Source organism: Halichoeres trimaculatus, unplaced genomic scaffold (assembly GCF_033239565.1).
Source record: "Halichoeres trimaculatus isolate MK-OKI-2021-1 unplaced genomic scaffold, fHalTri1.1 fHalTri1_scaffold_16, whole genome shotgun sequence".
Classification (NCBI taxonomy): Eukaryota; Metazoa; Chordata; class Actinopteri; order Labriformes; family Labridae; genus Halichoeres; species Halichoeres trimaculatus.
This window is the reverse complement of record NW_027437194.1, coordinates 11,753,568-12,227,678: the sequence shown is the minus strand read 5'-3', so window position 1 is coordinate 12,227,678 and position 474,111 is coordinate 11,753,568. Positions and strand designations below refer to the sequence as shown.

General features: G+C 39.1%; 10 protein-coding genes and 1 long non-coding RNA gene across 19 annotated transcripts; 7 read left to right on the top strand and 4 right to left on the bottom strand.

Annotated features, from left to right (window-relative positions):
• The first annotated feature begins 5,119 nt into the window (after positions 1-5,119).
• spag8 (sperm associated antigen 8) lies at positions 5,120-10,281 on the top strand. Its single transcript, XM_074690810.1, has 6 exons — positions 5,120-5,336; positions 5,724-5,877; positions 6,094-6,139; positions 7,864-7,978; positions 9,520-9,582; positions 10,104-10,281. Exons 1-6 carry the CDS (start codon positions 5,268-5,270, stop codon positions 10,209-10,211), a joined length of 555 nt encoding a protein of 184 aa, XP_074546911.1. The 5' UTR covers positions 5,120-5,267; the 3' UTR covers positions 10,212-10,281.
• Positions 10,282-15,214: 4,933 nt separating this feature from the next.
• npr2 (natriuretic peptide receptor 2) lies at positions 15,215-97,445 on the bottom strand. The gene is made up of 22 exons (XM_074690014.1): positions 96,435-97,445; positions 83,558-83,739; positions 77,549-77,662; positions 77,027-77,162; positions 74,683-74,777; positions 70,414-70,549; positions 67,484-67,568; positions 60,072-60,192; positions 57,586-57,660; positions 56,569-56,646; positions 51,568-51,672; positions 48,260-48,331; positions 47,305-47,464; positions 47,061-47,216; positions 40,484-40,652; positions 28,964-29,110; positions 27,012-27,135; positions 22,626-22,694; positions 22,317-22,491; positions 21,168-21,266; positions 17,993-18,084; positions 15,215-16,687 (listed from the first exon to the last, which is right to left on the bottom strand). Exons 1-22 carry the CDS (start codon positions 97,129-97,131, stop codon positions 16,625-16,627), a joined length of 3,150 nt encoding a protein of 1,049 aa, XP_074546115.1. The 5' UTR covers positions 97,132-97,445; the 3' UTR covers positions 15,215-16,624.
• On the bottom strand, positions 63,910-64,896 carry LOC141805189 (uncharacterized). The gene is made up of 3 exons (XR_012599697.1): positions 64,827-64,896; positions 64,667-64,732; positions 63,910-64,334 (listed from the first exon to the last, which is right to left on the bottom strand). It is a non-coding gene; the product is annotated as an uncharacterized LOC141805189 (long non-coding RNA).
• Positions 97,446-98,887: 1,442 nt separating the features above from the next.
• alad (aminolevulinate dehydratase) lies at positions 98,888-105,353 on the bottom strand. Of its 2 annotated transcripts, XM_074690017.1 has the most exons (13): positions 105,262-105,353; positions 104,144-104,269; positions 103,992-104,042; positions 103,338-103,434; positions 102,965-103,100; positions 102,774-102,857; positions 102,089-102,177; positions 101,579-101,634; positions 101,407-101,494; positions 101,234-101,320; positions 100,928-101,057; positions 99,347-99,444; positions 98,888-99,207 (listed from the first exon to the last, which is right to left on the bottom strand). In XM_074690017.1, the coding sequence occupies exons 2-12, from the start codon at positions 104,260-104,262 to the stop codon at positions 99,386-99,388; spliced, it is 996 nt and encodes a 331-aa protein (XP_074546118.1). In that variant the 5' UTR covers positions 104,263-104,269; positions 105,262-105,353; the 3' UTR covers positions 98,888-99,207; positions 99,347-99,385. The 2 variants fall into 2 exon arrangements, with proteins under 2 accessions (XP_074546118.1, XP_074546117.1); XM_074690016.1 differs by having other exon boundaries at positions 98,888-99,444.
• A 282-nt stretch (positions 105,354-105,635) lies between these two features.
• On the top strand, positions 105,636-108,434 carry tmem203 (transmembrane protein 203). The gene is made up of 2 exons (XM_074689730.1): positions 105,636-105,741; positions 106,193-108,434. Exon 2 carries the CDS (start codon positions 106,425-106,427, stop codon positions 106,839-106,841), a length of 417 nt encoding a protein of 138 aa, XP_074545831.1. The 5' UTR covers positions 105,636-105,741; positions 106,193-106,424; the 3' UTR covers positions 106,842-108,434.
• Positions 108,435-109,566: 1,132 nt separating this feature from the next.
• On the top strand, positions 109,567-145,883 carry tprn (taperin). The gene is made up of 4 exons (XM_074690073.1): positions 109,567-111,931; positions 139,028-139,226; positions 140,063-140,187; positions 141,124-145,883. The coding sequence occupies exons 1-4, from the start codon at positions 109,772-109,774 to the stop codon at positions 141,184-141,186; spliced, it is 2,547 nt and encodes an 848-aa protein (XP_074546174.1). The 5' UTR covers positions 109,567-109,771; the 3' UTR covers positions 141,187-145,883.
• A 14-nt stretch (positions 145,884-145,897) lies between these two features.
• On the bottom strand, positions 145,898-149,290 carry ssna1 (Sjogren syndrome nuclear autoantigen 1). The gene is made up of 3 exons (XM_074690074.1): positions 148,982-149,290; positions 148,065-148,264; positions 145,898-146,245 (listed from the first exon to the last, which is right to left on the bottom strand). The coding sequence occupies exons 1-3, from the start codon at positions 149,031-149,033 to the stop codon at positions 146,153-146,155; spliced, it is 345 nt and encodes a 114-aa protein (XP_074546175.1). The 5' UTR covers positions 149,034-149,290; the 3' UTR covers positions 145,898-146,152.
• A 2,394-nt stretch (positions 149,291-151,684) lies between these two features.
• On the top strand, positions 151,685-181,204 carry ehmt1b (euchromatic histone-lysine N-methyltransferase 1b). 3 transcript variants are annotated; one of them, XM_074690196.1, is made up of 26 exons: positions 151,685-151,731; positions 163,292-163,382; positions 163,464-163,945; positions 165,448-165,739; positions 165,858-166,006; positions 166,150-166,305; positions 166,419-166,490; positions 166,580-166,682; positions 167,035-167,178; positions 169,300-169,568; positions 169,817-170,049; positions 170,887-171,102; positions 171,197-171,279; positions 171,382-171,488; positions 171,597-171,719; positions 171,841-171,942; positions 173,812-173,916; positions 174,020-174,174; positions 174,311-174,478; positions 174,689-174,833; positions 174,930-175,007; positions 175,715-175,830; positions 176,118-176,204; positions 177,016-177,094; positions 177,261-177,436; positions 179,814-181,204. In XM_074690196.1, the coding sequence occupies exons 1-26, from the start codon at positions 151,711-151,713 to the stop codon at positions 180,001-180,003; spliced, it is 3,942 nt and encodes a 1,313-aa protein (XP_074546297.1). In that variant the 5' UTR covers positions 151,685-151,710; the 3' UTR covers positions 180,004-181,204. The 3 variants fall into 3 exon arrangements, with proteins under 3 accessions (XP_074546297.1, XP_074546298.1, XP_074546296.1); XM_074690197.1 differs by lacking the exon at positions 151,685-151,731 and adding an exon at positions 151,744-151,852; XM_074690195.1 differs by lacking the exon at positions 151,685-151,731 and adding an exon at positions 158,665-158,833.
• A 3,156-nt stretch (positions 181,205-184,360) lies between these two features.
• Positions 184,361-349,759, top strand: cacna1bb (calcium channel, voltage-dependent, N type, alpha 1B subunit, b). Of its 6 annotated transcripts, none has more exons than XM_074690293.1 (49): positions 184,361-184,509; positions 187,554-187,835; positions 189,851-189,956; positions 193,949-194,088; positions 248,768-248,859; positions 249,714-249,866; positions 254,468-254,655; positions 272,717-272,820; positions 275,218-275,333; positions 275,450-275,539; positions 277,754-277,843; positions 280,946-281,167; positions 281,289-281,401; positions 281,530-281,642; positions 281,767-281,898; positions 288,426-288,498; positions 288,800-288,917; positions 289,523-289,590; positions 289,752-289,858; positions 291,640-291,702; positions 297,674-298,378; positions 298,595-298,797; positions 299,481-299,610; positions 300,041-300,170; positions 300,887-300,946; positions 301,257-301,363; positions 309,455-309,551; positions 311,304-311,464; positions 311,624-311,761; positions 318,413-318,614; positions 319,085-319,249; positions 321,128-321,238; positions 322,939-323,022; positions 324,028-324,144; positions 324,765-324,830; positions 326,921-327,012; positions 327,160-327,310; positions 327,421-327,548; positions 331,179-331,275; positions 336,268-336,373; positions 336,503-336,610; positions 337,455-337,564; positions 338,185-338,366; positions 338,792-338,921; positions 339,029-339,139; positions 341,086-341,124; positions 343,196-343,451; positions 346,100-346,302; positions 346,627-349,759. In XM_074690293.1, the coding sequence occupies exons 2-49, from the start codon at positions 187,555-187,557 to the stop codon at positions 347,194-347,196; spliced, it is 7,128 nt and encodes a 2,375-aa protein (XP_074546394.1). In that variant the 5' UTR covers positions 184,361-184,509; position 187,554; the 3' UTR covers positions 347,197-349,759. The 6 variants fall into 6 exon arrangements, with proteins under 6 accessions (XP_074546394.1, XP_074546395.1, XP_074546389.1 ...); XM_074690294.1 differs by lacking the exon at positions 331,179-331,275 and adding an exon at positions 328,935-329,031; XM_074690288.1 differs by lacking the exon at positions 184,361-184,509 and having other exon boundaries at positions 187,035-187,835; positions 275,450-275,506.
• Positions 349,760-350,824: 1,065 nt separating this feature from the next.
• Positions 350,825-436,755, top strand: LOC141805772 (uncharacterized). The gene is made up of 67 exons (XM_074690961.1): positions 350,825-351,476; positions 377,410-377,557; positions 377,701-377,859; positions 379,362-379,554; positions 383,449-383,583; positions 383,965-384,039; positions 396,760-397,434; positions 399,189-399,233; positions 399,515-399,634; positions 400,631-400,669; positions 400,767-400,820; positions 401,625-401,678; positions 403,782-403,889; positions 403,989-404,042; positions 404,388-404,441; positions 404,611-404,655; positions 404,980-405,033; positions 405,583-405,627; positions 405,711-405,764; positions 406,060-406,104; positions 406,201-406,254; positions 406,362-406,406; positions 407,538-407,591; positions 408,393-408,437; positions 408,534-408,587; positions 408,796-408,903; positions 409,011-409,064; positions 409,803-409,856; positions 410,038-410,082; positions 410,352-410,405; positions 411,781-411,825; positions 413,610-413,663; positions 414,148-414,201; positions 414,327-414,380; positions 414,831-414,884; positions 415,070-415,123; positions 417,814-417,858; positions 418,253-418,297; positions 418,842-418,957; positions 419,127-419,180; positions 419,643-419,696; positions 419,902-420,009; positions 420,833-420,886; positions 421,411-421,537; positions 422,516-422,569; positions 422,784-422,837; positions 423,533-423,586; positions 423,686-423,739; positions 424,364-424,471; positions 424,587-424,640; positions 424,765-424,818; positions 424,937-424,990; positions 425,335-425,388; positions 425,656-425,709; positions 425,805-425,858; positions 426,002-426,055; positions 426,396-426,449; positions 427,294-427,347; positions 427,471-427,524; positions 428,134-428,151; positions 428,461-428,514; positions 428,897-428,959; positions 429,122-429,287; positions 431,515-431,624; positions 432,627-432,707; positions 433,630-433,812; positions 434,894-436,755. Exons 1-67 carry the CDS (start codon positions 351,353-351,355, stop codon positions 435,041-435,043), a joined length of 5,454 nt encoding a protein of 1,817 aa, XP_074547062.1. The 5' UTR covers positions 350,825-351,352; the 3' UTR covers positions 435,044-436,755.
• An 864-nt stretch (positions 436,756-437,619) lies between these two features.
• On the top strand, positions 437,620-459,902 carry man1b1a (mannosidase, alpha, class 1B, member 1a). The gene is made up of 14 exons (XM_074690466.1): positions 437,620-437,888; positions 439,209-439,346; positions 447,126-447,234; positions 447,914-448,131; positions 449,047-449,189; positions 449,370-449,488; positions 449,993-450,184; positions 450,339-450,487; positions 450,750-450,938; positions 451,247-451,437; positions 451,787-451,907; positions 452,273-452,467; positions 453,593-453,724; positions 455,640-459,902. The coding sequence occupies exons 2-14, from the start codon at positions 439,245-439,247 to the stop codon at positions 455,847-455,849; spliced, it is 2,070 nt and encodes a 689-aa protein (XP_074546567.1). The 5' UTR covers positions 437,620-437,888; positions 439,209-439,244; the 3' UTR covers positions 455,850-459,902.
• Positions 459,903-474,111: the final 14,209 nt, after the last annotated feature.

The following is a 474,111-nucleotide window of genomic DNA, read 5'->3' as shown; positions in this document are numbered from 1 at the left end:
CGATACTGATACGATACCTGGGCTTTAGGTATTGACCAATACCGATACCGATCCCATATACCAATATTTGATAATAACCTGTATTCTCTACTGTGGGATAAGACCCGTAATGTTTTAGGTTAAAGGCAATAATGAGAATATGGAGTCACTGAAGTTAATATTTATTTAAACTCTAAAATATTTCAACTCAATTGTAATATTTTTTACCATGTAGACTGGTAATTCTGCAAAAAAAAAAAATGAAAGTGCATCAGAGGTAACATTACAAATCAAGTATCCAAGGGCGCTGGTAAAAAAGAAAAGGGAGAAAACTGGTTGCCTAGATCAGCACTATGGATCGGCCCCTTACCACCGTTACCGGTCCGGCTTTGAGGGGCACCGATCCACCAATACCCAATGCCTGGATGAATGATGGATCGGTGAATCCTTGGCCTAAAAATACACTTTGCCTATGTTGGCAGTGGGATTAGGCATTGAACTCCTGACCTTCTGCTTAGTAGACAACACAATGAGCCAGAGTTACCCCTTTGCAGAAAGTCAGGGGAAGAAAAGACACCTGAGTCTGGTAAAAAAAAAAAAAAAAAAGAGGAAAAAATAGCATCTCAGACCACTTATCTGAAGATTCAGAAGAACAGTTTGTTCTTTCAAATGGCATACCAACAGAAAACAACCCCCAAATTTTCTAAGGTTCCTGTAAAACAGAAGGAGTAGGAGCGGGAAACATTTCCCATGTTTGTTCTTGTAAAGGCTCTTATGAGCACAGACGGTGTTACACTGTTAAAAGGAAGAAGAAAAGGATTTAACGTCAAGATGTGCCGACCAGCTGACTACATTTATGAGAGCCAACTAAAACACAAGGTCTTGCTCGTCTGCTGAGAGACGACAAACATAACACCAGCACCCTCGGCGTAGCAGCGCTTCTTTTTACACAACACTGAGCAGTGAGCCACATGGCAGGAGCTGAAGTGTTATTCCAGCTAGGTAAATACAAGGCAGCTCTGACAGCAGTGAATACATTAACAGCCACAAATTGAATTACGTTGTTGAATTTTCAACACGGCTCATTTTGCCAACCCATTCTGAGGTCTTAGCTTTTGAAATCTCACTTTTCCCACTGACAGGTTTAAGATTTCTGGCCCACAAAGGATTTTGTCCATACAGCCCTGATAAGCAGTTTTGGTTGGTGCATTTTATTCGCTAACAGCCGCTTATTTGCACATAGCACAGAGAACAAGCAACTGTTTGATAAATGTGAAGTAATTTTTCGCCGCCTGATGAACATAAGTGAAACATTTAAGCCTCTTTTTCTTATTCTTTTTGGCTATGTCCTTAAATCAGTATCTGACTGCCAAAGCTTTTTCACCTGCAGCTGGCTAACTTTGTCTATCTTCTGTTTGTCTTTCAACAGGTGCCTTTGGCTGCAGTGACTCATTTGAAACTTATGTGCAAATAACAGCCTTGGTTGATAACAGCTTTGGTTGGTAACAAGATTGAGAAGCGCAGTGAGACACCTGACTGCATTTGAAAAGCAGATGCATCATCTGAGCATGGAAATAAGAATGGAAACATTCTAATGGAATGGAAACAAATCTTAATGGAATGGAGGAACATTATACAACCATGCTACAGGCCCTTTTAAACATTGTCCTTGCTCATTTAGTTGAAGGGCATCATTGCGCTTAATGTGGAATACACAGAATTTAATTCAGGCCTGCAAAATGTACACGTCCTGTTTTATAAAGCCTATGGTCATTCTATATCATAAGGGCGATAATGATGGCACACCATGAAGACAAATCTTGAGGAGCCAGAAGATGAAAGTCAAAGCCTGCTTTTAGCTTTTCCAAGCTTCCACCCGTAATGACAGAGGGTGTCTGAGTCAGCGTGAAGGTCAAGATGTAACAGGACGTTATTTGAGGGGAAAGATGAAAGTGATGAGATAAAAGCTGACTTCGGGTCTGGTATCAGATCTCAGGGTGATAAAATGTGTCCAAAGTCTGTGTGAGCTATAGGAGAAAAACCGTCATGGTTTCTATTTGGGGAGAAACAGGGAAACGCAGTGAGACACATTATGCAGAGATGGTTTTTATTCATGGAAAAGGTACAGCACACATGGAATGAGAAAGAGAGAATTTCCCATGAAATACTTCCTAAAGAATGATGCTTTTCAGTGGAAGGCTGTAATGATGAACTGTACAAAAAGGATTAGAAGAATCTGCACCACATGTACCCACTCCAGTGACCATGCATAAACCTCAGTGTTAATACAGTGTGAGGGAATGTGACAGCAAGTTTCAAGGGATAAAAATTCACTCAAAATCTGTTTCTGTATTTCTGTAAGGGAAAAAAATACTTTGAAGTTTTTTGGTTTGTTTATAAATAAATTTTATTCCTCATATCTGCTACGATTTACTTTCAGCATCATCTTACCTCAAATAAGCAAGGAATATACCCATTTTATTTATGGATATTATACATAGTTTCGTCCATGTTTCCATGCTCTAGCTGTGTGGATCTTTTACCCTCTCTCTTAATTCACTAATGCTTTCATCTTTCTATCCTTTCTTTTTGTCATGGTCATTAAAGGAAAATTAGCTGTGCCAGAGTTAAGGTATTTTTAACTCTAATGTTTATGTACCTGGTTATGGTTCATGTAAGCCTGTTATGCTGCAGTAAGCAGATCCTTTAAGCTTTGTGAAACTGCTAGAATAGCTGTTGACTCTTAAACAGACACAAAGCCTATTTCTCAATTTTCCTCTTTCTACTTTTAGAGGATGATAAAATCCTTAATTTTATACCTTGCTGTTTTGCCTTTCTCTTGTATTGCCACTTTGAAGAAATTTGAAGTTCTTCTGTTTTAAGGTTCAGTTACAGAGAAATATGTTTAGATATGTAATATTTATCACAACAACAAAAAAAGCTTAATGCTAAAAAATATTCTCTTGATGAATACCTCCCTGCTCTATTGAGTGAGGAAATAGTGTCTCATTGTAATGTCTTGTAGCCCATAGAGTGCACGTGGTATTTACCGCCAACATAATAAAAAGGAGGAATAAAATATTGGGTGGACACCTATTAGTGAGCGTGGCATGACAAGGCACAGTTTGACAGTTGAGCATCCATAAAACATTAATTAGATGTCTGACTGAGCCTCATGCTGAGCTTCCACTGATCCAGACACATTGGCTGCCTGACAGCGAAAACTCCTTGGCTGTTTCTCAGCAACAGACCCAGTGGTTTGAGCTGTGTCTCATATCCACGGTAACAAGCAAGTGTTAAATATAGCCAGGCTTTCTTCGATAAGAATAAATGTGATGTGGCTCTCAATGAACGAGTGATTTACAATGGTTACTGGGTAAATAAATACTCTCTTAAATTGAGCTTTTCACTGAAATGATGATGCTGTCTCTGTGATTTGGCAGCAAGTAATTTTTACTTTCAGGATATCAACCAGAGTGCATTAAATGAGAATATAGACGTGCAAAAGTTGACATATGGGGTGAGGTTGCTTTACACAGACAGAGCAGGTTGCAGATAAAGAGAAAACACAGACAAAATAAATCAATTGAGCTTGATGTACTCAGTTAATTTTTTCTTTCTTTTTTTTTTTTTTTTTTTTTTTTAGAAATTTTGATACAATTGACCTTTACCTAGCATTACACAGCATTCTGGGACAGCATCCAACTCATTTTTATCCACCGATTTGGGCAAAGTGCACCTAAATGAATAAATGTCTTGTTAACTTTAAAAGCAAATTATTTGTTGATGTTAATATTCAATCACACATTATGGTTTCAGGAGTGTGGCAATTGGTTATAGATCCTCAAGAGTGTATATGTGTCAAAAAAAAGTTATCAAGGTCCTCTCACAAGCTCTGTTTGGGCTTACTGTCTTCGGCTAAAATGTATATATATATATATATATATATATATATATATATATATATATATATATATATATATATATATATATATATATATATATATATATATATATATATATATATATATATATATATATATATATATATATATATATATTTAGGGGGGAAATATGCTTCCAACTTGAAATGCTACCTGGAAACCAACTGAATTGTGTCACCTGAAGAAATGTATGCTGGACTATTGAACCTTACATCCTCCCACAGAGAGTGGGAGGATGTTCACTCATTTGTAGCTGTTTCTGCCATGAGATGTGTTTTAGAGACTCCATCAACACTAGATATGAATCTGTTATTGGACAGTTTTTTTTTTTTTTTTTTTTTTTTCTATATAGGCTAATGGGTTTTTTTTTATCTGGTCTCCATTTCGAACATTTAGGAACAAAACAGATTTTTTAATTCTGATTTAAACATCAGTAATACTTGTTCCCTTGTTACACAGGTTATACTTTCTTTCAGAAGAAGAGAAAAATCGAATTTATAACACATATCTCATAGCCCACAGGTAAAATCTATATCAAGTTAATTTTCATGGCAGTACAACACAATGCAGCAGAAACAAATTATACAAGGGAAATACTGATAAGACAGGATTGAGATAAACAGTGCCACCCTTAGTACTCATATAGAGAAATATTAGAGCAAAGACTTTGTGAGTCATTGTGTTTTTTCTGAAGCAGGAAGTACAAAACCTTGAGTGACGTTAAAACCCAATCAAAGCTCAGAGAAGAGGGGAGACGAAACAGATGAGTTGAATAACTGATTTGAAAAGGGAGATTGAAACCCTTGCTTGGATACATAATGAAATACCCAAAGAAGCATGGTCAAATATTGCAGTTTTGTCTTTTTCAAGGATTGTGTATGGTTTACCTTTTGTCCTTGAAGTAATCCTAAACAAAAACACGAAATAAAATGAAGTAGAGGATTGCTTTTCAGGTAAGGGTTTTCAATATATATATATATATATATATATATATATATATATATATATATATATATATATATATATATATATATATATATATATGTGTGTGTGTGTGTGTGTGTGTGTGTGTGTGTGTGTGTGTGTGTGTGTGTGTGTGTGTGTGTTAAAAAATAAAAAAAAATAAAAAAAAAACACTTTTCTTCCCTTTCTCCTCGTTCCTCGTTCCTCCTTTCCTCCTTTGTCCGGGGAACAGAGGGGGGTCGTTGTCATGGCGACACTTCCGTCAACAGAATCCCGTTGCCAGGTTCGTTGCCGTGTCCCATACTGAGATGATTTCGTTCACGTCTTGAACAGACGATTTGAATAATTTGAGTCATCTTTAGTACTTTTAGTCGCACTAAAATGAATGAACAGTCTACCACCGTGGAAAAAAAATTGGGGAGGTGCATGTTGCATAACTGGGCAGAAGAGGTGAGTGAAGTTAGCTTTGTGCTCATGCTAACGCTATCAAGCAGGGCAATGCCACTCCAGGCAACTTGTCTAACTTATACAGCGTAAAACTTCCTGAAACAATCCGTGTGGAATAGTTAAGACACACACAGATCAGAGATAGAGCTAATTCTTATCATTTCGAATGACAGGCACAATTACGTTTTTCTAACTGAGACAGCAAAGACAAAAACAGGGGAGGCTACAGTCAAAGTAGCATGGAACAAAAAAGAATTTCAGCAAAATAAAAGTAAGACTCACTGCTAATATCATCAAACTGAAGGCTTCGCATCAGAACTATTTGCCAAATTGCTTTGAAAGCATTTGCATTTCCCTATACATGTCAACCCTGTGTGTCCCTGTGCCTAGAGGGCTGTTGCTGCTCTTGACACAGAAGAGAAGAGGATCCAGAGACATGGACACAGAGGGATCCTCACGCTGAACCAGGACACTACAATGGAGACTATGACCACACACAAAGTTGCCTTTGCCCCTCCAAAGAGTCCAGGAGTGAGGAAGAGGGGTATGTTTATTTGGCTTTCACTTTCAACAATCAGAATCTTTTGCTCTCAGACTTTTATTAACTATGAATGCATCAACTGGATTGAATATAAGAAGAGCTGAAAACATTTCACTGTGAGTGTCTCGATGTTATGGACACCTTGACCTTCTAAATCCTTTTCAGGCGGTTTCTTTGTAAGGTCACTTCACTCATTTTGATTGTTTCTCTATGGTTCAGGTATCAGAAGTGAACTTTTGGAAAAACACATCGCTCTGATGATAAGGTAAATCAGCTTTAAAACTTTTTTTTTTCCTTCACTGACGCTGGATAAATCATTGCTGGAAGCGGTTTGTTTATGGAAACAGAAAACACTGTCTGACTGTGCAGAAAGGGGAAACGTGTTGGAGGAAAGTGATGTAATATTTAACTGTCTAGGTTTGTTTTACAATTTCAGTCACAGCTGTAATACCTTTTAAAACAGATTTTATGATGTTATTTAACAGAAAGCCCAGTCATCTTTAATAGAGTTAATGGAGTCTATTTCTACACATGTGGTTATTAACGTTGCACGAGTTAACTGCTCATAAAAAATACAACGTACCATGTCTTCGATGATGACAGCTTGAGCAGCAGACGCTCTCATAACTCAATTGAGAGCCATACACTGAATTTCCTTAACTTTAAAGGCATGCTTCTGATTCTTGCCATATCCAACTTGAGTTAAAACCTTTTTTGACAGTTTGAGATCAGAAAAGCCAGTCGCGGAAAAAAGCGTTAATATCAAATCACATCACTCTAAAGCTCTAGGATTGTGCATATCTTACATCATCAGGTCCTACATATCATTGTCTCACCCACACAGTTGTTTGCACTGATTAGACCCTCATCTCAGAAATGTGTGGGCATGAACAGACTGTGCTCGACTGGAATCTATCTCCTAGAAGTGTACTTATACCTGTTAAGGCTGTTAAGGCACCTTTTTGCACAAGAACTGTAAATATTTATATACAGCCTCTGTGTACACTTTCTTCACTGTTGTGTTTTTGACTGCATCCTGCAGGGTTTTGCCACAAACAGACATAAAGGGAAGCTGATTCGATAGTTTGTCTATATTTAGGTATCAAATTGAAAACGTTGTCACTGAACTTGATTTTTAATACTCATGTATATCATGTAGGATAGGTGTAGCTGAAGGAGTCTTTCTGCCGTTCCACATTATCGTGTTCCTTTTCATATTTATCATATGTGCTTAACTGGACTGTAAAATTCTCAGGGTTTGCTACTTACTAGTAACCGTGTAAAGCCTTAGACCTGGTTTGTTTATTCTGAATTTGGAACTTAATCTTCAACTCCTGTGTATCAAATATTTGGGATCACTGACATTCTCGAGATCAACACTCTCTAGACAACTCAAGATGATGAATGTAAACTACTTTGCCTCAGCTGTGCAATTCTCTCTCTTTCGATTTGCTTTGATGCATTTCTCAGTATGAAACTCTCATTGCACATGAAGGAAAACCTGTAGCTCAAATAATAATGTTTTAATGAATCAATCACCACAATAAATTCTGGTTTTCTGAAAGTGTATAATTCAAACATTATGACAATATGCATCATTTACGCTCAGCTGTAACAGCAGATTGTATAAATAGCTGAATGAGACACCACCAAGCACCATGTGGTCTCATTTACCTTACTGAACTAATTTAGGTTGATAATGGATCATCAAATCAGCTCATTGAACCAGATGATGAGTGTGTGTCTCTCACCAACAGTTTTCTAATACAAAAAATAGATATCTTCTATAAAGACTTTCCTTTGGATATTTTTGTGCATCTTTAGGAAACACCAATCTCCCTTTTTCATCACTCTTCAAAGCAGTTAGCTTAGTTTGCTTTCAGAACAGAAAATAAGACCAGTAAATAATGTGTGAAACTGAAATAAAATGGTATAAGATACAGCTTTTGCTTTAACTTTGTTTAAAAATATATTTTTTTGTTTCAACAGTGAGCAGTTTCATGCTGAAAAAATCCCACCCAAATCCAAAACCGATTTCTGTACCACCACTCAGACAGACTTCTGTGCTGAGGGGTTTGTGCCTCTTACACCTGAGCCAACACCAGTAAGTTTCATTTTTTTAGCTAATGAGCAGTGTTGTGATCAAAGGAGAAACATCACCTTGCTCAAGGTCCAGGATCTTGTCTCCCAAAAGTGGGGATGGTTGCCTTTCACATTTGAAATGATACGGTACCTATACCCAGTACCTGGCAATCGGTACCGGTACTCAACTGTATCAATTCCCGGTACTTTTCTGTGTTTGTGGGGTGAAAAATATCAATTTGTTTAAGATTTTTTATTTTTTCAATTTAACATATTTAGTCTTCAAAATATAACCTTGCAATGCTGTGTTCATGTCCGGCATGGAAAATCACCTACTCTTCCACTCCCTTACAGTCACAAGGATGCATTCAGGTACCTAAACATGGTACCTTTTGATGTTACATGAGTTGGTACCCGGTACTCTTGACAGAATTCAGTTGGTACCTATAAAAGTACCTAACTCGGTACCCATCTATACCCAAAAGTCATGATTGGCCAACAACGTTAAGAAGAGGGAAGGAAAAATGGATGTCAGAGTAGAAGAAAGCCAAACAGGAAAGTGATGGAGCACGAGCTGATGGCTAAAATATGGGCTAAGCTGTTTGTGAAAAAGTCCATTCCGACCCTTCTTCTTTTAGGATTATGATCTCCCACTCTAGTGTTAAAAATGCTGTGGAAAAGAGCTGGGAGTGTGATTATTTAAGAAAGGTAGAAGTCTTAATTACAACCCTTTGAAAGACCATAACATCTCACCATAGATTGCTCCTCTTCACATGACATAATATGGTGTTCCTAATGATTTTCTGAGCTGAGCTGATGGACAGTAAAAGCTTTCTACTCTTGTAGAGCTGTCATCATTAGTAAGCTGTGAGTTTCATGAACTGTAATTACCAGTATCAGTATTTTTTCAGTTGAAACTGGAACAAGATTGGTCATTAAAAACCTGTTTTGTTCCCCACAATAGAGTGGGTGCTGCAGATTGTTATCATGGTGTTTTAGTGAGACAACTTAGTGTTGCCATGAAACTCAGTTTCAATCTCTAGATCACTTTGTGGAAACTTGACCAGGTAAAAACTAAAAAAAACCAAAAAACTTTCGGTATACATTTTGACAATTTATGTTTCTATGCTCCTATTTTACATAGAAGAATTAATGAATTTTTAGAATTAAACTGACCGTACAGAGAAAGCTGTGTTCTGTACAGATGTAGCTGTAGCCGCTTCTTTGTGGCTCTCTAAGTGATCAGATCACTCAGTTTTTTTTCTCTACAGCTACAGATTTATGTGCTTTTGTCATTGTAAAAAAAAGTAGGAACAAACAAATGGCTAAAGATAATATAAACAGACATAAAGAAGCTCCTAAAAGATGTCAACAGTGATCTGGAGCTTAAGTATTATTTGCTTGACACCTTTTAGGACATAAATTGTAGAAAACAAATCATTTCAAAGCCTGATAATCTTTTAATTGTTAAAAGTCATAAAAGTGAAAATGAGACTGCTTCATCATATGGAGTTCATTGTGCCGCCCATCTAACAATACGTTGTTATCTTCCTTTTCTTTAAGGGTCATGATTATATAAGTGAAGAGGCTGTCACATTTTGGAGTGAAAATCGACAGAGGATACAGGTCAGTCACACTTCCCTCACACAGTGTCACATTGGGAGCGTTTCATCATATTTCTTAAGGCAGATGCTACAAGCAATGAAAAAAAATCTGTATTTAAATTAAATGTTAATTAATAGCATTATTGGCATGACAAAATGTACTATTTATTTGTACAGTACATTCCATCCCTATGCTGAATATGCTGGTCTGTATTTAGTGTGAAGTATCATCTTTAAGCTGCTGTCACAACAACACTTTATAATGTCAGAGGCGAATACAGCAACAACATCTCGGAAAAATAATGCAGCACACACAGTTTGTACTGTGGTCAAGATGATTATAGAGTCAGCAGGTGCTCTTTCCCCAAGAATCCCCTCTACTTTGTGCAATGTGTTCTTTGCTATTTTCTGCCTGGGCTCATTATGTGTTGAGCTCATACATCACATGTAGCGAAGCATGATATGAGAAAAAAGTGATTCGATTTAATCAGACTTTACAAAACCCTTTATGTTGTTTTATGCGTCACTTTTTTCATATCACAGGGTGTAACGGCAGTACAGACCTCTGAAGCCCCTTTCAGGAAATCAGCCAAGTTCAGCACACCCATCAGTGAGCGTCTGGATGAAATCGAGCTCCTACCTGATGGCTGAGACAGTATGATGCATGATTTTATCACATCACTACTTTTTGATGTAAAGTTAGAGAGCTATTAAAGATTATCACCACAATTTCAGCTTCTTCTTTTTTGTACGATTAACACTTTGAAAATTACATTGTGTACTGTTCTACGACCATTTATGTAAATGAAAGAAAAGTAGCAGGAGTACTACTGTGAAGTGAACAATGATTAAAAAAATTAAAAGAAATACAAACAGAATTTTTAAAAAAAGAAAAAAAAATTGTCAGACTAAAAAAATAGATATCCCCAATTGGACATTTGGGCTTCAAATGAATAAAGTTTCACTGCCTTAAAAATTTCCCACTAGGACAGACTGACAGCATCTTAACCTATTAAAGCACATTAACAGGTTTCGATGTTAAGTTTAGAAACATTTCACCTTGTGTTTGCTTTCCTAAATGTTATTATTTACTGCATTTGTCAGCACTCGAGGATGGCTCTGGTCAGAGCTAGAGCATTAATGGTGATACACACAGTTGGATCAGCAGCCAGTAAACAACCTCCAAAGGAATGTGCTGTTCTCTCTGCCCATCTCCCTTCATGCTGTGCAGCGAGCTGAGAATCCTGAATAAGCCGCCAAAATGATGTCAAACTTTCTTTTATGATTTCCACCACAGTCTCTGTAGCTATCGTCCAGGAAAGAAGCAGAAGAATGTTCAATAGTGCCAAGATCGAAAAGTGACTGATGACATGCCACGCCATATGCCAGTAGGTCACAGGCCAGGCCCCTTAGAAGTGTGCTACCAGTGCTACACACAGATCTGAAAGTTTGACCTTTTTTGTCTCCAAATCATGATCATAAAACATGCAGATGGTCGCTCTGAGAACAACAAATATCAGATGAAGTGAGTCCTTCTGTTTTTTTCTACTTTGAACTTTGATGTTTGGTTCATCCACCTTCTGCAGCAGTTACAGCAGCATGTCACTGGCACAGAGACACATATATTTCCTGAGCACTCCAACTCTAATGTTATCCCATGCCTTTGAAAGGACAATAGATCTGTCTACTTCATTTAACAAGTTTTCCAAATTCGCAGGATAGTGTTGAAGTCAAGTGGCAACCTTCAGTCAAAAAGTATGAGACAATGCAAAGTACTAAATCTGCTGTTTCTTGAGTGTTTGCTTTAGGCTGGCTCTGGAAGTACCGGAACTCATGCACACACAAAGCCAAAAAAAGCCATTTCCAAAACAGGAAAAAAACTATTTAAAGCCTAGTACAAAAAATATCTTGGGTCCGAATCTCTAATTTCAATCTTGGCACACTATGTATGGGTGGTGAATTTTTTTTTCTAACTCAGCGTTTTAGAAGATATTGAGATCACAAGTTCACCCAATCAGTGGCACAGCTCAGCTCACAGTTATTACATGATGTGGCATTACAGGCCCTCTAGCTGTTATTATGGAGATTTAAAGCCTGTGTCACTTCCAATATGGCCGTACCAGTTAATTTGCTTCAAAAACCTGTTTCAGACGGGTCACACCGCAGAGACTATGTCCATTAATTATACAGCCTATGGTTGAAGTTTGGACATGAGGGAGCCAGGCCATCACTTTCAATGTTTCTTTATATAAGGAAATGAGCAAAATCTCCGTATGATGGCTCCATTCTATGGTTTAAAGAGCGTTATGACATAAACATTACTGTTAATGTTTCATTTTCAACGGCCAATTCAACAAAAACAACTAAAACCTGTTAAATATGCCAAGTGTTCAAATGATTTTTGCCACCACTATTCAGTTATGTTCTTTAGCTTGAAATAGATTTAAATGTAGCCTGATTTAAAGAAACTCAGGTTTGAATCAAGCAAGTGTTAACTAAAATTTCTACTTTGGACATAACAAACAAACTTTGAATGACAGGGAAGGGATCCGTGGCAAACATTACTTTGTCCACCTTAGTCCTGGGCATAATCTCTATTTTTTTTTTTTAAGCTTTTGGCAAGTTCAATATTTTCTGTTGTGTGACTTATTTATGATATTGCTTTATGCACTCTCCATCTGACCAGGGAGTTTTGTTTGTGTGCTGTCTCTATTATTAGTCTTTCATATCCTGTAATTATTGTAAAAGTAACAAAGAGCTGCACGATCCTCCTACATCAGGTTACTATCTCACCATTGTGCTTGAAGAAAATAACTCCAGAACCTGTCAGTACTCTTCTCTATCATTACTGAGGCACACACCAGCTTGATGTCAATCACAGCCCATTGATTGCAAGCGCATAAGATACACATTTCTTTGCCAATCAGATGACAATGTCAGGGTTAGCTGAATCTTGTGTTCAGTCAGAATAAGTAGGTTGTAGCTATGGCAACAAGTGATTTAAGCTTTTGTTATGCAGTTTTCTTTCCAAACATGTCATTATTTTCACGAGATGTTTCTAGAAAATAAATACTGCCACTGAAACATCAGGCCTGGAAGAAAATTGTGAGCCTAACTTTTCAAATGAAGTTCTCAATGCAGTTTTAACTTATCTGCCTCTCTTCTCACCACATTACATTTCTGCATAAAGCTGTGAGACTGTACATGTCTATAACAACTATCGACATGCTGGTCACAGAGCCAAATATGGATATATTTCGGTGGTAATTGTGAAGTTTTACTTTGCAAACATCTGCTCCTAATAACTTCTTCTGTGAATGGAGAAATTTTTGGAACTGACGAAAAATCATGGCCAATTTAGCGTCAAACTTTTACGCAGGTCTGTTTTATTTTGTAGCTATGTCATTGCTGAGTATCTTTTTTTGTTTGTTTACCTTTGTTTCCTTTACCTTTTTTCAACTAATGAACAGGTATGAGTTTGTTGAGTCTGCATTTTCAATGTGAACACTGCCATATTTCAGAACTTCAGAAGTGAATGTTTTAGACAGTCTTTTGTGTTTTTGTTAAATAAAAAGTATCAAATAAACAATCAATTTACATGTAGAAATACATTTGTGGGCCTGCCACCAGGTAGCTGGGATGTTACTCAAATAGATAACATGGTCTCCAAGTATGTGTTAGCTGGGGTGGATTCATGGTGTAAGGGTTGGATGTCTGTTCTTCTCAACTTCAAACTAGTATTTCTTTGTGTTGACTAGTACATTACACCAGCGTGCAGGTTAATTACATTTAAAGGGTTGAAATCACCAAACATTGTTCTGTATTTTATTCAATAGGTATCTTTTTTTTTTATTAACACACTTACTGCTTAATGCTCTGGATCCGTATGTTCTGTAAGGTCTGGATTGCATGAAAAAGCAAGAAACAACACAGGACAGGGTGACTGACAGCCTGGTTGACGGTGAGGAGTTTACAGGTCAGCTCCGGGTTCAGCAGAGATCTTCTCTCTGCTTGCTGTGCTGCTAACAGGCACCGACTTTGTGTGTTGCTGTGAAAAAAAGTGGGCGGTAATTACAGCCATGCAGGAGGAGAAGATGTTCTTCTGCAGAGATGAAAAAAACACAAACACACACCAACACATGGCCACACACAGCGTCTGTACCCCCGTTCCACAACTGATAATGAGCATCTAATGAGAAATGATGTCATTACAGCAAACACACAGCTGCCTGCTGCCAACACTTTTTTGCACTTCTGTTCCTTATCTGTCCACCACTGCCTGCAGTTAATAAGGCTTCTCTACGGAGCACATGGTATCTGATACATGCATACATTGCATTGTGGAATTTTAAACCACAGAGCAAATATATGTCAGAGAAATCTGAATTAATTGTCAAGACTTACAAGGCTGATTTTTAACAGAAGAGGGAAATAGAAAATAAACTCTTAAAGGTGGCGTAGTTGATCCTCAAAGGTTACCTTAGGTATCCTGCCCCTCAGCTGAACTGGCTGATACATCTGTGAGCACTCCCCGACTTTTAAATGGGTAATTCTTTTAGGTCATCCAATATTCGGGTTGGACATTTATAAATTCTTTCTGGGTTAAACTGTTATAAAAACATTTAAGTGTCTGGAGAATTTGGCCCAGATATTCTCTGAGTTCACATAAGTTTTTGAGAAGCACAGCACATGGCTTATGCAATCCTGTTTTATCAGCTTGTACAATCTATATAAACTTTTAAGGACTGGAGACCATTTTGCATGCTTATCAAGCCACAGCCTGATAAAGAAATGTCCATTAATCAAGTACAGACTGTTCAGATATCAGAAGTCAGGCTTTTAATCAGAACCCTAAAATCCCCTCAGTTTTAGCCTCCTGGCTCCCAGTTTATCATAGATATGGGTTTTAGATTTCACTGGTTAAATTACTGGTTCTCTACGGCCTTTCCCTCCAATTTCACTGAGCTGTATGAACTGGATGTCTTTCAATAGTATTATTATTATATCCACTGATGTGCAATACCCTGTCGGTGAAAACTTTTCCCTCCAATAAGTGCAATACTCTTTATATCCTCTTTCTACTCTGTTTACATTGTTCTTTTGGTACTCTAGTATTTTTTTATTTAAACTGTTTCACATTCTATATTTAAAGTGTTTATGTTCTCTATTTTTAAACTTTTTATATTCCCTATTTAAATCTTTTGTACGTATCCTTTCTTTAGAGAAAAAAATGCAATGAACAATTTTATCTAATATCCATTCATCTATCATGATTTAATTTTGCAAAACCAGTTGTCATACAGTCAGTCTGACAGCTGGGTAATACTTAGTTTGATTGGTGCAATGGATGAGGCTCATTTTACAAGATACCAGCTACTCTCCCACAAACATCACAACCAAGTCAAAAATCATCATACATATATGAGCCCTTTTCTTTATTATGTCTGTATACAAATGATTATAAAGTGAGGATCATTGTTTGAGAGCTGGTTCATTGCAGAAATAAACCAAGACAGAGTGATTAAGGAGTCATCATCACCTCAATCCAAAGGTTTAGGGTTTGCAGTCACATACCAAAGTGTCCTTGGGCAAGACATGGAACCCCAAATTCCTCCCACTGTTGGTGTGTGGATGAGTATGGATAGAAGCCTCTGCCATCAGTGTTTGAATGTGGTATAAATGGGTGAAAAAGACTAGGAGTCTGAAAGCACTTTGAGTGGTCAGAAAGGCTAGAAAAGGGCTTTATAAGCACTGGTTCATTTACCATAAAAACATTCATTTCTGTCTCGGGCTGGTCTTGGGAGTTGCAAAATATGTGAACAGATGCGAGAGAGTGGCTTGAAAAGCTACAGAGCCCAAACCATTTCTGATAGAGAAAAGTGGAGTATCGTACTGTCCTGCAATCCAGGCAACAGCAGTAGAGCTCATGGGTACATCTCAAAGATGCTGATCACTGCAAAGTCCCTTAAACCACAAGTGGTTGTGGTCATCACTAAAAGTCAAATGATGTGTTGACTGCACAGCTCCATGAAGAGCTGAACGAGGACAGAATTTCAACATAAATACTCCTTTAGAAATTCTTGTATAAGGTTACATTTGGTGGAAATTTTCAGTTTCAGTTAATGTTACTTGTAAGCAGTTTTGGGTTTTGATGTGACAGTAAATTCAAGGAGGCTTACAAAAATTGTGTCAGGGCACTGCTCACCCTGACAATACTCTAATTCACACAGCCACATGTTCACCATTCTAATCTTTTATAACACATTATTATAAGCCCCTTAAAGATGTTGCTTCTTTCAGATTAAATAAACATAACAAGCTCCAACTTTTCAGTTGAAGTGAGAGTTCACTGTTGGTTGTTGGAGCAATCATAATATTAGCATATAAACATTTCATTTTCATTTTAAATCCCTCTTTAAGAGACCTCTGTATTCACTCCTGATCAGCTAAGGCCCAATGTTCCTCTTTCCTGCTGGTCTCATGTTACACACTCAGAGTATCCAGTTATCAATAATTAACCACAGCCCGAAAAGCAGAAGCATACAAATATAGAGTGATCTATAAATGGAAAAAGAGTTTTTTACTCAGTTTATTGAACAAAATATCTTACATTATCTTGGATATACATATATACAAATTAGCTTGTACTGTTTAACACGGTTCATGAACCCCTGCAGTGACATCATAGTAATCCTGTGCCTCCAAACTTCAATGGATGAAATATTAATACATCATTGACTTCCAAACACATTATACAAATCTTAATATAGAAAGCACAAAAAATAAGAATTTATCAGTGAAAATTACTCACTCTCAGGACAGAAAGGTTCTTCATACAAAAACAACTTTTACAACATCTTTTTTTTTTCTTTTTTTCAGTTACAGTATGCAGGTAGTAAAAATACCTGGAATTCCCTCTGTTTTTGTCACATGGTGTCGTTTGCCTTTCCTCTGCACGGAAATCACCAATAAGGACTTATTCTAGAACAAATAAAGAAGTGGCTCGGCCACTGGAGCTCCTGCTGTTCGTCTCCTCTGCTGCTGTCGTGTTGTCAGCAGACCTCTCAGATAACATACACATCAGTCTTCTCCCCGAGAAGCCAGTACGTTCTCATTTTGCCTTTGCCCTGAAATACACAGAAATCAATAAGTTCATCAATCGAGATGGAGATGGGGGGGGGCTGATGACCTCTGTTTAAGGGCTACTCTAATGGCTGCTGCAACTCTGCTTGCACTTCCAGCTTTTAACTTGAATTAAGCCATCATTAACCAAAGGCTTATCGTACTTGTCATGCAAAAACACACCATGTTACTAATAACATTGCTTTTTAGGATTTACTTATTTAATTCAACATGAAATATTTACTCAGTTTCACTGGTTATTGTGTCTTGTGTGATGAGGAGAAAGAGTGAGATGATATCAATGAGCCATGGGCCAGATTGGACCCTGGCTGCTCTCATTAACAAACGCAACCTCTGTACTTTGGGTTTGCAGTCTAACCACTAAGCTATAGTAGGACCACATGATTCTTAAATGAATATTTAATATAAATGAATGTGATGAAATTAAGTAACTAGTATTTCAAAAAATCTTAAAAACAACAATGGACGTAACCTCTTGCTCTCAAGAGTGAAGCCAACAACAAGTCCACATAACATTAAATCTGTCATTAAATGATCACCCTCGTACACAAGCCTTTATTTCCACAGCCAACTGTGCCCTACTTGGTAGCCGGAGTGTAATTCGAAAAGAAAAGTGCGACACAGTAAACAAAGATTGCCATGATTGTGGGGCTCTTTGTAACAAAACGCAAACAAGCTTTGTTTCAGAGAAGGCTGTGTGCCACCAGGAGAAGAACAGCAGCTGATGTCACTGAGGAGGGGACAATTCAACCAATCAAATGACTGCAGTGTTTCTAGCTCCACCTTCCAGGAAGGTGGAGCTAAGGATACCAAAAAGTGGTTTGGTAATATGGGGATCCGCTGTAGTCAAAGAAACTGTGGACTGTGCGCCAGGATCTGAACAGATGCTAGTGACCTGGTTTTCACTTGCTCCACTCATGACTGATTAGATGGTGATTTTACATTATGTTCATGCTATGCTTTTAACTAAAGTTGAACAACAGCAAGCAGCTGCCACTGTGAAGAAGTCTGCTGTGTGGCTCCTTTAAATGACAAGTGCGATTTTACTTTGACATCAGTCACGTGACAAAAGTTCACTGCTGTCATTAGTAATGTCACTCATAACTCAAATGCAAGAATCTCCTCTTTTCCAGCCTGAACTCAAACCAGGCCTGAGTCTGATCCTTTTTACTGGCAAGCAGAATGCAGAGAGGACAGCACTTAAGAGGGTTTTTTGTGTTTGTTTGTTTTTGTTTTGTTAACCAGTCACCTAAAAGTTGACACCCAAAAGTTCGAAACAGAAACCATACCTTCATTTCTACATCCCCTCGTAACTGGAGATCAAAGTAGCCAAACTCATCCAGCACTTCTTTGGTAGCAGAGGATACATGGATCTTTAAGGCTGCAAAACACAAAGAGGAAAAAGAGATGACACATCATAACTCAACCAATCCTTGAGTTACCACCACTCTGCTATTATCTGGGGTTTTAAGATCACAAACACAAGGAATTTGATGGTGCCTGTAGGGCGCCAGCAGCTGAAATGCTAACAGTGATGAAAATCTGTATTGTTTGGCCCAATTAATGCACACAGTGCAGAGATGTGAGACATGAGTCCTGCCTGTGAAGCTTCAGGCAGCACAGTTTATCGCTGGCTAAGGGCCCTTTGCTGTAAGTGCAATCAATTATTTACCAGAGGAGGCAAAATACAGGAAGCAGCCCAGTAGTTAATCAATACATCTGATGATTTGCTCGCAAGAGATTCAACCACAGTTTTATAACACTGGTTCCTGTCACAGCCTGTTAAGAGCAGAAATGTCAGGTAAAAACTGTTCTACTCAGCAGGTCCATCAGTCTTGAATTCAGCTTTCTAAACATTTTTGTACAGAAAAATGTGACCAGTTACATCAGCAGATACTACTTCAGACACTTGTTAGCATGAGAAGAAATTAAAAATATTAATCAGATCACGCACTGACTTCATAAACTGTAAAAAAAAAAGCTCATACTTTTATTATCTGTAAATTTTCCTACGATCTACCGTTAAGAAAATAATCATTATAATTAAATAATTAATAAAAGGCATTTAGGGTGCACAGTTGATCAATTTATCCCTTTTTTCCTCACACACAGAGCAGCACCAAAAATAAATCCATCAACAAATCTCCTGAAAGCTTACAACAGAACCAAAGAAATGTTGGTACGTACATAAGGAGCTTTGTTTTAATCCAAAACCTGGATTATTTAAGAATACATTAATAGCCCAAACTCCTGCGCTGGTTGCAGAATGATGGTTTATTACACATACTGTTGAATCACACTGCTGATCACAGTCAATCAATGCCAAAAGGCTAATCTGAAGCTGAACATACTAGCACTTCCTACCTCTCTTAAAAGTATCTTTTGAATCTACAACGCCTGGGGGATAAATGCAGCTAAAATCAGAGAAAAGATGATTAAAGCAGAAAGATGCAGAGCCTGGGATGCTTCAGATGTTTTCATAAACCTTTCACATATTTTTTTTCTCTATATTGATTTGTGTTTGTCTTGTTTCTTTATTCTTAACCAGACTCTAGGTGGCAGGGTCAGTCAGGAGCAGATTGAGGTAAGTGTCCTGCAGTGGGTGAGCACTAGCATCACATTTACACCAGGACAACCCCTCCTCACTCAGACTCAGAGGCAGAACATCCTGTAACATGGCTGCATTTCTGGAGGGGAAACGATAAAAACTCCTCATTTGTGAAAGAACATTACTTTATAGCCAACTCAGAGACACTGAAAACTCAGAACATTACCCTGTCTTCTCAGGACAAAGTTAGCGGTGATCAAGCCAGGTTAAAGTACAGCCAGCTCAGAGACACTGGAAACTCACACTAAAGAATCATCAAACCTGGTTTTTCCTTTCGATCTCACATTGCAGTAGATTTTGTTTTGTTTTTGCAGCGTTCTGACACTCAAGTGGATGTCCCCTCAGTGATCCTTCCTACCTACACCACAATAATGCCCTTTAAACCTTTGTTGTCAAAAGGAGCTAAAAGAAAAACAAGTTTTGGAGAGGAAAGCTTTTAGGAAAATGTGGATTTTTGGTAGGAAGGGCTTAGCGGAGTGATCTAAGGTAGCAGATGGAAGAGGATGAACTACTTCAAATGTATAAAATACTGCAGAGTTAACCCTTTAAACCCTAAGGCTCCCCATTTTGGGGACTTTGAGGTTTCTCTGCAACACAAGGCATAAAACAAGCACTTATTACATATAAAAACAGTCATATTGCACATCAGAGTAAACAGGAGAAACTCAGCTACAAATGTCGTCAAGTTATACTTCAACAAAACTCTCCATTTGTTTGGTAATACTCGAGTTATATATTATTATTTACAGCCTGGTCCAAAACAACATCTCCTGTCTGAATTGTTGATTTCACCATCTGCACACACTGTACAGGGTTGATTTTTTCCCCCTCATTGGTAGTTTAGGAGATATTAAGATTGCGAGTTTGCCCAATCACAGACACAGCTCAGCTCATGTGGCTGACAGGCGCCCAGTAGCGGTTAGTGTGGAGACTCAAAGCCCGCCCCACATCTAATTAGGGATGCACCGATACCAATCCTGGTGTCGGGTATCGGTGCCCCTCAAAGCTGGAACGGTATCAGTGGGAAAAGGGCAGATCCATCGTGCCGATCCAGGCAAACAGCTCCATGCCTTTTATCACTGGCGCTCTTGGCTACTTGATTTAAAATGTTACCTTTGATGCACTTTTTTTGCTGCATTACCAGTCTACAGGGTATAAAAGTTTACATTTGAAAAGAATTTCTGTACATTCTGAAGCTTTGATTTTACCAAAATAGTGCTAAACATTTGAATATTCTATAGTTTAAAACAATATTTACTTCAGTTTTTCCATCTACTCATTTTTTGCTTTTTACCCAAAACATTACCAGTCTTATCCCACAGTGGATCATGCAGGTTATTATTTTACTCTGGTATCGGCTCAGTATCGGTATAGACTGATACCCAAAGCCCAGGCATCAGTATCGGTATCGGAACCAGAAAAGTTGGATCGGTGCATCCCTACATACCATGCCATTACATATTGCACTTAGGTTGTTGCAACGCTATTTAATAAATGGCTGGAAATTGAGAATGTTTTGTTTGTTTTAAGTTTTACTTTGTTTGCCTACTGTATTGGTATGGCTCGGGTATCAGCACAATCAAATTTTAATAGATCAGATCGGATTGGAATGTAAAAAAGTGTATCAGCCCATCTCTACTTCTAATATGGTCGCACTGGTCAATTTGCTTGAAAAATCTGTTACAGAAACAGACATCAGGGGTGACTACATCCATTTATTATACAGTGTATGATTGTGACACCAGAATGTTTCAAATAGACCTTGTGGATGCAGAGAAACAATCTTTTCAATTTGGGTTTCTTACGCTTTAGATTTTTCCTGTGTGATACCAGACATAGAACCAAACAAGACTCACCCTCTCCGTTTGACTCCATTCGAGATGCTGTGTTGACTGTATCTCCAAACAAACAGTATCTGGGCATTTTTAGACCCACCACTCCAGCACAGACTGGACCTGTGAAACATATGCATATGTAATGTCACACCCCACAGTGGAAAACAACTATAACATGGGGCACACTAGAGGTGAAGTCATTAACACTTTGTGATGGTGGTGAGAATGTTTTTTAATAAGACGACAGAGGTGTGAGTGGATTGAAATTACTCAGAACGCTTTAAATTACTCTGACATTGCTAAGCACCAGCCTACGCATGCTGGTCTGTTTTTGCTGCATGTCAAGTGTCTGGAGAAGAATATAAACACGCTGCTGTGAGCTGGTACAGTCTAAATACTGCGTCAGGAGCTGTTGTAAATTACATCTGACTAAATGCTGCAGATGGATGGAGATAAACCAGCCCGGCTTATTTCCCGTCAGTATGTTTGGATTCAGAGGTGGAAGTTACATGTCACAGCTGCCTGAAAGTTAATTCATCCATGCAGTGTCAGTTTTTAGTCTGATAAACCCTGTTAAAACTAAAAAGAAACTACAACTGTCCTGAAACAGAATCTGTTTTTTTTTTAAATGAATGTAAAAGCTTCAACAAGCTGCCAAAACATACATATTTCAGTGAAAACTCAGACTTTTGTGTTGCAGCTAGTAATGGATTAGATCAGAAGCCTTTTGGAGGGGGAAATACATTTGGATCTGGTTGTCCACAAATTACATTTCTTGAGAGCTCAGTTGGATTCCTGTAAAAATGGAAAAAGTTCTCTTACTGAAATATCAAAGTTTGGACCTCTTTAATTCCTTTCTGCATTGCTGGTTTGTCAAATTAAAAAGTCTGATTTGTGCTCAGTCCCGCTGGAAGGCAATCGGTTGTTAGACGGCAGAATTAAGAATGGGTCAGAGCATGCCAGGGAGAGAAAAGAAGAGAAGCTCTATCAACAAAAAATAGCAACAGAAAAACATCCTCCAAAACACGATCAGGCTACCAGGGAAACACAGAGAGGAAAATATCCTGCATCTAAAAGTTAGTCAGCGATGAAACAGGCTCATTTGCCCTTCAGTTATTTTACAGTCACCATGATGATCACGATATCATGATAATACTGAGATACACTCACCTGTGTGAATACCTATCCTGAGTCTCAGCTGGTCGTTGGGTCTGTGTCGGATCTTAAAGGTTTTAACCTGTTCTAACAATGCCAGCGACATCCCAGCAATCTCTCTGGCGTGCAGCTTCCCATTCCTCACAGGTAAGCCTGACACCACCATGTAGGCGTCGCCAATGGTCTCCACCTAAAAGAAATTAAAAAAAGGATTTTATGTTATTTATCGCTAAGGAAATAAAACACATATACTTAAACTGTATGACTTTTATCTAACTTATTAAAATCTATCATTGCGATTATTTTTTCATTTTCCAAACTTACTTTGTATACATCAAAGTTATCGATGATGGCATCAAAGCAGGTGTACAGATCATTGAGCAATGTAACCACCTGTAGAGAGAGAAAGAAGAGTTTTCATTTTATAACTTTAAAGGAACAAGACAGGTGTTTGAAATCTTGGTTTGCCCTATGCTATGACTGAAAAATTAAAAAACAGCACATGTGGTTTTCTGAATTCTCAAAAAGCTGCAGTGTCCATCAAGAGAGGTTCAAACCATTCTCATCTCTCCTTAAAGTTTAGCATGTGAAATAAATCTGAGAGGGGTGATGACGTCTGAGACTGCACCCCAAATTTAGGCAGTAAATCACTGCTGTAATTAAGAGTTCAAACTGGGTCATCTAACTGAACCTAAAGCCATGAAAGGAAAAAAAATCAGCTTATCATTCACACACATTCACTCACACACACACACACACACACACACACACACACACACACACACACACACACACACACACACACACACACACACACACACACACACACAGGCTCCTCCATCATGAGTGATTTGGGGTTCAGAATCCAGGGCAAAGATGCAGCATGTAGAGCGGAGAACCTCAGCTGAACCACCAACTTCCTGATTGATGGGCCTATCTCCGAGGCACAGCCACACAACTCAAAAAACACTTTTAATGGTTCGAATAGAGACAAGGATTTTTTGTTTGTATTTTAGTGGTGCCCTTATACACAGAGGCAGGCAGGAGCAACACCATGTCAAGTCTCCGAATGATACAAGCAGAAAAAAAACAAATGTCAGGCACAAAAAGCGGATAGAACGAAAGGGCAACTTAACACAGAGGGAGTGAGGCAGCACATCAACACTCTCTGCTCCACTGATGATGCTCAGTTCACTTAGCTAAACCCATTTAGGACCAGACAGTGGTTCAAGTTGCTCTGCTGCCTTCCAAAATGAGGAAGTTTTCAGGCGTGCCAGTAATTTTTCAGTCTACTAAATACTTCTTAATTTATTTTTCTGTGTTAATCCCTGTGTTTTATTGTACTTCACACACACAAGCTGCTTACAACAATTTCCCTTTGAGTGACTGAGAAATTTGAATTGAACAATACAAAAAGGTACTGTGTTTGGAGCAAGCAGCAAAATCTGATGAAAACTGAAGAAAATGCGGAAGTGTTACAAAAAACTCCAGTTCTCAAGTTTCAAATACTTGTGTCTATATCCTGGTTTGAAACATGGTTTTAGTCCCTATAGCTCAGTGTCGCAGGGTGAATCATCTTCAGGTAATCCTCCCTTTTATGTTTCAAGGCTATATGAAGCTCTTGCTGTACTTTTACTTCTTGCTTCTGCAACACCAAAACAAACAGTGAAATGACACCAGGACATCAGGGCTGCCTAATGTACTGAGACATCGAATAACCAAGATCTTGATTCCAGTGTTTACAGACTGTAAATATCAGAGTCTGCAGCAAAATCTCTTTAAGATACTCAGATATCTGGGAAACCTGTTTTTCTTTTTGAAGCCCACACTGTATCTCTCTGAGAATTGTCAGCTGTTGGATTGTTGATGTCATATTATATGCATTTGTGGAACATTGGCCTGGCCTAACTTGGAAGACAGATTTTTTATTTCACTGGGACTTCTAAGTTCAATAAAGATTAAATGAGAAAAAGGTAACATCACAATGGAAAGCGCCATGATTTTCTTGTCTGTGGTAAAAATAAAATGCTGACAAGTCGGGAGGCCTGTTTCTGCAGAACCTCATCGCTTCCACCTTAATCCCCGTCTGTCTACAACTCCCTGCTGAATTTTTCTGACAGACACATTTACAGCATCATTAATCAAAGCAGCAGATGGAATGTTTTAAAAACAGTCTGGATGAGATTTAACAGATTGCAGGGCTGTAATGTAGCATTGATGTCAGATGTTGGATGTTTATTCAAAGACCAATTTGTTGTTAACTTGTCTTCTTTGATATCAATTTTTTAAACTGTCTCTCAGCTTCGAACAAAAGCCAGCTGGATTTTCTTTGTCTTGTTAGGACGTTACAGTAAACTGATGAAATTTACAAATATAAGCAAACATAAAACACTGGACTTGCCTCGCTCAGATTACTTGCTTACGAATTCTTTGATAAATGTTGACACTAACATCAAATCAAAGATTTTTTTAATATGTATCATAATCTATATGGTAATAAATAAATGTAATTTGTTAATAAGTTTTAAAAAAATCTTTAACTTTTTGGAAACATTCCATTTTGCCTGCTGTCTCTTTAAGCCCCTCCCCTTCTTTCTGATTGGCCAGCTCTCTGGCAGCCTATCAAGAGCAGAGCTATGCGCAGACCCTGGTATTTGAGGCTTGTCCTTCCAGCTTGATGTGGTGACCTTGTCATATTAGCAATTATTGTGAAGATCCTCTAATACCATTCAGCGTACTGATACTCTATATCTACATTTGAAATATGGGAAAACGGAATATTCCATTGTTAAAGATACACTCCACACTTGTTGGTACAGCTTTAGCTGCAGCTTGTCATCACAGCTTATTTTAATAAAAGTCTTTCCTGGGCCAAACATGCATCTTGCACCTGCATTATACTAATACACCAAATGGCTCTGGGTATCTTCCATATATTCACAAACACATAAGAATATTTTCAAAATGGCTCTCGTGTACAAGAAGAACCACCACAGTTACTGTTGAGCATGTGGTTTGGGATGTGATTGACAGACTGACAGCAGGGCTGAGGGTGTAAATTTCCACTGGAGGGGCAGGGCAGGGGGGTTGGGAGGGTTGGAGACATTTGGGTCTGTATAAGCTGCCTTACAGGAACAGCTGCAAACACTGAAAGACTCCTTCTCCCTCTGTATTTTCTTTAGTTTTAAAAAGGGACATTTTCAGCTTTGTCTTGAGTTTGTTTTCCCAAAAAGATCCTGAAGATCAGGACAACAAACACTGTAAAGGAAAGAGATAATGTGGCCATCAGGCGACAAACTATGATGGAAAACTACTTTTTTTAATTAACTAGATGCTACATCAGGTTTTTGTCTTTTCAGTATTTTGGGCCATTTTTGTATTCTCTTTAATCATTTAACCTGATGAGGAGTTTTTGTGAGGTAATGAACATAAAGCAGTGGCAGCTCAGTCATTGAAGCCCAACAGGGAAGCATTACAGCAGAATTGATTTAAATATTAAGCTGTTTTATTCAGGGTTTTTAGTTAAATTTGTAAAAAAAAAGGTGCAAATGTTCAATTTGGCTTCTAGTAAGACTAACCTGGGAACATGAATACCAGAAAAATCAAAACATAAAACAAGCTCAGGATGAGGCACTTTCTAAAGAACTGTGTCCACCAATCAGAGGATAAACTCAGATTTCTGGTTAATATAACCAAGTTTCTATACATTTTACTTTAAATCAAATTTAATTTTAGTCTTAACTTGAAAAAAGGCAACTGCAGTTCTCAATGAAATCAAACTCAGAGTGACTAGTTGTTTGACTTTTGACTTTTCTTCAGGTCTGGTCATTAAAAAGGAATCACAACACATACTGGGTCACCAGTGAAATATCAACAGCTCCTGGGAACATGCTGTGTCTGGTTGTGGTTGTTAACCTTTAACTTTGTGGACTTTTTTTTTTTTTCTTTTCTTTTTTTGTGGTTTCAGCACAAAGTTTATTTATTTTGTAAAAAAGGGGGAAGCCTTGGGGAAAAAAAAGTCTGGCTTCCTGTAAATGCCCAATGACACCCTGTGAATGTGTGTCATCTAAAGACTCATTACCATCTTACACAACCTGTTAGACCTCCTTTACTACCTGTGATGGTGAATTGGCAGTTAACTGACTTTAACCCGCCATTCAATCTCAGTGCATCACACATCACAGAAGAGGCATAACGTGGGCATACATGTACAGTATAGACCGCCTTGAACTGACAAAGGGGGGCGATTCCACTCCATCTAAAGGCTTCAGGTTATCATCAGACCTGAACACCTTTTGCAGAGATGTGATATCAATCTGATGTATCTGGCTGAGAACCTCCTTTTGGTATTTCTGTGAGAGGGAGATATGTGGTGGCACACTGTGACTCAACTCTGCGTCAACACACTCTCCCATCCAACAAATGGACTATTTTGAGTAGCAGCCCGTGTGTGGGAACACACAACTGTGGGAACTATGAGACACACTGTAGGTAGAGACCTGAAAGTGGAGAGCACTTTTTTTTCTTCATGAATACAGAAACAGAATCTGTTGCAGCTCACTGTAATCACGAGCTGTGAATTTTAAAAGCTTGGCTGGTGAGAAAAGCTTGTTACTACTAATCCAAACAACAGAGAGCTACAGAGAAGGAGAAAGATAGAGTGGTTTTTGAAAGCAGGAATAATTCAACAGAGAAGTGATCACTGTGTACCTGAAGAGGTGTACTTTCTGCAGACATTGATGTGAAGCCCACAATGTCGCTGAAGTAAATCGTGACGCTGTCAAAAGCTTCTGCCTGCACCGTCTCCCCTCGTTTCAGCTGCTCTGCAACTGAACTGGGAGGAGAGAGAAAGAGACACATGCAGTAGGGTCAGGTTTTTATTTTAAGCTATAGAAATGAAGTCAGACAAATGTGAACCAGGTTGTTAAGAAGAAGTCTGCACAGGTTTCAGGTATCAGACTGTATCAGACTTTAGAATTGAAAAGAAAGTAAAGGGACTTTTATTGTGTCATGATGTGATCTAAATAAAACCATTAGCATGTATAATATTCAATATGATATTATTGTTCCAGGGTTTGTTCCTATGACTTTGTTTGGGGTTTGGAACTTATTTAAGTATGCTAGTCCCTTATAACAATTTATCAATGATCTTTTAATCTGATATGAATCATCCCGACCACTGAGGCCATCTGGATCAGGTCTGCTTTAAGTCTAAAGATTCAGAACCAAACATGGAGAGGCAGCATTCAGCTTCTCTGCTCCAAATATCTGGAACAAACTGCCAGAAAATATCAGGTTTGCTAAAACGCTCTGCTCCTTTAAAGCCAGGTTAAAAACTCACCTTTTTACAGCTGCCTTTTATCAGAGCATTTTTAACAAATCATTTTAATAGCTTTTTTAACTGCATAACTCTGCAACTCTGCACCGTGACTTTTCTGCTTAAATTTTATTTTGTTTTATTGTGTCTTATTATTTTTAATATGCTTTTAAATTGAATTTTAATTGTTTTCTTTTAATTTGTCTCCTCTGTAAAGCCCTTTGAATTGCCTTGCTGATATATGCTATATAAATAAAATTGCCTTGCATTATCTACTAATCGTATCTTCAGATACACATGTTGTCAGATTGCTCTTTATATTGTTTTGTTGTGCTGTTTTTCTCCCTTTGAAATAAAGCTTGACAGAAGCAAGCTGCATCAGCTGATCATGGATAAGAAAAAAGTGGTACTACCAAATCTGGAAGCAGACTGCACTACAATAAAAAATAGATAAAAATATCTAGTGTTATTTGAATCAGACGGAAAATAATCAAAGAAAGTGCAAATGACGAAATAATTTTGCTCTGTTTTCTGAATTAAAGGAACACTGGGGCATCAAAATCCAGATGGATACTCTCATCTAGGTCACTTTAGGAACTAAACATGCCCCAACTGTGTAGTTAGGTTCAATTTTATTTTGATTTGATTACTTTAAACCAGATTTCACTTTTTCTGTGGCCCGCAAAAGAAAAAAAATCAAGGTAGGATAAGCAAAATGCAAGCTGTGTGAGGACAAAAAAATGAAAATGTGTGTTTTCCTCACAGCCAATTAAACACTTTGCCTTTTTTTTAGACACAGCTACAGAATCCCTGGTGGGTTCAAATCCATCTGAACCCTGTTTTTTTCTTCTCAAATTCTGCTCATTTTAACTTCCTCTAAATAAAATTATACTTAAAGCTGCAGAGCCAGAAGTTATTAGTTCAATTTTACCAGCCGTGAGAAATAATGAGAGTCCTTTCTCTCAGGCTCAGGCTCGTAAGCAAGAGAGATTTTTTCAGCTGACAAGCGCATAGATGAGTGTGAAAGATGGGATTTGCGGTTGTGGCGTTATCCAAACGCTCAAACTCTCCATCAAATCTGCTCCTCAGTCTCAACTTAATGAGAGCTCTGCCTGTCAATGCTCTGTTCCCTTTCATCTACAGTGAGTTTGCACCCAGGGAAATGTGTATCTGGTTCTGAGATGAGGTGTTTGCAGGGATTGGAGGCTTTTTAATTAATACAGGGATTTATCACAATTGACGAAGTGTCATTGAGGCCCACTCAGCCTACAGTTTTGCTGGGTTCAAGTTAATTGGAGTTTTAAGCTTCTCTGAAGGAGGTAATGTGAATGGTTATTTTTCTCACTGTGGTAAAATTTGATAGAGGAGGTTTTCAGCTTTCCTCTTCTCCTCCAGGTATGCTTGCGTTCGCTCCTCCACCAGGTTTTCCAGGTTGTTGGCATACTGCTCCATCCTGGAGAGCAGGTTGTTGAGGATACTGGTGCTGCCTTCCCTACAGAAAAACACAAACATACACAAAACCAGTTTAACTAAACAGACTTTTAAATTATAATGCTCAGTATTAGGTAGAGTCTGCAGAATTTTCCTAAAAAGATAAAATGTTGACATTTACAGGAATTATCCTGCTCAATCGTCACTTCTCTATATGTGTGTCTGTGTCTGCCTCAACCCCCTTCCTCAGCCTGTATGATGATGTTTTGGTTGTATTGGGATGTTTCTAGCTGAAGAGTAAGTGTGGTTACATCAGCCAATCACAGCGTGGCTGGTGCACAAGTGACTCTGCGTGTTGATTAGCGAGTGAAAGAAGCCATCACGAGCAGGTACGATAGTAGATGTAGCACGGGGAAAGAACACAACCAAAGTAAAAGTTTTTTTAATGAGGGTGAAGTTTGGCTCGACTTTCACCCACTTTCGGACACTTGGGGGGCAACACAGGACAAAGAGCAGCGCAACTTGGCTTTCTGCTGACCAGGTATGTGTCAAATACCTGGGATTAGCTTGTGCTAACATGCTAAGTTAGGTGCACTGCTCTCGAGTCTCTCCCACATAGAAACATGATGTTACAGGTGGTTGCTGGGCTAGTAAGAAGGTTCACATAGCGGCTGTCAGAGGCAGTGGGTGTGTGCTGCCGCTGGCACTGATCCAAGGAGGAGGAGCCCAGTTTGAATGCTGTGCTTACCAACAAGTAGCGAAAATTTCTGCAGACCCTACCTTTCAAAAGAATAAATATGAAACTTGACTTAAAAACCAAAGATGGTTATATGACTGAATGTGTGAATGATCCTCTGACAGATGCATGCAGATGACAAACAAAATCGTTTGAAATTTTGTCTTAAACAACCAGTGTTAACAAAAGACTTTCACTTTGAAATAGTTTTGGCTGTCTATGGTTGTTCATTTTTTCAAGCATATTCAAGAAGTTATAAACTGGTTATTAAACAGGTCATAATTAAAAAATAGAACAACTTTTTGAGTTACAGAAGCAGACTAGATCATACACAGCAAGACTGTTGAGTTCTACTTTGCAATTTTCAATGCCTGGATTCCCTGACACTAAGGTGCAGGTGTCAGTCTAAGTAATCTCCACTGACAGGCTGCGTCACAAAATTGACCTGAAGAAGGGAAATTTATGATTTTCCTTGCCTGAGGGATATTTATGCCTGGCATTGCCAGAGTGAGATTCAGACAATCATTAAGGATCCCAACCAGCCAGGGAATGACTTCCCTCCCTGCAGTGGCCAGAAAGAAGCAAGCCCTGGGAGCGAGGCTGTATCAGGTACAGGAAAGGAAAGCATCTGCCCCTGGGCTGCCTGGAAATGAGATCCCTATCCAAGACAGCAACACAAACCCTAAAGATATATTTTCCAATTTCTTTTTATTTAAAAAGCTTTATTTGTTTTAAAAAGTGCAGTCAGAGCTTATACGTACAACATGTTAGTTTGCATGATCAATTAAAAGCAATACCCCAGTACTCCTCATAACCTATTTATGGTTTTTATAATTTGTCTATTAGCCTTTAATGCATTTACCGAATGGACTGGATTGGTCAAATATCAGTGTGCTAATTGTGACAGCAATGCAGTTGCTATATTGCTGATTGCTGGTATTAGACGATCACTTGTTAACAGTACTGTGCTTGAGTGTTCAAGCTCAAACTTTAAGTTTTAGTCTATTTTAGTTTAATTTGGTTTAGAAGACGTCAATAAATAACTACTTAGATTGTATATTATCACATCTGAGACCCGTTATCTGCTCTTAAACGTGTCCTTCATCAACAACTGTCTCCAATATTATCTGACAGACAAGAAAAGTTGTGAATGTAAAAAAAAAAAAAAAGGACAAAAAAAATTCAGAGTCCAAGGATTGATCCCTGTGGAACCTCACATTTCAGCTTATTTCTCTAGATAATTACTCTGACTGAAGAGGTCTTACTGCAGCTAACACGAGGTAAAAACCTGATCATTCAAAGCTCGTCCATAGTCTTGATTTGCTGCTTCTCCTATAACACAAGCACCTGGGATCAATAGCAACCACATACAAGAAAGCAGAGCTATTACAGGAATAGACGTGCTGATTATTACTGTTCCACTTATCCAGGAATGAGATATTATGGCTACTCTTGTTTTTGCATGCGTACAGAATCATTCGTATAAACACTCAGCAGCTGTGAGCGTCTAACATGAAGGAAAAACAGACGCTCCAAACATCCTCCAAAAGGTCTGTACTTATGTCTCATCTGCTGTAATCCTCGCATTTCATTTATATTCTTGAATTATATAACACATGTATTGCATAATGTGTGTGTGTGCGTCTCAGGAGTTCTCCACTTCCACACACACACACACACACACACACACACACACACACACACACACACACACACACACACACACACACACACACACACACACACACACACAAATCTACACGCATTTACTCCGACGGAGAAAGAGGGTGAGTCATGCACACCACTGTGACGGCTCAGAGCATCAATGCTTGGCTTCCTTCCATGTTTCTTGTGGGTCACAGATCCTACACACGCCCACACGTTGTTTAAGTTAAAAGAGCTAAACATCAGAAGAAGACATGAAAGACGCTGATGAGTGTTAGCACACAGAAGGCAATCATACAAGCCATGCACTGTTTACCCCACCACACATCCCAGACAGAGCAATATTTTCAAACCATTCATGTCAACTGATGGTCTGTATGATGAATGTGATGGTAATCAGGCTTTATTTATAAACCACCTCTAAAAACAAGAGTTTACAAAGTACTTTGACAAATGAGGGAATCAAATTTAATAGGCAGTAAACAAACAAACAAACCAACAGAAAACAAGGCCAGACACCAAGAAAGTAAATTGGTGCAATCAATATAAGGTCAAACAAAGAGATTTTTTCTCTCAAAAAATGTAAAGAAAAAGGGGAATAGCAAAAAATTGAAAGCAATGATAAAGATATCAAAGCTACAAAAATTATGGAAATAAATTAGAGATTGACCGATATGGATTCTTCCAGGCCAATACCGATACAGATTATTTGTAGTCAAGGAGGCCGATAACCAATATTTGGAGCCGATATTAATTTGCAGCCAAAGTGCAAATACTGGTGTCAAAATTTTGAACAATACAAACTCCAACACTTAACTTCATTGAAATACCTTTAACATAAGTTTATAAAAACAGCTCCCAGGCTTAGCAGCATGTTTCATAAAGTTAAATGAAAACTTAAAAAAACAAATAGCTAAAGTTTTCTACAGTAAATAAAGCTTTCCAAACTTTCAATGAAACTGCAATAACTTTAATAACTGCACTGCTGATTGGCTGTTACCCAAGCCATGGCTCTGCTTGTAACCAATCAGATGGTGCTGTGGGATAATCGGCCCTGCTGATAATCAATCTATCCCTAAAATGAATATTCAAAGAAATCAAAATATCAAGGAAATAGAAATAGTACAGACAAAAAAATAAATAAATAAATAAATAAATAAAAAGTTAAAAAAAAAAAGGAGTAGAAGAGCTGAAAATAAAAATTTTTCAAACTGAAAAAAATAGTTAAGTAATAAAAAATGAAAGCAATTTATAAAATAAATTGTTATTAAACTGCTATAAAAAGCAAAAAGGCAAATTTATAGAAAATAATTGCTATGAAAAAAAAAAAATCTAAGGGAAATACAGGAGAAAAAAAAAACTCAAAACCCAAATAATTATGGAAAAAAGCAACGGGAAGGGTTCGAGGACAACATACAAGTATGTAATGCCCCTGACAGTGTAGGCTGCTAAGATGTAGCTTTTCTAAGTAACTTGACAAAATAACTCAATTTGGACTAACTAGAATTTCCTTAAAGCCTTGAACACAGTAGGTAACAGCAAGTTGATGTAGATGGCGCATGGTTCAGAAAAGTGAGTGATTTTACAGACTTTGATGGGATTTTGCCTGAGAAGAAGGTGCAGAGCTGCGTTTAAAATTCCCAAACTCATGGGTCTGAATCAGTGGAAAAAGCCTGACAGGACAGTTCAAGGACACATGGCTGTCATTAGGAGGATCATTGATCACTGTGTGTTTGGATATTGGATCCAGACGCTGATTAAAAATTAAAAACATTCTCTACCATTTAAAAAACAAATGCAGAGAGTGCAGTCTTGCATTTTTGTCCACAAAACAGCTGAGCTTACAGCCACAAAGCAAGTGTTAGCCCTGTTTTAAACTGACTCGTTTACAGCACAACATCCCTTCTGTCAGCACGTCCTTCAGGCTTAAGCTCTCTCTCACTCACACACACCAAAATAACAGACCATCAATCACATCATGTCAACAACATACATTTACTTAATGAAAATAACCAGCAAACAGTACATTAACATGCAGGCCTCTTTGGTGGAGGGCTCCAGAAACATGAGAAGGGGTTTTGCATGTGGATGTCAAGAGCATCCTTGAGTGCTACTAAGGATGTCAATCATGTAGAGCTCTCTGGTCCTAGCTTCTGCAAATGGAAAGTCATACATCACAGGACTCATCCTGGCTTAAAGGGCGAACAGACAAGAGGCAGAGAGGAGAAAAACACCAAGCACATAGATCTGGTTATAGAGTCCTAAAACCACTCATTTTGATCTCTGTTTTCAAATCAATTGCAAAATTTGAGGCTTTGTGGAAATGATCTGCTGATTCAGTGCCAGAGGGATAATGGTTTGTAGAAATGAGGACTTGACATTTCTGTAAAAAAACTCATTAAAAAGAAAGCATTCACAGATTTTCAAAGATATCCATTGATTTAGGTTTTTTTTTTTAAAGTTCCACATCTCAGCAGTTACCTTAGCACAAAGGAAAGCAGTTGCAGTCTTGTGGATCTGGTTTCATAACAGTGCAGCTCATGAATGAAAGGATGTGTGACATCAGACAGGCCTTGAACCCACTGACAAGGACGTTTCATGCTCACACAGAAAAAAAAAACAGAAAGGTGATAAAATCTGCCGAGGGATGGGTTCTTTTTTCACACAATCTAGAGCTAACCTCTGTTAAAAAAGGTGTTTCTATTGTTTGGAAAAAATCTAGCCTTGATGAGGATGTTTGTCATGTGGAAAGTGGTATTTGGTTATTTGGGGATAAAAATCATTCTTTGATATATCTTTTGCCAAGTGGTTTAAAAAAAACTTCCTGATTTAACCTTTACATTCCAAACAGATTATTAAGTGGTCAATAAGCACATTATTGTAAGTTATTGTTATATGTAAATAACACTACTCCTATTCCTGGATAGCAACCAGTTCCTTTATGCAAGCCTTACAGCACGCAGCTCATCCCTGTGAGATGCTGGTTTCAGACATCTTTCACTTCCCAGTCTTCATGAAATGTACTGTCACACTCAAATGTCTCACTGGACCACTGAGTATCTGTGGTCATATTGCACTATGTGGCACTGTTAATCAATGTACTGTATGCAATAAAACCTGGGACTTCAACTAACATGAAGATCAGTGTTAACTATGATGAAAGTGTTCACAAAGCTACTTCAGTTCCAGCTGTTTCTTTACACCTGTGTTAAAAATGACTTTTTAAATCAGTAGTTTAGAACAGAGAGAAAGAACAGAGATGAATTAATTTTTAGATTTACACCTTGCTGCCAGCTGTTTCCACTGACTGCACCTCTCGTTCTGATTCCACTGTTTTGATTATTCTCCACATGACTGTTGCAGCATCACTCACACCTGAAAGTTGGTTTTATAAAAGAAAATCCAATTATTCAAAACTTGCTAAGATTTAAATTCTTATGTTTAGACATGCTAGACATGTATCTTTGTTTTGAATGTTGTTTACATGTTTTAAATCTTTCGATTTATGATACAATCTTAAATTGAGCATTTATTTTTGTTAAAATTATTCAGGTATTTAAAATTCAGCAAAAACAGTTGAAACAGGCACAACTGGTTCTTTCGTCAAAAAGTCTGATCAACACCCTCACATTGTTTCATTTATGACTAACCCATAAAACATTGTTTTAAAACAGATTTCAACAAAATGAATGTCTCAACTTCTGGAAACAATGTAGAAAAGACCATGCAAACAAACCACAACTCCTGTTACAGTTACACATTCTAAGGTCACATTTTATGAGCTTTAATATGAAAAAAACTGTTTAAACTTGTCACAAAAACACTTAATTTGAAATAGAACATCTCAATCATGATTTTAACTAACTTTGGGAACTTTTTTTTAAGCATTTTACTTAAAATGAGCATTTTCTTCATGTTTTAACACGTGGGAATACTTTCTCAGACCCACCTTTTCATAGAAATTTAAACTTCTTAAAACAGATAAAATTCTTTTTTCAAGATTTTTTGTGATGCAAAATTAACTTACAGCATGGATGGATAATTTGACAAGTTTTAAGACAAATTCAGTGTTGGTATCTTGTATTCAGGCTTCTTTTATTTGCATGGTGTTGAATAGGGCAGTTGTGCCACCACAGGTTTTTGATCTACTGTTTTGAATTCCTTTTTACATAATGACCTGATTGTTATTTCTTTGGCCTGACCCCATCAGTTAGAAAAGCAGGAACAATTTTTTTTTTTTGACAGTATCAGCTGGAAATGTAGTCAACATTAACAGCCTGAGACGAAATCTTGTGGAGAACACTCAACTTGTGTTTCCTCTGAGACTCTTTGATTCCCAGAGAAAATTGTTGATGGTGAAGACGACATCATGCAGGGTGAAGGAGATGTCACTGATTATGTCCTTTTCGATAACTCACACCCAGCAGAGTTGTGTTTCCTGCATACATCCTGCTCACAGTGATTGCCTCCCTCTATTACAGTGACTGAACAAACATCGACGTGATTACTTTGTCTTGGTTACATGAATGCCCCAGCCAGCAAAGAGACTACATAAACCTCCTTCTATCGCTCAGTATCACAAAGTGAATGTTAAAATGTATGCAAAACAAACCATTGCCTGATTGAGCGTGACACATCTGTCCAGATTAAAATCAGCACTGGGAATCGGTTATTTCGTCTAAAGATAAGCCAGATACCACAAAACACAACCATACTATAAGCAGAAAGCTCCAAGTTGCCATTCAGTGAAATGAACCGTGACCTGTGTTTTGATCTGCTTGTCAAAACTCACGGGACAGGCTGACTGCACCTGGCAGGCAAAACACAACACTGGCTGCAAGAAGCAGAGTTCACTCATGCACTCAGCTTCAAAATTTGAACCTCAATGTGGTGAGATATATCGTCAACATGTTAGAGTAACGTTCAGATGTTAAAGTAGCACACAAAGAAATCCAAGTTAATCCTTTTTGAGCAGAATTAACTGCAATCATGGGACTGAAAATTAATCTTTTGGAAATGAGTCCTCACTGAATGTTTGATATGCTGCTCATCAAACTGAAGTCTGGTTTGTTTCCCTTTCTTTGCATTTTCACCCATTCTTCTTGTTTCAGCTTGTTCATATATAAATATATATATATATATATATATATATATATATATATATATATATATATATATATATATATATATACATATATATATTTATTTATTTATTTATTTTGTTTGTTTGTTTGTTTGTTTTTTGTTTTTTTGTTTTTTGTTTCGTTTAGTTTAGTTTTTTCTTGTATTCTGGCAAAGACTGGAAACATTACCATGTCTCTTACATCTTCTCTTGGTCAGTTTCAGCCTTTTGTACGGTGGCCAGTAGGTGTCAGACAATCTGCAAAAGCCAAAATGCAAATGCAAATGCCACAATGCAACAAAAGTACAGCCACAACGGAAGTAAAAAGAGGTCGGGGCACACATGGCCCATCGGTCTAGGTCGTGGCCCATGAGGTTCACCCTTGAGCCGGTGGCCTCAGCCTGTGGCCTGTTTTCCACATGTTATTCCCCGCTCTCACCCTGTTTCCTTCTCTATCCACTCTCCTACCCAATCCAGTTAAAGGCATAGCCCCCCAAAAAGAGGTCACTTGGTTTTAAAACGATTGATTATTTCAGTGGACACAGAAGAGTGGACAAATAAGTAAAACTTTTTCGTTTTCAACTCCGAGGTTTCTGCCCGTTAAAGGAAAGTTTTCCCTTGCCATTGTAACTTGCTAAATGCTGCTAAGTCCTGTACTCATGGTGGGTTAAGATGAGATAAGACTCCTTATATTGTCTTGATGTTGGGTTTCTGCTAATAAAACTTTATAAACATTTAGAACGTCTAGACCTGTTAATGTTTTTGTAAAGTGTCTTGAGATACGTTTGTTATGATTTGGCAGTATACGAATAAAGACTGATTGACTGACTCCAGCTACCATTAATATAGCTATAATGCCAACACTATGGTATGACTAATTCTTAAAGCTTAGTATAAGCTTTACAGATAAAAATTAAAGCAATATGAGTACCACTGAGAATATCACCAGGTGAGACCCCCATGAAGCTTCATTTATCATAGCTCAAGTAAAAAAAACAAGCAATATTTTACTTCCGTTCATAACTTTTCTGTGTCCGTTGGGATAGAAAACCTCTAAGGTCGACCTCTTTTACCTTACATTGCGTTGTGCCATTTGCATTTTTGTTGTTGCTTTTGCAAATTGTCAGACACCTACTGGCCACTGTATTTTTGCCAGGTGGGGAGCTAATAGCCCCGTTTCCACCAAGCAGTCCGGTTTACATCAGTACAGTTTGGTACGGGTTGGCTCAGTTAAGACTGATCCTGTTTGCATTTCCACAGCCAGCGTGTAAGCCAGGTGTTGATAGCCACATCAGTTACACAATAGCGTGACGCCATAGCAGCATGATAATGTACTTTGCTTATAAATCCAACAAAGAAGAAAAAACGGGACACGATAAACAAAAAGCAATGATGGACATCCAGCACTTGGCTTTCTTTGTGATTGGCATGTGGCTCTTTGTTACAAAGCACAATGAACTTCCGTTCCAGAGAACACTGTGTGCTGTAAGGAGCAACAGCTGCCATGGCACGGTAAGTGGTGATTCTTTTGACTAATCACCAGTCTGCAGTGTTGTAGCTTCACCCTCTGGGATTGGGTTGGTTTAGTTTGGCACCCCTACGGAAGGTTCCTAAAAAGTGGGATGGTTTGTCTCGGTTATTTAGGGATCTGTCCCGGGATTAGTCAGTGGAAACGCCACGAAATGCATGTGAGGCGAACTGAACTGGACTGCTTGGTGGAAGCGGGGTTCATGATGCATGGAGGAGATTTACCTTAGCGCCTCAGGTCTGTCTTTTATGCTTTTTACTCCACCCAACCCTACATTCCCAGCAATGATCAGTGCATGGCTGTTTAGAGGGGTATCAATAGTGTAGAAAAATAGAATACAATCAATAAAATCAGCTATCTCCAGAATCATTATCCCCAAAAATACATGTGAGCTCAAAATAGGAAGTTAGTGCTGCCACCTATATTTTTGAGATGCAAGGAACTTTCCAGAGATAGTCCATGCAGCCCTGCTGAACAATTAAACGGCAAATGACAGTATTCAGAGTTCATTTGTACCATGGCAAAGAGGATTGTAGTCTAGAAACATCAGGCTTTTCTAACTTAGTTAAGAAAATGATTTAAATAAACTTGCTGTGTAGTTATTCATTGATAAAAAAAATAATAATAAATGAAACTGGAAACAGGAATTTTACTTCAACAGTCCATTTCTAAATGTTTTAGTCAGTATACAGTCAAGATCATAACCTTTAAATGAATTGTTCAAGCCATGAAGACCAGGCAGTCAACAAGATGATTTCTCTTTTCCTGATCTGTGAAAACAGTGGCAAAGAAGTAGGTATCATCCAAGCAGCTAAAGAAAAAAAACCCTTCTTTCTACAGTTTCCACATTAAATAGTCACACTGAAAAAAAAACTGACGGTCAAGAGTCAGCAGAATGACATTTTTTTGGCAGAAGACATTATTTCAGCATGCCAAGGACAAGATAAGCAAAGACTGTGCATCCTCCAGGGGCAACAAAACTCACACTGCCATAAATACCTTGTCTTTTCAGATAAACCATCTCAGGCCAGTACTGATTTTATTTTTTTCCAGTAACATTCATGATTCTTAGAAAATTAATGATGTGATATTTGATACTGATGAGCACATTGGCAACACAGCCAAGGAAGATTTCTGAGGAAGATGACGTTATTTCTTGAAAGTTTCCCAGAATTTTACTTGTTTCTAAACCATTTTTATGAAGACTGTTTTATCTTTGTAGATTGTTTCAATAGAGTGAATAACAACTCAATAGATAGTTTAGACAAATATTATAGTTTTCCCAAACAGCCATAAATTTTGAATTCATGCATGTGTGTGTGCCTGTGTGTGTGTCACACTGAATCAGCAGGGATGCTTTTACAGTAACTTTTCATGACATAGGCTGCTATACTCAGGGGGAAACTTACAAGACTCCCTTCCTACTTTGGCATAAAAACTCAGAGTTGAAATATGCTCATGAATGATTTATGGGATCATTGAAAATAATACTAGAGACATGAACTCACACACACGCTCCCGCTTCTTACACAAATACACAAACACACGCTTATGGGTTGGACAGGCAGCAAAGAGCACTTCCTGTCCTGTCATGAATTACAAACAGTGTTTAACGGAAATTGTCCTCTGATATTCCAAAACATGATTCCTTTGGCTGTTTGCCTTTTCGAATATTTTTAACAAATCAAGATGTAGATAGTGTCAGGTTCTTAACATGATGTTTACATCTCAAGCTTAGGGGGCCAACACTCAAAGTCTGGGAAGGAAAATACATCTGCTTTCTTTTATAACTAAGCAAAACAGTGCCTTTGCAAAACAGAGAAATACTATTTGCTGACTACTTATAAAACTAACTAAGGTTAAAACTGTAAATGCTTAACAAGATTCAAATGAATAATTGACTGTCAGATTTGACAGTGGGGCTGTTTTATCTATTAAAAACAAATGGTTCAAGTCGCTTTCTTTTACTTTCAACAAACCGACACAATTTGAAAGTTGGTAGCCGTAAAGGATCCGCCACCAAACACAGAAAAAGAAGCATGTCAGCAACAAGCTATGCTAGCTGCAGCTAGCATAAGTACCAAAAATAGAACAGAATAGACAAGAATAGAATGTACTTTTTTAAACCCAAAGGAAAATTCAGGAAAAAAAAATGGCAAAGAAGTGCTGGTTTTAAAATTCAATAGATTCCAGAAGTTAATGGTGAATGTGAAACAGAACCCCAAGTTCCCATTTAGCCTTAAACGCTTCTGTTTCATCCATCCGTGCAGATAGCATTTGTTTCATGCATCAAACATGCCGTTTACATGTCCTACGTGTTTTGGAAAGACAACGTCAACAGAATGTATGTGCAGAGATAAAAATAGGGAAACTTGGGACTCACTTGTTGAGTTTGGCCATGTAGATCTTGATGTGGCCAAAGTCAGGCCTCTCTGCGGGGTCCTCGGCCCAGCAGCCTTCCATCAGGATGGTCAGCTCTTCTGAGTGACATTTGTTGTCTGTGGTTGGCCGAAAGTAGGGCTTCTGACCATTCCTCACCTTCTGGACAATTTCTGCAGCAGGGAGGACAGAGAGGGGATTGAGTTTCTGCAGCATCCTCTGACCTATTTCACTTAATTGCAGTTTGATTTGAGGCGTTGAGCTTCTGTGGCCCATACAATGCACAAAGAAGCTAGTAGTAAGGGTGAAGCATGTTCCCTAAAAAGAACCCTGCTTAAGTTTCTGCACAGGTCTGACAAGAACATAAGACCTGAGACCTAGCCCTAGGTCTCAGGTCATGTAGTTATTTTTTGTTTGGTCACGTCCTGTCTATCACTCAGGGTCAAGGAAATTTTAATCAAAATGTGTACTGCCAAAGAAAGCTTCAGGTGATATGCACTGACAACAAGACGTGTGCAGAAATGCTGAGGGTCAGATGTCAGTGGTGAAGAAGCTTAGGATCAGAAGTCAGCAGTTGAGTGCTCTAAGTGTGATGAACTCCAACATTGACTCTTCATTACAGAAGACACAAATATCAGTCATTTAAATAACCATAACCGTGTCTGCTTCAGTCAGGCACAGAAATATTCTATGCTGCAGTGAAGACCTCAGGGACCAAAGCTTGATGAGTTTTATTGTGTAGTTTAGTTAGCAGATAAGGGTGTATCATTAGTCCCACCAGCTCTAATGGCCAGGCCACTTTTGAACGCTTTCCCAGTGCAATATTTCAGCACCTGTTAGGCCTTTAAGCTTCTCATTTCATAGTGGGAGGAAAAGAGTCCTGTTGTCCATTTTTTCATAGTGAAGCAACAAACTGATTTGGCACTGTCTTTTGTTTCTGATGACATGAAATGCATCTGACAAATGTTTTTTTCTGTCCAAGGACTCTAACACGCACTCACACATGCAGCCTGGACATTACTTACTTTTCAAAAATTTTCTCCTCCGACACCATAAGTGGTATCGGCTTGAAATTTGCTCTGATGACAGCCTGGCCCCTGTTTTACAAAAGTTGTTCAGGATTTTGTTCTGCAGAAACAGTTTTTCGAATGACAAGCCCTCAAAGTTGGTGAAACCCTTTAGAAGCCCTCTCAGCTCCCCCATTAAGAATGAGTGGGAGCAGATGATCCAGCTCCACACAAGCCGTGGCATTTTGGCTTCTACGCAAAAAAAGTACAAGTTGTATAGCTTTAAAAATGACATGGATGGATTCCTGACACAATTTCCTACAAAAATGTCACATTTGGTGAAAATTCTGGCATCTATGAGCAGTTGTTTCTAAAACATCAGTGAATGTCACGCATGAGCAGGTAGCAGTTGGTGGTGATGTCACACACTGATTAGGAGTTCAGTGCAGCTGGTCATGTGACTCACTGAAAGCAGGAAAATAATATGTTCTTCACACACACACACACACACACACACACACACACACACACACACACACACACACACACACACACACACACACACACACACATAAAGGGATGAAACCCTCACAGTGGGCTTGAAATGGGCATGAAGGACCAACATGAAGGGACCGGCGACAGTGCGAGGACCCCCCAATTGCTGGTTGCAACTATATTTTTAGTTGCTGTCACTTTAAGGCGCCCCACTCTACAAACCCTCTTCCCTCTGATTGGCCAGCCCTCTGGAGGTTTGCCTCGGACAGGGCTATGGGCAGACTTTTGCGCCTGAGTCCCTCTCCTTCAATGTGTGATGACTTTGATGAGTTTACAGACAGTTTCTGGGACACAAAGTATGAATATGTGAAAGCAGAATACCCCCTCTTTAAGTTTGTGTCTGTTTCCTTTTTTTGCCTCAACCTATAAGCCTGTCTTAGCCTGCACTTTCACTTTCCACTCATTTGTATAATAATGTCATTATTTCAAAACAAAACTCCCTTAAATTCAAAGTAAATCATAATAAAACTGTTTTTTATTTGAGGCTTATACGACCGAGAGCTGGAGTATCTTATTATCCACCGTTCAGCTTGGACCTGTGATTCCTGGATCCTCATCTTTCTATTCCTGATAGCACAGCTCCTCTTGACTGACTCTTTGCTCAGTATGAAGGATCAACTCTTCCCGTTATTGGTCTATTAATCACCTAACTTTGTCAGATTTGAAAGGAAACACTCTTTCCAGCTGATTCCTCCACATGCTGTCAGTTATTATGTTCATCAGTAAAAACCAATCAAAGTAATTAACTATTTGGCTGTGAAACACCGATTAAGCTCTATATTTAACCCGGTCAGACTCTGGGGGGCAAGTAGCAGCTGTCGCAGCTCTCTGCTTGTTAATTGATAAGTATCAGGCACTTGTACAATCAGCACAGAGCGTGACAGTGAATAAATGGCTAATATGAGTAATCACGCAGAGGAGGCTCTCATTTGGTTCGACAGAATCACTTTGTGTCTTGTAGTTTAACGTTTGGGTCTTGAAATTGCTTTAGAAGTGCAAGTTTATTTCCTGTCACTAAGCAGTAGCAGCAGTGGGGCTAAACGTCAACGCCAGAGAAGAAACTGCTCAGGAGGCCGAAGAGCCAAAGTGTCATCTGTGATTAGACTCAGAGAAGTGTCAGTTAACTGAAGAAGCTGGCAACAGTGTTTTTTTTAAGTTCTCCAGTCAGAGAAAAAGTAATGACACTAAAAACTAGTAGTTTTGACGGCTAATCCTCATTTACTTACCAAACACTGTTACATATCCACAGGGGCTGATTTCTCTTTGCATGTTATGATATGACACAGATACTGTCATGGTTGGAAGTACTTTATTAGTGGCCTCTCTAGGAACACTGAAAAGCTGGATGTTGTTTTAGAGGCATACCGAAGTCAGATGATGGCTGGAGGGTTCCTTGATTGCTTAAATAAATTCCTTCCCAAGTGAATCATGTGTCAGAATAAAATCACAGCTCTACATGAAAAAAAGAAAATATTCCAGTGTTCTTGCTTGAGTCCCGTGAAGCTGTAAGGGTCTGAATCACACCAAATCAAGTGGATATCTCTCAAGGTTACCCTCTCTTCAGCACCAAATATCTTTGTGTAACCTATGACTGTTTTCAGTCCTGAGCTGCAGAGGAGGGATCCTGAAAAAATAAGTACAAATCTTATCAAACAATGTGTAACTGTGGAAGGCACTCATTCAAATTGTCTGACTCAGACTTCTCAGGCTTTGTTTGACCTTTGGAATTAACCAAAAATAATCCACAGAAGTTTAATCTTGGACGTCATTCTCTGTCACTTACAGTGGGGAAAAAAGAGCTTGGCTGCGGCAGCTGGAACAATTAAAGAGACCGATTTGCATAAGGTCATGTCATTATTTTACATTTGAACAAAAAAAAAATCATCCTTTCAGGGACTGGGCAGAAAAGCTTTTTTTAAATCCCAATCATCACAGATTGGTAGCTCATGATGTATGTGTGTGTCAGCACAGGAAATAGTGTTTTCTTTAACTCTCTGATGCATAAAATATAATGAAATACAGTATGCCAAGATTTTTCTCTTCCGTGTTTTTACTCTTTTTATTGCATGCATTATTATCAGTTATGAGTTTGATTTTTTTCAGAAAGTACAGACATGTCCACTTCAGTGGACTGCTTGCGCTTGACCATTTAACATAAAATGGCATTAAATTATTCTAAGAGTGAATTAAATTGTGGTTTTGGCACCTCAACAATATTTTTTGTATGTCATGCAAATTTTTTAAAAATATTTCCCCAAATTTGAAGAGTATGTGTTTCATAATTGTAAGCTTCTAAACCCTCTGATGTGTGTCTATATCGTTATAAAAATATCAATATTTAAATTATAAAAATAAAAAAAACACACTTAAAAACATTTTTTAATGCCATAAGAAGAAAAAAAATCTAGACACAGATATGCAGTTCCACCACAGAAACCATTGCCTATAGGGGAAAAACATGACCTTTAAATAGCTGTTGACAGCAGTCACAACTATGCACCAGAGGGTTAAATATGAGCTTGGTCCTCTTTTGAGACTATGTGATGTCATTTTTAAGCTTTAACAAAGTTTTCAACCTAATTGGGTTTTCTTTTAAACTGCAAATCACTGTATGCTCTTTCTGAGATAATACTTTAGGCCAGAGTTGATTTTTCATTTGCGAGCCTCAGTTAAATTCTTGTCAAAACTGTCTGAAAACTTTCAAAAAACGTTCCCAAAAGTGTTACAAAGATGTATTTTTTTGTGACACCAGAGACAGTCCTTACATTTATCTTCAAGGCCACAAGACTCCTCTGACAAAAACAGTAATTATACTTTGCAGAGCAAAGGGGGTTGATGGCCGCTGACTGCCTTTGGATTTCATATATTTAAAATGATTTGTCTGATCAAACCTCACCATTAAAACACCAAGTCACAAAAACAGAAACCAGCAAAGTGATGGAGGCAGCAGTAGAAGAGAAATAATCTTTGCTCAGCTCCAACTTCTGCAGAGTGAAATCACTCTTTTAGTAAATTGAGTCTCACAGCTTTGAAAAATATGTACCGGATGTTTCTGGTTAAACAAAAGGGACGGACTGTTTCAGTAATGTTGTCAATCACTTACAGTCCCATGTGGCAAAAAAGGCACTCTGAGAGGTCAGACAGATGGTGATTTGATCCCAAGCATCGAGTTGAAGCCTCAAGTGATGTATGAGTTGTGTTGTAATCTCTTTCTACAGATCCTACATGAAAAATGAAGAACCTCTGGGCACAGGGTTAGTTTTGGTTTGTGAGGTGTTTGGGAATCTGTTTCTGGTCTGTTAGAGCTTCAGGAAGGTTTTAACTGTGTGTAGGAAAACAAATCAGAGAGCAAAAAAGCCGAATACAACCCATCCTCCTGCAAACAGGGAAACCTTTAGGGTCATTCAAGCCCTCTTTCCACCAAGCAATCCATTTTAGATCAGGATGGTTTGGTACAGGTTGGATCGGTTGAGCCTGGTCCTGTAACAGCCAACCGTGCCTTCTCATGGTAGGGGGTGTGTAAGCCAGATGCCGACAGCCACACCAGTTACGTAATGCAACAATGGAAGACATCCGGCAATTCGTCTTCTTTGTGGTGGGATCTGATCAATTTAGTCTGGCAACCCAATGGAGGGGTACCAAACAGTGGGATGGTTCGTCTCGTTTATTTGGGGATCCGTCCCGGGATTAGTCAGTGGAAACGCAATGAAATGTGTGCTGAACTGAACCACTTGGTAGGAAGGGGGCTTTAGTGACTATTCAACTTTGCTTATTATTCCTTTACATATTAGGAAACCGCATCAGCACCACAATAGCTCCGTTATGACCATCGTTGTCAATTATACTAGCTATTCTAAAAGCACAGGTTGGCACACTAGATAGGAAGCTTTGATCTCAACAGCTAACTGCTAGTCCTAAAGAAAGTCCTAAAAAGTGTCACGATGCTTCCACAGAGCCAGGATTGGTAAACCCCCACAAAGCCCCGCTTTCCCATCAGTCATTAAGACCCTGATTAAAATGAAATTTGAATAAAGAAGTATCCCAGGATTTAAGGACTGTACAACTCCTCACTCTGAGTGTCTTTAGGTTTACTTTGGACTCATTGGACTTACTGGTTATACTTATATTCATACTTTCTTATATGTTATTTTTCTTAATTTTAGACTTTGTTATGTCTTATTTTATATTTTGTACATTTTGTTTTTACATTTTTGTTTCTTTTTAAAGGTGGTAAATGTAACTAAAAATCAATTTCCCCTCTGGGATTAATCAAGTATTTCTGATTTTTTGATACTCCCAAAACTGGCTTGTAAGGAAAACTTTTTGTTGCAGCAAAATTAGTTTTGTTGTTGTAAATCAGTATTTCTTGTTGTAAACTTGTGTGTCTTTGTAAAGAGTTTAAATAAAATGCTGAAAATACATGCAGTGTTTTCAAAAATAGCCCTGCACAAATGTTCCAGCTTCCTCCAGAAAATCAACATGACATATTGAATAACATATCGACTGTAAGATGATTTTCACCCTTATTTTCACCCCAAGTCTCTCTTTTTATTTTTTCTAATCTGCTGAGTTGTTTTTAGAAGCAGCCCTGTTATCTTGTCCCAGTTATGAGATGTGTTGCTTCTGTCTCCACCTGCGTCTGACATCTGGACAACATGTGTTCTCTGTTTGTGTTCAAAGCCATAGGGACACACAAGGAAAAGGTCAGGGCTATCTGACCTTAGAAAAGTTCCACTTTTAAATGCAGTGAAAGAGCCTCTGAATGAAGTTTATATTATATGTACTTCCATTTTTCCTGAGTGGGCCTTGAGGAAGCCTTAGTTTGTGCCTCGGAGTAGAGAAGTAAAGAAGCTTGATAATGTCTCAGAGATGTGGGTTCGTCTGTGAGTTTCAGACAATTCTTATTGAGTTATCTACTACATTCACTCTCTTACAACATTTCGTTGCATGCTTGCTGAGTTAAAGGAATGCAGTGGTCAGCTGACCTTCTCAAGGCCTATAAAAGACAGATGTGTTTACCTTTGGGGCTGAGATCCATGCCCTCCACATAGAAAGGTCCATTCCTCAGGGCTATTTCCTGCAGGATGATGCCAAAACTGTACACATCACCCTTTGGAGTCCCTTGAGGAGGATGTCGGTCATATATGAGCAGCTCAGGAGCCGTCCACAGCTTCTCTGAAAAGCCAAACAGTCAGACACTGGGAGACACAACAGGAGCTGATGTTTTTTTCTTCTGTGTGTGAATGAAAAGAATCAGACTTACTTGCATAGAGTGCGTGTGAGTCGTCATTTTCGCAGGACGTGCGGAAGCTGGCCAAACCATAATCCGTGATTTTTAAAACAAATCGGCTGTCCACCACGCAATTAGATGACTTCAGATTTCCATGGCAGCCGATGTAGCTGTTGTGGAGATAGTTCATTCCCTGGTGGAGAGGAGCGTTAAATCAAGTATTAAGGGCTGTTTTTTTTTTCTAAAGAGGTAATCATACATGAAAACGCAGAATTCCAGACATATGGAAGTAATCCGCTTTGACAAGTTGATGTATGCTGAAGGTTTTAAAAGACGCTGTGTTTCAAGGACGGCACAGTCATGCTGGATGTCTGGGAAATTACTGTTAAATCCTTTTGGTGAACTGAATGTACTTATGTTCAATATTTGGTGGAAATGGTGAGTCAAACATCCCTCAAAGCTTCATCAGCGCCTCTTCTCTGCAGAGCGCTACTATCTGTGTGGAGAGATTTTTGCCAGAGCGTTTCAACATGCATGTAGCTTGACATCCTATCCATCCTAGAGGCCACTCTCTTCACAAAAAGCCTCTTTGTGGAGAAAGATTTAAAATAATCTTCTGCTCAGAGTCCATGATTAGTTTTGATTAAGCTGGAAGGAAATTTCAGCAAAGTTTATGATTATCTGTCCTAGTTAAGATGATATTACAGCAATATTTACTGAAGTTTCATCCACTGCACTGAGCCAAAAATACATTTTTGTGCTGGCTACACTCTTACTCTCCTTCTCTGCCTCACTCACTCTTTTGCAAACTCTTCACGAAACCATGGCAACCCAGATTTTTTTCTGTGCAGCTGTAAGGCACCAATACAATAAATTTAACTCTAAAAGTGAAATGTTCTGACAGCATTTGTCTGAACAGATCGCACAAGTCAATACTTTTGTGCTGCTTTTCACGTCTGTTTTTGTTTACTGTCTGACCTCCACCTACCTTCACTATGTCATTGATCAGTGAGTAGCGAAACATCCAGTCCAGATTGATGCTCTCATTCTCCAAAATATCCTGTGAAAACAAAACAGATCAAAAGTGGAACAGGGATCTTTTACAGACAAGAAAGAGTCTACTTCTGAGTTTTGGTCTATCTTTAACAATCCCAAGAGACAATGTGGGCCAAGAGTTTAATGTAGGAGTAAAACAGCCAACATCTGTCCAGATACATTTCAGTCACTTTTCAACCCTAATTTTAGCCAGGGTTTTTTTCCCCCACATAATAAACAACAAGAGGGCTGTCTCAGCCTAATTTGATCACCAGGCACCAATTTGGTAAATTTCTTATCTAATTGCACTTACACCCACAGGGGAGATGACACTGTTCTTAATCACTCCAGTCATTCACTTGGAAAAAAAAAACAACACTGGCAAATCTGCCTCTAATGAAAAAAAAGTGAAAGCTTTCAACAAAATAGTTTCCGATACAAAAAAGTGAACACCTAATTATGTCAAAATGTGATGACTCATGATTCTAAAAGGTGAGAGTACAGCTAAATAGAAGAAGTAGACTCCTCTTAGTCTTTCATTGGCAACATAAACCACTATGTGATTAATTTCTCTTTAAAAACATGAAATTTGGAATTAGCCCAAATACCAGACAAACAATGAAAAAAATATTATTAACTTGAATGAGTTTCCCTTTAAAGGTAGAGTCTGCAGGATTTAAAAAAAATATATAATATGTCAACTTTTACAGGAGTAATCCTGCTTAATCGTCTCATACAGGCCTCTACACATAAGTCAGTGTCTGTGGCAGCCTCGACCCCCTCCGTAGCCTGTGTGTTCAACAAACAGGCTGCGGAGTATATAAACATACTAAGTTAATGTTTTGTTTGTATCAAGGTGTTTCCGGGTGAAGAGTAGATGTGGTCACATCAGCCAATCACAGTGCACCCAGCGTGCACGTGACTTTGCATGTTAATAATCATGTAAGAAGCTATCTATAGCAGCCAGGGTAGCGGACTTAGCGCAGAAGGAGACAAACACAACCAAAGTGAAATTAAATGAACACTAAACAGATGAAGCTTTTTACTAAATGAGGGTGAAGCTTGGCTTGTCCTTTACTCGCTTTCGGGCAGTTGGAGAGCAGTACGGGACAAAGAGTGACATGAGCTGGCTTTCTGCTAACCAGGTATGTGTCAGATTAGCTTTTGCTAACATGCTAACAGCACAGCTCTCGAGATTCTCCCACGTAGAAACACGATGCTACAAGTGGTTCCTGAGCTAGTGGGTGTGATTACGCAGCTTCTGGCTGCTGGCACTGGGCCATGAGGAGGAGCCTGGTATGAATCTTGTATCTACTAACAGGTAAAAAAAATCCTGCAGGCCCTGCCTTTAAGTACATAAAAACAAGTTTATGATGTATTGGTGGAAAAAAAAATATTTAAATAAAATAAAACCTTAGTGCTCAAAATTTCCTCAGTGAAGACCCCAATGCATTTCTTTAATATGATTTTTGGTTGAACCACAGTCCTGTTAGCTCTGTGGGATTTTGATACAGCCTGCCAGGAAGGAGAGTCTTCTTTGACATCCAGCCACATCAAATCAGCTGCACTTTTCTGGGTTCAACACAGAAGTCTCCACTCTATAAGTGTGACTGATGAAGGCCAAAGCTTAGTTTTCCTTCTCGGTGTTTAAAGAAGCTGCTGGTGCAGGCCGAGATTAAGTTCTCTTTAAAACACTACAAGTGTCTTATTCAAACATTAGATATAACAAAGATTAAGTTTCAGACAAAGACAAAAACATGTTCAGAGAACTGGCTGTGTCATTTCAGCCCTCTGGAGACTAAATAAGGAGATATTGTCTTGTAGAGCTCAGCAGGGATCAGTTCAAACGGCCAGATATCCCAGTGTGATGATGCTGTCCATGCTAACACTGTTTACTCTCATCGTATCACTGCAAAAATCAGAACGTCCAAACCTTTATGAGGTGATTTATTAGGCTGTGCCTCCAGAGTTACATGCATTAACATATTAGTAATACTTCAGCTTCTTATTTTTTCTGGTTTGCTTTATCACATGATCCAAACCTTTTAAACTCTTGATAAGGTCATGTCCTTTTGGGCCATGATTGCCAGCTCAGAGGAAATAGTCAGTACAGAGATATAAGATTCTCAGTTATGATAGCTACAAGCCTTGAAGCACTGGGGACCCTGTGACCCCTGCGGATGGTTATAAGTACAGGCTCCTGTGGAAAAAGATGCATCTCTGTCTGCAGTAAAATTTGTTGGTGACATAATGAAAAAAATGTTTTACAAACTCTAATCTATTATTATTTGTTAGCTTGCTAGCTGGATCATCCATTGGATCATGATGGACAATCCAGTGTCCCAATAAATGCATGAATAAATTTATAATCCAACTGTTGAACTCTTCAAATCCTCAAAGAACTGTGAATCCTTATATTAGCATAAACATTAAAACTTGTTACTAGCCATTCAGCTGTTAGCCCTGGGCTATATGTCAGTCTAGCCATTAACAATGAAAACGGACTGCTTGTAATGATGTTGAATTTAAAAAATGATCCCACAATTCCAGACGCTAACAGCAGAAACACCACACGCATCAACCCTGTTCAAGACATTTTGCCTTTTAACTGGACATGCATATGGATCCTGGTTTTGGAGTTTCTAACACAAAACTTTAACTCAAAAACAACAATCTTTTTGCAAACCTTGTGCCAGAATTAGCTGTTGTTAGAAAATAACCCCCTCTCCCTGCTTGCTCATTTACTTTTCACTGCCAAACTTTACCAACTGACTTCTAAACATCCCCACAATCAGGTGTGTGCTTAATATTAGTTTCAGACTTTCTTGTTGTTGGTATCATTTGTTGTGTTTTCAAACTTTGCCAGCAATGATGGTGTTCAGTTTGATAGACAGGTGACTCATCATGAAGAAAATCACCTTTAAAGACCTTCTAGAAAATATTCCTGATCTGCAAGGGTCACCTGACCCTCCGTCAGCCATCTTGATTTCTTGATAAATTTATGGTACACTTCAAAAAGGTGACCAGTGGGTGGCGGTGTTTGGGGTGATTAACTAAGAAGGGGAATTAATTCATCAAAAACCCAAACATGTGGTATGAAACAGCGTTAGCGCAGTTGTCTACAGACTTGTTTTGAAGCCCTTAACTTCTACAAAACAAAAAAATATTTGAAGGAGGACAAAAAGTCACGAAATAAAACAGCTATAGAGTTATTTTCCAAAACTTTTTTTCTGTAAGGTATTCAAGTAAAAGAGATGTTACCTGCAGGCTGCCTCTGGGACAGTACTCTGTTACGATGCAGATGTTTGGGGGGTCAATGCAGGCCCCGATGAACCTGGTCAGATGGTTGAACTGAACGTCCCTCATCTGAAAATAACCACACAAACACACAGCAACTGAGTGCAACACTTTCCAAACATCACACTCCCAAAGCCATGGAAACAGAGGACGGGGAGGGGAACTGACGATTCATTTATACACATCAGGTTTTTCAGAATAACGCTCCCAGTAGTTCATCAAAATAGTCTATTTGCAGTCTGCTAGTTGGCACTGGTGTCTTTTTCTACGTGTTGAGACGCATTCCTGCTCAGGGCACCCAGTTGAAACATGTGCGTGTGCATAAATTGCCCTTGGAGGTTATGAATGAGCCAGTGTGCTGAGGATGAGGGAAAATAAGGTTGAGGTGTTGAGAGGATGTAGGAGCAGGAGTATTAGAGCGGAGCGAGCAGGACGTGTAAAACTGCTCTACATGGAAAATAAGCACACGTTGATTTTACGAAACAGCACGTCTTCCAAAACATGAATCACTTTGAATAGTAGAAGTATGGAAACAGAGATGTTTAAAGTTTGCTGATTTAGAGGAAACTTGGACATCAACATTTTCTGGCCTTTTTATGAGTGAGTGTGAAAAAGCCAGTGTTGTTTTCTTTTACAGGAACAAGCTCCGTAGACATCCTACTTCTGCCTTTATTTCAGCTCTGGTGCTGACAGCGGATAACGTAGGGGAAAAGGGGGAAAACTTCCTTTAGCCAGAAAGATTTAAATAAGGTGTTCGTAATTTCAACAGTGTACTTTTCTTCTTTGAGCTCAGTGAGTGACAGCCGCTCTCGCACCAAAGCACAGGGAGTAGGTCGCTCCTGTTTCACGGCTGCAGAGATGTTAGCATACCCTTTGGCCTATATAATTTCCCCTGCTGCACTCTGGGATGTGTTGGAGCAGAGATGTGTGTGTGTGTTTGTGTATGAGTGTGGGGGGGTTGCTGGAAGACAAGTGGTTAAGTTTCCACTGGCAGACCCAGTCTCTTCCCCCCATCTGGTTGCCTTTTTCATGAGCTGAGGTTTGACAGCCGATCAAGCCCCCGTGGCATCCAAGAAGCTGCCAGCTCAGACAGCAGCCCCTCTCCCTAGTGTGTGCCTGCCGACTGACCCAGAGGCCACAGAGGCATCCAAGAACTGCCCTCTTCCAACAGGAAAAAAAAAAAGCGGACTGACCTTCAGAGCTAGAACAGAAAGAATTTCAGCAAAGAGAGTTGAAGGAGCAAAGAAACGGCCAAAAGTCTTCCCCCACCAGCATCCATCTTGCTCATGAGCACCCATGTAATTTCTGAGTTAAGGGTTTTCCGGTGCCACACTGTGTTTCCATCACCAAACCACATAAATTAAGTGGATTTTTATTCTCCTCCGGCTTACTGATCGCTTGCTTGTAAACATTTCCCAGTTAAAAGGACCTTTTCATCAACAGCTGCTGTCAGCGATGTTGAAGAGACAGACTAAGCTGTTAACAAACTGCAGTGGCACTGGTTGTGCAAACTCACAGGCAGCCAGGTGCCACTACCAGCAAACACAATAAGTCTTCAATAAAAGAGAAACTGATTAATGTCCTACAGAGTAAATAAACCTGTGTGTTTTCTACAGCAGGTAAAATGATTGAACCTTGCACAAAGCACACTTCCCTGCAGAGTTTAGAAATAAAAGAGTATAAATTCATGGCTGTTTCACCAGATTACTGAACGATGAATCAGATGAGACTTGATGAGACAGCATGGTCTCCAAACATGCCTCTTTTTTTGTCATCAGGGCAACTGATAAAAAAACAACTAAAAAGCAGCACAAGCACATAAGTGTAGTGCTTAGTAGTGCTTGTGAATGTAAAATCCTGAACTAAAACGAGCTGTTTGGATTTTGGGGATTTGCCGACGTCAGCGATTCCCTTTCTTGACCAATCAGGAGCAAGTCTGACCTGACTGGTCCACCGGAGCAGATACCCCCGAACCCCCTCCCCGCTGCTGAAGAGAAATCTCTCCAGCAGCGGGGAGGAGAATGCCAAAGTTGAAGAGCCATCACTGCTTTGTTTTTGGCTGTAAACAGCCTCATGGTTCCATGCACAAGCTTCCCATCTCAGAAGAAGACTGGACTAAGTGGCTAGAGTTCATTTATCAAGGAAATGTGCCAGCTACACTCAGTAAAACTGTGCATGCGTGTGCTAGTCACTTCACGGCCGGCTGCTTTTCCACCTTTGGACAGTACAACAGAGGGCCAGCGAATAGACTGGTCCTGAATCCAGGCGCATTACCAACCGTCTACCAACAAACCTCGAACCCTGAAAATGTGAGTATTTTAAATGCCGTGTGCTGTGGAGCAGATGTAGGAGCTTTTCCTCAGTGTCCCCCCTGTCTCTGTGTTAGCCTCAGGATGCTAACTTTAGCAGTGGTTAGCCTGTTGTTTTAGCCTGTAATGTTACAGTAAACGAGCTTCGCTGTTTTCTAAACATTGTGCACTCTGAGCTCATGGCGCCACTCTCAGTGACGCGGAAGAGCGGGGCGGTATCAGCGGTGGCTTATTTACATATGAAGGTCACACCCACTAAATCATAGCGTTCTGAACAGAGGGGCTATGAGAGCCTGGCAACAATGCTGCTGTGCTTGATTTATTGGCTTTTTGGACCAAAACATGTTACTACCATTTCATGAAGACATCAACCATCTACATTAAACTGCAGAAAAGGAGCAGAATATGAGACCTTTAACTTTTTAAAATAAAGTATCAGAAACAGAGCTGAAAATATAAGCCATGTCCATAGGGGACAATAGAGGAGAGATTATTAAAATGACCTTTAGAAGCAAAAAGTGTTCATGCTCAGTGTCATATAAATGACCTTATCCAACCAGCCTCCAGCTATTTACACGTGACTATCTTCTGCTCATCCAATTGAGACACTGAAGTGACTGATTTCCTACTGGACGCAAGTAAAACATCAGAAAAGAGTGGAGCATGGATGATTTGACTCAACTAAAAACCAGATCACAAAGTTTTCAGGTAAATTGTGTCAAATTAGCTTGAGCTAAGGGCTCTCCTGCAGGTAAACACCCCTGTGCTCATCTTCAAACGCAGCCTACACGTAACTTTTTGACATGTTATTTATCCTGATTTAGCCAAATTGTGTCCCACTGTGAGATGTCATCTGCAATCTGTGCTTGCTAACAAGTATCCTAAGCTACAGCTTTGGCTAATGGCTGTGCCATAGTAGAGACACAATGTACGATTGACATTTGTTGCCTGTTAATAAACTGTATCTTGTTTACAAATCCAGCAAACACAGAACAACAATATAAAAAAAAGAGTTGTATTTGTGTCTTTCTGACGAATTCAGTACAGTTTGAGCTTTCTTCTTTTTTGAGTTTTTGGTCTCCACCACCTTCTTCGAGAACAATCTGCCAAATGCTTTCCTCTAGTAGCCAGTCTCCCTGTCTGTTTGGCTTTCATTTCCAGGCTCAGGGTTGTGGGCTGAGGGTTTTTAAGAGATATCACTGAGAACAAACTTATGTTACGACAAGAAACGTTAATAACAGTCATCAGATAGCGCTGGAAGATGATAAAATGCTTCGTAGATGCAATCTGGGCTACCCCTTTGTCTTGATAACCATCAGCAACTCTTTTCACATACATATAACAGAATCAAAATCACTGATTATAGCAGCATTAATATTAATTAAAATGAGTAATAAAAGACAGGTTGTGTAGAGCAGCTTCCTCAACTCCCTTACAGAGCAGCCAGATAAACTCAAGGGAGGGAAAATTAGTCTACACTGTGAATTAGGAGCTAGAACAAACAGTGAAAAACAGAAGCAGTGCTGATGTGACCTAGTTTTTTTGCAGCAAGGACAGGAAATGTAAACCAAAGAACATTCTCATTCATTATAACCTGGCTGAGTGAAATGCTTGATCCTGATTGGTCGAAACCCCAAAACAACAGTGACTGACTCAAGCAACAACAGGGACAACCAATTTATACATCATATAAAAATAATCTGCAGGAGGAAGACTGATACATTTCACTTCTGCCTGTTGACACTGTGACAAAAACATTAGAGTCTGTCTCTACGTACTAAGCCGGAAACACAAACTTGATGGGTGGTAATGCTAAATGGAATCCTGACAAGGTGAGTGGGACCCTGACACAAAGCATTATCCTTTCCATAAGAAATGTTAGGGTCAGAAATGTAGCTTGAAGCCGTCAGTAAATACATTTAAATTAAATACATTTAAATTGTCTTTTTCAAGTACTGCATACTGAATGGAGGAAAACTCAAAGAGAGATGATAAACACCAGACGTGTATTTTTCGCGCAAATATTTTACACGTTATTTGTTTTTTTGTTTTTTTTCAAATTTACTGTTTTTCAATGCAAACTTTCACACCAGCAACATTCTTTTTCTAAGCGAAACTGCGGCTTTTATTTTTTTGAGGTTGATTTTTCCTAAGTTTTGCTTGCGACAAGTACACATCTGACCAATCAAAACACTCATTGTTGACAAGTCATACACCGAAACATTTAAAATTAACTGTGTTTGTGTCCCAGCACACAGTTCTTTGCGACAAAAGACATAAAAACTACAAAGACAACGATTACAAACACATCATTTGGAGAAGCAGGCTGTTGAGGCTGAATGTTACGCCTCCAAATTTTTGCACTTTCATGCCATTAATTCCTGTCCCTGTTGGTGTAGGCCTTAAAGCTGCTCTTTGGGTTTAAATATTTGTATCCAATATCTTTATATCCTATAAAATAGAATTATAATATTACCCTCAAATACATGAGGTTTCTCATTTTTCCTATTTAAAAATATGAAGATCATTCCTAAAGGAGAAATCTGGTATATTTCACAGGTTACAGTGATATATTTAGGGATTTACTGAGCTGGCTCAATCATCACAAAATCTTCATCTCAGCCTTCAGAGGGGTTGACATTTATTGAACACTTACATGTTTCAGTTCCAGTAAAACTTGTCTGGTCAGCTCGATCCTCTTCTTGTTGACATGCTTGATGGCCACCAGGTTCCCCTGTGTGCAGCAGGAAAGAAGAAAGCAGAGCGATAAATGAAGTTCAATGGAGAGAACAGCTGATACAAAGCTCCACAGCGCTTTATGTAGAGACTATCAAGAGGATGCACGCTGGCCTAAATGTAAAAATCGCATAAAATGGTCTAGTTATATCAAAAACACATGAGATGGGAGAAGGAAATCCAGCAGCATTTAGAAGACAGAATTTCTTATATCATCGTCTGGTGGTGCATTTAGAGTTTATTTCAGTTTGCTGCCTGAGAAAATGTTCTTTTCTGAATATACCCAAACTGAAAACAATGTAACAAGCCAGAGAAAAACACCTCATGATTTCTTGGTGCAGGCAGAAGCTTAAGCTTTTACCCAAAAACAAATGTACAGTGAATTTACATTGATTCCTGACTTCCTTTCAGAGGTTATATTTCAGTATTTCTGTTTTTTTAATGGCTTTTGAAGTCTCCTCTCTTTAAACTGAGGTGTCAGATTCAATCATCTCTTGCCTGTGCTGAATTTGAGAGGTGTATTAATACCTTCAATGAACTATGAGACGCTCAGAGTGTATCCTGACATCAGCATTTATATAAAACCTGCATCACGCAGCTTAAAACAAAGACATCTATCTCATCATTCGGCAGGCTCTCTTTGTGTCACATTTCCTCTCTCCTCCTCCATCTTAAACGGTTAAATTAACCGCAGCAACAAGTTGATGGCCATGTCCAGACTGCGAGGCGGGAGTGTAGAAACAAAGAGAAGGAGGGGGGAAAAAAAATAGAAAAAGAAAATTGACGCATTCTGCAGCTCACATTAAAACCAACTACCTAAATTCGCCCACACTCTCTTTCTCTCTCCAGCTCTCCAGCTTTCTCTGCGAGTGTGCACATGTGTGGGTGGGAAAGGAGTGCGCAGGAGTTGAAAATGTCAGAACTCACTAAGCCTTACCTTAAAATAGCCCGTTTTTGCAAATAGCTGATATTTTCCATGGGCAGTTATCAGGGAGCCATAGCTGGAGCCTCTCTGGAAGGAGGAAGGATATGAAAAAGAGCAGTTAGCAGTGTGTAGATTAGAGCAAAGAGGATTAAATGTGGTCATATTAAACTGTGTGGCTACCCCATAGCTTCTTAAGAAGAGTTCATTCACTGAACTCCTTTTCCAAAATACCTTCTCAATGCAACATGAAATTGCCTTCTCTTCTATTAAAGAGTGTTTTCAGTTTTCTAACACCAGCTCCAGTCTTTGTGCAAATGCCTGCAGTGCATATACAGTGAATAAAAATCAAGTGGGCGCACTGCACAGAGACAGCCAGCACAGTCAACTACACACTTGTATAGAATGCAAATACTGGAAGCACATGGCACACTGGAAAATACATCGGTCTGGAAAATTACTGTGTTTTCCACACACACACATTATCCCAGGAATTGGACCGGCAAGCAGTAATGAAAAAGGTGTGTGCATGTGCTCCTCGTGAACGCTCACACGTGTGGAATGAAACAGAGCCCATGAGGAGATGCATTAGATATGAGACAACAGAACCTGATACTTAAAGAACTTGATGAGGTATTATAGATGGAGGGAGCTGGGCCAGACAAGAGCTTATTTTAACAATCATTTAATATGTGTCTGCCACCGCAAAGACCCAGCCACCTTCAATAAACCATCGGGAAAGCTTTCAGGAATGTGTAAACTAACAAAGGGGTCTCTACTCTCTCAGGGCTGGAGCTTCAGTCTTTTCTTCGAAGCTATATTTTAATACAAAGAACACAGTGTTTAAATGTGAAGGTCTAAACATTTCAAATCAACATTTTCCCTCCTGGCAGGTTCAGCTTTGAAAGAAGTGACATCTTGTACTGATAATTAGTCATGTATGGAATGGAAGCTGTGAAGCCAGTGTTGAGTCTTCCCCGTTGGCAGACATAACAACGTAACATGCCAAAAGAACAACAACTTGTTAATCACACAGTGCAGGCTGGGTGAGCAGCTCTAAAGATAGGAAATGCAGATTGAAAAAGTGAATTAAGAAGACGTTTTAAGTGGTGCCAACATGACATTTTTTTTCCTTTCTTAATTTTTCTTAACTAAGCCGAGCAAAACTGTCCCAGTGCATACATGAGTGTTATCCAAACAGCAGTTTCATTAAATTATCATTTAGCATCCATCAGAATGTCTGTGGTTAAATTTCAGGACCAGTTTGACTTCATAGCTAGTCAAATCATGTACAGAGAGAAATATGAATAACCAAAAAATTTTCATGGAATTAACAACAGAAGAAAGTGAACAAATCCTCAGAAAACAACATAAAACTTTTTTTTATTATTCGTACCATTGTTGTTGTTGCAGATTTGATTTCACAAACAACATTTACGGCTACGTTCACACTGCAGGTTTAATGTTCAAATCCAGTTTTTTATTTGGCTGTTTACATGCAAAAGCTACAATAGCTTTGTAATTAAACTTTGAATCCAGAATGACGTAATAGTTGCTCTAAGGTCCCATTTTCACAACAATGTTTCTTCCTAAAATGCCAAAAATGCAGTTAGAAAAATCTGCGTTTACACAGATCAGTTATCAGTTTTTAATCAACTCCCATGTCCATGATAAAGTCTCCGCAGAGAACATTCAGAGGACGCTGGATCAAACTTTTAGCACAGATTTTTTTCAAGGTCTACTTTTCCAGCTGCCAAACAACACAGCGTAATTTCCTCTCTACCTCTGTTGCTATGGCGTTGTCGATTACCAGCATGGAGAATTTCCCTTTTGCCCGTAATGTGTCCCTCCATGTTGTAAATTCCCTGGGTTTGGCCAGCTGAATTTTGAATATTTAAGGGCACGTAATGTAAATTATGATAGTTTTCAGCCGCCACATTTATCAACAGCTGATCAGGCATATGCCGTGATTGGCCCTGGTACGAACGTTTCCCAAATCACACGTGAACGTTTCCATAGGATCGTTTTTACACCCAGATCTGCGCCAATTCCCACGCAAATTTGATAAATGATGGTCATTGTGACTGGTGCTGTTCACACTGTCAGGAACAAATCAGATATGGGTCACTTTTAAGCAAAAAGTGCAGAAGCTGCTGCTGTATATGCTAAGGTTTTAACCATGTGGCTTTATGTCTGCTACACCGTGAAAAGAATGTTAATGAGATTATTAATGGATAAGAAGGTGCGTTAAAGTCACTAATCAATGTCCTGAGAAAAAAAAGCCATAAACTGTTAGAGGTACATGTCCACAATAAGTGCTTGAGGTGCTTTTTGTGTTTAAAGCAAAAATATTAAAAAGAGAAAGATTTTCAAAAACTGTAAAATGAGATTGTAGAGTTGTCACACAAGTCTTTGGGCTCTTTTTGTCATCTAACCTTCACATTTTTTTATCATTTTTGTCTGACAGTAAAAATAAACACTTCATCAAAGAGATTCTGTACCTGTGAGAGCGTGAGCCGGCTGCCGGCTCGTTTGTGGTATTTATTGGGGCTCTCGAACTGAAGGTCCTCCCACCGAATCCTCCAAAGCATTCCAGCCAACTCCTTCTCCAGCTTCAGTTTCCTGGAACAGAAAAACCAGGTGCGGACATCAACAAAGACAGAAGCACAAAAAACAGAAGAAGAATCCATCTGGATGTTTTTCCCACAACTTACAGATGCACTCTACAGGATGGTTAAAATAAGAAACTTTATTTTATTTCATGAGAAGAGGAAAGTTCTCCTGATTGGTGGTATCATTTTAGAGACTAAGTGAGAGAATAAGACATTTTAAACACCATGGCAAGTCAGATTATTAATTTTCGGGGAGGTGGTTTTGCATCTGTTTGCTCACCTCTATTATTTACATGGACTCTGAGCTTATGTTGGTGTATGCAGGTTTGTGTCTCTATATTTTTATTACATCTTTAACTCTCTGGTCCATATGCTTTACCTATTGAACTCTGATGAAGTGGAAAAGTACTTTGTAGGTGATTTTTTTTACAGTCCTGGACAGAAGGCTCTTTATTTCAAACACATGTTCTTATAGGAAGCTCTGTTAAACAGTAAAGGGCTGTTTTTCCATTGGTTTTACATAAGTTAAACAGATTGAAATTCTAGGCAACAGGAAACAACAGTTAATCATTGATCACTGTCAGGTTGTTTAAATGTTTGTTTAATACTCCCTCACCAAATTTAGGTTCACTTATTTACCCCATCTATGTTTTTTCAACTTGGATAAAGCTGCATGATTTTGTCGTATTCAGATGAATCATAGGTGAGTGACTCAACCTTTCTTTTAACCCAGCCGTTCTCTATTTGAAAAAAATCTAACTAAGAGAAAACCTGGATGATCTTGTTTATACAAATACTCACACTGAACACATCGTGACAGTCTGGTAAATCCAGAAATGTTGATATTTTTTGTTCAACCATGTTGTGTTTTTGCAGTAAACCCATCACAGAACTCTAAACTTATCTCAGCAAATTAGGAATTTGTTTAACACACATGCAATGTTTTCTCACTCAGCTAGTACATTTTAACTGGCATATTAACTGGTAATAGATTAGTGGTGATAAAATGCTTTTTGAATGCATCTTGGATTTTGAAGATTCAGAAAAGGCTGATCGATATCACACACATGAACAAAGTGAAAGAGGCAAGTCAGAAACGTTTGAGCAAAATAGACTTAAAGAGAGAGCAGTAGGCGTTTTTAGGGTTTATACTTTCTCCTTTGTACCTCATAATAGCTTTACATAAATTAAAGCTGAAAAAAAACACTGTTTTTCTCACACTGGTGTTTTACAAAAACCTTTGTTACAGGAGCTGTCTCTTTAAGGGTCCCTGCTCCACGAAACCCCTTCCCTCTGATTGGCCAGCCCTCTAGAGGCCTGTATTTAGATTGTGCGCTATTTTGCAATGGACCATTCCGAACAGTTAACAGACAGATCTGGGAATCTTTACAACATATGAATGTGTAGAGGTTTGAAAATCAGAACACGTTTAGTATGAACATCCAGCATTATTACTTTATACTGATGTTTAAATAAAGGAAAGCAAAATACCATTATTTTAAGGTTACAAATTATGGAAGAGATCATTTGAAGTTTTGATTATTTAGACGAACACGACGCGTTTATCGTAAAATTTCCTGTACTTTTCATATAGCAATAATAATCATATAATTTTAGATGTGGTTAAGTTTTGTGATACAGGTCACGTTAAACTGCATTGTGTAAATGGATGTCCATATAAACATAAACCTATGTATTTATGTATTTATTCAGGGGGTAACTATATTATTGAAGAGGAAAGAAAACTGAATTCTGGTTGGCTTTTTTTGAACTGTTGTTTCTACATCTACAAGAAGGCTCATTCACGCTTAAATAAGTGGCCAAAAAAAAAAGTTAGACTGTAAGTTTGTGTCAGTCATTCACTGGTATCAAAAGTGATGTTGATTTTATATCATGAGTAAGTCATGGTGCAATTTGTTACCCCACCATTAGGGTTTGATTATACAGAGTGGTTAACATATACAAACAGTGGTGTCTGATAATTCTTATGCACTATGCCCCAGACAGTGTGACTTTTCAAATAAATATAAAGGAGATCAACCATGCATGCCGCCTGTCATTGATCACCTTTGTCCCCTCTCAGTGGGTGAGCTGGGTGAGAAGAAATGGATCCAACCTGCTCCACAAAGAATTCAAACATTCTCCAGATTCCTGCCCATCCTTAGCAGTGATTAATCGAGTAATTTACGTGTCAGTCATATTTCTGACATGTGTTGAATGTTATTTCAGAGTTTCAGAAAGACGGACGATCTTAAAGCTGCATAGACTCAAAGGAGGAATTCAGGCAAATCAACACATCTGGGAAAAATCTCAGAGGCACTACAGGTTTTTTGTTCTTTTTTTTGACACTTAATGATTTAAAGTATAGACACTTTCAAAATAAAACTATTAGCCTTGAGTTATGAAAACCGGAGAGGAAATTCATTTTCAGCTTGAAACACATGAAAAATGAGAGGAGGCCACACATTCCAGCCCAATCTAAAAGGTGTAAAACACTTCCAGATGGCTTCAGGAAATTATTGCAGCGTTTGCAGATCACCGTGTTTTAACCATTCCAGCTGGCCCCAAAAGTGGCCCTTTATTTTTTTTTAACCTTTTTTCCACCAGGATAAACTTTGTAATTAAACTTTCCAGAAATTTTGAGGAACTTTGATGCTTTTTGTGTCTACAAATGCTCTTCTGGGTTGTGCTTGAGGGCAGGAAACACCATTAAACCTCTAATGCCCGCCAGCACCAGAAAAAAAAAAGGTATTTTTCTATTTAAGGAGCCTCATTTAGAGACCTCTGGCAGCCAGAGGGGCAAAGTGTGGGGCTCCACACTGGGCCTATTGTTTCATAAGTCCCATATGTGAATACCTCTGCTGGACCAACCCCTCCATTAAAACAACAGAGTCTCTGCTGCTCTGCTCAACATCTCCTCACACGGCTGCTGCACACCAGACTCCAAGATCAACTGAGAGCTGCTCACCACCTGGATAAAGCTGCTAGAAGATGTTTAACAGTCGCTCCATGAAATGAGAAGTCACTGAAAATTATTCTGTTTTATAAACACAGAGTATTAACGCAGCTTTCTACAGTGGAATAATGGTTGGACGAGACTGCAACATGAAACTACAGCAAAGTAACAAACAATGGAAAAATGGGCTATTTTTAATTCCTGACTTTCATTCTTTCATTATCTTTTTTTTTTACTTTTCAACTGCGGTGAATGTTTTTATTATTGTTTTACCTTGTTATTAATATTTGGAGGAATTTAGTTGTCAAGAAGTAATCCATATATTTTGATAAGCATTGAACTCAGTGAAACAAAGAGTATAAGCAATGTAAGATCATTTTTGCCCCCGTTTAGTCTGTCTGAGTCCTAACCTAACCCTAACCCTGTTATTTTTCTTTCACTATCGTGATGAGAGCTGTCATCTTCTTCCAGCAACACCTCAGCCATGCAGAAACTTCTGGAATGGGATTGATTTCAGGGAATCTTTCTCTTGTTTCAAAGAGGAGGAAAAAAGACTAAATATGTGATTAAGAACTTTCAAATGATGTAAAGCAGTGTAGATTCTGTCACAAAAACTATCAGAAAACAAACCATTTAACTCACATTATTTTTATTTAACCAAAAAGTCATTTTCCAACATTTCCATTTTACAAAAGGAACAGTTGCAAAATGTAACATTCCAGAGAAAGAACCATCTTCCCAACAACCCAAACAATCCTAGAAAATAATACACCAATAATTTCCCACAATTATACTTTCAATTTCTACATTCCCATTACCTCTGCAGTTAGAAATTGAATATTTTTGTGTATAAAAACTTTTTACCATTGTTTTAAAAATACACATATAAGCAGCAGCACACACATAGGAAATCAACTGTCATATATTTAGTTAAAATCTGTACTACCTCTTCTTAAAAATATATATAATAAATACAAAAATATCAGTCTTACAAATTGCACCCCCCTTAATGCAGTTCAAGCGACCCCATTGTAAAGACAAATTACCATAAACAGTGACAGAACTCATGTTAGAAACATTTAGTGGTGTTTTGAAGGGACCTATCTTGGAGGCCTCTCAGCAAACAGAAACCTTAAAGGCAGCTGTGTGTGTGTGTGTGTGCCTCTCTCTGTCCATCAGTATAGCTCCACTGGTGTCTGCGAAAAGAGGAAGGGACTTGTTAGCCAGTGTTGCTGTCTTAAAGAAAGAGGTTTACATTTATAGTTTTATGGTTTTTAAGAAGAATAAAATCAACTTAAAATCCAATAATAATAATAAAAAAAACAACAACCCTGATCTCTGTGAAAAATAAACTCCACTCATGAATCTGTCACCTATGTAAATGATGGATCTAAGTATATCTTGTTTACAACAGAGGTTGGTCAGGACCAAAGTGTTTAACAGTTTCCCTGTCCCCTGGGCCCACAAAAGAAATATCTCAGTTTAAAAACAGGTACAACAAATAAAAAATACGTATCCCAAAACTTACTGGCAAAGAGTCCTTTAAAACTAGCTAGCTAGTCAGAAAACCATGCTGTGCCTGATGAACTGTGAGCTGAAAGAAACAGAAAACAAAACTTAAACATCTTCAGAATAAATATTATCTGATAGTTTAATGATAGTCTCAGATTCAGGATCAGTAGATTTACCTCAAGTGGAAAGCTGCTCCTCCGTCTGTCCTCCATCATTCTTCTGATCAAAATCCATTGTGAATGGCTGGTGATTAACACTTGTTTGTGTTAATAATCAGTATTAGTGTGTGATCAGACTGTTTGTTTAAGCTGACACATAAATGATTTTTTCCTTATGTAAGACTCATCATCATCTAGCTAAACTTTGTATTTATGATAAAGACATTTTGGGAAAAGGGATAGATAATGGGAAATCAAAACTTTGTTTCCTAAAATTGAAGTTTTTTACTCTGGCACTAAGAAAATATAATTTTTCCTCAAGAAGCTTAAATGCTTCAGGCACACATGATTAACTTATTGTGCAATTAAATGGGGCTCATTCCAGCACTCCATAAACATGCAGACTGAGCCACATGGGACACTGTAACAATCCCCTTAAGTTGTTTATACAGCCAATTGCAGAGCACACAGTTACAACCATAAAATGTGGCAGGTAATCATTTTATCTAAATGGTACATAATTGCACAGGGGCTATCATTAAACCAAACACTAGTTTCACGATAAAAATCACTCAGTTCCCATTACTGTTAACTAAACCATCCACATCACATTTACAGTACTTAATATTTCTGTTTAAGTCTCTGATGTTCAATGTCTAGTCACCTCATGCTGTTCATGTTTCTTAAATGTTGTTTTGTTTCTTAGTTCCTTGAATTTCCGAAGGGTTAAAAAGAGCTCTCAGTGAAAGGGTGTAAAGTAAAAAACATCTGACAACACCGCTGCAATTTTCAGTGACACATTTCCCGTTCAAAAACTCTGTGACAGCTCAGTTGACGAGTCCGTGCACTTTGTATCACAAAGACTTGAAATATCATTGAAGTAGTTAAAGCTAGCACCAATGAGCTAAGCATACAGGTGCAGCTAAACACACTGATATCGGAGGGCAACTGCATCACAAAACCAGCAGGGCACTACTTCGGCCAATCGTCCTACAGCTAAGTCCCGCCCTAAAACGCAATGAGCAAATCACAGTGTATAGCCATTCCAATACACAAGGGCATTCTCTGCCCAGACGCACATTGAAATACATTGCAGAAAGTCAGGTTTTGTTCACTTTTATACAGTATTTCAGAGATTTTGAGTTTAAAAATGGTCAAACGGTGCACATAGTATCTTGAGAGGCTGGGCAACCAAGTGTATTTTCACCTTTTCCCAGGCCACATCTCAACCGAGAAACGTGTCTTCTTTGGATTAAGTTGTGCTGGAGTCCACAACATCAATTTAGCGTAAATATAAAGTGAATAAGGATGTCTCTGTCTGTTCTAAGGTAAGCTCACATCATATTTAAGGCAGCATATTGTCACTTTGCTGGAAAGAAACATCAAGTTATCTTAACATCTCTAACATTAGCTTATCTTAGCCTACCGTTAGCTCCTATGTCACTTTGTTTGTTGGAGTTCATTGGCCTATTATGTTAAACAACAATAAAATAATTCATATGTCTCTCAAATGAATAGTTTGGACCATTTGGGTGACTTCTAGATGATATGTGATCTCTTGGTCTCCAGAAATCATCAATGGCCACCAGCGAAAAGTGACTTGCTGTGACACCTTGCCTGAAAAAGTGGAGGGGGGCATGATTTGGACCTGTGACCTCTTATCTTGGTTTCAACATGGAATTTACAAAATGTCATATTGCCATATTTTTATATTTTCCAAGGCTGAAAATACTTTTTCAAAATCTTTGAACAATTTTTTTTAAACTTTAGTCCACTGGAGTAATACATAATTTATTCAGCACAAAACATATTAATTTATTTTGGTGTTTAAACCTAACCAAAGTGTGACAGCTATTTCAGATTAACACAGTGTTCATTATTCCAGCTAACCTTATACTCATGAAATTTGTTTCTGTACAAGCTGAGATTTTCAAGTCTCCATGGAGATCACTTGTTTAATAACTTTGACCACATAACAATAAGTCTTACTGGTAGCGTGTTTGTTAGTGTTTGACCCTGGAGCCAAAATGTGCACAAATCTGATGCAACATGGAGCTTCTTGAACTCCATAATATGAAGCGTAGAGCAAACAACACGGCTGCTGCGTTTAACAAGTTTGGAGGCGGAACTTGTTTGGCAGAGCTGACTCACTTCAAATTTACTGTCACAATTTTACATTGTATAGACAGCCTCTTCGTAAGAAGTGGGAAAATATATTTTTCTGATGAGATTTTAAAACATTATATTCCAAAAAACATTGAACATCTTAAGAAAAGCACCAAAAAAACAAACATTTGACTGATATCCTTAGTGACGTCAGTGTTGTGTGAATTAAGTAATCGGTTGGCAATTAGCTGAAATAGAGTGCAAAGAAAACAACATTTATGACCCCACTAATGATCATTAGGTGAGAAAATGGCATATGAGCTCACTTGGCAGCTTAAGAGCACTTTACCACTTCTTTAACACTGTCACCTGCTGAGCTGTTGCCATGGAAACAATCCTGTAAATACCACTCTGGCACCTATAGCAGCACAACCCATAAATCCAGACTCAAACATCTCTTTCTCTCCATCTCTCCATCAGTGGAAGGAGAAATCTGTACCTGCAATTTAACAGCTTGAGCTATAAGCAGCACAGACAGGAGGCATCACCTCTCTTTCAGTCAAACTCACCTGTAAATGAGAAAACTGGAGATCCCAAAAATGATGAGCGCTAATCCGGATCCCACAGCAACAATACCCAGAACTGGCAGATGACCTGGAAACAGAGGAAGGATTTAACAGTCTGTTGTTGTCATACGTTTAACAGATGTCCACATGCATATCTCTGAGAAGCAGAAAAAAAGGCTCTCTGCTGTGAAAAGTGCAGCTGTGACTTCCTGGCGTACAGCTGCACTGCTCTTGCAGTCTGTTAGCCACAAATACCGGCAACAATTTAGCACAATTACACAGCTCTGACATTCCTGGTATATAATTAAAACCCTAATTGAGACTAATTACACATCCTGCTGTAAATCAGAGGATGAGCTGATTCTCATCATTGAGGATACATCATTTCCAACAACACCAGGAATCAACTTCTGCTTGATTGCATCATAGTCTCACTCTAAGCCTCTTTTTTAGCATTTAGTGCAGATGTTCAGTTTTCATATTCTGATGAATAAAACATAAAAAAAAAAATTAAATTGTTCTATCTTTTGGTTGTGTCGTCACAGTTAAAAAAGATCTAAATTAGCAACACCAATGGTACAGTTAGATAACACATCCTTTAGGTTTTGTTGCTTTTTGACACCAAACCACATGCTGTTGAAAATGTAAAATGTATGTTGGCTGAATATCTGACTACAGATACAAAATACTCAGACTTGGAGTTTGTATAAAATAGATTCAAAAAGCACACTAAGATGACTGTCACACCAGTGAGGCTCTGTACTGGTTCTGGTTCCTGAAGCCTTATTTTGAGCAGCTGGCATGTTCAGACTGGGGAAAGAAATTGGTTCAGAAAAGTAAGTTCACAGCTGGAACTTTTGAGTGTTCCTTTATTTTCAGAGATTTTTTTTTTATTTACAGTTATGTTGGTTTTACTGATGTCTGTTTACTTTTGTTCACGTTTGTCTGTTCATTCATTCAGTTCAGGGCCACGGGTGGCTGGAGCCAATCCGAGCTGTCATTGGGCGAGAGGCGGGGTACACCCTGGACTGGTCCCCAGTCAGTCACAGGGCTGACACAGACAGACAACAATTCACGCACACACTCACACCAATGGGCAATTTAGAGTGATCAATTAACCTGATGAGCATGTTTTTGCACTTTTGGAGGAAGCAGTACCCAGAACCCACACACACACAGGGAGAACATGCAAACTCCACACAGAAAGGCCCACCGGCCAAGCTGGGAATCAAATCGGTGACCTCCTTTTTGTGAGGCTGCAGCGCTAACCGTTGCGCCACCACGCAGCCCTGTTTGTTTGTTTGTTTTGACCTTTCAATTCTGCTGAAAAAAGGCATTGAAAAAGCAAATGCACATGCTGTTGTGCTGTTTCCACCTGAGTGACACAGAAAGATGCCCTCACATTTTGGTTCCACTTAAACAGGTATGAACACAGGCTGATTCAATGGAAAGCACCAAGGTTCAAGAATCCAGAACAGAACCGGTTCCAGGACCAGAAGCATGCCATTATGAAAGCCTTTGTAAAGAATGTGGGTTGTACAGTGGTTTATGATGTATTTTTAAGCTCTCATTTGTGTTTTATGTTTCATATCAAATCATATGACATTGTGGCGTACCATGTCATTTTATAACTTTCTATATTATATCATGTCATATACTGGCATAATTTAATATATCATTTATTGACGTGTACAGTATCACACTTTGTATATCATATTGTATTGTGTCATATTATATCTGCACATATATTGTAGTGTTTCATATTGTATCATACCATTTTGTTTTGGTATAATAAACACTTACAGTGGATACGTTCAATTGACTTTACTTGAATCGAAAATGAATTACGAAAAAACATTTTCAGTCTAAGAAAGATAGGTATGATTTCTTCGGTCATCTCTTCCTGGATGCTCTGTGGGTTTTTAAATTTTCAAATACAAGCTTTGGGTGCCAAACTTGTGAGCCTTACAGTCAGAGTCTTAAAGTACATGAATAGGGTTATGAAAAACAGTGTTTTTGTTGTAGGTTACTCTGGAAAAAAAACATGAATTTAAAGAAAAGATCAGCAAGAAAAGGAATGATCTTGCTTGGATTCATTTAGATCCACTTTCCAAGTTGATAGATTGAGGGCACATCACATCTTCTGCAGCAAAGCAAAACACAGGAAGAAGAACAGACGGCCATTATTGCTCATCTTCAGATACTCAATTCATTCACTGCTGCAAGCTCCTGATTCTCTGAATGTAGTGGAACAGCTCACATTGTACTGACCTTGTCCGTTTCTCTCCTGATTAAAAGCTGTCGTCACCATTCTTTGTGTCTGTGCATGTTGCTTAACTGTAATCATCCCAATCTTTTTGCAGATAGCTTCAAATTTACTGAGTCTCCCACAATTATCCCTCCTTCACTGCAGAAAACATTTATGTCTGCTGTGGTTTCTTCCTCAGTTAATCATCTGTAGCAGTTCTCCTGGGAAAAATGTCACTTTGTAGACACAACTTCTACTGTCTCTGCACTTAGTGTCTTTTAAACTGCTGTCTACCAAAGAAAAGCAAAGAGGGATATGTTTACTTCATTCAGAGACTGGATAAAACTGATGGAAAACAACACATTGATCAACACAACATCAGTGAAAGTATCTCAGGGTCCATACAGATGAAGAGATAATATATTATTAGTGGACTGTAATAACGACCTAATGAGAGGTTTAATCTTACTCTATGTCAGGAGGAGAAAAATCTTGACTAAGTGTTGGATCACTTCTCTTGTCATCAGTTCTGTGCATGAACTTCATTGTCCTAAGTCAGTGTCAGCTCCAGTCAATCTGTTCTGTTCTGGAGATACTTAACACAAGAAAGTCTCTAGAAAGAGGGTTTAAAACTAACTTTTGAGAAGGGTGCATTGCAATTATAGATTATTGAATGGTTGATTACCATCATTGCAGGAAGGATCATCTGTGGAAAACACACAGGGTGGGTTATCCAATGGTGGACCCCCATTGGGCCAGTGGATCCTCTCTGTCTGGGACCAGATTATGTCTTTGGTGGTTCCATTGTAGTAAGCAACAAGCTGCAAACACAGAGGAAAACACTGATTAAAAATATTTGACATATTTGGATCAGTGAATCTCCCTCCTTAATCTAATTTGACACACACTCACACAGAATGCACCGTAGACAGAGGAAAAATGAAAATAAACTTGCATAGCTTGACATGATGTTATTGTAGTGGAACTTTGTAACTGTCTAATTTAAACTAAGTTTATTTTTCCCGAGAGTGTTCACCCTCCTCCTGAAATTACTGTGCTGTCCTGCCATTAACAAGATATTAAATAAACCAAACTCTTTAATCAATATTTTTGTGCACTTTTATGGTAGATACAGACTGATGTGTTTTTTTAGTAGTCAAAGAAGCCGGTAACAGATACTTAGAGCTGATATTCATTTGCAGTATGGAAAATAAAGTGAAAACGTTGGCATCAAAATTTGAAATAATACAAACTCCAACATTAACTTTGCTTAAGTGCCTTTGAACAGCTTCCTGGCTAAGCAGATGTCTTATAAAGTTAAATGAGAACTTAAAAAAATAGCTCCCCAAAATTTTATATAGTAAGTCAAGTTTTCCTAAAAATGGCTCTGTGTGTCACTAACCAGATTATACTGTGGGTGGGACAATGCTACTGGCAAATTTAATTTCTTATCAGCCACCAGATTGAAAATAGCCCGATGCTGATACGCTTCAAAATGCCAAATATCGGCCAATAATCGGTCTATCCCTACTTTACAGCTACCTTTGGGTTGGCAAGGTAAAAAAAAATCACTCTTTCATCAGAGGAAAATGAGACAACAACACAGGTGGCAAACATTCTGAGCAGCTTGTTTGTCTGTGAGTTTTATTTAGATGGTATAGCCTCATGGAGAGCATGTGCTGTCCCGCTGTGAAACTCGATTCCTGTGTTTCTAACTGGACAGAGAAGTTTTTATGTGTCCAACCCATGCTCCCAGCATGTTGTGTCCTCCCCCTGCATAAACCTTAAGGGCCACCGACCCCCAACGGGAGGTCGACAAAACAATGCAGGCTGGGATGGGTGAAGGGGAAGGGTGGTGCAACGTCAGAAATAGACACAGGTTTTTTTTCAGTCTGGGGGCTTCCAAGTAATGTCCTCCAACAATTCACATCATCATGTCTTCAGTCTTTTTGCCTATTTTTAGGTTGGCTGACAAAATGAGAACATCCAAGTAAAGATAATGCCCACACACAAATAAAGAATAGGTGCTTTTTAATACACAAATCATGGAAGTGGACTCTGTTTATATCATTATTTTGTGAAAGGCTAGGAGAGACCCAAACATGGTGAAAAACTGTTGGTTTTAGGTTAAAAAAAAAAATTAAACAAAGTTCAGAGGAAGCTACAAAAATTAAATTGAATTATGTCTCTCTTATTACAAGTCTGAAAATAGTCTTTAAAGGATCGTCCTGACAGAGGCTCAGTCCCACATGAATGAACTATGGGTCATATATAGACTCCAGACTGTCATTAGAAAAAATCCTGTCCTTTTTCATCACAATTTTTTTTATTTTATTATAAAATGAAGTCTGTGAACAAAGTTTTTCTGCACTTTGATCAAAAGGGGTATCTTCCTACTCTTGCATGAAGAAAATTAACTCACTGAGCAGGTCTAAAGTATGTTTCAAATTACAGTTTGTTGACAGGCCACTAAAAATGTTTTTAAAAACTCTACAGTTGAAGAACAACCGCAACTTTGTCCAAAAAGAAAAATAAAACATTAGTAAGAATCTAAATCACTATGGGAAACATCTCGAAGGCTTTTGTTTTGACTGAATGGTCATGTAAAATCAAAGGTGCAGTGTTGCATGATCAGGAATAATAATCAGAGCTGACTTGTCAGAAACTAAATATATTATTCATACAATAAATTTAAAAAGTGTGTCTGAGTCTTTTTGATGTGTACCTGATTTTAACTCAAAGTTATTAACCATTTTAAGCTGTCTGAGATTCTCAGAGTTGAAGCCACCAGGCAGCTGGTTTCTGAGGTCAACCAGCCATTTGAACCAACTAAAACAAGGGATAAATGAGACCAGGAAGTCACTCTGATGGCGTGAGGGGGACCGCTGTGAAAATCTAACTGATCTTACGTCCAGTTAACCCACTTTTGCTACCCTCAGAGAGAAAGAAAGAGGGGAAACGTGCTGGAGCAGTCCATGGTTGAGTTTACCGAGCACAACATACACAAATATTTTCTCCAGACTGGGAGGGAAGTTTGAGGTTTTATGCATCTCATCATTAGTGAAATCTTAGCAAACCAAAAGTATGTCCAGATAGTAACGTTTCTTCTGCTGTCCTAGCATCAACAACCAAACACAAACCAAGGCTGTGGTTTCAGAATACACACATTCTGCCAAAGCATTAGGGGAATTAGAAAAACATGAAGTGAGTCAGACTTACAATCTATCTGTCACTTTCTTGTCTGGGCATCTTTACATATGAACTGAAGGACGCTTTAAGTTTGTGTCCAAAAAGTAATCTGTCAGGTATTTAGACTTTTTGGAGACAAGGTGACTTGCAGGGTTTCTATTGCCTGGTGATGAGATTTTAGCAAAGGAGAATCCAACGATAGCATTACATTAATGAGGACAGAGTGCGCATTTGTGTGCAGTGACATCCAACTCCCTGTAGCCCCCTTAGTGTTTTTTTCCATGTGGTTTTCTGCCTCTTGTTTAGTAAGAAAGACACCTACTGGTAGTAGACAAGATTCCTGGTTTAATTTCAGTTTTTGTGAGCCAAGACTGAAACTTAAGATAAAAACAAACAGCAATACAGATCTAATTTCACTGATCTGTCATGAGGCTAAAAAGATTTGAACAGATTGGTTTTAAAAAAACCTAACACTGAACAACCAAGACAAAAATAGGAAGGTTGATCACAGGGATTGTATGTGAATTTATTTCAGCATTGGAAAATTAGCATTAGTTTAATTGCTGCTAAGCCTGTCAGCTTGTATTTGTGATCATAGTGATAGGGCACAAGCTAAAGGCTAACACAGGGGCCAAGCTGTTTGTGATAAGAGGAGTGAGGTTACATTAGCGCTGCTTGGTAGATGACTGGCAGGACATAACCTGGATTCACCAACATTACACATTACGGACATGTCTCAGAGCGCTAGGTTGCTTGTAGCGCTAAATATAAACGGCTACTAAACTACAAACAAACTGACAAAGTGGATACGTCAGAGGACCAGGATGCTAGTAGCACTACATATAGCAAGCTACTAAACTACAAACAAACTTACAACATTTTCTTGATGTCACGTTTCAAACAACAGCGCTAGATAAATGTTGATAAACACCTCACGATGCATTGTATCTGGTAAGAAGTTGTCTTGAACAAAGAAAATTTGTTTCAATTCCAAAAGAAACACATTCCTTGTTAAAAATCACGACAGTGTGCCTGAGACCAAAGGGTGGTAATGCAGTCCAATTAAAACAGCATCTTAAATGATAGGGGCTTTCATATTTTGATCCTTAAGGGTCCCCAAAGAATAGTTTTGTAGGAATTATTTTCAAATTTAAACAGAAAAGTATTATCCCCCACTCTTAAAAAAACCCCCAAAGAATAAAATGTACATGGTCATAGCTCTGTGGCAAAAACAAAAAAGGGTTGTTTCTCATTTGCTTATCAGTCCAGTCCATGCCCAACACCCACAAAAAAAAAACAACCTTAGTGCCAAATCAGCTTACAAAAAGCTGCAGCACACAACCCATTTGTCCCTGCATGCATTGTTTCAACATCTATCTTTGCACCTGAGGGTATTTAGTAAAATCCAATCTAATTAAGTGTTATCACATGGTTTGGTCCATTCAGCCAATCTATCTTTTCTAAATCTCACAACTAAGTCAACGTAATCTCCTCTGACAAACAAAACTAGGACTATGTCTCTTTATTGTGCCTCTACCCATTTTTCAAAGCCCCCAACTTTTTTCATATCTTCTGCTTCTGTAAAATAAAAAGTTAACATTTTGGTTCACCCAAAGAAGAACAAAAAGTGTAGCCAGTGCATTTATCGACTATGATGAAAGAAGAGACAACACCAAAATGTAGTTTATGTTTACTTACCCTCCTATAATATCCTGTGTGAGATGACAAAGAGATCAAAAACCGAAGATAGCAAAACATGACGTACCCCATACTCTCCTGTCTCCTGGTCCGTCATGGCCCACAGGTTCAAGTCTATATCTCTGGCATTTTTGTGGTCTGTCGTAACAAGTCCTGTCACCCCTGTAAAACACAAACAATGTTCACAGTAAGGGTCTGATTCAGGCTGGGTAACATCATATATGGTACTACCACAAACTTTCAAGCACCCATTTCATTTTTCCCCTTTCAGATTCAGATGAGTCATCGTATGAGCCACAGAATTTTTCTGGTATTTTTGAGCGCTTGAATCAAAAGCACAAGTCCTTGTCCCTCTTAATCATTACTGTCTCTCTGAAATGATGTACCGCATTTGTGTACTAGTTTGGTTTAAAGTGACTGAAACAAATTTCTTTTTTTTTTCTCCTTCTTTTTTGAAGCTTTGGTTTTCAAACGAATGAATGTAAGTGCTGAAAACTGTTTTGAGTGAGTAACGGGGATTCAGAGAGCATCAACAAGGCTCCCTGAATTTTTTTCTTTATATTACAGTTTCTGCTGAATCTTTTCAAACATATCATGGTGAAAACTAGGACAGCTTTATCACTTTAAAGTTTGTTTTCTTCTCATTTCACACCACTGACCTTTGTGGGAATACAAAGAAAAGAAACCAGAATTCGACGTCTGAAAAAAAAAGCTTTTGACTGCAAAACCAGTCAGCGTTAAACACTATCTTTGGAAAAATGTCATAAATATCCCAAACTAAGAATGATAGTCTTTATCTGGTAATTCTAAGCAAGACAACTCTTTCAAACTGAACCAAAAACTTATCATTCTGCTTCTTTCCTCCAGAAAGATGTGAGAGCAAATGTGACAGCCAGAAAAGTAAACAAGGAAGTGTGTGAGCGTGCACGTCAAGCATCAAATGACCTGTTAACTGTAGTGTTGTGTGATAACTGTTCAGTGATGCTATAATTACTGTGTTGAAAGGGTGTATTTTAATCTCATTTTCAAAGAGTCAATAGTGCTTTCCAACAAAGCCAGTCAGGTCAGTAAACACATGTTTACAGTCAAACACGTGAGAGGCAGTCATAGCTCTTAGCTAAATGTCTGACAACATTTTCTGAGGTGGAGACAGTTCTATAATTATTAGCATCATTAATCTGTCACTGAAATCTTTTTGAAATTGATGGGTTCATTGTATTTAAGCCTTTATCTCCGGATGTGTCGGCACCGATACATTTGCACAAGTGCATTTTGAATGTCTATTGTTCCTACGCAGTTTGCATCATAAGAAAAATTCTGACGGACTCTGAAAGCTCAGATGTTGCTCTTTCAACCAATTTGTGGTTGTTACAGTAATTTCACTCAGGCATTTAATGAGTTTGTCCAAAAATGCAAAAAAGATCCTCCTGGATTAGAAAACCTCCAATGATTCTGAGAACAAAGAAGCATCTGTAGGGGCAACTTCCATGCGGATGCTAGGTGTTCTGGTGATGATGTAAGAGTCCTTTTTTTGTACAAAATAAGAGCCAAAGACTCACAAGTAAGTATGTTTTACAAATTTCAAAAATCCAAGTTTATCCAGTAAGATTTGTTAAAATCCAATTGCATTTTTTTACTTTTTTATTTTTCATTTAAAAATGTTTTACTCTCGTATAATGTGCAGAAATTTGGAAATAACCCCCAGATATTTAATGTAGTTTCCCAGAAAAATAGGCCAAAGCATTACCCAAAGGACATTTTCGTACCTTTTCATTGTCATAATAAGCAAAAGAAAAAAGTTGAAGCAGACATTCTGAGGCTCATGTCTTAAAGGGTTAAACATGTCCATCAAGCGTTTCCACCTTGTTTTCTTTGAACAGGATCAGAATACAATCCGATCATTTGTATCAGATTTTGGTGTTTATCAATCTTACATTAAGTCTTAGCCTGTCCTGAGTTTGCTACCCGAAAGAGTCTTTTACGTAGCTATGTCTAGGAATGTCCTTTACCATCACCGCTCCAGCAGTTTGGCCAAGTTTCCCTCCTCTTAATAGTTCAGCTGACTCTTCTCCTTAGTAACTTGGATTAAATTTTACTGAAATTACTGTTTGGTGTAGTGTATTCTGGATAAGTGAAGTCTGTAATTTGCTCAGATTTTCTGACGTTTGACGGAAAAACGAGGCACTTCAAGCATCTTTCTTCACCTGTGAAGGCAGCACCAGATTCTCAAGTGTGAAGCCTGCCAGGCCTTCATAAAATAAGGAAGACACATGCAACTGGTAAACTTCCTCATGTAATGTGCTTTAAAAACTAGAATACTCCTTATCAAGTTAATAGCTCAATGTTACATAATCTTTCTGGGCTAAGTAGTTTGTTTTAGTTCACTCTTTAACTTAACAACATCAGCTCACCCCAAAATCTGCGGTTCTGCGTCCTCATTGTGATGTTGATGCCGTCATTCTGAGCTCCACCTTCTGCCAGCGTCTCCTCTAAGGCTTTGGCGTACAGCACAAAACCATCGTAGAAGCTGCCAGCAATGTAGTCCATCTGCAGGAGGAAGGTTTGTTTGTTTGAATTATTAACAACATGCTAGATTGTGCAACACACACGGAAATGATTAAGAAGCTTAATCATGGAACAATAAAAAACACTTAGCTTATAAATAAAGGAAACTCCTATTCTAGAGCCAGCATGACAACAGAAGTGTGCTGACGAAATGATATGAATATGGTCAATTAAAGTACCAAGCGAGTTAAAGGCAGTAATAAAAGAAAAACTATTAATTGCTTACATCATTATCAACATCATTCATCATTAACAGCTGACATTTACACAGCACTGTGGGTGTTTTTCTCTGTGTAATATCTAATAAAAGATTAAAGAGGCTGTGATGCTGCTGAGAACACATGACGTTTTTACAGGCTGTAACTCACCAGCGATGGCTCCAACTGCACACCGAAATCCTTCAGAGCTTTGGCATGAAGCCTCTTCTGGAATTCTATGTACTCTGGATTATCAGGGGGCCGGTAGGTTATGACGAAAACCGACTAAAGGAGACAAAGAGAGAGGAAACCAGTCAAGAAAAGAACTAAAGCACACGTTACATGAACTTAAGATTGACCAGTCAGCCTTTCACTGAGTTTAACTTTTTCAAACAGAACAGAAAGATGAAGTCCAGATTTCCTGCTGGAAATCTTCAGCAAATTTCCAATTTCTTACTTAGAAATTAAACTGACACTGCAACTTATGTAGCGCAGTTTTTGTGGACAGACTTGCAGGGCTAATAAATCATGCTCTAAGGAAATCCATAGCTTGTCTCTTTATTTTCATTAAAGCTAAGAACAAAAGTTCTCACTTTCAACACATCTGTAAAGTCTTGCACTCACATGTTGAAGGCAATGACTCTAGTAGCTTTGTAGGAAATCATCAAGAGAAGGCACATTGGAAATGGGGCGGGCTCTGAGTCACCACGCTATAGCTACAGGGTGCCCGCCTGTCAATCAGCTGAGCTGGGCCTTTAATTGGGTGTATTTGTGCTCTTAATATCTCCTAAATTGCTGTGTTAAAAAAAAAAAAATTCAGCCCCTGCACAGTGTGTAGTTATTTAGGTAGGGGACGTTTTTTTGTACCAGGCTGTAAACATGTTTATTTCTGCTGTGAAAATGGCTTTTTTGGCTTGGTGTGTATGTGGTTTCTGGTACTTCTGGAGCCAGCCTCAAGCTAACACTTGGAAAAAGCACAGATTTTAGCACTTCAGCATTGGGCTGTCAAAATAATAAAATGCCCTTAATGTGCAGTGCAAAAATATACTAAATGTAACATTTTTTAAGTCACTGAATGTAAATTATAGCAAAACACTTGCAAACTTGCAGCTCTGCTTAGCAGCTACACTATAAGTTGTACTCTTGTTTCTAGAAATTCTGTTGGTTAAGTTTGCTGTTTTCTGATATTCGAAACAAAAGGCAAAAAAGCAGGACAGAAAAAAAAGATTTTGCAGTAAGAACTAACAGACTGCAAGCTGCCATGAAACGGTTTAATTCACCCACAGACATTGATCTTATTGCTTGCTAATAGAAAACCAATGCTAACAATAGCTACCGGTCCTCAACAAAAAGTTTGTGGGCTGCAGAAATAACCGTGATGTTATCTTGTGAATGTGGAACATAGCTTATTTCATGAAAGTAAGCAGAAAGATTATGAACCCACCTTATTTCATTTTTTTCAGCAGGATACTAGCAGTGTCACCATGCTAACTGTCAAACTGGGCTGTGAGAAATTTTGTTTTGTTCCTGTTCCTGTTTTGTCCCTTTGAACAGGGGGTTGAACTGTTTATCAAAGTGGTGATAAGATGAAAAGAGATGAAGCACAAGTCTACCTGAAAAACCAACCAGAAAACATCTTTCTTCCTTTTAAAACTTAAACAAGTAATCATAGTGGTCTTTTAGCATTTGCTTTTATTAGATAAAAGGTGATGATCAAAAAACCTCTACAAAGAAACTTTTTTCAAGTCCTGCTTCTTTATTTTCAAATCAGCTTTTAGAATTCCTGGTTATGATTACTATTCAAAACTTTATTCATGGTCATAATGGAAATAGTATCATTTATGTATTTTTCATTTGAATGTTAAAGAAGAGAATAATGTTTTTCAAAGTATTTGTGACTGAGTTAAGAAAAACTGTAAAGCTGAAGCACTTTTTATTCCCCTTCCATTTTATTCTGAAGGCCTCTTAATGAAATTTAATGATTCAATTTCAGTTTTTAAAAACAAAGATTAGGACAAAATGATGAGTTGTTTCAATCAAAGCCTCATTATGTGATTATATAACATGTTCTAAGAGGAGATAAAAAGCCTTTTAGTCCATAAACACAGAAGGTGGCAGGGAAGCAGTGTTAACATTTCTTTTATGGTGTTTAGAAAATGTTAGTTAAAGACAGCTGTAACACCACATACACTGTAATAAATTCATTTTATATCTGATGGAGTGTTTGAATAAGGTTTGAATAAATAAGAAAATATTCAGTCAGAGATTCTCAGTCAGAATATGACCTTTGATTTGATGTGCTAACAGAAAAACAAGTTTTATCCATTTCTTTGAAGCAGCTTTGCTCTTAACAAACAGAGAAATGGATTTTTCTTCACATAACAATGTTGGAGCCCAACTACAAACATCCACAAGCAATTACAGCTCTTAAAGAAGCTCATTGAAATAACGAGCTCTCTTATCGCTTGCAGACAAATTAACGCCTTGCAAGATCAGCAAAATAAAAGCCAAAGTTTTTGCACCTCAGCCAAGGTTAGGAGCAGTTCACAACTTCACACAAATAGATGTGAAGTCTGATTCTGATGCTGAAACAGTTTATTATTCATGCATCATTTCAGCTCTACAAAATCTCTTTCATGAGTCAGAAATCCTGTTTCAAAATGAAAAATGACTTTATTTCCTGCACGAGTTAAACCCCTGTGAACTCGTAGAAATACTGTTATATGTAACCTTAACTTGAGTGTGTGCAAGCTTTCAGCTAGTGTAGATACTTTGGTAGTATCAACCTGTTGCTGAACAGATTTGCAGGGGGTAACTATACAGAGGGTTTATAAGGACACTCCAGTGTCTCAGTCAAAGAGATCTGAAAGTTTTGACCTTATTTTGCCTCCAAAGCATCATCATAAAACAAGCAAATGGCTGCTCTGAAAATGGCAAATGTCAGATGAAGAGAGTCCTTCTGTTTTTATCTACTCTTGGTTTTGTCCAGCTTTTACTGCAGTTACAGCAACACGTCTCTGGAATAGTGTCAATATATTTTTCCCGAGAGCTTTAACACTGATATTATCCCATGCCTTCTGCAGCTCAAGCCAAAGGGGTCCCTGGTTTGTTTACTTTATCCAACTACTTGACCAAATTTGATGGATGAGGTTGAGGTCTAAAATTAAGGTGACCAGTCCATCATTTTCAGTGCTCCTTTTTTTAAAAAGGGAAAATTGTTTAAATCTAGTCTCTAGTCTAGTGCATCATAACATAATGATGACTTTGTTCATATCTTGTTTCAGCATCATTTTTGCCATTACAGTGCGATTTTTTATGACACAGCATCAAATTAAATTTCTTGCTTCAGTTGAAAAATTCAGATTTTTTTCAGTTCACTGGTTGCCATTGGTGTCCATAGACATCAATTTGGTTGGGAGATAGGCAGGGTCTGGCGGAGCTTGTCTATAAATATAAGCTTGTAAATTACTGTAGCTGATAGCAGTGCTCTCTGTGGGTAAAACATCATGATCAGCATAGATATTTGCAGAAGATCTGAGACGACAGACATGGTAAGATGTTGCAAACTGGAAAAGTTCAGGCAGCTCAAACTAAAACATAGAATATGTTGTGGTTGTTCAGAGAGAAAGAGTGTGGCGATCATGAGAAAAGACGGCAGAGATCATGGTGAGGATCAAAGGACGGAGTTTCCGAGAGAGTGCTATATAAAAAGGTATGTTTTCCCTGTTTTTTTTTAAATCAAAAACATGAAGAGGGGTATGAAAGGCAATTTCAGTGTTCAAATAGTCATTTAACACAATATTCTGTGGGTCTTGAAATATTCAGAATGCCCTGAAAATGGCTGGCAGCCAATGAGTTAAAAGTAACATTTCAATTTGGGTATCAAACAGATCACAACATTAACAGTTACCTCAAAGTTCAAAAATAGAGTTGTATTTTACATCTGTTTTCCATTTTCAAGCACTGGAGTGAACATATGTTAGTCCATTATTGGAGACCTTGCCATAATTAATTTAACATTACACTTGATTTATATTCAGATAGATGCTCTCCTTCAAAACTTTGTGAATGCTGAATTAGAGATAATTACAAAAAGCTGGTTTGGCATTTAGGAGGATCAATTAGCCTAAGAACGACACAGCCTGTGCCCACTCTGATGTCTCAGAACACTAATTTGTTTGGTTAAATGGCTTCCTGTGGAAACATTTTTTTTTTAATGTCATGCAAGAATTTCACTCCTCGAAGCGGTCAAAGGCTGGAGGGGATCTTTACCTCTGAGACTCAGTTTGCAAGCAAAGGTGATTTATCCTTCAAAGATCGATGGTAAGAGCACCCAAACGCTGCTCATATCCTTAAACATTAAAGCTTCATCTGACATGAGCGTGTTTTAAGAAACTGCTAAACCAGGGATAATTACAAACACACCACTAATCCTCCAAGTTTCTGAATTAAATGTCACTTTCTGCAGGATTTGAAGACTGTGCTCTGTCAGATTTAATAAGCGCAGTCTGATAATGATAATAGGATTTGGAGAGAAAATGAATAAAGATGACAAATTAAATATCAGTTGTCAGGAACATCTATTCCTCATTTCCAAGTGGTGGTTTTGGTCTAGTATAATTTCCAGTCTGTAATTACAACGTGGGTGAAACGGTGACAGTCTACATTTTATAAATCTACATCTGAAAGAGTTTATCAAAAGTAGTGATGGCTTCTCCTACACACTGTGTGCTCATATGTGCATATATATGTTCACACGCAGGCTGCAGCACTCAGCCCTGTCACAGCTAGAAGGTTCTTGGTATGAATCCCTATACGGAAAAAATTAGATGGGGCATGTGTTTGATTAGTTAAAGATAGATTCTGCAAGATTTTACAAAAAAAATATATAATTTCCACTTTTAAAGGAATAATCCTGCTATCTTCTCCTATGGGCCTCTATACATGTGTGTCAGTGTCTGTGTCTGCCTCAACCCCTTCCTAGTGAACATAGCATGGAGGAAAAAACACAACCAAAGGCAGAACACCAAACAGATGAAGCTTTTTCCTAAACAACAGTGAATCTTGGCTCAACTTTCACTCACTTTCGGAAACTCAAAGAGCAGCATGGGACAAAAAGGGACATGAGTTGGATTTCTTCTAACCAGGTAAGTGTCAAACACCTGTGACTGTGCTAACATGCCAAGTCAGGTGCACGGCTCTCGAGTCTCTCCCGTAATGAAACCTTGATGCTACAGGTGGTTGCTGGGCCAGTGAGAGTGTTCCCGTAGCTAGAGTGGAGCTGTAGGTGTGCGCTGCTGCTGGCACTGAGCCAAGGAGGAGGAGCCTGGTTTGAATGTTGTGTTCACTAACAAGTGACCAAAATTCCTGCAGACCCTACCTTTAAGTAATAAAGTGTGGGATAATGAGATTTATTTGTGTTGTTTGGATGATTCATTTGCATTCATATAGTTTTGAGAAGAATTAGCTTTATTAAAGCAATAAACTCTAATGTTAGCAACTTAGCCTCCATATCCTTGACTGGATGTTGATGAGACAGATGAGAGAATTCTGGGAAATATTTTCAATGAAGACTTTTTGTTTTTGTTTCTCTTTGAAAGCTAAATCAAAAAAATAAATTGTAATCCTCTTGGTCTTTTGCTATGTTTGCTTTAACCATCCATCAAATAAGTGTGGTTGTGGTTTTGGCTGTTGGTTTACATTCTTGTGTGATATGAAGAGAAAAAAGTAAAGCGCATGAAATGATTCAAAGTGAGATAAAGCTGAGCGGAGCAGGGATCTGGACATCTCTGGGTAAAATTAATTTGTTTCTCAGCACAACGGTTACTGGTTTTATTCAGGAGTCCTTCTCTGTCGAGTTTGCATGTTCAGCCTGAGCATGTGTGGTTTCTCTTTGGGAGATCCAGCTCCCTCCCACCATTTAGTATCTGTCTCTAAATTGCCCGTAGATGTGTGTGGTGATTTGTCTCAGATGTACCCCATCTTGTGCCAAATGTAAACTGGGATGGACTCCAGTCCCATGTGACCCAGAAAGGTTGTTTGTTGCTATATGTTAATCCTGTTTGTCTCATGACTCACTTGCAAGGTTCCCCCTGTCTCTCCTCTATAAGCACCCTGAATTTGAATAGGATAAGCAGAAAATGTACCGATGGGTGTGTATGTGCAACATATTTTTCATACCTTAAAGACGTTAATGGGATCGGCCCAGTCAGTGTCAGTGTTCTGCCACGGTTTACGATCCGTCAGACTCTCAGCGAACACATCCAGGTAGAAGATGGCGTAGTTTTCTGGATCAGGAATCTCACTTTGGAACAGTTTCATGATGTTCAGGAAGGTGTCCAGAGGGCCACAGATGTATACAACTGTAGACAGAAGAAAGATGTTGGTCTTAATAACTCACACTTCTTCAGAACAACTTAAACATCAGTTTCCTTGAACGTCTCTTCCTTTCTTTAAGAGATTAAAATGAGCTGGTTTGCATCAGAAACAGGCTCAAATAATCAGTTTCTTGGGTTTTTCCCTTATTTTAAAGGAACAAGAAGGAAAGGTCTCAGTAATTCATACAGTGGGACTTGACACACTGTTCTGATTTAATGTCTGCATCTGAAGAATTTTAGTCTGTAACCTCAGCAGTGATCCACAAATGATTATTTAAACATTAAACAAGGGGTATGTAAACACAAATAAATGCCAGATGTTATGGAGAGCATGTATACGGAAACAGGCTGACTTCTGCAGCAGCCATAAACCACGCACACATCATTTTTGCAGCTTTAGAGCAAGAGGTCAACTGGAAACTCACTGGAGAGTCGAGGAAAAGCAAAGAGAGAGTTCGCTACAAGTGGACGGGGTTAAATTCGCCGCTCTGCAAAAACATGAACTCTTTGATTTTGTTGCAGCTCCTCCAAATCCCAAAATTTCTTTCAGCCAGCTCTGTGTTGACATTTTTAAACCTCAGATATGTTGAGTTCAAGAAAATCAGGAGCGGGTTGTGAGGAAATTTGGGAGGGAAATAATACCATGAATTATATTTCCCTAACTTTTATCTTAATTTTACCATGGTTGATGGAGCAAGACTTACAGATCATCACATTTACTTTACTGTGGCTGCACAAACCTTTCAGGGCCCCAGTATAAAAATTGTAGGTAGCTGCTTTGTGTCATTGTTACAGAAAAATCATTTCTGTTCTGTGGACTATATATCATCATTTTTTCATTTTCTAATTCATATTTTTAAGAACACATAACAAGAGGTTAGTGGAACTCAGTCTGAAATGCCCAGTGATTTTTAGTGTTAATTTTCTGAAGGATACACACACAGCAAAGATGTAAAACTAGCAGCAAAGATCTTTGAAGTTAGAGGGTAATATTGATTTAAACAAACACCAGAAGTCACAATACCTCAAGGAACATGATTCATTCCTTCAATTAAACGATCAACTTTGTCTTTCTAAGGAGCTTGTTGATTTAGACAGAGTCTTTGTGAACATATCCATTCACATGCGTAGTCTTTTGAAGGTTAGGGGTTGTATTTGTTATGTGAAAGGGGCTTTGATTTCAGTAAACAGTCTGAGCAAAACCTTTTAGCAACCAGTGCATGAAAATATAGATAATTGATTGTACCTAAATATCTGCAGATAGGCGAGTTCTTCTTCTTCTTCTTTTTTTATTTTTATTTTTATTATTTTACTAGCTATAAGAGGCTCAAGTGTTTAGCTCTAGCTGTTGTAAGACAATTATTAAGTTCAATTCAAATGAAGCTTTGAGTTGTAGCTGAAAGTTTTTGGTGCTATCAAACAAGTTGTGGCACAAAGCCAAAAAAAATGGTCTCCAAAACCTTTTCTTCTCAAATAGCTGGAAGCTTCCAAGAACTGCCTAAATCTGTTAAGATTTCTCAAAAACAAAACAACAACAACAACATCATTAACAACAAAAACAATCACCTTAGTGTACTTTTGGAATTTAAAATATCAACAAGTATTTTTTATTTGTCCCTTTCTTGTACCAATTAAGTCTTACAAACATATCTTATCGTTGAAGTGACATAGAAAATAAACCACACATTGATGATGGATGGATGAGTGCTCAAGGAGGTTTTTTTTCTTTGATGGTGCTGCAGTCTGCCATGTTTCAAGATAATCAAGTCTTAACCAATGAGAAGACAGATAATGAGATAATACATCAATTTATGTCATCTCACAAGAAAACACTCAAGAGAGATGAATCTACATCTACCAGAAGAGATAACATGCCAGACTTGTTCTTTTAACATATCACCTAGACTCCTTCATTTGAGAACAATATTTATAGTACTTGACTTTTTTTAGTCCTCACTGTGTAGTTTTTTCACCCTTATTTGGCAGGAAAACTAAGGAGACAGACAGGACATATGGGGAGAAGAGAGATGAGGGTGGCATGCTGCAAAATGTCTTGGTCAGAAGGAAAACCAGCAACTCTTGCAACAAGTACTCCAGACTTAGTTTATCGGGCACTTGCTTTAACTGTTGAGCTAAAACGACCCTTCAGTTTTGGGGGATTTGATATCAGTGCCACATTTTGGCTTGTTCCAATAGAAGGTGGTTTAGTGACTTTTTAGAGGGAGGAAATATCTTCATTTCGAAATGTTGATTTTCGTAGTGAGGGTTCAGAAAGCGGAAGTGCCCCCATGTGCTGTGTCTACTCTCACTGCACTCAGGATCAATAAGCAGTCCTGACAGTATTTGGTGCATGTCATCCCTCATTCTCTTGCAATCTTAAGCTGTACTATGAAACAAAGGCTAAAAATAAAATAAATCATAATCCTGAAAAACAAAAAGAGACATTTTCTGTGGTAACCAGGAGTCAAACCTGAAACCTTTGTCTGGAAAAAAAAACAATGTCTCTCTTCCCACAACTTTCCCTCTGCCGCCCACACCCTCTTGCCTGCACCGTGAATAAAAAAAAAAAAAAAACATAGCATAATTTCCATTGCAGTGTATGTCAGAGGGCTCCTGCCAGCCGCATGCAGTCCTCCCAGTTAGCAGACATTTCCTCATGTGTTGGGCCAAAGTCTGCCGCTGCTGCTGCTGCTTTAGACCCTGACTCTCATCTGTTCCAACACGGTTCACCACGCCAAGTAGTCCTACAGTCTCCTGGACCCTTCCCAAGATAAATGTGCTCCACAGCCGGGGGAAAATGTCCTCTTGTTTTCTAACAGTCATACAGTACACCGACCTGCTGAGGCTTTAATTTACTCAAAAACACATTAAATTGTTTGGTACAGGCTGTTCCACTTCACAGACTCCATGGTAATCAGCCATGCTGCTGCACTGACACCTCCTCTTTCTGGTGTAATAAATCTCTCTTATTAAGTCTCAGATGTATGATTTAACAGGTTAAATCTATTGATAAATCACAAATAATCAAGCTTTGCTTCCACTAAAGAGTTGGTGTCTTCATTATCAGTCGTTTAGGTCTAAATTTGCGAGATACAGTTATACAACTTGTTGACAAAATTAAATTTGCTTCTCAGGAGTTTGATTAACTATTATCCAAAGAGATTTCTCAACACTGAAAAAAAAAAAAATCCGTACTTTTGGACTTTCAAATACCAAGATAAACTTTTTATTTGTCCCTTTCTTGTGCCAATTAGGTCTCAAACACATCACTTGTCATTAAAGGGAAACATAGACAATAAACAACACATTGATGATGGATGGATGAGCGCTCGGGGAGTTTTTTTTTTTCTTTGATGGTGCTGCAGTCTGCCATGTTTCAAGATAATAGCTCTCAAGTCTTAACCAATGAGAAGATAGATAGTGAGATAACACATCAATTTATGTCATCTCACAAGAAAACACTCAAGAGAGATGAATAAGAGACTGTACATCTACCAAAAGAGATTTTCCTTAATAAATGTAACAGCATATTTGGATGTATTAACCCTTTAATCTTTTTGCTTTTATAATTTTATGATTATTACTTCCAATTTTTTAAATCATATTTCTAAAATCTCTGACACTCATTTTCTTAAAGGCAAAGAAATGAACAATCCCCATGCAGGATTTAGATTATGTGGTTTTAGTACAAGAGATAGAGACACAGTGAGGTGTCATCATCTCAATAAACATCAGCCTCTTTTTATTCCTATCTGAACAGGTAACATTTTCTGCTAACATAAGCCAAGCACTTACTGTTGTTGCTTTTTCATTAAATCCAATGAATTTACCAAAACATAAGGTGGCTCTCATTGTGAAGCACTCACAGAAAATGTAATGTATTTGTCGCCAAGGTTAATGATTACTGCCAAATCCCAGACAGCATTTAAATCAGAAGTTTGCCTTTCTTTGCTCAAAGATTGGAAGGGATGCATTATAGAAAAGCGGGGCTGTGTTTCCTGATTAAATTACAAAAAAGCACCCGAGACAGTGAATCTAAAACGTCTAGGTACACTAAAAGCATAAACACCAGCTGTTTTTTTCTCTGTCATATTTTGCAGGATATGGTCTGAAAACAAAAGGCTAAAGCAGCACAATAAACCATGATTTCAATAGTATGTATGGCATCATGGGTATATATTAACCTTTACAGATTTTTAAGTATAGTTATAATTTTAGTCTCAAAAGATGGCAGTGTGCTTTTTAATGTCAGTGTGGCCCTCCAGACTCATCACATCTCAACCACCACTCCTTTTCCAGGACAAACTTCACGCTATAAGATAATGTGAAAAAGCAAGCAAATTTGGAAAATTTCAGCAGCAAAGCTGTAAATTTCCACAATATTACAAAAAATGTTCAGGAGTTCATGGATGAGATGGGGTGCAGAAACTGAGATGAAGCTAATCTGCAGCTCCAGTTTTACTTTGTAGGACTAGGGTTTGTGTCAGTACCACAATAATGCACAATGTAATCTAACGTTGCATTTTTTTATTTTTTTTATTTAATAAATGATACAGAATTTGGAAAATTTTATCGATAAAATTCTCTAAACTTAGAAACCTCACAATGCAGTGCAATAACTTCCTTGCAGGCCTTCACATATTTGTCAACCCTCATGGAAGCTGGCATTGACCAGTCTGTACAAACACCTCTCAGTCTGATGACTCAATCCCAACCTGCTTACTCCAAAGTCCTTCAAAGTTGGTTGAGATTACCAAATTCAACATGTCTCTAGGCAGTTTCATTAAAATTGGTCCATTATTTTCCTGTTTTAGGGCACATTAAAGGGAGTTAGGGCTCATTTTTGTTTACAGTGAAAATTGAAGAAATAAATCAGTGAGTGTGAGGATGAGACAAAAAAGATGAAGAAAGTTGTTTTTAGCTGTTTGTTTCACATTAGGGATAGACCAATTAACGACCAGGCCGATTATCAGGACTGATATTTGGCATTTTGGGGCATAAAGGCATCAGCCAGTTTAAAACTGTGTTGTTTCGGCTTTGATGCAGCTGCGCCGCTGTCTGCAGTCACTTCTCAGCCCCCAGCATTGTCCCACCCACAGTACCATCTGTTTGGTTACTTGCAGAGCCATGGCTCAGGTAACAGCAAATCAGCAGCGAGAGCTGTGCGCATGCAGCGCTTTCTGTCTCACACACACACACAACAGAGATTTTTAAAAAAGGTTTTGCCAAGAGGATAAACTCTGTATAGCAGAAGTGTGTTTTGAAGGTAAGTTAAGGCAGCAGACTCTCCCGAAATTGTCCTCTGTAACTCACAAGTAACGTCACTGTAAACTCAATAATGATAAGTAAACATAAGCAACAGCTCTGCTCACTGACAGTTTCTCCAGACATTAAAGGCATTTGAATGCAGAGTTTGTGTTGTTCAAAATTTTTACGCTAATATTTTCACTTTGACTGCAAATTAATATCGGCTTCAAATATCAGTTATCGGCCTCCCTGCCTTCTAATAATCAGTATCGGCCCCCAAAAAAATCAGTCTATCTCTATTTCACATGTTTTGAAAATATAAGACATGAAAACAGCTGGTTAAGGGTTTGTCTGCACCTTTGCAGCATTTTTAAAAGCTGAATGAAATTGTTCGTTACACGTCTTGACTGCAAACTAGGACATTAAACTGTGCTGCTTCCATAAACTTTCACATGCATGTGTAAAAACACAAAACAAGCTCATCATCGCATAAAAGCTGTTTTGTTGCTTTCTTGATTGTATTTTCTGATGTCAACCTGTGCCATGTTTTTCCTCGCTGCCTTTTGTTTCACAGACTGATGATTTACTGGTGATTTACAGCTTTTCCTCTGCAGCATTTCTTCTGATTTTGAAAATGTGGCAGAAAATGAATCCTAGAAAGCAGCATCTAACCCTCTGCTGTTGTTACACACAGGGCGGTCCTTCTTCTCACTGAAAAGAGAATTTCTGTAATTATGGGGAGTTAACACCTGAGATGCATTGTGAAGAGATGCTGTCACTCATTGCCACTTCAAGCCACTCATGCTCAGAAGCCAGATCTTGTCATGCACTTACACAAATGCATCTTCCTTTTTTTGTGTGATATTGCCGGACTGAAAGCATCACGGGGAAAGCAACACTAAGCAAAGTAATGGGGGGATGGAACACATTAACAACGCTTTGAAAGCTACTTTTGGCTCACAGTGACAAAGAGCTCAAAGATGACACATAATGAAGGGGTAAGAAATCCACATACTTTATATCTATATGTCCAGGTTTAGAGATCAGTCTCTGAAAATCTTATTACTGTCCTTATTGTGGTGATTTTTAGCTAAAGGTTGTTTAATAAGAATATGTGATGTAAAAATCTGCTTTTAAGTTTTGAAAAAAGCCATATTTACCATGTACCACTGCCATGATTAGAAAAATAAAGTGTGAGCTGCCTTACAAAACAAGGGATGATGTACTTTAGTATATGTCCCATAAATTACCAATACTCAGTCTTTTAGCACATCAGCACCACATTCTTGCAGAATCAGTATTCTGAATATGATTATCCAAGATGCTGAGCCTATTCTGCAGAAATACAGACACCTGGCAGTCTCTGCATACTACTGCAACTCCAGTTTATCCTCAGCTGCTGGGTATAACCTCAGAGGATGGTCCAGCAAAGATCTGGCTGGTTGTTCTATAAATTTTTCCTCATCATTTCAACTTCATGCATTCAAAGCACACTGTGGTGTAACATTTAAGTAGATAAACCTCATAGGGTGTGGGTTTTTTAATGAATATGCTCCTGGATTCAAGACAACAAGTGAAACAGCCGAAGTGGGTGATGTGCCTGTAGGCGATTTGGCGGCGTGCAGAGGGTCAGTGCTTCAAACCAGTGCTGTGACTTTACACCAGCCAAGAAAGGACAAACTAATCGTGGGCTGTACAGAGTGGTGGGGGAGGCTAACAGTGGGTGGCAACCTGCAATTTGTGACTATACGCTGCTGACTAACGCCTTGTTTCTACCAATGAATGTGTGCAGAGGCAAGTCAAATGCAAGTCCACTTAAATGGGGATCTCCATGAAATCTGATGTACCCACTAATTCAAAGAAATGCAAAGTCAAACTATCTTTTGATTCATCAACACACAAGCAAAGAAGCGGAGCCTCAAGCCTCCTAGCAAGCAACTGCAGATATGAAATATGAAAATAAATGTACAGCTCTCAGGCTCAATATCAACCAAATTGATGCATCAGAAAGGGTGACCCAAAAAATTCAGGATGAAACGTTTCGGGATTTATTACATTTTAAATTTAGATGGAATTTTTTTCACTCAGGTATGAATTTGACGTGTGTACATATCATGTGGGTACATTTCACACCACATATAAGTGTTTGTTTTTTGACAACAGTGCTTCCTTTGCTAACCAGAAGGAATTCTGATTAGGGATGGGTATCTTTCATATTCGAAACGATACGGTACTGATGCCCGGTACTTTTGTGTGTGTTAATGTGGTTATGAATATAAATTTGTTTAATATTAAAATTACAAATTTTTCAATGTAACATTTATTTTGCAACAGAAATTACCAGCCACTCTCTCACAGTCAGAAGGATGCATTTAGGTATCGGAACATGGTACCATTTGGTTTTATGTGAATTGGTTCTTGGTACTACAGACTGGTCGGTCCCTACGAAAGTACCTAATTTTAATTGTAAGAAATATCACCTTCTATACCGCTTGTCCTGTTCAGGGTTGTGGGTTGCTGGAACCTATCCCAGCTGTCTAGGGCGAAAGGCAGGGTACACCAAGGATCACAGGGCTTGTAAGAAATATTTGAAACGTCACGCACAATCTAAACATAAAAGGAGCTGCACATTTCAACTGGCAATCTCTGCAAGTTTCTTCTGGATGACAGACAGTAGTATGACTTCACGCAAATCAATGACAAGACTCTGTGGAACTTAACTGACTTCAACAGAAAAAAAAAATTGTTAACACCAGGGGTTTGGATCACAAGAAGGGCCCAGGAGGGAAAAACAAAATCTCAGGACTGAAAACTGTGAAGAACAAGTGACTGATTTTTGTAATCAATCAATGTCTAGTGTATTCTCAATGAATCTTGTTGTTTAATGTAAATCTATTATGCAATAAACCCTAAAATATTTCAACCTGAATTTTGCTGGGCCACCCTTAAGAAAAAAACTTGTAATATCATGAATAGGGAATGATCATCTGAGACCAAAACCATGCTTTGTACCAAAAAGTCACATTTGATTCTGCATAATGAAACTGGCATTTCAAAACTTTTTTTTGGCTTCCCATGACCACTTAATGTACTGCAGGTTTTGGACTTCCTTATCAGCTTTATTTACTGATACTGCAAGTTACTGCTTGATACACCACTATGAAAATGTGTTCACTGGAGTATGAACCTTACTAAGGAGATTTTCATTCAGCCTCTGGGGGTCTGTGGGTAGAGAGCTTATTAAAAGTCAAATCAGAATCTATTGCAGTATCTATGTTAAATAGAGTAACATATTTCACTTTAGGACCACTAAGAGTCTGAAATAATGGAAAATAACAAGTATCAGTTCCTGAAAACTTGTTAAAGTGTCCTTGGTTGCATCTGCGTTTTCCAGGTATTAAAACCAGGAATTTGGAAAATTTGAGGTGGCGGTGGGAGGGGTGATTCACTCAACAAAAAGACGCAATTACTCGGTCAGCTGTCAGCACTCTGAATGATCTGTGGCTTCTCAATAAAAGCCCTCCTTTTCCTTTCACACCTCAATCAGCCTCTCGAGGTTTGAACCCAGCAGTGGGGTGACGCGACAGAGCCGGAGGTTATCTTCTGGGATGAAAGTATGCCGAGCTGGGACAAGCCCTGACAAAACCATTAGCTCCCCTGACCTCAGCCCACTGCCGCAGCTCCATAATTCACCTGGGAAGAAGAGAATGTTGGCATCGTGCACCCCTCCCCTCTTTCCATTGTTGCTGCACAGCTCCTTAATTACCTGCACTCGGTTTTTACTGCATTGTTTGTTGATGCTGTTACTGTAACAACAGATTAGGATGTTTAAAACTCTATTTATTTCACACTGCCAGAAACCATCATATTCCAACATTTACTGGTCGGAAACTTGCTCAGAGATGTTGAACTGGTTTCAACATTTATTCTTTCCAAATGTTCCCAGGAGTAAAGGAAGACATTTTGCAACACATCAGTACACAACTGAAAATCACAAGATCTGGTACGTAAATAGCTGAATATTTGATTCAAGAAGACAAGCATTCAGATTTCAGCAGGTCAGACTAATGTAATTGTATGAAGAAAAAGACATAAAGATGGAAAACATATTCACCTTCCATTTAATGGGTATGAAAGTTGCATTTCCCTATGGTTTATTTTAAAGTATTATTTAGCCGATTTAGCTAATCTTACATTCAACATTTGATAAATCTGAATGTTCATATATTTAGGAGGGAAATACAGCAAGGTCAGTATAAAGATGCTTCATAAAAGAACTGACAAGAAATATTTTTATAAGTGTTTCACTGGAAATATCTGAACCTAAAGAGGACCTGACATCAAAACAAGACAGTAATTATCGTCTTCAAATGTTTTCTCAGCTGAAACCTCCATTTGTCTCTCAGTCATATCTAAAAATATGAAAAAGTTTCCATTCCATTGTAAAACGTTTGTATTAATTTTGCGTTCAACCAATGAGGTTAGCATTTACTGTGGCTCTGGTGTTATTTTATTTTATTTTATTTTATTTTATTTTATTTTGGCATTGCAGGTTTTCTCTAATTTATCCACTGACTGCCTTCTCCTGAGTACAAGCGTTTAATTTGTTTAAATAATAAAAGGTACCACACAAGTGGATAATTTTCAATTTGTTCTGTTTCATTTACCAAAGTTTAACATTTATTACTGCTAATTCAAAGTATTTGAAAATACAAATACAAATCTTAAGCCCTTCATAGATTCTCCTACCACCTTTACAGCAGAATTTAAGTTACAACGATGATTTAGACAAAGGATTACCACACTTAACTAAACTAAAACATGGGACATGGTTGTTTCAATCTCCTGTGAAGAATTGTCACAGGTAAACAGAATGTGATTAATTCTGCAATACACTTCACAACCTGGAAAAAAAGTCTAGCAATATCTTCTAGCGATATCTACCTCAGGCTATCTGCATTTGCTAATCTTTACCTCTTTACTTTACCTCATGCCAATTTGCACATATCACACTGATTCCCAATACTCATGATCCTCAGTATCCAGAATTTTAGTATAAATGTATTTCAGGTCCTTTTTCAGTATTTTCATTGTATATTATTTATATTCCTGTATACAGCTTTTTAGCTTAAAATTTGTGAATGACTGAAAGTTGTGCTGATTGTTTTCTCATTTTTTGTCAACAGTTAAAGTGTCTACATTGTTTTCTTGCTGTTCTGTGCACCTTAAAATTGCCCCTTTGGGATGAATAAAGGTTTGTTTTTTGTTTTTTTGATTTGAATCTTCTAGCCATATTTATCGATAGGTTGAAACACTGCCTCCACATGGTGGCCTTCAACAACAAGAAGCTGCTGTGAATCATGCTCAGTGCATTCACTTGTCACTGACACATAAACCTGACTATCATGTGGACACTTCCTGAATACAAAAATGGATGTTACAAGTTTGTCTGTTCTATTCCACTGTAGAAACATGGTGGCCTCTGTGGAAGGCTACCAACCCTTTTGATGATATGAAACTGCAGTCCTCAGTAACAAAACAAAAACATCTTATGGCTATGTTCCATTTCTACTAAGTTGATTCTGAAAAATGGTTGGAAATACAACTTTACACCTATACAGAGACAACAAACAATCGATGTAATCTTTTCTACTCTTCTTTGAAATTGATTGCAATGTTTTTTTCTTCTGTTCTTAAATCAGAGCTTGTTTTGACCCAGCCTTCAGCATTGTTCTAGGCTAACAACCTCAAGGATGCAGCTCCTCAAGGCTAAAGTCTTACGTCAATCTTGTAGTCTCATCCAGATCAATCAGTTGGTTGGATTCTTTCTGCCCTCAGCTTTTCCAACAGAAAGCAGCTACTGTTATGTTCACTTCAGGACGAGCCTTTGCAAATGTATTTTCCTTGTGGCCTTTAGAGTGTGATTCTGTTTTACCTGCTTGTAAAACTAACCACTAGTCTAAATCATTACTTTATATCCTCTTAAGACTGACTATTAAATGTCTGATATATTTGTTTTTCCTAACAGCCTTAATCCTTTATTTCATATTCAGGTTTTTATCTTCTATCCTTTTTTTAACAGTATTTAGCATTTTTAAAATCCTTAATGCTGTTTTATTGTTTCAGCTTACTGTCTGATGTTAATTACTATTGATATATTTAGTCTATAAGCTACATATATTTTATCTTTGTATGAAATGTTGAGATTTCATCTGGAAAAATTTTGGTTTCACAGCATCATTCTTAAACAAAGAGTGAAACATTTCACTTTGCTTCTGCATGGATGATGCACTGACTTTGAACATCTGTCTCCTCTCCTCCCTCACAGAATCACATGTGCAGCTGTGCATGTGCAGTCGGAGGCAGACAATTAACTTTTCACAACAGCAGTAATGATAACGCCAGCCTCACAATGTTTCCAGTTAATTTAACATAAAGAGACATCGTTGACGAGTGATTTAACAGCCAGTTTACTGTGTGATTTATGTTTCAACAGAAAACAGATGTTATTTAGTTAGTCAGAAAGCAAAATAATACCAAAATCTTTTTCATGCCTTGTTTTTTCTTATTCAATCTTTTAAAAGAGCTTTTGGAGTTGGGATTCTACCCCAAACCAACTGACAGGATCATATTTATCACTTTGCTTCATTTTACATATGGAATTTTCTCAAAATAAGCATTTACATCCATGTTCTGTCTAGTACAAGATAAAGAAATGGCTCATCATTACGCTCCTTAATTTTGTTTTCATGTTACCAAAAAGAAAAGCACCGTGTATTTAGTCACTTTTAGGAAAACCCGAGTTTAGAAAGTCAGCTTGTGTCAGTTTCAGACAAGTTTGCTTTCACCTGCAGGGCATGTTTGGCACCCATTTGATCTCACCCTGCCCCCTTCTCTCTTAAAAAGCGCAGGTGGTGGTCTTCCTTGGGTAGTAAAGCAGCAACACTAGCAAACTGCCCACAGCCTAAACATTCCTGCGTAACAACCCCGGAATAAACAGGCTTGCCTCTGCACCTTTTCCAGTCCACCTCTGTTTGTATCTGCAGGGGGAAAACTTTACTGTGACCTCATTGTTTGGTGGGCTCTATCATCTCATGATTTAATTAAAAATAATCCCTCCGAATTAAATGTTGTTTAGTGTTCTCTGGTCTTGTCAAGGAATTTAAAAGTTTCTCTAAAGTTAAGATAATAATCCAATTTAGATCTTTTTTTAAGGCAAGATTGATTCCCGTCAACATCCATTGACAGTATCTTTACAGAAACCAGATGCTGATCTGTTTTTTTCCTGCGATACTGTCACAAACTTTTTTTTTAGGGGGTGGGGGGGTTATGTTATGCCCATGTCCATAACAGCCAATGTTTGGAGTCTATACCTGAGATGTAAAACATCACATTGCACTTAAAACCACACTTTCCACCCAGCAAGCACTTACTTCTTCCTCGCTCCTTCATGAACGTTATAAGATCCTTGTAGTGCTTGAAGTCATCCTCATACGGCTGGGCCTCCACCGTGACGTTCATCTCCTCCTTCAGGTTCAGGTAGATCCCCTCGGACAGAAAGTAGTGCGGCCGGTCGTCCTGCCGCAGGTCGTGGAAGATCACCACAGCGCGGGACGTCCAGTTGAAGTGCGTGTGCAGCACGTTGACAAAGTCCCCAAGCTTGGTGGTGGACGGCCCGCTGCGCACGATGGTCCGGTACTCCTCGCGCTTGTCGAAGCCGTACGCGGGTCCACCGGCGGTAATTAACGGGAGTTTCCAGTGGGATGCGAAACGTCCCACGGAGGCGAGTGGGTACACGCACCCGGGTCCAAAGAACGCGTCCGGGCGGATGTAGAGCTTTGCATCCACTGCAACAACTTGTGCCCGACTCTCTGCGCACGAGCCCGCGGCTGGGTCCTCCGTGCTGTAGTTTAAAATGTTGATGGAGCGGCCGAGCAGCAGCCCATGTTTACCGTGCAGGTCCTCGTGAGCCATGAGGATGGCCGGGAAGACGCGCGGAAGAGCCCAAGGGTACTTGAGGTGGTTGTCCGGGAGCATCACCGCCACGGTGATGTTACCTGAGCAGCCGGGCAGCAAGCAGCAGGACAACGCCGCGAGCAGGCAGCATCCCAGCGCGCTTCTGCATCCCATGTCGCCTCTCAGAGAAGTCCAAGAGAGAAGGTACGGGCACGGGGGGCGCACCGCTTGGACAGAAGACACGGCTGGCTGTGGCAGACTCACACCAACACATAAGTAACCGTCTTCCTCGCTCTCTGTCTTCTTCCCTCTTTACTAAAATCCAAGAAGAGTGGCTAAAGACATCACCCGGTCGCGCCAGCCCGGCTGTGCCATGCGTATCTGGTGCGTAAAACCACCTAATATAAAGTTCCGGTGCTTTCCAAGTGCTCCTCCCTCACGCAGCGGGTCCGCTTATTGACGGTCTCTCTGAGAGTGATAATGTTCAACCAGAGACTGCAACTTAAATCAGAGCAGCCCTTTGCTCGCCCCCCGCACGTCACACACTGTAAGAAATGTCCTACTGGCCACAGAGATTGAGGAAACCGTGCTTTCTGATAATAAATCCGATTTTGGGGAAAAAATCGAGACGATTTCGGGTTGGCTTACAACCTTACTTATCTTTCTGTTCACTGCATCTCTTTTTAAAGAATTAAAAAACAACTCAAGGCTGATTTTTTTTCTCCCCTTGAAACAAATTCACGAATGGATCTCCGTCTACAATGTGGAGCCAGATGTGTAAACGGAGCTTAATGATCAAACTTAACTAAAGTCTAAGTGAAATGTGACAATTAAATGTTAGAAATTTGTAAGGCGTATTTTTTGCAGTGTTTAAATGCACACCAAATAAACGGACGTGAGTCGCCTCCTAGCGGTCACTTTTCAGTGCAGGGTAAAACATCAGCTTTCTGCAGTCTGATGATTATTTACTGCAGAGCATTTATACTGTAAGATGAGTCTTGAGTCTACTAAAGATGTGTTAAAAAATCTGGGATAATTCAGTTGGTATTGAAGTTTTTTCTCCTTTTTTGCATATTCCACTTGTTGCAATAGGATTAAACAGCAAGAGTTTATGATAGGATCTTACAAGTCAGATGCTTTTGCAGCAAAGCTATAAGAAATCAAACAGCTCCACCTGATGGATTTTGCTGGGAACATCAGCCAAAGGGACACTAGTACCACAAAAGGATGTTCAACAGGAACCTCACACACATATGACTGGAAATGTAGTCAGTCATTCTCTTCATGCTGATACTGTTGTTGGAAAATTTACATTTGGGGTGTCTATATGAGAAACAGACATTTCTGTGGTGTTTCAGAGATAAAAAGGGGTATTTCAAACATATTAAAGTGTATTGTCTAGATCTGCACTTCATTTATAACTCATGGCTTTGTAGTGGATATTGTAGATAATTGAAACGATTTAATCCAGAGCCAAAGCATCAAAGCAGCACATCTCAAAATCAATATTCACACTGAAATTATGGTATAAATAAAAATAATAATAATCTTCAGCTCATCCCCACCTCTGCTCCAAAGACAACAAAATGTGGTATTTCAGCAGCTATGTGCAACCAGAAAACTTCTGTAATCAAAAATATTTTGATGCGTCTTTTTCTACGATCCTTAATAAACAGAACTTTGTTTCAGCAATCATACATGAGTACATTTTTGAGACGTATAGTTTCAAGTACATCTTTATCGAGAGTAAAAAGTAAATTTTAAGAGCAAGACACTCACAAATGGAGTCTGAATGACACTATGTGCATATTTTAACTGACTAATTTGACATATATAAGTTTGTCTTTCACGGCAGATTTTAAATCCACGTTTGTTAGAGAGAAAATCTGGTTAGTAGGTGTGCATCAGCATTCAACAGTACAAACTCCTGTGGATATGATGAAGTGTTTTATTCCCTCTTGTCAACAGGACAGTGCTAAAGCTTTCAGCTAATACAGCAGCAATATGTCTATAAGCTATTCGTATGGCTGTCACAAATATGAACGTATAATACAGAATCAGAATAGCTTAAGGGGATGCCTGACTTTATTTAACGCTGCTTTGACACCCTGGAGGCACCTTCTAGAAAACACCAAGACGATTGTCAATATGTACATTCTCACTTTTCAGCACCCCGTTAGCCCTTTAAAAGTTTTTCTCTGAATATCACTCAGATACATGACTCTGTTTAAACAGATAAGCATTGGTGTCCTGCTATGTAGTCTTTACTCTTAGAGTTGAACTAATTAAGTTCAATGAAGGCCTATTCTTCTTTTCATACCTTTTTTTCCCTTAGAGCTGTTTGTTTGTTAGCATGACTGTGACAAAGCAGGTTTGTACTTTAAAAGTCTGCCTGTTGGTCCATCCATCCTTTGGCCTCAGATGTATTTCACTCCTTCATCCAGTTGAGCAGCTGAGGGGTGTAATAGGTGATGATGATGTCGGCACCTGCAACACAGATGAAAATAATTGAAGTGTTAAGTCAGAGTTTGTTGACTCCTCTTTGTAAATCAACTGTCAGATGCAGATATCTGTAGAGATTACATCTAATCAGTAATGACACGTGCTTGTCTGGCTGATCACCACCCTGACGTGTGACCTTTTACTGGGAAAAACATGCTATCACGATCCACTTTAATTGGCCTACTCAACATGAATGACTAATGACAGGCCCCTGCTGACCTTTTCATCTTTGCCAGTTTTACATGCACTGCATTCACCACAGGCAGATTATTATCCAGGGGATTCCAACATTCAGTGGTGTTTTATTAGGATTTGTACCTGGAGCACTGGTGTTTTACACGTGGCCTTGTACACACATAGCCAGGTATTTTCAAAAAAGAATAACCCCCCTCGCTTTTTTAAAAAAAATTCTGCACTAGGCAAGTCTGCCGATAAGTGTGACCTGAAGCATGCCAAACCCATATTTGGAGGTGTTTTTCAGAGGTAAAACCCATGACACCTAATTAGAATGAACCCTTGTCATCAGCTGTGACATCTCAGAACCAAAAACTGTTTCCAGGTGTATACTCAAAACCATGAAACAAAAATTTTCCAAAATCTTAACTTTGGCCAAAGTTTTTAGAAAACATCATTTTTAATGACGTAAAACTGCGGTTTGGTGTGGAAACAGGTTTAAATGTATAAAAATATATGCAGTTTCCCAAATACCCGGCGTTGTATTGCCATGGCTTGAGAATGCTGGTTTTGTGATCTTTCAAAACAAGCATGTCCACACAAAACGTATTTAAATATTTGTTTACTGACAGCATGAATGGAAATAAATTCTCTGTTTTATGGATAGAAGTGTGTAAAATTTATACTTCACTTCCCCTCCATTCCTCATGTTTTGTTTCTACTCTTGACTAATCTACTCTGGAAACATCAAGGCTCAGCTAGCAAAAAGGCTTTGCTGTGAGGTGTTTTGAAAGGTTCTTATACCCTTAATTCAGACTTTTTAAACACCTGAAACCTGTGCTTTAACCACCATTTCGCTACTCTTTACTCTCTTTGGTTTTTGGGCAGAAAAGACAGCAAAGAAAAGTACAAGAGGCCGTTTCCACAAGCTATCTCTGGGCAGTCCTTCAAACACATACCACACAGAAAGAGATCATTGTAGTTAAGAGTTTTCATTGAATAGGTAGAAAATAGTCAGCTGTGAAAGGTGAAGGAAGGCACCCTGTCAGAGTGCTGGAGGTGTAGGACATAGTTTTAGAAGTACTCATGATTGCATTTATTCCATTTTAAATACAGACATTTACCTGGCACAGGCACAACAAGGACATTTATAGTCTCGTATAGTCACAGCCAAGAGTTAACGTCTGAAATTTGTGTGTGGAATCAAACATGTGCAAAGGAGGTTCACTTAAATTTTTTATTTGTTTGTGTGTTAGGAGCAATAACTCCTTTCTTTCCTTTACTCTCTCCTTACCTGCCCTCCGGAAAGCAGTCATGGCCTCCATCACGGCAGCTCGCAGGTCGAATGCTCCAGCCTGTGCTCCATGCCACATCATGGCAAACTCACCTGACACATTATACACTGCCAGTGGGTGAGTGGGGAACTAAATAGAGGGACATAAAGAGATAAGGTTGTTTAAAGTCTGCACTTCCTTTGAAAGGCCAAATGATATATTAAAATAATGTATTTTGAAAAAAATAAACAAAAATCAAAAAACCCTGAAAATAAGCATGGCCCCAAACTTGTTGTCTTTAAATCTTAACTGAATCTGTTACAAACCTTGTCTTTGACTTCTCTCACAATGTCCAGATATGGCAGGCCTGGTTTCACCATCAGCATGTCAGCTCCCTCTCTCACATCTCGTTCCTATACCACAGAAAAATGGTAACACCTCCGAAAACTGGCCCCAGAATAAAACTGAAATCCAAATGCTCACACACTGAACAACTCACAACAGCACGAATGGCGAGTCCCCTGGCTCCAGGAGGCAGCTGATAGCAGCGTCTGTCCCCAAATGCAGGTTTGGACTGTGCAGCGTCTCTATAGAGAAAACCAACAGAGAGCCACCATCAAATCTGAGTTCTGAAAGAGCAGTGGAAATCTGACCCTGCAGCGTTTACTCACCTGAAAGGCCCATAATAACAGGATGCAAACTTTGCACTGTAGCTCAACACTGAAGCCTGGAAAAGGTGGGAGGATAATACAAAGAATCCATTTTTTAAAACAAAATAATAGCATCTACTCTTTTTACAAAAATCCTGATATATATCATTTTTTCTGTCATGGTCTACACAAGCCCCAAAAGATTTAGTCCTGCTGAAGACATTAGACATTCAAAAACCTGCTAACAGAAATGCCCATAAGTAGCTCAAATATGCACAACTTGGATGTTTTGTTTATAACATTTCCAAGCAAATTCATGGCGACTTATCCTTTTTCATAGCTTTACTAAACCATGAGCCTGGAGCTAAGAGCCACAAAAACCATTTTGAAAAAACAACAGTGGTTTTGGTCTTTTGAGAAGATTTGTTGCATGTACGATGATAAATAATCAGTAAAACATGATACAACTCTGTAGTTTTCTTGTCTACAAATGTGTGACTCTCAAAAGAGCAGGGATGTTTAGTCTTTTACCTTGTTTCCAAAACCATTGGATATCAGGGCTTGTTTTATGGCTCTGACTCTTCCATCCATCATATCAGAGGGAGCGATGATGTGACAGCCTGCAGAACAACATGTGATCGTGACAACATGAGTACAGATGCAAAGACACATTGTGAGTCACATCCTATCACATCACATCGGTTAGAAAGTTTGTATCAGTTAGGTGCGAGCCTGACGTTTACTGAATGAAGTATCTGAAGCAAGTTGTGCTCTCTGAATGTGGTGCATGGACATGCACATTAAGCTGATGGCTGTACTTGAATCAACTGTTGTACAAAAGCTGCCATTCAACCTTTGTTCTGTAGTTTGCAGTCAATTGGCTGGTTGACAACTTTGTGTTAAATGTTTGTTGGTCATTTTTTCTGCCTTGGTAACAACTTTTAAAGCAACACCTGGTAGGATCCTTGCTGAAAAGAGAAACCTGGTAGAATGAAGTCTCAATGAGGAATGGTTTCTGTTTATGTGACCATTTACAGAAATCATCAGACATATTTTATGTCCAAGTGTCAACACATTCCACATATCACAAAATACTTTTCATGAAAGTTGTTTTACATTCCCATGTCCACCAAAGAAAATCAAATTAATGCTCATTGCTAAACAACAATGGGATCAAATAAAAAAGAACCTTTAAACAGAAAAGAACAAGACTTACCAGCTCTGGCATAGGCGACTGCAACTTCTGCCAGGCGCAGGCAGCTGGCATCATTGTTCAGGGTGCCGTCATCGTTCAGGATACCTGCAGGAAAAAATGAATAGACAATTCAAATGCGTGCCGCGCATTAAAAATTGTTGTTATATCTTCTCTCTTTAAGCAGAAGGCAAATGAGCCAAGGAGACACTCACCACAGTGTCCATGAGCTGTGTAGGGACATAAGCAGACATCACATGCTACCAACAACTCAGGGAACAAAGACCGGATTTTCTTTACTGCCAGGACAGCTGGTGTGTCATCTGTGTCAGCACCTGAACCTCTTTCATCCTACCAGGAAGAGATGACAGGTTCCAGTGTGTAAAGAAACAGGTTTGTCAACTCTAAGAATAATGTTTTTAAAACATTAGAGTAAAAGAAAACTTACTACTAATGGTCATAAAGGTTAGTCTCATGCTGTTATTGAGGCATACGCGGGACTGCTAGCTCAAAGTTGTGTTACAGTTTCATCCTCAGTACAGATTCAGGACAAAAGAATGCAAGAAAGGCAAAAACATAGAACAATACCTTTGCGATTTTGGCAGGCACGCCAAAAATCAACACACACTTCAGTCCATTCTCCACAAGTGGCCTCAACATGCCCTCTAGTTTGTTAACTCCATACCTATTGATGGAAATGCAAAGAATAAAAACATATTGTCAGCAGGGCCGTCGAGACAAATGTATAGCTTGGCAGAATAAATAACCTTAAGTATCACATTTTAACTATGAAAAAAGTAGCTTTGAACTACAATAACAGTTCACTTTTTCACTTTCTTATAAAGTAAGTGACAACAAAACGTTCTTTTACGCAGCCTTAAGTAGTTGACACTTTAACGGGGAATATAATTGTATAAACTTGAGTGTTTAGGAGGTTGTAGGAATCAAAAATATAAAAATAATTTGAAGAATGATCAAGGCTTTGTTTTTCGAGGAATAAAGGTCTAACGGATTCTCTTCTTATCTTCGACCAGGTCCAGAGTTTGGATCTGGGTCCACCCTGCTTTACTGTCCTTATCAGAAGACAACACCCTCATTGAGATCAGTTGTGGTGTGGCACTGTGTGTGTATGAGTCATGTAATTTTGGTTAAATACATATAAAATGTATAAGAATATATTTTTTGACATCTGAAAGCTTGTCATTCTCAGATGTCTAAGACAGAACGTGATGTGACCTTTACCTTGCCTGTCCAGGCAGGCTGCCGATGGGCTCCACTGCATCTTCACTGTCTCTGAAGCAGGAAGTGACAAAGAAAAAACAGGTTATTATGGAAAAACCGATACTCAATCACTCTTCATTTAACTAAAGTAGAAACAAAAGTATTTAACTTACGTGATGAAAATTGGGTAGATAAGATTGTCAGGTCTTAAGTCTGCAGCACAGGTCTGCCAGTATCGGAGTGTTGGGTGGAAATAACCACTGTGTAGAATCGACTCAGCTGGTGTCTGCATCTTTCCCCTGAGACAGAGAGAGACAATGACTGAGAAAACATAAAATCACTGAGAGAGAAGGGTTCTGTTTTGAGACGACATTGCCTTTACCTCAGTTCACTCACCATTAAAACTGACCAAGCATGCGTGATGCTGCTTCTCTAAACAGCAGCTCGGCTCTGTCTCAGTGCTGAATAAGCATGCAGCTTTCAGGCACCATTTTCCCTCCTTGTACGTAGGTTTTCAGAGCAACCATGCAATCTTTTCTGCTCTATTCTTGTAACAGAATAATGATAAACTAATTTTCATAAATTATTTACAGTGTCCAGTAAGGCTAAAATGCTTTACACTGTGAATGAAGATGACTAATTCTGTTTTGATCTTAATCTTTTTTGATAAACAGTTATCAGTTCTGTTGATGTAAGTGAATTCTTGGTAAAATGATTGATATAAACTGTAACAATACAAAACTCCACATGGTTATACTCTTACAGAAATAGGAGAGACCTGGTTTCATAACACTTGTCTTTGAGAGACAATTCAAAGACCAAGATGAAATAACAAAAGAAAGTTCCTGCATTGCATTGCACCTTTCCCTTTATCATTTTCATCGTGTTTTTGAAGCAATAAATAAAAGCCAAAGAGCAACTCTGAAACGATAAATCATTTCTGCTACCTGGCCATGACATTCAGCTCAACACAGCTGAACACCCACTTTAAATGTCAGCTGAAATTGCATGTCACCATGCATTTGTATGTTTTATATTTTTCAGATTCATTTTGGTTATTAAAAAGACGGTAGTGTTACTTCCACTGACTGTACTGTTCTAACTTAAAGTAGTCTGCGAAAGGACATTTTGACACCTTGCCTGTAAAAAGTACATTCGTGATGACTATGTACAGAGTGTACAGTTAAAACCCCGGTCTGAAATTAACAGCTAGCGTCATACTGTGAGATTTTTACCCAAGTACGGTAATTAAATATTCACAACATAAACACTTTACACAAAATGAGCTTACTGTGGGTGGTAGGCGCTCGACTTGTCCTCACGTTGGGTCCTCCAGTCAATGGTATGAGAGTGGCTTCTTCTTTAGTTATTACCGACTGTTCATGGGCAACATAGGGTGCACTACCGCCACCTACTGACTTGATGATCTTTAACTAAAAATATACAACGCCCTTCCTTGAAGAAGATGAAATATACTAATTTTCACCACATCTTTATATATATGAAAAAAGTTAAGTTGCCGATCGTTGTTATAAAAAAAAAAAAGGGGGGGGGGGGGGGGGGGGGGGGGGGGGGGGGGGGGGGAAGAAAGAAACAAGCTGATAACCTTAAATTGCAAGTTAACGAAGCTACGGACTTTTCGGCCACCGTACAATCACAGATTCTCGCGACATTTCCCAGAAAGCGAAATGAAAATCGAAGCTAGGACGCTAACGCCTTTCCAGTTTCTCTGATATATACATTGACGGTGAAATGCCAGGGAATCGATAAGGTACAGTAATGTGTGATGATTCTAAAATTCAGTTTTATTCAATTAAGCTCGCACTAAAGTTTGTTAAAAGACTTGTTCCATCATCTCTTGCTGTCTGTTGTTAGCTCACAATGCTAGCCCAGGGCACAGCTAGGTTGTTGTATTTGTTCGGCTTGCTCAAAACACCAGTATTACACTTGTCTGATTTCCTCCTATATCATTTCATATTTTACGACAGCATATCGGGGTAGATTTTGAACTATCAGTTGATATAACCTTTAGAAAGAGGTCGTTTGGATCACTGCATTCAATGACTTCTTGTTAAAAAATGTATATGTAACATCTGGGCCCAGTCTACTTCCAGTTACAGGTAGTATGAGGGTAAATTTCTAGCCGTTTCTACGTTTGCTTTGACGTGTAGATTACTGTTAACACTTTTCTTTGACGTAATGTGTTTTTCTGCATCCTACAGGGTGTTTCATACGAAGAGGATTTCCAGAGAAACTGGGACTGGATGGACTTAATTGATTCTTCAAATTATCTATCTTGTTGGATTTGAAAATGTAGCAAAGAGTGAAGTACATCATATCTGCTGTACCTCAACATTTTCATCTGGACATAACTGGAGAATCTTCACGCTTATCCTGTCTCTGGAGTCTGTCTTCAGTGGGTCCATCCTTGGTTGACGACTGTCCTACTCAGCCATGCTGTTCTCTCTGAGGGAACTGGTCCAGTGGCTTGGCTTTGCCACCTTTGAACTCTTCTTGCACCTGTTAGCTTTGCTAGTTTTCAGTATGCTGGTTGCTCTTAGAGCTGACATGTTAACCCCTTCACTGAGCTGGTGGCTGGTGTTCGTCCCACTGTTTGCTGCCGATGGCCTCAGCACCTACTTCACAGCCATTGTGTCTATTCGACTTTACCAGGAGAACGAGAAGCGTCTTGCTGTGCTGCGGCTCCTCTGGGTGCTGACAGTGCTCAGCTTAAAGCTGGTGTGTGAGGTTCTGCTGTGCCAGAAACTAGCTGAGCAGGAGCAAGCCAGAGACCTGTGGTTTGGCCTCATCGTTTCCCCGCTATTCATCCTGCTGCAGTTGCTGATGATAAGAGCATGCCGTGTCAACTGAGGAGAAGCAGTTACTAGTTGTACCTTCACTTCACTTTCAACACAGGAGAAGAGAGCTTCATCAGCCATTAGAGATTTGAAACATAAAACCATATTTTTTTCTTTCAGCTCATTGCTAACTTTTTCAGAAAATAAAAAACTTTTGAGAACTTGAAATTATTTAACCACTGTTTGATGTATTACTAGATTACAGGTTTTTGTTTCTATTTCAAGGGGTTTTAGTGTGTAGAGAATCTTCACTGCTCACAGTTATGATGCAGTATATCCAAAAGCAGCAGACAATCCCCTTTATGTGTTGCTAAATTCTTAAATACCCAGTTTCAAGAGAAGTAGAGTTTTCTTCAATAGATTTGACCACACAGGTAGAATTTTGAACCATGTATGCTTCCAGCACTATTGCAGCAGTTAGGATAATTTCCTTCTTGGAGGGGAACTTAGGTAACTTGACCCAACGTCAGTGTTACATCTCTTAAAACAGAAATAGGAGCAATTTCCAATTTTAATACTAGAAAAGCAGAAGCTTTTCTAGTATTAAGTCTGTGACTGTTGTTCAAAAAGAGACGTGCATTGACCACAGTGTAAATGTACTGCTTGCACCTACTGCTACAGTGCACCTTTAGCTGATCCTGAAGACACGATTTATAACCATACATTGACCTTAATAACTTCACATTTGTTCCAATGTTTCACTTTCATCAGAATGGGTTATGGCTTTACATTTTTTGATGCTTTTAGAAATGAAAGAAAGGAATGTGGAAAAGGATGCTGAAATCTCTGAATGGTGCAATCTATAAAAGCCATTGAGCTGTAAGAAAAAAAGTTTGCCATGGTTCAATGCAAATGTTCATAAAAACCAATGGAAAGTTAAAGTAAAAAAAGCAAGGAAAACTTAAAGGCTGAACTGCATGGTGCACCTTTTTGGGATCTGTCATTGTTAGGAGAGCTAATGAAGTTTCTGCATTGTTCATAGAGCAAGACACTACTTGTTGCCTGGTTCTGGAAGTGTTGCTCATGTAGTTTTTCCTCTCTGTTGCCAGGTCTGTCAATTTTACCAGTGAAAACCACCTAAACAATAACTACTTCTGAACCTTACTGTCAGTTTTAAGTCTCATCCCAGTGTTGAGAGACCGAATGTGATGTAAACAAGCAGTCAGTTTTGTGCACATGTACTCATTCAACATTGCTGTTTATATGTAACATATGTAATGTATCTGGCCTGTGTTCAGTACCACCATGTAAATGTGTTGCATGTGTTTAAGGCCTCACTGTAAGATAATTCTACATGTGTAATATGTATATGTATAATTATTATTTTGTAAGGTTATCAAATCTTATTTATGTGCATTTTTTTGATTTCGTTATTTCCAAGTCAATTGCATTCAGATGTGTAAATAAACCATCATCATTTTATTAGTATTGTGTGTGAAGTATGTGTCTAGGGTTCTGACTTCTTTAGCCACAGGGAGGCGGTATTGCCCTTATGTATGGGCGTGGCATACAAAAGCAAAGGACCTTATGTTCAGGCCTCTATTTCATTTACTGATCTAAATGTCTAATAAGTGTAAAATCCCCAACAATAAACCCTGCTTAAATGTCACAATATGTTGATAAAGTGGTACATTTCAGGCCACAGACTTCAGTGAAATGCATTCAGCTTATTTGGTTAGACTAATATGTTATTGGACTGAGATAGTCAGTCATATCCTCGAATCAGAAGGATTCAACATTCTCTCCATCACTACTGAACAATTCTAAACAACAGAATAAAAACGATAGTCTTGTCTAAATCCTTTGAAATTATTTTTGGCGTGGAAAGGAATCCTCTTTTTAGGTAGTACTCACATGAACAGTTTTCACCTTTTGAACAATGACACAGTCCGATGGTGTTACACCGATCGAGCTCCTTTGTATCAAAGACAAACTTGATGAGCAGGAAAAGTCTGGCTCAACTTCAACGATGCTTGTATTATTTCTCATTATAAGTGCCCTTCCACATTATTGTTCTTATTGACGGGTTGATTATAAATATTTGATGAGGTATGGTAATCTGTTGTAGTACTAAAGAATAGCCCTCTTAGTGCTGATTCATGTGCAGCAGGGTACTTCTCAGCTCATGTGTTTACCGCAGCCGGATTATCGACAGGTGGCATCATCGCCAAATGCTGAATAAACAGCCGTCAGCCCTCCTCTTGTACTGAGCTATTTATCACACCTGACATAAAAACAAAAGGCACAGGGCTATAGGACTGCTGCACAGCAGAGATTCAGTGATAATTTAAAGGAAAGCTATCACAAAAAGTTTGGAAACAATTATGGATTTGACTAATATCATAATAGTCATGCTGACATTTTTTACAAAATTAATTCAAAAGCAAGTTTATTCTTTAAAAAAGCTGAAATGTGTTCAAGATTGTTAAAATTGTTTCTATTCTTACATATTTTTATCCAACAGTGCTTGTGAGTATACAATTAAAAGTCGCAAAGGTTTTTAAAGCCGGACAGGGTTTTGACAGCGAACGACGCGATATGAGCCTGAACGCAACACTTTTGACTGACAGGTCTTCCTTACCGAGTCAACAATAGAAGTGGGAGTGGCTTGCTTCAGCGAGCGGGGTCTACAGAGAAAAATGGGGCGTGTTTATAAGCGATAACGACCAATCAGGTAGAGGCATACACTCCCAAACGGGCTCGTGCCGCTGCGGAGGGCGGGGCCGCGTTCAGGGTCTGTCTGTGTTGGGAGAAAGAGCCAGACAGTGAGACAGCAGAGAGAGAGGAGAGAAAAAAGAGGCTGAGGGGATGTTGTAAGCGTGCGGTAACCGTTGCTGCAGGTAGTCAGATCCGGATACAGGTTTTATAGCCGCACCAGTCCCCGGCAACACCGCCCAAGGGCCTGCCTCACCTCTCTTCTTCCTTTCTGAACTACCCTCTGCAATGTCTGGCGGAGGAGATGTTCGCGTCCTTCGCCAAGATTCCGGGCAAGAGAGCCCGAGGATGCCGGCCTGGAAGCGAGAGATTCTGGAGAGGAGGAAAGCGAAGGGCGGGGGGTCAGGTGGAGCCGGTTCCTTTGAGGCAAGCCCCGGTGGTTCGGGCCCGCAGCGGGTTAATGGCGAGGTAACGGGAAATGTGAACGGGAGCAGCAGCAGCGGCGTTCACAAGAATGACAGCGGGCAGAGCGGCGGGTCCGGGCGGAACTACACCATCACCACAGCCAACCAACATTTCTCCAACAACAAAGAGCCTCGTCCGGCGGCCCCGGAGAGGTCGTTTTCGAGGGAGGATGAGGGACAAGAGAGTCTTGTGCTACAAGAAAGCTTGGGCCCGCTGGAGGAGAATCCATTCATCAAGCTTGAAAAGGAGCGGAGGAGGCGTCAGGACCGAGAAAACGCCGCTCGTCCGGTGCAACACATCCTGGAGCTGTACGGCAGCGTACCCGGCATACGGACTATCCGCGCAGAGAACATTATCATTATTGAATCAGACCCGGACTATTTCCCGGAAGCTGGAGGGTTAAAAAGCGGGTCTCAATGGCAGCAAAACGGTGTCAGTGGTTACAGCTCGTTGAACGATCTCCTGGACCGGAGAGGGAGTGCTGTCACAGAGATAAGAGCCAAGGAAGTAGTCATTTATGACACCACGTTAAGCAAGAGTGAGGAGAACTTGAGCACCCTGGGCCGCCCTGATCATGAGGTCTCATCATATGAGACAGGTCAGGGCCAAGGCAGGGTTAGCAGGATGCTGCAGAAGTTTGACAGCAACTACGGGAAGCTGCAGAAGAAATCCCACAGCACAGAGAACCTGCTGGACCTGGATTGCAGTGCCAGCAGGCCAAGACTCTGGTCTAAGCAACAGCCAGATCTGGTGCCAAAGCCCAGGCAGGGCCCATCGGTCAGCAGCCCAGGCAGCAGCCAACCGTCATCACCTGTCTTCCAGGGTTTCTGGTCTTCCAAACCGAAGTCATCCACATCTGACCCGAGCAGCCCTAAGCGCTCTGCTGCACAGCCTCAGTTTGTGTCTTCATTCAGACAGCGGTTTGAGGAGAGTGGAGGCCGTGGAACAGCTGTGCCCTCAAGAGATGAACCAGACAGGGGGCAAACAAAGCCCACCAGAGAGAGGGACTGGGAGGGCGCTGAGGTGCCACCCAAACCTAAGGTGCCATGCTCTCCGGAGACCCTTCTTGCCCGTGCCGTGTCCCCCTCAAGCCCCATCTCAAAGGTGTCGCACTCTTCAACTGACTATGAGATCCGTCCCTCCCCAAAACCAGATCTTTCCAGGATTCCTGATGGTGATGTGCAGGCACGGGCTCTTGCAAACCTGCGCCTGCAATCCAAAAACTCCTTCCAAGTGATCCCTAAGCGACGTCCCAGCCCAACACCTTTAAGTCCCATCAGGTCTTCCCCCTCCCACAGAGCGGCAGGGGTGACCTCACCAGGAGTGCCAAACTCCCCACACACACCCACGCCCAGTTCGATGCCCTCAAAGAGGAATGAGGAGAAAGTGAAGGAGGAGAAGGATGTGGAGAGGCCAGGGAGGCCATCTAAGGCAGAATCTTCTCCTTCTGTTGCCACAAGCCCTGTGCCTCCACCTGTTTCAGAACCTTTGTCACCACCTCCTGCTCTTACCTCAGTTCCCTCCTCTCCACCTGCCCCATCATCCCCTCCATCTTCACCTGCCTTCTCTCCTGTTCCCTGTGACTCTCCTGCCCCATCTCCTGTTCCTTCTTCCCCCTCTCTTCTAGCTCCAGAGCAGCCTACCATAGATCAGCTTCCAGTAACAAACATAGATGATATTGAGGTGGAGCTCCCACAGCGAATCCCGGTCCCCAGCCCCATGGTGCACAGGAAAAAGGGCAACACTTTCACTGTGATACCAAAACGCAGGCCAGAGTCAGAGGCTCAGCCTAGCTCACCTGAGCCTCAACAGGAGGCCTCAAGTGAGGGTGCACCAGGGTCTACACCCCCACAGGCCCCTTACTCTCAACTGGGCACTTTGCTGAAGAAACGCTACCCTGCTGTGGAGGAGATCGAGGTGATCGGTGGGTACCTGTCCCTGGAGAAGTCTTGCCTTGTGAAGACGGGCTCTACTGGCAAAAAGGTGAGGACAACTAACCTGCATGTTTTGTTGACAGGTTACATGAATCTGCTGACAGAAAGAAACCAGGATGAGTAGAAGAAAAACGTTAATTTTAATCCAATAATTTAGATCAGGGATGTCAAACTCGTGCCATGGAGGGCCAAGAGGCTACAGGTTTTCCTTCCAACCAAACACTACACCAGCTGATTCCACTGATTACCTCACCTTCAAGCAGAGAGCAGGGACTAATCAGTGAAACCAGCTGGTGAAGTTCTTGGTTGGATAGAAAACCTGCAGCCTCTTGGCCCTCCATGGCACGAGTTTGACACCTGTGATTTAGATGATTAATCAAGAAAAATGCCTGACAGCTGGTTGTGGATCATCAAATGTGTAACTTTCATGAGTCTTCGACTGAGTTTTTCTACTATTTTAAAGAGATTTAGGGATTAAACATAATTTCTGGGATTTCTAGATAGAACCTTTTAAATTTAGTTGATAATTTGAAGACCAAACTGGGATCACATGCATAATAATAATAATCCCATGTGCCAGTTTTGTGGCCCTGAATGGTAATAATCATGTCGACTCGGGAGAACGCACTAGGTATGGAAATTATTTTGCTCTTAATATCTTATGCACAACATGTGCCAAATCTTCCCAAGGGGATCATTAAAGTTTCCTCTGATCTAAATTTAGTAATCAGGCGTCACACAGGAAAGGCTCTGTTTCTGTTTTCTGTTTTACCTCTGTGCATTCTCTTTTTCTTGTTCTTTATCCAAACCGGTGCACTCCAGTCACCTGAGCTTTTCAGGTATTCAGGCTAGCATTTCCACTGGCAGCTAATCCCCACAGTTATTTTCCTGATCTGTGTTGTGAGCGAATGTGTCTGCTGCTCTAAACATCCCATCACTTGACCCCCCTCTCAGACCCGAAGGATGGATTAAAAGCATGTGTTTACTCAGCCACTTGGACCAACATGTGGGGCGTTTGCCTGTGTATTGCTGTCGCACAAAAGCATGTTATTTGTCGCAGAGCGCATTACTGGGTTAGGTGGCCCTTCAAGCCTATTGACTGAACAATCTCATCAAGGCTGTATTCAGTACTCAGGATTTGGCTGGAGGATTCAGGGCCAGCTCTGACCCGTTCTGTACTCTCAGGAACATTCCTCCACATCTATCCCTTCTTACACCAGTTCCTGCATCATGAGTAAATGATAGAAAAAATTGTTTCCAGGGCATCATAGTAATCTTACTTTAATAATCTGCTATCTCTTGCTTATTGGCCGAGGTCTTGCTGCAAAGTGTTTCTGTTTGATCGGCACAGGGGATTAATTTAATATCAAAAATGTTTCTAATTAATTTGCTACTAGCTGCAGGCTGCTTTCAGATTCTGCTCCACAGTGTCACACACTATTTTCAGCGTGGTGGTGTTTACGTTTCTCCTGACAGCAGAGGATTGCCTGTGGCTTGGATTCTTGCTTTAAAGCTCCTAATAGAGTTTTTAGCTGGTTAGGAAACAGACTTTAATTAATGATGATGCCTCTATGTGACCTACAAAAGCAAACCACAATCAAGCAGGCCTTCTAAATATTTCTACAAGGTAGTTTTAATGCCTCTGCCACTTTTTCAGTATCTGGCAAAGCACAGTAACTTCTTGAGACAGAAGAGATTCACTGTGGTTGTGGCAAAATGACAGCTGGAGGATTTCTTTGTACAGAGTGTTACTTATACATGAGCAGCACTAAATCAGCGAAAAGACAGGATTTATTGCTTTTTCCTCAGAGGTGGTCAAGATCCACACAAAATGAACAATCCTGCACTGGAGCTTTAAGTAGAAGACTACATCTGTTGCTGCAGCTGCTCAGTGTACTTGACATGCAACCCACCAGCAGAGCGTGTAACCTCTGGTCTTAGCTCTTACCACACTCTTCATTTTGTTAGGTTGCATTAAATTAATTCACACTTCCCTCCATGATCTACAAAACATCACATCATCCCTAATGATGAGTGTTTTGGCAGCTCTTCAATGTAGGCTGTTGCTCAGTCTCTCAGACTTTGGCATGCAATCCCCTCTTCCTCGACCTGGTCTGCTGTAATCTTCTGCTCTCCAAATAAATCCACTAGCCTTTTTGCAATCAGGCCAAGAAATTCGAGCAAGTTCTAAATTTGTCAAGTAGAAACGGTGACCTAGTGATCTCGAGACTGCAGTCAAGGAATTGCAAGAAGACAAATTGCTTTTTGCAGGGCTGGGTATTAAACTTCAGTTCTTCTTGAGAGGTTTGTCTTTTATTCCCTGTTTGAGACAATTTCAGACGATAAGACCTGACTCTCTTGCTCTTCTGTCCATAGACAAAACACGTTGGTGACGTTAAGGGCTGCAGCTATGGAATATTTTAGTATTCGAGTATTCTATTGAAAATCCCATCGATTAATCGAGTAATTGGATAAAATACATTTTTGTTTAGTTAAAGAGCAGTTATTTTTCAAATGAAAGTTTTTCTCTTTAAGAAATAGGATTTTCTGATACAGCATGTCAATAAGAGCACTTGCTTTGGTGGCTCCAAAATTTGTAAACACACTTTGACACATTTTTCGTGCCTTGTACATCTCATCAAATGTTGCGGACTCAAATGGCACCCGTTTCGTAGAATGACCCATTAGTCTCCAAACTCCAGAAAAGAAGCTAAATTTGTTGCTAGTTGCTATTTTGTATAAGATGTAGCTTGAGGGGTCTGAAAACTCTCTTAATATGGTCTCAGCTCTATTTGAAATACCACTCTTTGAGTGGTTTTTTAAAATTGAACGATTCCTCGAGGCGGAGAAAATTACTCGAGTATTTTTTGTAATCGAGTACCTTGAATCATTCGAGGAATCATTTCAGCTCTAGTGACGTTACCCGTTTGCATGATATTACAGCATTGCACAAATTGCACTTTGTTGCATTTTGGTAAAATGAGGCCAAGCTTTTGAAGGCTTCAGTCTCTTTCACCATTGTCTTGGAAATTCTGCTTTTGACTGATGAGTGCGTTTAAACATGTGGCATGTCACGACATGTGGACGGAAGGTCCAGCCACTCCGGCGAAACCAACATAATAATACTGTATAATAATGTACTATTTATTAAAAAATAAGGCCGCATTTATACTTTTCAAGTAAATCATTTTGTAAACTTTGAGAAAATGTTGGCTCTTGGGTGTTCCACCGACCCCCCAAGCTTTGGTTTGTGGACTCCTGGAGGTCCTAGGACCCCACTTTGACAATCATTGATGTAAAGAATCAACAGGGGAATCATTAAGCATAAGGGCTATAGATGTCAATGGATGAAACTATTTCTTATTGTTTCTTGACAGGAACTGGTTACCCATGCCCATCCCGAGTCTTGGTTTGATATGGCTCAATAAGGGAACCAAAATTGTATACATTGAAAAATTAATGATTAAGACTTTGTAACAGGGCTAATACCTCAAGACTACAGTTCTACAGTTTTTATTTTAATTTTTTTTTATTTAACCAGATGAATCCCATTGAGATCAGGATCTCATTTACAAGGGCAACCTGGCCAAGAGGTCAGCAGCACACGCCAGATAACAATAAAAAATGAAAAATAAAGTAAAATACATTCAGGCATAAATTACATCCAGAAACAACTACTTGGTAATGGGTGAGCAGTAATTTTTTCAGGACAGCTACAATTAGTTAATAAGTTAATTGGCTGCAGGTGCTGCCATTAAGTGCAGGATTTTTTTTTTTTAATAATACAGAATAATCTAGCCGACAAATTAGAATTAATTGCTGCAACAATATACTTCAGCCTTCAACAGCATTCAGTAATTAGTGCTGAAAAATCAATAAGAGCTGGTTCTTAGATCTTCTGACTCATTCTACTCCTGAGGACAAAGAGGAGAAGGGTCAGCTTAAGTGCTTTAGTGTTCCCTGAAGAGATAAGTCTTCAGACATCTCTTAAAAGTAGAAAGGAACTCTGAGGTTTGGTAATTCATTCCACCATTTGGGTACATCAGAGGAAAAGAGTCTGGCTAGTGATTCAGAGCCGCACTGGACTCGGAGCACCAGGCGTCTTTCACAAGCAGAGCGTAGTGGGCAAGAAGGGGTGTAGACCTGGGTTAGGGACCCCAGGTAGGCAGGAGCCATTCTTGTCAATGTTTTGTAAGCAATTACAGAACAGACTAATTCTAGTTTTGTTTTGTGTAGACTGGTTTAAAACGTGGTAAGTCTTTTTTGATGCAATTTGAATTTATCTTCTATCAATGAGTGTCTTGCCCCTGCCATTCATCATGTACACTGATCAAAGGTAACTAGTTTCTAAGAGGTCAGCATGTTTTTAGGGGATTTGATAAGAGCGTCACTGAAACTAGTATTTCAGTACCGACAAGATGGGATAAACATGCTGTGTGTGTTGTTAGCTCTCCTTTTCCAGTCTGTGTCATGGATTTGAATTATCTTTGGTTTTGTATCAAATTGTTTCATTTTCATTTCAGTCATGTTAGAAAGACATCAACCTCGACCAGTGTCTTTAAAGTGATCAGTTTCTGGTTTTCCATTAGTAATATAAATCTACAAGAAATGTCTGTGGTGTTACTAAAACATGTATGCAGCGTTGCAACAGTACCCAGAAAGACAGTGTTATACTCTGCTTCTGTTTCTCCACATTTTCTTGTTCTTCACTGACATATTTTTGTTTTTTGGAGAGACTCTAGGAAATTTACTAGAATTTAAAACCAAGTTCAGCAGGTTAGTGTGATGCTCGGCTGCTGTACATGACATAATGCCTGATATTTAGACTGCTGGCTTTTTAGAGTAGGCCAGAGCAATGAAAGCCTGTTGTGGTGGAAACCCTCTTATTGTGTGCACATGTGCATGTAGACTGCCAGTGACTGTGGCCATGAGACATGAACACATCCTGCCTTTTGTCCTCGTGGACCAGACACTTTCTCCTTTTGTTGTTCATCTGCTCTTCTTGGTCATAGTCAAGGCCTAGATTTTTTTTCCTCTTTTATTTTCTGGGCAGGGCTGTGTAGGCAATTACAAAAGCATCGAGGCTTGGCCTGGCCTGTGTAATTTGTGTGGAATTTTTTGTTCAGTGCCGCTTCTGTGAGAGAGCAGCCTCTCAGAATGGCCTCGACCCAGCATTCTGGTCTGGAATCCGGTTTTTAGGAGCCCTTTTTCCAACAAACCCAAACCTTTTTTATGAGGAAGTTGGCTGGGAAAGAATGTTCCATATGTACGTCAGGACTCGAGAACTTGACGGAAACAGATCATCGCTTCTCACTTTAGATTTTGAACAACCAAGTCGCTCTTTCTACACTTTCTTGCTGCATGTTGTGGTTTTAAATGCTCCTGAGAGCTGCGAGTTGGATCACATCCAGCACGATCTCCTGTACCCTTATCGCTCCACAAGCACCACTCTGCTTTGTGTTTTTCCTCCTCTACCCACACTGCACTGCTTTATTCTTGTGCGGTGATAGTTAATAAGGCCTGTCCCCTTGCTTCCTCCTTCTTGTGATCTCCTCCTCTCTATTGGGGAAGGAATTGTGGAAGAGCTATGTAGGTCAAGTGCAGCTTCTTGTACCGCATCACTCTTTCATTTGCATAAAATCGACTTGGGCTTCCTAGTGAAACACACAGGCCAGGATTGACACAGTTTTCACTTGCAGTTTGATTGGACAGGGCTGTCTTAACTTAACCCAGGCAGAAGTGATGGACGTACTCGTTTCCTCGTGGACAACACCACTCTTTGTGGAGGAGAGCCACAGCTGGCAGCCTGACAGGGAGGAGAGGAGGCGGAGTGGTTTGTTTTTGAGGTCTCTGCTCTCTGTGACCAGTTATTACTGGGAACGGGAAACAGATCTGTGTGTTTGTCAGCAAAAATTTCAAAGAGGGACGGAGGTGGAGATTTTCTGCGCTATTTTCTGTGCATTTACTACTTTAACTTCTATGTGGTCACACTGAGGAGTCACTCAAATGTGAATTCTTTAAACCAAAGCCTCAACAGGATGGTTACTCCACCGTTCTGTCGAGCTGAAATTTAGGGATGCACCATGGTAGATTCTTGCTATTATCAGATATATTTTAACATTTGTTTTGATGCCAATATGATTATACTTTTACCAGAATTAATTTTATCACATCAGATTTTGTCTTCCACCACCCCTGGTAGGGTTAGTGGTGTTGTTTTGCTCCTCTTCCCATCACCAATGCACTACAAGCTCGTAGCATAGCTCTTTTGTTGTCTGTTTACAACATATGGAATACTTCAGAATTATTAAAGCTTTTTTATTAGCATTCTTAAGCTTTAATTACACTCACATTATTCTTGTGTTACATTTTCTGCAGAAGCTCACATATCTACCAGCACTGTTAATTAACTTTTTAAAGCTTTCAGCTGAATTCTATATAAAGCTGACGATATTGAGTGGACATACTGATTTTGGAGCCAGTATTCTATCAATCTATTGTATTTATATTAAGCTAGATGAAGCATGTTTGAGCTCATTGATTTGTCTCTACAAAAAGCTTTGACACAGAAGCATTGAGCAGAGCTTTGACAACGCCATGTTTGAGCTTTTATTTTCCTAAAATTCAAAGGAGAAATTTTGATCAGAAGCAGTGTTTTGAAGATTTGATGTTTTACCATTGACATGTGTCTTCTAAGTAGATGCTGCCAGTTTTGTGTGATGTAAGATCTCCATGCAGTTGGAGAAGATTTTTTCACAGCTGTTACCTGAGCCGTGGTTCTTCTGCGTGTAACAAATCAGATGGACCGAAATGAACTGGAGACAGAGTAGACAGAAAGGCGCTGCTGCATCAGAGCCAAAATAACCCAGTTTTAAATTGAAATTTTATCGGTCTTTGAATTACAAAAAAAGGGTGATGCTAGTATGCCTTAAAATGCCGGATATCAGTGCAGATAACCAGCCTGGCCGATTATCCATCTATCTCTAATCCTCAGAGCTCAAATTAGCTAGCACACCGTATTTGCCAGCTATTAATTCATAATTAGAATATCAATTTAACCTGAAGTGTGGGGTCAATCATGTTTTCCCATGTGTTTTCATCTTAGTTTGTCAATATTATCTAAATAATAGTCCTATTGTGATGGTTTTAATCTTGTATGGTTCATATGTTTAGGATTGGGAGGATGCTTGTTTCTTCTGCCCATAATGCAGCACCACTTAAAAAAACAGATAAGGTATTGAACTTTATATGGCCTAGAACTGTATTTGGACTAGGGATGTCCCGATATTACATTTTCACTTCGGATATGATACCGATACTGCAGCATTGAGTATTGGCTGACACCGATATTAATCCGACACGATATCAGCATTAAACATGCATACTTTTATTACTTATTTTGTAGTATGTCTGTCATGTTAGAAAAGGCTTGATTAAATGATATTATTCAAACAAAGAACAGTAGTCAGCCACATTAGGTATGAGGAAAAACTGACCCATTTATTATTAACCAATGGATAACAGAAACTGCTTATATCGGAGATTTTAGATGCGTTCTGATACGATACCGATACTTGTTTTTTTGCTGATATCAGACCGATATCAGATATCAATATCGGATATGGGACACCTCTAATTTGGACCAGGATAGCTAAAACAAAGTTGGTCATGCAAAATCCAGTGGGTCAAATACTTTCATGAAATCCATGCCATCAATGATATGAAACAAGCTCAAAGGGCTGTGGGACAAAGTCACACCAGAAACAGTTCTGCACCACTGTCTGGAATAGTCATTTGAAGCATTGTTGCAAGATCATTTTGCAATCCTGGAAACAGTGTCTGCATTTGCATCAGACTGTTGACACTTTCCCAGCTAAATGAGACAGAGTCTAGTTTCAGTCTGGACTGATAATGTGCATAAAGGCTCATTAGTTTCAGAGCTCTGTCTGATACCAGAGAAGATAAAAACACAAGCAACCCGTGAGAGGGATACTAAAATGAGTGGTCTGTCATGTGTACTGTAGATTTATGTGGTTCTTGCAGCCGTTAACAGATCACTGTTTCACCATTTTTAACACTTGTATTTTAGAACAATAAAAGTCAGTGGTGAGAAGGGTTTACTGGTATTTTACATAATTTTGGACAATGGACTCCTCCATATCCATTTTTCCTGCAATACCCTTTGTGCACTGTAATTTGTGAGATCATCCACATCTATGTATTTTCACCTTGTGGTCAAATGTTATGCATACAACACAGAGCAGGTTAAAAATAGTCAAACCTAAACGGTGAAAAGCCTTCTGAAACTCAGGAAGGCCACTGAAAGGGCACACTCCTACATTTACATTGTGAGCCTGGGCTACAGGTGTGAAAGTCCATTGTGTTTAATTATTTACCACCCAGCAGACATTCCCCATCTCTCCTCCCTTACACTTCCTGAACACCCAGCACCCCTCCCCCTGACTTTTTTTCTTTTTTTTAAGTTATTTCTTTTGAGATAACAGTCAGGAGCCAGCTACTCTGAGTGCTTTTCTTCTGTTTTGGACAAATGTTTCAGAAAAGACTGTTTAAGTTGAGTGTTGACTGGCTGCAGTGTATTTTTAACTATAAACTTGTTGCAAAATTGTTATCTTTTGGAAGAAAAAATGAAATGATACAACCTTGCATGAGAATCCAGTTGACAATCTGTAGTGTTGGCTTGATCCAGGACTTACTCTCAGATAAAAACATCCATCAACATAAGAACACAAAACATGAGAAGATGTGGGAAGTTTGGAGTTAAAGACAGTCTTTATGATTCTGGGTTTGGAATCATTGTTCCATCAGTGAAGAGGCCGTTTTCTAAATTCCCACACTATGAGTCCTGATGATGGCCATCTCCATATTACAAACGCTGACACCAACAAACTTCTGACTGATACAGAAATTGGCAAAGAGGTGGAGTAGAGATCAAAGTCTATCTACCTGTCAGTTCAATCTGCCACATTATGTTTTACTTTCAGTATTCAGACAATCAAGATTAAAAGGAAATTCCCCCAAATGGAAATTACTGTATTGACCCACTTATGTAGAGTGTGTTTATTCCCTCGTTAAATCAGCAGTGTTATCTTCTTTTAATCAGGGTGTAGCACTAAAATATTAGTTATTTCTATTAACAGTATAAAGCTCTGCTTTCTGTGGAGAACAACAGCCTTAATCTCACTCACAGTAACAACTACAAGGGATGAAAGATGGAGAGACACGGTGATAGTACACAGAACAAAGTGGCTCAGAAGTGGGTCAAGTTATCAAATAACAGAGGCAGAGTTGTGATAATGAATTGTAGATAATGCTTATCATTGCAGCAGAAGCATTAACTAACCATTAAGCAGTCAGGAAATGAGGTGTTAAAGAGCGTAATGTTTGAAAATAATGAACAGAAAACAAACACAAAGGTATGCTCTTTACAAAACCTGTCATCTAATCAGTAGCCAGCAGGTTATTTTAATCTCCATGATATTAAATTCTTGTCCTTATATTTTATATCCTAATAATCTTTATCATAAGCTGATAAGATATACATGTGATTACATTTTATTTCATTTATATGACAGTCCTTTTAAAATATGGTTTTAATTTTCATTATTTGTTCTTTTTCTAAATGCTCTAAAGATTGAGTCAGATTGTATCAAAATCAATATTGGAGGTTACAAACAAAAGCTGTATTTTTTACCAGGCTGTAATCGTGTTTATTTCTGCTGTAAAAAAAAAAAAAAGGCATTTTTATATAGGCTACATTAGGTTTCTATTGCTTTTTGGACCAGCCACAAGTGGACACTCAAGGAACTGCAGCTTTTGCACTGAGGCATTGACATCTTTTTTTAATACAGGTGGTTGCATGCATACCGAGTTGTATCTTTGTTGTTGAGCATCCCTGTCTGAACCCAACTTTCTGAACATCTTTCTCTTGTCCTGTGAGGATTTTCTGAATAATTCAATGCTCTCTTCCTGCTGCTGAAATGTCTTATCATGGTGTCAAAACTTTGTTGTCTTGCTTTGTCCTGTGAAGTTCTGAAAAGAAACTCTGAAAGATAGAAGATGAAGGTGTCCTTGAGTTGAAATCCACCTTGACACTTCAGAACCATCAAAAACTTTTTCTCTGGCAGTTGTCACCTAAGAATCACTAAGGTGCTAGTTTTACTTTTATTATCGATATCACTTTAGGTGCCAATACGGTTTCCTCTAAACAAGCTTGTCACTCCTTTGAGGGCCCTGCAGCGGCTGCAGGATGTGAAGAAACATGCACTCCCTCACGTACACACACACACACACACACACACACACACACACGTTTTATTTCTAAATCAACACCAACATAAAACACACGGTCAAACGTTTCCCACACAGGCAGCCCTCAGGCTCGTGTGCAACCCTGCAAAGTCAGTGTAATTAGAATTCAGCCAGCAAAGCCCCACTATCATCGTCATGTTTAATTCAGCGCTAGTGTGTGTGAACGTGCGTGTGTGTATGTGTGAGTGAGTAAGGAGATGAAGGGACTAAAAGCAGAGGACGTTAGCAGACGGGTTTTTTGAAAGTTTATAAAAAGAAACAGAGTGGGCGAGTGCAGAAAGCAGTTAGAGGCCTCTGTTTCAGTAGTGCAATGTTTTTCCACCACTGTCATCTTTCCAGGATCTTGTTAGTGCCACCGAATTTACATTTAAAATCTGTTGTAATGAAACAAAATACCACCTTTGGCTGAGTTTCTTCTGTCCTAAAATGCAAAACAAAGTGACAACTCAGGTGCTGTATAAGATGCTTGTTGTGCACAATGTAAATTTCATTCAAATCCTCTGTTTGGAGTCAGCGTACACCTGAAGGCCCCCTCCTGTTTGTCTGAATCATTCACAGTCAGCGTCATTTGTCTTCCTGCTGGCATGATCAGAAGCTGTCTATCTTTACTGCTATGTTTGTCTGTCTCTGACTCCCCGTCTCCACCTCCACTCTCCACTCTCCCGTTTCCCTCTGTCACATATCCATGGCGCCTGTCGCTAAGGCAACACAAGCCACGGCCATTCTATCCTGTCATTAGGATTCCAGGATAAGGACGCACGCTGTCTCTCTGTCTCACACACATTGTTATATCAGTGTTGGCTGTTACAGATTTTGTAATTGGTGCGCGTAGTTGTGATGGGAAGCACTTTGAACCACATAAATCACAAACCCTGTCTAATAAAGCTCTTTGAATGGGTACCCATACGAGCCGATCTGTAATCAGCTCGGCTAAATCAGTGTTCCTGTGGGTGGAGACCCACACAGCACAGTGCTCTGATGTTGAAGGGAGGACTGGTATGTTTTCATGAGGCACGGTGCAAACTTGGGTCAGTTATTCCTCCATAATGTATACTGTTAATGTTCTCCTCGTGATGCTTTGGGTTAACAGTTTTCAAAGTGAAGTAATGAAAAATAAGCTCAGTTCCAAGAAAAGCGGTCCAGGTTGGAATCCCCTGCTGGTGTTTTTTGTGTGGAGTTTTTACTTCTTCCATGTGTGATTTCTCACCAGGTGCTCCAGCTTTTATGTCAAATCTCAAACATGCCATTCATGTTGATTGGTGACTCTAAATTTCACATATTGAGTGAATTGTTATTTTTCTTCTCATGTTAGCCCTGTGCTGATCTGTCTAGAGTTAATCTTGCCTAGGCCTGTCAAGATTACAAATTTTGCGAGACTATATTTTCCAAAATATTATTGCTGATAAACGATATTATTGTCAATATTATTTTGATTTTTTTTTCCATTTTTTCATTGATGTAATTATGATAAATGGGATAATAAAGTGAGTACACCATATCAAAAGCACGAAACTTTAATTTCTTAAGAGTATTTAACTGTAATTAAAAGGATCAGGATCTTTTTAATAAATAAATTAAACAAAAAATATAATAAATTTAACAAACAAGAAAAAAAAAATACAATGAAAATGAAATGGACTCTCTTTTAGAAAAAAATACATGTCAATGAAAATAATTAATACTAATCAAAAACAATAAAACATAGACCCTGTCTCTAAAGAAAAAACGAAACTCCGAAAAAAAAACAAAAAAAAAAAAAATAGAAACTATAGCCTAAATAAAAGGGAGTTTATACAGTTCCTGAATTGTTTGTAACATGTACTTTTTCCCAGTCAATCCGTACTGTCTGTCAAACATTTTTAACATTTCTGGCTTTCAACTATATTGAAGGGCTGCATTTCTTTGGCAATGTAGCTGTCTTTGAGCGCCCACCATTTAGCACTTTTATTTCTATTTACTTTGGAGACCAAAAGCCTCAATAAGAGCGAATTGTCAAAGAACAAGGCTCCGCTGCACCTCCCCTTCTTCTTCTTCGTCGCCACTATTTTCAAACAAATGCGACATATCAGCTTGTCGGTGTTCATGGGCTCACACTTTGTTCATTCTGATAAAAAAAAAAAAAAATATTCCCACACTGGGACTGTGGCAGGCGGCTTAAGAACCGTATCTTTCGTGCCATCACTCATATTAGCGTCTGTTTCCTCCTTACCCCTCAGGACGCTCGCTTCAGCTCTCTCCGTATGTACGTGCGAGTAGCCCAGTCTTCACCCCAAAGATCGCATTTTTGACAGATGCTCACTCCGCTATAAATCTGCTAAATCCCCTATAGGACCTATGCACCCCGATGTTAGGAAAGATAGACGTAGTGAGCCATCTTCTCATTCAGCCTCTTTGGTCGAAAGAGAGGAGGAAAACAAACATGCATGCACGTGTCAGTTTATCAAGGCTGGCAAACTTACCGAGGACATTTTTATTTATCGTTCGGTAAATTGATTGATTAGGCTTAATCTTGCCTCATGTGGGTAAAATACACCTGATGTGTCTGCAGTGCGTCCCCGTTCCGTTACAGCAAATCAAGCAAATAGGTTTCATTCAAATTATTGTGTCAGCTTACACAGGATCCGTTCTGTTGCAGTACGTCTGCATGGCCGCTCAGTCGTGTTGCAGGTAGTGCACTGCCACCCTATTTTTGACCGATGCGGAGCTGTGATGCATAAATTCAGCGTAGGGAAGATCAAGTGTGACAGGGAGTCATGACCTGAAACTACCTAAGAACACCCAGTGACTTTCAAAATAAAACAAAACTTGTCAAAACCAGTTTGTATTTGGCGCGACTACGATGATTAACAAACATAACGAGTGGAGACAAAACAGGAGTCTACAGGTTTAAGGTTTTACAGCCCAACATGAATGAAGAGAGATTTATCAATGGAGTGGGAAGCGCGGGAACTCCTCGGTCTCGTGACTCCAGCTTTCTGTCAGTCATGCTGCTTGTTGGATTGAACGTGAAGCCAGTAAGTTGACAAACACAGTCAAGACAGCGCAACGGAGTCGCACTGCAGACGTATCCAGTGTATATCAGGCGCCACCCAAAGACAGCTGGGATAGCTGCCAGCCACCTCCTGATCACAACTAGGTTGAGCTGTACAGTTAAAAAATAGATGGATGGATGGTACTGGAAACTAGGGATGGGTACCGAATTAGGTACTTTTATAGGTACCGACTGAAGTCTGTCAAAAGTACAGAGTATCGATTCATGTAAAACCAAAAGGTACCATGTTAAATGCATCCTTGTGACTGTGAGGAAGTGGAAGAGTAGGTGATTTTCCATGCTGGACATGAACACAGCATTGCAAGGTTATATACTGAAGAATAAATTTGTTAAATTGATTTTTTTTTATATTTCATTATTAAACAAATTGATATTTTTTACCACAGAAACACAAAAAGTACTGAAACTTGGTACAGTTGAGTACCAGTACAGATTGCCAGGTACCGGGCATCGGTACCGTATTGTTTCATATGTGAAAGGTACCCTTCCCTACTGAAAACAGTATTTATACTGTTATCAGTATCAAGGGTTGATAATACACTTATAATATTGTGATGCACGTCAAATCCACGGGTCCACGCTGTGCTGACAGTTTATGTGACATTATTCTAAAAGAGAAATGGTGTGCTCACTTTATTATGCAGGCACTTTCAAAGCTCATCAGCCTTCATCCTGCTTTCTTTTTGGATGATAGTTACTTAATATGGGATATATTTTTCCTAAGCTGCCTTGAAAATGTGTCTCAGAGTTCATTGAAACAATAGCCTATCAAATGTGCTTCTGACTCTTTAGCATTTCACTGCCAGTTAAAGAAAGGATCACTCTATGTTGTACCCTTTGGCTCTTAAAAACTGCACAATCTGCCCTTGCTGATCCATCATGAGTACAATGAAGAATCCTATGTTTCCTGAATCTAAGAGGCGTCCTGTGTGACTCTTAAAGTGACAGTGAGAAGCATTAAAGCCCTTGAAAAATGCTAAACTCACAAATAGTTTATGTCCAAAAGCATTTGTCCCCATTGGATTCTCTTTATTCCTTTCAGGTTAAGTGCATTCTTTTGTCCTGATTGTGACACACCCCATCGTCTACCCTTGGATGCCCTAAAAGCTCCAACAATGACAGTGTGTGGATTGCTGATAGGTTTCGATCTCCACCCTGCTGGTATCACCTGTCATATACAAAGTCTGCAGTGTGTGCACTACACTGATATCCATTTGAGACAGCTCTTTCCCATCAGGCCGGACGAGACAGATTATATTTAAAAACAGCTCAGCTGGTCTGATGAAGGTCTGTTTCACAGCTTGTGGAAATGTGTCTCTCCACCATCTATTCCTTATCTGTCCAATAACCCAACCTGATAGCACAGGGAGACTTAAACAAATACAGTCACTCACACAGAGCTGCAAAGGGCGAACTTTTATAGCTGTGACTCACACACTCTGGAGACGTCAGTATAAACACAGATTTTCATGTTTGGCACTGTTTTCCACAACCTTCTACTTGTGTGAACATCAACAGCTGTATTATTGTTGAGATACTTGAATATTCATGGATGTTGAGACAACATTTAGATGTGAAGTCTGATTTTAGCTCACATACCAGTAGATATCTTTTAAAACTTAATTAAAAGGATGGTTGAAAAGTCATTTAACAGATAATAATGCTGCAGTGCTCTGTAACCACTAGACTCCTTTTCCTTCTGAGTGTCCCTTTTGTTGCAGTCTGCGTCTAATTTGAGGCTTCTTAACTCAGTGCATCAATGTATGACAGCTGTGTAGAAACGATAATGTAAATTAGGTCTTATATACACGCACACACTCATAGAAAGCAGTCTGGAGATGTAGATATCATTTCCTAATGCAGCAAAGCTGTTAGTGAAATCATAAATAGACAAAAAGAAACAGAAACAGGTGTCAATTTTTGGTCCTTTTCTCCAGAGATGTCAGTACACCAGAGAAGTAATCATAGGTTGTGAGCATTTCTATAACACCTACACAAGAAAATGTATATTTTTGACCTGATTCTACTGCGTGGATTTCAGCTAGAGGAGTTTTCAGTAGGTGTAACTATGACTGTACCTCCCACTCTGCACTGACCTTTAGATTCTGGGTCGCTGGTAGCCTAAAGCTGTGATATTTATGTTTGAGCTGGAATCCCTGCAACCAACAAGTTATTTACTTGTAAGCTCACTGAAAGAAATTTGCTGCCAAGGTGTGTGTGTCTCCTTGGCAGCTTGGTGCTGTTGGCACTCCGTAGATTACTCATAATGACTGTGAATGTGCTAACAGGAATGTTTGTTATGCAGCAACAGTAGCTAATGGTTTTTAGCTTTCATCAGGGCTGAATCGTTGAAAATCTGAACTTTCTTTTCTTTAACTGGAAGGGAGAGTTATTTGTTGCTAAGTATGTTCAAGGTGTGAATAATTGTGCAAATGTGCAAGAAAGAAAAGTTATCAGGAATAATAAAAATGCACATTTTATAGTGACACATTTAGTGATTTCTTTTTGTCTTCTTGAAGTTAACAGCACTACAGATGGTTCATCATTTTCTTATCTAGGCTTTCTCTTCCCATGGTACACATTGAAAGGGTGTTAAAAAAATGACAGTAACATCAAAATGCAAAATTCTCATGATCGGATGAAGTCACAAAACCTACGGTTTGATTTAACACTGTGAAAGAGCTCAGGGCACAGGACCACAGGTGGAGCACTTGGTTTCTGTATTTCTGCTTGTAATCATTTTTTTCAGATAAGATAAGACTCAGTTTATTACTCGCGAAGGAAATTGTGTTGCCGTAGCACACAATAAAAAGTGCAAAGTGTGTGACTGTAAGAAACAAAACAGAGAATACCAACTGTTAATTGGAAAATGACAACCAAATAGGGACGCACCAATTTGAAAATTTTGGCTGATACAGATATCTGATATTAATATTGTTGTTGTTTTATTAATATAGTGGTAAAAGAAAAATACAAAAACAATCTGAGATTTTATGTCGAGGTAGTTGAGACAGAAAGAGTAGCAAGATCTTGAGAAAAGATGACCATGGAGAGGATCAAAAGGGTGAAGCGCCCCCAAGATGAACAAGATCAAAAAAGTATGTTTTGTCCGTTTTTGGATCAAAAACAGGAAGAGAGACATAAAAGATGAACGTCCACTCTTCTTAGGTATTTTTTGTGTTTACATAGTCATAGAAACAATATTACTTGGGTCTTGTAAGATCATTCAAGTAGCTCTAAAAATGGCCAGCAGCTAATCAGTAAATATCGACACACTTTTACACATCGGCTGTTACTGATATATCACACATCCCTATAAATAACTAATAAAAATACAAGTGTGGGAGTTAGAGTGTGTTGGGGTGAGATGCAAAAAAAAATAGTGTCTGAGATACCAAGATAAATAAGTGAGAGTGAACAGATAAGTGGAAAAGCCGAATGATTAAGTTACACAAGAACAATTTAAATTATTACATTAAATTTTTGCGCGAGTGAAACTATTGCACATATTTAAACCAATAAATAAACTATTGCACATGAGCGCAAATAAAACAAAAACTATGAGTTTAGATTTTGCTAAAACATGTTATCTAATTCTTTAATTATTAAATGTTCTGCCTCTACAACAGAAAGTGAACTAATATTGATCTATCATCCCTGATGGCTTGTTATTGTTTCAGGTATGTGTGCCTGATCATAGGTGTACAGAGAAAGTGTTTGATCATTCCTCTCAAAGGTTTTGATTCTTCTGAAAAACATCCAGCTGCAGACTGACATGATCTACTGGGGAAAATCCAAAATGTTTTTGTACCCATTAATCATTTATAAATCTCAATACTTGAAAATAGCATCTCTGTTAAAGCTTACCGAAAGTTGCTTCAGAACCTATTTTCCTGTCCAAGCTGTTGAAGTAGTTTCAGACAGTTTTATGTTATCTTAGATGTAAGTGTCATTAAAAATGGATAAAACAAAGAACAACCATTAGAAATGTCACAATGACATGTCCTCTATCACTATCATCAGTGATGAACCCACCACTCTGTCCCTGTCAGTGAGGTCCTCTGCAGTTCACAGCAGTAATCCAGTAATTTAGCAGCACATTGGTGAGGTGCACAGCATGTTCTGTTTGAGTACATGCAGGCTTTATTATCCCTCTCAACAGGAGCTAATGCAGCTGCAGCTAAACTCCTCAGTCGCTCCATTGTGGTGCTGTGCTAATATTATCTGGCCGGCTGGAGATTAGCTCTAATCAGGCACCTGCTCATCTCCTCCAAGCAGGTACACACACTTAGTCCTGTAAGAAGACTTTGACAGGCCATATGAGGCTGAGAGTCGGCATATATTGCATTTCCAACAGAGTCATCAGGTGCTACACTCGTGAGCAGGTGCACACCCAATGACTCGATAATCTGGTCCCAATGAGATAAATGTGGAAACACTTTTAGAAGAGACACAGACACGATCAGTTGCACAACAGGCTCTCCTGCTTCTGCTGCGTGCTACTGAGCCCTAGCTTCACTGTCACTCTGCAGCTTTGGAGTTTAACATGATCACTTCTGGCACTGGCAGGGAAGACACCCTTTTTATGTGATTGTGTGTGATTGTGTGTCCATTCAGTAGGAACCAATTTCCTCCAAACGAGGACACGCTATGCTGGGTGGCCTGGAAAAATTCCTGGCAAAGCTCCCAACTCGCACCATTGGCCGAGGCACAATCATGGAGACATAATCTAATCTGCTGACTCTCCTTTTCCTCTCTTCTACCTCGCTTCTTCTTTTGTCTGGTTTTCTTATGTGCTGTCATGCCTCATAAAATAACACACTAACAAAAAAAAATATTGAGCTGATGAAACTTGACTGAAAAAAATGTTATCTTCTGAGCTGGGTCTCTGCCCCCTCTGATGTTTCAAGTTTTGAATGGGTTGAAGCTGCTGCAGATCGAATTCTTTCTCAACAAGTTGTTTCATTTTGTTTCAAAACCACTTTGTATTTAGAGCAACCAAAAGATCCACCACATCCTGAAATGACTCTGACAACTTCCCCTAGTCCTTACCGTCTCTCTTACATGTATTAATGGTAACGAAACATTTGAAGAAAGGGACTTAATAAAGCTCCGTAGCTCATTATTCTGTGAAACACAACATTATTAGAGTAGAATAAATCATACAGGCTACGAATGACGTTATTCAGTCAAACATAATAAACAGACCAGGCAAATAAGAGCATGAAGAGTTTAATTCAAATAATTGAAAACAAATATCTAAAAGATGTTACCACAAAAAATATATAACTGCATTAAAATAAATAAATAAATAAATAAATGAGAAGAAAGAGTGAAGTGAAGTGACAGAGGATGTGCGACACGACTTGGTTTCACTTGTGGTTTGAGCTGTGGTTTTCTGAATTTGGATCATAGCTCTGATAGTTAAAAAAAGTATGAAGAGGATCTAAGAGGCCTCAAAAGATACTATACATGTATCAGTGAAGGCCAGTCCCATACTTTTAAGAGGTTTTCAAACAAAAATGAACTTTAAAGTAACTTAATTAAACAGTAAGCAGGTAGGCTAAATCAAACTTTGTGTTCAGTTAAAATCCTGGTAGCAGACTTTAGGATTTTGTGCAATTAGATCTGCAAGAATATCTTATTTTTTTTATCCCTAAAATTGTTCATGAAAATGAATTCCAAGGTAATTCTAGTTGTTTATTGCTTTGTTTGTTTGTTTTTTAGCTTTTTTAAGGACATTTTTTCTTTTACTGAAAGAAAATGTGGAGGGGTAAAGAGATTGAAGAAGGGAATGAAGCACTTAAATTGGGTAATATAGAAAGAAATAGGGGAAAGAAAGAAGAAAAATGATAATGGTTTTGTATTTTAGGATTGCTAATCAGCATTGTAGAAAAACTGATAATACACCGTAGCTTTACTTTTAAGATGAAGTATATCTACCCTTCAAGGGGCTCCTTCTTCAGGCTAATGAGTAACTGGTTTTAAACACGTCAATAAACGTTTTTTACTCCTGACTCACCAGAGGCTGTAAGTCAGAGAAAAGTTTCATAGGTTTGGGAAGTTGTTTTAAAGAACCTCTGGTTTCTTTGAATTGGTTTAAAGTCCTTCTTGAAGCTTATCTCAGGGACAGAATACCCTTTACCCTCTTTCTACCAAATTTTACTTCCTTGAACTTGCAGAGCTCTAAGTGTCTGGAGAGGTTTACAGAGCTACAGGGCAACTGACCTCTTCTCAAGTGTAGAAATATTAAAAGTAATCTAATGATAATGAAAAAAAAAAAACGTGTTTGAAAGCTAAGCAACATTCTATGTGCAGTTGTTAGATTTGGACTTTCAACATGGTGAAAATTGCTTTGGCAGCTAAAAAACAGAAATATTATTGGCAAAATTTTAAATGAGGAAGTTAATGTTTGCTCATTCAGCAGAATTTTTCTCTTTCTTTTGTGTGTGTGTGTGTCTTGTGACAAAAAAATACAATCAGTTCACCAAAGGTAATCAGACAGTATCCAGCTTCCATAAATATATTCACACACATACTGTGACCCAGTCTCTCTTTAACTAATAGAAACAAAACCAGTATAATAAATCACTTTTTGGGGGCCTGTCAAAGCCGCAGCTTCCTGCCTGAGTACCCCGTGGTTAATGAGAAGGACAGCAGGGCTGAGTCTGGCCTCTGTTGGCCCGGCCCACAGCCTGAGGAGGGAAGACAGATCACTTCTGTCTCTGTGATGCAGGCTTTTATCAGGGAGATGAAAAAGAGCCACAACAGAAGCTCAGAGATGAGCAGCAGTGGGCTGGGAAACATCCGTCTGTGTGACTTTATTGCTGCAGACTGAGAGCTAAAACCTAAAGTTAGGGAGACTTTTAAAGTCAGAGCCATCTCAGTAGGGTCTCGTGAGAGAAGTGTGCTGTTAGACCACACTAAAAGAAGAGCGGGGACTGTGAAAGAGGAAACGGGCCCAGCAGCTAGCCTGATTTATTGATAGACTTGCTTTTTGGCATCCAGTGACTTCCTCTAAGACAGGATGCCACTGAACCAGGAAACACTTTGTGTGGTGTAAGACCTTACACAGGAACTAAATAAGGAGGTTGTGGGGCTAAAAATAGGTGATGGCTGGGTCAGAGGCTTTTTGGAGATGGTAACACAAAGTCAGAGCCTGTATACATGTACAGGCTAGTGTTTACTTTGTTTATTGCAGTGATACTTTGGCTGATTGAGAAGTACACTGTTTTTGTTGAAAACCCAGTGACTGAAAAGCACAATGTCAGGGTTGTCAAGAGGCAAGTTTGTTTATACAGCATATTTGGGCAGCAAGGCAATTTAAAGTGATTTAGAAATGAAATAAAAAATGTTTTTGAAGTTTTATTTTACAAGGACACACAATGCTGATAAAAAATAAGTATATCTATATATATCTATATCTATATCTATATCTATCTATATATTTATTTATATATATATATATATATATATATATATATATATATATATATATATATATATATATATATATATATATATATATATATATATATATATATATATATATATATATATACATACATATATATATATACATATATATATACATCTATAGATAGATAGATAGATATACATATATATATACATATATAGATATATATATATATATAGATAGATAGATAGATAGATAGATAGATAGATAGATAGATAGATAGATAGATAGATATTATTTCTAATTTACAGTATGAAGGAAACAAGAAAACAACTGATATAACAGTGCAAATAATTCAACTTAAAGGATAGAAGCCCAACACTGTAGAGCAAAGGATTTATTCAACATTTGATAACACTGAACAGAAACAGAAACAGAATTCCTATATTTTACTGATGAGAGCCGCTATTTTGGAAAAGGGCCAAAATACAACTTCACCTACCTGTAGTGGTATGGTAACCCTCAAGGGGGTAGAAATAATATTTTTAACAGGTTTTTAAGAAACCTATCCAACTTTATCATGCTGGTGAGATAGAGGTCTTTGAAAATTATGTCTCAATTATGATACCTTTGGCAATAAAGAGTTAGTGAAAGAAAGTTTGAGAAATGCTAAAGTTGTATGCCTCAACTGGCTGCTGAAAAAAACAGAGTACAGTGTAATCCTAAGGTGCAAACAGGCCAGATTTAACTTAGTGCCCTAAAATTTCTTATTTTCTTGCGAGGGGTTGAACTTGTTTTAAAGCTTTCAAGGATTTGTTGCTTTTATAATAGAAAAAAGTTTTATGACTGCAAGATATCATGGGACTGCTTTTCTACAGTACCATTGGCTGTTGCTGTAAATGGCAAGTAAGGCTTGAACATGGTTTTGTACTTTGTAAAATACATTTAAAAAGATCATGGCTCCAACTCAGGATTACTGAGTCACAATGTAAAATGGGTTTACTGGTGTGGCTAAACCCATTAGCTAACACAAGCTAACACCATCAGCCTTGCAGGTTAGCATCCAAATGTCAAAAGACACAGCCTACATTCAGCTTCATCTCCATTTCTGAAAAAGCTGTTTACTTTCATGTAGCAGCATAGTGGCAACTCTAAACTAAAGACAAACATTTTGAATTTATTAACCTTTGTTTTATTCCATAAAATAATCCTGCATTTTGTTTCATACACTAGAAGAGTGACAAATTTTGTTGGCTATCCAAAGATGAAACAATAAAGTGAAGTACCATCTTTTAAGATTTACAGAAGTTATAGAAACACCTGCTCTTACAAAAAAAAGGAGACTGCCCTGAAAAGACATAACAGTGCATGTTAAAGTGTTAAAGTTAGACATAACCTTGGGGTGAAAACCATCTCTTCTCCACCCCAGACTGGACAATAAAAGTATAAAACAGAAAATATGACAGCTAAAATCATTCAAACATCACGTTCAGTGTGAACCCTGACTGGTGTTGCTGCTGGCTTGTGGCCTTGTGATGGAGATTACTGCAGATTTAGATCACAGTCTGCTGTGGATGGAGCAAGGTACAGTACGTAAAGAGCAGTCAGCTGACGGACAAGCCTGCTGTTATGTGTTTGTGTGTGTTTATAGCCTGCTTTTTCCATGGCAACACTGGAGAAGATAACAGAACCATTTAAGAAGAAATGTGGTCAGGTCACATGGATAGAGACTTTATGGAGTGATGGATATTCCGGTTGTTCAATACTTTCATGTCATGAGGCCCAACCCTCATGGTACAGCTGCAGTGATCAAACATTTTATTACTGACATTTTAATTGAAAACTCTGTCACAAAGGAAATGTCTACATGTTCCGTCAAGCTTTGAATTCAATGGTTGCCCTCACTGCAGCACAAATCAAGCTTTCATTTATTTGAATAAATCAGCATAAATACATAAATTTTAATTTACTACATCTGGCTGCACAACTTAAACTTCTGTTTGTGCTTTAAAGCTACGGGTAATGCTTATGAAACATTTATAGATCAGAGATATCTTTGTGCTTCATTCTAATGATACTGTACATCATTTTTTTTATTTCCTACAAGTTAATAGGTTTGTAATTTTACAGCAATAGATAATACTTCTTCACTGAGAAATGTCTTTCATCTAAACCTCTGAACAGCGTAGATCAGCCCCTGCAGGTAGACCTTTTTAGTGGTGTGTTATTGTTGAACTATAAACATGAAGTTTGACAGGTTCAAACATAAGTAGAGAACATAATATCTTTTCAAAGGTTACCTGACAAATGTTGACATCTATTTTTGTCAAATTTGTTATTTTTGGTACCTCGTCCTCAAATGAGCGGACTGGGTTCACTTCCAGCCAGCAGCCTCTTCCCTGCATGCCACTCCTCGTTGCCTCTCCAGTTTACCTGCACTATTAACTGCCCTATCCTCCCAAAAGACACCGAAACCCCTGAAATATGACTTAAAATAGGAATCTGTTGCAGCGTATTGTAACCATTGCTGAATCAAAAATGAGATAAACCTACATTATTACAACATGTTAACTTCAGCCAGTGGTTTCTAGAGAAGGGTTTCGATGCCCTAAATTGTGGGCGTGGTGTTGACAACAGACTCAACATAGCTTACAGTTATCATAGTCATAGGTGAAGAGGTGGAGCGGAGGCAGGCTTTGAGCCCCCTGGCAAACTGCTACCTTTAAGTCAAATAATATGAAAATGTTTGTGCAAATCATTTCATTATATCAGTTTTATGGAGGTGCTGTAAAAAAATACACACGAACAATGTGGACGATTGAAAACTGACATCTGAACCAGGCTGTGAATATGTTTGACATGAGACCAAACCAGGTTTTTTTTAATTATCATTATTTATTCATTTATTTTCATTAATTGTACTTTTATTGTTTTTGCTTGATAAAAATATATATCCTGTTTAGCCCAGATACCCAGCTAAGAGTGGACATAGCCTTAAATCTTAAAGGATCTTATTTATCCAGGAATTTTCACGGTTGGAAGAAAGTTTGTTGTTTTCCACAATGACATGTATGAAGAAAAAAATGTAAAAAGCTAATTATAAATGAATATTAGGGCTGTGACTTTAACGCGTTAATTAGATTAATTAATTTCACCGCACATTAACGCGTTATAAAAATCAACGCAAGATTAACCCATTGGCTGCCAGACATTTTCAGAGCATCTTGAATGATCTTTTAAGACCCAAATAATCTTGTTTTCTCTGACCATGTAAAAACCAAAGTTACTTAAGAAGAGTGGACTCTCTTCTTCTATGTCTCTCTTCCTGTTTTTGGTCCAAAAAATAGAAATATCAAACTTTTTTGATCGTGTTCATCTCGGGCGCTCCATCATTATCCTCTCGATGATCTCCGTCGTCTTTTCTCACGATGGCACCGCTCTTTCTCTCTGAACTACCGTGACACATCTTCGTGTCAGCGTGAGCTGCCTGAACTTTCCTGACTTGCAGCGTCTCTCTGTGTCTCTGTCATCTCACATTTCTCCTAATATCCATGCTGAGCTCTCATCCAAAGAGCGCACCACCCACAGTAGTTTACGAGCAGGATTTTGATTGACAAGCTCCACCAGACCCCGCCTCCCTCCACTGAAAAATATGATTAACTTTTATAGACGCAGTAAACAGTAATCCAATGTCAATGGCAGGGAACACAGACATTTTAATTAATATTGACCAGTTGAAAAAAAAAAAAAGATTTACAAATATTCTCTTTTTCGTGAATTCATTTGATTAGTCATGCACTATAATTTTGTAATGCCCTACAGTTCAAATTCTTTATGTGGGGACCTTAAGTAGATATAAGATTAAAATGTGATTAATTAGATCAATTAATAACAAATCCTGTAAATAATTTGATTGTTTTTTAATCTCCTGACAGCACTATTTACCACATAATGGCTGATGAATGTACTTGAAAGTAGTGTCCACAAAAAAAAATCTTATTACCAAAATAAACAGGATTTTGCGGTTTAAACTTGTGTATGAGAATATTCAATGATTTAGTCTTCTACCAAAATCTGTTTAGCTTAAAAAGTGTTGCTTCTGATGTTGAGTATTGATGTGATTAATTACGATTAATTAATTACAAATGGCATGATTAATTCAACTATTTTTTTTAATCAAGTCCCACCACTAATAAATATCTGTCCTGATTTTAAGCCCAGCTGGTACATTACCCGGGTATAAACACAAAAGTTAAAGAGAAGCTCTGAGCCTATTATTGATCTAATTGTTGTCATTACATCCAGCAAAAAAGCAGCAATTTTGGACATTCCCGAAATATGTAAAAATGAACAGCTGATACATGGCCACACATCCTCCAGCACTGAGCACTGAGCTTGCTCAGGGTTGTTACACTTTGACTCTTAAATCCTAGGAGTTATTAAAAAAACTCAGGATTTTCTTACAGATGAATTCTCTCCAAAGATTTGAGCTGGAGGTGGTGGACTGTCTTCCATATGTTTAACTAGTCCTCTGTTAACTTTATGAGACCTAACCAGTTTATTGGCTTTGCAGCCTCATTAGGATCTACAGACACAGGCCATGTGAAGTAAACTACAAACTTGCAAGTGCCAAGAGTCCAACTCATCAAAAAAAAAAAAATCTTTTTTCATGAAAACTTTGTTACTGCAGTGAAGTTTTTGCATCACAAGATGCTGTTGTTGTCTTCTGTTTGTTTTCAGGGAGTAGCTAAAGTGAACTTCCAGAGAGCTTACCTTGAATGTTAAGTCAGTCTGTTTAATGCGGCAGTTAACTTCTCTGGGAACGTGCCATCTTTATTCTCAAAGATGTCTCCTGTGAGAATAAATGTCAGTCACTGACAGACAGAACCTCTTAAATCTCTGACGGCACAGTTCCCATTCATGTTGGATTACATGGTGCAACAAAGTGTAAGAGCCCGTCTCAGCTGGTGGCTCTATGTTTGCAGATCACTGAAGCGTTTCCAAACAGACACGTCTTACAGCGGACACTCTGAGACGATCAATCACAGGCCCTCAGCTCCTGTAAGTCTGCCACCTGGCCCACTCAGAGGACACACAAAGTACAGTACATGACGCCGCACACAGACCTCAACAAACTGCAGCTGGCTTTCCAAGAATCCCAATTAGGAGCTGTGTTGAATAAGTTATGAGGTGGTTGGTTGGTTAAACTGTCGTTACTGCAGAGTTAGCAAAGAGTAGGGACGAGTGATCAGAAGGGGTGGTTTAAAAAAATGGAGCAATAAGGAAGTTGAACTGCAGACATCTTTAAGTAGAGCAACGTCAGCTGGGCTTTAGACTCTGGAGCTTAGAAACAATATGATGTCAGATGCTTTAAAATTTGATGCATGAAGAGCTTGGCGTCTCCCTGAGACAAACCAGGGAGTAACCAGTCAGAGGCAGAGGTTTGTTTTCTTACTAAATATACCCAGGAGGTTATAATTTGCTCTGCTGTTACATTTGTTTCAACATCCCCAAATAACAAATAAAGTAAAAAGGCTTGTGAGTGAGTTTTAATCCACTGTTTTTTTAATAGAATAAAACATCAAAAACCATTATGGAATTGATCTTGCTGAATTACACTAAATCATTGTCGCTTTTATTGTCTCATTTGGATTATTTTACTTCAAACTGGTCTTCACCAAAAATACCAGCACAGAACTCCTGTCATTACCAATTTATCTGCCTGTTTTTTTATTGTATGGTTTTAAAGGTTATGAAGAATAATTTTAAAGTTTTAAACGACTTTCCTTTGAAATGTAAGGAAAGCCTTTTGACCCCTCTGTGTCTGGGCTTTCTCTAAGCTCTGATGGTGTTCCAACATCCTGGCTTAAAACCAAGGGTGACCAACGTTTACAGTTAAAGCTCCAAGACCGACGAGCTTCTGCCAATAACAATAAGACCGACTACACCTTTATCATTTATTCCTGTAAATCTTCTAACACAGTGGGCTTTCTCGTTTCTGTTATTATTTCTATTTACCTTTTAATTTATTATTCTTATTCTTATTAATATTATAAGTAGTTGTTTATAGTCATCATACCTTACCATAGTTAGTATATATTGTTGCATATTTGTTAGTATTTTGATCTCAGCTGCACAAAACTTTTCTGAGAACAGAGAGTGTCCCTCAAGCTTTTCTTCTTTTCCTTGACATCCAAACAGATGTTTAATTAAACTGTTTGTACCTGTCAAAATCATTTTCCAGGTCAGCAAAAAGAGAGCATTACTACCCAATGAACAATTCAAACAATGTTTTGGAAATCATAGACAGTGGTTTATGCTGATTTCTCTGCGTCTGTCTTCTGCAGCTAAAGATCTCCTTCAACGAGTCAAGCCTGAGGAGTACGTACGAGTATCCATCAGAAAACAGCTGGGACAGCGGGGAAGAGGACGAGGGGGAGAAACAAGACGGCAAAGTGGCAGACGAACAGCCAAGCATGGTCGGACGTATCCACATCCCTCGACCCAGTTTCGCAAACTCTCCAACACACCTGAATAACAGCAACGGTGAGACCAAATGACATGAGACTGTTAGAAGAAAAAGGCTTTTTGTAGATTTTGTTGTAATCATACCACTCAGGTATCCACTTTGAACTGATGTAAAAGCTTAAACATATTTCTTTGTAAACTTTGGTTCAGATGTTTTGTATCGTGCAGATATTTAGTCGGTACATGATGATCCTAATAGTTTTTAGAATTGGTTTTGATATAAAAAGGTCAGTCTGCTGGTTTTACAATTTACACTAATACTTGTGTCTTTTAATCACAGGAGAAATACTTTTTTTAGATTTTAAAAAAGCATCTTAGTCTCTTTAATGTCAGAGTTGCATTTGGCATTCCCTGGTGTCCACCAAAGCTTTTTACCCGGCTCAGTACCAAAAATTTTAACCTTCATGTCAGAGGTTGCTTTAGATTTTTAGTTGAATAAATTGAAAATTGCACTTTCTTGATGTGTAGTATTCCACTTCTAAGCATGTTTTCAGGCTACATAATATCGTTGGTAAGTCTAAAGTAGATGCCATGCTATAAATTAAGGCTGTATATTTCTTCCAGAGCTACAAACTGTATGACTAGAGAGACCCCTACTGGACAAAAAAGGAACTGATCAGAACATCTTGGCTCTGGAAGAATATTTGTACCATGAATAACATAAAACATTTCTAATTTATTAATCATGAGGGTAAAATGATCAAATTATTTAATTTTCTGATTGGAACTGTTTCTTTTGTTGCAATGAGGCTGAGGTTCTCGCTAAAGAACAGGATATAAAAATCGAATTTGCTTTTGTTTGGGATCTAAAGGAAAAATGTTATTGAAGCCTGCTGTCTTTTTATTGTCTCCAGATCTTGCCAGTTATGTTCCCAAACACTCGGTGGACTACAACACCTGGCAGGAGCAGAAACATGAAGAAAATGTTTACCAAGGAGAAACTGCCCCTCAACAGACGGAGATTACAGAGGAGGTTATGGTGAGAGAAAACGCCTTCATTCATTTCTATGAAATCATTGTACCTCATAATATGTGAAAATGGTTTAAAACAGAGGAAGAGACAAGATTTTGAACAGGGAGGCGGGAAAGAGAGGTCAAGTTTGTTTCAGGCATTGGCCATCAATTACATTGACTGATTTCTGAGTGAGCTGTTTCCCCAGGAGCCTCCAAAAAAGTTTACTGATTACAAAAGAAGAAATGGCTGTTGATGAATGGAAACGTATTTTTCTCTCTGAGTTACACTGAAACAGCAAAACCTTTCATTGTATAAAATAAACCTATTTTAATGTCTCTTAACAATGATGACCAAACAGAGGAGACAACAATGTTAGTTGAATCATACTGGTCTGGTAAAAACATAAAAAAAAAGAAATTAAAAAATTAACAAAAATAAAGTATCTAACAACTAGGGCTGGGACTGGTTCTTTGATATTTACGACTTTTGCAATTTTTAGTTTGCTTTTTTAACAGCAGACCATGTGAAAAAGTTAAATGATGATGATAATGTCTACAGGCTATATCAGGAAAAAGTGGTACTTTTTTCCAATCCAGTTTATAGACAAAGACTAAATTGAAGAATTTGATTTTTTTTTTTTTTTTTGACAAAGAATCCTGTTTTTGATATTGTCAAACAAAAAATCCTGGTAAATCGATTTTCATTTTTTTCTCCCACCCCTACTACCTACAGGAGTAATATCTAATAATCTGTAAGCTAATTGCAGAGGTGATAATTGATGTTAAAAAAAAGTTTTTAAGAAATTCAAATTCATCTTACATTTTTTCAAAGATCTTAACATTAAACCTCACTGTCTCTGTAGACAGTACAACAAAGCAGTGGTGACATTAACAGGAAAAGCTGTTAAGCTTCTGCTGTACTGATCACATTACTTCAACATTTAAACTCTCCTCCTCTCAGCTCACACCAGCAGACAGCGCCTCCCTGTCTGACTACAGCAGCGAGCCAGCGCTTTACTTCTGATCAGTCGGACCAATCAGCTGTACAGTAGCATCTCACCTGTGGGACCAGACTGCAGCCAGAGCCCTGTGAGGTCTGCGACACCTGGGCCTGAACTGCCTCCAGCTCTACACTCCAGCCGTCTTTAAGCACATCAGCCTGATCAGACAGGAAGTATAGTATGGGTTTTTTTGTTTGTTTGTTGGTTAATTTTTGGCTGATTACCTGCCACGGTACCACTGCACGCCACATTATCAACTGCATATCAGAGCAGAACAGCTTTTTTGTCAAGTGGCCTGTGTTCAAATCCCACTTTATACCTGATCCGACCCAAAAGCAGCTGGACTGTCTTTGCCCTCCAAGTCCTGGACAGTTGATCTGTCAGCCACTTTCCCTCCTCCTCATCCTCATGAACATGATATCTGACAGAAAATTAATGAGATTTTCAGGATCCGTGGGAGACGTTATGTTTTCTTTTCCTCACTCTGGAAGAAAGAAGTGGAGACACATCTCCAAAATCTGCATCAGTGTTTGTTGGATGCGTACAAGCAGCGGAGCTGATACACAGGAAAGCCACCAGTGCCCATGTATACATAATGCCACGATGACGGAGATCAGTGTTATCATGGAAAAATCTCCAAATATCAAGGATGTGGAGGAGATATCCGCCTGTGTAGATCGCTGGCAGACTCAAACACACAGAAACAAAAAATGGTTAAAGGGTGCCACAATTGTAGTTTTGTTTTTTGTTGTTTTTGTATCTGCATGTTTGTTTCTCTTCAACTGTAAAGCTTCAGTATGCCTTTTAGTTTTTGTACGTTGTTCCGGCAAACTATGCTGTATCAAAGCTGCTGGATGTTTAGTCGGAGAGTCTCGATGGTAAACAAACTTCAGCCCAGCTCTCATATCTGTGTGTGGGGGGGTATGCACCCCAGGGAAGATTTCCTGTCAATCAAACAGCAGCTCTGAGTTTTTGATTGAAAAGCTTGAAAAAAGTGACCTTGGCCAACAATGTCTGTATGTCCATATTGCTGTTGAAAACAAAAACATCATACTGTAGAATGTTTCTGTATACTCTCTATTATGATATCTGTGTCGCGTCACATTTATTAAATCAGCTGTATGTAAGAAGTGGACAAAATAAGCATGATGTCATCCATTGGTCTGTAACCTACAATAATGACAGCTTAGCTTTGGCATTTTGGCTGTCGCTATAGTCTGTTTTTTGTTTGTATTTTGCTTTTTACATGGTAGCGACCACAATTTGTGAATAGACTGGAGCTAAGCTAACACAGCTGCACAGTTATCCGCTTCTCCAAAAGGCGAAGTCATTTAAGCCCCTTTCAGGAGTTTTGCTGATTATGAACCATCCTGCTGAAAAAGCAAATAAGACAGTCAGTGCAGAGACTGATTATTTCTCTGTGGCTGTCTGTGATGCTAGAAACCACTGCTGCAGGGATGGCGTCAGTTTCATCAGCAGCTCACTCAGTCTTTTTACACATGAAAGAGGTGCTGCTTTGTCCACAGGAAGCTATGTGTTACCCAGACCCTGAGATTCTTTTTGTTGCAATAGCTGACAATCTAAATTAACTCTAACCTAACCCTAACCCTGGCTTTTCAGTCTAATTGATTCTTAAGAAATTCTGGGGGACTGGATTAGCGGGAGAGATGAGGGTATACAGCTAGAAACAACCAGCTATCACTTCCTGTGGATGCTCTCCTACCAGAGTTTAAAGGGGAAATGGTCTCAAAGTGATCGTGGATGGAGAAACAAACTTTTTTTGCTGAGCAGTCCTTGTTTTGTTGATGTGTTGATGCACAAGTGGCCACTTAAGGAACTGCAGTTTTTTTTATTTATTTGGCTTTTCATCCCCATAATTCGCCTCTTGATTGCTGTTTCTCCTCCTTGCTGCCAGGTTGGCAAAAGTAACTTGTTAATCCCCTGTAGCTCCATTGTTTTGTTGCCCATTTATTGTCTGATCTTCTTATTGGTTTTGCTGTAAATCACTCCACAAGTTACAGATTGATCATCATGCAGTGTTGAGTAAGACTTGAAACTTGCGATTCAGACAATTTACTCATTTGGAAAATGTTTACTGTGGTAGTTAATCATGAAATCAAACCCTAAAACTGTCACCCCCTGATTGACATCAGAAAAAATGCAAGTCTGGTCACTCTACCTTTGCCTCTACTTGCTTTGAACCCAAGAGGCTCCATCCACTTCTTATATACCGCATTTGAATTTATCAAAAGCTGTTAAACCTTTATTTCTTGCTTTTCGTGTATTTATTCCTGCTGACAGTTAAAGTTTGCATGTCTAAGACCTGCTCCTGTACATAAGACATTTTTGTATAAACAGATTTGCTGGTGTTGGAGGAACCAGGCTTGTGTAAACAGCCTTGATGGTGGTTTTAGTCGTTTCTTTTCCAGTCAGACCTCATGCACTCTCACATTCCACAAAGAAAACAGAAGGACCGGTGAAGTATGACGGCAACAAGAAGCGTGATCACTTTTGATTTAGCATGTTTGTCAGAGTGAAAGCAGATCTGTGTGTGTGTGAAAGGATGTGTAATTTTTTTTATTATTCAGATTGTTTTATATACAAGAATGCATCGAGTTTTGAGATGATTTTTTAAACTCATTATGCCAACGGAAAAAAGTGTTGCTGTAATGGCCACACATTCAGTCTGTACATGCCCCACATTAAACCCTTTTGGCCAGTATTGTTGTACAGTTTCCACCATGTTTCATGATGTATTTCTTACTCCTGCTGTTGTTTTGTTCATCTCTCAAATCAAAAATGTTTTGCTCTGTTGCTGTTAAGACTGTTTGTCTTTGTCTGATGAATTTAGGATTTATCTGTTTCATCTGGAGTCTTCTTGGATGTTTAACGTGTTTGCACTGTCATGCTTTTATCTTTGTTTTGCACCTCATGACAGAGAACAGAGAAGGCGACTGAGGAAACATGCACCTAAAAGAACAAGTCCAAACAGTTTTTTTTTTTATAAATACAACCACTGATTGTACGTCAGATTCAGAGGGTGAGAATTTGGAGACTTTGGTTGCCAGAAAATATTTTTTTAAATGAAAATTGATTGATTCCTGTTCTTGAGAAGAGCTCCTCAAACAAACGTGATGATGAATGCACTGCCGATAAATGCCATGTCCAGTTTTTTTACTCTGTTTGCCACAGCCTTGCATCAGAAGTCTTAAATTTGTTGGCCTTTTCGCTGTGACCACTAACTGTAGCCTAAATGCTGTTCTCCACACAGGTCCAGTAATTCATCTTTGTCCTAAAGTAACTTTAAAAAAAATCTGTTGCTGTTATATAGCTGTTGCTGTAATTATAAACAAGTTGACTCGGTAGGAAAAATTATTTAAAGGACCGTACCAGTGAGTTTGCTGATAGCATGTCTTTCCAATCATTCTGCAAACCGTAATACTGTGGTTTACAAGTTTGAATGTACTTTTCCAACAGTTTCAGTTCTCCATTCATTTACATTTGATTCAGAATGATTTGAAAACTAAGTAGAAGACTTTCAATCAAACATCCTACACTGCAAAAAACTGAAATTTTACCAAGTGTTTTTGTCGCATTTCAGTGAAAAATGTCTTTTTAGACTCATTATGAGCCACATTCACTTGACCAGTTCAGAAAAGTGCCTTATTTTAAGCTATTTTAAGACAAAATGAGGTCTGAATTACTTGTCACAAGTGAAAAAATCTGCCAGTGCTGTAAGAGAAATGTGCTCGTTAAGACTAGAATAATGTCTTAATACAAGTACTTTTTTTTCACCCCACTGGCAATTCAGACCTCATTTTTGGCTTTAAATATCTTGAAATAAGATATTTTTCTAGACTGGTCAAGTGAATGTGGCTCATATTTAGTCTAAAAAGACATTTTTTACTGAAAAAAAAGTCAGAAACACTCAGGGTTTTTTTTGTTTTTTTTCAGTGTAGGACCATAAGGAGCCATTAAAACGCAACTTGGTTTGGTGTTAGCAGAAATAACTGTCAAAGTGAATTTCTTTTTTGATGACTTTAATTAAAAAAAAAAGTTTTAAAACAATTTGACACTTTCAAACAGGCAAAATAAAATCCCCATTTCAACTGGAATTGGTCAAATTACAAAAAGGATTGGTTCTCTTTTAGGTTAACTTTATAAATCACTAACATATCTACCAAATCGCTGTGTCCACCTATGACTAAGGCTTAAACACACTGGTACAGTTCTTTATAGTCCAAACTGGACCTGCTGTGGAGCTGTGGCTAACAGTCACATGACCTGCCTGTGGATCCATCTGTGAAAGCTGATGCCTTTAGTGACCCAAACACCAAAGAGGTCTTCTCTGAGTGGGAATGTGTAACCCTCCATCTCTCTGTAAACTGAATGACTCCACAGATTACTTCTCTGATGGCCGTTTCCAGGAAATAGAATCACATCACTTCACTTCTTGAGTGTACATGTGGCCTCTTAATGCAGTGTTTCTCCATATGTTGACTCCTGTTGCAAAGTGAACAGTTTGTAATGGTCACACTGTAGCAACTCTGTGGTAAAAGCTCCATTCTGTTCCCTCATTACTTTCCCTCCGTCTGTACATTTATACATCTCAGCAGATGAGCTTACTGTAAAGTTATCGTCAAAGATTTGGGCAAAAAAAGATACAAAAAAGTGATGTCATACTTGTAAAAATGAAAGCTCAATAAATAGAAGACTTGAACAACTGTTTATTCTGTTCATGTGTCATTTACTTCCTTAGAAACACTGGTTTGGATATCTTTTGTGATGTGACCTTAAGTAGGCGAAATAAGAATTAAAATCATGAGATAAACCTTTATCTGAATGTGACTAAAACAGTCATGGGTGTTGTAAGAAACACTTTTATTTGAATAAATCAGTTACACATAAATAACAAATAGTCCAGTAAGAGGCGAAAGCTTTGTTAATGGTAGAGTCAGTGGTTGTGGTCAAAATGAGAGTTCAGAGCCATTATTGCTCTTTCCTCCGGGGCTCTGTGGCTTTGCTGAGGTTTCCTGCCTCTCGCTTCAGGACGCTCAGAAGAGACTGAGAACTCTCCAGGATCTGTTGGTCAAAAAACAACACACACAACGCACACATCACATTAAAATATATATTAAAAAACTGGGGCAGTTAAAGACCTGAATTAAAAAAACACTGTGTGATACGTACTAAAAAATATCGTCATCTAAAGGGGCCCAGGCACTGCTGAGGGTCTTGTTGTTTTTTAATAAGGGCCGCTCTGGAGAGTTTGTTTGCAGTGATTAGTGTGAGGGCGCCGGGAGTTCAGCACCAGTGAGGAGGGTACAGCTATATGAGATGAAACTACTGCACAAGGATAACATGATGGTGCCTCCCTAACTCAAACTGATAAGAAAGTAACAGAGCACCACAAGGCTGAAGAGTCAGTTCTTTGACAGGTTAAACAAATACACTAAAAGTTTGGTCAGTATTAGTCAAGTTAGATTTCATGCTATGATTTGAATCATCAGTAAAGTGGGCTGGAGTAACCAGGCTCTGTTGTCACATAATACTGTTAGTACAGTGTAATCTGAGTGCCATGGCCCACTCACTGCTCCACGCACAATCACTGTACAACTAGTTCCACTGCTTACCAATGACCACATGCTGGCTTCTGCTTGTATGACAAATCTTTTCATAACACAAAAACCAGGCCCACCTGTCCACCTACACACATCAACTCTCAGTCAGCACAGATGTAAAATCTGACTGATGTAACAAGGCTGAACAGCTTCAAAAACTAAAACAGCAGGGATGACTAATGTGATGGAAAAATAGCTTTTTTGTTGTTGTTGTTGCGTTTTATCTGCTGACTGTATTCTGACAGGAACATGCTGTTTACAGTTTTACTGTTTTCAGCTTGTTCAATGTAAGACGGTTTTACTCCACTTTTAATCTTTAACTGTTAAAAAAAATGAAGAAACTATACTAAATAAAATCACCACTAGTATCAGTTTGCCCTTGCAGCAGCTAAAATTCATTCTTCCAATTAATGTGCCAGTAATATTCCTCATAGTGTTGTAACTGTGCTTTCAAATCCCTGTTTAACCCAAGGTCCAGATTTGAAATATGTTTGATTGAAACACTATGAAAAATGATTGTATGAATTTATGGAACCCTAGACTTTTGTGATTAAGCAGCAATATGGAGGGCCTGTTTTTGCTCAACATCCCTTTCAACTCATGACAGGAGTACACAAAAAGTCCCACATGATGAGAAACCAGTGGACAACTTTACTCAAGTTTGTTTTAAAGAGCTTCTCTTCATCATAACTATTATATTAATATGACTGACAAAAACTAGATATAACCAGATTTTCTTAAATTCTTAACACAAAAGCTTTCAAAAGTAAGATTCATCAGTAACCTTTTTACTTGGATAAATCTACAAGTATTTTTGAGAAAAAAAATCTAAATCCCCTCCTTCTTGAAAGAAAAGGTTTTCTGGTGTTTCTTCTCTTTTTTTCTGACAGAAACAGAATAAATTGTGGATGTGCATTAAAATTAATGATGAAAAAAAAAAACAATAAAAATACTTGGGGCAGCGTCCCGCCTTTGAGAAACTTTGACACATTTTCATCCTAACATTTGACTTGCCAAAAAAGTAATCATTAGGTTACCAATGGAATAATACCCAAGACTTCTAAAACCGCCATCTTGATTTTCTGGGAATAAACTATTTGCACCAAAATGTCTGAGGGGCTCTTTTGCCTTTCACATTTTCAAAACCGTAGGAATAGATATGAACGTCTCTGTAAATAATATTATTTTCATTACACATTAAGTGGACAAAGAGTACATTAACAGTCCTGTTATTTACACATTTACGCTTAAAAAAATATCAATAAGAACAGGTCACCCACTTTTGTGTATGCAGCCTCAGTTTCTGCGATGGTGCGATCAAAAGTTGCACGAGCAGCAAGTCTTTGCGCCAGGCTCTCCTCCACCCTGCTCAGCTTCTCTGAGAGGATACGGATGTCGTGCCGCAGCCTCTCTTTCTCCTCTTCCTCCTGCTTGATTTGACGGTTCAACTCTTCCCTCTTAGAGGACAAGTCTTCAATACCTGCGGAACACAGAAGCACCAGAGACTATTTCAGATTAGGCTGGCTTCAGATGATCCTGAAGCTGTCAGCACTAGATGTGACTTGCATTGCACTGGTGATAAATTAGTTAAAAGAGTTGGTCTGTTAAAGAAAGTTAACCATGACTCAAATAAAAATAACAGTCTCTGAACCCACGTGTTAATGATGATCTTGCATGTTGTTGAGATTTGTCCATGAAAAATATATTTAAAGACAATGATAGTCTAAGACATTATGATGTCTGGGGTTGATAATCTATTATAAAACAGCTGCCAGATTACCTTACAGAGAATAACAACTATTTAAACCTTAAACAAGTTATTAGATAACAAAGAAAGTCTGTAAGATCCACATAAATATAAAATCCATGTAAAAAAAATTGATTGAAAAAATAGCACCTGTTGCTTTGTACTGTTCTCCACTAGCATAAAAATGTCTGCCATACACCTGCGTTTTATCAATGAGGTCAGCAGAGGGTTATGGCCGATTCTTAGGTGATAGAGACAGCATAATCTGTGCAGGTTAATCAGATTGAGCTGTAACATCCCATAGTAGCTGGTACAGGACGGATAACAGGGGCATTTCAAACAGAGGAGAATCTGTCTCTCTTCACCTGTCAAACCATAATACACGCAGTCTACATGCAATCAACGTCAATGACTGAAACTTTCGAGTAGGAATAAAAATATGAAACTTACACTTAACAAGTTCATTGTTGTAGGTCTGCAGAGCTGCAGCTTGTTGGGTCATTTTAGCTAACGCCACAGTTCACTTTACTTAAGGCTTGATGTCGATTCAACTTCACTAAAAATAATATACTTCCCGCGACTTCTCCTCTCAGTCCACTGGCGTCTTGTCTGACTCGAAAAGCTTCACGGACCCGTGGTCAGGCAAGTAACGAAACGCCATGAAAAAGTGTTTAAATTGGAGATTCATACATGATGGCGGGTTTCCCTAACAACTGAGCCGGAGGGACTAACGTTTCCTGACTGGGCTGCTTCACTTCTTCGTCTGTTTAATTTAGGTCCTTCAGTTAGAACTTGAAGCAATTCCTCCCCCTTGTGGACATATCTGGAATAACAGGGGTCTAACATTTGAATGTACTGTGCAGGCACTGAACAATAAAATACCTGCACAGAAGTCTTAATCAAAAGCTTCTAAAACTACCCATAACCCCCAGAATAAAAGAAATGTATTTCAAGGGGTTTGAATTCAGATTATCCTACAGGTGATTTGCTCCAAATGCAATTTAGATTTGAAACCAATTATGTTGTTTATTAGATCTTGTTTTGTTATATTTCCCTTCACTTTAAGCTCCCCCATGTTAGTGTTTTTGTTTTCTGTGAAGGACTGGACAAAGGAGAACACCTTCTGGTTCAGAACACAACACCAGACCATACCAAGTCAAAGGTATGGGGGGCTTTGGGAAGGAAGATTACCAATTAAATTAGGTTTATCCAAGAAGGTAAGGCCTTTTTTTCTTTCAAGCTATAGACTAGAATCCCAGAAAACTGATTTAGATTAGCTCTTCAGTTGCATATTTTTTCATGGTTTAACTGAAGTTGACCATTTTCCCTTTTCCCCCCAAAGCTACAGATCTCGTGGGGTTCCAAAAAAGCACTGTTACATTTTTTTGTGCAGAAAATATGATAATCTTCTAGATTACTATATTTTGTTGTCCCTTTAATTGATCTGACAACTGAATGAAGACTGAAAGTTGTGTCTGTATAAGCTGACAGTATGTCTGATAGTATCACTGTGTTTAAATTTGCATAATGAGGAGATTGTGACACCAAGGGCACTCTTGTCGAAGGTGTCTGTTGCTTAGTTTGCTGCTTTGCATTATCGTGTACTAGTGCACTGTTACTGATGCATGCCCCTTTTCTCACCAAACATGAAGTCGATTTCAACCATCCCCAAATATGTTACAGAGAGGATAAACTCTTCTGATTGCACACAAGGACAGACATTACACCTGAGTTGAACTAATGGGGCCTGTAGAGAGTTGAAGGCTGCTTCATAGCCTATAGGGACAGCACTATTTGTGCAGGTCAATCAGATTGAACTTATCACTTATTACTAATGAGACCTATTACCAGAGCAATTCAAGCAGAAAAGAGATGTCTGACAGTGTTACCTATCTAGACCTAAAGTGCAAAAAGTATTTAGCCAGTTATCTCTTTTTGGTGCTGCCCCTGTTAAAGCCTGACAGGTAAGCAACCAAAACTGTCTTGGGAGATAGTTCAGATGGTAATAAACTCACCAAGGAAATACTGAGGCTCCATTAAGGGACCAGCTATTGCACACAAGTTTATGCAACACTCATTAAAAAAAAGTGGAAGAAAACAATTTTATATATTTGTGAGTTCGTGCGATTTTTTTAAGGATGCATACATGTCTGAATGATTTATAAAAGTATGTACGCTGGTATATGTTCTGTTTTTGTGGTATGTTCTGTGGTATGAAGGGTATGAAGTCTGCAAATACTTTGCTGGTTTCTTTGTATTTTGTGGTTGACAGTATTTTGTATATAAATTGGTGACAGCAACCTTGTTTCAATTGGCGATGTTACATTGGTTTCATTTTGTGGTATTCACTACCTGTTCAGAGAAGTTGAGCTTGTTGTTTTACAAGTTATCAAGTGAATGAAGTCATGCCCAATGATATTTTTCCTAAAGTAATAGGTATTTTGTTTTTAATCAAGTTTGAACAAAGTTGTTTGAACTTTTATTTCTCTTTTTTGTTTTCTTTTCATTTTTCGTTTTGTTGATTCATTTAACGTTATCTCAACGAAAATCACAGCATCCAAGACTCCATTTGATTTGGAACAACAGCAAGACAATTTTTCTGTTGTGAATACACTTAATTATTCACTGAGGCATGCTGATGGCAATGGTTTTATTAAGCAGTTTAGAAAACTATGGCTCAAAGTTCAGTCAGCTATATAGAAATTGTAAAATGGAATTCACGCCTAAATGACATTTAACAATAAAGTAGTCAGTACTGTTTTAAAAAATCATTACAGTTCTTTGTGGGATTACAGGTCAATGTCTTTCTGTGCCAACATGAATTGTGTGTTAAAGATTTAGTGTGAGTCTTTGCAGTAGCTGTTTTCCTTAAATTTGTGTTAGTTATTTTGTAAAAATTGAGAATTTTCCCTAACTTCAAATGGAACAATTACTCTGAGAAACTCAGATTGCTGATGTTAATTCGTAGTTTGTATTCCTCACAATGTAAACTACATACATCAAGGCAAAGAAATGAAAACATAAACAAATATATCCCTCTCACGGTAAGATTTCTATTGAAGTTAATTTCAAGACTGAAAATGTTACTGACAGTAACGCTCCCAGGTGTGGTATATCTACTTCTGCAAATCAATAAATGTGACGTAATCGCGAGTGGGCGGGGTTTACGTCCAGGCACCATGGCTTCGGTAGGACCCGAGGTGAGTGTGTGTGAGCCTTGTCTTTACGGAGCTTGTGTTACTTTCCACCCTGTTTCCCAGGCTTGGGGACTACGTTTCTGCTTGAAAGGCAAAAAAACGTTAGGGGACAGGCGAACTGTCGGTAAGAAAGAGCAGTGTTGTCGTAAATTTCCCGCTGCCAACCTGGAGTCTCTAGCTTTTGTGCTGGACCGGAGGGCAATTGAATGTGCAGGAAGATGCTGCGCCCCGGAACCTGAATGAGTCGTGCTGGCGCGCTGTTGGCTTCACTCCGTAACAGTGTCATTCATGTTCCAGGCTCACGTCACTGTCCTGCTTCTGTCCAGCGTTAGCGCTCCAAAATAAACTGATTACAGATATGCACCAGGTTTTCGAGATAGAAATGATGATTTTATACTGTATTGTTCGTCACCGGCGTACTGGATGATAATTTGGGCACTGTTTCTGCCTGGCTAGCTGCTAGCTTCCGCGCTAGTTAGCAGGCTGTGCACACTTTGTCAAATTCCCACAAAAAACACCTTTTTTTGGATGACCATGTCCTTAAATACCAGAGACACACCTCTGTCTTATTTCAAAGAGCATGGCTAATTGCCCGATGGATTATGTTTTGTTATCATATGCTGTGAAGTCGGTTAGCGACATGATAATTGATGCAGTCAAATGAAGGCAACATTGGCAGACCTTCTTTGAACCTCCCACTGTAAACATATGGCGCCAGCTCTGCTTTGATTAATATTTGCATCACTGTGTCTTAACATGCAACTATTTTTTAGGAATATTCCCTGAACTGCAGGTTCGTCTTTGTTTGCTATTTGCATTTATTGGCACCTCTTTTGGTCGGTTAGAGTCAGTCCATTGCATGTAGTAACAAGTTCTAGTGTTGGCTTATGTTGTATTTTCATGGACCGGTTACGTTGATGAATCAATCGCATTCGTGTTAGTACATAAGTAGGAAAATAGAGCAGACATGAAGTCTTTGTGTCATTTTTCCATTTTCTTTGAGGGATTGAATGCAGAGGTTTTCGGCAGAGGTCGCTCGTGCAGCGTGGAGATGATTTCTGCTCAGCGGCGCAGACACTCTTGAATACAGGCTGATAAAGGTGTTGAGCACTGAGTTATGCAGCCACTTCACTTCGCACTTATAGCCTTGTTTTGATTATATTGATGCATTCAAACATAAATGAGTGGCTTTCAGAGATCATTTTAACTAATTGATAGAAGACATCTGTGCTTTAAATGGTCTGAATCGACCAATTGTTTGGGTTTGATAGTCGAAATTATACTAATTTGGGATTTTTTTTGGTGTGTATGGATCATTATGTCGCACAAACCCTTCCATACATAATTTTAGAGGCGTTATTTCTCCAAACCTGTGCATAAAATCCACAGAAACCAGTGAACTGAATGAGTAATGTTAGCAATAATGGGTGAAATAATATACTTTCTTGAATACGATTGGGCAGGATAAAACTGAACAAAGAAAATGCAACAACAAACTGCTGATGTTCGACTCATAGACTGTATTATAAATGAAGATAGTCTCTGTGACATCACCTGTCTGTTTCTGAAGTGAAGTTCTGAAGCAGAACATTGGTGGTAGCCACATTGAAAAATTGGACGGGCTTTGAGTCTCCTCACTGATAGTTATAGGGCGCCTGCCTGTCAACAAGCTGAGCTGTGTTTCTGAACGTTTTTATTTCTGCAGTGAAAATGGATTTTTTTTCTTTTTGTTTGATTTGCATGTGGTTTCCAGTACTACCGGAGACAGCCTCAAGCTAACACCCGACAAACTTAAGATTGTGGCACGTCCACATTGCCCCATAATTTTACACTGGAGGTTGCTACTTAGTTTGAAACATGACTTGAAGTTGTAGTTTTAGAGCAAACTAATCTTCCTGGGATATCAGATATTTGAACAGAACAACAAAAAAAAGTTAAAATAGAAAAAAGAAGCATTACAATTTTTTAAGTACCCAATAACTACCCTTGAAGTCCATTCAAGAATTTATGAAGCAACTGATTTCTTGGATGTTTAAATGAAAATTTATTCAGGGACTAGCCAGCAAGTAAAGAGGCAAGAAAAAACTCTTCAAGCCATCACTGTTGAGCACAGCTTTGGTTAACATGTCTGAACACTGGAGCACAGAATCAGCAGGTCTTTTATCAGATTGCTTTGCTGAATTTGGCAAATATAAAAATGGTGTTTGGGTCTCCACCACCTCCTGCAGTATCCTTCCTGTTATCAACATCTCAGGCTAATGTAGTGGCTGTAAAACGGCTGGGCTAAAACGTAACTTCCTCTTCATTCTGGGGCATGTAACTGTCTGTATGATGTTCTGTGGCAACCCATTCAAAAGTTGTTGGGAGACTCAACTCAAGACCTGTTTTGTTTATCTCATGATGGTGATGAATGGGGATTAGGGGATCACCAGTATCTGTGAGCATCATACTCCAGGACCCTGAATGCGTTTGTAGAATATCTCTGTTAGCTCTTCGGTAGTGGTTAAATATTTCAATCAGGATGGTTGATGCTTGGCCCAAAAAAAAAAAAAAAAAAAAGAGTTAGACATCTCATTCGTCTCTTCATTTGTTCATATGTAAAGTAAGCATGAACAACAAAGTTAGGCTCAGATGAAGTTTCAAAGTGGCAGAAATATTTATAATGCTGTAGAAGAAATGAGTCAAGCATTACCATGTCTGGTGTAGATGTTGAGTCTTTGCCAGTCTCCTACAAGCTCCTTAGACTGCTAATGGATAGCCTGTTCTGTTTTGTCTGAGCATTGTTTGTTCTGTACTGTGCTCTAAGTGCATCACTTAACCAGTGTGTTTTTTTTTACTGTCTAGAAACTCTGCCCTGGTTGGAAATTTAAAAAGTATATATTTTTCTTCTATCTCTTGAAGCCTGATAGTTGATAGACCCGAGTCTTTTCCAGGACAAGATTTGGTCGCAAAACAGACAGGAGAGGCCATCTTTGTTTCTATTGTTGCGTTCCTGAGTTTCCAAGTTAAGGAGAGAACAAATCCCATTCTCTTGCAGAACCACTGGGTTTTGGGCTTGTACACAGACAAAATAATTTGGGGGGTTTTGGTGGTTGGACATGCAGGTGTTAAAGCCACAGAGAAGTATTTGAAACATGAAGGCAGTTGAAGCTTCAGAGACCTACGCTTTGATGACAGTTTTTCATCATGACAATTCTAAATGTCAGTGAAAAGGTGTTAGGACATCTTAACGGTTCTTATATATGCATGCATATTGTCCCTTTTCAACCAGAGGTGTTTTCTTGCCCTCTTCATGTGCCCCTATTTGAACCAATTGCATGATACAGCTAATGCAAGAAATAGACAAAGTCTTTCTGTTTCAGTGTGACAGCAAACTTACATTTTGACTTATATCCAGTTGTGGCTGACACTATTGATTTCAAAACAAGGTCTGTCTTATTATTATTATTATTGTCTTATTTGAACTTTTTTGGGGAAGTACCAAGGTTACTGATTTCTAAATTGTTAAATCCTGAATTTACATTACTTCTTACTGACTTTAACAAAAGTTTTATATATTCTACATAGCCAAACACAAGATCCCAAAGTCTGCAGGTAAATAATGTGTAATAATAATATTATAATAAAAAATAATAATAATAATAATAATAAAGCAGATTTATATAACCCTTAAAACGCACTCAAAGATACTTTTCAAAAACAGGGCTCTAATGGTTTGTTAAGCATCACTAAGGTAGTCTTTACAGCAGAGCTATAATTGGAGTTGTGTAAAAGCTCATTCAAACTCTTGGGCAGACCAAACTTAAAAACTACAGTCATTTTGAAAAGCAAGGTCACAGTTCGCTTCCAAGTGAACCTTTGGGGCACTTCTACTTCACTGTGTTTTTTGGTACTTCCGGTCCAAAGAACCACATGTGATGTGTACCAAGTGCAGCGCGAAAGCAAACTACCAAACCACGTAACAGTGCAATGAAGGTACACATCAACCCCCCAGTGGAGCTGACCCCTTCAGCCTTTGGCCACCAAAATTTTGTAGTATTAACAAATACATGAAAGACTTACATTTGCCACCCTTGCATGATGGTACAGTGTTGCACAAGTTGAACTTTGCATTGTTAGTGTCCTTTTTGGTAAAGTGAAGCCAAGCTTTCAATTGCTTCGTTGTCTCCACTATTGTCTTGGTAACTCTGATGCTGGCTGGTGAGCATGATTGATGTGTGACACGTCATGTGACATCCACTTAGTGATGTCGATAGATCAAACCATTTCTAATCAATTCTTAACAGGAACTGGTTACCAATACCCATGTCTAGTACACACAACTTTTTCTACATATTCTAGAAAAAGTCACTACCAAAAAAACCTGTCCTACAGCCATCTATCATCTGTTTGTCAGAGCATTAAAGCATTATGGCTATGGCTGTAGCTAGTGGTAGGTTGCTGCACTACAGCTAAGATACAACAGTATTTTGGGCCAACAGACTAGCAGTTTTGTTGACTAAAAGCAAACATCCCCAACCCTTCCTGTTGTGAAATTGGCTGAAGATAGATGGACATAGGTTCTGTCACTCATCTACTTTTATATTAAGTTGTGAGCTTATCATTGGCAGATCCCAATAGGGATGGATTCCAAATTAGGTACTTTTATAGGTACTGACCAAATTCTATCAGAAGTACTGGGTACCAAATTTTGTAAAATCTGAAGGTACCATGTTTAGGTACCTGAACACATCCTTGTGACTGTGAGGGAGTGGAAGAGTTGGTAAATTTCTGTGCTGGACATGAACACAGAATTACAACGTTATTTATTGAAGAATATTATATTATATTAAAATTAACAATTTGATATTATTTACCACATAAACACACTAAAGTACCTAAAATTGGTACTGTTGAGTACTGGTACTGATTGCCAGGTACCGGGCATCGGTACCGTATTTTTTCAAATGTTAAAGGTACCCATCCCTAGAGCCCATATTGGAAATGCTTAACTCAAGCTAGCTTTAGTTCACTTGTAATTGGCAAAGGTCGGCCTTTTCACTGACAGCTATGGGGTACCGGCCCATCAGTCAATTCAGCCATTCACTTTGCATGGGCACAACTCTTAAATTTAATAAGCCTAAAAATAACATGCAACAACTCCCTTTTTCTGGCCCAAGTGTTTGTTTTTTCAAGCTATTTATTAATGCTGTGAAAATCTGCGTTTGATGGCTTGGTGTGTAAGTGCTTTCTAGTGTTTCTATGGCCAGTCTTAAGCAGAATCTCAAAGAACTGCAGTTTCTGGCACTTCCACTTTGCTCTCAGGTTACTGCTTGGTTCTGAACAAACCTTGCTTTAGAGCTTTTTGGATTCATTTGTGATATTTTATTTTCCTCACTTTAGAATCCAAGGAGCACACTCTCACAGGCCTCGTTATGTATCATCAACCTGTAATATAATTTCTGTGAACTTTATCAGTTACATCTCGTCCAAGGCTCTGAGGAGACAAAAGGCTCTCCTGTTGGGGGGGTTCGGATTTGGCCTGGTTACTTTGATTTACTAAGTTTCACCTCCCAAGCACCTCACTTTCATTCAGTATGCTACCACAGCTTCTACTCCTCATCTCTAATACATTTTCGTAATCCTTACCTTTTTAGTAGGGCTGCAGCTATCGAATATTTTAGTATTCAAGTATTCTACTGAAAATCCCATCGATTAATCGAGTAATCGGATAAAATACATTTTTGTTTAGTTAAAGAGCAGTTATTTTTCAAATGAAATTTTTTTCTCTTTAAGAAATAGAATTTTTTGATACAGCATGTCAGTAAGAGCGCTTGCTTTGGTAGCTCCAAAATTTTTAAACACACTTTGACACATTTTTTGTGCCTTATACATCTCATCAAATGTTGCGGCCCCAAATGGCACCCGTTTCGTAGAATGACCCATTAGTCTCCAAACTCCAGAAAAGAAGCTAGATTTGTTGCTAGTTGCTATGTTGTATAAGAGGTAGCTTGAGGGGTCTGAAAACTCTCTTAATATGGCCTCAGCTCTATTTGAAATACCACTCTTTGATCTTTATAAAAATTAAATGATTCCTTGAGGCGGCAAAAATTACTCGAGTATTTTTTGTGATCGAGTACTCCGAATCATTCGAGGAATCGTTTAAGCTCTACTTTTTATAGATCCTTAAGTAGCTTTGCCTGCTCCCTGACCATTAAAACCCTTCATCCTCAAACTAAATAATTATAGAAAGTAGGGTTGACTTGTAACTTGTACTCGTTCCTCCTTAAAACTAGGGATGCACTGATCCGATCCTGGTATTGGGTATCGGCCCCGATACAGCCCCTTGAAGCTGGATCAGGTCTCGGTGGGAAAGGATCCAAACTTGACTCTAATGCTTAACTATGATTTAGTCTACAGGGTATAAAATTTACAATTGAATTTTCATTTCTGTAAGTTCTAAAGCATTGTTTTAACCAAACTGCTGTTGCAATATTGGTCCAAAAAAATCACAATTAGATTTTATTACAAAATTGTTCAGCCCTAATGGAAAGATTTCAGTTTTTGACATAAGAAGAGGCTGAAAACCAGGACACAGCAGTTGTAGTACAGGAGATAGAAGTAGCAGAGTTAAAAGTAGCTGAACAGAACTACCACATGGGAGACATGTTGAGCAGTTCTCTGAAACCAGAGTGAAGACCTGAGTTAAAACAGTGCCATGTGTTTGAACTTTTTCTCCAGTCTTATTGGGTTAAGATGGTCTGCTCAGTATGTCTGCCTCAACGGATATCTTCACTGGCATTGAGGTCTTCCAGTTTCTGAAATGGAGTGCAGTTACAGATGGAACACAGACTGAGCATGCTCCGAGGAGACCCTCTGAAGAGGAGAACCAGCAGAGGGAGCCACCAGGTCACATGACCGGTGAGGTGAATGTGCATGCGGGAAAGAAAAGGAGAAAGAGAACAATCTGTTCGACACGTTCTCGCGCTCTCTCTTTCCTCCCCCTTCCCTCTCTCCTTCTTCCTGTCTCTCTCTCTCTCTCCCGCACACACACCCACACACACTCACTCATGCAGCCTCTGATGCCTTCTTCCTCTCCTCAATGGAGGCCATGAGAAGAAAGCAGGTATGATGCTTCCTGAGGGGACACAAGGGAAAAGAGGTGGTAGCTTTGTGCTCCTCACAGTGGCTTGGCTCTGAGCGGTCTGAGGAGATGCACACAGTGCAGGAAGTTTCAGTCAGTTACTTTGATCTCTTCATGTCTTCTCATTGAGATGGTTTCGCTTCTCATGACAGTTGCTAATGTTTGACCATCAGGTGATTGCTCTTCATTGTTGAACCGTGGACTTCACTTCCAGGAGCAATGCTGTGTTTTCTCTGTGGCAGTGTTGCTGTGTCAAAGTCAGATCTGAGTGTGTTGTGTTGGATTTTGATATTTGAGTGAGCTCCTTGTGGATTAGCACAACAGCTGTACCTAGAACAATGTCAGAATGGGAAATATATCACACACGGTACAAAGGTCTGACCTCCTGGAAACAAGGAAAGATCACACCATCATTTTACATCTTTGAACGAAGCTATTTTTTGTTGTATCTTTTCTTTGATCTCTTGTTGTCTCCTTTATGTATATTGTATAAGAAGATCTCTAGAGACAGGATATATGTGTGTCTAGGTGAGATTATCTGGCAAATCTGGAATATACCAAACTAACAACCAGAAGGATGCTGCAGGGAAACTTTGCTAGCTTAAAAGTGTCAAGGTAGAATGTTTCACTATGTCAAACTATTTGGATGAACCATGGGAGATTTACATTCTCTGCATTTTTGTGAAGGTCGAAGTGGATTTTTGCATTCATGCCGGTTTGATTTGTAGATAGGGCTGGGTACCTTTCACATTTGAAATGATACAGTACCAGTGCTCAGTACCTGGTAATCGGTATCGGTATTTAACGGTACCAATTTTCAGTACTGTTTTGTGTTTATGTGGTAAAAAATATGAATTTGTTCAATTAAAAAAAAAATTAAAAAATTAAATTTGGCATATTTATTCTTCAATATATAAACTTGTAATGCTGTTTTCAGGTCCAGCATGGAAAATTGCCTACTCTTCCCCCCTCTCACAGTCACAAGGATGCATTTAGGTACCTAAACATGGTACCTTTTGATTTTAGGCGAATCGGTCTGAATTGAGTCAGTACCTATGAAAGTACCTAATTCGGTACCCATCCCTATTTTTAGAAGACTCCTAGAGGTTTCTGTCTTACATGGACATGCATGGGGTCATTGCTGGCCTACCTGCTTATGAGAAAGAAAATTTGCATTGCTTACCCATCAGGAGTCTATGCCCGTGAGAGACATTCTGGATCTGAAATGTTCCAGTCTGTGAAAACAGATGCAACAGTTTTCTGTAAGCCTTAGAAAAAAAAATGAAAACCCCTAAAAACACTTCTGCGGCACAAAATCCAACAGACAAGGGCTCACAAATTGATCCCCCTCCAAATGAAGTGGCTCATTGAGCTCTGAAGTGTGACAGAATGTGATATTTAAAAAGAAATCAAACACAAGCTGAATCTGGAGTAAGGAAGGTAATGTTATGATAAACATCATGAGAATATAAAAGGATTGGAAAGACTGTTAGCATATTGAGAAACAGAGAAACGTGTTGTTGAGTTAGTCTGCTGGTTCACAGTGTGTTTATTTGTCATGAGCTTCTCTCTGTATGAACATTGCGTCCCTTTTTGTTGACTGTCCATCAGTTTTGTGTGTTTGAAGGTTTTCTGGGTGATTACTATCTAGAATAGATTAAATCAAAGCAAAATGTGAGAATTATTGCCTCAGAGGACCTTATTAACAGCTGATTTAATTGACTGTGTTCTGTACTTAAAGATTTTGTCTCATTTCAGTGTCTGCACCTTGTGGCTGTGATTGGCAGTATGACAGATGATGGTGTAATGTGCTTGCGCCTTTCATCAGCTCTGACTTGTTTTTCAGGTCTCTGATAGTGTTCTCCTTTTTCACCCCGAACTCCCAGTCCAAACACAAAAATGATTGATGCTTCAGAAAATTGGAAAAACGAAATGTTAGGTAAATAAAATGGTGTGGAGAATTTTGCAGATCCAAAGTGGATTGTGAGATCTCAGCCATTCAAGTCCAAGTTCTGCAGCCAGGTCCAGAGTCATTGGTCCGATCTAACATCTCTCCATTTTTAATCTGCTAATTAAGATTCTTGATGAACACATGGCACATTAGATTCTCATTTGGGGCTTCTTTCTGCAGCCTCCATATCCCTCCACCACCAGCACTCAGACCCGTACTTCCTCCATCTAGTGGAAAAGCAGTGTAATGGCCATGATCTGTCAGTAAACAATCCGGTTGCGAAATGGCGGAGATCTGCAGACGGCCTTCTCTGCTCCCTTCCCCCTCCTCTTCTTTCTGTCTCCCGTGTGTATGTTCCGCTTTCCACCACTAGGGGGAGGGAAAAGGCTGGTGTTTCTTTTTTGTTACTGGGTTTTCCTCAATCCATGGAAAAAGGAACTGAAGGATTCTTCTCATGTCACCCTCACATGTACTCGCCAGACTCCTTGGGATCAGACACTAGAGAGGATTGTCCAAGACTTGATGTTCTCTGGGAGAGGAGTCTTCTGCTCGGCCCTTGGTCTGACCTCATTGCTGTTTGACAAGGTGCTTGGATCAGGGACTCAGGAGCACACACTAGGTGACTAAAGTGTGTCTCCGTGGCTTATTCAGTTGGTGTATGTGGAAGTCACTCCACATGCTGTCCATCAAATGAGAGAATTGTGCTACCAGCATCGGCTCTGTTGCCTCTGCCTCCTGTGGGTCTTGTGATTGGCCTCCTCTGTCTTTGGACAATCACATTGTGCTAATGCTTTTTACTGATCACTAGGCCCCTGGTCCCAATCAGCTGAATGTGTGCCTGTATGGTATAAATGTCATAGACCAAAGAGAGTGTAAACCTTCCTGATTTGCTGCTAGGCAAGGCCTAACTGACCCAAGACTGTGCTGCTTTGACATCTGATCTCCATCGCTGACTCGGATTGAGGAGTACATCTTTGTTGTTTTCCTCTTGCACCTCTTCTGTCGCCTCTGGGCCTGTTTCCCGAAGTTGATCCTCCGTTCTGGAGGAAGAGACAGTTTTACAATTCCTGGTGTTGCCTCTGCGAATGCTTCCTCCTGTGAGATGTAAAGACAGTCTGTGGGTGGTTGAGATTTCTTTTGAAGCTCCAGCAGGGCATGCTGCTCCGCTGGTTGGCTGAAAGAAAGAGGAGATAGACAATGAGCGTGCACGGGGTCGCCCTCATTCTCTTGGCTTGCTCTTTAGATTTTGACTCTGACTGAGACGTATCTCTGAAAGGCACAAAGAGGGAGGCTTCCTGTGAGCAGCTGATGCATTGATGGAATATTTGGCTGTTACAGACACTCCGGCTTAGACCTGGGAGACACTTGATCTGGTGTGCTCTGGTGAAGCCACCAGACTCTGCTATCGGTCCTCAGACTGCAGCTGGTATTTCCCCCAAGGCCACATCACAGAAAAAGGTGTGCTGTAGGTGTAACACTGAATAAAAATCTACTCTTTCAGTAAATGTAATCTGATTAAAAAAGGAGAGGGGAGATGTTTTTAGTGACTGGGCTGTCAAGGTGTCTCTACAGTGCCTTCTTATGGTAACCTGATGGTAATGAATGGGGACATTGTTTCCCACTGAACAGGATATGCAGGCCTGTTGTTATTTTGGAGCTTATGTCAGCTAAATGTATCAGTCAATCCATTTTTATTTGCAGTTAAATCATTTTATTGTGCAGTAAAACTAATTTGATCTCTGTAGCATTGTTTTTTCTGATTTTGTTTTGCCTTACAGGGCTATGATAAGGTCTTAGAGTTGCCAATGTTTTGCTATAGATATAAATTTTCCTTGAGCAATGTTCAGTAGTGAGGAAATCGACTGAAATTCTTGCAATCAAGTAAAAAAGGCCAATAATTTGCTGTTTTTTTCTCAGTTTTCATTTACGATCTGTTTATCTTTTAACTGCTTTTCCACTTTGTCAGTTAGTCCATACCTTTTATTGTTCACTCTTTGCTTATCAGCAGTTAAAAACCAACAGTTTCCATTTAAATGATCTAAAGCAGTGACTCTTCATGGAAAGTATTTTTCTTACTTTGTTTCTTGAATTTTCTCATCAACAAATGTGCAAAAACAATTAACAGAAATTATGGCAATGACATTTTGGTTGACTGTCTTATAATTAAATGACTTTATTTAAAAAGCTTTTGAAAGAAAACTGTAATTATTGTTTCATTATGAAGAAGGCTGTCTGAACCACTGTGCATCAATAGCTTGTCTGTTTTTGTTTCACTTGCATTGTTCAGGCTTTTTACTTTTGAATAACAGCTTTTTGTTTTTCTTTGTCAGAAGAGTTGTGTTTTTCTAGTTTTTTTTAGACTGGTGTTAAGAAATGAAAAATGTTGAGGCTTTGTACTGTTGCCAGGCAGGTTTTTGACTGTATGTTCATTCTATAGGTTTGAGCTCTGAAATCCTTTCACACTAATTTGTATATTCTTTCCATATCAGCCTGCTGGTCTATCCAAGAGCAATTTGGATAAAGGTGCCTCAGCCAAGAAGGAGGATCTAAGTTCAGCAAGAAACGGAGAGAAAAAGCCAGGTATCTGCTGAGTTAAACTTGAAATTTAAGGTTATTACCTTAGAACTCATTGTCTTAATTTTCTGTTTGTTTTTGTTATAGATGGAGACAAAGAGGTAGCAGCCAGGCTGGCCTCCTCCACCACCACAGAGGCAATGCTGAACGGCACCGAACACGACCACACAAGGCACAAGAGCCCAACTCACGGCTCCACGACAGGCAACAAGACTTTACTGCTGGAAAATGGCATGTTGGACTCGGAGCCTCCACACGCTTCTGTTACTGGAAGCAATGGGTTAATTCTTACCAAGCAGCAGCAGGAAAGCGGCTCCTCCCCTCGCAGGACTAACTGGTCGCCTTCGGGCTCAGTCACAGGGGGGAACATGGCCAAACCTTCAGCGTCTGGGTGTGCCCAGAGTTCAGGTGCACTAAGGACTGATCCCAGTGCAGGAGCTACGTCGGGACAAGGAACATCAGACACTAAAAACGGCCCTTCCTTGTCACCTGTACCTGCTCCAGCACCGGTAACGATACACCGAGCACGCAAGACCATGTCCAGACCTGCTGTCAGCCCGGCACAAAAGGTAAACCCCCAGAATCTGGTGCATCATCAGCTCCTCATTATTTACTGTGAGGTTCATTTAACTGAAGTCATCCCCACACTTTATTAGAGATTAATTAGAAAATCCCTGAGTGTGACTTTTCACTGTTGTATCATGCCACACAGAAACTATGGACATTAAGGTGCTAAAATAAGAGCCTTCACTCTACATGAACATCACTAAGACTCAGTCCCATCTTGAGGGATGTCCTCTCATTTTAAAGGGCAAATCCGTTTTTTTGACACCTGGACCTTATTTATAGGTGTGTGCATGCTCATATACTCACTCAGACAAACATCGTGTAGCTCGGAGTCCTTCTGAAGTTATTTAGATCCAACCGATTTTAGCTGCACTTAGCGGGGGCCACGGCAAGGGAGCTTCAGCGCTGGACATAATCTCTGCAAAATCGCTCATTTCGGCTATATTTTTTCATCCATTGCCAGTGTTATCATAAAGTCAGCTCGTCTACCATCTTCAGGTGGGTCAGCTGACCCAGAGCTGACCTGGTAAACAAACGTTTAATGGTTGTCCTCACCGGTTTGAGCCTGAGTACACGGACGAGGAGCTCCATGAAAGAAGGATGCAGAGGGAGAGAGACGAAGAGCTGGCTCGAGAACAACAAACAGGAGCACGTCCACAACTCAATGTGAACTGGTGGTGCGCTTGTGGACAGTGTTCGCCTATGGCAACATAAGAGGGGTGTGCTTGTGATAACGATGGATAGCGATGGATGAAAAAATATAGCCGAAATAAGCGGTTTTGCAGAGATCATGTCCCGCGCTGAAGCTCCCTTGCCGCGGCCCCTGCTAAGTGCGGCTAAAATCGGTTGGATCTAAATAACTTCTGAAGGACTCTGAGCTGCACGATGTTTGTCTGAGTGAGTATATGAGCATGCACACACCTATAAATAAGGTCCAGGTGTCAAAAAACCGGAGTTGCCCTCTAAGTTGGGCTGACATCAGGACTGTGTTTGCCAGTTGAGTTGTTCCAAATGAAATACAGAAAAATCAAAGTGACACAAAATGCTCCGAGAGGTCCTTGAAAAGCAGATTCTGGTTCAAAATTTTTAATTACCATGACCTGTATGACTGAAAACATTGATTGTCAAACCTTTATCTATCTAAAGATAGTTTGGACAAGGAGAAAAGGTGCAAATTGAGACAACAAAAAGCTTACTTTGCTTGCTTTTGCTTGTATAGGTGTTCCCAATTTTCCATTCACTGCGGGCACAAATCCGCATGAAGAGAGAGTAGAGTGGACACCTATGATGAGGGAAAAAGTTGGGATGGATTTTACAAGTTTGAGACTAGAATAGAGGAATGTAGCAATAAAATTATTATCTTTCCTATATAATCAGACCAAACAATTGTAGTGAAAATTAAATGTTACTTTCTCCAAACATTGGGTAGAAAAGATTTGAAGTGGAAACTAAAAGGACATCTTGTCTAACTCAGTCATCATCGATGGTTTTCCTTCGGTTTCAGCTTCTGAACAAGGAATTACGAGAAGCAAGGAATGCCAAATTGAAGAAAATGGACACTCATGTCGCCCCTGATGCTCAGAAATCCTCACAGCAATCCTCCACTCAGAACCATCTACCTCAGAGTACACCGGAAACGCCAGCTTCAGCACAAACAGCTCCATCAGCCGCACCAGCACCCTCTGCAACTCCAGCACCTCCACCTGCTCCAGCACCTCCCGCCGAGACAGCTTCACCTGCCCCGACACCTCTCGCAGCTCCTTTGACTCCTGCAGCTCCTGCCAAGCTTCATCTATGTAAGACAGAAATATCTCCTGCAGAAATACTGACTGTATTCTGGAGTTTTAGCCAAAGTGATCAATAGTTTCATTGTTTTTTGCAGTTTAGCTGTGAATTTGTTCCCTCCTGCTATAGGCTCTGTCTCAGGAGGTTTGTCGTCTCGAAAGAAGAAGAGGAGGATGGGGACATACAGTCTGGTTCCCAAGAAGAAAACCAAAGTGCTTAAGCAGAGATCTGTGCTGGAAATGTTTAAGGTGCTCCAACAGACTGCCAAGAGCCCACAGGTCTGTACTCCTCACTTTTCAATCACCAAAGCAAACACAAACAAAGTGATCCTTGCTTTGGTATCATCTGTTTCTGGAACAGACATAGAAAGGACAGAAATTAAAAATCACATATTTTGCAATAAATCTTTTCCTTTTTTCAGACTAAAGAGGTAGCAAACATTAATGGGGCGAAGGTTGAAAATGCGTCTGAGGAGGAAGAGTCTGAGGAGATGGAGTCTGAGGAAGAGGAGCGACAGCATGCAGCTAAAAATCCTGTCCCTGCTGTTAAGGCACAAATATCTGAACCCATCGAACAGGTACAAAGCAGAAACTAGAGAAAAAACAACAAACTGATCATCAGAGGCTCAAAGGCGAAGCATCAACAACATGATAAAATAACTATTGATCTTCATTTTCTGTTCTTGTGGAGATGGAAGAAGAGCAGGAGTCTGAAGAGTCTGGAGAAGAGGAAGGAGAGGAGGAAGGCACAGAGTCTGATTTTGTAAGAGCCACTTTAACCTCTTTATGCAATCTAATTTATTATCTGCTGTTGTCATATAATGCTCCTTCCACATTTTAAAATCTTTCCAGAGCACTGAGTCCGGTTTGAAGAAGAAGCTGAAGAAGAAAACAAAAGCAGACAGCGCATGGCTGCGGCCGTCTAGGAAACGAAAGGGCAGGATGAAGGGCAGAGGTGACCTTTTATTTTATGCTTTTATTACATGAACTCCAATCACAAACCTTCGAATATCCAAAAAGATTTAAAAGCACAAGTGCATAATCCACATGAAGAAAGTCTAATTCATTTTAGCTTCAAATTCAGTCAGTTAACACACACACTTTTGGGATGTGGGATGTGGGATTTGCAGTAAAAATGTTGATCTTCTGATAATGACAAATGCCCCAGCACTTACTCCCTCCATTTAAAAATCAGGCTTAAGATGAAATCACACAACCAAACATTTGTTAAAACCCTCTGACTGACTTAAGATTTTATTAGCTGTTTTCATCTTTTTTTTCTGAATCATTTTTCTTGTTGTTCTCAGGAGCAGAAGGATTAGAGCAGCCACAGGGATCAGCTGGCGCCCAGGTGGGAGACAAGAAGGAGTTCACCCGGATTTCCCCATCTGAGTCTCAACAAACCAACCTCAATGTTCCCTCAACACCTGCTGCTCTCCCACAGAACAAAGGTGAGAAAATGCAGGAATTGTTTTCTGGTCACTTACAATGCCTCCCTGTTGCTACACCCTGACCTCTCCACTGAATGTGTCTATATTTATGTAATACAGGGTGTCGGCGGGGTCTTAAAAAGTATTGAAAGTTGATAAATCAGTTGTGGGGAAATAAAGGCCTTTAAAAAGTATTAAAAAGTCTTAATCGAAGTGTTATGAGGTATTAAATTTTATTGGTATTCAAGCTTTGACTCCAAACATATCCATGAATATTTATTTCCTGCCTTGCGACTGTTACAAACTAACCTGGCAGGCCAGACAGACAGCTCCATATATCCACCACAGAAATAGTCCATCTGGTTTGGAAAATGTTTTCAGGGTCTGAACCTTCAAAAATAACCACACCTGGTGGTTGGACTATCTTTCTGCTCGCCACACTCATCACAGACCAGCATGAGGATCTAGGAAAAGCTTTAGCATCTCAAAATATTTCACTCAAGATCACAAGAGTTTCTCAAGCCTCCTGAGAAAATTTCTCTGATTTTAGATGACCTGGGATCTTGGATTCTTACGATTTAGATAAAGCTTCCCCTGATCTCAGTTGTTTTGGAACAAATTTTCTATGTTCATATCACCTTTTTACTGGATACAACGCGATGAGATGAGGTATTTATCAATACAGTTACATAGTGCTGTTGTTTGAGACGTGACAACAAGCAAAGTTGTAATTTTATATGTAGCGCTAGCAGCCCAACATATCTGTGGGCTAATGTGACAGCAAACTCAGTTTGTAGAGTAGTTTAGTAGCTGTCCATATGTAACGCTGATAGAAAGCAAATGACACAATCTCAAGCACATGTCCCACAGTTTGACAATGATAAAATGAAATTCTTGGTTTTTTTGTTTGCAACTTGGCCTTGAATAACTGCTGTTACTTGTTGTGGTAATGGGAATCTAAGTTTAATTTATTCTTTCAAGCTTACCTAATTTCTGTTAAAATGCAAATTACAACTGTCAAAGATTGGTTGCTAACAACAGCTTAAAGTCGCGACAAGGTCTTAAGACCTTTTGAAAGGTTTTCTTAAAAAGTCTTATAAAGGTATTGGATTTAACCTCAGGATTTCAGCATAAACCCTGTAGTAAATGATTTCTTAATCTTTTAAAAAGATATTCACCTGTGGTCTAACAATCAAATTTTTCACTCTTTGAGAATATTTGCCAAAGCAAATGTAAAAATAGACTTTTAATGCAGCATTCAATTCATTAACTGTATGAAATCTAGCCAGCGATTTGAGGCTTTTTGCTGAAGGTCACACTTGTTAGTGTCTAAATACTTAAAACTGCCTTACATCCATAACAGATGACAGAGTTTGTAATATCAATAAGAGACCAGAAAAAAGTCAAACAACATTAATACATGTTAGAGTGCATTAAAACTACAGCAGGATCACTTTTGATGGCTAAAGATGAAACAAACAAAAAAAAATGTGATGAACTAAAATATTTTTACATAGAGTATTTTTATTGGGATCAGGTTATAGTTGTGTTTTTATGTTTGTAAGTGATCCATGTAAATGTAGCAAACGAGTGATATAGTGGTTGTGACTGAAGGCAGAGCATAGACCCACACAGCAAGTAGCATGTCAGTCAACTGCTGCAGCTGCTCCCTTCTTTTTGGTTTATGTTGGCAGCTTTTTTTTTTTGTTATTCTCATGCATTTTAGGTCACATAACACGGCTGAAAGTAAAAATAATGAAGATAGTATCATTTTCAAGCACATCATCAAAACTTTTGTCAACTCCAAAACTTGTGAAAGTGTCAGAGAGTTGAAGATCCTAGTTAGTTTACTTTTTCCTTTAAAGCAGTTCCCAGTAAGAGCAGCTGGTTATTCATTTATTAATTTAGACAGCAGAAACTGAACTTTGATACTTGCTTAATATACCTTATAATGTGCTTAAATGAAAGGTCTCACCAGATTTTTCATCCTGCTGTGTAGTTATGTTTTTCATCTGGACTAAAAGAAAGTTTTGTAAATTATGACTCTTCTTTTTGGCTGTGGTTGCATTTGTGTATCAAACCAAAGAATTTTCTATCATTGAAACAAATTTTACTGATAATTTATCTTTTCTGTGACTTCAGGGTCAGTGATTGAGGAGGCTCAGGAGCTGCCGCTCTGCAGTTGTCGCATGGAGATGCCAAAGAGTAGGGAGATTCTCACACTTGCAGACAGGAAGTGCATGGCCACAGAGAGTGTGGACGGACAGCTCACTCGCTGCCAGGGTGCCATATTGAAACATGAAATGATGCGCCCGTCAAACTCTGTTCAGCTGCTGGTTCTCTGTGAGGACCACCGTAACGGCATGGTGAAGCATCAGTGCTGCCCCACCTGTGGCTTCTTCTGCAGGGCGGTGAGTCACAACAGTAACCAGCTGCTGAGTAAAGGATCTCTGAAATTTAGTACATTTTTCTAAGTATTGGTACTTCGGCTTTGAATCAAACATCAAAAGGAAAAGAACAAAAAAAACAAACTGCTTTTCAATGTTTTGTTTTTGATTCATAGTTGAATCTCAATTGAACGAATGATACTCTAATTGACAAGAAAGCCATTACTTCATTTTGTCATTTGCTCATTCATCCTTCTTGGTCCATTGTGCAGGGAACCTTCATGGAGTGCCAACCGGATGTCAGCATCTCTCATCGTTTCCATCGAGCTTGTGCCTCAGTGCTAAAAGGTCAAAGCTTCTGCCCTCACTGCGGAGAGGAGGCCAGCAAGGCTAAAGAGGTCACTATTGCAAAGGCTGACACCACCTCTACTGTGCCCTCTACACCCACATTGGGTCCTACAACACAGGCGGTCTCTGAGGGCCGAGCAGACACCACCACTGGCAGGTAACTAAACACTCACAATGTTTACATGGTGTTAGAATAATGTATTTATCAGGTTGCTGAGCTGTCACAATATGAACGCCAGAGTCCGTACATGTTGCGTAGGATGCATGTGAGAAGGAAAGGGACAATGTGACGTCTTTCCGTTGCACTTTTGTGATAAACTTCAATTCTAAAACTTCTAAAAAAAAACAAAAAACACCTCATGAGGGCGTAAAACCTTTTTTCAAAATTTAAGAGGTTGTTCAAAATTTTGGTGTGTCCATTAGCATTTTTTATTGTGATATTTAGGTTTTGTGCAATTCTGGGTGTAATGGAAACGCAGCTACTAATACAGAATAAGAAAAAGAGGCTGGCCCGGGCATAAAACACCACCAATGGACTTCTGAAGAGCAGAGGATGGTGCTATGGACTAATGAATCAAACTTTAAATGTTTGGTTTATTATACAGGAGTTTTGTACATAATTGAGTATTCAAAATGATTATTCCTCAAGTGTGACACCAAATGTAAACATGGAGGACAACTTATGGTGGTCTGGGACTGTTTTGCTTGATCCAGAGTTTGTGACTTGTTCAAAGTGAGAGGCACCCTGAACCTGAACCACAACAGCTGCCACTGTATTCTCCAGCACCTCCTCAAATGAGCTAAGTTGGTCAGGGGTTCATCCTACAGGGACATCATGAGCTAAAACATAACCCCAAGCTCTGTCAGAACTATTTTAAAAAGAAGATGGTGATCTTGAAACCATGGAGTGGTCAGCAAAGTCTCCTGGCTATGAGCTTTAACCACACATCCTTGGTTCTCTGCTAAGTAAAACTCTTCTCCTGTCTTTTTGTAGCTACTCTCGTCCAGCTGCAGGGATAGATATTAGAGGCCGTGCTGACAGCTCACTGCCTCACCGTTCTTCACATGGATTCGACACGTCAGCTGTACCTGGATCATCGAGAACAGCAACCCTGCAGGTCGGGGCTGGAACCACAGCATCACCCACAGTCCACCAAGGACCTCCCAGAGAGACCCTAGAAAGTCTTCTAGTAGCTCTAGACACAGAGAAGTAAGGTCCACCAGGAGACTCACCTTACCTTTATTATTTGAGTAATAATCCCAAACCCTCTTTCTAATGTCTGTTTGTTCATGTTTCTGCTCAGGCCCAAGAAGCTGCGTTTCCACCCCAAACAACTTTACCACTCAGCCAAACAGGGAGAACTCAAAAGGGTCGTGCTCATGCTGGGTATGCTGGTCCCACCTGTGCTCTTCATTAAATCCTCAGTCGTCCTAATCTTTATACCAACACCCGTTTAATTAAACTGTGTACTGTCTTGTTATCTTCTAGTGGATGGTATTGATCCAAACTTCAAGATGGAATCTCAGAATAAACGCACCCCACTCCACGCCGCAGCTGAGGGAGGGTACAAAGAAATCTGTCACATGCTCGTACAAGTAAGACGTTCCCTCTAACGGTGTTCAAATCCTACCCTCAGTGAAATTTCAGGACTTAGCAAAGTCTCTCAGAATCTGATCTATTCTGTCTCATGTGCCCTTCTGAAGGCTGGTGCAAACTTAGATATATGTGACGATGACCAGCGGACGCCTTTGATGGAGGCCTGTGAGAACAACCACATGGAGACTGTCTCGTACCTGCTGAGAGCTGGAGCCAGCGCCACACACAAGGTAAGCATGTGTCCAGTTTTTGACATGAGTGGAATTTTATCACATGCTTGTGGTCAAGTTATTATCGTTTTCATGTTAATCTTGTAAAAAGTGGTGAAATGACAATCTGTGTTTCTCTCAGGACGTTGAAGGGTTTACCTGTCTCCACCTAGCGGCAAAGTCTGGTCATTACCACATTGTCGAGCACCTTCTGTCCACAGGACTGATCAACATCAACTGTCAGGTCTGTACAATTTGACGTTTTACTTTCAGCATTTTTTTACCACAGGGCTTTTAAATTGATGTTTTTGTGTTTGTGTGTATTTATAATTTTAACTATAAGTTTGTGAAAGGATGCCATGAGTCATCAGTATCATCAAGTAGAATATAGCTGTGTTTCCACCAAGCAGACCGGTTCGGTTCGTCTCGGTATGGCATGCTTTTTGCGGCGTTTCCACTGACTCATCCCGGGACAGATCCCTAAAAACGAGCCGTCCCACTTTTTTGGGACCCTTTCATATGGGTGCCAGACTGAACCGATCCGCTCTCGGAAGGTGGAGCAACAGCACTTCAGACCGCTGATTGGTCAAAAGAATCATCACTTACCCCGACAGCGGCTGCATCCGACTTACATGCTGCCTACCACGAGAGGGCACAGTTTGCTGTGGAAACGCAAACGGGGTCACGCTTAACTGTACCAAACTGTCCCAAACCGTACTGAACCGACCCGGACTGCTTGGTGGAAATGCAGCTTATGATGCTACTGTTTAATCACCCTCTCCTTAAGCTCTTATCATGGCTGTCTTACCACAAATATGTGCTTCTGTCTGAGTCTCTTAAAACATTCAGCTCAGTGCTACTAATTTCTGGGATGTCAGAAAATAAATTTTGACATTTTTCTATCTGGCTTGTTAAAAAACAGCTGATTGAGTTAAAAGGAGTATACATGTGGGGTACCCCTGTAGGAGCACAATATTCAGAAAACTGGTTCACCATCTTGCCGTCTCTTTCTAAACCAACTACAAGCAGTTATTCATCTTGAGTCCAAGACTTGGATTTGAGTTTGTGAAAATTGCTTTCTACATATACGAAAGGTCTAGCACAGTCAGTGTAGACTTGAGACTCCACTCAGACTCAAGGTTTGGGGTCTTAACTACAACACTGACTGCAAGTGTTGTTACAAATTCTTACAAATCTTTGGAAATAATGCCCATGTGTTTAAAAAAAAACTGTACCAAGAGGGTAATTTTCCATTTTGGGTTGTATCATTACATTTTTTGGTGTTAATGTTTTTAAATATTAACTCAGCTTGGAAGGGGGAATAAGTTCACTGTCCATCATCAATATTACTCCAAATCTTTTTTTAGTGTTGTAACACGTTTAAAGCACAGAAAAGAAAGACAACTGCATTTGAGTTGATAAACTCTTCCAAGTTTTGGTCTCACAAAAAGAAAATTCAACTTTTGTGCAGCACAAGATTGAAAAAATTTAAGAAGCAAAATCAACCAGAGAGCAAGCAATGAGATGTGAGAAAATAATTAAAAAAAATCTTGTCATATTACACTCATTTACACTATTATTTCACCATGTAAGTAGGAGATTTTTTTTTGATTGAAAGCTTCCAGAGAGATTTGTCTTTTTTAAGTCATCATTTACCATGTCTAGGAATGAGCTCAAACTCGAATGAACAGCCAAACTGGAGCCAATATTCAATTCAAATAAAAAAAAACTTTATTTATCCTCAAAGGACAATACATATAGCAGTAAACAACGCCAACAACTGTGGACAAAGATGAGAAAAAGCACAGCTCAGAGTTCAGTATTGTATATCAATATAACTGAAGAAAAGCTTAGTCTGTTAAGCAGTCTTTTGATGTACTGATGTTTATCAGACTAGAACCATTTGTTGAACATGTGTAAAGACTGCACTGTCCGATGGATGTGTTTTTTGCGTGTTTGACCTTGGTGCCGGTAGGTGAGCTATTACAGACTCTCTGCAGATAAAACGAGTTGGTATTACATTTGATTTTAGGAAATCTTTATTTTAAGAGTTCCAATTTAGCTCAGTCACTGGTTTGTTGTGAGAATGTGTTTGCTTTGTGTTTATTTTCAGGATGATGGAGGCTGGACTGCAATGATCTGGGCAACAGAGTACAAACATGCTGACCAAGTTAAGCTGCTTTTGTCCAAAGGGGCTGACATCAGCGTCAGGGACAAGGTATGCTAAAGATGTTTCCTGCTCGGTTTGATGCATTTTACTCAGACAAGAACATTTAAAATGTTAATGTATGTCTATTGATTTCTGTTATTTTGTCCTCTAGGAGGAGAACATTTGCCTCCACTGGGCGGCTTTTTCTGGCAGCGTGGACATCGCTGAACTGCTCCTGAACGCACACTGTGATCTTCAGGCTGTGAACATCCACGGAGACTCTCCACTGCACATCGCTGCCCGGGAAAACCGTCTGGAGTGTGTCACGTGAGTCACTGCTTCAAGGAATTCTTTTAGCACATTGGACTTTTTATTTGAGCTGGAGTTAAGAATGAGAGAAATAAAGTTCAGTAACACAGGATTTTTTTCAGAAGCAGCCTACTGATGATCAGTATTCCCTCAGGCTTTTCCTGAACCGGGGAGCAGATGTGTTTTTGAAGAACCGTGAGGGAGAAACTCCTCCAGACTGCTGCAGCCACAACTCAAAGGCTTGGGCAGCTCTGCAGGCCAACAGGAGGGAGCGCGACAAGAACAGCAGGCTGGCTCGAGCTGAGGAAAAAAATCTTCACAGGTACAAAACATCCTGTTCTCTAGGTCTCACTTACCGGAATAAGTCTGGAAAGCAAGGTTTAATGAAGTGTGGCTTACACTGGTTTCAGCATGTAACAGTGGAGTCATGTGGAGGAATAAATCTTTGATCCTGGCATTTTTTGTATCAGCAACCTTGCATCAGATTTACAGAATGTGTCAGCCCCAAAACTGACATCTCCTCGTTTCACAGTGACATAGCTCTTGGGCAGGAAAGAGTTCCCATTCCCTGCGTCAACTCTGTTGACAGTGAACCTTATCCAGACAGCTACAAATACATCCCTGAAAACTGTGTCACCTCCCCAATGAACATCGACAGGAACATCACACACTTGCAGGTGACTCAGAAGCAATTTCATCAGGTTTTCTAAAGAAACTGGATTGTTTTTTGGCAGTGTGAGTGACTTTACGTCGTTTTTTTTACTGTCCAACAGTACTGTGTCTGTAAAGAAGACTGCTCAACAAGTATCTGCATGTGTGGACAACTCAGTTTACGCTGCTGGTACGACAAGGTAAAGAACACATCCTACATTGTTAAAGCAGACAGTCCTCTGTTTATGAGACATCCTAGAGTATACAAACACCTGATAAAGTTGGACATCACTGGAAATACCAATCTCACATCAAAGCACCAGTGACAGAAGCAGGGGAACTTTAATGTGTTAACGCCAAGCTGCACTAAAACACAGATCAAAGACTTTACCTGAATTACAGACCGAGAAGAGCAAAATAACTTAAAGTTGGTTCTCCAGCTTTAAATGGCAAACACAAAGGACTTTAAACTTCCAGTTTCACACGCTTTCTCTTTTCTCTACCATTCAGATAGTTTAGTTTATTGTCGTGAAGAATGGTTCAGGTAAAATATCAAAATTGGCACTGGGGTTGTCATTTCGCTTCTCTCATCTCAAGTTGTTGAAACACCAAAGAGAGGGAGATTTCTGTCACAAACACAACGAACTGCACACTGGCTCATAGTGTGGGACACTCTGCAAAATGAAAAGCCTGGATCCTCCACGACATGTTTATATTGTTTGAATTTGGACTTTCAGCCTGATTCGCCTTGTCATTAGAGACCTTGCCGAAAATGGCACCTTCACAAAATCTAAGTACTAGGTGTTATACCATGTGGTGAGATTAATGGAAGATAAAAGTAGACTTTTAAACAGCAAAAGTGTGTGTTTTGTGTGCTTAAATGCATATATATTCTTTGGTCTTGTAGGGCGGCCGTCTCTTACCTGAATTCTGCCACGAGGAACCTCCTCTCATCTTTGAGTGTAACCATGCATGCTCCTGCTGGAGGACCTGTAAGAACAGAGTAGTACAGAACGGACTCAGGTACTCAAAGTTCATCTCTGTGTGTGTGCTTATGCAAACATCATATCCAAATATTACTAGAAAACTGCTGGAAAAAATCATCATTTTTTATATGATAAGAATTATTTTCACACTGATAAAGATTTTATTTTTACATCTGTCAGACATCACACAGCCTTAACACTGTTTTAAGAGGCAGCTTCTGAACTCATCTGACGCTGAATTTGTTGCAATATCTAGATATTTATACAGGACATAGTCTGCCTCATTAAGAAATAATTCAATTGCATCTGTTTTGGACCATGTAGGACCAGGCTTCAGCTCTTCAGGACCAGTAAGAAGGGCTGGGGTGTCCGTGCACTACAAGACATACCACAAGGGACCTTTGTTTGCGAGTAAGTCTGATCAACATACAACACACTGTTCACTTTGAAGTTCACTCAAGGAAATTCAACTTTATCTTCTTTATAGTTGGAAGGTTTGGGCAACAACCATATTTTGTGTCACTAATTTTTGGTGGCCACAAATAAATTCTGTGACATGTATTTATTTTGCACTGATGACCAGATAATAATTGTAGCTTTGTTGACATTTACCAGTTAATCCTAAAACCAAAAGTGCGTCACCTTACCTTTGTCACTTCTTGCCAAATAGAAGGACTGTCTGGGGCAGTCAGATTTTCCAGCCTCAGCTGTCACATTTCATTTTGGGGTTCATAAGATATCTGAAATTCAAGCAAAGCTGTTTCACTAATTTCAACCTTAAATTATAATGACAGTCAGACACCTATAGAGGAGCTTTGCAGCTCAAAGGATTCATCATACCATACAGGCATCTTTGAAAACACACATTTTATCACATCACATTTTCTGTTGTCTTGACTCTTTTGGTTTGTTTGGTTGCGTATCTAGTGTGTGCCGATGTGTTGCTGGGCAGAAATGCAAAAAATCGTTCCTATTTCCGCTGTTTCTGACTGAAAAAGATCTACTGATGAATATACTTCAAACATAAATGAATTAAAAAGAATGTTTTGGGTAAAATATTTTTCAATTTTGGAAATCATCAAAAGAATATTACATTTTCATGCTGACTATATCAGAGCTGGTGCCCACTCAAATGTAACCTCATAATTCCAGCATCATGAAATCCTGAAGGACAGTTTCATTGAAGTCTGCAGCTGCTGACGAGTTTTGTGCTTCTAAACAGGTATGTTGGTGAGATCATCTCTGAAGCAGAGGCAGAGATGAGGCAGAATGACGCTTACCTTTTCAGCCTGGATGATAAGGTACCATACAGAATTATGTTCTGGTTTGGTCATGAAAAAGGAAGCCCACACTGGCATACTTTTGTACTGACACCTTAAACTGCTTGTTTTGATTTCTTTCTGTACTAAAGTCCCCTCTGAGCTGTGCTCTTGCTGCGTTGACTCTTTCATTTATCTGGTCTTCCAGCCACAAGATCAATACTGCATAGATGCTCGTTTCTATGGAAACATCAGCCGCTTCCTCAATCACATGTGTGAGCCCAACTTGTTCGCCTGTCGAGTGTTCACGACTCACCAGGACCTTCGTTTCCCACACATTGCCTTCTTTGCCAGTGAAAACATCATGGCTGGAGAGGAGCTTGGGTAAGACAATTTTTACACCAGCTAAGACATTCTGTTTTTTTCCTAGGTTTGTCACAACAGATGCTGGAAATTTGACTCTTGTGATAACATTTTATCAGCTGACACATACCCAAATGTAAAATGTGTTCCAACTTAAATCATTTTTGCTGGTACAAAAATCACATCAAGCACCAGCATCATACAATTAAACAAAAACTAAAAAGAAAACTAAAAGACAAAACTTTTTCATCGATTACAATATTCAGATTTTTACCTTTTGTTGTTGTTACGGATGCCGTGACCAGCATTATTTGTCCTGATCCACTTTTTTAGGATTTAATATCTACAGGTACAGAGTCCCAATCTGATACTGATGCAAGAAAGTAATGCTGCACACTTTGTGTTTCAACAATAATGAGTAGTAAAAATTAATAGCTATAATATATCTTGAGCTTATTGATAACGTTTAACTGAGTCCAGCCAGTTTTAGTATTAAATGATCTGATCTATCTGACATAATTTCCTGTGTGCATGCAATACAGCCAAGTGGAAACTTCTGGTCTAAAAATATGAGGCAATGTGTAAGTGCTGAAATCTGCAGTTTGTCGAGTGCCCACTTGAGGCTGGCTCCAGAAGTAGCGGAAAACCAAAGACACACCAGCTGTGCTGCACAGCTCCAGTGAGACAGGTCGTCAGAAGTAGGGACTGAATGAGATGATGGAGATGGTATAAACCTGCGTCCTCTTTCTTCTTAGCTTTTTAGATGCAGTCCCTCTATCTGTAGATATTTATTCCTTCTTATAAAGCCCAGAAACAGCAGAGCAGCCTGTACTACATGTGACTGTTGGGCTGTTTTCACGTTCTAGTTTAATGTATTTTCACACTGCTGACATTTAGCCACTTTAGGATGCTAAGGCTAGGAAGCAAACTATCCCCCATTTGTTTGTTTTTGCCTTTTTAAACCATATGTCCCTGGAGAGTTACGGTAAAGCAGATGTTGCTGTAGCTGATTGTGCACACGTTGCTGCTGTTCCACATCAATGTACTTTACCTTATTTTAGTATATTACCGAACTATAAATGTATTATAACTTAGCTCCCAGACTGAGCAGTCTGTGTGCTCTTTTTAGTTTGAGAGGGTCTCTGGTTTGTTGACACAAGTTCATGTTTTTATATTTTACAGTCTGGTAAAAGTCCATGGATAATGCAGTTATAAGCATCAAGTTACTTGTGTGTTAAAACTCTTCTCTGAGGTACACGCTGCATTTCTCCACTAAAAACATCCGTCCAATGAACGTCTGTAGGGCTGCAGCTATCGAATATTTTAGTATTAGAGTATTCTACTGAAAATCCCATCGATTAATCGAGTAATCGGATAAAATAAATTTTTGTTTAGTTAAAGAGCAGTTATTTTTCAAATGAAATTTTTTCTCTTTAAGAAATAGAATTTTCTGATACAGCATGTCAATAAGAGCACTTGCTTTGGTTGCTCCAAAATTTGTAAACACACTTTGACACATTTTTTGTGCCTTGTACATCTCATCAAATGTTGCAGACCCAAATGGCACCCGTTTCGTAGAATGACCCGTTAGTCTCCAAACTCCAGAAAAGAAGCTAGATTTGTTGCTAGTTGCTATTTTGTATAAGAGGTAGCTTGAGGGGTCTGAAAACTCTCTTAATATGTCCTCAGCTCTATTTGAAATACCACTCTTTGATCTTTTTTCAAAATTAAACGATTCCTTGAGGCGGAAAAAATTACTCGAATATTTTTTGTAATCCAGTACCTTGAATCATTCAAGGAATCGTTTCAGCTCTAAACGTCTGTCCACTTGTTGATGTTTTCCATCTACTCACTGATTTCTCACACACCCATGAGTCATTATCTGTCCGTCAAATTTGTCTTATTTAGGTAAAAATGGGATTTTTGGTGGTTAACACCCTCACATTGGTTGACAATACTCTTAAGCTCTTCTGTTGCCAAGATGTGCACGCAGACATACCGGTAACTGTTTACAAACTGTCATTTGGTCTATAGTATAGGTTTAATTTTATTCCTCCTTAAAAAATTCCCAGTATCAGCCACTTTAATTGAAGTTGGATTGTCATCTCAAAGGGAAGTCAAACCTGGGAGGACAACCCAAACAAAGTCTTGGTTTGTTTCAGTCAAGAAAGGATCAACATGTCTTGTTTGGGACTATAATCTAAGATAATGCATTTGTCGAAACCTCTAAAGTTAAGAGTGACATGAAAGAGCTATGCAACTTGGTGTGAGTCTCATGCAATTTAAATGTGATAAAGAGCTTTCCACCTGGCTGGAAAATAAAATAATAGCAGCTTGAGATAAGATCAAACAGTTCTGTCTATAATCACCCAGCCCCTCTGTTCTTCTCCCCCTTCAGGTTTAACTATGGTGATCACTTCTGGGAAGTCAAAAGCAAGCTGTTCAGCTGTGAATGCGGCTCTTCAAAGTGCAAGTACTCATCAGCAGCCATGGCGTCTCTGCAGGCTGACAGCACACCAGAGAACCAGCAGCAGCCCAGTGCATCACCTGACACCAGCTCTTCCAACAGCCCATCGAGTCCTTCATAAACACTTCCACACACTAAACGTTGCTGCATGAACACAAGACTGGCGGACACACACAGGAGCGACTCTCTCCACACTCCTTCGACTTTTATCAGAGAACTTGTACGGTATCTCCACTTCTGATAAAACAGCGGACCACAGACCTTCGAGAAAACCTGAAAAAAACGCTGCCTCTCAGAACCTGATGCACAATCAAACCCTGAAGAAAAAACTGCTCCTTGATTCCACCTGGTGTGAATGAACAGCAGGGGGCAGCATTATCACACACACACACACACACACACACACACAACGCGTGTCAGTGACAGTCGGATCCAGTCTTTACATTTCATACATAACTTTACAAAGGGGAGGAGAACAGGGCGTTTTGTCGTATTTTACTTTTTACCTGGATGACGTGTGTAACGGCTTATCCTACTGAGCCATGGTTAAGGTGTTTTATGATTGGGGATGAACGTACTGTTGTCTTTTGCAAAGACAACCTCAGCCCTCTGCAGGGTTTAATTTGTTTGACCTTTTTGGTCATTTATCATGAACCATTCCAACAAAATTCGATGATAAATATTGAATTATGTTGCCACTTTGTTGCGTAAAACTATTTTTGCTGCTGAGTTTGAATAGATCTGTCCAAACTTTGCCACCTTAGTTTTAGTATAAATCAAAGGATGAAGGATTGTGTGAGTACAAATAAATGGACTCTTTATCTTTAACTCAAGCAAGTATAGATTACCTTATAGACAGATGCTCAAACATAAGGTGATCCTAGTCCGAATAATTGGCTGACACTTTTATTTCGCATGTCCAAGGGGATTTTAACGTGTCCAATTATTTTGCCACACTTGTTTAGAATTGATTAAAGTAAAATGGCGTTACAAAAATCCCATGAAAATGGTGCTGAAAAGGGTTTTTACTTTTGTTTTCATTTTTATTACAGACGTGAACATAGTTTGTAAAATAAAAAACATTTTGAGTTTTTTATTTTTAATTTTAACTCGTTTTCTAATTGTAGTTACTGTAATTAGGCTGTTTTTAATTTTGTTTCAATGATTTTGCCGTCAGAAGCCAACTTGTCTTTTTAAATGTTGTAAGTAAAGCAGTAACTGTTGTGCAAAGTCTTGAAAGATATAATTGAAAAAAAAGGTTAAAAATGCACTTCCATAACTTTCTGTTACATATTTCTGGACTGTGATCCATCCATCTAATTGGTTGTATCTTTTTCAATAAATTTACTACTAATGCATTTTTCCTGACACGCTTCGGTTGCTCCAGTTTCTCTTTGAAGGTCCATTTTTCCAGACATAGTATGGCAGTCACTTTAGTCCTACTTTAATGTAATACTCCGTTTCATCAGACTGTCTGCTACAGTTTGATGTTAGTTGCAGGTTTGTATGATAATTCGTAACCTGACAGTGTTGAAAATTATGATGACCCAGTACATATTTCATATTCCAGATCTTAGTATCCACAATATTGCCAGGATCTGAATCGTAATTTTACATCTGTCAGAAATTATGGTGACCTTGTCTTGTATTCTTTTGCAAAGCAATCTGACCATTTAACGTAGAGTTTTATACACATATGGTGAAAACTGACCTATCTCACAATGATAAAGAATCCTTTAAAAAAGTCCTGGATCCAGATGGTGACCCGGATCACCTCCAAAATTTAATCAGTTATTCTTCTTTATCTCATTTTGAACATTTCCTGAAAATTTCATCAGGATCTGTCCGTCAGTTTTCAAGTTATGTTGATCACAGACAAACTCTCCCAAAAACATAACCTCTTTGGCAGAGGTAATAATCAGGCAAACATTTTACACAGTTTAAGGAACACATACAACTGAGATACACTTTATTGACAAAAGTATCAGTGTATTTGGATTTTCACACACTGAACTTTAAGGATATCCCATTCTTAATCTGTAGGGTTGAACATGGAGTTGGCCCACCCTTTTTTGCTAGGACAGCTTCACTGCATCCTGGAAGACTTTCCACAAAGTTCAGGCATGTGTTTGTTGGCATTTTTGACTCTTCTTCCAGAAGCGCATTTGAGAGGTCAGGCGCTGATGTAGGACGAGACCTGGCTCACAGTCTCCATTCTAGTTCATCCCAAAGGTCTGTCAGGTTGAGGTCAGGACTCTGGTTAGACCAGTCAAGATCCTCCATACCAAACTCACTCATCCATGTCCTTATAGACCTTGCTTTGTGTACTGGTGCACTTTTATGTTGTGCTATAGCATTAATAAGCATGTTTCTTTCACTGGAACTAAGGGCGCCAAGCCCAATCCCTGAAAAACAACCCGTGACCATCATCCCTCCTCCACCAAACCATACACTCAGCACAGTATGGTCAGGCAAGTAACATTCTCTTAGCAATCATCAAACCCAGACTGATCTTTTGTTTTCCCCAATCAAATTAGTGTGACTTTTTCAAACCAAAGGTTCCCTCTGTTCCAGAGTCCAGTGGCGGCTGCTTCACACCACTGCAGCTCATGCTTTGCATTGCACATGGTGATGTAAGACTTGGGTGCATCTGCTCAGCCATGGAAACCCAATCCATGAAGCTCCTTGTGCACTGGTCTTGAGCTAATTTGAAGGTCACAGAATGTTTGGACGTCTGTAGGAGGTCTCTGACCCTGCTCTGTAAATCTACCTGGTCTGCTGCTTTGGGGCTGAGTTGCTGTTTTTACCAAGCACTTCCACTTTGTTATAAAAACCACTGGTGGCTGACTGTGGAACAGTAAGTAGCAAGGAAATTTCACATATAAACTTACTGCACAGGTGGCAACCTATCATGGCAGAGGTATCATGGAACACCTGAATTCAATGATTTGGCAAGGTGTCCTGATATATAAAGTGTATAAAAACCAAGTAGAGTAACTGCAAAAACTTATTCTGCTGTTGCATTAAAAAACACCTGTGGATTTGGCCTCTGAATTTCCACTGTAATACCAATGTGCAAAAGGAGGAAGGGAGCAAGTGCATGTGTGTATATGCAGACCTTTTGGGCCTGGCCTCAGAATCTGGATGATGATTGCTCCCTTCCTGGCGACCAGGGTGGACAGCAACAATCCAGTCACTAATCAAATCAGAGAAAATTCACTGAAGACAGTTGGTCTGATAACAGGGCTCTTAACTGGCTGGACAGGAAGCAGCCTTTCCGCATTCCAAGGAGAGGAAAAGGTTTTTTTTGTGGGGTCTTTGGTGCCCCTGCCCTGGTGACTTTACAGAAGAGCCTCCTTCATGCAGACTGACATCAACTACGAGGGCAGGAACAGTTTATCACTGTTCTGTACAGCTGGTTATTTACCTGTAACCCTGAAGAGCAGTTATGAAGAGAAATGTACATCCGTACTCAAGATGGGCCGAGAGACGATCCACTGTGGTTTATGGTATGTACATCCATAGTTTCACCACTTTATAACTTTCTAATTTTTTTTAACTTAGACGTATCATGAGGTTAGCAAGTGCTGAGAAAAGTTTCCTTAAGCTCAGGCCTCTCCATCAAGGGGTTGGTTCAAAGTGATAATGAAGGGATGAATAGAGCAAAACAAATAGATTATAGTTTATTTTATGAAATACTGTGTTATATTACTGTTTCTGTGTGGTTGTTAGTGCTCATAAGGACTATTCCTCTAAAGGGCCAAGCTCCAAAAACAATGGCAACTGGGTGATGTATGAGATAAGTTATTATGTCAAGTAAAAAGTCAAATACTTATGTGAGTATAATCTGAAAGTCTGAAAATAAATGAACAAACTTGAAACAACAGCAAATGACGAAGCTATACAATTCCCCTCTGATATCTGTCAGGCCTTTACCACGACCTTTTTTTTTTTTTAAAAAAAAAACAATATTTCAGCTTTTTTTGTATTCCAATTTAAAAATAATTGTATCAATATAATAATAATAATAATAATAATAATAATAATAATAATAATAATAATTATTATTATTATTATTATTATTATTATTATTGTTATTATTATTATTATTATTATTATTATTAATTACAATAATTATTATAATTGATAATAATAATAATAATAATAATAATAATAATAATAATAATAATAATAATAATAATAATAATAATAATTGGGCCAATGTGAAAAATTGTTGTCTGTAACACTGACGGTAACTCGGGTCAAATGAAATGTTGACATGGCAAGATGTCCTCTACGTGTTTCATTCACCAGCGTTACGCTCAGCCACTCTGGGCTCCTGGAGGATGCTCACCCTGGGGGCAGAGTACGAGGACACCTGGGCACCGTCATCAGACAGGTGTCGCAGTCCCGGTGGGCACGCAGAGGGGGAGCCACCGGGGCCTCAGGAGACGGATGCCGACACTGGAGAACCGGAGAAGTCACAATGGAGTACCGACGATGGCAGTGTGCAGAAGTATGACGCAGTTTTCCACCTGGATGGACTGAGCAGAGCCGGAAGAAGGGACGGCGTACGTCAGGTTGTCAGAAGACACGAGACCCTGAATAGTTCGCCATGGCCGCGTGGGTGAGACACTATTTAACTTTCACTTTGTCTTACAAGAAGATTATTTCATCTTCAGGGGTTTAAGTCACATGACAGCACATAAAAACACAACTTGTAGCCTACCAACAGGCAGTAGGCCTAAAATAAAAGGATGGGTTCATCCACGCGAGGGCTTGAGAACTTTGCCTTTGTCCTTTTTACGACTTGTTAACAAGAGGCTAGTCAACACGATACATAAAGAGCTATGGAGGGTGTTACATTTGATTAATTAGTAAATGTGCAGCATCTTAAATATGTGGCATCTACTGCTTACTTCCCAAACCTCCACTATCCTTTGCCACAAGAGTGTCCGACACATGTAATCATAGAGTTTGAAGGCCTCTTACTTACTAGGCCTCAGTTTACCGTGGACTGCCATATCACCGTGTGCAATTATGTGGAGTTTGTATTTCATAGTAGACTTCATTATTTCCACAATGCCTCCCAGATCGATATGGGAGACTTTGGATAAATACTGTAGTGACTCGTGTCTTCTTGTGCAGGGCACAAGCCGAACCACTAGATGGCTTCAGAGCTATAGCTAAAACATTGGCTTTTTATGATTTGAGAGTCTGATTTTTTCATTGCAGAACAGACCTGAAATAAATAATTAAATACAAAACCATTTACCTGATTTACCCAAGATGTACATATCTTGGTTAAAAATAGATCAGTTATAGCTGAAATGTGAAAAAAAATGGATTGTGCTGCAGGTTTGTGCAATAGCCTTGTTGACTTTGATGGCTCATTATAGAAAGGAGGAAGTGTTTGATTTGATTCCTAAATGAGACAGAATAAATCAGAAAAGGCAGCCTCTGACAGAATTGAATCAGAGTTTACACTAATTGCCTAAGTGTGCAAATACTCACTTACCTTTTGTTACTTTTTGGCTAAATTACAAATAAGTAGATAAATAGGACTATCCCTAAATAGTCACAGCTTTAAAAAAAAAATAACTACAGCAATGAAGACCCAAACATGTTACCCAACCAATGCAAGAACTGACTTCAGACCAAATATTTACATAGAACACAACTCCTATTGTTTAAAGCACATAAGTAATCAAAAAACATCAAGTGGAAAATAAATTCCCGCTCAAAGTTGCCTGTGAGGTGTAAGAGAGAACTGACGATGGGACTCCATACCGAGAGAGGATTCAACAACAGCAGCAGATTAACTGAGAGAGAAATCTCATTTGGTAATAAAAGGAATGCATCAAAGTCAACATTGCCCTCTTAAACAAAGAAACTGAACTAAAAGAACCTATTTTGAATTGCTCCTGGTGAACTTTTTGCATAACATAAGTGTACTTTTTCAGGATGAGGACTACATTTCCCATGAGCACCATGACATGAATGAAAGAATACAAATTGTCATGCATCACTACAATATAATGCTTTTTTTCACGACAGTATTCAGAGCAATGGGGTAAAGTGATTTGAAGCTAAAACTAGTAAGTGTAACAGAACAGTGGAGAAACTTTGCACACTCATTTATTGTTGAATAAATATGCACATGATTTAACTGTTTAGCCTTGAGGCTTACATGTCGAAATCCTGGTGGTGTGGTTGCAACAAGCAGGGTTATTGAGCTAGATGATGTGTCAAATGCTAAGCCCCAACTTTTCTGAACATTTTTAGGCAAAAAACATCAATTGGTGATTTAAGTAAATACAGATGCTCTTACTTTTTTATTTTATCAGATTATTCTACCTATGTTAAGAAGAGAATATGAGTCCTTACAGTGTGTTTGAGACATGCACAGATTTTGCACATGGATGTTACAATTCCACCTCTTTAAAATTTCAGATTTAATTTGAGCTATGAGATTTCTATGGCTTGAGATGAGCTGTCTTCAAGAAGTTTGTCAGACATTTTGAAAACCTTTCACAAACAAAAGATTTCACACTCTTCATTTTGGGATTTGGAAAGGATTTTGCATGTGTACTTAATGGAAAATGCTTTTTGAGATCTGAACATCTAATGAGGATTGTCTTTCAACATAATATGTGGTTCATCATGAAAGTTTGATAACTGTAATATGATGGTTGAAATCACTTAATGTCTTTTGCAGGAAGCACACCTGAGATATGTTAAGCTTTGCTACACTTCCTGTTTCAGAAAGCAGTGTGAGATTTTTTCATACAAGGTAGATCTGGGATTTTTTAAGACTTCACTTTGAAGCTGAAATTCTTTTGGCATTGATTGAGAGAAACCAGTTCTTCTTTGCCTTATAAACATTTATTTGCAGTGCTCAAGTTGGACGCACTGTGTTTTATAAGGTGTAATCTTCTGCACAGACAACCTGATGCTAAAAAGAAGATTGATTAACGCTCACGTTCAAACCCTCGGGGCTTTTTTCAGAACTTCATTAGTTTTACAGTCTCCTGTAAGCAACCAACAGACGGTGAGCGCGTCTGCACGCTCCATCCACCGATAGGCTAATGTTGGGCACATGCGCTCTTCCTTATTCCTCTGAGGACCTGTTTTATAGCCCTCAGCCCCCACACAGAGAGCGATCAAACAGAAACACAGGACTACCGCTTGTGTTCCACTGGCTTCTCATATCTTTGTTGTGGCAGGGAGAAGAAAAACGAGGGATTTCTAGGTTTTTTCCACACTTCCTGTTGTGACACCCTGAACGTTTCAACTGGTGTTTGGATGCTGGCACGATGCTGCCAGGGTTTTGGACAGAGACAGGGCGGTGTGGTTTCACCACAGCGTGATTTTTCTTTCTCCCACTCGAAGGATGCAACAGCCTCAGCGAAGTGAATAATTCCACAGTTGAAGTGTTTTATCGCTTTAAACTTTTTTCTTTGACATTGCTCTAAAATGAGTGAATGGAAAGGATCCAGAGAACATGGTTTTCAATGATGCCACCTTATTTTCCCTTTTTCCAAACGCAGCGCTTCACTCTCTAAAGCCAAAGCTGTGGGTTTGGATGAAGTGTGTTCGTTGTGATGCGTCTATCCCCCATTTCCACTGACACCACTTTGGATTTTTCCTTTTGGATCTGTGCGTTCCCAGAATGGCTCGTTTCGCAGAAGATCTACCCACCCGCTATGGAGGAAGCGCAGGCAGCGGAGGCAGAGGAGGTCCACCGGGCGCCGGGAGAGGGGGAGCCCGGGGTGGGGGCGCTCCGGGTGGCCAGAGGGTATACAAGCAGTCGATGGCCCAGAGAGCCCGGACCATGGCCATTTACAACCCCAACCCCGTCAAACAAAACTGCTTCACTGTCAACCGCTCCCTCTTCATCTTCCGGGAGGACAATCTCATCAGGAAGTATGCCAAGCGAATAACAGAGTGGCCATATCCTTTCTGACGCACAGAGCAGATGCATCTGTAGCCAAGCACAACACAGCAGGGAAAAATCAGTACAAAATGTGTAACCAGGTTTTGTGTTCTTTTAGTTTATGTTGTTACATTCCTCCCTAGTCTGTTATTTCCCCCACGGAGCAGCCAGTGTCAGTCTTTGTCTCTCCGCGCAGCGCTGCCTGCACCTGTCGCGCTGCTTCTTATCTCTGTTTAACACGTCAAAAGATCTTTTCTCAATAGGTGTGGACAGTGAATAGACTTTACATCCGCCGTCTGTGCTGCCTTTTCTATCCCCAGTCCAACATAAACCCCCGAGGCGTCTACATCGACTGATAAGTTCTTTTGTCAAATTGTCAGTAGTAAACTGTTAGGCGGGCGCGGACAGCACAACCAACGTCAGTCAATGGCGATCAAACTAAAACAGTACAGAGAAGTCACTGGAAAGCTGCGTGCGTAAAAGTGCGTTTCATGGCTGCTTGCGCTGATGCAGCTTCACCTCGCGCTGCCTTCAGGAAGGTAATTCTTAAGATAAATGGCGTTTTATTTTGATAGATGGAGAAAGCTGGCGCTTCACCGCCTCGTTGTCTTAGTTAGGAGCTCTCTCTCCATGGTGCTGAACTCGCCCACGCTCTCACTGCTCCGCGCCACTCGCTGCAGAAACATGCCCACTCTGATGAGTCGAGTCACGGTCTCTCTCCTAATCTTCATGAATTCTTCTTTAAATTGAAATGATAGCTTCCACTCATGGGGTATTATTGGAAACAACATGTGTTAGTTTAGATAAAAAGTGTCAAAGTTTAAACTCAAAGAAGTGTAATTCAGCTATTCAGGGTTTTAACATCATAAAAGTCCTTCAACTTATACTTCTTCTCAAAGAAAGCCTTCAATATCCGTATTAAGCATTCTTGCATTTGCGAAAACAGTTTCTTGGCACATTTTTTTCTGCTTAAAACACCGAAGGACAAATTATCTTAAAAAGCAAACTCAGTTGAGATGTTTTTAAAGGAAATCTCAAAACTATAGTTATATACACACAGAGAAGTAGAAGTGAAGAGTGAAAAATTGAAAACATTTTCTCACAATAGACATAAAGGAACTGTTATAATGAACTTTTTTGCAGTAAAATGAATAAGGCTTGTTAGAAGAGGCTTTTTACACTCATCTGCTTTGAAGTTGACAGTGAGGACATCAGCTATTGTCAATTATAACAGACTTCCTCTTCCACGAAATGAGGAAACCCACAGAAATTACACCCACAAGAGAGTGATGCGGAGTAAACTGTGAATGTTTTCATGAGTGCGTTTCTTATGGGGAAACATTCTGTATCTTTGCCTTAATGGTCATGAGCTGCGTATTCCCTGGCGATTCATAGGCCCTCAATAGGCCCTGACCCGCAGGCAATGACCCAGTGAAAATGGATTGCAGAACGAGCCAACCATTGAAAATGGTTTGAAATGGTCAACCATCTGGAAGGATCATGGGCACATATATAGGATGCTTTCTTTCTAGAAAGCCTTCAACAAGAGCATGATGGGAGGTTTATGCTTTAGTGGACAAAATGTGTGCAACCTCAAGCATAATAGCATTTTTTATGCAGATGCATGCTGGATCATTTTCTTTAGTGTGCAGTTTTAAGAAGTTCACCTTAAGTAGGCATCTTTTATCCTGTGTTGATATTCAAACATAAACTACCCCTTCAGAGTTAGACTGAACAACCAGTGTGAGCTAGTTTTTCCTGACTGAAAAGCAGGCATTATAAAATCTGTAGGACATTTAATCTGTTCAGACTGTAAAGGCCAACATGCCTGTTTCCACCTATGTTAAGTCTTCTGTAGCTGCATTCACTTCCATTAAGCTGAAGTCAGGAGGCCAGGCTGTCCATCTTTGTGCATTTGAAATCTTCTGGTTGAATTGTTTCAGTATGTATGCAGGTTACTTTGGATTCTGACTCTCCCTTGTGACATGAAACACATTCATCCTCTCTTCGAACTTCTTCTTAACCTTCACACTCCATTTGAATACATGATCCTTGCTACGATTATTGCCAACTGCATCGTCTTGGCCCTGGAGCAGCATCTACCTGCCAGTGACAAGACCCCCATGTCGGAGCGCCTGGTGAGTATTACATCATTGGTGTCCTTTAGGCCAGCTCTTTAAGTCAAGTGAAGTGCAAATGACAGATGTGGTGTGAAGGAACCACAGTAGAAGTCCTGAGCCCTGGTGTTGTGAGGCAGTGACCTGCAGCAGTAATGTTTGAATATAGCATTGTTCACTCATTGGCTATGAGACACCCTGTGTGTTTGTCTTTGATTTTCTTTAAGTTCATTTTTTGTGCTTTGAGTGTCTTTGTTCAGAGGACAAGGCAGCAGAGGGAGCAGGAGGTGACATGCAGCAAAGGTGCTGCAGGTCGGTACTTAACTTGAGCAACCCACCTCTAGGCCCCTAATCTCTGAACAAGGGGCACAGTGCTCAACAGATAAACTAAACCAGCACCCCATCCCCACCTCTTTAATCCTGGTAGCCCAACTTCTCAGTGTCTTGGCTTTGATTCCTGCCGTCACTGCTCACAACCTCTCACACAACTCAGTTTAAAGGGGCTGTGAGGAATTCCTAAGTGATCTTGAAAAAGTTTCCCTTCTAGATATATGCCTGATTATAATCCACACTTGAAAATGAGATTATCAGCCCCAATAAAGGTTATTTCAAAATGCTACTTCCTAGCTTCCCAATCTGGTCAAGCAGAACTGTATTGATTAAAGTCACGTCAGAGTCTCTATGACAACACTTTGCCAGCTGACAAAGTTTAGATGTGAGGAGAGAGTTCTGTGTTTTTCTCTTTCTGTGATTAATTTTGTAGTGGTGGTGGACACAGGAGCCTGTCAGACAGGAAAAGGACAGAAGAGCAGAAAAAAGCTAAACATGAGAGTGGTGCAGCATAGGTTAAAGGCTAAAACACGGCTTAACTGTTTGTGATTCCAACCCGCATGGTTAATCTGCAGTGGTCTGTTCAAACTTGAGAGTCTATCAATAAAATAAAGAGTAAGATTATGTAATGTTTTATGGTTTGCTTGATTTTATACTGTAATTCCTGACACTGTTGTAAAGCACTTTGGGTACCTTTTTGTGTATTGTAAAAGGCTATAGAGATAAATATTGATTGACTGATTGACAAGAAAGCATGTGGCTTCATGGCTCAACACCTTTTCTGTTTGCATTCTGTGGGGTGCCACTGCTCAGGGGAGATAATCTTAAAATAGAAACTTAAACAAAGAGCAACAGTTTGGTGTGAAAATGTCAATGAATCCCTCTGCGATTAAGCCACCTGCTCCTATATCAAACAGTCGCAGTGCCTGCGATGCAATTTAAACTGTGAAATTATGACACAGAGGGAAAATTACAGTTGTTACTCAAAGGAGAAAACAGCATCCAACTGCTTCCCCCTACACCTTGAGGATGTAATACAACAAGAAGCCATTAATTAGTCGAGAGGATCAGTTATTATTTATGAAGCTCCGTCGACATAGTAGGAAGTTTGCGGTAAGATGATGATAGAAGCTTTATAAGAAGTGTTTCAGATTCATTGACGGTCTTAAGCACTTGCTGTTGCTTGGGGATTTTCCCAGCTGTCTTCTGGGAGTGATGTATAATTGAAGAGTGTTTTAGATGTATGTATAATAGATGTGAACACACTACCAGCACGGACGATTAAGTGGCAGCCGTTGGGACCTGTCGTTATATAAGACATCATATTGTTTTGTCTATGAATGTCTTTTTAGACCATGCCTGAGTAAATATTCTGAAGTCACTTTGACAGCATTTATTTTTCACTGCCTCTAACATCCCTTACTGTCTCGGAGCAGCAACAACAGTTTCCTTTACGAGCAGAGCTTTGATACACTAAGTCTAGTTCAACATATCCATTAACACTGATGTTTGCTGGCGCCAGCCTGTGCGATAGAAAAGGTCACTTTTCTTTCCGTGTCCTGCCTTGTCACACTGCTTTACATGATTATTTATGTTGGAGGCTGGCTGACGCTGGGGGTTGGGGACTCTGGCTGTCAGGTTGTAGATGCTGGGAGCAAAAGAGAAAAATGGAGAAGAAGAGAGGTTAGTGTAGGTGCGAGATTTCCCCTGCTCATGCTGCGCACATTGGCCTCGGGCACTTGCAGATATTGATGGAGGCTGAGGAAAAGGTGTCATGTCTTAGAGCCTGATCCAGCTGGCTTAGCCAAAGCAGAGCCGCGAGTGTACAAAGTGCAGATTATCACACAGTGACCTTTGAGACACAGATGTTTTTTTAGGGAATAATGCAGTGACCAATCAATAATGTCCAGTGATGTGTGTTGTTGTACATTTCCTCTGAGTGCCAGAGTGCCCTGTTATTGGAATAATGTTGCCCTTTTGATTTGTCAAACTGCAGTCTGTGAGCTGATAGGTTTCAGTGTGTGTATTATTTTATTTAGTGCCAGAAATCTGGAGCCCTTAGCAGCAGATATGCGGAAATTCTACTTTTGCACAATGCTGGGACAAAACAGGAAGTTGGACACTGAAACACTATCTTAACATCTGGTTTACTGAATGAAACAGTGCGTACGCCATGTTGTATTTCACCCTACTACATCAACAAACCAACACGATGAGTGTAGCCTAGCTTTATCCTGGACGTGGTAATTCACCACATGGGAAATACTTGGTCTTGTGTTGCACTCATGAAGCGCAGCGTGTTTGTGATGGTGGGAAAGGGAGCACAGAGCCAAACTGTAGAAATAAACTGGACACGGCTGTGGTAAAAGTCTAGTGTTAACCCATTGAAACTTAGCATAGCACCAGCGCTAGGATTCGCACATTTGTTTTTGATTGGGGATAGTCTTGAAACCAGATAAGATTAATCATTCTTTTTGCAGCCCAAATTTTAAGGAGTTTCACAACATTTGGTCTCAGAGCACAATGAAGCTCACATAACAAAAACCTTTATAAACAAGATCACGGGTATTTGCAGCACTTTTTCCACTGAAACAAACGCCATCATCATGTAGTGAGAATTGAAGTCATTTGTGTTCCTCTAGTTGGCAGTTTTAACTTTGTAAAAACAATATTAGTATCAGGCACACTTAGAATTTTGTTTGCACTAGTGTAAATTTGTTGTTTTGGTGATAACATTGTCCCTTATCAAATTCCACAATGTAATCATTTTTATCTGGATTTCAATAACAAATATTATTAAAACTTGGGATTTTAGAGTCAGTTTCATGTGAAGCAAATAAGAATTCTCCAAAAATGGCACAACAGTATGTAAAAATGTAAGATATATCCTGGTCGACTTGCACATTGATACGTCCAAAATCCAACATAGGAGAGTCGGATTATTTACAAAATCAGCTTTTAGTCAGCCTCAACCTACGTCCATTTAATTTATATATAATTATGTCTTACAAGGAGATATTTAAGTTCCTTTGTGGTTGCCTCACTGGTCAGTGAAGGGCATCCGAGTTTAGTGTTAAATGCTTCTCTTTAAATCCTGAGCACTTCTCTGCAGGTCCCTTCATGCTCTCTATTTGACTTGGTTGCTCCAGTCAGAGTCCCTCTGCTCCATTGCTCCAGTAGAGAGTCCCTTTGCACAGCTTCCATCCTTCTTAAATCAACCTCTCTGTTGTTACAGTGGTCCAAAACTGAAGCTGAATGCCCAGCCAGGATACATGCCCATTAGAGATGTCTCTTTTTTTCTTTCTGGCCTTTTTCACTTCACAGTGTTTGCTCACAACTAATCAAAAACAGAGTTGAATCATGCTGACATTACACAGTATTTAAGTTTGTAATCCTCATCTGATTGTTTGCTTGTTAGTTTAATAGTTTGCATGCATCAAATGAAGATGCCTGAGGCTCCATTGATTTACTGTAACCCTTATGATGTGTGTGTTTATTTACTCTTTTAGTCCTCCACTTCTTCCACTTCTGCCAGTGTAAAAATCAAAAGGAGCCATCTTTATTTCTGTCTTACGGTCTTCTCTCTTTCACTTAGCGCTTCATTTACCACCCTCCTACTTCTAACAAAAAGATCGTCCTCTGCCACTCTCATCCTCTCCCTGATCCTCTCTGTCTTTCTTTAGGACGACACAGAGCCCTACTTTATTGGAATATTCTGTTTCGAGGCAGCCATTAAGATCATCGCCCTGGGCTTTGCGTTTCACAAAGGTTCCTACCTCCGCAACGGCTGGAATGTAATGGACTTCGTTGTCGTCCTCACAGGGTAAGTCTGTCATATCAGCAAGGGATGAAAGTCATAAGAGATATGAGAGAGTCGTTTCTTTTGTGTGGATCTGAGAGAGAGTGTGTGGTGGCATCACCTTCTTCTGGGATCAACATCCACTTACAAGCACCCAAATGATATTCAACAAGTGGCAGAAGCCAGGAAATGATGTGAAAAGAGACTCGCATTTGTTGCTTTGGCCTTTCCCTTTTTTTCTTTGATTTTATCAGAATCTTTGGACTGCACTGGCTTTATGAACTACTCTGGACACCCTTTGTGGCCTCTGACTTTGTGATTACAGATTGTAGAAGGCCTGTTCTTTGAAGGCAGCACACTATGATGGATTAAAAGAGGAATGAATTATGTGCCCAGGTTATGAAATAACATGGGAAAGAAAAAAGGGAAATTAAAAATGTTTATAAAGGCATATACCTCTAGGGGCTAGTTTAGGTCAGTGGTTACTGTGCATGCCCCATTTACTGAGGCTTTGGCACTCATTGCAGCAGTTATTGGTATGACTTCCGGCCTCTATATCTTTTGCTACATGTCATCCCACTCTCCCCACATTTTCTGCCCCTCCAGCTGTTCTGTCAAATGAAGGCAAACAACCCCAAACTGTGGAGTGTCTTTGTGGAAAACATATTTAGGTTACCTCTGAAGTGCTCTGTGAATTTTTTTCTCTCCTTATAATGAATAGACTCCAAAATAGCATTGGTAAAGCTATAAAGAGACTAATTTGTCATTGTTGGGCTTTAAACAACCAGTGCAAGACATAGAGCATATAACACCAGTTTCACACCAGTGGGCTTGGTAAGTCCACTAACTTCAAATTTGAGTTATGTTGGTGTCTTTGTATTTTTTGTTGTTGTTTTTTTAATCAAGATTTTTATTACAGCAGTGGGAGGAAACAATCCAAAAAAAAAAAAAAAGATCCAATGAAAACAAAATAGACGAACAGGCTTCGACACTGCTAAGGAACAGCATTCACGTGTCAGTGTTGGTAAAGATGGCAAGTGCAGTGTCCGTGAATGGTTTTGAGGGCAGGAAAAGAGTAGTGATCACCGACAGAGACTAATAGAGGCTGTAGGTGAAGGCAAAAGAGCCAAAATACTGTATGCATGATTTAGAAGCAAGCGGCAACCTCCAGTCTGAGAATATGAGTGTGTTCGCTTGAGGCTGGCTCAGGAAGTACCAGAAGTCACATACACACCAAGCCAAAAAAGCCATTGTCAAAGCAGAAATTAACCTATTTACAGCCTGGTTTAAAAAACGTCTCCTGTCTGAGTCGCTAATTTTACTACCAGCACCCACTGTACGGGGGGTGAATTTTTTTTTTTAACTCTGCCGTTAAGAGGATATTAAGATAGCGAGCTCCCCCAATAAGAGGTACAGCTGAGGGTCACATGACCAACAGGCGCCCTATGGCTGTAGACGAAGCCCTTGCCACTACCAATGTGGCCACTATAGCCGATGTGCTTCATTTTCCGTTTTTAAGAAACAGACGGGTGATGTCAGCTAGACTACGTCCATGTTTTATATAGTCTATGTTTAGAACACATGTTCAACAAATCAAAAACTACAGTACATTCAGAAAATACCACCTTTTGTCACATTTGGAAACACGGAGTAGTGTCCTCATGCTTTTACAGTTCATGGTAACATCCACACTTTGTCTTTATTTAAAAACATCCAACTTGGTCATTTCACTATCACATGACTTACATCCTGAAAATAACAGACATCAGATTTGGCTTTCAGCTGTTGGTAAGACCCTGGTTAAATTTAGCGTTTTGTAATGCTGTTAGCGCCAAAATGAGCTGCAGGCGAGTGTCAGGCTGTGTGGATGGCTCTGAATCAGACAGCGTTGTTTTGGTCAACAGAGCCATTGCCTGTATCTTAAAGTGCAGGTTTATTTGAGTGCTTGTGTATAATGTGGCTTGATGCATGTTTTTATGGTCATCATCTGTTCGCACATGCTGCTAAAAGGCTCATTTGGACCGAGAACCAACTGCTGTACAGAGACGGTAATGAAAAGTGTGGTATGGACGTGCACTAATGGAGCCTTTGAAAACAAGGGAATCAAGTACAAAAGTTAGTGTTGTATTTTATAAATGTATAAAAGAAAGAACTCCATGGACTGCATGTTGTTAGCTAAGTGGACCACAGAGCTCTTTGACAGACGCGTCTATGGAAGAAAGTGGCGTTTTCTTTTAGCCGCTCATAGTGGGCTCGAATGAGAGTGGCTGCCTGGTTGGAAAGCTGTCAGACTCCTGGTCTTTTGGGACGAGTAATGGCCGATGTTTCTTATGATCCAAAAGGAGTCATGACAGAGTAGTGGTCAGGTTAGATGTTCTGAACTGTACTGCTGGGAACTCAACTTAGCCTGCACTGATGTTTCATCTGAGAGGTTGTATGGTGCTTTTTGTCCGTACAAACCATTAATGGAAGTCAAAATGTGGTCAGTGGGGATAAAGTTTGAGTTGGTTTTGGATGCAGGTTGATATTTCGCAGACTTCTTATGCCGGGGATTGAAGCTAACATCTTTTAGCATCAACCAAACAATCTTGTTGCGCATGTAGTCAATAGTCAAGGCGTTATTTGCCTCTGTTCACTCATGCTGCTGAAAGGCTCTGCCAAGATTGAGATTGTGTTTGTAAGTCAAATCAATGAAAACAAACCAAAAGACAGAAACTAAATAAGAACCAGAGCAACAATTTCAGAAAAGCTCTGTTTGAAGTGATGAGCACAAATGTTTGAGGTGATGATAAAACAGAGAGAAGACAGGAATCCTTTTGTAAGAAGCTCATCAGACTCTGACTTAAAAAAGCATTTTCTCCTTTCACTTTCTCTTTTCATCGCATTATTTGCAAGGTTTTGTTTGGCTCTGTGATGGATTTAAAGCTCTCATGCAATACCTACACGGTTGATCATTTCCTGTGAGTTGGAGGATCAAAGAAGGCGTTTGGTAAATGTACGAATGAGATCACACAGAGGCAGATTGCTTAGAGCAAAACTCTTTACTAACTCCACTTTCTACTTGTAGAAGGACAGCAGCTTCAAAAAGCAGCAAAGCAGGATGGGCCTGACAGTTCGCTCCTATTAGTTGAAATTTGGGGTGTCAAAACCGTTATGTCACGCAAGCCCTCAGTTGTAAACAATGGCTTGTGTGTATTTTAAGGTTTGTGGCGAAGTCCCTTCAGCCATTAATAACTCGCCAATAAAACTTACAGATCTGTATTTGTGGATCCAGTATTCTGCGACTTAGTGAAAGAGTGGGTCATCTCTTGACCTTAAGTTTCCTTTTTAGTGGGTACTACTTTTCTTCCATCTCTGATGTTCCTTATGTAACATTCTAATTATTTAGAAAATTGATTTCAAAGACGCTTTCAAAATTTTGTCTTGTTTGGAAAAAGGCTCATCAAAAATCATTATTTCAGACAGACTTCTTTTCTTCAATGATCAAATCTTAAAAGAACGCCCCCTCAGTTTTGGCGTCCCATTGCTGACACAGCTGGATACAAACGAACCATTATGTTGTGTATGTGTTAGCCTGTGTTGCGTTGCCAAGCAACCACTGTAGATAATCTGCCTCAGCGTGGTTGGGGGTTTGGTGAGTCTGTTTGTTTTGTGCTCTACATGCTCCTGCGGGATCAGGGGGGGTTGGTTTGGACATCAATTTAAAATCAATCAGATCACCTCTCTGTGTGGCTTGGCTCAGTGGATCACAGCTGAATCTGATCCTTGGAGAACTCATCCTAATGATGAAGATAAAACACAAGAGGAGAGATTGAACTATGTTCTGGGATGGTCATGCTCTCTAAGTGAGGTTAAGCGGATTAATCAGACACCTGGGTTTTTAAAATCTAGTCCGCTGTGTTGTCCACGGAGAGGGCAGCAGAATTAGTGGTTGTACAGTCAGGTTTGTCACAAATGATGTAAAACAACACACAAAGATCAAATCAGATGATATCATTTATAGCACAAATAATTTAAAACAAATCATTTTCAAAGTTATCAATCACTAGTTATATGTAAGAACTTAGACAGCAGAGGTAGAAAGCAGAAAATTCTACTCAAAGGAAAATGTAGTCTGTGTAATGTAATATTAATTCAGTTAAACCGCTGGTCGGTCAATTTTCTCAAGTAAAAATCAAAGCTTTTCATTAAAAATTTTCTCAAAGTAATGAGGTAAAGCCAGATCCATCAATCAGCACATCATTATTTTGCAGGCAAACGATCAAAGTCTTTAACTTAGAAATGGGGATAGTTCTGTTACATGAAGAAACAGGATTGCTGCATTAGGATGGTAGATAGGGCTGTTGAATCCACTATTTTTTTCTATCTAAACAAATTAAATGATGTAATTTTGTTAAAACAAAAACAAACTGTAGTCCTGGTTGGACTGCTTCTGACAGAACACCCATAATAACTAATGAGAGCAGCAGATGTTACAGCTCACAAGCATGGCAAACAGAAATGTTCCCAGAGCAAAATGGAGTATTGAAAAAGAAAACCAGCTTGTAGCTTTATGTTCTTATATTCCTCTCCTCATTTTGTTTATCTCCTGAACTCATGTTGTATCATAAAAACTCTCGTGAGATCTCATGTTGGTACAAATGTTGCCCTAAACGTTACGTGTGTGGTGAAGTGGTCTTATCAAACCCTAAAGTGTGTGTGATCCAAGAGATGTCACGCTATTCTTTTGGAAAAAAAAAAAAAACACACTGTAAGAAAATGAAATCTTGCTGAGTGTTTGCTTCCAACTTTGAGTCAAATATCTCACACAGACTTAAAATAAGCCACATTTAGCTTACAGGTACAGATAACCTCCTCATTCAAGATATTACAAGCAAAAACACAATGAAAGAAATCAACCTGATTAAAATTTTATTTGTTACATGAGTCGATAATTTCCCTTCTTTTCAATTTCTTAAGATCTCTTATATTATTAATATTAGTCCCCGCCTTTTGTACAAATCCACAGACCAGTCCTTAGGATAATTATATCGATACAGCCATCAGCGCCTAATGAAAGGATCTAACTGATAGCGTAGCCAGAGGCCGTGGCAGACCTTTAATCTAGCCTGATAAGACATTAGGAGCCTCTAATAAGAGAATGAATCTGGCCTGGTTGCCAGAGGCCTAATCAATAGAACACTGAGCAAGCCAGCTGAGGAACACCCTGATGAGTAGCCAGACGCAGCCATTCACAGGCTGAACACGACACAATCCATGACTGGCAAAGAGAGTGGGAGAAGCCTGCCTTACTTAGAAAACCATTTTCTTCCTGGAAGCAATTTACAACATTTGCCAGTATGAAGCATCGTTCTCCCAGGAGCTGGAGAATCATGACTCAGCTGTGGCAAATACAAGATTTAAATAAATAATTACAGAAAGGATTAAATGACACTCACTATTATGGTTCTAATTTCAGAGGCTAAACTCGAGTCCATTTGTAACCGCACATGTTTTTTTTTCCTCCTCTTCTTTGAGGATCAGTTGAGGTAACATCACTTTTAAAGCCACAGAGAGTTGAAAAGAGGTTCTTTACATTTTGAAGCCATTGTGGTTTTAATACCATTTGCTGTCTGTGGCTCTTCACAAGCTTTGTGAAGTCTAAGGAGGAAAATAAATAGAAACAGCTTGGAGACGACAAGGACAGAGGGTTGGAGTCTGAGAGTGTGGCGTTGGAATAATGGGGGTTTAAATGAAGAGGCAGGAGGTGGTGTCAGCCTGCTTCTACTCTCAGTTTGAAAAATGTTAAAGTAGAAGTCTAACACTGTCATTTCACAGTTTTTTAATCAAAGCTTGAACCTGCCTGATAAGGTCCTTAGGAGTGAGACACCATGATTAAATTGCCCGTGAGTTATGGACAGCATTTGGAATTTGTTTTTTTTTTTTTAAAGTGGGGACCTTTCAGTCTCACATTTCTGTCTTTCAAGATTCTTTTACATATTTCATTACACTCCTCACAAATTTCAGCTTTATCAAGATGGCTTGAGAATGTAAGCGGTCAAATTGTTCATCCAGACTTTGCTCAGTTTTAATTCAATCAGCCCCTTGGTAAAATATCTGTAAGGAGCTGAGGTGAGTGGATGTGTGAGCTCTGCAGTTTGAAGTCGGGAGGATTCAATGCAAGCAAGGATGGGTCAATCAGGTTCAGAACAGATTCATGCCATAAAATGCTTGCCTCAGTTTGTCAGTATGTCATTTGTTGTGCAGAAATACAGGATGCAGATAAAGAAGTAGTCCATGCTTTAAGTGCAAGAGATGATTAGCTGACCAAAAGTTTGTCTGTTGACTGAAAGCTTCCTTCGGTAATTGTTTAGTTATAACTTTAACAGGAATACTGTCTCTTACAGGCCACTGGGTCAGTGTTTGCGTCTGCCTCAACCCCTCCCTGCCAGTGTGTTGATCTTTTGGGATGTTTCGGGGTGGAGAGTAAGCGTGGTTACATCAGCCAATCACAGCGCACCCTGTCTGCAAGTGACTCTGTGTGTTGATGATTGAGTGGATGCTAATCAGAGCAGCTATGATAGTGGACATAGCACGTAGGAGGATAGACACAACCAAAGTGAAACAAAACATCAAACAGATAAAGCTTTTTTTTAAAGCTTGGCTCAACTTTCACTCGAGAACTTGGAGAACAGCAGGGGGCGAAGAGCAATGCAAGTTGGTCTGTGTCAAATACCTATGATTAGCTTCTGCTAACAAAGTCTGGTGCATGGCGCTTGAGTCTCTCCCATGAGAAAACGTAGTGCTACAGGTGGTTGCTGGGCTAGTGACTGCGTTCACATAGTTACAGTCAGAGGATGTGGGTGTGCGCCGCTGCTGTCAGTGAGCCAAAGAGGAGGAGTCCACTCTGAATGTTGTGTTTACTAACACGTGATGAAAACTCCCGCAGACCCTACCTTTAAGGCCTGGAAATCAATTCAACATAGAAAGTGCTCTGATACTTGAAGGAAATGAAGAGGAGCAGGAAAACTAAAGAAAAGACCTAATAAGCTCATTGCAATGTTGTTATTTTTCCATTAAATGTAATTATTTGACATGATAATGTGCTGACGATATGATTATGTTTTTGTTGTGAGGACTGTTAAATGGCTGAAAGATTCATGGCTCTCCATTTAGCCCCCCCAGCCTCTTGGCCTTTGATAGCCAGTCTATTATTGACCAAATCCTCAAATGGCCTTTTACTGCCTGTGGAAACGTTACGGAAACCACAATCTAAAGCTCTGGGTCAAGTCACTGAGAACAATATTTCCTCTGTGGACCTCAAGGGAACAAAAGTGGGGGCATTTGTTTTGATTTATTTACCAGTATGTTTGATTTACCTGCCTCATCAGTAAGTGGACAGGGCCAGGGTCTGTGCTCGCTTGGACTTCAAAGTTCTGGTATCCTTTCATGTGCCTCTCAGGTAACCCAGCGAGCACAATTGGAGGCTTCAAAGTGTGGTTGCAGAGACAGAGGTCGGGTCACTTTAGCTTATGCTCGCACCCAGCGGCATGAATAAATGCTGCTTTGAACGTCTGCCAAAATGCTGCTGTCTGATCATAGGACTGGCTGTCTGGCCTTTACAGCTGTGTCTGCTCTGGGTTTGTGTCGATGTGAATGTGTGCATACAGGTCAGAGCCAGGGTTAAATAGCATTTTATCATACTTAAACCTTTGGTGGAAGTATTTTTGCAGCCATATACAGTATCTGGATTTCATGGAGGTTTTTGCCTCACAACATTTGGTGGATGGGAAATGATTCAGCAGTCAGATTGATTTTGAAAAACCCAAAGCAGATATAAGGCAGATGGTAAAAACACCAGTTTGCTATTGATCAGGGCTGTCATTGATTTCACCTTTACTTGGCACATTAGATTCTGACCTTTTCTGTGCATCCTCATTTTGACCTGTCCAGCTGGGGTCAGAGTTGAAGAGGGCTTATCTTTGTTGTTACTCGTATGTATCCAAGGAGTTTGTAGTAAAGAATGACAGAAGGTGCTTATTATCTGAAACAACCGGCTTGTGTTGATGATTTCTTAAGTGCTCCTAGACCCTCTTGGTGAGATGTTGACTGATTTCCACACATGATACCTCCTTAGCTTGCTTCTTGGTTTCTTTGACGGCTCTTTGATTATGAAAGCATGCTCTGTCAAATGTGTTTCAGGTTGCTCATGTAGCGGCCCTTTCTGTAATATTATTGATCTTTTCCTCATTACCTGATGTACTGACAGATGTGGTCACTGACCTGACAGCTGAGAAGTGTTGTTGCTTTCTGCATGAGTGTGTGGTTATTGTGTTCTTGGTACAGGTTGATCTGCTAAATGTCTCTCAGCCAGTAAGTGATGCCTTTCATTAACAATGTGCGCTCTGTGAGGCTGGCTGAGTGCTGCTGATGCTGAGGCTGTGTTGTCCACATCAAGGCAGACTGAGGCATGCTCCGCTCCGTCTGTCTGCCACAGGAGCTCTGAGCGGCGTCTGGGAACTCTGTCAGCTTGTTTTCTTCCCGCTCACGCTCACACAGGGATGCAGCCAGGAATACAAAACGAAATTGCAGAGATTCAACTAGCAATTTTCTACCTTATTGGCTCTTCTCCTCTGATTATCCCATTCATAACCATATTATAGAAGTAGGGAATCAGAGACGTTCATCTGTTGTCGAGGTCAGGGTTACTTCCTTTGGGGTTGCTAGTTCTATTCAAACCTTTGACCTCATAAAAAACACACAATGTCTAGAGTCCTTATGGCACCTTTGTTTTAAAATCTAGCTTGTTAAATGCATATGTGTGTACTTTTATTTTTGTAAAGCCTGGAAGAGATGTAAATAATGACTGCACATCACTGAATTAGTCAGATGAAATGAAAACAGTACAAGACAGGCAATTTCAGCAGAATAACACTTCTCTTCTCTGTGATTTGAAAAACAAGACTACAGAGGGGGGATACGGGGTTGTGGTGGCCACAGAGTCATTTTTTTGTGGCCTCAGTCAAACCCAAACACCCAGCCATTTTAATCCATAAGCCCACAATTAAAAAAACCTTTTCAAAGGTCAATCCCTTCTTGCACTTTAAAAAGTCAGAGAAGCACAAACTGCTAATTCCAATAATCTCTTTACCACAAACAAACACAGCCTTTGGTCTCCTGTTAATCTGAGGACATCTTTTTATGTAACTCACCTTTCTTTGAAAACAAACAAAATATGAACAACACTTATACCCCAAGCCCGCTTTCAGCCACTTTACTCCAGCACTGCCTTTCTCACGTCTCCTGGGAGATTTGATCAGTGCTGTTCCCTACACTTATGCTGCCCTGGGTCCCCTTGACACTGTGCTTTTCTGGTCTTGCTAAGAAAACACTCTTAGATCTGAACAAGTGAGCATTCGTCAGGGGAATAAAATCAAGACAGCTCTGTGAAGTTCTTGTTGATTTAGTTGCCATCTTTAACAATCCGTAACAATTTACAATCAGCTGCTATTCCTCTGATATACCCGACAGAAAGCTCTTCGTATCCACTGACAACAGGTTTCAACCTATGCTACATTGACTTGTGGAACTCCTCAAGGATCAATTTTGGGCCCACTGCACATTTATCTTTTTGCTCCAAGATGGCCAATTTTCCTTTATTACATTTTAACATGAAATTGTTTAAAACAAATGCTGCCTCAGTTTTCGTCTTTTGCTCAGTTGTACCAAAAGAATGACTTCGGTAAAAAAAGAAAAACTCCAGTCATACAGTATTTTTCTACTGTAACTGTCACGAGTTGAAGAAAGAGAATATCATCAACTCTTACATACTGTTACCCAGCACAGTTTCCTGCGAGGCCCCCTTTGAACTCTATTTTTTATGAAACAGTGGTTACAAACATGGCCTGTACAGTTTCAAGACACCCAAAAACAACCATTTTCCTTGACCCACGCTGGTAGATCTAAAACCCATTTTTGGATACCAGGTCACCTTTTACCTGAAAAGTATGTAGGGTTAATGAAAACATGGTGAAACAGTAAAAAAAGATCATTTCAGACTTTGAGAAGAACCTGCTGGGAGAGGGTGAATCTCATGTGCTGCTGCACTTTGTCCATCTACTGTGTGTCTCTGCTCTGCTCTCTGTCACAGCTTAGTTGGAAAATACACATTTTGTTAAGTGCGCGTTGCTGGGGCACAGATGGCCTAGCGGTCTAGGTTCCATGAGGTTCGCCCTCAAGCGGGTGGCCCTGGTTGGAATCCAGTCTGTAGCTTGTTTCCCTAATGTCACTCCCCACTCTCACTTAGTTTCCTACTCTATCCATTGTCCTATTCTTTCTAATTCTAGGCATAAAAAGTCTAACTCTACATTTGAAAAAAAAAACAGACACAGAAGCAGCTGGTTTCCTGTGTGCTTTCTTCTGACTTGCTGACTTCAAACAGGGAGTTTAAGACAAGCGTCCAATGACTGACACCTATTAAGTGTCCAAATAATCCCAGCATGCTTTTCACCACTGTTGGTGGGGAGTCAAATGTTGGCATGTGTTCAGTGACTCACAAACGTTTTCGGTGCCCAGCGTTACTTCTATTATCCTGTGGTATTAAAACAACATTTGAAAGTTTAGTGTTGAAATTTGAAATGTGGAATCGTGACAAACCCTGCTGTGTTCCCCTCAAGGCATGTGATCAGTCAGTTTGGTTGCATTTTTTTTTATCATTGCTGTTTTAATTTAAAAAGGAAAACTGGCATAACCTTTCATTTAAGTCCTGCCACTTAAACATAACACATCAACAAAAGTCTTGATAAATGATGATTCCTTGCTTACATCAGATGCAGACCTTGAGATAGTAGCTCAGTGCTTCAAGTTTCTCAAAAAATAGCACAAAAACACATCAACTGTTATGTTTCCACAAGTTGAAAGGGTGGTTTGTGCTTTGTGTCATGCTGCTGCGATGCTCTTCAACTCCGCTTTTGAAAAAATGCTGTTAACCCTGTTCCCGCAGTCTGCTGCAGAAGTACTCACAGCGACCTCATATCCCTCTTTCACAAGCTTCCATTTAAATTTTGGATCCAAATAAATCATCCTCACGACTGTATGCCTAATCTCTCTGCAAGGCTTGGTCTGTTTGTCCAACCTCATTTGTGCGTTTATTTTCCTGGGTCTCCGTCTGTGGCGCTGTCCCCTGTGCGTCAGGTTTTATGTCACAGACAATGCCCTCTTGTGCTAAGTGTTTTGGTGCTTGAATCATACTGTGTCACTGTGATGCTTTTTATGTTTTTTTTTGTTTGTTTTTGTAATATTATGTTTTCTTTTTAGAAAGGACTGAGTAAATTAAAACACATACGCTTGCTTATTACAAACTCTGAACTACAATGTGATGTAAATTTGACACTTGTCACATTATAATTAGCATTAGCATGTTTGGACTCGACAGCTGACTTGACAAACTGGCTAATCACAGCTCATGCCAACCAGCAGGCAAGCCCCAGTTCATGAATATTTATGAGAATAGAAATACAGTGAGCCAAGGTGACTCAGTCTAACACTGTGGATGTAACAAATCCAGCTCACATCTCTCTCACTCCTATCACGCCTATTAATGCCTACTGACTGAAATGGCTGCTTGCTGGAGGGCTTTAGTGGCTCAACCAATAATCATAATGACATATATTTGGCAGGTTCTTGGCAAGACTGTCACATTTTGCATCATCTGTTCTACTTATATAAGATGGCCCCTGGTGGGAGGGCACGGCTCATAATATAGAAGCTGAAAGGGAAGTTGGCAAGCACACAAATATACTACAGCAACGTACATGTGCCAGACACATTCACTGTATGCATAAACACATGATGTTCAGCAAAACAACACAATAAAACACATGAAACTTTGAGGAAGCAGCACTCTTTTTTTCACACACTAGAGTTCACTCACAAATATACAAATTTGTTTCTGCTGCCAAAGATCCAGTTAATCATGAGTGAAAACGGTGTTTGTCATTTCCTGTAGGCAGAGGAAGTGGACCACGCTACAGCTGATGTGGCAGACTGGCAGGTTTTCCCCTTAACACATGATTCAGTGCAGGGATAATTACAAATAACGTGTTGTTTTCTGGCAAAAATCCGTGTCTTTGCAGATTCTCCCACTGCATTCAGGAGGAGGAGAGATAAGAGAGTGACATCAATTACTGTCATTTTATCCTACAGTAACACAACAGGAAAACACAGGAGACATACTGTAGCTAAGGCAGAGCTATTTATGGTTGACACAAGGTTTGTATTTGTTGTCATATTCATTTCTAGTCAAGTCATCAGAAAGTAACCAAATTAGTCCAGACTACATGGGTGCCCAGGTCTGATTATATCTCAGGGTACAAAGTAGCCAGGTCCAAAGAGGGTGTAGAACAGACTAGGCTCATCACTATGAATGCAAACAGTACATAAAATATACAAATCTGAGTTAACCAAGTATATCTGACTGCTCGGATCTGAAAAATACTCAAACTTATTGCACAAAACCGATGAAGAGTGACTACTTTAATATTTAAAAATAATCTTTAAATTTTAGTTTTTCCTTGATTTCAACAAAATCAAGTGCAATTAGGACTTGCCTTTGAATTTCTTTTTTTCCTGAAGAATAAACGTTTTTGTAAATGAAAAAATGCTCTATATGCAACTGACTTCTACTTTATTTGACCCCTTTTTGGTTTGAACCCTTACTTTAAGCTAAGCAGCTTACAGTGATTACTTAACCAACAGCAGTTTACTTTTAGTATCAAGAATATCTTGTTAAAATACAAACTAACAGTTTATTTTGGATAAAAAAAAAATATTGCATATGTGCAACAACTACGATATAAATGCTGCATTGAAAATCTTTATAACGAACTCATTTTATGTTGACTCATTGAAGACCAACTGTATCACCTGCTCAAGGCGCAATTTAACAAAAAAAACTTTGTTTTGTATTATTTGAGTACATAATTTGCTTAAGTACAAAGAGAAATACATTTTGTAAGGTTTTGGAAACATAGTGGAGTATTTACTGGTTTATTTCCTGCTTTCAAAATCTGTTTGTTGTTGCCCTTTGCTCCTTAGCGGCCCCTGTAGTCGTGTGACTAAGACTCAGGAAGTGAAGAATATTGAACTGAAGTTTGCTTCTGTTGGTCTTAATAAATAAGTGCTGCAGAGCATCAAGGTTTTACCATGTGCATGTATAAAACAAAGCCATCGTAACGTCTAAAAAATGTCGTCACTCAAGTGGTTGAAAATGAGTACATTTAGAAACGCAACATCTTGGAAAGAAGACGTTACAAGTCACTACACCAGCTTTTGATGATGTTCCTTGCCACAGAGCCTGATCATTTCAGTGCTGTGACCAGAGTTTAATTTTGTCATTGTTGGATTTTTAAGTTTGTACATTTTTTATGTTCTGTACTAATGTTGAAAAATATTCCTTCTGAACTTTGCTCACTACTACCAAGGTAATGGGGGGTAAACAGTAACAGACAGTGTGGTTGATGGATGGATGGATAGATTGATGGATCCTTACATCCTACATCCTTGTTGTCTTGGATATGCTCAAGACATGGTCCAAAAGACAGGTCTGTCAGTCAGTATTGAAAGATAGGAAGGGTGTGGGAAAGTATGAGGTGAATTTAAAGTAGCACAATTTGTGAGGAGCTGTTTGTGAGGCTGTAAGATGTGTGTAGGACACTGCAATGAGAAGTTCTACTCTAATACAGGTTCCCAGGAATGACATGATTAAAGGTTGTGTAAGGAACCTTTGGTTTGTGTTGTGTTAGGCTCTGACAATCACACAGTGAGAAATTAACATTTACACATTTACAAATTTTCAAAAGAGGCTGTTTACATAATGCTGTCAATCTCCTTAGACATTCACTCCATATCAGCAGTCTCAGGTATTAAAAATAATCTTTCCACAATGATGAGTCTGATGGCTTTACTTTTGTAGATCGTAAAGAAACATCGGCAGTGATTTTGGTCTCTTTCATAACCAGTTAAAACCTCTTCACAGGACCTGGAAAGGGTTAAAGTATGTGTGTGTGCCCTGCCATGCCAAGCTTTAAAGGTCTCTATCTAGCATACACTGGGTCCGCAAGGCTTATGGTAGATAATAAATGAGACCTTTGAATCCTCAAGCTTTAAGACAGCAGCGCAGAGGAGAAGCTCAGCATTTATCCTGTTGAACATGCTGGTTCTCACAGAAGTGAGGACGACATGTCAGCCTGCAGGATGTTTATGTGACAATAACCTGGGACACTAGCCCACACACAACTTACCCTTGAAACTTCAGTACTCCTGAAGTGTCACATTCGTCAGTGGAGAAGCTGACCTCAGGTTCAGGACGATGAGCCATCAAATGAAAACACACTTTTTGTTTACAGGAAAACAAATTATGACTGTGAATTAAAGCTGTAAGCAGCAATGAGCGAGGGTTGGAGTGACACAGTTATGTTTCTTGATCTTTATACTGAAACAATAATTATACCCAGAAACTTCAAATGCTCTACAGTATTTGTAACCTCTACTGTAACAATCATGCCAGAATGCATTATTTTTTGTGATTGATAAGTAAATTCCCAAAGTTCAGCTCACATTAAATGTTAAAGGATAAATCAGATTGGTTTATACAAGTTGTCCAACACTGCAGAGAGTTTGAAAGCTCAGTGATTACATTTCATTATAAAGACAGGGTCACAGTCCAAAACCTCTTAAGCCCTGGAGCTTTTAAACTGGCTTAAGACTTTGAAGAAGACTCCAACACCTCAGAAGTATTAAAACAAGGAGATTATGTCTTCAGTTATTTAGCCAAAATTGTGTGCTGGATTTTGGACTGAATCTATGCTAGTTGTATCAAATTGAAAACATTTGTTGTTCGTTTTGAGTTGAAATTCCCTGGTCCTCTTAGGGGCTGATACATGCCAACAGTTATAGGATGAAGTGTTGTATGTCAGCCTCTGGTTTACACTGAAAACTTTTGAAAAAAGTCTCCAGAGTTGATTTTTTCTGAAACACTGCAGCCACCATTCCCATGTAAACAGCAAGCTGGAGTTTCAGTCGTAACGCTGACGTCAGCGCTCTGCATTCATTTGCATATAACAGTACAACAGTACTTTTTTTTTATGATTGTCTTGGACTACCGTGTTGTGCTTGTGTTGCTCAATCTGATAAATCTGAAGACTAACTTTCAATAAAATGTGAATCTGTTGCACCACTACTGCAATTAACATTTACCAATAAGCCAGATGATTGGCACAACTCAACTTCGGTGGAGATCTTTCAAAAGCCGAATTTGGACAAGACAGTTGTAGCGCCAACTACAGTCCTGGCATGTACGCTTCAGATTTTTTTTTCACTGGGTTTCTTGCATTGTGGGGTGAAACTTTGCAGTGTAAACAGGGTCAAAGTCTAATCCATGGTTTCCTTTGTGGTTATGGTTTCTAAGCTTCATGCATTTCAAGGAAGCATTTTGCTGCTACCTACCTTGATCTATTCAACCTGTCATTACTGTGAAGTCATTTCATCATTTGGAACATTAGTCTCAAAAATGTTGGCTTGGTGGCACTGCTTATTTTAAGGGTCCCATATTATGCAAAAATCACGTTATTAAGTATTTTAGTGACATTTGTGGGTCTTTGGCTTTCCTCCCAGTACACAAAATGAGATATTTAGTGACAAAACCTGCACTTAGTAGTGCTTGTGAATGTAAAATCCTGACCTAAAACAAGCTGTTTGGAATTTCTGGGAATTGCAGATGTCAGCGATTCCCTTTTTTGAACAATCAGGAGCAAGTCTGACCTGCTTGGTCCACTTGGAGCTCGTGGCGCCGCTCTCAGTGACACGGAAGAGCAGGGCGGTATCAGCGGTGGCTCATTTACATATGAAGGCCACGCCCATTAAATCAGAGCATTCTGAACAGGCTATGAGAGCCTGGAAACAATGCTGCTGTGCTTGATTTATTGGCTTTTTGGACCAAAACATGTTACTACCATTTCATGAAGACATCAGTGATCCATATTACACTGCAGAAAATGAGCAGAATATGGGACCTTTAAAATAGGCTTGTATATCTCAATGTGTCTTTTATGTCTTCACTGCCAGCACAAGATAAATTCATACCACCTTGCCATAGACACTTAAGCCTTTCTCTTGAGGATGACAGAAGGAACTTACATAACCAAAGAGAAGCTGTGTCCTGAAGCACTAAAAGAGCTGTTCTGGGAACAGACAGCTGAGTAGAATCCAACCAACAACAGCTGATTAAACAATAGATCAGTCATTATTGATTTTGCTTCAAAAGATTGTGTCTCTTCTGGCACTCACTAGCAAGGACCTCACCCATAACAGGATTTGACTATTAAGGATTTTTTTGTTGTTGTTGTTGTACTAAAACGTTTTGCTGCCATTGATTTGGTCGAATTCAGTACAGGAGCCTCAAAACTGATTCCCAAATTCCCAAAAACCTGTATTCCTTGACAATCAAAACAGGAGTTCATATGAGTTCTTTTCCTTTAATGTTTCTTATTCAAACAACGTCATCTGAAAATGTAATAAACTGTGTCCAGTCCGCCTGTTGGTGTTCTCCTCATGTCTCTCCACCTGTAAGTGCACCAGCTGCACCACAAAATGAGTCCCAATTGGACATATTCCTGGTGTAATGGATGAATTGGCTCCTGTTGTTTTCTTCTGAGTCGTATCGCGACCCTTAAAGGACTGAAAAGTGCCTTTTTGTGGTTTGCCCTCCTGTTTCTGAACATCTTCTTGAACATCTGCATAATGGAGTGAATATTGGCACAGAGAACATCTCCTCCTTATTGCCTGCTGTCTCTCGCTGAGTGGAGGGGGTGGGGGGGCTCTGTTTGCACTCTGGGTTAAGAGAAGCAGCATTCCTCTTTCAGTTCTGTTCCTCTCCGTCTTATTAGATCTAAGAGGATGCTGCCTAGCTGCTGCTGCTGCTGCTGGAGCACTCATCCTCCTCCCCTCCTCCGTCCCCTCATTCTCTTCCCTCCACTTTGTCTTTTCTTCGTCTCGCCTCAGTGGAGAGGTACTCAGTTTGTTTGTCCTCTCTGGTCCCCTTGTAAGCTTTCTCAGTTTGGAATAACTGACGGGGTGTCACAGAGAGAGGAGCAGGGCACATCAGAGACGAGGAAAATTGAGGAGGATAAGAGGCTGGGATCAGAGGGCTGGAGATTTAGTCCCATAATAAACTGTCTGAATAACCTAACGCACATTATTCCCTGCTGGAAAAAAGAGCATTTAGAAAGTGAGTGTCTTCGCTACATTTTTTTTTTTTTTTTTTTACAGTTTTTACATCTTTGTTTTATCATCTCTTTGTTAAATAGATTTAAGCGAGTCATGGTGTACATTTGGCTATACTGTGTTCTACAATGGCCCCCGGTGTATGTCCATTAACAGTTTGTACCAGTCATTCTCACTGCTACACGTGGTAAAGTTAATTTGATCCATAATGGGTTTTTTTTTAATATAAATTATTCTTTTATTTACATATTTTTGGAAGATGATTGCCCCATTTCAAAATTGTAATCTCACATACTGTTAACTAGGACAGCCAGTTCTACAGAAGTACAGTAAAGCCACGACAGGTGGTGGGCAGAGTCAGTTTTTTCTTCTGTGGCTGATGCCACGCCGATCATGAGCTCGATCATATCCTTGGCTATTTCCAAAGGAGTAGTGCTACTTTTATTACTACCAGAGTATAGACATGAAATGAAGCACAGGTGTGAACAAGCATGGTTAACATATGGCTCCTTTTAAAGGTTGTACAACCACATGTTTATAGGTGATTCGTCAATTAAGGGAGTTTTTCTATCCCCAAGGTAGATTTCCAAGAAGAAAGTGTTTTTTTAACAAAAAACAAATAATAATAATAATAAAAAATGCAAGGGTTATGTTGAAGAAGTTATGGAAAAAAGTAACTGTGTCTTAATGATGATATTTTAATACTTTTTCTGTGAGTTGAAAATTCAAATGTGCGAGAGTTTCACTGTTTGGGGCTTGTCCCCTGTATGATGGTGTTGACGTGTGACAGTAATGACAAATTTCACTTTTTGCATAAAATGTTAGTTAATTTTTTAGCCTTGCTAAGCTAACAGGTTAGCTGGCATACAATGTACACAAAATCTATGTAAATAAAGTGAAATTTCCTACCAGTTAGTTAAAATATTCAATTCGCAGCTTGTTTGGTAATGACGCCTTATAAACATACTCTCACATCAGGGTGTATAAAAGATCAAATTACTGCCTCATTTTTGGATGTTCTTCTGGAGCATCTACTTAACATGCAACAATGTCAGTATCTTTTTTGTAAAAACTTTATTAGTCTGTAAAATATTGAGTGTGATGGTATTGACGGAAGTATAAGGGACAGAAATATTTAACGGTATATTAATTGCAAATTGAACAAGTTGAACAATTATAAACTTTATGAATTTGAAAAATGTTTTAAGTTATTATGAGGAAAAGTAAAGTGAAGATTTAAATGTATTAAGCACTTTTATTGCTTTATTATAGAGGGGATGTTAATACCTGGATTTGGGACAAGCCCAAAATAGTGAAATTCTTGTACATTTGAATTTTTCACACGCAGGAAAAGTATTAAAATATCATCATTGAGACAGTTATTTTTTCGTAGCTTCTTCAACCTAGTTCTTACAAATACAATAATTGTTTTTGCTAAAACCATTTCTTTTCTTGGAAATCCACACTGGGGACAGAAAAAAACTCCTTTAATTGAAGATTCACCCTTATATAGTATTAGTCATCTAATACTATATCATGATCAAATGCTTCATGAATAATTTAATCAGGTTGCGCTTCTCAGCATGATGATCTGATGTCAGGAATAAGAAAGTATAATCAGTGATTGTGCGTGTGGATTAGTCTTGTCTGCACTGCACATGGATTTTACGACAAGCACTCGCAGGCTACATTCAGGGATAATTTTGAGGTGATGTGTACGTGGAGACAGCGAGGCAGCCTGCTTTGTCCAAGTCTAATGTTAGCATGTCTTGAAACACACAAAAAAGTGCAAAACCTCAATAAATTTCAACCAGTTTATGCAAACTGTAGATAATCTCTTTCTTCCCTCTGAGAAAAATTCTGAAGGTGCTTTACACCTGTGGCTTTTTCCCTGAATTATTCATGGGACCAGTCTAATTATCAAACTGGCCACTTTACAGCCTGTTCATTCTTTTTATATTGTTGGTGATTCCTGCAGAACAGAGGATGCTACATTATGATCATATTGTGTTACTGATACCTTTACCTCTAGCTTCAAAGGAAGAGTGCAAAACATTGTTTTGTTCTGCACATTTTCTAGGAGTGAGGTTTGTCGTCTGTTGTTTGTTGGTGCCAAGCCTGCCATAACTACGAAGTAGGCCTTACAAAAGGCCATGGAGGTGGTTCACCTGTACAGTAAAGAGCTGAGTTTGTAAAGAGTCCTTAGCACTACATCTACAGCTCTGACCTGTCCTCCTTCTGCCTGCAGGTGCTTGTTAGGCTCTTGAACCATTGATCCTGGTACTGGAGTTAATTGATAGGATAACCAGCGTGTGTTTCCTCTGAAGAATCGTTGTTATTATGCTTCAGGCATCAGATCACTGGCTTGGGACCCTTCCTGTGTTTGTGTGCGTGTTTAAATATTTAGATTCCTGTTGCTTCTTTGGTTGTTTGACAGCTATAACAATGAACAATACCCAGAATAAGACATGACTGTTTTCAAACATTGGAATTGTCTCAGTTTTTTAGTGTAGTTTTATTCATTTATTTTCAGTTTTGTCTTTTTTACTTTTTCTTAAATAATTAAAAATGACTCTGAACTAGTGTCTCCATGAATAAGTAAGAATGTCGCTTGAAGTTTTACGAGTGTGAATTAGCTCCTCGAGTTTGTTGCTCTGACACTCATTAATTCAGTGGGTGTTTGTAGCATTGCACTGTACACACATTATTACTGCCTGAGCGCCAGTGTTTCCCTACTGCTAATTTAACGTTCTTTAACACTATAATTATCACATCTCTTACCCATGCAAATTGAGCAAGAAAGGAGAGATTGTTTGCTCTAAGGAAAACACAGCCTCATGGTCCTGCAGCTGAGCCCCATAATGACCAAAGTGGTGGTTGTGTGAAGACTGATCAGTGTTACAGTCAGCTGATATCAAGTGGAATGGATTGAGACATTCGGTTAAAGCAGTTGGCCTGGTGGTGCCTCCGGAGCAGCCCTCTTCTGGCTCAGTGTCTTCTGTATGTTTTTGGTTGATATGATCATGCAGCCTTTAGGCCGAATGTCAACTCAGCAGGCATTTTGAACAAGCCTATTAACGTCCTGAAAACAACAATGCTGAGGATCGATTGTGTCCTGGATGACCATTTGTCCTTCACAGCTCAAGGACTCAAAGTGCTAGACCACTGAATTGCTGTGCGGTTCCCAAACAACAGCTGTATTGATAACGTGCTGAACATTTAATTCTGTCTGTATCTCTGTATTCTCAAGCAGTAGTGAGAAATAGCTTATGTTTAGAGGTGTTAAATCAAGAAAAATGTTCTGTGTTTTTTGAGGCTAAGGTGTTAACCCTTGAAATTATGTATACAGAGTAAAAACTTGTTAGAGAGTTTAATTCATCCTGAAATTCAACCCATCTAGCGTCATCTGTTTTTGCATGAAGTTACTCCTTCAGATGCCAGTCTCAAAATCATAAGGAAACCTCAGTGGTGGTTTTATAACCCAGGAGGATTTTCTTCTTGGCATGTTTGGACAAACTGGACTCTATTTTTTCTGTGCTTTTCTGTTATCCATCTGCTGCACTCAGTGTGTATTAGCAGGTTTCCTTAAATGTCTGAGGGAAATAACCACATGTTGGCTGAAAGAGCAACATCTCAGCTTTCACAAACCATTTAGGGATAACGGTCATTCAAAGTGTGCTTGTGCAAATGTGTCAGTGCTGACACATCCAGGAATAAAGAGTGAAAGACATGGTCATTAATGGTTTCTTTATGGCCTGATCGGGTTTCAAAAGGAAAGCTTTTGGTGGAAAGCTTTCAGCTGACGTGCAAAAAAAGGATTATAACATAAAATACTGCCCCTTCCAGGTGCAGTTCTTTTTTTGTTATTTAAGTGAATTGTAAGGATGGCATGTGTACTTGTATTGTATCCCAAAGCAAAAAACCCTCACAATTATCATTAGCTGAACCACCGATAACATACTGCTAATCATGGCACTCAGTAAATGTCATGAAAGCAAAAAATTAAAACAAAATTTGCAATTACATAGGATCTGATCTATGCTCTGTGTGTGTGGGCAGCTTGCAAACTGAGACACAGTAACAATTTGGACCAAAGTTGGCTTACTTTGGAGAGCTAATTCATAAAGTATAGTATTTTTTTTCTTAAAACTGGAGAACTTTGGTGTAGTTGTTGGGATGACTTACCTCAGCATACAAGCTCATGGGAAGTCATGTTACTCAAAGGAATGGGATGTGCACATTTCTGAGGATGAATACAATGATAAAGTTTAACAAAACGAGACCTTTCACCCATAAAACTATGATGACTGAGAAGTAAAGAATATATCACTAGTTGGTTTTCATGGCACATGTCGAGCATTAAAAGAACATTTTGTTCTGTTTGGAACCAAAGACAAATTTTTCAGCATGAGGACGAGAGCGACTTTGACAAAGAGTCAAGCTCTGATGGTTTGATGGCTGGGTTGGACCATCTCCAGAACTACATCTCTTGTGGGGCACAGAGTCCTGTAATGAGCTGAACAGAGCTGACATGCCTCCTCCTGTCCTTCATGGAGTTAATTAGCAAATAATCTCTTACCACTGGCATTAGTTTCAATTTATTCAAGATCCAAATGGACACAGACAGAAAGGGGGCCAGAATGCGTAACAGATGAGGCTAATCTTTCATTATACATTATGGTCACCTCAATTAGCTAAGTTATTTGCGACACTCTTTATACCTTCTCTCTTAACTTTCCCCAGTGCTTTACTTCTCTAAGACTTTCCTCTTGACATTTCAAAACCAATGAGAACAACTCTTGATAACCCGTGAGTGAATATCTGTAATTAAAACCCAGTGTAGTGTAAAAAAAAACTGATTTGGCATGGAAAGAGTTTGAAAGGACACTCCCAGAACAAGTTTCTTTTCAGTCTTCATAAACCAAAATGAAAGATAAGGTTTTTCCAAAAGATAAAAGAAAGAAAAAGATCAGCTGCGAAAACTAAGACTTTTTTTTTTTTTTTTTTACAAAATCTTCTGAAATAAAAAGAATTGAGAGAGAATATGTCTTTAGCTTATAGTTCAATCATTACGTTTTATTCTGTTAAAGCTTTTATTGAATAATACATCTACAGCTGGGTTTTCACCAGTCAGTGTTCATTATTTTACATTTCCATTGTCAAAGTTTGGAAAGGTACCAAAATAACTGATCCATATCATCCTACTTTTTAACACCCTTCTGTTTGGGATACAAGTGTTGCTATTTGACCCTCAACAGGCCACTAAAAACAATGCAGGCCGTTGATTAAGAGAGAGGGAGGAGAGATTTGAGCCTACGGGATTGGATCTCTCCTAACCTGATGTTATTTAATCAGTTAAATTATGTAATTTAGTGAATTATGACTCAGCTCTCTGTACATTTTTATTTAATTCAGTGAATGCTTTTGAGTGTTAAACTGAAATTGAGATTGGATTGCCTTGAGCAGGGGGATTAACATTGTACGCAACTAAATATTTACTGTAAATAAATGTTTTTCAATGACAAACACACATATCCTTTTGAATAAGAAAAAATGTAAATAAAGTAATCAAAAATGTTGCTTAAACAGAGGCACTGTTCATGGTTGCCTGTCCCATGCAGAAGGCCTAATGCGGGCTGCCAGGGTTGGATTTCAACGTAAAGCCAAAACCAAGAACAAAAAGTCAAAATAAAATAAAACTGCTGATCATTTCGATTTTTCTTAAGTAATCAAGATTATTATCAGTCGAAAAATTGATGATCAAAAAAAAGAGGCAAATTTTACACTAGTTGATGTTTCAGTTGTTACACCGTATCATTTCCATTTCAACGCCTTTCTATACCAATCCCCACCATCCCTGACCTGTGCTGCCTCTGTACCAAAAATAGACATTGTGTAAAAGGAGAAAGCTAACTCCAAGTCTTTGCTATTTTGAAGTGAGACTGCAGGTCAACACAGAAGCAAGTGAGCGGTGCGCTGTGTGATTCCCAGTTCATCTCTGGAGAGCTCTGGTAATACTGGGGTGTAAATGGAAATGGGAGTGGCCCACCCTCCCCAAAGTGTAGAAGCTGAATACTTGTCCTTCAATAATCACAGCAAAGGTTAAGGCTCATTTGAATATTATCAGGGTTCAGATTACTGTTTTAATTACCCATTTTTGAATTATGTGGATTGTTTGGAGAATAGCCGCATAATCAGTTTTTAAATATTGAAAAATTGGTCACTTCACTTTTTTAGTTCAAGGATGCTTAAAACCAAAGCTGTGCTGTAGGTCTTTGTAGCATAAAATATCATCCAACCAATCCAAAGGAATTTACAGAGAACATTTAAAAACAAAAAAGTTGATCTTTACATTACAGTTTACATAAAATAATAAAAACAAACTCTTATAGAACCTAGGAAAGCCAGTGCATACAGGTGAGTTTTTAGACAAGATTTAGACACAGTTGGCTGGTTCCAGAGATATGGGGCTACAACAGTCTCCCCTGTCCTTTATCCTAGCATTGGGTGCAACCCAGAAGTGACTGATGTGCAGACTTCAGTGGGTCAGGGAGGTAGGATGGAGCCAGCCCATTCAATGCTTTGTTAACAAACAATACAATCTTAAAATTAATCCTAGAATTGGCAGAAAGCCAATGAAGGGAGGCCAGGACAGGAGTGATGTGATCTCACTTACGTGTTCCTGTTAGGAGGGCGGAGCAGCATTTTGGACCAGCTGCAGACAAGATAAAGGAGACTAGGCTCACAGTGGTGATAAAAACATGTAAAAACATCTCACAGCCATTAAAAGAAAGTTGCTTCAGCTGGAAGAAGCTTGATTTTACTACACAGTTTATCTGTTTATCCATTTTAAAACCAGCGTCCATTGTCACATCATGATTTTATCTCCATCATGGACAAAAAGGAGTCATAGAGGCTAACTCCTGATTACCTCATCTCTCCTTTCTCAGTCACTATTATTGCACAGGTCAGGATTGGAAACAGCTAGATTGTCCACAAAAAGGATAGAATGACTTGCCACTAATTTATTTATTGTTGATGAAGATGAAACTTTCATGCTGAGTAATATGACATTATTTTGAAGAGCTGATGTCTAGAGGGGTGAGCCATCTTCCACCCTGGTATCTTTGCTGGGAGTTGCACATGCAAAACAGATGTGTCAAAGAAAAATGCTGCTTGTGAAACTGTATCATGTATCTTGTGTGTCCCTTCCCCTTGTCAGTCCCTAACTCTAAACTTTTGTCCACTATAACACTCATGTTGTATCGTATTTTCTCCCCTTTCTCATTTCTTTTTTTCCCCTCTGCTTCCAATACTAAACTGAAATCTATTTCTTCGTTACCGAAAAAGTAGTAATCGCACTCCACATAGGAGCAAAATAACCAGTCTGGAGTTAATTTGAATGCTAAAACAAAACATGACCTGAATTAAGATTTTTAAGCCAATGGTTAATGAGAGACATTAAATGATTCCGCAAGCCATCATCTGATTAGTGGATTTATTCTTTTATAAAGTGGATGACCAGTCAATTACTGAGGTGGTTGTTAGTTTTAGCCCTGCACTGTTAGGGACACATTGTTATTGATTATTTCCTGAAATACAAGACAATTAAGTCACACAGAACGAAACAAAGCTCTGAAACAAAGAGCCTCACACAGCTCAAAATGACCTTGTGTATGTGAGAATACTTAAGTGTTAACAGGAACAACAGGGGATGCAGTGTGCAGAGGGGTTTGACAGCCAATGCACCTTATAAAGATGGATAAGGAGTAACAGGGAAGGCAGTTTTATCCAGCCTAGGAGCTAACTAGTGATGTTGCAGGAGGCTGACTGAGCAGGTCTTGATTTTCTTCAGCTCAGCAGCTTGGAGGTGCTACACCTGCCGCTACCTGCATCTCGATACTGCTAGCTGAATGCAACACAAGGAGACAAACAGTGACTTCAGGCGTGTGATTATTGAGATGCATTTACCTCATCTCCATGCCAACAGGTCTGTGTCTTTTTTAACCTCCTGCACAATTTGTATTCTCTTGAAAGAAGCCTTCCTTGAAAACAAAAGATAGCTCAGCTACTGACCACACTGTGTTCCTTTTAATCAATATCTTTCTCTTCTGCCTCCCATTTGTTCAAGCTTCCCACTCATAACAATTTCTGCCTCCTGTATTTTTTTTTTTAGGGAAATCATTAGAGATAGTGGAGAAGCCTTTCACTCAACTTGACTGATTTACTGCTGTGCAACCATGCTACATAAGAAAAGGCTGTAAAGAGACAGATGGGAGAGGGGGAGGGCAGTACTGAAGGAGAAAAGGATGAGCTTAGACATGAATCAAATCGAGCCCTGAATCATTTTCACTTACTGCAGAGATGAGCAGCAGAACGAGGCGAAGAACGGCCTCTAATGATCTCCAGATTAGGCTGCAAAATGTAACGCAGGAGGGGATGGGAAACATTTGTCGATGTAAGGTGTCTCACTAATTGCTTTTGCATGGATCAGCCAAAACATTAGGACCACTGACAGGAGAAGAGAATAACGCTGATTGTCTCAACACACCTTCCCCTGCCAGTGGGTTGGATATGTGAAGCAGCATGACCACTAATTGTTGTCTACATTTGCTTGTGGGAGGCAGCTTTTCTGGTCCTCATCTGATGAAAAGTGGACGTACATAATTTTAGGATGGTGGTCGTAAAATAAATGCTGATTGATGTTTGCCAACAAATGATTTTCCAGTCATAATACTGAAATTTGAGAGCAGCTCCAGCACCTTGCAGGACCACCAGACAGCTGAAGTCATGGGAACAATGAGTTCCCATGCTTCCCAATCCATTAATGAGCCTCTCCTCACACATGTTGGGCTGTAAAACCTCCAACCTGTGGACTCCTGGCCCTGCTCCAGTCATTGTGTCAGTTTGTTGTTGAGAATCAGAATCAGACATACTTTATAGACCCCTGAGGGGGAAACTACATTTTTGTTACAGCTACTCCTGTTTAAAAAGTGTTGACAATAGAAAGCCCAACATATGAAAATATAAGATGTTTAAAGGATCATTTAATTGCCAAAATTTACTAAAATAATTTCTAAATTACTAAAATTAGTTATGTGTATATTTTGGGGGATTTATTTATTTATTTATTTATTTATTTATTTATTCTGTTTTCATTTATGGTCACTTTTTCTCTGGAGTCATTGACAATACGATCTTTCACAGAACTTTTAACTTCTTTCTTAATTGTGGTGGTATGTGTTTTGTTATTAGTTTGTCTCATTAGTAACTTGTTTTTGTTAGATTGCTTTTTCTTTTTCTCCTTGTCTTGCATGTTTTATGTGCATATGGTATTGTGTAAATTTGATATAACTTAGGTGGAGGCTTCAAATGAGCCCTTTGGACTTTTCGCCTCTTCCTGCGGCTCATATAATTGTTATCTTTGACTTTTGTGTATTTAATAATTTTACAAAATAAATAAAGTAATACAAAATGTAAGTCCAAGTGTAAGGAGAATTGAATATAAGTACGTCATGGAGTGGGTGGGTTTTTTTTTAAACAGCGTCCTTCTCTCTGACACCTCTGTCAGAGAGCCGAGCTTCACTCCAACATCAAAACATCTTGAGCTTTGTCCTAAAGATGTGGAAAGACCCCAGCTGCCTCAGAAAAGGGGCGGCTCTGGCACTTCCTGTAGAGGGCGGTTTGTTGTTGCAGTCAAGATAAATATGACGTTTCTGGTCATGGTGGCCAGGTTGGGCTCATTCGGGCTCTCTCCTCTCTCTTTGCTTCCAACATTCAATGTAAGCTGAATTTAAACCACAAGCTTTGCAAAACAAGAAGACTGAACTGGATAATTTTATTGAAAATGAAAGTATTTCTCATTTGACTAATCTCCAAAAGTGAAGTATCTCATTTTCAATCTGGCACAGAGATCTATTTCTGGGTGTTAGTTTTTTTTCCAATTTCTACAAGAAACCAGCCATTCTGAATTAAGCCGTTTAATCCCTCTATGTCCATTTATAGAAAATAGAATGAAAATCTTTCATTGCGTATATAAAGTATATTTCCTCATTGGGCCCAAGGCGTTTTTTTTTTTTCTGCAGCTATGCTTTTGGCATTCAGGAATAAGGGTGGATTATATTTCTCTTTGTCATTGACATCATAGAAGAATGATGGATACATTTAGCCGACAAATGGAATAATTCATGATTGAATTTGTCTCCATATAACTATTGTCCCTCATTCAGTTATTTTCTTCAATCAGCATCTGAGCAGTGTCTGCCTGTCTGTAAACATCCTCTTTTACATCATGAATTCAGTGTGTCTCATCTTGTAGCCGTTAGAAGAATCCATATGTCAGAGCATCATGGCCGAGTGAATTAACAAAACAAACAGAAATAAGTGATTCATTGCTCCACCTCCTCCCTCCTCCTCTCTCCCTCCCTCCCTCCCACATCCCTTTCTGACTCCAGCTCTCGTACTCACTCCCTACTGCTGCTGTGTTTCCCCCACAAGCCCGATAGAGCCATCCCTGCCATGTCGCCTTCCTGTTTCTATGGTGACGAGGGGGATGTGTCGCCAGCGAGTCTCTCACTTTGGCGGTCCTTGCTTGCCCCAGTGACTTTCAACCATGTCCACTTTCTTGTACATGACAGGCAGATCCAGCAGGCCCATGTGCTCCTCCCACACAAAACCCACTCTTAAAAATTCCAGTCAAATACATGATGCTTATTATTCTTATTGTTATACACACAGTTATGCCCTGTGGCTCTGGTGCTGCCAGAATGGAAGATGTTGGAAGGTAAAGGAAAACTGAAAAGGTCAACAAAAGTACTTGGAATCAGTAAGATCATTCACTCCCCGAGGTTTTGAACACAAACACAGAAACAGTAAAATTTATTGACATAAAGTTGTTTGATCTCATGGATACTTTGAACCAAAGATGGGGAGGAACAAAGTAAAGAAAACGGTCTGATTTTAAAGAAGTTATGCTGCTGGCTATTTCACACATTTTGACATTTTTAACATTAGTTGTAATTTAGTTTGCTTCTTCGTTTTCTTTTTCCATCTCTTTTAGCTTTTCTTCTGTTGGAACTTCTAATACAGTCTGTTTTCTCTGGGTTTCCAGCTTGGTTTTCTACTATCAGTCTGAATTGAAGTGACAGCAAGATTGAAAAGTGTTGGATGGTATGCCACAACATGTGCCACTGTGTCTGCCTGTAGTCTAGCAGCATGTGCTGTGGCTGTTATGCTACTAGGGTGCTACCAGGATGTGCTGATCTTGCACTGGTGAGCCAGCGTGCCACCTGAAAGCTGCTCTTCAGTGCATTGTAAATGCATGTTTCTTTTAACTTGGTGTTTTTTGGAACCCACATGATAATACTTATCTCAGTTAACTTGGCTATTGTTGACTCAGCCTCTCACTTAAGAACATGTCTAACTATCGGCACATACTGCAAGTATTTGGTTGTTTTAGTCAAGCTTAATATGATCAGGTTTTGACAAAATTTATTTCATTTTGAAATTCACTCAGTGTTTTTAGGCAGTTTCTGTGCACAACTTCCTGTCCTATGCTGAATTCACATGACACAGCTCCAGCATCTGGCAAAAATATACATTTTTTGTGCTGTGACCTGCAGGAGCAATGATGCAGCCAGACCTAAATGGAGAAGATAGAATAGAGTTGAATATAACTTTATTGTCATTCTAACAAGTTCAATGAAATTGAAGTCACAGCAGCAATAAAGAAAACAAAAGTAAGAAAGTGCAAAAAGGTCCATAAGAAAATAGATGATGACAGCTTGTCCATCATTGTCCAATCAGCCAGCCTCCACCTCCACAGGGTCCAGGACTGAGCTTCTTCAGTCATGCTCCATCTCTGTCTCCTAGATCCTGTCTGATCACAGCAGGTGAAGCTCTTCCAATGTGGCGTTGGTGTCTGATGTTAGCTCCGTTAGCCATGTCTGTGAATAACATGCTGCTACTCTGCCCTCTGGTATCCCCTCTGTTGCTGGGTTAGCACAGCTAGCTCGTCCATTTTATTGGAGATAGATCTTACGTTCCCAATAACGATGGATGGACGGACAGGTCCATGTCGTCACTTCTTAGCTCACCTTCTTCTCCTCACCTTGTGGGAAGACATCGGGCCTTACACCAGTTAGCATTGACATGCTACAGGCTGCTAACAGCTGAGTTCACATGTAAACAATGCAGCCATGGTTACATGAAGGATCTCCAGACAAACACAGGAGCAAAAATAGTAAAAATATCAGTGAAGCCCCAAAAAGTTTGGTGTCCATGACCAACAAATGAGCCTTACAGAGTAATGATCCGCTCCAAATACAAAGATTATGAAAAAGAGATGAAAAAATTACAAGAAAAAAATAAAAAAAATAGAGAGAGCTGCTGCAAAAGGCAGCCATAGCCAACAGGGCGGGCCTTGCAACTCAAGATCCAGTGTGAGTTGACACATTGACTTGAATGGAAACCTATGTGATCTGGTGCCATGATGGAACTAAGCCCGACCAGAGACGCATCTGGTTTTGTTTTAGCATTCATGCTCTGGCTTATTATCAACCAGTTTTCAATACAGGCACTGTTGCTGAAGAGCGGTTGAGAACAAAGAAAGAAAAACATGACTTTGGCATTAAGGGGATATAGATTTCCTGACTATTTAACTCAGTTGCATTAGTAATAACGTGACGTTAAATGCCAAATAAGTCACAGAATAAATTTTTCCCCGTACATGAAACAACAGATGTCTTGTAGGTGAAAAACACTGTACCAGAGGGACACTTGTGTGATGGTATAGCATATAATCCACAAAGAGAAAAAGACGATACAGTATTCCTTTATAGGACTAAATTAATAACAATACCCACACAAATCAAACCATGGCAATAGAGAGTAAATGCAATAAACCTGGAGACCTAGAGGGGTAAATATGAGGGTTATAGACTCATTTATCAAACAACTGTATTGACATCAAAAGCTCATCAACAGCACATTAGGACTAGATATAAATCAGGATACACATCAGGATAAGATATAAAAACCCTGTATGCTTCTCATTTGCTTTAACAGGCAATGTTTTAAGTGTTTACTTTCAGCATTAGGACTTAACTAGTTAAGTGTATTACTATTGGAAGAGACAGTAAAACAAACACGTTTAAATTGTTATGTACAGGTTGGCATCCACTTAAAAGAGTTTAGTGCTGATTAATATTTTAAACTCCATCACAGGATTTATTATTACTGAGATAAACAGAATATGATATAAAAACAGCAGACAGCAGTTTGTAACAGCCTTTTAACGCCTTAATTTAATTTGATGTTTAATGACTTGCATGCATTTATTTTAGCATCTCCTGATGATTCATCTGCACAGTACCAAAGTAAATTCTGCACTTTTCCTGTTCTATGTTTTCAACTACATTAAAAAAACACTTTTTTTTAAAATCTGTGATATCCTCTACCAGACTCTTTGTCCATCCAACCTCTGATGTGTCTTGGAGTTGCCTGATCTTTCCTGCTCACCTATCAGATTAGATAGTTTCCTTTATTGGTAGCTTGTACTGGTTTCCATTTGCTCTGTTGCTTTCCTGCTTTGTGTTTTGCCTGCAAACTTCTTCACCTCAGCCCAGATCTGCCTACCTACCAGCCTCTCACCAGTCTCTGTTCGGGCTGCCTGCCAACCTGCCTGTTACCTTCTTTTGCACAATAAATCACTGAATAAAAAAGATAAATATAAGTGTATGGCAATATGTGCTCTCAGATAGCTTTATGGTGTTTTACATTGAAGAATTGCTGGATTCAACTCCTAGTCGAATTGAAATTCTTCAGATGTTTCCAGTTGTTGATGATTTGGGATTCTGTGATCCTCTCTCTGGCTCTCTCTGCCCATTACAAAGATGTCATCCTCTGCAGAATCTAATGACCAAACTGTCTTCTCTTTAGCTGGAGGTAGGAGCCAGCCACACACCTGCTCTCCCTGCTAGACAGGAAGCTGTGAAATGACTTTGGAGCATGTTAAGCTGTCACTAGTCCAGCTGGTACTGAACCCCAGGCAGCTGTGAGCGAGCATGATTGGCAGCAGGACGTGTGTACATGTTAACATACCACTGTGAAAGCCCACGAAGACACACATGCACAAAGCCTCCAACTGAGCTCCAGGAAGCAACACACCATGATAAATTGCAGAGGCTTACACATGCTCACACAGACACAGTGAGTACACAGATCCACCTCCCACTCCCAGTATCTTCTGAGGAACAGATGTGTTTGCAGATGAGATATAAATGTTAGATATTAGATCTGTGAAGGCACCAGACGGTGTACAAACCACAAAGTGCAAAACATTCAAATGCTTTGAAGTTTTATCTGCAAAGGGGAAGTAAAAATACCTTACATATTTTGACATCAAACCTTCATTGTGTTTGTTTGTGTGTTTGAAATTTATTCGATTCATGCAAATATTTGTTCATTTGAAGCTGGGGTTTGGAAGTTTGGAGAATTTTTAAGTAAGACAACCAAATAGAGTGAAGTGATGGTCCTTCACCGCAAAAAAGCTGAAAGCTTATCAAGTGTTTTCGTCTTATTTTAAGTAAAAAATGTCTTTTTAATATGAGCCAAATTCACCTGACCAGTCCAGAAAAATTGTCTTGTTTCAAGTTGACAAAAATTAGGTCTGGATTGCTTGTAACAAGTAAAAGAATCTGCAGACGGAACAAGGTTTGCTCAAAAATTTGCTTGAAACAAGAGTAATGTCTAAATATGTGTAACTTTTCTCTTGTTCCAATGGCAGATTTTTTACTTGTTACTAGCAATTCAGACCTCATTTGTGTCTTTAAATAACTTGAAACAAGACATTTTTCGGGGTGGAGGCGGGGGTGAGGGGGTTGCGTAGCGTGTGCATTTAGCGTAAGAAAGCAGTGCGGTACCAACAATGGCTGAAAACAGCCCAAAAGATAAAGGAAAGAAGAGCATAAAATGAAAAAGGTCTATGACTATAATAGAGGGAAGACCCAAGTCAACATTGGTGTGGCTTTCCGACAGTGGAGGGAACTCTGGGATTTAACAGTGCTGAAAACAGACGTGGATGTTGCCATCTTTCTGCTTGACAAGTAAGCAAGCTTAGCTTTGTGGTGCTTCACATAACAGTAACAGCCGCTGGGCATTCATCTTATTGTCTAATCTGCCAAAATATACTGTTGTTGTGATGTGATCAATTATGGCAGTCGAGCTGTGGCTACTGCTGTCTGACGAGTCAGGGTTATCAAAGAACCACGAAACCCAAACAATAGTAGTGAGCTAAAGATAGAAATACCTTTAAAACACTCCTGAGGACAGCGTCCTCCCAATCTGTCGTACATCTGCGGGTCAAGTCTCTTTTAAAGGCAAGCTCAACAACCTGGGCCTTTCTATTGTGGGGCATTGCACGTCTTTGATCAGAAAATATATGTATATCTAAATATGATAATATCTTTTGCTACAATACTACTAAAACTCGTCACACTACTACTACTTTAAAGCAATAAATATGGCTTCACGTATTTATTGCTTTAAACGTCTGGCCTCCACCATGTCGGTCAGCTACACAATTTCTATGGTCGTTTCCATGACGATGCACGTCTATCATCTATCGGGCGTGGAGCCAGGGGTGGGGTATGAAGGGAGAGGAGGGTCTAAATTTGTTTATCAGCAACCTCTCCACTTGTTTTCTCCCAGACCGCTGACTACACCTTTAAGTCAAAAAAAGACATTTTCTACTGAAAATAAGAAAAAAAACACTTGATAAGGTTTCAGTTTTTGCAGTGTGTGACTCCTGGCTCTGCTCTCTGTTAGTGTACATGCACAGGAAGTGGATCTTGTTTATTGGAGGGTGGTGGTCTTTTTTTAAACTGATCTCTCCTTCCTGTAACAATTGTGATTCATTTAGAAGAAGACACTTAATCTGATTTATTACAGCGAGCTGTAAGTCACAACACACAGTGACCATGAATTCTTTAAGTGCCTTTCCCACAAAAAACATTTTTGATGCCACACTCGCAAATTCCTGATTGGTCCACAGCTTCACAGAAACACAAGACATTAAACAGGATCACATAGAAATAGGAATACAAAGAAAAGTGGTAGGTGAACAAAAACAAAGGTGAACTGACCATGTGCTGCATCAACACAGCAAATACTGAGAACTCCCTGTAAGTAACTTAATGAAGTTCATTATCCCAAATCAGTGTTCTTGGTTTATTTTAAAAGGTCAGATTTGTAAGAGTGTCGGCTGACAAAGTTATGTCTGTGTTTCATTTTGCTACAAAGGTCTTCCACATATTTCATATTTACAGTGCCATCTGGTAAACTGGTCCAAGTGATGTTGTCAAGTCCGTCTCTGAACTCTGTCACACCTCTGCTTCTTTCTTGGTCTAACTGCTGAAATATACCAGATGCGATCCCAGACCATCTCTGATCCGTCAAGCGACAAGATCAGATAGGTTCCCCTTCAAGTCAATCTGTCAACTTACTCAGCTCTGTGTCAGTATTGTTTCTCCCTCCCATTCTTGCTGATGTTATCCCCAACCGTGTGCTCAGTGTGTTACTGTAGCTGCTCTGCATTAGCAGCTCTGTGTCAAGGCTTCTCACTTTCTCTTCAGCTCCAGTTCACCAACATAATAGCCAGACATCAAGAGTGTAAGAGGGATGGAGTGAGGGGAGGGGGGACAAGTTAAAGGATGCTGTCGTTTACAAGTTGTTTTGTGCATGTGTAGATAACGTTCTTATGGGCTTGTGTATGCATGTTGCCTTGTGCGACGCCTCCCTCTCTGTTTTTATGACACAAAGTGCTCGCAGCTATCAGAAGATGGATGATTTATTGCTTCAGTACTGCTACTGGGCTGTAAATAATAGAGGAGTATTGCACATAATTAATCATGAAGGGACTCGAGTCAGATTGTACAGCAAACATTATGGCATGGAGCAGTTACGGTATGTGTGTGTGTGTGTGAGCACTTGTGCGCGGCTCCTAACTGTCCCCTGGTTTTGTACCACCTGTCTGGACCTGTAGGTTGATCGGTGGGGGTATATAGGTGCATATTTCCAAGATGATCCAAAAGAGAATTTGCACATTTTCCACCTCATTTACCAAAGCCTCAATCCAGACCTCTATAAATCCAGCGCGTCCTACTTTTCTCTCTGAAACCAAAAATTTGAACATGTTTCATTCCATGATTATTATTATGGTTCTTTGGACAGTTATTTGGTGTTTGCTGATTTCAAAAAGTCTAGCATCAACTGAATCTGGCTCTGATTTGAGTCAGCAGCCTTGCCTTGTTATACAGGGCTTCAGTGAGACTCCTCCATTACACTCTGCTGTCCTTGGCAGCTTTTTCCCAAGCTCTGGCTCCGTCAGGCTCAGGAGAGGGTTGGTTATGCTTATCTTTGTTAAGACTTGACTTTTTCTATGGACATGATTAGATTTATTTTTTTTCAACAAACAGGTTGATTGTTGCAACCCTCAAGCTTTCACACTAATCTTTTAACAGAGTGATAAATCCAACCCGGTTCAAATCCCTGCAGATTAATTGGTGCAAAATTAGTAGTGAAAAGATGTGTTTGTCAGGGTGGTTTATCATTTAGGAATGACATGTTGCCAACTCAGATATTGTGCAATACATAGAGAAAATCAGATAAACCTAGAAACTGTGAATTTTAGCAAATATGCTTCTTTTTTTATCCAAAGCAGAGACAAAAACAAGCAACATGCATAAAAACTGATTCAAAATAAATGGAGGCTGGTATAAAGTGAGTATTTCTGTCTTTGCTGGAAATATTCCTCGGCCAAGATAGCTCTCGCAGCTTTTAGACCATTTACCTGCTACAGTAGACTTCTTTTTCTCAGCTGGCATTGACATGGTTTTTGTTTCAGCTGACGGATTACACTCTTCAACACTCTTTCAGGAAACTTAAATCGTTTTCTCACTCTAGCTTTTAGGAGTAGGTTCAAAAAAAGAACAAAATACCTGCTCATGTTTTACGACTATGTTTGAGATGCCTGTCCAAACATAGTTTAATTTCCACTCCTAAAAGGCTGTCACTATTATTCGTAGCATTAATTCATAACAGAGGTGTTGAGAGTCATTTTTAGCTCTGTTACTCCCTCCGCTGCCTCCTTCACTGACCCAAGTTTTTGTGATGAGAGCTTCATTATGTAACAGCCAGCGAGTTGATTTATCATCTAGCTGCTAATGAGTTGAAGGCTGATTACTGTGTGGTTAATAGCTCTCAGTAATGGCCTTGGATAGACAAGGTGATTTATGGGTAATGGTGTTTAGAATACAACTGGCTACCCAGGTTCATTTCAGCATTGATTAGCAATCGCCTGCATCCATAACTTTATTCTTTCTTCCTCCCTCGCTGTTTGTGTAACAAGATGGGAAGGGTGCCACATTAATACCAATGTAGCCACAGCAGAAAAAAAAGAGGGAAAATCATAGATAATTATGTTCCTGCTGTTTGCATCATTCTCTTCTACCAAAAATATCTTTTCATGCATTTATGCAATCTTTTTGGGTTTATTTTGAGGTCATTCAAACAGTAAATACATTTGGTTTTCAGCAGGATATGAAATGGACAAAGAGGAAGTAGGGTTGGCAGAAGGTATTGCATTGGCAAATTTGCAAAATAGATAATTTCCAACTGAGTCTTGATCATGTTAACAGTGTACAACCTTTTTTGTGCTCTAGATAACATTTATTTTTCAAGTCAACACCCAATGTTGGTTGGATAAAAAATCAATAGTCCACTTCAGTCAGATTAGACATGGTGAGCGCAGGGACAGTTTGTGTCACACTGCTTTAAAACTGTTTATATGTGCTTCAAATTCTTGGAAACATCCTAAAAGCTGATTTTTTTCACCCATCATTAAGTTGGGTATTGGAAAGGTTTTTGGTTTTTTTTAGAAAGAAACTTTGCTTGATTTTGTTTGAACAGATGATGTGTCGACTGATGACGAGTCAAAATGCCTGCTGTGAGAAACTGATTTCTAAACAAGGTTTAACAGATTAAAATTTGAGGAGCTCTGTTTATCCAGCAGACATTTGTTGTTCATGAGTCACTGAATTATTTGCAGTTTTCTATTCTTACACAGAATTCAAAGTTGATTATCTTGCAGACACTTAATCTGATGTGATTTATCATGATGACCAACACTGTTTGAACTGTATTTGGCAACAAGAAGAATAAACTCTGGTTTTAGTAGACAGATCATACCATAATTAACCCCATGATCTATAGGTATTATATGCACTAATAATAAACCAGTATTGAATAAATGCAAAGTATTACTTAAGCCATTTTTTAACTGATGAAGGTCAGAGTACTAATGCCACAAAAAGTAATTGTTCTCTTCATCTCCTGCATTCATAATCAAGGGCCTTGAGCAAATAACCTTTAGGAATGTTCAGGAGGTTTTAAACCATGTGAAACACAGTTTAGTGTAATTCTATGTCTGAAATTGCTCATACTTTGAGACAGCTATTATGTCTGTTTCTAAACAGTACTAATTTTGACAGCAAATTTTGATATAGTCTCAGTCTTCATCTTTTGAATAACACCATTTACTTGTGGTTGTATTTTAGTAATCTGAAACCTTTTAGTCTTAGACTAGTTTTAGTCGAATAAATAACGTAAGAGTTTTTGTCTTTTTCTAGTCTGAACTCTTTTATTCTTACTCTAGTTTTAGTTGACCAAATATTAGAAGATTTTAGTCAAACATAATGGAAACAAGCTAACTGTCCTGAAAACTGTGTGAGGTTCTGCAAACTCGTCTTAGTTCTCACCTGTTGTAACTGCTGCTGAGGGGCTGTAGACAAAGACTTTTACCTGTTAAATTATATGGCTGCTGTTTGAATAATTTAGCGTTGTGTCATAACAATACGCAATTCATAAACTTGGACAGGGGTTTGCAGGCAACAATATATTTATTTTACATTTTGCCTTGCCTGTTTCCTCCTCTCCATCTGGAGTTTCTTTCTCATGTCACAGCTCGTCTTTACGAAAAAATTCACTAAGTTTGTCGTATGTGATGGCGTCAGACTTTAATGTTTCTCTTTTATTTATTTTTGAGCCACTTGTACTCATTCCCATGATCCTCTGACACGCACTGCTACATGTGCATGCACAGATGTGTTGTTGAGGTAACAGCCAGCCTTGTATTAGAAAAAAAAAAAGAGCCGCCGGTGCAGGCAGCCCAGGGACAGCATTATTAGCTTGCATGATATATTTGAACCCAGTGCCACTCCAGACCTGCGTACCTCCCCAACATTTTCCACTTGTCTTTATTTGTTTACTAAAATGTCATTTATATTTTGTCACAGTCTTCGTCATCATGTCTGACTTTTTATTTAGTTTTTGTCTGTGAAAAAGGTTTATTGATGAATATTTTCCATCAACGAAAATAATACTCTTTCTAAATTGAACTTTGCCAGCTGTATGACTGATGATCCAAAATATTCAAACTGGATTCAGATCTTTTTTGGAGTAATCTCATTTTCTCAAAGCCTTCCTGTATCTCATTTTTTACTCTTTTGTTAAATGTAATTCAAGTGGAGGTTCTGAGAATCTGGTTCTGACAGTCTGAAAGTGATTCCAAATTCAGCAAGTAGTGGCAGCACACTCGGGGGCTTTTCTTCCAAGACAGACAGATCTCCCAGCTGATTAGATTTCTGTGAACGACAGCCAGCCTGGCTAGTTGCATGTCAGCAAAGAGTCTTTTTGTTTTGTACGTCCACTAACATTATAAAAGTCTGAAAAAGACTGTCACGGGGGCTGGAGCCTGTCTCGGCTGTCTTTGGGCGAGATGTGAGGCACACCCTGGACAGGTCACCAGTGGATCACAGGCCTGACATGACGCGACAAACACCCATTCACACACAGAGAATCAGACCAGTCATCTATTTGCTGTGAGGTAACAGTGCTAACAGCTTCACCACTATGAATTCAAACATTTATGAGAAACAACTTCACATTTTATATTTCCTCATTGGTATCCAAATTCAAGCAATTATGTTTTTAATTACATATCCAGAATGCCATCATTTTGTTTTTAAACAATGTTTGAGTTTATATTAACAACAGAAAGCAGTTCTTACCAGTGAAGACAATTTTGATAAGATTAACTCACTGATGGTCAAAGTTTGCCTCTCAGTGTCTCAGCATTTACTCTTTCCACTAGTCCCACCTCAGACAGGTGGTCTGTTAAAATCAGGTTCTGTATGCAGAAACTGTGACACAGCAAAAAAAAAAAAAAAAGGGGGCTCTAAATATTGTACTAAAACACTAATTTGATGAGAAAATACAAGTAATCCAAAGTATTAGAAAAAAACAAATGCTCATATATAAATTGAAACACTTGACAAAACTTCCTGAAGCCAATAATAAGGGAAATATACATATTATAAGCTTGTCTCCTAATTTCCCTTTTATCTGTCATTTGAATTTTAGCCCATGAAAGTTGAGGGACAATAAAAATAATTTCTAAAAAAAAAAGAAAAAAAGAAAAAGAGAATTGTTGAGAATTATTGTTTGTGTATGTTTGTGCCAAAGATAAATAGTTTTTGTTATATTATTGCTAATAAAAATGGATCTTAGGATGTGTAACTGTATCAGGAGTTGTGGTTTGGCTTGTGTAGTGTCTCCTTATTGTTTTTAACAGATACAGTGTGTATGTCAACATTTTTAATTCATTTACTTATTATTTTAACTGAATGTTAAGATCCTTAATTGAAACATAAATGAAAAATCCAGGCCCAATTTCAGATCATGCTGTAAGCTAAAAGGAAAAAATAACTTAAAAACAAGGTTTTATAATTAACACCTCTAAATATCAGAATTTAAATCTTGGTAAGTGCTGAATAAATGCAGTGCTTTCCCTGTAATAATCATTAGACTTTGCTCTTCACAATATGCCTGGCTGAGAATGTTCCATAATCCCAGATCTTCCAGGTTGTTAACTGGTCTGCTGTTAGTTGCCACACTTTAAACAAGTAAACATATGTCTGGGTTCCATGTAGCTTTTAATTAGTTGTAAATTTTTGCTTGGTAGAGTTTTTGTATCACTATCAGAAGTTTGCTCAGGTTATACAGTTTTGTAACACTCGTGCTGCACTTACAGTCAGTCAGGTATGGCATAAGGGATCTGTGCTCCTTGATGATAAATGCTGAATCACTGTCTGAAATATGGTTTAATACTCTAAATACAAGACAGGTTTAATTAACCTCTAAAACCCAGCTGACCCACTACTTTAAATTCTTGTAACTTGCATACTTTAATTTAAGCCCAGGAGAACTCAAAGTTTCTCAAGTTAGAAGATATGTCAAACTCAAATAGATTGAGAAAGTTAACCCTAAAGGTGTGGATGTTAGCCACATGAAAATAGTTTGTTTATGCCAAGATCAATGCGAGTTTGGTCTTTTCAAAGCTTCAGCTGAAGAAATATGGAGATGTTTGTTGATCCAGAGTTAAATTTCATCATCTATAGTCCCTCCTATAGGTGTGATAAACAAGTCCTGTAACATATTTCAGGTAATATCTTCGCTGTCTGGGTTTATATTAATCTTACTTTTTATGAGCATCTATGTCTGTGTGTATGTCCATGTTTGTGTGTTTGTGTGTATGTGTGTTTGTATCAGCAGTTATCCTCTCTGTTGTTCTTTATTGGCTTTGCTGGTAAGCACCTTGCTTCAAAAAACACAATAAAGATCAAACTTGTCTCTGTTTGAAATACAGTCTGCTTATAAACTATACAGACAGAGGTGACTCATACAGGAGGCCTTGTTTTATATGATTCATCCTGCCCCTGTGCCTTAATCCTGGTGACTTTACTTATGATATGGCAGCCTGCCCGTGTGTGACGATGTCCGGCCCATGCTGCCTTGCATGCGTTTACCTGATGGGGACTGGGATTGATGGCATTCTCACACGTAATCACAGCACATCCTATCAGGCAGTCTCCTTGGAGAGGAGTGTCCTCTAACGCTAAGCTCATATTGAGACCATATGGTTTCTATGTGAATCAATAGCTGCATTACTGCGCGTGAAAGGAGTACACCTGCTCCAAAGTACATTATCATTATAATATTTCAGCCCTAATTTATGTTCTGAAATATATATACACCCTATCACACACGAGCAGGCTCAGCAGAACTTGATACGCAGTGTTTATCCTACACAATAACAACAAATCAATCATCTCTGTGGTGGCTGAATGCCAAATTCAAATAAAAGAAATCTTCCTGGGTGTCTGTTTCTGACAGACCCTCTAGCTTCCTGCTGCCTTTGTTTGGATCCATGTGGGATGATGGTTCATCTGATGTGTGCGGCTGTTAGTGGAACACCTGGACTGTGTTTGGTTTCAGTGATCTTTAAAAACAAGCTGAACTCTGCAGGACTCTGAATCAGAGCAGAGCTAACTGTTTCTCATTTCCACTCTGCATACTGATGAGACATACAATGTGCTTCATTTAAATACTTATTGTGTTTTCTTTTCTCTGGAGTGTACAAAAATCAATAATGTGTGCTTAATGCATAATGATATTGACACAAACTGATCCATGACAAAACAGTATGATTGGATATTGAAGTGTATCTGAAAACAAAAAAAACAAACAAGAAGCTCTTCTACCAACCAAAATGTAATCTTCCTGTTTTTTACCCACACTGAAACCTTGGAGTATAGGTAAAATGAAAACTGTCAATATTTCCATGATGACACTGGAAAAATGCTTGGGTAAAAAGGGCCTTACTAAACACATTAAACTACATGCTCAGCAGAACAGTGAATGGTAAAGCTGTGGCTCAGCACAGTTGAGCATTTATCAGATAAAGAGACGGTTATTTCCCTTAGGGAAGAGACTAAAAACAGAGCTACAGAGGACCAGTATTGGATCAATATTGGAAAGAACCTGGCTGCTACAAATGGATTTCAAGGATAAATGACAGGCTTATGCAAACAATGCAGTATATGCAATGAAATATGAATATTCAACTGCATATTCACATGGAATTTGCTATATGAATTTCCTGGAGCAGACACCTTAAGTTATCCGGTAGGTACCAGCTCACCATCAGTGCTGGGCAGTAACTAGTAATGAGTAATGGGAGTGTAACGATTACTCCTGGAATTCCAGTAATGATATGAAAGTCACTCACACAAAAAATAACCGATTACTCCTTTACTGTTGTTATTAACCCATAACAGCAACAAATTAATTTCATGGTTGCCAGGTTTGGGATTTTCCTGCAGAATTGGGCTTCTTTTTAGGTGCTACCGTGGTGTATTTTTAGACAATGTGCTTTTTTTGAGTTGTCTTCATACATACCTGGAAACCTGGGCTACCTTGAAAAATGGAGCTGTAGAAGTTTACGTTCAGTGTATCACTTTGGTTTTGTCAAGAGGAAAGATGACAGCAACATCTGTGTCAGATGTAAACTGTTTCCCTGGTAGTAGGACTCTTTCAAATTAGATTAACTTAGACTGGACTACAGTAAATGTGTCTTTTATCCTCAGTTGAAGCAGATTTGTATTTCATATAGCCTGTGACTTTGATAAGCTCACAGGTTGCAGAAAAAAAACAAACAACATAGCACACACCTACTGGTAATTTCACTAAAGACATTCACACACAGTCCATGTGTCAGCTCAGAATCACAAGGAGAAAGGACACATTTGCTAATTTTTAGGGCTGTAAAGAAAAGTCATTTTACTAGTTGTGTGATATTTCACTGTTTGGCAGGGAGTAATATGTAAATTAATAATATGACTTTTAGAAAGAGTAATGAGTAACTAGTAATGCAACTTTTTCTTCTTCAATAGCGAGCCCATCACTGCTCACAACATGTTTTGATAATCTACAGATTTCTAATTGAAATCATTGTTTAAACAGAAACTAGATGGATTCTGTTGTGTTATCCTCCTCTGACTAAGTGATACATTTCCTCACTGCTGCTGAATTTAACTCTCTTGTCTGTTTGTTGCAGCTGTGCTCCTTGTTCTTCTTTTCTGTATGACACTGTGTGGATCATATACCACTGTGTCGAACGATGGTTACTGTTACTGTTAAAGACTGTCTTTACTGGATAAGATAGAATTGTGTAAAACGTCACTGAATATTATTCATGATAGGCAAGTAACTCATCAGGCTGGTGTAAATAGTGAATCCCAGATGTCCAAAACATCACATTTAAAAGTTGATTATATATTTATGTTTTTTTCTTGACTTGCCTCCAGTGAGCCAGCCCAAAATGACCAAGATATCTCAGTTAATCAGGCTGAGCATCCCTTGAAAAGTTAACATCCAAAACATCCGTGAAACTTAATCTACAGATCTGGGAACATATTTTATTTGATCACTTCCGAATAGCATGAAGCTCTCACACATATCCTATCCATTAATTTACATAACAGCAGATTAATCAATCACAAACATCATGAGGATTTCATGTCCACTTGCCTCCTGTCAACAATAAAGCAGGATTTGTTGTCATTGATTGAGAACACCAGACTCAATCTAAACCCTGCTCACTGACACCTGAAGACCAAGAAAAACAGCCAGCAAAACCACCGACAGGCAGCATTTGGATCATTCTGATCAGACCAGTATGAAAGTTTATTTTATAAACAACCAGAGAGGGAGGAAGAGGATGCAGAAAAAGGTTGTAAACATTGGTTAGGTAAAACACTGACAAGTATCGCTGCTCTTCATGCCTCAGCTGCTCATCACTCAGTGGAGCATGACGCTGCTGCTTGTGACTGACTCCGTCTCTATTTGAGTCTGTTTGCACACAACACAGTCAGATCAGGAATAATCATCCTTGGCTTTGTTTAGACTGATTCTGGCAAACCCTGGTACCCCTTCTTAGGCTGAGTCACCTTTTCTTACGCTCTCTAATGATTCTGTGTAATCCATTTCTGACTCCAACTTCTGGTCATATTGCTGTTTGTTTTGTATTGTTGTTGGTCTTTTAATTACTGTGGCAAGTGAAACGTGTGAAATGGGTATGTAAAAATACTAGAGCTGATGTTTTGGATGCAGAAGGATTTAAATCATAAAACGATGTGTTTGCTTTGATCATGAGTTACTCAGGCTAGCAAGTGGCTTTGACTGATTTAAAGAATCAAACTCTAAATTGAGACAAAAGACCCCTCTTCTCCTCCATTTTGCACCACTGGACAGCCATCTCTCACACTATTTTCAAGACAAGAATGTGTGAAAACAAGTTCTGACCAGGCTCCGTTATGATTTCACCTCACCTTCAGCTAATCTTTCTTTGGCACCTAAGACCAACCTGTGAGTGTGATTTTTCACGATTTGCACGTTTTAGAGTTAATTACTAGAAGATGTAAGAGGAGAGAAGGGAAAGTATGACCCAGTACACTTCATATGTCTCTAAAAAAAAGTATGTGTAATGAAATCTGACAATGACATTATCTTTTAAAAAGGTGTTAAATGCAAACAGAACAACCTCACCCCTCTTTAAAAGACGGAATAAAGGTAACAGTATGTGTCTGTTAGTGTGCTTAAGCCTTTCACTTACAAAAAGTCAACTGCTCACAACAGCAGAGAAGTGATTTTCAAAGACGAAAGCCAAAGGCTATTCTTCTAAACTTTATTTGACTCAGAAATGTAAATACACTTGACAGTTGTTGCCACCTTTCAATTTATTTATTTATTTTTGTTTAAGTTTGTAAAGTCTAACTTTAAGCCTTTTTTTGTTGTCATCCTCTGTATTTTTCCCTATTCTGTTGTAGTTTTTTACAATAACTTGGTCAGTCATTTTCTTTTTTTTCACATTAAAAGGATTGGTCACAATGGCCATTCGAACTGTGCCGTGCTCAAGAATGATTGCCCCACCGCCGGAGAGTACGGCCAGTGGTCCCACTACTCCATCTGAACCGGACTTAAGGCACACACACGGCCCACCTGCATCATCACGAATTGTCTGTTTACACAAAGCACGATCTCATCAGAGTCAGAGCAATGAGACAGAGAACACTGCCACAACTTTAAAGACATTTTGGCTGATGTTATGCCATTTTGGTCTGTCACAGCCCTCTAACATCCCTGTTATCGTTTGAAAGGTTGTTGAAAGGATCATACCTCATGCCTGCGTGCTTGTGCTCGTGCATGAGTTGTATCACGCTGAAACACTCCTCTCTGAAGTTTGCCAAAGCAGAGAAGTGAATCGTGCCTGAAGCACAGCATGCTTGTGGTCACTCTGGTCAAACAAACTGGCCTTTAGGGTTGAAGCGTGCTTAAGCATGGTACGGTTTGCCAGTGTGACCACGCCCTTTATGACCAACAATTGGTCTTTGTCTTTCCTATGCCATGCAGCTGAGCATCAAACAACATTAACAGGTGTGTCAATATAAGTGGTTCTTACATTATGAGGTAGCTGGCTAATTTTTTTTAAGCCCTTGCGTTATTCCCTGATGAATCATATTTTAAACAATTGTCAATAGAGTGTTTTGCTGAGGATCAGTGGGTTTGAAAATATGAGACAATGGGTATACACTATATATCTGCTTTTGTTGTTGCAGTTTTCAGTTGTGTTAAGTTAGATTCCACCCACTTTCTTCACAACAGTTGACCAAAACAAAACCTTGTTCTTGTTTTAAGTTCACTTGGGTGTAAATAAAACAGGAAGGTGTTCGCACTGAGGTGATACCAACCATTGTTTTTATTTTGTTTGTTGGAGTACCTCTTTAAATTTGTTTTTGAGTATATTGTGAAGATCTGTGTGTGTGTGTGTGTGTGTGTGTGTGTGTGTGTGTGTGTGTGTGTGTGTGTGTGTGTGTGTGTGTGTGTGTGTGTGTGTGTGTGTGTACATTCATTAAAGTGCTAATTTTGAACCACAGTACTACAGCAGCAGCCCGTTTGACGTCAAGTGGCTCTGACAGCCACGATGAGTCCATGAGTACCCCCTTCTGTTCTCATGTGCATTGTGGGAAATGTTTGCTCTTCTGACTCTGTCACAGCTGTCTTCTGACATCCTGTAACATCATAGCGATACGCATCAGCATCATTCAGACGTGTCTACGCACACATGTGCTTTCCTTTGAACAGAAACAGGATGTGGCGTACTGGGCTCTGTTAATGATGGTTGGTACGTTTCCTGTTTGATCGAATTGTAGAAATTAGGTTTAATTGGTCAGAAATGGTCTGTGTGAGTGACTTGGTGTATTTTCTGGAGTGAGCACTGCATTGTGAAGGTTTTTCTGGCTGCAAATCTGTCCTCTGTTTAGACTCAGACAAAATAGAATGTTCAGAGATCATTTAATTTCATTTGGAGAATGCCATTTTAGTCAGCCAGAACTGACAAAAATACACAAACAGCACTAGCAAAAAGTGAAAAAAAACAAAAACAAATAAATTACAAACACTGACCAGATTCTTAGTTTGTGATACAAAAATCACAGTATTTTTTTAAATTAAGTTATGTCAACTATATCCATCACCCCTGTCTCTTACAATTCCTACAATAAATAGTTCTTTTGAGACTCTCATTAATTCCAAACAGCCTCAACTTGGTTAGTTTAGATTATGTTTAGGAGTTTCTGCATTTTGTAACTGCTGCTTGTTTAGTCTTTGAGCTGATGGCCTCCATAGTGCTGATATGCCAGAACCATAGATTGTATGAAACATGGACATAGTCTCCGTGATGTCACTTGTCTGTTCCTGAAGCCAATCCGTGAACGCAGCCACATATGATATGACGCAAAAACGATCCTAATAACTTCTCAACCGCCAAGCTAAAAAAAAAAAATTACTTACCTTAAAGTGTGTTTCATTAGTGAAATCAGCGTTTTAGACCCGAGTCGTTTTTGAACCAGGCCGTAAAAATTCTTTGTAATGCCGTAAAAGTTTGTTTTTATGGATAGGTGTGATTGTGACTTCTGGTCTTTCTGAACCCAGCCTCAACGTATTCTTGATGAACAGCGACTTGTAGCACTTCTATCTAGGCTTCATTTTTACTAACCGCATGTTACCCATGACCAGATCCCATAATGTGTGTGTGTGTGTGTGTGTCTACACTCGATGTATACAAGGAAAGATGACGGATGATATCTTGTAGTTTTATGGTATTGTGATCTAGAGAATGGATATAAGTTGTAGGCTTGTCTGCTTAAACTGGTTTTAAACCACTTGACTAGACCGTGATTTACAATAATAAATTAGTTGTGTTTGTTTTCTGACTGTTTTCTAACCTTTAGACTGGTTGGTTTGTCAGAATTTAAATTTCTGTTTGATGACCAAGAGATTGACCATTTCAACAAACCAAGTCAGAGATGACTTTTGCATACTTGTTGCTGTCGGAGAGCACCAATGTTTTCCCGACTTAACTCAGCTAGCCATGTGTTTCTGCATCTGTAGTCATAAGAAGACAGAGGATTGAGTTGTCCCAAAAGAAAGTAGGAAAGCTTCAAAATAAATCAGCAGAGACAACCTAAAGGGTAATAATTTGATAGTAGCACTGAGCTGGTGTGATGGACAGGACGACATAAGTCATGTAACAGCACTAGCTGAAACAAACAAGCTTGTTGACTTCTAGCGATCACAAGCTGGTTCAAAATGTGGGGCGGATAGGCCTGCAGAGAGACAGTCACTAGACAGACAGACAGACAGGCAGACAGACAGGCAGACGATAGAGACCATCTAGGGAGCTTTCAGACACACAGGCAACCAGTTATTCAGTCAGGTTTTCAGCACCATGTTCTTTGGCCCGTCCTCTGAGAGCCTCTGTCTCGTCTTACTGGAATGTGTGAAATACTCAATCTCAGCCTCTGGCCCCCAGCTGTGTGGGGTCTCAGTAATTAAACTACATCACTCAGCCTCACGAGATGTGGTGTTTCTCTTTCCCTCTCTTTTCCTCCGCTACACTTCTACCTCTATGTTTACTTTTTTTAAAAACTCCTTTGCACCGACTTCTGCTTTCTTGAAGAAGTTCCACATTTTCAGTTTTGATTTTTCACTCTCTAAATCTCCCAAATCCACACTGTGTTATTCAACTCTGTTTTTTTGTGAATAAACACTGAAGAAACAATGTGTTAATTGGTGAGCTTTAGAGATGGCTTTCTTTGTCAAGAACAGGCATTGGGTAGCAACTCGGCCCTGTTCCCAGCCTTTCGATGCCAAGTGAAATGGTTGCTGGCTGCAGCTTTACATTACCGACACCAAAGGGGTATCCAGCCTCCCATTTAACTTTCCACAAGCCATTTATTCACACAATGTGGAAGTACACTTTCCAAAGGAAATTCATCATCCTGTAAAGCAAGCTGCCAAACAAACACCCCTCATGAGCTTTCAAACGTTATGACTAACTCCCTCAGGGCTAAGGACACCCACTAAAAGTGCTTGCTTTTATGGATGATAGGCACTCAGATTGTTATTTAAAGTTTTCAACAGCATTACAAAAAGGATTGTAACAGATATAGATTATATAGTCCTGGTAAAACCCTTTTTTTATACACAAACACAGCTACTCGGCTTGGTTTAAAGCCACCAAACTAATTTCACCTTTCAAAGCACAGCAGAGGATGTTGATCTGGCACTGCCAAGATTTGACTCAGGTGTTGATTCATGCAACATTTGAATTAGATAAAATATACACACATGCAGGCAACAAGCAATCATTTGGGGATACTGTGCCTCACCCAAGATGACAACCAGCCTGAACTATTTCTGCCCTGATCTGATGAAACATGAGGGCAGAGTGATAAGCTGTGTAACAACATGTGGTCCAATAAGGCATTTCAACCTTTAGAAAAGGGTTTATAACTTTTTTTATATAAAGCTGCTACTGAAACAACATTACAGGTAATTTTTCTTCCTTTTTGGTGCTTTGAAATGGGCAGTCAATAAAAGGAAGAATGACCAAGAATAGATAAAGTAGCAAATATCTAAATATTCTATCTGACCAATTCAAACTAAGAACACTGCTGTCTTCACTTTATGATTTACATCAGTTTATGCTCATCCAGCCAGTTTGCTGTCAAACTTCTATATTTCAAAGACTAATGTCAAAAGTCCATCTCTGTGGTGAATCACTGGTAGTTGAGAATCATAAATAAGGGTAGAGAAAACATCAAGCAGAGCAGGTCAGACTAGTTTAAATACTATGTTTGCTGGTGAATGCTCTGAAAAATACTTATAGATAAAATTTCTGTAAGTACGGTGATTAATTAATTTATTGTTGGTCTAACTTTCTGTTTTTCTGATTAACTTTCTGCATTTTTTTGAATTAGTATCATTAGCTTTTATGTTGGTGCTCATGTAGGGATGGGTACCCAATTTGATACTTTCATAGGTACTAACCAAATTCTGTCAAAGTACCAGGTACCGATTCACGTAAAATCAAAATATTGAGATAACGAAACACATCCCTGTGACTGTGAGGGAGTGGAAAAGTGGGTGATTTCTATTACACTGAAGAATTAATATGTTAAATTGAAAAAATTATAATTTTAAAACATTGAACAAATTGATATTTTCAACACACATGCACACAAAAGTACAGAAAATGGTACCACTAAGTACCGATACCGATTGCCAGGTACCAGGCATCGGTGCCATATCATCTCAAAAGTTAAAGGTACCCAATCCTATTCTAATTTAGCTGCAGTTAAATCAGTATTTCTCAACATATCTTTGTTGCAATGACTTCTCAGGTGACTTGAAGAGTTCATTAGAAAACTTCAGGACATTTTTTTACTCCTTTGTTGTTGTTGTTTTTTTCAAAGATGCAATGTTCTCCTTTGTAACAGCAAAAAGCATTCATGTTGGACTCTGTTTTTATTCCTATCAGCTCATTACGGCTGTGCTTGTTCGCTTGTTCTTTGCAAGTGATGAGAGATTGTGGATTGCTATCTTTATTATTGTATTGTGTAGGCTTAAGATAAATGAATTGAATGTTTTGTTTTTTATCTGATAAATGATGCTCAGATCAATTCACAACAAATAGTTCCAGATTATCTACTGATAAACTATTGTACCAGTGCATACACTAGATCCCTAATAACTGGTATTGCTGGACTCAAACGTCTCCCTTTGTGAGCAGGTCACCCATTGTGTTACCTCAATGGCTGCTCTTCATTTCCATTCATATGTAAGAGAGCTCATCCAGTGAGGAGGCATGGACAAAGACTGATTCATGTTAAAAGCGTGTCCACTTATCAGGGAATGAGAATCATTCGTATGGTCATCTTTATTTTCTTTTTTTGTGTATGGAAGTTGCATTTATAACTTCTGTGTAGTGACAAGTGTTTTCCCTCCTACCGATTGTGATGGGCAGCATGAGTCACTCTTATATATCTGTCCTCTTCTGCCATTGTTGCTTCAAGGTTGAGTCTGTCTCGGTTCTATTTATGCTCCTGCATTGGAAAGATGAAGCAAAGAAACCAGATATGTGTCTGATTAACCACTCAGAAAGTTAGTACTGCAGTTAATGCATCAATATGTAGATTTCCAAGGAAATCAAGTGCAGACTTTGGTTTTTGTAACACTATATCTGCCACAACCTGCTGAATCCATTGTATGTGACCAAACAGAGGAAAACGGCATGTTTTTCTGGGTGTGTAAGCGAGTGATAGACGAGAAAATCTGCCCCATATTTCCTGTCCCAGAGTCTGGCGCCCACATAGATATATTGTGGTGATGATAAAGGGATATTAAAAGTCAAAGCTTCTCCTCAGCCTGCTCCCTGCCCGACTGTCTGTCTACTCAGCCATCAGATCGTCCCCTCACAGTCAGACGTGCACACACACACAGACACACATGTGCACACTTTTCAGAACAAAGTGAGTTATTGATTGTGGAGGACATCAAAACAGCACAGAGGGATGATTCATGTTTTTATATCCTCCTCATTCTTTTCCCACAGGTCACTGTGGCTTTACTGTGAATAGGCTGTTCCTATTTTTTCATTGACATCATGCCCATTTTCCCAGTGTTTTCAACCACTGCTCTGACTCTTTCTTGGTCATACATTAGGCATTTTTTTTCTATCACCAGTGCAACAGGATTATACTTAAATGTATTTCAAATGTAGGGAAATGAACAAAGACAAGGAGAGATTGTTTACAATGATGATCATACAGAATAAATTGAGGTGCAGCGGGGATTTTTGGTAAAGCATTTCTTTGCAGTTACTAGATTCTCAGACTACTTGGCAGAATGATGCATTCAAATAGCCGGGAATAAGCAGAGACAGAATTTTTGATGTAGGTTGTTGGGGCTTTGTAAATAACTGCAAGGTGGCCCACAGGCTGTGTGGTTTATGGCGATACCATATGGAAGAAAAAATCCATAAAAGTGAAGTGAATTATTTATACACTTATGTACAATTAAAAATCATCATTTTTTATATCAGTTTGGAAAAAACATAAATTGAATGTACCAAATGATCTTTTTTATTTTAGCAGAAAATCAGAAGGGGGAAATCAAGTCTCCACTGTTTCAAGAAAAATTGAACATGCATGCACAACCTTGACTCTACTGTCATGTGCTACTGGGTAGTGAAGGGGCCTCTCATGGAGGAGCACCCTGGGCAGTTGGGGGTTTGTTACATTGCTCAAGCCACAGATTTCCTGACTGGGTGCATGATGGACTTTAACAGGCTACCTTCAAGCTCCTAAGCAAAGTCCCCACAGATTGCAAGGCTGCTGCCCTCTGCTTGAAGCTTGGTTGCATCTAAAACTTCAATCAAATCACAAACTATGAGAAGGCAACGTTTATAAAACACTGCTCTGCCATGTGCTGCAAGTGGAGCTACCAAAAGTTATTATTTGCAGCACATTTGCTTTAATATATAAACATGCATGTGACCAACACTGCTAAACACCAGTGTGTCACCAGGAAGCTGAGAAAGAGCATTTAGAAATATCCTACTTTAGCACTGATAATCCCATTTTAAGTTGTGGATTACAGTTAGGCATACATAAAGAAGTGGGACTTTTTCAAGATCACTTAGAAACTCCTCATTTGGACTTAAACAAGTGTCAGACAGAGTGTCACTTATAAGAAAAGCAAATTACCCCATGTAAAGGTGGATGTCAAGTGGTGTAACCAATGTTTCAATTTTAAAAATCTGATATTGCGCAAAAACAGTATGGATATGATTTTAGCAATCTGCTGCACTGTAAAAAAATGAAATTTTAAAATAACTTCAAACCAATTGACCATAAAATAAAGAGAAAACAGTGATATCAATGACATGCTGACTTGCTCAGTACAAGAAAAACCGATATAATGAAGTTTAGAAATGAAATAATTCAATATATGTTCGGATGATGAGTCATCACAAATAAATTATGTCGTCAGTACACTTCCAAAATTTCTAGGAAGATGAATTATATCATACTTTTCATGCTTTTGTGGTCATACCAGGTGACAATTTAATCCAACTGCTTCTTTTACTGGTTAAAAACATTTTGTTTTCATAAGTTTTGAGCAAATTTTTGATACCAACCCTTATTTGTTGCTGTCCCAGGTAAACCTGCCTCCATTGCTCTATTGCTTAGCTGATACTTTCTGTGATGCAGCTGCCGCAAATGCACAGTCACAGTGAGGTGACGCAGGCTTTGTAAGCACATAAATATATATATGTGAAATTTAATAAAGCCCTTTTCATCCCAGTAGACTGATTTCACCTATAATGATAACTTTCATTAAGCACAGATGTTACCATGCCAACTGGCTTCGGGAGCATTAAGTGAGCTCTCTTGTTTTGTACTTCTTTTTCTTCGTGTGTGTGTGTGCATACGCATGCTGGAATTCCTCCAGTCAAGCATTACTGACAAGTGCGCGCTCCCTTCTACATAAAAGCTATTGTACCCTCGAGGATTTTCTGCCTGCTTTGGGGCTCTGGATGGTATTCTGTTGAGAGATTTAAATTAAAAAAACATTTGGGATGTTATAAATAATATCTCTTCTTCTCAGGTTAAATAAAAAAAAACATTGTGAACACAGTTTCCATGAAGGTGTAGAGTAGGGACAGATGGGTGGTGTGAAATAAACTGTTCAAGTGAATCAGGTTATTGTTGGTAAACCTTTGTAAGTAATGATCATCTGCTCAGTGTGAACTTCTCCATGGGATATTGAGAATATTGTTCTGCAATAATTAAAGGTGTGAAAATATAATTTAGTTTGTAACATCAAAAGGAAGATACACGGGGAGTCACATCAGATGGTTCAGATTAATATATGAATGAATCACTGAATAATTATTGTGTCATTGGTTTGATTGTTCCCAGTAGATAGGCCCATGAAATGTACAGTCAGGCTTTGATCTAATAGTCTGGGCTTATAAAATTCACTCTCTAAACTCAGTCTGCCTACAGGACAGAAGTCCATACGAGACACAGCTTATACTATTCTAATATCCTGCTCAGCAAAGAGAAAAAAAAAAACATAAAATCACAGATTTCATAAACTTAAATTCCGATTCCCAAAGCCTGCACACGCAAAACTATCAGAGTAAGGAATGAAGAATATTATGCCCTATTTGGGGCCCTGAGTCCAACATGGAGGACTCAAATTGCATTCTAAAACTTTTTACATCCCTCCACTCAGTCATCAGTCTTATTGCTTTTCAAAGCTCCTTGTTGAGTGTTGATCTAGATAAACTACAACTATGATCTGTCATATTTTACCGCACCATGATAACAGGGGTCTCCTATTTATACTGACTTCATGGTAAAAAGAAAATTAAAAATTTTACATCACACCTGTACCTTGCTGTAAGGGCAACTCAGTCTTTCATTGTGATGTTGAAGATAGAGCTTGTTAGCTCCAGCGCCATTCTCTGTCTGTCTATCTGCTGTTGTCCTTTATGCTCTATATGACTCCCTGGTTTGAAACATGGCTCTTCTTAATCCATTAAGATCCTAAAAGCAGTTAAATGAATAGCTCTGATTAATTGATGGGTGGCTGATAGCTAGTCTGAGCTTCATCTGACCACATCTAGATGCTTTGAAAGCATGGCCATAATATCCAGTCTTCTGTCTAATGGCTAAAACGTACACACGCAGATATAGGAAGCATTGCTTGTTTACATGAAAAACTTTTGATTTGTTAATACACATTACAGTTCGCTGTGGGATCTGTGCTGCTCGTGGGCTAAAAAACAAATGAGTCCCCCTAGCCTACTGCTCTTTTGATCTTTACCTTCTTCTGATGCTGCATACTGTAATGTTTATGACATTAAAAAGTAAAAAATTTAAAAATTGAAATTCTTCATCGACTCTGTTGATGTATCAATGCTAAAAGGGTTAGCTACTTGGCATGTGACTGAAGTAAAATAAATAGTATACTATATATAAGGATTTCTGGATTGGCAATATCAAAATTGGGATTCTTTGACAAGAAAATGCTTTTTATTTTTTTCAAATTTATATTTTTAATTTCAGTCTTTGTTCGTAAACTGGATTAGCTAAAAGTTACTACATTCCTCCAGCAGATGGTGAAAATTTTCTCTCTGACTCACGTGATGTTCCTTTATGGGAAAATATGACTCCTGGTATAGTCTGTAGACATAATCATCATCATTTAACTTTTTCACACGGTCTGGTGTTAAAAAAACAACCTAAAATTGCAAATATTGAAAAAACTCAATATAAGTTGAATCGGCACCCCCAAAAATCCTAATAGAATAGAGTTGAATTGCAAGAATAGCAGATCTTCCCAGCCCTAATTTCTACATTTATCTACTCTTTCATAGTCAAGTCATGTAGGAACATTTTAATTAACGATTCCAGGTTAATTTCATTCTTGATAAACACATTTTATATTTCTCTTCCTCACTTCCTTGTTGACTCCTCTCTCTGTCTCTCTTCTCTTTCTCTCTTCCTCTCTACTTTGCCTGGAGCATGTTTTTTTTTTCTTACTCTGTGTTTCAGTGGAGCACTTAAGTCTCCCCCTCTGCGTACAGCATGTAATGAGGGCTGCCAGCTGTGGCTCAGTGGTCAAAGCAGGAGGGCAACACACACAAACACACACACACACACACACACACACACACACACACACACACACACACACACACATAAATCATTGCCACTATGTCACTCCTCTTCTTGCACATAACAACTTGTGAGTCGATCAGTCATGTGTGATTCATGTATTTGACAGTTGTGTGTTTGTGCGTTAAAATTTAATTTGAGATGATGCGAGAATTCGTTTTAGAAAAGGATCATCAGTGAGTTTTGTTCTGATTTTTCTGTCTTTTTCAGTTTTGCCACCTTTTTCACAAGAAGATAATTGACCAATTTACAATGTAGTGATGATGACTGTAGTAGTAAAACTCAAATCATCTCTCATTTTTAAGTCATTACCAAAACCAGCACTAAAATACTTCTGGAAATTATTTTCATAAAAAATGTTGTTTAAACATTTTGTTGTCTCTGTGTGTTTTCAGGATCCTGGCCACGGTGGGCTCTGACTTTGACCTGCGAACACTCCGAGCTGTCAGAGTGCTGAGGCCCCTGAAACTCGTGTCAGGAATCCCCAGTAAGATTATTTTCTTACCTTACTTAAATCATAAGATTGACCAATTTTTTTTTTCTCACCCATAATCTGAGCTGAAGATCAGATGTCTGGTTTTTTTGTACACCTTGCGCTTCTTCCTCTATTTTAGCTCATCCTTAACTCTTACACAACATTTCACTTTCTTACTGTTATTCTCCAGACTGTTTTAGAGGAACAACATACTGAAACATGTGGAAGCATTAGAGATATATGGGATATAACTGTAAGAGTAAACGGCCCGCCCTTGTTGTGGCCTTGAGAAGCGAATGTGAAAAGAAAAATAAAAAAAATCTGACAGTCAGTTAAAGTTGATCTGTGCTTTTTTTTATTATTATTATTATATTTGTGACTTCTGAACAGGTTAGAAAGGTTTGCTAGCAGAAATGCTCTGATATTAATGGGTTTTCTTTTTCTGGGACAGATGAAGTCTGAAAATTTTACTTCACTTCCTTTTCGAATGTAATCTTTGCACAGATGGAGAATGGTGACTGAAGATAATGATTCAACAAAACCTTTTTTCTATCTGGCAAAACTTCTTATTTCTCACCTGTTTCACAAAAAATATGACACTTAAAAGTTTGTGACAGAATTACTTTTCTTTTTCCTCCACCTGTTCTTCCATCTCAAACAAAAAAGACTTAATTTCTTACAGCTATAACTGGAATTGGTAGGAGTCTGTGAACAAAAAGATGATCAATCACCTCATCAAACAGAAATGATATCTAAATCAATCAAATGAAGATCCAGGTTGTAGTCAAGTTTTAAATCTTTCTGGGAACAAAAGGACAGATCAGGGCTAACACTTCCTCCCCTCCCTTTCTTTTCCCGTCTCTCAGGTCTCCAGGTGGTGTTAAAGTCTATAATGAAAGCCATGGTTCCCCTGCTTCAGATTGGCCTGCTGCTCTTCTTTGCCATAGTCATGTTTGCCATCATCGGGGTGGAGTTTTACATGGGAAAATTCCACACCAGCTGCTTCAGGATAGAAACAGGTGAGAGCAACAGCTTGGCTGTGGTGTTTGTATGTCAATACTGACTATCAGCTGGGCTCACGCCAGAAAAAAAATCATTTCTCTCAGCTGTTTTCAAAGTTGGTTATAGATTCGAACATGTATTGCATTGCATATTCATGCACTTGTGCGTGAATAATTCAAAAGGCTGTAAATGCTGTGGCTGTGAACTCATATTACTCTGGAGGAGCCAGCTGTAGGTTCACAGTGCTGGCTGGCTGTGTGTCAGTATTACCCTGGCAAAGTGATGCACAGCAAATCTTTGACAGCTATTTTTCACATCTTGATTTTGATAAATGGTATTTCACTTTGTTCAGGTTTGATTGATAGCATCTGCTGAAACTCAGATTATTATGTGCTCAGACTCCTGATATTGAATTCCACCTGAGACGATGCTAATGAGGTGGTGGTTTTCTTCCTCCGTCTTTTTTTGAAGTTGAGCTAGGAGCGATGTTTGAGCAGTGGCTGTGTTAAACAAAGGTTGAGAAGCTTCTCCATATTGATACTCTTTCAAGGGGCTGAGTAGAGTTTCCAAATGATCTTAAAAAGTCTCCCTTCTAAATTTATACCTGACCATTATCCACAACTTAGAGTGAGATGATCAGCATCAGTATAGGTTATTCCTAAATGCTACTTCATAGCTCCTGATTGGGTCGAGCAGGACTAGATTGATTTACGGCACGTCAAAGTCTCTGACTAACACCACGCTGGCTGATGAAGTGTAGTAGTGAGAGCTCTGTGATCTGCTCTTTGCTGAAAACAATTTCTGCGATTAAATTTGTAGAGATGGTGGACACTGGAGCCTAACTGTCAGACAGAGAGCACGGGCTAAAGGTTAAAACACGGGCTAAACTGTTTTCAGTGGTCTGTTCAAAGTTAAAAGTCTATCAATAAAATGAAGAGTGAGGTCACGTTAGCTCTGACTGGCAGGACATAACCAGGATTCAGTAACATTACACATCAGGGACACGTCTTAGAGCACTAGCTGGCTACTAAACTACGGTACAAACTTATAACGTTTGCGTTTTGTCACGTTTCAAGCAACAGCACTAGTTAACTGTTGATAAATGCCTTATCTCGTTGTGTTGTATGTGGTAAAAAGTTGTCTTAAAAATAGAAAAAACGAGATCTGATCTCCGTTCATTTCCAAAACAAAGACACCTTGTTAAAAGTCACATCTTCACTACAGTGTGTGTGAGACTCTGGACCAAAAGGTGTCGCTGCAGTCTGATTAAAACAGATCCTCCTCACAGCATCTTTAAGATCATGTATCTCTTATGATTTACAATAAAATGTGCACTTTACTTGTCTGGTTACTATTTTAAACTTAGTCAGGAAACATTGAGACTTTTGAGGCTTTTTCTGATTATTTTATGAAAAAAAACTCATTCTTAGAACTTCCCCATCAACCTTCTAACATACAATTTAAAATAAATGATGCATGAATGCAATGAATAATAATTGGATGATTTTTTTTTATTCAAACCTTATTACCTGGTTGCAAAAATACAGGAAAACTTTGTTTAATGAGCTGTGAATTTGTTTAATCATTTTACCTGAAAGTTTCCTTAACAGGCTGAAGTAATTGGGTAATAATCACCGGGGAAATTAGTAAGATAATCATGTGCAGCGCTTTTCCTAAAAATCCAATTAAGCTTTAGCTGAAGCTTCTGTGTCCACAGGTGCTTTAGTCAGCTCTACTTCAGGTCAAGTGAACAGGTGTAGAATTTAAAGAAAGGTGTACAATAGAACTATCATGGCGAGAAGTTATGCCAGCTCATGAATTATGATTCACTTTAATCTAAACATACGTTTCCCTCGCCTTTTTTAAAGGTATATTCATTTGTGTTATGAAACCTCAAACACTATCTTTCCAATTTTTCCTGACTATATTAAACCACAGAGTCCTCTTCAAATGCAGGCACATCTACAGTAGGTCTCGTGACACTCATAACAGTGTATATAGCAGTGTTAACCTACTTAAAATGCTGCTGTGTGATAATGAATAATTTATAAAAGATAAATTAGAGAAACAAAGTGTTTCCTCACATTAAAATTGAAAGTCATGAAAGGGATATTTTATGAAGTGGAGCCGTATGAGGATCTTGGCCGTGAAAAGTGCATTACTTACAGTGGATCTTTATCAATGTACAGTCAACCTCTCCTGACAGGGTCGACCAAGTAATTCAGATCATCTTACCTTCATCACAAACACTGATGTTGGTGTAAGTGTCAGTTCTCTTTAAAGATTTTTCTTTTTTTTTGCACACTGTGGATGTGATGCATTCAGGGACATCTTTATTGCTCATAGTTAACAAAGGAAAAGCAAGACACAGCAGTCTGAAAAAAAAAGAAAGAGGAGGGAAGAAAGACCTGAACTTTCTGAAAAACAGAAAGAGCCAAAGCTATGTCACAGGTTGCTGCTGTCATTGGATTGGACTTCGATACAGTAGCTGAAAGAACAAACAGCCTTACACTGTATGCTGAATGATATGAAGGACATTCTGTTTCATATTTTGTCAAACTGAGATGCAACGAGGGAAACAGAGACACATTTCATATCAATCCCAGACAGGGTACTCTGACAGTGTTATTATTACACGACAGCATTACAGTAATTAGAGACAACATTGATACTGCCCAGCTGAAGATTCCCCCATGTGTAAGGCCGTGATAAAAATGATGAGAAAGCTTTATTCCCCACGGCTGCTGTCAGACAAAGTGTGAAGGCGTGGCATCAGCTGGGCCAGCTGTAAATGTGTGCATCCAGCTATCATTCACTGTGTGAGAGTGTATGTGCATATGTGCATGTGTGCATGCACAAACACTCGCTCGGTCAGGGTGCTGGTTGTGGTGTGAGCAGATGTGACAGCCTGTTAATGTACAGTACATGTGTTATTGAGTTATTTTAGTCTCAGACACAGCAGAATTTGATCACTAGTGACGACTTTCTTCACGAAAACTGCAGCTGTGTTTTTTTTTTCCTTTGTGTGTGCTTTTTATTGTTAACTCATTTATGCCCAGATTTTTTTCAGAGTATTGAGGTATATATTTTAATCAGTTGAGTCCCTCTGAATCATGTTCTGTATTTATTTTTTCTTTCTATTTTATACTTTGTTTTGAGGAAAATAGGATTTTTTATAACTGGCAACAACTGTTGCTGCCCATCACACAGCTTGTCACTAGGCCACCTAATAATTATATAGGAATAACAATAACTGTTACACTGATAAAGTTATGTAATAACAAAAAATAGTCAATTTACACTTTTAAAAAAGGTGGCGTGTGTGTAGGGGTGGGGTTGAGGAGTGTTTGACCACTGAGCCACAGCTGGCAGCCCTCATTACTTGTGTGTCAAGAAAATTGCACCTAATAAGTACATTTTGAGCAATCCTGCAGGCAGTTTTCCTTTAGCTTTGAACTAGCTATATTCCAGCAACTTTAGTTGCCACCCACAGAAATAAGCCCATGAACAAACAATATATATTAATTCCAGTTACAATTTTTTGGTGCAAGGCTACTCTAGAGACTTGAATGATTAAATAATTAAAAATATGTTTGGGGGCATCATACAGAATTTATGAAAACTGGCTCTTTCCAGGACAATTTGCATCCATCATGTCTTCCACTGGAAGAAGCAGGAAGCAGATGATGTCATGTGACAGAAACCACTTGGAAACTATTTTTTTATAAACCAGAATCTTTGTTAAAGTTGTTAACTAGCATATAAGTAGAAAAAGTTGCATTAGTAACGCTGTGACAGTGATATACTGCGGCATCAATTGTTGGTGGGGCAAAACAGGTTAAAACAATGGATGCAAATATATATTTCTGTATAGCCTCAATGTAAATATGCCAGAGCCAGCCAGGTCATAGCAGAGAAAATGGTTTTAGAGTTTTTACAATGGCAAGATGACAGCTAATAAAAGGTCAGTTGCACAGTTGCAAGACAGTTAATGGGGTTAATGGAGTTTCACTACAAAGAATCCAGAATTAATAAATCTTATCTAAAGCTGCAGGAGCCACGTTTTTCATGTTTGGCAATGCAACTGTTGAGAAAAGGGGCAGTTATCAGATGTTGAGTAGAAGATGGCTGTGATATCTGCTGCCGGCTGTGTGCTCCACTTAAGAAAGCAGTGATTCTCTGTCAGAGCATTCCTCCCAAATGTTCAGCCAAGCTTGATAGCAAAGCTCAATTTACCAGCCAGTCTTTGTACCAGCCTTCACCTGTGGCTTGCAGCTTTACGTAATGACTGACAGAATGAGGTTACAGCTTCACTGTGCATTTAAAGGTGAGTAGGTCAATGGTCCTCACTGAAATGAACCAGTTCAGGTGGAGAGGGAACCTGGAACAAAATGTTAGCGTTATGACTGATGACTAATTGTCATGAGTTGAGAGCAGTGTGAGGCAGCTTATTGTCTGCTCTGCTGTCCTTACAGCACTGACCCAGATAAAACCTGTTGGTAATTTAGATCATTCTGTTACTGAAGAAGAGATCTACATTTAAAAGCTCCACTTGGCGTTGACATGAGTTTATATAAAAACTCATTCATGCTGTTTTTCTTATTTCTCCTGTCTTTAGGTGAGAGAGCTGTAGATTGGCCTTGTGGCATGGAGCCCCCAGCCAGGACATGTCCAAACGGGACCATATGCAGAGAGTACTGGACTGGACCAAACTTTGGTATCACCAACTTTGACAACATCCTGTTCGCGGTGCTGACTGTGTTCCAGTGCATTACCATGGAGGGCTGGGTGGACATCCTCTACAGCGTGAGTCTACTTGCACCAAAGATTTACCTCATGGTCTACCTATTCAGTTTGTTGCTGTCTATCTGATCTCAATTCCTTGTTTCATACTGGGGTCTTTTAACTTTGTGGTGATAGTGTTGAAGAATTTCTTGTTTGTTGTTTGACTCGTCTTTGAAGACTTATAGAAGAGAGAGTTTCCTGTCAGGTTGGTATGATTGTATCCATCTGAATACAACCCTTAATGGAAATGGGAACCTCTTGAAAAGGTTTTCTTGGGCCACCAACAGGTCAAAGTATTTTTCATTTGATCAACAGTGTGGTGTATCACAGAGTCTCTTAAAACATTTTCTGGGTTTCCATTGAATTGCATTTTTGGAAACTCCTATACTTTGAAATTCTCCCAAGTCATACAACACAAATATACATCCTTCACTATTAAAATCAGATTAGTTATCTACATTTCAGCCTGTAGGAATAATTAGAGGTGTTAGAGCTTGTGACTAGCAGCAAAAATCAAGGAATTTCAATTAACTGCCATGTTTAAATTCTCATTTTACAGCCGCACATGGGAGTGACTTTGTTACTCATCTGTTTGAAGTTATTAAAACGAAGATGTATTCATAGATTTGTATAATTAGGGGCATACCTGAGTTGGCTGGCTGGTAAGCACGATGTAACTCATACTCCCACATGGACATTTTTTATTAACCACCCCCCCAAAAAAAAATCATTTTATTAATTAATCAATTAATTAATTTATTAATTTTGTTTGTTTGTTTGTTATCAGTGTTATTATTAATCCTCCCTTTGCTATAATCGCCCTCCCTTCCTTTTTTAGCTACTTTATCTCTGACACTATTTAAACAAAAGACTAATTTTTCAAAGATGCTCTTGAACAAAACATTGTTTAACAGCTTGGAGCTGGACACAGATCAGATGGATCTGGGTCACCAGGACACTTGCCCCCACCCCATGTTCTACACACTTGTCTTTATTGCAAACCCAAACAGCTTTTTATCTAAATGCCAGCACCTCTCTGTTTGTAAGGATAGGAAAAAAAACATCATAGCGCCTTTTAAAAACACACATTCTTGGAGCACAAAGAGAGAGACAGGACTCCCTGAAGGACGAGGGATGTCCAGCCAAGCAGAACTAAAAATGTCTGGGATGGTCCCACAATGGCTGTCTGACTCAGAGCTTCCCTTCTCACATTCTTTATTATATTTTATTTTTATCAACAAATGATGTAATGCAATATCTAAGAAAGCACCACATGCTGGTGTGACTGGCAGGATGTGCAAAATGATGATAAACAACTCTGGTATGAAGAAAGGGGGAAATGTCCAGTTTTAGATTTCGTACACAATAACGTATGAGTTGCTCTAAAATAATTAAAGAAAAAATCTGGTTATATTTCACTTTGTGATACTCGGATACTCATAAAGTATCGGCAGTTGGTATATATGGTTTCCTGCTGGGAAGCTATTTGCATTAAAAACAGAACAGTGTCTGATTTCTAAGATTAGGTTTAAGACTGATGTATTAAAACACTACAAAAAAAACTTGTTTTTCAGACACACCGCATTGAGTGGTCTGCTGAACAAAACACAGTGTAGTATCAATGTAAACAGCAACATCTTCAAAGGCAAGTTTTAGTGTTAGTAATTTTAAAACCACACAGCTATTTAGGGCTGTTTTTACTAAAATTTGCTTTGTTAATTTCCTTATCTGGTTGAATAATTATGGGAAACTTAAGTTAGAGTCTGATATCTCACAGTCTATGGGTGGAAACTTTATTAGCAGCAGATGTCCTCATCAACTCTCCCTAAATCTATTATTTTACATTAAATATACTGCCTAACTGGAGAGAGAGGTTTATGAAGCCCTTGTGAGAGTGATGCAAGACAGATGTGAAATGTTTATGTCATCAATCACTAGCATCATATTGCCTCCCAGGTTTATGTGAGTTGATTAAAAATTTTTCCTCATCCAAATTTTCAGAAATAAGTGATGATCAAATATTCTTGATCCTTATTTTTGCAGATGATTGTCTTACAGTGTTAAAAAGACTAGCCACTTTTATCCATCTTCAACTCCTCTTTCTCAACCTTTCTCCTCCTTTTGCCCCATAAATACCTCTACTTTTCTTTTTTCCTGCCTTTGTTCCTTTCCCACTATTTCATCTTCTCCTTAAGCAGGAGAAAGCGTTTATCTGACAATACACTGTGAGCCACTCACAGTGCCATTTCTCCGGCATCTCCTTCTTTCCCTTCCTCCAAACATCTCCCGTAGCTTTTTCCGGCTAATTATCCTAAGCACCGCAGACTCACACTGCTCTGAACTGAGAGTGCCTTTTCTCCCACTTGGCAGTTTTTCTTTGTATTTTCTGCCTTTTTCTTTTGCTTCTGCTCAAAATTATTTCTTTTGAACCATCAGTTATTTTTACTCCAGTGTTTCTTCTGTGGGTTTTCTTAACATATTTCTACTTCCTCCCCACCTTTTTAACAGGACTTCTCTCGCAGTGATTCTGATTTTCACCAGTATTCCTTCATCTTCCCTTTGTATAGGAAGCAGAGATTCAGTTTGAGGTTTCTTTCATCTTCCCACCCAAAAGACCATGTTGGTTCTTTTTGTTTCTACCATTTTACATGACCTAACACAACATTTTCTATCAATGGCAGGCGATATGTGGTTCTCATACCCACACACAGCCGTCCAGCAACAAATGAAACTAGAATTGCAATTTCTGAAGAAATTGCGCTGTGAATGCAGAAGGCTGATGCAGCTTACACTGAACTGCTAATGCAGAATACTGAAGATGAATAAATAAATGTCTGAAAATGCTGTTTGATCTGAACCAAATAGCAAACTCCATTCTGGGATTGGGTTCAAACAGAACGTCTGATTTAGGTAGGGATTTGGTTTGGATCAGATTCGGATTAGGTTTCGGAATGGGTCCGGACTGGATGTACCAATTAGGTTTCCAATTCTGTTTTGACCAGATTTCTTACCGTGCAGCTGCCAGATACATTAACACAAATTTAACTAGAGTGCAAACATCTGTTGTGGTCAGATGAGAGTAGAGAGCAGTTGGGTATAGGTCTCAAATTGGCTTTAGATGTGATTTTGTTTCATTTTGAAGCAAAACAGCTCTTTGTGTGGGGTCAAGTTTAGTCCGTCTTCATTTTAGTGTAACATTACTGATTTTAATCAAACTGATTTCATTTTTTCCAATCAAAACAAGCTGAAAATCAAGTGGATGAAGTTTGATTTCAGAAACAAAATGTTAGAAACCAATGTCTTGATTAAGTTTGGATTGTGTTAGGACTGAATGACCATTTTGATGCCTCATTTGAGTCTGAGAAGTGATATATGTGGCTGTATCGGCAGTATTTCCAGCGAGTGTCCAGGTATTTCTCCCACTCTTCCCACTCTGAAGTTTAAGTGCCTCACTGTGAGCTTAGTCATTCTGTCCAACACACCAATGCAAGTGGCTTGAGGAACTAAAAAAACTTCATGAACTTTGAAGGGTCACTGTGAAGAAACTATGAATGCTGTGAAGAAATTGAAACCCACCAATGTAAGCCAGAAGATGACTGAATGCTTTTAAGGTTGAATTAAGTTTCTGGGTGAAGGTACAGCTGAAAAAGAGGGGTTTGAATGAGGCTAAAAATGTCCTGAAGGGTGAACATTCTGAAATATCCTCATTCATTTTAATGGGACCTAAATGGTAAAAAAAAGTGAAATATCTTTGAACGTTTTTGTAAAACTGAAATGAAAAGTCAGAGCACACCTGCCCTAAATGAGCTGAACATTTAGAAAATTAAATATTTTGAATTGGTTGAAATTTGTTGTAGAAGAAGTGAAGTGCTGAATCAGCATTTCAACATTACTATGACTGTCATCACGCACCCCTGGCATCCCTTGTTGACAGCTTTGCATTGAATTATTGCGTGGCCAAAATTCAATATTTAAAGACCATAGAAGACACATCAATTTCTTTAATGTGACTGATAAGTGGGCTGTCAAAGACATCAGTTATTAACATTACTTTTATATCACGGATTATGTAGAGTATGCCTATTAAGGGGTTTTGATTGTTGATTGATTTTCAAAAACTCAGTTCTAGACGAGACAGTGAGTGAAAAGATAAGTAGACATGCCAATATGCATAGAGATGGGGGAGAAAAACAAAATAGTTGCAATGGACATGCGTCGAAACACCTGTTAGTACTCAGTTTACTAGAGAACTTTGAGAACTGCATTAAAGATTGGCATCTTTTTTAAGATTGATGTTGTCTCTCTAATATTGTTACATAATCTTCATTTTTTTTTAAAAGTGATTTTAAAGCAGCTTATGCAACAATGGAGATGATTCATAATAACTGTTTTGAGAAAAAGTCACAATTTTCTTTCTTTCTTTCCTTTTTTTGTTTTCAATTTTTACCAAATGTCAGTTCTGCTTTTGACTCAGATTGGATGAAGGTTTAATTTACTATCTGCAGAGATGATGCATTTCTGTTTATTGTCTTCACGTCCTGAAAGCACCTGTAATCCTCTGTCTGAGCAGGGCCAAAATGTTCCACAAAGTTTTCCACACAGAACACAGTGATAAAAGCAAACTATGAGGCAGATTGTCGGCATTGTGTGGTAGAAAAGAGCCACAAGAGTATTTGTGTAAGTGCAGCAGAGCATGCATACATGTAATGTTCACATTGATATGTACAATAAATTATGTTTTGCATTTCAACGTAGCTAAGGGGGAGGGGTAAAATCTATAAAATCATGAAACCAGAATAGCATCCAGGCAGGGACTCTGTTCTCTGGATTATATACCATCCTGTAACCCAGCATTAACCCTACAGACTGATGATAGCCCCGGGGGAGATCACTCTCACTGTCTTCTCTAATGGCACAAAAGAAAATGCAGAGTACGCCTCCCTGTCCCATCCATCATTGCTATCCTGCTTCTCTTCTCTCCTTCTCCTTTTCCCTTTACAGTCCATCCCTCCCCTTCCTCATATCCCACCTCCCCAGGGAAGGCCATGTCCTGGGATCCTTTGGTCCCCTATCAGCAGATAGAGTAGAACATGGCACTGCAGTCTGCTATTATAATCCTCAATTGCAGAGAGCGGTGACAAAGTGGGCATGTTAAGATGCACAGTAAGGCTTCAATGTCTCGAGTGAGTTGTTACAGGTGCCAGCGAGAGGAAGAATTATAAACCATGAGGACCAGTTTAAATCGTTTAAGAAAGGAAGACGCTTAAATATTTAATGAATTCAAGTTAAATATTTGAAAAACCTGCTCTGAGTTTAAACTTTGTTTTTATGGGTATGATGCAAACTTGGTGTAAAGCAAAGGAAGAGTGTTCACATTGAGAACATCAAGTCACTGAAACCATTGCAAAACCACAGAGGGCTCCAAAATGAGGGTCTCTGACAAAAAAGTGCTGCAATATAATGCAACATCATAGGGCAACAGCCGGCTCTGGCAAATTGAATCAATGCAAAATAGATTAGTAGTGATAGTTTCTTTAGTTACACACTCCTGGTCTGTCTGGTTGTATTAACCTCTTCATTTCATAAATGATCACATAAAAGTGCTGTTTCTGTTTGATCTCTGTAATGTAGACCAAGCATGGCTGACACTTCTTTGTGATATGTTTGGCATACACAGATGTTATCAGACTGACTGTTACTATGAATGTGTGAGGTGTTCTGCTGAGAGTGGCGTTACTCCGGGAAATATTTTTCTTCCGGTCAGCTCTCTTTAGTGGAAGCTTCAGTGTATGTACACCTCAAGTGAAGATGTGTTTTATAGTGATTAATGAAGTCATCTTGTTTGTAAGAACTCTAGCCATATCTCTTTAAAAGCAGGTACTTCTTAACCAGTGGGTAGTCCAGCTGCCAACGCAAACTGTTATTAAAAGAAATATCAGAAAATGCAAATACCATCATACACAGCGAAGCACACTTCAGGCATACATTAACACCTTAATGTTATTCAATTATGAAGGATGATATTTGATTTGGACAAAATGCCAACCCAAGCCCTCCTACATGATAAAATCCAAGTCTTTTAAACACACCGAGAACGCCAGGGAAGGAGAGGATGTCACCAAACTGAGCTGACACTGCCTCTTGATGTTTTAATCATGAACAGAGCACAGGAAGAAAGAAGGCAGCACAGTGAAAAGAGATTTCAGCTTATGCTAATGATCCCAACATTGCCAGCTGCTTCAGAGCTGTGCATATGACTCGAGCGGAGTATTTTCCCCATCAGTGTCGCCTTTAGCAGCTAAACCAGAAAGCGGATGGACGGACTATGGTTCAGCTTGCATCCATAAGTTTTCTCCATACTCCTTCCCTGTTACTTGGTTCTTCTTCAGAAGGATCTAAATGTCTTTCTCATGCACAACACATTGTTCACCTTCATTTTAACCTCCAGATTTAATTTTAGATGTTGCTTTGTTATCACCATCCAGCAGTAAGTAGGTGGAATGCACCTTTTTAATTTGGAAATCATTCTCCCTCTGCATTCTTTCCATTCCATCTCAGATAACTATGTGGAAAATGTAGATGTTTATAAAAAGAACTACTGTGCAGAAGTTGGGACAAGGTCATGTGAAAAATAAACAGCGCTCCCCTTTGATAAAATTGCACTACTTTAGCTTTTACTTTTAAAATGTTAAATGTCCTTTACAGTAAACAAAGGACTCTGACAAACTCAGGAAAAATCTCTGTATGAAGAGGAAATGTAAATTTTACCCCTATGAGTTTCTTATAAATGTCAATCTTTTACTTAACTAGTATTTTTGATGTTTGAAATTTAACCTTCACAGCAAACTTTTGATAACACAAAATAAAAAATCAAAGAAAAATCATAACAAGAAAAAACAAGCATTTTCTTCTGTATTTATTCTTACTTACTTGAACTAGGGGCGTGGTTTTGGCTTCACAGTCGAAGCTTCAGCAGCTAGATTGACTTCCAGCCTCGAACCTTTTGCTGCATGTCATCCACTTGACCAGCTGGCGTCTCATATAAAAGCAAAAACACGGGAAACATAACTTAAAGAACGCTAAGAAAAACAAGCATTCATACAAATGTGAAGTATCATTACGCCATGATCCTGTGGTGCACATCCTACTCCACTTTTTTAGCAATGACACGGATCTACAAAAGACAGCACAGGCTTGCATTGATTCACACTGTAAATGCAGCTTTTTGCTCTGAGCCAGTCAGCGTGGAATGATACTGTTGTAGCAGCAGGATGTGTTGGTGGTTTCTCAGCATCGATAATGTGGCAATCTTCGTTTTATGCCCCGTGATTTTATTACATTTCCTCTGTCTCTCCCAGCAACCCAAAGGTTGCCTTGAATTAGAGGCAGGCAGCCCTAATTATCCCCGCTGTGTCATGTTCAGGCTGAGCAAATCGAAAAGAAATACTGTAAATGCTTCTTTTTGTATGTTTTATTTAAGACCAGAGTTTGAAAGCCTTAAAAAAAAATTCTCCGTTTTTTTTTTTTTCAGATGAGTGAGCATGAGTGAGCAGTTCATATCAGTAACTAGATCTTTGTGGAGTGGTTGTCTGGCAGTGCCTCATGCTCATTGCACATGATAAGGTCATGCCAGTGCTTGGAAATCATACTTAAATAATATCAAGACCTGCTTTGATTCACTGCCCCCAGACTCTGTTAAATTTGTTACTCAGCCATATAAATTTATTTGTTTTGGTCACAATAATTAAAATCCCCAACAACTGGAATATACTCTCAACCACCGAAACAACACTAGGGACAGCCTGGTAACATGTCATATTAAATCGATCAATAGAAAAGAGTCTGGGAGAGTCCAGAGCAACACCCCGTCCTGGATGCATAGATGAGGTGTTCTGAGACTCACTTTGTTTTAAATTTACATTAAACTTCATTCTTCAAACTTTGATTTGTTGGTGCCTGTAATACAGATCAGTGCAGTGCTCAGGCATCTTGGAGTTACTCACAAATACAGCACTCTGGCTTACCACTAATTCTCCTCGTACTTTGAGAGTCACTTTCGGACGTCTTTTTCTGAATGAATTTGAATTTTGGTTATGTTTTCCTCATATTCAAGAAATCAACACAGGACTTTCTTATAAGTGTGCATCAGCCAGTCTTCTGAACTTTGTATAATAATTTTAGCCTCGAAATAAGAGACAGTGATCCTTTATGGCTCTACAACAGCTACATTTTTATTGTTTTTATGGTTCAGGCAATAACAGTTTAAAAATGGTAAACATGCTCCAATTCTTATTGTATCACTTGATTGATTGCTTGAATTTTCAATGGAAAATTTTGTAAAATAATTTTTACTGAAATAATCAGTTACTGCAGCTCTGAAGCCAAATTTAGCATCCCAATAGATTTCCCGATGACTGTGAATTAGGGCTAAACTATTTTTGAAAATAATCTAATTGCGATTTTTTGAGACCAATATTGCGATTTAGCATACAATTCCTTTTTTGGGGGGGGATGTTTATCTTCTGCATTGTTCACTTAACACAAGTTTTAAGTTATTTTATAGTATGACTACCCAACAAAAGGTACTGATAGCATTTAAACAAAAGTTTTTGTGCATTTCTTAATTGAAAAAGAAAAAAGGAACACTGTGAAATTTTACTAACCTCCAGTTGTCAGTGAGAGTAACAAACCATACAGAAAAAAGGAACAAGGGGTATGGCTCTACGATCTACTGGATGGATCTTTGTAGCCCACAGAGTTTTTTTTGCCAGAAAAATACAGCATTTTGACTTTTGCTAGTTTTAAGGGAGAACAAGAATAAGTTACTAGATCTCCTCCAGGTCTGTGTACACGAAACATTTTTTTTTTTCTAATTGCAGCCTTTGCGATTTGAAAATTACATTCTATTACATTGCGATGTCGGTTTTAAATAGATTAATTGTTCAGCCCTACTGTGAATTAAGAGTGCTCTCTGCCCATATCCTAACCTAATCCTGCTAATCCCTAATATATCCCTCTGCTTTACCTTGTTGTTCAAATACATCGACTTCTGACTAACAAAAAAGACTTTAAAAGCTGGGTACAAAACTTCCACAGAATAAAACAGAACAATCTTAATTTTGGTGGAGAGCTGTCTACCTCTGTGTCTTACACTGTGCATATTTATCTCAATGGTCCTCTTTGTAAGTCATGTCAGTTTAAGATGAGATAGTCTCTTCAGGTTGTCTCTTATATGTCTGACTGTCATACTGAACAATATGCATTTCCTTACTCAGTTCATAAACTGGATCATTCACTTCAATTTTTTTCAGTGCATTAACCTTTCCATACATGCTAAAGCTAAAGGTCACAGACTGGACTTTGTGTGCTACTCTTTCCAACTTATATGATACTATTTAAGAAGATCTCAATATCCTTATGTTTAAGAATCCCTGTCTCTCTTTACATTAAATTAAATGATGTATATAAACTGAACATGTTGGGTACAGGACTCATTTTTTTGCTTGATGACGCGTTCTTATCTGATAAATCTCATGAGGATATCTGGCTTGATGTCACATTCAGTCTTTATTTGAACTTTAGAGAAACAGCAAACATAAAAATGAGAACAGAGTTTATAATACACTTCTCATAAAATAGCTGGCCTTGGGGCTCTTTTTCTGAGAGTCAACAAACTCCTTTAGAGGGTGAAACATTTTCCTCAGGCTAACTCTGCTAAACTGTGTTGAGGATTTATATTCACTTATATAATTTTAGACAAATAATTTTCCCCAGAAGCCACATCATGAGTCCACTCAACTTAGTGTTATGGTCTCCACCACCTCCTTCCTTCCTCTTTATTTTCAGTCAAGACTACATTTACCCAATGTGAATCATTTTACGCAGTTTGCTACAATATTAGCTCTATAGTCGGTCTACTCCTCAATTCAACCATAATTGACCATGATGCATGTTTTTACTGGTAAAAGAAATTTCTGTTGTTTCAAGTAACACTGTATCTCTGTCTCACATTTCTTTATCCCAGTCTGTGGGTGAATGTTTCCATGTTTTTTTCTAGGAGATGATTGAGATCACTAGCACCTTTTCCTTTATTAGAGCAGCATGAGCCACAGGAACAGGTGCACCCTGACCTCATCAGTTTGATGTCTTGTGCTGTCTGGGCTGTCAAGGTGCTTGTCAAATCACTGTCAAAAGAAAGAAGCACTGACAGACGCAAAGTCATGGCTTTGTTTAAATCCTTCAGCGGTACTGTCACTAACTGGATATTTGATATCACAGACAGAACATGGTAGTTGTCAGGTCAGTGTGCACATCCATGTGTATACCTCTATATATCTGAACAGACAGCCTGTAGAGATTTAGCTACATATTGACAGGAAAGCATCACACAGCTGCCACAGATTTGTGAGCTGAACATGCATGATGAGAATCTCCCGTTCTGAAGACCTTGGCTGTGTAACTGTTGTTTTTTCTATCATCTCCAACCAGTCTGTCCAGTCTCCTCTGACCTCTGGCAACAACTAGGAATTTTCTTCCAGAGAACTGTTACTCACTGGATGTTTTCTCTTTTTCGGGACCATTCTTCAAAAACTCTAGAGAAAATCCCTGTAGATCAGCAGTTTGTGAAATACTCAGACCAACAACCCTGTCATGCCATTGGCTGAAGAGATATTATCGGTCACAAGCAGTTAAACAGATGTACTCAAGAATAGAAGAAGAATAGAATAGAACTTTATTGTCATTGTAACAAGTACAACAAAATTGAAGTCACAGCAGCAATCAAGAAAACAAAAGTAAGAAAGTGCAAAAAGTCCATATGAAAATAGATGATAATAGCTTGTCCATTATTGTCCAGTCAGCCAGCCTCCACCTCCACAGGGTCCAGGACTGAGTTTCTTCAGTCATGCTCCATCTCTGTCTCCTGTATCCTGTCTGCTCACAGCAGGTGAAGCTCTTCCAACAGGGCGTTGGTGTCTGATGTTAGCTCCGTTAGCCATGTCTGTGAATAGCATGATGCTACTCTGCCCTCTGGTATTCCCTCTGTTGCTGGGTTAGCATAGCTAGCTCGTCCATCTTATTGGAGAAAGATCTTGCGTTCCCAATAACAATGGATGGAAGGGCAGGTCGATGTCGTCACTTCTTAGCTCACACCTGAGAACCAGCACGTCGTCCTCACCTCCTTCTCCTCATCTTGTGGGAAGACATCAGGCCCTACACCAGTTAGCATTGACATGCTACAGGCTGCTAACAGCTGATTTCACATGTGGCCATGGTTACATGTAGGATCTCCAGACAAAAAAAGGAGCAAAAATAGTAAAAATATCACTGAGGCCACAAAGTGTTTGGTGTCCATGACCAACAAATGAGCCATGTAATGATCCACTCCAAATACAAAGATTACAAAAAAAGAGACGAAAAAAATTACAAGAAATGGACAAAAAAGAGAGAGCTGCTGCAGAAGGCAGCCATAGCCAACAGGGCGGCGCATAGCAACCTACAAAAAAAGTGATCAGTTAGTTTACGTATATTATAGATTTTTAAAGGAATGATAAGATAAATATTTAAGTTTAATAAGCTGTCTTAATATGTAGTTTTCACTCTCTCTGGAAATAAAAGAAAGATTTTTTTCTTCCCCATTACTGTGATCATGCTGCTTAAGAGTCCAAGTTGTTATTAATGAGGTAGGAGACCTTAAGATGTAGGTATATGGGTAGCAGACTTCAGGCTGTGAGACACATAAGGTACTAAAGTGTTATAGGAACATTTTCCTCATTAAGTGCTCTGACTTCTGAAGTCAAACTGCCTGATTGAATGTTTCTAAAATTAGCCTGTAGAAAATGATTTCACTGTCCAAAAAGAGTAAAGAATAAAGGTCTTTGAGTCAGTTTAGCAAGAAAATTGTAATGATCTTATTGTTCTTCTTTGAGCAGCTCTGTGAAGACCTTTTGCTTTCTGTGCCATCAGATCTGTTGAACTCAGTCACTGCATCTTGTTGTGAAGGTTTCAGGACTGTGAGGAGATGTAGAGTTGATTCAGAGTGGCTGTCTTCATCTCGGCAGGCTTCCTCATCAGACAAAACTCTGTGTGAGCGTGTGTGTGTGTGGCAGCACTGTAAGCTTAGAGTGGGAGTATACTGTCATAGCACAACTGTATGATGCATGACTGCAAGTTATGTGCATCTCTTGCTTTTCGCATTTTCCTCACTGATCATTCAAAGCAGTCAGCCAGCGATGAGTCATGGAAACAACAGAGGTGGAATAACAGAATCAAGTGAACTCATATGAAAACAGACTCAGAGGATATAAGTCATTACCTAAAGTTTGTTTTCAAATATCAACAAAATGTGGGAAGAAACTTTTGGTGTGCCATAATTCAGCTACAGCATATAGATTCTTGGCTCTTTTTTATTTTACACAGGCTGAGACTGTGTTTCCAAAGAATATGTCTTGACATGTTGCTCGATGACTAATGATCAATTGAAGCAATACTGTCATCTAAAATAAACTCCCAGAAGCAATAATCTTTCAGAGATCCATGGCTCTAATGGACTTCAGTGCAGTTTAACAACATAATACACTAATATACTGATATCACAGTTGGTGAGCCATTTCAATGTGTCTGATTAAAAGAACATTTGGCCTATCAACCCATTCCTACATTTTAACTGTGTCTTTGTTTTCTTCAGTTATCACATTTTCCTTCTCAAACATATGGGGTCATTAAAAGGACCTTGCTTATGGCAGCATCAGCAGTTTTTTAATGAACTAACTTATTATAGCCAGTAGCATTGATTGCCATATGCTCTGTATTTTCTCTCATACTGAGCATGCAGCACAAATTAATCTGATTGCGTAGCTCCATATGCAGCGCTCTTCAAGATGGGGTGAACCAATCAGCCAATGCATTTAAATTACACTTATACACTGTTGCCATATGCTCTTATACTGAGAAATGGGCACGGTTTAAAAATGATTTAGGGCTGTAGCGATAGTTGCTTGGAATATTCAGAGATTTGTGCCCAAAAATTCACAAGGAAAAGATAGGTGATTTTTCCATTATTAAATATGCTGTAGCATTCAAAAAACGTGGGGCCTAAATTTTTCAGCATATACGGATACGGATCATACGGAAGATAATTGTGAGATTAGGTCAAATATGTCCAAGGATTTGTCACGATTAAAAACATATTTACATTTTTAAATTGTTAATTTAATTTTGTAATGTAACTAAAATACACATGGAAACATGCATGTGTTTGTCTAATGATGTCAAAGGCTTGGTGTAATACGCTTGATACCACACTGTATCTTGACAGGATGGATGATAAACTGAATTAAAAGATGTCCTTCTATTTAGCCCCAAGGCCAGAAAACACATCAGTGCTTCTCCTCTTTTTTCTTCTTTTCTTTCTACTCTAGCGTCCAAGTGTAAAGGGGATTGTTATAGATTAGTTTATCAGAGATGTTCAAGATCAGGTATCATCACAGCACTTGTCCGCGAGTGCAGCTAGACAGCTAGCTAAATAGCTAGCTAAACAAGGATCCAAAGTCTTCAAAAAGAAACAGGGCTTGCTTTTCCTGCACTTTACTTGAGGTCCAACCAATCACAGTAAAACTGAAATGTTACTGGAAAAAAAAACAGTACACCGCTCCATGTGAAAGTAAACATTTCTGATAACAAGGGACCTGGACCCTCTTTTACCTTATTTTAAACCCACAGTTCTAAATGTTGGTGTAAAGGTTGACAGTGATTTAAAAATGGATCAACAAATAAATTCTGTTGTTAAAACCAGTTTTTATCACCTCAGCCTTTTATCCAAGATTAAATTGGTTTTATCTTTTAACAACTTTGAGTGGGTAATTCATGCTTTTATTTCTATATGACTAGACTACTGTAATGCTCTCTATGTTGCTGTTAATCAGGCTGCCCTCGCGCACTTACAGTAAGTCCAAAATGCAGCTGCTCATCTTTTAACAGAAGCACAAAAGCATGAACACATCACCCCAATCCTGGAGTCCCTCCATTGGCTTCCCGTTCATTTTAGGATTCATTGGAAAATTTTATTGTTTGTTTTTAAATCTTTTTAAGGATCAGCACCTCAGTACATTTCTGACCTTTTAAACATTTACACTCCCTTGTGGTCCCTGAGGTCTGCTGATCACTTTCACCTCGTGGTCCCAAAAACCCGTTTAAGGACCCAAGGTGATCGAGCCTTTTCGGTGGTGGCTCCCAAATTGTGGAGTGATCTGCCAACCAAAATAAAAACATTCCCCACCCTAACGACTTTTAAATCACGTCTTAAAACTCATTTTTATTCTTTGGCTTTTAATTCAGCATGAGAGTTGCGTGATCCATGTCCTTATGTCTTTTATGGTCTTAACCCCTTTGTTTTTTTTATGACTCTTATTTGTTTTTATGTTTTATTTAAATTGATTCTATTTCTTTTATTGATGTTATTATATGTTATTTTAACTGTGCAGCACTTTGGTAAACTTTTTTTTCTTAAATGTACTATATAAATAAAGTGGATTGGATTGGATTGGAATAAACTTCTGTTTATATGTGCATTTACTCTTGACCAAAGTTAACACAAGACAAGCTAGCAGATGCGGCAAAGATAGTCTCTTGTAAAGAGAGCATTATTCTCATTTGGTTTCAGTAAGTAATGAAGTAATTCATCTTTTATTATGTTACTATTGTACAGTTGTTCCAGTAAGCATGATATGGACGTATTTGCTTCATTTTCAGAAGAACAAGGCATTATCAAAAGACAGTCAAAAGAAATCAAAAGAGGAGAAGACTGTGGAGAAAATGACAATAAAAGGCAGTGGGCACGCAGTCTTAATGCTGCAGTTTCATGTTGTAGCTTAAAAACATTGGACTAAAATGTTATGTCAGTCTATTGATTGCCACAATAGTATTCACAACAAGCAAGTTGTATCAAATCATACTGTTGTGTGTTTGGGCATGCAGAGCTGTTAAGCCTCCTAAACCAAGGGAAAACCAGCAGTGACTGGCAGCAGCCTCCACCATAAAGACCTTTCTGTGTTACAGAATGTGGGAAAAAAACATTTGCATAAGCTTAACTTAACTCTGCCTGAGCAGCCAGCTGAAGAGTTAAGGCCGTGTCAACAGGAGAGTAAAGTCTTCCCTGCTCACTCGCTGACTGGGAGACTGAGAGCTGATGAAACAGAGTGCATTTCCACTTCATCTCCCTCTCTGCAACAGACACCCAGGGTTCCCCAGAGAGTGAAGTGGGATTTATTTTGTTCAACAAAGACAAAACAGAAATGAGTGTTACCTAATTCTAGGCCGAGACACAAAACTATCTAATAATTTATTTATACACAGCTCATTAGACAGTGTGTTGAATTGCTGTCTACCTTGTTAGAGTTTACAAAATAGTGTTGCTGGAGTACACAAGTGTGCAATGGCTTCATAGTGTTCATCATACATCATGTCACATCAGTTTATGTCATTTCATGTCATTTTTTCAATCATATATCAAATTTTATTGATCATTTTCAATCGTAATGTTTCATACTGTACTGTATTATGTCACATTAAATTATGCAGGCTCATATTGTATTTTACCTTTGGAATAGTGCATAGTATAGTGTATCATGGTATGGTGCAGTATGGTGTATAGGGATGGGCACCGACCGAATTCCTTCAGTGATACCGAGTATCGATTCATGTAAAATCAAACGGTACTTTGTTTCGTTACCTAGATGCATCCTTGTGACTGCGAGGGAGTGGAAGAGTAGACAATTTTCCATACTAGACATGAACACAGCTTTGCAAGCTTATATAGTGAGAAGTGAATATGTTGAACTAAAAAAAACTTTGAGATGTTATTATGAAACAAATTAATACTTATTAAATTAAAATTGGTTCCACTGAGTAGCAATTGCCAGGTATCGGTACAAAATTGTTTCAAACGTGAAAGTTACCTATCCCTAATGTTGTGGTATGGTCACATGAAGTGTCCTTGGGTTAGACAGTGGACCCCACATTGCTCCTACTGAAAATGTGTGAATGTGTATAAATACAGTTTGTTAATACCAATGGTCCTTTACAGAAACCATAGGTGTGAATGTGGTGTAAATGGGTGAATGTAACTAGCACTTGGAGTGGACAGAAAGACTACAAAAACCACCATATGAGTACAAGTCCATTTACAAGACTTCTTCTGTGGTACTCAGGCTTTCACAAGGGCAATACAGTGTACTGTAGATGCAGATGTGATTTATGAGGACTTATTTCCTGTTTGTTTTCTTGTTCTTAACTGCTCTGTTCTACCATAACAAATCCAAAACCAATCAAATCTGATTTGTATGATTGTAGTACATTGTGTTGTAGAGTACCGTTTTTTTTAATCCATTTTATTTATCATCTGCTATGTACACAATATTATGCTTATCCAATTGCATTACACGGTTTCAAATTACACAAACAAGTACAAATGTGATACCAAAACCTGACTGAACTTGCGTTATGTGAAATACTTTTGGCGTTTGGTTGAGGTTAGCATTGTACATTTTTAATACCAGACAATATGCTAAGCCTACAACAACAACAACAACATGCAACGTCCTGGCTTCAGTTATTATATAGACTTTAGATTGACACAGTTTTTATCAAATAGATGTGCACATTTGAACATTTGTTTACTTTATACTTTATTAAAGGGAGAATGGAGAAGAAAGGAATCAAATGTAAAAATAGATTAATTTAATCTTCAATGGAAGCGATACAAACTGAATATGGAAGAAAAGGGCGAGATCAGCTTGAGGGTTGAGTGATGAGATGATGAAACAATAATGAGGTTTTAGACATGTTAAAAAAAGAAGTGATGCAGAGCGGCACACTGAAGCTTCTGCCTGCCATTTATTGCAGTGTGTGGGCCAATGTTCCCCTGACAGCTGAGACAGAGGATGTGCTTCTGTATATGTGTGTGTGTGTGTTCATCTTACATTCTTGGATGCATAATACAGATTTCCAGCCTGCTGAATCAGCTGCCGTGAACCTCCCATCACAATTACAGCCAGCATGTGGCAGGGCTTCGACACTGGCGTCTGCAAAATGTCACTGTGCTTCACACACCCCATCAGTCGGCAGGTCTGGCCCCCGCTAACAGGCCTCTGTGTGGGAGCGCTCGCAGACATGGCGGATGCTGACTCTCTGAACCTCCCAGTGGGAGCCGGCAGGAGCATTAAGTCCTGATGCAGTCTAAATTAGATAATCAGTTTGGGATACATAGATTTCATAAAGTGTTGAACCATTACAGTTTTCTTTCAGATGAGAAAATGTGATTCTTTTTGAGGGAGTTTTTCCAGGTAAAAGGCTAAACTGTCTGAGATTTTATTCCATTTTCACTCCGTCTCATTCTTCTCAAGGACCCTAAGAGAATCCTGACTACTAAAGCCAATGACTTTTTCTGACAATTCTTGCTATTTAGGTTTTGCATGATCTCAGAGTCCATCAGCAATCATCGATTGGTGACGGTGCTGATAAATGTGTCTGGTAACAGATGTCAGCTTTTCAGTAACCGTGGTGTAGCCAGTAGTAGGGGTTATTGAGCAGTGTGCTGTTGCTTGCAGTAGTGGTAATAAGCCAGCAAGAAGGAGCAGCAGTTAATTATCTACACATGTGTGTGTGTTTCTGTGTGTCTATGTAAATCAACAAGCTGTGTTTCATTTACTGTGGAAGTGGAGGTCATTTAACTACACTGGATTGTACAACCTTTTATCCTGTGGATGATTTGTTTGAGGAGGATTTATCTGAGAAGTTTACAGTGAAAGCAAATGTTTTTGTTATTGTGACATTTGTTGGCAAGGTTGCTGTGGTAGAGACCTTTTGAATGCTTTTTCAATAGAAAAGATGCCAGAACTTTTGTTTCTAAGCAAGAAAGGTTTGACTTTCAAAAGGATAATTTCATTAAAAAATAAGATTTTTGGTTTCTTTTTTCATGGTGACATAACAAAGAATCCACCCAAGACACGTTTTCACATTCATCTGCTGGTTGTAGAGGGAAAACGTTCCTCTAACTTACACTTTGTGGTATTTTTTGTGTCTCCAGACCAATGATGTTGCAGGAAACGCCTGGAACTGGCTCTACTTCATCCCCCTCATCATCATCGGCTCCTTCTTCATGCTCAACCTGGTGCTTGGTGTTCTCTCAGGGTAAGTCACCTCATGATGGCTGCACACATTTTCAGATTTGTTGATGCTTTGGTCAGGTTATATGCTGTAACCTCAAATTTTGAAAAGCAAATCTTGAACATTGCTTTTATATCAGCAATGTGTTGCAAGCTGAGTGACAAAATCAAGGTACAAATTTACAAGCCCTACTTCCAGTCCTTCAAGCGTGTCACACAAATTTGTATTTTGTATTTCTCAGATGGTTTTTAGACTGCAGTCTCTTTTCATTCCGCCTCCAGTTTTCTTTTTTCCTTTTCTTTGTTTCCTGGAAGAATGTTGTGTTGTTGCAAGACAATCTCTTGCTGTGAAACACTGGTAAACAGAACACAATTTTGGTTAGCAGGTTCATAGAAAAATAATGTTTTTCCTCCTCTGGAGATTCTGCAGAAATAAAGGGAATTCTCAAGAGAAATTTTGAGGACATTGAATTTTGCCTTTCTTTTCTTCCACTTTGATTTCACCTCCTGTCATCATTTACACTTTACTTAAAGAAATAATCTGCTCTTATCACATGTCACATCTTTCAGTCTCCTACCTCTGTGTGACTCATAAGGAGGACTGAAGACAAAAAAGACAAAATACTGAGTAAAATTCAACCAATCATTTAGCTCTCTCCCTCTGCTCCCAGCGCTGCCTTCCTCTGATCATGTGTCCCTGTTATCCTCCTCTTTAAGGCTTTATCTTTAATCATCCTGGTCCTCACTGCTTCTCATTGTATCTGTGGTCACAGAGAGACTCCTCTCACCTGCTGTGACTCACAGCTCATTGTTTCACTGAAATCTGGATGAAAGCAAAGATTGGTGTGATCATTAAAAAACTCTGCTGGAGGGCCTTCACTCTCTTGTTATGCTCTATGTTTAAACTGTAACCCATGATAAAGACTTTATTTTTTTTCTTCACATATGTGCTCTTTTTCTTTTTGGTCAAATTTCTTTTTAAAGTCAGTGTGAGGTGAGGCTAACGAGGAGATGTTTACACGAAAATGTGGTTGACACTGGTTCTCTGGTGCTTTAAAAAAAGTTTTAACAATTCCAGCTCATCCCTTGTGTTACAGCTATGAGGCATGTCATCTGATGAACTGATGAACTGATGAACTGATGAACTGATGATTGAAACATATCACAAAATCAAACAGGCCCATATCCTTCAGTTGTACATCATAAGAACTCACAGTTACAGGAAGAGGCTCAAGTTCTGTTCACAACACCCACAAAGTTGTACTATGTAATGTGAAATAATATAACTTTACTTGTCAAGTTAATATCGTATAAAGAGTAAATGAGACATTTCTATTTATCTGGTATAGAAGAGATGACCGTTACTTTTCTTGTACCTGCACTGCAAGAACTGAAATCTTATCAAGTGTTTTTGTCTTATTTTCTGGTAAAAATTGTATCATTATACTTGGTGTGAGCCACACTTAACTGAGTCCAAAAACATGTCTTATATCAATATATTAAAAGTCAAAAACAAGATCTGAAATGCTTGGAAAGAAATAAATGAAATCTGCCAGTGGGGTTAGAAAATTTGCCCGTCATGTTTCTTAAAAATATTTCTTTTTTACCCGTTACAAGCAACTCAGACCCTATTTTTGCCTCTGAATAAACTGAAATAAGATATTTTTCTGGACTGGTCTGGTGAATGTGGCTCGTTTTAAGTCTAAAAAGACATTTTCTTCTGGGAAAAAGGCAAATACTTCATAAGATTTCCATTTTTGCAGTGTGTATGTTTAAAATGAAGCTAGAATACGGAGTTTTAGCGACACCTAGCATGAAGACTGAAACATCTGGTTTGGCTGTTATAGAAAGCATAAACTTATCTGCTTTTTCCTTTTTTTAACCCTCTTTTTAAGGGTCATCACTGTTATCAGTTGTGAGCCAAGTAAGGGGACTTTTAGAGGTCACTTCCCCCAATTATAAACTCATAGAAGTATACACAGATTGTTTGATAACAATAACAATAACTATGCTTAGAAATAAAAAAAACAAGTAACTGACTTATAGTTACCGCTCAGCCTTGCTTAGCACAGAGAAACAAAGCAGCATGTCTGCTGACTTTAGTTTCCAGTCAGTTTAGATTGTGATCTCCAAACCTGATCGGTTTTTTATTCTGCATCAGCACATTCTGAAATATCTGCACACACAGCTCCAGCTTTGCCAAAAGTCTATTCCCTTTATTATTGCCTTCAGTAGCTGCTGACTGTAATCTGAACTCTACTGTTGGTAAACATTGAAATGAACACTTGAATTCTCTTTGTGTACACGTTTCCTCATGACCTGTGCAGTTGCAGAGGAATGACAAAAATTGAAACTCAGATCCAGCATTTCAGACATGATAAAACGTTACATCTGTTGGTTTTTCGTTATTTTGTTTTCACAGAGAATTTGCCAAAGAGAGGGAACGTGTGGAAAAGAGGCGGGAGTTCCTGAAGCTTCGAAGGCAGCAGCAGATCGAGAGAGAACTCACAGGATACTTGGAGTGGATCTGCAAAGCAGGTCAGACTCATCTCTGAAACAGCATGAGAGCTGGCATGTATGTGTTTGTTGTGTTAGAAAAACATGAGAAATTGATAGAAAGTCCCTGTGTCCTCTCTCTCCCTCTTCGGCTGCAGAGGAGGTGTTGCTGGAGGAAGAAGATGAGATTGCTGAGGAGAAGTCCCCGCTGGACGGTGCGTGGTACAAGAGGAAACAAAACCTGCCAGGTGAAAACAGGGCTGAGTTTCTGTTGCCTGCTTTACCATGGTCCTTCACTGTGGGGGGTCGATGGTAAACCAGGCACAGAGAGGTACAGATCATCATTATCCAGCATTCGACCTCATGAAGTTGACACCATGCAACTTTTTTTTAAATATTATCATTCATTTTTGTAGAAACACACAACCAAGCTTTTATCTATTTATTTATGTCATTGTATGCCTTAGTTTATTATTTAGCATGATAGTGTGGAGTGGCATGCAGCGGACATGAATCTCGAGGGCTAACCTCACAAAGAACGCAACCTATCCAATCATACCATTCAGCCAGACTTTCTATCAGGGTTTCTATCATTTCCAGCACTTATACACTCATATATTGAGATTGTATCATAACCAGATGTTACACAGTGGGTTTGAGTGACGTTTGTTTCACAAGGGACACTTTTATGTGGTTTCTTTTTCCTCACTTTCTCTCAATCCCAGTCTGTTAGGTCAAGTGTGAAGGTAACAGCAGTTAATTATTGGGAGTTTAAGCTTGGGTTAAATTGCATTTGTTCAAATAAAATAGCTTTGTCACACACACATGTGTGCGCGCACACACACACACACACAGAAACACATTTCCCAGTAAGTAGTCATAAACTGGAAACACATCCAGGCTGATGATTCCAGGAAAGTGACAGCTGCCAGCGGCCTGTTTTTCTCAATTAGTTCCATATCAGGGATTAGAAATTCAGAAACTACAGCCATAGAAAATCCACTCTGATGTTGTTGGAGCAGAAAATATGGAGTTGGCAACTGTCATGTGAATGACAGGTATGAGTAGTGGAGAAAAGAGCCAGTCATCGCTGACTGAGTCAGTAGAGGAACGCTCTTTGTTTCAGTACAGTTTAATAGCACGTCATTGGAATATACATCCTTTGGGCCAGATATTTTTTATCTTGAGGAAAAAGATAACAGTGGTAGACAGTGGGTGTTGTTTCAAGAAACTTTCACTAATTAATTAAAAAAAAAAAAAAAAAAAACGAAGAATACATGATCACATGATTACATGAACAATTTTTCTTACTTTATTCCTCTGGCCTCCGTGCGTATTTGTTCTTTTTGATGTTTAAAAGAACGTGTAAGGGAAGACTGATAAGAATAATTAAATGGGATTTTTTGATACTTTGTGTTCTGAAAAGCTAATAGTTGTAAAAAAAAGAAGGTTGAAACTGGTGTAATTATATTTTTAATTTTGTCTGATTAAAGTTTGTCCACTGAAAGTATTTGCCATCTTCATTCAAAGGCTATTCAGAGCGGGCAGACTTTAAGACAAAACAAAATCAATAATTTTTCCACAAAGAAAATATAAGAATAGCTTGTCAGTCATTAAAGCAATTTCTTGAGCATTATTAGTGGATTCTGGTGATGTAATAGCTGTTTTTGGTTAATGGCACAAAGAAGCTTGATGGGATGTGAACCCATGATAAAATGAAGAATGAATGTGGATGAGTGGAGCGGCTTGTTGGGAATGCCACTGTCTGGAATCTAAAACATTGTGCATCAACAGGGGGGACATTGGTTTTGTGGTGCAGATACCTTTTATTATAACAGTCTTGGCTGTCAGAGACAAAAAAAAGCAATTTCCAAGTATTTGTACCTGTTAGTATTTCAAGCCTTAGATTTGTGAATCAGGGCTCAGGTTGGGACATACTTGAATTATTTAAATCTGAGCCAGTGATAAGATTTTTTTGAATTCATTCAAAGATGCACATCCTCAAATTTGTACATTTTAAACAAGTTGGCACCTGTTGGACCAAGTGTTTCCTCATCAGTATCTTCCTTTGGTTCCTGCCCTTTTGAGCTGAGCTGGGTTGTAGGTCTTGCGTGTGAGACCTCCAACGACAGGGTGGTCATGTGACAATCACATTCATATTTTGTTGACAGTTTTTCATTGCTAGGCTGGCTTCAAGCAGGAAGGCAGAACATTTCCAAATGAAAAACAAGATGCCTGCGACTCATAGTCCCTTCCTCTGCCATGGATTTGCCTGGGAACAAGCACACTTGTACTTTCTTTAGTACTTTTTTCATGATTGAAGTATGCAGGGTTTTAATTTTGCACGATATAAAATCTTTCAAGAGCAGTTCCATTCCTGTAACGTTATTTTACATCTAGACTCATATATATGACTCATATATATTCATTTTACTTTTCACAATGTGTCGTTTTCTTTACAGTCCTGAAACGAAGCAAAGCCAAGAAAGGAAAAAATGATCTGATTGGTGCTGAAGAGGGGGAGGATCCTTTCGCCGACATCTCATCTGTCGGTAAGCCTTAGATCTTTTGAATCCTTGACCCCCTGCAGATCACCTCTGGCCCTCACATGTAGTCTGCTCACAGAGTTGACCTTTACCATGAAAGTCTCTTTATGAACATACCTGTGTCCCTGACACTCTGGTCTCCATTTATCACGATGCCATAGCATATCAGCACTATAACAAGATTCAAAATTAACACTTTGCACTTCAGTAGCAGATTCAGCACCATCTGGATCAGGAAACCTGCACCTCCTTTTTCTCCTGCCTGTAAAAGCATATCAGCTCCAGGGAGAAGATGTATAATTAACTTTTCTAATTATTCTGTTAAATTAAAATAGAAAGGGAATCACCTGCAGCACATTAGAATGAGACTTTTAATATTCATTGACTTCATGGTGACACACAAAGACAACATCTAATTGCTTTTCTGTGGGATGGAAATGAGCATAAGCAGGGTAATTGAAACCAATTTGATCACTTCACTACTTTTATTTCACTCAAAATAAATATGCGCCTGCCTCCATAAAGTGATATGCAAGAGGAGCATTACAGCCTTGTTTCACATGATGTCTGTAGGTTAGCAAATGTATTTGCTGTGTGTTTTTAATGAGCGGGACATTCAGTATTCAGGTTACTGTATACCTTCCTGTTAGTCGCTTGGGGGGATACTGTGACTTTTCTCAGTTGGAGTCTTTGCCACCAACACTTTCTGATGCCTGTTTGGGATGATGATGAAAGGATCCTCGCTAAAGCATGCTGTTATGATTCTGCCATAAAAACCTCAAGATCTGACTTCCTGTAACTTGGTAGTGGCACAATTGTAGTGCAAACTTTTCTCTCTCCTCTCACCTCATACACTTGTGTGTAGGTGTCAAACAAATTTAGCAGTTTTGTGCTTTCTGGGGACTGAAAGCGATCCTGCCAAACACTGGCTAAACCTAGCAGAAGAACAAAGAAAGGATACCTCATTAGGACAAAAAACAGTGTGATGGGTCAGGAAAGGGCTGGAAGCTGCTCATTTTAGTGACAAAATGTTGTTTTAAGTCAGAATATGTATGATGTGATGCATTCAAGCAGCTATGGGTGGCATTACTGTGGTGTTATTTTGAGAAACAGGCTGAAACTTTGAATTTGGATCTGTTTCCAAAATGCTTATTTCTGCATATGCAGCAGCAACCTCTGACACTACAACGTGAATAATAGAAATTTCCTCAATATGCTTACACTGTCAGTAAAAAATTAAACAATAGAAAGAAAAGAAAGTGATTCACTTAATATTAACTTCAATTACTGTTAAATCAGAATGCTTACAATGTTGATTGATATGAATAAAAACAAAACATGCTCAGACAATTTAAAAAACCTGCCTGATTACTTCATAACGTTTCATTACTTTTCTTTTTTTTAAAGATTAAACATTTTATTTATTGAGATATTTCAGCAGCATTTTATCTCACCATCCACAGGAGTAATAGCATTACTTCATTAACTAAGTTGCACCTTTACTTTAACAAAACTTGTGCATTGGTGAAAGTTGTGCAAGTGATAGATGCTGATTTGTGGAACCAACGTTTCTTGTAAAAAAATCTGATGTTATGTAAAAAAGTTACTGAATATGATTTTTTTAGTTTCTTCACTATAAAAATAAAGAAATTTAAAATGATTTTAAACCAACTGACCTATAGATAGAGAGGAAACATTGATGTCTACGGCAAACTGACTTGCTCAGTACAACAAAACCAATATTACCACATTTAGAATTGTGGGGGGTCAACGTGAAGTATTTGAAATGCTTTAAGATGATGTTTCATAACAAATAACTTCAATGTTCTTCAGTACACTTGCATATCTTCTAAGAGGGTGATTTATTTAATACTTTTCATGCTTTTGTGGTTGCACCAGTTGACAGTTTAATGGGACTGGTTCCTTTATTGGTTAAAATGGTAGGAATGCCATATAAAATACTTTGACTCCAACAGAAATGCAAACTACACATTTAAACGAACAGCTCACGTTCTGTTTTTAACAAGTTCTAGGTAGACATGCACCAATCGATCGGTGCCAATTTCCTTAATTTTGGGGGGAACGGTGATCGGTGATCAGGGATCGGTGATAAGTGATCTGACAGCCAGGCATTGTTGCTTTTTGCTCTTAGACCTAAAACTCAGGACACTTTATTGGTTGTTTAAGTTAGAATAAAGATTTTATTGTTTCACAGGTATTGTTTGATTATTTTCAATAAAACAAGATTGGAACATTGAAGGTATTTGCTGTGAGTCATAAAAAAAATAAGACATAAAAATCGGTATCAGGCCAAATCAGGCTTTTTAAAGATCAGTGATCGGTGTTCGGCCAGAAAATTGTGATCGGTGCACCCCTAGTTTTAAGCATATCTTTGATACCAAACCTTATTGTTGCCATCCTGTGTACAGACTTTGAAAACTGTTCCTCATGAGCTCTTAAGACAAACAACTTCTTTTCGTTTTCAGGTTATCATCAGTTTCTGGCATTAACGTGACTAATAATGTTTTTATGTCAACTAGATCTGAAAATTTCAACAGTTGTGACCTGATTAGCAGGTTTATAAAATGCTTCCCAGAGTTCAAACAATTGGACAGTTAAAGAAGTCAATAAAAGATTATGTCATCTATACTAAATGTTATTATTGCTGACAACAGTGCGACTTGGGGATATTATAAATGTAACTAACTAGTCTGATGGATGTCTCTCAACAACTAACTCTTATTGATGTAATCTTGCCAAGGAAATGCAGATAAGGGCTAAAAGGGACCCTACATTGTGATCTTCTTTAACAAAACCTAGACTGGATCTCCCAGCTCATGTCAGCTGGCTTGTATCCAGAATATATCTAAACCAAGGAGACATAGAAGTACACAAAGGAAAGGTTTCTTTATTATTTCTATGAAGCTGTCCCTGACTAAACTTATTTGAAAGTGATCTGATGAGTGGGGCGATATTGGAGATTCTGCTGATCACAGTAACAGGAAGAAGACAAGGAAATCACGCACGGTGATTCACTGTGAAAACTGACAAATTTCTGACTGCTGCACACTCACATTTTCTCCCTCCCTTCTGCGTCACCGCTCTCAGCTCCTTCGGGCTCTCCTTTTGGTCGCTCCAGTGTGAAAAGCAGCGGAAAGCTGGACAGTTCCACTTACTTCCGGCGTAAAGAGAAGAGGACCCGGTTCTTCATCCGCCGCATGGTGAAGGCTCAGAGCTTTTACTGGATCGTTCTGTGTCTGGTGGGCCTCAACACTCTGTGTGTGGCCATTGTACATTATGACCAGCCTGAGTGGCTGACGAGGGCCCTCTGTAAGTCTCTTATACAAAACACATGCACACTCCAAAACACTTGATTTCTGCAGTATTTAAAGTTGATGTGATACCTAATGTGTTTTTAATGTTTTTTTTTATCCCGTCAATCTTGAAACAGACACAGCAGAGTTTGTGTTCTTGGGTTTGTTTCTGACCGAGATGAGCCTGAAGATGTACGGCCTTGGAGCAAGGAATTATTTCCACTCGTCTTTTAACTGCTTTGATTTTGGGGTGAGTCTCTGATAATGCTGAAAGTCTCCCATCAGTGCTGCTTCTACTGGTTGTGGATTATGACATTGGTCCTGTTTGATGTAAAGAAACAGAACGTTATGCACTTCACCTCTGTGCTCTCCTCTTAGGTGATTGTTGGAAGTATTTTTGAGGTGATCTGGGACATGATTAAACCAGGGGCATCATTTGGGATCAGTGTGCTGAGAGCCCTGCGATTGCTAAGGATATTTAAAGTCACCAAGTAAGTCCAAATTCAGCCTGTGTGTCCTCAGCCCTCACTGTTGCCTGTGTTTGTCTTTAAACCATTATTTACCTGCTGTGTTTCATGGATAAAAAGCCGGCCTGTCTTTGCTGCTTCCCTTCAGGTATTGGAACTCTTTGAGAAACCTTGTGGTTTCCCTCCTCAATTCCATGAAGTCCATCATAAGCTTGCTCTTCCTCCTCTTCCTCTTCATCGTGGTGTTTGCTCTGCTTGGCATGCAGCTCTTTGGAGGACAGTAAGTTATCTTTGTAACATATCCTGCTGCGCTATGACTGCTCTTCCCTTGTCTTCCCTTTTCATTACAGACACACACACATATGGAGGGGAGTCAGGTGGAGTGATAAGACAGAGGAGTAAACAAGTGTTCCCTGTTTGTGTGTGTGTATATGTGTGTTTGTGTGGTGATCTGTGTGTCGGCTCGGTGGTGGTGGCGACAGACATGTTGACACAGCAGGTAGCTGGCAGAACAGCAGCCCAGACTAAGGCCCTTTGATATCACTCTCAGCAGGAGCTCCATGTTGTCTAATGACAGGAACACCTCCTGATTCTTGGCTGACTGCAGTTTATCAAAGGCCAGTTATCCAGTCCTGTCTGACTCAACCTGTTTCACTTTTTCTTCCTCTCACATGTTGGCACCTCACATGGACACAGACCAAGCAATGGTCAGTCAGGTCCACTATGATTTTTTCCCCCAACGTTCTACATTTTATTTACTGCTTTCATGGGCTAAAGTTGTAACTGGGGTTGCAAAGGAGCAGAAAATTTCAAGGAAAGTTTCCTGAAAATTTCAATGTGAAATTGGGGATTTTTTTTTCTTTTTTATCAACTTGAACAAGGTTTTCAAAACTGTTCTTGGATTAAACAGCATAATTGAATAAGAATTCAGCTGTGTACCATGAATCACATTTACAAACAATTCCAAGTGCATTTGATTTTCATCAATCGCTACTTCACTAGCCTACAGCATTTCTATTGGGACAACATTTCTGGATTTGGAGTCTAGAAGTCCTGTCAAGGTCAGTTTTGATGATAGTACTGAAGTTAATACATTGGATGGTACAGTTTAACTTTAAGTAATGGCCAAATTTAAGTTTAACTAATGAATACTCATCAAAATGTGTATAGTTTTAGAGGCCAACAAATTTTCATTCCATTCCCAAAAACAATTTTCATCCACCAATTTTCATTCAATCCCCCGAAATTACCTGAAAATTCATTTAAAACACATTTGAAAAAAAGATGCATTAGACATGTTTGCATGCATCTCTGCTTATTATATTAAAAATTCCAAGAATTTTGCAACCCTAGGTTTACCCCATTCATGTGAAGACTGAAACTACGTTCACTTATTCATTTGGGAGATAAATTCTTAATTTTTATACCTTGAAGCCTCCAGAGAATATTTAGGGTTTGTTACAATCTGTAGCCAATTGCATGTCCTTTGTTGATGATTTAGGCCTCTGCAAGTGAAGAGGAAAATTTGGGGTCTATAGTTTAGCAAGATGCCACAGATGACATCTTTTTTTTATTGCGATTGATCAACCCTGGAATCCATTGGCTAGTGTTTGACAATAATGTATCTTCTTGGTATTAGTGGTTAGCAAGGGATTAGAAGTTGACAACTTTGGGCAAAACTAAATCATCTGTAGCCCTCTTGGTCACAGTCCAACTTGAAAAAAGACACAACTCCACATCAGTTTCTTGTTTCATTAAAAACCATGTGGAGGCGCCTATCCATCTGTTTATGGTGAATCTCAGATCCACTGTAAAAAGAAAGTCACACTTATGCTCACAGTGGCTTTCAAGTAATACTCAAAAGGATAAAAACCCACTTTTCTTGTGATTCACTTGCAGATCCAAGCTTTGTCAGGTCTGCCCCCAAGAGTTGGGGAGAGGAGTTGATTGATGCTTTTTTAAAATTCTGCTGTGATCCTAAAAATCACTGAAATCTACTTGACTTTTTGGTTGAGATCAGACTGTAAGCTGAACTTGCATAACTTTATCAATATCCAGATTGAATGATTCCTCCTGATGCTACCTGGAGCTGAGATGTCAAAATAGAGAGCTGGTTTTTGCTCTCAATGCAAGTTGTTTTTCCTGCATGCTCCAGAAACTGCTAATGTTTGCTTGATTATAACTACTTGGAGTACAAACATACGAAAAAAAGAAACCAGAACAACTATCACACTCTTTTACCTTTGAGCTTCAAATGCCGAATCATCATTTTTAAGTGCATTTAGAACCAGTAAATAGAGCCTGATGAGTTTGATGCACTTGAATAACTTTAGCTTAGCACACAGGAGAATACTTTCTCTATAATGCTTCAGTTTCTGCACCAATGAGTCACTTGCAGTTAAAAATACCTTTACAGAAAGCATTGACCTCTGATGGTATTCATGTGATGTCAACAGTGAGTTATTTTTTGGTTGTCACCACCCAGTCGGGCAGTGTTCAGCTCCAGATAAACTGCTACTTTCACATGAAGTCATGTCTCCTCTGACTGACGGCCTTCACAAACACCACGCGGTTACTGGATGTCTTTGAAGCAGCAGGCTGTTGCCATGGCAACCAACATTATAACAGTCTGTGCCATCATTAGCATCACAATACTTGGTGTTGATGGACAAGTGTGAGATGAGTCTGACATCCACATGGTGCCTCCAGCCAGCCCAACACATCAGGCCTCTGAAAATATTGTCTCTGCTAATATTTTTGCTTTTTTTACTGCCCCCGTTTACCCCCAGTGACTTAAAATTAAAGGAGAGTGTGAAAGTATTTTTAATTCTCTGATGTTCCTACCTGAGGCATGTCAAGAATTTACACTTTTCAACTATCAAATATTGATAATAGGTGCAATATTTTGAAGAGTACCCATATTTAAATGTTTAAGTCTCAGCTATTTGACATATGCCAGTCACAAGCCTGTGACTCTGAGAAATGCACGCACTGAGCCTCCTTCTCTGTCTAGTAAAAGCCAGCTTTATTTCCCGTAAGACTGCAGGATGCCTTGAGTGTCCTGAATCACGTCACAGTCCCCATTCTCTGAAGCCGTTGTTTTCTAATATCTCTCAGCCTATATCTCCAGTTCACTTGTGTGCTCCCAGAGTGTGTGCTGCATTCACCCACACTGTTTAAACCTGCTTCTGTTATCTGACGGACTGAAATGAGGGGTGGGGGTGGGGTGGGGGGTCTAGGCACTGGGTTTAGCATCATGTGATTCTTGTTTCCAGAATTGATTTAATGAAGTCCCTGTGGATGTTGCTCGGAAGCTGAACAGCGCACTCCCAATCCCTATTATCAAAGTAAACAGAGGTTGGTGTGCGCAGGCACAGTGGCAAAACACCATCACTGCTCCCTGCTATGGGCCTGATAATCCTCCAGGAGGGAAAAGTGGAAGGAGGGAGAGGCTGTAGGAGAGGGGCGGGAGGGAAGAAAAGGAATGAAAGAGAGGGTTATGAAAGTGAAAGCAGATCAGAGATTCATTTATGAACATGAAGGGGACAAAGGTGGAGGGAGGGAAGCTTCTCGAGAGAGAGTATGATGACATACCAAAGGAGGAAAGACTTATTCAATTAGCTTCCCTCTTTTCTCCCTTTTCCCCCTCACTCTATCCCAACTCCATTATGCATCTACAGCCACACCAGGATGATGTGGCTGTGGATTAACTTTTAGCTCTACCAAACATCAGTTTCAACGTTTGATCAGCATTTCTTGTTTGTTACCTCCACCAAGAAGGTTATGTTTTTGGGAGAGTTTGTCTGTCTGTCCATCTGTGAACAACATAACTCAAAAACTAATGAACAGATCTTGATGAAATTTTCAGGAAATGTTCAAAACGAGATAAGGAAGAAGTCATTACATTTGGAGGTGACCTGGACCATCGTCTGGATCCAGGATTGTTTTAAAGGATTCTTTATCATTGTGAGATAGGGCCGTTTTCAACATATGTGTATATAACTCCATTGTAAATGGTCGGAGTGCTTTGCAAAATAACACAAGACAAGATCACCATAATTTCTGACAAATGTAAAAGTACGATCCAGATCCTGGCAATATTCTGGATACTAAGATCCGGGATATGAAATATGTACTGGGTCATAATAATGACATGTGCCACAACATTTAAACAGAACAGCAGTCTTACAGACATGTAACATGCATAGAAATATGAATACATCACATAATCATCAAAGATGGAGGTGTATTGTCTACTTAGCATCATAGTTCCAATTGTTTTTACACTACGACAAAGTTGTGGATCATGGTCTGCAGCCAGCATTGCCAACTCCTCAGAAAGAAAAGATGCAAGAAGTCAATAGTCGCTTAACGACATCATCGTTTAATTTGCATGCCAAGTCATTTGCATGCAATTGTCACAGAAGCTGTAGGAGAGAGGAATAACTTAACCCTTATTCTTTTTTTCGGGCTTAATGTATCTGAAAATATTTGGGACATGAATTTGCCCAATCAGAGGCACAGCTTAGCTCATGTGACTGATGGGCACCTTATAGCCGTTAATGTGGAGACTCAAATCTTGCGTCACTTTCATTGTGGCTGTGACAGCCGATATGCTTCAAAATCCATTTTAGAAACAGGTGGGTGATGTTACGGAGACTACATCCATTAATTATACAGTCTATGGTCACATCAGAGTCTCCAAACTCCAGAAAAGTCACCAGATTTGTCGCTAGTCACTTTTTTGACAAATATGAATTGATTAGTAAGTTGTTAAAAAGACACCACGGGGATCGGACAAGTTGCTAAGTAGGTGGAGGGAACGAGTTGTACTTGTATTGCAAATGTATGTCAAGACAGAGCATGCCCAGACAGAACCCAGCCTGACAACTTTCTATTTCATCGTTTACATGACAGAACTTCACTTTTGATCGGTTTGGGTAAAGGAATATTCCTCTATGCAACTGAATGAAACTCAATTTGTTTTCAGCCTGTATATTCTGATTGAGGTGTTTGTGTGGAGCATTTTTATTTGTTTTTTTATTAGGCTAAATCCAGGTACTTATTGACCTTGTGTAAACATAATTTATAACCACCAATGTAGAGATCTTCTCGGGTATACAACAAAATGTAGGCTGAAAGAACTGTGGAATCAGAGAGACCATGTGAAAAATTAAACATGCTTTCCGTGCAGAGGGTCATTGCAGTCAAATGTCCCTCTTAATTTTCCTTTGTGTGTCTGTTTGTGTGCGTATAAACAGGATTTGTTTATTTAATTGTAAAACACATTTTATTCATTCCACTAAGCAGAAATAATGATGAACTTGAATACCAAGAGATATGAAGGCTTTTTATGTGTTAATATTATATATTAAAACATGTTGTCAGCACAGTCACGCTATTAAAGCTGTATGATGTATTATAGGGAGCTTTTTACCCAAAGTGTTTCATATTTCTTCATAACTTTCACAGCAGTTTGAAAGAATGATCAGATTAGGGGCCTCTAAGCCAATCACTTCAGTCATGTGTCTATTTTGCGGCATTTTTGGCAGTTGTTGGAGTGCTGATGTGTTAAACACAAAACATATGAGCGCTCTATATAAGTCATATAAAAGTGCTTTACTCTTCTCTGCTGCTGTTTGACGTACTGGACTGCTGACATTTCAGAAGAGATGTTTGTTTTTCAGACTTACCTGCTCGTCTCCCTGCTACATCCAGACTACCTTTATTTTCCTTTCCTGACAGCTGACAGCAGGTTCTTCTTCCATGGTTTTCAGGCTGTCACAACAGAGAAAGTGGGACGCAAACACATCAAATCCTGCTGTACACAATCGAAGTAATGTGCAGATATTTGCCAAGAAGTAGTATTCCTGGTAGAAAAAAGTGGGAGGTTACATCTAAAGAGAAACCTCCTGAACTCAGGCTTCACCCCAGATTTACAGATTTCCTTTTGCTGAATGTTAAAGGGTTGATATTCTCTGTGGATTTGTTGAGGTATCATACATCAGTTCTGACTTTTGTCTTCGTGTGACGTGATGCAGCAACAGTAGGTTTTGGTTTTGAAAGTGGTCATCTTAGAGTTCCTCTCGCTCTTAGTCTGTTTAAGAGTTAATAATACCAGAAACCTTTTTTTAATTAACAAAAACACTGTCATCTGCGAAGGAGGCTTAGAAATTTACTCCATACACTTAATGAGTAAAATATATTTTGACATCAACTGGAAGTGTACTGTGGAAATGCCATGCTCAGCTCGAAGGGCCATGATAAATACAGAGGCTTAAAAACAGTGGAATAAAGATATTCATCAATAAAAACAGTGCACAAAAGAAGAAATGTGAACATGAGATGACTCAGTAGAGGTAGTGATGTCAAGGTGTTGATGGAAAACATCAAACAAAGCCCATAAAGAGAGATCTCTTGAAAGCATCTGGATGGCAGCTGTAATAATGACTTGAACACTGGGCCCAGGTGCTCTCAGTCAGGTCAATTGAACAGCTTTGCTCAAAGGTTGCATGTACTGCAATGCATATTTTCACCTGTTTTGTGTCAAATTTCAACATTGAAATCTAAATTGGTTTCCTTGGACTTGACTTGGAGCAAATAACTCCAACGGGATGTTTTTAGGAAATAAAACTTGTAGATTCACAGGCATTGACTCTCATGTGTGTGTCTGCCTTGACTCGGGGTGTGGATGTGATGCTGGATGCTTACAGAAAATAATGTCTAAATTAGCTTAATCCTTTAACTAGCATATTGTTTCAGTTTTACTTTACTTTACTTCAAATAATTATGGTCTAATTGTTTTAGGTTCAACTTTGAAGATGAGACACCAACAACAAACTTTGACACCTTCCCAGCAGCCATCCTCACTGTTTTCCAGGTAAGGTCTGCCTGCTAATGCTAACACTCAATAGCACACCCCTCAATACTCACTTTGACTCAAGCAAAGTGCACTTAATGAATGAGGTAATACTGATTTGGGCCAGAAAGAGAAAGATCTATCAATCATTTTAATTAGGAGGAATGACTGTGCGTTCCTTTTGCGCCCTAATGAGCTCAAAGATAATCCTCCAGTTAGTCTGTGCTCACAGCCCTTCACCCTGTGATGTAAATTAAATCTACACTCTTTCAGATTAGAATGAACAGTATGAGATGTTTGTGGCTTTTTTTGTCTCTCTCAGATTCTGACTGGCGAGGACTGGAATGCTGTTATGTACCACGGGATCGAGTCCCAAGGAGGTGTTCGCCGGGGCATGTTCTCCTCTGTCTACTTCATCGTCCTCACACTCTTTGGAAACTGTATCCTCTATGTGTGACATCCGTTTATTGATGCTGTAGTGTGTCTAAAAAGAGCAAAGTAAAAATCGAAAGACTGATTCCCATTTGATTATTTTCATCAAGGAAACAGCTCAACCATGACATGGATTTTTTGTACATATTGCATGGACTGGAGTATTAAAATACTGAAGGTCAGAACTCATCAAACCTCTACAATTTTATATGATGTAGAAATGCCTGAATCTGTAAACTGATCAAAATTCTGCAATTTAAAAATAGTACAAGATCCTCGTGAGACTTGTTAAAATGATGAGGTCATCACATAAAGATCTTGTAACTGGTTTATGACACATTTGAGGGATGGACCTCAAACACAAAGGTCTGCCCAAAGCTCCGCCCCAACAGGCCTCCAGAGGGGTGGCCAATCCGAAGAAGGGGGGTTTGTGGAGTGGGGAGCCTTAAAGAGACAGCAGCTCAAAAAATTGCTACTGGAGGTACCATTTCTCGTGTTGACAGCAGAAGTGGAAGGACATCACTCTGTGGAGGTCATGACTGGGATAAATTAAGATAAAGTCAATATGAACAACTGACACATCTTTAATTTTCCTGAGTCTTTTGTTAATCAGACACTCTCCTGAACGTCTTCTTGGCCATTGCTGTTGATAACCTTGCAAATGCACAGGAGCTGACCAAGGTAGGCTGGGACAGAATGCAGCATATTTAGTCTGTTGTGAAAATGCTTTTGTTTTAAGTTACATCTTTCAAGTAAGCCTCATTCACATGCACAGGATGTCAATATATCACCAGAAGTTTGTGATCTGCATTATTTTGAATGTTCATATTGCCCTGCTTTAGGATGAAGAGGAGCAGGAGGAAGCAGCCAATAAGAAACTTGCCCTGCAGAAGGCTTTGGAGGTTAAGGAAGTCAGCCCAATGTCAGCGGCCAACATTTCAATCGCTGCGTAAGTTAACCCCTGACAGCAGCTCTGTTTATCCACAGATTTATCTCTGTTGCAGTTTTATATCTCTTAAGCTTCTTTTTGTTTTGTTTAATATGCTAAGCCCAGTGTTTCTCCCACACGCACCCACTTTGATTACACAGGTTCTGTATTACTTCCAATGGACACTTTTATCAGCACAACAAAGTCAGCATTAATCCAAAATTTTTCATGTTTGTGGATTTCATTGTGACCAGCTAATTGACCACATAAATCTGTAATCTAAGTCTTAAGGCAGTTTCCCACTTTGTGTTCTGGCAAAATCAGCAAACAGAGACATGACTTTGTGCACAGAAGGCGCCCAAATCAACCCAAACAGAAAGTTACTAAGAGGAGCTTTAAAATATCTCTCTAATTGATAAATTATAACAAAGATTGAGGAGTCTTGAAAAGTTTTTTTGATATGACATGCAATGAAAGTTTATTGAGGATCTTGTACCTAAAAATGGATTTACAGGTTTATCCCAAAGACTGCACAGAAGTCACTCGAGTTTGTGTTCAAGAAAAAAACGCCACTCACCTTTCTATCACAATCCTTATCACTATTATTAATAAAATGTGTCAGGGCAGATTTGTTTCACCATCACATGCACTTATTTTAAAGGAGTAGATCAGTGAAAGAACATAGGGATGTACATTGAATCAGGAAAGGCAACTTAAGTTCACTGAATAAGACAAAAGACAACTTCAATCTCAGCTGTCAGAAGTTCTCATTATCTAACGCCTGATACCGGCTGAGGTCTTCATGCACCCTAATAGCTCCTTTCAACCTAGTACTTTTAACCCACCCCCTCTCCACCATCAGCCTGTGATTGACAGGTCAGGGGTTTGGAGTTATAGTGGTTATTAATTTCTCCTCTAAATTCAATCTATTTTTAGATCTCGCCTTGCAATGAAATTATGAGTCTGTCAAGAGAAGGCTGGTGTGTAAATCTGGAGCGTTTTCACCTCTCTCAGTGATTCAGAGCTGCAAAATGTAATCCTGGAGGTTCATTTAATTCTCATCTGCTCTGTCAGTGTGGGAGAAAGAATAATGCACACTGCAAAGGTTTCATTGTTAGTTTGATATTAACTTGAAAAGCTTGTGTAAGAATCAGTTATCAGTTTGAGGAAGTGATCATCTTCAGACACGCTCAGTTGTTGACGTTCTAACTAAGAAATGATCAGCTCCACAAATCAATGGCACCAATATTCTAATCGTTCTCTTTTACTGTCATTACTGTTATTATGCATTTAATTATGACTGCCCTATTTTTTTAGAATGATTTAAATTGTAAATGACCAGATGGCAAATATCTATACCAGGCTGCTTTTATTTTAATAATGACTGTTTTCTGTGTATTATCTGTGCAGTTTCAGAGAAACAGGGTTTCATTACAAAATGAATAAATTGTTTTAAGACAAACCGTGACAAAAACATCTCTATGATTAATTACTGTTTGACAATGAATAAATTCCAAACATACGTTCTGGATTGTAACAGATTACAGTAAAAGAAACTTATGGCTTTCTTGTTTTGGAATGAAACTCCTGAACTTTTTCAGTTTCAGTTTTCTGTCTTTATGAAAATGTCTGAGCACTCTTTGGTTTCTGTTGTGTTATTGAAGTAGTTGCACTGGTTAGTTTTTTGCTGTTCTGAGGAGGGGACAGGTGGACATACCTGTGCAGACAGACAGACACACAGTCCACCTGTCCCTTCTGATTTGTGTCTCATTTTTTCTTTTGTTTTTGTTCTGCATGTACAGTTTTGTAAAGCAAAATCGAGATGCAATCTCTCGCAGGTCGTCCATCAACAGCATTCAGTCACCGTGAGTTCACTCTCTGTTACAATATTCTCCTCCTTGTCTCCTTTCCTCTCCTTCCTTGACTCCTCTTCTCTCCTATAGTCTCTGCTCTTTGTGCCCTCTTCATACCATTTACTGCATCCTTTACTTCTCTCCTCATCTGCTCCTTTACTGTTCTTCCTGGTTGTCGCCTCCCTTTGTTGATTTTTTTTCCCTCTTTACTTGTGGATATTTTTTTGTTCCTCTTTATCTTTTATTTTGTACCATTATCTTCTCTCCTTGATTCCCATTCTTTCATTTTCTGTACTGATCCTTCAACAGTTTTCTTCTTTCTTCTTCTTTCTTCTTTTCTCTTTGTCTCCTCTCCTCTATTTATTCCTCTTCTCCAAGCCTTCGTAAAAACAACATTATAGTAAAACTTGTCCCCTTGGTCAAATGCCGTTTGCTGATGCTTCTTATTCTTGTTCTGCATTCAATGTTAGTCTTGTTTATCTTTTCTTCCCTTTTCTTGAGGTAAAATTAGGCTTTTCATTGAGTTTTGTCTATATGTGTTTCAAAAAGGGGAGAATCACTGATCACATGCAGTGTATGAGAAAAAAAGACTTCTTCTTTTTAAAAAAAAAAAAAAATCAGCAAAAGATCATGTTTTTATTCAACAACAATCCTTTCTTATGGCCAGCAGGGGGTGACTCCATTGGTTTGGAATCAGGCCTTCTGTGAGTGTAACTATTTGTTTGGTGATAGGTTTATGGTCAGGTTACATATTGGTACAGAGGTTTGCTCTAATGCCTTTTTCTATTAGTTAGGTATTTAAAGACATGCTAAGTGAGTTACAGCATTTGTTGACTATAAATTGTCTGTAGCTTTAAGCGTCTCTGGTTTTATGTCTATATGCTAGTTCTGTGATAGACTGGTAACCTGTCTTGGGTGTAAACCATAGACTGTATAATAAATGGACATAGTCCCCATGACATCACTCATCTGTTCCTGAGCGGAGTAATGAAGCCAATCGTTGTCAGGGGCCATATTGGAAGCGCTGACCCAGGAGGCGGGCTTTGAGCCTCCCTATTAAGAGCTATAGCTTGCCTGAACTGTTAGTCACGTGAGCTGCGGTTCTGATTCGACAAGCTAGAAATGATAGATTTTAAGATTTAGTGGTTTTTGTTGTCAATTTAGTGCAGGTAGTGCAGAGTGTTGTGACAGACCAGGTATAAAGATGTCTATTGGCAGTAGTGCATGTAATTTGTAAGGTGCAAACAGATGGTAGATAGTATATTTGTGTAAAAACAGTAGAAGTAGTATACTGATGGAGAAATGAGTGACTCGGACCCAAGCTGTTTTATGAACCAGGCTTACTTATGTTTTTTTAATGCTGTAAAAGGTTGGTGTTTTTTTTGGCTTGGTGTGTATGTGGTTTCCTGTCTTCCTGCAGCCAACTCCAAGTGGGCCGGTAACAAACTGCAACTTTAAGCTTTATTTTTTTAAACTTCATGTTGCCCCTTGTTGTTAACCCTGCCCCTTGCTCAATGGCAGCTTTCGCATACACTATGACAAGCTAAGTGGTGTAGAAAATGGAGGAAAAGTTTATGATTTCAGTCATATACAAAGTCTTCTCAAGAGTTTGATAGTACTGTACAGAGTAGTTTGGTCATTACCAGCTGAAGTGATCAGCTGGTATTAACCACATAAACTGGGCTTCCTTTCCAATTTATGTTCAAACTAAAATTTTTATTCACAGAGCTGAATGGCAAAGCTACATCCCCGCCAGGTGAAAGCAGATTGGCCCCTGGGTTGCATTTCATTGGATTTGTTCTGCAGTTGTGCTCTTTAAGAACAGTTTTTCTGTGGCTGACTGTCACTACAAGGGTTCTCTGGAGACCAAGATAAACATATTTTTTCTTCTTGTCCAATTAAAAGATAGTTCCTTTAGGCCAGATGCGATGGCAGCAGCTAAAATGCCAGACTTCAGCTAGCATGCCAAGAGTTTTTGCATAGCTGTCCAAAGTGATGACCACTGAGGGTAAAAGGTTAAAGTACGAAAGTACAAAGTAATTACATGTTAATGGCACAAACATATTTTTGTCTATGAGGCCATTAAGAGTGTAAAATGTGAATTCTTACACATAAATATTCCGCCTTCTGGTCTTCACTAACCATTATGTGCTTTGTTGAAGGCTGCAGCTCTATGCCTACAGTAATTCATGTTACGCTTTGTGCTCTCTGATGTGAATAATTTGTGTATAAATGTTTAATTTCGCTCAGTGTTGACTTCACTGCAGGCGGTTTAGCATTCACTTGTTTTTGTAAACCCCCAAGACAGCACTTAAACAGACAATATGAGCCGTGGCCAAAATTAAACAGCCAGCTGTAAGTTTGCTCCCCTGCTCTCTGCTGTCTCTGTTGATTAAAGCCAAATGAAGGCCAAGCGACGCCTATTTAACATCTCACCTCCAACTTATTTATGAGAACAGAGACTAATTTCTTTGACTTTACTATTCTGGTGTTTCTCAGTCTGTGTGTGCATGCTGAAAATCTTTCCCACGATAAAACCCTCCAGATGTCACCTTATGCTTTAAAAACATTTTCTGTGTATGTGAAGCTCACCTGTCTGTGGGTTCTTGTCCTGTGTCTCCTCTGTTTTTTATCTGTCTGTTTTCTGTCTGTCTTTCCTTCAGGGTATATTCTGTCTACTCCACCCCAACCAGACGAATCATGAGGTACAGGTGGCCAGATGGGACAAACTTAACTAACCCACAAAGCCCCATGTAAATAAATCATGGTGTTCAGAAACAGATACAGTATAAAGTGTGGACCCATTAGAGGACAATTTTTATTGTCGCTTTGTTATTCTTCTCTCATTAGCAGAGAAGCTCCTTTTTCATAAAATCTCATTTCACTCCTTAGCATCGTCTCTAATACTCCTCTCAATGCAGGAAGCAGATTGTTGTCTTCCTCGGGATATATGTTGAGAATTGCCATTACTCACAGCTCTACCTGCCTGCCTGCCCCATCTGCACATGATCAAAACATAATTTGACCATAAAAAATGTTTCAGTTTTTCTGCATGACAGACCTGTAAAGTTTGATACATCACACACCTGATAACTCCAAGTTTTCACTGCTGACTCCAGAAGATAAAGGTCATAGACATTACATACTGAATTTAATTTTGTTCTTTGAGAGGATGTTGAACACTAGCTTCATGTGTACTTGATAAAAAAAAAAACCTTGTACTTAAAGAGGCTGTGAAGAGTTTTAAATGATCTTAAAAATGTCTCCCTTCTACATATGCCTGATTGTAATCCACACCTTAAAATGAGGTCATCAGCACCAATATGGATTATTTTGAAATGCTACTTCTTAGCTTCCGGATCAGGTTGAGTAGGATCAGACTGATTTACGGCATGTCTAAGTCTCCATGACAACACCACCAGTTGATAAAGTTAAGTAGTAAGAAGATAGAACTGTGTTTTTCTCTGCTGAAAACAATTTCTGTGATTAATTTTGTAGTGGTGGTGGACACAGGAGCCTAACTGTCTGGCAGAAAAAGGACAGAAGAGCAGAAGAAAGCTAAATGGGAGAGTGATAGTGCAAGAGCCAAAGGCTAAAACATGGGCTAACCTTTTTCTGATAAGATTTATTCCAACCCACATGCAGCAGTTATTCTGCAGTGGTCTGTTCAAACTTGAGAGTTTATCAATAAAATGAAGATTGAGGTTATGTTAGCTCTGCTGGACATTACCAGGATTCACTAACGTTACACGTTACAAACATGTCTCAGTCAACTAGGCTGCCAGGAGCGCTAAACAAAGCTAGCTACTGAATTGGGTTACAACATTTGCTTGTTATCACAAATAACTGTTGATTAACACTTTACCTAGATACGTTGTATCCAGTAAAAAGTTTCTTTAAAAAACTTTTTTTTTTTTTCCGAAACAAACGCATATAGGGCTGCACGGTGGTGCAACGGTTAGCGCTGCAGCCTCACAGCAAGAAGGTCACCGGTTCAAATCCCCACCTCGGCCGGTGGGTCTTTCTGTGTGGAGTTTGCATGTTCTCCCCGTGCATGCGTGGGTTCTCTCCGGGTACTCCGGCTTCCTCCCACAGTCCAAAAACATGCTTACCAGGTTAATTGGTCACACCAAATTGTCCCTAGGTGTGAGTGTGTGCGTGCATGGTTGTCTGTCTATGTGTCAGCCCTGCGATTGACTGGCGACCAGTCCAGGGTGTACCCTGCCTCTCGCCCAATGATTGCTGGGATAGGCTCCAGCCACCCGCGACCCTAAACAGGATAAGCGGTATAGAAAATGGATGGATGGATGGACAAACGCATATCTTGTTAAAAGTGACATCTTCACAACAGTGTGCGTCAGACTCCAGACCAGTAGGTGGTGCTGTAGTCCTGTTAAAAAAGATCCTCCTCCCAGCATCTTTAAAGGTTATTATGTATTCAGAAAAAATCAGAGTTGAGCCCAGCATGTTATTATATTTGGGTTTCAATACATATATTTTTATCACATAGTTTTAATTGCATTTCATGCTTTAGCGCTTTTGTAATATTATAGATTAGTTTTTATATTTTGGCTCAAACAAGCCCAATTTAAAAAAAATATGAAGTTACTCTGGATGCGTGAAACAGGCATATTGCAGGTGTGCTCACCAACAGCAGCTCTTTCCAGTTTTCTCCAGTTAACATCTCATTGTGAATGAAATGAGTTGTAGTAATCTCCATTGTTGTGCTTTCATCTCTACTGTGTTCAATACTGTCCTTCTAAACTTGGGTTTGAATGGAGAGAGAGATTTTTTATTGTGGAGCTAATTCTGAAAAGAAATTGTCACAATTTTTTTCAGTTAATGTTTAGCTTACTCCCTTTAGGAAGCTAGCAAGTAGTCATTGCTTGGGGGTAAAAAAAAAAGAGGACACTGTCATGCATGATGGCAGCTTGTACGTGCTTTGGTTGATCCTCAGACGTCTCATGTTCATAACAAATATCCTGGAAATTTAACCGACTTTATGTATTGATATTTTATTTTCTAGACTTCATTTTTGTCTTCATTACTAAAAAGTTAAACAATGCTTATATTTATTCTAGTGGAGTGGCCATCTACTCTTAGCAGACAGCAAACATTTTTTCTCTCACTACGCATTGCTGTTGGCGCCATTTCTTTAAAAATTAGGTGTTGCTCACAATAAGGCTCATTTGCATAGATTTCAGCCCAATTTAATGTATGTGGTTCATTTAAATGTATGCGCATAAGAGGAATGTGAAATGATGCTTTTTGCCTTGCAGTGCAGTTTGTGATGGCCCTGATTTAGGAATTAGGCAAAGCTTTATTTTTTTGTTTATTTCCCGGTGCAATAAAAAAAAAAACAGACCTACTGCGAATCAGGCTTCAAATCCTTTAAATCAAACTTTGGCTTTTTTCAGATTTATGCTACATCTGGTAGTTGGAACCGGCTTGATCAGTTTAAAAAAGGCTTTACAATGACTTTACCTTGAGAAAATATTTCTTTACTGACAGATTTCAATCCATATTCACTGGTGATTTTTTTCTTGACATTTATCTGATTCAGTTTTTATCAACAGAATTCACTGAAGTTTAGTTTATGAAAACCCATAGGGTTAGCTAATCTTTCCATCTTAGGTGCTGGAAATGATATCATATGAGGTCATATTTTGCAGTGGAAATTTGAACTCTACCTCTTTTAACATGCAGGCATGGTAAGTGGAGGCCTTACCATGGTAAACATTTGTACTGATGCATCCATAGACCACCGTTTGTCTGCTTCTTTCTTACATTCTGTCTTTATTGCGGATGTGATGCTTTAAATTAAATTAATGAAACAGTTGAGTATCAGCAGGTGGTGTGCCTATGGATGAAACTGTGGATGGTGGATGTTCAACTAAACCCTCTATCAATGTTATTGACAGAATCAGGTTTACAAAATGTTTGATTGCTTCTCATGTTCCTGTTTATGGATTTCTGTGTGCAGCAAGGAGCAGCAGCGATCAGCAAAGGCCATGTCTGTGTGGGAGCAGAGAACCAACCAGCTCAGAAGGCACAACATGAGGGCGAGCAGCGAGGCCTTATTCAACGAGCTCGACCCTGAAGAACGCCTCCGTATGTCCACTGCTCTTCACCTGCATCCTGACATGAAGACTCACCTGGACCGGCCTCTGGTGGTGGAAGCAAGAGATGGTGAGAAACCTGGCAAACCACCTGATGGAGGAAGGGAGGAGGCAGGTGGAGGAGTTGAAGACAACTACCACATGCACTCCAGGAAGCATCACCGACACCGCAACAAGAATGGAGAGTGCAGGGATGGAGGTGACGGCCAGGGAGGGAGGCACCACATTCATCACAGCAGGAGCAGAGATCCAAATGGAAACGGCACCTATCTGAAAAAGGACCGAGATGGAGGGCAGGGCCACAGGCACCATCACCAAGCTGGTTCGCCTGAGGAGGAGGCCAATGGCATGAGAGAAGAAAAAAGCCACCACCACCATCACTCTCACCTTCCATCCAAAGAGGGAAATGGGATTATAGCGAATGGGGCACAAGGAGAGCGCAGGATGAAGGGTGGAGGGGGAGGGGACAGTAACGGGGAGAGGAAGGCACGCATGCGAATGGTTAGAGCCCAGTCTACTCTGGATGGAGACGACTCTAAGAGAAACAAGAATGGGATCAAAGGCCACTGGTAAGACGACAGATACTCAGCTCGACTAATTAAGAAGATTTTAGGTGTTGATCAAGTATCGTCCTTCACCTGATTAAACAAAGATATTGTGTTATTTTCAAAGAGCCTAGGTAGGGAACTTGGGGTGTGTGTCTTAAATTTGATAGAAAAAGCTTAAAGCACCCTGTTAGCTGAGTAAGGTGATTCCTCTCACGAGATGCACGTCTCCTTCTCCAGGGAGAGGCATCCAGATGCTGAAGAGGACGGCCTTGCCTCTAGTCCTCTGCAGCCAATGCGGAGCACCCTGAGTCTTGGAGAAAAACAAGAGGATGCTGACAACCAGAAGAACTCTTCCAGGGCCAGTCAGGCCCTCAACAGCAACGCCATCCACATCCCTGTTACCATCACTGCGCCGCCTGGAGAAACCACTATCATACCCAGTGAGTAGAGTGTGTTGGTGTCACATTTAGTCTGGAATCATTTCGATGGTGAAAAGCTGACAATATTTAGCTCTTATTTGGGAAACATTACAGAATTTCCACTAACCATTACATCAGCAGAAACACTGAACATAGAAAGGTTTATTGGGATTGTCAATGCAACTCTGGAGCTCATTGTGAAATAAGTGCGATACCAAAACAGCATCACCCCTAATTATTTTTTTTTATTTTGGGGGGGTTGCATTTATTTATTAACAGTCTCCAAATTTTGTAATGATTTGGATTTATTGTTTTGCATGATTCAAAATATAGAGAAGAAATAACAAGAGGGATAAGTAATATACAGTGCAGGAGAGGCAAAAGTCCAAAGGGTTAATTTGAAGCCTCCACCCAAAGAACTTTCCATTTTAAAGACAGTACTAACTCAAAATACAAGAAGAACACAAAAAATAATACTGATGCCAAACTTATTATAAAAGGTATGTTTGATTCGAACAATAACAACAATAAGAAAGAATATGATATTGTTTGTGTGTATGTGAGTGGCATTAACCTCTAAGCTCACCATGATGAAAGTTGATAAGGTTTTCCCATCTACCAAATTCAATTCACTTTCACAAAGAAGTTATTTGTAAGTTATGTGAGTAATTGAGAATGATTATATTGTTATTTCTCTCCAATAGTGAACAATATTGACTGCGACAATTTCCAGCTCAATGAGGAGAAGAAAGATCTAGAAGAGGAGGAGGCAGCCAACGGGCCTCGGCAGATGCTTCCCTACAGCTCCATGTTCATCTTCGGAACAACAAACCCGTAAGTCAGACCTGGGAGATAAATGAGAGGAGAGATGTGACGTACCATCAGTAGATATATATGTGTAAGGGACTATGGAGAGTGGACAGTGGTTATACGGGTTAGAGTCCCCACAGGAGGAGCAGGATCCTGAAGGGAGTGTGCTGGACTCACTTCTGCAGGCTGATTTTGTTGTTCAGGATTAACCTCCATTACTATATAGACCAACCAATCATAATCAAGAGTATAGCACATCTGGGTGATAAATATGGAGAAAACACTATATTCTGCTATTGTTAAGTAATCTTTATTACATAGACGCTGAAGGTGAATAAACCCAGGTGAACCCGTGTCACATGGTTCCCTGTGTCCACTTCTCTGCTTTGCAACATCACCTGAACGGCCGAGTGGGTTGTCAAAACTTTGTACCTCTTACATTTGTGTGTTGTAGGGTGCGACGGCTGTGTCACTACGTGGTCAACCTACGCTACTTTGAGATGTGCATCCTGATGGTCATTACAATGAGCAGCATTGCTCTTGCAGCAGAGGACCCTGTGCAAGCCAACGCGCCACGCAACAACGTGAGTCAGCTGACATGTAGACTTCATCAAAGAACATCTGGACATATATGAACACACATGCTGTCAAAGTTGTACACTGACCAGTATTAGCATGGGTGAGTACGCACACAAGAGGATGAGGATCATCATTTAGGATGACAGGTGGAGTGTTCCTGACACATTTAGAAACATTTATCTCAAAAGTTTTTGAAAAGTGGTATAAAATAGAAGTCTTGGATAAATTTTGGTCTGTTACTCTCTCTGTCTGAAGAATCTGCTGGACAAAAATTTAAAAAGTAGTATATATGCTTTTTTAACAAAATACCGCTCTTTATTTCCTGGACAACACAGAAGTCTACATCAGACAGAAAGGAAGTAAAAAAAAAAGAACTCAGATATGACTTTAGTTTTGATTTTGTGGCAGACGAGCACAACTAATTCATACCCGAGTCACTGGCACAGAGGGAATCTGAGGTGATGTTGTGCCTGTGTGTGGTTGTTTATCCTCAGTGGTTGAGCGGCTTGCGTGGGTGAATCGGAAATGTGTGTGAGTGCAGGAGAGTGCAAAGCTGACAGAGCCAGGGAACTCTGAGAAGGCTGAGGAGCACGTGCCTATCAGATCAACTCACGCAGACACACACACTCACACACATGCACACCGTATCTTAAACTGAAAACATCTGCCATGCATCTCAGGATGTGTCATCTCACAGAATGTTTTCTAACTCTGCTCTCAGGTTCTCAAGTATCTGGATTACGTCTTCACTGGAGTCTTCACTTTTGAGATGGTGATTAAGGTATGGAAACTGTCAAGATAAAGGGTACGCTTTGATTTAATCCCAAAAAAGCAAGCTAAGAAAACTCTGGTAAACATCTAAGATCCTAAATAGGGCAAAAGAGAGTTGAAAACTTCAAACTTTTCAATTTTTATTGGTTCAATATAAACAGAGCATTGATTTAAAACACATCCAGGGCTACAAAGGCCTAACTAAGCTGGACCTGTTGGGATCAAATTATTATATTCACTAGAAACATATAAACAAAGAATGTGCCGATGTATCTTTTGTAATGTCTCACATTATTCTGTTTTTTTTTTCTATACTCAAGATGATTGATTTGGGACTGCTCCTACATCCCGGCTCTTATTTCCGTGACCTGTGGAACATTCTGGACTTCATTGTGGTCAGCGGAGCCCTGGTGGCCTTTGCCTGCTCGTAAGTCAACTCCTCTTTTATACTTCCATTGTTGATGAATACTTTTTGTTCATATGGAGCATTACAAATAAACAGTCTTCACAATCGTACTGCAAGAGGTTGAAACAGCAGTTGATGATAATGACAGTTGAGCATGGGTACTGCAGCAGGATGATTTTGTGTACAGCTACTCCAGTGCATGTGCTCTGTTGAACAATTACGGTTCATTTGTTTAATTATACATTGTTTATTGTTAATTTGTACATTTTTTAGCCAGTCTGGGGGTTTTGGAAAAGGAAAAAGAGGAAATTAAGTAGAGTAGCCTTTATATGCCATTGCTTCTGTAAGTCCTTGAAAAAACAGTAAAAAAATGGAATATGGAGAAATAGAAACAAGGGTTTACACCATGAAGGCTTTAGTTTGAAACACTGCAATTAAATACACTGAGGCAAAGTTAGACAGTGCTGACATAAGGATGTCAGGCTTGACCTTCAGCGTTATATCATGACTCTACAGTCTGATGGTCGACCCTGTGCTCAGTGAAACCATTAAAAGGTTCAGGAGGGAACAGAAGAAGCAGAATAAGAGGTTTATTGGTGCAGCTCAAAACTTTGTTGACATGATTCAGTGTAACTGTAATGAAATGGCACAATGACAAACCACGATCAATCCATAGAACAGAAGATTTCAATATCATTGTCTGTTTGAATTAAAGATGCTATGAGGAGGATCTGTTTTTATTGGACTGCCTTGCCATCTTCTGGCCTGGAGTCTTCCACACACTGTCGTGAAGACGTGACTTTTAATATCAGGTGTGTTTGTTTTGAAATGAAATGGAGATCAGATCAAAACAAATTTTCCTTGTTTAAGAAAACTTTTTTACGAGATACAACGTGCCAAAGCAAGGTAATTACCAGTACAGTTACATAGTTTTACTATTTGAAACGTGACAAGGAAACGTAAGTTTGCATCGTAGTTCAGTGGCTGGCTATATGTATGTAGCACTACAAACAGCCCAGTGCAGTGAGACATGTACATAATGTGTAATATTAGTAAATCCTGGTTATATACTGCCATTAATTTACCAAGCAGAGCTAACGTAATTTCACTCTTCATTTTACTGATAGACTCTCAAATTTGAACAGACCACTGCAGAATAACTGCTGCATGTGGGTTGGAATGAGCTTAGTTCATGTTTTAGCCTTTAGCCTGTGTTTTAGCCTTTGGCTCGTGCTCTATCACTCTCCCATTTAGCTTTCTTCTGCTCTTCTGTTCTTTTTCTTTCAGACAGTTGGGCTCCAGTGTCCACCATCACTATAGAATTAATCCCAGAAATATTTTAGCAGAGAAAAACACAGATTACTTAAATGTGCCGTAAATCAATCTGGTCTTGCTCAACCTGATTGGGAAGCTAAGAAGTAGCATTTCAAATTAACCTACACTGGCGCGGATAATCTTGTTTTAAAGTGTAGATTACGATCAGGCATGTATCTAAAAGTGAGACTTTTTCAAGATTTCACTTAGAAACTCCTCATAGCCCCTTTAAAACAACGGGGCAAGGTGTGTGATTTGTCTTTAGTAAGTTTTCTGTTTTGCATATTAGATCACTTTCATGCTCCTTATCATGCACACATGAAGCCCACTTAACTCATTGAAAGAGAAGAGCTCTCACATCTTTTGTGTGTGGCGGATTAATGCCAACTATTTGATTGGAAGTAGTTTGGCATATTTGTCCTGAAAAACAGAATAGTTATATCAAGAGCTCACAGATTCATTGAAAATGTTGGGACAACGTAATCTGTAAAAAAGACCCAGTTCAGGCATTGAGAAGGTTAATTTTTTATCAGTGAGTGTAAATTGGTAAAAAGGGGAAGTGGTGTCAATGGTTTTGTTGCTCAGTCAAGAGACAAAGCTGACCACAGCTGTCTTTGAATTGTCTTGTCAATTTGTTAACAGACACCTTCCAGCAAATTTAAAATGTTATCCACAGCCACAGTATAAAGACAGTTAATGAGCCCCTGAATCTCCAGACTTGTATCCTGGTTCCCTGGAGAAAGAAGGGTGATTACATATTCTGTTTCAACAGCACTGTCAGTTATTTTGTGTCCACTGCTGTTTTATACAGACCCTGTCTTCAAAGTCCACTGTTTTTCTTGGTGTATTTTTCCCTGTACTCTTTTCTGTCGCTCTGATTTCTTCTCTTTGGCCAGCTGACATTTATCTGTTATATATCTGTTGCTGACACTGTCTCTGTCCTCTCTCTTTTGCGCTTTTCTTTTTCTTCCTGCTTTGTTTGCTTGCTTGGATTGCTTTCAGGAGCCTCATGGGGTAATGCCTCCTCCCTCCCTTTCTCTCATTTTTCTCTCTTCCTCTCTCTGTCTTTGCCTGTGTATCTGTCCAAGTCCTCATCTTTGTTTGTATGTTTGTTTGTATCTCCTGCTTTCCTTTTCCGTCCATCTCAGCCAGTGTCATTTTCAGAGTTTGGAGACGTGTCGGCAGCAGCCTTCCCCTCTCTCAGCTAAATGTTTGAACAAATGTCACATTTTGTCATTTGCTATTCTTATCATCTCCACCAGTCACGATAAAAGATACTGGCATTTTCTCCGTTTGTGTTGCGTAACTGTGTTTGTGTTTCATCTGTGTTTGGGCTTGCATAAGTGCAATTACCTGTTCTCTATTTATCTGATATACTTAATGTGTATTAGAAGGAAAAAGATACATAATGCACATTATAATGCATAGACAGAGACAACAGTTTTGAGCTTTAAGGTTCAAGGTTCAAGCTTTTATAAGACAGAAAGGTTTTTCATGCAGTAATGAAAACAAAAGATGTAAGTGCTGCTGTCTGTGGTAAGCTCACAATTAAAAAGTTGGAAATGCAGAGTTAATATAAGGCATTTCTCTCATTTCAGACATAAAGACTAAAAGAACAATACAACTCTAGACTGTAATGTAGCTTTCAGCATTTTGCCAGTATCTTTCAAAGCACTAATGCAGGGCTCATTTATAAACACAAGTCATCAACCTTGAGGCTGTAATGTCTTCTTTGGGTTAAGCACAGTCTGGGAACGTGCTGTCCCCTGCACTGTTCTAGTCAGAGAGGGTTCAGCCTCTTCACCCTCATCCCCGTCTCTCATGTACACCTTCTGTCTGTTAATCCATGCTACATTCACACTGCAGGACCAATCGATGAGTCTGTCACTTCATCACTACCAAAATTATCTTTGTGATGTCAATAAAAGTTGGGAGAAGAGTGTATGTTTTAACTCTGACCTGTTCTTGCCAAAAATTATATATATATATGTATATGTAGATAGATAGATAGATAGATAGATAGATAGATAGATAGATAGATAGATAGATAGATAGATAGATAGATAGATAGATAGATAGATAGATAGATAGATAGATGTATCATTTGAGACACACAATTATAAATAAATCAATTCTAAGGACAGATAAATGTAAATGTAAAAAGTACTTTAAAATGTTATTATTTAATTTATTCATTTATTAAATAATCCTGTATTAACAATAGCAATTAAAAAATCAAATAAAAAAAGTTGCTGCATTATTACTGTCTGTATTAAAGAAAAATAACCAAAGGGAGTATATATTGTCATAGATGATTTGTTAGTCACAAATATTTTGTCAGAAAACAGTTTCTGCCATGACATGCCAGACAAGTCTTTATGTTGAAGGAAATTAACAAATAGGCCCCAAATATTTGCAAATAATTCTTGTTTGTCTTAGAGTGTATGTTTTACTTTTTCCAGAGCCAACCGAGAGACATTTGATTAAACCACCCTGTACTCAGCCTGCCACTGCTTTTCCAGGTTCATGCTATTGTATTTGACTCTAATAATTTCAATGTTTGTCACATGTTGGCTTACAAAGGGTCTGAAAATTTCCAGAAAGCTTACTTAACCTATCTATATATAAGTTCCTTCCATTTCCAATTCAAATTTATTCCCATAAACTCCTGTGGAAAGTTTCTGTCTTTGAAAATTCCCAGAATATTGTTACCCTAGTAACATGACATTACCTGCATGCACAATTCAAAGTTCTGTGAGTGTCAGGTCAGAGTCAAAGCAGTCTCTTTACTTTGAGACTTTAGCCTCTATACACTGAATACTCTGTTTGACTAGTAGGTAAACTAGTGCCCCCAAACTTGACTATTGAAATCCTTCAAGGAGCTTTTTTCTAGCACGAGTATGACTGACTAGTCAAAACGCACAGTGCGCTACAGTTTGTATCCTGTTATATTGTTATTCCAGACTTCATACAGTTTAAAATGCTGTGCAGAGAATTAATCACAAATTCAGTTAGAGAGTCCAGATCTGGTCAAAAAATCCACCTGGTTTGCTGCAGAGTGAATGTACTCAAACATGTCATTCTCATTATGAGTCTCCTCTTGTCTGAGTCCCTCGTTGTCTGTACTGTCAAGTTCAATGTCTTGCTATAAAAGTGATTTATTTACATGTTCTGTGCTCATAATCACTAATGTTTTATCAGACTTGCCTCAGGCTTTGCTCTTTCACAGGTTAATAAGATGAAGTGCTGTTATTTGTCTTGGTTTAAAACGTGGATTTTGTCCTGCTGTCCTTTCTTTTCTAGATTTGCTTGCTCTATTTCTGTGGGTTTGATTTGTGTGTATTGTTAGTGTTTGTATGCTTATCATTGCTTTTTTTCATCAGATCGCAACAAAGCGTGGCCAGGTGGGAACTATCCCTATCTACTCCTTTTTTTGTTTTTTTTTTGATCCCCCAATTCTTTTTTTTTTGCACCACATGTGAACACACAGAACCCCTTCCTGTCAACTCTTCAAGACAAACTTAACCCCCCTCCATCCTAAGGTTCTTAACACCATGATCTCCCTCCCTCCTGCCTCTTCTCTCACTTTTAGAAGAGTTTACCCTTGTCCCAATATTGGGATATCCAGATAAAAAGACAATATTGGGAACTCTCCTCATAGCTTTCAGATCCACACACACAACTACATACACATAAATTTGTTTTGAATTCCTCTCCACATAAAGTATATCAAAGAAAAAAGTTCTTATTGATCGTTTCACCTTCATGTTAATCTCCCGTAATCTCAGCTAAAGTGTTTTTAATTGGTTGAATCACTGAGGAATTATAGCCTGCAGTTTAATCAGCTCTCTGCCCTTCACCTACACTTTTCCTTCTTTATGCACTGAACTTAAAAGGAAATCAATAAAGGATTACAGCTTTCACCTGAAGTCACCTTGAGAGATTATTTCACCTTCTAGAAGGCATCTCTGAAGGCTGCAGTTAGTTTGTAAAATGAAAACTTGATCCTCACAAATATCAAAATCCACAAATACATTATGGGACAACAGAGTCTGCAGGTGCACAAAGTCAAATTGGTTTTCTGAGTGTTGCTAATGTTAGCACAACTAGCACCACCAGCTGTAAGTATTCCCTCACAGGTCTACATTCCTGTGCTAGTTACACAGTACGCTGGTTTGGTGGCAAAACAACAGTTAAACCAAACACAGTCCCCATACTATTACAGTTAGCCTCCATTTTCTTACTTGAAGATACCATGATATTATCGACATGTTTCACAGACCACTTGTGGTGCAAACTCGTGAGGATGATGATGTTTAATCGATTAATAAGCTGGCACATCCCTGCCACATATACTGTTCAAAGTGGTATAAGAAGATTGAAACGTTGACTAAACTGGAAATCATTGTACTATCAAAGACGCCTTGTGCATCCTGTTCAGATGTGGTGATAAAATGTGTCTGATTGGATGTCATCTCTTGCATCCTTAAACAGGAAATGCTTCTAACCCTGCTGGGAAATCCCACATGATGTACTATTAAGCTGATCTTTATGCCTGTCAGCTGAGCAGTCAGTACTGATCTGAAGTATCATGTGATTATCACACGACCTCGAACCCAGGCACGCACACACACACACAAACTACATGTGTCCCACCCATGGTGCTTCTGAAAGCTATTGGGAGTCTGTTCGTGCCGGCTCCATGTGTTGAGGTCCTTGAGTACAAGGGCTGACAATGACTATTCAGATTGCATGCTGGGTAACTGAGCCATCCGAGCATGACAGCTGCATGCCTTGTTGGTATAGATCAAGAGTGTCTTTATGGCGATAGCAAAAGGCAGAGGAGCCTTAATCACATGGAACCATGCGTCGCTTCTTTCCTCTCCCTGTTTTACACCACATGAGGAAGACAGTTTATCTTTCCAATATTTTTATTTTTTTACCAGGTGTTCCACTTGCAGTTCATTTTTTGCAAGGCCCAATGAGTCTTCATTCCCTCCAGTGACGAGCAAGGGTTTATTTAGATTAGTTTTTGCAGCTCTGACACAGTGATTTAGTGAAAATGTGCCTCTCTCTGTGTTTGGGGACATTTTAATCAAAAAATTGCAGAGCAAGGAACAGATTGGAGCAGCTGTTTGTTTTTTCACATAGGTCTTCTTGTTTTCACATCTCATCCTGGAATAGAGGTGATATGAGCTTGGTTTTCCTGGAAAGGACACTCTAATTTGGTGCCAATCAAGGAGAAAAGGACAATATGTTCACCTATGCAAAAACTGGCAAATGACAATTTGTGGTTCATTGTAAAAAAGCACATCTGGGTTTCTGTAAACAGTTTTATTTTAGAGGGAATTGAATTGCCATTTATAGTTGTCAACTCACTTTCCCTTTTTTCCACCTGGACAACAGTATGAATTACTACTTTCTAGTGGTCAGCTGAAATAAAAAATGTCTGTAAAAATTACTTTCTAAGCCATCAGATCAGCCTTCTGAGGATGAAGGCTATGATCCTGGTTCAGCAGTGTTTGGGTGCTTTTTGTCTTTTACAAATGTTAGCTTGAGCGAGTAGCATCCTTTTCACAGTAGGACTTGTTCCCTGGGGATGAAAACACTGGCTGGTTTGTAATCTACTTCATGCTGGTGCAAGAAGCAGCAGGGACTCCAGGGAACACTAACAGGGCTTTTAGACTCGCTTTTCCTCTTATCGTGCTCGGGTCCTTCTCCTCTTCCTTCACACACGATATTACAGCTATTCTCACATGGAAATATACACACACACTTTCTACCTCTCTTTTTTTTGTGAAGAAAATACAAATGAGAAACATTTTTTCATGGACAGTGACAGCCACATTGTGCATATGTGTGTCTGATTAATTAAAAATCCCTCCCCCGCTGCCCTTGTCCAATGTCGGTCCTGAGTGAATGATGGCTCAGCTGTATGTTATTAACATAACAGCGAGTTTCAAACCCCCACATCCACTCCCACTCTGTGCTCAGTTAACAAAACCTGTAGCATCTGTAATGACTGACAGCTCCTGGTTCCTACAAAGAAGCTGCTTCTCTAAACAGGGGCTGATTCTTTGGGCATTTACTCTGAGCAAGATCAAATGCTTTTATGTTATTCTGCAAAAACAGGCAATACCTGTATGTGACTTCTTTTTGAGATAACTTATTGTCATTACAGGAAAATTTTAAAAATGTAGAGGGAAAAGAAGGAAGGAAAGAAAAGCACAAAAAAACAATGAAGAAATTAGGATTGAGGAAGGACAGTAGAATCGAATAGGGGAAAGTAAAGAGATAAGGGGCAAAAGTGGGAGAACAGTAAAAGATCTGGAAAAAGAAGAAGAAAGAGAGAAAAAAGAGGAGGTTTGTAGTCACAGACAAAGACAAACTTAGAGTACAGAAAGAGGAGGGAAAGAAAAAACTTGGAAGAAAAACTCAACAGAGAAAAGAGGAATTTGACTTCTTTTGGATTTTAGGTTTTAGTTTTGCTTTTGCAGTTTTTGTTCTTCCAATTGTTAATTTGAACATTGTGGATAAGAAGTAAAACATCCCAAGAACTAAAAAATTATAGCAGCAACAATTGAAATGTGTAGTTTAGATTATTAAAGATGTGGTGACACATGAAACCTGGTCCTTGTTTCATGTTTTTGTGGAATAACATAATGACTTCAGATGCATGTTCCCCTTTAACTTGATTAACAGATATTTCCATGTGTACGTGATTTATCTGGAATCAGCTCTGGTAACCAGACAGTTTCAAGACATCACCCAGACTGACTGTCCTCTCATTCTGCACAGAGGGACGAAAGGCAAAGACATCAACACTATCAAGTCCCTGAGGGTCCTCCGAGTTCTGCGGCCCCTTAAGACCATCAAACGGCTGCCCAAGCTGAAGGTACAGTACCCAGTGCCAGGTAACTCTCCACTTATTTGACATCTGGGTCTTTTGTTGAGTGGAGAAGTTTAAGTCCCACAGTTTGGAAGTAGGTGACAAAAATTGCTTCCTTGACTGAAGTAATCCTGTGAAAAGAGGCACTGCGAGGTGCAGAGCAAACACTTTGCATGAGACCAACACACAGAAACTAGGACGAAATCTCTGAGACTTCGTCATATTTTATGGAATCATATTTTGGACATAATTTTAATAAAAATGCGAACGTGAAAATGGAAATGCAATTAAGGAAATACATTTTTATTTTAGGAATGAAGGCACATTATTTGAATCATAATGAATATTAAATGTCCAATATCCAATTATCATTTTCATTTTAATTTTCAAGACTGCATATTTAGTGACATTATTCAAATTAAAAGGCAGACATGAAAAGTTGTGACTCAAATTATGTACCTTTATTCTTAAAATGAAAATGTGTTTTCTTTATTGGCATTTTATTTTTATTTTTGCATTTTCCTTTGAATTATGTCCTTAATGTGCTTCTGTGGTTTTACAGTTTTAAAAAAAATTTTTTTTTTAGACCATCTTAACCCAGTATTTTTGATTGTGACAGTATTGGGAAACTCCATCTCTGACAGATGTTTGAATTTTTTTTGTTCTTTAAAAAATTAAAATGAGCTCATTCTGTGTCCCTATCACATAATGGAAAAAACCTTGCACAAAACAACTTCTCAATGTTAAGACACCAGCTGCTACACAAGCAGAGTAGCGGAACTGAGTTTCTCACTGCTTTTGTCTTTTCTTTGAAATATTTTCAAAAGTGCTGAGCTTTTGACTGCACATCAGATTTTGTCTATCAGTGGTGAGTATAGGTCTGAAACAGTCTGGTATTGAACCATGGCTGTTAGTGTAGAGGGTCATGGTATTAGACTTTGGATTTCTACATGCTGGCTCTGTGCTGATGGGCCATACTATGTAAAGAGTGTCAAGTGAAGAATCAGCATAAATTGATCCTGACATTCATAAAGTAAAGACCCCTAATAGTTTCCTCTCATTCAGCTCCCTCTGATGTGTGAAGGCAGCTGATCATCCAGAAGTAATAGAACTGACAAAAAGTGATGGGAACAATAAAAGTGATGATTGAGACAGATCAGAGCTGGCAGACAGACAGACGCTTGGACAGAGCAGTTTGACAGACAGGCTGGTAGAAGAGGAGGAAGATTTGCTCCGTCCTTACTGTGCAGACAAAAAGCCTCGGTGGAGATCAGTCATGCGGTAGAATATTCATTGGATGGATTACAAACATGTCAGGGTAGATAGACAAGGCACTTCATCTCTGAGAGAAAACAGCACAGGCTGACAGAGGAAACAGCTGGTGGAAGAGTGAAAGGCAGAGACTCGCTCTGACAGAGGTTATACAAAGGTGTGTTGATGCACTCAGTGAGCATTGATTTAGTGGTTTGCAGTTCATGATATGTCTTCCTCTGAAACTAGAGAATACATTACAGAAGTTTGAAAATGGGATTGTAAATAAATCTTCTGTTTTTTATAAGTGATGCACAGTTCCTGTCATTTATTTCTACCTCTGCTTTTGGCTGCCACAGACCGGCTGCATGGTCTCTAACCGTCATTATTTAGTATTATTTTGTTTCAACCCACAACTTTATTTCGACAAAAAAAACTCTGTCTTAGTTTTTGGAGTTTAATCGAATATAAACTGAATTTATTTCTTTATGTGGTGTTATTTTCCAGGCGGTGTTCGACTGTGTTGTAAACTCCCTAAAGAACGTACTCAACATCCTCATCGTCTACATCCTCTTCATGTTCATCTTCGCTGTGATTGCTGTGCAGCTCTTTAAGGGCAAATTCTTCTACTGCACTGATGAGTCAAAGGGTTTGGAAAAAGACTGCAGGTACATCATCCAGAAATATCCTTTTTTAGCTGGAGTGTCTTTTTAAAGAAGCTGCATCTCTAATGCCTTAAAATACATATAAGTTAACACTTTATTGAGACAGGAAGTCTTACATCTCTTTCTACCCAAACCTGTCCCTTCCCCCCATGTCTCTTTCAGAGGTCAGTTTCTGGACTACGATAAGGACAATGTGGAAGCTCAGCCCAGAGTGTGGAAGAAGTACGAGTTTCACTACGACAATGTTCTCTGGGCTTTCCTGACACTCTTCACTGTTTCCACTGGAGAGGGCTGGCCGATGTAAGTCAGAACGATCCATCTCTTTATCTGTGCGGTACTTCTCACGTGCTCACACTAACACTTTAAAAGGGGGTGCTCTAGATGTTGTTGTCTAAAGTAGTCATTGCAGATGTGCTCTGCAGCCTTGTTTTATACTGACACTCCTCAGAAACAGTATGAAGCAGCTTGATGTAGCACTTAGCTGTGTTTTATTTAGGATCGCAAGTATCCTTGACAGATGGTGGTCTCAAAGGACAATGTGTTACTCTGAGCTGGGAGTCTGAGAGTTCCCTTGTAAAGCCACAAGCCACAATGGTACACTCACATCAAAAATGGCATCCTGGAGTATTTTGTTGCAGAATTTTTTTAGTTGGCTCTAGATCCTTTATTGCTTTTTACTACCTATGCTACCTTTAATGACACTGAAAAAGGGACATTTCACAGATTTTTCAGCATTGTGTATTACTAAGAAAGTCAGACATGTACAGTGTTGGGCAAACTTCGAGTTACTCCCTCACAAATGTAACTAATTACCAGGGAAAGTATTTATTTTGTTGTTTGTTTTTGTTTTGTTTTGTTGTAAAAGAACTAGAGGTCGACCGATATGGGTTTTTTGGGGGCCGATGCCGATGCCGAGGCTTTCCAAATTTGGGCAGCCGATGCCGATATGCATAGCCGATTTTTCCAATTTGATATTCAGGCTGATTGTTAAATAAATATATATTTATCACATTTTTGTGAAACGCAGCAATTTCTGAGCAACTAAAAGAAATCTATTACAACAAGTCGTGTCCAGTCCTCTGAACATTTATTCAGCTTTCAAAACAATGACATATTTTGTCTGAGTAAACACACAATGTAACAAGCAGTAGTAAACATTCACACCCTTCTTAAAATGTCAAAAAAGGAAATTTAAACTTATTAATATAATTTGAACAAAAATATGTAATGTATCCAAGTGGTTCTACAAGTTTGAGGTGCTCATCTTTTTTGTGCCTGATCAAAAATTGCATCATTTTATACAATGGATCAAAAATCGTCTTTTTAAAAGAAAATACGGCCGATGGCCGGCCGATATATCGGTCTACCTCTAAAAAGAACTCATATTTTTGCTGTTGAAAGATTTTTTTTTATCAGATTAGAGTAACTCAGAACGGATGCAAACACTTTGCTCTTGGACATAATTTAACTTCACATGTATGTCCTTCCCTTTCACATCATTGACACTAAAGTAGTGCATGTACCTCCACCCTGAACATACCATTTTTGAGTGGACACACTGCTCTAGACTCGCCATTGTTGCATCTAGTTTCTCTTGTGTGGCTGTTTGTGGCATCCTGAGGTTTGTAACAACACCCACCTACCTGAAGCTCCCATGCTTGGCTGAGCAAGACAGGATAGATAACAGCTGTCAGATATCAGTGCATAATAATGCATCATATTTCACTGTCAGTAACAGTTGCATTGTAACGTTTGTAAGAGTAATTAATTATATTACCTGTTACTTGAAGACAACAATGGCATTAATAAAGCTGTTGTTTGTTACGCCGTTATTCCCAACGCTAGATATATGATTATAGAAAAAAAAAATAACAGTTGCAAGTGCTCTGCGGTGTTTTGTTTTTTAACACCCAGGCCCCTTCAGATGACTTGAAGCAGCTCAGAAATGTGTTGTCCAATTGGTAATCAACACCATTTGATATAGTCTGGTGCTTTATAGGACTACATCTTATTTTTGTATTCAAATATATGAAGGTGCAGGATGTTACAAACTATGATACAGGTTTTACCTGTTGAAATATCGTGGTGTGTTAAATTGAGCTGAAGGTGAAAGCTGACACTGAACCTGGTGGCATGCAATGGATTCTGTATGAAGAGCTATTGGATCAGTTAAAGTTCTTGGTATTTGTGAAGCAGCTAGGTAAAAGCAGATTCTTCTGCTGCACTGACAGGTCAGGGGCTCTGGAAAAATGGCTGCAGATGCATCATCCAATTTACCATATTTTTAGCCTCAGTGCCTTTTAAAGAAGCCACAGCATATTTTCATGATAATTATATGATCAGGTGAATGTAGCAGAGACTGGAGCTGAGGCTTAATCTGCTGGTTTGCAACGAATCCCAGAAGTTTTAGTTTCTTATATTCAACTCCATTTAGATGAGCAGGATATTATTTACTACTTTTAACATTTTACTTTCTGTTACATCAACATCTACATGTCTAAGAAAAAACATATGCAGATAGTTAATGTGGAATTATACTGAGCTGTTGCATTCAGGTTGTAGTACATTGTACAAGTTGTGTTGTGTGCCACAATATTGACATGTTAAATTATAGACCCAGTGATTATTACCCCTGAGATGCACTCAGGCCACCAAGTGGCTGATCGTATCTTATTTCTCTCAGGCTTAATTACACCCCATTCTCTGAAGATACAATCAAGACTCATTGTACAAACTGCTTCAGTCTGCTCCACATCATCATCATCATCATCATCATCATCATCAGGTCCTTCAGGGACTTTTGATGGCTGTTGGCTTATTTAATTCCTCGTTCTTACCTGAGGATGACCGTGAACTATTCAATTTACTAAGCTTGTCATGCTTATCTAAAATCACAAACACCTAAACAAATAGTGACAGCACAATTACACCAAAAGAGGACACGCTTATAAATGTTAACTTCAATAATAGTTTTAGATAAGAAATGTCAAGGTAACTTTGCTCTCCTTTTTACCTGCCCCGTGAGACAAAAATCCTTTCTCTAATTTAAAAATAAAGCCCTCAAGTTAGTGAGGCATGTAAATTAATGAACCAACAAAAACCCAATCCAACTAAAAGAAACATGACTTGATTGGGAATGACTGATATTTGCTTCTTAAAGACCCTGTAGGAATGTAGATTATGGATTCTTCTCAGTAGAACTCTGGTTCCAAGTGTGCCTCTGGCATTCAGCACATTGAGGCCCAGGTCCAGTGATGGATGGAGATAGTATTTTCATTTTTATGTCTGGCAGGCAATTCCACCCTCCTATTAGGCAACTCAGCATGGCCATGTGAATACAAAGTTGGTCACATGAGCTTTACTATATCATATAAATATAATAAAATTATGATAATTCCATGCATAGGAGATAGAATACATTATCTGTGAAGCGTACATATTCTCTGCCTAGGATGACAAAATTTCGGCAAACATGGTGCACCCAATTTTCCTTGTTTTTGAGGTGACTTTGAACTAACCAAGGGGTGAAATCCAGTTTAAAAAAATGATGCCTATGCTGAAGTGCGAAAAGTTCCTGTTCATTGAGAACCAGCATGAGGCTGGCAAACTTTTAAGTCATTGAAAAGCCTATTTACAGCCTGGTTCAAAAGATGGCTTGGGTCTGAAATGATAATTTTGCTATCCATGCAGACTGTATGGGGGAGAAATTTTTTCTAACCCTGCTATTTAGATGATGTTAAGATTGCCTGTTTGTCCACACCTCAGTTTACATGACTGACAGGCGCCCTATAGCTATTAAAAAGGAAGCTCAAAGTCTGCGTCATATCCAATGCGGCTTCATTTCACAGTTTTAAGAACAGATTGATGACGTTGTGGAGACTATGCATATATCTTATACAGTCTATGCAACTAATTCACCAGTACAAAGTCTGTTCACTGCTTTTCTGAGTAATTGTGTTTTATAAAGTTGTATAAAGCCTTTTGTGTCGCCTGACTGAGCTGTGAGGTGCCTGATTGAAAAATAGCCTTACACAACAGAGGAGTTCATTTAATCTTCCCTTAAAATTTTGACACATAAATTTCCTAAATCTGAACTTGATTGCGACAGTACAACATAGCACTTATTACCTCTGCCAAGGAGATAATATTTTTTGGAGAGTTTGTCTGTCTGTCTTTTTGTCTGTGAACAACTCAAAAAGTAACTAACAGATCTTGATGAAATTTTCAGGAAACGTTCAAAATGGGATAAAGTCGGATTGGTCGGATTGCTTTGCAAAACAATACAAGACAAGGTCACGATAATTTCTGTCAGATGTAAAAGTACCATCCAGATCCTGGCAATATTCTGGATACTAAGATCTGGAATATAAATTATGTACTTGGTCATTGTAATTTTCAACACTGTCAGGTAACAAATTGTCATATAAACCTGCAACTAACACCAAATTTGTAGCAGACAGTCTGCTGTTAGGGAGTATAACATTAAAGTAGGACTAAAGTGTTGCGTGAAAATCACACTATGCTTGGCTGAGGTCTCTGAGTTTTTTCTAGTTCATCATATATCAGCAGTAAAACTGTAGGAGCAGAAGGAGAAGGACTACACCACACCACATCTTGGCTGCTATATGGAATAATTTGAAAATGTTTTATCTGTCTCTATAAGCCAAAATGTCTTTGTACACACAACTGAAACAATAGATCCAACCCTCATTCAACAAAAATAATTTTAAAAGCTGTGTTCCTCTATTGAGGAAAGAGTTCTGAACAATTTTTAATATTGCATTTCTCTAAACACACAAACACCAGATGATTCCAGGACTACCACACCACACACACTTTGATTGACGTTGTCAGCTGGCTGTTCTGGCATGTGATCAATTTTGCAGCAAACAACAAAAAATTAGATAAAGAATATGAGTGATGTGTGGGCTCAGGGCACAGTTGTGCTTTTGATTGCTACCATGTTTGTTGCTGGCCATTTTTCCCAAAGGCAATCAGACTGTCAGCATAAGATGAGAGCCAGTGTGTTCTGAGATTGCGTCACTGGTGATATTGTTGCATCTATTGGGAATCCAATTTTACCATAGAGAATAACATATCGCATGGCAAGTCTCATTAAAATGAAAGTAAAGGTCATGACATGCAATATGTATCTGCCTTTCACTTGCTCTCAGTTTTAACACATGAAGTGAAAACACTGTCTGTCACTTCTTTTCCAGAAAAAGACAAAAGACCAGGGTTGTTTTCTCTGAAAAGAGCTTCTAATTCATCACAATTATCATCATTTGTAGAGCACTTTAAAAACCACAAAGTGCTAAGCGCATGTCCTCATTATAACCAAACTTGCACCGCACTGTTGGTTGTGAATTTAGAGTTAATTTCACAGCAGGAGACTCGTGAGCTGTCTTTTACTCTCAAGAACACCTGTAGTGATCTGTACGTCCACAGGATAAATATTGCTATCAAGTTCATGGTCATATCTCTTGATTAGAGGCACAGGGACTCTGTGACTCATCCATTTATTTATAGATGTCTTCTGTGTAAAATGAAAGAAACCTCTTTTAGTAGGATGGAAGGATATTTTTGAACAGTCTTCCCTGCTATTTTAAGCTTTAATGATGTGACTATTATATGGAGCTTATTTGATTCCACCTACAGGATATGTTCGTGTGCTTTAGGGTGGCCTAGTATGAAGGTAGAAGTCATCTCAGGAAAATGGAAACTTTTAAAGGTGGCCAAAAGTTTTCAAAAATAAATTTGCTAGTGTTGTATTATATTGAGAAACTACATGGAGAATTTGAACTCTAGCTAGGCTCCAGTTCTCTCTGCAGATGGTGCCAAGTCTAAAATGTAATTTAGCTAAATTGTAATTAGTTGTTAGTCATCGACTTAGTTCCTGTAAAAACTTGGAGTGATATCATTTCTAGTGTAAGTGTGAGCTTACCTGCTTGGATGGAGAATTCAGAACAGCATTATATCGATGCGATAGCTATATACCACCCAGGTGCACCATACAGAAAATCATTCCTGCCTGTGGCCATCAGATTGTGTAACTCCTCACTCTTAGTTTCACTCTGGAAGCACTGTTTCTAAGCAATCGGTGCAATAACTACCTGCTGTGCAATTTCCACATTTAGGTATATGTGCAATAATTATAACTTATGCTCCTTTTTTAGTATCATATTCTCAGCAAATGATTTTACTTAGTTTCCATAGTTATGTTCCATTTCAAGTGCATTTAAGCTTCTTTTTTTTCCACTTCTTACAATTGTAATTTCATTCATCTTTAATTTTATAACTTCTTATATTTGTATATTTTGTAATTTCTCAAATTTTGTAATTCCTTTTTTTGTACTTTCTATTTCCAACTTTTTGAAGGCGTAACAGCAACAAAAAGAGCAATTTCTTCTCAGGGATTGATAGAGTACTTCTGATTCTGATTCTGATAACTAGGTGAAAGTGAAGTTTGTACATGTTAATAAATGAACCATGTAGACCTCCACCAAAGAACCAGGCTGATTCTCTTGTCATTTTTGTGGTAAATGTACACATTTTAACTCATGACCCATGGTTCTTTTTTTTTTTTTAAATTAGCCTCAAGCGGGCTTTTGATGAATTGTAAATGTCTGCAATAGTACTGGTTCACTTTCCTGCGATTTTTAGGTGCTACCATTGTGTCATGATGCTGTAATCAGAATTTTTCCTAAAGGATAAACAAATAATCAAATGGGAGAGAAATACAGATACTAATCATAGCTTAAAGCTTTAAATATTAAAGGTGTATTTTTAAGATCTTAGTGGATAGGAATAAAAACTGAATGGCTGCATTCAAGAGAAAATGTTAATATTTTTGAAATGGTCGAATGAAACCAGAAGAAAGGTCTAAATATTTTACAAAGCAATACAGTTTCTTTCTCTAAAGTCGGATCTTCCATCATTTCTGTCCCTCAGGGTCCTGAAGCACTCTGTTGATGCAACTTATGAGGACCAGGGTCCCAACCCAGGCTTCCGCATGGAGACGTCCATCTTCTATGTGGTCTACTTTGTGGTTTTTCCCTTCTTCTTTGTCAACATCTTTGTGGCTCTGATCATCATCACTTTCCAGGAGCAGGGAGACAAGGCCATGTCGGAGTGCAGTCTGGAGAAAAATGAGGTATGAGAGTGGGGAAAGTGCACATGTTTTTTTCTCTCAGGAAACCAAGAACTCTTCTGATTACGCTACAAGAACACACACTGATTATTTCTGCAGGGACACCATTCTCTGAACATGTTTGTCTCTTTCATTGCAAATATTTTATTCATTAGGAAGCATCGCACAAAGTTCTGAAAATGAAAGCAGGGGTGTTATCCTCTGCTCTTTTCATCTCCACATCTTACAGACTTTGTTAGAATCAAGCAGTTTTTCTCTTGTAAAGTATTGGCTAGATATCAGAGAGCTCCAATTTGTAGTCTCATGTTTTAATATTAAGAAAGGCTCAGAAAATCCTCTTGTGGCGAGCCAGCTGTCTTTCTTTTTTTTTTTTTCAGATGAGTTATTCCAGCACTTTCTTCCCTGTGATAAAGGGTGTAAAGTTCGTGTTACAGAGAGGATTCATGCTCTTGTTTTGTCTTTTCATCTCACAGAGGGCTTGTATTGACTTTGCCATCAATGCTAAGCCACTGACGAGATACATGCCAGAGAACAAGCAGTCCTTCCAGTACAAGATGTGGAAATTTGTGGTGTCGCCTCCGTTCGAGTACGCCATTATGACTCTAATTGCTCTCAACACAGTCGTGCTGATGATGAAGGTCAGTGATTCCTCCTGCTAATGATGCAAAGTGCCATTTCCTCTCATAGACCTTTCAACCAGAAAAAAAGCTGTGTTTTGGCTCAGTGCAGCTTTCCCTGAGATACTGCTGAAAGATTAAAGAGCAGTTTGGAAGCTGCTCTCCTAAATCTGTACCATTAAATAATTTACTTCTTAAAGCAGAGATACAATTACAGAGGCAGCTCTGGTCCAGCCTTGAGACATGATCAACAATTAATACTGAATCACCACCACTAGCACACTCCTGTGACACTAAACAGCACTTTGCTGCTTATCAGAGAGGGCTGCTCGAGCTGCTTTATTCATCAGCGCCAAGGAGAAAATTACTGAGGAATTAAACTGACTGTTTGTGTAATAATGCAGGCTGGTGCCAGAGAGGAGCTCACTCGGTCTGTTCGGTGTGGTTTCAATTACATAATTGAATATTTAAAAATACTTTTAAACCTTTTGGTAGCTTGTAAACACGCCAGATGAAAAACATTTTAAGGGACAAAACTAAAGGTCTGTTTGTGACCTGTTGGTTCAGGATCTTGGTTTGTAGTTCAAACTGAATCTGTTCTATTGGTGTATTCCTGAGGATGTCCTGATCAGCATTTTTTTGCCTCCGACACAAATCTGATTTTTCAATATTAGTGGAAGTGGAGCTGCAACCTTTTTAACCAGTTTCTTGTGGCAGCTTGTTTGTACAGGCAAGAATCAGGATTTTATAAAGGTAGATGTCCTCATTATAAATAAAGTCAGTCGTGATCATGCCCACTATCCGGAGGTCTCTGGGGATCTTGTATCTCGTATTTTGTATATTCCAAAGACTGAATAACACTATCCCAGAATGTCTGCAGTGTTTGCGGAAAATATGTGATTGATTGACTTCATCTTCCCACACTCTCCAACATTGCTGCTGAGTACCTAGTTGCTCATTTTTAAGACTTTAAGAGCCAACACTTGTTTTATTTTATTTCTTCACTTGATTTTATTTGCTTCAGTTTAACAGTTTTTGTTTTTACAAGTTTGTATGCGCTCAGATTTTATTACCTGGCTGCTTTTAGAGTTTGCTTTCACTTTGATCTGTTTTTATTGTCCATTGTGAAGCAATTTGTTACCTGTAATGTTAAGTGCTAAATTTAAAAAATATAACAACAGAAATAGCAGTAGCAGGGTTGGGGTTGGTTTTTGGTTGGCTTCAATATTATACCAGACTTTATATTTGATGTTTGTTGAGGAATTTGTTTTTTAATGTTGGTCTTTTGTTATTATTTTTGACCTTTTCCTTTTTTTTCACACTTTGACCCTCACTTATGTTTGAGTATCATAAATGGGTGCATAATTTTGGTACCTTAAAAAATAGGAAAACAACTAGAAAGCATTTATATACTTGATCTGAAACTGGAGTTGGTAGAATATGATATAATATAGAAGATGTTTGACGTGATCCATGAGAAAAACAAACAAAAAATTACGACCGCAAAAAAACATAAACTGATCAGACTGACATGGTTAGTTTCCAACCAAAACAATTCAAACCTTTTGAAAACAAAGATTGTTATTTTCTTTCCCACTGAAGTAGTAATCTGTCAGTAAGGCCACTGATTCCTCACGTGACCTTCAACTATCACAACATTTAACTACAAAAGCAAATCTGTGTGTCAGTCATTTGACTTTTTGTATCATAGATTTTTTTTAACAAAGCAGATTTTATGGAGTAATCATGTATTTTGAACACACATAGTTTTCAATACATTACATTTATCAAATGAACCCTGGATTAAAGAAGGTACATGTGCAGTGATTGAAGCCAGGGACACAGAATTTAGATCTTCACCCTTATTCATTTATCTTCTGTCCTGTTTTCTACCTTCAGTTCTACGGAGCTCCAGACCTGTACGAGTCCATGCTGAAATACTTGAACATCCTCTTCACAGCCCTCTTCACGCTGGAGTGCATCCTCAAGATTATTGCCTTTGGTCCACTGGTGAGCTGTGATGACCACACGCTTCTTTCTGCTCTGTCAACAATACACAATTATCCACTGCTGTTTTCTTCTGTTTTCACAAACAAGGGGAAATCTGTCTATTGATATGCAAACGTGGCAGAAAAATCAAGCTGACAGTGGCTTTGTCATCAAACTGCTGTCAGTGTGCTTGTAGTGCTCAGTTGGTTACATAATTCCCTGATTAATAGGATATATCTACCAAAGAAGCTCACACATAGAGTCAGACTCCGAGAAGTGCAGAAGCATGCGCAGAGAGGTAGAGAGGAGGTTTCTTCACACAGCAGTTAAGAAAAAAGGGTTTCAAGTCTTAAAATTGAAGCTCTGGGATAGGGAGTGAGTAACAAAAAGAAAGGAAGAATGGTAGAGTGCTCAGGAAGAATAAATCTCCCCCAACATGGTGCCGTCTGGCCTGCAGCGAGGCATTTCATCTCTGGCTTCGTTCCATTTACCAGGCCCATTTATTAAATGGCTTTTCTCACACACCACTTGCCTCCACCTGTTTAGCTGTTAAGCCCAGACGGATAGGCTCGCATCTGCTGGTATAAACACTCTGCTGCTGCATCTCTTTGGTCTGCAGCTGCAGGGCCTCAGGATCAGGATGATTGACCATTCTAAGGAGAGATCCAGACTGTAGCAGCACTGACAGCAGCTCAGCTTTTAGTTTATGCAGGACAGTGTATAGCATTTGTGCTAGTGAATATGCACATAGGGATGCATGTGCCCATGGGTGTGATCCCCTGTTTTTCTGCCATTTTTTGAGAAATATTAATACAAAATAAGTAAACTTTTTGAGTTTCTTTCATTTTTTGGTAACTTGGCATGAACATATCTATTATCACAAAAAATTATTGGACTTGACAAATTTTTAATTTTATATTCATTTTATTGTGGTTAGCATTGCATTTTTATGTGGTAGACACTCAAAGGCTATGCACCAGACTTGACATGTTAGCACAAGCTAATCAAAAGTATTGGACACATACCTGCTCAGCAGAAAGCCAACTCTCACTCTTCGTCTCAAGCTGCTCTCCAAGGGCTGGAGTGAAATTTGTTTCCCTTTGGTTGTGTTTTCTTCTACTTCCATGCTATATCCACTAATGTAGCTGCTCGGGATAGCTACTTCCACTCTCTAATCAACATGCAAAATTGGTTGCGTGCTAGGTATGCTGTGATTGACTGAGGTAGCCACACTCACTCTCTGCCCAGAAACATCCCAATACAACCAAAACATAGACATACAGGCAGAGGAGGGAGTTCGAGTCAGACACGGACACAGACATGTGTACAGAGGCACAGAAGTGATGATTGAGCAGAGTTATTCCCGTCAAAGTTGACATTTAATTTTTTAAGAAAATCCTCCAGACTCTGCCTTAAAATAACTAAAAAAAGGTTATGGAAAAAGCTCTTGAATTTTCTCTTGAAAGCCTTGGTGAGAAAGGACTAAAAAAGTGTACACATTACATTGCTGCTGCAACGTGTCATTTTACTGTTGAAAAGTTGCTTATTTAGTTTTGGATTTTTTTGGCAAAACGTTTTGATTTTTGTAAAAATAATTTGACAATCTTTTGACCTGATATTAAATACCAAAAAATAAATACATTTATTTTAATTAATAGATTAACTAATTAAGTTAGTAAATAATGGGAACATTTTAAAGCTGAGCTGTCTTTGTCTTACAGAACTACCTGAAAGCAGCCTGGAATGTGTTCGACTTTGTGACTGTGCTTGGAAGTATCACAGACATCTTGGTCACAGAGATTAAGGTAAGAGCAGCTCAGCATCACAGCAGTTTCTGATGGGTCACGTCTTACATGTAGGACGTGACCCATCACTGACCCCTGATGCAACACCAGTAATCAATCAGTGCATGGTCACAGCCCCTGTAACAGTCGTGCTTCAGTAACTTTGCATGCTGGGATTGTAGGTTTACAGAAGTCCTCTAAAAGCACCTGTGGCAGAGGAACAAAGGAGTTTAGATTTACTCATTGCATGTTGATGAGGCATGGATTGAGCATGGATGGAATGGAAGAATGTATTTATCTTTTCGTTAAATCTATTTTTGTCTATTGATGAAATGTTTTGATTATTCTATGGTAGAAAATGCATGTTGCAAGTTTTCAGAGCTCAGGGAAAAGTTTCAATTCCAGATATTGTTAAGAACTGATCAAAATGGCACACTGCTGCACTTTGAAATGCTGAAAAGTAGAAAAAAGGTATGTGATTGTGGATGTGGTTAAGTCTCATCACTGTTGCTTTCTGTATGTGCCAGAGTTGGGTCGCTCTCTTTGTGAGTTTTGTACATTAGCTTTCTTTATTGCCTCTTCTCTCTTTTGCTTTCCCTCCCTGTCTGTTTTTTTTTCCTTCCTCTTTTGCTTTTTCCGTCTTCTGCTGTGTCTGCTGGCGCCTGTGCCCTCGATCTGCCCCTTATGTCACATGTGACACCTCTAGACGGTAAGTGGCTTTTCTTGTCTGCTGCTGAGTTGTCAATACCCCCTGTCAGTGTGTGTGTTTTCTGTCCCACAGTCTACTTACTGAATCCAAAGGGATACGTGACATAGTACTAATCAAACTGTAAAATGCACAAATTGTCAATATCTTTCCTAGTTCCGTCATTTGTACAGGCATGAGTAAACAAATAAGACAAAATAAATCACTGCTATCTTTTGTTAGCACCAAATCTAATGAAGTCTGAAAAACATGATTGTTGCACAGCATGTATTTCAGTCCCTTTATGTCTCTTTTGTGAAGTATCCTGTTTTCTCTCTCAGGACAAGATGATCAACCTAAGTTTTCTGAGGTTGTTCAGAGCTGCTCGGCTCATCAAGCTGCTGCGACAAGGCTACACCATCCGCATCCTGCTCTGGACTTTTGTTCAGTCCTTTAAGGTGAGTTTAGACTCACAGTGACCCATTTTATGCAAAAATTATTCTACGAAGTCACAGATTAATGTAGATTGATGTGCAGTCAAATAAAAGGATAACACAGAGAAGCTAAACCATGGAATAATAGGCCTCAAAGGAAGCAGAGGCCCACTACAGGCTTCTTCTGCAAAAATCGAACATAGCCGCTCTCAGCAGACAGCGGTTCAGATTTTCACACAGTGCTGCTTTGCTCTCTAAATCCCCCAGGACAAGCTAAGTTAAATGCAGAGAGCCGCGCTGCATCCGAGGGAATTTATAGCTGGTTTAATGTCAGTGGTGAGAGCTTTTAAGTCCAATGAAAATGGACAGTATCTGCAGAGTGTAAAAGGTAGCTATTTAATTACAACAAATGTTCGCCGCCTCCTTGCAGTGATATAAATAGCTTGTGAAAAAAATACACCCTGCTGGTCCGGTTGGCTTTTGTAGTTCTTAAGTGAGGCTGCAAAATCTCACACAGGAACTGATCCTCTGTGGAGAATCAGGTCTGATAGTGAATATGAGTGTTTGTGTGCCATAGAATGGAGCATATGTGATGAGATCTGATGTGAATTGATTTGTCTGTGTCTCTGTTTATTTGTTTTCAGGCTCTGCCATATGTCTGCCTGCTCATTGCCATGCTGTTCTTCATCTATGCCATCATTGGAATGCAGGTGAGTTGTCACATGACCAGGTGGACTACAGAAGGTGTGCTGGTACACTTCTAAGACAGATGTCCTCAAATGTGAATTTGTCATCCAGAGAATCCAGAGATTCAGTCATTTCAAACATAAAGCAACATCAGCCTAAAAAATACAGAATAACTTTGATGTTTGGCGTACACTTAAGTTGCATCATCCATAAACAACAACAAAATCATAAAATACAACTTTGAAATGTGGTGATCTGGGGTCAAACTGTGACGCTAGGCTCAGCACTGATTCATCTTTGGTGATGGATTAGTTTGCGAAAATCATTTCAGGTGTTAAGTAGAAGACTAGCATGCCAAAAAGACCACGAAGGATGCATATCTCTGTAAAAATAATAATCTTAATCTTCTTAATAACCTTAACAATCTCTCTGAACTTCAGTGAGTGCATAGATTTGATTCAGTGGTATACAGCAAGCTCTCCTCAGATAGTTAAAAATCTCTGCCTACCTCACCCTCTAACGCTTTTATAAATAACTCATAATATCTTATTTATTCCAGCAGTTATGAAACTGAAGTATAGAAATCAGTGTTTGTGCTCACCTCCTGGACTCTCTTCATCAACCTGTGGTTGCTATGCAACCAAAGCTTTAGAGATGCTTCTGTGTGATTTTTTTTTTTCTCCATGCCTTTGGAGTGAGTCCAAAGCTAACTCATTAACATACTTTCACCATTTACAGTCAGATTTGTCAGCTGTGTTCTGGCACAAACTTGAGCTCCTCTCGTGCCTGCATTTAAGATGTAATATCAAGACCTTAAAGATGATGTCCATAATCAGAAAATATTCATTACAGTATTCAGGCAGCAAGTGAAAATGAGAGGCTCAAATATTAGCAGTGGCACACAAGCTGGGTCTCTTTCTTTTGAGTGACAATTCTATAGACCGTATCAAGATATCAATTTAATAAAACATTTCTTGAATTTTTAATCTCTGCGGTTTTGCTTTCGGTGTCAGAAGTAGGAGACTTTTAAAGTAATATCTCAAGATGCAGGAAGGGACCAAAAAGAAATGCAGAATCCAATATATATAAACACTCATCTTATTATCCCACGAACAGTCTAAATGTATTTTTTTTAACATTATTAAAGCCAAGCATGTGTTCTTTGACTGTTTTCTTCTATTAAAATGTAACTCCCACAGAAATCATTTCACAGTGCATGTGAAGGAAGAGTCAGCTGCTGTTATAGTTGAGGGTTAAAGGGATATACTACATATTTGACTACTCTCAAAGGTCTCCTGGGCCCAGCAATGGTCTTTATGGGCCACGGGCTGGATGAGCTGCAGAGCAGATAAATATTTCAGAGGAGGCCTCTGGGTTTTTTTTCAGTGCGCTCTCAGTTCACTCTCATTATGTCTTTCACTTAAAATGAAACAAGATGAATCTGAGTTAAAACATGCTGACTAATCACAGGTGTAAACTTAGATGAATGCAAAGATGAATATCAGAAGTGTGTTCGCTTCAGTTTATCACAGTTTATAATATTTACAAAGAACAAAAAGATTGAATAAAAACAGAAAACATGTCCCAATCAGATTGTGTGGATACGGGTTTGTCAGATTTACAGGAATGTAACTTAAAGCTTATATCAGATTCGGACAGTTGCAAAAAACTTGTACAGGAGTAAGATGTGATGTTCTTTCTACTTCAAACCAGTGAGATGAGCACAGAGGCGGACTCATATGCTTGTTTTCCAGTTTCTTATGAAACCACATATGTTTCTCATGACACAGATGAGGGATGATTTCACATTCTGTCTCATTTCACCCTGTAACACTTTTTATTCTGAGAGAAAGTGTAAAGGTGTAATGAGCACATATGTTTGATACAGTATTGCAAACCTCTGTTGCATTCAAACATACTCTGCATCGTATTAGCTCCATAGAAAAACACTTATAAGTCTCATAAAAGGTGATGAGTAAATGTGTCTTGGTTTTTTTCAGGTACATCTCTGTGGTTGTATCTGTGCCATGTGAATTCTTTGTAGCAGTAGAGTCAGGCTTTGGATTTGGGGTTTTGCATCTTATAAACACCAGCTGTTTATCTGCTGCCTCAGGTGTTTGGAAACATCGAGCTGAATGAGGACACAGCAATAAATCACCACAACAACTTCCAGACCTTTCTTCAGGCCCTGACCCTTCTCTTCAGGTAAACCTTTACAAACCCACAATGTTGTATTACCACAGTTAATCTGATATCTAATCATTTAAGTCTTCCTTCCTTATTTACTGGTGATCAAAGGTTAAAGCTACTTTCTTACGAACGTAGACCATCACTGAGATTTGTGTGTTTCAGGAGTGCGACTGGCGAGGCATGGCAGGAGATCATGTTGGCGTGTCTCAGTAACCGGCAGTGTGATCCTCTCTCAGGAACTGAGGGCAAGGAGTGTGGGAGTGACTTTGCCTACTTTTATTTTGTCTCCTTCATCTTCCTCTGCTCTTTCCTGGTCAGTATGATGGGCAGTATGATGGTCTGTCAGTGTTAAAATGGTGCAAAGTGGCTAAACTTCTCACATTTGAACTTGTTATCTCAAACACCTCCGGTTTTACTCCCCAGATGTTGAACCTTTTTGTTGCTGTCATCATGGACAACTTTGAATACCTGACCAGGGATGCCTCCATCCTTGGGCCTCATCACCTCGATGAATTCATTCGCGTGTGGGCAGAGTATGACCCTGCTGCCTGGTGAGTGTTCCTGATGGTTTTTGATGTCTGCTGCAATTAGGAATGGGTACCTTTCACATTTGAAATGACACGGTACCGATGCTTGGTACCTGGCAATCAATTTCTCAATATATAAACTTGCAATGCTGTGTTTATGTCCAGTGGGAAAATCGCCTACTCTTCCACTTCCTTAAAGTCACAAGGTTGTGTTGTGTGTAGGTACCCAAACATGTTACTGTTTTATTTTGCGTGAATTGGTACTTGGTATTACAGACAGAATTTTGGTAGGTACCTGTAAAAGTACCTAATTCAGTACCCATCCCTAGCTGCAGAGCTGCAACCTGAATGTTAACTAGTTTAGGTGTTAAAGAGGAGGGAGTTGGTGTTTCAGAAGAGGAGAGGGATAGAAATCATGCAAAATCTAAGGATGGTCCTGAGTTCTAGCTGATTGATTCTGTGGCAGGAAATCCCTTCTTACCAGTGAATTCTGGTGAATGACATTAAACCTGAACCCACAGCTGACTTATGCCGTTGTTAAGCCCCCAGTGGGCCGGGTGTTCCACTTGGTGTCAATTCAGCCTCCTTTTCCTCTAAGCTGGTGGGCTCCAAATCTCCTGAATCTGTGAAGAGAAACCAGTTCTCTCTGTCAAAGGGAAGATACCGATTATATATCTGCTGCTCTGCCCCTTACATGACACTGTTCCACTTAACTAAGGTACAATAGAAACTGTAAGAGAACCAGAGTGAGGTGTAATCTGTCTCAGATTATGCAAGCCTCATTAAGTTTTACAGAAGGATTCACAGGAGTCTTGTCAGTGAGTCAGAACTCTGGGAGAGGTGTGCGATGTGGAATCTTAAATTTCCAGCTCTTGACAGACATTACAGGAGTGGTATTATTTATTTATTCCCATGCATATGAATCAGCCACTCTCAGGAAAGTGCCTACTGAAATAGTTTGCATATTTCAATTGCTTTAACTCTTTTTCATTTCAAGCTTGAGGAAGGATATGTTTATAGTGTATCGTTATCTCTCTTCAGACTAAACAGTAACACCTGGTGGATTCTTGTCACTGTTTTATTTTTTAAGAATTTGGTTACCAGAGGAAAAATACTCAGTGAAAACACTAAATTTGCTCATGTAAGTTGTTTACTACTGTAACTCTGGCATTTTTAGACATTTAACTCTGTCAACTAGGCTCCTGTGAGGACCTGAGGTTTGTTTCTGAATTTGGGCAAAATGACACCTGTGATCTCTTATCCAGTACATGTGCAGGTTAAAGTCTCTGGCAACTAAAGAAATCAAATTATGTGGCCACCTAAATAATAATGTTATCCCTTGTATACATTTTTCTAAATTTAAGGTATTAAAGAAACCTATGACCTAACCTGTTGTCTTATCTTTTTCAGCGGAAGGATATGCTATCAAGATATGTACAAATTGTTGCGTTGTATCTCGCCCCCCCTGGGCCTGGGGAAGAAGTGCCCAAACAGGGTGGCTTATAAGGTTTGCACTCCCACACAGTCCTTTTGTTTTGCTTTAAAGGGACTGTGATGGTTTCAGACTGTAGATGTCTGTTGTCATTCCCTGCGGTGGCAGAGAATGATCCGACCACACATGCATACAAACACACATGACTCCCCCACTAACCAGCTGGCAGGTAACCATAGTGAATGCAGGAAACAATGCTGCAGATGAGGCTCAGACAAAAAAACAAAACAAAACACAGTTTCCTTGCTCGGCAGTAAGGAGAGCATTGTGAGCATTGTTTCCTCTTTGGTTACTGCCAATGTCTCTTAGCATGCAGAAACAGAGGGCATCTTAAAGGAATACTCAGCTGCAAATCTACCTTAAGGTGACTCTGACAAGTTTGTAGCAGCAAAAAGCAAATTTAGAAACTCTAAATCATGATCCAAAAAAACAAACAGTCACTATTAAGTTACAGAAAGACACAACTGAATGACTACGATAGTACTTGGCAAGATTTGTATAGTTTTGCATTTTTCGTTAATTTTTTTTTGTTTTATTTTGACTTTTTGTTTTAAGCTTCAGTTTAGTTTTAATTAATTTTAAAGGATGTGTTCTAATTTAGTTTAGTTTCTTTTATTGGCATGCCTAGCTTTTGTTTAGATTTTAATGGTTTGAGTCTTAGAACTTTAATTTGGACTTTGAGATTATTTGGGCTTTTGCCCTTGAGAAATATACTTCACCTTTCACTGCGAAGTGCTTGCTCCTATGCCGCTTTCTACTAAAATTCACTGACTTTAACCTTCCACTAGCAGACTGGGTGGACTGTGCTTGCTTGTGCGCCAACGGTTGTGAAACATACAACACTTCACATCCACCTGAAACAGTGAGTTTATTTAGTGACTACTTGACAAAGATCGACACCATAGAATCAGAATCCCCTTTTTAATTTTATTTATTTTAGTTGCTTTTTTTAACTAACTGTACAGTTTTAATTAGTTTTTATTATTTTTTGTAAAGCCTAGTTTTTTCACCTCTCATTTATGTCATTTTATTACATTTCGTTGCCTATTAATAACCTTGGTTCTTAGTTCTTTATGTAAGTGTCAAAAAGGACTTCCAGTGGATGCATGCTTCCAAGTGTGTTGAAAACGATGATTGAAAAGGCACATGGGATGAAAGACTAAAAGAAAATGTGAAAAGCCTTCATTGATCATTAAAGGGCTGCCTCAGCATGTTCAGAGTTTTAATTAGACTCATTTATCTGAGCATGATGTGGTGTAATAAAGTAAACTGTAAACTGTGATGTAGGGCTGCTCACAACACATAATACATAAAAATTATATTTCCACAGAAGTGAGCTTTATGGGCCAAAACCTATAAAACTAAACCTTAATGAGGGATATTTCTTCTCTTTATGACATGGGGTTGACCCAGCTTGGCTCTTGTATTGAGAAAATTCAGGGACTGAATGCTCAGCTAGCAACTGCTTAGCCATGTACATTAGATACCTTGAACAAACTCCGACCCAAATATGGATGTGAGCGTTTGCCTCCTAGATCTTTTTCTGCACTTTTCTGTCAGAAAGCCACTTTGTCGTAGCCCTTTTTAGAGGAGCAACACATTCTTCCACCTGCAGTGTGCCGATCAACTATTCCATAAAATGAAAGAATTAGCAGCTTATAGAATATTTTAGAAATCAATGAAGAAAGACAAGTACTGAAGCGTAGGCATTGGTTGGTCATTTCTGTCGCAGAGTCACTATCTAAACAATTCAGAGCATCTTTCCTAAAACTGATGAATTTCCGATTCTCAAAAGACAGATTTGCAACTGAGTAAGACTTTAACATAAAATGCCCTCTCATTTCCAAACTCGTACCATATACCAGGATCCATCCTTTGTACAGGAAATCCTCTGAAGAAGCCTCCTACCTTCCTTCCTCCTCAGGGATCCATTCCTGGACCTTTAACCCAGCTGGAATGGCATTCCAGATCATGATATCCTGGAAATCTTATTAACAAGGATTTCTGTGTTTCCCTCTTCTACCCCCTCCCATTCTCTCGTTTGTGTTTTGCTGCCGTCTGTTATGCTGAAACTTCTCCCATACCCTTTTACTACCAAAACCTCCTCATCTGGGAATCTTCATTCCTCCTTCATGGCCTCCTATCATCCTTCCCCTGGGAAGCGGCCGCATGAGTTACCGTGACATGTACGAGATGCTTCGTGACATGTCCCCTCCACTTGGTTTGGGGAAGAAATGTCCTCCCCGAGTCGCCTATAAGGTAGACTTACCCCTTCCTCCTTTGTTCCTCTCTCTGCTGGTTCCCTGCTTCCACCTGTCAAAAATCTTCTGGTTTATGTCAGTGTGTCACAGCCAGTATCATCTGTCCTGATGTTGTGCTCTTTGGTCTTGTGGTGCTCTGTAAAGGTTTTCCGTATTGAAATCTAACAGGGACCCCATGTTAAACTGATGTATGAACAGATTAAAGAGCCAAATACAAAAGTATGTGAGACATTTCCACAACTTATCTAAATGGAAAAAAAAAAAACACCTTACATATATTTTATCATAAAATGACAGTAGTCATCTCTGGGAATAGATTCTCCCTATCTGTTAAAAAACTGAACAGCTCTGGCATTATTGCCTCGTAACAGGCAAAACCCGAGGGATGATCTTGGATAAATGCCATACGATTTTGTACAGGCACTCATGTCCCAAAGGACAAATGCTGCAGACTTTGGTGCGATTTCATCTGACATCATCTTCAGGTTGACATATTTGGTTTAGAGTGAGAAGTCATTTGTCACTTGGAAGCATATGGTGACGTAAAAGATTAGAGATTGAACTTTTGAGCCAGGAAAAGGAGTTAAACTTGACACAAGGATGAAGTTGCAACTGTTAAAGTGGGTTTCTGAAGCTAAAACACTCACTAGCTGATCTGTCCTTTGCTTCATACAGGCCTAAACACACAAAACCAATTAGAGCCCAACCAATATGGGATTTTTGGGGCCGATACCAATAACGATACTGGGGCAAAAAGCAGGCGATATCCGATATATCTGCCAATATCCAATATGTCGGCTGATATATACAATGAATTCATTGATATACACAGGATAAATATTGTTTATGAACGCAAATTATTACTTGCTACTGAAAAGTTCCATCTCCCATTTAATGCATGGGACTAAACTAGATTTTAAGTAACAATGTAGCTGCTTTCAAAACATGCAATAAATACAATAATAACAAAATAAATTGAAACATTTCCAAAAATTATTTCAACTAAGACAATAACATGTAAATTTATAAGCCCAGGTTAATCCTGCATGGCATAATGAAGTGAGACGCTGTGTAGTAGCCTTATATTAATTAACGCATGAGTGACAGAATGTCCGCGGAGCAAAAAATTTTTATACAATTGGCTACATTTTGGCCTATGTTGATTAATCAATGACAGGCTATAATCGGCCCGATTAATCGGCCCGCCTGATTAATTGGTGAGGCTCCAAAACCAATCATACTTATTCATCTAAAAACCTGTTGAGTGGATCTCAGTGAAATTAGACACTAGTTTTGGCACAAGAACAAGAGATTTAGTGTAGTATCTTTGGATTTGGATACTCATCACAATTCTCTGAGAGACGACACTTTCAGAAAAAGGCTCTCACCATTTTTTCATCAGCACCTGGCAGGAGTACCTGGCACATTTATCCCACAATCGCGATCATATGTACAGCTCAATTTCTTGAGAAGAGGGAGGCGAGAACGTAGCCCAGCAGCTCTCAGGTAGTGACTGTGCCAGCTGCTTACCTTTTAGCATGCAGACTTGATGGGAGCAGTTCCAGCACAAGCACAGCTGTCCAAATGAATCACATTTAAAGCAGCCCTGCCCCAGTTGTAAATGTCTGGGTCTGACGCGGTCACATCTCCAAATATAACTCTTGCTCTTGTGAATCGACAAACGAAGATATAAACCAAAGACGTATAAAGAGCTGGAGAGCACTTAAGGGCAAAGAGATATGTTTTTCCACATCTCTATTTTCTGTTACTCCTCATCCCATGTCATTACAGTTGATTACACTCCTTGTTAACCTTCCTTTCTGATGAACTTATTTACCCCTGATATTCACAACTGTCCCTGTTACACTCTCATTTCCATTTTTATGTTCTGTCTTCAGGCTAAGCAGTACTCTTGCTTTTGAGTGATCTTTCCTTCACCCTCTCTGGAGACTTGTGTTTCCTTCTCCTCTAACATCACCCTGCGTGTCTGCTCATATGAGTGTGCATGTGTGTTTTCTCTTTGTCTGCAAGCATGTGTCTTTTGCATTTGTGCTTTTGATGATGTGTTTTTTTTTCTGCCTCATGCTCATGTCTGCAGCCTCTGTTCCTCTACTCTCAGTTTTCTTAGAAAAAGATGCAAGACTTGGCACGCCTAGATGCTTTCCAGTTGAGGCACTTACTCCTCCTCCTCCTCCTCCTGCTCCTGTTCACTGCCTCTCATCTTTTCATCTCACTCTGTATTGTTATGCTCCCACAGTGGATATAATTTCTCTTTGTCCTGCTTTGAAGAAAATGGGAACCATCACGTACTTTTTTTTTCCTTTTCCAACAAATGTTACTGTGACTTGATGCTCCAGCCTTTCACTTCTCTTTTTATTTTCTACCACTCCTTCATTTTTTATTGGAAATCTTATACTAACTTAGTCATGCATGTGTTTACAAGTTATTAAAATGCAGCACTGACCCAGACTCCCTGTTTGGTGTGGATTTTGCTGATGACTCCTAGCTTTTTGAAGCCTATGCTACCATGCTTGATGAATATTAAGTCTTGGGCAACTTTATGGGAAAAAGTTATTTTTTGCTGCCTGAAAGCTATAAAAAAAGACTTGCTTCGACTTCTTAAAGTACATTACTTTCTTAAAGGGGCGGTGAAGAGTTTGAAAGTGCTTTTGCAAAAGTATACCTTCTAGATAAGTGTCTGATGGTAATACACACTTTAAAATGAGATTATCAGCGACAATATTGCTGGTTACAGGTTGTTTTAAATTGCTTCTTCTTAGCTTCCAGTTTGGGTCGACCAGGACTGGATTGATTTACGGAACATCTAGTGCTCTATGACAACACCACGCTGGCTGACAAAGTTTAGTAGTGAGAAGAGATAAAAAAAAACAGAGATCCGTTTTTTTGTTGCAAAAAACAATTTCTATGATTAATTTTGTAGTGATGGTGGACTCAGGAGCCTAACTGTCATACAGGAAAAGGATAAAAGAGTAGAAGAAAGCTAAATGGAAGGGTGACAGCCTGAGCTAAAGGCAAATTAGCCTTTAGCTCAGGCTGTAATCGTCCAGGAATTACTAACGTTACCCATTACGGTCATGTCTTATAGCACTAAGCTGCCAGCTGCACTCAATATAAACGGCTACTAAACTACTTACAGACAGACAGTGTTTACTTGTTGTCATGTTAGCTTACCGATATGTCGGAGCACCGGGTGCGGATGTTGCTAACATGTAGCCTGCTGCTACAACTTCTGCTACATGTCACGTTTCACATTAGCGCTATGTGACTGTACTGATAAATACCTTACCTCTGCACATTGTATCCAGTAGAAAGTTGTTTTAAATAAAGAAAATTTGTTTCAATCAGATCTCCATTGAATTCTGAAACAAACACACGCCTCGCTAAAAGTGATCTACGAAAGTGTGCGGAGACTCTGGGCCACAAGGTGGCGAGGGACTGAGGTCAAAACAGATCCTCCTCATAGCATCTTTAAGTACCAAAGTGTAATCTGTCATTTCGGACAGCCAGCAACATTTAGATATTTTTTAATGATAAAAATAAACCATAAAGTGAATAATAAGATATTAAAAAAGAGCTCAAGCTAACATAACTGTCCAAAACTCAAAAAAACGTTTTTTCTTGTCTTACGTCTAATGTTCTGCCTTTTTTCCCCTAATGTTTTTTTTTTTTGTTTAACTAGGAGTGTATTGTTTTAATAACTTAATGAGAGAAAGTAGGCATTACCAATTTAGGTTTCAACTCGTTACACTGCCATCGCATTCCACTATGCTAAAGGGGCTGTGAAGACCATTTCAAAAAGTTAGTGTTTTTTTCCTGGATGAAGACTTGGTTCCCCATAAGCACTTGCCTACTGTCCTTCTAGTGCTCATCTACCAACTCCAACCTCATCAGGCAGACCAAACGTAACCTCGCTCTTTATTTTATTGATGGACTCCCAAGTTTGAACAGACCACTACAGTATATCTGCTGCATGTGGGTTGCAGTAAGCAATATCACAAACAGTTCAGCCTGTGTTTTACCCTTTAGCCTGAGCTCTATCTTACATTTAACTGTCTTCTGTCCTTTTTCTTTTTGCCAGTTCAGCTCCAGTGTCCACCATTACAAATTAATCCAAGTATTCATTTTCAGCAAGAAAAACACAGATGTGCCTTCACTACTAAATTTCATCAGCCCATGTGGTGTTTCATAGTGACTTTGACATGCTGTAAATTAATCTTGTCCTGTCCGACCCAAGACGGAAGCTGAGAAACAGCATTTAGAAATAACCTACTTTGGTATGCCTGATCTTATTTTAAGTTGTGGCTTGCGATCAGGCATATACATCTTGACTATTTAAAGGTCTCTTAAAAAGTCTTAACAGTCCCTATAAAAGAAAAACTCATTAATCAATAGTTTTCTGCTAGAGTCTCATGTCCAAAAGAAAACTTTTTGTTTTAACCTCTTTTGTCTTACTCTATGAAGACAGGCTTCCACATGTGAGAGATAAATATTTTTTTTTCAAAGTTTAATAATGCTCTGAGCATCAGACGTTAGTCATATTTGAGCTTATAGCAGATGTGTGCTCTGCTTGTGCGGGTTTTGCAGTCTCGTAGCAACAACAGAGGCCATAAACAGCACAGTGCTCCCAGCATTCCCAGCAGTGTTAGCTTAAAAAAAGCTGTGTATGGTGGGCACTCAGACTTTGCACAGATGACTCTGCATCAAAATGAGTAAAGCTTTGAAAAAAAAATTGGAAACTACATTCCTGACCAGCTATTATTTTAAATCGACGTTTCTCGGCTTCTGCTTTTTAAATGTGAGGACTTTGTGTTTTTAGCCATAGATTTTTTTATTGCAGATTAAATATCTTTGGGCTGAGGGAAACTCTTACTTTTTATTCTTGACCTGATATATCAAAACATGACTTTTGCTGAGCTTTGATTGATTGTCTTCGGTTCATGGCACATTCTCTTTGATTCTTTCCTCTCAGCGATTGGTGAGAATGAACATGCCCATTGCTGAAGACAACACGGTGCATTTCACCTCCACCCTGATGGCTCTGATCCGCACAGCCCTGGAGATCAAACTGGCATCCGGTGAGAGACTAAAACTACAAAATCCCAAATCCCTTGCGGCTGGACTGACAGCTCATGTGTAAATGTGACTGGCAGTGATCAGCATGGTGCAGATTTGATGTGACAGATTTTTTGTGGGCGTGTCCCCAGGGGTCCTGGCACAGCATTTGTGCGATGCTGACCTGAAGAGGGAGATAAACCGAGTGTGGCCAAGTCTGCCACAGAAGACTGTTGACCTGCTGGTGACACCACCCAAATGTGAGCCACGCTTTTTAAATGAACTCCACAGACACCGAGCAGTTTGCTTAGCATGTGACTTCCTCTTGCATCTTTCAGAAAATACGCCTTTTATCCTGCTTAGTATTCCCTATTCTTTTTCTGCCACATCTACTTAGTTAAGAAAACAAGTCTATTGATTTAAGTTATTATTCCTAGTTTGGCAACAGCCTTAATTATTGCTTTATGATGAATGTCAATGAGTGATTGATCTAAATTTAATAAGATCTAAGGAAACAATTTTCACCAAGAAAACTTGTAGTTAAATTCCTAGCAGAGGAACTCTTATAGAAAAGAAATACACTTGGCACTTATAACTAAAAGAAACTAACATGGTACAAATATTAATGCTAATCAATAACTTCTGGAAATGGTGAGTTTTTGTAACATAAATTGTGTGAAAAATAATCCTCAATTAAATGTCCAAAACTGAGCGTAAAATATGCTGAGATCGTTACAAATACAACTTCTATTACCATTTGAAACAGCCGACTTGTTTTTTCTTTATTCTAAGGAAGATTCCTAAAAGGAGTTTGAACTTCTTTGAGGATTTTATGCATGCATCGTTGTGTGTATACCCATATTTAAAACAACTAATCTTAGTTAAATAATAATAATAATAATAATAATAATAATAATAATAATAATAATAATAATAATAATAATAATAAAGTCTTTAAAAAACTGATTATCTTTTCTTTTTTATGTGACACTTGCAAACCTTCTAGTAACTGAAAGAAAACAAGCTCTTGAGTTGTACATTGTTCATCTGGCTCCATCTACTGCCCACATGAAGAACTCATTCCTCATCTTCCGTTTCCTCCAGACAACGAGCTGACTGTGGGGAAAGTCTACGCTGCTCTGATGATCTTTGACTACTACAAGCAGAACCGTGCCAAGAGACTTCAGCAGCAGAATACTCCAGGAGGAACTCAGGTACAGCCAGCTGGAGCCTAGTTTCTAAAAGTAAACCATACCACAGTTTTTAAATACAGGTGGGATTATTTAGTTTGTCACAGTTTGAATTTATTTTGACTTAAGTAACATAAACCCATAATACCTGTGTGGTAAAAATACATGTTGGATTCCTACTATAAAAGTTCAGCTTATTGATATAGTCTTGTCTCAAGAAGACCTTGTTGCAGCATCTTTGACTTAGTTGTTTCATGATATCCAGAATAAGCTTGGTGGGTGACAGGTTATCATCGTTAATGGTTTTTAATAGCCCCTATTAATTGAAATTTTTTTGACATCAGCTAACATAGATTAATATTCTCATTGCTCTCTGGGTGGAATTTTGTAGTGATATTAAAATTAGTTAAAATTAAGAATTAGACCGTTAATGTTTTACTGATGCTTGTCTTGCTTATGTCCCTAAGGAGCATTAGTAAATATAACATATCCTTATGAGACCAAATGAAACAAGAGACTCTAAAACATGTTTGTATTTTTATCCAACAAAGCACAGCGCATTGGATGTTTTTCCCTTAAATTCATTGATTTTGTGGTCATGGATTCTTACTGCTATCATGACTATTTTCATTCTTTTCCTGCAGAGTAAGCTGGGGGCGTTGTTCCGTCCTATGCTGCCCCTTACTCACATACTGGAAGTAGAACCTCCATTCCCCAGCTGCAAAGAGTCCCTCTCACCTCAGCCACAGACAGCGCTCAAGCCAGAGGCTCTGCCCATTATGACCACTGCTATCACTGCCACCACTTCAACTACAAGAGACACTTTGTGAGTGGTGTTGATCTCTGTTTTTAAATAATGCTGTCACAATACTTTGCATGCTTGAGAAACAAAAGCAACATGGCATCTCTTCTGAACAAACAACGTGGGTTTACTTGCACAGCTATGGCACCAACAGAGTGTTTTTTATGCTTTTTAAGAATCCAAGGCAGTAGTATGCAGTTGACATTTGGGTTAGTGATGTTTGAAAATGTGTGTCAGCCTGTAGTGAAAGTGTTCAGCCTGAACTGCTGCAGGGTTCTCAGAGTGACAGCAGGGAGTCTGTGTAGTGAACAGAGAGGAGGACTGGTGTGGAAAGCCAGTTATGCTAACACACAATCCTTGGCTATGACGAATAAAAACTCACTTTCTATTTTATCTTGCTCACTGGGCTGCTAGTACTACATTCAGAGCCTTTGTGTGTTTTTATTCAGACTGAACCAGAGGAGTGGAATTAAACATTCCCAGTCTGGAGATGTTTCTCAGGCAACACAGAGGCCCAAAGGCCGAAGGAAACTACAGAGAGGCCAGTCAGAAGATGTGCCATACTCAACCAGACCTCAGGTACACCAACACACCACAACAACTTCTAAACACTGTCTGTGGTTTGTTAAGATCACTCCATCTGTCTTCCTCCACACAAATAACTACTTCTCTTCTCTTTCGTTCAGGAACAGGTTGAACTGAAGCAGGTAGAGAACATTTCAGACGCCGAAGGATATCCAACCCTGGAAGGCCACTGCAGAGCAACCTCTCTGCCCCGACTCAATGCTGAGTACTATGTAAGCTCTGCTGGGCTCCTTATCTCATTATTTACACTGGTTCATTCACAGTCTTTAGCTTTATTCTTGTGACTATACCAAATTTTAAAATCACAGACACTGTGGAATCCTTTAGGTTGATCTTGATGCAATTACAAACAGTAGCTTCTGTAGTGTAAATAGAACCGTACGATAATAAGGTGGCTTATTTTGGCAGTGAACAGGTGGCCCAGGGGCTAAAGGAGGGAAAGAGCTGAGAAAGTCTGATGCAATGACATGTTAAAGGGGGTCATTTAAAGCACCCGACAGCTACATGAGGCAAAGTCACTCTCTGTGTGTCCATATGAGTTCATTGATTGTAAGCCTCAGCAGCCTGACAACTTCACATGTTTGACAGTTGAGACAATTCAGGACAGATGAACTCGAAAGATGTTCAATACAAATCTACACATCAGCAGAGTCTCTGATCAACAGTTATATTTGACTATTTTTGATCTTGTAGTTGATTTCTGACTTTAGTATTAGAAACACTCCCAGTGCAAAAACGTTTGGCATGGGGCTTACTTTACAGAGCCAAACTGAAAGTGTAAAAACGTTTCCATGTTTGCTTCAAAGCTTCAGCGACAGCCATGTAGCATTAAGTGCGAGTAATTTTTTTAAAATAGAAATTGTCAAAGGATTTTACTGTGGATTTGAAATATATGTATTTTTGGGAATTAAAGAAATTGGTTTCATAAAAGATGCTAAACGGTTGGCTTGAGCTAGCTGCTTCGCCATGCCTAAAGTGTTAACATCAACATAGTTAGCCATCTTCCAATTGTAGCTCCACATGAAATTCGAAGAAATAAAATAAGAACATACAGCGTTGAAAAATGAAGCAAAGGGTGGGGGGGTATGAAAACTGCAGTTCCAAAAGTGTCCACTCAAGGCTGTCTGCAATAACCAAGAAATTCTCACTGACATCCAAATGCAGAAGCGATAGCTTACTGTCAGCAGTTGCATCTAGAGTGATACCATCTAGAGTGATATATAGAGCTAGCATTGTGTCAAAATGGGAGGATTCAAAACACATGAAGTCATTTTTGATATCTTATATAATACACAGACTTACCCTCTACAGGCTCTAAACAGCTGCTCAGTTACGTGACTGCTACAGTCCTTTTGCTGCTATAAATATGAACTGTCATTCATGTTGATTGTGTTTCTGTCACTTGTGAGTAAGAGTAGCTGCTCTTGTCAGCAGCATATGGACAAACAATATTTTTCTGTCCTTCATTTTTTCCCGTTCCTGGATTTTTCTGCTTGTCTGATCATGTCAGCGTTGAGCTGCACCGTTTGCCTGTCTCTGTTTTTATGTCTGTGTGTCTCTCTGCCATTCTGCTCTCTTCCACAACACTTAACATGTGCTTTCCTGATGTTTATGTTGCGTTTTGATCTCTTGCTCTCTCTTCCTCTCTGAAGGGATAAGGCTGGTGTTATTCTGTATTTTTTGTTAGTGTCAGTAAAACCCCAGAAGACCAAATCCAACAAAGCACTGGTCTGTCTTTTAGTACTGCACAACTGAGGATAAGAGGGTTATAGAACATAAAAATACATGCTCATATAAGAGATTTAGATTAAAAAAAGTATTTAATTGATAATTCTACCGGCAATATTGTTTAAGTTGAGGGGAGATGGTGGTCTGTTTATGTTCTTGTTCATAACCTTATCATTCAACAGATGTCTACAACTACAAACTGACTACAGAAGCAAAAAAAATATACTTGGCTCTTGATTCAATTACAGCTCTTAAAGTAGAATGAAAACATTGTTGATTTTGGGTCTTAAGTATTATTGATAGACAAGAATTAATGTACAGAATTTCCTCAGCTTTGTCCTCACTCCCTCTACTGTTTTCCCTCTCTCCTTTTTTGATACCCACTGCTAATGTTTTGCCCACCTCCCCTCTTGTGTGTGCTGTCTGATAGCGGAGCCACCCACGCCACGCCCCTGGGACCCACCTGGCAGTATGTACCACCTGTTGTGCCACCTCTTTCAACCTCTTCTTCCTCTTTTCCCTCCTCTTGTCCTGTCCATCCATTCTTCCTTTTCTTCTTTTGTATCTGTGTTTGGGATCACATACTCTTCTCATCCTGATGCAGAGTTAACACACCATCCCACCATCATGGACACAGTGACACCTCTACAGTACTCACTCATTTCATGACATTACTGATGAGAACATTGCATACGACTAAAAAATTAACATAGATGACACCCTGAAAAGCGATATTTGTTTGTGTCTCTGGGGTAAGTCCAACACTCTGCCCTGCTTTTCATCCTTTACAGCAGTCCAGTTTTACTCTTGGTGAAATGTGACTGTGTGTATCTGAGTGTTGTTATGTAGTATCATAGTGTCGTAGTTCAGTAACGTGTAGTTCTTTTTAGTTCTGTGTGTGAGTGCGAAACAAGGCAGGGACCGTACTGCTGCTTTTGTGCTTTTTGAATTAACAATTTTCTTTCACCACAAAATCTGTCCCGCCTTGAATGTCATGTGATCTTTTATTCAGTCTTAAAAACCTAATGAATCAGTTACTACCTTTTTAAATCTCTCACTGACAGTGAAAGATTTAATCAGTGGTGTTGGAGAAATGGGTGATTCTTGTAATTTTTTATCAAAGGTTAAGAAGTAAGATTTTAAGACTGCATATTAGACAAAATATGATATAACACATATTAATATTTTCTGCTGTGTTGTGATATTGTAGTGTGTGACTGCAGCTACAGGCTAAACTGTGTGATAGTGACAAGAAGAACAGCACCGTCACCTTGCACTGTATGGGATGGGAAATGATATTATCAAGGTTTAAGGTCTGAGGTCTGTGGGTTTTTGTTTGAATGGTTTTTAAGACTTAAATCAAGGATCAGTCATGTACCTGGGAAGTAACCAGCAGGGGGTGTGCTAACTTAGCTGCTGTTCTAGTTCCTATCACATGAGTTTGTCACCTGATAGCTGCACTGTCAGGAAGATAAGAACAAGGTGGGGTAAGTGTCCTCTAAGCGTTTGATGAAATAGCCCCTAAAGGGAAATCAGAAAATGTAATAACTCAGCTATTTTTAAAGAGCCTCCCAAGATTAAAGTGGGATTATTATCCTTTCTCAAACCACCTCAGACACCCTTATCCTATACACTTCTTGTCCTTGGACACTTAAGAGTCAGCCACAGTGACTGCAGTCCTAACCTTTGGGTTAATAGTGTGATTGGCTATAAGAGCCTTTAACAGCAAGTGTGCACTGACCTATAAAGTAAATAATACTGTAAAGTGAATGCGTAGAATAGGCATTTGTGCAAATTTGATTCCCTGCAAGGTGAGCAGGTCCACAATGCAATCAGTTCTCTGATTTTTACCTGAATAACAACTAAAAAAATATGTAATCCCTCAGAATTTACAAGAACTGCTCAGCCCATCGGCCTCCTTTCAATACAAACCAAATTTAAACTAAATGCTGCGGGGATTGTCTCTTGCTCAGAAGGTTCAGTCCCAGGTCTGGGTGTCCAGCAGACCTCCAGCAAGACACTTAAACCAGAACCGCCTGGTGTGTGGATAGGATTATTTAATATGGCTCCTTATTTAGAGGCCCTTACCATCAGTGATGAAAAGGGGAATGTAACTGGAAATATTAAACATATTCAGTTGTGTTATGTGCAGTAGGTCTGCACTGTCAGCAGGGAGGTTAAAGTTTGAGAAAGGTCTGTTGATAAAAACAAAAAAAAGACCATAAAGGACACTTTGCTAGGCCCCACCTCTTCTTTGTTTACTAGATTAGATAAATATGTAAATTTTGTGATTGTAATTATTCAAGTAATGTCTGAATTTTATGTTCATTCTCAAACTTTTCTGACATATGTGTTGAAGATGAACAGGTAGAAGGTTGGTTTTAAAACAAAATGTCACTCTCTACCGGTTGTTGAATTTGTGTGTCATGAGTATTTTTGTGATCCAGTGAAAGTGGTTTTGAGTGAAACCACCAGAGTCATCCTGTTTCCTCTCTCCTGAATACTAATACATCTCACTTTTGGTTTTTGTTCTCTCTCAGCCTATTGTTGACCTCAGTCCCATAAGACGCTCAGCATCCTCACTGACACAGCAGCACTATCAGGAGGGCGGGCTGAGGGGGTATAACCTGGACCGGGCTGGCCAGTCAGCAACAGGACCAGGACAAATCCAGGGCCAGGACAAAGCTCATCACCATCATCACCATCACCGCTGTCACCGACGCAGGGACAAGGACAAAGACAAGAAACAGAAGTCTCTGGATAGAGCAGGTTCAGTGCAGCCTTCCAGCACTGTTGGTAAGAAAAATGAGTCTCAGGAGGGTTGATGGGTAAATGTTCCATTTTGCTCATCACACTGTACATATTACAACATAAAAATGAACTTTCAAACAAACAAAAAAAAATTCTACTCAATTGATTGAAAAGGCCCCAAAAGTTACTAAGATCATCAGCAACAGTTGTTATTTTTTTGGCTGCAGTGGGATTTAAGGAATTAATTACTGGTGAACTGCTTAAATAGCCATTTTTTTTACATTTTCCATGGCAAAATTCTTGATGATGACACATTTGTCTTATAGTCAAACAAATTTGTTGTTTAATCTATATTTTTTTGCTAATTGTTTATGTTAAAAGTTGCTTTGGACAAAAGCGTCTGCTTAAAAAAAATAAAAATCCTGCACTTAATAGCAGCACCTGTAGCTGAATAATTTGTTACACTGTTGCCGCACTAACTAGGTTTTCCTTCTGTCTTATTTCTTGCTTGTGCTGTGCATAATGCATGTTACACGACTCATGTCCAAATTTCATCTTTAATCCCTGACATTGACTCCAGAAATAGGGCTCATTGTAGGTTCTCGGGGGACTGATTTCTTTCACACTGCAGAATTACTTTCTAAATGATGCACTGAAGCTACCAACAAAAAAAACCCTTGTCATTCCCTTCTTGGAGAGACGGACAGGATAACCCCAGACTAAGCTTCCATGTAGGATCACTCAAATGTCTTCATCAAGCTGCAGAAATTCTTTGGAGGATTAAAGTTTCATGATCGGGTTATGAAGGTGAAGGGGTTTCTGTTGAGCTTCAACCACAGATTGTACATGTCAGGCTTTCCATCTGATTAGAGGGGGTTACCAGCTCTCCAAGGAAAATCTGCTTTGCAGGGGGATTTAATTCTTGCTAATTTCTGCCATTTGCTCCCTTTGTTTCCTCTGACCTTTACAGTTACAGTACATTACAGTCTATGACTTGATTACATGTCAGTGTGTCATCTCACCTGACTTCAGGGGCCACTTCCTCCTTTGGGCCCCTGGGCCGCATATGCCACAAAAAAGGGACATCCAAAGTCTGGAGGAGGATATATTTAATGCACTTTAAAGAGCTATAATGAAAAATCAGAGATTTAAGAGACACCTAAGCAGTGACAGTAGCACTTTAACCTTAAACAAAAGTTACAAAGTGATATCATCTTTTATTGTTGCACTTATGGCTTACTATTCATTCTACTGGTGACTTTTATAACGTCTATCCTTTGCTATCTGTGAAATTTAACATTGTTTTAGTGTACGTTCATGCATAAGAAATAATGACACCCTTCGGGGGAGGGAAGTGCTGATTCACCCCTGTAAGGTCACTTTGAACTTCCTCCTGGCAGATATTTTTAATGCAAGTGGAAAACTTTTGGACTCAGATTTTTCGCAGCATATCCAGTCATGGTTGCAGTCTTTGTTTGCCGTCAGGGAGCCGTCTGTTAGAGCGATTAAAGTCTGGGCTTTGGTGGCTGGGTGGACTTTGTGTTGACACTGGAGGGCAGCAGCTGGGCTTTATTGCTGGTATAAAAGGTGCAGTGGACAGACCAAGCACAGGGATTTATAGACCCTGCATGATGAGATAGCAGAACATCCAGTAGACCTTTCTTTATCTTTTTAACTGACCAACTGTGGGAGTATGGTAGATTTTCACTCTCTGAAGCTTGGCAGATCAGATACTGCAGATAGCTAAAAAAGCCTCTGTGTTACTGTCATTGTGGTTTAATTTGAGTTCTGTCATTTTTCAGAGCAGACCTCAGAGCTGTGCGATTCTTTTTAAGCACAAAGTCTAGAAAGAAACACATGTATGACTTATTGTATAATTCTGTGCATTTGACAGCAATGAAAAACATCAGAGTTGTTTTAACTATAAGATAATGAGCCACCTGCATATTAGCTTCACTTGTTTCCTGAAAAGTGGTTTTTGTTGTGTTTTTGTGTTTGGTAGATTATTTCTCCATTCTTTTTTTTATTATTTTTTTTATTTTATTTAACCTTTATTTAACAAGATAAAAGACCCAATGAGATCAAGATCTCTTTTACAAGGGCGACCTGGCGAAGAGGTCAGCAACACACACTTCTTGGCAATAAATTGGATGCTATTAGAAAGACTGTTTGTTAACGTTCTTGATGGTGCCACCTTTTCCTAGAATGCCATGCCTCTGAGTTAATCTGCAGCTGATTTATTTATTTATTTATATTTGGGTGTATAAGCCTTTTAACAATAAAAAAAACCCTCAAACTTGTATTTTAGGAATATGTCCAATTACAATGTGTCCAAAAAGGCATTTTGTTAGTGTTTGTGTCTTTGGCGCATGCAGTTGATTAATCTAAAGATTTGGGGTTAATGATGCTGTAAGGCAGTTATTTTGCAAAGTCACAACCATGCATCTACACACACACACACACACTCATAGATGGTTTGTGATGCTATCTTTGCTGCCAAGATCTCTATTTTTGTCAGAGAACAACAGTTGTGCTAGTTGCTAATGAAGCAACATACTGGGAAAACACCAGGTTAAAACTTTTCTCTATTTTCTGTACAGTGAAGAATTTAACTCAGGCTGATCATAAAGAATGAAAATTAATTTACTTTTAAAAGAAAATCAAACCAAAAAGGAAAATTTAATCTTTTCCAGATTCCTTCACTGACCCTTCAGCAGAAGGTTTGTCCAGAGAGCGAGCACGGGAACGTGACCGAGGCCGGCCTCATGAGAGACGGCACCACTCATCAGCAGGAGAGAAGCAGCGCTACTATTCCTGTGAGAGATACGGCAGCAGAGAGCAGAGTCACGCCAGGTCAGCCGGTCCAAGTCGTTCAACATCACCTGGAGAGGGACAGGTGAGTAACCAGTCATTTTAAGCTTTTTTAATTAAGACGCAACTGTCAAGCACTCAGACTCTTTAACAGGCCAACAGCACTGCAATTACTGTCTCTTTGTTCAGTGGATGATCCCACAGCAAATCTCACTAATTTATTAGCACAGGCCCAATTTCAGCCTGACTTCAAATGACTTACTTTTTATGCAAAGCCTTGCTACAATCTTATCAGAGGTGTCTTTTGCATAATTTTGATAGCGTTAACTATTGTATAGATCCATAAGTTAAAAAAAAGCAGACATACCCACACTTCTTGTGCTTTATATCTGTGTATTTCTTTCCCCAGCATGGTAGCACTATGGGTAAATCTGGCCCTGTAATGCTCCCCTCTGGTTCAAGCACTCCGGGCCGCAGTCGCAGGCAGCTCCCTCAGACACCCCTCACTCCTCGTCCTGCAGTGGCCTACAAGACTGCCAACTCTTCACCTCTCCCATCTGGTGCCAGCACGGCAACAACAGGGCATCAGACTCGCTTCACTCGTGGTCTGTCAGAGCACGAACGCCTATTTGGGGCCCTCGAAGAGACTCTGTTACCGATCACTCGCATCGGATCGGACCCTGATTTGAACAGGCAGCGGCAGGTTGCTTCCCAACAGGCTCCCAGTGAAGATACAGAGGACTTCCAGGACACTGTGAGCAGCCTTGGAGGAGGACGCTCTGCCAGAACCACTTCTTCCACGACAGCCTCAGCCTCACAAGGGACTTCAGCTACTCCTGTTACAGTGCCTGCTATGCAGGGTCGGGCAGGACCTGTGCCCAATGGATACCACTTCACCCTTGGGGTCAACTCGGCATCTGGGCCTGCAGGCCGAGGAAAAGGAAGTCTCAGGGAGAGGGATGAAGATGACTGGTGCTAACGTGGCATTAAGCTGTTAGCTGTGGATGTGAAGATTATCAGAGTGACAGAGTGGGCTTGACGGGTCAAATGAGCAGACACGGAAACCTGAGGATTTACTCAGAATGAAGAAAGAAATGGAGAAAAAGCCAGAGGAAGTGCTGTATAAGGGGGTCCAATATCATTCCAGATTTGTTGTCTTACTCTTCATTTTTATACAACAAACTCTGTGAGGAAAACAAAACTACTGATGACTTTTTCTACCCCCTTTACTTGCACTGAAATTATAGCACAAGTGAAGACCCTTACGTAATTTGCCTTTGCCAGTAAAACGGTGTCAAAGCATTAGTCAAAAGCCAAAACCTCTCAAGTGAAACTATGAGCTGTGTTTGAGACGGATCTGAACGCCTCACTCCTGGTATAACTAAGGCTGCTCATAGCACTACTTAGATTTTCAGATGTTTCATCGTGTTTATGTTGTCCATCTCAACTTGATCAAACTGATGTTGTCACCAAACTTTGTTCCTGTCTTTTAATTTCTTCTCAACTGCTGATTTTCAAGATTATCACCAAGGTCATAGGAAACATTAGGAAAACACATCTTCTGCGATGACACAGTGGGTGATGTGACAAAATTTGAACACTGGGTGAAAGAAAAGAAGTTGAAGGTTGAGTTTTTTAAGATGCAGGCATTATTTTGCCACATGTAAATCTCCAGAGTGCAGAAAAAGGACTACATATCTCGTCTGACATTATGTGGTTGAATACTAAGTGCCTCGTTTTCCAAGTTGTATCCAGTCAGACGGGCTTGAAAATAGAGTGAAGGATGTTAGTGTATAAAAGTATAGAGAACAAAATTTGGATCTGTTAAAATGAACAGAATGCAAAAAACAAACAAATGAAAAAAAAACACATTTTTGTATTAACCTGTGTTGTAGGTAAGTCAGGACTGCAGATCCAAAGTAAGCAATGTAGTGCATGCAGGGTCTTGAACTTGTCAAAAACTTGTGTCTGTATCTTTGCCTAAGGATGTGTGGTTACATTTTGCCTTTCTCTTTCAAATATACTGCCAGTTGATGGTAGAATCGGTCTGTGAGTGCAGCAAAGTGCCATTTTTTTATTCTTATCAACAAAATGATCCATATTCAGAATCATTTGCCTCCTCAAGCAAAGAGTATATATCTCATCTCTGCCATATTTGCCCGTATTTCATGGGTTTTCATATCTCCTTCCTCTGAGAGCAGTATTGTGCGGAGGTTAGTCGATGAGGTCTGACGTGTACGACAAAGAGTTGTGTTGTTGCTGCAGACTGTTGACTCAAAGTAGGGCTATGCAACAAGACGACACTTCATCTGCCCTGTAGCTTTACCCTCTGGAATCTCCAGGTTCAGGCTTTATTGTGACTGCGACCAAATTTTACATTTAATGTACGACAAGTTGTAAATTGTAAATGTATGATATGATGTACAGTAAACTGACACCTCACACTGAGGCACATAATGTTATCAAAGCTGATATTTGTGAACCACAGGGCATTTTTAAAAGTCGCCAAGTTGACTGCATGACGCCTACCCCGATAGAAACATCCAGAATATAAAACTGTGCTTTCAGACTTGGGTCGAGTTTTGTTTTTGAATGACTTTAATGGTCATAAGGCTCACTTATAAAACCACGACTAACATTTTTAAATTGTCCTAGGCAAAACCATCCATGTTTTTTTTAGTAGATTTCGATAAATTCTTTCAAAAATCAGTCAAAAATATAAGTGAGGGTTGGTCTGCCTGCTTTTTATTCACATCCCCCCATAAGATCAATAGATCTGGCTTCTTGGTTTCAAGTCTCTTGGTTCTGTCGGCTTAACTCTCAGAAAAGCTTATGACCAAGAAAGTTATTTGCAAATACAAGTTGATCTAATTCCAATTATTTCATTGTGCTTCAATCTTTACACCTGTTTTCTCATATTTGTGCCGTCTACAGTATCTGGTGTAGAGGAGATATTTTGACTCTTATCATGTGGGTCAAAAATGCATATTATTATTTAACACATCCTAGTTCTGTGTTACTGTTTTCTGTCTGTCAATCTTTCTTTGAGTTGCCAAGTTGAAGCAGAGATTTGTGTTAAATTCCATGGTATATTTTCACAAAGATCCTTCTATTTCAGACCTCCAATGAGCCCACACTGAACAGGGAGCCATTTTTTCTTTTATAGTTTGACTCTAACTGTGCCCTCTGAACATGTCCTGTTTGCATGAAATGAAATGTGCATGTGTGGGGGTTTAAAAAAACAAACAAAAAACAACTGTTCGACTTCATTCATTCCATGATTTGTACGATTTGTTTCCTGGTTGTATTTTCTGATTATCTAAAGAACAAATTGTATCTGTTTCAGGTATTGAAGAGAAAAAAAAATCAAGCTTGAAAAACATTTTATCACAAAACCACCAAAATGGAGCCAAAACTCTTTCTTCGAAAAGAGGTCCCGGAGTGGTTGAATCCTTCGCTGCCTGATCAGTGACTTGACTGTCTCTCCAATAGTCACTTGGGCTGTACCTACAGATTTTGTATCATTATGAGTCCTTAAATAAAAAGGTATGGTTATGAAATTAACAGATGCAGATCCATGAAGATTACATTGTTGGTACATTTGGATTATGCTTTGGGGTTTTTTGAGTTCAATCTTGAATTTCTCTTTCTGTAGTCCTGAAATCTAGTTGGGTTAAATGAGGAATAATTAATTATTTAAACAGGCTGCTTTAATATGAGAGGGGGAACATGTACAGTAAGTTAGTTATAGACATTTCATCTTTAACTGTAGGTCAGTTACTATTTAGAATCAGAATCAAGTTTTATTGCCAAGTACACAAGGAATCTGTCTTGGTGTGTTGGTGCTAAGAATTAACAAGAAAATAATAAAAATGCAAGATAGAATATAGAAAAAATTAAAGATATAAGATATACAAATGTACACAAATATATATAGAGATAATAATGATAATGATAAAAAAATATTAATAATAATAATTACAGAAAAAAAAATTATAATGAGAAAGAGAAACAGAAGATACAGTGCAACTGGAGCTGTGCAGTTTGATGTACATTTTAACAGCAAAGCTAAGGAATCTGAAATTAAAGAGGAATAATGCCGATTTAACAACAGCTAGTTAGAAAGTGGAACATTTTCTATTTTACATTTCTCTGGAGAAGCTTTGTCATGTAAAGAAAAAACAACAACAACAACACTGTAATTATGCCAGTACGGGCACAATATTTCATTTGAAAAACACAGAGAGGCATTTAAAGGAAGGGTCTGAAGTACAACAAAGGAGCCCATGAGGGAACAGTGGACTCATATTAATCATCTGTTGGGAAACATGACTTTAAATGGAGCGCAATACTGTGGATGCTTTCATGGATCAGCAGTTGATCAACTAGTTCACATTTTAGTTAGTTTAACTGTAATTACAATATCAAAAGGTAATTTAATGTTTCTGTGCAATAAATGGAGGAATAAATCTTTCAAGTGGAGAAGAAAGAGGCACAGAACAGCACAGTACAGTAGAATGGGCTTGTGCAACATGGTAATCTATTGAGGTATGCAAACTCCAACAGTATGCACTACTTATGATTGGTACTTAACCTATGTCATAAGTTTGAGGGCTTTTTAAAACTGTGAACTTTATTATGAGCTTCCACATTAGTCTTTGGGCTAAAGTATGTAGCTGTCTACTCAAACAAGCACAGTGAAGACAGGTCAAAATATGCCTGAAAGACGAAGAAAATGGATCAATCTTTCGAATTAAACTGAAAAATGTGAAAATTACTTACAGACATGCCATAAAACAGAATGGGCGGAGGCCCTGTGAGATTTTAATTGGTTCACATTAGGAAAAGAGGGGCGGAGCCTCTGTTGGCTCGTAGGGCGCCTTGGTGACGTGATGCAGCCTCAGGAGAGGCGTCTGGTGCATGAGTGAGAGGAGGAGGAAAGGTGGAAAGGATGAAAAGTTATTTGATGTTCAGTTTGAAAAGTAAAGTGCAGTCAATCCATGGTCCTCAATTTGATTTATTTTGAATCAGAAACACTTCAGAGTTGTGTTTAGTTCAGACAGCAGCACATTTTGGCTGCATTTTTGTTTGCATGCCGTCAAAGGACAACACAGGTAATTTACTAGTCCGGAAAAATGTTGTACTTGCTGTTTAAATGGACGGTTCTTCTTCTCGGGTTTTCAACCTCGAGCAACGCTTCACCTGACGACGCTACGGAGGATTTTGGAGAAGAGTCCGGCTCCGGGATGCTGCTGTCAGGTAAAAGTGAGACACCTGTGCAGACATGGCTGAGTGAAATCCGCAGCATGCTTGTTTATCCTGGGAATTTTAGTTGGTCAGGCAGAAAAATGACTCAAATAATGCTTGCTAGCTTAAGCTCAGGACAGATAAGCTTGGAAGTGCCATCTCTCCAAGTGTGTCTTGTACTTGGGGAGGCTCAATAACAATAAACAGTTATTTTTAATGTTAACGTATTTTACTTTGGTTTGATATCAGTCAATTAACTATTTTTATCCACACAAACCCTCAAATCATGCGTTTTTATTTTTCAAACTCGCAATTTCCTTATTATCCTAGTATTTCCAGATTCTTGTGTTCATTAATTTCAAATGAGTATCACCTGTTTCATCTTTTCAACAACCAATCACTGCACTGCGCTGACGCACGTGTCAGATTCTCTCAGCTGTAGCTTATTACATCATTTGTTCAGATCAGTTTGTGTCCAGCTGACACTTCTCCACTTTTCAACAGCCTCTCCTGCAGCACTCAGCAGCTTCAGTCCAACACTGATGCTTAAGTATCTCTGCATTTACATCCTATAACTAAAACCACTTGTAGACTGAGTGAAAAACTTTGTTTGGCAAGCTGGGAAGACTTGATCCCCACCACAAGGAAACAATAAGACTTGAGCTAGTTGCACTGCATGCCAATCGGATTTGATGGCTTTTTCCCTTTAATTACTTTAACAACTTCTCCAAGTGTAAAAACACTAATTAGGAACAGGTTTTAGAGCATGTTTGTAATTCTAATTAACAGCCTGCTGAAGTTCTTTCAACATCACTAAGTCTCCTTGAAATGATCATTAATGAAAAACCAAAATCTGAGGTGTTTCATTTACGTGCAGCTCATGCTGTTAAATGCTTCAAGAAATTTACAACCTTAAGCTTTAATTTCTGTTGCTTTCCTCTTTAAATCAATGTGTTAACTACCAATTTACTTGTCAAAATCACTGTCATTACAAAAGCCATCAAATCTAGTAAGTCAAACTTTCTGCATCACGTCCCTTACGTCATCTCCAACAATGACTTCTGCTTGAAAAGAGCTCAGGAAATTTTGATTATTTCCTTACAAAATATCTTTAGCTTGCAGGAAACGCAATGTGAAAGCTGAACAGACACTTGTTCTAGTTATCAGATTTTATTCAGTGGTCTTATTCTGTGGGTTACAGCTTGGTTTCTCCAGGGTTCTGTCAGTTATCTCATCATGCTGTTCAGTGTATAGAAATCCTTTATTTTATGAGCTGTGTTGAAGCAGCCGCACCGGCTTTGCATGCTCTCAGTTTACCTTGCAGTTTTAGAGCTCTGTTGGGTTTTATAAACCCATCCGTGACTAGTTGAAATTGATCTTGAAATGGAGCTTTGCCAGGTGCCTGAGTGTGTTGTGTTTAGACTCCACAGCATCACACAGTTTGTTTTCCAGATGGGTTTTTATCATATGTCTTACTTCTATCCTCTGTGTTGGAGCCAAACAGAGATGTCTGATAGGGGGGCACTGGGTACGTTTGGATTGGACGGCTGAGGAGACGAATACGTCCAGTTGTCTGTTGATTGAACACAGCCTGAATGTTTTCATTGTGTGAGTAAGTCTTGGGGGCCTTGTGCAAACTTTCAATGTATATCACAGAATAGGCTCAGAGTTATGCAACACTGTAATAATCTTGCGTTTATTGATATTTTCATATCTTTACCATATCTTGAACCTGGATCCTTTCAAGGTGCTGTGCACACTGAGGAATTTGTGATTTCTGCAGGTTTTCACAGTTTAAAGAATGCCACAGAGAGGACATGTTCTCAGGATTTTCTCAGTCAGCAATAAAAACCAAAAACATCACTTTACAGATGCTTAGTGTCAGTTGGGCCCTTTGAATGTAACCAATAGTCCAGACAGACTATAAACTGCAGACGTGCATAACCTTTCAGAAAAAAAAGGCACAAGGCTAAACTTTTGGCTTCAGAGAAAAAGAGGCAGTTACTGGGGGAAAAGTTATTTTCTGATGAAGCCATCACACAGCCACAACATCAAATCTGGTGAAATCATGTAAAACTGCATAATGTAGTTTACCTGAGAAAAGCAAACAACCAGTGCCCCCTGCCGTCGACAGCAAAGTAATCTCAGAGTCAAGTTACTACCATGAATATGAAAGAAAAGGGAATATTCCACTGGTTGTAAACATTTTAATGTGTTGAATTCATAAAAAGAAGTGTATTCAAGTAGTTCAAGTAGTCATCTCAAGTGCGAAGTTTAATGATCTTGTTGAAAAAACAAATTTTAAAAAGAGCTTCTTGTTCTCTCTTTAGCTCTTGGACTTGAATCATCCATCCTGTAAACTACATATATATATTCTCGAAAAAGGAAGCCTCAAACTCTGAATTCTCTGATTTTAGAATCAGATGTTTGAGTTTATCTTATTCCATTCACCTGTCCCTCCTTTCTTTCTCTGAAGTCAGTCGTGGTTGGATGTGTTACATGACTCAGTCAGGGTTAGCTGACTGTAGCCCCTGACACTGTGAGGAGATGGGTATCGCTGTTTCACAGTATGCAGACCAGCTGTAACCTGTAACAGGCATTCTGTGATGTTTTAAAAAAAATGTGTGGCTGTGTCTGAGTGTATCTATGCTTCTCAACATCAACTGTCCACTCATTTTACTGCAAACCCAGCAGTTTCTAAGAAGTGGAAATTACTGCCAAACCCTATTGACCTCCAGTGTCAGAGTGTAAGTGCAGCCTCTTTATGTGTCTCAAGCACTTTGGAAGGTTAAAAAGGAAACTTGTCACATGCAAACATGTTTGCAACCATAGATAAACCTAATTTTGTTCTGTTTTTTAAGTAAATTTTATCTGACTTACCACAGAAGGTAGTGGGAAATCTACCTGCATGATCGAGGTGAAACAGTTGATATTTTGATCAAGAACAAACTTTTTTTTTTTTTTTCACTTAGAGCCCCTCAGAGTTCCCCCCAAAAAATAAAAAGCTTTGCTTTCTACGTGGTCCACAGAGGATATATTCTTGTTCACATCCTATCTTATTTATTTACCATCACTTCCTTTGGAATAGATAGTTTCAGAAAGTATGGATCCTTAAAACTTTAGTCACACACATAACCTCTTACACCATCCTCAAAGTGCACTTGTTTTGGAAGCCCTTTGACCTTTCTCCAGTGTTTGTTGTGATTATTTCCCGTTGAGGTCCCGGCTCCACCTTGAAAATAATTTCCCATCTTTTCTCATTTCTATGAAAAGCTAGAAAAAATCAAGCTTGATTGAATCCAGTCTAACTTTGTGTTTATGGCCTACGAAGATGAATTCTCAAATATCATAATCCTTATGTATTTCATTTCTCTGTGATCAATGTAATCACTCCACATTTTCCATTTCCAGATAATGCAGCATCAAATGGGCAATTTTTTTTAAATTTTCCATCTCCTAATTTCTGCTCCCTGGAGGATTAACTTTGATATTTCTGAACATTGCAGCCAAAAAAAAATATTATCAATGCCCAATGGGATTTTACTTTTCTGTCCATGTTTGTTGGATCTAGAAGGAATTTCAGTGTCTAATGGGCTAATAAGATGGAGATGAATAGCTTTTCAATGATATAAGTCCATCAGGGTTTCACTTTTCTGTAAGTCTAAGTTCAAAACAAAACAAAACTAAACAAAACACAAGTATCAATTTATTTTTTTTTTACTCCATGGGAGCTACAATACACCACCATGTCCTGGAGTTAAACAAGATGAAAAGGACAGTGTCAGCAGTGTCACTGACACACTCATGCTCCTCCAGCAGGTTGAGTTCCTGATGTCATTGCTAATATAATGCCAGATCCACAAACAGGCATCTGTATCCAATGAAGCTCAGGCCTTAGAGCTTGGTGAACCTGAATCTGGAGTCCATTAGCCAGCTTTAACCAGACAGAGGCCGACATGCTGTGACATGCGTGGTGTAACATTCCCTAGAATACACACAGGGTCATCGGTCTGGTTCTGGGTGTGGAGTGGGTTACAGCTTGTGGTTAGCTCTGTGTGAACAAAAGCGAGTGGAGAGGGCTAGGTGCAAACCACATGTTGGGCCAGAACCTCCTTCCCTTTCTATAATCTCTTTTCAAGTGAACTGGATCCAGATGGAAGATACGGAGAGATGATACTGTTCAGACCAAGTTCCTCAGATGTTTGGCATTACAGTAGAATAAAAGAAAGAGCTTTATGTATAATTTTTTTACATTTAAAAGCATTACCTCAGTTACCACTTTGGAGTGTCGCTTCTCATGTGTCTTTAATCACTAGGTCACCACAAAAAGCCTGCAGACACGTTACAGCGCAGAACACAGAGACACAGATTTATGTGGAAAGACAAATTTCAGGATCTGGTTACTTTGTCCTAAACTATGTTGTTTATAGTTTTAGTACAATACAAGTGTTGACACACACTTTTGAGCCCATTCTCTTTGCAGACTGTAAATCTCTGTGCTGCCTTGGGATGTAAAAACCTGATGAGTGGTAGTGAAAATAATGTGCACCTGGTATCGCAGGTGTCTGAATGTTGTTGATTTTTACATCAGCTGCAGAGGTGTTATGATCTGAGAGTTTTGTTAACCGTTTTGGAGCATGAACCTGGTGAAACACACTGTTTTAATTCTTACCCTATGGTGTGTTTGTGACTGTAAAAAAGCGTAAAAGTCTAAGATCGTAATAACTGTAGCCTCTGCAAAGAATGATGGTGCTTCTGCCTCTTATTGTGTCTGTCTGCTTTTAGAGGCTGGGCAGGAACCTGGAAGGACAGTCTTCTGTGAAAATGAGTGCCCTTAGCTCTGAAATAAAAAATGATGCACAAGCAAGGCTAGCCAGGCAGCTGCTAAATCCTGCAGAGCAAAAGAACCCAGCACGTTTATGAGCTTATTTTTCAAAAGAGTAGCATATTGTGCACATTATTTTGATTTTATTGGTGTAATTAGATGCAATGTTAAAATAAAAGTACACATAGAGCCACTTTGTGCTGCTATTGTTGCAACTCTATTGCTATGCTAAGTTTGTTTTAACGGTCCGTTGTGTGTTGTTTTGTAATAAACCATTTATCAAGGTGGAAACTTTCCCGCTGCCATCAGCCAAAAGTTCATTTGAGGGTTCAGTAACAGCACTTGGCATGAGTTTGGCTCTGTGTCTTCAGCCCTGGCAGGCGTGCAGACCAAAATCTGGTGCAGATTGGTGTCTAATAGCAGTGTCTGACTTTATTTGGCAACCATTTATCCCATGGGACACATAAAAACTATCACATTAATGTAATTCATCATGAAAGAAGTCATGGTAGAGCCAGGGGGGCAGTTTTTACGGCTGCAGCTGTGACATGTGTAACTGCCTTAATATGCTTGTGTTCCACAAAATAGATGCCAGGTGATGCAATGTTGTTTTAACAGCAAGACACGCTTAATTCTCATCCTTTCCACACATTCTTCTGTTTTACCTCACAGAACAAGAGCTTTTATTTTTTCAGTGTACTAGAATTGAGTAGAATTTTACGGTGGTTAAGTTACATATGACCTTCACACTGAAATCCTAATTCATCACAGACATACTGCTCTTTTGACCTTTACTCATGTTTCTGAACTCTGCTTGGTAAGAGCAGTAATGGCACTTGAAAGGGTCATTTCCCAACGTGGAGGTGTTTCCAGTCCATCAGCTGATTAGTGTGTGAAACCTTCAATGTTGAACTGGTTCAGAAAATGCTATTTTTTGACATACCAAATCTTGGGTCTTTATTTGATCTGAGTCATAATCATCACAACTTGGGATGGGTACCAAACTGAATTCTGTCTGTAGTACTGAGTAATCGATTCACATAAAATCAAACAGTTACATGTTCAGTACCTAAACGTATCCTTATGACTGTTAGGGAATGGAAGAGTAGGCAATTTTCCAACTGGACATAAACACAGCAAGTTTTTGTATTGAGACATAAATTTGTCAAGTTGAAAAATAAAAAGATTTTTATTATAAAATAAGTCAGTATTTATCACCACATAAACACACATAAAAGTACTGAAAATTGGTACTGTTTAGTACTGATTGCCAGGTACGGGGCATCAGTACCGTATCACTTCAAATGTGATCCCTAATCACAACTAATAGAAATCAATCTGTACAATAATTTTCATCTACCAAAATGGATCTTTCTACAATATTCGAATTTCACCTGTATGAGGAGTTTGTGCAGCCCACATGGTCGTATAGGTACAGGTTGGTGAAACAATAAAAACAACACACAAAGAGAGGAAAGAAACAGAAGGTTTCCAAAACAAAAAAAAGTGTCAGACTAAAAATAAATACAATTTTAAATCTCAGACCTAGCGTCAACCTGAGAAATGTCATATTCCTCAAGCATTTTATTAAGCTTCTTCTAAGTCACAGGACAAGGCTTGCATGCTTATTAACTCGGCTCAGTCTTATCTCCGTGTGAGGTTGATGTGTGTTTTGTACTGTCTCCCAGACAAATTGATGTAATAAATTAAATGAAATGGCAACACCTTGAAGTTATGTCCCTGTGGCATTCCAATAACTTCAGTGCAATTACTGTTGGAAAACCTTCCTGGTTGAAACCCGGTCTCTGAAAAGAATGAACTCCTAAACTTGCCAGTTGAAATGAATAGGTCTAAAGTTAATAGAATAGTGTCGTAGCTGGGATGAATAGCCCTTGACATGTTCATAAACGTCCTCCATGGTGAGGAACGTGCTGATGCTTATCTTTATTGGTTTGGCTGAACTTGACTGATGCAGGTCCTGAGGTGACAGTTCTGTTATGACTAACAGAAATGGAGCAGATCAGATGTAGGACAGCCAGAGGGAGAGCCTTGAAATTAGTTTTGTTTTCTTACTTTTTCCTTTTTGCTCTTTTGTGGGTGAACTGAGCCCTCACCTTCAAACCCTGATCAGTTGCTGTCTGATAGGACCCATTGAACCTGTTAAGCTTTTGTTTACTGTGAAGTGATTGATTTGTTTTAAAATCTCAGCTCTGTATGGTTTCCCTCTGTCACTGCTCCCTTGTCTGTACAGACTGCTCAGGATTTGACAGCCCCAGGAGACAGGTTTCTGATAACTAAAGGCAGGATATTTTACTTTACTCCTAGCTTGCATGGCACTGTGCCACTCTGATCAACACAAGTTTTTTTTTTTTAATTTGTGCATATATATTTGAAATTGTGTTGGTCTTTAGCCACACTTGGCATTTCTAGGTTAAAAGTAGGCCTGTACATGAAAATGGACCAAATATTAAACATACCATAATCAATTTATTGCCAAGTTAAACTGCTTAGTACTTTATGCAAGCGCAGTTGAAGCTAAGTAGACTAGCTTAAGCTAGCACCACTACGTTCATTAAGACTTAAAACATCTTTGATAATTACCTGTCTTCTCAAACGTAGTCGCTGTTCCCTGTGACTACAACAAAGATGGCCTGTTGCAGTACCATTTTTTGGCTCTTGATTTTTATGCATGCTTCTAAAGCCAGGATCATCACATGCATGTGATGTGCTCCTCAGTTGTGGCTGTGTAGGCTCCTGCAAGGTGTGAGCATTCTTGGGTAAACGATTACATATGCAGTAACGTACCAACCTTTTACACTGACACATTGATGTGGCTCCAACTTGGCTCCTCACTGATGGAAAGCCAAACCTGTTCATAAGAAGACTGTGATTGGAACCAACCATGCACTAGTCGAGAAACAAATGATCACCAGGTTCTTTTGATAAGAAAGGGGTATATAGGAAACTTTCTGTGGTTGTGCAATCATTAGAAAATAAAAAAAAAACCCTGAATATGAATAAAAAAGTTTTCTCCTTATTTTATGTCATCCGTCTTGAACTTTTTAGAAGACATTTTTCTTTGGCAGATTTCAAAAACAAACATTTAGAAAAGTGAACTAATGTCTCCAGACACTGCAGGCAGCTTTGTCAGTATGGCTGATGTCCAACACTGTTAGTGTTTAGTAAACAAAACTTCAGTGTCTCAATGACAAAACAAAAGGAAGTTATGCCTGTCGCTAACATGAACTCATGCAGTGTCTATGTACTTAAGTGATTGCATGCAAGGTAACCAGCTAAGATGTCATCATGGTGACATCCTGTGTTACATCATTAGATGCCACCCACTGGTGTTGTTTGTTCATCCCTGGTATTTGATCTCTGCCATGAGCTCATGTAATAGATGTCCTTTGCTTTTTTCTCATTAATGTGAGTCATTACACCAGCATGCACATAATGACAGTTAAAGCCAGTCAACAGGCACAAAGCAGGTAAACACAAAGCAACTTCATTTTTCTTCCCCTCAGTCTGCACTGTCGACCAATAGCCAGGCTAAAGATGGAGGTTGACTTCCACACCTCTAACAGGATTAATCCACGTGCAAGTAAACATATTCAAAGTTTGCAAAAATCTGAAGTGCCTTCCATCTTGTCTTTCAGTATATTGAAAACATCAACATATGTTTGTCCAATTTTAGCTGGGTATGAATAATATGCCCTTTTGTCTACTTGGGGTGTGTGATACAAAAAAGTAATATCTTGTTAAATTTAGGGACTTTGCCATTAACTGACAATATTAAGCATCTCTATATGAACAGAGTGGTTGATTGTATTAAGTGAGTTCTTGCAGTCACTAAATGGGTTTTGATTGTTTTTTTTGTGCAAAATGAGCGACATGTTTCATATCATAGTTTCTCACACTGTTACTCACAGTAATTTAGATAGTATATGAAATTATTTTTACTGCACGTTTACCATCCTGAGAGCTTTGGAGACATCTCTGTCACAGACCAAGACCTATTTACATGTCTAGTCATTAATGATGAAAATGGACTGGACAGGCGGGAACGGCAGGGTTACCCCACCTGTTAGGCTGTTTTAAAGATGGCTGACGCTGTGCTCATATGTTACCGTTTAAGATGAAACATGCAGAGAAAATGGATATTTGGGAACAAATGAATTCAGTGAGTAAGATAAACAGCTAATTTAGATTCAGGGGACATGGAGCCGGCATGCTCAATTTAAATTTGTCGAATTTTCCCCTGATAAATAATAATAATAATAATAATACATTTTATTTATAAAGGCGCTTTTCACAATACTCAAAGACGCTTTACAGTGGATAAAACAGCATATAAAACAACACACAATATTAAAACATGAATGAAAAGAAACCAAGTGGATTTAAAAGACAATCAGACATTAAAAGCTATTTTAAAAAGGTGGGTTTTTGTTAGTGTTTTGAAGGAGGGAAGGTCGGGACAGATGCGGATATGAAGTGGTAGGGCATTCCAGAGAGTGGAAAGTACATCTTCCTCAGTCTTGTGGGGCAATTAGTTCACTGACCAATTTTTGGTAGTCATGCGTGCAGCTAACGTGCATTTGGTTCTGGTCTGCTTATTGAACTGATACCCCTTAAGTCTCACTACATGTACCCTGAAATATTACACTCTCCCTTTTTATTTGATTATAAATAAATGACTGTACCCCTGAAAATGATGCTCTCCTGGAGGTCTAAGATATCCATTGCATATCATCATATATTTTAATCTTTTTTTTTTTTTCGGCCACAGTTTCCTCTTCAGTACAGTAAGTATAAGCTGGGTCCCATGATCTCTCTGTGTTCTCATTTGGACTGATTAGGTGAGAGTGATGTCATCTTCTGCGGATAGTGTTGTAGACAGATGTGAAGAGAAAACCACCGGTACTTGCGCTGCTGGCGCCCTTACAGACAGACATACGCCTGTCAGGATGTCTTAGTGCGGTTGTCATTACGATGTTGCAGGACTGGGAATTGGCACAGATTACGTTTTTGTCAGCCTATAGAGAGCAGGTCAGTCTGGGGACAGCGTGTACGTGAGAAGCTATTTCCCAGCATTCATGTCTGTGTCAGAACAACAGCCAAGTACACGCCACACTGATCCAAGCCCATCAACCTGGAAAACAAGCATCTCCAGCAGGCTGAAACGGTGTGGCAAATCCGACAGCAATAAAAAAACAACACATAAATGACAAACTCAGATGTCTTCACTACTTCACTATCATAACAAAGAGGATGACAGAAAGAGGAATGAGCTTCTCTTTGGGATGTTATGCTTTCACCATCACTCTGTCACCTGTGAAGCTGTTCTGTGATTAATTTCCTTTTGATTAATCTCCCCCGTACTAATGTGACTTCTCAGTCAGTCTTAACGTTCCTGGAGCCCTGAAGAGTAACTAGCTCAGCTGAACTTGACTCTCAGTCAATGGCCCTGTGTTGTGTGGATCCTGACCCTGACTCTTATAAAACTTTTTACAAGAGTTTTTACAAGCACTTTAATGACTTTGTCAATAACTGTGGTGTTTTCTTACCCCGTCCACTGTGGTCTGCGTCATCATGGTGACCTTAACAAGACAGGCCAGTGGTTATGAGGGCAGTGGAGACTTGAGGTCTTGAGATCTCACTTGACAAAAGGCTGGCGAATCTTACAGAAAAGTGACTTTGAGTACAGTGGTCAAAACAGTACATTGTGATACAATACAGTTCGTTGTTAAGGTCAGCAGTTAAAGCTTTTTCATTATCAGTTAATCTTTTAATCCCTTTATCTACAGACATGAAAGAACAAAAAGCGGCACACTGTTGGATTGGTTCATAATTTAAATGTCTGAAGGTCTTTGGGGTGAGGACTTAAAGTCTTTTCATCAAACTATTTTAGTAATTAAGGGAACTCAAGTGATTAAAAAGTAAAGGGATCAAAGTTGTGATTTCCCCTAATGTTCAAAAGTTTGTATTAAAAAAGCTGAATCTCAAAATGTCAAAAAGTTAAAACTGTCGATCTTCAATCAAATAACTGCTTTTAATCAAGGATGCAGGTTCTCCCAACAGTGCAGATTTTACTGATGAAAAACAACCGGTAAAAATTTATTTCGTACAAAAATTCAACATAATCAGCCCCAGTAGGCTGTGGAATACAATCTACAGTGACATTTAAAGAATGGGAAATGGCGTCACCTGTGTGGCTGTTTGTCACTTTTTTGGGAAGGAAGATAACACATGTCAACTTGCGAAACTTACTAAATGTACTCTGGAGAGTGCTGAAGTACCAATTTGAGAAATACAGAAAGTTTACCCACCCAAAGCCAAAACCATCAATGACGAATCTCTGAATTTACAGCTTTTGATGATTCAGCCTTTCCTGAGATCAGGATTTCATCAGCTAATGGGATATTTTGAGCTTTATCCCAAAACCCGTCAGCTTTGCAGATGTAACTTGACTGTTCTCTATTCTCTATCTCTACACACATTCACAGTTGCATTCAACGTAACACATTTATATTGAAATTAATGAGTTTGCACACAGAGCCAAGTGGCTGGATGAGGACTTAACCAGGGCAGAGACATCAATGAATGCACAGTAGAGCCACACTTTGACTTTTAAAAACATCCATCCATCCATTCATCTTCCACCGCTTATCTGGGTCTGGGTCACAGGGGTGGGCCACTTGGCTGCACCTAGAAACCCTGTCCAACCCTGGCTCGGCAAGAGTTTGACTTACTGCTGGCAATATGAACCAAACTTTTGCACCAAAAAGGTTCTTTTAACAAAGGTACTTCCAATTAGTAATGGTAAGCCTTGAATATTAGCAGCAACTATCATTGAAGTAGGAGGAGTTGGAGGCCTGTCAACTGTATATTAATTCATTCTGTGGAGAGTTTGTAGCTGATGTTGATGTTTCCTGTGAATGTAGTGTGGCCCCTTAGCTTGGAAATGTTTTCTTCCTGTATTTTAATCATCGCTTGGTTGGCACTGGGAGCTGTTGGTTTGCCTTTGTTCCAGCACACACCTTGTTTTACCTCTTGTGTTTCCCCTGTAGTAGCGATGTGTCCTTCCTTCAGTGCTCCAGCAGGCTCATTATTTGACTAACCAACTCCCTCAGCCATCCAAAATCCCCTTCTCTGCTTTCCTCATTTCATGTAAAGCGCTCAGCTACAGGCTGTCCTGGCCTCCCTGCCCTCTGCAACTTTGTTTTTTTCTAACTGGTATGTAAGGCACATGTAGCACAGAGGCTTTCTCCCTCCATCTGTTTGCATGTTCGGCTGACACATTCCTCATCTGGCTGTCTGGTTCATGGAATTGAAATACAAAAGGTCTGTTTCAGCATGGAGATGAAGAAACTCTTGGTGTGTTAAAGCACGTGTAACCACCAAAAATGCCATATAGTTCTACATTTTTGTTGTTCTGAAGCTACAGTCTTAAAATAAATCATAACATGTATCTGGCCTGACGTGGTTAAAAAACTTCATGTTGCTCGTAGGAAACAGTCCACTGGATTACCACAGGTGCTGTTTATGTATCTGGTCAGAGTCCAGCTTTGGGGACTGACTGTGTGCAACATCGACTTTTCCAGATGTATCTGGAGCTCATCTGCTCAGGCCCTTTCACCTTTTTCATCTGTTTTGCAGCCCCCAAAGGTGGGGTCCTGCATGGATCCTGTCCCATAGCTGGATGTGCATTGTTCCTGTGTGTCTGCTTGGTGAGAAATGAAACGTCTCTCATGCAGAGCCAACTGTCAGATTTACATCTGTGAAAACATACAGCTTATTTGTTTTAGTTAGAATGTGTGGACCCACGAAACATGTTCGCAGAGACTTAGAGACACATGTCTGACTGGACTGATGTCTAGCTGAAGCTAACAACTTGGAAATGATACTTATGATACGGCAAAAACTTTAAAAAAAGAAAGCAACGTTGATCAGTAACAGATTTTTTTTTTCATTTTCCATGTGACTGATAAAAAAACAGTATATTTTGCTTGATCTTTTAATTTTCCGGCACATTTTGATGAATTTCATTTTTTCTTTTTGAAGGAGACAGTTTCTCTTCCTTTTTTTTGGAGGTTTAACAAATGAACATATTCCTCTGTTTTCTTTTGCTTTTTTTTTTTTTTACTGGAAATTCAAAGCTGCAGAAGAGACTGTAGTAATAACACCAAAATGACGTCTCAACATACAATTCTTTTACAGGACGTTTCTTACATTATATGAAAACAATACACAGAACTGGACTGAAAAGTGAAAGTATACCTGTCATGCTGTAATAGATCAACCTATCAAGAAAGGTTTTTCAATTAAAATCCTCTCAGCTCGTCTGTTTACCCACACTTCCATTGACCTTAACCTCAGAGACCTGAGGGGGGCAGTGTGTCAAAGAGGGGAACAGACTTGTGATGGATGATCCGGAGTCCCCCCACGTTAGACTGACCCTCTGCCCTTCTGCCAAGGATTAAAGATGAGAAGCTAACATTACCCTGCCAAAACTTTCTAATTTGCCTGTTTTAAGTCTCAAGTTCAGCGTCTATTAGTGCAACAAAGAGAAGGGAAAATGAAGATTTATATTTACCATCAGTGATGCCCACAGGCTGCATAGTTTGATGTTCAGAATACCTCTGGGCTCGGCAGGGCCATAACCATATCATTAGTGCTATTCGCTCTTGCAAAACAGCAGGGAATGTGACCTGAGGGCATGTTCGTCACTCCATCCACTTCCTTTGGTGTTCTCTGATGAGTTTCTCAGTCTTGAAGCAGACCAAGGCAAGTGTTGACTGGTGTTCTTCCATCTTTCTTTGCCCTAAAAGAAAATTGTCCCAAGGCCTTGCATGCTTTGTCTTGGAGAGTCTGTTGGAAAGCTTTATCAAATTCCCAGTCAATTTAGTAAAATGGATGGAGTCTTATTAAAGTTTATCACTTCACACAACTGGATTTAAATTTACTGTAATGTTTTTAACTTTAAGCTTATGCTTCTGGATATTTCGTGACCATTCTTGAAGAAAAGCTTTTTAATCTATCTGCTTGATGATGAAAACTCCAACTTCAAAATGTCAACATTGGTCTTCAGCTGTACTTCTGCTGAACTGAGACATTCATACAGGTGTTTGAGGCCCAGTGATGGAATTGGTCCACTCTTTATAGATCCTTAGTTTCACTTTTTTCTCTTTTTCTGCTTTTCTCTTACAGCCACATTTTGGGGAATTCTCCCAAGTTTCTATGGCACAACGACACTATTCAGTTTGGCACACCACACAATTATAGGAGTGCTTCAAAATATAAGAAAATACAAACCAAATCTGACTGTTTTGAGGCAAAGTTTCAGTTTTAGTTGTTCTCCTTTTGACAAAAGTTGAGGTGAGTTTCTCTGGGAAACCATTTCCTGATAGTTTTTAGTTTCAAAGAAGTATGCTCTGCTGTTATATGAGGACTCCTTATGGAGGTTTTACAAGAAAATGTGTCATATTGTGATGTATTACTCAGGTTGAACCCAAGAGCACTTACAAGAGTCAAACTTAACCAGTAGAGACAGAGGTTGATGTAAGGCTGTAAAACCAGCCTATTTCACAGAATTTTAGAGCCTAAACTGCACCTGGGTAGTAACATTGACTATTAAAACTTATGAGTCCAGCACAATGTCTTTTTTTAGATGTTTTGTCATTTAATATGTGAGCCTGAACGAGTAATGTCCCTATAACCTTTGACTACCACACAGGGACTCTTGCTCTTTATTCCACCGTAATGTTGACTTCTTCCGCTGATGACTGGCTCCACTGTTCTTAAGACCCTCTTGGAAAGGATTACTACATCAATTAAGTGATTGAAAACCAGCGCAGGAAGTTTTTATGCTCCTCTCAACCCTCCAGGACTGAGTGATTAGTAGCTGTGGATAACCATTGCGAACACATGAAGGAAGAGGAGCAGTCCTGTGGTTGCAATGGACAATCCTGGAAGGGGAAACCCTACTTTAAGATTTATAGCACCTCAAAAAAAACAAAGAAGATGTAGGAATGTACCATGAAATACATGCATGTTTTATGAGTGGGCGCAGGCTAGTGTAAAAGCACACCTAATGAGAATTTACTCTTCCCAGATTTTACTCTTCTTACATGCTGCATCTCTGGTTTCAATTTATGATCAGATTCCTGTTCTTCTAACTTTACCTGCACCACATCATTCTTCCTCGACACACTGTATTGCACTGTAATCCCTGATCAAGACGGCATGTACTTCCTGATTTTTCAGATGAGGAAATGTTAAAGGCACGGGTTATTATCGTCTGTGCTCTGAGCTGAGCTTTGTAACACATAAACTTACAGCCGTTATTCCCATTCTGTCCCCTTAAATCCCTCTTGCTAACAAGCCGTCTTTCACACCAGCACAGGTTTAACATAAGCTCAAGGATATCCTCAGGACGGGGCACCGCTTGAAACAGTAACCTAATACCTGTTCTCTCTCTGCTCTCTAATAGTCATCGTAAAGACAGGAGTCTGAGATTGAATTGGCAGATGGCGTTTCCATTGGGTTTTTGCATTTGGGGAGCATTTCACAAACTGCAGTTACTTAACCTTACATGGTTGAAGCTATGCTCATCATTAAAGCTTTGATTCTGGGCGACTGATTGAGATGTTTAGAAACACAGAGTTTCTTCTTTCCTGTCTTCACCTCAGCTTTCCCTCTCTCATTTCCTGCTTTTTGTCATTCAGCTTCCCCCTCATTTTCACCAGAGCAGGTGGAAGGCTTTAATCTTCTTCACATTGGGCCCACTTCCCTCTGGCATAGCAGAGCTCTGTGATTGTACCAGAACAGTAACGGACCTATCTATTGGTCTGTCTCAGACTATTAGAGTAATGTGATCCTTCTGCAGGACGGCGTGGCGGCCGGCTCCACTCGTCCTGATTACAGCTGCTGGAGGTCCGCCAAAGCAGGAGGCAGTGGTGTGCAGGCAGGAATGTCTTATCACTCCCTGTGGTCATCACTTCCATTATGAACCAGTCTCTAGGACACAGACATAGTTTCTTTCAGCTAAATTTATAAAATCTCACAGAGACACAAAAAAATTGATAAAGGTCAGTGTTTGAAGTTGTTTGGCTGTTGATTTGGTTGCCTATTTACACATCAGGCACTCAGGAAGTCATGCACCATTAACTTTAAGTCATGTCTTTGTACAACATACTGAATGTAGCCTCTAGTTTGGTCTCCAACTTTTGATAAAACAGACTCCTCTGTAAAGTTGCTGTATCATTAAAGTTCAATGCTGCTGAGTTATCTTAGATTTTAGTGTGTTTACAGAAAACAGATGTATGAAAACTTTGGAGTTGACAGTCAGCTCATAATTCACTATGATTTTTTGTTTAAGGCACTTCTTTTACAAAACACGCATGTAAATAAAATTGTGTCTCCTAAGCAATCATTTACAATTTTCTAGATTTCTTTTCACTGTCTGTGTTTTTAATTGCAATACTTCAGATAAATTGAACGGGACTTTGAACAACGCCCTTGATGGACATACTTTTGTTAAGTATTAAGTTTAATAGCCTGAAAAATCTTCACTTTAATGTAAAACAGGCTGTATAAACACCTGACTGGTGGTGCAGTTTAGGTAAAACATCAGTCCAACTCTTCACCTGTGCCCTTTTAACCCTTTCTGCACCTACACAGTACTGTAAACACTTACAAACTGAAGTTCCTCCATCCCCTCTTGAGGTTTGTCATGGTGCACACTGAGTAAAGATCTATAAACTGTAGAAACGTGCCTGTCTGTGTTTGAAGAGGAAGCAGGCCCCACAGGTTGGCTCACAAAGTCAGCGTGCTGTAAAGACGCTGTGGTCAAAAACTGGAGGACATGCAGTGTTTGTGTCCTGTATCATTGACCCTCAGTGACCCCTGCATGCCATGTTTGACCCTCAGCGACTCACACAGCTGCCCGAGCACCTTAACTGTTCCACTAAAGGTCCCCAGATAATCAGTTCTCTGTAATGGGATCCTCATTCTTTTTTTTTCTTGTAGCTTTCTTTCTTATGTTTTTTTTTTTTTTTAACATGTCTCCTTGTAGTTCAGTGTTGCTGTTCTTATTCCTGTATATCATCCATCTCTTCCATTCAACCTCCAGCTGAGTTTTCTGCAGCTTTAACCTATGTGTCAGTCTTTACGTCTGGTAAACCTCTTCAATAGTCTAGATCCAATGTCCCATAATTGGGGAATCAGGTACCACTTCTTGCTCATTGTTTTTTTCAACCCACTCTCAAAATTTTTAGGGATGGTCATTCTTTTGATGCAGGGCAATGCAATTTATTAAGATCTAGAAATAATTCAATCAAGCTAGTGGGGTTTTGAAAACATTACAAACTAGGGATGTTCGATACCACTTTTTTCAGTCCGATACAAGTACTCCCTCTTGAGTACTCACCGATACCGATGCTACTAGTACTTTTGATACATAAAATTTCAAGTAGCAGTGACAGATCATTTTGAACAAAGACAGCACAGTCACTCTGCCATTAAGTTCAAATAAAAAACACAACTCTCTCTGAGTTTTGAGGGTTTTTTTAAGATATTAAAAATATACATAAAAAGTGCACAATAAAACTAACAACTGTCAGAGTTTAAGTTTTTTTTTTATTAAAGTAAACTGAACTGCAAAATAAAAAAGTTTAACAGTTAACTCTCCCTAGTTCATTCATATTGGCTGAACAGGACCTGGCGCACATTTACCGTGGTGTTAAATTGCAGCTAGTGGCGAGGAGGACTTGCTTAATGCAAGAATTTTTTCCCAGAGTATCTGCTGCTGATATCTGCAGCCTTCATGAATACAGTAAATAATAGTTTAGGGATCTTTAATACCACTTTTTTCAGGACGATACCAGTACCGGTTATCCCCTTTTGAGTACTCACCAATAGTGAGTACCAATACCACAAAAAAAATAAAACTAACTACTGTCAGAGTTTACGTATTTTTTAAATAAACTACAATAAACTAGTGAGGAGGACCTGCTCGACTTAAGATTATTTTGCCTTGAGCATTGGCTGCTGGTATTGGCAGTCTTCACGAGTACCGATACCTTAAAAAAGGCTGGTTTCGGCGGATACCGATACCTGGTATCGGTACTCGCCCATCCCTGTTACAAACTGTGTTAATATTTTTTTTGTTTGTCAAATGAATAACATTAATGATGATAACTCAGCAGTGTAGAAACAGAGAGGTTGAAAAACTAAAAAAATTGAACGAGAAAGACATCGACCAAATTAGATGGCGGTGGAAAATCAAAAATCAAACCATACATGGTTTTGGCTTTGGTAGAGTTAAATGACTGAAAAGAAAACATTCATGTTTAAGACACAGAAATGTTCAATGCCAGTTTTTCCCACTTCTCAAATTATCTGCATGGACTGACTCAGAGCCCGGGAATCAGCCAAGTCTCATAATTGCTGCAACTCCAGAGTAACAAAATTAGAAGAACTGAAGGCTTTACTCTGGCCTCATGCCATTCTCTATTGTTGGGGCTTTGAACCTGTCTATTGAAACCTGGGCTTTGGTACCCACTGTAACAGTCTGCTGTAAAGTCTGTAAGCTCTTTATATGCTCCACTGATGTCTGAGCCAAAAGAAATTAGTTCAATCATTAGAGGTGTGTCCAAGGCTAAGTGCTTTGGGAATGTGGACTGTACAAGAGAAGAGTGAGGATTTTCTTTTCAGCTCACTCTGCTCCACAACTGAGAAGTCAGAAAAAAAGTCTTGTTTTCATGTTCACACTGAAATAGCATCTTTGTGGTGTGAGAATATTAGAATGTCTGAGCATGTTCTGCATCTTTGGGGGTGAAAACCTCCGAGCCTTTCCTGCGTTTAAACCACTCCATATGTGAAACACTTCCATTCCTCATTTTTCATCGCTGTCAGTGATCTTCTTTCATATCAAAGACTGTGTGACAGCATTGTAAGACACTATTCTTTTCTTGAGGTTAATTAAATGGGTCAGTCTATGGATGTTTTATGTGGTGTGGTTTCTGGGAAATGACTCGATGGATGCAGAGTGTAGCCAGCAGCTAATATTCTCATTTCACAGTGAGGAAAAACAAATATAAAGCGGCACTGCCAGATGACAAGCTAAAGTTGCATTTTGTATTGGTTGGTGGATAAATATGACTTTTTGGGGAGATATACGGCTGCTCAAGCAATTTATCCAAAGAAATCTCAAAGCTCATGTTCTGTAAGAGAGCAATCTTGGGTGCAGTGCGGATGCTTTTGTGACAGGATGTATAGTTTTAAACAGTAGATGCCTCTGGCAGAGAAATTGATACAAAGTTTATCTCTAAATCTTGCACACTGATAGCTACACTCAAAGAATAATTGGACCTATCAGCTTGTGTTGTGTTTCATTAACACAAAAACTATTATGCCAGTGTTCCTCCGGGAATTATACTTTCTGTGCAGAGAGGCTATTAAAGAAATTAAAATACAGAAATGTTTCGATAAAGTGTTATAATTTGAAGTTTTTTTTCTTTAACTACTGCGTTGTATGTCAGCTTGGTGTATGTCCACCAATAATACAATACTTGGGTGACCTGGGTGACCTGCCAAAGTATTGTCTCAATATGGGAAACAGTTCGTTCTCTTGTATTTGGGCAGGATTATTTGTGTCTCGGACGTGAGAGTTAGAGTTCGAGTTAGCTGATGAGCAGGTTTACAGAGAGCATGCTATGGTCAGATCAGGTAACTTATGTAACCTATTGATATAGCGTATCGGTGCGATTTCAGCCAAAAAATGAGTATCGGATTTTATCTGCATCTAGCATCTCTGATACAAGCACTCCATTCCAGACTCCCCTCCAGCACTTCAGTCCAGCATACCAAGCTCACATGATAACAGCAAAAGCATGTGCTAAGGTACTAACAAAATAGCAAAAAGTAAGAGGGCTGTTGGCCTTGTGGCTGTGCTTTTAGTTAACGTCAGAAAAAGACGCTGCTGCTGAGTGTAAAACTTGTCATTTCACAAGTTTCCCATGGTGGCACAAAACTGGGGAAGTTTGATACAACCAACCTCATCAGTGAGTTTGAGTAATAACACTTAATCAAAACTCTACAAAATAAGTAATAAAAGTATGTATAATTTGTTCTGTGACGTGGGTATCATATCTGAAGTGAAAAAGGTTGTATCAGGACACCCCAATTTGTCATGTTGTTGGATTTATCTCTATCAACCTCCTCCACAAACAGTGGTTGCAATTTTAGAAAAGAAAAATAACACTGGAGGCTTAAAATGTTTTCCTTTTATCAACTTTGCAACTGCACTCTACGCATGTGCTTATGGTAGTGCAGAGAATTTCTTTGTGTCATTTGATAGCTGCAGAAAGGTCACACAGTTCTACTTTGGACAAAAGTAAAGCCAAATCTGTGAGCAGGAAATGGTTGCAACTAAGTTTAAAGAACTGAAGTTATTTGGGATGACCTTCTTTGAGGAATCAAACTTCCAGTAAACATGTAAATTAAGTCACAGTGTCAATTGTCGGGCCCTAATTTAGCAACTTGTGGTCCCGCATAGGGTAAAATTGATTATAAAACAAGTTTTGAACCTGGACAGCTTAAATCAGTTGACAAACTGTGATCACAGTGACATCAAAAAGACACCACAGTGTGTTTTATTAACTCTTTTGAGGAAACATGATCGCTAGGGCTGGGACAATATGGTTTTTTTTTGCGATTTGATTCTTTTATGATCTTTGGGGAGCAGATTCTTTCAAAATTGCGATTCTTTGATATTTACGATTTCTGTGATTTTTAGTTTGTTTTTTTAACACCAGACAATTAAAAAAGTTAAATGATTATAATGTCCACGGAATGCATCAGGAGCCATATTTTCCCATAAAATGTACATCATGTGAGTCAGAGAGAAACTCTTCGCACTCTGCTGGTAGTAGTTAATAACTGTTTTCCAGTTTATAAACAAAGACTGAACTGAAGAATATGGATTTGATTTTTTTACACAAAGAATTCCGATTTCGAACAAAAAATCCTGATATGTTGTGGAACATTTTTTCTCTCCCACCCCTAATGATCACATGTGATTGACTCCAGGCTTCAAAGCATCAACTCAAACCAAAGATGACTTCAAAGTGGCTGTATATATTTCTTATATACAGTTAGGCTGCTTTCACATCTGAGCTATTTGTTGATGGTGAAAAAGAACAAAGACATCTCATGTCTGGTGTTTCATGTTAGTCAACTCGCAAACATGAAACCATGGACACATGGTCTGACATGTGAAGAGATCCTGAAGAAAAGTAGATATCATACAGCTTCATATTGCTTGGCAGACTACATGAGAACCAGATGTCTTTCTCATAAACAGAAAACCACTTTCAAAAAGATCGCAGATGAGCTACAAATGATCAGCCCGTCACAGTGAGCTTCTCAGATTGTTAACTCTGCTTGTGTTGAAACGACAAGCGTATACATTTCTGGATGATGATCTATGAGGACGAAAGTTTTCATTGTCTTCCAAGACATTGTTATCCACTGTCATCACCAGATGCAGTGTAACAAAGTGTTTATCTCTTCAGTGAATCCAGTTTGATTGTTGCAGTAGTTATTGAAGTAGAATAAACAGCACTGCTCTGGCCTTTGTTTTCGTTTTTCTCCAGGGGCTTGTGTATTCTTTTGCTTGACAATGGAGGGATCATTTGATGCACAAATTCTCACTTTGCCTTGTCAGATGATGACTGCAGAGACTGATCAGAGCATGTCTTGATAATAAAGACAAGCTGCTTTACAATGATTAGGGTACTCGAAGAAGACCCTGCACAGCTGTTTGTGATTTTCAGGATCTTTTCCCTGATGCATTATGTTCTGTTATGTTCATCCCTCTAATTTAATGGATTTGGCTTGTGCTTGTTCTTTTTTTCCACCAATAGTTACCCATGCAACTATGGTGAATTACTGGCTCTTTACATAATACCCTGCGGGTAATGTAAAAAACAAACTTTTGAGTACTTCATCTCTTACTGTAAAACATTAATGCAGAGTTAAAAAGGAAGGAGAACCCAATAATCCAAAGAGCAATCTTAGCCTAAAACCTCTCACTGTTCACACGTTCCCTTTGTAAAACTCAAACATCTGTTTTTCTTTTGTCGGAAACAGAGCAGGCATGACTGGCAGCCCCCCCTTGTAATGACTTGATCCTTTGATTATAGTGTTGAGGAAAAGGACATGAGCATGTTCCTGACTTTCCTTGAGGGCACAGTGTTGGTGCATGAAATGTTCTTCCATGAATACCCAAGAACAAGCGAGACTTAATGGAGACCATCAGCATGGGTGTGTGAGAACGTTTTCCAGTTCTTGCGGCAATAAATTACCCCTCATTTAGATGTTGTACCATCAACAAGCTCACACACTTGCTTCCTGACACACAGTGGAGCCTCTCTTTGTGTGATTGATGTTAATGTTGTTATTATGCTTCGCTGCAATTTGTAAATTGCAAGAAGCTTGAGTGGTTTTTGGGTCTAAACAAAGGCTAAAAAAATCAGGAAGTTTCTTATTGACTTTGTTGAGTAGACATGTGATGCCTGTAAAAACATACAGCTCCTCAGACTGATCAGTTTGGTTTGCTATAATATAAACTGAGGGGTATTATCAGGGGCTGGACTGTGGTTAAGTTTAATTACAGAGTATTTGTTTGAAGGTTCTGATTAGAATCGATGCTCGCTGTAAAGATTTTTTTATTTCTTTCCTAAACTGTTTGTGTAATTGCATCCCTAGAGCTGAATTAGTTATCTGAGTTAATGATTGGTTGATTATCAGAAAATTACTCAAGCAGCTTTCGTTTGAGATTTCAGTCAGAAATTTCCAGTTTGGGTCCTTGGTTCTGTAAATGTGTGATTGACATTTTCCCTTTGATTTTCAGTTCAACAGATTCTCTTAAAGGTGACATATCATGCTGATCTGTGATTTAATACTTACATATAATATAAAAAATTTGAAAACAAGACCTTCCACCCCCTGAATTTTCAGAAAATGAGATATTGTATTTTTTCTGATATCCTAGAACGAGATTTGATGCCTCTGAAAATAGGTCAGTGACATTTGGCTGCGAGATTTCGACCTTCGTGACGACACGAGGATCCTTTCTTTTTATTGGAGTAATCTGATAAAGCAGCTCCTCCTCTGTGATGTCAGTTAGTCACACAACCACCACCGAGGGATACACCCACCATGAGCCGAGTATAAACGTATAAACTATACATGTTACAGTACCGGTTTGACTCACCACACTGAAGCGTCCTGAGATGATCTGTGTCGAGGTGGATTTTCTCCCTTCTGAGCTGAAGGATAATAATCCTAACTGAATAGCACCTTATCGGCTGTGCATATGGGCAGAAATTTTCATATTTGCCGATACCGATAAACGTGTTTTCAAGCTTCTATCAGCCAATACCGATAGTGTGCCGATAATATCGTGCATCCCTACCAAGTGCAGATGGCATCAAGGTGGAGCAGTTTGTCTGTTTTGATTAAACATTTTTGAAAATGTTAAAAAAGTTTTACATGGACCATTTCTGGTTACCAACAGGTAGGTAAAGAAAAGACTGAAGGCTGGTAGAGTTAACTCCGCACCCAAGTATCAGCCATGTAAGACAAATTATAAATTAAGTTTTGATTTTTTTTTCTGAATAATTCTTTTTAAAAAATCACTATTTCTAACTATCACTAATCACTATAATCCACTGTCATATCTTTTAAACAAAAAAACTCAAAATAAGATAGAATTGCATATTAAAAATATATATATATTTCAGTCATATCTTCCATAACTCCCTGCTGTGTTGGTATATTACCAAATTTTCATTGGTCTTAACCTCTTGTAAACTAAAACTCATAGGAAAAGTGTTGCTTCAAGTTTAATTGCACCAATTTATAAACAGAAACATAACATTTATTAACACTGATAATGTCATCCCTGAAAATCAAACAACCAAAGAGTCCAAACCAGAATTAAATAAACTCAGTCTGTTAGTCTGTATAGAAGAAATAAAGACAAAAACTGACTGAAGAGATCATCTGGATTCCTTAAAGACAGATATAACTAATTAGTATCATCAATAATAAGGGTGCATACATGTAAGAGCTTCTTGTGTTCCTGCTTGTCATCAGAGGAGCCGTTCAGTCCAAAGAAACCTCTGATAAAATCATTTTTCCTCTCAAAATGGTTCTCGTCCATATGTCTGTGAGGATTCCTGGAAGGTTGGAATGCCGTCATTTTCAGTGCTTAGACACCAGATATGCTCCTCAGTGCCATTCCTGGAGGCAGCACAGCGTGACCCCACAGCTCTCTGTGGACTTCGGATTCATCTTGCACTGCTGTCAGGATGCCCGTAAAGGGAGAAAGTGTCACTAAAGAGCTGACAAACAATGGTTCATCTAAGAACATGTTGCAGTCATGGAGTTTATTCTTCTCTAGCTGTGTCTGGTGTATGACAGTCCTTAGACGTGAGGGGGCATGTTCATAGCGATCAAATCCCAAGGGCTCATGTTTCAGAGCTCTGATTGTAAACTGAAACCCTGCTCATCATGTTCACATCTCTTACATTAAAGGTCTTAAATCAAATAGAGGACTCGGATTTGTCAGTCTAATCAGTTTCAGTCCCATCTCTGACATAACAACACAAATATTTTTAACCTAGGAACAGGATCCTTCTTTTATTGGTGTCATTGGTACCCTCCAGTACCAGTCTTTGAGCAGTGACTCACAATTCTACAAATTTATTTAGCAATCACAGCTTTCCAAAGTGACGTAAGTACAAACTCAGGTTCTGTAATAACGAATAAAGGCTCTGTTTATAATACTCTGAAGAACTAACTGTAAAACCCACATCTGGACAGGACATAACTGATAACATCATACCTGCTCCTCCCATGTTACAGCTTTATACCATCATAACCTAGATTTAATGATGTAAAGAGACAGTTAGTAGGAGTTCCAACCATGTCCAGCACTGTGAGGTGGATACTTTAAAAAGGTGGAACTTCATGAGCCATTTGCAGCTGCACTTCAATCAGTGGTGTGAATGTTTGTTGAGTTCCTGTTCGGGGAATTCAGTGTTTTTCTTTTGTTCTGTTTTTTCTTTGGTGCCTGGAAATGTATGTTTTTTGCGGTTTCCTCATATGGTCACCACTCAGTCAAGCTTTCACGCAGCAGAGCACAGAAGTATGCATGGACATCCATAATACTGTTTGATTTTTCAGCATGCCTTCCCACATTCATAGCTTTAATGTGCTGCTTAAACAGTCTTGGATCTTGTGAATTAGTGCTTCCATCAGGTTTTGAAATGTGAATACTGAAATAGTTTCAGAATATTCATAGGTATGCTTTTAATACACCTGGGCAGCCTGCCCAAATAAAGTCTACATGAAATACTGTTATAGATTATTCTGGTTCAGTGGAAGTATTACCCTGTCGGCACATCATTGCCTCAGATTTCATGCTGTAATACCAAAACTTCCTTTTATTAAAGTATCTCTGAGGGTCTGTCTGTGATTTCTTAAGTGGGTGGAGTGGGGGCACAGCAGGGCTTAATAAAAGGCTCACAGTGAATCTACAACAAAAATTACAACTACTAAAACAAAGAAACCATGATGAGTCACCCTTATTTGACCAATGGTTGGCCACATACAGATTAACAATTTAAAGGTTGTGTGTTGCTGTGTCACAGTTAAATGCTTCGTTGGTGAAAGAGGTTTGATGGTTTATTAGTTTGATGTCACTCATTAACTCTATTAAGCCTGACCTAACAAAAATAGACAGAAAGATCTCATTTTAACAAAATTCACAGAAAAATTGATGTCATTTTTTTATGATAGTCATCATGTTTATGCTTGTCATCTAGATTATGAAAGCTATCAATCTGTCATCATGTTGAAAATGGAGCAATCTGCTCAGCCCTGCATCGTACTCCTACTGATGATCAGAGTCAACACACAGCTTCTATTAAACTTCCTGTTGGTGAAGCTGGGTCTTGTTGCTCATAAGACCACATTATACATATCAGCTCTTCTGTGATTTGTTTATATTTATGCCAAGTTGTCTTCTTTCCCAAACTCTCGTCACAGATGAGGTGAACGTTCTGCTGGAGCTTTATCCTCACGTGTCAAACAGCAGCAACACATCCATGACTGTGGATGGCAGCAGGTGTCCAGTGCTGCAGGTGGGACAGTACTCAACCCTGACTCTCCCGCTTCAACAGCTCCTCTATGATGGGTATGGGTTTGCATTTTTGCTGCTTTGGTCACTGCAGAGTTTTAAGAAATCATGTCTGTGTAATTCAGCTGTACCTTTCTGTGACTTTATCAGCAATATCCTTGTTCACAGAAAGCCAAATGAGTGTTCCTGCTTATGTTCAGCTTTGCAGATGAGTTCAGTTTGCTGGTGCAGCTTCGTAGCCCACAGAGGGATGAATACAGTGTCTTCACCATGCTCAGTCCGGACAGCCACATCATGCTGCAGCTGCGGATCAGCGCGTACGCCGTCATCTTCATAGGAACACAGCAAAGACACTACGAGTGAGCCCTGTTTTTCTTCCTTTCCTTTCCTTTCTTTTTCCGAGTGAAGTGTGTCTATTGAAAGCTCTTCAGCAGACTTAAGAAGCTTTGATTTATGATTTAAGGGCTGGAATTGTTCAAAATGTACCAGCAAGAAAAACAAAGGTATGCTTTTGACTTTTAAGCATTACCCATTATCCAAAAAATCCAGCTGTCAGCATGTGATTACAACATCCATCTCAGGTAATTGAGGCCTGTTCATGCCTATTCCTGCTTCTTGGCAAAGGTCTTTGCAAATCTGTCAGCAAATTGAAGGACAGTTCTGTGGAAGTGAATTTGTTTGTAGCCTGTGTGTGTTTTTGACTGTAAATTGTGTTTGGCTGTCTCTTTGGAGGTTTGATTTATTGGCGGTCTTTTGGCAGGTTTCTCCCTTGAAGAAACCAGAGCTTTATGCAATACATCTCCACCAACAGCTGACAGAACTGGGCCAAAAGATTGACACACCGAGATACAATACTTGCCTTCCACTGTTTGCACTTGGTTTCTTTCAAATAGATCTTTAAAGCTCAACTAATTTATATTTAAAATATTAAAGGAAACTAAAGAGATGTCATGGGGAGTATTGCATGCATCAGTAAAGTTGTATTTGCTTGGAACACATCAAATCCTACGAACCAAAATTTGATGCTTTACAACTAAAGGATGTATTAGTATGGTCAAAACAGAAATATGGTTAGAATAAAGTGTCTGTGGTGAATCTGTTTCAGTGTGAAACAAAAGGTCCTCATGATAAAAAGTGGCTTTAAAACTTACAGAGGATTTCATCTCATGTATTCCCTTCATCTGTGCTCTGCTCGGTGACTCAGATTTGGCGGACATCAGCGTCAGTGGTTTAAAATTGTGGTGATCTGATTTGTGGAAGGAATTTGGTTTAGTCCTCAACCACGAAATGAGAAAGGAGAAAAGGTGAGAGACAAACCAAAACCAATGCACAGCCACTGCCAGACTGCTGAAATCTGCACGTTATTCAAGTTATGTGAGGAGAGGCTTGAAAAAAAAGATTTGAGAAATGATGAGAGTAAAACAAAAAAAATCTGGACAGACCACTCACAGGCAGCACAGGCAAGGTGATGATATTTATTTAATACAACTCTGACTTTGAAATTCCTGTGAGTAAAGTTTTATTATGTCTCCTGTGGACAAAGTCAAAGACTTTTTGTCTTTGCTCATCTCGAGCTGTATATGTTAAATTTCATCCTGCATTCTCTACCAGTAAATCACTCACTGGGAACTTGAAATTCATCACTACATCCAACACCTGCCATGGCAGTAAGTGAGGCAGAAAAAGACTCAATGGTTATCATCTTTTTGTTGGTTAACCTACTTGTTTTGTTGCTTTTAAAAAGGCATCTGTATTAATTAGACTTTCATATTGAAAAACTCAACCCCTGACAGCTGTTTGAACTAGTCCTTCACATCAAGCAAGCTAAATTCGCATCATGACAAATGTGTCTCTGTGTCAGGTTCCCCATCAGTGGTCTTTCTGATGGAGAGTGGCACCACGTGGCTGTCAGTGTGTCTGCCAAGCAGCTGGCCCTGTACGTGGACTGCTCTCTGCTGGAGAGTGTGGACTGGGTGTACCACGGCATGGGGATCACCCCTGATGGACTGCTCCTGGTTGGAGGAATCATTGAAGGCTTTGAGACTCCATTTGAAGTAATTGTTTTCAGTCTGCTTTTATCTGTTTGTCCTGCCCTGTGAATTCTGTTGTATTGAGTTTATTTTATAAATGTGATGATAAAACAAATATTGACATATGGAACGGTCAAACTGAGGACCTTAACAATCCCATAATATTTTATTCTACATGTATGTAACATAAAACACGTTATATCAAAAGATGGTTTATGCAATGGCCATATGAATTTCCAAACCATTCTGTTGTTATAGGCCACATGTGTATTGTCCAGTTTATGTGAAGTTATTCATGCTAAAAGAACATGCTTATCCTTGCACATTCACACACAGAGAGAACACACGCACAGATTTTTAAAACCATTGGCTCTCTCTAACCATGTTTCCTTTTCATCTCAGACACAAAGAGGTGTAGTCTGTACTCTCTGGAAACCAACTGTTTGTTTTTGCAAAGTATGCTCAGCTTTGACCTGCTCTAACCATAACCTCTGTTACCTCCCAAGCACCGGTGTTACGTAATATTACAGAGGAAACACTGATGAATGTTCAGATTGGGCATGAGTTCAGTATCTCAACCTCTCCCTGAGGACATCCCACTTTACTTTACTTTGTAGTCTTTGGATTACAGCAGAAATCCTGTGGAGTAAAACATGCAAACTCCTTTAAATCATATATCAGCTTTAAATCAACCAGAACATTTGAGCTGTGTTATTGTTATGAATAATAGTAACAACCAGTTATGCAGCCCAAGGCCTGGAATAAGCGGTGTGACTGTATCCTAAAGGAGATGTGCAGAACGCTATAGAGAAATCATCTGGATTTGTTCTTAGCACTAGATTAAAAAAACATAGATACTCCGGTGCCTTGTTTCCCCTGATGACAGATTTTTACTGAGCTCCAAGGACAGAGCACGTCCACACCAAGAGGTGGTGACAGTCGTGCCTCCAGACGGTCTTTTGTGTTATGCAATTCTAGCCATACATTACTGTACTCTACTTTTATCTATAACTTTTACTGTCATCACCTCCACTGCATTATGGACTGTTTGCATTTTAATCCCAGGTTGTGGTAAAAGAAGCATTCGCAAGGCCAGTGGATTCATAGAAAGGCATCTTCACTCACAGATTCATTCAAAACCGTGATTCTCTAATATCATCCTGACAATCAACGCCAAGTCAAATTTTATGTATAAGGACAGACTCCTTGTCACAAAAGTCTACAACATGCTTTGTCTTAAGATCCTTGAGGGGAAAGCTTCCCAAAAGAGATCATTTTTAACAATTACAAATTATTGAAACGCTATACACTTTTTTACTTTCCTGGTATCCACACCAGAATACGTTTCAGAGGTAATTTAAAGTGAATGGATCTTTTGTTAAATCTACGAATAAACGTCTCCCATTTCAGATTTGGATCACTTAATGTCCAGATACCTCATCAATCCACAGCTGTATTCACGTAATCCCTGGTTATAAACATCTGTCATTCAGTGGGAAGTTAGAATGCTGAGTTCTGCTGACCAGAAGGGACACAGTGCAGTTTATCTTTGATGCATTCAACATTTTTTTTTTTCAATTTGCATCTGTTTTAAGAACCCATTAGTGCATCTGCATTAGTTTACAGACATATGTTCTATAAGTCTTCATTAATCAAAATTTAAATCACTTGAAACAGTTTCCTAACATGAAAGCGCACAGCAGACATTGTTGTTTGGCTGACATATGTAATGTGGATATTTCAGGACATTATGAGTTCTTTTTCTGGCATGGATTCAGATTTTCTGTAGAAAACATGTTAAACATCAGCCCTACAACATCATTCTTTCATACACAGTGATGTTTCTGTACTGAGACAGTGAACAAAGGTTCCTTGAAGGCTGTCTTCAACACCTCTGTAGTTATTCCCTGCGTGCATTTTTAGGACCATGCTCACACCAGGTAATCCCTTGGATGTGTCGGAACCTGCTTATGAAACACTTATGATTTGATTTAACTCTAAAAGGTTGCAGGAGGAGGCCATTGAGACAGTCTGCTCATAACTCAGGGACGTTTTGTGATGACTTCAGGCCTAAGTTTCTCAAAAGGCAGCTTTGACTGCGCTGTCTGTGCTGTGATCCTGACACAGTGATCCTGACAGAGAAAACTTCACAGTTGATTCAAAAGATCAAGGGAAGGAAGAAATTACTGAAGAATGGTGGATAAGAAGTTTGAGAAGAGAGGAAAAGGTAAAGACAGTCTGAGAAACGGGTGGAAAGGGAGAGGGAAATGAGAGTGAGGTTGGAGAAGTCAGACATAACAAAAATCATAATAAAACAGGTTTAAAGGGCAAAACAGGAGCTTCTTTTTTAGTCATCAGCCTTTTAATTACTTTCTGACTTATCCTTCTCTGAGGGCTTAGACTCCTTGACCACACCTCAGCCTGACGGGCATCTTTTCTGATGTCCGTAGCTGGGCCAATATTCTGTCCTTCTGTCCTCTGATAACTTGCTGCTTCAGCTTAAGTCTAATCTTGGGCCTGTGTCCTTGAACAATGTTTTTTTTTTTTTTTTTTTTTTTCACCCTGGCAGCCTCCACAGCCCTAATTTCATCACAGTGAATGTAATATAGGTATAAAGCCTGAGAGCATGTAGTGAGACATTTAATATGTTACAAAAGTGTGTTAGTGTGTGTGTGTGTGCAAGTGTAACTTTTCACACTTACACACACACTAACACACTTGTGAAACATACACACACACACACACACACACACACAGATGCCACCTCTTATACAGCCTAAGGCTGAAGGTTTTATATTTATATATATAGGCTGATATCTTTGTTTATGTTTGGCCTGGTTCCAGACTTAATGGTAAGGAATTTATGAGTCACATTAAAATAGATGTCTTTCAGTAAACTCTGTTTTTTGATGTGTGTGTGTGAGAGAGAGAGTGAATGTGTGTGAGTCGATTATTATTTTTGTTCGGTAAAAACTTTGCATGTGCAATTAAAAAACTATCAGACTTAATTGATTATAATTCTCAGCTTTCTGTTTTTTTTCTCAGTTGTGGATACATTTGTTTTCCATTATTAAGCTGTAAAATGCTTGATGACTATGAATCATGTCAATTTCTATGTAAAGTGATATGTTGTAGGTAGGGTTTGCAGGAATTTGTATGACTTGTTAGTTAACATAAATTCCAAGTTGGCTACTACATGAACACACTCACAAGCCCAGCAACCACCTGTAGCGTCGCGTTTCTACGCAGGAGAGACTCAAGAACAATGCACCTGACTTGACATGTTAGCACAAGCTAATCACTGTATTATTTGGCACATACCTGCTCAACAGAAAGCCACCTCTGGTCACTCTAAGTCCTGAGCTGCTCTCCAGGTTCCTGAAAGAGACTGAAAGCAGAACCAAGCTTTACCCTTGTTCAGGAAAAAGCTTTGTCTGTTTGGCGTTTTGTTTCACTTTAGTTGTGTTTTCTTCCTCTGTGCTACGTTATCTATTGCACCTGCTCAGAAAAGCTTCTTTTGCTCACGGTCATCAATATGCAAAATCACATGTTGTTATTGGCCGAGGTAGTCATGTCTATCCCCTGCCCAGAAACACAGACCAAAACATTAACATACAGGCAGAGGAGGGGGTTGAGGAAGACACAGACACTAACATGCATGAATCGAGGCCCATAAGAGAAGATTCCTGCAAAAGTTGACATTTTGGGTTTTTTCGGACAATTATATAGACCCTACCTTTAAATTTCATGCTTTAGCCAAATGTAATTTTTAAACTTGAGTATAAGCCATTTGCAGTTCAGCCAGACAACTATAGGAACACATAAACAGTAATTTGAACAGTAACTACACTTTAATTTTAGAAACTTATCTATGCACACTTTACTTTTTGCATGGAAATAATCTATGGGTCTTTGCAGGGTCACATCCGACAGTTGACCTTCCTGATGGGTGATCCAGGGGCTGCCAAGCAACACTGCAGCCTCCACCCGCCCCGCTGTGGTGAGATTGTGCCAAAGCCTCCTCGGTCCCCACGCACGAACAACGCCTTGGAGGTGAGGAAAGATGAATAGAAGAGGGGAAGAAAGGGGATGAGGAACAGTCATGTTCTTTCAAAGCATTGTTCTCCTCGTTTGACTTTTGTACACAACACAGCTCTGACACTTCTCTGAGGTGTTTAATGTGAGGCCAGATGTCTTCTGAAGCCCGTAGACCAGACACCCAGGCTCCTGTAGATAATACTCTGACATATTTGTATACAGTGAAGCATAAAAAGTTATGATTGGAGGATTAAAATAGGAACTTCAGTCTACAGTGGTTTTTGATCCAGTCTGCTGAATTTAATAACAGTAAGTGTTTGCTTGTTCATTGGTGTAAGCCTTAACCTTGTTTGTAATTTTCAAATTTGGAAAACTGTCTCTGCTGTGTCCATACAGAATCTTCTGCTGGCCTCAAATGACCTGGAAGACCTCCTAGGGGAAGATGAGTCATTTTTTAGCTATAGCAGAACTGTAAGTTTGATATTTATGATTTTTGTTATGAATTTCCTCTTTTTTGAGCTGCTTAAAACAACTGAAGCTTTATTCTGCTGCTGTGGTAGAAGAAATATGTGACCCACTGACCGGTCTCGGACAGCTCAAGTCATGAACTAACCACTGCTCTGATGTCACCAGTCTGTGAGACCAGCGTCTGGCATTAATTATCACTGCGGTGCAAAGCCTCAGGCGTCTGAGGCAAGAAGCAGCCGGCCCACCTCTCGGCCCTGGCTGGCTCTTCCACTTTGCACATGTGTTTCTATATACATGTGTGAGTCTGTGTGTTCTGTGAGACGCCTGTGTGGCTGACCTGTCTGTGCTCTGGAACATCAGTCTTTGTCTGCTCACAGGTCTTTGTTGAACACACCAGGGTGCTGACGCTAAGACTGCGCTCAGATCATACAGTTGTTAATTGAATCAACAGTCTGACAGTTCATTTTTAGTGATTCTGAAAATGGAAACACTGGGAAAAAATGCAAAAAAAGAAAATTAAACATGTAGTTATGATCATAGCCTTTTGAAGTTCTTAGTTTCTTTGGGACAAAACAGAAATTTAGACACCAACTGGACCAGCCTCCACAACCTTAGCTTTTAAGTAAGAGCACAGCAAAACAACTAGTTGCCTGTGGTAAAGTGCTTACTTTTTTCATTCAGCTGTCTTAGGGTACAGAAGTGTGGTACACCTGGGACTGGCCACCAGTCATTTACAGGGCTGACACACAGAGACAGAAAACCTGTTATACACACACTCAAACCTACAGATGATTTAAAGTCACCAGTTACCTGATGGGCATGTTTTTGTACAGTGGAGTACCTGGAGAGAACCAAGCATGCACAAGAAAACACAAATTCCACACAGAAAGGCCCAAATTAAACAGGTGACCTCCTTGGTGTGAGGCAACAGCGTTAACTAATGCACCACTGTGCAGCCAGGGGTCTATTCAGTGAAAATTGATTTGGTTTTGTTCCATTAAAATGCAGATCCTATCTAGCTCATACTTTTTAAGTGCCATCTATTTATCAATTCTGACTTTTTGTCTTTTGAAATAATTGACCTAGAGGTCTTGGTCGGACAAACTTGGACTTTTTTAGTGCTAATCTTGAGATACGGGAAATGAAAAAAGTGTTTTTGCAGACAAGATGAATCTAATCAGTAGTGTTTTTGCAGTATTTCCATTTTTATGGAAAAATTATCATCTCGAATGTGAATGAAATAACATTTTCAGAAGGCAAGTTTTGCATCTTTATGAAGCAAGCATAGGGAGATGTTTCTTGTGGTGCTTTTTTAAGCTCTCTGTCCGCTATATGTAATGAGCTTGTCTGTGTGTGTAAATGTGTGCGCGTGTTTGTGTGTCTGTGAACGCAGTGGAACTTCACTGTGTGCTAAAGATTTCGTGCTCTTTCGAGTACGATGAAGTTCTGCGAGGAAAAACATAAGACTACTTAGTCTGTCAGATTAAAAAAAAAGGTATAGATCAGATTTATGAGAGAGGGATCTCTAAATCACTTCTGCTTTGATCTGGTGCTATGTGGAAATAAGATTGACTCGACTTCCAAGGGGGGCAGATGGGCCACCCCACCTATACAATGACAGGGGAAACACTGTGTTCATACCATGTTTTCCTTCCTCAGACTCATTCTGATTCCCAAACTTGCCTCAACATGCCTGGACTTGACTTCTGGTTATGATCATATACCGATCTGATATTGTTATGAAAAATTATGTCATATTATGTTTGTAGTAGTTTCTCTGCTGTACAGTATGAGCTCATAAATAATTTTCTTTGGTTTAATGTCATGCTGAATTCACTCACACAAAGGGATTTAAATGTCCTTCATGTCACTTATAAAGCCATTCAGTGTATGCCTGCTTTAGGGGACAACTTTAGTATAAATCTTCTCTGCCACTGCCCGTGTAGTTTAACTAAAGTAGTGTCACTCCTCAACAGGATCAATAAAAGCAGCAGTAACCTGCATGAGTATCCCTGACTGGTTTGACTATCAGGAAAGGAGTCGGTCAATGTTGGAAGCATTTGAAATTCACTGAGTTCAAAGATTCCATTTGGTGAGTCCCTGAACTCCCTGACAAACCGAATGTTCAGCAATGAACTAATGTTTAAATGATTCGTTTGATTAAGGAGTCCAAGTGAAGTTGGCCAAACATAATTTGGATAAGTCCATATTTAACTCCAAACCGAGCAGCCCCATCTGAGACCACATTCATGAAGTAATAACATTAAATTCAACATTTAATTCTCCTCAAGTGAGGATGATTATTTAATTTTTTTTATTGAATTTAAACCGACATTGAAAGAGTTAGTTTGGGAATGTGTTAAGTGTGAATGTACATACCCCGCTTTAATCTGCCTGACCAGACAAAGTTGGGTTCCTGAAATGTGTTAGAGTTGTTTACATTGGCACTGGCAGAATAAACTGAGTTTCTGGAGACTTAAAAGGAAAAAGAGTAAAGACTGTGCACCTTGAAATTCAGGAAGAAGGAGCTAGTAAGATTTTCTTCTTCTAAATTCTCTTTGTAGTATACAGTAGTGTACTCCAAAGCAGACTATAGACCAGACCGTGTCGTGCCGGCTCCAGCATATACAGTTTTCCCAGCAGGATGGCATTGAGATGCCTTTGTGATGACGTTTTCTAAATCTAGTCCTCCTGCTGTTCTGTGTTGTGGATTATTGTTTTCTGCAACAAGCTGCACTAAATCTGTCCTAATAGTCACTGAAATTCCTACAGCCGGGTGCATCTCTTTCTCATTATCTGTCTCCCTGCTCATCTGTTTCTACTTTTCATTTTTTTATGGAGTCTGAATGTGCCGTCTCTGGCTTTTTGTCTGCATCTTTCTTTCTCTTTACGTTTCTGCTTTTCCTTTTATTTTTGTCTCCTGTATGATAACTTCTCATTCGTCTCTCTTTATGTCTTTCCCCGTACAACATTAAAGTATGCAGTGATTGTTTACTCTGCTGCATGTAGTAACATCTATTAGAAAAAAATGGCAAAAAATATGTCCATAAGACTTTAGAGCATTTTGATATCCAAATAGACTCAGTAATTGGGAAATTGAACAAGGTGAAAGAGCCCGACCCTGCTTCACCCTGCATTCTCACTAATCATCATGTTAAGATAACACGGTGCTTGTTTAGGCTTCATTTACACAATAAAACATAGCCCTTTGAATATGTCTCTTATTTAATTTTCCTCCAGCTTCTCTCATTCTTGCTGATTATTTTCATCATAGCTGATTGATCAGACAAAACATTTATTTCAAATATATTTCACATGTCTCCATTAGAACCTGCAGCAACATTTTGCAAACAAAATTAATATTCGGCAAAAGGACACAGATTTGCTGTAAGGGTCATTTTTAGCTGCAGCTTATCGTATAGTAAACAGAGAATGGGGCAGCGCTCAGTCTGTGAAGTCTGCAGCCTGTTTCTCATTAAATCCATGCAGACCGGGCCTGAGGAGGTATAGCCGTCATGTCTCTGGCTCTCCTCACAATCTGCATATTTTAAAGGAAAAAAAAAAAACATTAACAAGACACGTTTCTCTTTCGCTGAGGTCTGCTGCTGCCGTCTTTGAAGCGTAACATTACTGACCGGGGGCCGGGTTGTTGGGGTTTCCTGACTTTGATGCATGTCCTGTCTGGGGCCAGCAGCTCCCTTGACAGGTGCTCTTTTTGGGAGACATGGCACTCCTTGGTTAGTCTGCAGCTCCACTCTGCACAAAGATGTTAAACACTCACAGAGGTCAGAGACCTTAGCTTCACATGTAATCACAAGACTAGAGTTATGAACTTCAGTGTATGTTAATGGCTTTGAACTTAGCTTTAAGTGAAATGCCCTGAAGATGATAGAGTGATTTTATTAAAAAACATGCTAAACACTTGTTTTGTTAGCTTCTGATCTGATGGTATCAAATCTCCTCACTGATTCATGTAGAAATGTGATTTTTTTTTTTAAAAAAGCATGAGGTGTGTTGGAGGGAGAGACAGAGCATGACACATCTTGGATTGTTTTTCTTTGACTTAACGTCAGTAAGAGTGGATCAGTTCGTCTAAAGGCTTTCAGTTTTGTAAATTGTGGTAGTGTATATGTTAAACAGAAGGAATGAGAGAGATGCAGGCTCACACACAGAGGCAGAACCCTTGTGGTCATTATATTCCTGTTCCATATCCTATCACAGCCAAGTGTTTCCACTGGGGTCCCTGGAGAGGCCTGCTGCATAAAACTTGTCAAACAAAGGCTTTTTAACAACCTAGCCAGCTGAGGCAAAAACAAAGAGAGGGAAAAGCACTCCATTATTTTCACACTTCTCCACAACTCTGTGGTCAGGGAAATATTTATTTAGTAATTGGCACTAGTTTCTTATTGAATAACTATACCAAAGACCAAACTTTAGTGCCTGAAGAAAGGTGAAATGCAAGCAAGGCTAAGTTTTATAAATATTCAGTTTAGATCCAGTCTTCATTTCCTGAACAGCACTGAACGCTCAGCCGTGTAAAGAATGAAAACAGGAGGTCTCTCCTCTTTCTCTGATTCTCTGCTTCATACTTAAGTCTTTTTCCTTTTTTGAGCTGTTGTGCCAGAAATCGCCTCGTACATGGATATCTGCTGCACCAACAGATCCAAGCTAATCAGGCTGGTGGAGGTTCTGGACTGATGTCACACTTTTTCCGCTGAGCAAAACAGCATGTCACCTGATCTGCAGTTACAGGCTGTGGAGAGTTTTGTGACTCCTGTGGTTGTGTTTAAGTTTTCTCTTTGCTGTTCCTCTTTTTACTCTACTTATGTAGTGCAGGACGGAGACAGCTGTTATTTAGGGTTTTTCTAGAAATAGTAACCTTATTTTACTAAGATGAAGAAAAAATGATCACTTTTTACGAGTAAGTGTAAAAGACCTGCCATGTTTAAGTAGATGGCCTTTACTCTTATAACTCAGGCACACCATACTTTGATTTATATAATCGTTTTAAAAGAACTGGAACCATACAAATTGTTCAAAAACTTGATGATCTTATATTCCACCATTAATCTCAGTATTTACTCAAGACTCAGTTGTTAAAGTTTAACTGCCAAAGAATGAAACTACAGAAAAAATGGCAACGTCTCTTCAATATGCTGATAAAAAAGATTTAGGGATACTTTTGTATCATTTTAGTCAAAGTTGAGGTACATCTGCATTATGGTAAAGTAAAGGACAGATACTTGTGTCACGTTTGCTTCAATAATATTCTCAAACACAAATAAAGATTTAAAAACAACCAAGTTTACAAGCCCTCTTTCATTGTTTTATCTTTGCCTTGGAACTCTGAAAAATTAAGTAAGTTATTTTTAAAAGATCACCATAGCCAGTTGGTTGTCTCATAAAACACTAAACTTAAAGAGCTCTGAGGAAGAACAGAGCTCAATGTGTGTGTGTCATCTTCTGGCAATGCAGTGCAAGAAGATGACACACTGCTGCAGGAACATGTCCGAGCAGCAGCAGCAGAGGGAAAAGAGCATTGATTTAAACAGCGCTTTTATTTTCAAGATGCTGTTTTGAAGGCTCATATTGAAACAATCCAAATGGTCCATCTGGGGTGTGAGAGTCTGGATCTAAGAAAAAGCAAAAGGAAGACATAAACTTAAAGCAAACATTCTAAATCATCAAAGCACAAAGCCAAGGAAGCAAGCTTTATGTTAGCTGTTAAAAAGAATGCTTTTATTTTGAAAGCAACATGCAGTAACTTTTTATCCACTTGGCAAGGTTTGTTACTGTTCCCAATATAAAAATAAAGGAATTACAGACATGCCAGGAGTCTCTCAAATCATGGAGCACTTGAGGAAGAAGGGATACACAGATAACAGAAGAAGAGGAGGAGGTGTGTTTGAGTTAAAAATAGCGAAAACTGTAAAAGATGAGGTCTTATACAAGTTGTTTCCATCCCTGTCACCAAGACACCCTGAATAATATTCTCAAAGCAAGAAGCCGCAACATGCTCTCACTCATAATCAACCTCTCCAAGACTGTTATTAACTTCAGAGTGTGTCTGCTCTGATGATAAATCAGCTGTGTTAATGATTGTTACTGTCACCATGTTACATCAAAAACCTGTAGTCTTCCTCTTTTTTGTTTTTGTCAGAGTAATAAACTACTCAGTGAACGCTGACAGCCGTACGCTACAGTTTCTGCTCTGAAATGCAGAAAGGATACTGTTGTCAGCACAGACAGTGGGGCTCTCTGGAAGCTATTATGTGGCAGGGAGATGTATTGGGAAGTTGTTTAGAATTAAAAAGAGATTGATTTCCCCCGCACATCTGCCCTGCAGTCCTAAAAGCGCCCACAGTGGTTCTGTTTGCCCTGGATCAACCTCCCTCTGCTCTTATTTATTTTTATTGCACTTTATGCCCGACCACTTCTCCTTTTGTTCCTAAAAGACATGAAGTAATTCTTCCTGTGGCAAGAAGCTGCTCCGCATTTCTCAACTTTCATTCAGAAGAAGTCTCCTCTTAGCGTCAAACCAGTGGAGTAAATCAAGCTAACCTCTGACAATCCTCCGTGAACATATACCCTCAAATTTCTCTCAACTGTGGTTGTTTTGCTGAATCAGGGCACTGCAGCCTGCCCTTCTTTTAATTATTCTCCAAAGGCTTGTGGTTTCCTTTAGGTTTAGCTTTGTGCATGTGCAAGAGGAGAAGGGGTTCCCTCACAGCATCCCTGGTTTCTTGTGTCGTGCTTCCCTGGTTTGGAAAGAGCGTTCATTCACTGTAGCAGCAGGGTTAGTTGCCCGTGAAGTTGTGGTTTGTATGTTATGCCAGCAGCTCACTTGTTAGCCATTAACTTGCTCCCTCAGTATAGCTTGGTATTTGGACTGCTGGCTAACATTTAAAAGTAATGAGCTCTAACACACAATGCATGGTTTTAAAGTAAAGGAATGATATTCACAGCGTAAAACCCTGCACATCCTCTCTTGTCTTACTCTTTGTCAGTGCTCACAGAGGCCACCCTAAGGCCCAATGGGCCGGCCCACAGTCTCCAGCATATGCCAGATCAGATGTATTGTCATTACAAGCTGTAAGGTTGGTACATGTGGAAGGGTGTGTACCCAGTAGGTGTGTGGGTGTGTCTGCTGGGAGCTGGATCAGCCTCCCGTGCAGAGGTCTGCCTGTGGGTACATTGTGCTCAGAGTTTAAGTGCAGACAGACCTGAGGTGTCTCCTGCAGTCATGCTCCACCATGTTGGATGGTACTCGCTGCTGGGTTGCCTGCTGCTGTTGCTGGATTTGGACAGATTACACGTGCAAGGTCAAAGGCAACGGAGAGGGAAGGTACTGCCTGCTCTAACTCTGCACAGGCCACATGTCTGTCTTTGCTTTTTCTTTGAGTGCACTCATGCAGCAGGATTTGAAATGGCTTAGAGAACATTGTGTTACACACAATGCATATTGTTGTGATTGTAGCACATACACACACACACACACACACCTATTTTAGTTCTTGTTTAACATTTTTCACTACATCACCATGAGTTATACATTATGATGTAAGTAATGTCACAGTACACTTGTTATGCAGCATATTTAACTAGTATTACACTTGGAAACAAGACATCAAAATACTGGTAATGACACTGGTAATGTCCATGGTAGTAATACTGGTAATGATCATTTTCAGCTTTGATCCCAGCTATTGGTGGCACCTGGGTGGTCCGGCTGGGAATTCAATCCAGGCTCATGAAGGTGTTTTGAGCTCCTGAATGAAGTCACATGCTATTTCTTGTGCACATGACAATTGTGTTGAAAACACACACAAACTGGGGTATTTGAATACACAGGGAGGTATGACATGCATGCTAGTTGTGCTTTGATGCTTGACACTTTTGGTTGTTTCAGCAACACAGACAATACAATTTTTTTTAAATGCTTCACAGACTATTTTTTTAACTTTTAGCAACAATTTACTAATTTCCTCCTACATTTCAGATGTGGTCAAATCTAAATATTGCCATGTGTTTCTGTCCTAAGTCTTGAAACAGCAGAATTCTGTCATCATGCATTTCTCCAGGTTAAATTGCCTACTGCTGCTTGCAAGACCAAGCCAGTCTGAGAACGTCTGCATACCTGTGTCTTGGTTAGATTTACAGACCTTGCCATTTGATTAGCCCTTTGTAGGAGCAAGTGTTCATTGTCTGCATGTGTGTGCTGATGATAGCGGCGTAGCCTGCAGCTCTTTGTGTCAGGCTGAGAGGCCTCCATTGATTTCTCTTTGCTCTTAACAGAGGATTATCAGCTGTGCATGGAGGCAGACTTCTGGGCAGGCTTGTGCTGATGGAGTGACACTGAGGTTTATTATAACCATTTATTTAGTCCAGGTGGGCTATGTCAACATCTGCCCTAAATTTAATTGATGACTTTCTTTTACCATCAGTATTTTTTTAAAGTTAAGTCATGATGACTGAAATTGTCCTTTATGGGAGGACAAATTCGCTCATGAATACTTTTGGTAAATAGATCCAACGTGATAAGTGTTCTTTGTCAAATACAGATGATCAACAGCAACCTCATCAATGAGATATTTTAACTTACCTCAGTTCATTAAATCACAGTAAAAGTCACAGGTGCTTTATTCAAAACTGCCAGCATATCAAGTTTCCCACCCCTGTAGCAGCGGCATCACCACACTAAATGTTAAGAGACTCTGAACTGCACATTGATACTGTGACTGAAACAATAATAAAACAAGCCCATGTGACAGTGTGATGGATTATTAAAGAGTTTCAAGTCTCTGCAAGTCAGACCAACGGCTGCTTCTAGGCAGTAGAGATTTTTCATAATGTGAAAAGCTGGAATGCTTTTGTGGCGGTTACATTTCTGTACTTTTGCTTCCATATTCAAGAATTACCCAGGTCGGTACGGTCCACTGCAGGGGGTATTCTTGTGCGGTGTGGAGCAGATTCTTGTGGACTCCTATACGTAGGTGTGGAAAGTAAATTGATTCATGTGTTGGCATTTGTTATGTTTTCTTCCTATGCTGAGCACTGCAGGAGCTCAAATTTGTCAAAGCTGTCATTCATGTTGCATCCCTCTTGATCCAAAAACCATACAACCATTCGGTAAATTAATGTAACAGAAACAAGCTGCATGTTTAAAATTGAAACTGACACATGTAGTGTAAGTTTGATCTATGTTTCATCTGTTATAACGGAAGAGACTATGATATTTACTGCTAGCAAGTCACTAGAGGGAGCTTCAAATGTTTTGGCTCCATTATAAAGAAGCAGTTGTATCGTTCACTGTCTTTCATAGTTCATAGATTAACACATCAACAAGAGGATAGTGTAGAATCCATATGTCTACTAATCAGGTCCACTGTTGAAATTTTTGCTCCTTGATGCCACATAATGTGCACAAGTGTCTTTTAGCAAGATACTGATTCTGAGATTACTCCAAAAAGGCTGCTCCATGAAAATTCAAATGTGAATTTGAACAAGAACTCAGTGGTTCTCCGTGTATCTCTAATGTATCATAATGAGTTCAGTGGAACGGTGTGTAAAGAGTGTCAAGTCATTAAAAGATCAAGTGTTAAGTGCAGTTCATTTACCACTGAGCATTGTCCTCTGGGTTAACAGACTAGGCACTAAATTATTTGTGGTTATGCAAGATTTTATTTCAAGGAGAAAAAGAAAGAGTCATGGTCGGCCTTGGAGAATTAGAAAGCATTACCTGAGCCTGTGAAATGATTCTGTCTGCTCCTCAGCCTGCAGCCATACACACTGACACAGAGTCAAACACTTGATACCCTGGCTGTCATTTGTTCACCTATAGATATAGGTTGGGCCAGAACTTTAATCACTCATGCTGTACCTGTAGTCAGCAGTGTGTTGACAGCATACACAGGCCTGAACATACAATGAAACACATAGTGTGTCCGTGCTTGCTGAAGCTTGTTATTTCTGAGCATAAACAATGTTTGTTTTGGCTCATGATACAAAAGCTACTAATCTGGAGCATGCGTTGTGTTGTCTGCTTTAAAGATACTCTCAAGAGTGTTTCAGCCGTAGGGTGAAGGACCTGAAGAGGCTATTGTTTTTAATTGTATTGCATTCCTCATAGACTAAGTGTTCAGTCGAAGGTGTAGAGGCTTCTAACCAACAAACTAACTTTTCAGAGTATTTTAGCTAAGTATTACCCAGCTGGGGGTTATGGAAGTGTCCATCAGGCTGCAGAGGAGATAAAAAGGGGACAGTGTTAGTTTATTTACAACAACTATCAGTATAACTATTGATCTTGCAATAAAAGGCATTTTTTGTAGCATGTGACACCATATTTTGGTCTCTTACCGATGTCAACCTTTCATGGGTCTTTATTTATCTGGCTAGCGCTCCACCAGGCGCTTAGTTTCACTTGAGATACCATTAAAAGACAGCCAATTGTTCTTCAAATTTAGAGTTGATGAATTATGTTCTGGTTCCACGCTAATTTCATGGTATAGCAAGTAAATACAACTCAGAGAGACCATGCAAAATTGAATTTAGCTGTAACAATTACCCAGAGTTCCCTCCAGAAAGTAACTTGAGCTCCCGTCCATCCCACAACCACACTGTGGAATATTTCAAACATAAATTTCATAATAAAATGCAACTTTTCTACCTTTTGGTGTGTAGTTTAATCAAGCTTTCTTGGTCCTTATCACAGTGGTTACTGGCTTGACTCCCAGCCACATCACTTTGCTGCATGTCATCCCCCACTTCCCTCTTCCAAGTTTCCCTCTCTTTGTTGTTATCTCATTCAAAAAGGCAAGAATGCCTAAAAAAAGGTTTTTTAAAAAACCTTACTAACCCCCCTCTTCCAGTTTAACATCTTTTGTATTTTTCTACCTCTCACTTTCCTCCATTAGTTCAATCTTAAATAAACCAATGCCAACTGCCATTTGAACAGCTGTTTGGTTGTAATCAAGCACAGCTGTGCTTTGAGGTGCATGCTAACTACAGGATGCAGTCATAGCCACATTAACAAAACTGACAACATGCTAATGCTCAACAATGTGGATTTAAACCGTGTCCAGCTTCTCACTTAGGCTTGTTAACAATTCATAGACCCAAGGTGCTGTTGTGGTTGATGGCAATGTAAATAAAAGATGTTTACTTCTATGTCTCTGACTATTGACTATGATACAGCTAGCAAGGGTGATCATATTAAACATTAAGTCAGCACTATTTAGGCACTGTTTCATATTCTGAAATTTTATGCAAAAGCTTAAACTCTGATATGTTATAAAATAGAGAAGTAACTTATATTTGACTATAAAAGCTTTTTTGAAATGAATACAGTGCCGTAGCTTACTTAATGAGATGTACCCTAAAAGATGACTCTGCTCTGAGTATATCTTTTAGCGTGCATACTCCTGTTTTCCTGCTCTCCATGACTCTGAGCTTCTCTTCACTGCTCTCCATTTCAGTCCATTAGGGTCATCAAACTTAATTTACAGTCCTCTGGTTCCGATCCCTCTCAGCAAGGCCTCTCTTCCTGCACCGCAGGTCCCTGAGGCCTAACATATTGATGGGTTTTGTTGTGTGTTTAAGTGCTTTTAATGTTTTATGGCAAGCACAGGAGAGAGACTGGGTCATAGTGTTTAGGGTAGTGTTCATTTTTCTGTTCACCTCTGGACACCACAAAACTTTTAACTGCTTTGTTTGTTTCTCTTAAAAGCGTTTTTTTGAAAGAGTCAATAACAATAGTATATTGTGCCCTCTCATTTTATTAACCAAACTGATTTATAGAGAGCCATTATGGTTTGTTTTATTGTCCCCTTGTCATGTTTTTCTAGGGGACACTCCAGTAGGGGAAGTAGTTTCCTCCTGTGGAGTACCAGGGTATTAAAGAGTCAGAAACAGGTGCCGCATCAGCACATTTCTTGAAACAAGGTGAAAAGTGGAAAATAGGGACTTGAAGCCTACATGTACAAAACAATCAGCATATTTGCTGTGGTTTGGCTACACCAAACATCTTGGAGAGAGCTACGCAAATTTTAATTAGATACATTAGATAAACTCATTTGAAATGAGTTTGAATGAATTTGAATGAATGTCTGAAATGCCAGACAGGCCATGTGTCATTGTCTGACACACACAAAGAGGCAAGCTAATAGACTGGAAGACTAAGAGTCCAGCTTTATGTCAGTGAGATGATGACTACTATCTGGAAGGGGACTGAGTCCCTTTTTGGACCTTTTATGTTAGAAAACAAAAAAAATATAACAACAACTCACATGGTTTCAAAGTGATCTTTTCATTCTCTGACTTGTTTGTTGCTGAAATGGCGTGTCACTGCTTATTTCTGCTAAAATCTCTATAGTAATTTAATGTTCGTACAACAAATATCCTCTCCTCTGGAGGCCAAATGTTTCCTCAGATTGTTTATGCCACTCTCAACAGAAGGCACATGTAGTCCAGCTCTCAAGCAATATACTTTCACTCAGCTATTGTTTTGTCTAACTGAAGTAACAGTGATCACATCACAAACTGCAGAGTCTTAAGTGAGTGATCTTTATTGGCCTGTAGACAGACTCTCCCGCTCAGTAACACATCCAAACATCTGTAATCTTTCTACAATTGACACTGAAACATGATATAACCCAGGAAACATCTGTTAGATTATCTGGAAATCTGTTCATGAATAAGCTCTAATATCCCTTTCCTTCTTCACAGAATGGGTTCCTGCGGCGCGGGAGCTCTCGAGGGGATGGGACAGTGCCTTCTGGATCTGATCGGAAAGGTTCAGTAGGTCGTGGGGATGTCTTTTTGATAGATGAGGACACTGACTTGTTAGATCCAATTTTTCAAAACCGTGGACAAGATAACCCTTGGTGGATACCTTCCAGAAATGGTCTCAAGGGAAGCCAGAAGGGAAAGCCTGAAGTTTCCTCCAAAGATTTTGAGGAAAACATAACCACAGATAAAAAGACTGACACTGGTGGGAGGACTTCCTCGCTGTTCCCTGGAAAACCATCTGATGACATAGTTGACCTAGAGATTGGAGGTGCCACCAAGAGGCCCTCACTGGGATTTCCTGCTCTTCCTAAAATCCCAGATCCAAGAACAACAACAGACTCTTTGACAGGGGAGACCAGTGAAAGGTCCAGGTCTGTCTCACCCACACCTAGTGTAATCCATCGGTATCCATCTGCAAAAGCAGAAGATCAGAAAGGAGGATCAATCACCACTGATCAAAGCACAGAGAACAAAGGTAAACATCCAAGGAAAGAGCGCCCTGGCACTGTGACCATTGTGTCCAGAAATGGAGACCTGGTCCTTGGCTCAGATGGGAAAGTGTACCGGCTCCGGAGAGGACCACCTGGTCGAATGGGTCCTACAGGGCCAGAAGTAAGTGGTCTTCATGTTGATACAATACCCAGGTTAAGGGTTACTCCGTAGCCCCATTTTCACCAAGCAGTCCAGTTTGGATAAGTAAAGTTTGGTACAGGTTGTATCAGTAAAGCCTGATCCTTTTTGCATTTCCAAAGCCAACCATGCCCTCTCATGGTGGATGAGGCCGGATGCCGATAACCTTACTAATAGCCCAACAAAGGAGAAAAATGTAACACAGTAAACACAGACCAATGAATGGACTGCAGTGTTGTAGTTCCACCTTTTCGGATTGTATCTGTTAAGTCTGTGTGGGACAGTTTGTCTCTGTAATTTGGGGATACGTCCCAGGATTAGTCCATGGAAATGTTTGTCGTACTGTGACAAACCAAACTGAACTGCTTGGTGGAAAAGAGGCTTGTCAGTCCTCAATGCTCTTTCCCAAATCGCCAAAGGACATTAGAAGCTGTTATACCTGATGTTGATTGCTCAATGGGAAAAACCCCAATATGTTTTTTTAAAGTTTGTAGCAGATTTTTGTATTCGGCTTAAGACAAAGCTTAGGCTTGTTTCACACTGATTTATCTGTGTTGTATGTATGATATCAGCACATTGTGATGTTGGATAAGACAAAAAACTATGAACAGGACTTGAATGGAGAAAGTGTGGTGTCTGCTCATGCTTTACAGCTTGCAAAGGCTGTTTCCCATCAGTGGCCATCTGAGTTAGATCAGGAACATAACATTGCTCAGACATATGTTGATCCACATGTCTTTGATGCTGAAATCTGAACTCCAAGAGAACCACTAATTTAAGGAGTCTTCCAAGTTTGTCACAGCATCATTCAATTTGGTAAGAGTATCCTCTGGCCGAAGAGTTATCTGACTGGTGAAGGGAGTTTAGTTGTTAAGTATTATCCAGTAAGAGGGCTTACCTGGTGTTAGAGATGGGTCATCACAGGGACTCAAGGCAGACGGAACCAGATCCACATTGCACATATGGTCACATCTGGATCAGCCTCTGGAGTCACACTCACATAAAATCCACAAGATCTCTCAGCACAGTTAGAGGGATTGAAGACATCTGTGGGGGACATGAAGGAGGACGTCCAGTTGGCTTGGGGGACTACTTTTCTCTCAGATCTTGCTTTGCATTGGCCGAACCATTAGCCTCAGCAAGAATCAGCCTACATGTTTTTAATAAAAAGTTTGTAAGAGTTAGTTTTAGGGAGAAACAAAAGCAAGTTACTTGATACAATTAGCTTTGCGGATTGGCTGGCAGATGCAATCCAACAGGACTGTGTATTTTGGTGCCTCATGGGGTACCATGCATCTGTTTACACCTGACTTTTCCTCAGATTTATATTTACACTTTTAGACATTTACACTATTTGTTCTCTTAATTTTTTTAGTGATGTTACTGTTTTTCTGATGTTTTTGATCAAGTTGCCAGAAATAACCCAAAACTATAGATATGCAATTAAAGATCTGCTAAACTTACCTGTCTGGTTTCTTCCAGCTTTTAAATCTTTCAGCGTTTTAATGCCAAAGTGTTTCCAGCCTCTCATATAAGTCTTTTATGTTTCTACAGACTTTCAACAAACAAACCATTTTGTTTGCTTTCTTTGCATTTTTTGGTCTTCTTTGGGTAGCTCAAAAATATGACAATGTTTTCACAACAGTTTTCGATTTACTCACTAGTTTTTGTGTTTTTGTTTTTCATTAAGTTAGTGTTTTAAAGTGTTTCACTGGTGCTTGCTGCAATCTCCACAGGGCTGTCCTGGTGAGCCTGGTCTGCCTGGGTTTAAAGGTGATAAGGTAAGATGGACGTGTTAATGGTTTTATAGTCTACGATGATGTGTTGCGTTTGTTAAATCACCACTTTGGGATTTCAATGCACCTCTGTATTTAACATGTCTTGTACTGAGATCTTGTCTTGTTTTATGGCTTAGTTTCATCTTTGGCATTTTCCATTCCCATTCCACACATATATATCAAGTATACCAAAGCCCATTTGCCTCAACAGTGCTCTGTAATATTAGGAAAACAAGACTGCGCTACACCAAGTAGTAAACGTCTCGTTCGTTTTGGTCATATAGGGTAAGATGGGCCGTGAAGGGCGTCCTGGAAAAAGAGGGGAACCAGGGTCTCCTGGACCAGCAGGTTTACCAACTCTGTACCTGTGGAAGAACACAGCTGAGGAATGGGCTGCTTTCCAGGTAAGACAAACACAAAAGGTGGCTACATCTTCTTGGCAGAGTCTGCCAGTTTTCAATAGGAAGCTCCCACAGTGAGGTGTCCTTGGCTGAGACACTGAACTCTGCACAGCTTCTTGTGTCATGAAAAGTTGTTGTGGAACAAGTTTTGGGGATACAAATCTGTTATAATATCCTAAGGAATACTGCAGAGTTTTAAAGATTTAAAGACATTTTTAGATGTAGACACGTGTCAGACAGGGCTAACTGTTTCTTCATGTCTGCTCGTGTGTGAGTTAAGCTACACTAAACCCATCCAGGGATTATCTCACCAAAGAACCAGAGGGATTATATTATCTATCTTTCCATCTAAATCCTATTAAGCCAGCACATGCCATTCTTTAAAACATACTTTTTGCTGATGCGCTTAGACAAGATGGCTTTCCCTCGCTCCTTCTTTGTATAATTTATTATCTGTTACTAGAGGGATATCAAATGTTCCCAAAGGCTAAATCATCTAACTTGACCTGTAGATCCCCTGACTGTTGAAGAAATGTTGTGACCCTGCAGCCAGAGTGCGTGCAGGCTGATGCTCTTTCCTCATCTGTTTAATATCTCTGCAGTGGACACAGCTGTATGTTGTAGAGCGCACCCAGCAGTATGTCAGCATGATGGAAACCCCAAGTCTGTTCTTAGAATAAGAAGCCTGAAATAAAAGTCTGTTAGTATTTTGTGAAGGCGATTTGTTTCTGTGAGTGCTTTGAACTTTCTCTGGACAACCTGCAGAGGTCATTCACATACTCCCATTTTTCCTGAGTCAGAGTGAGTGGTGAGCCACTGATGGATCTTTAGCTTCATTGAGTCTGCAGAGCTGAGAAGCTTATGGTTTTCATTGTCAGATATGTGCTCCCCAGAGAGAATTAGATGTGACACACATTTTATTTCTCTTTATATCACTTTAGGTTGTTCTATTTTTGCTTCTTATTCTCACATTACACTGTGTCTTCATTCTCACTCTAGCAAACCAATTTCTACCAGTTGCTGCGCTCTGGTTGGCCTGTAAGTATACCTAACATTTATTACCCAAATAGTGTTTGGGTGAAGTTCTCCTGGTTCTTGTTGACCTGAGGTTGGTTTCTTTTTTGTGAGCTTGCAGAGTAAAGAAGGTCCTGCAGGTCCACCTGGAGAGATGGGCAGACCAGGAATACAGGTGATAGGCTTGTTGCTTTACATTAATAAATTCTTGTAGTTATAGATTTTTTTTTTAATTCACTCACCATACAATAACATATTTGGTGGCACTGGCACTTTAACAAACCACAGATGCAAGTGTACCAAGTGGTGATAAAACAGGCACAGGCAAAGTGCTTATTCAAGTATCGCTTACTTTTTAACAAACATATTTAATTAAGCTAGCAACTTCTGAAAAGTAAGGACAACAATGACCATAACAAACCAATCATTACATTTTTCCATCAAAAACAGCTTTGTGATTTTTTTTTCAATAAAGATGAATCACAATTTTTGTCTCCTTCCTAGGTTCCTTTCAAAGCTTTTTGCACAATAAATTTACTGACACCTGTGAAATCATTGAGATTTCTGATTTTAAAAAAAATATATGGAGTGTGGGAGCAATTTTGATTTTGCTTTGGACATTCTTTGCATCATTCTGTAGTAGAGTAAGTCTTTGAACTTTATAACATTGGATTTAAGAAATAGTGGGCATTGTGAGTGTAATAATCAGCCCTATTCATAATATGTATAGCTTGTTTTTGCAGAGCCACACAGGTTTTTATTGTTTTGTGGGCAGATCCTCACAACTCTACACAATAAGACAGTAGGAAAACAATCAAAGAGTAGTAGATTATATGTAAGGCCTTAAAATATCATCATAATGTCAATCATAACTCAAAGGAATTCTAAAGATGAACTTTATTTCAATTCCCTTGACAGATTATTTGCAGTTTTTTTCTAAAATTGTAAATGTTTTGTGTTTGCCTGATCTCTTAATCAGGGTCCTCAAGGTGAGCCAGGGGAGCGAGGACAACCAGGGATGCCGGGAGAGATGGTGAGCAGTTACAGTTTACTTCTTGACCTGTAATTTACTAAAGGACAGTTTAGTTAGCTAAAACGTGCTTGATGTTTAACAATGTGTGATCTGGTTGCCCCAACATTTAACACAGTTGGCTCATTATTGAATGAGCTGGGTAATGATGATGCTTAATGTTGCTTTTATATTTGGCAGCACTATTTTATTCATCAGAATTATTGAAATATTAAATTTTAAACCTTGAAATACACATCAAGCTTAATTCGAGCCTTTGTAAGACTGACAGATGATTTGCCATATTCTTAAGGTTTTGTTTTTATCAGATCCACCCATGGGTTCAGGTTCATAGAGTTTAACAGTGAATGTTTCATTATTTGAAGGGAAAGCTGGTGGAGCAGACTGTGGTTAAAGGGAGTGGGTGTTTAGAAACCTTCTGCCTTGAAACTCCCTATGATGTAACCTTTCTCATTTTGAGAGAATAAGCAATGAAATTATATTTATTGCTAAATTAAGAAGTTCCATATTGTTCTAAATTTGATTACCCCAAGGCGTAATGACTTCAGTTTTGTCGTTATAGTTTGAACTCTCATAGCTTTCACATTCTATTCCCTTTTTGTGATGCAGTGCAGGGTCCCATCAGATTTGAAACCTTTGACTTGTTTAACTGAACAGCCTTATATGGTGACGGTGAATCAAACTGTTTTACATCCATGTCAAAAACCTTCTTTGAACACATAAACACGTGCCCTGTTTGTACACTGAGAGCATATGGAAAGTGTGAGCCTGATGTCATATAGAGAAAGGTTTAAACTGGGTAATGAGTTTGTACTGAGGACTAAACAGTGTGGTTCAAACAGTTGAAAACACTCGTGTAACCTGGACAGGAGCCTATGGTCTGTTTAAAGCCTGTGTGGCAGAAAAATATACGAGGAGCTTGTGTTTGTGTTTGAGTCACTGTGCAACCTGCAAAAACGGCAGTACGTTTAATTTCTTCAGACATAACCAAAGGTCAGCTTGTCTGTAAGGTTACACCATGGTCTGTAAGTCTGAACATGTGCATTACCTCAGTGTGCTTTACTATCTACTGCTGAACTAAGGTCAACCAGAAGCAAATGAACTGGCACTACTCTGGGGGATGTGACATGCTGATACATATAGAATAGAATAGAATAGAATAGAATAGAATAGAATAGAATAGAATAGAATAGAATAGAATAGAATAAAATAGAGTTGGACTCAATGAAATTTGTTTTGGACTCAGTGCTAACATCATACTGCCTTCATAAATAATAATAAATTAAAAAAGAACCGTAAACATATACTCAACGGCCAATACACACATACACAAACAACATATTGCACAATGCCCATATTGCACAAACCCACTGACAGGAAAGAACAAACAATAACAACAACAACAAACACATTAGGATACTATTGCACTCCCTACTATCTCCTGCCCTCTGTTTTTATATTAATACACCAAATAATTCTGGTAAATTCTACCAGAACTGTGATGCAAATCCTGTAAACCATAAAGCATTTGCTCTGTTTTGTACGGTTAAAAATTCGGTACCTTTTGCCTTTTATTTACACCACAGACAGTAACGGTTGACTACATTTTTGTTCAAATAATCGCTAAAAGGAATAACTGATAGTAGAATAACGTTTTTCCCACAAATTAAAACAACTCTAGTTAACAATATGAACTTGAAATCAAAACTTGTTTGTCACAACAGTATTTTAATGTGCAGCACGATATCTTAAACCCTCTGTAGCTTTAAATGTAAGACTAGCAGGACAGGTGGTTTAGCCATTGTGTAGATGGAGTGTACATGTTTTCCACCTGTCTGTAGGCAGAGTCATTTCAGGTCACAGTAGCCTCTGAATTTATTACTTATCGATGTCTTGTCTTGGTGATGAATGGCTATGGTGAGTGTGGAAGCAGGTCAGTGTCTTCACAAATTATATTTATGATATTTTCTTCAGTGTGAAGTAGCTTAGCGGATTTGTAGACTACTATATTTTCCCTTATTGTGATTCCAGTTTGACTTCTTGAGTTTTACTTAAAGAGGTAGAAAGCATCAACATTTAGAATAATACAGAATATTGGCTTTGCAGGGTGAGCGAGGCCAGCGAGGCCCTCCTGGACGAGCCGGAGCCCCGGGGAGAGATGGGGAAAATGGAGAGGCTGGAGAGCCAGGGTCAGCTGGAGCTCCTGGATCCCAGGTGGGACAATCCTGCATGATAAACAATTTGACCCTACAGAAAATATGCTTATACAGCACAAGTGTGTTTAATGTCTGTCATGCCTCTTTGTGACATCAGGGCCCATGGGGGTACAGGGGAGAGCGCGGGTCCAAAGGGGAAAAAGGGGATGAGGTGAGTAGTCAGTGAGTGAAACTTCGGGTTTAGGTTTATTTAGCCAGTTAGTTTATATTTAAGATTTACTATTTGTGAAACTGGACCCAGAGACTGCAGTTTGACCTCATAAATACTAGCTATACTTTTTATACTTTGCAAAATAATGTTTTTTTCATCACTTTTAAGAATCATTGCTAAATGTTTGTTTATCTTACAAGCTTTGGACTGAGCAGGTAGTTCTGAGTTGATTTAGAGCTGTACAGCTAAATCAGCTTCTATAATGATGCTATAAAATGGATGAGACCTTAAAAATAAAAAAGTTACAATTTTGCGTCATTAACGTTTTGATGTTGACATCCTCAGGGTCTTGTTGGCTTCAAGGGTCAAAGAGGAGAAGTTGGGGAGCCCGGTGAGAAGGTACTCATCAATAACAATATTGAATCGTATGTTAACTGACAAAAACTGTTAATAATATCACTGGTAAAAAGTGTTGACCATACATAAAACAATTTGTCTAAACCTTTTTTTTTTAAATTATTTTCCTGCAGTATAAAAATTCAGACTGATCATGGTGACTTTGTTTTAGGGCTCTATTGGTTTACCTGGTCCACCTGGTCCTGTTGGAATCCCAGTAAGTTTTGCACAACAGTCGTACTTGGTTAATGTCTTTCTTATATAAAAAAAGAAGCACAAGATGAAAACCAACAAGCATCCTGTGAATCCTTTTAAACCCTTAATCCAGTCTCCCTTTAAATTAACCCTAATCCAAGCATGAATGGGAGATTTCTTACTCTCAGGTTTTCTAAATTGCCTTGAAATAAGAATCCCTTCCTTGCAGTATTAGCACTGGCACACTGGGTAGCCAGGGAATGTTATCTTTTTGATTAATCCTCGCTTTAAATACTGTGTGCTCCGTGTGTTTAACTGATATTGAATTTTTCAACCTTCTCCCCAGGGGCCTCGAGGGAGCCGAGGTGCCGAGGGGCCTGAGGGGATTCCTGGCCCTGACGTGAGTGATCTTCTGTCCGGCTCAATTGACACTTTTATCTTTTTCTTGTAAAAGTCAGCAGGCTTTTTTTTATCGGAAAACTTGTATATGTGAGTTCCTTTATTTGTTTTTTTTTTTCATGTCAATTACTTCTGCTTGACTGCCCCACTGGGTTTTCATGCAGTAGTCTTGATGTTTAAAGGATTTGCATGAAAACAGTCTTATACTGTTTATCATAGAGTAATTCTATCATCTTAAATTAGTTACAATGCAGTTATATTCAGAACTATTTAGCTTCATGATTTAGCCACAAAAAGTCCAGCCTTTGTGTTTTTGGTTTTAAGCCAATATGAAGATAATAATTCAAAATACATAATTTTATGTAGCTTTATTCATATCTGTTTTAGGTGTCTTACAGAGATATTGGCTTTTACACAGTCACTGTATGAGCTGAGTCTTGATCAGTTAATTACTTATTCTGATTATTTACCCCTTCAAATAGTTGGTATACTGTATATGTTTTGGTGAGTGTGTGTGATCTTCATGCTGTTATGTGCTCCTTGTCATCAGGGAGAGAGAGGATTGGATGGCCCTCCAGGTCCTCCTGGGCCCCTGGTGAGCTGAGAGACAGTGTCATTTTGTATTAGTGTGTCGGTGCGGTCGTGACTGTGTGTGATCTCTGTTTGTGTGTTTCACAGGGAGCGGCAGGTTTCACAGGAAGAGTTGGCGCTCAAGGAGTCAATGGCTCCAGGGTAAGTTTGTTCCACAACAACTATTTACGACTACGCAGACTTAAGTAAGTTAAAGCTGTTGTAAAAACATCAAAACCCTCAAAGATGGTCAGATTACTGTGATATAGAGAACAGAAGGTATTTTAATCCCACTCTGTGAGAAAATATTTAGAGTTATTGATAAATGTTAGGATAAATGGATTGTTAACAAGGCGACAATTGTTTTAAATATCTAGGCTCTGATAGATTGAACTAAGTGCCCAAAACTCTGCAGCAGGTGAGTTCCTGTGTATAAATGGTTTATTGTTTCTTTCAGGGGGACATTGGCCCTGCTGGCAGTGTTGGCCCCAAAGGCCCACAGGTACTGTTTGCTTTCGTATGCTGCAGTTGTTGAACTCTTAGGGAATGTTTTGACACTTTGTTTGGTGTGAGTGTCACCTTCCATTTCTTTAACCAGGGGCCTCCAGGTTTAGAGGGACAGATGGGGTCCCCAGGACCTCGAGGACCCCAAGTAAGTGCTGTTTAAGGCAGGACTTGAGGAAGCCTTTTAACTTTCCGGGAGGGTTCTTAATTCATTTTTTATGCAGACAGTTAAATTTGATCTTTGCATCTTAACAGGGACATCAAGGACTGATCGGGGCTACTGGACCTAAAGGAGATCCTGTAAGTTCAACACAAGTCCTCTTTCATCCACTTTTTCTTTCAAACCAAAGGGTTCGGAGGGCAGGCAAGTCTAGCTGAGCACAACTACTGCACAGGTAGCAGGCGATAATGGTAATAGAAAGAACTACACATCTGCATAAAAGATGCACATTGCCGAACGACATAGAAGTGTCCATCAAGGAACTCAGAATTTCTTTCTTCTGGGGACCAGCCTAAAACACAATTCATCTGTAATAGTAGTATGGGTGTCTTCCATACAACTTTGACTAAAATAGAATACAATAGAATACAATACAATACAATACAATATTATTTTATTGGTCCCCCATGGCGGAAATTTCATAGCAGCTCACAGAAAAGTGCAATAAATGCAATAACAATAAAAAATAGAGTAATAATACAAATGTGAAATTAGAAAGAAAGGAATGTAGAAAAGTAGAAACTATTACTATTAACATATCTACATTAAGAAAAATAAGTACAAGAGACAATAAGTCCAAGTATGCGCAAAATGAAATTGATACATTAATTAAAATATTCTAGAGTAATTTTGTTGGCAGCGCTTCAAAACCAAAGTCTCATATCATGTAGGTCATCACCTCAGATCACTGCTCCTGGTCCTCTGGGCTTTCTTAGTGTTTTTGTTCCCAAACCACTGTATGATGCAAGCATTTCTTTTAGAAACAAGTACATTGTTTGGTCTAATCTGGTCCTGCTCCTTTTTAGAATGCCAACAGCCTTTGTCTAGACTAGCTTTAGCACTAAAAAAAAAAAATTCATAAACTTAATCGTTCAGACATGGATTTCACTCAAGATTTATAAAGAGAAGTGTGGCAAAAATGTTTCAAGTAACTGTGACTTTGGTCAAGTTTTAACACAAGACAGTGAACAGAGGAAATATTTGGGCACAGAGAAAGAAATCACATTACATTTGGCCCCAAAAAGCAAGCAGCTACAATTTAACCCAGGTCCCCTGCTTTAAGGACTTTATTCTTGTATCTGGTCTTAAATCTCCTAAAGGTGTGCTTTACATGCATGATGCCTGATAAAATTAAAAGCATTTTAAACTGAAAACAACTGAAGTATTTAATTCCTGTTTTGTTCACTTTTGTTTTCTTTTATTCACACCAGGGACCTGTGGGGCCTGTAGGTGCCCGTGGGGATCCTGGCTTTGAGGGACCCATGGTGAGTGGCACCTGGACATTTTCTCTGGTGTCTTGCATAATCATGTTACAGTCAAACACATTTTATGGACAGCCTGCGTGCTTAAGGCAGTGGTAATGGTTGGACTCAGTCCCACATTTCTGCAGGGTTTAGTGAGTGATCTCATTTGTTGAGATAAAATTTGTTTGGATTTGCCGCGATTTAAAAACAGATTGATTGATTGTTACCATAGCAGCTTTGAGTCCACACAAATCTTACAGAGCTTTTCTCTTGAAGTGCTGTACTGGTCCATTACTAAATGTGGCTTGTTGGTGCCATCTACTGGTAGTGGCATAACAGTGGACCATGACACGGTTGAAACAGGGAGCCTCACTGAGTTCAGGATCCCTCATTAAGGAGAGCATAACTACTTAAATACTTTTTACAGTAAAAAAGCATGTGCAAGAAAGCAACACCATGTTTTGAGATATCAAAGCTTATATTTATTTAGGTTGTATGAATTGTGTGCACAGGAAAGTAAACAAACCTCACTTGAGCTCAGTGTGGGCAGTTCGTATGGCTTACATTAAAAAGTCATCTGACTTGACATTTTAAGCCCTGAGTTAAAATAGAAAAAAAATTACTAGGTATTTTTTTTTACATTTATAAAGGATCACCTTAACCTCACCTTTTGGTCTGTGAGATGTAGTCAGTGAGAAATGAAGTGGTGATTAAAGGTGCACTGTGACGCTGAAAAACACAGAATTCCTTATGTTTCATCACATTGTGGTTGGATTTATCAGCTCATCAATCAACTATCGCTAACTTTTGCTTTACTGACAGGGTCCACCTGGGATACAGGGTCCTACTGGCCCCCCAGGGTCAATGGTAGGTACATGTGATTGATTAAGAGATGCTTTAAACACATTTACTGCTGAACACTCACTGACTTAACATCCTGACGACCATTTTTTTTTTTAACAGGGCAACAGTGGACCACATGGAGACAAGGGGGATCCAGGACCAAAAGGCGACAGAGTAGGATCCAGTAACTTTTAGTTTCATAAGTTAAAATAGAAAATAAAAAGCTGTCATGCTTGTGTAGTCCCTGTTCTTGCCCGTTAACCTTACAGAGCAACCTAGAGAGCACATGTTTCCCATCACTCTAAACTGGTGCTCTGATGTATTCAAAAACATCCCGGCATCATGATTGCAAAGAAAATGTTTGTTTCTGGTTTTCTATCAGGGTTTTCAAGGAGCAGTAGGTATTAGGGGTCCTCAGGGAGAGAGGGGCCCTGCTGGCTTCACGGGTTTCCAAGGCACCAAAGGCCAGCCTGGCTCCAAAGGCACAGAGGTACAGTGGAGTAATCTGTAGCCTGTAACTGACTGAAATAGCTGTAAAATTGAAAACTTTGACATTCTTAACACAAGCTTGAATGGTTTTTGTATTTCTTCTTACAGGGGACAAATGGAGAAACAGGCCCTCAGGGAAAACAAGGCAGCCGTGGCTCAAAGGTCAGTGATGGTCGGTGTGTCTGGATGCCTAAAAAATCTGGATGATGTTGATCCAAATTTCATGTTTAACTGTGACACATACGAGCTTACTCGAGCCTCTTGCATGAACATTGTACAAACAAATTATTTAAAAAGTGAAGGGTTTATGCAGGATGCAAGTTGGGGATGACATGTCTATAAAATTCGGGTTTAATTTCTTACTCCACCCTCGACTAAAACTCCCAATCGTGTTATAGCGTATCAGTCAGGTGTCTGCAATGGTTACATACTGTATTAGTATCTCTCTAAAGAGCACTGTGAAAAGAGGGACTCTGGATGTCCCTGTGGCCATGGGGCCCATGTGTTGCTCCCACAGCACCAGTTCATGTGCTGTGGGAGCTCAGCTCGGCCTGAGTGCTCTAGCTGAGCTTAATCTTCGTCAGTCACTTCCTACATTAGAAACAGCTACGGTGGACTCATTTACTCAAACTTACTTTGAATGCACCAAGCCTGACCAAGATTTAAGTTGTGTCTGGTTTTATAATGACTGTTCACATGATTATTCACAGAGTCCACGTCAGTAAAAAAAAAAACACAAATCAGGAACATGGAAAACATTTAATTATAGAGCTTAGATTTTATTTTCTTTCTGTGAGGGCTCAGTATGCTAGTCTAGTAGCAATCAGCTAGTAAAATACAGTATTTTGTACAGTATGTTGATGCTTCCCCAAAGCTTTTGACATTCAAACTTTTTTAAAGGGTAACAGAGGACCAGATGGACGTAAAGGCAAACCAGGACCCAGAGGACTCAAGGTACATACACATAAAACTACAGATGGTTAACCTCCCAGAAACTTCAACATTTTTGCAGAATTACAAAAAGAAAATCCTGCCTCTCTAGTTTCAATTTATTGGAAGTCCCTTGATTTTACTATCTGCTTTTATAATGCTCTCTTTGGTACCAACATAGTTTTTTGTCATTGCTTTTCTGAAGGGTCGAACTGGACAGAGAGGCAACACAGGCCAACCAGGTCCATCGGTAAACTTATCTTGCCTCTTAAAGCCTGTTTCCTAAATTTTCCTGTGGTATCTCAGGAGTAGATGTGATAAATGAAAACTGAATGATTTATTGAATGGAGTGACTGTATTGATACGAGACCTTGAGCAGAAAAATTGATGATTTTAACCCTTGGTGCATTATTATCAAAATGTGTTTTGATGAATTTATGTTGAGATTTTTTTTTAACAGTTTGTATAAGGTATCCTCACAGTTTGCATGTATGTTTGTTTGTTGCTGGTCTTCCCCAGGGTTTGACAGGGCCACCTGGACCAGAGGGAGCAGAAGGAAAGCCTGGTACACAGGTTCCCATTCTCTATCATATTTCAATCCTATCAACTGTAAATGCTGTGTGTTTATCTCTCTGTCTTTGTCCTCCACTTCCTGCCTCTTACCGTACAAATACGGATAATTTTCTGTCAAGCAACTGTCTTCTTGTTGTGTCTCATTCTTTTGAAGGGAAATTTCTTAATTGGAATCAGCATGTAGCAAGTAAACCAACATTAGGAACGCAGAACTCCTCCATTATTCTTTATGATCTTGTAGAGAATTCAAACTAATGATTGTGCAGGAAAATACTTTTCATGTCACATCATCTGACTTTTCTCTTCTTTGATAATTATGCTCCTCTAAAAAGTTTGTGTTTTTTATCAACACTTGAATGCCATCCTGCTGAGATTGATTTTTCCTCAGCCTGTTAGAGCTCTTATAGTAAGTAGTAATAATGACTTCAGACAGCAGGAGGCAGTCTTGTTCAGACAAGTGCCTCTAAGGGGAGTTGAACTGTACAAGGGTTACTGTAAATACTGTGCAGTTCATGCTTTTTTTACCGTTTCATTCATCAACACTGTTTTATCACACAAGACTGACAGATAGCTATTGTTGTGAGACTTGTTAGTTGTTTTTTTTTAAAGAGCATCTTGTATAAAAATTTAAGACAGATTAAGTAAGAGTTATTTTTGAAGCACATTTATACCAATAAACTCATGAAGATCCAACATGGATTGTGGTAAACAGCAGATCTACTGTACACAATGGAACAGCTTTTCCCTTACTTCACATAATATTAACTGCAACCTGCTAATAGTGAGTCATCTCTCTGTCTCTATCTTTGTCTCTGTTTAGAGGCTCTGTCGTACCTTCTTGCCTCGCTCCTGAACATGATTGTCCTGTCATGTACAATAAAACACAGTGTCTCTCAGGGAGTAAATACAGGATGCAATCTGCCCTGTTATTTTCAACAGAGCCCAGCCAAATATATAAGCATGTGTGTTCACATGGAAAAAACACAAGTAATATTTAAACTTGGCAAGCTTAAATACACTAGGCATACAGTATAAACTAACCACTGTAAACATGTATTTGAGTTAAGGCTAATTGAGCACAAGTGGTTATGTTGGCGTGCATATGTAGCTTTCTTTTCCAATGTATTTAATGTCTCAAACTGCATTATTTCTCATTTCTGTTTTGTTTTATCCTGAGGGTAGATATTCTACTGTATGAGTGGCATCAATATGTACACCTTTTTATTTATTTACTTTGCAAGAAAGAAAATAATCATTTTCCTGCACATTTACAACTTTGATATTTAGTGAAGGAAAATTGATCCTATTTGTGTGATGTTATTCACTATTTCCACCCTAAAAGAAAAACTGTCTTGTTGTTTTGCTTGTGTTTCAGGGTCTCTCTGGTGCAGCTGGCAGTGCTGGCAGTAAAGGACTGACGGTGAGTCTGTTGACCTCTTCATGATCTCATCTCTTCAGCTGGTTCTGTCAAGCTTTGGAGTCCAGCAATAAAAATATATATTTACAGGTTTTCATCATGGCTTAGGTTTATATATTGACGATTTTGTCGATTCATGATCTCAAAGCTGAGATTGCTGGTAAGCAGGTGTTTGTGCATTTCCAACATAGGCTTACCAAGGTTCTGTAATGCTCTGAATAGCTTATTCTATTTTTGATCTCAAAATGATGTTCCAGTAATATACTGTTTTAATTTAGAGCATATTTATACATTTACTGAGGTATTTAACCTAAAAGAACAAATCAAAGCTTTAGGCTCTGACAGCTCTTCATTTTAGGCATGTTTTATTGATACATAAACAAAGGGCATGGTATGACATGTGTTTTTCAGGAAATGCATCTATAGGACCAAGGGTCAGTGTTAACTCCACACTGAGGGTCACAAAGCTTATTGCCCCACCTAGACAAAAACTGAGTGGAGAGCCACTGGATGGCAGAATAGCACTTATAAACCACAGCGTTGTTGTTTTTTTTAACACTTGCGGGGAGCAGCAGATTAAGAAATTACAGATCCATTTTTTTTCTGTGGTCATTCATTTGATCACACATTTAGATAATTCATCTGAGATGTTCAAAATGTCAACAGACTTGCATAACCTGGGGAATTTTTGATATCTAATGCATTTTTTTTTTTTGCTTGTGCTTTTTGTTTCTTTGTATTTATTTCCCAAACTGTGATTTAAGACCACCAGCCAGTTCTAGATGATTCATTGATTTTATTTTCTCTTTAGATGTCCCTTAGAATTGTCGGAAGTAGAGAAAAGGGTTGCAACCATCATGCTTTTTAAATTCATATACAATCATAACTTGGTATAGAGCAACAAGTCTACAGGAACCCTGATGCTCTCATTTGATGTGTGTGTGTTTTGGATTTGATAGATTAGATATGAAAACAATTTGGCAGAGCGTATGTGGATACCTCAACTCTTCTCTGATATGACAGGGGTCTAAAACCAAGCAGAAACATATCTCTTGCTCTGCAGCCTCACTCCACCTCGACAGCTTTCACAGTCAGTCTTCTTGTCCCTTCAGAGGTGTTAAATAGGTTTGAGGTCAGGGCTCTGAGCAGCTGTGTCCAGCAAACTGGAGACACCACTTTTCATGTCAACAGGCTTTATGATAACACTGCTGAGCTGTAACTCAGAAAAGGAAACGTCTACTCTATCACAAAGTTTGAATGTTTTTGTATGCTGTGACATTAGGATTCCTGTCAAATGATGCTAGCATTAAAAAAACACTCACTGAATGGTTTTGTGTTTCACTGACCTTGTCCCAAGAACTTTGCAATATTACCAAATAGCTCAATTTCTACTGCTGCTGACTCCAAAGTCTTACTATAAATTAACAGTCTCCACATTATTCACTGCTCTCCATTAATAAAGACGAATGCTACAATTAAAGACTCTTAAATTAAACTTTTAATCACCAATACATTATCCAAGTGACACAGAGAGTAGTCTCATGAATCTCCAAATGACCAAGGCAAAATTAAATGGAAGATTAAGCAACTATCAGTAAAATGCTCAATCACTAAATGAACGACAAATTTAACAGCTCAGTGTCTGTCATTTCCTTTGGCACTTAAGTATTTCTGGCAAGCTTTGCAACCCCTATCATTTATACTCTCATCCTCCTCTGTCCTCTCTCACTTCTTGTCACATTTTCTGCTTTCTTAATAAACTTAAATTACTTCTGCTTCCTTTTCAGGGGTTTCAAGGCACGGCTGGAGGCAGAGGAGCAGATGGTCCTCCAGGTCCTCCGGTACGCTTTGCTCTCATCCTGTGGTTGTTTTATTTTTAAGGCAAAAGATAGGAAGTACTGCAGAGGATGTGATGTGTGTGAAATTGAGTTCTTGAGGCAGAAAGGTTGTTGAAGGTGAACGGATCCCGAGAAGTTTACAGCTCATAGATATTGTGCATCTATCCCTCGTCAAAAAGTTGTTTAGATTTTCAGCTGACAGGGTTTTTGTTAGCCAGATCTGATCGTATCAGAAGTAATCTGAGCAAAATCATTTCAGTGACACACTTTTCAATCTAACTGCACACTGCAAACAAGCGAGTCAGGACTAGTTCAGGTGATCAGCAATGTCCTTGTGCTGATGAAGTGTCACTTCAGAGGTCAGGTGTTGAGCTGATGTAATGTCTAAGCTGCTCTGCAAATTAAAGTGATTGGAGAGATAATCAGAAGTCACAGACTGGTACAGATTGGTATTTTGGACTCTGGTCATCTTCTTTTCATCTGACAGGGGCCGCCAGGGAAATCAGGACCTCCAGGCCCACCAGGAGCCCAAGGAGACCGGGTGAGTTCTCATGCCTCAGAGCAGCTATGACCTCCTTTGCATTTGCATGTGTGTGCATGCTCCAGGTGTGTCACTGTGTGTTATATAGATGTATGTTTTGTGTGTGTGTTTTTTTTTAATCTTAGGGTTTCACAGGGAAGCCAGGCGTGGAGGGACCTCAGGGCCCAGTAGGCATGTATGTAAGTGATACCTTAGCAGGGCAATTTCTGACTTCTCAGATAATTCCAGTTTTCTGCCTCAAATTGTGGTTTAAAAACATGAATTCAGTTTGAAACTCCTCTCTCCTGTTACAAATGGTGAAATCTCTGAGAAACAAAGAGCCAGAGTTAAAGCGCTTCATGATGCTGCGTGGCTCCCTCATTTTTATGACAGGTTATAAATGTGTTAATTATTGTAAATTGGAGTGATTTCTTCATTTTTTCTGTATTAAAACAAGTCACTGTACTATTCCTATTATGGCTGTGTTAGCTTTTTTAGATCAAGTAGAGGCATCATCACTAATCTCACACTGTTTCATCACCTGCTCAAACCTCCTCACAGGAGCTTTGAATGATCCTTGATTAGCCATTATGACATGGATGCTTGATGATAATTATTATTATTTCATATGTTGTTCTTTTTACTCGTAGGGTATCCAGGGGAACGTGGGCATGCGTGGGCCTCCAGGTTTCATAGGAGAAAGGGTAAAGTCTCCTCAGTCTTTAACGTTAAAGCTGTGTAAAGCGTTTTAGTGATTGATAAATGGATCAGGAGCAAAACATTAAACGTGTTGTTGTACTTGAGGATGTTCCAGAGAGTAAAGCTGCGGGCTTCAGAGTTAAATCCATTTTCAATAACTATAATAAGCTCCTCTTTTTCCTTGCACCAGGGTGAGCCGGGTTTACGAGGTTTACCTGGGCCTGTTGGGAAGCCAGGGCCAGCAGTAAGTCTTTTCAGATTTTTATTTCTCACCTCATGACCTCTTGCACTTGTTAAGGGAATACAAGAGCAGAACTGGGGATTGTTTCCAGGATTTGATTAGGACAGCAGCGATGACAGGGTCAAACCAAGGAGGATTTGGTAAATAAAAGTAAACCTGTGAAGCGTGCAGCTGGTGTGCAGGGACCTCCTGTTTATGGACATGAACAAGCCACAGTGATTGATTTTGTTTGGAGCCACTGGTGGCAAATCTAATGGCAGTGAGACAGAAGACAAATAAATTACTCCAATCTCTGTCCTCTGGCCTGTTCCAGCTGCCCTCCAGAGTGCCAGGTGACATCCTCAATGATTAAACAGTTCTCTCTTAATGTTACCCCTCGGTTTTACTGTGCAGATTCAGATAATGATCAGGAAAACTCATTCCAACTGATGGGTTGGTCTCAGAGATTTAAGTTGAGTAAATATTGTGCAAAATTCAGTTCAGAGTGATCTTTTTAAATGACTTACTCAAAATGTTGTCTGGTATGAGACTTTTCCATACAGGTGGTATTTTTTTGTTTACTGGGAGAGAGGTAAGATGAACAGTTAAAGTGGGAAATCTTCTAATGAGGAAAAGCACCAGGCAGCTTGCAGGAAACACATTAACACTGAACAAATAATGAAACTCCTGCAACTCCCTAATTGTGTCATAAAACAAACTGTAATGCACAAGAGCAGAAACATGCAGGTACCCACTCTAAATCTTAATACACTGACACCACTTTCATTTGATATTTTGTAACTCAAACATTTGTCACTGTCACTATCTTGGCTTTATTGAATATAAAGCTGGAAGGCTCAGATTTCTAACTAAAACTTTCTAAAGTTTCCGTACTCACTAAATCAATCCTTTTCTGTTGGTTGGTTACATTTGGGGATAAGAAAATCCATCTTCCACAAAGAAAGAGTCACTTTCAGGGAATGGAGCTGGGACTATGTTCTGAAGTTCTTGTCCGCAGTACTCCCAGTAGCATCATTGAGCACATTTTGCACACTCACATGGTTGCACACTGTTGTGATGAAATCCATCAATCTGTCAAAGAGTAAAGTGATACGGCTGTGAGGAGGAGGACTTATCAGCTGCTGGCCTGAGTTCTACGTGTAGCTGCAAACTTGATTCTTTTGTCCACATTGTTGATTTCAGGAAAAAAGGTGAACTTATAAGAAAAGTAAAGGACAAAAAACCTGATAGAGATGCAACATTTATGACCTGCAAATTACCCTGCTTATACTTTATCCACAAAGCCTGATTGAAAATGAATTGTTGTGAAGTCATATTAATGCACACCTGACTGCCCTCTAGTGGTGGGAGAGAAAATCAAAAATCTATATATCGGGATTTTTTATTTGACAATATGAAAATGTGGATGTTTTGTCAAATTGTTTTTTTCTCCAACTCAAAGTCTTCATTTCAGTTTTTGTTAATAAACTGGATTGGCAAAAAGTTACCACTTTTCTCCAGCAGAGGGTGAAATGTTTCTCTCTGACTCATGTGATGTGGATGTTTTGGGGAAAATATGGCTCCTGATATAATCTGTAGACATTATCTTCATCATTGAACTTTTCCACATGGTCTGGTGTTAAAAAAGCAAACTAAAAATCCCAGAAATCGTGAATATCGAAGAATCGCAATTTGACTCAAATCGGCACCCCAAAAATCGTAATAGAATCAAATCCCGCGGAATAGCATATTGTCCCAGCCCTACTGTCCTCATGATAGAGTTACTACAAAGAAACTTTTTCTGTACAGGTCTTAAAGCTCAGTATGTTTTCTCTTGTTTATGTACAGGAAACAGATTGTAAGTGGTATTCAGGTCACTGAATATGATCCAAACATGTCAAAACAACACAGTGGAAGCTGTAAAGACAGCAGGTGTCCCTAACCATGAACCTCATTGTGTTAAGTCATTTAAAAGCTTTAGAGCAACATTTAATGAAAGATCAGGTAAGAGAGCTCTAACTGGGTTTCAGGCTTAACCTACCTTATCAGTTTTTTGCAACAGAAACATATGTTGTGGTCTGACCTATTGCAGTGACTAGCAAATATTTTGTTTCCCCAGCAGAAAATTATCATGGGAGAACCATTGATGATGCTAAAATAAAAAGAAAAGTGATTGAAAATCTTAAAAACTTCATTCAACTTTCAGTAATGAGTTGTCAGAAAAACCTGAGTCATTACGAAAGAAAAATTAGAGAAATAAGTTGAGGTCTTGTGAAGACGACAATAATAAAAATCCTTATTACCACCTGCAAACTGAGCAGATAAAATCTGTAGATGCACATCGACTCCAATTTCTGTTGTAATATATATTTCATAAAAACAAGATGAGTTCAATGAGTGTTTATAAAAAATAACTCTCAGGAGAAAAGAGACAATCTTTTCTTGCTATAAAATGAGCACTTCTGGTTATGTTCTTTCATAACTCTATTTTTTTACCCACTTTTATCAATTGAAGCATGTGTTTTTGTTTTTTGAGGACAACGGTTTCTTCTAAGTTGTAAAATTGTGCAGAGAGATGAGGGCACAAACAAAACCTGTGATGTTTTAGCTGGTGCTACAACTTAGAGATCACCTTTATTGTAGAGTTTGAACAGAAGTGTGAGCTAGCTCAGGCTGTGATAATCATGTCCTGACATGTCTGTTTTTTCTTTCAGGGTCTACCAGGTCCCAAAGGAGAGAAGGGACCCCGGGGACCTCAGGTGAGAAAACCTTCTAATAGGGGAGGATGGGGTGCTCTGTTTCCACAAAACTTGTTTCTTTTAGACTCAAACTATGATGCATTTGCACTTACAACTCAGTTTCACATATCATTCCCATGGAAGTTCTGTTTTTGTTTTAGGATGCGCAGAGATATGACCATTATTTCTTTCTAACAACGCTAAAAGAGAGATTAAATAACATGCCCATCTTGGATGTGCAGATTCAGGGCTAACTTTTGTAGAATATTGAAAGAAATAATGGGTGTAAAATAGTTATTATAATATTCTAAGATCAAGTCCTAAAGCTGTTGATTTCATGTTAGACATTCGTATCCGTTAGACCATTTCTTTCACTGATTTCTTTTATCATAAACTGGAGTTGTCTCCCTCACAGGGTCGGCCTGGAGATGAAGGCTCAAAAGGGATACAAGGCCCAGTGGTAAGTTTTGGAGTTCATTAGAGTTGAGCAGTTTGGTATTTTGGGATTATTATTGTGTGTAAGAGAGCAATGTGACATTTTAATTTGACAAACACATTGTTTTGCCATGTTTTTATGTCACTTGTCATAAAGTAACATGATATGCACAGCAAGGGCGTGTCAAGCAGCAGGTTTGGTGTCGAACATAATGAGTATTTTTCCGGTTGCTGTCAAGAAGCCTGTCAAAAGGCTGCTGTTGCTTCAGATATAAGTAAATTAAAGTCAAGGTTTGAATGTTCTCCCAACCAGGCATACATCTTATATGCTTGAATAACCTCTTGGTTGTGGTTTGAGGAAATGATGACAATCTACATACCTGCTGCTATTCAGCAACTAGATTTTAATTGTGAGTTTGTCCCAGTTCACGGGGTCCGACATGAATCAGGAAACAAATAGAAATCACAACAAAAGTATACAAGAAATAACCAACAGAATCTTAAATTTGTGCATATTTTTAACAATAAAAAGTCAAATGAAGTCAGTGCAGTTGTCTTGTGATGTCTAGGGCCCTCCTGGTCTTGTTGGATCAAATGGGGCAACTGGAAAACCTGGACCGAGGGGGAGCCAAGGCCCCCCAGGACCTCAGGGGCAACTAGGGCCAGCAGGAATCCCAGTGAGTGGGTACCTTCAATCAAACGCTGCTTTTCCTTCAAAATCCGAGTCTGTGTGTTATCTGAGGAGATAAAAATACATCACTAGCTTCATTTGAATCCATGTTAAAAAGCCTCGCTAACCTCTCACTGCATAAACCAGATTCACACCTGTTGAACATTGTTGGTGTCGTTCTCAGGGCCCACAAGGTACTGATGGATTATTGGGAGCAGCAGGGGAAAAAGGAGAAAAGGTAGGTGACCTTTGTTTGATTTAAAGAGCATGTAATAAATGTGTTTTATTATGAGAGTGTACATAAAACACACATGGAAGTTCAGTTATTGAATGCAAACTATGACCTGCAGGGTTTACCTGGCACACCTGGTGATGCTGGCCCCATTGGACCAGATGGACAACTGGTTTGTTTATATTTGTAAAACAGTGAATAATTCAGTGCTTTTGTATCACTTTTCCAAAATGTTATTCCTCAGCTAATTTTGTTGCAGTGTCTTTATTTTTATTTAATCAATATGATACTACTAATTACACAAAACTGATAAAATGTGAAAAAACAGAGTTGGTGTGGATGCAAACCGTAAAACATGATAAATAAGTGTTATACCAGAAATGAAGAGTAAAGCAGGTTAATATAGTTCAATACCTGTTAAATATGTTTGGATGAAATGGTGTTCATCTCCACTTTTGTGGACTCCAGGGTCCTCATGGCCACACAGGAACTGAAGGCCCTCCTGGACCTAAAGGAAACCAGGTCAGTGATCAATTTATGAGTGAACTGGGGGCATCTTAAGAAATCAAAGTCAATTTTCTTTGTGCAACATGAGACCAAGTTGACCTCAGCTGTCAGCCTCAGGTGTGACGGATGTAATGACAGCTGACAATGTACATACATTGAAAAAGCCTGCAGTCAATATCTGTACCTGATTCCTGTCTTTTTCTGTTCACATGGTTGACAGGGGGACAAGGGGCCGTGTGGGCAACCTGGCCCTCCAGGGCTCCCAGGAGACAGAGGTCTTGGTGGCCCAAAAGGCTTACAGGGGCAGTCAGGACCAGCAGGCGAAGAGGTAAGTCCATCTGCTCTAAACAAACATGATTACAGACTCGCATGTGTTCAAACACTGCCTCATAAACGGCAGAGCAGCTCTGCAGGAGGTGGTTTTCCAATCCAGTGAAGAACTTAAGGACATTATCTCATTCTCTTTAATTCCCGCCTGTTTGCTGCTTCAACCAAACACTTTGTTTGGTTAGTGTGAACAGATGTGCTTGTTTGGCTCTCCAGAATGCTGCCAAACTTAGAATACTTAAAGTGTTTTATGAGATTTGTTTTAAAATTTGCCTAAGACTCATAATCACTGTTACTTTAAGTGTGAAATTAAGTTTACCCAGTGATGCAGTGACAGAGGCACTCGAAGCAGATTTCGGTGAAGCTTTCCAGATGTTTAGTACACAACAACAGGATGAGCAGAGAGCTGGCGGCGGCTGTAATTTCTATTTAACTTTAAAAAAGAGTGGTCCAAGACCTGGTTATGCATCCTCTGTTTTGAATGCGCAGATAAATGAGGAGTTGTGGGAGCCCTGCAGAGTCCTATCAGACTGTGTAATTGCTTTTTAAAGTGCTCATTAGTGTTTTCGAATACAGCTTTCCAGTCAAGGCTCTACAGGCTAACCTGGTTTGTAAAAAATGAAAAACCGAAAAAAAGCAATCAGACACATGAGATAAAAAATGAAAAAGATCAAATGCAGGTCTACCATCTACTGCATCATCTTAGGGCATAAACTCTCCAGAGACACTCTGACAGAAATGTATCCATGTCTCCCAAAATATTCTTTAGTTATTTTTCTTCAGACACACTCACCTTTAGACTTTTGTTCATCCCTCCTCTGCAGGGTGATGTTGGCCTTCCCGGTGAAGCTGGGAGTCCTGGACCTAAAGGAGACAAGGTCAGTCCTGGTTTCACCACAGATTGTTGAAATGTTAGATTCAACTTGATTGCTTGGTTCAGATTTCTGGGGATGAGCGCTGTTTGCACAAGCGTTGTTCGATGTGGCCTGTACCAGATTTCAATGTGAACTGACAGTACTGATCTGACCCACATGACCAAAAAATAACAACAGGAAAACATCGCAACCAGGGGTTTGTAAAATAAACGTAACAGCCTCTGAAGTAGTGGTTTCATGTTGAAAGTGATGTACATAGAAAGCCAACAAAATCCATGAGCTGATGATGTCCAGGAGGAGAGAGGAAACTGAGTCAAGTCGTGTAGGTTTCTGGCTGCTCAGACTGGGGTCTCTTTGCAAAAGTTCGACCCTGTTTTTAAGTTTGAACTATACACAGATAGCTTTGACTTGATTTGATAAGATGAGTTACCATGTTAATTTTGCTTTTCAAACGGTTCAATAAAACACTTCTAATATGAGCAATTGTGGGTATCTCATACCTAGTGATGTTTGCGGGTTGTGATTAGACTTTGTTCTTTCCTGCAGGGAGAGCTGGGACCCCTTGGTCTATCTGGTCGAGAGGGCCCCTGGGGATCCCTTGGAGACAACGGTAAAAGGGGCCCAAAAGGAGAGAAAGGCCACATTGGACTGATGGTGAGTACAGAGCTGATGGATCTGTGTACATACTGTATGTAAGGGAAATGTGAAGTGATTTATGTGTTTTTGTTTTGGTCATCAAATCTTATGGCTTAATCACCACACACAAAATGATATGTTTTTTTTGTTTGTTTTTTGTTTTTTTTACGAGCATAAAAGCTTGGCATGTTTTGTTCCTGTGTGCAGTTCAGTTGTTCCATCATTTTCATGAACACACACTGAGATTTAACTCGTACTGTTATTCTCTTTCCTGCTGTGTTTGTACTCACAAAATGCATCAAATATGTATCTTTATGACTACAAATGTTCTGACTCTCCATGCATTACTGTTAAAGTCATGAGACCACTTATATGACTTTGACTGACTGCTTCAAAACAAAAACAGCCTTTAAATTTGGGACCTACGAATAATAATTTGGTTTCCAGTAGTAATCAGTGAGCATAGATCTAAGACCTCCAGTCAGGAACTATAAAAATGAGTTATAAATCACTGGTCTCAATATGTCAGCAGAAGATGTTCTGCGAAAGCATTTGTCATCAGATAACTTAAAACAGTCCTTTTCTCACAAAGGAAAAAATTTACAGCTGTCACAGCAGCAAAGTAAAACCTAATAGCCATCATAAGGTCTATAAATTAACTCTGAGGCACATCATTGTAAATTTTACATTTTGGGAAAATGAAAGAAAGAAAGTCAATTTATCCTGGTCAGAGGACACATGGATAAAGGATACATTAAAATAAAGAGTGAGTTTCAAAACAGTAGGTAAATCTCACTCTACTTAATTGTCACCTGAAAAGTCATCAAACAAAAGCTGAGCTGCTTGAATTTTTGTGTCAAGACTTGTAAATCTCAAAAGTAATTGAGTACTGCGTTGATTTTTCCAGACAAGCTGACATGTTCTCTTTATTTTGGAGCTGTTTCTTGGTCAGAGTGATGAGGGACATCCTGATGTAATATTCCTTTTCTTGAACAGGGTGAACCAGGGCCGATGGGTGATGCGGGACCTGCTGGTCTGACAGGCTTACAGGTGAGATTCCTAACAGAGAATATTGGTGCTGTCAAAGACTTGCTGCTTTGGGTGGCCTGTAGATTAACCTTTATTGAGCCTTTCACAACTGTGAGTGGTATTTATTGAATAATATTGACTGATACAGCTCTTTTTTTAATCTGTGCACTGATACCTTCAAACTAAATTTCTGTCCTGTCAATCATTTTCTGTTGTGTGTTTGTAAATATTGTAGGGGAGCACTGGTCCTCGGGGACCCCTTGGTCCAGATGGACCTCAAGGCCAGAAGGTAATGTGATTTTTCTCCACTAACAATGTGCTAGAATGAGCTCACAATATAAAAAACTTTTATTTAACAACAAATTTTTTTTTCTTCAACAAGAATGGGGTTTGATAACATCCCAATCTAGAACTAAAACTTCATTTTTTGGTTGTATGATAGCCATTTTTTAGTTAAGAATGTTTGGTCTTCTTAATAAATATAAATTTTTTTTTTTTTTTTAAGCTGCACATTTCATTTTTTTTTCTTTGGTCACTAATCTTGTCACAATTCAGTCCAGGATGGATTCAAATGTTTAGAAGTGGAAAATACGTTATTTTTTTTCACTAGATTACAACAAAACTAACAGCAATCTGTGATATTTTGTTGATTAATCTGTTAGATGAAAGAGATAGAGGAACAACTTTATCATTCCACAGAAGTTAAAATATTCTTTAAGTAACTCTGCTGACGGTCATCGCTGTGGTTTTATCATTGAACAACGAGCACATAGGACCAATCAGTACTATCTATCAGTAACCACCTCATCAGGGGGGCCCTGCCAGAGCCAGCATTTACTTTTTTCTTAAACAACTGTTTCTTGAGTCCTTTCCTGTAGTTTTTTTCTTCATTTAAACCAGTGAAATCAAGTAATCATCAGGTCATGTCTGAATCATGTCTGAAAGCTGTTGATGGTACTGAAAGACATTCGTCTATTTCTCCAGGGGGAGGCTGGGCCTGAAGGAAGTACTGGACCTCCTGGGTTACAAGGCCCGGAGGTAAACTCTGTTTCCTTGAAGCATTCTGTACACCATGATGTGCAGTACATCTACATGATGAAAGAATGATATTAACTTTTTTTGTTTTCTTTTTTAAAGGGATTGATTGGTACCAGAGGGGTCAGAGGAGACACAGGAGGACCTGGACCACCTGTAAGTCTTTTCCAGACTCGGAAAGCTGCTCACTTTGTTTTGTTATTTTTCTGTTATAATGTATTCCACCATGAGCTCTGAGATGGTCTTCAGTCTTAGTTTAGTGTGATCCACTTTCTGACTTTTGAACAGATGTGTTGATATCCCAGCATGAACAGTATTTTTATTTTTCCCTGGTTTCTTCAGCAACAGTTTGGCTAATTGAAGCAACATTTTAAAGTGCTTGGTGTCCCCTGTGATGCTTATAATTCTGTGATAATTCTGGGCTTAAATCAGTCTTATCTCTTTATGGCTGAGTCCAAGTAGGAAGTACTATTTGATACGGCTGTCTAGTTGGTCCATGATGCAGTGAGATGGGCAAAGGTCAAAAATCTATGACTTTAAAATTGTGGAAACTTGGAATTTTTTTCTCAAAATTACATCTTTAAAACTCTAAACTTTTAAGTTCATTCATACATTCATGACTTTATAAACTTGAAATGTCAAAGTTTTTTTATTGGAAATCTGCTGGTACATAGTGGGCCTAATAACTGGTTTTATTACTTTATAGACAACTATATAAAGTATCATGTAAAAACTAATCTCTGATAATCTTCTCTTATCCTCTCAACCACTGCATGGCAGGGCCCAGTTGGAGGAGTTGGACCTGAAGGGGATCTGGGAGCTAAAGGGGAACCAGGGCCACAGGGACAGAAAGGAGATCCAGGAAGTCCTGGTCCACAAGGGGAACAGGTCTGTAAGATTTCCAATTTTTCATTTTTTTATTGTATGGGAAAATAATCCGCTCACAGCGTGTGATCTGGAATGGCTCATAAAAACCTCATCGTTAGTGTGATTACTTGTACAGGGGGAGGAAGGTCTACCTGGAATCCAAGGTCCTCCAGCTCTGCAAGGGTTAGAGGTGAAAACTAAAACCACATTAAACAGCTTCAACACACTATCTTTGTATTCTCCATTTTTAATGATTTCTTCTCCTTAGCAACTTCTTTGATTGGCTTATCTCTTCTTCCGCATGCTTTGTGTAGGGGCCCCCAGGAGAAATGGGACCACAAGGCGCTCCAGGCCCCGTTGGAGCTCCTGTAAGTTTATCTGTGGATGATGAAATGTTTTGCTTCCAGGGGGCAATCTGTGATTGTACCCTCTGTTTGGCAGTGATAATTTGGTTTAAAAAAAAAACATTCACTTGTTTCTTTGCAGGGAGCATATGGAAGACCAGGGCCTGAGGGGAATCAGGGGATTAAGGGAGAGAAGGTAAGACCTTCATAAACCTGAGAATTGTGATTACATGTTTACACCCTGTTGTTTAAAGTTTTATACTTTTGTCGTAGTCTACTTCTTAAAAAGGTTGTCTTGCTAAAGGTTGGGCTAATTTACTGTAGAAAAAAAATGAAATTGGGTTTTTCCTGCTTCAAGGTAGAACAGCTCCACGTTATATCCTGACAGCTTAAAGGGATATGTTGAAATTTTGTTAATACATACATTTATTATAAAATCAAACATTAATTGCACATTTTAAACCTTTACCCCTCTGGTTGTAATTATGAAGCTTCAAACAGCAGTTAGTAAACTGATCTGTATGTTTTTGACCTTTGAAGGGAGACGATGGAAAGAGGGGACCACCAGGGAAACCTGGTCATATTGGACGGAGGGTAAGAGCTCTCTGTCTCTATGTTGTTGAGGTTTCTAAAAGCAGCTCTTGGTAACTTAATGTTAAAACAAATAAAGCATTAATTGTGCTGTTTGTAATGCTAATCTTATTACCCGTTACAACTCTTGCCTTTACTGTACAACATGTGCATGGAATAAAAAGCAATATGGCCAGAATCAACCACTGTCCTTGTACAGCTTCATACATAAAACATTAGATTGTCTCATGCGTCTCTCCTCATTGAAAAACATGGCAAACTTGTCTGCAGGGAAAACGGGGGAAGGCTGGAGTCAGAGGGACCAGGGGAGACAGAGGACCAAAGGTTGGAAGCATTGAAAACAGGCTGAAGGCCTGGTGCAAGTCAGATTTGATTAGGATGTAAGAGCCAAAAATAGACCTCTGTGTTTTGTCTTTAAGGGTGAAAAGGGAGATGCAGGACCAGCTGGCATCCCTGGTTGGCCAGGGCTCATTGTAAGTCAGCTTAGTTAGTCATTAAACAAATTAACATTCCAATCTGTTTAGCTCAGCGATGTTTTTTCAGTAGATCAATAATGACCATTTCATTATTCATTTTCATGTGCTCTTTTTTTCATTTCTTCATTTTTGTTTCCAAGGGGATCCCTGGCTTACAAGGAGAGCCCGGGGATGAAGGTGAAAAGGGGAAAGAGGTAAACACAAACTTATGAAGACAGGTTTAGAGGCTCAGCAGGCTCATCAAAACATACTTCAAATCTCTAAGATATAATAATACAGTAACTATTCCCTATTTGTTCATTTAAATAACATAAGCATATCATGTATAAAGCAATTAGGAGAAAGAAAGGTTCCGAAGAGGTGTGCAGGTAAATGTATTATTGAGGTCTTTTGAGGTGGGCTCACAAAATACATTCAGCCACTGGTCTTTGTACTCTGGCAGAACTTTTAAGTTCCTGTGTGCTTAATTTTTCATTGTACAGATCTGCTGTCTGAGTAAAAGTGCAGGTTAGACTGTACTGTTTGTGTCTTTAGGGCGAGAAAGGAGACGCGGGATTGCTTGGACCACCTGGAGCAGATGGCCCAAAGGTAAGAGCTGTCAAGGCTTTCATAGCACATCTCTAAGACAAAAAGAAGACGAGATACAGGAGATAGAGATATAGGATGCCTCAGAAGCAAATAACACCATCATGGACAAAAGTCATCCTTTCTTTATTGTTTATAATGATGGCTGAAAATACTGTCTCAGAGAAGGTGTCAGACAAAAAGAAACAGCAGAGAGTGTTTCTTTCTTTCTTTTTTTTTTTTAAAACATTTTCAAAGGCTTAGATTTTTGATGAGTGACTCATGTGGCTTTGTACAGGAAGCAGTGTGTCATACATGTGTAAAACATAACTTAGACCAAAATCGGTATAACCTTAGCAGTTCCAGTTTGTGCACTGGGTGTGCAGAAAGGGACACAAAACCAAAAGTTTCTCACAGGAGCTTTAAGACACTGTTTTAAAGTGTTTCCTTTAGGTTATCCTATTCCATGGTTTAGAAACTACTTACAAGAGGTTAATTTTTGTATCGCATGGATTTGAGACTTGTTTGAATTTCAAGCACATTTGAGTGACTCCAATAGGAAAGACCAACCATATTTTAATTATTAGCCTTCAACATTTGCCAAGTCCAACAAAAAGTTGTCCAGTGAGGGATCATCACCTTTTTTTAAAAAAACAAACAAACATTGAGTTTCTCTTTAAGGAAAGAAAAAGAAAAAAGCTGTTTAAGTAATTTAAGGATCTGCAAATTGTGCATCTTCTTGCAAGGCCTAAGACCCCTCATACAACAACTCTTTAGTCCATGAAAGCACGTTAGTCAGTAGAAACATTATTTATTATATGGAAGCATTGTAGTAAAGATGTGTTTTTTTATTTGTTTGCTTTTTCAGGGTATCCGTGGTCCTGATGGATTGAAGGGTCCACAGGGTCCAAAGGGAGAGCAGGTACATAAAGACAATGTTTTATTTCATTTTATACAGCTCAAAGTTTTTACTATGAAGAAATATTTTCATGATGTCCTGTTTGATAAATGTTTTCATTTCATTCCCCATCTGTCTTTATTGTAGGGGAATATCGGCCTCCCAGGACCAAGGGGTACACCAGGGATGCCAGGACTTCCTGTAAGTTTGTTTCTCTTTTTTTGTTTACAGCTGCTGTTTTATTCCTCTCTGTCACTGATCAGTGCTGATATCTTCCAGTTTGTGTTATTTGTTTATTTACCTTTATGCTTTACCCTTCGAGCTACTGTATTTAAAATTCTTTCTGAGTTTAAATGTGTATTTAGGATACTGTCAGATATTGATTTTTTAAAATATATTTCAAGAATTTCATCAGCCTTCTCAACATATCGGTCTCTCTTGAAATCCTATTGTATCTGTAAAAAAATGGAAACAGCACAAGAGTGGAAATTGTGATGGAAATGCTTTTGTTTCTATAATAACTTAAGTCAGTCCAGCAGAGCACTGACTGTTTTGTCAGCCAAGTAATCTTTTCTTGAGCTCAGACTGTTGAATCATTCACAGCTCAGCAGTACACAGTGGTTGTGTTCAACCTGCTGCGTCTTAAGGGAAAAATCTGATGACTGAGGTTGTGAAATCTGTGAAGCTGTGGCTGATAGGGTCTTTAAGGAGCAGATGAAAGCACTCAGAAGCTCTTTGTTCAGAAATCTACTTCTTAGAGAAAAATCATACTTATGTCCTTTTCATCTCCTGTTCTGTCCTCTGTTGCAGGGTCTGTTTGGATTAAAGGTATGATATCATCATCTCAAGCACTCTTGTCCTGATAGATCAAAGGCACTCCTGCTCTTTTCCCACCGTAATCTTAAGCAAACATTCCCCAGGAGATTTCTTCACATTGAGATAGCTTGACTTTGTGTTGATGGCATGTGCAATCATAAAGCTGTCACCCTTGGGAGGCAGTGTCAGAATGTAATGGGATTTTGCTGCAGATTCTTTATCAGCATTAGTAAGTTTTATAGAAAATGGTGCCATATTTCAATTTACAACTGTGCGTGTGTGTGTAATATATGTCATACTTACATTTTGTCCTGTCTGCAGGGTTTGAAAGGCTACCAAGGCTTTCCTGGTCTGCCTGGCAGGAGGGGACTTCCGGTGAGTATGACACCCATGCAGTGTTTTTATAGAGAAACAATAAAGATAACAATTTTATGACACACTAGATTTAAGTTTTATTCCTTTATTTGAGAACTCCTCAAATGTGTAAGGCTTTAGAAATTATTCTCATCCCACCAGTTTCCAGAAGTTGAAAACAATGAAACCCAGGAAGTTTTGTAAATATCCGTATAATAGAGTATATGTGCTCCAGAAATATCTGACTATGTTGTGTGTTTGTACAGTCATCAAAAATTTTCTCAAAGATGCCTCCACACAAACTACCATAGAACAATAAGACAACAAGTTTTCAGACCCTGAACCTCGCATGGATATTTTTGATATCATACAGATATAATATGTGTGTCCCTATGTGTGTTAGGGTCCACCTGGGATCCCTGGACCCCCTGGGGAGTCACTAAATATGACATTGTCTCAGCTAAAGGTAAGTTAATAATGATTTCAATACCCAATAAATTAAAAAACCCATCATCACTACATTTTTCAAAACATGTTTTCATAATTATATATGAGATGAAAGATCTAAACTCTTAAAACTACCTGTTGGAATATGGCTGTGCTTCCTCCTTCTCTGTTTGATGTGTAGGACCTGATGTATGTGTCAGATAAGCCCAACTACTACCTGATCCAGACCCTGCTAGACTCTCTACAGCAGGAGCTTCGGCTGATGTTGGATCCTCCTGACGGCAGCAAGGAGCATCCTGCGACCACCTGTCTGGAGCTCTGGATCTGTCATCCTGAATACAGCAGTGGTCAGTTTCTGAAAATAACTTTTGTCATCAGAATGATACTCACTTTATCTAGAGTTTCTTTTCATCCATGAAGAAAGTATTTTTGGTCTTGGTCAGATAGGTCAGCTGACAAAAGATGGTAAATCCAGGGAGTCCAACAGTGACAGACTGGAGTCCTCATAGCTGAAACTGCTGCTATAAGGATTGCAGCCTCTGTAGATTGGACATAGACTTTAACCACTGAGCTTAGCCAGTGCTCTGGATTGAGATAATCTTTGATATTTCATTTATTTTGATTTTGCCAATAGTGGCTCAAAACTGTCCAAAATCATGTGACTGTGAATTTAAACATCTACCATCTAGTCAACTTGTTTTATGTCCTAAAAACATACAAGCACATTCAGTTAAACATATCATGGTTCTCATGCCTCACTATTATTATTGGTTTGTTATTCTTTTTTTAGGTTGCAAAGTTTAAGGAAAAGTAAAGTATAAGTAAATATAATTGTGTAATACTAACATAAGCTCTGAAGATGCACTTCAAACTACATAAGTTTAACTTGACCTCTAATTAATATGTTGTAAACACGCCCTGATAAGTGAGTGAAGAAACCTTTTTAAAGCCCATGTTTATTATGCCTTTGTGGACACAGTGAATAAACGTAGCACCTTTACACTGCTTAATGGTCTTCAGGGCACTGTTGAGGTTTTATTGCCACTTTGCAGAGCTGGTGTCAAATGTTAATCCATCCTGAATAACAACAGCCACTGAAATAAGCCAGTTGAAGTCTCAAAGGCATTTAACTGACAGGAGTAAACTGTGTAGTTTAAAAAACATTTGTAGTTATTGTATCAGTACCAGGGCTGATTGATACTGGAAATAAATAATGAAAAATACAGAGGTTGTTAAGGTCTTCATCAATGAAATGCACCAATTCTATTCACACGCTGCTGCACAGCTTGATCACATGGTAGCAAAAAATGACCCTGAGTTGTTGTGAGTCACAGTTTCAAAGCCAAAATACCCCTGTCGCAGGCACTACCATTGGTAGCTGTTGTGCAGCCAGAGTCTGTGCAGTAGAGACTGAGAGGGATTCTGGGAGAATCTGAGTGGAGCCCGGTGACAAAAATAATATTTTTTTTTTCTTTTCAGAGTTCTCCTTGGCTCTACCTCCCAACATATTTTACAATCCCCGGAAAAAAATTATACAAGAATGGCAGCTGTCAATCCTTGTTAAACATGACATAAAACCTTGTTTTTAACCTCGTATAACTAGTGAAAATGAAACTCTTAAGAAAAAAAGAGGACTTAATTCAAGGCAGCCAAATGATATCTTCAAATCGCCTCAACAGTCAGATGGTGTATTCATTTTGTAAAGTTTGACCACAGCCCATCAGGGATGACTGGAGAGATAGATTTTTTGACCTATACTTCAGCCAGTCACCAGGGGGAGCAGTTTTTGTAGAGACCTCACTTTGAGCCGAGCAAGATGACGTCCACTTTTTTTTTACACAGTCAATGGGCTTACACTTGTGGCAATGCTACCAATATGCATTCTGCAACCAACACTGTGGTATCTTCTTTTTTTTTTAAAGCCAAGTTCCACACAACATTTGTACAGCTCCTCTTTGACCCTAAAGTTTCCAGAATGGCACAAATTTAGTTTTTCACAAAGGTAGTTTTAATGGCAGGGAATGGCTTTGCAAATCATTAATCTGATCACTCTTCACAATCTAGAGTTAATACAAATTTTCACCATAAGAACTGAGGCAGAACACGTGAAAACCAAAATTTGTGCCATTCTCAGAACTTTTGGCCACAGCTGTAGATCAAGTTAAAGAAAATAGTGAAGTTTTAGTGACTTATCACATGGCCAGAGAGTTTATTTGTGTCATTTGAGTCTATTTTGCTAATCCAGTTAAGGTCAAATGAAAATCACAACACTTGAATGTCTTCAGTGCACACAAAACATGTCAAATTAGACTCAAAGACATAAAAAGTATTCCTCTTTACTAACGATGAATTGATTCTCATATACTCTCATTAGATCTATATTTTCAGACTCCACCATTGTACCCAGGCTTTGTCAGCTGGATCAATACCTCATTATATGCTGCTCTCTGTTTCATACTCTTCAATAATGCAGTCAAGGGTTATGCTCCAGTGTTGCTCTGTGGTTTTGTTAATGTAGATTGCAATGCTTTCCCCTCTGACCTCACTGAGCCAGAGCTTTCCTCTTTTCCACAGGAATGTATTACATTGACCCCAACCAGGGCAGCCCAGGCGATGCTCTGCTGGCGTACTGCAGCTTCGCCTCTACATCAAAACAGACTTGCCTTCACCCTCAGCACTCACAGGTATAATCACATCAGCAAAGCAAAGCTACAGGAAACCGACCCTCAGGTTTAGTGACTCACCTGTGAGATTTCTACTGGGGGGTGTACAGGCTGAATCTTAATGTGTTGACTTGTGTATGTGCTTACGCTTTTCTGTTATGATGAGTGAGTTGCTTTTGGTGTTTATGTGAGCCTGACATCTCAAAGAGGGAATATTTTAGTAGTTAAATGTTGAAGCATCAGTCCTGCGTTATCACTCGAACTTTTGATGTGCTGATGCCAGAGTTACGCTGTCAGCCTACGCTGCACAAAACCACCAACTCACACTCATCAACAGATGAGGCATTACAAAATTTCAATGAAAATGGTTTCTTCGCTCTCAAGATAAACACCTCATTTTTGTGCAAGTTTGAAATAAAATGCACTTTAACAATAAAACCATAACAAAATGAGAATGTGAGACACTGCAAACTGAAGTTTGACAAAAGGTACCTTCCTCATGTGTTCGTTCCATGTTGTGCTTTACTTAGACAATGCCTGGGTTATACAGATAGTGAAGATTAGAGTTAGTTATTTGGTAAATGTGTTTGCTGTATTACCTTGCAGAGAATCTCTGACATGAGGCAGTATTCAACAGTGTTAGCTTTGTACGTGAATAATGAGGCCTCCCCATGGAAAGGAGCGGAACAATGTGTGGCTAAATAAGGCACAACATTCATCCAAAGCAAATCAGCACAATCAGGACACAGATTTATTCTCGCATTGCAGTCTGAATAAAACATGCACCCTTACCTTCTAAACTCTTGCACACTAAACACAGCACAAAGAACTGGCTCACTAAATCAAAGAACAATATCACTTGGTCTCGGGCTGCATGAAGCAAATGCATGCCTGGTTTATGCTCGAGCAGAATGATAATTAAGAGTTCATCATTAGTTTTCTGGACATCACTGACCTTCAAATGTGTCATATACGAGTACTTGCGTGGGTTTGCATTCAGATGTGCAATCATTTGCCTTTTAGTTGCCCATGAAAGCGTGGATGGAGGGGGTCTCAAAGGAAGGAGATTATGAGTGGCTCAGCAGGCTGGAGCAAGGGTTTCAGGTGAGTCAGTCACTCCGAGAAGGACAACAGGGACAAAACAGCTCGGACTCCTTCATTTTTATTTTATACACTAAAACCATGGGCTGTATAAGCTAGGGATGCACTGATCCAATCCCGGTATCCGGTGTCCGGTATCAGCGCCGATCCAGCCCCTCAAAGCTGGATTGGGTATCAGTGGGAAAGGATTGGTCTAAACTTGACACTAAGGCTAAACTATGATTTAGTCTACAAGGTATAAAATTTTACAATCAAAAAGTAATTTCTGTTAATTCTGAAGAATTGTTAACCAAACTGCTGTCAAACATTTAAACACTTGTGGTTTAAATAGATATTAACTTCAGTAATTCCATATTTACCCATTTTTATCTTTTACTCAAAACATTACCAGTCTTATCCCACAGTAGAGCATGCAGGTTATTATTTAACACTGGTATCAGTCCAGGTTAAGTATCTGTCGATACCCAAAACCTAGGCATCGGTATCTGTATTGGGATAAGAAAAGCTGGATCGGTGCATCCCTAGTATAAACCGTGTGTAGTCTGAGTAATATCTCTTTTTGGTTTCTGGAAAGGTTGGTCAATAAATTGAAAATAGTAACTCTATTTGAATGAAACCAGAAAACCAGTGGCCAATTCTGCCTGAACACGTGATTTATAAAGGAGTGTATCAAACAGTACAGTTTTGCAAATAAAGAAATTTGGTACAAAATACACATTTTGTTATAAGCTGTAATTTTATCTGTCACTTTTACATGGGATGCAATTGGCTATCCTTAGCTTTTTGTGTCAGTCTCAAGTAGATGATTGAGGAACAGCAGCTTTGTGCACTTCTGAATCTTCTCCATTTTTCAACACCCGAGGTTGGAACTTGATCCCGACTGTAACCTACTACTGAAACATTAAACTCTTAATTCTTTTTGCAGTTCTACTATCCAGGGGCTAATGTGGTGCAGATGCGTTTCTTGAGGCTGCACAGTAGCTCTGCAATCCAGAAGATCACTTACTCCTGCCATCCAGGACACAGACTGAGCCAGACAGAGAGAGACATCAAATTTCTCACTGACACAAGGAAGCAAAGTTACCTGGGAGCACTTAAAGATTGTGTGGTACGTAAAGTGTGGAGGATAAAATCTTGTGGCAGTAAAACCCTGGATGATCTACAATATCTATAACCTTTTTCAACTTTACAGCAACTTTATTTTTCACCCATTCCTGACTTTTAGAAATATGTTTAGTTGCAAAGGTGACAGTGTGAGGCATTTTGATTCCAGACACACTGAACCACCACAAAAAGAGTCAAGTTTTTAAAGGGACTTAGTTGAGATTCCACACACCACATTTGTCTTGGCAAATAAAAGTTGCACCTGAACTCAACCTGAAGCCTATTTCTAAAAGCCACCTGCTTCTTTCACACGGTGCCTGGAAAAGACTCAACATTCAGTACCAGCTGGTGGAGTAAGTTGTTGTCGTTCATCATGGGAAACTTGTAAACATTGAGCTGCTGATTTATTTTTATGATGAAGAAGCTTTTGTTGAACAAATCTGCGCAACTTTCACTCACCGCTTGCAAATATTCATGCGTCTTCTATTACAGAATGCTTGAATGTCCCTGGTGTAGTCAAACCTTTGTGTAAGCAAGAAAGCACTTGTCAACAGCTTGCTCTCTAAATTCTGTTTCCCCTCTTGTTCACTGTTTTACTTCTATACAGCCAGTCAGATTGATTTCTTGAACTGAGATGACCAAAAAGCTGTAGGCAAGAGCTGACTGAGCCAAAATAGCAGAACACAGCCAAACTGAGAGCCACAGATGCTCACTGGCTGCCTGCTAAGGCAGATGTCTGACTCTTAACCTAGTGTGTCATGACCAAAATAGATGTTTTCTGACATTATTTTAATTTTCCCAGAATACGCATATTTTGTTGCTTAAAGAGTTGGTGATAGAAGAACTCCGTAGACCTGGTGTAGATCTCTTTGAGGTAAACTTTTGAGTGCCAAGACATCATCAGTGAGACCTGGTGCAGTGAGTCTTGGTGCTGCTCACATCCACTTGTAACAAGGAGAAAAGATCTAACATCCCTGGAATATAGGAAAATAAGTTGAGACAAAACAGAGCAGATATTCTGTGGTCTAGGAATTGCTGAGTCATTGGGATTAAATGTGAACTTTTTTCTGTTTCCTGTCTGTCAGCCTGGAGAGGAGAACCTTTCTGGACCTCGAGAGTCTGTGTTTGAGTTTGAGGACCTTCAGCTGCTCCCTCTGAGGGACCTGGCAGTAATGGGATCCGGAAATATCACACACCAGTTTGGCTTCACTATTGGACCTGTGTGTTTCAGCTAAAGGTGCCACAAAGCTGAGCTGTCACAGGACTTTCAGGTCGAGGGCACAGACCTCTGTTCATATCCTGGAACCAAGGACAGCTGGAAGGTCTTTTCTCATTTCTAGAGATGTCCCTTCCTCTCCTGTTTTTGGAGAGTTTCAGCCGAGTTGAGTGACTTTGAGTTCAAGAATTTTAAAGGACACAGACATCTCTGGGCATTTCTCACAGAGAGACAGTCGATTTTGTTTACAGAGACATTTTTCTTGAATTAAATAATTTAAAATGTATGTTTCTATCCTTTTATACACGTTTTTTCTGTTGGTTTTTAATGTATTTTGGGCATCTGTCATAGCTAGCCCATCAAGTACTGTATATAAAAGTCAGATTGTCCAGACTGACCTCTAAACAATGTGTTCTGCATGGAGACACAGCTCCCGTTGTTTCATTGGTGGTAAATGAGCATGCCATTGAAGTCCACGACTTCGATACTGTTGGTGAACTGAGATGGGTAACTACTTCAAGGTGCTAATTGGTTTTTGTATAATTCTCAACTTGTATTTTAGCACAAGCCATTTTGTGCTATTGATGCTGTTTATTTTCAACAGAACCAACTTCCTTCATTCCACTCAACAACAAAAAAGGTGTTTGATTCCATTTTTGCTTACCTACCAGTTATTCTCTACATCTCAGGTATAAAACATTAATGACAAACTCATGGGTATTTATGCTGATTTTTGTGCAGTATTTTGGTCGGTCTGTTTTTTCACATACCATGTCTTAAAATGTTGAATATTTTAATAGACAAAAGTTTTTATTGAATTACTTTACAAGTATGCTGTGTATACCCAGCTCAGTGTCTTTTCTCAATGCCAAAGACTGCCATTGTTGTTGAGACCTTGTTATGAAACATTTTTTTCTCATTACCATAAACTCTTAAGTTGCCTTGAGTAATCTCACACACAATCCAGCTGTCGTAAACACATCCTTGAAAACAAATCATGTACTATTCTTCAGTGAAAAATAAACCCTAACAAATGCACTACAACTTTATATTGTATAACAATATATGTTATAAGCTTTCAGAGCCGGTAAAACTGCAAAACAAGCACCACAAACAGACGTCCCTAAAGAACCCCAGACTGGCTCACTGGTTGATTTGCTCTTTTCTTAAAATGTGTTGACAGGTCAATGAATACAAAGAGAAATTTCTTTGACTAGACACTAAAGGTCATGCTCAAATTTTTGGCTGCAGTCCTGCATTTTCTTCAGCACCCTGGTTTAAAAGAAGTGTCCATCATCCTCCACTTAGCACAGAATAACTGCTGTCAACCTGAATTGCGCTTCAATCTGAGAAGCGCTTGATTTAAGAGAAAAGAAGCAAACCATGAAGCTTCTCAGCAGAATCAGGATCCATTGTTTGTGCCCAGATGGTATCAGTGGTGACTGATGAGCAGAATGCAGTACACTGCAGGGACCGCACACTCATATGACTGAGACCTCAGGGAGTTCGTGATGAGTGTAGGTATCGTCTACCTGCCCAGCAAAAACAGAGGCACCACAGTTGAAAAAGAAAAGAAAAAAACAAAGTGTTGAAATGAAAGACATTCCTGCAAATATGATATTCATAGCTGCCAAGAACAACAACAACTGGAACATTGTACACAATACATATTACATACATATAAATATGTGCATTATACCAAGGAGTAAATGTTCTTAGTCATGTTCTCAACAGGGCAAGTTGTATTTAAAGTTATATATGAACCACTGTTTTGCATTTCTGTCCTGGTGTTAATGTGTTTCTATTTCTATTTTTTATTCAGATATTTCATATACCAATTGATTGCCTTAGCTGGCTGGGACAGATCATTGATAATCCATGTTTTATAAAAGCAATCTTTTTTCTAAAAAAAATTTGAAATGGCATGCTGGACATCTGTCTCCTGTGCTTCCTCTGTCAGCGCATTGTATTGTGTCTGTTTAATTAAAAAGGTGTGTTATCACTTGGTGACTGACTTTAACTGACCTTATTAAATTCTTCTTTAATTATTGAATTTTTTAGTTCATTTTAAAAGGGAGCTGTAGTACAGAAACATCTGTGTAGGATTTTGCAAAATTATATAAATCTTATTCGCACTTGGCAACCACTTGGCTTCAAAAATGTTTCATTGTTTCCTTTATAAATTGACTTTTTTTTCTCACAATATTGTGTGCATTTTGGTTTGTTAGCTTGTTGTATTCAATTTCCTAAAACAAACTCATTTGCATCTTGATAATCAGGGAAACAATTCGTTTGTAAAGCTTGTGTCATGTCCCAAATATTGGAAGATAGAACACTAACAATGTTCCACTTTTGTCCTTTTGTTGATAAAACTTAATCACCATGCAAATACCCATTTTAAAAAAAGTGAGCAAGAGTTATTTTCGATACTAAATTAATATACAAATTTAGTATAACTGGTCTTTTGTTTTCTATTTTTCTCAGTTTCAAGAAGTCAAGGTATGTGCTGGGCTCATTTTGAGTGGTACGTGAAGAGTTAATGATAGTCACAACACACGCGTACGTCACATGACGTATTACGTAGGTTGTCGTCAGGTCTCCGCCTCCGTTTCATTTGGCTGTGGTTGCAAAGTGAACAACTTTGGCCATGTTTCTCCTGGTTAGGTTCCTTTGACATCCCCTTCGTTTTGAATGACAGCCGGACTGACGGACTTTGTTACTTTGGGGCTTTTCTGGTCACCGAACTGTTGTATCTTCGCTTTTCTAAAGCAAACGAGAGCACGAGCTATCCTCTCGTAGCTAGCTTACAGCTGTTTAGCTTTCAGGAGAATAGGTCGCTGTGAGGCAGCCAACCAAGCACAAAGGTAAGGAGGAGGCAGCTGGATCAGTGTTTAGTCTTCTGGTATGTATAATGTATGAACAACGTGTCAGAGTTGTGACAAAGACAAGGGTGTAGTTAAAGTAATACTAATCCCATCTAGCCTAATTAGCTCGTTGCTGTAATTACCGACGTAGGTGTTTGTAAACCTTACAACTCACCTATTTATAGAATGGATTTTTAAATCAATGACAATGTCAATAAGTTGGGAGACATCGATGAAATGATGTTAACTGTAGCTTCCTTGTTACAGACCTGCGTGTGTTTTAACCTGATCAACTTCACACCTGCTGTAGTAGTACTTCACACTCTGACTTCGTGAGAAATGTTCGTCGGGTTTTTTTCTTTTATTTTTGAGTGCTTGGTTGAATGTTACTTTTCAACGTAGTAAAACGTGTTTGAAAGAGTTCCCCTCTGAATTTGAAGTGCCGACGCTCGTTTCCGCATTTAGTTTTTGAGCATGCGCACGACTGACAACAAAAATTGTAAGCTGTCCATGGTGCTGAAACAAAATTGAATATTTTATCAATTAGAATATCATGCCTGTCTTACCCGTCTGATGTGATCTTAGTCATGTGTTTTTCTAAATAGAGAACTTTTTGAAGAAAGATAAATTAAAATAAACCATGCAATTATTTATTGGTTCATATTTTACACTGCTCTGTTCAGGACGGGGTGAATCCCTTGGTTTATTTGTTTACCTGCAATTTGAGTGGGACAAATCAGATGTGGGAACCGTGATGCCACGTGCGCGGCTATGAGTTGTGAGAACTGTATTGTTATTTGGAAAGCCAAATGGATACGCAATGGTTTATGTTGCTCTGTTTGCTTGATGTGAGCATTAACTTCTTTTAAGTAACTTGAAAACTTGAAGAGGCTTATGCTCAACCCCCAGTTAGCATCCTCATCTGTCACAGTTTTTGGGACTAGTTTAACAGAAAAGAAAAAAGAAACAAAAACAAAACACAAACAGCTTGGATACATAACTGTACTCAAGGTTTATAGAAAGACTTCAGATTAGCTTGCAGTCCCATCATCTGTGTTTTTTTCAATAACAGATCCATTGGTCTGTCTGATTTACTATCATACTACTCCAAATTAGATCAATGTTGTTATTTAAGATTACTGTTTTGTTGTATTTACCTACTCCTATCACAAATCTGCATTGTCCATTTTTTATATGTACCATTTTAATGTTAAATTCTTTGGATGTTGATAAAGAGTCACTAAAAGTTGATTTCTATTATCACTATGACACTATCTTTGCCAAGCTAACTGTGTTTCTTTTCTACTTTTCTGAGCACAGCTTCTATGACCTACCACTGTCTGCCCCGTTCAGAGGATGTATCCGCCTTCAAGAAAGGACTTCATCTCTCTGACACTCAGTGATCCACACAGTCACTCCTACAACAATGGAAAACACCGGAGACAGTCCTGCTGGAGGGTGAGTTGTTATGTGGTGCAATTTACAGAACTCTTGTCTCAACAGAGTTTTACAGCGTTATTCCAGAAACCCTAAATTCAAGGTCAGAAACACTTAGTTCAACTTTTATTTGACATATTCTCCCAAGACTTCTGTCCTAAGTTGATTTAGTAAATGTTTTTTTATTAAATGAGTCTTTGATTCTCCATATGTCTCTCAGGGGGCTGTGCACCAAAATGGTCTGATCCAAAAATCCCCTCTGGGTTAAATTAATTAAAACTATTATAAGGAAATCACAAACTGCAGATTGGAGTGTAGCTCCATGTAAGTCAGTTGTCTCAAATGCATCAAAGTGACTCCATAACTATGTTCTTTATAAAGATGTATCAGTGTCTAGCATGTTGGCTCTTTAAGGACCGTCACAAAGTCATCTATTTTTACCCTAGAAGCTTAAAGTAGCTTCACTTTGTTTGGGTATGACCTACTGGCTGCTGCCTTAAAGAGCCTTTTAAGTTTTTATTCTGTAGGGAGATGGGATATACATAGTCCTTAATGTGATTATTGAGTGGTTATAGAAAGCAGCAGCACTTTAAAACCTAGAAAGTTACAGATTAAAAGTGTAAAGAGTTACAAACACAAATAATGTTTGGTCTGAATGAGCACAAGATGTCTTTACACTTCCTGTTGGAGAAGACAAGACAAGAAATCCTGAGAGAGACAGGAAAAGTTTGGAATAGAGAGTGGGGGATATCATGTAGTTAAGGGTTGAAATTGGGAGTTGAACTAGCAAACAGCTGCGTCAAAGACCACAGCCTCTGTAAATCTGGTGTGCTTTACTATTTATACTTTCAGAAATCTAAGAAACTTTGTAGTGCAACAAAAGAGAGGATTACTCTTGAATTGTTGACCATTTACACTGTGGTTCAGGCCAATCCAGGTTAACGGGTTATTCAGTTCTGACAGAGAGTGAAGAAAAGCGCATACATCTGAGCTCCTGAATGAAATGGAGCATGTCTCTTTTTCTCTAAAAAATGCATCTTTTTTCACAAATCAATCCTTTCATACACCTCCTTTGTTGTGAAGCAACCCTTCCCGATCTTTCAGACTCCTCTGATAAAAGCCTCTCCTCAGCGCATTATTTCTCTGATTACTACTGTGAGATAAAACAAACTCAGCTCATCTCACTGTCTCTCTTCTGCCTTCTTCACATTTCCTTTAATCTTGTTATCTTTACTTTGAAAATTCTTATGCCACTCTTTCATCCTTATGCCCTCTCTCTCTCTGAGCCTTCTGTTTCCTCTTTTGTGGGTTTGATCTTCGGGTTTTTCAGATATAGTTTGTTGCACCTTGTGTATCATGTGACATCCTCTAGTTTTCTTTTCCTTTGCATGGAAGAGATATTGATGTTCCATTTTTTCCTCTTTCAATCCTCTTCAACTGTATTTACAACCTCATAGTTTAGATACGTCAAAACTGTTTATTGAGTTAGATGCACAGAAAGTTTAAAACATGGAGCTTGTTACAGTCACTCAACAGTTTCTGGAGAAACATTATGAAATCTAAATATGTCTTGAACCAGGATTCATCAGTTCTGGTCCAGGTTATGCTTATTTATTACATTGTTTTTTCCACAACACCAATTTTGTCACTGTTAGTTTTCAAAAGTGAATTGTCAACATAGGTTTTACTTTCTTCCTTCATCTAACATTACTCTTTCTTATTACAATAGATCAAGGAAAATCACTGAGGTATTTAATAAAATAGAAGGAAAAAATAACAAAAATACAATAGTATATAAAACATAAAGAACATTTACAATGCATTTTGCATTGTATGCAGGTGACTCAGCAATAACAAAGAGGGGCAACCTCATCACCACAAATCTATCCACTGCATAGACACTCTCCAAAATAGTGCCTATTCCCGAGCCAATCCCTAATTATGTTGGAAATGTAGCCTCCAAGTACTCCCTAAAATAAAAGAGGCAAAAATAGAAACAGAGGAAGAAGTGAAGGTGATGTGATTATGAAAAAGGATGCATTAATCTGAGCCAATAGACAAGTTTTAAACAGGTTTATTATGTGAACTGTATTGTGTTTTTTATGATTTTTGCAGACAGCCTCAGTTTGACACTTGTAGAACGGCAGTTTTTACTCTTCCTCATTGATTTTATTGTCAACACTGGAGGTTGCGGCTTGATTTACTGTCCTTTTAAAAAAAAGGACTTTAAATGCTCGGATTGAATGTTGGTTCATCTATTAATCTAGGATTATGTGCATAACTCTTGGTGTTTGGGCAGCTTTATGCCTTTAGTCAGATAGAGGACAGTGGATAGAGTAGGAAACAGGGCGAGAGTGGGGAGTGGCATGTGGGATAGAGGCCACAGGCTGGATTCGAACCCAGGCCACCAACCCTAATGGAGCACAACCTAGACCAGGCATGGGTAAACTACGGCCCAGGGGCCACATGTGGCCCATTAAACGTTTCAATCCAGCCCGCCTAACTTGAAAAAATTAAATGAATAAACCTTGTTAATGTTTTATTTTCCCTGCAATTCTGATGTTTTCTATATAGGAAGTTCAAATTTAATATCAAAATATCATACAAACAATTTTGACACAATCTTTTATTATTACTATTGTTATTTTATTTTTTTTAAACCAGGACAGAAAAAACGCGTTTTTCTGTTTTTCTGTTTTTCTGTGATTCCGATTTTCTGTTTTGGTTTTAAAACAGAAAAACAAAAAAATAAGTCAGTTTTTTTGTTTTTTAGATTTTGTTTTGAAACAGAATAATGAAAGAACAAACCATACAAGGATTAAAAATCCCATTATAATTCCATTCTCTCATATTCTAATTTTAATTTCAAAACAAAATCAAAACAGCGAAAACTGTTACATGTTTTCTGATTTTTGATTTGAAAACAAAAATTGAATAACAAGTCGTTATCCGTTTTCTGATTGTGGATTCTAAAACGGGATATGGAATGAACGAGTGATACCCTGATAGTTACCAAAGCACTCCATCCATCTGCTCCTGGTCCGGCCTCTTTGTCAAATGTTAGAGCCCATTGTGGCCCACGAATCAAAAAGTTTGCCCACCGCTGACCTAGACCATTAGGCAATCTGCACTCCTATAGCTCCTGGTGTTTAATCTGACAAACACAAGTTGCATCATTTCTTTGTTGTATCTCATCATTACTGTTTTAAAAAGCCACTTTGATTAAAAACCACCATTTATGTGCAATGTTGTTGAGGTACAGGCAACAGTGTGTTTTGATGTTTTGATGCACAATAACCTGTAGCACGCCTGTAGCACAATTCCAGTTTACCATTAAGGGAGAAGCAGAAACAAGAGAAAGGGACAGTGCAGAGCTTTCAGGGGAACAACAAATGTGAAAAAAAAACAATAGTGAAAAGGCATCAATGCTTACAAAACAGTACAGCTGTTGTACAGTTATACTGATGTCAACGCACAAAGAGACTCCCAGATGTGGGTTTGCACAATAAACAATGTGCCTTACTCAGGGATGTCTTATTTATTCTGCTCTAATTACCGTTCCTGCTCATAGCAAGATAAGGACGCACAGAAACTCCTTAGAGGGATTCATTTGTAATGTGCGCTGACAACAAAATCTGTTCTTATCCCTCTGAGTATGTTAATGAATTGTGTTTGATTTAAAACTTGCTTGCATACAATTCCCATCAGGTAGATGCCCCAATAAACTTCTCTAATGGATGCAGATACGAGATGCTTTAGAACAAACAGCGTGCTCAGTCACTGAGTGATTACATTTCAGTCTGTGATGAGAGACCTCCTCCTGAGGCTTTCAGGAGAGTTTAGAAATAGAAGCTGCAGTTGTAACAGATTATCTTAATATTATTATTTTTTTAAGCTCATATTGCAGACTGGAAAAAAAAGTTTGTTATAAAAGTTGGCAATGAGCCACTGGTCTCCAGTAGCAACAAGATCAAACTGCACTTTCAAGTAAACATGTTATTAAAAAGATTCCTACATGTTTTAAAAAACACAACTACTTATAACCATCTTTTATATTTCACTTCAAAGAATGGTAGATTGCTCATGTGGTGCAGTAGGCTACACTATGACGCTGTAGTATTGATCATATGTGATTGTAAAAGTATTGATGAAAGTCCCTTAGGATCTAAAATTGTTTGGTTGCAGAATATAAAACCAATCAATCAATCTGATGAATGTGTTCTCCTCCTACTGCTGTTGTTGTGTTACCTCTGGTTTTCAAATACACTCAATGCCCTAATTTCTCCCTCAACTAAAACTACAGTTCATACACCTTCAAGGATGTCACTTCTTCACATTATGCTTTAAAACCATTATTGTCACATTTAACATTATTTAAATGAAGCTTCAATCTCCAGATAAAATCAAGAGTGTCAGCTTAAATCTCATTGATTATTATTTCTATATGCTTTACTCAGCCAACTACTTCTCAAAGAGCCGAACAGCCCTGTCAGCAAAGATAAATATAATTCATTAGTTCCACTGGATTGAAAAGGCATACCAGTACTCTTATCGACTGATCTTTAACATTTTATTTCAGCAGTATATCAGGAGACTTTACTCTCGACAGGGCCAGCTTTATAGTGAGACCTCAATCTGGCTCGGAGCCCCCCAACCCTCGTACACGTGGGTCGTCAAATTTGATGATGGTGTGTGAATCTTTAGAAAACTGCTCTTTGCAAATCGTGTTTCACAGATTGGCTTATTGGCACAGTGTTTTCTTCTTACACAGCAAAAAATACACACAGATATATCTCTGTATCATAATATGAATTTGTATGCAATGTTGTAAAGGTTTTATATCATTCTAACTTGATTAAAGTGGAAACTTGCATGGAAATTAAAACCATGACAGCAGTGTAGGTCAGCAAAGAGTGAGGTCACTTTTGTTTTGCATTTCTGAAGAATGTGTCCGTTGTTACACATACAGTTGAAAGAAACCTGCAGAGTGAGTTCCTCCTCCTTCACCTCAGGGCATGTCAAGATTGTGAATCACTGTCTGAAAGTTCACCTTACCCAAAGTCTTTCTCCTGTAAAGAGGATCTGCTTTGTTGTCACTGTGACACTTGATATGACTTCACCTCATTGTATTTTCAGCACAATACTGCTAGGTCAAGCAACCACTTCTGGGCAAATTACACTTTTAAGGAAAGATTGAGAGGCACAGTTATGAGAAAGTACAAGCAAACAGGGGTGCACCGATCACAATTTTCTGGTCGATCACTGTTCTTTAAAAAGCCTGACCCGCAGATACCATACACTATAAAAAAAATGGAGGTCCGCTTGCTTGGCTCGAAGTCGGGTCTCCACAAAAACTGCTCCCCCCTGCTGACTGGCTGCAGTATAGGTTAAAAAATCCAGCTTTACAGCCATTCCAGATGGGCTGTGGTCAAACTTTAAAAAATGAGTACTCCTCGTAGAAATGTTTCTCGCGTCCAATTGTTGTGGTGATTTGAAGATATTTGGCTGTCTTGTATTTAAGTCCTCTTTTTTCTGAAAAGTTTCATTTTCGTTAATTATACGAGATTTAAAACAAGGCTTCACATAACGTTTAATGATGATTGACAGCTGCAGTTCTCGTGTATTTTTTGGGGGGATTATAAAATATGTCAGGAGGTAGAGTCAAGAAATGATTAGACTCTCGAAAGAAAGCAAAAGTTATTATTTTTGTCATCCAGCCCCACTCAGATTCTCCCGGAATCCCTCATCCATCATCTCTACTGCGCAGACTCTGGCTGCACAACTGCTATAATGGCTGTGCCTGTAACAGGGTTTTTTTGGCTTCAAAACCGTACAACAAGAAATGGCGGAGCCACGCTGTCCACTCTACATACAGTTTATGGCCGATACCGATTTTTATTTTTTTATTTTTTTAACTGACAGCATATACCTTCAATGTTTCAATCTTATTTTATTGAAAATCATTGAAGAATACCTGTGAAACAATAAAATCTTTGTGTTTTAACTTAAACAAGGTCTTAGAGCAAAAAGCAGCAATGGCTGGCTGTCAGACCTTCCCAAGGGTGATCAGTTTCATATGTAAGGATGGGCACAGATCCCCCAAAACTAAGAAAATCAGCATCGATAGATCGGTGAATGTCTACAAGCAAACATACCATACCTGGTAATGACTGACCAAAGACACAAAATATATTTTTTAAAGAAACCTCAAGACTTAAAAAAGTAATTGTTCTGTAGATCTCATCAAGCCTGACAAGCATTTCATGGTTGTAAGTTGTTTTATGTCATTTGAGTGTTTCCACTGACTGATGCTTTTAGTTTTTTGTTGATATTTATATTATAAATCTATTCTTTGATGACTGTATTTGGTCAGTTTGGGTTTTGCTGCAATCAGTTGGTATTTCTTTTCATGTTGTAAGAACTGTATAGCCAGAAGAACAAGATGATTTTCACGCTTAGCTAAGTAGCATTTTTTGGCCAACAGAAATGTTTCAAAGTATCTGTCAGGATAGCTCATTTGGCATACACTGTGCCATGTATCTGATTTTTTGGTTTCTCACTAGTTAAGAAGATATAAAGATCATGAGTTTGCCCAATCAGAGGCAGAGTGGAAAGTATTTTGTTTGAACAACTTTTATTTTATTAAATCAGGTGAGTCATCTCAAAACGACTTTACTGCAAAAAACTCATTTTCAGTTTCTCTTTATTTCTGTGTCATCCTTTCACATTTAAACTGTGTTAAAGCTTAGTACTTTGTTGTTAAGGTTGACAAAGACAAATACCCCATCTTTTGAGTCTGTGTATTTTCATTAAAACCTCACAACCTCAGTTTATTTCTTAACGTCTCCAAAATGGGCTGCATCAATAATTTGTTCCATGTCTTCCTCTGTTGACAGTTAACACTTCCTCATTTTTTGACAGCTCAATATCTGACTCGGCTTCCATCATTTTAAACTGCATCTTATCTGCCTCAGTCCGAACATTGTCTTCTTAAAAGCAACGTGAGAGGTTTTTAAGGAGAGGAGGAAATTCATATCCTCATAGGTGAAAATGTGTCTTTAAGTATGCCCTACAAAAACTTTAACTTCTGAGACTTTAATATCATATTCACCTCTTGTAATACAATAAGTGTTTACTGCCAGCACACAGACGAGTTGCTGGCTACACTTTGTGCTATAACACCAGGTGTGGCCAGTGTTTACTTTTCACACTGGGACTCTCACATCAGTCATGCATATTTGAAATAAAGCCTCCAGTGTCACACCCTCTGAGGAGAAACATTCTGGGTCGTTTTTGTGAAAATGCACCACTGGACTGAAGACTATGTGTTGGTGCTGCTTTGATGAATGAGCTTTAGTAGAATAAAATGAAAATGTCCCCTGAGATAAAGTCTGCTGTGGGCTTTGTCACAGCTCGCAGGCGATGGCTCAATAGTTTCTTGGTGTTGCACAGGTTCTAATTAGAGCAGGTAGCAGAGTGGTGCCTCGCTGCCTGTTAGCATTCTCCCCTGTGAGACCCAGCTCAGTCTTCGCCTCTGCATTCGCATCAAGCTGGTTAGATTGTTTATTTGTGAGCGGTCAGGTGAACTGAGATGTTGAGTTTGTGCTGGGTAAGCGTAATGAGGAGGGCCACCCGGCTTTTATTTTCACTCAGCTATTTGTAAAGAAGGCGTCAAGACATTTTGGAGATATTTAAAGAATGAGAAAGACGATTAGATCTACTGAGAGAAGCTTGCAATAGTACCTTGAACTGTTCGACATGTTCCTGTGTACTTATCTGTGTTTTATTTTCTGCCGACAGAAATGGAAGCAGCTGTCTCGGCTCCAAAGAAGCCTCATCCTGTTCCTGCTGGCCCTGCTGCTCATATTTGGACTGCTCTCTTATCCCAGCCTCGCAGAGCAGTGGAGAGGTAAACAATGCCCACATAAACCCCAGGCTAACACACATATGAGTGCCAGCACTGGCAGGGACGATGTCTGTCATTACTTTGATGGTATTGCTTCATGACTAGTTGATTCTAACGAGCTGGATTGTCTGTGTTTGTTTGGCGCTGAGGCTAAATTGCAGTAATTTACTAAATCTCAACTTGAGGAGGAGCTCTGGTCGTTTTTCTTAATTATTCATTGAGATTTGTTTTGGCCTCATGCTTTGTTTGTTCACACCTGCTTGCTCGAACAGTTGTATGCCTCTGCAGGTACCACACTTGATTTTCAGACCACGTCTACGCTAAGATGGCTGAATCTGAAGTGGTGATATTCCTTTCCCTGTGGGGGCTTACCATCCACTATGCTAGCAGTTTATTCACAACACAAATCTTGAGCTCCCTGAAATTCTCTCTTGAGTACATGAATCGGAAAAGAAGTTGTTTCTAAATTTTACAAAACCTGGAAAAGGAAGATTTCTTGCTTGTTTTAGAAGACTCCGTCTGGGGGGCCTAGTAAAAGAAAAAAAGGGAAGACAACTCCCTGCAGCCTTTGTTGCCATGTTTGTAATGTATTAGAATCATTGGAGCACTGGAATCACAGTATGTGTAAGTTTATTTTTTTGTCGTTTATCCTGTGTGTATCCTTGTGTATCTTGGTGTGTAGCCTTACCTGAAAGGGATGACTGGCTGGAGCTGAATGACAGAGAGCTGAAGGCTGTTCTTCCAGGTGTGAAGCCTGTGGTTGGTGAAGAGGCAGGTAAAGCTCCGGCTCCTATGGCAGGGCCACATGTGGGGCCAGCTGTGGGTCCCGTTGTTGGTCCAGATGCTGTGCTGGAGCCCAAAGGACCAAATGTGCCCATTCTGCCCAAACCTCCCCTCAAGGTTAGAGTCGTTCTATTCTGTTCTGTCTGGTTCTGTTCATGTTTTCAACCACCAGTAATGATCAATCATAATATTTCTCTCAAAACCCAGAGTTGACTTTCTTTGTTTTGACATGTCTGAGAAAAGAGGCATTGTTTTATATTGCAACATTCAAAAGCTCTGTCTGCAAAGCATCCAGCTGTCACTCATCTGTACAGTGCCAGGAGGGAGAAAGACAAACAGACGGGACTGTTGCAAAGTAGCACTAAAGTAAGACTGAGGATCTGGCAACTGAGGCAGAGTTATAATGTTTTTTTTTTCACTTGAAAATGTTCTGAAAACATTTTTCAAACTGTCAAACAGTCTTAAACATTTGGAAGCACTGATACGGCTAAAGATTAACTTAAAATTGTTTTTGAGTGCACAAGAATTAGTGCTGAATATCAGATCACAGTCCTCTTCTGTGCATCCCTCCTGTCATCCCTCCATTGAACTGCTGATTGGTTGAATAGTTACTGTGTTCAACAATAAACAAAGACAATAAGACAATGTGACAGTTTGAGTTATAAAGCAACTAAAAGCATTTTTTTAAACTTTTAAAGATACTAAGAACAATAAATAATAATAATTAAAAAAAAAATAATAATAATAATAATAATACAAAAAAAACCTGTCCTGGAAAAGGAGGTTGTTCTAAAATAAGATATGTCTTATACTTGGGCCAACATGGTAACTTCCTGAATATTTAAACAAGTCTACACTAACTAAAAAATGTCCGTTACACATAAAACATGGTATCAAGATAACGCATCGTTTTTTAACTTTTTTAGTGACACTATATGAGTCTAAATGTATGTGATTCTCTTCTATGAAGTGTAGATATATTTTTATTTTGAAGTCAAACTATTAGTTTTTGTTGTTTTTGTTTTTCCACAGAAAAAGCCGTTCCCAAACAAGAGAGGTCCACCGAGCCTGCAGAAGGAGGGAAACATGTCAGACACAGTGGGTGGAGAAAAGAAAGAGCAAGAAGTGGTTCAAGATGAAGGAGAAGAGGAAGAAAAAGAAAAGAAAATTGTCAGGTGATTTGATGTTTTGTTTTTTCAGACACTGTTGGAGTCTAGAAATGTGCATCATTTCTCAGAAGAAGGTCATAAAATCATTTTCTTACTGGACCCATGGCCTGAAGTCTTTGCTGCAGTATTAAAGAAGCAGTTATAAATATTTCAGGTGAGAGACAGGTTTTTGCTTTTGTCATGCAGCTGGAGAGGAGCCATGATTGAAGCCGACCAAGCCACTGAGCCTCCACCCTCAGCCAATGAGAAAGAGGCTGCAGCACCTCCAGCTCCTGCCAACCCTGCTGACGCTGTCACGCTAGAAGGTAAGAAGTGAACTTTAATGTTGATAATCTGGCCAAAATTCTTCCCAAAATCACCACTAAGTGTGTGAATATCACTCTATAATCCAGAGGTTTTGTCGCTTGAAGATGACTTTTAGAATAGCAGTGCTTTAAAAATGCCCCAAATAGTTCCCATAACCAAAGAATGAAGGGATCCCAACAGTCTGAAATCTAGGTTTTGATATCTTTACATTCTCTAGATGTTCAACAAAGAAGTTTCAGCATTCCTTGATTGTATTGTTTTCCTGTGTCATTGAGAAATACAAGAAACTTGTTTTTTCTATTAGAGCCATAGAGAAACTTCTCTCCTCACACACATTCCTTAACTGTCTTCTATCCATTTCTACTGCTTAAAGCACAATACCTTTCCTTATACTTTCAATCTGAACAGGTGAAGGGTAACAACTTGTGCTCAGGGGGAGAATATGACTCAGAATATTTCCCTGGAGGATGACTTTTCTTTCTGATCCATTCTTTTGCTCACAGTTTCAACTGGAACCTTGGACAGGCTGGAGGCAGTACGCGATGCTTTCAGACATGCATGGAAAGGCTATAAGAGCTACGCCTGGGGTCACGATGAGCTCAAGCCCATCTCTAAGTCCTTTGGCGAGTGGTTTGGTCTGGGTTTGACTCTCATTGATTCACTGGACACAATGTGGATTTTGGGTCTTAAAGAAGGTATTCAAACCACAAATACTACATGATACTAAAACAAAGATATGGTGCTTATTCCTGAATGTACTCAAGGAGTCATTGAACTACATATTAAATAATTGTCTTCAAACTTTGTATTTATGTGTGCCCCTCTTTCTCCCATTTTTTGTTGTTTCAGAGTTTGCAGAAGCAAAAACATGGGTAGAGAACCATCTCACTTTTGACAAAAATATTGATGTGAATCTTTTTGAAACAACCATTCGTGTCCTTGGGGGTCTGCTGAGTACCTACCATCTAACAGGAGACCAACTCTTCTTTGACAAAGCTGTGAGTCATACAAGATGCTGTCAAGTGTTCTGAGAGTTGCAGTCAGTTTTTCAAGAAAGCAGATCTAATGAGAGTTACAGCCTGCAGCATGTAGAGATGATGAAGTTCCTCCTCTGCTTTATTTACTTTCTAAATTAAGGGTTGACTTGAGTTAATTGGGCGCAAAGCTAAGTGCAGTTGGATTTTGTAAACTTTTTCTATGTAGTTGAACTCTCAGAGTTGTGTCCTCTAACTGTGTATTTTTTTACTTGTTTGGTTAAAGAAAGATCTGGGGTCCAGGTTGATGCCTGCCTTCAAAACACCCTCAAAGATCCCATTCTCAGACGTCAACCTTGGAAAGGGAACGGCTCACCCTCCTCGATGGACGTCAGACAGCACTTTGGCTGAGGTCACAAGCATCCAGCTTGAGTTCAGAGAGCTGAGTCACCTCACCGAGGACCCCCAGTACCAGGTCAGGATATATGAAGCATCTATAGACTCAAATGTTTGTGTCACATTATTCTGATCTGACGTTACATCCAACTCTCTGAGACAAAAAAGGAAAAATAATTGAGGGACTTAATAATAGTATTTCAGACATACCGTAGATTTCTGCAAGCTCAGTAAGTGGGAAATTACTTCTAATTTTCTTATCATAAATAATTCAAACAAATAATGTTCCTTCATATTTGCCCAAAGAACAGCGGGGTATAAAGTGAAGCTGCAGGGTGTCTCATTTGAAGAAGAACTCTATAGTATTTCTTTTTAAAACCTTTCCAGGACGTTGCAAATGAGGTGATGAGGCTGGTCCACAAGCTTCCAGGCAAACACGATGGCCTGGTGCCGATGTTCATCAACACCAACAGCGGCCAGTTCACTCATAAAGGAGTCTTCACACTGGGAGCCAGGGCAGACAGCTACTACGAATACCTCCTCAAACAGTGGATCCAGGGAGGCAAGACAGAGGATGAGTGAGTCAAACTTTTTATTTTCAAGTCTGTCTTTGGTGATTGTGGGAGGATCACCTCAGAAAACCTTGATGTAAAGATGTGATTGTAATGAATGATGTTTTAAATCTCTGAGGCAGCTCTTAGAAAGTAAGCGGTGTAGCTTTAAAATAACTGCCAAACCAATGACAGTGGTTTCCCTTCAGTTTGATGCATTTCCCCTATGATTACACACGTCTGCACTAGAAGAGCAATTTGTGACACTGACTTGAGTTCTACTGCTGCTGAAGTCCTTTACACAGACGGGCAAATACGTGTCATTTAGCTGGGAATGATGTTCAGATTTACAACTTGTCCTGTTTGTTTCCTTCAGGCTGTTGGAAGACTATCTTCAGGCCATAGACGGCGTGAAGAAACACCTTTTGAGACAGACGGGGCCCAGTGGTCTGACTTTTGTTGGAGAGTTAAACCACAACCGCTTCAACCCTAAGATGGTAGTTATGCAAGTCGATACTGTGTGACAATATTTCTCATAGATAAATGTGCAATACATGTATTTTTGGTGTGTGTAGATCTCCTATTGTGGAACTATCACACACAGCACCAGAGCCCTGACTGTGAGAGTTATTTCACACACACACACAGCCAAAACTCCTGAACTCACATCCACAGACAATGACCATCTTGTAAAGTCGATAAGCCTTTGTGCTTTTGTTTGATCAGTCACTGTGCCACCTTTGATTCAGTCAGTCTTCTTCTCTATTACCCAGTCCAATCAATCCCATCTCGTACCATTATGTCTCATCATTTCACAGCCCATTTCTTCTCCTTTGTATTTTTTCTCTTTTGTCTGCTACAGGACCACCTAGTGTGCTTCTTACCAGGAACCCTGGCCCTGGGAGCTCACAATGGCCTCCCAGGGGACCACATGGATCTGGCCGTGCAGCTGATGGAGACCTGTCATCAGATGTACAAACAGATGGAGACTGGATTGAGCCCTGAGATCGCACACTTCAGTTTGCAGCCCAGTGACGGACGTGATGTCGTTGTTAAGGTGAGACATATAGCATATACTGCTTTAGTCATTTCATTATCAGTTTGTTTCATTTTGTTTCATGCTGTTAGGGACATTTCAAATATTGTCAGTGTAAATTAAAACAGAATATAATTTCTCTGATCTCACAGAATTGATTGGACCATGTGACAGAAAACTACAGGGGTCTTTTATTCAGATCTCTGTCCACATTGAAATGGAAGTGGAGTCACTGTTTTCCTAGTGTCTTGTTTTCATGCCCATCCTGTAATAGGAAATGTGCTAAATGAGTGAGACAGCCCACTCCTTGCTTGTAAAGGGAGGCTGCTAAATGAAATTTTAATCAGCTAGTTTAAATTTGACATGGGAGTTTTGAACGTAACCCTCCTGACCCTCCTCAGCGCTCATTTGATTTTAAATTAACTGCTCTGAGTATTTTAAAGGATCCAATATCTCTGTACTCATCTCAACTGCTACCTCCATTAACCTCAAATATAAATATGAGTTATCCCAAACATTTCAGACACATATTCTTATTCAAGGACTAAAACTTAAGAAATGATTGCCAGTTTGAAGAAGGTTACATTTATTTTTTAAGAGTTTGTTAGAACAAAGTAGTCACTTTGCATATCTCTGGTTTGTTGTCTTCAGTCCTCAGGTTGATGTAGTCTTAGTGTCAGTTTGATACAGATGTTTTATTGCCAACAGTAAACCGAAGACTTTAAAAGAATACTAATGTAGGATCAAGTTTATTGTGGAACTGTGGTAGACTTCGACATTTGTGATTCAAAGGAAGCAGTCACATTTCATTCTGTCTCATTGTATGTGAATGGAAATATAATTAATCCCTCAGCGTACCCAAACTCAAAGCAAATACAACTGTTTGTGTTTGTTTTCGCAAAAGTCCAATTCAGTATTTATGCAAGTGTATGTCCCAGTCTCTTATAAACAGATATACTAAAAATCTGTTGAATCTTTGATCTTCTCTGTAATTTTGAGCGTTGCAGTGCTTGTTGATATTGCTTTTTTGATCAGATGTTGCATCTCTATGATGTTCTTAACTTTTTGGACAATTAAAGTAAACTGATTATAAAAATACTGGTGTCATTATGATATTCATTGATAAGTTCCTCTTCTTTCTTCCAGCCTGCAGACAGACACAACCTGCTGAGACCAGAGACCGTTGAGAGTCTGTTCTACATGTACAGATTCACCAAAGAGACCAAATACAGAGACTGGGGATGGGACATTTTGCAGAGCTTCAATAAATACGCTAAGGTACCGACAACCAACCTCAAAAAATGTCAACTTCTTTGCTTATTTGGGCAGTTCACCTAAGATCTTCAGTTGTGGTCTTTTAACTGCTTATGAAAAAAATCTTTAAAATCACTTTTTACTTAATTGTAAAACATCCTGTAGCTTGTTTACTTTGTTACTGAGCAACATCCTGATGACTTGTATGATTAAACACAACATTATAAAGGTAATATTGACAACAAAACACACATTCATGGTAATCGGATCTGTTAGCTTCAAGCTGACTCTGTAATATGACCTGTATGGAATGCTAAAAAATAGTCATTGTTCTGCTGCAATTTGCATTGCAAAAGTGAGATCTAAGCAAGTGTTTATGACTGGTATTTAGTTAAAAAAAAAAAATGTCTTATTTAACTTAACGTAACCTACATTAAAGGCGTAGTCAGCGGTCTGGGAGAAAACAAGTGGAGAGGTTGTTGATAAACAAATTTAGACCCGCCTCTCTCTTCACACCCCACCCCTGGCTCCACGCCCAAAAAATGATGGATATGCATCGTCATGAAAACGACCGTAGAAACTGCCTAGCTGACCAACATGGCGGTGGCTGGACCAGCGAACGCTCGAGGATCAGTCAGTTAGCTATAATACGTGAAGCCGTATGTATTGCTTTGAAAGTAGTAGTAGTGTGACGAGTTTTAGTAGTATTGCAGCAAAAGATATTATAATATTCAGAAAGATAAATATTTTCCGATTAAAGACGTGCAATGCTCCACATCAGAAAGGCCCAGGTTGTTGAGCTTGCCTTTGAAAGAGACTTGACCCGCAGATGTACGACGGAGTGGGAGGACGCTGTCCTCAGGAGATTTAGCTGCAACACTCGCCGGCTCCAGCTGTTTTACAGGTATTTCTATCTTTAGCTCGCTACTATTGTTTGGGTTTCGTGGTTCTTTGATTGTTGAATGGTGTTTGATGTTCACTCTAATGTTGGTGTGCTAATGGCGCACGGTTGTGTGTGCACTGGAGGGAGAGAAAAGAGAAGGAGGGACGTGGCTTTTGTTGTGGTACAGTGCCTTGTATATGTGACTCAGAACTTTACACAATGGTTATGAATCCAGTAATGAACAAGAATTTGTGCCCCCCTGCACCTGTCATAATGTCCCCCTGTTTCACTTTGTCTGACGCGGACTTTGGGTTAGCACACTGCTGAGCTGAGGTAACCCTGACTCGTTAGACAACAGTAGCCACAACTCGACTGCCATAATTGGCAACATCACAACAACGGTACATTTTGGCAGATTAGACAACAAGATGAATGCCCGGCGGCTGTTACTGTTCTGTGAAGCACCACAAAGCTAATCTTGCTCACCTGTCAAGCAGAGAGATGGCAACATCCAAGTCCGTTTTCCGCTCTGTTAAATCCCGGAGTTCCCTCCACTGTCGGAAAGCCACACCAATTTTGACCCGGGTCTTCCCTCTATTATAGCCATAGACCTTCTTTTTCATTTTATGCTCTTCTGTCCTTTTTCTTTTGCTCTGTTTTTCGACCATTGCTGTTGGTATTGCACTGCTTTCTTACGCTAACTGCGCAAGCTATGCAACATACTACTCCACCTCCCCCCTCTGTCTAATCTGCGCATGAGTATTCCCGCTCCCTGAGTGTGTGGGGGTGCACCCTGTTTTGGTGGCTCGGTCCGAGCCACAGTATTTACCTGCTAAAATTCAGAGCCAAGGCTGTTTATTGAAACCAGACATTTTTTCAACATACTGTCAGTGATGATATCTTGGGGATGGAGAGGAGAAATACATCGATTTTGACAAATAAGTACAGATTAGACGATCGCTGACTACACCTTTTACTTGACTGGTACAAAATTGTCTATTTTGAAGATATAGCTCTTGTCTGTATCCTCAAACCGTCTCATTTTGTGTCCTGCAGGTGCCTGATGGAGGCTACACGTCCATCAACAACGTCCGAGACCCTGCAAACCCAGGACCTCGAGACAAGATGGAGAGTTTCTTTCTGGGTGAGACTCTGAAGTACCTGTACCTACTTTTCTCTGACGACATGGACCAGCTCAGTCTAGACAAGTACATCTTCAACACAGAGGCCCACCCTCTCCCTATATGGCCTGCTCCACCCAAGTGATATTATCTCTTCCAGAGGCTATCTGTAAAGATCAGCTCTATTGAGTCCTAAATGAGTCAAAGGCTGCTATTGGCACTCATTCAGGATTGTCGTTCAACAACCATCCATGCTGGACTGCCATGTTGAGCAGAAAAGCAGATCTGTGCTGTCCACCTGTGCTGTGATATATTTCTGTGTGGGGATTATTTTGTCCATTTTTTCTCCTTTTTAAAATTTTTCCTAAGGAAAATGTGAATGTATGAGCTGGTCTCCAATGCCAAGGGTTTTTTTAGCTCTAGTGTGACTAGCTGAAGATAGCAGAGGACTTACGAGGAGACTGGTTTGGTGACAGATGTATTGGTGCAGGAATCAATATATGGAAATCTTTGAAGCATGTGAAGCTAATTTTATATTTGATTGCTCTGGTGGAGGGAAATCACTATTTGTAAAAGCACCCCATGCACCTGCTTGTGCATTGAAATGAACTTAAAAAAACACAGAGGGTGAGTGGTTGAACATATTTGTTGACCAGTTTATTTCAGGAGGTCCGTCTCCTGATTGGTCTCAGCCTGAGTGTGTAGAAGCGGTTGGTGAAGTGAAGCGAAGTGACTGAGCTGAATGAGCTCTAAGACTATTGTTGGAAGGAAAATGCAGAAGAATCTCTGAATATCTTTTGCACATATCAACAAAGACTTTGGGACCAGCATGTAACCCTAAAGCAGAGGGAACACACACACAATTATTGAAGACATTGTTAATTACTACAATTTTACAGATAAAAGCTGTGTTCTTTGGAAAGAGAGTTGAGTAATTCACATCATGCCTAACACTTGAGAGTAAAGGGTAAGAATTAATGAGTCCTTTTTTTCCCCACTGTACACATTTTTATTTCAGTGATGAATGTATACTTTTGTTGTGTCAAATTAACATTTTCCAGAAAGTGAGTTTACATGCACTTTAATTGCCTGATTTTTATCATTGTTTTATTTATTTTTTTAATTTTTTGCACTTGTTTGACTTCACATGCAGAGTCAGCAACTAAAGCTGCCGTTCAGACTTTAAAGAGGAAATTATTCACTTTGAAACAACTGTATGAAAATGTTTTCTACATGATAAACAAGCGTTCATTCATCCTGCTGTTACATGCAAGATGAAGTTTATTGAATTACTCTCCTCACACCTGAATGAGTTTGAGTCATTGCTGTGCAGCGATCTCTGACAACCTGAAGGACGTAAACAGTTATGTCTTCTTCTCATTTCCATCACTGTCGTGTTTGTTACTTTTGATTACACTTAGCTCCAAACAAACTGTCCCAATCACACTTTATCTGTCTGCTTTTCATAACGAGAGCCATATACTGACCTACATCACTGAATGTGCACTACATTTGCCAATGCTCTGCTCTGTGCCTGTTTAACTATGTTGTGCTTCGGTTGTTAGGTTCAGTTTTTTATATTGCTGCTGTATCAGTGGTGTCTGTTTATGAAGTGCTATGTGTGAAACAAGATTACAGATATTTCTTTTTTGTATGGATGGTTGACAGATCAATTTTGCTGTAAATATTTTGGATAGATTGTTTCTTACTTGTCCACTGAATCGAACCCGTGTGACTAATGACAATTCACTATCTGGGCTCAATATCCTGCACCGGCCTGTCAGAGAGCTCTGTTATAAATCCACTGTTTTTATAACTTTTTTCTTCTTTAGCCCTTTTTTTAACCTCAGTGTCAAGTATGATCCTCATGGAGGCAATAAATGAAATGTCAGGGTGTGGAAAAGAATCAAGTTTTATCTTCTGGGGACTATTCTCAACAATTTCATGGGAATCCATGTAAAAATTATTTCAATTTCAAACATTTAGTTCTGTCTGAAATATCACAATTTTCTGACGCAGAAGATTGGTCCTATAAGCTGCTGGTGTTAGCGGTTAAACATTTATGAAGATGGGTCTCAGACAGCTGAGTGGTTTTCTGAGATTTTGCAATCTCCTTTGCTCCATTATGCATGTAGAAAATTAAATTTCCTGATTAGAGAATTAATTTAAAGAAAGCCTGGCGCTGATGTGAAGGGAACATCTGTAAGACAACCTGAAATTGGTCTATTTTCGATATTCCGCGGTTTATTAAACCATATTAACTCCTGGTTTAGAAGGAAAGATGATTAAATGAGGGATTTATTTCAGTGCAGTGCAGAGAAAATGGAAGAAGACATGAATTCAGTATGTTTCTCTTTGAACCCTCAGTGTTAATGTGACCACTTCTGAGAGAGGTTTAATCTGTAAAGAAAGAGTTACAGCTCTCATTTGGCCTTGACATCCTGAGGGAAAATTGTAGAGACTGTCACAGAAACCAGATAAGTTTCCCTGTATCATGCTACAATAGAAAAGGGCCAGAAGTAGCTGCAGTTGCAGAGAAAGTGGTGAAGACTAAATCAGTCCAGGAAAGAAACAGATAAATGCAGAAGAACAATGCCCAATCATTCACCTGTTCGAATTTATTTTGATGAGTTCACATCATTTTTTCTTTCCTGTTACAGAATTAAATCTGCAAAGGATAAAGGATACATCTGGTTTTTGTTCACATTTCACTACCAACAATTAGAAATAAAGACTGATATCTTTAATTCTTACAAAGACAAACCTTTAAAAACACAAACTCTAGTTTTACAACAGAGGTCATGGACTCAGTACTTTCTAGAAAGAGATGCTCAAACCATAAAAAAACACCGGCTGACTTGTTTGGGGCGTTTTACAGAGCAGGATTGATCCTGCTTATGTTTTAATGAGTATACTGTAGAGGAAAACTGTTTGTGAGAGTGATGTGTAATAATAAACTAAAGTGTGTGATGAAGGGACATCAGCGTAGTGTAAAACTTGTACTGATTAAAGAATCCTGCATTGTTTTTGGATAATGGTAAAACAATAATGAAGACATATCAGGGTTTTACGGACTGGTAGAGTTTGATGATAATGTTGGTGGTGCTATTGCTACTGTGTAACTCAAAGTTCACTCATTTAATCTCTTGAAATACAATTGTGTTATTGTTTGACTTCTATTGGCAAAAATTTTTTTGCTTTGAAAAAAGTACCAAGACTCTGTAATATCCAACTACACTGTCATACTGAGGGTACACTTCCTGATATTAATAAACATTTTCTTTTATTTTTGGCTGAAATCTGCATTAACGTCAAACAGTCCTGAACAATATTGTGCGTTATGAGGCTGAAGCAAACAGAGAAGACAAATGAACAGAGTGCACTTGTAAGGCAACTCTAATGAAAGCTGATAGATTCACTTTGGTGTGTTTTTTCATAATTATGTTCCATTGCTGCCTTTCTATTGATTTTCTAAGGAAATTGGGAAATGTTATCCCCTTTTCTAATTTTTCAAATGATTAATGTAATACATTTGGATTAAAGAGATTATACTAAAAAATACTGTCTGGTAATTAAAGGTTTGAAACAAATAGAAGTAGCAGGGTTTTTAGGGTTGTGAGGTATTTGTCTTGCTCCAAACCTTTTTAACTGACTCTTAATGGGCTAATCGGTCAAACCTCCATTTTTAATGATATGGATAATGAACTATAACTTTTAGTGGGAATTTTATTCAATGAAAGCCACAACAAAAAACAACTCCTATACATGGACATGAAGAACATCAGTGTCTTCCCTGCAGAGGCTCTAGCTTCACTGACCCTTTGATAAGGGCCAAAGAACTAATCAATAATGTTTTTGCTGGTTGGATCAATAATTGAGCCGGGCCCGAGGAAAAACACATCTTGACACAGTGAGTCAATAAGTCACCTGAATGTTCTGGACCCCTCAAAGTCTTTACTTAAATGAAGATGTTTCTTGTGTATTAATTCAGACACAATTTCTGTTTCAGGTTTTTGAACTCAAAGCTTTTTTGTGATTTTGTGTTTGGAAACTGTCTGATCTGTCATTTAATGAATCGATGCTCACTGTACAGGTGACTCATGGAGCACTTTGTAACACAAGTTGTGGCTTATTGCAATATTGAGCAAATCAATTTTCTTCTTGCCAACTAAGTTTTTAAATAAAGCTTTTCAATGAATATTTCTGACTTCATTTTGTTCACACTTGATTTTTTTTTTGATTTTGAAGAAAAGCCTAAAGAGTTTAAATTATGCTTAAAAAAGAAAAACCACATCAGCCCTCAGGCTACACTTCTGCCTTTTATCTTACAGAGAAGATTTGTTGCGTCTTCACTGTGTATCACACAAAAACTGGAGCACATATGTTCTCCTCATATTTAGGTGTTTGCATTTTTTCTTAGAAGTACTGAATATAAAAGTAGGGTCTAAGGTGTTTTGTTGCACTGACCCCATCCACGTGGGATGATCTAAAACTCTGAAGTACAACTAACACTCCTCCTCCTCCAATGCAGAGTGACCTGACTAATGCTTTAATTGGAGCCAATCCTTAAAGCCAGGTTTAGAAATCATGTGGAGAGTCGTCCGGATTTGAGAGGCACTTAGTGGACACCAGCAGATTAATGCACGTGGTTTCTTTAATGACATGTTTGGAACTCAAACCCATCTGACTTTGACAGATAGTTCAACTGGTTGTTTTTTCACTCCCCCAACACCAGGGGGCAGTAGCAGCAGGTATCCACCTCAGTAGAAGTTTCTAAAGTCATACGACAAAATTCTAATTAAAGGTGTTTAAATATCTTTTAAAAAAATGAATAAATAAATAAATAAAAACTAGTATACTTTTTTTAAAGTGAGGGAGATAAATTTGACTGAAAGACTCAAACATAAGCTGATTTTCCCACAGCCTGCAAAGTATTGCAGAGGTACATACAAGAGCTCTCTCATGTTTGTATAGGCTATCTTTGTATGTTCTAATGGTTCGTCTTCTCTTTTCCTTCATAGGAGCTCATGAAGTGCTTTTTTTATTTTCCTCCCATCACTTGACCAAGAGCTGTTATTTGCCTGTTTGAATGGTATGCTATTAGGAGTGAGAGGACCTATAAATATCACAGTCATAACTGACGTGCGAAATAAGACCAACAGTGATTCCACAGAGTACTGTTGACGCATGTCATTGCTCATTCAAAGCCAACTGCACTTAATAGGCATACACAACACGCCTGAGAGGCGCGTGACGGCTGCCTCGTGCACTGTCAGTCGAGGTGCACTCATAGGTGTGAGTGTGTGTTGAGCTTCACTGAGGGAGTCGTCACGCGCTGCTTAAGCGTGCAAGTGCGGTGTGCCCTGCCTGCCTGTTACTGTGTTACAGCCACAGAGACTGTTTTATAAATACGGTTTATAGATATATTACATGAACCTTCCAGTCTTTGAATAAAGATGATTCACGAGTTTTAAAAAAAATCCACTGGTTTTACTCACCTAGTTTTGCAGACGTTATGGTGAACCCGGTTGATTCTTAGCCTAAACGTTTTGCTGTAGTGTGAATTGCTTATCATCAAAACATATTTCAATAATCCTACATTAAACTTAAGATTAATATTATGTTGACTTGAAACATAATATGTATTCTTCTCATTCCCAGCACATCTGACACATCTCAATGTGTCAACCAACCCTATCACAGGGAAATGTTGGTTGTTATGCACTGTGGGGTTGTTTGTCATAATGTTATTTTAATGGAAGCAGAAGCAAATTGAAGTTTAATTGCTTTGAAAAGTTAAAAAAAAAAAAAACTTAATGCATCTTATTTGTATACATCTTTGTGTTATAACACATAATGAGTAAGGAAGATGAACAGGAAGAAGATCTTTTGGCCAGCCTAATTAATAAATTTTTGAAAGGGCAGCCAACCTCAAGTGGAATTTCTTGCTTGCATCAAAGGTAATAACTGTGTAACAACGAGTCAGCTGGCAAAAAAGAAAAAAAAAAAAACGATCAGAAAAGAAAAAACAAATCTACACTTCAGCTTTCTTTTCATATCTTTTAAGGGTAATTTTTTTTTCATTAACTCTGTTAATGAAGCTCTCTTGGGAGCTGAATAGTTAAAATTTGACATGAAACAAGGTTCAAATCAAATTTGAACCAGTTTACCTAAAAATTAGACCAGCACCCATGTTGTAATGTTGTGTTTTCTAATTATTTATTCTGGATCAAATTTAATCCTCTTTGCAATAAAAGCTTGTTCAGATTTGCATAGGTAATGACTGTGGTGTACTCAGCAGGGGGTCAGTGTCCTCAATAGTTAAACTGTAGGTGGATTTTAATCAAAACTAAATACTAATCACCATCAGAAAAGCTACCTGTGAATAAAATCCATCATTCTGTTCAACCACACACCCACACAGGATACTCTGCATTGATCTCATTACAGTTTTAAGCTGTTTCCAAAATGAGATTTACTGCTCCAGCCAAATGATTTAGACTCCAAATATAATCCAGCGGTTTTAAATCCACTGTGTATAATTAGATTGGGGCGTTTCAGGTTGAAATTCTCTGTCTGGCTGGAGGGATACTGTGTCAAACTGTATTGTAGATTTATGTGATTTGGCTCCCAGAGTTAGCCTGAGGCTCAGAGCTGCACCCCCTTGCATGGAAGAATATGAAAAATAAGTTTTGTGAAAATAATTGTTGCCCGGGGGAATTTTGACAGATTTTGAAACTGCAGCTGTCTGAGAGCTTTATGCAAACAAATTGGGGCAAAAATGTACATTGATCATTTTTCATGCTATGTATTCAGGCTGTCACAGTAAGTGTTTGCCTTAACAACTTATCATTTTGCATGCAGCATGTGTGTAACCCTCCGCCTCTGATAAATGCGTCTCAGTAAAGTCTGGTGCAGGGGGGGACCATGTATTTCTTTGCAGCGGTTTCTGAGGATGAAGACACAATTCTCTGATTTACTGGCTTCTATTCTTTGCCACCTGATAAAGTTTAGTATTAAGTAAATACATCTGTGTTTTTCTCTGCTGAAAAAAAATTCTGTGGTTAATTTTGTATTGATAGTGGACACAGGAGCCTAACTGTCAGACAAAGGACAGAAGAGCAGAAGAAATCTAAACAGCATGAGCTAAAGGCTAAAACACGGGCTAAACTATGTTCATTCTAAACCACATGCAGCAGTTGTACTGCAGTGGTCTGTTAAGTAAAATGAAGTGTGAGGTTACGTTAGCTCTGCTTAATAGATGACTGGCAGGACATAACCAGGTTTTACTAAGATTACACATTACAGACATGTCTCTGAGCACCAGGCTGCCAGTAGCGCTGCATACAGCTGGCTATTAAACTACGGTACAAACTGACTTTGTTTGTTGTCGCATTTCAAACCGTAGCACAACATAGTTATTGATAAATACCTCAAAGCATCTTCAACTCACAGATGAACCCTTCAGTATGTCCCAGAAGTACCTGGGGTTTTGTCAGTCTCTCTCCGTAAGAACTAAAGGAGCTTTTCGGATGAGAGGTAAAAAGTCCCTGAGGAAATTTCCAGAATGTCAAGGCTGTGCTCAGTGAAGAAGTCACAAGTCCAAAAAAGGTTATGCAAGAGTGTCAAAAATTTAAATGATATGTTTCACAGTTAACATTAACCAAATAAACTGTAAGAAAAATCTGCAAATTATGAAAACTGATTAAAACCTTTAGCAGTGTTTTGTTTTACAGCCTGGTTAGAATCCTTCACCTGCAGACTGTTAAAAAAAATGGTAAAGCTGATAGTGTTTCCTCTCCTTGTCCCCTTCCCTGGGACTTTTCTCTCCTCTGCCTCTGTTTGGGATGATCCATGGGTGGTGCAGACACACGGAGCAGGAAAACTCTGATCTCTAGGAGCTGAATTCATCTGAGCAGTCGGAGACCTTGGCACCAGGCTGAGCTGGGAGCTGTTATCTATCAGCGAAATGTCAGCTGCAGCCCTGTGGTCCCTCAGATGAGAAATTAAAAGGAAGACAAGTGGGAGTAAGAGAAGGGAGGGAGGAAGGAAGGAGTCATGAGAAGCTCAAGATGCTGCTTGCCAAAATCAGTGAGAACTGATCACCTCAGGATTTCACACATTAGAGAAACAGGCCAGGGTGATTTCATTACCGTACAGCAAAGGGTATCTTTATCTTTATTACTGCAAACTTTTTTCATGGAAATACTCCAAAATACACCTCTCTCATGGATGCATTTAAATGTCTTTTCACCGTCTTATTTCTGTGTGTAATCCCTGTAAAACAGATAAAATTTCAGTCTTAGTGCACAGACAGAATACTTAAGCCCTTGATCTGTTTCATTTATTTTATTTTGTGAGTATGTGTATGTCTGTGTGTGTTTAATTTCACATTGTCAACCTTTAGTCTTTGAGGGTCCGTTACCACATAATGGTAATGGTTGCGTTATACCAAGCAGCTTTTCAGAGTGAACTGTTTCAACAACCGTTTTGAACTTTTTTATTTAACCTTTATTATTTAGATAAAAAAGATCCACTGACATCAGGATCTCTTTCACATGAATGAACTAGCCAACAGGTCAGCAGCACATGTCAAAAGAACGGTTACAAGAGAGTGTAGATTAACAACATAGTGTTTTCATTAAAAAGTAACACAACAATAAAACAACAGTTTAAGATAATTAACACAGACACTGGTCAAATGGTCTCATGTTGTCTGTCCCTCAGGATAATGGCAGGCACCAAGTGGATTTACTTCAGGGAGTTTCAATTTAGTAGAATATTCAAAGCCAAGAAACTGAAAGTTTTTTTCTTTGTTCAGTGTTACAACCCCAAAGATCCTAAGGGTATGGTAAATGAGGAGTAACAATAAATGAACTGAAGAGGGATGGAATTCAGGATGAGTGAACAGAAAAGATTTATTTACAAAACTAGAAAAGCACTCAGAGAGCGCAGACCTCCACCAAGTATACTGTATTGTGATTTGTAACTTTTTGAGTTATGTTATTCACAGACAAACAGACAAACTCTCCCTAAAACATAACCTCCTTGGCGGAGGTAATAATATAACAGCATAAGAAAAAGCTCCTGTTACAACACAAAAACCAACAAAATAGATGTTGAACTAATTCACCAAGCTCTACACTAAATAAGTTAAGCACAATAAAACCAATGTTGAACTCAGAACCACTTTCAGCTGAAGATTAAGTAGTCTTTGTAGACAGCGGACACACGCATGCAGTCAAGGACCCACTGGCACCCAACTGCTTCCTCCCTCCTGCTCTTGAACTTTTCCTCCTGATTGTCAAGCAGCTACAGGTGAGTCCAATCATCTGTAGCTGCAGTGGAAGCCAGAGATGCACCAATAGGAGCACAGAGCAGGAAGAAAGCACACGCTGTAAAACCTATGCAGCTGGGTCTGTGACATCAGTCCTCACCCGTGTGAACAGACAGGACAAGCTTCGTACAAGAAGGCAAAGAGGTAGTTTGTTCCCTGCAATAAAACATACAAATACAAAGTAGTCAAACCTAAAAGAGTCAGCCAATGTACATATCTGTGTGCACTTAAAGAAGGGAAGTTCAGTTTCACATACAATTCACAATGCTGGGTGAGACAACTACAGCCACTGATGTATCTCAGCACTGAAAAAAAGCAGCATTCAAGGACTTCGTTAGCTGTGAATCATGTAAAGCTATGAGGGGGATAAAGGGAGAGAAATATAGCCTCAAGAAAAGTACAACATACCTCCCTCTTTAAGGCCCCCTGCCCCACAAACCCCCTTTACCCTGATTGGCCTGCCCTCTGGAGTACTGTTAGGGGAAGAGCTATGGACAGACCTTGGTGACTGAGGCCCACCCCTGCAACATGTCATGACAGTTAGAAGATCCTTATGTGGTGACCTCATCATTTCCAATCTGAAATAAAGGAAGGAGGAACACCTCCTCTTTAATGTGGCTGTTTGTTAGATGCATTAAGATGATCTCATGTGTTTTATCTTCATCCATGTAAAGGGAGAAATTATTTTAGCAAATATACTTAGCTGGAGTCAAAAAATAAAGGTTTAATGTTCTGTGGAAATATCGATAGAGTTGTAGCGTAGCAGGAAGCAAGAAGAGTCTAACGGAGGAACAGGACACCTTACACTGTCACACATTATATATCTGTACAATATTCAGTACAATATTCAAAAGGTCCAAATGCAACTTGCTGCTAAGACGAGTGGAATCCTATTTATCAAATAGTGCTCTCAGAGGAACCATCATATCATTCCAGCAAACTTCGTAACGGAGGCAAGAGTTTTAAATTCTTTAAACTGATTCTAAATTTGCTGGTTGTGTTGACAGCTGAAAGCTCTTGAATGAATCTTTAATACAGTATTTCCCCCTGATTTTATGCTGATGGTAAACATAGCCCGGACTCTGTGTTAAACCTAATCTCTAATTCCAACACCAACAAAGATGCTCCTTTTCTCCATTCTTCTCTTTGATTTATACTATCTATCCACTGACAACACAGAACAATAACATGTCAGGGTTGATAAAGTATCTGAGTTTAGAAATCAGCTCTTTTCTCCCGCTGTGAAACGTACACTGTAGGTATTCCTGTATTTGGTGCTGCAGAGTTCTGTCTGCCTGCTTTTTGTTCAGCAAATCAGATCAGCTCTATCTGCTCCACAAGGTGCAGAGGGACCAGGAGTGATCACACATTCACCGACACACACACACACACACACACACACACACACACACACACACACACACACACACACACACACACACACACACACACACACACACACACACACACACACACACACACACACACACACACACCATGATTGATGTCTGGCTTATCCCAGCAGATTATCTGACTAGTCATTTGCAGTGAGCTAAATAATAAGCCTGTACACTGTCTGTGCATGTGCGTGCGCGTGCAGGCATGGCATAAAAGTGTGTCATCCCTCCACAAACGCAGCTGCCTGGCTAACTGTGATACACGTCATAGCTTTTAATCAATCACAAACAAAATCAGCCGGACTATTTTTAGATATGGATCACTTTATTAATGTGAAAGACTGAATGTGGATGCTGACATTTTAATAGCAGGATGACTTCAGCACAGACTTTTTTTTTTTTATTACTGAGCTCAGTCTGTACTTAATCATTTTTCCTCCAGACAGTTGGTGGCATCTTCAAAATTTGACGACTAAAAACTTTCCATACCTCAATAAATAAAACACCATCTTGCTAATAGCTTGAAGTAGCCTGCTTTTCTTATGGAATATTCAAGTATGAGTCATGCAAGTAAAAAAAGAAACCAAAAGGTTTGGAGGTTAAAGAAATATGAAAGAGAGTTGCCAGAGAGAACTGGATCACACACAGGGACAGATCTAGACTTTGTGACTGAGGTGGCCCAACCTGGGCACTGACTTATGTAAGGGGGTAGCATGAAATTAATGTGCTAACACAATCAAGTTAGTAACAGGTAGTAGCTTAACTAACAAGCAGTTTTTGTTTCTTTTGACATCAGTGCTCTAACTAAGCATTTCCAGTGCAGCATCTTCACACTGGGTGACAGCTGGTTTTTGCAGCAGCTCTCATTTATAAAATTCAACTTTAGGAACACACGGCACGTCTAAGTCTCTATGACAACACCACACCAGCTGACGAAGATAGATTTGTGTGTTTTTCTCTGTTACAAATGATTCCTGGGATTAATTCTGTAGTGATGATGGACACTGGAGTCTAACTGTCAGACAGAAAAAAGGACAGAAGAGCAGAAGAAAGCTAAACAGGAGAGTGACAGTGCACAAGCTTAAGGCTAAGACACAAGCTAAAGGCAAAAACAGGGGCTAAACTATTTGTGGAAATGTCCATTCCAACCCACATGCAGTAGTTATTCTGCAGTGGTCTGTTCAAACTTGACAGTCTATCAATAAAATGATGAGCCAGGTTACGTTAGCTCTGCTGGGTAAATGACTGGCAGGACATGACCAGGTTTCACTAACGTTACACATTACACACATGTCTTGGAGCACCAGGATGTCAGATGCACCAAATAAGGATGGCTACCGAACTTGATACAAACTGACAGTGTTTATTTGTTACATTAGCCTAGAAACGTCAGAGCACCGGGCTGCCGATAGCTCTACATGTAGCTACTACAAGGTTTGCTTGATGTCAAGTTTCAAATGGTATTGCTATGTAACGGTGCTGATAAATGCCTTACCTTGGCATGTTAAATCCAGTAAAAAGTTGTCTAGAACAAAGAAAATTTGTTTCCATCCAATCTCCATTTATTTCTAAAACAAACACATGCCTTTCTAAAAGTCATTACGACAATGCAAGTGAGACTCCGGGCCAGAAGGTGGCAGGGCAGTCCAATTAAAATAGATCCCTCTCATTGCATCTATGCAAGTAAAGGGGGTAATCAGGATGCTTGTGTGTGTATGTGTAAATGGGTGAATGTGAAATGCAGTGTATGTAGAGACAGCCCCAAGATTAACCATGATAGGAATATAAGAGGCTCGGTAAAGAAAAAATATTTTTGAGGAGTTTTTTTTTCTTGTATACTCACAGCCTGAGCCTCTCCACACAGCATGCAGAGAGAGTGTCTTTTAACACCATAAGAGCTTCTTCACAGCAAAGATGCCTTGTAAACCTTCTGGATCTGTTTACAGATATTTAGACTCTGCTTGATATTCAAGAGTTTTGTATTTGGAAAGACCAACGTCTTTCATTCCTCCTCAATCAGAATGCCTGCACCACCAAAAACCTGCCAGAGATACACATTGAGTTCATGTTAGCTTATACCTTACCCTATGTTTTAGCTGCTTATAAATTATTGGCCTTACCTGTAGGATGATCAATTTTATAAAAGGTGACACCTACGTGGAACAGGGTTTTTACAGAAATGTGGAAAACTGTTGTGACAACAGAGAGAGATTACACTTTTTTTTAACAACAGAGATAATGAATTAGAAATATGACAAAACCTTATGTATATTGGTAAATGAGTTTTTAAGTGCTCTGTTTCTCATAGCAGAAATATAATTATATGTGACTCACTGGTGAGTTCAGGTTTTAAACCTTTAATCTTTTTATTTGCCAGGGTTTGTTGTATCATTTACCACTTTATAAAAAAATGTCAGAGTATTCTGTCTCCACCGTAATTATATGTATTTTGTTAAAAGTATTTTGCCAACAAGGACCCTGGGCATTAAATAATGGATATGTTTTATTCCTATTAAACACAGTAAGCAGCAGCAGTTATGTTTGTGTCATTATCAGGTTAATGTGAAATGAAACACTTCTCCTTCAGTGTGAACCATCAGAGTTGTACTTTGAAGTAAATCAGTGGGAAGAGGGTAATAAAGCACGCATCATTAAGAAGAGTCTCCTGTGGGAGAATTTTATGGATTCTGTTTCTCACTTTAACTTTCTGCAGTCAGCCTGCTCCAACATGATGCTCAGCTGTTGCCTGCAGATCTCACACTTACAGAGGATTTTGTCATGTTATTTCTAGTTTAGTGCTCAGTATGAGGTGATTCACCTCCAATTCCCTGGCTGGGGCCAGGTCTGTTCCCTTCCAATTTACCTGTTATGAGAAATTATGAGAAAACTGAAACGAGTTTAATACAGCCAAAGGGTTTATTCATATCAACACCTGAATAGATGTGAACTTGGACATGTGCTGCCTCCAAGAAACACAGTACAGATGTAACGTCCATAGAAAGGTGAGGTTGCCCACGTTGCACCTTTCACAAGATTAGTAACACCTGGAGCAGTGATTAGGGCTGGGGTTAATTCCAGGGACATTATTTTACCCCTCAAATAGTACGAGGGCTCAGGCTTTCAGCAGTCAATATGGATGATGGACATTTTGTTTTCACAATTCTACAATTTCAACTGCAGCGGTTAATCCGTTATAGTACACAAAAAAATGTCTCAAGAGGGAGGTAACACAGGGGTTAAATGCATGGTAAACTAAGTGAACAAGGCACAGGTGAGACACATTAAAGCAAGAAAACAAGAACACAGGAGACTGAAGTAAGGTGATCTGTAAAGAGTGACAGGGGTGAGTAAAATATCAACTTAAACCCTGCGATGTGCCACAAGCTTTCTTATTCATCATTCAACTGTGTGAAAAACTTGATTCTGATAAGCTAAATTCCCATAACCTGTGTGTTTAATTTGAATTGAGAAAGTGGTGGGGATGACCCAACACATGCTACCCATGTCAAATCAATGTGTCAGGGTTCAGGAAGACATGGGACCCAATCACAGATAAGAAAATCTTAATTAAACACAAACTCACCCATACAAAACATGAAACACTAAAAAGCATAAATAAAAAAACCCCCGCAAACTTGGGGGGAAGACACTGGAGGACGCAAGACACAACATGAAGACAAATCGATGAATTGACGAGGAACTGTAGAGAAACCGCAGACAAAAGGCCAATCATTGCAAATGTGAAACTATACACAGGTAATATACACAAAGGACAATCAAACAGGAAGGAAGCACAAGGACAAGAGATAAAACTAAGGCCATGTCCACACATAGCCGGGTATCTGTGAAACCGCATATATTTTTTTTACATTTAAGCTCGTCGTCCACACCAAACCAGAGTTTTATGTCACCAAAAACAATGATTTCTGAAAACTCTGGCCACAGTGAAGATTGTGGAAACCTCTGGTTACATGGCTTCATGGTTTTGTGTAGCCACCAGGGAAAAGAGCATTTGGTTCTTGAACATCACAGTTGAATGACAGGCTCCACAGGCTCATTCTGATTGGCTGCCACACCTGAAAAACCCAAACGTGGGTTTGGCAGGCTGATTCAAGTATTTTTAAAAGGAATGAGGGGAAATATTCGTTTTTTGAAAATATTCAGCTATGTGTGTACAAGGCCCAAACCAAACACACAGGGCGCAAGTACAAAATACGCAGGAATAACTCATAGTAACACAGAGGAATACTTAAGACACATAAACAAGATCAATCCATGACACTGAAACACTGAAACACTGATAATAAACAAAACAAAAAAGCCTTCTCTTGACACAGTCTGTACAGGAGTCTGGCACATGTTAACAGTTTATAATCCCACATCTACTTGTTTATGGAAACAGTACCTTTGGATAATTTTGGTGGGCATGCAACACGATGGACATTTTCAATATTACTTTCAATTTACTGAAAGATTACTAAACTTTTAGATAAGGGGTTACTGGCGGAAGTCATAAGCAGGAAAATAATAAAACGGGGAGTGGGAAAGCAGAGCAGAAATTTTTGGGAAATCTTAAAACACAAGGCACTGAGTGAAACAGACGATCTGAACTGAAGAAAAACAGACTTGAACAGCACAGTGTAAGAAGAAAATGCCATCAGACAAATGTATCTGTTAAATGCCATCAGAAAAATGCTGATATAGACCTCACTGTGAATAGAAATGTTTAGTTTAGGCTGATAAGATTACTGTTGCCATGGAAGCACTACTCATTATCACTGAAATTGAGGGACCATTTTTTGCAGCCGTTTATTTAGATAATGTCATAAACTCTTTGAATAAATCATTTTCAGTGTGTCTGTTTTAAAGTTGTCTCATCCCATTGGGATTCTAACCACCTAACCTTAACTTTGTTCCCTAGAGTCACTCCAGATTCCTGTCGAAGCGTCGAAAATGTGTTCTTACCAGCAGAAGAGTTGCGTGTTTACTAGCAAGAGAAGTTTGGTTCCAGATGTGTGGAAAATAAAACTGCAGGTTTTATTAGTTTTGTACCTCTTGTACCAACAGTGCCACATTGCAGACTTTTTGTTTACCTTGTGAGAGGGTTTCAAAGCAACCACTGATGTTGAGGAATTGATCACATGTTAAATTAATTCTTACTTAAAAGGAGGTAGTTCCGTGATTTTCCATTTGAGACTGGCTTCAAAAGTCCGGAGATCCCTAGTGACACCCGTGTTAAAATACTTCTTGAAATGAAATACACTCACAGACTGGAAGGAAATTTTCCCTGCTCCAAAACAGCTCATTTCTTTCTATCTCAGTATACTGGAGTGAAATTTTGTATGACTCATCTGTTTTGAAGATATCAAGACTCAGTTTTATGCATAAATTTGCATGACTAAAGGATTGGTGGACAGTCTGACAAGCAGGTGTGATGTAGCTTTTTGCTGGACAGCTTAAAGCTAGCCTCAGTTGTGCTCCTTTGTCTGAGCTGACCAATAGTAAAGTTGAGTCAGCATTTCTAGCACGCAGCCACCAATTTTGGGTTTTGATGCTTTTCTACAGAAACCAAAGGCTGCTTCACTTAGACTACTTCCTCGTTTTATGTAGCCTGTGGTAGTTAAACACTTTTTGTCTGATCTACAGGTGGCGCTAATGCACCAAAGTAACCACTGGCCTGGGGGGTATAGGTGTTGAACTAAGAGGTAGGGTTTGCTTCAGGAAATGCTCTAAATATTTTGAAAGAAATATTATTCATCTACTTTCTTTGGCCTCAAAGCTGAACAAAATGTCTTTCACTAAATGAAACATAACTTCCTTTTACAAATCACATAGCTGGATACATAATGGAAAAATTACTCTTCCATCAGTTTGGCAAATACCAGTTATGAATAGACAGAAACATAATTTAAGAATTTAAACTTTGATGAAAAACACCAACTTTTTGCTCAGACTTTCTTTCTAGAAAACCTAATTTATTATAGAGATGAGATTGAACCAAAACATGTGCTCAGTGGAGGAACTGCAGTATCTGTGGGTTTATTATGACCCACACCCATCAGTTCTCAGTCTGACCCTCTGCTCATGTAAAAATCTGTATTCCTGCAGCTTTGAACAGTGGTAGTGTTTTCTTTAAATGCCACCTGTTTGGAAACAATTTATCTTCCATTTACGGAAAACTGATGACTCTGTTAAGCTTTTAGTCATACTCAGTTAAGCCTATTTAGTGGAGTATTTAAGCCTTGTTAAGCCTTCAAAATGATTACAGCTAACCATGAAATGTGCTAATTTAATCTTGAAGAAGGTAGCGTCCTTTATGTTCCTGGAGGGGGGGTGTCTTGGTTTTTCTTATTAGTCAAACAGAGAAACTCGGAGATAGCAATGCAGCTGCATTTCTGTGGGTCTAATAAGCACACAGTCAGACATGGAGCAGTAATCTTAATGTAGCAGGTCATTCCACTTTGCTCATCTCTCATTAACACTTAAATTGTTTTGCTCCCAGGGGGGAACCTGACTTTGTCTATCTCTGCACAGGATTGCAGAGCTGGGCATTCAGCTGAAAGCTTCTGCAGTTGAAATTGAAAACAGTGATAATCACTAGTTAGTTCTGTGGGTGTTCTTGAAGAACCAGTAATTGTGTGCAGCCTCTCTTCTCTTTGCCCCCTGCTCTCTAAACTCACTCATTTAGTGTCTCTTTCACAGGATGGACTCTATAGCCCTGTCCTTTATGCTTCTCTGCTTGTTGGTGTCTCTGTTCATTATAAAACTGGACTGTTTGGCTTTTCTCTGTTTCCCACCAGTGAACTCCTTTAATTACTGTCATCAATCAAATTCAGAGACCCCCCTCCCACACACACATCAAATACACACGGTGTCTCTGTGACCTCCTGCTCAGCCACATAGTTAAGAAAAATGTGCTGCCCCAGTATTTGCTGTATTAATGCTTTGCATCTCTGTGAGCAGAGCAGAGCTGAACAGGATCTCTCTGTAATCTGCTAACAGTAACAAATGAGTGATTGAAAACCAGGTGGGTTGATTTTTCTGGGTCTTTTTTTACTGGTTTTACTTTGGAGGCAGAGGTACCTCACGATGGTGACTCAACAGACAAGACCAGGGACTACATGTACATCCAGTCAATATTTAAGCTGGACCATTAGTAATGACATCCCATAATGGAGTGTCCCATTTAACCGTTGGCTAGCCACACGCATGACTGCCAAAAATTGTCTAATTGACTAGATACACCACAAAAGCGAAGCGGGGAAACTTTCTGGAAAATACCTATCCAACAAATACGAATTACACGTGTATGCTGCATAAACAGCAATAAACATGTGGAGCAGTGACAGTGTCACTAGATCAAGAAAAATGACTGTGGAAGAAATGGATGTTTTATTAGTATAGACTGAAGAAACAGCTGTTGTCTTTACATATTTCGCCTTGAAGGGTAACGCATGAACGTGACACCTGTCATCTTAAACCTGCACAACAGATGCACCAATCCTGCCGTTAGCGCCTGTAATAGTGGGGTCTACCTCCATCAAATTGAATGTTTTGTTGGGGAGTTAATCTGCCTCATGCAAATTCTTTTTTTTTAACCATTAAAACAAACGGCCCATTTTCATCACTAATGGCTGTACGTGCATCGAAGCATCTGCACAAAAAGATATCCC

Bases quoted from the DNA above. Each gene is read 5' to 3' on its own strand.
- ehmt1b (XM_074690195.1), top strand. From the start codon at position 158,810: ATGGAGGCCATGAGAAGAAAGCAG. The intron at 173,917-174,019 runs GTATGCTAAAGA...TTTGTCCTCTAG, and splicing joins ACATCAGCGTCAGGGACAAG to GAGGAGAACATTTGCCTCCA. The intron at 174,479-174,688 runs GTACAAAACATC...CTCGTTTCACAG, and splicing joins GAGGAAAAAAATCTTCACAG to TGACATAGCTCTTGGGCAGG.
- LOC141805772 (XM_074690961.1), top strand. From the start codon at position 351,353: ATGTTGTACTTGCTGTTTAAATGGACGGTTCTTCTTCTCGGGTTTTCA. The intron at 403,890-403,988 runs GTGGGACAATCC...TTGTGACATCAG, and splicing joins CTGGAGCTCCTGGATCCCAG to GGCCCATGGGGGTACAGGGG. The intron at 411,826-413,609 runs GTGAGTCTGTTG...CTTCCTTTTCAG, and splicing joins CTGGCAGTAAAGGACTGACG to GGGTTTCAAGGCACGGCTGG.
- npr2 (XM_074690014.1), bottom strand. From the start codon at position 97,131: ATGGGATGCAGAAGCGCGCTGGGATGCTGCCTGCTCGCGGCGTTGTCC. The intron at 60,193-67,483 runs GTGAGTTTGACT...TTTCTGTTCCAG, and splicing joins TCCAGTTTTCTCATTTACAG to GAAACTGAAGCTGGAGAAGG. The intron at 47,465-48,259 runs GTAGGTGGAGGT...CCTCTCCACCAG, and splicing joins TGATCAATGACATAGTGAAG to GGAATGAACTATCTCCACAA.
- tmem203 (XM_074689730.1), top strand. From the start codon at position 106,425: ATGCTGTTCTCTCTGAGGGAACTGGTCCAGTGGCTTGGCTTTGCCACC.
- cacna1bb (XM_074690293.1), top strand. From the start codon at position 187,555: ATGGCTCGTTTCGCAGAAGATCTACCCACCCGCTATGGAGGAAGCGCA. The intron at 281,168-281,288 runs GTAAGTCTCTTA...ATCTTGAAACAG, and splicing joins GTGGCTGACGAGGGCCCTCT to ACACAGCAGAGTTTGTGTTC. The intron at 289,859-291,639 runs GTAAGTTAACCC...CTGCATGTACAG, and splicing joins GCCAACATTTCAATCGCTGC to TTTTGTAAAGCAAAATCGAG.
- ssna1 (XM_074690074.1), bottom strand. From the start codon at position 149,033: ATGACCCAACAAGCTGCAGCTCTGCAGACCTACAACAATGAACTTGTT. The intron at 148,265-148,981 runs GTAAGTTTCATA...TGTGTTCCGCAG, and splicing joins CAACAATGAACTTGTTAAGT to GTATTGAAGACTTGTCCTCT. The intron at 146,246-148,064 runs GTGGGTGACCTG...TTTGACCAACAG, and splicing joins CTGAGGCTGCATACACAAAA to ATCCTGGAGAGTTCTCAGTC.
- spag8 (XM_074690810.1), top strand. From the start codon at position 5,268: ATGAATGAACAGTCTACCACCGTGGAAAAAAAATTGGGGAGGTGCATG. The intron at 5,337-5,723 runs GTGAGTGAAGTT...CCCTGTGCCTAG, and splicing joins TGCATAACTGGGCAGAAGAG to AGGGCTGTTGCTGCTCTTGA. The intron at 9,583-10,103 runs GTCAGTCACACT...TTCATATCACAG, and splicing joins AAAATCGACAGAGGATACAG to GGTGTAACGGCAGTACAGAC.
- man1b1a (XM_074690466.1), top strand. From the start codon at position 439,245: ATGTATCCGCCTTCAAGAAAGGACTTCATCTCTCTGACACTCAGTGAT. The intron at 449,190-449,369 runs GTGATTTGATGT...TTTGTCATGCAG, and splicing joins AAAGAAAAGAAAATTGTCAG to CTGGAGAGGAGCCATGATTG. The intron at 453,725-455,639 runs GTACCGACAACC...TGTGTCCTGCAG, and splicing joins GCTTCAATAAATACGCTAAG to GTGCCTGATGGAGGCTACAC.
- tprn (XM_074690073.1), top strand. From the start codon at position 109,772: ATGTCTGGCGGAGGAGATGTTCGCGTCCTTCGCCAAGATTCCGGGCAA. The intron at 111,932-139,027 runs GTGAGGACAACT...TGTCTTCTGCAG, and splicing joins CGGGCTCTACTGGCAAAAAG to CTAAAGATCTCCTTCAACGA. The intron at 140,188-141,123 runs GTGAGAGAAAAC...TCCTCCTCTCAG, and splicing joins AGATTACAGAGGAGGTTATG to CTCACACCAGCAGACAGCGC.
- alad (XM_074690016.1), bottom strand. From the start codon at position 104,262: ATGCAGACACCAGCTGAGTCGATTCTACACAGTGGTTATTTCCACCCA. The intron at 104,043-104,143 runs GTAAGTTAAATA...TTCCTGCTTCAG, and splicing joins ATCTACCCAATTTTCATCAC to AGACAGTGAAGATGCAGTGG. The intron at 103,101-103,337 runs GTATTGTTCTAT...TCTTCCTGGTAG, and splicing joins TGCCTGCCAAAATCGCAAAG to GATGAAAGAGGTTCAGGTGC.